Source organism: Stegodyphus dumicola, chromosome 10, assembly GCF_044657685.1.
Source record: "Stegodyphus dumicola isolate Sdum_Otavi_A_Nest chromosome 10, ASM4465768v1".
Classification (NCBI taxonomy): domain Eukaryota; kingdom Metazoa; phylum Arthropoda; class Arachnida; order Araneae; family Eresidae; genus Stegodyphus; species Stegodyphus dumicola.
Window position 1 is genome coordinate 183968401 of NC_140777.1, and position 576716 is coordinate 184545116.

Genomic DNA, 576716 nt, shown 5'->3' on the forward strand with positions numbered 1-576716 from the left:
CAGGAGAAACTAGTCGATTTTTCCGTGACGTCAGAAATACTAAACGGGTAGGTCAAAGAAAGTCTTGAACGTTACTAAGACTCCCGTTGTAATTTCAATACTTAACATAATTTTTTTAAAGAAAAATAACAAGGCTTACAAATAATAGTTTCAAATTTAATAAACACCAGGTACATGAAAATGTGTACAAATTCTGGCAACGATCCGCATGATCGTTCTTCAATTAACGCCTATCATAACAATCCTTTAGTCAAGTACAGTCGGCTTTCTCGTTTCTGTTCTTTTTGTTATATTCCAAGTTCCATTGCGACAAACTGTGGTATTTTTGCCTTTAATTTCAAAATCTGGGTTTGTGGAATTTATCAACAATGGATGAAACTGTAAAATTCCCGCAGGAATGTAGAATTGTTTTTTCTCAAAATTTCTGAAAGGAACGTATGGTAGACAGCAAGTACAGCTTGAACGATGTTAAGTTTTTGCTTTTCTCAGACTTTTTTTAAGCGAAAACAGATCCCTGTGTACTCCAGAAGAATAGAGCAAAAGCACATTACAGAAAAATCTGGAGAAGAATGTAAATGTTTTATTTCTTTAATATATCACGTAATTCTTATTTAATAGTTAAATTTTTTAAAACTGCTTATTTCTGTTGATTTTTCGTATATTGATAATATTTGCCGAATAATTATGGATACTTTTGAAATTTTTTTGAAAAAAAGTTGTGAAAACAAATAACTTGAACCCGATGAATAACTTTTACCTTTTCATGCGTAAAATTGCGTTCATGCGTTTTTAAATTGCTTAAGTCTGTTGGCTTTTCGTATATTGATAATGTTTTGCTGACTTACAATAATTATCGATACTTCGGGTTTGAAAAAAAAAAGTCTAAAAAATGAGTAACCTGAACCCGATGAATACCTTTTACCTTTTCACGCGTAAAAAATCGCCAGAGAGGGAGAAGGTGGTTGCGTTAGTACGCAAGTGCTTTTTAAATTTGTATTAAATTGCTGAAATATGTCTGCTTTTAATATGTTGATAATGTCTGTTGACTGACGATGAATATCCATGGTTTGCGAATCATTTTTAAAAATATTCGAAGATTCGCCGACTTGCGCCTAATACGAAACTTTTACATTTCCGTCAGGAAAAAAATCGCCAAGGTACTCAGCAAACATTTTTTGCTATTTTTTCATAGATAATTCTGCGTTCTGTTACAATTATTTTCTCAGCATATGAGTAACAATATTTAACTTGACTTAGTAGATTCATGTTACTTGCTTCGGTTTTAAAATTTTAATTTAAGGAAGTCTTTATATTTAAAATATCATATTCATGTCATTTCATTCTATAATCATTAAATTAAGGAATTTTATATGAAATATTTTATTATATATTACATACAGAAAATGCATGATTTAATCAATTTTTGTTAAATAATGAGAGAAATACACTTTTAAAAATCCAATAAACAATCTGATTACACATCAGATGTCATATTTACAAGTTTCTATCTAATTGTATCAAATGAAGTACATGAATAAAATATATGTGAAAGAGATGTAAAAAAAAAGCTATGATATTAGAAGTATATTTTCTATGATGTTAGAACTTAAAGTAAGCATTAATATGAAACATATTTAAATAAACGAAGTGTTATTTTTCACTTCTGTGTAACTTGAATCTCGTCCATTCCTTTTGTTGTCCCTACGACTCTTTGAGCCTCAAATCGTACATAAATATTTAGAGAACGTAAATGAACAACTGAACGAAATTGTCGACTGAATCTCAGTTCGTGTTTTCTTCGCAGCGATAGATCGGTTCTTGAATTATATGGGCATAAGGTTAGTCCAATAGTTAGTAAAGAAGAAAGATTTGACGTAAATTTCGCAGGTAATTTGTAAGGGTTTGCCGTCGTTAATGAGAAGAAAACTATCACTACATAAGCAAACCCTTTTTAAAATTTAAGAAAGAACGAATTCTCAGAACGAAATAACGAAGGGGAAAATTATGTGTGTAGTTTTAAAATTTTCAGAGCTTGGCACGTAAAGCTGGGTGGGGGGGGAGAATACTGAAGAAATTTAACCCATTAATTGCCAAATATTTTTCTCTAACTTTACTTTTATCTTTGGATGTCTAGACTGACAAAGAGACTCGGAATTGGATATAAGTGGAATATAAATAAAATCTGCCGTGAGCCTCAAATGCGGAAGGATATTCAAGTAGCCCTCACCGGATGACAATAAATAGTTACCAAATATCTTCTCAAATCGTTAGAGAACACAGGAGTTGGAAATGATATACACTGCGCAGAAAAAAAAAAAAAAAAAAAAATAATAATTAAAAAATTTTAAAAAGAGCGGGACAGTTTTGTATCTCCCGTTCTATTGAGCCGATTGACGAAATTCAAATTGTGTTTTTCATGTCTTGAAAGCGCGACTTAGGATATATATTAGATTTATATGCAGCACTGTTCTAGAATAGGTATTTTGACACAAAATCGAACTTTTTCTGAAACGACATACCATTTTTTTTTTACATATTTCGATTCTACGACTCAAATTAGGACTAAATATTAAATTTGTAAAGTTTGGTGCGAAATTTGCGGAGAAATTCAAAAATTTATCTTGGCGCATTTTTTTTCAGTTTGAGCCAAGAATTATTCCCTTAATGAACTTCTTAATTTATAGCAACCTATTTCCCATTTCTTATTTTCCTTGTCCATGAGCGGAAAGAAAGGTCATCGTTCATACTTTCAAATAATTTTAGAAAAGTTCGTTAACCACATTTTCGTTATTATCGCTTATAATAAATACGCCAAATTTCAAAACGTGCCAAAATGTAAATTCACGTATATCTTATCTTAGGAAATTTTGAATAAAAAACCCTAATTTTTTTTGCAGGAATGCTTAGAAATACATCTACTTTAAGATGATGGTAAAACTTTTATAAATTATAATTCCAAATTTTTTTCGTTAAATTATTTAAAAATACAAATTTAAAAAATAAATCATAAAAATGTGCGAATTTTATTTGAAATGAACCTAAATTTCGAAATGCGAAAGGAAAAATCAAATAAGTTTAATAATAAAAGAGAGATTAATAAATGTATACCAAATTGAATTAACATGGAGGAGCTAAAATTGTGAGAACTAATTTTTTAAAAACTACTCGTGCGATTTTTACAAAATTTGGCACTTTGGCATAATTGAAGTCGTAGAATTGAAATATGGAAAAACATAGCATGTGATTTCAGAAAAAGTCCGATTTCGTGTCTCAATACCTATATTAGAGCAATGCGATATACAAATCTAATATACATCCTAAGTCGCGCTTTCGAGGCATGAAAAATGCAAGTTGGATTTGGTCAATCGGCCCAGAAGAACGGGAGATACAGAATTGTCCTTTTTTTTTCTTTTTTTGCGCAGTGTACATAATAATATGACAAACCGCGTTTTGAAAATGTTGAAATCTTGAAACTCACAAAGATTTTACTACTTCTCACAAATAATAGTCTTCAGCGCACTCATTTTACAACTACTACTCAACAACTCATGTAAAAGCTTGAGAATGGTTTAAACAACAATGTAAAAAATTAACCACTGTTGCCAACTTAATTAAAGTTACCAAATTTATTTCCGCTACCGAGACAGATCACCAAATGGGCATCATGGCATGTTAATAGGTTGGTGATAAATTTTAACAAAGAGTATTTAAAAGAGTATTCCCTTTTCTGAAATGATACTTTGAGAATCTTGTAGGAAACGAACCTTCTTTGGAAGCTAGAATAAAACAATCATATTCAAGAACATTTAGTGGATCAAAAACTTATTCTAGGCTGGCGTATTATGTTTACGCTGTTATCCAAAAGTTTCTTTTGGACAGTATCCTTTTATTTTATTTATCTGTATGGCAACATCTATTATATTATTTCCTAAGAAATAATCTGTGGCAATGATATTGGCTTTTCGCCAGAACAGATCTCTAAACCATCGAGTGACGTTTCTGTTGATCAAGTCGGCGAATATTCGAAGACCGGTGAATGGGTGGCGAGGAATTGTTCTGGCGTTTGGCGTCAGTTCTGCCATGGAGGCCCAGAGACCTTCAGGTCTCGGTTTCTTGTATGTTTCTTCAAAATATCGCTTCAGGTCTTGTGGGTGTTGTTTATTGCCCCAAGCTCTCGGAATGGCTGGCCAAAAGCTGTTGGGATAGCGACGATCTCTGAATTCGCTGTCATAGCTTACCAGAACTCTTTTGTTTTCCTTCCACAATTGCCTGAAATCGAAAATGATTTTATTTAGTTTTTATAAATGTCTATAAAAGTCTTTCAGATTTTATATTACGTCCAAAAGGCGTTTTTTTAAAGTTTTCTGTGTTACCTTTAAGTATCATGTTCTTCGCACTTAAAACACATAAAATTCAATTCAACAGCAATATCACAAAATATTTAAAAACAGTATGTCTTTAGAATTTCCGGTAAGCAGTCTCGCGCACTGGAGATAAAAATGTTTCAGTATAGTGTTGCCACTGCTCGCTTTGAAATCGTTTAGTTTGTTAATCGAAATTTTTTAAAGTTTTACAAAAATTAAAATCTATAAAGAAGAAAGTCTGCGTATTTGTTCGCTAATACCTCATTCAGTTCGCTAATAACTGCTACAGCTTAAGAGATATTAATTAAAAACTTGGAGAAACAACAATTTTTCGCCCTCATTTTTCCGAGTGGCAACAGTCTTGCACGCTGGATATAAAAATCTGTTTTATTTCGAGAAGCGTTGCCATTGCTTGCTTTCAAATTGTAGAGTTTGTTAATAAAATTTCCTAAATTTTACAATGATATAAAAACAGCATTACCAAACATTAAATACATTATTCCCGATTTCTAAAACTTGTGGGAAGCCATTTCTACTGTTTCCATCTTTACGTTTTTAATCAGCCAAGATATTCATTAAAAACTCTGAAAACACTCATTTTCCTGAGTGGCAGCAGTCTCCCGCGTTTGTTTGTGTGTTTGATTGTTTGTTCGCGTTATTGTTTTCGATCAATTATGATAAATGTTTTGCCACATTCATTCGATTGAAATTGAATATAGGTGAAATATTAGATGGAACTTGAGCTTTTACAACCATTTGATTAGAAAGACGAAAATCATTCAAAACTGCGTGCCATTGTGGCTGATATAATGAGAGAAAATTAGTTTATTCTTGTACCGAAATTTTTTATGTGGGTTCCATATCGCCTCAGAGGGAAAAATGTATGATTAAGAATCGTATTTTTTGCATCGTTATTAGAGAAGGTTCATAGCGGTATCGTTCTCTCTGCTATTAGATTCATTACTCTCAATCTAACTAAACTGGCATTGGATACTTCCGCTAATAGATAATGAAACAAAATCTAAATTCAAATTTCGGGCTACCAAGTACCCATGTTCGATTGGAGGACGAGTTATTCAAAATTGGATGGGTGTAGGTACCTTTTTTTCTTCACAATGCGAGAAATATTCATGCAAATTCTTCATTATGTAGTTTCTTTAAATATAACTCATGGCGATAATATTCGGTGGCAACAGTTTGAAAGGTGAATCAACTCAAAATGGCGATTTGAAATTAATGGACTTTTGGGCTAAAAATGTACATCTTTAAGTAAGGTATGCTTTCGAAAGTGATTACAAACTCCGTCGAATTTCAGAAACACTCATAAAAATAGAAATTTAAAGCAATAACCAAATTTTAGTACAAAATATTAGTTGTGATTAAAATTAAAATTAACAAATTTACATTGCGGTAATTAATAAATTATGGAAACTTGAACTGAGAAAGTATACAATTTAAAAAACATAAATAGAACTATATTTACATATTTATGAATGTATAAAAAAGTAAATAAGTATTTATAAAATTTATAAAATACATTAGTATTTAAACCCATGGTTCTTTTTACAGTCCTAAACTAGTACTTAAATCTCTCCCCGAACTTTAAGAGTAAATATTACTTATTTTATCATTTTGAGCCTCAGTAATATTTTAAAACTGAAAAATTGGAGAAAATAGTGAAATGAAAAACTTTTGAACAAAAATTGTGTTTTATTTTTATGTTTTAAAAATTTGAATGAAAGATTCGGCTTAAATCCGAAATAATATGGTAATGTTGTACAATTCCACGGTACCCTAACTATATTCTCATAGAACCGTAAAAATGTCACGTTTCGTCGTAACTTTTGAAATACTAAGAAATAAAGGTCAAATAAGAATTTTTTTTTAGTCCTCCTCAGGGCAATAGGAGCTATTAATTTCGTTTTGGCACTTTGTGTTGATTCACTATAAATACCTGTTCACTTTTCAGATTGTTGCCACCGAATATTATCACCCTGTATTATATTTAAAGAAATTAAATAAGGAAGAATCTGCATAAATGTTTCTCGAATTGTGATAAAACAACAGTACTTAGAGCCATCCAATTTTAAATAACATAATCCTCCTGCGAATATGGGCGTCTGGAAGCCCATATTTAGAATCTGGAATTTTTTTTATTATCTACTTCATATTTTGTTCTTCATTTTTGTATCATATTTTCATTTGTCATTAACAAACTCAACGATTTCGAAGCGAGCAATTGCAGCACTGTACGAAAATTTTATAATACTCTAACTTCTGGTGAAGCATCACTAGGTAGATTGCTGTTGGTGCTGTGTTGCTGAAAATATCGCTGAATAGGATAAAACTTTCAGAAGCTACACCGTTAAAATTTCCCGCGTTTTCTTAGTTCACAAAATGCTAACCCAAGAAAACTACGGAAACACATTATTAGCAATATCCATACTTTCACGTGTGTAACTCACCTGAATGTCATACTATGATAAGATGGTGTACTAGGAATAAGGTAAGCTCCTAAGGTACGAACTATGATGTCCATCAGCCCATAATGAATAGATTCTTGGCTGAAACCGATGGGAAATTTGTGGAAATCGAGTATCACAACTTCTTTAGTAGCGTTTATGAATTGGAGCACCTGAAAATGCAGAAAATAAAGTGTTAATCTGATAAAAAAAATTATTTAAATAAGAAGAGCATAGAAATGGTAAATTTATAGTACTTGCAACCTACAGTACAGCTCCAATTATCCGAAATCCGAACCGCTTTCAGGATTTCAGAACGTTTTAGAATCAGCTGAAGAAGAAGCTGATGAAGAAGAGGAGAAAAAGGAAAAAGAAGCTCAAGGAAAGGGAAGAGACAGGACAAGATGAGGATGACGTGACACTGGAGGAATTAAAGAAACATTCTTTTGAAAATTCCTGGATGTTCAGAAGTTAGTGCTGAGGATACAGGAGAATGGTGTATGATTCATCAGATCCTGAGTTTCAAATTCTAAATGATGAAGAATTTATTGAAAGCGTGAGAGAAGAAAGTGTCGAGGAAGAAGACTATCTTAATGTCGAAGCTGAAGCACACAGGGAACCATCAGTTAGTGAAGCATTTGCCGGCCTTGAAAATGCGCTGAAGTGGTTGGAACGTCAGCCCGAGTGTGACCACATCCAAATTCTCATTGCCAAGCGGATGCGCGACTTGGCTGCCCAAAAACGGATGAAGACAGTCAGACAGATTACTTTGATCGAGAGGTTGAGCAAGCAATGACTTTCGGCACTTGTACGTACTGTACAGTACGCTATACAAGATGTACGTAAAAGCGTTGCCTTTTCGTTTTAATTAATTAAAACCACTTTTTCTTTAAAAATAGGTTTTCTCTGATTTTCAACATACAGTATATAGTAATTAATTAAAGTGTACGTAGATCCTTTCTTCGGAAAAAATCCAATTATCCGAATGGGGTCCGGTCGCAATGATTCAGATAACTGGAGTTCTACTGTATTTTATTTTCACATTTATCCCGAAATTTCCTAATTTTATAACAGTCCTTGAAATTTGTTCTGAAGTAGAATAGTTCTTGAAATTTGTTAGCATGAAGATATCCTTACCGAAATTATCGTACTAGGAGTTTAAACTCTAAAATGACAGGAAATATTTTCATAGTCTCGAAACACTGTTTTGATTTGGTTTACTTTTCATTTATCGCTGTTCAGGTCATATGTAAACTTTAAGTTTTCCGCCGGAAATCAAAGACCAGTACCAATACTGTAGACATTCCCACCATCGGCAGAACGGTAAAAGCCGCTGAATACTAGTACTTCGGTCCGGATTCATGTCCCGGCGAACGGGCTGGTTGCGTAGGCATTTTCGATGTTTTCTCTATGTGTAACGTGGATACGAGCTAGTTTGCCGTAGAAAAGTCTCTACGGGACATCCCTCGCTATCCGTGTAGTGCCTAAGGGTGGAACACGTTGTAGAGACATTACGATATTTTGGAAGCTGAAGACGTTAAAAATAAACAATGCTCTTGCTGGGACTCGAACCACGAACCTCTTGAATACGCGTCATACGGGCTGACCACTACACCATGAAGACATGCTAAGAAGGCCGGAGAAATACCTTATATTCTCCCCCTTTAAAAGGTGACTGGGGTAGGGCACCCATTCACCAAATCCTGGCGATAGAGAATCATCATTCAGCACCTTTTTTAAATCGGGGGCCACTGTAGAGATATTAGGTTATTTTGGAATCAGAAGACGTGAAAAATGAGCAAGGCTCTCGCCGGGACTCTCGAATGAACCTCTCGAATACGCGTCGAGCATGCTGACCACTTCACCACGAAGGCACGCTAAGAATATGGGAGAAATACCATATAACGTAATAAGTAAAAAAATACTCTAGACATTCTAAAAAAAGTAAGATAATATTCTTTCACATTGAATCTCTCTGTTATTAATCAACAAATTAAACTACTTAAAAGCAATACACGCAGATTTTAAGAATATTATTTGTTTACCTTTTAGTAGGGTTTATTTAAATAAAAATGCATTTAATTCATGATATATCAAATTCGAAACATTAAATATATTTAATGAACTACATTGCATATTTTTTTCTCTTTTTTATGTATACAAAACATATACAATTTTCCCATATTAGTCTGCTTGTATATTCATCTGATATCCTATAAAATGTTTCGCCATTGCACCTGGGCCATGTCTATCGATAATCTGTACTCAGAAACCATGTTAAACTTTAAAAAGAGCCTTTTGGGCTATTGCCAAAACCTGAAACCTCTCAGATTTTTTATTTTTAAGGTTTTTTTTTTTCTTCTTTTTTTGTTCATGTTGTGGAGACATTAGGTTATTTGAAAGCAGGAGACGTAAAAAATGAGCAATGCCCTCGCCGGAACTCGAACTACGAACTACGAAACAACCTAACCTTCTGCAAGTAGTAAACAAAACTTTTAAACATAAACAAAATATTTAAAAATTAAATTAAAAAAAAACTTCTGGTTACACTAAATTCACACTCATTAAAATCTCCGAGATAAAGCTCTCTGTTTGCCACAAGAAAATACACAGCCGAAGATACAGCCGGAAACCACAACCAAATCGAAATCGCGCCAAATAAAAACTCTCGCCAAGTTTCGCGCTCAGCCCGCTTATGGAAAATTAACCGAACAGGTCTGTAAGAAGATTGAATGTTGAGAGCTTTCATGAGTATTTAACATATTATCACGTTGATAATAAAACTGTCGCCAAACAAAGCGATTTAGACATGCCGGACCCATGTTGATCTTTCCCGAGCCTCCACAGCCACTAGGTATACCCCCATGGCCAAGACTGCCTATATACAGATCCTAGCCAATTGCTTCACAGAGGTACTCTACATCGACCCCCCCCAGGGGGCGGAGGCACATTATGTAAAGGAAGTCTTTAGTAAACTTATTTGGGTAAATTATAAAATGACCTTGTATTATTTTAGCAATATTTTTGTAACATTTTGAAATACACGCATAGAAAAAAATGGCTTGTTGCTTATTTTAGGATTCTAATCATTTGATGATTTCGTTTACTTAATCTTGATTAGTAAATGATTTATGCACGAAGAATAAATTTCATGTTTCTTACCTCATGAAGGACGGATTTCACCGAATGCTCTGTCCTCAAGAAATTGTGATTGATGTAATACTTCTCCTCGCTGTGGGTGTAATAACCAATTCTCAAATCAAAATATCTGAGTCCGTATATCAGTTGACTAAATATGGATTCATCCTGAGTGTATTTGTATCTTTGGATGGCTTGCGTCGCTTTATGAAAGTAGAAACTGCCTGAATCGTGACTGCCAGGAATCATGGCTTCTGCCAGCGTCAGTTTGGATAAATATCTGGAATGCTTTTCCATCCAGAAAGGACGAATTCGAAGACAAGATGAAGAAAGAATTTTTCCTGGAACGAAGATCAGTAGAATGAACACATGCATTGTGAGTTTTAACTAGCATTTATTTTCTTCACGATTTTTGTCAGTTATAAAGCAGATTTTCAGCCACACGGATTGTTTTGAATGCAGAGGGCAGATTAATAGTTTTGATCAGGAAGAGATGGAAGTGTTCGAATTACATCCCCTGTCAGAAACGTTCCAGGACTTTTTTTATTTCTGAGTTTGCGGTATTAAAAAGGAGCAAATGTTGTTTTTATATTACCTGGTATGTATTCTTACTTGACGTGACCTTGGCCATGTTTCCATGCAAACTTACAAGGTGGTAGGGCTATGCTTAGCATCACACAGTTATTATTAAAAATCTGATGTGTACACCACATGATTTCCTTGTACGGAATATTAAATTATACACATTTTTTCTTGCATTTCATTTAAACTTATTGGATTGAATTAAATCAACTTCGTCGACCACAATAGACAATATGCACTCTTTAAAATTTACTATATTTGTTTGCCTTACCGACACTCTGGCCCTAGATTCACTTAACAGCATTGCATTTCATTCATTTTTTAACTCAGGACGAACAAAATTTATACCATCTTAAGAATTACCTAATTGTTGCCACATGTTCTATTTAAATACTAATAATAAATCTAAAACGATGTATAAAAGAAATTAACCAAACAACAACAACAACAACAACAACAACAAAAAAAAAAAAAAAAAAGAAAGACAGAAAGAAAGAAAAAAAGAAAGAAGGAAAGAAACAATTATTCACAAACGATTTAGTATTTCTCATTCAATTAATTAAGTTTTCACTTCGCGACAAGGCAAAATACATAAAAACTCAAAATATCTGTATTGAAAATGATGAAGTGAATCATAACACTTATTTCCTCTAATAAATTCCAGAATGGATTAAGCATGATTTTATTCGCAATTAATTAAAGAAAGCATTATCTTTGTTACTTCGAAGCTTACTTTCTTTAGATTGGCAACAAATCTACTGTTCTGCTGTTTCAAATATAAACAAACATTTCCTCCTTATCGAAAATAATTAGGCTTAGCGGCAAAAATAATTAGTCCTTAAACAACTTTTAAATTGTTGATAATTCTAAACATATTGCATGCAGATTTACTAAAGGCATAAAAAACTTAACCGAAAGATAAGAACAACATAATTTAATCATTTTTAAAGAAAAAAATGCACAATTTACAAACATATAAGAATAAAGAAACAGAGATCACTGAGCCAAGTAACAGAGTGAATATATATATACATATTGTTATAGACTTTTGGTGTGGCCGATTGTAACCAAAATTCGAAGTGCACATCTACATGTTATAGCAGTCCTACACACATAATGTTAACGTTCTGAGGCTATTCGTTTTTTGAATTATGGGAGATACAGACGCCACGAAATATTCTCTTTAGAATTCATTTTAAATCAGTTTTATAATTTTGTCGGGGAAAAAAAGAGTCCTTTATTCTTGCCTTACTTGCAGATGTCACACAAAAAAATCGTTAACTTGCATTCGATAGCGATCAAAATGGATATTTTCGTTGAAATATGTTGCCTGAAACTTTTCGCGATTACAATACTTCTTTTTTACTTCGTACAAGGAAGTAAAAAACAATTAACATTCATTCTTACATACTATCTAAATTTCTTTTCGTTATGCATTTTGGACTTAATATAATTTAATTTGATGACCAAAAACTTACCGTTTTTGTTACTGTAAGCAGCCCAGTATCCTAAGCAGTGTTCTTGACGTAAGCAACTCATGTTAAAAAAGATAACTGGAAGTTCTACGTGAGTTTTAAAATAGCCATCAGGATGACTAGAAGGATTAATGGATATGATGGGCTCTATTAATGGATTTAATTCGGGATCCTCTGTGTAAACACCAACACTGTCACCTGGAGATGGCTGGCCTCCAACCCAGTTCACTTCGAGTTGCCTCTTAACAATCCCATCCTGCGTGGTCGAAACCGTAACTGAAGAAATCGTGATGAAAACTTGGATTCTTTTAGCTGCACTTCTGAGCATGTAGCATTCTATGGAAAACAGGGATGGTTAAATATAAACGTAGAATTGAAATAAGTAAATTAATCTAATTAAAAATTTTAGCTTTTTCTCACAGTTGAAAGGAAAAAATAAAACAGGAGGAAGTATTTTTTTTTTTTTTTTTTTTTTTTTTTTTTTTAAAGATTAAGTTCAATAAATGCTTCCTAACTTTCGTCAGATTCTGACTCAAGTTGAAAGCTTCTAAGACATAGACATGATGAAACATTTAATGTAATGTCAAATATTCCATAATTTGTAAATATTTGTTGGTTTTCTCTGGCGTGTTTTTGACTGCCATCGTCTCCGGCTTTCATCCTGATATTTTATCAGTACGTTATAAGGTATTTCTCCCGCCTTCCTAGCGTGCCTTCGTGGTGTGGTGGTCTGCACGCTGGGCCTGTATTCCAGAGCTCCGCGGTTCGATTCCCGGTGAAGGCATTCCCGGTGCATATTTTTCATCTTTCCTTCTTCCAAAAAATCCTAATGTCTCTACAGTGGCGCCCGAACTAAAATGGTAGTGGATGAGGATTCTCCCCACCCAGGATTAGGCGATTGGGTTCCTTAAAAACCACAGTCGCCCTTTAAAAGCGGGAGTATATTAGGTATTTCTCCCGCCTTCCTAGCGTGCCTTCGTGGTGTGGTGGTCTGTACACTGGGCTGGTATTCCAGAAGTCCGTGGTTCAATACCCGGCAAAGGCGTTGCTAGTTTTTCATCTTGCCTGCTTCCGAAAAATCCTAATGTTTCCAGAACGTGTTCGCAGTCAAGACGGAGGAGCTCTTTTATTTGGCAGCTAACGGCGTTGCCTGATGTTGTACCTAGGTACTGCCTCGCCTAAATATCTTATGGTATTAAATTTTCGGAATGTTAAAATGTTCTGCGTTTCCTACGACATCCACTGTAAAACAGAACACATAGGAATTGCTTGAATTCACTTTCAATGACACTAAAAGAATGATTATTTGCTTGTTTTACGTATCGGTTGATCTCTACAACTATATGTAATATCATGTCTTCAGCCATCGTGTGAAAATGTTCATGTGGAGTTTTTCCTGACACCACATTTTGAATATTTTGATGCTCTTGGAAAGGATCATAGCTGGGCCAAAGCATAAGTTGGGGTTCACATTTTTTTTCCACTTAGGGTCTTTTATATCAAAATTACGTTCTGCATAGTTTTTTGATGAAACTGCTATAGTTCCTGAGATATCTTCTATTCCAGATTCGCTACGAGTTACTGATATGATACAGTTTGTGACAGAATCATCTATTTTTCATCCCTAACTAAATCAGGTACAGAGGGGCAATAAGTATTTCAAGCTCCCCAATTTTTTCATCATCGAGAGAATTCATATATTCAAGAGCCTCTAGACCTATTAGAAATTTTCTTTCCATTTTAAAAATATTGATTTACTTTAGAAAAACATACTGGGGACTATTTCTCGCAAAAGAACAAGCCTTATACCTATGCAGTTCCATAGAAATATTTCACCTGACATTGTAGAGACATTAGCTATTTTGAAACAGGAAGAAGTGAAAAATGAGCAACGGCTTCACCGGGAATCGAACCACGGACCTCTGGAATACGCACCCAGCGTGCTGACCACCACACCACGAAGGCACACTAAGAAGGCGAGAGAAATACCTTATATAATCCCCCGTTTAAAAGGCAACTGGGGTTTTTAGGGGACGCAGTCACCAAATCCTGAGTGTGGACAGTCATCTTCCACCACCCTTTTAGTTCGAGCGCCAGTGTAGGGACATTAGGTATTATGAAACAGGAAGAAGTAAAAAATGAGCAACGCCTTCGCCGGAATTGAACCACGGACCTCTGGAATACGCGCCCAGCGTGCAGACCACCACACGACGAAGGAACGCTAAGCAGGCGGGAGAACTACCTTATAACCTCACAGTTTTGAATGCCCACAGGGGCACCATTAAGGTCTAAGATCAAAAAGAAATTTTCCATGCTAATTTCTAGTGAGAATGTTTATCTATTTTATACAAAAGTAACACCTACTACTACCATTTCCAGAGAACTATTACATAGATGAACCTTCCTTTACTGAGAAAACCCTGTTTAGGAGGTTTTGTGACATTTTACACTTGTAATTTAATACAAAAGATACCCAAAGAAAATTCTGGAATAATCTATTATCGAATCGTTTCATATGTCTCTCTAATGTGATTGTATGATTAGCTATTGTTCCAAATTGGTTTGAAGGAATGTGATTCATGAATTGTAGTGACGAGTGAAAAAAAGTTGAGGATCAGACCATTGTCTGGTTTACGGTGTAAAGATTATCTTAATATATCTAATAGTTAAATTTTGAGTTAAAAGTTACTGTCCTATCTTTTCTGAATTTCAAGCACACAACTTCCGGCCAGAACGTACTTTTAGAATCGCGTTGGAATGAAAATGATGAGAAGTATTTAACTATGAAGTTCTACTGGCTTCGTTAGAGAGAACCAGTGATTCTGACTAGTGCGCGGCCACCTTTTTAGGCTATTCTCTTGTAAGCTATTATTACGCTCGGATGTACTTTAGGGGCTCTTGATAGCTTCGCCGTTATTTAGCGTTAAGGGGCCAACTCTGTTAGAATCTTGATAGCTTCGGCTATATCTTTTTAACTAAGATTAGTTTAGTGCTTAGTTTTCTGAGTTCAAGCCAGAATGGAGGCTTCATTGTAAAACACCAAAAAAGGAGTTCTGTAAAATTAATTTCAAATAATAAGGAGGGGTGCAGGTGCAGCCATAGTGACGTCAGTACGCGTGGATAGACGCATCCGCCGACAAGCTGTGGCGGTCCCGCAAGTCACTTGTACCGCGATTCTGCAGCATGTGCAAGATACCCTGGATGTTCCCGTGTCGACCAGAACCATTTCCCGTCAATTGGTTGAACGTGGCCTGCACTCACGGCGTCCGTTAAGAAGACTGCCATTGACCCCACAGCACAGACGCCAGCGTTTAGAATGGTGCCGGACTGGAGCGATGTGGATGACAGAATGGCGAAACGTCGTGTTATCAGATGAGTCACGCTTCTGTTTATCCAGTGACAGTCGCCGCATACGTGTGTGGCGTCGTCGTGGAGACAGATCCGGCAGTAACTGTGGAACGCCCCACCGCGCGACAACGTGGCATAATGGTTTGGGGCACTATTGCATACGATTCCAGGTCACCTCTAGTTCGTATTCAGGGCACTATGACGTGGTTGAAAGGGAATGGACAGCCATCCCTCAGGACACCATCCGCACTCTTATTGACTCTATGACTAGACGTGTTTCTTCGTGCAATCGCTGTCCGCGGTGGTCCTACATCCTACTGAGCCGCATATATAAGTGCAATTGTAAGGTTTATATTTAAAAGGTAATTTGTCAAATACGAGTAGCCGCACAAATTGTTACTACTATTAACCAAATTTTGCATATGTATGTTATTGTAATAGACCTACTGTTTGGCGGATAACCAGGTATCTTTAAAGTCATAATTCTATAATCTTATTGTGATCAACTATGTAATTGTATGTTAACCTATGTAAAGATTCTGCCTTTGTTTGGCACTGTACTTTTTATTCCTGGAAACAAATTAACACTGGACCCGGCATTTTGGCTTAGAGTATTCCTCGGGAGCACTTTGGTCGGCTGGACTGCTACCCGGATGAATAGGGTGCTGGGTCTGGGCGTCTGGTGCGAGTCTCACTTGTGGCCTTATTCTGGCCTTGCTCTGGATATTGGAGGACGTGGCTCTAAACCAATTAACCATAACGGTAAAGGGATGGTGCCCACGTCCCCCGTTCCTAATCCTAATCCTAATCCTACTGAGCCGACGCTGTTCTCGCTCTGTATTCTGACTATCATTTTGAAATAAAGATCACTTATTGCTGCTTGCTGTCTCTGTCGTTTTTCGAAATTTCATCACTTTCTGACCACTCCTTCTTGGTGTTGCTCTCTCAATGTCGAACAGTGTATATACTTTCTTAATCTGAATTATACTCAATACATTTTTTTCAGTAGGAAGTTAACATTGTGGACATTTTATTTGGTTAAAATTTAACGGATTTTACCGTAAGCGCAATGTATTGATAGTGTAATCACCGCTTTTAACAATGCTTTATTGTAAATAGATTACTTTTTTACTTACCAAATTTGTTGAATTTGCTGAAGTGCAGAGATGTGGAAGAACCAATCATCAAGAGCAAGATAATAAGACTTAAACAAATCTTTAGCATCTCGAAATGTGTAGTTGATTACGTGTTGTTTTAAGTACCTAAAAAATATTAAAAACATTAATTTCCGTTTTCCCCCCTTTTTTGTATATTGACGTTTATTTCTTTCTTTCTTAAAAACACAATCATGTGAGATTACGTAACATGACGACAGGAAGTATCACTTTTATTATTTTCTTGAACCAAGTAAAGGAAGTATGGTAATCACTAAAAATTCCCGGTATCACATTTCAAAGAAAGCATCCATTTTGACCGCCATTGAATGCAATTTAACGATGTTTTCACTTGACATCTGTACGTAAGGACAGAATAAAGGACTCTTTTTCAACAAATTTCATTATAAAACTGATTTAAAATGGATTCAAAAGAGATTTTCTCGTAGCGTCTGTACGTACGTATGTATCTCGCATACTTCAAAAACGTATATAGGACTGCTATAACATGTAGCTGTGCACGTCCATTTTCAGTTGCAATGAGCCGCACCAAAAGTATATAACTATGTACATCCACTCTGTTCCTCAGTTCAATGAGCTCAGTTACTTTATTCTTATATATTTGTAAGTTGTGCATTGTTTGCTTAAAAATGATTAAATTATGTTGTTCTTATCTTCTGGTTAAGGTTTCTATGCCTTTTGTTAATATGCATGCAATATTTGTAGAATTATCAACAATTTAAAAGTTGTTCAAGTGCGGCTACGCCTAATTTTTTTTACCATAGCAGCCATATTTGTTTACATTTGAAGCTTAGCAGAATAGTGAATTAAGTCTTTCTGCATGTTCATTATCTTTTGGCCGAGTAGAACCAAAAGGAAACTTTTGGCTTTGTGTTGCCTTTTTACTGCCTTTTTACCTGCTGGCTGAATGTCTTGTTTTTGCGTAGAAACTGCAATTTTAATTGTGAAAATTGTTTTTTTAATTGTTTTAACTGTTTTTTGTAATGTTTTTCTATAACTTTCAATTTTTAATGAAAAGGTTTTGAGTTTTTATACATTTTTGGCCTTGCCTGGAAGTGAGAACTGAATTAATTGAATGAGAAATGCATCTGTAATGAAATTCGACGGAGTAGGTTTAAATGAAATGCAGGAGAAATGCCTGTAATTTAATATTCCGCACATGGAGTTCATGTGATGTGCACATGAGATTTTTTCCTTTGTCATGTATTTAAGTTTGTTATTTTGTTTCGTAAAAATGCAGTCGTATGAGCTTACGTAACGTGACAAATGGAAGTATCGTTTCTACATTTCATTGTATGGAAGATCTCCTTTTTAGATTTATTTAGTTATTTATTGTTGCCTGCTGATATTTTCGTATCAGTTATTAGCTGAGAGCTGTTTATTTGTTTAACGATATAAATATTATCTTCCACAACATTTTATCTCGGGACCCACTCATTAATCATATCATTATCACATTCATTAGATTTGTTAAAGCGAGTAATGTGAAATTGTGAACTTTCAACTATTACCGTGTCTCCCGATTGCTCGTCGCACGTGCTTCCAATCACACCACGAAGGCCCACCAGCAGCCGAGCAGTAAAGTCGCTGATCACTCGTAGTTCGGTCCGAGGTTCGAATCCCGCTAATTGCCGGTTGCATGAGAGTTTTCGCGGTTTTCCCCATGTGTAACGTGTATAACGCATTGCGTTTTGTTCCGCATGTTAGACGTAATGTGCCTAGGTGCGTTTATGTTAAACATAGTGCGTTTTGATTCTCCCGTGCTCTCATGTATTTTTCGTTTTATTATATAAGTAGTTTTATGCGTTTAATCTAATGTGTGTGCTTATATATGTTTTATGCTGTTTAATGTATGTTTTATGCTGTTTAATGTGTGCTTATATATGTCGTATTGTGTGTACTTTGTATAGTGTACTGTTATGTTTTGTATATTTTGTGTTGAACTGTGTTTACTCTATGTATATTTATTTGTCATGTTTTTCAAATGTTTGTGCTTAAACTGCATGTATGTCTTACCATTAAGATGCCAAATCGTATGTCTACCAAATATCCATTGTACACTTAAGACGCCCCTGTTTGGCCACGTGAACAAACTCATATTAATAAACTCCAGGGCCTCTTGCGGCTCCCGGGAGTTGTTGCCTCTAGGTAGGGGAGGGAGTGGGACACATGCCTGTTTACCTCTGTTAAACATCAGGCGTCCCCGTCCTCCGTCACCTGTCACCTGTATGCGAGCCAGTTTCCCTTAAAAAGTGTCCCTCAAAGGCATCCCTCCTCTTAAGCAGATAGCCCTCGAGGCTTTACCATAATCACATAAAACCAAAAACCAAACCAATCACACCACGAAGGTACGCGGTAAAGGCAGAGAAAGTATCTTACGCACTTATCTGGCACTAACATCACTATTAAATCCATGAATTTTATTGTGATGAGGAACGCAGGATTGTGCCTGTGGTTGGTATTGGCTTTAGGAATCTTGTGGATGACAGTACAACGTTTCTCAATCCCATTCCAGTTTTGAAGGAAAATCCCCGGAAAGGACAAGTTCAAGAACCCTGTTTCTCAACCGCCAAATTACTCGCGAAGACTTTCGCTAGCTGTGCATTTTAAATGCTACCCTGCCCTCAAAGACATTATACATTTACAAGGATCCAAGCTTTCTCCGGACTTGGAGATCATGTCCAACGATGAGGCACCAGCAACGCTAACTACCATACCGATCACGGCGGCTTACCAGAGTTTACTATGGATATAACATTCCAAGATATTCTCATGAGGACGAATGTCGTGAAAACTGCTGATAGTTGAGAGTACCTGTGATTTACCATAAGATTAGATGATCCTCATCCGTTCCTAGGCCATTAGCTTTCCGCGTACATTCCTAAGATTGCCGCCCCAAATTAAAAAAAAAAAAAAAAAAAAAAAAAAAAAAATGCTCATTGATAAATAAAATGTTTATTTCATACTCAACTAAGTGCTTACAAGCAATTTAAAATATTTAGCCGTGGTATCGCTTCTGTTGCAATTTTCTGCGAGCATTTTCACTGAGAAATATTTCTGTAACACTGTTTCAGTAGACCTGTAAGAACAAATAAGTATGGCTTTTGCATTTTTCAACGGTGGTGTCTTACCCTAATTATAGCTTGTCCAAAAGATAAATTAAATTCTCAAATAAATGTTAATGATTTCAAGTATTTTATATGCGCAGCATATCTAAACGAGAAAATACCGGAAAGAGAACTATTAGGCGTTCTGGAATTTATTGCGGCGTTCTTTATAAGGCATTTCTCCCGCCTTTTTGGAGTGCCTTCGTAATGTAGTAGTCAGCACGCTCGGTGCGTATTCGAGCAATCCGAGGTTCGAGTCCCGGCGAGGGCATAGCACATTTTCGATGTCTCCTGCTTCGAAACAACCTAATGACTCTACAGTGGCACCGCCCAAACTAGAAGGTGGTGGATGATCATTCTCTACAACCAGGATTTGGCGATTGGGGCTCCTAATCTCCAGTCGCCCTTTAAAAAGGGGAGTATATAAGGTATTTCTCCGCCTTCTTAGCATGCCTTCGTGGTGTAGTGGTCAGTACGCTCGGCGCGTATTCGAGAGGTCCGAGTTTCGAGTCCAGGCGAGGGCACTGCTCATTTTCCATGTCTCCTACTTCGAAATAACCTAATGTTTCTACAAAGTACTTACATATGACAAAATGATGTATGACATGTACCTACAATGAATTTAAAATATTTAGGCGTGGTATGGCGAGAGTCCGGCTGCTCCTGATTTTGTCCGCTCGCGTATTTTTACTCGTTGCACCCCCGTTTAGAGCGGCCCTGCTTCTGTTGCAATTTTCTGCCAGCATAAGGTATTTTCACGATGAAATGTTTCTTTAAACATTGATGTTTCAGTAGACCTGTAAGAACAAATAAATGGGACTTTACTTTTGCATTTTTGACGGGTAGTGTGTTACCCTAGTTATCACTTGTCCGGAAAGTAAATTAGATGAGTAAATTGTGAAATAGACGTAAATGATTTGAAGTATTTTATATGCGTAAGAAATTTAAATGTGAGAAGACTGGAAAGGAAACTGTTAGGCGTTCTCGAATTTGTTGCAGCGTTCATTATAATGTATTTCTTCCGCCTTCTTAGCATGCCTTCGTGGTGTAGTGGTCAGCAGACTCGGCGCGTATTCGAGAGGTTCGCGGTTCGAGTCCCGGCGAGGGCATTGCTTTTTTTTTTCATGTGTCCCTGCTTCGAAATAACCTAAAGGTTCTATATACTCATTCTTCGCATTTCCTGGATCGACTCTGCAGTGCCGGCCGATTTATAGTGTAGTGGACAATAATACGTCACTACCAGGATTTGGCGACTGGAAGTTGTCGCCAAGTCCATAGTCGCTTTTTAAATTGCGAGAAATGTAAGGTAATTTCTCTCTGTTTGCAGCGTGCCTTCGTGATGTAATTGGAAGCACATCTGGCCTGCAGATGAGAGATCCGAATTTCGAATCCTGGCAAAGGCATGGCATATTTTTGTTCTTCGACAAACGTTATGACTCTATACTTCATGAAATATATATTAGAGAAATATAATTTCTTTTAGTGGAAATAAATTGGCTAAGTTATGTTTGGAAGCAGGCAAAATAAAAAATTAGCAGCGCCTTTGCCGGGAATCGAACCGCGGACCTCTCAATTATTCGCCTAGCTTGCAGACCACCCCACCACGAAGGCTCGCTAAGAAGGCGGGAGAAATATGAGATAAAGTGAGTTGAAAAATTTAGATGGGAGCTTCTGTAAATCGGGTTTCACAAATATTGTTTAATATTAAATAGTGTTTATTATTGCATATGTTTAACATTCTAAATTTCGTACGAAAATGTTATATGTGTTTTTTTGTTTATATACAAACACAAACAAATATTTATGTACAATTTACATGTACAAATGATAAATATGGTCACATTAAACGATCTCTTATATTAATTTATATTGAAAGTGTTTGCTACAAATATTTTACATATACTCACTAATGGTAAAAAATATATTAGTTTTATTCATTTTCCTTCTACTGATTAAGCAATAGAAAAGAATTCCTGAGGTATTTCTGAGTACTTGGCTTAAATTGTTATAAAAATGAGGATTTTGCTGAGGAAATAATAAAGGAATTTGCTTGAGTCTTATTGACAAGTGATATGAAAGTTTTATAAAGTCAGTCGTGAAAGGTCAACAGTTTCAACTTTCTAAACTAATTTTTATAGAAGTTTTCAGGTTCTGAGAACACAAAAAGTTTTTAAAGTAATGCCATTTCTGGTTATCGTTAATGATATATCCCAATTAGAATTGCAGTCTCTAAAATTTAAAAACTATTGCAGAGTCATTAGGTTATTTTGCAGCAGAAAACACGAAAAATGAGCAATGCCCTCGTCGAGACTCGAACCCTGGACCTCTCGAATATGTGCCGAGTGTGCTAAGCTTTACACCACGAAGGCATGCAGAAAGGAAGGAGAAAATACCTTATATTAATATGGTGTGATCTGTTATGACCATAAGACCAACTTGTGCCGTTAGGTTGGTCGGACTGAGCCTATTTCTGGTATCTTATGCGCACGATTATCCATATCTATCATAATGTCTGAGGAAAATCAATGGCTAACGAATATCAGATGATGAAATCGCATCATTTTGAATAGATTCATTCTTTTAGAAGTATGGGTTTGGCAACAATTTTTCATCGTATTTCTTATGTCACTGTTTTTAAGAGATTGGCATATTTCATTGTCATTTTTTTATATATATAATACTCTGCAGAGTAATATTCAGTGCAGTTTTTAAATTTAATGTTTGGTGTTCCCTTCAGGCATTTTTCCGGTACATTTCAAAGCCAGACGAAGGCTGGCCGCATAGAGTCTAATATAAGCATAAAGAAACTAACTCTGTCTAAGAATCATTTATCCCATAAAAACATAATAATATTAATATTTACAAAAATTATTGAAATAGACCTAGAGAGTGTAAATTTACCCTTCATTTAATATGAAATATAGATAAGTTCTTCACAGATATATTGTATATACTTTTAATTTCTATGCTTTTAATCTTCATTTATTCTATATTGCTTCGACAATATTATTTTTGATAAGGCAATTTATATGACTTATACATGGAAGTAAAGAGGAAAACCTAGATGTCCTCAGGAACACTAATAAGACGAAGATTTAAAATCAAAAAAAAGTCTCCCTTTGAATTATTTAGTCGGTTCAGAAAGCTGAATTTTACAAATATCATTGACTTCGGAATTCAGTTAAAATTAAGAATTTAATTAATTTTTGGTTTTTCTCTTCCACAATTACTTACTTAGAGTGAAAATATGAATATTTTGAAAATGAGAAACTTGAGAAAAAGCTTTCATGCAATAATTTTGCACGTCCTATTTGGAAAGTATCTACCTCATACACGTTCTAATCGAATTCATTTTTATCGCTCATTATCGTTATCTGGAATGTCGTTAATTAATTCCAATTAAATTATTTTTTATTTCTATGATCTCCAAATCCAGAAATTTAAAAGAAATTAATTTTAAATCCTAAAAATGAACATTTCAGGTATACAGTAACAAATGATTCGTTAATATTACCTGAAAGATTTTTTCAAAAAACCAATTCTGCTCATATAATAAGTAAAATGAAACTGAAATTAATTATTCTAAATGAAACATTTATGTAATGGAACTTAATTGGGTACACTCGCAGAAAAGTGTATATAATATTCACTTAAAGTAATTTTTGTACTTTTAAAATTAATACTAATCCATCTTTTTTTAACACAAAGCGGCAATTTGCACAGAAAAGCTATTAATTTTGTTTTGGCACTTTGCTTCGTTTCACTATAAATAAATGTCGACTCACTTTTCGAATTGTTGCCACCAAATATTAGAGCACTACATTATATTTAAAAAAATTAAATAATGAAGAATCTGCATGCTTGTATGTATATTCCTGGCATTCTGAAAAACGACGGAACCTAGAAACATCAAGTTCTGAATAACGTCTTCCTCCATTCGAATATGGGCATCAGGAAGCCTAGATTTGGAATTTGTTTTATTACCTATTTCATGTTTTGCAAAACTTTACCGAATTTTTGGTTAACAAACTCGATGATTTCGAAGCGAGCAATGGCAGCACTATACGGGATAAGGAATTATCTCTAGTGTGCAAGACATTGTATTGGAAATTCTAAAGATATGCTCTTTTAAAATTATTTTGCGATATTGCTGTTGAATTGAATTTTATAATTTATAATTGCGAAAAACATGATATTTAATAAGCAAGGGTAACACACGAAACGTTAAAAACGCCCCTTTAAGCCTGATATAAAATCTGAAAGCTCTCAGCAGATTTTCTTGTTAATGATTACGTGTAATAAAGTAGCGCAGCAAAATTAAATCTAAAACAGTGTAAGAACACATTAAAATACATCAAAAAATGGAGTACTCGGTAATTAATTATGATATTCTGAACTGATTGATAGGTTAACTCTGAAAGATCACGTGAAATCTATTTGACCATGAAACGTGCCTAGAAGTCTTCGAGAAAACCTGTTTAAACATATATTGTGCAGTAAAATAACAGCCAACACTTTCTGTCATCCCAAACAGGCACAGTATTGCCAGTATTTTAGCATTACGGCATTGTAAACCTATAAACTGTGCGCTAAGAAATGCGATAATTTGTTTAAAAGAACATGAAAAAAAATCTGTTCTGTACACCACATTACTTCCTTGTACGGAATATCAAATTAGACGCACTTTTCCCTGACTTTCATTTAAACTTATTTCCTCGAATTTCATTACAGATATATTTCTCATTCAATTAATTCAGTTCTCACTTCGCGACAGGGAAAAATGTATAAAAACTCAAAATATCTATATTAAAAATTGAAAGATGTAGAAAAACGTAAAACACCAAACACAGTTAAAACAATTAAAATTACAATTTATACGCCAAAACAAGAAATTGGGCCAGCGCGCAAGAAGGCAGACTTTTTGGTGCACAAAACCGAAAGTTTATTTTTGGTCTCACTCCGCAAAAAGATACCGAAGGTGTATAAACTCACTTAATTTGTTGTGGACGCTATGCTGAGTTAATGTAAGGAATAATTTGATAACTTATATGATAATTCCAGAATGGATTAAGCATTATTTAATTCGCAATAATAAAAGAAGATGTTACTTTGTTGTTGCGAAACTTAATTTCTCTAGATTGGCAACAAATCCACTATTCTGCTAAGTTTAAAATGTAAACAAATATTACCGCTATCGTAAAAATAATTAGGCTTAGCCGCACTTAAAGAACTTTTAAATTGTTGATAATTCTACAACTGTAACATGCAAGTTAACTAAAGAGATAAAAACCTGAACCGGAAGATAAGAACAGCATAATTCATTTTTAAAAAGCAGAAAATGCACAATTTACCAACATACAAGAATAAGGAAACTGAGCTCAGCATAATATATATATACATATATACGTAGATATATTAAAGAAAGGAGAACAAACTAAAAAATACCTTTGTGGTCAAGAACGTTTGCGTATTGAGCTGCAAAATTTAGAAAACAAGTTAAAAGAATATTCTTAGTGCTTTCGCTAAAAAGTAGTTTAGATACTGTGGTTCCGGTGAAAAAATTTATCATAAGTAAAATAAAGTGCAATGAAAAGTGTAAACATTAAATAAACAATATTATCACTAGAATATTTAGAAATAAAATTCAAATCTAATTGTATGTAATATGTTGATCAAGGTAAGGTAAACTTAAAATAATATAATAAAAGTGTGAAATAAGACTTAAGCAAAAATACAAAAACAAAAAAGCGGTACATGGTAGATTAACCCAATTCGAATCTCATTACCGACTCTTCAGGGAACATTTTATAACGATTTTCGAATCCAGCTAATTCCATATTGCGTTTCGTCGAAACAGACAATTTAAACTGTACACGAAACTCTTTTTGAATATTAACTGAAAAAAACTTAGTCAAAAACTTTAGTCTCAATTCTATACGTAGATATATATTTATACATATATTTATATATATTATGTATATATTTACATATATATATATACACATATATATTTAATATACATATATTTATGTATACATATATTATATATACATATATTTATATAGTTTTGGTACTGTCAATTGCCCATCTACATGTTATAGCAGTCCTATATATAAAATTTCAACTTTCTGAGGCTACTCGTTTTGGAGCTATCCGAGATATATACATACATACATACTTCCGTATATACGTACAGACGCTAAGAAAGAATCTCTTCTGAATCCATTTTAAATCGGTTTTATAATTCGTTTGGGGGAAAAGAGTCCTTTATTCTGTCCTTACGTACAAATGTCACGCAAAAACATTGTTAAATTGCATTCGATAGCGGTCAAAGTGGATGTTTTCGTTGATATATGATACCCGAAATTCTTCCTTTTTTCTTCGTACAAGGAAGTAATTATTGACAGGTATTTTTATTTTTCGTCCAAACTCATCATACTTTCAATTCTATGTGCAAATCTCAAATGAACAAAGCAAACACACATAACGTAAATACTTCAAAAATTAAAGCACATAAATTGCAAAACATAAGAGCATTCGTTTAAACTGTCAATGCTTAGAATTAGTTACTTTCTCATTTTACACAAAAACCCCAAAAAAGGATAGTTTTATTTAGAAGGCATGTTGAGAAAACTTATATCCCCAAGTCTGCCGTAGAACTTAAATAAACATAATGAAAGAAATCTGCGATTTTTTAAACATTCTGGATGTAATAATATTATACTAAAATAAAAAAGCAAAAACTTAAATAAAAAAAGGAATAAAAAGTAAAAGAACCTTTACAAATAATGTCAGGCCTGGCGAATTTTTTGGTTGTCAGACTCGAAACAGAAAGATTTCATACGGCAGTCTTCTCAGACGATAACCGCATTAGTTGATCGTAGCTAACATAAGTAGGGATGCAGTTCTATTTATACCCTTACTTCTTATATTATTATCATTGTAGGTGTTATCTTATCTGCATAAAGGGAAATCGTTTTTCCTAAAGAGCTTTCAAGCTAAAAGTTTCTTTTCTTTTCGGCCAACTAAAACGTTTCCTTAAAGTTTAATGTCTTTTGCAGCAGGAGAAAATAGAGAATAATAAATCCACTATTTTTATAATAATAAAAATAATTCTATTATTTTCTTACAGTTTGAGGAAGGGTCTTCAGATTTTACGAAATGACAAAGGGAACGCATTTTTAAATATTCTATCGTATTGGTCTTCAAATAAAGACTACATCTTTCCGTACTTCTTGTGAAACCAATACTTGTCTCATTCGAACAGTTTAACATTTCAGAAATATGTATGCCGCTCAACCGGTATAGAGGTTAGCGTCGCTGACTGCCGTGGCAAAAGGCCCGGGTTCGAATCCCGTAGAAGGCATGGATGTTTGTAAATGTATAGTGTCGGTGCGGCATGGCGGAACTCTAAATATGCCACGAGCCGAAAGTCCTCTCGTATGTTTGGTGGAAGTCGAGAGGATTGGAAGATCCTCGGACCCGTCAAACCCGGCGTACTCTGGAGCGGAACTGAGTTAAATCGCACTATCACCTAAATGGTGCTCAAGGCTGTTGCCAAAGGCAGGCGTAATCTCGCGCCCCTTGCCACGAGGAATTTTGTAGGCTTGGGCTGAGAACGTCAGATAAGTTGGCATAAGCAGCAACAATAAAAACAGGTTATTCCAACAGGTTATAAAGACTTAGCTAAAGCATTTGGAAACATGTAGGTAAAAAAACCCCGCAGCGGTCGAGTGGTAAATACGCTGAACGCTGGTACTTCGCTCCGATGTTCCAATCCCACGAGAGGGCTAGCCGAATGGGCAGTTTTGTGGTTTTGCCCACGTGTAGCGTATATAGGAGCCAGTTTTCATTAGAAAGTCCTCCCCGAAGGCCTTCCTTTCCTTAGGCAGATAGCCTTCCGAGTGCTTTGTCATAATCTTCTAAACAAAAACCATATAGGGGTCTAAATTTCACGGCAGGAGGCAGTTTGGTAATCGGCAAAATGTTTTCGTTCGCTAATGTCAGTAGTTATTAAATATCATGTTCTACGTACTCAAACCATAAAATTCAGTTCAACAGCAATATCGCAAAATAATTCAAAAAGCATATCTTTATAATTTCCGATGCACGGTCACGAGCGCTGGAAATAATTTTTTTTTTTTTTTTTCCCGTACAGTGTTGCCATGGCTGGCTTTGAAATCGTTCAGTTTTTTAATCAAAAATTCATTGAAGTGTTAGAAAATATGAAATCGATAATATAACAAATTTCAGATTCAAATTAGGGCTTCACATACCCATAACCTACGGAAGATTACATTATTCAAAATTGGATGGCTCTAGGTACCGTTGTTTTATCACAGTGCGAGAAACATACATAAATTTATGCGGATGGTTTATTATTTAATTTCTTTAAATATAATACAGGGCTCTAATATTAGACGGCAACAATTTGAAAAGTGAAAGAACTCTTGTATTGAATCACACAAAATGCCAAAACGAAATTAATATCCCTTCACGGCAAATTGCCCCTTTGGACTAAAAAGAAAAACGTGTGATGATAAGCAAAAATCTTTAATTTAGACAGGGGGTGCTGCAAGTCAAAGAGGTAGATCACCCCAGATGAAATAAAAAGCCTGTCACGTTGATTTAAATACCGTGCTAACTAAATATCTGTCACTCTAAGATATTGAAATTGTTTTAAATAGTATTCCTCCAAACGCTTTACCGGACACGAGCGCAAATTAGCTTTTTGGCAGAAAAAAGTTTTAGAGAGAATTTTAAGAATAATAGATTATTTCATGTAGCGAGATTTAATGCGATACCAGAACAGGAAAAATATTGTGCATACGTGTGGAGAACGTCTCAAAATATTGTGAATACGTGTGGAAATTTGGAAGTTAGAAATGAACACCAGAAACTGGTTTTATTGTGCTGAAAACACTTACGTACATACGTAACATTAGAGTTAGATTGTAGAGACATTAGGTTATTTCGAGGCAGGAGAAATGGAAAATGAACAGTACCTTCGCCAGGACTCGAACCACGGACCTCTCGAATACGCGCCGAGCGTGCTGACCACTACACCATGAAAGCATGCTAAGAAGGCGGGAGAAATACCTTATATACTCCCCCCTTTTAAAGGGCGACTGGGGATTAGGGGACCCATTCGCTAACTCCTGGTGGTGGAGAATCATCATCCACCACCATTTTTAGTTCAGGCGTCACTGTAGATTCATTAGGTTATTTCGAAGCAGAAGACGTGAAAAATGAGCTATGCCATTACCGAGACTCGAACCTTGAGCCTCTGGAATACGCACCGAATTGTGCTAGAGGAATATCGATACTTTGCGAATCTTTCTTTAAAATGTCACGAAAATCGGCAGCTTGTGTCCGGTAAATAACTTTCTCCTTTCCCTGGGTAGAAAATCGCAAAATTGTGCTATTATGGTTGTGTTAATGCGTAAGTACCAAACTGATTCCCCATTTTTTGAAATTGTTGTGCTGTTTCTCCATAGATACTTTGTATCCTGTTACGGACTTTATATATCTTCTCGAAATTTTTAAAAGATAAGCTTAACACAAGAACCTTTAACTGATTAAGCTTATCTTATAACATTTACGTTTCTTGTTTTCGTTTTAGAATTTTAATTTAAAGTAATACACTTACTTTAAATTAAAATTTTATATTACATTTGAAATTTTGATTACGTTTTGATTACTTTAATGTATCATACTCATGTGAATTCATTCTATAACCATTCAACTACGGAATCTTACATAAAATGTTTTATTACATATTTGGTACAGATGGTAAATAATCTTTTGTTAATAATGAAAGAAAAATTTGTAATATTATTTATCAGTTTAATTTAAAAACCTTATGAACAAGAATACACCTAAATTACACATCATATATCATATTTTCAAGTTCCTATCTTAAATGTATCAAATGGAATTCACGAATAAAACTTACCTGAAAGATATATATGTACATAAATTTAAACATCTAAACTTAAAGGTAAATTAAGTCAAAGCAAGGCAATTTCTCAACAATATTAATAATTGCATCCTTGTATAGGAGGTTTAACACAATATCTAAACAATTCAAAATTTAAAAAAAAAAGGATCATAATAGTACAAACTCCGAAAATGAAAATGCAAAAAGGAAAGGATATACACGATAATAAAAATTAATCTCTTCTTACTGAAACTGCAATTCAGAATTCATCAGGGGAAATGAATTAAAGCTTCATAAAAGTTGATTAATATGTTTCGAATACATGTTTCGTTCTTCTGTTTCATTTGAGATCAAAAGCCAGAAAAAAGAAACAAATTTCATTACATTAAAATTCATATAAAACCGGAATGGGTGAATCTCAAAGATACCAAGATTTTCCCTACACACCTTCGAAACACTTGGAAAAAAGAATAAAGCATAACATTTTTTCAAATTGACTATACAAAAATAAAAACAAAAAAAAAATGCTTTAGATTATGTAAAATGACCATTTTAAAAAGATCAAATTGGTCTAAAATCATTATATGCATATATCATTATATCCGAAATTCGAAATCAAATATAAATATAAAGCGCAATTCAAATATTCTTTAAACCAAATAGTCATTTAAACAATATATATATATAAAATTATTCCATCGTACAATATATATGTAAAACATTCCATTCTTTCTAAAAGTGTAATACGAAATATGTTTAAATAAAGGAAGAATTATTTTCCAATTCCAATGTTACATGAGCAAAACCTTTAATAGAGTGGAATAAATACCATATACCCCCCCCCTTTCTTTTACTAATTTTATCGTCTGGGAAAATCGAGAGGGGGCAATTATACGAGTAATTTAATTTCTGAAGGGCGCGGTTACAGTGAGAACATAACAAATGATAAGTAGTTATGGGTTAACTACAGGTAAATATCACAATATTATTTCTTTAAAAAATAACTGCTATTCAGTAAGAATACAAAGAGATAGTAACATTACAATATCTAATAAGATATATTCATTTCTACATCCCTCTAACTCAAGTCTTATTATTGCCTCTGCTACTCAGTAGGCCTCAAATCATCCAGAAGTAATCAGGAGACTTGAACGGGCATTTGACTCAGCAAAATCGTATGCTAAATCTCAGTTCGTGTTTGCTTCGCTGAGATGGGTCGCTGCTCCATTAGGCTGGCATAACATTCAACAGTTATAAAAGAAAGGTGCGAGTGAACGTCGAAAATAATTTACCGGGGTTTGTCTATATTAAAAAGGCGAAAACAGTCACTAGGTAAGACAAACCCATTTTAAAATTTAAAGAAGCTTGCTGTCTGAAAGCACTGAGGAGGGGGGAAATGACGCGTATAATATTTTTTAATTTTCAAAAGCTCTAGCTAAAATGCTAGGAGAAAAAAGCTGATGTGTACACCACATGACTTCCTTGCACAGAATGTTAAATTATACGCATTTTTCCTGCATTTAATTTAAACCTAGCCCCTCAAATTTCATTAGAGATGCATTTCTCATTCAATTAATTCAGTTCTCACTTCGAGGCAAGGCAAAAATACATAAAAACTCAAACCTTTTCATTCAAAATTTAAAGATATAGAACAACATTGCAAAAAACAGTTAAAACACTTAAAAAACAATTTTTACAATTAAAATTACAATTTCTACGCAAAAACAAAACATTCAGCCAGCAGGTGAAAAGGCAGCACAAAGCTAAAGCTTTTGGTTCCACTCGGCCAAAGGACAATGAATGTGCAGAAGGACTTAATTAACTATTCTACTAAGTTCCAAATGTACACAAATATGGCTGCTATGATAAAACAAATTAGGCTTAACCGCACTTAAACAACAATTAAATTGTTGGTAATTCTACAAATATTGCATGAAAATTAACTAAAGGCATAAAAACCTTAACCGGAAGATAGGAACAATATAATTAAATCATTTTTAAAGCAAAAAATGCCCAATTTACCAACATATAAGAATAAAAGAAATGAGCTCATTCAGTCGAGTAACAGAGTAGGTGTATATATATATATATTTATATACTTTTGGTGCTGCCGATTGCAACCAAAAAGGAGGTGTACAACTACATGTTATGCCGAATTTGAACGATTTGAGGCTACTCGTTTTTGAATTATGCAAGATACATACGTACGTACAGACGCCACGAAAAAATCTCTTCTGAATCCATTTTAAATCAGTTTTATAATTCGTTTTGTGAAAAAGAGTCCTTTATTCTGTCCTTACTTCCAGATGTCACGCAAAAAACATCGTTCAATTGCATTCAAAAGCGGTAAAAATAGATATTTTCGTTGGAATATGGTATCCCGAATTTTGTTGGATTACAGTACTCACTTTATTTCGCACAAAGAAGCAAAAAACCGGAGAAAATAGATATCACGCCTGATGATAGATGTTAATAAATGAGTAAAAATTCCGTTTTCTGAACTGATAGTTTGAGAATCTTGTGGAAAATGGACCTTCTTTGAAAGAGAGAACAAAGCAATGATGTTCTGAAGCATTTAAAGGATAAAAAATGTGTTCTATTTTGGCGTTTTTCATTTAGGATCTTATCCAAGAATCTGTTTTCGACAAGATCCTTTTATTTTATTTGTCTGTATGGCAACATCTATTATATTATTTCCTAAGAAGTAATCTGTGGCAATGATATTGGCTTTTTCCCAGTACAGATCTCTAAACCAGCGAGTAACATTTCTGTTGATCATGTCAGCGAACTTTCGCAAACCCATGAACGGAAAGAAAATAATTGTGTCCAGGCGTGGAGTCAGTTCTGCCATAGAGGCCCAAAGACCTTCAGGTCTCGGTTTCTTGTATAGCTCATCAAAGTATCGCTTCAGGTCTTGTGGATGCTGTTTATTGCCCCAAGCTCTCGGAATGGCTGGCCAAAAGTTGTTGGGATACCGACGATTTCTTAATTGGCTGTCATAGCTTGCCAGAACTCTTTTGTTTTCCTTCCACAATTTCCTGAAATTGAAAATTATTTTGTTTGATTATCAGAAATGTCTGTAAAAGTATTTTATTATCTATGTTTCAAGTAATTAAGTTTTTGCATTAAGTCAAGATTACTAAGTTTGTAAGGATCTTAAGTTTTACTAACGTTTATTTTATTTTAAATCTTTACTATCACTTCTTATTTTCTACTTCCGGCCAGAATTATAAGCGTGAAGGAGTTTATGCAAAGTTGTCTGGCGAACGCCAAGTATTTAAGTGTGGCCTTTTTGCCAAGCAGAAGAGAGGAAGCCGTGAGTTCGAAGCAGGCCGCTTACCTTAGAAGTTACGCAGTTGCTACTTTGCCTTCCAGGCCAGAGGTTTTAATCCTCTTGATAAATTAAACGTATTGTAGTGTTCACAGTCTCTGTGCTACATACGCTTTCTGTTATTATAAGGCCAATCTTATTCTAAAGTTAAATTAGAGTTTAGTTTTATTTTGATATCTTTTAAGTTAGACCCCGAGTGGAGGGTCATTGTATTCCGAAGTACGGAAGTCATTGTATATAAAGAAAAAAATAAAGGGTTTTGTATACCCTTCGTCTGTATCCTGTCTACTTACTACAATTAGTGAACATAGCTTTAGTAAGCTCTCTGTTCTAGTCAGGTCATTGTATGTTTCCGAAGAAGGTTAGAAGAAACATCGAACCTGATAGTGGCGCCCGACAAAGAATAACCATGGCCGAGTTTCAAGAAGAACCTGTGCTGCCTGCAGAAACAGCTCAGAATCCAGAAATGCCAGCTGCCGCCCTGGAAGGATTTGGGTATATTGTCCAGACCATGCGCGCTTCGATGAAACCAGAAGCAACGTTTAATGGAAACTCACAGGTAACCAGTTTTTTGGAAAAATTGGATGACCACTTCATGCTCTACCCCGTGCACGAGTTTCAAAAAGTTACCTTAGCTACCAGCGCTTTGAGGGGCCAAGCGCTTAACTGGTTCAAATGTATCGGCAGAAGTCTCTTGGGTCAAGCAGGAAGTCCCACCTATACCTACGAAAATTTCAAGACTGCCCTACTAAAAGCCTTCCCTGTTGTAAGGGATCGTGCGAAATTAGAAACAGAACTTTTCAGTATATATCAACAAAGAATGGAAAACATGTCGAGTTTTATTTTAAGAAAAATTCACGTTTTCAAGCTCTTGTATGGAAACCGTCCGGATCCTGAAATAATTCAAGTGATTTTGCCGAGGTTACTACCCCAAGTGCAAGACTTTATTGAATTGAGAAATCCGACTACACTGGAAAAATTATTTGAGCTAGCAATCCAGTTTGAAAGTAGAAGAACGGCGGACGTCGAAAGAAGACGCCAATATCAACAGCGAAACCAATTTGGTACGCCAAGACTACAGCAAACTCAAGCACATGGCTACGGAGAAAAAGCGAATCAGTGGGCAAGGAAACCCGAGCATTCAAAAACAGCCGGCGAACGTCGACAGTTCAATAGCAACCCAGGAAAAAAGTCTCAAGGCCAGTGGAGAAAGAAGGAAAGCACCGAAAGGAAAAATAATTTAAACTAAAACGGATTTCTGCTGACGAGAGGGTGCGGAAATCCGAAGGCCACGAAAACCCCTCTTCCTACAAGTTAAATACAGTAATGGTGAAAAATTTAACTCTTCCGAAGATTGAAGTCTTGGTAAATAATATCCCGGCCACCGCACTCCTGGATACCGGCGCGCAGTGTTCCTGTGTGGCAGAAGTCTTTTTTAGAAAGTATTTTCGCAAATACCGCATATATAATGCGGATAATACAACAGTATTAGCGGCGCAAGGAGAACAATGTAAGTGCGTAGGTAAAGTACCTTTGTACATCCGTATCAAGGACGAACAAGTAAAGGTGATGTTTTTTATAGTAAAGAATTTGCAAGCACACTTAATACTAGGAATAGACTTTCTTTCAGACGCACAAGCTACACTGGATTTTAATGAAGCGTCTCTTAAGCTGACGATGAAACCAGTGCGTGTAGAAAAGGTTGAACCGCCAAGGTTAAATCTCGACCACCTGCCTAATGACGAGCAAGATAGAATCCGACAAGTGGTAAGTGAATTTGCTTCCTTATTTAGTGATATTCCAGGATTTACCCAGGTTACTAACCATAGTATTGACACCGGAGATGCATTGCCGGTTCGTCAAAAACCATACCGGTATGATAAGAATAAGGAAAAAATTATAGAATGGCATATTACCGATATGCTACGTAAAAAGATCGTAACGCCTATCTCAAGTAGTTATGCTAGTCCGGTGGTTTTATGTAAGAAAAATAATGATTATCCTTTGGAGCATCCAAAAAGGTGGAGATTCGCTATTGATTACCGTAAATTAAATTCCATAACGAAATATCCGGTATATCCGTTACCGATTATAGAAGAAATTTTAAGGAACATAAAATCAACCAAATTTATGACAACTTTAGACTTAACGAATGGTTATTTTCAAATAGGGATCAGGCCTGAGGACGTGCCTAAGACTGCTTTTATAACCAAGTCTGGCACTTATGCATTTTTGCGAATGCCGTTTGGCCTTTCAGGCGCCCCAGCAACATTTCAGCGATGCATGGACATTGTGTTAAGACCTGTTCTCGGAAAGTCCACATTTATCTATTTAGACGATATCATTATTACTAGTGATAATCTAGACCAACATGTATAGGATTTAAGACAGGTGTTTTCTTTATTAAATGAGGCCGGTCTAAAAGTTAATGTCGAAAAATGCAAATTTGCAGCCCCTGAATTAAAATATTTAGGTTACAAAATATCGCAAAAAGGGATCGAGACAGATGAATCAAAAATAATCGCTGTACAAAAGTATCCGACTCCAAACACGGCAAAGAAGCTCTCTTCTTTTCTAGGACTTTGTTCATATTATAGGTCCTTTATAAAAGATTTTGCGGCTATCGCTGAGCCATTGTTAAAATTAAAAAGGAAAAAGGCAAGATTCTCGTGGACGGCCGAAGCCAATAGTGCTTTCGAAAAATTAAAACAAGCATTAACGCAAGCCCCTGTGTTGAAATTTCCTGAAAAGGATGAAAATTTAGAAATTTCAGCGGATGCTTCGGATTATGCGGTAGGAGCGGTACTTTCGCAAAATCAGCAGCCAGTGGCATTTTTTAGCCGAACTTTAAATCAAACACAAAGAAACTATTCCGCGACCGAGAGAGAGGCACTTGCAGTTCTGTTAGCAGTGCAAAAGTTCCGAGTCTATTTTGGAAAGGCGCCGATAACAGTATATTCTGATCATGCGGCGGTAACTAGATTGTACTCTGGAAAAAATTTATCCCCAAGGTTAATAAGATGGGCACTCAAGCTGCAAGAATATAATCTGGTAATCAAGCATACCCCCGGAAAGGAAAATATCGTAGCAGATGCCCTGTCACGAATTAAATTAGACGAACAGGGTAATACCGTAAAAGTTGCAATGCTGACAGCGTGTACAATAAATTCCCGAGAAACTGTAATAACCGAACTGGGTAAGGATCCTGAGTTTGGAAGTATTTATGAGTATTTGAAGGATCCTGAAAATTTTAGCCACCAAGATATTGTGGCGATAAGAAATAGGGCGGCCCATTACGAACTAATAGATGGTCTATTATTTTATACAAAAACTACGAATTCCAACAACGAATTTCGACCTGTTATCCCAGCTAGTCTTAGATTAAATATCCTGCAAGAGCTCGATGACAGCCCTTTAGCTTCTCATGCTGGTATTCGAAAAACTACTCAACGCGTACGCGAGGCAGTCTACTTTCCTGAACTGCAAAAGTTAACAAGGGCGTATGTCCAGTCCTGCCCAACATGTCAAGCCGTTAATTATATTAATTTTCGCCCGGCCGGGTTTCTAAATAGTATTAAATCCGAATTTCCAAATGAAATAATCGGTATCGATTTATTGGGCCCTTTCCCAAAAAGTCAGTTAAACAAAAGTCGCTATCTCCTTGTTATAGTTGATCATTTTAGTAAATGGACCGAAATTGTTCCCTTAAAACGAGCCTCCGCGAAATTAGTTACCGATTCTATTTTAAATAAATATATTTTAAAATACGGGGCGCCCCTAAAAGTTATATCGGATAATGGTCCTCAATTTGTAAGTAATATATTTGAAGACATGTGCCAAAAACTGGGCATACGTCATTTAAAAATGGTCCCGTATCGGCCGCAATCAAATATAGCGGAACGGGTCAACAGAAATATAGTGAAAATTATCCGTAGTTATGTTAAAAATTTTCATAAAAGCTGGGATAACTATGTCAATGAATTTGCTTTCGCCCTTAGGACCGCAAAACATGATACAACGGGCAAAACTCCTGCTGAGTTATTTCTAGGCAGAAAGGTTATAACACCGTTAAATAAACTATTTTATGTGCAACAAAGAGCCCCAGAATTTAAAATGGGTGATATAGAAAAACTAATAAAAGAAGCAAAAAAGAATACGGAAGTAGCACAAAGAAAACAAAAATTGTATTATGACTTGAAACGACGGGGAGTAACTTATAAAGTAGGGGATGAAGTACTAAAAATTAAGCATTCACTTTCTTCAGCACCAGAAGATAAAACTGCCAAATTTTTTCCACGCTTTGAAGGACCATATGTTATAGAAAAAATAACTCACGCTGTTGTAGTGTTAAAGGCAAGAAATGGTGAAACCTGTTCCGCAAACATTGACCAGATAAAACCATTCTATGACCGTAATAAAATGCAAATCTTTTCAGATCTTTTGCAGGATCCGGTACGGCAGACACCGCAGGTACAAGTTCCAGAGGTGGGAAAACGACAAGTACAAGGGCAAGCCAATGAGAGACAGAAGCAAGTGAAAAGAAAATTGCCCCGCGGAAAAATTGAAGGTACAAAGAAAAAGAAGCCGTTCCACCGTCCAAAAAACAGAGTTCACGAACACCCCCAGAATGAAGAAGGGAGAAGGACGACGTATGTGGAAAAGACCGGGAGAAAGGACGGCAACTATAACCCGGCTGTGAAACGGAAGATTGACTCATCCGACAGAACTCTCCGCAGCAAAAGTCGCCGAACTGCGGAAGGGCCATCAGCGGCGGAGGAAAAAGTACAAGAAAAATTTGAACGGCCAACAACGAGGTCCAAGCAGGATCACGACAGAAGTTTCCCGGTTCCACCAAGACCAGCTGCCTTCAAACGGCCAAGACCACAAGCAGAGGACAGAAGGAAGATGTTCAAGGGTGGCCGTAGTGGTGAAAAACGGAAGCTTCCAGAGGAAAGCACTGAAGGGCGAGCCCGTACAAGAAGGAGGATCAACCAAGCTACGGTCTGCAGCACCTTTAAAGACTGGGCCCAGAAAAGGATGTCTGAATATTACAAAGATAAGTAAAATTTTATGTTACTTTACAAACTTAAGTTAATCTTTCATTCTTACTGCAAGTGGCAGATTTCAAGAAGTTTTACCTCATGCGAGGTCTACCTTTATCGCCAAAAGGGCGAGAAATGAGTTGTGACCGATTTTCTTATTATGTTTTTCAATTACTCGCGCGTAAAACTAAAGTTGATGTATAATAGCGTTGTATAAAGACTTAAATATTGTAAAAAGTTATTGTATAAATTTTATTTAAAACATTCTAACAAGAAAGAAGTTTTAGTCTGAAAGACTTTTTGAAATGTAGTATTATTTCAATGTAGAAAGAATTGGCACTTGCTTTGAAAAGAATAGAAGTTAACAATGTACTACTAATGTATGTTTTCAAATGTGTAAAATTAACGGCATCTTGATATGTTCTTGTATACATGTGAACTGTTATTTTGAATGTTTAGAAATAACGTGATATGGTAAAAGTGAAAGTAATGTTAAAAAATTTGTTATTCGTGTGACTGTAAAGATTAAATCATGGTGAATATGTGTTAAAGGTTGAATGATGTAGTTAGGCTCTCTGACGCTACGCTTTAGAGTTAGCCACTTTCAGAATAGTACCTCAGGGTCTAGAGTTGAAATTAGGGTGTGTTAAGAGGTCTCGTATGTTGAATTTTAACACATTAGTGTTTTGATTGTAGGAGGAAGTGTTGAACACATAGACAGAAACACATTCGTGTTTGGTGTTTTTACAACACATGTCAGAGAGCACGGGGAGAGATAATTAAAATAGTCATGAATGAAATAAGAATGTTAAGAAAAGTATATTCTATATGTTATTTGCAATGTCATTCTGTAACATTTCATTAAACTAGTTTTCCTTCCAGATCTCTGGAAGGAACCAGAATTGAATAAAGCTCCTGTTTTGATGCAGTACAGATGAAAAAGAAAAAAGATTGTTGTATATTCCGGGAGCTGCTATTGTAACAAATTTCTTTCTTTTAAAATTTTCTAGTTTCTAGCTAAGTTATGATTGTAAAAGTTTGGCCTCGCGTTAGTTTCTAGAGCTAAAAGTTTTCAACAAGGTCGTTTTAGACCTCAGTTTCAAACTAATTAACTCTGGCGGGAAGTATGTAAGGATCTTAAGTTTTACTAACGTTTATTTTATTTTAAATCTTTACTATCACTTCTTATTTTCTACTTCCGGCCAGAATTATAAGCGTGAAGGAGTTTATGCAAAGTTGTCTGGCGAACGCCAAGTATTTAAGTGTGGCCTTTTTGCCAAGCAGAAGAGAGGAAGCCGTGAGTTCGAAGCAGGCCGCTTACCTTAGAAGTTACGCAGTTGCTACTTTGCCTTCCAGGCCAGAGGTTTTAATCCTCTTGATAAATTAAACGTATTGTAGTGTTCACAGTCTCTGTGCTACATACGCTTTCTGTTATTATAAGGCCAATCTTATTCTAAAGTTAAATTAGAGTTTAGTTTTATTTTGATATCTTTTAAGTTAGACCCCGAGTGGAGGGTCATTGTATTCCGAAGTACGGAAGTCATTGTATATAAAGAAAAAAATAAAGGGTTTTGTATACCCTTCGTCTGTATCCTGTATACTTACTACAATTAGTGAACATAGCTTTAGTAAGCTCTCTGTTCTAGTCAGGTCATTGTATGTTTCCGAAGAAGGTTAGAAGAAACATCGAACCTGATAAGTTGTCTAAAAATGCGCAGCCTTAAACAAAGTTATGTTTCCAACATTGATTGTAAATTCAATTGAAAATAAACTCTCAAGAAAGTAAAAATTTAAAACAATAACCAAACTTTACTGGTAATAATTAGCTGTGATTAAAATTAAAAAATACAAATTTACATTGCAGTGATCCCTACTTATCAGAGTGCCTCCATAATAAAGTTGCCACCACTTCTAGTCTTAGAAGTGGCCAAGCCGAAGTCGGCTGAAGGCCAGTCATTGGGAGAAAAACGTTGCAGTGATTAATAAATTATAGAAACTGTAAGGTATTTCTCCAACTTTCCTAGTGTCCTTCGTGGTGTAGTGGTTCTGCACGCTGGGTCGGTATGTCAGATGTCCGTGGTTCGATTCCCGGTGAAGGCGGTTGCATATTTTTCATCTTTTCTGCTTCCAATTAACCTAATGTCTCTACAAAACTTAAAATAATAACTTACAGTAACAAACTAACAGTTGTTTCAAACTCAGACCCCCATTCTGAACGCCTCGATTCTGCCTTCGCCCTACACTGGTACACCGGAAGAATGAAAGAGGTTTAATAAAATAAGAGATATCAATGAACATATATCAAATTCAATTAACATTGAGGAGCTAAAATTTTGAAAGCTAATTTTTTAAAAACGTCTCGTGCGATTTTTACAAAACTTGGCATTTAGAATTAGAGTCGTAGAAACGAAATATAGAAACAAATTAGCATGCCATGTCATAAAATGTTCAATTTTGGTCAAAATACCTATATTAGAGCAATGCTATATATAAATATAATACATATATTAAATCGCGCTTTCAAGACATAAAAACGCAACTTGAATTTCTTCAATCTGCCCAGTAGAATGGGAGATATAGAACTGTGCTTTTTTTTTTTTAATGCAAGGAGGCAATTTGCCCTGAAAGACAATTAATTCGTTTTGGTATTTTACGTTGAAAACTATAAAAGGCGAATCACTTTTCAAATTGTTGCCATCCAATATTATCGCCCTGTGTTATATTTAAAGAAATTAAATATGGAAGAATCTGCATGAATGTATGGATGTTTCTCGCCTTGTGATGAAACGACCGTACCAAATTCGAATAGCGTAATCTTCCATAGAACATATGGCCATGTATAAGCCCTATTTTCAATTTGAAATTTTTTTTATCGATTTCATACTTTATAAAACTTTACCGAATTTTTGATTAACAAACTCAAGGATTGCAAAGCGAACCATGGCAATGTTGTACAGAAAAAACATTTTTATCTCCAGCGCGTGGGATTCTGTATCGAAAATTCTAAAGATACGCTCATTTTAAAATTAATTTGCGATATTGCTGTTGAACTGAATTTTATAGTTTGAATGGGTAGAAATTGATTTTTAATAAGTAAAGGTAACACACAAAACTTAAAAAAACGCCCCTTGGGACTTAATTTAAAATCTCAAACCTTTCAGATTTTTTACCGATTATTATCGTTCTTTGATAATGTAATACTTCTTTGGCGATATGAAGCAACTCCAATGATGGAACACAGCAATAACTTTTTTTTAACACTAAAAAAAAATGGCGACATACAAACAAGAAGAGAAAACATATTCTATCATTTAAAAATAAATTACATTCTTCGTGCGAGAATCGCACGTGGCACTCGAGTCTGGTTTCAAATATTGCCATTCACAAATAACTTAATGTTCATCTATTTAAATTATTTAATCTACAAGATTTTAATATTATTTAAAGCTGTTACAACCTCTCCCCCAACGGAGAGACTTTTGCCGAAGGGAAAAGTTCTGTAAAATTCGAAATTTTATAAACACGGCTTGCTCGATTGCGTAAAGAGAAAAGGTTACTTCTCTCATAAGTTTCCAAATTTCAGGCCAAAATTTTTAAGTTTTAAACAAATATTTTTATACCACATTTAAGTAGAAAAAGATGCAAAATGATCAAATTAGTCTTCCTTTTTTCCTTGACGGCGCCTAGATTTTTTCCATGGTGGACCAGTTCCTCGGCTATAATTCACAGCAAAGCATTTCCTCAGTTCATCTCTGCCTTTTGGATAATATTCATTTGTCATTTGCTTTCGACAATTGTTTTCTTCGTCTATTAGTAGCGGCTTTGATATTAAATCAAAAGCCGAAAGATGATGATAACGCTGCATTGCAAAATGATTCCCAATATTAATTTCTTTATCGTTTTCCAGTTTTTCGTGAACATCTTCCACGTTTAATTCCGGTGATTTTACTTCTTCAAAGACATCTCTGGATGCTTTATTTTCTTCCTTCATCGGTTCCAAGATCTTCTCTTCAGCTATTTTTCTTTTCCTTTGAGATCTAGTAGAGACGGCATTAACCTGATAAGGATGACTATCAGGTTCCTTTCTTTGTTTATTCAACAGTGCAAAAGTTCGATTGCCTAATAAATACCTTCCTTTGTCGAGTTCATTTCTAATAATGGCAGCCTTAGTTATTACTCGCCCAAGATCGCAATTTAGTTCGATCTCAGCCAATGGTAAACAGGTTGGATTCAAGTCTAATGGCTGTTGCACCCACACATTTTCACCTGTCAGCATTTCCGGCGTGATGTATTTGCGACAAACTATATCAATACTAGCACCTGAATCCCTTAATATAGGAATTTTATGACCATTTACGTAACCCATACTAGTATAAGGTAATAGAAATTTATCCTCTGGTTTTGCACTAATTCTGTTAAGATTAGCAGGAGATTCAGTACTATTCTTAAGTTTTGGACATTGGGGCCTTAAATGTTGATAGGACCCACACTGATAGCATTGTGGCGTCTTTCGTTTTTCATATTTATCATCTGCACGTGGACTTCTAGGTCTATGAAACAAGCTTTGCGTATTAAATCCTGAGGACATTTTGTTTTCAGTTTTATTTTTATTATCTGAACTCAATTTACCTTGAGTTAGTGCATTGTATCTTTCTTTCTGCCTATCCACTACAGGCTTTTTTTTAAAGTTTCCGCAAACGTTTTCATAGGCATCAAGTTTTTCAGCTAATTTTTTAGATGAAATCATCTCTACCCACTCATCAAGAAAATGATCTCGAATTTCAGGAGGAACTCGACGCTTAAGTTGGTCAATCACCATCAAATCTAGCAACTGATCAAAAGTCTTAACTCCTAGACCAGTCACCCATTCTTTGTAATAATTTTCTATTTCATAATTGAAATCCACCCATGTGGATTCGGTACTCTTTTGATGTTTCATAAATTTCTGCCTAGACTTTTCCGGGCTTAGTTTAAACCGTCTTAATAATAAATTCTTCACGTGTTCATAGTCTTTAGCTTTATCGGAGGGTTCTCTAGCTATTAACTGGGTTACTTCGTAAGGAAGTAGTCCTAGTAAATGAGATACAAATTCTTCTTTATCAATTTTAGCCCATTCTGCTTGCCTTTCAAACAATAGCAAATATAGACTGATATCTCCTTTCTTGTCATCGAATTTCTGCATAAGGTGACGCAGCTCCGTTTTCGGCCGGATCTGTCCGGTATTTTGAGACTTTGTCTCTGCTTCAAGTCTTAATCTCTCTAATTCATACTGTTCTTTCCTTCTCCGCTCTTCCGCTTCTTCCTGTCTCCTACGTTCTTCTCTTTCCCTTTCCTCCCTCTCTTTCCGTTCTTCTCTTTCCCTTTCCTCCCTCTCTTTCCGTTCTTCTCTTTCCTCCCTCTCTTTCCGTTCTTCCCGTTCCTCCATCACTTTCCGTTCTTCTATTATTGTGCTAAGACTCCTTTGACGAATACTTCATCATAATCTCTACTTTCAACAATTTTCTGTTTTAAATCGACTATTTTCAAATCTGCAGTCACATGAACTCCCAGTTCAGCCGCAAGATTTTGCAAATCATCCTTACGAGCTCTTCCTAAGTAAGACATTGTTTCTATGTTTAAAATCAACGAACACTGTTTTCTTTATATTTCCTCAAAATAGCTCAATTCAATTACTTTAATTAATTAATGCAGTCAGGAATCACGAAATTAAATGCACTTTGTTAAGTACGTATACCTCAAAAATGAAATATTTAAATTATGAAGTTCATTCTCTCTACCACATTAATTGTGATTAAAATAAGAATAATAACATAGAGCAATATATATATCTACCGTCTCCACAACTAAAATGAATATTAAATATAATATCAAATACGGTAATAAAATAAGACAATTTAATATTAACAGGAAATAATAATCTGGTATCGCTAATATTGCGTTCAGTGAAGAACTAATAAAGCAATTCTATATAAACATTAAGTAATAATCTGGTATCACTAATATTATGTTCAGTGATGAACTAATAAAATAAAAATACGCACGATTATTCGATCTCGGTCAGTGCCTCCAAAATAATTAAGACTGTAATACTTCTTTGGCGATATGAAGCAACTCCAATGATGGAACACAGCAATAACTTTTTTTTAACACTAAAAAAAATGGCGACATACAAACAAGAAGAAAAAACATATTCTATCATTTAAAAATAAATTACATTCTTCGTGCGAGAATCGCACGTGGCACTCGAGTCTGGTTTCAAATATTGCCATTCACAAATAACTTAATGTTCATCTATTTAAATTATTTAATCTACAAGATTTTAATATTATTTAAAGCTGTTACATTGACCTCTATAACTTAAGTTCCTCGTGACTTATAATATTTACTCTTTCGTCACGTGCAAAGTTTTGTTTTCGTTTTCAGTAATGATTTAATTTACATAAATTTGCTTATTCGCCAGATTAAACTGATTGAAAAAAAGGTAAATTTGCGAGATGTAAATTCTTCTGTTATTTATAATATGGTTTACACATGTCTCTTCTATTTTTTAAAATTTAATTATTCCGATTTCCATTTAAAATGTTCGCAAAATTACTCCCAAAGGGCCAACTTCTAAATTTTACATTGAAGTGTTTCTCTACGATTTGATACTTATAAATATTTTGCTGTTATCTATTTATTGTGTTGCAGAGTTAAATATATTTTATAAGATTTCAAAAGAGCTTAATCTATAGAAATACACATGCATAAAAAGAAGTATATTAAAAACATTTACACACACAATATGAAAGAAATTACTGTTTCAACAACTGAAAAATTTGCTGAACCATGCTGTGAGGGCTTCTGTCAAGATATGACAAAAACACGCGAGGTTAACGAGTTTACAAAATAAAATGATTGAGTGGTGGCTATAGCAGAAGCGTTTCGATAAGTAACATAAAAAGGAACGACCCGTCGTGATAACTGAATAACTTGATTACGCAGCGAGCAGTGGCAACGCTGTATAAGGTATTTTTCCCACCTTCCTAGCATGCCTTCGTGGTGTGGTCGTCTGTACACTGGGCGCGTATTCCAGAGGTCCGTGGTTCGATTCCCGGCGAAGACGTTGCTCATTTTTCAATCTCTCATGCTTCCAAAAATCCTAATGTCTCTACAGTGGCGCCCGAACTAAAGGGGTGGTGAATGATGGTTCTCCACCCCCCCCCCAGGAAAAAAAATATTTTTATCTCCAGCATGCGAGGCTCTGTATCGAAAATTCTAAAGATAGGCTCATTTTAAAATTATTTAGCGATATTGCCGTTGAACTGAATTTTATGCTTTGAGTACGTAAAACATAATATTTATTTAATAAATAAAGGTAACACGCAAAAAATGCACCTTTGGGCACGTTAAAAAATGCACCTTTGGGCGTAATTTAAAATCTGAAACCTTTCATTTTCTTTCCGCAGTGTACATTTACATATCGGCAGTCTTTCCTTTAGAGACTGAGCTTATTGTGTTAGGAACACTTTTTGTTTCAGTAAGAAGATACTAAAAACATATTTTACCATTCTAAATAATATTTTCATTTTTTCTCAAGTAACTTAATGAATTATTACTATCGGGTAAAGGTATGGGCAGCGAAATTCGGTTGACACCTATAATCTTTTTAGAATTTTATATTACTCTATCTTCATTCGAAGAATCGCCAAACAGATCGCTATTGGTGCTGTGTTGAGCTTCTAACCCACCTTTACAATTTCCAGCGTTTTCTTAAATCACAAATCATATACAGATGAAAACTATTGAAAAGCACGCTTAGTAAAAATCATCCGTATTTTCCCTTGTATAACTCACCTGAAAGTCATATTATGATAGGGTGGTGTACAAGGAATGAGGTAAGATCCTAAGGTACGAACTATCATGTCCATCAGCCCATAATGAATGGAATCTCGTGTGAACCCGCTGGGAAAGTTGTGAAAGTCCAATATCACAATCTCTTTAGTCGCGCTTATGAATTGAAGAACCTGAAAAGGCAAAAATAAAGCATAAAAGTGTCAAAGTCTACTCAGATATGCAGAATATAAAGATGGTTACTTTATTCTACGCTCATCTTATTTGGTTCGCACATTTATCCAGAAATTTTCGAATGCCCTTGAAAGAGTCCTTGAAATTTCTTGAGATAAGAAACAATCGTTATCAAACTCATTTATTAGTCATAATGAATTTGTTATCGAAATTATAGCTAGTTTAAGCCTTTAATAGCAAGATAGCATTTTTTAACAATTTGTAGAGACGTTAGGATAATTCGGAAGCTCGAGAGATGAAAAATAAGCAATGCCTTCGCCGGAATCGAACCGCGGACCTCTGGAATACGCCCCCAGCATGCAGACCACTACACCACGAAGGCACGCTAAGAAGGCGGGAGAAATACCTTTTAAATTAGCGTTTACATTGAACAGTATATTATTTATTTCAAGAAGCCTTATCCTCATTTCAGTTGCAGTTGAAAAGATGTTAAACATCGCACAATTTTTAGACTATTGTCAACATTGTTACGAAACGCTCAGCTGCGGTGAGATTGCTTCCTTACAAAGCAGGCTTAGGGTTTCCAGAAATAGGCAAGGAAAGGTAGGGTTGCCATATTTGGCACGAAATCGCTCACTTGGCGACGTCTGGCGACATGTCATTGACGGATGGAGAACATTTTGGAACGAATTCGGTAAAAAAAAAAGTATATTTACGGGTACCTCTTGGAGAAAATTTGCGATTTTTGGCGGTAAATGGATATCGAGTTTGTGCAATTCTTTGACTTTGTGTAGCATTTATTTTGGCTTTGTGTAGCAGCGCGCCAAAAATTGCCGCTACACAAAGACAAAATCACAGAATTGCACCAATTAGGCATTGTGCACTCCGTTGATTTTATCCATGTACACGTCGACCTATTTTTCACTTAAAAAAACATCAGAGAATTACACAAACTTAACATTGCGCACGCCTTTGACTTTGTCCATGAACACATTGATATATTTTCACTTAAAAAGGTCAAAGGAGCACTCAGTTCTGGGTAAAAGTACATTTACGGAACATTCAACTACTCAAGTTACCATAAATGAAACAACAACATGGCGATAAATGAAACAGCAACTTCGGGATAATACAAGGGGTCCCCTTCAGTCTACTCTAACCACGAATTCTTACCGATTTGGCCCAGAATGTTCTCGAAGGTAGGCTAAAAGCTATATAAACCCTGTTTGTACGCGGAGTAGTAGTCTAGTGAGTGTAACGAGAGTGCGCATCATTGAATCTATCGAGTGCGTCGTGAGTTTTATCTTGATTGCGTTGAGCTCCAAGAACGGCTGAACTGAGTCGGGAGCTGTACTCTAGTGCTTTGCAGTGAAGCTGTCTTCACCATTATAGCCTGAAGGCTGCGTTGCTGATTGTTTCAACGTGCTTGTCGTAGTTTTTTTACGACTGTAAACGTGCTTTTTGGAGGTCTCCTGAGTAATACTGGCTAATAAATTGTGTTTTCATCCTTCATCAAGTGTTGCCATCAATCATTCTAAATCCACGAACACATAGAAACGCAACAGTATTACTAAAAGAGTTCTCTAAAGAGGCAGAAAACAATTTTTCTCCGTGACTTCTCACAAACGCGTTTTTACAAGAATACAGTTTTAGTGATATCAGTCACCGGTTCTCACACCTACAAATAATGTACTCTAAAAATATTTAAAGGTTCATTTTCAAGTAAATATCTCACATGATTTGGAAACAAACATTAAGCTGCATAGGAAAAAGTCATAGCATCTATTCTTAAAACATGAAAAACAAAAGCATGTATTAAATGGAGATATTTTAGAGCAAAATTATGGAATTAAAATCACTTTTCAATGTCTACCGTCAGTCAGTGTTCAAGATTTTGGGGATAAGTTTAGTAAACAGCCGCAAATAAAAGTTACTCGCCCTGATGATTAGTCTAAAAGCTATTTCTCCCGCCTTCTTAGCGTGCCTTCGTGGTGTAATGGCATGCATGCTCGGCGCGTATTCCAGAGATCTGTGGTTCGATTCCCAACAAAGATATTGCTCATTTTTCATCTTGCCCGCTTCCAATTTGTAGTTCACCCCATGCGATGTAATTAAGCGTCTGTCTGGAAATTTTTTACTTAAAGTTATACAGAAATTCAAATAACACATTAAAGCCTTGTGAATATTTTACGACATTAAGTATGCGATAGTAAGAGACCATGTAAGAATTTAACTTCTTATTTCCGACATACCGCTGCCCAGCTGTTAAAATTATTTTCATGAAATTCAATTTTATTTTCAGAAACTATAACTAACTCAATAACTTTGATAGATATTTAGACAAATATGACCCTCTTCCATTTTTCCAAGCTCACCTTGTAAAGGAAGGAAACCTATTCGGGTAATTTAAAAAATTAGTCATTCAAAATTTTGAAATCAGTGCTTTTTTAAATAGCATTGCTAAATCCTAACATGCAAGAAAGTGGACCAATTGAATAATTTGCGATTTAATCATTTGAAAACAATATATATATTAATTAAAAAAATTAGCCTTGTAAAATTTTGAGATCAGTATTTTTTAAATAACATTGTTAAATCCTATCATAGAAGAAAGTTGGCCAGTTGTATAATTTGGCATTTAATCATTTGAAAACAAAATATATATAAATTAAAAAATTATCCATGTAAAATTTTGAGATCAGTATTTTTTTAAAATAACATTAATAAATCCTAACATAGAAGAAAGTTGGCCAATCGAATAATTTAGGATTTAATCATTTGAAAGAAAAATATATACATGAATTAAAAAATTAGCTTTGTAAAATTTTGAGATCAGTATTTTTTTAAAAAATAGCATTGATAAATGCTAACATAGAGGAAAGTTGGGCAACCGAATAATTAGGGATTTAATCATTTGAAAACAATATATATATATATACATATATATATAAAACAATGTATATTTTTAGTTTGAGTTTTTTCAAAAACATTTTTAAGCTTTTTTATGATACTTGATTTTTTTCTCTGCAGCTTTTGTTTTGAGATTTTCAGGGTATTTGTTTAGGGTATTTTTAATAAAATACTTCGTTAGTTCACATCAGCTTTCTAAATGAAACTTCGTTTATTCTCGGCAGCTTTTTGTTTTGAATACTTATACTGTGTTATATATTTTTAAACAAAATTTTCGTTAGTTCTCGGCAGCTTTTTATGGGTATTTTTGAAAGCTTTTTAATTAAAGCTACTTTAGTTCTCAGCAGCTTTTTATTATGAGTACTTTTTTGTGTAATTTTGGGCAATTATTTTGATTCGGTAAAAAACCTAGTTTAATACGCTTTCGAGCGCCCTTATTTTGGGCTTTAAATACTGATCCATTAAAAATTTTTCATTTTGAAAAATGTTTTTTGTATTATTCAGGGTTATACCTCGATGTATATGATTGCAATTAGCTCGTTTGGCCTTTTTAGGTTAAGTATTTTGGTTTTTCAGGTTTTTGCCATAAAACATTCTTCATATTTTTAATTTGTGTTTCTACTTTTGTATATTAATTTTGTAGTCCTGGGGTTGCGAATACATGTAGGGAAAAGGTCTGAACATTTGAGAAGCACTGAAAAATTGTTTTAAAGTGAAGCTGTGATCCGAATATTGCGGTTTTGGGTTTCCAATGATACAGAGAAACGAAACATATATTAGGAACTCATTTATTTAATCAACTTGGTTTAAGACTCAACACTTTTCCCTTGACAAACTCTGTTTGAAGGGTTAAACTGAGGAGATTAATACATAGTTTTTGTCTATTGTTCTATTTTGCATTATTTTCAGTTTTGTGTACGTATTTGAAATTTCTTTTAATTTTACATGTACTCCTTTTCAGTTACGAATTTCGTTGAGAAAGAATCGGTTAGGGCCTACATAGGGTAGAAAGTATTATCTATCAATTAAAGTTCCGAATTTTCCTTTTCATTTTATTATATACTAGCGAAAGTACCCGATGATAATTAAGTTAGATTGAGGGTTATGTATCTACCAATAGAGAGAACGACACCGCTTTAATCCTTCTCTAATAACGATGTCAAAAATACGATTCATAGTCATACATTTTTCATTCTGATCCGACATGGAACTCACATAAAAAAAATTTCGATAGAAAAATAAGCTAATTCTTTCTCATTATATCGGCGACAATGGCACACAATTTTTAATGATTTTCGTGTTTCTAATCGAAAAAGCTATATTCAATTTTAGTCGATTAAATATGGCAAAAAGTGATCATAATTGATCAGAAATCAATAACGCGAACAAAGTAAAAACACACCAGCAGACATTCTTTTTTATATGTATAGATATTGTAAAACTTACAAATGTTTGATTAACAAACACTACGATTTGAAAGCGAGCAGTCGCAAAGCTTTTGGAAATAAAGCATTTTTATCTTCAACACGCGACACTGCTGCCACTCGGAAAAATGAGGGCGAAAATGAGCGCTTTCAGAGTTTTTAATTAATATCTCGGCTGATTAAAGTCGTACGAAGATGACAATCGTCGAAATGACTTCCCACGAATTTTCGAAACCAGGAATAATGTATTTCATGATTAGCAATGTTATTTTAATTTCGTTGTAAAACTTAGTAATTTTTTATTAACAAACTCTAGAATTTGGAAGCAAGCAGTGGCAACACTTCTCGAAGTAAAGCAGATTTTTATCTCCAGCATGCGAGATTGTTGCCACTCGGAAAAATGACGGCGAAAATGAGCATTTCCAGAGTTTTGAATTAATATCCCTAATTTTTATCTACTTTTTTTTGGAAACAAATGGACGTCGTCCTTTCCCAGGACCCAGAAAAGAATGGTAGAAAGTTTGGTGACAATAACTATAGTATTTACTGAGTTAATCGCGAACAAACATACAGACATTCTTCTTTATATAAAGATGACAATCTAATAAATAAATAATATAAATATGGATAATTATGTAAATATATATAAATAATATATATAATATAATAATATAAATATATATAGATAGCACTCCGTTGAATGAGTCTTACCTCATCAAGGATAGATTTCACCGAATGCTTCGTCATCAGGATGCCGTGATTAATGTAATACTCCTCTCTATGAGAGCTATATCCAATTCTCAAATCAAAATACCTGAGTCCGTATATCAGTTGATTAAAAATGGATTCATCCTGAGTATATTCGTATAATTCTTTAGGCGTTATCAGCTTATGAAAGTAGAAACTGCCAGAATCGTGACTGCCTGGAATCATGGCTTCTGCCAACGTCAGTTCGGATAAATATCTGGAATGCTTTTCCATCCAGAAAGGACGAATTCGAAGACAAGAAGAAGAGAGTATTTTGCCTGGAACGAAGATCAGCAGAATTAACACATGCACAGTCAGTTAGCTCTTTATTTTCTTCAGCATTTTGTCAATTACTAGCGGAAGTAAAAGACGCCAATTAAGTTAGATTGAAAGTAATGCATCTAACAACAGAATGAACGATACTGCTTTGTAATCCTTCTCTAATAACGATGAAAAAATTACGATTCATAGTAAGACATTTCTCAGTGTGATGCAATATAAAACTCACATACAAAATGTCCATAAAAAATAAACTAATTCTCTTTTATTATCAGGAACAATGGTACGCAGTTTTCAATGATTTTGGTCTTTCTAATCAAACGGTCATAAAAGCTCAAATTTCATCCAATATTTCCTCTACATTCAATTTTATTCGTATCAAAAGTTTATCATAATTGATCAGAAATCAATAACGGGAACAAACACACAAACAGGCATTCTTCTTTATATACGTCCCTTTAAAAACCTCCCTTTTGGATGAGTCTATGTATTTTGGCAGACTGCCAACCAGGGTTGCGTTTGAGAAAGTCTAATAACAATAATGATTATTATTATTTGTAAAATAATATTAATAATTTGTTATTATTTTACAAATGAAGTGCAGTAACCTCACAGCATAAAAATTTGATTTGTCCAAATTTGAATTTGTATTTACTGTTGATATCCCCGAACTTATATTTTTACGACTTATTGTTGTCTTATTTTTGTATTAATTCTTTCCTGTAACTTCTACTGCTTTCGTCAGCCTGACCAGATTATAAATTAAATTTGATTTAAATAGCGACTGAATGTATAATTTAGAGAAAGAGCTGTATAGAGAAATCTGTTTTTCTCGTAAAACGCTCACCTATTGTCCAGAATGTTTTCGATGAGTATTTTCCGACAAATAAAGATCGTTAACATTAGTCTTGGAGAATACAAATAACTTGGCGCTGGGTTGTGTAGTTTTCAAATCTATTTATGTTGCATCTTGTAAGATATATTTTTGATTTAATAACCGTTATTTTAATTTCAATGCCCTATCCTATCAATCCTTCTTTCCACTTACAACTCCCGACCAGAGCGGGTTTTTTAGAATCGCGTTGAATGCGAATGAGTTAGAAGTCGTATTTAAAGGGTCATACCTCCCTTAAGGGGGCTCATACACCTTAAACCCCTTAACACCCTTCGAATATGTGACTGTTGCAAGAATTGGGATATTTTATTTATTTTAAAATCAATTACTTCTAACTTTTTACAGCTGACTACATAATATAGCTGCTTTGGAAACTAGTAACCAGAAAGTTTGTGTTGCCACAAATATTTTTGTAATTTAATCCGCTTTGTGACAAAATATTTCGTCACGTTTCCACCTTGCGCGCACGATATTTTAAAAATGGTAAATGGTACATACTTGAAATTGAATGGAATTCTTTATACGAGCCCTATTCTTTAACTGAGCCAAAAATCTGATGAATGGTTTAATACTAAAAAATTTTATGGACGGAAACATTACACGTTTTCTTAATAAAATACATTTTATAAACTCGACTCCAAATAAAATAAAAATTTGACATGAAATTCTTAGAATTTTTTGTTCACAGTAATTTCCAAATGTTATAAAAGCTATATATTAAATATGGAATTAAATTATGCAACAGGATGTTTTAAACTGTGCGCACAAAGTGGAAACATGACGAAAATTTTGTCAAAAAGCGGATTAAATTATCAAAATATTTGTGGCAACACAAACTTTCTGATCACTATTTCAGAAAGCAGCTATATTATGTAGTCAGTTGTAAAAAGTTGGAAGTAATTGCTTTTAAAATAAAAAAAGGCTAAAACGTCGAGGCTAAAACCCCTTAAAAGGCTAAAACGTCGAGTAAATTGGACTATTTCAAACTACTGTATCTCATAATATATAAACAAGAAACAAATAAATTTTTTACAGAAGACACTTAAAATACTACTCTATCTGAAAATGTGACTAAGTTTATAAAATACAAAAAAAAAATTATTTAATAATGCTGAAAACTATACGGCACTTTATGTAATTTGAAAATGTAATATGAGCTTGCGCGCAAGATTACTCTTAAATTATATGCTTTTTCAAAATATTTTCACCTGTAATATATTTATTATAGTCTTATTATAATTTTGAACCTTTAAAATTTTAAATATATGTAATAATAAAATTCCATAGTCAAGAATACACTTAAAATTCTATATGTTCTTTTACATTACTTGGATATTTCAAATTTTTAATACTTTCAATATTTTGATTATTTGAGGTAACTTTACCCTTTTTAATTTCATTTCAATTTCAAGAAAATTGATTTTATCTTTGGCAAAGACACATTTACTCTGGTTCAATTTAATACCTTCTTGAATAAATATTTCAAATAATTCACTCAAATACTTTAGATGTTTTTTGCAAGAAGAGTAAACAATTATGTCATCAAAATAACTACAAGCAAATAGTATTTTATTTTTAGTGAGGATGCGTTTAATAACTCTGTTAAAGATAGCCGGTGCATTTTTGAAGCCAAAAGGGAGTCTTAGCCATTCATACAGTCCAAAATTTGTAATAAAAGCCAATTTTTCGGTGGCATCAGGATGAATAGGAATGTGCCAAAACCCTGAATTAATTAAATTGTTAAATAAATATAAGAATGTGTTTTCCAAAAATAAATATGATGTAGGTAAAATTAACATTGAACCACAACGAATTAACTTGACTTCTGATTTGACTGTCACTTTAAGACCTTAACTTCCCCTAAGGAAGAAGAAGAAATTAGACGACAAATTGATCAATTATTAAAAAATGGAATTATTAAAGAACGTAGTAGTCCTTATGCATCCCCAGTAACTTTAGTATTAAAACGCGATGAGGGAAAAAAAAAAAAAAAAAAAAAAAAAAAACCAGAATGTGTATTGATTATCGTAAGTTGAATGTTTTAGCAAAGACTGAGGCTCATCCCCTGCCCCGGATAGACTTTTTATTAGACAAATTAAGTAATGCAAATGTTTTTTCTACAATAGATCTAAGATAAGGGTTTTGGCACATTCCTATTCACCCTGCTTCCACCGAAAAATTGGCTTTTATTACAAATTTTGGACTGTATGAATGGCTAAGACTCACTTTTGGCTTCAAAAATGCACCGGCTATCTTTAACAGAGTTATTAAACGCATCCTCACTAAAAATAAAATACAATTTGCTTGTAGTTATTTTGATGACATAATTGTTTGCTCTTCTTCCAAAGAACAACATCTAAAGAATTTGAGTGAATTATTTGAAATATTTATTCAAGAAGGTATTAAATTGAACCAGAGTAAATGTGTCTTTGCCAAAGATAAAATCAATTTTCTAGGTTATGAAATTAGAAAGGGTAAAGTTACCCCAAATAACCAAAATATTGAAAGTATTAAAAATTTGAAATATCCAAGTAATGTAAAAGAACATATAGAATATTAAGTGTATTCTTGACTATGGAATTTTATTATTACATAATAATTACATTATTATCATAAAATTTGAGAATACAGAATTTTTATTTATGTCTATTATTCTATGAAGTGTTGGTAATACTCTGAAGAGTTTTTGGTTTTAAAAAAAATATTTTGACTATTGTAAAAATATTTTGTGAAAAGAACAGATAGAATTTTAAGTGTATTCTTGACTATGGAATTTTATTATTACATATATATAAATTTTATATTTTTTAAAAACAGTGGTTTTATGTTACTGAAAAATAGCATACTTTTTATTACTTTGAAAACCCAGAAAAATAACAAAATATAAATGGAAATTTCAAATTTTAGGTTCAGGTTGTAGCAAATTACATATTGTATCTGTGATACAACTTTCATTAGAATATATTGAATATTTCAATTGTTATGATGCGCGCAATAATGAAAAATCATGTTTTGAGAAAAATGACTTTGAAGTTTTTTCACCACATATTACCTAATAACCATTATTATTGCACCTTAATTTTATATAAAATGAAAAACTTATCACCTGATATTGTTTTCTTTACTTATTTTGTTTTTGATAGAAATTTCAACTGTTTACACAACATTCACGCTAACACAATTCATGTCGTGATGTGAAATTACACCGAATAGCAAAAATGCACAAAATATATCAATACAGATTTATCATATAATAATTATACACACACTATTAGCATTAAAATGCTCCTGAAAAGTATGTTACTCCTTCAGCTTGATGAGTCTTTTTAATTTCATGCAGTTTTGCATGAAGCTTGGGGCGACGAGCATCAATCGTACGAGCTATTACTCGTTTCGTCGAAGAAGTTACACTTTTATAGTCACTCCTGAATTGTGCAGTAATGCAATTAATTCCAGGGTATATATTCAGGTATCTCAGAGTAGACAATCTACCCTTTCTACCATCATTAAAAAGAGTAACTGCTTCATGAACTGCTTTTCTGAGATCATTCTGCCACTACGAGATGTCTTTGGACATATTTGCCAAATCAAGGAGTTCAGTGATTCATTTGGATTTTGAGTATGAGCTTTTAGGACCTTTTAGGAGGTCTGGATGCGACAATGAGTTGAAAACTGGTTTGATCACATCCATGACTGCCAGTGAGTGGTAAGGTTTCTTTATGGCGAAAATCATTCACAATCCCTTTCGCCGAAGCAATTTGGTACTTGTACCATGAGGACTCACCAGTTGGACAAAAATTATGTAATGGGTCACTGTCTGTAGATCGAGTATGAAAATACAAAGCCCAGATAGCATTTCGCATATCTTTCAGTGAACCTGCATGTTGGCGAATTGCATTTCCATAATACAATGACAGTCGACTGATTGCACTATCTGTAAGTCGACCTTTTCCAGATAGACTTTTGCTATCTGAAAACTTTCGTCCCTTATAATCAGCTTTCAGTTTACGTAAGCCAGTGCCCATCCTCTTCTGGATGTTCCCTACGCACTCTAGTTTTGACACAGTCACACCTTCATATGGTTTGCTTTCTGTTATGGTAAGAAATGTTTTTGAATCACCATCACCAATATAATTGATGTATCTCACACCCCTTGCACTTTGAGACCTCTGAAAAATTTTAACCATTCCGTCAGCTTCCATTTTGGCAGATGAACCGAAATTATTTCTCCTGCAAGTGCGAGAATGGGTTTTCTGCCACTCATCAAAGGCTTCACCAGATCGAGGACCCTTCCACAATTCGCATCCTTTACATGGGCTACGGATAAAACCTCTACGTCGATAACTTTTCCACTCTCAGCACCAATAACCGTACATACACCAATCTGAGATGTATGGCCTCTTGTTTTCCAGGTGCCATCACCACTTACACTTATGTCTGTAGAATTACTCAGTGATACTTCTTCTTCTGCTGCAGTTTTCATGCTTTCAATTGCAGTCATTTTTGTTGCATTATTGATTAAGTTACAGATTCTGTCATAAGTTTTTTGCATCACAGGAGGATCTAAATCCATTATTCCACAAAATGTTTTCAATAGTTTGTAAGGATCTTAAGTTTTACTAACGTTTATTTTATTTTAAATCTTTACTATCACTTCTTATTTTCTACTTCCGGCCAGAATTATAAGCGTGAAGGATTTTATGCAAAGTTTGTCTGGCGAACGCCAAGTATTTAAGTGTGGCCTTTTTGCCAAGCGAGAGAGAGGAAGCAGTAAGTCAACGCAGGCCGCTTACCTTAGAAGTTACGCACTTGCTGTTCGCCTTCCAGGCCAGAGGTTTTAATCCTCTTGATAAAATAAACGTATTGTAGTGTTGTTCACTGTCTCTGTGCTACATACGCTTCCTGTTATTATAAGGCCAATCTTCCACGTGTATTATTCTAAAGTTAAATTAGAGTTTAGTTTTACTTTTATACTTTTTTTACGTTAGACCCCGAGTGGTGGGTCAGTGTATTCCGAAGTACGGAAGTTATTGTATATAGAGAAAAATAAAGGGTTTTGTATACCCTTCGCCTGTATCCTGTCTACTTACCACAATTCGTGAACATAGCTTTAGTAAGCTCTCTGTTCCGAGTCAGGTCCTTGTATGTTCCCGAAGAAGGTTAGAAGGAACATTGAACCTGATAAGTTCAAGACCTTGACCAATACAACACATTGCATAAATAATACGACAATTAATTTCTGCAATGTTCCTTTTCTCCCCAACAAGTTTAGTGTTGCTTGTCATCACAACATTTTTGCATCCTTGACATGTCAAGATCATTCTGGAACATAGACCTGCAGATCTTTTCGCAGTAAATTTCCATTTACCATGGCATACCTTACATACAGTGTTTTCTTCCAAAAAAGAACACAGAATATTTTTATCGACAATCATGTTGCCATCAAATCGATTGCTTTCACTTGAAAAATCAATGTCTGCTACATTTAACTTTTTACAAGAAGCACTTGTATTTAGTTCATCTAAATTTCCAGGGAAACTATGTGCAGCTGTAGTTTCACAAATAACAGTTTGGTTTGGGGAAGAAATAGAAAATCCATTATTTATTTCATTTGAAACTGTCGATTTACCAGTTCTGATGAACTGGTTTCCATGAAATCGGCGCTTTTTTGAACGCTTTCCAGAAGCACGTTTATAAGCATTATCGGTCATTTTACGGAGCAGTGCACAGTAAGATAATAAAATGCTTTAAAAACTTACAATTATATTTAAATTCACCCACAAACTGTTCTAAAATCACAACTGAATGATCAAAAGTGACGGAAATAACAAGTGGAGTGATATGAATAACTACTAAAATATAATGAAATGAAATGAAAAAAGAGCAATAAAAATAAAACGCAAGAACGGTTAAGAATGTAAACAAACTACCGAAGAGTTGAGGAATAACATTGCTACTCCATAAATAGATCATTAAAAAATAAATCATTAGGCTTGCCACATAACACTTGGAATAGAAACCGCTGACGCTCTTCGCTTGGACCTTTAAACCTTGTTTACATTAATTCAGCTGATACATTTTCCTTCATAACTCATGAAATTGTACGAATTTTTGCTTGGGTTTTTTTTAAACTGAGCAGAAAGAATTAAGCTATAACATATATCTTTTTAAAAAATCAAAAATTTTGATGGTTTAAGGGAAGTATGACCCCTTAAGGAAGGTTCTACTTACTTCGATAAAGAGTGCTAGGAATCCTCAAGTCACATACGTTTTCGCTACGCGGGAGTGGACGTCGAAAGGGACATTTCTCAGAACGCGCACATTTTCGCGAAACCTACGTAGCTGGGTTACCATTTTTACTTACTAAACAAACTTGAACGTCAAACGGTAATCAATTATCACTCACGTGATCTTTCGGAAGCAGGACTTTCGTCTGATTTGTTGATCTCTACCCAGGACAAAGTTGCAGACGAAACATTTTCGGCGAAGTTTCAAAATATCCCGCGTAGCTGAGACATCGCTTCCGTAGCTTGGTGGGACTTCGCTTCCAGCGGAGCTGTTTTTTCTAGGAATCTTCCAGTTTAAACCAGTGCTACCAGAATCTCGTTTCTCAGAAAAGTCCTGTCAAGCAGGGACCGTCACTGGATGGAATAACTTCTTCAGTGCCGCGTGTTTGCTTTTGAACTAAGCCCCTCTTAAAGCTGTTACGCTCGGCCGTATATTACCTACCTATTAATACTCGCTGGCTAGTTTAATTTAAGGACCAACTACGTTAGATAATTGTGCTTCGCTTCGGCTAAATCTTGTTTAGTTAATTAAAGTTTAATTTCTTATTCCTCATTCGGAGTTAAAGTCCGAGTAGAGGCGGTCAGCCTTCGTCTAGAGTTTAAATGTACCGGGAAGATGCCTGAAGGAAACATCAAAAATTAAATTCAAAAACTGCACAAAAAAAAGAAAATCTGAAAGGTTTCAGATTTTAAATTCCGTTCAAAGGGGCTTTTTTTTAACATTATGTGTGTTACCTATATTTATTAAATACCACGTTTTTCGCACTTAAACCATAAAATTCAGTTCAACAGCAATGTTGCAAAATAATTTTAAAATGAGCCTATCTTTAGAATTTCGGATACACAGTCTCGTTCGCTGGAGATAATTTTTTTTTTTTTTTTTTTTCTGTACAACGTTGCCATGGCTCGCTTTGAAATCGTTGACTTTGTTAATCAAACATTCGTTAAAGTTTTACAAAATATGAAATCGATCATAAAACAAATTCCAAATTTAAAATTTGGGCTTCCACATGCCCATATTCGCAGTACATCATTCAAAATTTGATGGTTCTAGGTACCGTTGTTTTATCAGAATGCGAGAAAAATGTATACTTTTATGCAGATTCTTCATTATTTAATTTCTTCAAATATAATGCAGGATTCTAACATTCTGTGGCAACAGTGTGAAAAGTGATACAGCCTTTTAAAGATTTCAACGCAAAATGCCGAAACGAAAACAATAGTCCCTAGGGACAAAGCCCCTTTGGATTCAAAAAGACAAATTTCAATAAAAATGTATTACATATAAAAAAATTACAATGAAATAAGCAATATCCTTTAATTAATCATCCTAATAAACAAATTATTCAACTTTCCGTTGCCTTCTCTCGACAAACGTCCAGTCTCCAAAAAAACATTGAATTTAAAAACTGCACAGAATCGTTGCCCTAATTTCTCCGAGTGGCAACAGGGCTGATATCAGCAACAATGGCAATTTTCGAATTTTTAAAAAATAATTGCTTCGAGGTGCACTGGCTCTTGTCTAGATGCACCTGTGTACCAAATTTCGTAGCCCTGAGTCTATTAGTACCTTACGCGCAGCACGAACGAAAGACACACATACACACACACAGACAGATTCTTCCTTTTATTATATGTAGATATAAATTATATTCCTAGGACTTACATTTTGTTTAATTACACCTACGAGTAGAAGCGTTTGATAACTTAACCTCTTAGAATTATTTCTTAGAATCTTAAAATTTATCTTTGTCTTAAAATTCTATACTTCATATTAATTTGCAAACAGTTTAGTCGATCGTAGCACGGGAAAGCTCAACAAGGATTAAGAAATATTGATTAAGGAACGTTTAGGATCAGGCTTAGATCTTATCAAAATTAGAATCTTAGAATTTATGTTTGCTTCTTAGAATTCTATACTTCATATTAATTTGCAAACAGATTAGTTGATCTTAGCACAGGAAAGCTGAACAAGGATTAAGAAATATTGATTACAGCATTGATTTAGGAACGTTTAGGATCAACCTTAGATATTATCAAAATTTAAGTTCATCATGTGTATTTTATTTAATATTCCAAAACTTACCGTTTTTGTTACTGTAAACAGCCCAGTATCCTAAGCATGGTTCTTGATGTAAGGCACTCATGTTGAAAAAGATGACTGGCAATTCTATATCAAGAGTTTTAAAATACCCATCAGGAAAATCCAGAGGATTAATGGATAGAATGGGTTCGAACCAAAGGATCCTGCCTGTAGACACCAACAGCTCAGGATCTTCCCTGTAGATACTGACACTGTCACCTGGAGATGAATGACCTCCAACCCAGTTGACTTCTAACGGCCGCTTAACAATTCCCTCTGGCGTAGTGGAGACCGTTAATGAAGACAGGGTGAAGAAAACTTGGACTCTTTTTGCTGCACCTTTGAGTATATCGCATTCTGTAGAAAATAAGCATAGTTGTAACACTTTCCTCGAGGGAAAAAAAAAAAAAAAAAAATCATTTATCAAATTTGTAGTTTGGAATCTTACAAATTTTAGTAGAATTATAATTATTTTTTTTTTATTTCTCAGTGAAATACAACGCGAGACAAATTTTAAGAGAAAGCTATGCCAGAAAAGTAAGAATACAGGGAACGTGCACATTAACATTGAGAAAAGGATATCTCGGTTATTTATATTGAAATTGAATAAATGTAATTGACCACTATGTTAGCTGTAATCTTAATTCCCTCCTCTGATTACTTTCCAGTAACTGGGAGATGCAGAAAGTACTAGAAATATCTCGCGACCGGTTGACAACTATAAAAGGCCGGAGACACAGCGCCTGAGTTCAGTTACTTAGTTACTGTTGTTGCGAGTTGTTTAGTTTCGCGTGAGCTGAGATATCAGAGTTAGCTTTCTCTTTCAAATGAGCTTTGCATTGCGTTGTGTTTAACGTTTTTAGTAGTTTTTGAAATCTAACTGCTGAGTACACTGCGTGATAGTGTGAGCCTTCATTCTGTGGAAATTTTCAGACTTCTGAAATATTTCTTTTGATAAAAGCAAACTTTTATTGACCTATTATCGGACTTGTGACCTATTATCGGACTTGTGCATTCAGTCCATTACGAACCCGTACTCACGCAGCAATATTTAAAAAACTCATTTTTATAAAAACACACAAACTGCATAAGTGGCTCAGTCAGCTCTTTTTATTCGTATAAAGTTTTCTTTTAACTTCCCTGCGCCATAACAGTATTTGTGATGAGAACTTTCTAACTCTCTCTTTTTTCTTGTTCTTGCTTTTTGTTTAAGGCTTATTGTTTCTTGAGTATTTTTAATTATTAGTTCTAGTTGTCCGAGTGGTAAAGCCGCTGAACACTGCTAGTTCCCACCAGGGTTTCATTCCAGGCGAACGGGGGGCCTTCATAGGTGTTTTCGTGATCTTCCCCATGTATAACGTGTATACGAGCCAGTTCTCTTAAAAGGTCCTGTATTTTTCCCGCCTTCTTAGCCTGCCTTCGTGGTGCAAAGGTCAGCACGTTCGGCGCGTATTCGAGAGGTCCGTGGTTCGAGTCCCGGCGAGGGCATTGCTCATTATTCTTCAAAAAATACCTAATCTCTCTACAGTGGAGTCCGAACTAAAAAGGTGGTGGATGGTGATTCTCTACCACCAGGATTTGACGATTGGGTCCCCTAGTCCCCAGTCGCCCTTTAAAAGGTGGAACATATAAGGTATTGCTCCCACCTTCTTAGCATGACTTCGTGGTCAGCACGCTCGGCGTGTATTCGAAAGGTTCGTGGTTCGCGTCCCGACTAAGGCATTGCTCATATCTTCAATTATCCCAGCATCAAAAATACCTAATGTCTGTACAACTTAATGAAATATATTCCAACATTTCGTACACGAAAATATCCATTTTGACTGCTATCGAATGCAATTTAACGATGTTTTTGCGTGACATCTGTACGTAAGGACAGAATAAAAGACTCTTTTCATCCAAAAAAATTATAAAACTGCTTTAAAATGAATTCTGAAAAGAATTTTTTGGGGTGTCTGTACGAACGTATGTACGTACGTAAGTATCTCGCATAACTCAAAAACGAGTAGCCTCAGAACGTTGAAATTTTGTATATAGGACTGCTATAACATGTAGATGTGCACCTCGTATTTTGGTTGCCCTCGGCCGCACCAAATGCATATAAATATATTTATATATATATCCACTCTGTTATCCGGCTCAGTGATCTCAGTTTCTTTACTCTTATATGTTTGTAAATTGTGCATTTTTTACTTTAAAAGTGATTGTCTTACGTTGTTCTTATCTGCTGGTTAAGGTTTTTAGTTGTCTTTAGTAGATTTGCATGCAGTATTTGTAGAATTATCAACAATTTAAAAGTTGTTTAAGTGCGGCTAAGCCTTAAGTTTTAAATAACATCGCAGACATATTTGTTTACATTTGGAACAGCAGAATAGTAGATTTGTTGCCAATTTACCGAGACTAAGCTTCGCAACAACAAAGATAACGCCTTCATTTATTATTGCGAATTAAATCACGCTTAATCCTTTCTGGAATTTTTTCATGGAAATAAGTGTTTAAGAATTAATTTATCATTTTTAATATAGATATTTCGAGTTTTTATGTATTTTTGCCTTGTTGCGAAGTGAGAGCTGAATTAATTGAATGAGAAATAATGAATCGTCTGTGAAAAACTGTTTCTTTTTTGTTTTGTTTGCCTAATTTCTCTTTTGGTCTACCAGCGGCCGAGCTGTAACGTCGCTGAACACTAGTAGTTCGGTCCGAGGTTCGAAGCCCGTGAACGGGCTGGCTGCATGGGTGTTTTCGTGGTTTTCCCCATGTGTAACGTGTATACGAGCCAGTATTCCTTAGAAAGTCCTCCACGAAGGCATCCCTCCCCTTAGGCAGATAGCCCTAGTGAGCTTTGCCATAATTAAATACACCACACCACCACCTAATTTCTTTTATACGTCGTTCTTGATTTATTATAGTATATGAATAGAACATGTGGCAACGATTCGATAATTCTTCAAATGATATTAATTTTCTGCATTCTGAGTTATAATATGAACGAAATATAACGCTGTTAAGTGAACCTAGCGCCAGAGTGTCGCTATAGGAAACAAATAGAGTGAATTTTAAAGAGTGCATTTATTCTATTGTGGTTTATGCGCTGTCAATGAAGTAGATTTAATTCAATCCAATAAGTTTAAATGAAATGCTAGAAAGAAATGCGTATAATTTAATATTCCGTACAAGGAAGTCATGTGGTGTATACATCAGATTTTTTACTTACCAGATTTATTGAATTTGCTGAAGTGCAGCGATGTGGAAGAACCGATCATCAGAAACACGGCAATGAGATAGATAGAGTTCTTTGGCATCTTATCGATGGACTCACCAAGTATTCTTTGTAATAACTAAAAAACATTAAAAACAATAAACTTCCGTATCTTTTATTTCTGTATCATATATTTATGTTTACTTTATATTAAAGACGTAATAAATTGAGATAACCTTTCTTGATAAATGGAGTTATCATTTTTATCATCTTTATTTAATTATTTGTTGTTGTCTGCTGATATTTTCTGATCAATATTGGCTGAGAACTGTTTGTTTGGTTAATATTTTGCCAGTATCTTTAATTTGCTTGTTTAGTGTTTAACGATAGAAATTTTTACTTCCTTGCATGAAGTAAAAAAGGAAGTATTGTAATCGGGAAAAATTTCGGGTATCATATTTCAACGAAAATATCCATTTTGACCGCTATCGAATGCAATTGAACAACGTTTTTGCTTGACATCTCTACGTAAGGACAGAATAAAGGACTCTTTTTTCCTAAAACAATTATAAAACTGATTTAAAATGAATTTTAAAGATAACGTTTCGTGGAGTCTGTGCGTACGTGCATACGTACAACATATGTATGTATGTATCTCGTATAATTAAAAAACGAGTAGCCTCAGAACGTTGAAATTTTGTATGTAGGACTGCTATAACATGTAGATGTGTGAAAAGAAATTTCTATGTTATTTTTTTGGCTGTATGCTAATCTCCTTATTATATATTAGTTTTAAATTTTTACCTTGAAATCTTGGCTAAAATCAAACGGCGAGCCCTAGGTGTGCCTAGACGGGGCTCACCGATCATCTAGGACAACTGATAGTCTGTATTCTTTGTTTCTCCGCATCTCATCGGTCAGTTCGTTTCAGCACTCTTTTCGAAGGCTCTTTACAAGGCTCGTTTCAGCACTCTTTTCGAAGCTCAGCTCTATTCAAGTGTGCCACTTTGGCACACCCACAGAATTAAAACGATAAGTGCTATCTTCACAAAATTTTACTTGTGTACTCCTCTAGGTCTAATTAGACTGCCTACTTTTTTTTTTTTTTTTTTTTTTTTTTTTTTTTTTTTTTTTATCAAAACTCCGACTTTAAAAGGTAGCGTGCCGGAAAGGGTTAACCCTTCTTGAGTTTTACGTTTCTGTTTCTGGACTTAAACGATTATTCGTTTAGTAGTTCACTATGTTACTCTACACTTAATTAATATATAAAAGAGGTGAATACTACATCTTACTTATCTTAATCTTTTTGAAATTAAGACCAATTAATTTTACAAATGATTTTTACATTCACTTATGAGTTATACTGCAGTTAGAATATTACATATTTATGGAGTTTCTATTCCATCATTACTTGATTTGAACTAAAATATGAGTATTTTGAACGACAACGCCTTCATGCAATATTTTTGAACACTCTAATTTGAAAATATCTAACTCATATGCATTCTAATTATCAAGTTCATTTTTACCGCTCGTTCATATATCTATTATGTGGGATTACACTGATTATTTTCAGTTCAATTATTTCTTATTTCTGTAATTTTCACAGCTAGATGTTTAAGAGAAATCAGAAACGCCTTAAAAATATTCGTGCGTTATCATTTGAAACAAACCAGTTATTTGTAATTTCAGCGTTTTACTATACCTGCTCCTTTCACTTTCCTCACCGCAATGCAAATCAGTAAGACAGTATTTGGATTGTAAGATAAAGGGTGTTTCGGCCTCTCGCTGGCACGTTACGTTAGTTCCTACAAGTTCTGATCACTTTTCAATTATTCGGCTTTTTGTTATCGCTGCCGATATTTGATTTTCATACGCTGGTCAGAAGTTCTGAACCAGCTTAGATTTAAAATTAATTCTGTAGTCCCTGACTACTATTTTACGCTTTAAACTGGAATTTGCCTGTAAATTTAGTTGCATCACTACGAGCTTTTATTTAGGTTAATTGTTTTGAGATTTTATACAACTCATAAATTTTAAATTTTCCTTGAGTAAAAATTATTTTTTTTTTAAACTTTCCAGCAAACATCGCCAAATCATTTGATGAAAATATATATTACAGAATTTTACTCGATTTTGTAAAAATTAAATAGTCCAAAACCGTGACAGAAAGTAACTACAAATCAAAATATAAATGCACAGGAATCCGTGCGTTTATATTCTGATTTTTGTTTAGGTAAAAAGTTTATTTTAAATCTTGCCAAGTCTGTGCGTTACTTTCTGTCACAGTTTTGGACCATTTAATTTTTACAAAATGGAATAAAATTCTATAATATACATTTGCAACAAATGATTCGTTAACTTTTACTGGAAAGTTTCACAAAAAATCATTTTTACTCAAGTAAAATTTGAAACTTATGAGTTATTGTTTAAATCTGAAAACAAATAACCTAAATTTAAAAAAATTCTAAAACTGCTCGCAGCATTTGGGTACACTTCAAATAAACGAACAACATAAAAAAATTCACATGCAATAATTTTTACATTCTTGAACATTAATAAAAATTAGTATTTTATCTAAACAACCAGCGCAAGTACCCGATGCCAGTTAAGTTAGATTGAGAGTAATGCATCTAACAACAGAAAGAACGATAATGCTGTAATTCTTCTGTAATAACAATGCAAAAATACGATTCATAGCCATACATTTTTCAGTCTGATGCGATATGAAACTCACATAAAAAATTTCCATAGAAAAATAAGCTAATTTTCTCTCATTATAGCAGCAACAATACCACGCATTTTTGAATGATTTTCGTCTTTTAAATCAAATGATCGTAAAAGCTCAAGTTCCATCCAATATTTCACCTATATTCAATTTTAGTCGATTAGATGTGTGAATAAAAATTTATCATAGTTGATCATAAATCAATAACGCAAACAAACACACACACAAAGAAACATTCTTTTTTATATGTACAGATTTTGTAAAAGTTTCAAATTTTTGATTAACAAATTCTACGATTTGAAGGCGAGCAATAGCAGCACTTTTCGAAATGCAGCTTTTTTTATTTCCAATGAGCGACAATGTTGCCACTCGGAAAAATATTGCGAAAATTAGCGTTTTCACTTTTTAATTATTATTTCGGCTGATTAAAGTTGTACGAAGATGGGACTAGTCGAAATGTCTTCCCACGAATTTTTTGAATCGGAAATAATACATTTAATGTTTAGCAATGAAACTTTTATTTCACAGTAAAACTTAGAAATGTTTTATTAACAAACTCTAGCATTTGAAAGCTAGCAGTGGCAACAACTTTCGAAATAAAGCAGACTTTCATCTCCAGCGTGCGATACTGTTGCCCCTCAAAAATATGAGGGCGAAAATTAGCTTTTTTCCGAGTTTTTAATTAATATCTCTGATTTTAGCTACTTGTTTGTAGAAAAAAGAGAGCTTCGACCTTTTCCAGGACCTAGAAAAGAACTATAGAAAGTTTGGTGACGATTACTATAGTGACTGAGTTATTAGCGAACAAACAAACTCACAGACTTTCTTCTTTATATATATAGATTACGTGTAATAGAACATAGAATAAAAAATAGAATTAAAATTAAATACAAAATAGTTTAGAAACAAATTAACATGCTTCTAAAAATAAAGTATTAGGTTGATACAATAGGGAGATTTGGTTGATAGCGTAGTTTTGGCAGGTCGTGTGAAGTCTGCTTGGCCATTAAACGTGCCTAAAATTCTTCTTCTTAAAAAAAAAAAAAAAAAAAAAAAAAACTGTTTCATATATCCGTTGTACCAAAACAAAAGTACAGCCAACTCTTTCTCCCATCGGATCTAGGAAGACAGTTTTACCGGTGTTCAGGAATTTTTAATATTGGGTCATTGGGAAGTCTGAAATCTTTGCATTTATAAATGTGATAAATTCTTTCAGAAGAATGTAAAAAATGCTCCACCGGTTAGCTTAGTTTTTGTGCTAAGTTATCCTACCTTCATTTCGATGTATTATCATATCATACCTTCAATTCGATGTATAAATCTTAAATAAAACAAATCTGCATAATGTTAAACAATTTAAAAAACTAAAAAACTTAAAAAACTGCATAACTTAAAAAATTAAATAACATAAATAGCAGAACATAAGAGCCTTCAATAAAACAACAATGCTTAGAATTATTACTCTTCCAACACAGATATTTCACATAGAATTTTTTTTTCACATAGAACAATTTCACATAGAATATCTATTGCAAAAGATATGAAAAGCTGTCGTAGGATATAAATAGGTATAAAAAAAATCTATGATTTTTAACCAATCTGGATGTAATAGTATTACAATAATCAGAGCAAAACTTTAAATGAAAAACATAATAAAAGTGAAAGAACCTTAATGTCAGAAAAGGAGATTTCTTTGGTTATGGAACTTGAAACAGAAGGATGTCATCTGGCAATCTTTTCAGACGATAGCCGAATTAGTTGATTATAACTAATCCAAGTAGGGATGAAATTCTTTTATATCCTAGTTTCTCGTGCTCATTCGAACGATGTTATCTTTCCTAGTTGTTATCTTATCTACATAATAAGAAATCTTTCTCTTTTAAGAGATTTCGCGCTAAAATTTCCTTTTCTTTTCCGCCAAATGAAATGTTTCCTTAAAATTTAATATTTTTTGCAGCAAGCAAAAATTAGATGCTGTTATTTTTTGCAGTGTGAATGCTAATGTAGTAGTTTTTAAGAAACTATAAAGAGATCAAATTTCAAAATATTTTAGCGTTCTTTTCTTCATGTGAAACCAATACTTGCCTTACTCGAGTAATTGAAAATTTTAGAAATATGTTAAGACAATTTACCTCATAATTCTTAATTATAATATAACTAAAAAATTATATAGTTAGTCTTGACTCAAATATGGCATTTTAATGATTTGTTAATCCAGAAGGACTATTAATTTCGTTTTGGCATTTTGCGCTGAAAACTTTAAATGTCCCTTTCACTTTTCAAATTGTTGCCAACAAATATTATTGCTCTGTGTTAAATTTAAATAAATTAAATAACGCAGAATCCACATAAATGCATCTAGGTTTCTCGCAATGACATAAGCAACGGTAGCTAGAGCGATCGAATTTTGAATAACGTAAGTCTCCACCCGAATATGGGTATATGGAAGCCCGAATTTGGAATTTGTTTTATTGTCTAGATATTTTGTTAAGCATTTAGAGTTTTTGATTAAGAAGCCGAACTATTTCAAAGCGAGTCATTGCAATAGTAAATATACATGTACACTGAGCAGGAACAAAAAAAAGGGGGGGGAATCTGAAAGGTTTCAGATTTTATATTATGTCCAAAGGGGCGTTTTTTTAACATTTTGTTGTTACCTTTATTTATTAAATATCACGTTTTTCGCCCTTAACCATAAAATTAAGTTCAACAGCAATATCGCAAAATAGTTTTAAATTGAGCCTATCTTTAGAATTTCCGATACAGAGTCTCGCGCGCTGGAGATTAAAAATGTTTTTTCTGTACAACGTTGCCATGGCTCGCTTTGAAATCCTCGAGTTTGTTAATCAAAAATTCGTTAAAGTTTTACAAAACAGGAAATCGATTATAAAACAAATTCCAAATTGAATAAAAATCTTTAATTTTTTGTAGATATGCTTTGAAATACAACTACTTTAAGATGATGGCAAAAATTTTATGGGCTACAATTCAAAAAATTTAGAATTAAATATTATTTAATAAAAATGAGCTAGTTTCATTTGGAATGAACCTAAATTTTAAAAGAAGGAATCAAGTAAGTTTAATAAGAAAAGAGATATTATTTGCCATGCCGCACCGACACCATACATTTACAAACATCCGTACCTTCTCCGGGATTCGAACACGGGGCCTTTGACACGACATTCAGCGACACTAAGCACTACACCGGTTAAGAGGCTAGGGTTCGTTTGAAGTTCGGTCTTGAGTTCTCGTCGCACTAGATCTTTTAACCACTTCCTCGCTTTACCGAGAAATGCTTTTGTTCATGCTATTCGGGCAGAAAATTTATAAATTCTCGTGAAATATTTCTAATAGTGGCTGCATTCTTATATTTGTTTTGGCCTTTTAAAATGAATCTGGCTTTTCTGTTTTTAGGATTATAAATGATGTTTGTAAAGATACATTTTACTTGGCATTCGGTGAATCTCCTCGGATGCTTTGTATGCGGTTTATTTTCCAGCAAATTCGTTTTACAGTATTTCAAAAATTAAACCGAATAACAGGTTTGATTTAAATTTAGTTCATATATTTTCTTCGTAGGTATCTCACGATTACAATGAAAAATTATACAATAGTGTAACTGAAAAATTATAAGAAAGTTCTTTGATACACGTTAATAATCTAATAAGCTATCTTTTTCATGTTTAAAATCTTTTGTCCCCTTTATTTTATAAGAAAGGTTTGCTAGAATTGGCTCTTTATAGCATTTGAATTTTAAGTTACCATTTTGAAATTCATAGCCCACAAGGGCTATGATTTTCAAAAGGGCATTTTACGTCGATTCACTTTTCCATCGGTTACCGCCAAATATTATCGCCAAGTAATATATTTAAAGAAACTAATTAATGAAGAATCTACTTAAATGTATGTATTTTTCCCGCATTGTGATAAAACAATGGTACACAGAGCCATCCAATTTTGAGTAACGTAGTCCTCCACCCGAATATGGGCATCCTGAAGCACGAATTTGGAATTTGACTTATTATCTATTTCAAATTTTGTAAAACCTTATCGAATTTTTTTATTAACAAACTTAACGATTTCAAAGCGAGCAATGGCAACACTTTACGGAAAAAGAATATTTTTATCTCCAGCACGCGAGACTGTGTATCGGAAATTCTAAACATAGGCTCAATTTAAGTTATTTTGCGATATTGCTGTGGAACTGCATTTTATGGTTTAAGTGCGAAGAACGTGATATTTAATAAATAAAGGTAACACAAAAAACGGTGAAAAAAAAACAAACAAACAAACAAAAAAAAAAAAAAAAAAAAAACGCGCTTTTGGACGGAATATAAAATCTGAAAGCTTTCAGATTTTTTTTTACTTAATTTCGTATTAAAATATCTAATTAATTCATTAGTATTCTTTAATATTATTCCTTCTAATAGATTTAACATAGTATTTATCACAGAAAGCAATGCAAAGTATTTAGTTTTGGAATAATAATGAATTTTTATCACTAAATGTTTGCTCCACTACTTTTTGAGTCACTTCAGTTATTTATCCTGTAAGATAAAGCTCCAGTAACATGCGGTAATGTTAAGTCCTGCGACGTCTGAAGTCCAATATCCGCAGCACCACAAACAAACAAATCAAAACACGTGCTTATTGTGGAAGTCCATTCACGTGCGATATACGCCAACCAACTGCGGCATTCTTTCCTATAATATGGATAAAGCTGATAATCGATATCAAATCAGATCGTTCTTTCTACGATTAAGGGAGATTAGAAGTTAATGATTATTGTTAATTTGGTTACTTAACGTAATGTCCGTTTAATTTTCCGGGTTCCTGGCATATGTTTTTAAATATTTGTGGCATAAAGTTTTAGTGTTTCTTGTTGACGTAACAACTGTTTGGACCAAAAAAAAGTTTTTTTTTTTTTTTGTTCGGTAAACGTGTAGAGACGTTAGGACTTTTTGGAAGCATGAGTGATGAAAAATTTGCGACGCCTTCGCCGGGAATCGAACCGCGGACCTCTGGAATAAGCGCCCAGCGTGCAAACCACTACACCACGAAGGCGGCAGAAATACCTTATAAACGTTCGAAGTTATTTGCTGATATTGTAATTTTAACCTCTCCGAAAAATTTGTTTTTAACACGACATTTTGAAATGCGGCTTCAATCCCTTACCTGTTCTTCTTGATTCGACTAGCCAGTTTCTTTTTCATGAATACAGTGGAGAGTTCTTAGATTATTTTGGAAGGGGGTCATAAAAAATCAGCCGTGATTCGAACCATGGACTTCTCGAATACGCACCGAGTGTGCTAACCGTTACACCACGAAGGCATGCAGAAAGGAGGGAGATAATACCTTATATACTCCTTCAGGTATTTCGGGTCTTCTTCCTCTCATTTTTAACCTTATATACTCCGTGGATTTGGGAACCCAGTCGTCAAATCCTGGTTGTGAAGAATTATCATCCACCACCTTTCAGTTCGGTCGGCATTGTGGAGTCATTAGGCTATTTTGGAACCGGCAGTCGGGAAACATGAGCATTGCCCTAGCCCGTACTTGAATCCTGAGACCTTTCGAATACGCACCGTGTGTGCTAACCGTTACACCAGTAAGACATGCAGAAAGTCTGCAGCGGCAGCGCCAAACAGGCGATACGGACTTAAAAACTGTACAGAAAAGCGCCAATTGGCGAAACAGTAAACCCGTTTGGCAAACCTACAGGCTGCCGGAGAGAGAAGATTTTTCCCCGACAGTCAAGCGGAACTACTTCAACAAATGTGTGCGTCTCTGCTTCGCCGAAATATGTGATCTTGTGTACTCGCAGCTGTACTGTGCTCTGAATTTCTTAAGCCGTTATAATGTACCCGGCAACTGTTACTTTTCCTTATTAAATTTGATTATTAATTGTAACATGTCTATCTTAACTAAGATTTCGGCTTTCCTAGTTAATGTTAGGGATATTTTCGTATGCACGTGTTACTCACACGTACATCATTGGTGACCCTGTCCCTCGCTCCTTCTGTTTCGATCCCTAATGACTATCTGTCTCAATCTTTGTTTAAACTATATGCCTTATTTTGATGCCAATGCTCTTCCTTATGACTGATAAAGGCTCAACCCTATTTATTTCCTCCTCATTTTATCGTACGGATTACACGTGGTTTATCACACTTAAGGAGGATTTACAGGTATGTGGTTAAATTTTTTTAATTATCTGTGATTGGTCTTAATTATGTTTTTGTGATATGTTTTGCTCTAAAATTATAGTTTTAATTTAATTATTGATTGTTTAAAATTGATCTTTGGGTAATATTCGTGCTCACACTTTTATTGAGATATTGAATGTCTTCATTATTTTATTCTAAATTGATACTGTTTTGATAAGGTATAGTGCAAAACATTAAGTTTACGATTTACGATATATTTATAATTGGCAACCATGCCAGGATCGGAAGGCCAAACCAACGAGGAATCGAATATGGCGGTTCAGGAGCCACAAATCTCACACATGGCAGTTAAAATTCCCCCTTTATGGAAAAAAAATGTTAAACTTTGGTTTATTCAAGTTGAAAGTAACTTTGCTTTAGCGAAGATTAGTAGCGATAGTACAAAATACAACCACGTGGTTTCTTCGATAGACCCTGAAACTCTTTCCGCAGTATCAGATATTTTATTTAATCCCCCAGCGACGGCTAAATATGATGCCCTTAAAGCTAGGTTAATAGTAGAATTCTCAGATTCGGAAAGCGAGCAAATACGCAGACTTATTTCTGAATTGCATTTAGGGGGCGACAAACCATCTCACTTATTGAGAAAAATGAGAGAATTAGGTGGAAACTGTATAACTGACGAATTTTTAAAATCATTATGGCTGCAAAGGTTACCTTCCGAGGTGCATGCCATTTTATCAATAAGTTCGGAATCCTTAGACAATTTAGCAAAAATGGCTGATAAGATAGCTGAAGTGCGCACGCCAACGAACAACAGCGTGTTCACGGTCCAGGCAGCTTCGGCGAGTTCCCCCAGAAACCCTAACGATTCTGGTGCCCCCCTCGAGGAGCTTAAGGCCTTAAGGAGTGAAATCTCTGCCCTAAGTAAACAAGTCGAGCGACTCTCCCGCGGAAAAACGAGGAATAATTTCCCCCGGGATCAACATAACAAAGCACGTAGTTTATCGCGTGGGCATTCCCGAGAGCGTGTGAACAATTATTGTTATTTTCATTCGCGATTCGGTAATAATGCACGAAAATGTCGAGCACCTTGTTCCTTTTCTCAGAACACTACGGCCCAGGAAAACTAGCAGTAGCGGCTGTCGATCGAAATTCATCGGCAGTCGCGCATTCATGTCGTTTACATGTTTACGATAACAGACTAAATTTAAACTTTTTGATTGATTCGGGCTCGGATGTTTCATGTGTGACACCGACTTCTAAGTTTAAGAAAATGCATCCTGATTCGCTTCAATTATTTGCCGCGAATAATTCCAGAATTTCTACGTATGGAACAAAATTGTTAACTGTGAATTTAGGACTTAGACGAAACTTTTCTTGGAAGTTTTTAATCGCCGATGTACCAGTGCCTATAATAGGAGCCGACTTTTTAAGGCATTTTGATCTTTTAATCGATTTAAAACGAGGTAGGCTTATCGATAATACTACGAAATTAACTCGTATTGGTTCTCTTTCCGATTCTAAAAATTATTTTTCGGTAAAGTTAATATCTGGTGATTCACCATATCACAGAATCTTGAAAGACTTTCCGGAAGTACTGAAGTTAAAATCCGATTCGGGTAAAGTAAAGCATAGTACGGTTCATTACATCGAAACAAACGGTCCTCCTGTGCACAGTAAACCGCGTAGGTTAAGCCCTAAGTTATACGAAGCAGTAAAAAAAGAATTTCAATTTATGATAAATCAAGGTATTTGTAGACCATCAAAATCAGCATGGTCATCACCTCTTCATGTAGTTTCTAAAAGTTCGGGCGACATACGGCCAGTAGGAGACTACCGAAAACTAAACGCGTGCACCGAACCCGACAGATACCCTATCCCGCATTTACAAGACTTTAATAATACGCTTAGCGGAAAGACAATTTTTTCAAAAATTGATATCGTTCGGGCATATCATCATATACCAGTCCATCCAGATCATATACCGAAAACTGCAGTTTGCACCCCATTTGGTCTTTTCGAATTTCCGTTTTTAAATTTCGGACTGTGCGGAGCAGCTCAAACCTTTCAAAGGTTTATGAACGAAATTCTTGGAGATCTAAAATTCGCCTACGTCTACTTAGATGATATTTTGATATTTAGTGATACGGAAGATGAGCATAAATCTCACCTACGTACTGTTTTTGAAAGATTAACTTCATATGGATTGACAATTAACGCTTCGAAATGTGTTTTCGGCGTTCCGGAAATATCTTTTTTAGGCCATATAATCAATAAAGATGGTACCAAGCCTCTGACGAACAAAGTGGAACCGATACTTAACTACCCGCTTCCTAAAACGGTAAAAGATTTGCAGAGATTTTTAGGATTTTTAAATTTTTACCGTCGATTTTTACCCAACGTAGCCCAGAATCAAATACATTTAACTTCGTATTTAAAAGGGGCTAAGAAAAATGATAAGACAATCCTGACTTTGTCTGAGGAAGCGCGGAGTGAATTTCAAAAGTGCAAACAGCTAATCGCTAATGCTGTTCTTTTGGCACACCCGAAGAAAGATGCCCAGTTGGTTTTACAGGTTGATGCGTCAGACTTCGCGATCGGTGGAACGCTATCACAAATAGTTGATAGAAATTTACAGCCTCTCGCATTTTTCTCACGAAAGCTTTCGCAGGCGGAAAGGAACTATAGTGCGTATGATCGAGAGCTATTGGCAGCTTATGCTGCTATTAGGCATTTTAAGCATATGTTGGAAGCACGAAACTTTTCTTTAATCACCGATCACAAACCGCTCACGTATGCATTCCGACAGCGTTTGGATAAGTGTTCACCTCGTCAGGCTAGGCAGTTAGACTTTATCTCACAATTCACCACTGAAATTCGCCATATAAAAGGTTCGGAGAATATCGCTGCCGACGTACTTTCGCGTATAGAAGCAATAAGCATGCCTAACCCTATCGACTATGAGGAAATCGCTAAAATGCAAGAAATCGACCCAGAATTACAAACATTGCTTAAAGAGTCAAAAGTTCTACATCTCAAAAAAGTTACCTTACCGAATTGTAGCGATGTGTCAACAAGTAACGCCCGTCCTTACATTCCTCCGGCATTCCGTGAGAAAGTTTTTGCCACCTTGCACAATTTGTCTCACCCCGGCATTCGCGCATCAACAAAGTTAGTATGTTCACGGTTTGTTTGGTCTTCCATCCGCAAAGATTGCGCGAAATGGGCACGGCAGTGCATTCCGTGCCAGAAAGCAAAAGTAAGCAGGCATACTAGAACCCCGTTAATGAAGTTTCCAGACCAATCACAGAGGTTTGATCACGTCCACCTTGACCTTGTTGGTCCCCTACCTCCTTCTCAAAATAATTATTACTGTCTAACTGTGATAGATAGATTTACTAGATGGCCCGAAGCAGTACCCTTACCAGGCATAACAGCACGCACAGTAGCACAGGCTTTCTATGACCACTGGATTACTCGATTTGGTTGTCCGACTGTTATTACTACCGACCAAGGGCGACAGTTTGAAAACGGCTTATTTCGAGCCCTTTCCCAATTATTGGGAATCAAGAGGATCAGGACGTCTCCTTACCACCCACAGGCGAATGGACTGATCGAGGAATTCCACCGTCCTTTGAAAGCTGCCTTAAAAACGCACGATACCAGTGACTGGGTTGCTGCCCTTCCAACGCTGCTGATGGGTTTCCGCGCCGCTCTCAAAGAGGACATAGGAGCAACCACTTCTGAACTGGTGTATGGAAAGACTATCCGTCTCCCAGGAGAATTTTTCAATCCGACACCTCCGGATGCGTCCCCCAAACAGTTTGTGGAGGATTTAAAATCTCACTTTGCCAGTGTCCGCCCGACCACGACTTCTAGCCACGGCCAGCGAACATGTTTCATTCATCCACGCCTTCACAAGTCCACATATGTGTTTGTTCGACACGACGGAGTTAGAAAACCACTTCAAACTCCTTATGATGGACCATTTAAGGTGCTAGAAAGACGAGATAAAACGTTTGATCTCGAAATAAAAGGGACTAAGCAAACGATCTCCATAGACAGACTGAAACCCGCTTTTGTAACCATGGACTCTTCTCAAGTTGCTTCCAAGAGTGTGAAAAAAACTTCGGACAATTGTATCACCCGTTCTGGACGATTAATCCGACCCCCGCATCGGTATGTCACATTTCGTTGACACTGCGGAGGGAGTATGCAGCGGCAGCGCCAAACAGGCGATACGGACTTAAAAACTGTACAGAAAAGCGCCAATTGGCGAAACAGTAAACCCGTTTGGCAAACCTACAGGCTGACGGAGAGAGAAGATTTTTCCCCGACAGTCAAGCGGAACTACTTCAACAAATGTGTGCGTCTCTGCTTCGCCGAAATATGTGATCTTGTGTACTCGCAGCTGTACTGTGCTCTGAATTTCTTAAGCCGTTATAATGTACCCGGCAACTGTTACTTTTCCTTATTAAATTTGATTATTAATTGTAACATGTCTATCTTAACTAAGATTTCGGCTTTCCTAGTTAATGTTAGGGATATTTTCGTATGCACGTGTTACTCACACGTACATCAAGTCCAAATTCCACTTATGCCGAGATTATCAAGCATTCTGCTTGATGTGTTCCGGCTGTCATCAGATGTTTGCTCTGTGAGCGCTGAAGAGAAAATGAGTTCGAAGTGGGAGTCCAGAAGGGCAGGAGCTAATGGCGGAGGGGCGTGACCAGTTGTCACATGGGCTGCAAGCTGACTTATCATTGGTTGCGAGTTTTCTAAGGAATACCCCACTAAAATGGCATTATTTTTCTCACATCATCTTTTTTCTCTCACATTTGTTTTGGAGTATCTTCACTCATAGAGTGAGGTCCTGATTTTTGCTCTCTCTGCTTGATTCTCTTGTAAGTATGATTTTTCATATGCGACAAAACAGATAGCCAGCAGAATGTCGATCGATAACAAAGGCAAATGCCTTAATAAGCCGAAGCCTTCTTCTGACTTAGACAATGATGTACAGCAAATTGTTCAGCACATTCAGGAACTAAAAGATGCCATTGAAAAAGTGCAACAGCTTCCGATTACACAAGAAAGCGTTCAACTTCGACGATCTATGCAAGCTGAATTAAAAACTCAGGAAAAGAAACTTTACTCTTTCATTCCTAAAAGAGATGTCGATAAAATTATCGCACAGTTCCCGCCTTCTGCTAGCAATAGCACACATGATTGGTCAACCGTAAAGCCGGCTAAAAGATCGCGTCGCGATAGCGTTTAAAAAATAAGAATACCGTAAACAGACCAATTTATCATGAGCATGGAATTGCACTTACAAATAGTGAAAAATGTAACACGCTTGCTGAACATTTTGAAAAGCAGTTTACCCAGAACACCTCGCCATCTAATCAGGATTTTTCAACTTTAGTAAACTCCACTGTTTCTGACTGGATTGATAATTATGATACGCAGAGTCATCTTGAGCTCACTTCGCCCCAAGAAATACTTAGCATCATCAAAAAACTCAGGAACAGGAAGGCCCCGGGGCAGGACAATGTAAATAATGTGGCGCTTAAATGGCTGCCTATTAATATGGTCAACCGGCTCACAGGCATTCTAAACGCTTGTCTATATAACAGTTATTTTCCACAAATTTGGAAATCCGCAAAGATGATCGTGCTCTCTAAACCGGGAAAAAATCTTACGAATACGGAAGGGTACAGGCCCATTAGCCTGTTACCCAGTATGGGTAAAATACTTGAGCGAATTGTCCTTAGCCGTATTCAGCCTCACATGGATAAACTACCTCTCGAACAATTTTGTTTTAGAAAGGCACTTTCCACGACTAAACAGTTGGTACGACTCAACGAATTCATTGGCAGTGCTCTGCACAACAAGAGATATGTTGCCTTACTCATGCTAGACGTGGCGAAGGCGTTCGACCGCGTCTGGCATGAGGGGCTTATTTACAAGTTAATCAGCTTAAAGTTCAGTGATGAGCTGATTAAAATTATTTATTCTTTTCTGACCAACAGGACTTTCCACATTCAAATTGGAGAAAGTAAGTCAATTACGAAACAGGTGAAGGCCGGGGTCCCACAGGGATCTATTTTAGGGCTCGTACTCTATCTATTTTACGTAGCAGACTTACCTGCTGAACACGTTGATCAAAACTTCTTCATGGGGTGCTACGCAGATGACACAGCTTTCGCTGTCAAGTCTGGGTCACCGAATTTTGCCGTGAAGAAACTGCAGAGATTTATGCCCAAGCTGGAACAATGGTGCGCCAGATGGAAAATAGCAATCAATGCAGACAAGTCCAAACTACTGATCTTTAAGAAAAACAAAATGAATCATCCCTTGACAACACAGCTGATGCTCTTTGACACTGTTGTCAAAAGCGCTACCTACCTCGGACTAAAATATTGTTCAAACTTCCTCTGGAAAGAACATATTAACTGTATTAGAGGCAAAAGTATTGGAGTCATACGAAGTCTCACGCCGCTTCTGTCTGCGACTTCCAGATTAGATTTAAAGAGGAAAAGACATATATATAATTCTATCATACGACCTATTTTTGCATATGCCTCTCCCGCCCGGGCAACTGTTCAGAAGGAGGAGATAAACAAGTTACAAATCATACAAAATAAAGTATTAAGGATGATCGCAAATGCGCACTATTATGCGTCAAATCAAACTCTTCATAGGGACCTAAAAATGGGGACCGTTGAAATGTATTTACATAATGCCAACGTTAAATTCTTTGAAAAAGCGCATGAATGCAATCATATGGAGGATCTTAACGTTCTGAATTATATTGTTCTTGAGGAAGATATATTGTTGAGACCATTAGCGACCCACCTCGCCCGGGACTTAAATTTCCCGACGTAAACTATCATGAATAGCTTAAATTGATCTTGTATATAGTGTATATAATGTATTTATTCTTATTCGGTTATGTATTAAGTTGTATGCTGTATGATTTAAATTGTATCACTTTTTTATGTTTTGTAATATTTGTGTATTAGTGCTTAATTATATTTATTGTATTATATATTATTTCAGATGTCATATTGAAATTGTCAGATGTTGTCTGTGTCCTCTTACGGCTTCCGCTTTGCGAACTTCTTGATGCGCGCGCCACTTAAAGGCCTTGCGACGCATGGTCGCCCCCTGTAACCACCTTTGACCTCTTTTAATTGTCAAGAAATTTCAACGTCATGCGCCCTTCGGGCTTATTATCAAGAGCCGGACAAGTTGCGTAGCCGCGCGACATTTCGGCAATAGCCGCACAGACTAGACTAGACTAGCGGATCGTTCTACAGTTCACAAACTATCAGCACATCCTCTCGCTTCGATTCACTTAATAACGAAGAAATGCTAGATACCAATAATGATGATATTGATATGACTCCACAAATTGAAAAGCCAAAAAAACCTACCAGACCATACCCAAAAGATACTAAAATACCACCGATAGTAATTACAGATATTAAAAACAATAACTGGCCTGAAATACGAAGACATATTAAGGAAAATTTAAAAATTTCTAAGCTCGAAACCAAAATTGAAGGAGATAATATCAGAGTGCAATTTTTTAACGAAGACGACTTCCGCACGGTTCAAGATTACCTAGAAAAAGCTCCTATCCCTTCCACACATTCCTTCTCACTAAAGAAAAGAATCTAAAAACTGTCATTAAAGGTTTAACTGCACAAACCCCAATAGAAGAAATAAAAGAAGAGCTTAAATTACACGGAATCACTGTTTTAAAACTTCACCAACTTCAAAGAATGCGAGATGGAATTCCCACAATGCTCCCGATTTTCTACGTTGAAACCCCAAGAACGCCGCAAGAGAAAGAAATTTTTAATATATCGCACATTAGTGACATGAGAGTAAGAATTGTTAGTTACAACACAAGACCCGGCGCAGTACAATGTTATCGTTGTCAACGATATGGTCACACGCAGAGAGCATGTCACAATCAGCCGCGATACGTAAGATGTTTAGATAATCATCAATCGTTTCAATGCCCTATTAAAGAAAAGAAAGAAATTCCAGCAAGATGCGTGCTTTGTGGTGGTTTTCACGCCGCTACAAGAGTTGATTGCCCTGAACACCCAAGCAAAAAATATCGACAAAAACAGAAAATTCCGCAAAAAGAAGATTTCCCAAATTTCAATTTAAAGAAGATACCAGTAAAACAACCTACGCAAATGTTACAGCGAATAAAGAAAATGAGAACGGAAAAAACCAAAATTTCAGATGTTAAAAACCTTGATGAATTTAAATCCTTAATCTTCAAACTAAAAAATCTTTATCATAAATTTACTAAAGTCACCAACGAAAATGAGAAACTTGATTTTGCTCTGCAGGCACTCGAACTGTTTGTTTAAGATCTATTTAGTGCTAAACTGTTCAGATGAAGACGCAGCCGAGCGGTATCTACGTTGGAGCTTTTTACTCCATGAGATTGCAGGTTCGGTCCCAACCGAACAGTTAAATTCCAAATGGGACTTGTAAAATATTTTTTCTACTTCTTTTTTGCTCTAGAATTTTCTACTTCTTGTACTTTATTTTTTATATGTAACAGTTTATTTTTATGTGATTTAAAAATTTTTACAAAAATTTTCTGAAATTTTGAACATGTGAATGAAGAATATTACAGTATTTTTGCCAAAGATTATTGCCAAAAAAGCTTTTATTAAAGCTCATGATTTCACCCATGATGTAATCGAAGTGATATATATTAGTAAAAGTCTAACGACTGGTACTACTTATACGTACGAAGATCCAAGATCCAAGGAAAATGGCAATTAAATACAATACAAAACATGTATGAAAGTAGAAATAGTAAAAATAATTACATAAATCAGTCTTTTAAATTATTTACATATGTATATTAGTCCAAGTCCGTCAGGAGATAAACACGAGGTGTGGGAAGATGAGCCCGTAGGTCACATCGGTGGTCACCCATCCAAGTTGAGGCTCAGACGCTTGCTGCTTGAGTTAGGTGTCACTGAAAGTAGATACTATCGTGACATTATTTAATAGACACTAATTAAGTGGGAAAGTCTTGATTTTTCCTTAATCAGGTAAGCAACATAAGGCCTGAGAAATTTATCTTCAGCAACATGCAGAAAGGAGGGAGAAAATACCTTATATACTCCCCCTTTTAAAGGGCTACTGGGGTTCACGGGACCCAATCGCCAAATCCTGGTGGTGAAGAATCAGCATCGAACCAACTTTTAATTCCGGCGTCACTGTAGAGTCATTTAAAACTTTTTCAATGTCAGGAATCTGAAGAAACGTGAAATGTTCGATCACGTTCGAATCCTCGCCGAGACTCGAACGTGGACCTCTGGAATACGCACCGAGTGTGTTAACCGTTACACCACAAAATCATGCAGAAAGGAGGTAAAAAATATAGTATACGAAAACCAAAAATCTTAACTAAATCTTTTGCGAAGAAAACCTAAAGTTCATTCTTAGGAAAATGGCATTTTAAAAAATGATTTGATTATATGCAGCAGTATCTTGAAACTTTTAATACTTAACCTTCATGAGCGGAAACGCATGAGATTTTGCTTTTTAATACTCAAGTTACTTTTGTTAAGAATAAAAAGTGGATACAAATTTTAAAAGGAGATAGAGCGGTGGAAGTTGAATAACGTATAAAACTCCTCACTTTATTCTGTTAAATCAAGTGTCGATGAACTTAGTGAATTGCTAAGCGAATAATTACTTAAGTCCAAGAACAGAAAACGTAAAACTTAAGAAGAGTTAATTACCCTTTATTCGCTGCAAAATATGATTAACAGTAGGCCCCTTTTTAGGGCGTACAGCAAAGCCTCTACTTAAGCTTTAACTCAAAATGTAAGAAATAAGAACTAACTAATGACTAACTAAAGAGATTCAGCGGAAACTAACACAGTTCTAAATTAGTTAGCCCGTAATATTAAATTAGCCAGTGAACTATCATAAAGCACGTAATACGGCCGAGCGTAATAACAGCTTAAAGAGACGTAGTCCAAAGGCTAACGCACGCTATTCTGGAATCCTCACTCTCTCTGTTGCAGTCAGTTGAACGTGACTTAAATACTATTTCTTCCTCATTTGCATTTAACGCGATTCTAAAAACTCATTATGGTAGGGATAAGTTGAAACTAGGTAAGATGGGAAAGATGCATTAAATTAAAATAACTGTTATAAAATTAAAATATACCTTACAAACGCAAGTAAATTGCAAAACTTTCCTTTTGAAATTTAGGTATAATTAAATGAAAAATATTACCCAAAAAGCATTATAATAAGAATTCAATAAAATAATCGACTCGAACAAATTTGTTTGGTAGAAGTTACTACTTACAATTTTTAGGTTATTTTTGTATAAAAATACCAAACTCTCCAGCACGGTTACAGTGTTCAAAACTGCAGTCGGAAGGGGAAAAGTATTATTAACCCAAAGGGCGTTAACCCAGAAAGGCTACTAATTTCGTTTTGGCATTTTCGTTGGTTCATTATACATGTCGTTTCACTTTTCAAATTGTTGCCACTAAATATTATCGCCCTGAGTTATATTTAAAGAAATTAAATAATGGAGAATCTGCATGAATATATATATGTTTCTCGCATTGGGATAATACTACGGTACCTAGAGCCCTCCAATTTTGATTGATGTTCGTCTCCACCCGAATATGGGCATCTGGATGCCCAAATTTGGAATTTGTTTTATTATCTATTTCATATTTTGCAAAGCATTTATGAGTTTTTGATTCAGAAACTCGATGTTTTCAGAGTGAGCAATGGCAACACTGTACGGAAGGAAAATATATATATATATATATATATATTTATCTTCAGCGCCCTTAGACTGTGTATCGAAAATTCTAAAGATAGGCTCATTTTAAAATTGTTTTGGGATATTGCTGTTGAATTGAATTTTATGGTTTAAATGCGAAGAACATGATGCTTAATAGGCCCACCAGCGGTCGAGCGGTAAAATCGTGAACACTGGTAGTTCGCTCCGAGGTTCGAATCCCGCGAATGGGCTGGCTGCATGGGCGTTTTCGTGGTTTTCCCCTTGTGTAACGTGTATACGAGCCAGTTTCCCTTAGAAAGCCCTCCACGAAGGCATCCCTCCTCTTAGGCAGATATCCCTCGAGGCTTTCCCATAATCACACGCACACCGACATGATGTTTAATAAATAAAGGTAGCACATAAAACGTTAAAAAAAACGCCCCTTTGCGTGTAATGTTAAAGTATGAGAGCTTTCAAATTTTATTTATTTACTCTAGAATTGAAATTAACCAAACTGACTAGAAACACAGCTATTTCAAATATTTTATAAATTCCGAATAACTCCTCCCCCCGTCTTGCAAATGTACTGCCAATGAGAGAATATTTCATCATATTTTATTACTACACATAATATAAAATGGAGGGAAATAATATTAATTGAAGAGAAGATACTACTTCCACTGAAGAGAGGAATAATACTTTATCCTCAATCTCACACACACGCACATAGTTATACTGACCGACACGCACACAAGCAGGGAAGGGGAGGGAGATAAAAAGGAAAATGCGACGTGCCGTCGAAAGGTGGCTAGGTATTATCAAGACAAAAACTCAGTGCGTGGAAAAGGAACTGTCTTGTTGTAAGGTTGTCACTGCTTTTGTCTAAGATGAACATTGAGGAATCTAGTGAACTATGTAGCGACGTATCGCTGAGTTCAAGCAACTGAAGATGTAGACTAGAAGATGTACAGTGGTTAAAATACCCTTTTATTCACTCACATAAGAATAATAGGCGGCCAACTTCCCGGGCTTCCAGAAAGCCTCTACTCGGGCTTTAACTCAAAGTAAGAAATAAGAATTTAAGCTACATATACGAGGTCCATATATCAGTCAATTATAACATATATCAGTTATATAAACTATATATATCAGTAAATTATACATATAATCATATAAACTACATATATCAGTTAATGATAACTATGATTTTGTTAACGATGCTAAACAAAATAATCTAGCGTAGTTGGCTCTTAATTTAAACTAGCCGGTAAAAAACTGCCTTCTTGCTCGCTGGCCGAATTGCTTGTTTTTGCGCAGAAACTAATTTTATATCTTATCTATGTGTATTTTTGTGTATATGGTACTTACGTCTTAGTGTCAGTCTATATTAATGAAGAGTATATTAGTGTGTCGCATTTATGCGTATTGGTGTATTGTGTCTATCTTTTAGTGTATAGTATATTAGTGAATTATTGTATAGCATACTGGTGTATAGTATTGTTACGAAATGTACAGGCGCGGTAAGATGGCTTCCCCGCAAAGCAGGTTTAGGGTTGCCATAAAATGGTACGGGAAGGCAGGGTTGCCATATTTGGCGATAAATCGCCCGTTTGACGACATTTGGCTACAAAATTGGCGGTGTACCATGGACGGATGGAGAACCTTCTGGAACGCATTCTTACCGGTTTAAACCAAAATGTTCTCGAACACAAGCCGAAAGTTATATAAACCCTGCTGGTCCGCAGTCAGGGAGAGTGCCTTGTCGAGAGGGCGAGTGAGAGTGTGCCTCGTCGAGTGCGAGATAGTTAGTCTCGAAACTGGTCTTAGACTGTGCATCGTCGAGAGAGCGTGTTGAGCTCCGGGAACGACTGAACCGAAAAATCGGGAGCCGTGCTCTGTGTGTCGTCGAGTGCATCGCGAGTTGTAGCGTTGAGAGTCTCGAGAGTATACGTGGAGTTCCGAGAACAACCAAGCAGAGTCGGGAGCTGTACTCGAGTGCTTTGCAGTGAAGCTGTCACCACCGTGATAGCCTGATAACCTGAAGGCTGTGTCGCTGATCGTGTCAGCGTGTTTATAGTAGTTCATCGACGACTTAGTGTAAGTGTCTATACAAATATCAATGTATCGTCTCCATGTGTATGTTATTATAAAATAATAGAATAATTTTATTAATGTGTTTTTATGTGCATATCGTACCCACCTATTAGTGTCAACTTATATTAGTCTTTGATATATTAGTGTGTTGCATTTTGTAGTATACTGTAGTATTAGTGTGTCGCATTTTGTAGTATATTGTAGTATTAACGAGTCGCATTTTGTAGTATTAGTGTGTCGCATGGTTTAGTATTAGTGTGTCGCATTTTGTAGTATATTGTAGTATTAGTGTGTCGCATTTTGTAGTATACTGTAGTATTAGTGTGTCGCATTTTGTAGCATTAGTGTGTCTCGCAGTTTGTAGTATTAGTGCGTCTCGCATTTTGTAGTATTAGTGTGTCGCATTCTATAGTATACTGTGGTATTAGTGTGTCGCATTTTCCAGTATATTGTAGTATTAGTGTGTCGCATTTTGTAGTATATTTTAGTATTAGTATGTCGCATTTTGTAGCATTAGTGTGTCTCGCGTTTTGTAGTATTAGTGCGTCTCGCATTTTGCAGTATTAGTGTGTCGCGTTTTGTAGTATTAGTGTGTCGCGCTTTATAGTATACTGTGGTATTAGTGTGTAGCATTTTGTAGTATATTGTAGTATTAGTGTGTCGCATTTTGTAGTATATTGTAGTATTAGTGTGCCGCATTTTGTAGCATTAGTGTGTTTCGCATTTTGTAGTATTAGTGCGTCTCGCATTTTGTAGTATTAGTGTGTCGAATTTTATAGTATACTGTGGTATTAGTGTGTCGCATTTTGTAGTATATTGTAGTATTAGTGTGTCGAATTTTATAGTATATGTGGTATTAGTGTGTCGCATTTTGTAGTATATTGTAGTATTAGTGTGTCGCATTTTATAGTATATTGTAGTATTAGTGTGTCGCATTTTGTAGTATATTGTAGTATTGGTGTGCCGCATTTTGTAGTATACTGTAGTATTAGTGTGTCGCCTTTTGAAGTATTAGAGAGTCGCATTTTGTAGTATTAGTGTGTCGCATTTTGTTGCATACCGTAATATTAGTGTGTCGCATTTTGTATTATATTGTAGTATTAGTGTGTCGCATTATAGATAGTTGCAGGGTCTGGACAGCACTCGAGTAAACCGTGCGGGTGTCCGGCCCTGCTGTCACCTGCAAAAATTCTTTTATTTTTAATTGTTTTAACAGTATTTGGTGTTTTATATTTTCTGTATTTTTTAATATTTGATAAAAATATTTTGAAGTTTTATGTATACTTGCCTTGCCGCGAAGTGAGAACTGAATCAACTGAATGAGAACTATATCTCTAGGCGTGGCAATGACTGCGACAGGAAGAAATAAAATAAATATAAACAGCTAGTTATGTAATGTTTGTGTAAGTGAACTGACAGTTTTTAAAAGTCTCTTTCTTGCTTTTTATTGCAGTCTTAAATTAGCGAACTTTGAAAAATGGAACGAAAGTTTTGGTAGTATAGTAGTGTTACCTTCATATGCATTGTTAGAGAAACGAAAGGTATTTGGGAAAGCCATTCGTAATATCAAAGAGGGTTGGCATGAAGAGAAAGCCTTTTACACTGACTACCAATAAGTATTTGGACACCTATGCAAATGACGATATCTGCGGTCCTAAGGTACATCACGGACTCCGCCGGTATATATCGTGTAGGAAACAGCATCGGCTTTAGTCGCATGCAAGGTGCCTCGCAGTTCGGAGCTCTCTGATTTCGAGAAAGGTATAATTATCGGGTATCACAAATGTGGCCTATCCTTAAGGGACATATCTAGCGATCTGAATTACCCAAAATCGACAGTGGCCTATGTGATTAAGAAGTGGAAGGTGAGCGGTCATTGTCGGAATGTGCCCCGAGTCGGCAGACCAACGAAACTGGGAGATAGAGACCGACGAGTGCTGTCCAGAGAAATTCGGAAAAACCGCACCCAACCGATGGCCCTCTTCCGCGAGGAGTTTCAACAGGCATCCGAGAGTATTTTTTCAATGAATACCATCCTTAAGGAAGCACATCTGCTTGGTTTTCATGTTCGTGCTGCTGCCCATAAACCTTTGATCACAAAGTCCAACCGCGCTGCTCGGTTAATGTGGTGCAAAGCACATCGAAATTGGACCGTAGATCAGTGGAAACGGTTTCTTTGCAGTGACGAATCAAGGTTCACCCTTTACCGTTCGGATGGCAGGGTCTGGGTCTGGGTCTGGCGTCTACCTGGAGAACGTCTCCTGCCAGAATGCATTGTGCCAACAGTCAAGTTCGGCGGATGTGGAATTACGGTCTGGGGCTGTTTCTCATGGTATGGGCTGGGACCCTTGGTCCCCATTCATGGTAAGCTCAACTCCGATGCCTACTGCACTATTTTGGATGACAATGTGCTTCCTACGTTGTGGCAGTTTTACGGATTGGACCCCTGTTACTTTCAGGACGACAATGCCAGTTGTCATGTTTCGACGTTAGCCAAGGCTTGGTATGGTGCCAATGGAGTTCATCGAATGGACTGGCCTGCTCAGAGTCTAGACCTGAACCCTATCGAGAACCTCTGGGACGAGTTGCATCGCCGAATTCAGGGGTGCACTACCCGTGCAAATTCGGTGAAGGAACTTCTATGTCTTCTCCAAGCTGAGTGGAAGAAAATACCACTAGCTGTCATACAAAGACTTGTGGAAAGTATGCCCTGAAGGGTCCACGCTGTAATTACCTCTAGTGGAGGCTCTACCAACTATTGATTTTGAATAAAGTTTTTCTCTTCTATCACAGGTGTCCAAATACTTATTGGTAGTCAGTGTAGAACGCTGATCTGAGCACTGCGATTTAAAAAAGTGCTATGGTTACACAGTGTGCAAACTGAAATCCAGGATTCATCTGGCAATGACGGAGGGTAAAATTTGTGCTTAAGAGCGTTCCTATTTACAAGTGTTTTACGTAAAACGATGACTTCAAACTCAGCTGGCTGAATGCACAATCTCAAAACAGCTGATGAGACAGAATTTTGTTTTAACAAAATGAAAAATTTTATTAACAAAATTTAAAAAAATCTGAAAGCTTTCAGATTTTACATTGCTCACAAAGAGGCGTTTTTTAACGCTTTGCGTGTTACCTTTATTAAACATCACGTTCTTCGCACTTAAACCATAAAATGCAATTCAACGGCAATATCGCGAAATAATTTTAAAAACGAGCAGATCTTTAGAATTTTTTATACAGAGTCTCGCGCGCTAGAGATAATTTTTTTCTCCGAACAGTATTGCCATTGCTTGCTTTGAAATCATTGAGTTTGCCAATCAAAATTTCGTTAAAGTGTTACAAAATATGAAATCGATAATAAAAACAATTCCAAATTAAGGCTTCCAGATGCCCATATTCGGTGTTATTTCGTTATTCAAGCGATAATATTGGGTGGACACAATTTGAAAAGTGAAACGAACATTTAAAGTTTTTGACGCAAAATTCCGAAATGAAATAAGTAACCCTCATGGGCTAACAATTATCATACATAAGCAATAATAATAATAGCACAAAGAAAACCTCACAATTTATATATTCTCTTTCTCTGCACCTGTAAGACATTTTTGTTGGTTACACTTCGTAATTCAAATACAATGATTCAAATACAAGGATTTAGTTTTTAGAATGATGTTTCTTTCAAATAATTCTAACATGTTTAATTTATTATTACATAAATTACTTTAAATTAAACTAAAAATAAACAAATTAGGAAAACATTCTAAGTTTTCAGTGAAAATTTAGCAAGTAGGAACCTAATCGCTCTCTATTATTCAATAAATTTCCTCTTGTTTGATTTAAAATTCATTAAATAATCTACAAATATTTGTATGTTGTTGTTCAGAGGCCAATATTTAGAGTAAAGAAGCCATCGCAGGACAACACACTTTATTTACACGAATAAGGAATAAAGAGATCACACAGAAAATCATATTGACTCTCACATAGCATACATCACCATCTCTGTACGCTCGAATGACGGATGTGTCGGGAGAAGAGACAGTTGCGCCATCATAATTAATACGCATGCGAATAAGAAAAAAACGTTCGCTCGCCTCTACCCAACATATGTAAATAGATGTAAACTTCTTCATTGCTTATTACAGCTTTACATTTCATGGCGTTTCTAATTTGATCAAATTTGCAGCCTTGCAGAGATAGAAATAATCTTCATCAAGAATTGTAGATACTCATTGGTCAGTCTGGTTCTTTTCTTATAAATTTTCTGCTGTGCAAGAAAACCTGTTCACATATAAATGTACTCACTCCCAAGCAAAACTGTTATTTTTAATACAAAGATGTAACTGAGCCTATTTTCTGGCAAGTAAGAATAAAGGTGCAAACGTACGTATGTACGTACAAAAGAAAGCACGCATAAAAGTAAGTAAAAGGATGCTCAGTAGAGTGACCGACCAGGGGTGCTGAATGTAGAAATGCGCTGTAAGAATAATCAAAATAATTTGAAAATACCGAAAAACATCTTCTGCGAAACTTTCTGTTTAGATTTCGCTACTTTTGATTCTTAAGGAAAAGATCTATTAATTTTAAGCTAAATATCTATTAATAATGTTGCGTTCTACGGGTTCGTGGATTTGGAGCGATTAATGACAACACTTGATGAAGATAGAAAACACAATTTATTAGCCGATATTTCTCAAGAGAGCTTCAAAAACAAGTTTACAGTCGTCGAAAAACTAGGACAAACACATTGAAACAATTAGCAAAGCAGCCTTCAGGCTATTAGGCTATAACGGTGAAGACAGCTTCACTGCAAAGCACTACAGTACACCTCCCGACTTGGTTCGGTCGTTCTCGAAATTCAACGTACTTTCGAGCTTCTCCACTCTACAACTCGCGATGCACTCGGCAATAGACTTGATAGCCTCAACGATGCACAATCTCGATGCACCAACTTGCGATACACTCGACGATGCACTGACGAGACACGCAATTCACTGACGATATTCTCTACCACTTTGATACTTTGATGGTACTCTGGCATGCAGCGGGATGTGCACCACTCTAGCTCTTTCCAGATTCCTGAATGAGTCTTCTTAGGGTCCTGAAGTATGTAAAAGTCCACAAATGAAGCTTCTCCAGTTGATATAGCCTTGTAAAAGAAAAAGAGAAGTGAAGCCCTGAGCGACGGGGATCAGCAAGCCATGTCTGGGGAAGCCGCAGAAGGACAGGGAAGTGGGGAAAGCTGACCGGAATACAAAGAAGTTTGTAGAATCCGAAACTACTACTTCGTGTACAGGCAGGTTTATATAGCTTTTGGCCTGCCTTCGAGAACGTTCTGGGCCAAACCAATAAGAATTTGTTCCAGAATGTTCTCGATCCGTCTATTGCATATCGCTAAATGGGCGATTCCGCGCCAAATATGGCAACCCCGCCTTCCCTTGCCATTTCCTAGTAACTTTAAATCCGGTTTGGGGAGAAGCTATCTTTCCGCAGCTGGGCTTTTCGTAATAACAATAATGATCTATTAATTATCAGCATTGTAGAATTCATTGTAGATCGATTAAATTTACTAAAGCAGACGATATTTATCTGCTAAGATAGAGATATTCCACTGCCGACGAACTTTTTAAGAAAAACCAGCTGGTATTTAATTTACATATGGAGAAAAGTCATAAAAATTACATGCAGCTAGCCAATTCTTTAGATGAAAATAGAAGCCAACAGAATTGCTACTCCTCTTGTGGCTTCGGCAGCTGGTTTTCTTTTGATTTTGAAACTAGAAATATAATGACTAATGTCTCTTCTGAAGGAGATCAAATTTCTTTTTTTTTTTTTTTTTTTCTTTTTTTTTTTTTTTTCTTTTTTTCTCTTACATGTAAAATTTGGCTAAATACTCAATTTTCTCGTTTATAAGTAACAGATGTATTCTCAATAGTTTCTGATATGAGCCTGATTCCTGATAGCTCGACTTTAGGCACAAACCCAGGCGAACGAATGGGCTGGCTGCATCGTAGGATTCTGTGGTTTTCCTCGTGTGTAATACGAATAAGAGCTTTTTTCCTTGGAAAGTTCTACACGAAGGCTTCTCTCTCCTTAGGGAGCTAGTTCTCTTGTGTTTTGCTATATATATAAATAACCCTAAGCGTCCTACTGCGACACCTATCATAATAAATCAAGGTGGATGATTTTAAACAACCTTTTACCTTCGTAGATTATATACGCGCAACATCCCATTGTAACAATCTTATTTTTGTGCAAAGTTGTTTATTCCTGTTCTTTTCTCCTTTAAAAATGTTTCATCATTTCTGTTTCTATAATAAAAATGCCTCATGGTTTCATTTCATTTACATTAGCACGATGAAAAAGATATTATTTACGATATTACTTCTCTATCTGACCAGCCTTCATTATTTATAGATTTCTGCTTCCTCTATTGGCAGTAGGAATTTGTGTATTTACATTACAACTTTGCAAACGAACTGCCGCGCCTTCTGAGTGTAGGGTTTCGTTCTAACTATATAATGTTATTAATTTTATCTTTTTAATCTATTTGTTTTGTGTCTGCATGTTTACGTTCCATTAAAAAAAATGAAGAATCTTCATTTGTTGCTAGAGATCTTTGCGTGCCTTATTATTGTCCATAAATGTAAGTAAATATATTAGTTATATTTTTTTTAACTGTGTTGGAATGGCCTTTAAGAGCACACGCCTTAAGCTGTAGAAAGCGTCCTTTTTGTTTATGCCTCATTTCCGAATAAGTTCAGCTGTCTATATATATATGCATGTAAAGATATATATCATTTTCTTTAACTGCTGTACGTTTTCTTTTCCAAAATCGTATTTACAAGCTGTATTGAATTGTAAACATTCCTTAGCTTTGTTTAGTTTCGAATCGAAGTATACAATATAAATATATAGTTTGAACTTATATATTTGTTTTTGAAGTTTAATATTATATATGTTCGTTTTTTGGTCTAGATCAGTGGTTCTCAACCTTTTGACTAACCCGTACTATCTAAACAAAAATTTGAAAAACTTTTGTACCACCATTTCACACTCAAAAATAGTTATAATAGTTTTATTTGAAATGCCTTTAATTAATTTTTTTTTTTTTTTTGGTTCAGCCAAAAGTTAATGTGTTATTTTTTAAATCTTCAGTAAGAGTTCAATCACAGAAATTTATATCAATAGTTCTTTTTCTTCAGGAGATTTTTGAATTTAGTAATTAAAAATACCTTGCGTACTACCTATTTTTCTCTTGCGTACCACTGGTTGAGAATCCTTGATCTAAATAATTTCAGGATTGTTAATCTTTGCTTTGTAATATTCTAGTATATAATCCTGTAACTTAAATTGAAATAAACATTTGTGTTTAGCGAGTTTTTTTTTTTTTTTTTTTTTTTTTTACACCAAGTGCATTTATGTTTTCATCAGTTCATAAATAATGTAATCATATGATTTTATTTCATACATCTTCCCAAAACCAGCTGGTAATGATGCATAGGTAATAATAATAAGGCAAAATTTTGTCATAATATGAAGTGATGTTTACCAAAAACTAAATGGAGTCATAGCATTTAATTCTTTTAAATCGGATACTACTCTCTAATTTAATTGTTTGAAATATATTAAAATAGAATAAAAACTATGTTTAAAAAATTTGCTACATTGTATTAGTCATAAAAATGTTTGTTAGAGGTATAGAATCATCAGGTTATTTTGAGAAGGGGGAGACATAAAAAATGGCCCTCGCTGGGGCTGGAACATGGACATCTCGAATATGCGCAGAGTTAATTTTCAATTTGGCCTACATTGTAAGTCAAAAATGTCCAAATAAGTTAGAAATATTTATGTAATGATGTTCATCTTACATTGCTAATGTAAAGCATGTGTCACTTTAGAAACATAAATCTTTGTATTTTCTCAAGCATTTTACTAATCATGAATTTTTCATGCAAAGCAAAGGTATTTTATAACTTTTAGATTTGTATTTTAGCATTCCAATTAAGTAATTTTAAATTCTGCTCAATCTCGGTTGAAAGAACAAATTTATTTAGCAAATTTGTAAAAATAATAATTAAAACAATATGGTATCTTGCTTTAAGAAAATGAGGATTATTGGGTTAATCTTCGGATTATGGTAACTTGGCGATTTTTTGGCGAAAATTTGGCGACCAACCCTGCTACAGCAACCTGCTAGTTTTTTTTTAGACACCATTTTGTTTTCACGAAGTAAAGGCATGTTTTTTTTACTCAACATTTTTTTCCAACAATCTGCTAGCCGAATTACGCTTATGCTATAACTTTTGTGGAACAAAAGTGCTTAATCATGAGGAAGATTAGGTGCGAAATTGGGAGAAAGTGCAGAATCGCCCACTGTTTGCCGCGTTTTTAAGAATTGCATGTACACGGTATCATCCATGTACACGTCGACCTATTTTCACTTAAAAAAACATCCTAGAATTGCACAAAAATGGCATTGTGCACACTCTTGACTTTATCCATGTACACTGCTAAAGTCCTAGCTAGTAGCCTTTATCACCTAACCAAAATGTCGCCAAACTACTTGTTACCACATTTCAAAGATTAGCCGATTATTGTTTCCAATAATGCCTAAGTGTTGGGAACGAATAAAGCAAGTCAACATATTACTTGTAAGATGCAATCTTTAATTTTATTGTCATCGATGGAGAATGAGAAAATGTTTGGGTAAAATCCTAGTAATACGGTGCAGCCTTGGCGCGACTTTGAAAATTATCGCCAACACCAAAAATGATCTAAAGAACATCTATATATATATACTATACACACATAGATATGTATATACACACATAGTATATATACTATATACATAGTATATATATATATATGTATATATACTATATACATATATATATATATATGTATATATACTATATACATAGTATATACTATGTATATAGTATATACTATGTTTAACTGTATATTTTCTTTGAATGACCCGTTAACTACTCATCGTATATGTCCCATTTTTACTGCTCATCATAAAGTCGCCAAAAGTAGCTAAATCCTGTGTGCACCGGCTACTAGGATTAAACCAATGTTTTTCTAATAAAATCAAATGAACAAAATAAAACATTAAAATATATCCAGAGTTATTTTTAGTATATTAGATTCAGTTCATTAAGAACTAGAATGTCTGTGCTTTTTTTAATCAGATGACTGAAATACCAATTAGAATAATTTAAATCTGTTTAAGAAACATTATTTATCATAGAATGTTAGGTTATTTAATTACGGAAAAGCCTCGAGGGCTATCTGCCTAAGGGGAGGGATGTCTTCTTGGAGGACTTTCTAAGGGAAACTGGCTCGTATACACATCACACATGGACAAAAACCATGAAAACACCCATGCAGCCAGCCCGCTCGTGGCATTCGAACCCCGGACCGAACTACCAGTGTTCAGCGACTTTACCGCTCGGCCACTGGTGGGTTCATTTATCATAGAATTTTTGCATTTATAGTAATATATATACATATATATATCATTTGTTATTAGCTAGCAAAAAGGAGAAATTTACAAAATCTTTACAAGAATGCAGATACAGATTTTCTTCACTCAAATACAAATTTTTGTTGTGCCTTTTAGTGGTTAACTGATTTGTGAAAATGCTTTATCAGCAAGCAGTAAAATAAAGAAGCAAATAAAAATTTTATGTAGAAAATTCATTGTTTATATAGATTCTGTTAATAAGTTTCTTATTCATCATTTTCTTCAAAATCAGTATCAGGATTGATTCTTCTAAACATTCTATATCTGCATCTTAATTAATACCAGAGTCACATTTAGCCTAATTCTGCTGATCTTATCTTCATTATCACACGCATATCATCTTGTGAGATTTCGGGAACGGTGATGAGGCAATTTTTTTTAAATGACTATAGCATTCTGGAAGATGTTGAATGTTCATTTTCCTAGTTTCCATACTTTTGTTTTGTTTCTGTTTTCGAAAGTTGTCGGTCAGTAATTTGGTTCTGTTTCCTTTTTTGAAGATATCAGTAAATAGGTTTGTTGGTACTTTTCCATTTTGCCAGTGCAAATCTCGCCACGCAGACTTTGTTGGTGACAGCATACAGTATACACATAAAAAATGTTAACAAATGTTAGTTTTAAGAATTTTTTATTTTGAAGGCATAATCATGTTTAAAATTTTGTAAAAAGCCAATAAATAAAGACTATAAATTTGCAAAAGGACATTAATTTAAGAAATTACTATGCTTTCATGGTTCAACATCCTGATTCGCCGGTTCGTATCACGTGACCCCAAGTAAACTTTTCTCACGTAAACTACGCTACAAAAATCTAATTCTCTCAGTAATTATCCACATTAATTTCAAGTTAAGTCTTATGGAATTTTAAATGCAAGAATTATTTCAATTTGTACAAATAGCTTATTCAATTATGCAAAACCGCAGTGCTTTACTTTGCTAGTGCATTCTCATTAGATTTGATGAATTTAATCCTTGATTTTGCCTTTTCTATATTTTTGCCTACAAGTGAGTGGTGTGATTGCATCCTAATTAATTAATACGAATGGTCTTAGGGTATAAAATTTAACTAGTAAAAATTCTATGTAATTGTGTGCCATTGAAAGAAACAATCAATCTAATGAGAAATGGCTGCGACTTGTTTTGAAAATGAAGGGTAAAAAGTTACCAGCAAAGATATTCCGTTTGGCATCAGTTGTACCATTATTGGTGATTTTATCGTATGCGCTGGCAGAAAGTACCAGTTTATTCATTAAATTTTAGAAAATTGTTTCAGTTATTTATGTTTAAAGGGGTGACAATCAAATTGCTATGAACTCATGCTACAATTCAAGATAATTTCATCATTTTTATGTGAAGCAAAAGTGCCTAAAAGTCAATTAAATGTGATAATGTAATGGACTCTTGAAGAAGAACTCTCATCCATAGATGACCATCTTTACTCATTATCTAATCAGGTCATTAATTTATCATGTAGGCTTGCTTAGATTATGCAACATTTTTCTTGAAATGATTTATTACATTTCTATACTATTTATACCAGTTCCTTCGTTTCTTGTCTGGGCTGATAATGTTTAATATAACAGTGTTAAAATTTTGGCGGTACTATTCCGTTTTGAGGACCGTAAAAAATTTGCAGTAAAAATGTATGCACAAAAGCACCAAATCTAGCAACCCATTGAACAGCATGCCAAGTCTAGCGTACGCGCTGATTTCAAATTGCATAAGTCTAGATAGTTCTATATTTCTTAAGATGCCACTGAAATATTACTTTAATTTTTAAATCTTTTTTTGATATCCTATGGTTTTGGGAATTGCCCATGATGAAAAGTCTGCAAAAGAATGTTTTCAAAGAAAAGGCATCATTCATTATAGAAAATTATGTTTGAACGACCAACGAGGTAAAATTATGCTTTAGTGATAACTCGGGATCGAAATAGCGATGCAGGAATCCATTCAGTTATGTTTGGCTCTTTTTATATAAATTTTAATAATGATCTGAAATAGTTATTTACTCTTATGCTTCCGTTCAGTTATGTTTAGCCTTTTGTATATAAATTATAATAATAAAAAAGTATTATATGAAATTAACCTTTCATCTAAATTAAAACAATAAAATCTTAGATAGTTATTTACTACTATACTTCCTTTCTTGCATTAAGGTTGCTGCAATTATTTTTGGCAGCACTGGCATCAATCAATTTTTCCGGATTATAGATCATCAGTTTAAATCTCGTAAGATGGCATGCAGAAATTCTAAAATTAAAAATATGAAACCTTAATTTATGAAATAAAGAACAATTATAATCTAAAGGGTATCAAAATTTACAAAAAAAAAAAAAAGCTTAATATTTATTTGTTTACTTTATTAAACATTTCTTTCAATGTAAGTTGTTTTAAGTTGCTTCATTTTATGTGATAATACTCTCTCTTTAATTCTATAAACAGACACAATTTCTTGTTCAGTTACAAAGTTCCGCTGTTCAAGTCCCATTAATTTTTGTGCCGAGAATACCGACTAACTCGTCAATCGAAATTTTTTCGTTTTCATTAACCTCTCTGTCACATTCTTCATGTCTTTATCCATTTTTTGCAGCAATTCCACTTTTTGTTTGAGGGACATCGAAACATACTTTCGTTTTGTACGATCCTTTGGGAGCTCCAGAATCGGAAATTCTATTTGACATAATTGAAAGTTCAAGTTTACTTTTATAAAATTGATCTTACAGTCTGCAAAAAATAATAAGCCGGATCCAATTCGAAGATTAAGGAACAACGCAATCATCAACATTAACTAAAATAGATAATTAGATAATTTTAGATTTTACCGTCCGTTATACATTAAACGTGCACGCGAAAACGTATTCTGCGCTTGGGCACACGCATATGCGCAGTGGTAAAAGGTCTTACGCGCACGTGTAATTGCCTATGCTCATGTGTAGACGCGGCGCATGCGCAGAAAGTTTTTAGCTTTGAGGTCCGGATTATGGGTGTCCGAATTAACGACTTTTGACTGTAGTACCATTTTGGCAAATGGTGTTAATTTTTTATTTTCCTTTGATTTTGAAGGTGACATTTAAATATATGTATATTTGTTGATTAAATTTACTTACCTGGTGCAAGTTGGACTTTTTGGCAACTTTTTATAGATCACCAAATATGGGTATTGAAATTAAGTGAACAGGCATTATCAATATATCAAACACAACACATTTAAGCATCTTAATTCGTGAGCTTGCATGCTGGGTCCAGTGGACTTGCACGATTGAAGAAAGCTTTCTGAAAACACCCCACATTCCTATTTTGTATAGTCTCCTCCAAGGTCATCTTCTTTGTGTTTCCAAAGTTTTTCTCCGAATATTTGATTTGAAGTTTTGTTTTGATTGGATCAGGCCTGTCGGACCTATCACGCCTGTTCACATTGTTGTTATGTAGTTGATTTGTGCCACTACAGAAAACTGAAACCATGTCGCATAATTTATATTACAAGGAAGAAATGTTACATTTACAAAAATTATTATAAGATGTATCAACTGGTGAAGAATCCATTGAAGAAAGTGCAGATAAAAGTGATGAATTTTTTAGCTCTCATGATACTGATTCAGAAACTAAAATGGATTTTGAAAATGAGAATGACATTAATTACTTTACTGGGGGGGGGAGAAACAGTGGTCAAAAGAAAAGCCTAAAGCTGAAGTTAGAACCAGGGCTGTGGAGTCGGAGTCGTTCAGATTTTTGGGTAAAAGGAGTCGAAGCTGGAGTCGCTAAAAGCAGGTCGACTCCAACTCCAGTTTTTGTTGAATAGTTTGAATTTGAAATGAAATTTAAATTGAAAAAAAATTAATAACAAGCTGAGTTATTATTTTTATTTATGAACTGTATACATTAATAAATAGTTATTTTTTTATTTTATTGACCTATTAATAAATAAATATAAGGTAGGAGGAGGGATGTGATATTTTCCATCCTCCTCCCTTATATTTATTAGTAATTAAACTGATTCATTTAGTTACTTCATTTAGTGACAAATCTCACTGGCAACAGCAGCAAGAACTCCCAAAATTGATGCCATTCTTAAGAAGTGAGCAGGAAAAGGAGTTATCTATCACGCAACTTGATAAGGAAAGTACATATTTGATGATAAAGAGTTTTTAGAATTAAGAACTATTTTAGAAGATGTAGATAACCCTAATGTTTCACTAATAGAAAGACTGTGGAATGATCTTGCAGAATTGGAAACTCTTCTTTCTACACCGTATGTAGGCACAAAAAAGCTGCAATCTGAAGAATTGACCAGAGGACCGAATGCAAGAAGACTTTCTGAAATGGAGGTTTTATTGCAAAAGGAATCATTTCTTCAATAAAGAAAAGAGAAACTAGTTTGCTAGACAGTGAGATCTTTCTGGGTTCAATATATGTAGATCTGAAACACCGAATTTTCTTGGATGACAAACAAATTAAAAAGACAAAGAAAGTCATCTATGAACTTTCATTAAGAATGAAATTATTCTCAGAATAATTGGAGAATTTGAATCGGGACAGTCAAACTTCAGGCATTGCAATTGAGTCTCTATCATCCTTTTTTAGTGATGAATTAGATTTTAAGAAATATTTTTGGATAATCTTGAAAAGGCTAAGGCAAACCGAATGAAAATAAAGAACCAAGAGCCTTTAGATATAAAAAGGAAAAACTACGAACAAGATCTGTAGGCAACAGGTGGAACTGACTTAGAAATTTCCCAAAAAACTATATCCTACAAATGCTTTCAGGGATTAGATTCCTAATAAACCTGTGAAATAATGGGATAAAAGTGTTTGTGTTAGTTGATACAAAAATTTGAGGGATTAGATTCCTAATAAACCTGCGAAATAATGGGATAAAAGTGTTTGTGTTAGTTGATACAAAAACGTTTTGTACGTCCTGAAAAGTTAAAAGAAGTAGTCCTAACAGTAACAACTCTTCCTATCGTACTCAAGTTAGTGCGGAAAGTTCTCAGCTTTGAAGTTTATCAAATCGGATCTATGGGTGTCCAACAAGGATCTTGCTGAAGCTATATTGTTTCTTAGAAATAACTAATGCCAGTTTTTCCATTTCGTAATAAATGCTAATTAATATAAATAATTTACTATGCCATAATTTTTTTTTCTGTCGCATCTAGTACTTCTTTTATATTAAAAAAATAAGCTGTATATGTTTACACATATATATATATGAGAGAGTCAGAGTCTTTAAAATTCCAGTCGGAATCAGAGTTGGAGTCGGTCATTTTCCCTGCTGACTCCATAGCCCTGGTTAGAACCCCTGCTCATAACATTACTAAAGTGCCTGGAAACATTGGTAAGGCATAGTATGTGCAGACTCCAAATGAATAACGGGAACTTTTACTAAGTGAACAAATGTTGCTGAATGTCGTCAGTAATACAAATATTTATATTGCATCTATTTCTGGCAACATTCAAAGGGAGAGAGGTGCTCGTCACACAACTCCCAGTTTTATAAGTTCCAGTTTTATAAGTCTTATATATATTTTTTTTTTTTTTTTGTTCATAAGTCATCTCATGTAAATGGGCAGGATCTGTAGGCAACAGGTGGAACTGACTTAGAAATTTCCCAAAAAACTATATCCTACAAATGCTTTCAGGGATTAGATTCCTAATAAACCTGTGAAATAATGGGATAAAAGTGTTTGTGTTAGTTGATACAAAAATTTCAAGGATTAGATTCCTAATAAACCTGCGAAATAATGGGATAAAAGTGTTTGTGTTAGTTTATACAAAAATGTTTTGTACGTCGAATTCAGAAATCTATCCAGGTTCTGCAACCACAAGATCTGAATTGTGTGAAAAACTCTCCCGATGAAATAGTAAAAAGACTGTGCCCAAAACTCTATGGATCGAGTCAACATATCACTATAGATAACTGGTACACAAGTTACAATTTTGCAAGAGAACTACTAAAAAAAAAAAAAAGCTAACTATCCTCAGAACAGTTCTAAAGAACAGAAGGGAATTTTCAACGGAGTTTGTTTTCGGTAAAAATCAAGAAGTCAGTTTCCAAAAAGATACAACTTTGGTTTCTTATATTCCTAAAAAAAAAAAAAAAATAAGTGTGTCAATTTGTTATCAACAATGTATCATGACAATGCAGTCGGTGGTGAAACAGGCGAATGTAAGAAGACTGAAATTCTAACATTTTATAACCTTACAAAAGGGTCTGTAGACGTAGTTGATGAAATCTCAGCTTCGTATTCTACATCCAGAATATCTAAAAGGTGGCCTATAGCATTGTTTTTTTCTCTTTTAAACACTGCTGCAAGGACACTCATTTTGTCATCCAAAAGTCATATAAAAGTCGGTGTTTATATTTCAAAATCTTACACTGAGCGTGATCGAGGATCGAACAAAATTTCTTGCTTCAGTACCATCTCTTCCAAAAGAACTTTGAGCAAAACTATATGCCTATTCCAGAAATAGTGATGATGGACAACCGCCACAATAAAAAGAAAAAAATTGGAAACAAAAAAAAAAAAAAAAAAAGATGCAGCATTTGTCCAAATGAAAAGGACAAAAAAACCAAAATAGGCTGCCCAAAATGTGAAAAATATTTGTGTCTGGAACACATGACAACACTTTGTTCAGCAAGCTGCTAACAACATTTGTTTCATTTTTTCTCCCTGTCTATGATAATAATAAAGAAAATAAAGACTCAGTATTGATTAAAGGTATGCTGTTTTTTTTTTTTTTTTTTTTTTTTTTTTCTGTGTTAATGTAATACATTTTTCTATTCCTTTTAAAAATTAATTAAAAAAAATTAGGGAAATAAAAATTTAAATTTTAACTTTTATAATTTGCATACTCTCTAAGTTGATCATAAAATTGTGGCATAAGTGTAACTATTTTACCTGAAAAGTAATAGATTTTTTTCTTCAAAAAATACGAGCCAGGTCTTTTGGACCTAGGGCACACGCTCTTGTAACTCAAAAGAGTGTGCACTTTCGCTGGTTAAAATACAAATTTTAATTAAATAGGGATTGTATAATATGATCCTTGATCTGCAGCATACAGGATAAAGGAATGCTATCGAAATTGTAACTCTCTGATTCTGAAGATTTCTGCCATGCGTCAGCTGACGAAAACAGCAAAATTCACGATAAGATTAAATATAAGATACAGTGGGCGAAAATGTATTGACAATTGCCTATAATTAATCGATCTAGTTAACAAAGAAAATGCTTCACAATTTTAGCTGGGCATAATGAACAATAGGAGGCAATAAAGACACAAATCTAATGAAATTTTCGTTTTAATATGCCTTTTACACAAAATATACAACAAAAGCGTAAATTTGCATGTCAAAAAAAGTATTGGCAAGATCATACAGCAAAATGTAGGAACAAAATTAATACTTTGTATTCATACCTTTTTTATTTATAACAGCTTGTAATTTATTTCACATAGAGAAAACCAAAGCCTTGGTTGTATTATTGAGAATTTTGTGTCATTAATGCAGGAGTATATGCTTAAGTTCATCTTTACATGAAGTTTATAGAACACAAAACAGAAAATATTGAATGCTGTCCACTCATAATGTTATTTTCCATCGATCCTGTCTCATTAAACATTTTTACAACATTTCTAATAGTAAATCAACTCATGCCCAGTTCTATTCCTATAGCATGATAAGTTAAACCCTCATTTCTGAGCTGAATAATCGTGTTTTTAACATTAACATCCAACTCCTTTAACTTCAAAGCCCTTTTATCACAGTATTAGCAAAATAAAGTTTCGAAGTAGCACTGCAGACTTTATAATAACAGGGTTTCTTATCAGTCTAAACATGTGAACTCAACAAAATTTGCATAGTAGTTAGAACTTTGCCAATACGTTTTTGACATGCAAATTTACGTTTTTGTTGAATATTTTGTGTAAAAGTTATGTTAAAATGAAAGTTTCATTAGATTTGTGTGTTTATTAACTCTTGTGTTTGTTATGTCCTGCTAAAATTGTCAAGCATTTTCTTTGCTAGCTATAATGATCAATTATAGGCATTTGCCAATACCTTTTTTATCCACTGTATTTCATCACCAAATAGTGGCAGAAGATTGTTGACATGTATTGGCTAATATCTAAGTATGTTATTTTATTTATTTATTTATTTATTTATTTTTGTCAAAAATGCAATTATGTGAGATAAAGGATAATGTATTTTGCTCTTGTGTTTTGTTCTTACAGTTCCTATAAAGTATCATTTAATGATTATATTTATTGTGTATTATTTTAACATATTTTATCTTTCTTTAAAATTTTCTGATGTATTATCAACAAAAATATTATTTCTGATTTTATCTTTATTTTAGCATCAGCAATATACTGCTATCAGTGTAATTCTAATGAAGAGACGTATTGTGCCGAAGTGTTTAATCGAGACCGACTGGCTCTGGAGCCAAATTTGTGTGATGGAATTCATGAAGCAAAATATTGCATTAAAGCAACTGGAATGTATGAAGGTATATGAAGAAATTAAATTTTAGTTCAATGCATTTACATGAAATAATTGTAAGTTGGGAAGTATGCTTTATGATTCAAGATGACTGTTCATTTAGCGGGACAGCAATCATTGTGATACATATATGTTGGCACAAAATGTAGATTGAAAAGGTAATGGCAATACTAATGACACACCAAGCCTCATCATTGTTTGAAATTACATTTGCATGCAAACGCCTGAGAGAAAGATATAGAATAGAGATTCATGCAAGAAATAATTCCATTAAATTAATTTTGGATTAAAAGACTTTTTGGTAGAAATATATTTACGAGTGCCCCTTATCGAAAATTGGCGATTTTTGGCAGTACATGGACACCGAGTTTGTGCAATTCTTTGACTTGTTATTTTGGCTTTGTGTAGCAGCGATTTTTGCCACAAAAAATCGCAGCTACACAAAGCCAAAATAACAAGTCAAAGAATAGCAGACTCTGTACCCATGTACACATCGACCTATTTTCACTTAAAAAAAGTCAGAGAATTGCACAATATTTTCATTGCACACTCCCTTGACTTTGTAAATGCACACATCAATCTATTTTCACTTAAAAAGTCAATGTAGCACCCAGTTCTACACCAGAGCCAAACAAAAAATGTATAATCTCAATAAACTGCATTTTAAATCAAACAATGAACTAACATAAAAAAAGGAAATTCATTTTGTACCATCTTAAGCACTACACAAAGGAAATACTCACCTACCTTATTTAGAAATTTCCATGTGTTCAGTCCATGGCACACAAAATTCCTTAACAGCATGCAGAAACTTTCCTCAAAGCATGTTCCCTTTCTAATGGAACACTTTATATAATATGGTAAGCATTTGAACCTTTCTGACCAACTGATTCCGACTGAAACAGAAAACTCATCTGAATGATCTTTACGTCAACCATACGCATTTCCTTCATACAAACAGGTCACTTATAATTCCGTTGAATTACATCCTACAAAGTTCAATTTCTTCTGTCCTCAACCACTTAAAAAAATAAATAAATAAATAATAATAAAAAAAAAAAAAACTTCCACTCTCTTAGACCAGGGATGATTCTATACCACCAAACACCTGCTTTACCACCAGCAGCCATTTTACTACGCACAAGTACACAATACACAACGTACTTCCTAACTGACATCCAACAAAAGTCAAACTCACCACAGTCACGCAAACAATCACGCCATAATAGGATTTCCATAACATTCAACTACTCGGGTTGGGCACCTTTAAATATATCTTAACCGACTTCTTTTTCTTGGGAGAATCATTAATTGTACAACCATTTTTAGTGCTGTGATAACAATAAAATTTAACTTCTTTTTATAGCTATTTGAACAAAATTTTTGGTAGTTATGTATTCACACAACCACAGTGGCACAATTTGGAGATTTTTTACAAATGGAAAAGAATGATAGCATAAATCATCATTCAGTTAAGTTGCAAAAATTTACTTATTATATATGTAAGTGTTACTGATTGCATACATATGTATTTTATATTCTAATTAGACATTTATCCCAAATAGGAATAAGTAAACTTTTTATCGTTCTGATAGAAATTTGGTGGCAAACTCTTTAGCAACAGATTCGAAACAGCTCCTCCCTTTAGAGATACTGCGGAAGAATGCTGTATTTCTGCAGATATTTTTCTGCAGTTTCATCCATTGCTAACAAATTTCATATGCCTATATTTTAAAATTGTGTTTAAACAAAAAATATCACGAATTGTTTATAAAAAACGTGAAAAGAAACTATTCCAAACCCAAAGCCCAGGATAGCTATATATTTATCTCCTGTAATTTATCCCAACTTGTAAAATCTATTGCAGTTAAAAATAAAAAATAAAAATAAAAAACTGAATAGATGAAAACGTAATTGCACAAGGGATTTTATAAATATAGTTATCACCAGGACGTAAGCCAAACCAAACTTATGAAAAGGAAATGTGTCAGAGCAAAAAAGTGCCAAGTAGTATGGTTGTGAAGAGAACCAAATTTCAATAACCAAATACAAAATTCTGATTAACTTGAGGATTTTGATACAGTTTGATTATAATATGGATAATTAAACATTGGAACACTAATTTATGTGCAGTTATATATGTTTTAGTGCAAAAATGAAATTATAATACCAAATATGAAGTATACTAAAAACATATGAGGTATTGCAATATAATATAACTATATACACATTTCACACAGAAATATTCACATTACATCACATACTGCAAAATGAAATAAATATATGATTATAATCCTTGGAAATGGAGAAGAATAACAGATAATAGAAACCTCAATAAACAGATTTAACAAGTGAAAGACAAAATGTATAGACTACCACTTAGACCAGGAATGGGCAAACTACGGCCCGCCAGAAGGTTCTATCCGGCCCGCAGATCCAAGGCAAATTAAAAGAAATATATATATGTGTATCCGCCTCCTTTTTTACTTTGTTTAAATATTATTTTTCATCCCTTTTTTCAAAGGACTGATGTTCTTTTTACTTTCTCTATTTTTGTTCTACAAAACATAAATCAACGGAAATAGCAAGCACAGAGAGCTTTCAGTTAGTAAAGTATTAAAAGCGGAACTTCTCTGTCAGTTACAGCTGTAAATTGATGCCAACAAACGTTATCTCTTTCTCGGGGAGCAGATATATAGATATATAGGGATCTAATATTGGCGAATTGGATCTCACATGTGGCAGACTGTGCATTTAAAGCTTCAGGCAGCGGCTTTTTCTTATGGTGTGAGGTTGATTTAGTGCTTTTAATGATGAATGGACCTGGAAATATTTTTTTATAGTTATAAAAGATAAACTGGTGTGCCTCATCTACAATGAAGCTGTAGCAGTCTTCAAAGAATATAACATTTTCCGTCATTTCATATCTAATCATAAAAATTCCAATTACGAAGCAATGTCCGAATATGAAAGAAAACAAAATGCAGAAAGTCTTTGTAAAAAATTATCAGGGCGACAAATTTTTTCTAGAAGTTAAACAGTATCCAAGAAGCAGCTACATGTCTGAATATGAAAGAAAACAAAATGCAGAAAGTGTTTGTAAAAAATCTGATGTGTACACCACATGACTTCCTTGTACAGAATATTAAATTATAGGCATTTTTTCTTGCATTTCATTTAAACTTATTAAATTGAATTAAACCTACTTCGCTGACAGCGCATAAACCACAATAGAATAAATGCATTCTTTAAAATTCACTTTGTTTACCATAGGCTAGGTTTACTTAACAGTATTATATTTCGTTCATATTATAACTCAGAATGCACAAAATTTATATCATTTAAAGAATTATCTAATCATTGCCACATGTTCTATTCAAATACTATAGTAAAACTAGAACTATGTATAAAGGAAATTAAGAAAACAAAACAAAAATGAAACAGTTTTTCACAGACTATTGAGTATTTCTCATTCAATTAATTCAGATTTCACTTCGCGACAAGGCAAAAATATATAAAAACTCAAAATATCTGTATTAAAAATTACAAAGTAAATCTTAAATGCTTATTTTCTTGAAAAAATTCCAGAAAGGATTAAGCATGATTTAAATAATAAATGAAGGCGTTATCTTTGTTGTTGCGAAGCTAAGTTTCTCTAGATTGGCAACAAATCCGCTATGCTGCTGTTTCAAATGTAAACAAGAGCAATGGCCGCCATCAAAAACATTATTAGGCTTAGCGGCACTTAAACAATTTTAAAATTGTTGATAATTCTAAAAATATTGCATACAGATTTACTAAAGGCATAAAAACCTTAACTGGAAGATAAGAACAACATAATTCAATAATTTTTAAAGCAAAAAATGTACAATTTACAAACATATAAGAGTAAAGAAACTAAGATCACTGAGCCGGGTAACAGAGTGGATAGATATATATAAATATATTTATTTACGTTTGGTTGTGCCGATTGCAATCAAAACACGAGGTGCACATCTACATGTTATAGCAGTCCTATATACAAAATTTCAACATTCTGAGGCTACTCGTTTTTGAGTTATGTGAGATGCGTATGTACATACGTTCGTACAGATGCCACGAAAAATTCTCTTCAGAATTCATTTTAAAGCAGTTTTATAATTTTTTTGGGGGAAAAAAGTGTTTTATTCTGTCCTTACATACAGATATCACGGAAATACATCGTTAAATTGCATTTGAAAGAGGTCAAAATGGGATATTTTGGTTGAAATATGCTGCCTGAAACTTTTCGCGATTACAATACTTCCTTTTTACTTCGTACAAGGAAGTAAAAATTATCAGGGCGACAAATTTTTTTCAAGAAGTTAAACAGTATCCAAGAAGCAGCTACATATGCAAGTTACATTGCAGCATAACAATATTGCTAAAAATAATAAAGCTCTCAGTGATTTAGAGTTCATTAAACAATGCATGTTAAAAGTTTGTGATGTTTTATGTCCATACAAGAAAAATAATTTTGAGACTGTAAACTTATCTCAAAAAACGGTGGCTTCTAGAATCGAAGACATTGATAAAAATTTCACATCACAATTAGAGTCAAAGATTGGTCAATTTAAATTTTGCTCCATAGCTATGGATGAAAGCAGTGATATAAATGATACTGCTCAATTAGTATTATTTATAAGAGGTGTTGATGAGAACTTTGAAATTAGGGAGGAACTACCACGCATGTGTTCTTTAAAGAGAACGTATTGAGACAAATTTCTAATTATTAGAAAACATGCTTAAGGAGAAGGAAATTGATATAAATTAGCCAAAATATCTGGGCAGGCCTTCAAATTAAAAAGACGCATAATTATTTTGTTGAGTTTGTGTAATTATCCTAATATTGTTTAAAATCAATGTCATAAATTGCATGTATTTTAAACTGTGAAATTTTATGAGATTGTGATATTAATAGGATTTTTTTAACAAATATTATTAAAACTTTAATTTAATTTAATAGTGGTCATGTAAATCCATAATGACTAAGGTTATTTAAGACCTAATTTAAGTATAACTAAATGCATTCCCTTAAAAATTCTCTCTCTATATTGCTTTTCGTTAACACGCTGAGCCCGGCGTTGGTCCCTGGGGCTCGGCACTGGAATTTTCATTTGTCTGGCATCGGTCCGCAGGACGACAGTATTAAAGTTAAAAAATAAGTATAGTCTCAATGAAATGTGATCAAATGTAGTTTTAATGAAATTTATTGAAACATTCTAAACAAAAATACGGCTTAGCTTGACACATATTACAATACAAAACAACTATTTTGATAACATTTTTGGCTATCTTGCATCCAAATAGTTTTGAATTGTCATCATAACATTTAAAACAATACTTTCAGACTTTTTGTGCATCTCCTTCCTTTTTGTATAATTTATGAATAATTTAAGTCGTCAATATTGCACTGCTTGATCGCTTGCTGCCGGCTGAATGGAAAGGACAGCAAATTTGGCGCCAGACTCAACGTGTTAACCTTTTCCGTGGTCACAAGGTAAAACACAAAAATATAAAAATTCATATAAAACTTATTCTTTGCATCTAGTGAGACTTAATGCAAAACAACTTATCACCGCTAATGCTTTAGTGGCTTAACCTTAAAGTATATTAACTGAGTTACAACTCCTGGAACTCTACACGATGCTACGACATTAACAGCATCAGACAGAGGTCAGCTAACTTTCAAAACTTGCTTAACTGTGCCTACATCAGGCCTTTCAGGTTTGTTCTGATCAGCAGGTTTTTCTATAGGCAAGCAGGAGCGATGACAACAGCCAGTCTTTTGTTATGAATCATGCTGATTATGATTTTAATGCTCATTTTAACCTATGCTGCTTCACATAAAATCTACTTGTTATTTACTAAACCTCTAGACTGAGCAAGTATGTGACAAAATGAGACATTAAAAAAATAAGCTAACTGTTAGTAAAACGTAACTAAAACGTAACTAAAAATAACTTATGTTCTCACTTATGTTCTTTCAAATATGTCCAGTTATCATAAGTGTAAAATATTTAATGCTACTTGATAAATTTCATAAAATTAATTTTATTCTCAAACTTATTCATAATTATGTTAATTAAGTTATGTTTAATAATAATGCATCCTACTCACATTCAGGCATAGATATAATATTTTTAATTAAATTTACTCAGTATCCATTTGCTCATAGGTCCTTAATTTTTTTCATTACTGGTCCTTAAAAGTCCTTAATTTCCGTGTGCAGAAATGTGTACGAACCCTGTATATGGCAGTTTTCGTATCCTCCCCATATGTAGAATAAATATGAAACCAGTTTTCTATAAAAAGTTCTTCGCAAAGAAATCTTGCTGTTTAGGCAGATAGTCCTATGATTTTCCGTAATCAAAATACTTTAAAACTAGGAGTACAGCATTGTTAATATGTACTCTGTGTATTTCTGCTCCATTGTCATTCTCAGCAGAATTGCAATTTTTATTGCTCTTTGGATCTATCCTGCAAATGTTTTTTTGTCACCCCAAACCTGAAAGTTTCGTTCCTGTTTTCTACATTTAATTATACCAAAACATCATCCTTCTGTCCTTTGAAACACCTCTACAAATTCATTATAAGTTAATACTGAATTCATTTGCAATATGCATAAATCATGTTTTTTATCATGTTTAATGCCCAACAGAAATTCTGTTAAATGACTCGTTACTGATAATAGAGGCCAAAAAAAAAATGAACCACTGATAAGGGAACTCATGAATTTTACTTATTTTTGTTAATATAGTTTTCTAAATAGTTCTATATTTTCCGAATATTTTTCTAAACCAATTGCCAACTTGGTTAATAGACATCTCAAAAGTAAACCTTCTCTCCTTTTATACTGGCTTTCTGAAAACCATATTTTCTGAAAGCTTTTGTCACAAGTAGAAAAACTGAAATCTTAGGGGGCAGAGGGACAAGTGTTTAGGAGCTATAGGGCCCACAAAGTATCAGAAAAGTGTTGGAAACATGACACCAAAAGTCGCTAAAATGCTCGTTTCATGTGTTTATATGAACTAATAATACAGTAAGAAGGTGTGGATCTCAATATAAAGGAAGAAACAACTCGTTGAAGAGAAACATTATACGTTGGGATGTTTAAAAAGTGGTTGTTGACTTCAAACAGAATCTAATACAGGAAACCAAGGAGTGCTGAATCGATACAGTGAAAAGGACTACAGAGCCAGAAAACTATTGTGATGCCAAATGTGCTCCTGTGTCTTGATAATGATTGTGTCTGTTAAGTAACGAGAAAAGATTTATAGTGTCTGAAAAATGAACATCCAGAGGCTGGATCTTTCCCATACATCCTTCAGGTACCAGCTCTTTTTGTAGGATTTTACCATCAAGTACTTCAGAAGCTTTCAGAAAATACATGGGTTTCCGGAAAAGCGGTATCAAAGGAGATAAGGTTTACTTGTCAGTTAGAGGTTCTATTGTATTATATGTAGTCTGTGAGAGGTAGTAAATATGTACTGCAATAAATGGCTTTTTATTCCTTACTCTTAAATGTTATTACATTTGTTCCAGGCACTATTGGTACTCGTCGATTTTGTTCTTCGAGGCATCACGGCAATTATTGTGAATATGTGAGACGTCCTGGTGATGAACGAGAATATAGATCATGTGTTTACACTTGTTACAGTGATGGTTGTAATGGTGGAACTATTGTTTCAAAATCGGTAGTATTGATTTTCATATCTTGCTTCATGTCATTTATTTTGTATCTTTTAAAATAATCCATGGACTTTGTTATTACCATGTACAGTTTGACTATACAGTCGATGAATTTTGTACATCATTTAAACATGAACTGATTTTAATCAAATTCAGAATGATATATTTATGCATTGATACATCACCTCTAGTTGTTATGACTGGTATATTTTAAATGAAATGTTTTTGACGAATAATTATGACTCTCCATGACAGTATATTTTGCACAGAGGCATTATTATTAATGTTTTCTAAAGCATTCATAATTTTTTATGTTAATTGGTTTTAACTCATTTTTCAGTGCTCTAGAAGAGTGATTATTTTAGATATATAGAAAGTTTTAGTAAACTTTTATGAAATATTGTCATAATTGTAAAGTTAATGTGCAGTTGAATTATGTAATCTTTTAAAAGCATTTTTAATTTCATTTAAATTTTGGAAACATGATGAATTGTGTTTTGAAACAAAATTTATTTCTAATGCTAAATTTATTTCTATAATATTTCTATAATTACATGTATGCATAGCTAGTTGTAATCTGTCTAAAAATTACAAATTTTATTTAATAATCGTGTATTCCATGCAAAAAATGGAAACAATTAAAATGTATTAATTTAAAAGTCAAACAGCAGAAATCAACATTATATTTGTAAATTTTCACAGGTTTGTTTGACTTCTAAATTTATACTTGTTTGGTGTGTTATTTTATTTGAATTACCTGAAGTAAAATGTATTTTATTTGTAGTTGTTCTTTAACTTCTTATTTTAAAATCAGATTCTTAAATACCTAACATATAAACATAGATATTTGATTATATATTTTTAAAAGTCGGAATATTTTAATCTGTTGTACATTATTAAGAAAGTGTTGATAATTTTGATGTTAGAAACATCTATAATCTTTTCACTTTTTATGTTGTATTGCAATACATAATGCTACTACAGCATTAACCGTTTAGATCTTGTTTAATATCAGTTATAGTGTAGGCTTTGAAATTAAATTAAATTCATTTTTTACCTGATGTGGATTATTTATGAATCTCCTTTCCCCAATTTTTGAAACGGTGCTTGAAAAACTTAAAACTTCTTGAAATAAATTCAATATGTTTAAAAGCAGTTGATTGCTTTGTTAATGCTTGGATTAAAATTTGAAAACTAATGCTTAATCATGTCTGCTTAACCCTTGGAGTGAAATGAGTTTTCAGATCTGTTGATGAAGAGTTGTATTTAAACAGCATTTATTAGGTAGATTTGTATGATTACTTGTTTTCCTTTTAGATTTCGTAATCTTCCGTACAGTCAAATGATACACTTTCATTACTGTGGTATATCATCTTCCACAAATATTCACCGAGCATTAGCAATGAGTTAACTCATTCTTTGTACAAGGTTTTTTAATTTAATTTTTTTTTCTTTTTTTTTTCTTTTTTTTTTTTAAATTTTAGTGCAGCATGTCTAGCAACTTATTTATCAACTTTTTGATGTATTACCGCTCCATACTATTTTGTTATCACAAAATTTTTGAAGAGTTGGACAAAGGTGCACCATTGCCGTGATGAATGTGTTTGTGTTAAGGTCATTAAACAGTACAGTACAAAGTCTGAGATCCAGAACCATAAGAATTTAGCAAATCTGGATTCCAAAAATTTCTGGGCTTTACCAATTTAAATTAGTGTAAGACTGCATTTAATTTACCGATTTAAATTTAGTGCAAGATTACAAATAGAAATTATGAAAATAATAAAAATTTGAAAGGTTGTTTGAAATAATGATTAATTTTTTGTCTTAAGGGAATAAATTTTACAAAAAACAAAACAAAGAAAAAGCTTTGTGTTAATATTTATTTTGTTTCATTAAGGATTTTTTTTAACATAAGCAGTTTAAATAAATTCTTTTTATGTGTTAACACTTTCTCTTTAATTTTATGGAGAGACATAATTTCTTGATGCTGAGGGTGATGGTTCGGTGAAAACCATCAAAACTAGTCCTGTGAAAATTTGTAAATAGCAAATATAATTGCAAATATAATGCTGATTTTTGTTGTTTGACTAAATTAATACTTAATTTCTTGTTGAGCCACAAAGTTTAATTCTTTGCCATGTAGATAATTCAAGAGTAATTCACTCTTTTCTGTCAGAACTGCTTGGCACCTTTTTTTTTAATGGTATTTCCTCGGCACTAGGTGTCACTAGCATGGTTTCACTTCTTTTTTGAAGCAACCATGATTTTCATTATTCTTTTTTTAAAAATTAAAATGGATTTTTGTAATTTGACATTTGCGGAGAGATAAACAAGTGGTTATTCTATTTGAGAAAGAGTTATGCTGCACAAAGAATACTGTTTGAATAACAACCGCATGAAATAAAAATGTGACTGGAACTCGGAATGGCTATATTTTCTGCCGATAATCGTTTGGCCCATTGGCAGGTGTATAGTTTTTGAGCAATGAGTAAAATTGTGATGTTAACTTTTACTAAAGTACTGGTAAGATAACAGCAATAATAATATACTGAGCAAAATAATAAGCTACATAGAATCAAATAGTTAAAAAAAGTGCAGAGGTTAATTAAGATTGAATTCTTTTTCCCTTCTCTGTCCTGCCAACAAATGAAAGAGTGTATGCATATCATACCAGCCCAGATAAACATCATTCTTTGGATTTCTGTTACTCTGTTATAGGACTAATAAGAATTCTGAACAGAAATGCTGAAAATGCTGAACCCTTTCTAGACATGTGGGAAAGCAACTTTGAGTACTGTTGTGGATAAAGATACTTTTTGGCAAAAAAAATATCTCACATAACTGTGACAAAAATGGACTTGCATTTGAGTGTCATATTCTCCATTCCTACAATGTGGGAGGAAAAAAAACTCCTGAAAAAAACAGGTTTTATGGGGGATCTTAATAATCATTTATGTTAATGGATGTTCAAATTCTGGACTTTGTACTCTAGAAGGAAAAAAAAAAAAAAAAAAAAAAAAAAAAAAAAAAAAAATTTAAATGGCTAGTTAATATATACAAAGTGGCAAAAAAGTTTCATGACTGAATAAACTGGTTTTTATATCAGCCTCACCAACTTAATGGCAATACAGGGACTGGCAAAAGCGCCAGTCAAAGCCACACGAAGATGGTCATACTCTCTTTTGTTGAGCCCAGAGTCCCATATCCCCGGAGACATCAACAAATTTAACTAGGCCTCCCTCTTATGACCCACCGTCAAACTGACCAGCCAAGACCACCGTCCCAGTGGACACAGACAGCAATGAAATGTGTTTTGAGAACTTGGAGCGAGACTGGCTGTTGGCTACCTACCAGCTCTATGCGGGCTGCCCCTCCTTTCAGGCTTTACACAGAATACCGAGGACAGCGGAGACTGGATGTTCAGTGGCCCAGGCATTATTGATTGGCTACTGATACCCTAGTTCAAGTCCTTTAATTGCTGTGCCGAGAATACCGACTAATTTGTCAATCGAAATTTTTTTGTTTTCACTAACCTCTCTGTCACTTTCTTCATGCCTTTATCCATTTTTTTGCAGCAATTCCACTTTTTGTGTGATGGGCATCGAAGCATGCTTTCGCTTTCTAGATCCTTTGGCAGCTCCAGAATCGGAAACTTGACATAATCGAAAGTTCAAGCTTACTTTTTATAAAATTGCTCTAACAGTCTGTAAAAAATAAGCCGGATCCAATTAGAAGATTAAGGAACAGCGCAATCTGCAACATTAACTGAAATAGATAGTTAGATCATTTTAGCCTAGCTTATACCATCCATTATACATTAAACGCGCATGCGTAAACACATATGTGCATGCGTAAATGTGTTATGCGCATGGGTAAATGCTATGCATGCGCAGAAAGTTTGTAGCTTTGAGGTCCAGATTATAGATCATTCCAGATTATGGACGTCTGAATTAAAGACTTTGTACCTTATTTGTGTTTTGCAGTTATTTATGCATAGTTGTGTTTAATTAATAGATAATCATATGTTGACATATAGCAGCACATTATATATCTCTGCAATATGTTGATAACGAATTTATTTAAACATGAGTGATAATATATGTATTGTTTTTAGTGTTATGTTCTATGTAATTTTTTTAAACTTTACAGTGTTATTATAATTAATAGATGTTTCCAACTCTATATGTTAAATGTTTTGGGAGTATAGTAATCATTTGTTTATAAATATTTTCCCCAAAAAAAGCATTTTCTGAGATATTTATTTACTTTTAACTCCTTTTATATTTTTAATCAAGTTCTTGAAACATTTTTGCAGAAGATCTGAAAATTCTTTGTGATATTTACAATGTGATGTTACAACTTGTATTTATTAAATATCATATTCTGTCCAAGCATGTTCCACATCTCAACTAAAACTGCAATAAGGTGTAAAAGCATTTCAAAACACCTGTAAGGCCCAAAGCACTTAATTTATTTAGAAAATTTAATTACTAATGAAAGCTTAAATCTTATAGTCATTTATTGCATTTTTGTTTGAGGCAGATGTGTAATAGAATAATAGATTCATATTCCATTGAATCCTGTTGTTATTAATAAAAGCTCAAATATTACAGCTTACTTTAGACCAAATTTCAGCATATTATGTTTATATTCTTAATTTGTGGGAGGAAAATTTAACTAATTTAATATTGCCAATTTCTTTTTCCCATTTCTTTTTTATTTATGAATCTCATGTTCTTTTCAAGTACGAGTCTCTTTTCAATTATTTTCAAGTATATTTTGAAAGATTATTGGTAATTAAATTTATTCATTTAAAAAAAATTAATTTATACTGAATCAGACAGCTTTTTTTTTTTTTTTTATCATGCAAATAAAAGTGTAGGAATCTAACAATATTTATGTTGCTGAATTCAGATATGCAATCAAAATTCTCTTGTTATGCAAAGATTTTTTATGCATGTTTAAAAAGTTTATTTTATTTGTAAAAGCGTACTTTAAATATATATGTGCATTAGAGAAACAAATTATTTGAAAGCTGGAGTACACATCTGTCTTCAGTACTTGACCTTAAGTACTTGTACTCTCATTCTTCATGTATAAATTTCATGTTAAACATTTACATTCCATTTACATCATATGTATATCCAGTATGTCATATCTGGCATTTAAATTCCGTCCATATTAAAAAGGAGCAAGTTTTATGAGAGGAAATTAGCATAGATATTATTTTTATATAACTCTTTTTAATGAAAGGTGATGAAATATATGAAAGTGTTTGTAGCAAGACAAGAATTTCTCAGACTCTTATTTTTTCTACTGAACTATGTGATCGTTTTATGTTATTAAAGCAGCTATGTTTTTTAAACAAGCTTTAATACTTGAAATATAGTTTAAACATTGATTTTTAGTGCACATGAATTCCTGGTCCATACTTTTATAAAGTTGTTTTAATAACAGAAATGAATATTTAATTTTTGAAATAATAAGTTTGGAGTGAAATTGTGAATATACTAATGCATATGTATGCAATAAGTTTAGAACTGTAGCAAAATTCATTCAAGAAACATTTATAATTTTCATTAAAAATCTAGACAGTATTTATGGTTAAATAAGTATAATTAAAAAACATCTTTCTATTTATTCTTATTTTTACTATATGCTTTAGCATATTTGCAAGTGCTGGTGCAATTATACAGATTTTAAATATTGCAAGCAAAATATTACTATTAACTGCAAATCATAGTATGGATTCCATGATGATATTCCAGTGATTATGAAATATTTTTTAATTGATTGAAATATTGTAGCCTCAAAAAAAATTTTGACTTATCCCGTTATTACAGGAACAACTTATAATTCTACGATGTAGGGAGAAAATTTAATTTTAGTTATTTAATTAATATATTATTTTTATAATTGCAGAGGATCACTTTTGACAGTCGGTAATCAAATTTTAATTTGTGATATTTATGGTGATGTTTAGATTAATATGCAGCACTGTTTTTCCATGCATTTAAAGAATATTCATTTTCAAAATAAAAATGTTTTCATTGCTCTTTATCTCACACTTTCTATACTGTTGTTGTTTTTTTATGGCGTGGTTGCATATTTTCTTAGTGATGTAGTAGTTACCAATTTCTTTTGGTTTCATTTAAAGAATATTCATTTTCAAAATAAAAATGTTTTCATTGCTCTTTTCTCACACTTTCTATACTGTTGTTGTTTTTGTATGGTGTACTTTTATGTATGGTGTATGGTGTGGTTGCATATTTTCTTATGTCATTGATGTAGTAGTTACCAATTTCTTTTGGGGTTTTGATAAAAATATTCTTTGGTATAAAAAAAAATTAATTGCACAATTTAGTTTAATTTTCATCTTTTATGTTTTGGTGTAATATGTTTTCCTGTTTTATAGATTTTTCCTTATTTTTGCATAACCTCAATGTAAAACAATAAATGTTTTATGACAGTTTCATATGATGCTGATTTTTTTATGTAAATTCTCTTAGTTAAAAGTATTTCTACCAACACATTTTAATTATGTGCAAAATTAAATAAAGTTTTAACCACCACTTTTACAAACTTTAAAAGATTTTTTTGTGTGTGTCTGCGTACAATTTAAATATATATTTTTTAAGTGTAAACTCTTTTCACCCTTGTCATTTTTAACATATACTACATAATATATAAAAATTGTAATTGTATTTTGGTGTGAATATATGCAAAGAAATAAGTATACACTTCTGCATTTCTTGTATTAAAATTATTTACATCTGAATAAAAGAGACTACACTTGCTGTCTTTTAAAATCAGTTGAATATTTTATGTGGAATTGCAAAAATGAATCTTATTGATTATTAAAAGTGCTTTAGTTCTCTCAGATTCTAATTTTTGCGGACCTGAGTGAGTTGTGTTAAAAAGATTTAATAATAGTATTCCATAATATTAATTTCAGCATTATAGATAGCTATACCTAATAGCTGTTTCATCTATAACATTGAAAAGTACTATTTTTGTAGAAAATTTTGTCAGTCTTTGTTGTATTTAATGTATTTTAAGTATCCACATTTAAAAACAAAGCCTTTAGCTTAAAACAAAACAAAGCCTTTAGCTTGAGAGTTTCAAATATGGTACAAGCTTAAATATTAAAATTATTCAAAGAAAGAATTGGTGCTTAAAAAAACTGCTAAAGGCTTTGTTTTCTTAAATAATGATTGCATATTAGTGATTGTAATGACCAATTGATAGCACTTCAGATTAATCTGCAACGACTTGAGCTGAAAGTCATTTATATTATTTTTGTTTATATTATGTTTAGTTGTTCATATTCATTGGGAATAAGGTGCTAAGAACATTCGCACATTCTTGATAAAACCAATTTTCCAGTCTATAGCACTTTAATCCATTCCTCTCTTGAGCTAAGAAAAATGTTAGAACCAAAGGAAGACTTTCTTAATCTGCTCTTTAAAATCGAAAATTTATTTCTGGATTTTTGGAACCTTTTGAAGTACATTGAGGCACATAACAATTAGTATTATCTTTTGTGTTATATGCCATTTCCAATAAAATTCACTTATATGCTATGCAAAAACTAGTTGTAAGCATTTACATCAACAGTTTGCAGATCATTTTCAGCAACAGTAAGCCAACTGCGCTGCTCATCTTGGTATTGTAGACTTTGTTACATGAAGGTGAGTTTGTTACAATTATGAATAGTAAAATCCTTACCTTTACCAAAATTTTAAGTTCCAAGTGAAAAGAAATAAAGAATGTAAGCAAACTAACAATATTTTAACATTAAATAAATATAAACAATTAAGGACTATATTTCATGACTCTTATTGGCAGTTATCAATGAGGCTATCTCTAGAAAAATTGTAATTTATTAAGAATTTCATACTTAATTATTGCTAATACATACTTACAGTAATATAATCATATCGGTATCAGCAATCCAACAAAGGGATCTTTTAGCTAAATTTCCTTAGATTTGCATCCACTTGCGAAGACATGTTTTCCATTTTATTTCCATATAAAAAAATTCTTAATGCAAGCTTACAGTGCATATAATCTAGAAACCTGAAACTAAACATTGGCATTAGCAATATTCCTGACTGTTCGACGATTCTGTTCTTGGTTTCTTCATGTGACTTTTCTAATGATGTTTGTAATGGATTATTGGAAGCACTTCCGCAGAGAACCCGGTAAATGTAAACATCGCCAACTTTGGCGATAATAGTTCAAACCTGGTAACCCATCGGATATATCCTATTCCCTTGTTCAAAGTATGCAACCACTCCTTTTGCGTTTATTTTGTTGAATTATCACTGTCTTTGTTCGCATTTGCAGATTTATATTATTCTTCTCTTATTTATTATTATTTTTTCTGAATTTTTTAACAACGAATAAATAGAAATATTTTCGTAGATAGATGCCGGTTCTCGGTTCGGGATAAAAGGAGGGGTGAATGCTAATTTGTAACACGGCTGTTCACGTTGTGTTCTTAATTATGAACAGCTCTAAGAACCATGAGGTTTCCAACGTCTAAAGTAATTTGTTATCGTAGACCGCAAAAATGTGCATTTTAAATAATTAAGTAATGCTTTTATTTTTATTATTGGTTATTGTCATCTAAAATTCTGAGAATAAATAAATTTTTATGGCATAAAATTTAAACAAGATAATATATTGTTAATGTTTTTCTAACAATAACCTTTCAGAGGATGGCAGGTGTGACATAAATAGATGATTAAATTGAAATAAGAAAATATTATTGATTATCTAGGATGACAGAATAGTTTGATGCATCACCATGGTCATCAAAATTAGCAAACCACTGCTGGAGTAAGGAATATATTGTTTTCTGTGTTAAGTGGAATTTAAGACAAATTTTTTTTCGTTTAACCGGTTAATTTCAGTATATTATTACTAATTTATATTTTTAAATGAATTTTTATTTCCGTTATAAATACTCTTATGCTTAATATATTCTTTTCTGTGCTAACTTGAATTTAATACAATTTTCGTATATCACGTTTAACCGGTTAGTTTTACATCTACATGCTTATTATCTGTGAATTTTTACTACAATATGCTTAATATATTGTTTTATCTGCTAACTTGAATTTACATGCACTAAAAATCACAATTACGGCTCGGATTATCGTCGATGAACCGCGAGCTTGGCGAGTAAAAATGCAACGGCGCCAACGGGTTCTTTCCCGAAGCGCCAACGGGTTCTCTGCGGATGAAAACCCGGATTATTTGACATCATACTTGAGCAATATTTGCTATGAATCAATCTCAACAGAGAGATTAGTATATCATTCCTATCATAGATGGCAGCACCTGTCAAGAGAGCATTAAAGTAACGCATTGTTTTTAACCTACTCACAGTATTATAGCTAGAGGAGGTGGACCACCCTGGGCAGCATTTTTCATGTGAATCATAATATAGGGATTAGTCATATGGATCTTTGGAAAAGAAACACTAATTGAGATTTATTGGATTAAAAGTTTAGTTATCTGTGCAATTGGTGGGATGTCGTTGGGAAGGACTGAAATTCTCCTTGAAAGGCTTAAAAATGGAAACCGGCTCAATATTGGCAATTGGAGCTGGCTCAACTGAAAGTGAAATTTCTGATGCAGTTAATGCTGTTACCTGTAGACAAAGATTAGTTTTTCCCAAACAGAACAAATTTTTATAGCTGAGCATTACTTTTCAATGCATTCTTGTTGTTGAAGCCTTTAAATGGACCCTCCCAGATATTCGTTAACCTAACAAGACATTGATTTTCCACTTGGAATTTGCTTTCCAGAACGTTCACCATAAAAAATGAAGTGGCTGCCCATTTCTTCTAAGTCGGGATGAAGTCAGCAATAAAATATTGGAATCTCCAACAAAGAATATAAGGAAAATGACATCATATTCACAGAAGTTTGTTCTGCTTGAAGAAAAGCTCATCTCCATCTTGCACAAAACAGATGCTTTTGAAAGCTAACAGATAAATTGCAACTGAAATTTCAAATGATACCTTTACATATGCAGAATATCTGTAAAGGTGCCATTCATTGAAGCAATTTTCCATTACTATCCATTTCGTACTTTCCCCAGTTTTTGAAAGTTTGATGTGCACATCTTTTGGATCACCTGATACATATATATGTGTGTGTATACAATGTAGGATTTACGCAGCTAACACAATGTTATTATATTATGTAGCTAACACATTAGATATTGTGAAGCAAGAGAGATGAAAAATGAGCTACACATTCGCTAGGAATCGAACCACGAACTTCCAGAATATACGTCCAGTGTGCTGATTTCTACACTATGAAGGCGGGAGAAATATCTTATAACAAGATATAGCTTAGGGCCCCTCCCCAAAAAATTTTAATGTAGTATAAATATAGTACTAAAATATAGTGTAACAGACTTTCTAAGGACCTCATATCTTAAATATTTTAGGGCCTTATCAAGTCTAAACTCTATCATTGTCAAAATTAAAAATCAGTGAACAAAACTGAAGCTACATCAATGTTAGGTAAATTTCATGGTGTAAATGAAAAGCAAATTATGATTTCTTTATAATTTTACTCATAAAAGGAGATTTACTTTATGCTATTGTAGGTAACAATGACAGTTAAATTCATGTTATTATAGGTAACAATGACAGTTAAATTCATACTAATTCAGAAGTCAAACAACAAAAATCAGCGTTATATTTACAAAATTTTCACAGGACTAATTTCGATGGTTTTACCGAACCACCATCCTCAGCTGCAAAACTGCAAATGAACAAGATAGGAAATAATGATTAGATAAGATAAGAAAGCCTGGACAAGAATAAGCAAGTAGCGCCATCTGTTGGTGAAACCAGAACTAAAACATAATTTCTTTAAAGGCCGAAGGCAAATTTGGATTGGAATTAGGATCGTTAACTAGAACAGAAAGATTTTTATGAATGTGAAATGCCTCTAGAAAATCCAGTTCTCCAATGGAAGATGTTTTTTGAATAATTTTGGCAGCAGAAAAATTGAAAGTGTGATTTTCGGACCAACAACGTTGGGCAACAGAAGACTTCTGTGTTTTCTTTTTTCTAACATATGCCTCATGTTCCTTGACGCGAAATTTTAAGGCTCTCTTAGTTGATAAAATTGATCCCCAATTTTATTCAAATCAAATCTAATCAAAAACCTTCGAGTCGCGTTTCAAGAATTCTGTTAAATTGCAAGCTTGCCTTACTTCGGTCCATCATAAGGGAAAAACATCAACAATTGTTCAAAATGGAATGTGAACTCTATAAGCTTCATCTGGAACTCGCTAAATCATATCCAAAATTCACTGCCCTTGAACAAAAGTCTTGGTCTAGAACGGAGAATGCAGTTAACCGTCATAAAAACACCCTTGCAGTTAAATTCGAAAACTTCTTTTACAATCTTCCAGTTCAAGTAGTTCAAAAAATCTTCCCATTGTAAACATCAAGCCAATAGTTAATATTTCTAATGTTAGTCTTTCAGAAGAACAAGAGAGAATTCTAAAATATAACTTTAACTTCTCACAAACCTGTAAACCCTCGATTCCATACATTTTGGCTTCTACCGAAAAAGCTTTCAAGTTCAGTAAGTTTCAGATTCACAGAAAGAAATGATTAGGCATCTTATCGCTCATAATGTGAAATTAAATAATAAAACTTTGAAACCAAATCTAACTGCGAGAGAAAGATCTACATTGCGTGAAATTAATTCTAACCCGGATATTATCATTTCAAAGGCTGACAAGAACACTTACATCGATGGTGTCACTAAACTCTTAAACGAAGGACCATATAATCCGATCCCTGAAGATCCTTCACCTTCGGATTTGTCAAGAATAAAAACTGCGATCAAATCTTCGCAAATCATTTCAGGCAACTTAAAACATTCACTTATCCCATCTGTTGCGAATTGTGCCAGATTATATGCTCTTCCCAAAATTCATTAAAGTGGTATTCCTTTCCGCCCTATTGTATCAAATTTAGGTACTGCCTCATATCCATTAGCTAAATATTTAGTTTCTAGATTTTCAAATCTATTAGACAATAACATTTACACCATAAAAAATTCAATAGAGTTTGTAAAAAAAGTTAAAAACATTTCTCCTAGTAATTTACTCATGGTTTCTTTTGATGTAAAGTCATTATTCACCAATGTCCCTGTGGAGGGTGCATTAAGATGTCTAGAAACCAGACTTCGCGAATTTCATTTCTCTTGCATCGAAATTGATGAGCTAATTTCTTTCACTCAACTCTGTTTGAAACAAACACATTTTGTTTTCCAAAATAAATATTACAAGCAAACTGAGGGATTAGCCATGGGAAGCCCCCTCAGTCCCATCCTGGCTGATATCTACATGCATTATTATGAATCAAAATTGTTTGAAACTTTAAACTTCCCGGCATGGTTCCGCTACGTAGACGATACTTTTACTCTGTTTGAAGGTAATAAAGATGATTTAAATAAAGTTCTTTCAACAATGAATTCTATTGATCCTGTTTTCAGTTCACTTTTGAACTTGAGACTTGCAATTCTCTTCCGTTTCTCGACATTCTGGTCACACGTAACACATCCAACTTCAGTACTACGGTTTACCGTAAACCTTCATCGGCTTGCCTTCCACCACACTTTAAATCATGTCATCCGACTAAACAAAAGTTAGCTTCATTTTATTTCTATGTTTTCCGTGCTCTTCAAGTTTGCTCCTCCAAACTAGCCCTTGATGAAGAACTAATGTATTTAAAAGCAATAGCTATTGACAGGGTCTTTCCACCCAACATTATTAATCAAGCAGTTAAAAAATTCTCATCTCAACACACTAAAAGGCACACTCTTGTTTTAGGAGATTATAAAAATTCTGTTGTCATTCCCTTCTTTCCATCAATTAGCTATAAAGTTGCACATATTTTGCAGAAATTTTTTCGGGTTTTTTATTCTCCCATCAATAAAATTCCGAGTTCCATACTCAAGGACACCATTCCGGATATGAATTCCTGGGGTATTTATAGGATTCCTTGCTAGTGTGGTTTAATTTACATTGGCCAAACTAAGAGAGCCTTAAAATTTCGCGTCAAGGAAAATGAGGCATATGTTAGAAAAAAGAAAACACAGAAGTCTTCTGTTGCTCAACATTGTTGGTCCGAAAACCACACTTTCAATTTTTCTGCTGCCAAAATTATTCAAAAAACATCTTCCATTGGAGAACTGGATTTTCTAGAGGCATTTCACATTCATAAAAATCTTTCTGTTCTAGTTAACGATCCTAATTCCAATCCAAATCTGCCTTCAGCCATTAAAGAAATTATGTTTTAGTTCTGGTTTCACCAACATATGGCGCCACTTGCTTATTCTTGTCCAGGCTTTCTTATCTTATCTAATAATTATTTCCTATCTTGTTCATTTGTGGTTTTGCAGCTGAGGATGTTGGTTCGGTAAAACCATCGAAACTAGTTCTGTGAAAATTTTGTAAATATAACGCTGATTTTTGTTGTTTGACTTCTGAATTAGTATTTATTCAGCGTGTTATTGTGTCTTGGTTAAATTCATGTTATTTTAAGTAACAGTGACAATTAAAATATAAAGCTTTATTTAATTAATAACTTAAGCTAATTATTTTTGTAATAGTCAAGTTTACCAGTGGCTGAGCAGTAAAATCCCTGAACTGTGGTAGTTTAACTGAAGTTTGAATCCTGGTGATTTGTTCCATTCAGCAGATGGCCCTTGTGTTCCGTATTTAATTAAAACCAAACCTGTAATATATGAGGTATTAAAGAAACTTTTGAATTTTTTAATTTGATTAGCGGAACCCTTAGAGAAGTAGCATGATTCCACGGTACACAATTTGAAGATACACTGATTTAAAGCCCTTTTATTCTGCATACGTTAATGTTAGTGAAAAATGCAGCAACATGAAGAAATTGTCGCAAATGAATGGAATTTATTCGACATGTTACCAATAGTGGTACAAATAAGCGATGATATTTAAAAAAAAAAAAAGAAGAAGAAGAACATCCTCCCCATATGTGGTCACTTGTTTCCTGTTTCTATTCCTCCATAGTTTTGTTTTTTCTCCATTCCTTCACAGAAACAACGAAACCGACAATGGGAAATTTTTATGTTACAGTGCACTGAACGAGAAATAGCTTTTGGCCATCATTCCTGTATTAACCTTCGTTTTTCATTTTCCATCCCGTCGCATAAATGTAAAGAACGGTCAGTTTAGGACACTTGATGCTTTGTTCGTTATTCCAAAACAATTGCGTGATTCGCATTAGCCATTTTATATGTATACATGTAGAACCTATAAATATATGTATATATGTAAAGAGAGAGAGATGTGAATATGTGTATACAGAGAGATAGATGGACAGTATTATACAGTTATATTATCAAATTTTTTTTTTTTCTCTTTTTTTTTTTTTTTTTTTCTTCTATTTAGCTTGTCGACTATACTATGTTGGCTATATCAACTGTTGTTTTAACTAAATCTTAGGAAAAAAATAAATCAAAACTCAGAGTACCCAAAGCCCTAGTTTAGGATGGTGGGTCTTTTTTGATTAAAACATGCATATAAAAGGGAAAACAGGCTGGGTTTTCAATGTAACAACTGCAATGGAAATATTTTCATAAGTACAAACAATAATGTTGTTGACCAGAAAAGTAATTTGTTGAAAGGATGAAAAAAAATTGAAGTAGAGAAATATGAACAATTGTTTTAGATGTCAGGAACAGTTAACTGACGTTCAATGTACATGTAAAATGAAAATTGTGGAAACGTGTAAAAAATTAAAAGTTTCCACTAAAATAACACAAAATAATACTATAACTAAAATGTGTAATATTGTTTTCATATGTAGTCATGTCTAGTGATTGCAGTGCCTCACTAAAAATACTTACTGGTATTCTGTATTTTTCAAACATTGTACCAGAATACCGGCATTAGGAATTTTTCAAAAAAGGTACTAACCAAAAGATCTTACAAATGTTTTTTTGCTAAATTTATTAGTTTTATACAAAAAATGCATAATCTGTAAAAGAAAAATTATTTACAAATTTATACATAAATAAAGGGACAAATATTATTAATAAGAGCAGTAAAATAATTTATAGCATAAGAAACAAAAAATATAATATGAAAAAGTAAACCATTCCAACATCATAATACAATAAAGGAAAAATATATATGGTATTATTATTAAGAAGAGTAAATGTCACATAAAAATCTTGTTGTGTAGTCTGTTATATAATATCTAATTATGTATTTATTGGAGGAGTTAAAGCAACAAGAAGCAGCGTAATATTCATAAATTTGCAGTACTAATTTTGAAGGTTTAAATATAAAGCCTTTTCTTCTGCTACAGAAGTGCAAATCAATAATCGCAAAAAAAAAAACCTAGTAGAAATAGCTAATAGGGGAGAAACAACTAATTTATTAAATGCATATTTTCGAAATGTGATCGTAAAATACATGATGCATCTGTTGAACAGTCATTAATCCCAGAGTATGTTTAGGAACAAATTACCTGCAGTTGAAAAAATTCTTTTTACACCCACGCTGGTTATTGTTAATAATGAGTGCCATACTCCCTCTAAATATTTGCCTCGAAGTCTTTCATCTTCTTACAACTCGGTCTCTTGTCTTGATGGTTTTGGATGAATATAATTTTTGTAAATAGTATTATTATTTATAAATAGTAAAACCAAGCTGAAATATTATGGGCAGATTTTTTATGTTCCTTGTAGTCATTATAATTCATTCTGGTTAAATAAAACTCAAAATATGATGTTACATATATAAATATTGTAAAGAATAAAGTATGCATATTTTTGAAAAAAGAACTCGTCAATTAAAAAAAATATCTGAATATTTAAACATTTAAAACACTACACAGTATTTCACTATGATCGTCCTTAAACTAAGCATTTCTGACTAAAGGGCTCCTGGGCACTGCCCTGTCCTTAGTGAATGCAGCAGTCACTTTTTGAATGGTAGTGTAGCATTATTCAGGAGTAACGAATCATGATGTGGCAATAGCTATGAGATCCGTGCGAGGTGCTGGCAAAGAAGTTGATGTCTGGGCATTCCAGTGAAAGCTGGCTGGGGGAGTCTTAAGTCACTGCATATGAGGTTATGTTTCATACATGCTTCATACTTTACATTACGTAGACAGAGCAGAGATACAGACGGAAGTGAGACAGCAAGTGATGTTGGTGTTGCCACAAACAGGAAACAATATGTATTCAAATAATAATAGATGCCTATCCAATTAAATAAATCCTTTAATAATAATAAATATTATGTATGGCTAACACCAAAAATATCAGTGTTTTACTTTAGCAAATGCCAGTTTCATGAAATTGCACAATAGCATGAAACTACCTGCTTATTTTGCTTGAGGGGGCTCATACACCTTAAAACCCTTATGATCTTTTTGAATATGTGACTGTCGAAAGAATTGAGATATTTTATTTATTTCAAAAGCAATTACTTCCAACTTTTTACAGCCGGCTACATAATATAGCTGCTTTGGGAACTAGTAACCAGAAAGTTAATGTTGCCACAAATATTTTTGTAATTTAATCCGCTTTGTGACAAAATATTTCGTCACGTTTCCACCTTGCGCGCACGATATTTTAAAAATGGTAAATGGTACATACTTGAAATTGAATGGAATTCTTTATACGAGCCCTATTCTTTAACTGAGCCAAAAATCTGATGAATGGTTTAATACTAAAAAATTTTATGGACGGAAACATTACACGTTTTCTTAATAAAATACATTTTATAAACTCGACTCCAAATAAAATAAAAATTTAACATGAAATTCTTAGAATTTTTTTTTCACAGTAGTTTCCAAGTGTTTAAAAAGCTACATATTAAATATGGAATTAAATTATGCAACAGAATGTTTTAAACTGTGCTCGCAAGGTCGAAACATTTGGTCACAAAGCGGATTAAATCATAAAATATTTGTGGCAACACAAACTTTCTTATTAGTATTTCAGAAAGCAGCTATATTATGTAGTCAGCAGTAAAAAGTTGGAAGTAATTGCTTTTAAAATAAATAAGTTATAGAGATTCTTGCAACTGTCACATATTCGAAGATCTTATGGGTTTTAAGGTAAAGCTTATGGGTAATAGCTTACTGATACGCATATGTAATCCAGACCATCTGTGAAATCATGTCTGCAGACCATAATCCAAGAGTTTGTAAATCAAATTTTGCCATTAAATTGGATAAGACGTGGATATAACATGTTAATGCAGTAGCCACGTCACTTTTTGGAATGCACTAACAAGAAATTCTTATTAAGAGTTATGGGGTAAAAGGAGTCGGAGCTGGAGTAGCTAAAAACAGGTAGACACTGACTCCAGTTTTTATTGGACAGTTTGAATTTGAAATGAATTGAAAAAAAATTAATGACAAGCTGAGTTATTATTTTTGTTTGCGAACTGTATACATTAATAAATAGTTATTTTCTATTTTATTGACATATTAATAAATAAATATAAGGATGGATGTGATATTTACCATTAGCAATTAAACTGATTCATTTAGTTACAAATCTTACTGGTAAATTTAGGTAAGCAGTAATAGCAGCAAGAACTCCTAAAATTAATGCCATTCTTAGGAAGCGAGCAGGAAAAGGAGCAATTATTGATCAACGCGATAAGGAATTACATATTTGATGATAAAGAGTTTTTGGAATTAAGAACTTTTTTAGAAGAAGTAGATAATCTTAATGTTTCACTAACAGAAAGACTGTGGAATGATCTTGCAGAATTGGAAACTCTTCTTTCTACGCCGTATATAACCACAAAAAAGTTGCAATCTGAAGAATTGACAGGAGGCGAGAATGGAAGAATGAGATGTTTGTTCTTTCTGAAATGGAGGGTTTATTGCAGAAGGAATCATTTCTTCAATAAAGAAAAGAGAAACTAGTTTGCTAGACAATGAGATCTTGCTGGGTTCAATATATGTAGATCCGAAACACCGTATTTTCTTGGATGACGACCAAATTAAAAAGGCAAGGAAAGTCATCTATGAAATTAAGAATGAAATTATTCTCAGAACAATTGGAGAATTCGAATCGAGACAGTCAAACTGCAGGCATTGCAATTGAGTCTCTATCATTCTTTTTTAGTGATGAATTAGATTTTAAGAAATATTTTTGGATAATATTGAAATGGCTAACGCAAAGCGAATGAAAATAAAGAACCAAGAGCCTTTAGATATAAAAATGAAAAAATACAAACAAGATTTCTACACGGCCTTTGAAGAAAGAGAGATATATGATTGCGCTTGCAAGGCACCTCTTTTAGAACGTATAAAAGTCTATCTTGAAATGTTAAAAGAAGTAGCCCTAACAGTAACAGCTCTTCCAATCCTAGTCAAGTTAGTGCGGAAAGTTCTCAGCTCTGAAGTTTATCAAATCGGATCTGTGCATCTGTGGGCCTCCAACAAAGAAGATCATGTCGAAGCTATACTGTTTCTTAGAAATAACTAATGCCAGTTTTTCCATTTCATAATAAATGCTAATTAATATAAATAATTTGCTATGCCATAATTTTTTTTCCTTTCTGTAGCATCTATTACTTCTTTTATATTAAAAAATAAGCTGTAACCCACGCATATATGTTTACATATATCGGTCATTTTCTCTACCGACTCCACAGCCCTGGCTATCACACTTACTTCATGATCTTGGGTCATAAACCTTTCAGTTGTTCTTTTTGTAAGTGATCTAAAATTTTTCATCTTCATCTGTATAACTCCCTTTGAAAAACTAATAGGATTTCACTTTGAAACGTAAAATAGTGTATGAAATTACATATATTTGGAAAACTAAGCCATTGTATTAAATGCATATTAATAACCTTTTATGCAAAAGACGTTTTGCAAATGATACATATTTTTCTATAATGTTAAAGAATTTGCTATAAAAGAGAATTAGTTTCACATTAGCTTTTTTTTCTATTCATAAAATGTGATATTATTTTGTAAATAATTATCAGTAAGTTTTACTGTATTAAATTTGTACTGAAATTTTTGTACAACGATGATGTGTTTAAAAATACAGAATAAAAAAGGCAATGGTTTCAAAAATGTACATGTGAAGCATGGAAATGAAGAAAGAAAATGATTCAACTTTTAACGTTTTTATTCGGATTTTTTTTACGAAATTACAAGAAACAAAAAAGAAATAAATTAAGAATCCCAAATGATTCAGACTTATTGCGAATCCTTTGGGAGCCGGAAACAGTTATTCGTGGTCCAAAGTAAGACAGGTTGACATTTTTGTGGAACAGAAAACGGAATCTGTTCAATGACGACCATTTTCTCTGGTTCCCAAAACATAACCATGTCTTTCCGGTCAAATTTCTGAAACAGAAAATTTTAATTCTTAGAATATTAAAACAAAATATTTTTATGTGCAAAACATACCACTTTTATAAATAATATGCAGTTGATATACAATATATTTTCTTATACTTTCATTGTAAAGTCACCTGGCTAGAATCATTAATTTGTAATAACGTGCATTAATGCTGCTAGCCGTCAGGTGGCGCTTTCAACATTTTTATCCGAATATGTTTCGATTTTTTAATTCAAAGGGGCAGTTTGCCCAGAAGGGCTATTAATTTCGTTTTGCCATTTTGCGTTGGTTAACTATAAACGACGTTTAACTTTTCAAATTGATGCCACCAAATATTAGAGCCCTGCGTTATATTTAACGAAATTAAATAATGAAGAATCTACATGAATGTATAGTACGTGTTTCTCGCACTGTAAAAAAACAACGCTACCCAGAAACATCAGATTCTGAATAACATAGTCTTTCACTCGAATATGGACATCATCTGGAAGCCCAAATTTGAAATTTATTATCTATTTCATAGTTTGTGAAACTTTAACGATTTTTTGATTAACAAACTCGACTATTTCAAAGCAAGCAACGGCAACACTACAAGGAAAAAAAAAACATTATTATCTCCAGCGCAGGAGTGTATCGGAAATTCTAATGGTATGCTCTTTTAAATATTTTGTGATATTGCAGTTGAATTGAAATTTGTTGCTTTTAAAACTTGAGATAAATAATGTAATACATATAGCAGCTCCCAGAAGTGTTCGTGCACTTTCAGAATTTGTAGAAAAAAGGATGTAGCCCTGAATTGAATTCGAATATAAAGCCCAGTATTTTTTCGTATCTTCTCCATAGGATTTTGAATAAAACCAAACTTTTTCTTTAATACTGACTTACTTTCGTTTTCTAAAATTGCAAATGTGAGGAGGCATAGATAAAACACGCTACAAAGTGATCATACGCCGAAGCATTTTCGTAAAATTTCCTAAATAAAATTGTCGTCTGCCACTTGTTTTTATTTTTGCATTTTGGTGACGGTTAAAAAATCGTTTGGCGTTATTCTTTGCTTGCTTACTTCGTTATATTTATTTTAATATTTAAAAATGGCTCATACTCGTAAGGAAACAACAAATAGCATTCGAAAATTGATCATTTTTCATTATAAGTGTGGAAATCGATCCGTAATATCTCTGAATTAGAAAATCTATCCCTTTCTACGATACAATATATGATAAAACGCTTTAAAGAAGAAAATCGTATCGAAATAAAATTAAGAAGAGGTCGTCCGGCGAAGTTAACTCAATGTGATCAGAGATTTGTATTTAGGAAATCTGTGAAAATTTCACGTGAACTAGTGAACACTATGCTCCAGAAAGCTGTCGTAAATGCTATAGGATACCCTACAAAATACTAACTAAGAGAAATATTACAATATTTACTAATACAGGCAGATTTCTTTAAAGTATACAAAGACGTTTTGTGAGGTAACTTTTTTCTTACTTTTTGATTATTGATTTTCGAAAAGAAAGTTTTACTATGTTCATAGGTACTCTTCTGTTATCGGGACCGACTTAAAAAATGTATGTATGGTATGTGTTTATGCATGCTTGAATGTATGTGCGTGTACACTCATATATGCACATAGATACGTGCCTACATACATACATGCGTTCCGAATACGGTCCAAACAACAGAAGAGTAGCAATATTTAATGCAATGTGCTAAGAGAAATTTATAGATATTATTAAAAAATTCTCGTTCTCTTAATATTAATTTTTATTAATAAAAAAGCAATATTTCACTGAAACTGTGTAAGTGTACGAACACTTTGGAAGCCACTGTGCAGTCTTTATAAATGGATTATAATATAAGCTTCTACTTAGACCTGTATATTTTTACTGAATAGTTCCCTAAATTTAAGTTTTACCGAATAGTTTCAATTAAAAAAATTTTTGCTGTATTGTAATTTCCATTTGAAGTATGTACTCAGATTAAATATTTCTTTAGCTTGCTAGTGATTTAAACAGGAAGCTTAAAACTTAGGATTAAACTGGGAAACGAATATAATAATTTTTGACATACATAAAGGGACATTTCGCACCGTATTAAGATGTCATTTCCAAAATATTTCGGTAGAAATATGTTCGAAACCTAGTCTTCTTGAATTAGGTATTTCTGAATTTATGCATAATTGTGGTTAATAAAGTACTAAAAGACATACAACAGCATTTATCTACTGAAGAGAAAAGGCGGCTATGTGATATAAATCAGGTCCTATTTCTATTGCACACTACGCAAAAATAAAAGGGGGGCAGTTCTATATCTCTCGTTCTACAGGGCCGATTGTCGAAATTCAAATTGCATTTTCCATGTCTCGAAAGCGCCACTCAGAATATATATTAGATTTATGTATAGATTTGTTGTAAAATAAGTATTTTGACACAAAATCGGACTTTTTCTGAAATGGCATACCATTTTTTTCCATATTTTGATTCTACGACTCAAATTATGCCTAGATTTTAAATTTTGTAATTTTGGTGTGAAATTTAAAAATTTATCTTGGCGCATTTTTTTTCAGTTTTCGCCAAGAATAATTCACTTGGCGAACTTCTTAATATATAGCTAGCTATTTTCTTTTCCTTTTGTTCATTGTCCACGAGCGGTAATAAAGTATTCGTTCATACTTTCTTCGGAGTTTGTTCAGAGAGTGTTTTTGATAGCCAGCGCACCTTTCAGTACTATCTCGATGTTACGCTAGTAAACCTCTTAGCCTGTGCCATGTCTTATCACGCCTGTGCGAGAGTTCATTGTAAGACAGTGATGGCAAACCTGTGGCACGCGTGCCACAGTCGGCATGCAGAGCATGATCAGCCGTCACGCGACTAAAATATTACTTCCTCAAATCACAATAAAATGATACTGTGTAATTTAAATAAGTGTTTTAGTCTGTTCTTGAACGTTTCACTTACTTACTTAATCGCATAATGCCACTGACGTAGAATCTAAGCCTAGATATAAGATTTTCATATATCAGTATAGAAATGATATACGTATTTATTGACCCAATTTATGACGTTTCAACTGTTTGGGCCAATCTCATTACATGGCAAAAGAATACGCCAAAGTTGAAGCAGCTAATGTTTGCTAAACGAATTTAGATTTATTGCAGACTGCTGGTGAGTTTTAATACTTTCATTGTTAAATAGATTCCAGTTATCAGATCCAAGCATTTTGAGGCCCATTATGAATAATTCTAATTTAATATCTTAAACGGAATGGCACGCGGCGCCAAAACGTTTCGCCACCACTGTTGTAGAATCTAATTTAGTTTATGGGGAATAACAGAGACAAATCTTACAAGGTAGTTAGAACGTTTTCTTCAAGGCTATATAATTTGCCTCTTTAAACTGTTCTTAAGTGATAATTTATGTGTAATTTATTAATTACCCTTTTTAGTATTTGCTGTAGACAACTGGAGCAGCGTGTCCGTAAGCAGCTGGTGCAGCTTGGGTGTAGACAACGGGGGCAGCAGCGTGACTGTAGACAGCGGGTGCTACATGGACCATCTGGGCATGTCCGCTACCGTATTTTCCGTAAGCTGAGGCATCGTGAGCTCGAACTCCATAAGCTTGAGCACCATACTTGTCGTGAGCACCATATCTGTCATGTCCAGCACTGGCGTGTGCTCCAAGATTGTGGTATGCTTTCTTGTCGTGAACTCCATAGCTTCCCTGGTTTGCGCCATAGTCGGAAACAATTCCATGGTGTCCGGCCTTCTTGTCGTAAGCATAAGCTTTTTCGTAACCAGCTCCCTGTAAAAGAATTTGAAATTTTTATGCAAACTGAACTTGTTTTCATCATGTTCGGAAAACTTTTATGAAAGAAGCACAAATATAGTGTTTTTCATGTCAGTTTGAGAGTAAATTTTGTTAATCCAAAGGGGCTTTGTTCTCGAGGGACTATTGTTTTCGTTTTGCGATTTTGCGTCGAATCACTTTGAATGTCCGTTTCACTTTGCAGTCTGTGTCCACCCAATATTATCGCCCTGTATTATATTGGAAGAAATTAAATAAAAGAATCTGCATAAATGTATCTATGTTTCTTGCATGGTGATAAAACAAAGGTACCTAGAGCTACTCAATTTTGAATGACGTTATCCTAAAAACTTTCACGAATTTTTGAGTAACAAACTCCAGGATTTCAAAGCGAGCGTTAGCAACGTTGTACAGAAAAAAACATTTGTATCTCCAGTGCTTGAAGCTGTGTATCGCAAATTCTAAAGATAGGCTCAATTAAAAATTATTTTGCAATATTGCTCTTGAAATGAATTTTATGGTTTAACTCTTTGAAGGGCGGTGGTTACCTACAATAACCACCTTTTCTACTGAACGTCTTACTCACTCGTATGAGTGGTTTTCAAGAACCATTTCTGAAGTTCTCTTGTAGCTCACTAGATGGCAATCAAGAAACATAAGCCATTAGTTGATGCAGCAATTCGTCTTCAAGAAAATAAGCATCAGGCATCGAAGACAACATCACGACGATGTACACGTTACAGCACTAATAAAAAGATTGTAAGAACAGTGTGGGAATGCAGCACATGCAGAGTTTCACTCTGCTTTGTAGGGATGTGTTCTGTGGGCAGTGGTCACTGACACGAAATACCAGAATGGTTCATTTTTTTCACGCGTCTTGGACAAAATATGTCTAATTGTTACAAATAATTTCATCGTAACACCTGATATAGTAAATGAAACAAGAGTTTTGCTGAAAACATTAATTGTCTTTTCCTGCCTCTCAAAGTGTTAAGTGATATTTAATAAATAAAAGTAACACACAACAACACAAAAAAGAAAACGCCCCTTTGGACATAATTTAAAATTTGAAATCTTTCAGATATTATTTTATTTTATTTTTTTTTAAGTTTTAATTTTAGTGTACTTGTTGTACTTGTTTTACGCCTACTAAGGTAAAAAATTGTAAGCTTCACACTAACAGTAATCATAAAATTTTAATTTCATGCTTTCAATTAAATATTTATTTAGTCGTCTCTTTGTAATCTCACTGAAGGTCGAAAAATGGCTTTTTTAGAGTCACAAACGGTCACTTAATAGAGTGAAAAGGTTCTTAGTAAAGTACTTTCCAAGCAGCATGATTGGGCAATCATTCCTTTAATGCTCAACTGAAATCAAATCTGCTACAAATCGCGGCAAACGAGAGTTTTTTTAAATGCCGCAATATGCATCTATTTTTGATAGAAAACCTAAACGTTGATATCTCATCGGTTGTGAGCAAAATTTAAATGCGAGATAATCTGCCTGAAATCACATTTTCATCGATATTGATAAACTTTATAATTCTGAACAATCAAAAAATATTATTTAAATTATGTGTACTATTAGTCGTTGAAGAATTTAAATTATCAGTTCCTTTTTGTAATTCTTTCGGCAAATTTATGCATGGATCACTGCATCGATTTAAATCTTTTATTCGGTTGCATATTTTGTATTGGGCCAGTTCAAAAAATTATGCAAATAAATTTCAAATGTTTCTACAACAACAGTTTCATATCTCCCGTTCAACTGTGCCATTTTTTCTTTGCGCAGTGTACCGTCCTCATAACAAAATCTGAGATACAAAGTGTTGCAGATAAAGCAATTTGCTTACCTTGTCTTGGGCGTATGCTCCTACATTACGGTATTTTCCATATTGGGCAGCTTGGGCACCATAAGCATCATGAGCTCCATATCCTCCGATATTGTGGTGTGCTTGAGCAGCGTAAGCCTTGTCTCCATAACGTCCGTGATCTCCATAGTGAGACTGTCCATGAGCTCCATATCCGGCACTGTGTTGTCCATGGGCACCGTAAGCATGACCAGCAGAAGATGCAGCGTAGGCTGGGGCGCTATGGTAGACGGCGGCCACTGGGTAGGATTCAGCTGTTTCGAGTTCCTCGGCCAATGCCACAGCAAAGAGAACGACGGCGACGATCAACTGAAATGTTTAAGTTTTTTTATATGTGGAATTCACTTCAGCTTATTTTGCATGCCAGTTGATGATGCTTTTTAAAGGGCATTGATTAGAAACAGAACATAAAGAGCTTAAGAAAGATTGTAAGGTTTGTAGAGACATAAGGTTATTTCGAAGCAGGAGAGATGAAAAATGAGCAACGCCTTATCCGGGACTCGAACCACGTACCTCTCGAATACGCGTCGAGCGTGCTGATCTTTGCACCACAAAGGCGCATAAGGTGTAGTGCAGAATCCACTTATTTGGCGCGTTATGTTTGGCGCTTTTTACAAGCGTAAGAAGAATTGGATTTTTGTCAATTTTTTTTTGACTTTTTAAGTGAAAATACATCGATGTGTACGTGGGCATAATTAAGGGAGTGCGCAGTGCCGAATTTGTGCAATTCTCTGATTTTTTTTTTAAGTGAAAATAGGTCGATGCATGGATATAGAGTTTGTGCAATTCTTAAAAAAGCTCCAAGCAGTGGGTGATTCTGCACTTTCCCCGGCGGGAGAAAGGCCTTATAGGTTTATGCTAAGTTTATAACAATTAGTTTTAAGTTTATGCACCTTTCCCATCTCTCCTAGCTTCAGCTTACAATTCCTTACCAGAATGAGTTTTTAGAATCGCGTTTAATGCAAATGGGAAGGAGTAGTATTTAAGTCGAAGTTCCACCGACTTCCAGAGAAAGAATCAAGACTTTCTGAATAGCGCGCGCGTTTGCCTTTCGGTTACGTCTCTGTAATCTGTTACTACGCTCGGCCGTATTACGTACCCTTGGTGTTCGCTAACTAATTCGATATTTAGGGGCCAACTGGCTTAGATCTGTGTTAGCTTGGGCTAAATCTCTTTAGTTAGTCATCAGTTAGTTTTTATTTCTTACACTCTTGAGTTTAAGCCCAAGTGGAGGCATTTCTAAGTAAGTAAGGCCAACTGCAGAAGGCGATGGACGCCTTCGTGGATAATTTTATAAGGAAAATCGGTTCGTATCTACGTTATACGTGGAAAAAATCACGAAAACGGCTAAGGAACCTGGTCGTTCGGCTGGAATCGAACCCAGGTCGAATTACCGGTGTTTAGTTGATTTAACCGCTTAGCGGCTGGTGGGCAGCAAAGCAAATGGAAGTTGAAATTATGCAAAGCGAATTCAAGTTTCCTCTCTACACTGCTGAATATCTTTTCTGAAAAATATAAACTATCAACACGTTTAAACATCTTAATTAAGTCGAATAAAATGTAAGCAAAGAACATATTTTTACAATTTTGGAAAAAGCTTTATATATTATTTTTCTAGTATTAAATTTTCTGATTCAATTAATCATTCTAAAAATGATGAACTGAAATAATTTTTGCGTAGATTTTATTATAAGATTACTTTTTAGATTTTCTCCTCTAAAAAATGTTTGGGAAAAGTGTTCTACCAGAGCCATTTCAGTTAAGAAATATCAAAATGTAATGTTTTGGTTAAAATCTTTGTAATATTCAGTACGGATAGTACATACATTTAAGTCTCTGACAAGCTAAATTTTTATCAGGAAAAATACAAAACAAAAAAGTTTATTTTTGAAGTTCAAATGCAAAATATTAAGGTTTTATTACAACAGTAATAGAAATTAAGTTTCGAAATAAATATGTGATTTTACTCGGCATTTTGAAACGAAGCAACCACAGATCCTTTTAAAATTCTTAAAGTTAAGTTAAAATTGTTTTGAAGTAACTAAATAATCGTATAAGATATAGAATAGAAAGCTTTATATTAAAAAAGTTCTGAAACGAGTTCAGATGCTTTTCACTGGACTTGAAAACAATTTTAAAAATTTCACTCCTGCTGAGGGTATGGAGTATAAATCATGCTCAAAGCAAAGGTGCCGTTAAAAATTATTCTATTGCAAATAAATTTAACATTTGATTAAATTAAGAATATTAATTTTTATAAGCTTTACAATATTTTAGGTTTAAAAATATCATAAATGTATCATTGTGATTTTTTAAGAGAAAACAGAAGTTAAGTCAAAATTTCCTATTTCTTTGCTAAGATTATAAGTTCTAACATGATTCTACCACTGCATTAGTTTTAAAGCGAATTTTTAAGATATTTTAACCATTGTTTTATCGACTATGATTCCTAATTTGCTATGCTTTTTCGCTATTAATAAAATTTCTAAATTGTTTAAAATAATATTGTATTCATAAAAATAATGAACTCCTGAAAAGTTAAAATCCATATTTAAAGCAAAGTTGCGGTTAAAAATTATTCTATTGCAAATAAATTTAATATTTGATTAAATTAAGAAAATTAATTTTTATAAGCTTTACGATATTTTATGTTTAAAAATATTATAAATGTATCATTGTGATTTTTTAAGAGAAAATATTCACAAGAAATAAGTCTTTAAGAGAAAAAAATTAAGTCAAAATTTCCTATTTCTTTGCAAAGATTATAAGTTCTAACATGATTCTAACACTGCATTAGTTTAAAAGCGAATTTTTAAGTGGAGAAGGTATTCCAACCATTATTATATCGACTATGATTCCTATGCTTGTTCACTATTAATAAAATTTCTAAATTGTTTAAAAATAACATTGTATTCATAAAAAGAATCAACTCCGAAAAAGTTAAAAAACATATTTAAAGTACAGTTGCCGTTAAAAATTATTCTATTGCAAACAGATTTAATATTTGATTAAATTAAGAATATTAAATTTTATAAGCTTTTACGATATTTTATTTGTAAAAATATTTTAAATTTTATTATTTCATTGTGATTTTCTAAGAGAAAATAGTCTTTAAGAGAAAAAAGTTAAATCAAAATTATTTTTGACTCATAAAAATAGTCTCTTAAAGTAGAAAATACTCTAACAAAATAGTACAATAAAGTAGAAAATAGTCTCATTAAGTAGAAAATTGTCATGAAAAAATAGTTTCTACTTTTTTCTCTTAAAGTTAAGTTAAAATTTCCTATTTCTTTGCTAAGATTATAAGTTCTAACATGATTTTAACACTGCATTAGTTTTAAAGCGAATTTTTAAGTCGAGAAGATATTCCAGTCATTGTTTTATCGACTATGATGCCTAGAGCACTGGAAATCATTTAGGGTGAACAACTTACCACTTTCATCTTTGATGACTGGAGTTGCTTGGAGAAGGAATAGGTTCCAAGAGGCGAATGGTGCTTTCCTACTGAGGGTATGGAGTATTTATACTCGATATGAGGGCGGTTGAAATCGAAACAAAAGGGGGGAAGAATTACATTGAATAATGACAAAAATAACATGCACAAAAAAAGGAACTAAAAAAAAAAAGCCATGGAATAATTTTCGCAAACGGTTATTTGGGCGTTAACCGCCCTCTTAAACCAGTCAATCCAGGATAGGTAAAACAGCAGGCATATTCATGTTCTGATTTTGGGGATTGAGGGCACCACCTTTGATGCTTTTGACCGTGCTTCAACTTAACCACGAAGGCCCTGCCCTTCGTGTGCTTTTAGAATATAGAATGGGGGTATCGTCAGATGTTTCAAAATGTTCTTCCAGAAGGCAGTTTTCTTGAACGGTTCTTCTCTGGAAGGAAAAATTACGCAAATTATATTCTTGTTGAGTAGTGGTTGTAAGGTCATTTCTTTATCGTTCTCAGCCTTGGGCGACACGAATGAAAGTATTCCAAAGGGCATTTACATTAAATTCATTAATGAAGGGTCAGTCTATAGCAAGACCCTTGATATATGACATGTTTTGAAATCGATGGAGCAATCGAACGATGTGGGTGTACAAAATGTGGGGTCGTTTGATTGTGCGAGGACTAATATTAGCAATTTCCAGAAACATTTGTTTCAAATTCCAATTAAGATGAAGGGATTTTAATATATTCTGAAATTATATCGAAATTAATGTTACTGGAAATATAATTGGTTATAGCAGGGATGGGAAAACTTTATTGGTCGCATGCCAAAAATCGGAAAAAAAAAAAAAAAAAAAAAAAAAAAAAAAAAAAAATGGCGAGCCAAGATAAATTTTTCTAAAATTTTAAAACAATATACAAGTATTGCAATTTAAATATGTTAATGAGATGAATGAAATTGCGATTTCATTTTTAAAAGTTCCTTATTTTGAGGTTCGAAGTGAGATGTACTGATTCTAAGGAACGAGGCTAAATGCTCATCTGTCAGTCTGTTTCTGAAATACATCTTTCTAAGATTCATAATTGAAAATACTTGTTCACATATATAAGATGAAGCATACATAGCACTGATTTTCTGGGCGTGAGATATTAAATTTGGGAAAACTTACTTTCGATAATGATTTGTAAAACTTTAACTGTGGCATATTTAAAAACAACTGCTTGAGACGATGGTTAGATTGCAACTCAATTAATTCAAGCTGCAAATCTGATCTCACTGCTTCACAATTTACGTGTAAAGGTATGTTAAAATATCCACTTCTGTTTCAATGGCACTGAAATCTTGAAATTTTCGTTCGAACTCAAAATGTAATTTTTTTCAAGCCATCTTCATAATTCTTAAGCTTCTCTTCCTTTACTGAATGTATTGAATTTTACCTCGGCAAATGAGACAAGTCGTTCTTAGCTACCTGCCCAGCAAACAGATTAAAATTTCTTATAAAGTTTTAAGTTAAGATAATTAACCCTTTGTTGTCTTTCTTTTATCTAGTAGACAAAAGTTTAAATTTGTTTATTCTTCTGTAAACGCCTTAACAGATTCCATTCCTGTATTTATTCATTCTGTATTATTAGAACTTTCAACACTCGATCATAGATGGCTGCATAGCATCACTAAGTAAAGCATTGCTATTTGGAAAATGGCTGCTACTTCTGTTTCCAAGTTAGTACAATTTCTCATAGTAAATATTATATAATATTGCTTACATTTTCTTATACTGCTATTTTTTATTCATAATTAGTCATTTTAGACATTTTATTTTAAATGTCAGTTTGAGAAAATTGTGGAGTGTGTAGATAAAGATCTACCGAAAAGAGTGAATTGAAACCCAAATGGACTGCTTATCGAGCCAAAACAAGACTGGAAATGTTTATGTTTGGCAAGGAATTTCTAGAACATTTGACATTTGAATCCAATAGGTACAGGTTACAAAATCGTAACAAAACGAATGCAATCACAATCGACGAAATGAAGGTATTTTGGAAGATCTGTATGTACATGTCAGTTGTAGACAGTGAAGTCAGTTGTACGTGTCAGTACCATTTAGAAGATGGTAACGATCACTGCAAACAAGGCAAAAAATGACTTCAGATGCAATGACCGTAAATCATTGGGAAGAGATTTGTATGAATGCTGTCCACTAAAGTGAACAAACTGTAGCAGTTATTTATAACGAAAGTTGAATAAAATTAATTTTTTTTATTATTAAGGTTATTTTAAGTAGAAAAAACACAAACATTTTCGTTTAACTTCTCTAGATTATTTGTACGCAACAAAGGGTTAAATTAAGATTAAGTTTTTTCTAAGAGGTCTAAGCCACCTATATTGGATTCCCATATGTCTGCTCCCCGAGAAAGAGATAACGCTTGTTGGCACCAATCTACAGTTATAACTAACAAAGAACTTCCGCTTTTAACACTTTATCGATTGAAAGCTGTCTGTGCTTGCTATTTCCGTCAGTTTTTTGTTTTTTTGGGACAAAAATAGAGAAAGTAAAAAGATCATCAGTCCTTTGAAAAACAGGAATGAAAAAAATAATATTTAAACAAAGTAGAAAAGAAGATGAATATATAAATATATATTTTTTTTTAATTTACCTCCGACCAGCAAATTAAAATTCTATCCTCGGGCCGGATAGAACCTTCCGGTGGGCCGGAATTGACCCATTCCTGGGTTATACTATAGAAATCATCAAGTTTTATCGATGCAGGAACATGGAAATATGCAATATCCTAGCCGGGATTCGAACTTCCAGCCTCCCAAATACCCATCGATCGTGCGTGCGTCGAGTTACATTACGGGGAATGCGGAAGGGAGAGGGAAAATACCTTATAATATAAATACTATAAGCTAATTTAAATATATATTTGGAGTTTTTTTAGGATTTTATTATTTGTTTATTAATGTATTATCTCAATTGGAATTTTGAATGTTTGTTTAAAATTCGACTTAAGATACAGGGATTTTATTGTTGTCTAAAAACACACCAAAATGAACGCTTTCGGGAATTAACTGGTTATATGAATGCGATAATTTAAAGCAATTTTATTAAGCATTTGAGTTTTTAGCCCAAGCGGCTTTAGCACAGAAGGGCTGTTAATTTCGTTTTGGCATTTTGCATTAATTCGCAATAAATGTCGGTTCACTTTTCAAACTGTTGCCACCCAATATTGGAGCCCTGCATTATATTTAAAGAAATTAAATAATGAAGAATCTGCATAAATGTATATATGTTTCTCGCGCTGCGAAAGAACAGTGGTGCCTAGAGATAGTAAATTTTCAATAAGTTTTCCTCCACTAGAATAGGGGCATCTGGAAGCCCAAATTTGAAATTTCTTTTATTATCGATTTCATATTTTGTAAAACTTTAACGAAATTTTGATTAACAAACTCAACGATTTTAAAGCGAGCAATGGCAGCATTGCACGGAGGGGGGAAAAATTAATTCCAGCGCGTTGAGACTGTGTATCGGAAACTCTAAAGGTATGCTCATTGTAAAATTACTTTGCGATATTCCCGTTGAATTAAATTTTATGGTTTAAGTGTGAAGAACATGATATTTAATAATTAAAGGTAACACACAAAACTTAAAAAAAAAAAAAAAAAAAAAAAAAAAAAAAAAAAAAAAAAAAAAACCGCTCCCTTGGGTGTAATATAAAATCTGAAAGCTTTCAGATTTTTATTTTTATCTTCTTTTTTTGTTAGTTCAACGGGGCAATTTGACCAGAAGGTCTATGAACTTCATTTTGGCATTTTGCTTTGATTCACTACAAGCGTTGTTTCACTTTTCAAATTGTTGCCACCCAATATTATCGCTCTGTATTATATTTAAAGAAATTAAATAATAAAGAATCAGCACGAATGTATGTATGTTTCGCGCTTTGTGATAAAACAGCGGTACCTAGAGCCATCCAGTTTTGAATAGCGTAATCTTCCACCGAATATGGGTATCTGGAAGCCCAAATTTTGAATAACGTAATCCTCCTGCGAATATGAGCATCTGGAAGCCCAAATTTTAAATTTGTTTTATTATCGATTTAATATTTTGTAAAACTTTAACGAATTTTTGATTAATAAACTCAAGGATTTCAAAGCGAGCAATGTCAATGATTTATAGAAAAACACTTTTATCTCCAGCGCGCGAGACTGTGTCTCAAATTCTGAAGATAGGCTCATTTTAAAATTATTTTTCGATATTGCTCTTGAACTGAATTTTCTGGTTTAAGTGCGAAGAGCATGATATTTAATAAATAAAGGTTGAAATATTATAAAAAAATTAAGATGTTCAGAAATTTTAAAAAAACTCCCCTTTGGACGTAATTTAAAATCTGAACCTTTCAATTTTATTTCTTTTATATTTTCATTTTAATTTTTTATTATATTTGAATTTCTTATTTTATTTAAAAAATATTTAATTATCATTTTCATTTTTTGTTGCTGATGAAACTTAAATGTGTAAAAATAAAATTTGATAAAAATCTGAAAGCTTTTAAATTTTTCTTTTCTTTTTTTTATATTGAACTTAATATTTTATTTAAAAAATGCTTAATTATGATTCCCATTTTTTTTCTTGCTGATGAAGTGAGAAGGCAAAGGCGATGTTCAATACTTCAATAATATGAATTTAAATTCACTCGTTTTAGTAGGATGAATGTTAAGAAAAATTTTCCTTAACAAAAAGATATTTTGCATAGTATAGTTAGAATGGATTTGCCCTGTTAAACAATATCTTCTGTTGCTCTCAGAATGAGGTGCATTTTCATTTATCTAAACCATGCAGTGAATTTTATTGTTATTTATTTAATGTTTTTAATTCCCCCTTTTAAAGGGCGACTGGGGATTAGGGGACTCAATCGCCAAATCCTGGGTGTGGAGAATCATCATCCACCACCATTTTAGTTCGGGCGTCACTATAAGGACATTAGGTATTTTTTGAAAGCAGAAGAGATGAAAAATAAGCAACACCTTTGCTGGGTATAAACCGTGGACCTCTGGAATACGCGGCCAGGCAGGAGACCACGAAAGCACGCTAAGAAGGTGGGATAAATATCTTATATACTTCCCCTTTTAAATGGCGACTGGGGTTTTTAAGGGGCCCAGTCGCCAAATCCTGGGTATGGAGAATCATCATCCACCACCCTTTTAGTTTGGGCGCCACTGTAGAGGCATTAGGTTATTTGGAAGCATGAGCGACGCCCTCGCCGAGAATCGAACCACGCACCTCTGGAATACGCGCCCAGCGTGTAGACCACTACACCACGAAGGCAGGAGAAATACCTTATAAATTTACCTGCCTTGGTATCTTCTTTGAAAGCATTGTATTGGTGAAATAATTTTTTCCCTGACCTATATCAATTGGCAGATGAATCTGACTCTTTACATCGTCATACAAATTTAATGTACTATTATAACAGGAAACATTTTATTCCTCCTATTTCAAAATTTAGGAAAGTCATTCGTTATTAGCAAGAAGAAGCAGAAGATAAATAACCTTAAATTTCATTAAAAAATTTAATAATTAAAAATTTATCCCACGTACTCTTTTACTGCTTACTAAAATGCCTGAAGCATTTATTAGACATGTTATATCGTTTACCACTCAGAAACGTGTATATGTATTGTGATTTTCTTAACTATGTTGCGATCTGGGTAAAACTGTTGAATAGTAGTTTCTTTTGGGGAAGGAGTTAAGAGCTTGTAAGGTATTTTAGAGTCATTAGGTTAATTGGAAGCAGGAGATATGAAAAATGAGCATCGTCTTCGCCGGGGTCCTCTGGAATACGCGCCCAGCTTGTAGACCACTACACCACGTTGGCACAATAAGAAGGGAGAGAAATACCTTATATACTCCCTCTTTTAAAGGGGGACTGGTCTTTTTAGCGAACCCAATTGCCAAGTCCTGGGTGTGGAGAATCATCATCTAACACACTTTTAGTTCGGGCGCCACAGTAGAGTCATTAGGTTAATTGGAATACGCGCCCAGCGTGCAGACCACTACATCACGAAGGCACGATAAGAAGGCGGGAGAAGTACATTATAGTATATTTTAATTTTTAACAGTTATTTTAAGTTTACACCACTTTCCTATCCTTCCTAGCTTCAGCTTACAACTCCTTACGAGAATGAGTTTTTATAATCGCGTTAAATGCAAATGAGAAGGAGAATAGTATTTAAGTCAAGTTCCACTGACAGAGAGGGTTAGGATTCCTGAATAGCGCTCGTTTACCTCGCACTCGACAAACGTCCAGTATCCAAGAGAAACATTGAATTTAAAAACTGCACAGAATGATCGCCCCCATTTTCCCGAGCGGCAGCAGTGCTGATATTAGCAACAATGGCTGCATGCCATTGTTGCTAATGTAATGAGAGAGAATTATTGATTTGTTGCGATTTCATCAAAAAAACATAAAATTAAAAAAAAAAAAAAAATCTCAACCGAATTTTGAAACAAATCTTATTCGAATTTTGAAAAAAAAAATCGCTTTGAGGTGCACTGTCTCTTGTCTAGATGCACCTATGTGCCGAATTTCGTAGCCCTGGGTCTATTAGCTTACGCTAATACAAACTTACTTACAAACGAAAGGCAAACACACACACATACAAGCGGACTCTTCTTTTTATTATATGTAGACAGCGTATGAATTCCTTAAAGAAAGTCTTAGAAATAAAAGTGTAGAGACATCAAGTTATTTCGAAGCTGGAGAAGTGAAAAATGAGCATTGCCCTCGCCGGGACTCGAACCTCGGACATCTCGAATACGTGCCGAATGTGCTGGCCATTACACCACAAAGTATTGGTAAGATTAGATATATTAAAACTCAAAGTGTGCAAAAAATTCTGATTTATGACGGCGGGACATTTAGACTGAAATAGATCTTGTCCACAAAAGTAGATTTCGTATAAAATTTGATATATGAATATGCACCTCATCCTGGGCGCAACGAAAGATATTATTTAACAGCGCAAATTCATTCTAACTGTACTATGCAAAATATCTTATTAAAGCAATTTTTTTAACATTCATAATACTAAAACATGTGAATTTAAATTTAGATTGCTTTATATTGCTATGTGGATTTATATTGAACTCCGCCTTGTAGACATGTACTTCCATTTACAACAATGCTTTAAATAAAGCGAAGCCATGTTTTAGTACTTTTAAATTTAAAAAAAAAATTGTATACGAATGCATGAAAAATAAAATGCGAAATGTTTTCTGATTAAACTTGAAAGATCTTACATTTTGCCGAATAGCAGCACTCTGGCGCTGGGAATAAAACGTTTTATTACGAACAGGGTTGTCGCTGCTCAGTTTTAAATTACTGATTTTGTAATTCATCATATTTTAAAAATTCATCAAATTCATATACAATATTAGAAAATGCGAATGTGTGTGCCTTGGAAGGACATTCAATCAATGTTCACGTTTACAGAGTATTAAATATTGCCAGACTTTTTTTTTTTTTTTTTTTTTTACATTCACTGAGTACTAGTTACATGTGGAAGGTAAGTGAATGAAAGTATCCGAATGATTTACTCCGGATAGCTTCATCTGTAAAAAATATTACTGGAGTTGTAAAAATGTTCCAAATTTATCTCTTATTTTCATTTATTTATTTTTAGCCCAAAGGATGTTAGCCCAGAAGGGGTATTAATTTCGTTTTGGCATTTTGCGTTGATTCACTATAAACGGCGAATCATTTTTTAAATTCTTGCCACCCAATATTATCGCCCTGTATTATATTTAAAGAAGTTAAACAATGAAGAATTTGCATAAATGTATGCATATTTCTCGCATTGTGACAAAACAACAGTAACTAAAGCCATCCAATTTTGAATAACGTAATCCTCTACTGGAATATGGGCATCTGAAAACCCGAATTTGGAATTTGTTTTATTAACGATTTCATATTTTGTCAGACGTTAAAGAATTTTTTATTAACAAATTCAACGATTTCAAAGAGAGGAATGGCAACACTGTACGGGGAAAAAAAAAAAAAAATTATCTCCAGCGGGCGAAACTGTATTGGAAATCCTGAAGATAGCTCATTTTAAATTTATTTTGCGATATTGCTGTTGAATTGAAGGTGCGAAGAACATGATATTTAATAAGTAAAGGTAACACACAAAACGTTAAAAAACGTCGATTTGGGCGTAATGTAATATCTGGAAGCTTTGAGATTTTTTTAAATTTTTATTTATTTATTTATCTTTACTTTTATTTTTTCTCACGACAGTAAACAGTTGTTTATGAAAATCACAACTTCATGTTAAAATTATCCGAAAGTTTTTCTCACCTAGAAATTAACAAAGTAATTACCTTTAAACTTCGTCATTGCCAATGCACGATAAGAGAATAAGATTAATGTCTTGTCAAAGAAATATTATCATTAATTCGGTCAATTACTATAAAACTACGATCTTTATGTTGCATATGAATAAGCTCTTGCGATAGATTTCATTTCGAACAAATTGTTGTTAATTTTACGAAAGCAGCCGCGATCATTTCGAAAGCATTTTCTATTATTATTTTTTATTCCTAGTTCTAATCCCTTTCGAAGAACAAGTCTTCCTTCAATTGAGATATGAGAATCAGCTGTTATGATATACTCATTTAAATATGCCTCTGGCTAGTATTTCCCCTTTCTCTTTCTTTGGAATGTCCGTGACCTCGCTCTTCTAAATGGGTCAGGTAAGATTACAGGCTTGATTCATTTGTGATTTTGATGGAGCTATGCAAAGGCCAAGTGAATTAATCTAATAGAACAGGTGCAGAAAAACAAAAGGTTACACTATGGGCGGTGATTTCTGACAGAGTCTGAGAGAGGAAAACCCTCCTTCAATTAGACAGGTATGTTCTGTCAGGCGTCATTTGCATTTCAATAATACAGTCGAACCTCGCTATAGCGAAGCCGGCTTATAACGATCCCCCCGATATAACGAGCGAACTTTGTAGTCCAGTTTAGTTTCCTATAGGCAATATTATTTTTCATAGCTCTGACGAACTTCCAAATGTATAAAAGTTGGATATAAAGAACCTTGTAAATATTTCGAACAAAAAATTTTATAACACCCCCCCCCCCCCCAGATTTAGCGAATGAACTATGTGGCTGTTTCCAATTTCCTATAGACTTTAGTTACTTTATAAGGTATTTCTGCCAACTTCTTACCATGCCTTTGTGGTGTAGTGGTCAGTACACTCGGCGCGTATCGACAGGTCCGTGGTTCGAATAACGGGAATTAGGCCTGTTTCCGCGATTCATCTTTCCGCGTTTTTCAAAATCCTTTCTGTTCCCGCGAAATCGGAGGGTAAAGTCCCCCTCCCACAGCTCCTCAGACGTCTCGATGAGTCATTAAAAAGAGCTGGGCAGTTTCTTCGTTAGATTGAAGGCGTGTCTTTAGTCTCTTATTTTCGTATTCTATGTATGTAAATCAATATGAATATTTTAGACATTATTAAAACTAAAAAGGAGGAAAAAAAAAAAAAAAAAACCTTTAGCCCTTGATAAAGGTAATCAGTATAGAATTCGGAATAAGAATAAGGAAAATTTAGTTTATTGCATTTGCATACATGAAAGAATTAAAACCTGTGTAAGGATTATGTTAATTTTATTAGCAGTTAAAGTTTGAGTTAAAGTTCCTTTCTTATCAATTCTTAACTTGAACTTACCACTTTCGGCCAGAACGTAGTTTTAGAATCACGTCTGAATACATAATGAGGAAGACTTTATTTAACCTCGAACTTCTTCGGTCTTAGTGAGAGAGATACCAGGTATTCTGTCTGCACGCGTCCGCCTTTTTAGGCTACTCTCTCTAAAGCTATTATCACGCTCGGCCGTACTTTAGGCCCTTGATAGCTTCGCAGTCTATTAACGTTAAGGGGCCAACTCTGTTAGAATTTTGATAGCTTCGGCTATACCTCTTTAGTTTAGATTAGTTTAGGTTAATTGTTAGTACCTTAAGTTCAAGCCGAAGTGTCGGCTTTATTGTACACTCCAAGACGGAGTTTTGTTGAACTTTAGTTGGAATAATAAAGGGGCGAGTTTACCCTTCTATCTCGTTTCCTATCACACGAACTCAAGCGATTATTCGCTTATCAGTTCTTAAGATTCTTCACTTCCAACAGCAACTTAAAATTACAAAGTGAGGAACTCTACAGCTGCAAAGGCGCAATTACGAACAAAGAAGAAGTTGTTTTAGAAGAAAGAACGCCAATTTAGAGCTTCGTTTCAGAACGAATATTTCTTTTGAAAGATTTTATTATAACTTTCCTTTATGCAGAATTTTGGAGAAATTTTGTTTTTTACTTTAGAAAACGATCCTCTAGTTCATTGCCAAAATCATCGCAGAGTTTGAACATCTCTCTCTCTCTCTTCTTTTAAATGCAGTATTAGCTTCATTCATGCAAAGATCTGAGATCATAAATAGTTTTTGATTATTTCTTTTAAAAATTATTCTTTTTAATCTAAAAATTTTTTGCTTTCCTACATTTTGGGGGGAGGCCAAGATCCACTCGACCCCAAGGGGGTTAATGAAGACATGATTTCGCGGAAACAGGAAGACACCAAGTCCCGGCGAGGGCATTGCTCACTTTTCATCTCTCCTGCTTCGAAATAACCTGATGTCTCTACAGTGGCGCCCGAACTAAAAAAAGTGGTGGATGATGATTCTTCACCACCAGGATTTGGCAATTGAGTCCCCTAATCTCCAGTCGCCGTTTAAAAGGGGAGATTATATAAGACTACTTCTCCCACCTTCTTAACATGCCTTCGTGGTATAGTGGTCAGCACACTCGGCGCGTATCGACAGTCCATTGTTCGAGTCCCGGCGAAGGCGTTGATCATTTTTCATCTCTCCTGCTTCGAAATAACCTAACGTCACTACAGTGGCGCCCGAATTAAAAAAGATGGTGGACGGGGATTCTCCACCACCAGAATTTTGGCGTTTGGGTCCCCTAATCCCCAGACGCCTTTTAAAAGTGGTAGTATATAAGGTATTTTCTCCCCCCTTCCATCATGCCTTGGTGGTATAACGTTTAACGAACTCGACGCGTATTTCGAGAAGTCCAGGTTCGAGTCTCGGCAAGGGGATTGCTAATTTTTCACATCTCTGGCTACAAAATAACTTAATGTCTCTATAGTTTAAAAGAAAAACGTTCCGTCTTGATGTTCTGTCAAGGTCAGTTAAAATTGTGTAAGCAAATATGTTTTCTGAAGCTCATGCATTTACATAAGCTTTCGTCATGTTCTCTTATTTATAATTACTTAATGCAAAAAAGGATTGTAAAATATTCCGCAGATACGAAGAGACACATATATTTAAACCGATAAATTTTTAAACTGCTAAACGATATTATGTTATATTGTTAAAAGTAAAATAAAGTAACAATGAAAATCTCTTCCCTTCCACCCCCTCCCCCAAAAAATACCAACGAAAGTAAAATATAATGACGAATTAAAAATAAAATTTAACAGTAATCAAGCTGTGGGTAAAAAACTAGGTAAAAATTGTAAGGGGGAAACAACTTCTCTTTTTACATTGTTGAGAATGTTCTGTCTGAAATGTAAAGGTGAAACGCTCTACCGGAGGTATATAATAAATGGCCTTAGAAATATCGCTCATTACTTCCTTGTGCGAAGTAAAAAGGAAGTACTGTAATCTCGAAAACTTTCGAGTATCTTATTTCAAAGAAAAAATCCATTTTGTCCTGTTATCGAAAGTAATTTAACGATGTTTTTGCGGGACATCTGTACCTAAGGACAGAATAAGGACTCTTTTTTTTTTTTCCCCAAACGAATTATAAAACTGATTTAAAATGGATTCAGAAGAGGTTTTTTTCGTGGCGTTTGTACGTACGTAGGTATGTACGTATGATGTATGTATCTCGCATAACTCAAAAACGAGTAGCCTCAGAACGTTGAATTTTTGTATATAGGACTGCTATAATATGTAGATGTGCACTTCATTTTTTGGTTGCAATCGGCCGAACCAAAAGTATATAAATATATTTATATATGTATCCACTCTGTTAACCGGCTCAGTGATCTCAATTTCTTTACTCTTATATGTTTGTGCATTTTATGCTTTAAAAATGATTGAATTATGTTGTTCTTCTCTTCCGTTAAAGTTTTTATGTCTTTAGTTAACTTGCATGTTATAGTTTTAGACTTATCAACAGTTAAAAAGTTGTTTATTTGTTTCCATTCGAAACTTGGCAGAATAGTGGATTTGTTGCCATTCTAGAGAAACTAAGCTTCGCAACAACAAAGGAACGATTTCTTTAATTATTGTGAATTGAATTATCCTTAATCCATTCTGGAATTATCATTTAAGTTATTAAATTGTCCCATATATTGATATAGCACACCATCCACGACAAATTAAGTCAGTTTCTACGCCTTCAGTGTCTTTTTGCCGAGTGAGCTCGAAAATAAACTTTCAGTTTTGTGCACCGAAAAACCTGCCTTCTTGCCCGCTGGTTGAATGGCTTGTTTCTGCATAGAAACTCTAATTTAAATTAATTATTTTTTTTAAACTTTTTAATTGTATTTGGTGTTTTATGTTTTTTTTTTCTATTTTTCAAATTTTAATGAAGATATTTTGAGGTTTTATGTATTTTTGCCTTGCCGCGAAATCAGAACTGAATTAACTGAATGAGAAACATATCTCTAATGCAATTCGAGGAAATAAGTTTAAATGAAATACAGGAAAAACTGAGTAAAATTTAATATTCCGTACAAATAAGTCATGTGGTGTACACATCAGATTTTTTTAATGCAGATGTTGATAATATTGTTTAGATGTAAATTTGTAGTATATTGGTTTCATATTGCTGACAAGCAGCGAAATGGTATAGGTTGAAATATAATTTAAAGACCTTATATCATTTGAAGACAACCCTAAACTCTTTCTAAGGACAGATTTATTAAAACTTCTGCTCTTTTTAATGTGTTTTTCACCTGATGGAGAAATGCACTAGTTTCAAAGATAAATTAAAGAACTTTTAATACATTATTCCGATTCCAAAAATTCGTGGGAAGCCATTTCGACTGTTCCCATCTTCGTAAGATTTTAATCAGTCGAGATATTAATTAAAAACTAAAAACATTCATTTTCGCACTCATTTTTCCGAGTGGCAACAGTCTCGCGCTTTGGAGATAAAAATGCTTTATTTCGAAAAGAGTTGCCACTGCTCGGTTTCAAATCATTCAGTCTGTTAATCAAAAATCTGTAAGTTTTACGAAATCTCTATATATAAAGAAGTATGCCTGTTTGTGTGTTTGTTTGTTCGCGTTATTGATTTCTGATCAACTATGATCCACTTTTGGCCACATTCAATCGACTAAAATTGTATATAGATGAAATACTGGATGGAACTTGAGCTTTTACGACCGTTCCATTAGAAAGACTCAAATCGTTAAAAACTGCTTGTCTTTGTTGCGGATATAATGAGAGAGAATGTGTTGATTTTTGTATCGAAATTTTTTATATGGGTTCCATATCGCATCAAAGTGAAAAATGTATGATCATGAATCCTATTTTTTGCATTGATATTAGAGAAGGATTACAGCGGTAACATCGGGTACTTCCGCTAGTTAAATAATAACATGTAAATTTCTTTCTGCATAGAACTGTCACGAGTACAGACCTCCGAACACATTTAAATTTCCTATTTGTACAGTTTTATTGATTACTTATAGAATTTACGTTGCTTGTGTTTATGAATATTTTGCTAGGGAGTCGTGTTTCATTCAACATCTTTTTTAAGTGAATTTTCAACAATATGGTGTTACGATTCATGGAAAGAGGGTCAAGACGATCTGCTGGAACACACAGTGGAAATCACCCCCACCCGTGATAACTCGAACAATATTAGGGTCGCGTCCCACAGCTTTGGAGGTCCACAGAACAGTGAGTAGACAAAGACGTACGTAAAAATGATGGATTACGTTCACGTGATTACTTGTTATTCAGTTGAACATTTCGGTAATGCCAGAGTCGAAAACGCCATATGGGATGAATATTTTATCCCAGTTTTTTCCATTCTTTTTTAAAAGCTGACATAGTGATCACTAATCATTTCTCGTTTCGTTTCGTTCATTTTTCACTCTTGTTTGAAAATTATGTCTTTGGTAAGAAACTTCTTACTAATAGTGAGAGGAAAAAAAGAAGTAAAGAAAACAAGATATGTTTTCTTTCACCTGTCAAATTCATAACTGTGTTATATATATGATATCAAAAGGAAACTTTTAAAATAAATACTAGTAGGTATCATCTTGGGATATAATATTTATAAAGCTTTAGATTGAATGTATTGTTACGGATTTTGTATTTATTTAGCTTAGTAGAGTTATTTAAAATTGTTTTAAATCTCTCTGCAATGCAGCACGAGACTTATTTGAAGAGAAAGCTGCATGGGAAACGTTCAAACGCAAGAGCACGCGCATTAAATAAATAGATATCTCTTACTTGTACTCTTTTGCTATCTAGTAAAATCAAGAACATACCAGAATATTCTCGTGCACGATTGAAAAGCTTATAAAAGCGGGATCAAAACATCTCAATTCAGTTTGTTTAGAAAACTGTAGTTGTTTACTGTAGCGAATTCGCGGTGAAATCGGATAAGCTAGATAACTGCTGTGAGATTTTGGGATATTGTGCAAATATCTTTAAGGGAATTTGAGCATTTGGTTCTTATTTGTTGTGATAAGAATAAATTGCGTTCACTATTCATCGGACTTGCGCATTCAATTTATTACGAACTCGTACGCGCACAACAGTATGATTTCTCCATGTAATAACCACTTCACTTATGTTCAGTTTGATATTATTTGATATCCATCATTATTTTTAAAGATAGGGGAAGAAAACTTAAATTTTCTTGAATATGAATTCGAACTCAAAATGTTCTCGAATCCTCAAATGAGAGTAATAATAAGAAGGTGAAAAAAAAGTTTTATGTGGATACCACATGACTTTCTTGTACGGAAAATGATACGCATTTTTTGCTGCATGTCATTTAAACTTATTTTCTCGAATTTCATTACAGGTAGATTTCTCATTTAATTAATTCAGTTCTCACTTCGCGGCAAAGCAGAAATACATAAAACCTCAAAATATATCATTATTAAAAATTGAAAAAGATGAAACGCCAAATACTGTTAAAAGAATTTTGAAAAAAATTACAATTTAAACTAGAATTTTTATCCAAAAAGAAGCAATCTAGCGGGCAAGGAGGTAGATTTTTCGGTGCATAAAACTAAAAGTTTACTTTTTTCTCCCACTCGGCAAAAGGACACCGAAGGTGCAGAAACTGACTTAATTCACTATTCTGCTGGGTTTCAAATGTAAACAAATTAGGCTTAGTCCCACTTAAACAACTTTTAAATTGTTGATAATTTTACAACTGTTGCATGCGCATTAACTAAAAGCATAAAAACCTTAACTGGAAGAAAAGAACAACTTAATTCAATCATTTTTTAAAGCAAAAACAAATGAACAATTTACCAACATATGGAACGAAAAACTGAGCCCACCTATCCGAGTAAAAGAGTGGGTATATACATATACTTTTGGTGCGGCCGATTGCAACTAAAAAGGGAGATGTACAACTACATCTTATGCCCATAGTCCCAGTAGGATGACGTCATTCAAAATTCGATGGCTCTATGTACCGTTGTTTTATCACAATGCGAGAAACAGACATACATTTATGCAAATTTTTCATTATTTAATTTCTTCATATATGATGCAGGACTCTAACATTGGGTGGCAACAGTCTGAAAAGGGAAATGGACATTCAGAGTTATTCAACGCAAATCGCAAAACGAAAACAATAGTCCTTCAGGGATAAAGCCCCTTTGGACTAATAAATACCAACGCGTTATTATAAGATTTGAAAAGCGATTTTCACTTTTTCATATATGTGCTACAAAAGGCGATGCTTAAATAAATATGTAGAGTTTACTTTGTTTCCTGAATTATATTTATGTATGTAAACAAAGACTGTGGGGAACGACCGGCGCACCTTATGAACTCCACCCTCGATTATTCATGAGATCTTTCATATGCGGCTTATAATCCCCGGATATGGGGCTTGGTAAAAACAATCTATACAGGATATGGAAACATACTTTCTCTTTCTTTCTCAGAAAAATGACCGTTTTATCTTTAATAACGTACACGTGACTCTAACTATTTCATTTCTTCATTTCAAATGAAAATGATTGCATTCCTGAATTCGATTTGACGTGATAAGACTTGGTGTGGCCTTCTTTATGAAGCTTTCACCGTTTGACTTACATACAGATAATAAAATATTTTTTCATGGGTGATGTAGCTGTGCAGGTATAAAACGAAATTTATAACATCTTTAATCCTTTGCTATTAATTAGAATTTATGCTGATTTCGAAACGTAGATTCAGATTTAGAAGGGAAATTTAGATACTAGTTTCAAAGGACAGGGAATTTAAAATTATAAAGTTTATACACCTCGACGACTACTAATTTAGATTTTAACGCGGTACTCTAAAATAATCTGTAATATGGCAAGACAGAGTGGGAAGTTTAATATTAAATATAAGGCAGAAATTAAGGTAAATGAAAGAACAGTTTGAAGTATCAATAGGTACGCTGTTATTTGGTGAATAATTTGAAATCATAAAAAAGTAAAATTACGCAAAAATACAATTAAAATTTGGTTTAAAAAATATCACTTCATTTGCCCATTTTTGTCGTATAATATGAGACAGAATAGAGGAAACTTAATTTTTAAATATTGTGCCGAAAATATTCCACAATATCAAAGTAAAAGTTTAACATATTAGGATTTCAAGTTTTTAAATGAATTTGGCAAACTGCTTTTTGTAATAACTATTAACTTACACTGCACAGTTCTACATTACCCGTTCTACCGGGCCCATTAACGAAATTCAAATTGCGTTTTTCCATGTCTCGAAAGCGCAACTTAGGATATATATTAGATTTATATATAGCATTGTCCTAGTGCAGGTATTTTTTGACACAAACTATCGGACTTTTTCTGAAATGACATACCAATGTTTTTTCCATATTTCAGTTCTACGATTCAAACTATACCTAAAAATTAAATTTTGCAATTTTTGGTGAGAAATTTATGGAGAATTTTAAAAATTTATCTTGGCGCATTTTTTTCACCTTGCACCAAGTATAATTTACTCGTCGAAATTTCTTAATTTATAGCAACCTATTTTCCTTTCCTTTTTTTTTTCATTGTACACGATCTAAAAAATATCCATCGTTCATACTTTCAAATAATTTTGACGAAGTGCGTAAAACACATTTGTCATTATTATCGCTTATAACAAATATGACAAATTTCAAAACGCGCGAGTATGTAAATTTACATATATCTTAGGAAATTTTGAATAAAAGTCTTTAGATTTGTGCAGGTATGCTTAAAAAGAAGTCTACTTTAAGATGATGGTAAAAATTTTATAAGTTATAATTCAAAATTGTTTTCGAAAAATTTATAAAAATTGTTTAAAAGTACAAATTTAAAAAATAAATCATAAAAAATGTACAAATTATATTCGTATTAAGCCTAAATTTCCAATTTTTGAAGAATTAATCAAGTAAATTTAATAAAAAAAGGGATATTAATAAATGTGTATCAAATTCAATTAACATGGAGGAGCTAAAATTTTGAGAGCTCATTTTTTTTCAAAAGTACTCCTGCGATTTTTACAAAACTGCCCAGTTTGGCATAATTTGAGTCGCAGAACCGAACTCGTCCGTTCCGACCTGTGTTCATGTTACTGGAGTAGATGGACGGGAATTATAGCTTGTCGTGCAATTACTTCCACTTTTTAGTGGAAAGTATCACAAATGCGTCTGATTTGCTTTGGCTGATTTTATCTGTGTGCTGGAACTCAGCAGGTAGTTAGTCTATCTTAAGATTTAATTACTGCTAGTTAAGCTGAAATAGAAAGTACTAAAAGGAAAGAAATGTACCAACTATTTTTCTTGCTTTTGTAAAAGTAAAAACCAGTGAGTTGGCACAAACAAAGCATTACAGGGAACTTTTGGAGCTTTAAAAGCCATAGCCTTCTGGGCTGGAACGATAACGAAGAATTGTCTCCTCCCCCCTACTAAATCGTAGAATTAAGCACATTTGTGGGTTTCCTGGGTAATTTAAGCGTTTATCGCATAATCCTTATTAATATTTCTCAAAGTGTACTGATGTCTCTTAAAGGACTCTCGGACAAATTTATACATAAAAATTTCTCCACTATTAAAAGTATTTCTCCCGCCTTCTTAGCATGCCTTCGTGGTGTAGTGGCCAGCACGCTCAATGCGAATTCGAGACGTCCGTGTTTCGAGACCCGGCGAGGGCATTGCTCATTTTTCATCTTTCCTGGTTCCAAATTACCTAACGTCACTGCAAATTTGGCATGAAAAATTAATTTCTTGAATTTAAGGAGTAATTTATGAGATAATCATACGCGCTCATACAGTAGTGGTGAATATCATCATCTTGCATCTGCAACCCATATTGAATATGAATGGCCCGTATGAATATGAAATGAATATTCATATGGTATAAATATGAGTATATTCATACCATATTTCATGCGGTATGAATACCATATAGTGAAATGTGTATATATGGTAAGAATATATTCGTACCATATATTGAAATATGGTGTGAAATGTGTCTATATTCATACCATATGATTGAAGTAAAATATACATATGGCCCATATGAGTATGGGCCTTTTTCAAAGCTTCCTTTTTGGCTGTTGCCGATCTTCCTCTGTGTTGTCCATTTCGGCTAAGGTTTTCTAGGTTCGGTTATTTAATTACGGCAAAGCCTCGAGGTCTTTCTGCCTAAGGGGAGGGATGCCTTCGTGGAGGACTTTCTAAGGGACACTGGCTCGTATACACGTTACACATGGGAAAAACCACGAAAACACCCATGCAGTCAGCTCGTTCGCGAAATTCGAACCTCGTACCGAACTACCAGTGTTCAACGACTTGACCGCGCGGCCGTTGGTTAAGATTTTCTAGCTTTGAGCTTTTAGGGCCTTAAAATCATCCTTAACATCCCCTTTTCATCCCAGTCTGGCCTATGCGTTCTGTTTCCTGTTTTTCTTGTGGTTAAAACTTCAGTGATTTCTGATTTTCCCGTGTCCACTCTCGTAACGCGCCGAGTTACCCATCAATGGCCGAGACTGCTAAAAACTGGCAGCTTCAATTAGGAATCGACCCCACTCGATTGAGCAGGAGCAAGGAAGATTTTTATGGCTTTAACCATGTGTAACGTGAGTATGAACCAATTTCTCTTAGAGACTTCTCCACGAATGCATCCATCTTCTTAGGCAGATAATTCTGATATGTTTTGCCATATTCTAATAAATCCAGCCCATTCATATTCAGATCTCTTTCTATTGAAGGCCCACCAGCGGCTGAGCTGTAAAATCCCTAAACGCTGGTAGTTCGGCCCGGAGTTCAAATCCCCGCGAGAGGGCTGTCTGCATGGATGTTTTCGTAGTTTTCCCCATGTGTAACGTGTATATAAGCCAGTTTCCCTTAGAAAGTCTTCCACGAAGGCATCCCTCTTTCTAGGCAGATAGCTTCGGGTGCTTTGCCGTAATTAAATAAATGAAACTCATTCTATTGATCGGCCCACCAGCCGCTAAGTTCGACCTGCTTTCATTCGATCCCAGGCGAACGCGCTGGCTGCATGGTTGGTTTTCGTGGATTTCCCCATGTGTAACGTGAATTTCCTTTAGAAAGTCCACGCATGAAGGTATCCCTCCTCTTAAGCAGATAGCTCTCGTCGCTTTGTGATATTCAAATAACCTAACCATTATGTTGATCTTGATATACTGCATAATACCATTGTTATCGATTCCTTCCAAATTCTGTTGAGGCCTTAAATTAAACTTTTTTTTTTTCAGGCTTCATATTTTGAATAACGTGGTCCTCCAACCGAAAATGGGCACTTGGAAGCCCGAATTTTGAATTTCGAATTTGCTTTATTACCTACTTCATATTTTGTAAAATTTTAACCAACTTTTGATTAACAAGCTCAGAGATTTCAAAGCGAGCAATGGCAACACTATACGGAAAAAAAAAAAAAAAAAAAAAGAGAGAGAGAGAGAGAGAGAGAGAAATGAAATCTCCAGTGCAGGAGATTGCGTACCAAAAATTCTAAAGATATGCTGTTTTTAAATTATTTTGCGGTATTGTTTGTTGTTGAATTGAATTTTATAGTTTAAATGTGAAAAAGATGATATTTAATAAATAAAGGTAACACAGAAAACGTTAAAAAACGTCCCTTTGGGTGTAATGTAAAATATGAAAACTTTCATATTAAATTTTTTTTTATTTAACCTGTCCTATTATTTATCCTTATTCAAAGTAATTGACTGAAATAGAAAGCATTTTATGTCTGAAGAAAAGATTTTGCGTCGATAAAAACGAAATATGTCATGAAATTGTAATCCATGTTATTGAGTTTTATTGCATTTATAAGGTATTTCTCCCGGCTTCTTGGCACGCTTTCGTGGTGTGGTGGTCTGCACGCTGGGCGCGTATTCCAGAGGTCCGCGGTTCGATTTCCGGCGAAGGCGTTGTTAATTTTTCATCTTGCCGGGTTCCAAAAGTAATACTAACGTCTCTACAGTGGCGCCCGAACTAAAAAAGGGTGTTGGATGATGATTCTCCTCACCCAGGATTTTTCGATTGGGTCCCCTAAAAACCCCAGTTGCCCTTTAAAAGGGGGAGTATGTAAGGTTTTTTTTCACGCTTTCTTGGCATGCCCTCGTGGTGTGGTGATCTGCATGCTGGGCGCGTATTCCAGAGGCCCGTGGCTCGATTCCCGGCGAAGGCGTTGCATATTTTTCTTCTTGCCTGCTTCCAAAAAATACCTAATGTCTCAACAAGTTTCATGTGGTAGTGTTTTTCTCCCGATTAATGTGGATTTTATAAGTAGTAATAATTAACACCTGAAGAGAAACAATAAATAAATAAATAAATAAATGAAAGTTTCAATGACAGTGAAATTTTCAGTGACTTGGAAGACTTTCAGTGACTTTCAATACTTGGAATTTTGATAGCTTCGGCTATATCTTTTTAGTTAAGCATTAGTTAAGTTTTACTTCTTAGTACTCTTGAGTTCAAGCCCAAGGGGAGGCTTTGCTGTACGTCCTAAAAAAGGGGCCATCTGTTTAATTCGTATTTTGAGAAATAAATGGTAATTAACTCTTCTTGATGTTTACGTCTCTGTTCCTGAGCTAAAGTGATTATTTGCTTACCAGTTTACAAGGTTTCTACACGCTTAGCTGATAGATAAAGTTTGGAACCCCACAAAGTTCATCGACGAATAACTTATATTTCAGAATAAAGCCTGATTAAGCAAACATGTATAGAGACTTCATAAACACCTTGTAATTCAAAGCTATACCGAAGTACAACTGTACATGCTAATAAAAATCATTTCCACGCCTTTTTCACTTCCTTGTGCGAAGTAAAAAGGAAGTATTGTAATCGCGAAAAGTTTCAGGCATCATATTTCAACGTAAATATCCATTTTCACCGCTATCGATAGCAATTTAACGATGTTTTTGCTTGACATCTTTCGTAAGGACAGAATAAAGGACTCTTTTCCCCCCAAAATCCCCTCGTATTTTGGTTGCAATCGGCGCACCAAAAGTATATAAATGTATGTATATATATATATCCACTCTGTTACTCCGCTCAGTGATCTTAATTTCTTTATTCTTACGTAATATCATTTTTATAAATTGTGCATTTTATGCTTTAAAAATGATTCATTTATGCTGTTCTTATCTTCCGGTTAAAGGTTTTATGCCTTTGGAAAATCTGTATGCAATATTTTTAGAATTATTCACAATTTAAAAGTTGTTTAAGTGCCGCTAAGCCTAATAATTTTTGCCATGTCGGCCATTGCTTGTTTACATTTGAAACAACAGAATAGTAGATTTGTTGCCAATCTAGAGAAAGTAAGCTTCGCAATAACAAAGATAACGCCTTCTTTTATTATTGCGAATTAAATCATGCTTAATCCATTCTGGAATTTATTCGAGGAAATTAGTGTTTAAGATTTACTTCATAATTTTCAATACAGGCATTTTCAGTTTTTATGTATTTTTGCCTTGTCGCGAAGTGAGAACTGAATTAATTGAATGAGAAATACTGAATCCTGTGTGAAAAACTGTTTCTTCTTCCCCCCCCTTTTTTTTGTTGTTCTTTGCTTATTTTCTTTTATACATCGTTTTAGATTTATTATAGTATTTGAATAGAACATGTGGAAACGATTATATAATTCTGAAGATGATATAAATTTTGTGCATTCTGAGTTAAAAAATGATTGAAATGTAGCGCTGTTAAGTGATCCTACGGCCAGAGTGTCTCTATGGTAGTGAATATAGCGAATATAGTGAATTTTAAAGAGTGCATTTATTCTATTCTGTTTTATGCGCTATCGACGAAGTAGATTTAATTCAATCCTATAAGTTTAAATGAAATGCAAGAAAAATATAAAAAATTATAAACGTATAAAAACAGGGTTTGTGTATTCCTTAAGAGTCCTTAAAAGTCCTTAAGTTTTTTGTAATCGATGTTTGGTCCTTTAAAGTCCTTAATTTCGGCCCAGAAGGTCTTTAATTTTAATGATCTGAATTTTCTGTCTTGTATTCACAACTGCTAATTTGAGTGCGAATTATCATTTGCGAGGAATATTTTTGGCGATTCACTGGCAAAGATGATTATCTTTTCAATGCGTTCATGGGTTATAATTTATTCCTATTTCTAGTATATAATTTGTTCCTATTTCTAGTATAGAGGGCCTGAAACATAAGCATTTCAAAATTATTTCAGTTTTTACTAATGAAGAGCTCTTAAACAACTTTTCGCTTTTGTGGATGTGATTTCTTTTATTAAACGGCTTGAAATTTGGTGACGTATCAAGATGTCGGCGATTTTAAGATCAATTTCTATAGATAAATTTTAATTCGGAGATCTGGGAATTTTTCGACTATTGCTTTTTAAACATTAGAACATTGATAAATTTAACTAAACTAGTGGTAAGATATTGAAATTATATTTAAGAAATAACATTAAAATAAAACATTTATATTTTTTGCTGTCATATTAAGAAGAGACATTATTTTCGGTTTTGCTGACTTATTGTACAGTATTTTGAATATGAAAAGTAAACAAGGTAATAAATGCTATAAAACACAGTTTACAAAACAATTCACAGCAAAAGCAAAATAGCTACGTAATTAATTAAAAATTTCTTCCTTTTAATTTTTTAATGATAAGAATTGTAATTGTCCCATGTAATTGCTTCAAAATATACAGAATTACCAGAATATGCATCAGCTTTCTCTATAAAATTAATTTCACACTTTATTCCACTGATTCTTTTTTTAAAAATATTTCTGGCTTTTTTTTCTATTACAGAATTGGTAGAGCTAATTTTTCTTTAGGATTTTAGACATTGCAACTTGGAAAGTTTAGAAGGATTTGAAGGCAATATTTACGGGCCCACAATTCTAGAAGGCTCCAGAAAAATGTGACAAAATGATAAAAAGCTTCATTGTATTAACACATAATGGATGTATTTTACAGAAATTTTATGATGAATTTCTTACATGGTGAAGAATTTTTGGAAGGACAGTGAAAATATAATGTTTGAATGTTTTGCTTCCGATGCTAGAAGTCTTTTTCTTAACATGTTTATCTTCTCTTTATTTTCTCATTTTTTCACTAGACACAAGCATAGAAAATATCAAAAATGTTCCTAATCTTTTCGCATGTAATTTATAAAAAAATAAAATAATTTATAAAAAAGAATCATACACACGATGAGTCATACACAAGGCTGGCACTGGGCATTTTCCCACCTGATGAAATCTCTGTGGATCCTAAATCCTGCAGCCTAGTGCCTTCTTAAATTATGCTGCCTAATGCTCTCCTAAATTCTGCTCCCAGTCCCTGTTCTAAATTCTGAAAGTTTGTCATTTCTAGATTTTTTTTGCTCAGTGTGTCACTAAAATCTAAAAAGTCTGCCTCATCGGCTCTGAAACCAACCCTTACCACATATCATTTCATATTTATTCTGAATGTTCATATTACTAAAGAAATAAAGTTAGCAGCTTTTTCTTTATATTCTAAATGCATTTGGGTTTTTAGAATAACAGAAATCTTTAATTCCGAAAATTCTAAAGGGAAGAGGAAACGTATTGAAAGAAACTGAATACATAAAGATGAAGGAAATTCTTCTTCAAAGATATGTACAGTTATTATTATGCAAATTAATCAGCTGTTTAGAATTTTAGCCTTTACTATAACTTTCCCTTTCCTTACCATAATGCAAATCAGATAGTTTTAAACTGAGATTTTTGGATTGTAAGACAGAATGTTTTTGCCCTCCATTTGGATGTTGCCTTAGTTCCTGCCAGCTCTGATAATTTGTAATTATTCATCTTTGCATTATCGTTGCTAATATTTGAATTTGTTACTACGATAAAATTAATGAGCCACCTTAGATTAAATTTAAATTGTGTAGTCTTTGACTACTAGTCTACATTCTTAGTTTGAATTTGACTGTTCCATTTTAATTGCATCACCACAAGCTGTAGTTTATTTTGTCAACATAAGAACGTGCCTGTATGTTCAGAGTTCTATTTAAATAAGAGGTTTATTTAAATCTTTATGTGACGCTGTAGTTACCTTCAGGCATAACGATAATTTGTTTCATGTCTATCAGAGGTTTTGGATTATTTAACTTTACCAGATCACGTAAAACCTCGTTAGGTACACCGTTGAGAGATGACATGTTAGGAGATAAAGCATGCAGAAACTAGTGGGAACATTGGTTTGTGTATTGAAACAGATTTCTAATTGTTAGAAAAAATGTTTAAAGAGAAGAAAATTAATATAAATTAACCAAAATGTCCGGGAACACTTCGAATTAAAAAGACGCATAAATATTTTGTTTTGTAACTTTTAATGTGCAATTATCCTAATATTGTTTAAGAATCAGTGTCATAATTACATGTATTTTAAACTGTGAAGGGTTATTAGATTGTGATTTTAATAGTGGTCATGTAAATCTATAACTACTAAGGATATTTAACTACCTAATTTAATTATTTATAACTAACTGCTCATCTTTTAAAGTTATCTCTGCGTATTGAAGCAAGTTATTGCTTTCCATTAATCATTACTATGGCCACAAGATACAGCACAAAAATGTAAAAACTATTGTAAGCTTATTCTTTGCATCTAGCGAGACTTAAAATAATACAAAACAACTTATCACCTCTGTATTAGTGGCTTATTGGAACCTTAAAATATATTAACCAGGTTACAAGCCCAGAAACTCTATATGTAGGTACAACACTAACTGCTTCAGACAGACGAAGCACAACTAACTTTCAAAACTTGCCAACCGTGCCTGCATCAGGCTTTTTGAATTTTTCTGATCAACAGGTCTCTCCCTCGGGAAGCAGCAGCACTAGCAACAGCTAATCTTCTGTTACGAATCATGCTGATTATGATTTTATTTCTCATTTTAACCTATGCTATTCGACATAAAATCTACCTGCTATTTACTAAACCTCTAGACTGAGTAAATACATAGCAAAATGAGACATAAAATAAAAGATCAACATAAAGCTGTTAATAAAATGTAAATAAAAGGTCCCTAATCTTCTTTCAAATATGTCCAACTATTATACGTGTGAAATATCCAATGCTACTTGATCAATTTTATAAAGTAGATTCTATTCTCAAATTTATTTTATAGTTATGTTTATTAAATTATGTTTACTAAGAATGCTTCCTATTTACGGATCTATTTTATTCTTAGAACGTTATTACAAAAGTGAAGTTCAGATATAAGCTGATTGAACTTAATTTATTTAGCTCGTATTTGCTGATAGGTCCTTAATTTTTTTCATTAAGTGTCCTTAAAATCCTTAATTTCCATGTGCAGAAATGCGTACAAACCCTGACAAAAAAGTATAAGAAATCTCCAAACGTATAAAAAAAATCATGTAAAAATACAGAAAATTGAGAAAATAAAACAACAGGTATTTTATATACGGCACATATATCTATTTGGATTTATGTGTGTTATATTTAACTTTTTAAAACCTCGGTATACTTTATAATACATAATCTACATGCATAGACGTTGTAATTTAAGTGAAACTTGAATGCAGATTAAAGACAGATTGCGTTTAGAAAAACTACTCACATCTCTACCAGAAAAATGCCTTAAAATTGTGACAAGAACAGTTTAAAGTTCTTTTTTCATTAAAACAATGCTTAGACCTCCTTTAAAATACCGCCAAATTTGGAGTTGCAGTCAGATTCTTTGGTTCAGTATAGACCCACGCAAACATTTTTTTTTTTTTTGTGTTGAAGAAAAGCAGCTTTGTGTTTTGAGATAATTACATAACATGACTGCAAATGAAAGAGATACCCGTTACATAATTTCAACTTATAGGAATGTTGTTTCTTCACGTTTCTGGCTACCCGGAAGTGAGTGTTACGTGAGTATATTCCTTATGTTTTGCTTCCATAAATCAAATAATAGATTCTTACTTCCTTCCCTTCTTGTCATTTGAGGGTAAAGCTGGGACACTATTCAGTATTGTTCATGTTAACCTTATACAGAGAGGATACAAATCATTTCTTTTCCTCATAATTTCTGGTGAATAATTAGTTTTTGTTTCATGGACTGATATTCCCCAAAGTTCTGACTCACAAGAAAATTAGCAAAATTTTCAAGAGGGAGGCGGATAAACTGGAACAGGATGTAATGGAAATGAGATAAGTCGGAAAGGATACGCATGCGAAGGCAAAAGTAAAAATAATCCATGTAAATTATACAAAATTACACTATACCCTGGTTATTTGGATTTTAAAGATGTTTAGAATTTAAAACGTGCTGGTAGTCAAATCCAGATCCACCTTACACTATCTAAAAAATTGGGTTTGTTTATTATGAAACGATCGCAAATAATCAGCTTTAATAATAATAAATCTGAAAGCTTTCAGATTTTAGATTACTCTGTAAAGGACAATTTTTTAACGTTTTGTGTGTTTATTTATTAAATATCATGTTCTTCGCACTTAAATCATTAAATTCAATTTGGCAATATCGCAAACTAATTTTAAACTCAGCGTAGCTTTAGAATGTCCAATACACAGTCTCGCGCGCTGGAGACTAAAATGTTTTTCTTTCCGTACAGTGTTGCCACTGCTCTCTTTGGAATAGTCGAGTTTCTTAATGAAAAATTTTTAAATACTTTACAAAATGTGAAACAGATAATAAAACAAATTCCAAATTTGGGCTTCCAGATGCCCATCTTCGCTGTAAGATTACTTCATTCAAAATTATATGGCTCTAGGTACCGTTCTTTTATCACAATGCTAGAAAAATATATAAATTTATGTAGATTCTTCATCATTTAATTTCTTCAAGTATAATACAGGGCGACAATAGTCGGTGGCAACAGTTTGAAAAGTGAAACGGACATTCAGAGTGATTCGATGCAAAATCGCAAAACGAAAACAAAGCCCCTTTGGACTGGAAAAGCTGTCCATGAAAAAGGAAGGCACGCAGGAAGGGGGAGAAAATATCTTATATGCCCCCTTTTAAAGCGCTACTGGAGTTTGTTAGGGGACCCAATAGCCAAATCTCGGATGTGGAGAATCGTCATCCACCACCCTTTTTAGGTCGGGCGCCTCTGTAGAGACATTAGCATTTTTTGGAATCATGAAACTTGAAAAATGAGCAACGCCCTTGCCGAGAATCGAACCACGGTCCTCTGGAATACGCACCCAGCGTGCAGACCACCACACCAAGAAGGCGGGAGAAATACCTTATAGACCTTTTGGAAATTAAGCCTGATTCAGTGAGCCTCATCATAGAATCTTGTTCCTGATTGGAACGCTATAGGCAAACAATGCTCTAAATTTTCGAGACTTAAGAGCAATTATATTAGAATAGCGAACATGCAACCACAATCAAAGATTTCATCAGCTTTCTGATCGAAGGATTAATGTATGTTTAGAGGTCAACATTGGTAGCACACGCAGGGCGTAACATCGGAGTATGATTTGCTCTTGTTCTGTAGATTATGAGAAATAAAAATTCATCGTTAAGTGACCCGAAATCTAATCATTTCAAGGTGATAATTTCCGAGAAATCATTGGGTGATGAATATTAACTTAAATGCATTGCCATTATTCCGTGCAAATACTTAATTAATACCTTTGGCAGTTATAGTTATGAACAACTTTCCTTCTTCGTTCTTGTCTTCTTCTCGATTAGCGAAAGGGAAACCAGTTGCGAAAGCTGACCTCGAATTTGAACTCGCAGGTCAGTCAAGGTTGCGTCGAGGAAATTAAATTTTTAAATTACCGACCCCGACAGGGCTGCACGGATTTTAAAAGATTAAAAAAAATTAAAAATTGAAACATAGCTTGCGGTTTTAACGTCCAAAAAAATAATTAAAAAGTTGTGCACCGCATTCTGTGTGGTAGGCGTGCCTAGTTTAAATACCTAGTTTAAATGCCTAGGCGTGCCTAGTTTAAATTGTAGTAGTTGAGGCAAAGGAGTGATCTTTATATCCATGTCAGCTTCTTATAATCAGAACCGTGTGAAATCTACTGGTTGGTAAAGGTTGGTTGAACTCTTGGATCAGTTGAACTTAACTGGTTGAACTCTTGCATTCTCAAAAGACAAATGGCTTAAGGTTTAGGTTTCACAAGTTTCTTTCTAGCCCATACCAAAAATTATTCTACAATTCTGTATACTTAAAAATACTGTTTGAAGAGGCACACGTAAAAAAAAAATTGTATTGCACAAATGGTGAAAAAAGTAGTTTATAATTATAAAGGGAGCCTTAAAAAATTTCATAAAATATAAAATATGTTACAAACGTTCAATATGTGAAACGTTGCTGATATGGGCACATATAATCAATGCGATAATCCGTTTCAACCCCAGTATATCACGAGAATTAGATCAGAGCCACAATATCGTGATACCATTCTGCTGATCCTGGAGATATACAGGAAGCAGAGGTACGAAGGCAATGATGAACCTCAACAGGAAAAAGTGACATGAAATTAATTCCGAAAAGTGACGTGGTTACTGCATTAACATGTTATATCCACATCTTATCCAATTTAATGGCAAAATTTGATTCACACTCTCTTGGATTATGGTTTTCATTCTTTCTTTATTTATTTTTGTTGTCAAATTTCTGCAGACATGATTTCACAGATGGTCTCTATACTTGTATCCGTATCAGTAAGCTATTCTATTCTATACTATGCTGTTCTATTTGAAAGATGTAACCATCACCATTTTCATTCACCTGTAGCTTTAGCTAGCTTAGCCCATTCTCAAAAAAGCCTCAGAGGAAAAATCGATTAACCATTAAGGGGACTCGTACACCTTAAAACCCATAAGATCTTCGAATATGTGATTGTTGCAAGAATTAGGATAATTTATATATTTTAAAAGCAATTACTTCCAACTTTTTACAAATGACTACATAATATAGCTGCTTTCTGAAATAGTCATCAGAAAGTTTGTGTTGCCACAAATATTTTTATAATTTAATCCGCTTTGAGACAAAATGTTTCGTCATGTTTCCACCTTGCGCGCACAGTTTAAAACATTCTGTCGCATAATTTAATTCCATATTTCATATGTAGCTTTTATTTTACATTTGCAAACTACTTACTATTTATTTTTTAACATTTGCAAACTACTGTGAACAAAAAATTCTAAGAATTTAATGTTAAATTTTTAGTTTATTTGGAGTCGAATTTATAAAATATATTTTATTAAAAAAATCTGTAATGTTTTCGTGCATAAAATTTTTTTATACTAAAATATTCATCAGATTTTGGGTTCAGTTAGAAAATAGTGCCCATATAAAGAATTTCATCCAATTTCAACTATGTACCATTTTTAAAATATCATGCGCACAAGGATGAAACATGACAAAAAATTTTGTCGCAAAGCTTCAGAGCTGAGAATAGACTTTCCACACTAGCTTGAAGAGTAGGAGGAAGAGCTATTAGTTCTTTTTCTTTATTTTCATTCGCTTTACCTTAGCCTTTTCAATATTATCCAAAAATATTTCTCAAAGTTTAATTCGTCACTGGAAGAGGATAATACAGACTCAATTCCATTGTCTGCAGTTTGACTGTCCTGATTCGAATTCTCCAATTATTCTGAGAAAAATTTCATTCTTAATGAAAGTTCATAGATGACTTTCTTTGCCTTTTTAATTTGTTCGTCATCCAAGAAAATTCGGTGTTTCGGATCTATATATATCGAACCCAGCGCGATCTTATTGTCTAGCAAACTAGTTTCTCTTTTCTTCATTGGAGAAATGATTCCTTCTGCAATAAACTCTCCATTTCAGAAAGGACAAATATCGCATTCTTCCAGTCTTGCCTCTTGTTAATTCTTCAGATTGTAGCTTTTTGGTGGCTATATACGGTATAGAAAGAAGAGTTTCCAATTGGGCAAGATCATTCTACAGTCTTTCTGTTAGTGAAACATTAGGGTTATCTGCATCTTCTAACATTCTCGTCTCCTGTTAATTCTTCAGACTGTAACCTTTTTTGTGGCTATATACGTGTTGAAAGAAGGATTTCCAGTTCTGCAGGGTCATTCCACAGTCTCTCTGTTAGGGAAGTATTAGAATACATCTTCTGAAAAAGTTCTTAATCCTAACAACCACTTTTTTTATATCATCAAATATATACTTCTCCATTGTGTTGCTCCTTTTCCTGCTCGCTTCCTAGCAGGAATCCATTTTGGGTGTTCTTGCTGCTTACCTTAATTCACCAATGAGATTAGTAAGTAAATGAATCAGTTTAATCAATAATGGCAAATATCACGTCCATTATCCTCCCTTATATTTATTTACTAATATGTCAATAAAAAGAAAATAACTATTTATTAATGTATATAGTTCATAAATAAAAATATTAAATCAGTGCGTCATTATTATTTTTTTTTTCAATTCACTTTATAATTTCATTTCAAATTCAAACTGTTCGACAAAATCTGGAGTCGGAGTGTTTTTTAGCGACCCCAATTCCGACTCCTTTTACCGAAAAATCTGTCCGACTCCGATTCTGACTGCATGATTCCGACCACAGCCCTCTTTCCTGTACAAACAGCAAGATTTTTAAAGCTGTTTCAAAGTATTAAATAATAATAATAATAATATTTACAATTTTATTTGTGAAAGAACTATAAACTGACACTGCTAAAAATGTTTTTTAGGTTTACTTTTACATAAACGAAAAGAAATTCACATCTTTTATTTTTTTTTTTTTTTCGTGCATCAAACGATAATAATATTACAGGCATTATTACTAGGAAAATTTATAAGTTAGCACAAAATTAAATGACTCGTGCTAATTACAAAATCAAAAGTAATAACACAAGCAATAATATGTAACAAATCCTTAAATTTGGCAACTCCATTTCTTAAATCTTTAAACTTATTTATTAAATTTTGCTAATATTTAAAGCAAAGCTGAAATGTTTTTCACTTTGTGTATTTCATTTCGCAAAATCGGAACAATAAGGCTACAAATGTGGTGCCCTCTATAGGCGAAAAAAACCTACTATTTACTCCTAAGGAAAGTTTTTCTGAAAAGCTTAGAGCGAAGCTTTTACGCAATTTTGCATGATTCAAAAGAATTTATTTATTGTACGAACCTATGACTTCATTGCATCATTATAAGATTTATTGTGTAACAGGCGGTATTAGCTGTTATTTATACTATTAGTTTTGATATCTTTGTATATCATTACAACTGCAAACAAACCGCCCATGTTTGAAAATTTACCCCCTCCCCCATCAAAAAAATCCGAAAGCTTTCAGATTTTACATTACACCCAAAGGGGCATTTTTATAACACTTTGTGTGTGAACTTTGTTTATTAAATATCCTGTTCTCCGTACTTAAATCATAAAATTCAGTTCAACAGCAATATCGCAAAATAATTTAAAATAAGCATATCTTTAGTATTTCCGATATACAGCCTCATCCGCTGAAGATAAAAATGTTTTTCTTTTCGTAAAATGTTGCCATTGCTCGGTTTGAAATCATTCAGTTTGTTAATCGAAAATTCGTTAACGTGTTACAAAATATGAAATCGATAATAAATCGAATTTCAAATTTGGACTTCCAGATTCCTATATTCGGTGGAAGATTACGTCATTTAAAACTGGATGGCTCTAGGTTTTATCGCAATGCGAGAAACATACATACATTTTTGCAGATTCTTCATTATTTAATTTCTTTAAATATAATACAGGGCTGTAGTATTTTCTGGTAACAATTTAAAAAGCGATTCGCCGTTTATAGTGAATCAGCGCAAAATGCCAAAACGAAATTAATAGTCCTTTTGGTCAAATTGCCCCTTTGGGGTAGGGAAAAAAAAAAAAAAAAAAAAAAACTCAGAACTTTCCGCGTATTTAGCGTGTAGAAAAGACATTTTCGGGTAAAAGCATTCCAAAAGGCCGGATAGACGGTTTTCGTGTGGTTTGCAATTGATCAGAGCGCACTCTTCCTAAAAGGTAGATAACCTAGTCAAAATATGTATCATGAGTTACTTAGTAGATCTTCGCAGCACTTTTTGTAGCTCACGTAAAAATATTTTCCTAATTTGTGAGTCACATGAGGAATAACGATGAGCAAATAAATTTCATTAAAAATTTAAAACTTTTTATTCAGAAATCTTTCTCTACGATTTTCATAGCTGACAGTAGATTACAATTATTAAATATGATAATAGCTATTACAATAGAATTTCAGCAGATGGATTAGAAAAAAGACTTTCTGTTCTCCATTTTATTTTAAAAATAATATATTAATTTAAAAATTAAATATTTGAAAAAAATCTAAAAGCTGTCAGATTTTACATTACTTCCAAAAAGACCTCTTTTTAACGTTTTGTGTGCCGCCTTTATTTATTAAATATCATGTTCTTCGCATTTAAACCATAAAATTCAATTCAATATCAATAACACAAAATAATTTTAAAATGAACATATCTTTAGAATTTCAGATATACAATATCGCCTGCTGGAGATAAAAGTCTTTTTTTTTTTTTTTTTTTTTCCCTTACAGTTTTGCCATTGCTCGCTTTGAAACCGTCGAGTTTCTTAAAAACTCATAAATGCTTTACAAAATATGAAATTGATCATAAAACAAATTCCAAATTCCAAATTTGGTCTTCTAGATGCCCATATTCGTTGGAAGGTTACGTCATTCAAAACTGAATGGCTCTAGGTACCGTTGTTTTATCACAGCGCGAGAAACATACATACATTTATGCAGATTCTTCATTATTTAATTTCTTTAAATGTAATACAGCATCATAATATTTGGTGGCAACAATTTGAAAAGTGAAACACTACAAACTGCCAAAACGAAATTAATAGCCTTTGTAGGCTAACAATTTCTCATAATCAAATCAAATTTTTGTGATTGGTTTTAGGAATACCAGCAGCAGACATAGTTAGTTATTTTGTAAAATAAGTCTAAGAAGAAAGACTTATATTTTAGACCAGTGGTCTCCAAATTTTTCAGCCCGCGGGCCATATAGTCTCTTTCACGAAGCTTCGAGGGCCAGCATCTAGTTAACTCATCATGCCGTGGCGATGCAGCTATGATGAACTACATACAAGTCTTTAAAAGATGCAGTGAGATTTTTGTGATTTTATCTATACCCTATGATATTACGAAGAGCTTTGTTTTTTAGACTTTCATGTAGTTTCATCTAACATAAATTTTTAAAGTTTGTTTTTACACATTTGCCAAAATATATTTTTTGTCCCAAAATATTAGAGATTTCTTCGGTTTAGTATGTATTTTACTTTTTAGTCGATTTATCAGTGCATTTTGTTTACATTTCGATCAGGTGCAGACTTTTGCTCATAAGTATTTTATATCTTGAGCAAGTTTTGGGTGAAAGAAAATCTCCAAAATTAAAATAAATTACAACATATATATAACCAAAATTAAGACTTAAATAAAATCACTACTGAAAATTTCAATGAACCAACTTAAAATACTACTATGAAAGTAGGAAAGAAAACACATTCTTGTAAAAAGTACAATAAGAATTTTTGACTTCCTTTTACGAGGTAAGGGAAGTATTGTTATGGCGAAATATTTCAGATATCATATTTCAACGAAAATATCCATTTTGACCGCTATCAAATCCATTTCAACGATCTTTTTGGCGTGACATCTGTACGTACGGACAGAATTGTAGATACATTAGGTTATTTTGAAGCAGGACATGTGAAAAATGAGCAACGCCCTCACCGGGAATCGAGCCACGGACCTCTCGAATAAGCGCCGAGCAGGCTGATCATTACACCACGAAGGCATGCTAAGAAGGCGGTAGAAATACCTTATATACTCCTTCTTTTAAAGGGCGACTGGGGATTAGGGGACCCAGTCGCCAAGTCCTGGTGGTGGACAATGATCATCCACTACCTTTTGTAGTTCGGAAGCCACTGTAGATTTATTCGGTAATTTTTTTATTTGGTATTTTTTTGGGAGCAGGAAAGATGAATAATGAGCAGCGCCCTCGCCGGGAATCGAACTACTCTCGAATATGCGCCGAGCGTGCTGACAATTACACCAGGAAGGCATGCTAAATCCAAAGAAGGCGGGAGGTCCTACACTAAGAAAGTGGGAGAAATACCTAATAGAATAAAGGAATCTTTTCCCGAAAATGGATTTAAAATGGATTCATGAGAGACTTCGTGTCGCCTGTACGTACGTATGCATGTATGTCGCATAATTCAAAAACGAGTAGCCTCAAAACGTTGAAATGTTGTATATGGGACTGCTATGACATGTAGTCGTGCTCCTCTGTATTGTTTGCATCAAAAGTCTATTTATATCTACTCACTCTGTTACACGACTCGGCGAACTCCGTTTTTTTATTCTTATATGCTTGTAAATTGTGCGATTTTTTCTTTCGAAGTGACTCTGTTATCTAGTTCTTATATTCCGGTTAAGGTTTTCATGACTTTAGTTAATCTGCATGCAATAATTTTAGAATTATCAATAATTTAAAAGTTGTTTAGTGCTTGTAAGCCTAACGAAGTCGCCATTTGTATACATTTTAAACTCTTTTTTTACTTGAAGAAGTTTTGAGTTATTATGTATTTTTGCGTCGTTGCGAAGTGAGAACTGAATTGATTGAATGAGAACTAGATCATTAATGAAATTCCAGGAAATAAGTTTAAATGAATTGCGCCAAAAAATGTGTATAATTTAAAGGATATATGAGGAAGTTATGTGTGTCCACATAAGATTTTTTATATGCAGTGCCACTGTATTTCACTGATTGTAAATTTAGAAAAGGTTGTAAAATGTTTGTGGTACGCGTTGTAAAGAACGTGTATGATAGGCAATGCATTTCTAAATTGGCTGTTACATAAAATGGTTAATGTGTATGCTATTTGTTACTTTAAGCTTTATAAAATTATTTTTAAGAAACGCCGGGCGGGCCAGATCATTAGTGCTCGCGGGCCATATTTGTCCCTTGGGCAGTAGTTTGGAGACATCTGTTTTAGACTAACCTTTTTATTCATTTTTTGAACGCTTTTTATTTCTATTAGTTTGCTTTTACATTGCTTTTTGTTTGTAATAGTAGTAATAATTTATATTCAACTACTTATTTCACAGAATTTTAAAACTCACCGATTTTATTTATTTATTTTTAAATAAAATTTTTTAATAGTAAGTACAACGAATTAGGCGTCCGATCGGGTAAACTTAATAAGTGAGAAAGAACTTCATTCCGGAGAAAAATTTACTCACCTAATTTAGCGTTTACTTCTGAGAAGTCTGATTTTTGAAATCCCGAAAATAATCACATTATAAGATGAGGTATCTTAATTATTAAATAGCATTTATCATCTCTTTAAAAAGATGAGTTATACTTAATTATTAAATAGCATTTATCATCTCTTTAAAAAGAATAACAAAATATCTTGCATATGAGCTGCTGAAATTGTTTTAATTGCTTAAGTAAATTTTCTGTGTCTTTATATACCTCTCAAAATACATTTATCATAACAAAAGTTTTATTTCAGTTGCTTAAAACTTTACCTGAAGTAGTAATGAAAATTCTCCTTAGAATAATCGTTGCACTTTTCTACGATAGGTGGCGGAAGCTCTCCGCAGAAACGGCTTACGGTGTGTTCAGAATATTCAACTAAACAAGCAAATGCTAAGGGAAAAATCCAAAAGCTTTCAGATTTTATATTACGAGCAAAGGAGCATTTTTTTTAACGTTTCGTGTGTTACCTTTATTGATTAAATATCATGTTCTTCGTACTTAAACCATAAAATTCAGTTCAAGACCGATATCGCCAAATAATTTTAAACTGACCATATCTTCAAAATTTCCGATACGCAGTCTCGCGCACTGGAGATATTTTTTTTTTTTTTTCCCCGTACAGTATTGCCGTTGCTCGCTTCTAACTCGTTGAGTTTCTTAATCAAAAACTCATAAACGCCTTACAAAATATGGCACAAATAATAAAACAAATTCCAAATTTGGGCTTCCAGATGCCCATATTCAGGTGGAGACGTATCTTATTCAAAATTGCATGGCTCTAGGTACCGTTGTTTTATCCCAACATTTAAGCAGATTCCTCATTATTTAATATCTTTAAATGTAACACACGGCTCTAATATTGGGTGGCAAGAATTTGAAAAAAATAACGGACATTTAAGTTTTCGATCCTAAATGCCAAAACGGTATTAATAGCCCTTCTGTGCTAACTCCCTTTGGGCATAAAATGTTATGTAAGGTGTTATTAAAGGTATTTATACTGATCCATAATACCATCTATAAGCTCTATATTTCCGACATCGGAAAATGTGCCATGGATCCCCATACCATAACTCCTCCTCCGCCATGTTTAACACTTAATTGAATGAGATTGAAAAAATAATTTTACTTCCGAAATTCCTCTTTGGGTTTTCTCTGCATCAACACTCGTCCATCTGAGCCGAAGATGTTAAATTTCCTTTCATTAGAAAAAAACACTTTTTCCCAGTAGTCGGGTGTCTTGTTTCATCGATTTTCCGAAAGTGAGTCGAAGTTTTCGATTATTTTTACTGACATAAAATTTTCTTCTTGTTACTCGTCCATAATATCCTGCAGATCACATTACTCTTCTTACAGTTTCTAGATTTACATATAATTCAAGAAGCCCCGCAACCAAATTTAGGAACACTCAGTCTTGGATTCTTTTTAATATTCCTTAGAACAGCGGTGTCCAACAATGTGCTCGCCGATCGTTTCCTGTGTGCTCGCCAGCCCGATTAGGTACTATGACCAAAAAATATTTTTAAAATAACCATTCATTTATATTTCTTAATTGTTAAAATATGGTTAGCATTTATAGTCATAAGAGATATCTTGCAAGACGTTATAAAATAATTGATTGCTGACTGATCAACTGTATAGCGAACATGAAATCTTATTGCTTCATTTCGATGTCAGATGGCTCAGCAGAGGAAAAGTACTTCAACGATTTGTAGAACTTCTTTCGCCAATAAAGCAGTTTTTGTAATTCGGAAACGAGAGTTACAAAAAATTAGACGATAATAATTGGTTATCCGATCTGTATTTTCTCATGGATATAACAGCTAAACTGAGCGAAGAACTCCAGGAAAAAGAATAAACCCTTTTTCAATTGACTTGGACTGTAACTGTTTTTCAGATAAAGTTAAATTTGTGGATAAATCAGATGAAAGAAAAACAGTTCACCCATTTTTCAGAATTTATCAAACCATATTAATAACCACAAGGCAAATGAAACAGAGAAATACTCGGTAAACATAAATGCACTGAAAAATAATTTTTAATTCCGCTTCTCTGATTTCCAATAAAGTTCGACCAATATTATTATTCATCTCAAAACCTTTTGCCGAAATTAATGTTTCAGATGTATCAAATAAGATTGGAAATATGTTTAACAAAAATGTTGATGTTTTGGAAATGTGCTCGCGACAGGCCAAAGGTTGGGCACCATTGCCTTAGAATAAAGCGTTTGATTCCATGAGATAGCTTATATGGTCCTCCAGATTTTTGTTTTGAATACGATTCTGCGTCTTATAACGCTTAAAAATATCAAAAAGTGTACAACCACTTAAATTGATTAAATAAGCAATTTTTCTAATAGGTTTCCCTTTCTTTTGATGCAAATCTATAAGTACTCTGAGAGTTTTCTAACCACGTTTCCTTTCGTGACCGAGCCATTGCAAGAAAACATTAAAATAACGGATATTTTCTAAAAAGAAAATTTGAATTATAAAAGCGAACTTTTTTTTTTTTTTTTGTTTTGTTTTTTCTTAACTTTTTTATTCAAGTTAATTTCATAAAATTTCATTTTATTTATTGCAGACGATTTTAATTAGAAGTTATTTAATGCCCGATTAATTTTGTGGTACACTGCCAAAAAAACGGGACAGTTCCTATATATTCCGTTCTACTGGGCCGATTGGCGAAATTCCAATTGCGTTTTTCGTGTCTCGAAAGCGCGACTTACGATATACAGTAAGACCCCGCTTAACGCTGTTTCGTTTAGCGCTGTTTCGGTTTAGCGCTCTTTTATTTCAACCCGGGGATTCCACGAAATTGCTCGCAGCATACGGGGATTCCCCGAAATATTATGCAGCGATAGGTTTCAAATACATATCCGAAAGAGTGTACTTGTATTTCTTGTTTGGTGCGGTATTGTACAGACATATTTTGAAGGGGTAAATGTGGAAGATGTCGAAGAAATAATTCAAGAAGCAGCGGCTAGTCTTTCTAATGATGAGCTCAATTAACTGAACAAGAAGAAAACAAAAATGTTGACAGCAGTGATTCAGAAGAAGAGCAAAAAGAACTTTCGATGGCGTTTGTAAAAAGGAGTTTGTCTACCATAACTGAAATAATGGATCCATTCATTGAAAATGATCCGAATTTTGACAGGAGCTCAAAAGTAAGGCGTGGTGTTAGAGATGCTCTATCCGTTTATGAAGAACTTTTAAGAGAACAACACAAAAGAAAAAGGCAAACAACATTAGATGCTTTTGTCACAAAAAGGCAAAACACTGAAAACGCTGAAGGCTAACTAAATATGACTGAGAATTTTATTTGTTTTTTTTAAGAATATTCGTTTTGTTATTTATATTTTGTTTTTATTTTTGCAAGAAATAATAATGTGGTATTAATTTGGGCTTTAAGAAATAAATGTTTGGTTTTATTTTTATTAAAAAAACATACTTTTTAAATTTAATACCTAACCAATTTCCTAGCCATCTTCCCCTAACCCCAATATTTACATGTAAAGATAGCCTCGTTTAGCGCTGTTTCGCATTACGCTCTACTTTGATGGAACGTATCCCCCGCGTTAAGCGGGGTCTTACTGTATATTAGATTTATATGTAGCATTGCTCTAACATTGAGACAAAATCGGACTTTTCCTGAAGTAACATACCAATTGTTTTTCCATATTTCGATGCTGCTACTCAAATGATGCCTAAGTATTAAATTTTGTAAAATTTGGTGCGAAATTTATGGAGAAATTCAAAAATTTATCTTGGCGAATTTTTTTTCAGTTTGCGCCAAGAATAATTCACTTGGCGAATTTCTTAATATATGGCAACCTATTTTCCTTTCCTTTCCTTTCCATTGTGCATGATTGTCCATTGGAAAAGGGTCACTTCGTTCCTACTTCCAAATAATTTTAACAAAGTGCCTAAACCACATTTAATGTTATTAACGCTTTTAATAAATATGGCCAAATTTCAAAACGCACAAATATGTAAACTCGTGTATATCTTAGGAAATTTTGAATAAAAAAGCTCTAATTTTTTGCAGGTATACCTTAGAAATATCAGGTATATCTTAGGAATACGCCTACTTTAAGATGATTGTAAAAATTTTATAGGTTATAATTTAAAACTTTTTTCCAAAAATTCAGAAAAAATATTTAAAAATACAAATTTTAAAAATAAATCATAAAAAAGTGGGGAATTTCATTTGGAATGAACCTTAATTTCGAATTGTGAAAGGAAGAATAAAAAAAGAGGGATTAATAAATATGTACCAAATTCAATTAACATGGAGGAGCAAAAATTTTGAGAGCTCCTTTTTTAAAATCTACTCGCGCGAATTTTACAAAACTGGCGTAACTTGAGTCGGTAGAATCGAGATATGTAAAAACATTGGTATGTTATTTCAGAAAAAGTCCGATTTTATGTCAAAATATCTATGTTAGAATAATGCTATACATAAATATAATGTACAGTGGTGGCCAAAATTGTGAACACTTTTGGAAATTTTTATGTTTTTGAACTTTGTATGCTTATAGAAACCGCTACGTTTCACAAAATGCAAACTTGTATATATCATTTTAAAGAGAATTTATTACTGAATTCAATAAAAAAATATTCAATTATTTGCAATACAAAAAAAAAGTTAAACGATAATAGTTATCGATATACATTACGTAGTGATGATTGCAGTGAGTTATAAGTACTTAGTAGGGTACCCTTTATTTTTGATTACAGCTTCACATCGACGTTTCATTGAGCTGACAAGAGTTTTTATTGAGGCAATTATAGCCTCAATTAGTTCCCTTTTATTTGATGGGCGCCTCATTCTGACAAGAGTTTTCAAGCGGTGCCACAAATTTTCGATAGGATTGAGGTCAGGACTGTTTCCTGGCCATGACAACAATTTAATGCTCTTTGTACAAAACCACTCTTTCGATATTTTGGCCGTGTAGCAAGGAGCAGAATCCTGCTGAAAAATAAACGAAGCATTGTTGGGAAAGAGATCTCTGATGGAAGGTAGAAGTTTTGGTTCTAGAATAGTGTCAATGTATTTTCTGGCAATCAGTGTCCCATCGATGACATGAAGGCGACCAATACCATCTGCTGACATGCATGAGCAAATCATAACACTAACTGGGTTTTTCACAGTTGCTTGAATGCAGTCAGGATGTAGCTCTTCTCCTATTCTACGTCTTACATATTTTCGCCATCACTACCGAATAACGATATCTTAGTTTCATCACTCCATATAACTTGTGACCACTGATCATCTGTCCAATTAATGTGTTCCTTTGCCCACTGTAGTCTTTTTTTTCGTTGCTGAAAATTAAGATAAGGCTTTTTTCGTGGAATTCTACCTCTCAGTCCAACATCTGTTAATCTTCTCCTGATTGTTCTTGAACTGACAGAAACACCAGCATCATTCACATCACTTCTGATAGCCGCTGATGACATTTTTCTATCTTGGAGACATAGTCTTTTTATTCTTCTGTCATCAATAGATGCGATTCACCTTTTTCGGCCTTTTCCTTCTTTCTTTTTTATTGAATTTGTCTCCTGATATCGTAAACAAAACTTTCGGACTCCAGATGTAGTCACTGAACCACCCACCTGTCTTGCAATGTCAGCATAGGAAAGACCACTTTCTCGTAACACAATAATATTACATCTTTTTCTAGGTGTCCAATCTAATCTTTTATTTGATGTCATTGCTTCTTGACTAAATATTAACAATTTTTACAAAAATTCCTACATTTAATTGCAGTGTATAAGAAACAGGTCATTCTTACTACAGAACAAAGCAAAATAATGAATTGTTTCAAGTGTAAACATGATGTCAGCTTCTACTGGCAGTTACTAACATTTGATTGGTTCTCAGAACAAGAACAATGATTGGCCAGGAAAGTTAGACATTACAAACCACTTCATAACTGTGTTTTTTATTTATATTAAAGTACATATAACTTTTTTTTGTATTGCAAATAATCGAATTTTGTGTTTTGTATTGAATTCAGTAATAAATTCTCTTTAAAATGATATATACAAGTTTGCATGTTGCGAAACGTAACATTTTCTATAAGCATACAAATTTCAAGAACATAAAAATTTCCAAAAGTGTCCGCAATTTTGGCCACCACTGTATATTCCAAGTCGCATTTTCGAGACATGAAAAATCGGAATTGTACAACGGGAGATATAGAACTGTCCCCCCCCTTTTTTTAGCTTTTTTAAATTTATTTAGTACAAAGAGAGAGAGGGAAAATATTATTTATTATTTTATTTCAAATCTTTTCTAATATTACGTAGAAAACTAAAAATATTGTTGTAACTTATCATTTTTGTGAGACAGTGTACTTGCAACAAATATATAATTGAAATGTCTTCACGAGTTGTATAAAATTGATTCAGAGGCCGCCAGTTTTAGACCAACTCCAATTCAGAGCTTCTTGAACAGATGCTATATTTTTGCTGTGTAATAACTTTTGATAACCAGTAAAATTCTCACCTATTGTTTACGTATCAGTTATTGTGATCTTTACATTCGTGTTAACAGTATTGCAATAAACAACAAAGAGAAAAAACGCAAATAAGTAAAGTATTTATAACTATTCAATTCAAAAATTAAAACCCTAACACTGAGTTTGAGTTTTATTTTTTCTAACACTCGTAAATTTATGCGATCAGACCTTTGTTCAAGAGCAGTGGTGGTAGTAGTACTTTGTAGTGATGGTACTAAAGGTTTTCAGTTTTTGTTTACATGGTACGCGTTAGTCAAAAGGTTGAGAACAGCAGCTGTTTTAGATGATATATGTTGTCGAATACGGAACACACTTAATTTCTTATGATTACAACTTTAAGGAAAGGCTAATTTTTTGCAGATTTAGAATAATGAGCAGAATGTATACTACAAGAAGGAAACTGTAGAATACGTGCTGATGCTACCATTATTGAAATACCACTGCTGCAAGTTAATAGAGGAGGATTGTTATGCGTTTGTGTCTTCAAAGCTTCAAAGCTTTTTTTTTTTTTTTTTTTTTTTTTTAAAGGTAAAGTCAGCTAAATATTTTATTTCTCTCTCTCTCTCTTTGTACTTCCTCATAGGAATTCCTCATTGTAATTACGAAAAATTCCGGGTATCATATTTCAACGGAAATATCCATTTTCACCGCTATCGAATGCCATTCAACGATGTTTTTACGTGAAATCTGTACGTAAGTGCACATTAAAGGACTCTTTTTTCCCAAACGGGAATTATGAAAACTATTTAAAATAGATTCAGAAGAAGTTTTGTTTCGTAGCGTCTGTATTTGGCATAGTTCAAAAACGAGTAGCTTTAGAACGTTGAAATGTTGTATATAGGACTGTTATAATAGAGTTGTGTACCTCCTATTTTAGTTGCAATCCGTCGCACCAAAAGTGTAAGAAAGGTAAAGAAAGAATATGTAAAAGATTAAACTACCAGCTTAAATTAATTTCCCTTCTCTATTCTAAAAATAGCAACATCTATTTGTACTGCGTCATTTCCAGAAAATTCTATGTCACACAACTCTTGCATAATTCTGGTGATGTAAATTGAGCTAAAACTCAAGCAGCCAATAATAATTTTACAGCAATATTAACTATCCGATCAAAATGCTTTGAGAACTACAACTAACTCAGTTTTGAATTAAGAAGTCTGAACTTAACGCGCTTGCTTTCCACGCTTTGGCCTAGCTTGACTGCTGTCTGTCTGCTGCTGCTTTCTTGCTATAAAGTTATAAAAAATGTAAGCCTTTTGGAACAGGCCCATTTAATGTGCCGACTTGTGTGTAGCCGCAACATGTTGCTGAACATAAAACTGAACATTTAATCTGCTTTCGCTTCCAATTTCCTAGTCATTATGGATCAACACTTCTACGCCATCAAAATTCCTACTCCTGAATATATTACATATATATAGATTATAATTATTATATTATAGACTATAGAGGAATTGCCTTGCTTTTATTATAATTTACTAATTAATTTAGATGCTTTAAGTTTGTATATATATATATATATCTGTTGTTTTAATTGTGAATTTTTGTGCTTTAAAAATGATTGAATTATGTTATTCTTACCCTCCTTTTAATGTTTTCATGCCGTTAGTTAATCCGCATGCAATAGTAGAATGTAAGTGCGGCTAAGGCAAATTTTGTTTGACCATAGCAGCCGTATTTGTTTACATTTGAAACTTAGCAGAATAGTGAATTAAGTCTTTCTGCACCTTCAGTGTCTTTTTGCCGAGTGGAACCACAAGGAAACTTGAATTCGGGGACCGAAAAGTCTGCCTTTTTGCCCGTTGTCGAATTGCTTGTTTTTACGTAGAAAATGTAATTTTAATCATAATAATTGTTTTTAATTGTTTTAACTGCATTTGATGTTTTATGCTTTTTTATACCTTTCAATTTTTAATGAAGATATTTTGAGTTTTTATGTATTTTTGCCTTGCCGCGAAGTGAAAACTGAATTCATTGAACGAGAAATATATCTCTAATGAAGTTCGAGGGAATAAATTTAAATGAAATGCAGGAAAAATTGCTTATAATTAAATATTCCGTACACGGAAGTCATGTGGTGTACACACCAGACTTTTTTTCTTTTGAAAAATCTTTTTTTGTAGCAGTGTAAAGCAATTGAAAATGCATTTAGTGTTGATATCATTTTTCCTATTTCAATCCATCTGCTTGATGTATAATTCAGGAATAAAAGAAAAGCTTTATAGAATTATAAGATTCTCATAGTAGAAATGTAAATGCTGATCTAATCGGAAGTGACTTCTACCATAGTATTGATATTCTTTATTACACATGACTTTTTTTCTCAAAATTATTAATGAAAACAAATGAGTTTTGTTGCTTCAGGAATACCAGATTTGCTTATTAGATCAAATTTTCATTGAAGGAATGTAAATCTTGGGGCAGAAATGTACACATGACTTTTTCTTAAAATTATTGATGAAAATGAATAATTTTTTGTTACTTTATAAATATCAGAAATGCATTCTAAACCAAATTCTCTTTTGCAAGAAGGAAAATGTTGTGACAGAAAATGTAAACAAGAATTTTTCTTAATTGATGAAAATGAATTATTGATGAAAACGAATAATTTTTGTTACTTCATGAATATCAGAAATGCTTTTTAGACCAAATTCTCATTGCAAGAAGGCAAATGTTGTGACCGAAAATCTACACATGACTTTTTCTTAAAATTGTCAAATGAAAATGAATAATTTTTGTTACTTCGTGAATACCAATGCTCATTGCAGGAATGCAAATGTTGTCACAGAAAATATTGTCAAAAGAAAAAAGCTGTCAAATTGATCTTTTTTAAATATTTATTAAAGGACAAACACAAATGCTTTCAATAAATAAATTTAACAACAGAAGGTTTCATCATTATCAACAACGACGAGGAAGTGTTCTGTGTGCGTCATCAAAGGGTCTATTCTAAGGTCACTTAATTCTGAAAAGAAAGAAAGGAAAATCGATTATATAAATTAATGACAATGAGAAAATTTAATTGTTTTCTAAACATATTCAGATTTAGATCTTTGAATAATAACAATTATGATAATATCCAATCACTTTGCAAAAATTCTTTTAAGTAGTACTTAATTTTGACATATTTGGACGAAAATTTCAAGGCAAGGGTGGTCTCCAGATTGGTAGATAGAGGGATCGCTCCAGACAATGGATTATTCATGAAAATGGAAATATTTTATTTAAATTAATATCTGCAGTTTTAATTATACGCATCATTAATGGAAAAGGGAAATCGTAATGGTAAAAGCCGCCCAACTGATATAGTGGTTAGCGTCGCTGACTGCTATGCCGAAGGGACCGGATTCAAATCCCGGAGAAGGCATGAATGTTTGTAAATGTATAGTGTCGGCGCGGCATGGCGGCATTCTAAATATGCGGCGAGCCGAAAAGTCCTCTCGTGTGGTTTGGTGGAAGGGGAGGGGACAGATTCTCGGACCCGTCCCCCTCGGGGTGCTCTCTATCAAAATTGGGGGCGGAACTGAGCTACCATTACCTGGAAGCGCTCAAGGCTGTTGCCAACGGTAGGCATAATCTAGCACTTCTTGCCACGAGGAATTTCGTGAGCTTGGTCTCACTACGTCAGACAAGTGAGCATCAAATAACAACAAAATTAATGGTTTGGTTTACTTAATTATGGCAAAGCACACTAGGGCTATCTGCCTAAGGGGAGGGATGCCTTCGTGGAGGACTTTCTAAGGGGAACTGACACGTTACACATGTGAAAAACCACGAAAACGCCCATACAGCCAGCCCGTTCGCGGTATTCGAACCTCGGACCGAACTACCAGTGTTCAGCGACGTTACCGCTCGGCCGCTGGTGAGCACAAAATTAATGGGAAGACCGTTTTAAATTCATCACCACTACGTGTAGTCGATTCGTTAATTATGAGAAAGTCTATTTGAGAAAGGCATTAAGGAATACCTTGGTGGTCAATAAAGAGAAACTGGCTCATATTCGCATTAAACATGAAGAAAATCATAGTAGAAAATGTAGTCCGTTGAGAAATAGCGGAGCGTCGCGACTTTTGATCGTCGGTTCCTGTGGGCCTCATCCTTACATTAAAATACATCTATTTGTAAAAATACCTTTGATGAGAAAATGCCCTTTTTAAACATTTGCCTGATTGTTGCTTTAAAATCAAGCGAATTACTTTCGATAGTATATTTTCTAAATAAGCTGCCTTATATTTAATTGCTTGTATTGCTTATCCATACAAAAAATCAGTAAAAGTATTAAAATTAACCAAAGTCAAATTTACAGAATATTTTTTATAATTCGGCAGATTTTTTTCAATTCTTTTTCATTATTATGACATTGAACTTAAGCACATCTTCAATACTTTTCTATATTAATTGGTTGCTTAAGTCTCTATGGTAGCCTTCTTCATTTTTTATTTTACTTGAAGGTTTTTATATTGATGTTACAAAAAAATTCTGTTCGGCTTGTAAGCCATCTTAAGCTAAATTTAATATCATTAACGTCATTCTCTATTCACATATCTAAATTATTTTATTATAAATATTCAAGGAAATTTTCAGAATGCTTAGATAAGAAATTTAATTGTTAAATATGTAAGGAAAGAGATGTGGTGGGAAAGAATCTTTAGTTATTATGATTTTACCATTTTTGGAGCCTGATTTCTTAGAAAACAAATATTTTTTTGCATTAATAGCTCAATCTTTGCATGGTGTTAATTTTGCTAGTTTCTTTGACATCACCTATCTAAATTATTTTATTAGAAATCATCAAACAGATTTTTTAAACTACTTAGCTAAGAAACTTAATCGTTAACTAATATGCAACAAAATAGATGTAGCCTTAAAAATTCTCTTTACATTTATGATTTTATCATTTTGCAGAAAAATAAATATTTTTTCGTCTTAATAGCTGAATATTCGCCTGGTGTGAATTTTGCTAGAAATTCACATGGTGAACAAAAAAAAAAAAAAAAAAAAAAAAAAAAAAAAAAAAAGTTTTGCATCGACTTTGCACGTTGAATGCGTACTTACTATTAATCTAATATCGGCTGTATCCATGATGGACGGGGGCGGCTTGGTAGACGGGGGCGGCATGGTGGACCTGGTAGACAGCTGGGGCATGGTGGACCATCTGGGCGTGTCCCTGTCCATAACGTCCGTAAGCAGAGTTAGCGTGGGCGTGGACTCCGTGAGCAGCACCTCCGTACTTGCTGTGAGCTCCATGACGGTCGTGTCCGGCACGAGCGTAGGCTCCTACATTGTGGTGTGCGTTCCTGTCGTGGACTCCGTAGTGTCCGGATTTAGCACCATGGTCGGCAAGGATGGCGTGGTGGCCGGCCTTCTTGTCGTAAGCGTATGCCTTTTCGTATCCGGCACCCTAAAGAGTAAAAAGAAATATTTAATTTGATTTCTGTCTAAATAATGCTTCTTCTTGCTCATTACAGTATGAAAATAATGACCCACATTGCACTAATATTTCTTTGTATTATAATGAAATTTTAAGAGACAGAATGTGAATTTAAAGTTTAAGTGTGGTGTGAATTTTTGTAAATCCCATATCAATTATAGTTAATAGATCTGTCTTAGAACAGCTTTTGAAAGCAGCAATAAACACCCGCTTTCGCTTCCGTTTTGTGAGAACAGCTGAATTTAAGAACTGCTCGTAATTAATTATATGTTACTAATGCACATATTCAATGGAAATTATGTGCTTTCAAAAGAGATTAGAGATTCAAAAAATAAATGAGTAAAATACTAAGATTAATTATCGGTGTGATTTTTGTAATATAGTATATTTTAAAACTTCATACTGTGGCTACACGTACTTGTTCATATAATGGTGATTCTTCCATTACAATTATTTTTTCATTATTGTGTTCGACTTGCTTTCATTCAACTAAAACGTTCTTCAATGTTAATTCAAATTACATATTTTCTGTCTAGCACACGAGAATTATTATTTGCATGAAAACTTCTCGTTTTATAGTTCAGAATATAAATTTGATGTGATTCTTAAACAGGCTAAGAGAAAATCTGATATTGTAAAGCACCAAAACATAAACAAAATAAAATATTAAAAAATATTAAAGACCCAAAATTTAATATTTGATATTAAGGAAAGTTCGTCTAAAATGACTGATTGACAAATGTCTGCACCCTATAGTAAATAGCTTATAATTAATCAATTAAGCAAATATTCAGTTTTAATTTTATTCAGGGCTTTTATAAGGAAATAAAATGTTTATTTATTTTGACGACATTTATAAAATCAATGTTAGAAAGGGTAATCGAAAAATTATTAAGCTTTCAGCAAAACAGTTAATTACTGTATCGATTCCTGATAAAATTTATATACATTTAAAAATCAGAATTAAAACCATATGCTCATTTTAAAATTATTTTTGGCTATTGCTATTGAACTGAATTTTATGATTTAAGTGCAAAGAACATGATATTTAATAAATAAAGGTAACAGACGAAACGTTAAAAAAAATTCCTTTGGATGTAATTTAAAATTCAAAACTTTTCAGATTATTATTATTATTCTTATTATTATTATTATTATTATTATTTTAAATTCGCCATTTATAAAATCAGTGTTAGAAAGTGTAATCGAAGAATTATTAAGCTTTCAACGAAACAGTTAATTACCGTATCGATTCCTGATAAAATTTATTAACCTTTTAAAAAGCAGAATAAAAAAAAAGAGTATTAATTTTCCTCCTGCATTTTATTTATTAATTTATTTTACAAGTTTTGTAATTTGCCTTTATTTGGCACCGCTCGTGTTGCCACAGAAAGAGAAGTAATCTAAACGGAATTTAAACTTTATAAATTACGCTCAAATTAAATAGATTATCAATTAAGGTAAATGGATTATCAATAACTCTTGTTTGGTTTTTTAAACGAAACATCTCAAAAACCCCGAAATATACTTTTAGTATTCTTGATTATCGTATATATGGCCACGAAACAATTTAATTTTTGTAGCGCTTTATATATACCAGAGTAAAATTTTTATTTAAGATCAAATCTTTTCAATAAGTGGTCAATGATCTTTCCTTCTAACGGGACTCGAATGCAACACTACTTGCCTGCTGAAGATTTTTTAATTTGATTTATCTGATTATGGCGAAGCGCTCGAGGGCTATCTGCCTAAGAGGAGGGATGCCTTCATGGAGGACTTTCTAAGGAAAACTGGCTCGTATGCACGTTACACATGAGGAAAAAGTATGGGAGTGTCCATGCAGCCAGCCCGTTGGTGGAATTCGAACCTCGGACCAAACTACCAATGTTCAGTGGCTTTACCGCTCAGCCGGGAGGTGGGACCACTTGCCGGCTGAAGCTAGCAGCGTATTTTTGATAAATTCTAGCTGAAAATTGTTAAAACTCGAGATATTTTAAAGTTTTATATTGTGCATGGCGGAATCATTTTTCCTGATGTATACAGAAATCACTGATAATAAGCTTACCTTGTCCTGAGCGTAGGCACCAACATTACGGTATTTGCCGTATTTGGAAGCATGGGCACCATAAGCATCATGAGCACCATATCCACCAACGTTGTGGTGTCCGTGGGCGGCATGAGCTCTGTCGGCATAACGTCCGTGGTCTCCATAGTGGGACTGTCCATGAGCACCATATCCGTGGCTTCGGGCACCGTGAGCTCCATAGGCGTGTCCTTGGGAAGAGGCGGCGAGGGAGGGTCCGTGGTGGTAGGAGGCAACTGGGTAAGATTCAGCTGCCATCATTTCTTCGGCCACGGCAACGGCCACCAACAAAGCAACAATAGCGAGCTAGGAAAGAAATATCGTTATTTAGATAAAACAGAAGTAGGCTTAAATGTCTTTAAATATCTGTCAGTAATTTAATATTGACAATCTGACGCAAAGAACCTTCGCTATTGAAAGGATTAAAGATAAAAACTGGAAAAGTAATGAGGGCAGTGATTTGCAAAATGTGCTTCGTTGTGCCAACAGGTACGGGTAGGAATGGAAAAGGAAAAGGAAGAAGAAAAAGAGCTACTGAAAATTTTGAAGATTTGGCATTAAAGCTTAGCATCAGATTTTGTCTTGCCAATCTGCAGTAACTCTAAAGTACAAGGTTCTGAATTGGATGCTGAACCCATGGCAGTGAAATTATGCACTGAAGATTTAAAATGTCGTTCTTTTCAGAGCTTTCTTCAAAGCTACTGAAGATTTGATATTAAAAACTTAGCATCTATCTTGCCAAACTGCAGCAGCTGTAGAGTACAAGGTTCTGAAATGGATGTTGAACCCATGGCATTGAAATTATGCACTAACGATTTAAAATGTCGTTCTTTTTCAGAGCTTTCTTCAACGCTACTGAAAATTTTATTTGAAAATTTGGTATTAAAGCTTAGCATCAGATTCATTCTCGCCAATCTGCAGTAGCTGTACAAGGTTCTGATCTAGATGCTGAAGCCATGGCATTGAAATTATGCACTCAAGATTTAAAATGGCGAAGATATGAGATTTCTTTTTATTGCGATCGTATGGAGATTTGAAACTTGCAAGAGCAGTTTGCATAATACTTTGATTAACAGTATGCAAACAAATTATTCTTTAGTAAAAAGAAATAATTATATGAACATATACAGTCTTTTTACATACTGATACTTGAGAACTTACGGGGATAGTTTCATGAAGAACTGTTTGTGTCTTTGGAGGATGCGCGCGCATTACGGGGAGAAAATTTTAACAAAACGAATATAAGTTACAGCTAAGATGTCAATAACAAATAAACAAAATAAATTAAATTAAATAAATAAAGCACAAAGTTGAAATTAAACAGCATTTACATTTTGTAGCTTTTAATGTTTTCATCAATAATTAGTAAATTTTATTTTGAAGAGAGAATGTCACGTTTTTTTTTTTTTCGAAATTTTTAAGAGTTAAATTTATTTAACTACACTTTTGTATTGTAACATTATTTATAAATTTTTAAATTTGCAGATGTTCAGTGTACAGAAGGAAATAATTATAGTTAAACAATTTTTTAAACAAAATATTTCACGATTTAAAAAAAAAAATAAAATGTTCACGATTTTTAAATAAAATATTCCCCCATCTAATATCCTTTTATGCAAATGTTCGATGCACAGAATAGCAAGAAGGAAATAATTATAATTAAATTACTTTTAAAAGAAAATATTTCAAATGCTTTCTCTATCTAATCTCTTCTTAGTTAAAAATACATTTTAAATAATTTAAGATTTCACTTTAATTAAGAAAGTTAAATTAATTAAGACTAATTAATATTTTCAGCTATACATTATAAGGATAATTATCATTCAAATAACTGTCTATTGCATTTAATATAATTTAAGCTTTATATGCTTAACGTTGATACCAGTTCTATCACGGCAAACTGAATTTGCGATTTTATTTACCTCTCCGAGCAACTGTAGAATCATTAGGTTATTTCGAAGAAGGAGAGATGAAAAATGAGCAACGCCTTCGCCGGGAATCGAACCATTGACCTCTGGTATACGCGCCCAGCGTGCAGACCACTACACCGCGAAGGCACGCTAAGCAGGCGGAAGAAATTCTAATAAATTCCTTCATGTGCCAGTTTTAAATTTGTGTAAAATATTGAAAATGCAAGCTTACGAATAATGAGAAATTTAAAGAACACTACTATGCTGTAGGTTTCTGAATGAGTATTAAAATATACTTCATAAATTATGAATAAGAAATAGAAAAAAAATGCTATTTGGTAAGTTTGGAAATATTAAATTTTAGAAATATATCACTGTAAAAAAGTTGGTATTAAGCCAATAAAGTTATTCCAGACATCATAGGCCAGCAGAGAATGTATGATTTCAGCGAACGATATCAGAAGTTTCTGAAGTGGAAATGGAACTACTTACCACCTTCATGGTTGTTGATTGATTTTTCCTTCTGCTGAGGATCGAATGCTGACTGCAGGACTGGTGGGCCTTTTTATATTCGATTTCCCTCTCCATTGACCCGACCGTGGTGCTCTCAAATTTGTATTTTGTTAGCCGAAAGGGTGGAACCAAAGGTGGAGTCAATTCTGTTCCCGATTCGATCTCGATCGGGGCCGAAGCCTGACCCTGATCTCGGACACAGTCTACGACCCTCAGGCAAGGCCCATAGATTTCACTTTCTATGGATTTCGATTTCACGATTTTTTTTTATGTCGTTCATTAAGTATGCACTCATTATTGACGGTTATCTTACCTGAGAAATAACGGATTACGACCTTCAATGGGAATTTTAACGTCTGAAAACTGACAAACGTCTCTATCCACATTGGTATAAACTAAAATCAATTAAGTAGCTAGCTAACTTATAGGTTTGTTTAAGCAGTTAGCTGCATAGACATGTTTAATTGCATATGTACATACAGAGTGTGCTCACACATTTTTGTAACGATTTTGCAAAGATTTATATATAAACAAACCTTAGATTTTTATTAGTCCAAAGGGGCAATTTGACCTGAAGAATTATTAATTTCGTTTTGGCATTTTGCGTCGAAGCGTTTAAAAGGCTGTATCACTTTTCAAATCGTTGCCACCCTATATTATCGCCCCGTCTTATATTTAAAGAAATTAAATAATGAAGAATGTGCATAAACGTATGTATGTTTCTCGCATTGCGATAAAACATCGGTACCTAAAGGCCATCAAAATTTGAATAACGTAATCTTCCATAGAATATGGGCATGTGGAAGGCCGAATTTTGAATTTGAAATTTGTTTTATTATCGATTTCATATTTTGTAACATTTCAACGAATTTTTGATTAAAAACCTAAACGATTTCAAAGCGAACCATGGCAACACTGTACGGAAAAAAAAAGAACATTTTTATCTCTAGCGCGCGAGACTGTATCGTAAATTCTAAAAATATGCTCATTTAAAAATTAATTTGCGATATTGCTGTAGAACTGAATTTTATAGTTTGAGTACGTAGAACATGATATTTAATAAATAAAGGTAACACTCAAAACGTTAAAAAAAAGCCTATCTTTGGACGTAATTTAAAATCTGAAACCTTTCAGATTTCTTTTCTTTTCTTTTTCTTTTTCTTTTCTTTTTTTTTTTTTTTTCTAGTACGCTGAATCTGATAGTCTTTTTGTTGAACTACCCTTTTCTTAAAACATCAAAGCTGATTTTATTCTACTCCTCCTACACAATCTTCCAGAGTCCATCCGATATTTTGGGATGCCGCTTATAAAGAGTTTGTTTTAAAAGTCCACATGCACAGTAATCCATAAGAGACACATCCGAGGACGAATGGGATGCATTTAGAGGGAACAGTTTCAATTCTGATTTCATTTCTTATTTTATCGAAAAATAGAGCAGAATTATATAGAGAAATATAAATTTTATCGAAATTTAGAGGTATGGCTCGGAGCCTTATCCGGATGGAACTTAACACAATGAAGATTGGTTTGGATAAAGAGATGGAATTTCTTCTTTGACAATCGATGTTAAAATATATTTCTGTTAGTAATTCAAATTACTTTTGACATTTTTTCTACTTTCCTTATTTTAAGTTTCCCGTTATAAGATAATCGAATAATAACCATAAAAACCTTTTGAAAAACCTTCATTGATTTCTGTGAACCAACATATTAACTCCTTTTTTTTCATCTCTTTTTCAGTGGTAGTAAATCGATCTTTTTCTATCGCAATCGGATAAGTATATTCAAGCCTCATCAGTCGTAATTATGTATTTCCATTTTTCATTTGCCAAATAATTTTCATACAACAATCTGCACATAGACTTAAGCCGAAAAATATGTTTCGGCGTTGGGCGATGAACATCATTTCTTTTTGTTTTGTTTTAAATAGCTTTAAATTAGATTTAATAATTTTATTCGCAGTTCCTACAGAGATATTTAAAATTTTTACAATAGCTCTTTGGGGGGCTTGATTTTCCTTTAAACCATGAGATGAGACTTTAGATTTAATAAGAGCCGTGCGTACCTTTGGTGCATATGGATGTTTTGCCTTTTCCCAGTCAGATGTAAACTTTGACGTTTTTTTCCTTTCATATTAATTATGCCACTTATTTTGAGTGTAGAACTATTAAAACCATGTTTTTCGCATCTTTTTTTTTAATAATTAAATAAGAGTTTTTCTGTTCGGACAGCGCAAAAATATAGCCTCCGATCCACTGTTTATTTTTCAGCGACATTTTAAAGAAAAGAATATTTTTAATGCTGCAGACGACAAATAAACCTTATTCCAATTGGATGCCAGTCACGTTTAGATCTTAAAATTAATATTTAAATTCACGGAGAAAATTAAGATCATTACAAAAATGTGTGAACACCTTCTGTAAGTGGAGTTTGACCTCTGTCAATCAAAAGTTTATTTAGAAAGATCTTTTGGAACGGTTGTCTTGAAAAACACAGAGTACTCAAAAATTCATTCGCTTCGTGTCGAAGATGGAATCTTTAGTTTAGCAAATCAATGCGCTAACTGTTGCACTGCAGATAAACGTCAAAGAAGCACCTTGCTAGTTTAGGTACAAAGACGCTTCTTCTTATCGAAAATCTGTTCATAACTTTCTTCAGAACTTTAAAATACAGTTATTGGCTAGAAACTTCTTCCATGAGCCTGTCCACTTATATATACATTCTACATAAGAGTCGTTATGAGCAAATTAAAAAGCCTATAACCTGCGCTAAAGTTGCAAAGTAATAAACCAATAATTTATAATTAGAAAACTTTTTACTGTAGAGACATTAGGTTATTTCGAAGCAGGTGACGTGAGAAATGAACAATGCCCTCGCCGGGACTCTAACCACGTACCTCTCGAATGCGCGCCGAGTGTATTGACCACTACACCACGAAGGCATGCTAAGAAGGCGGGAGAAATACCTTATACACTCCTCCCTTTTAAAGGGCGACTGGGCATTAGTGGACCTAATCGCCAAATCCTGGTAATGGAGAATTATCATCCGCCACTTTTTTTTTTTTTTTTTTTTTTTAAGTTTGGCGCCACTGTAGAGACATTAGGTATTTTTTGAAAGCAGGAGGGTTGAAAAATGAGCAATGCCCTCGCCAGTACTCGAACCTCGGGTCTCTCGAATACGCGCCAAGCGTGCTCACCATTACACCATGAAGCTGCTAAAAAGGCGGGAGAAAAACCTTATATTATATATTTATTACCTTCTATTATATTATATTATATATTATAACCTTATATTATATATGATTAGGACTTTTGGCAAAGCTATCAAGCATAAATTTGTTGTTGAGTACACCTAATTTTATTTATATGAATTTCGTGCTTAGAAATTCCTCTTCTTTTCGTCGAGTTAGTTGAGGTTAAGATTTTCGTGCGCATAAAAACGTTTTAGTGATTTAAAGTATTCTTAAGAGCTACTATATAACTTTGTCAATCGTTTCTACTGGATTATTCCCTTTGAGTTGTTCAATACATAGATATCAATCATACATAGATATAATAACTGGAATGTGTTCAAGACTGTAAATGAATTTTGTTGAATATTGAATATTAAGAACTAGCTTCAGGAATGTATGAATATAAGAAATTGCCAGCACTAAGTTCAAAATTTTGGTAATTGATAATTTAATTAACAAAATTTGAGTGTAAAATCCGAAGTGGATTGCCTGTTTTATTTTGGTTACGTATTTTTTCTTATATTTTATTGCAGTTATTGCATAGAGTCATCGAACAATGGGTACATCGAAATCACTGACATGCATTAAATCGGAGTAGGCATTTATGTTTTAGGGTTTTATTTTTGTTTCAGGGTAAAGTGCAGAATCGCCCACTTATTTGTTTGGCGCTTTTTACAAGAGTAAGAAGAATTGGATTTCGGTCAATTTTCTTTGACTTTGTAAGTGAAAATTGGTCGATGTGCACATGGATAAAATCAAGGGAGTGCGCAATACCATTTTTGTACAATTCTGCGATTTTTTTTTTTTTTTAAGTGATTATAGGTCGATGTGTACATGGATACCGAGTATGTGCAATTCTTAAAAACGTGCCAAACAGTGGGTGCTTTTGCACTTTCCCCATTTTATTCAAAACATAATATTGCTATAAATTTTATTTCAAAATCATATAAAAAGTGTGATGGTATCAAAAATAGTTTTTATTCTTTTAGTTCAAAGGGCGTTAGCCCAGAGGGGCTACTAATTTCGTTTTGGCATTTTGCGTTGAAAACTTGAAAATGTCTGCTTCACTTTTCAAATTGTTGCCACCAAATATTATCGCTCTGTGTTATATTTAAAGAAATTAAATAATGGATTATCAGCATAAATGTATGTACGTTTCTTGCATTGTGCTGAAATGACCGTACCTAGAGCCATCCAATTTTGAATAACGTACGTCTCCACCCGTATATGGGCATATGGAAGTCTGAATTTGGAATTTGTTATATTATTGACTTCATATTTCCTAACACTTTAACGAAATTCGATTATTTCAAAGCCAGCAATAGCAACACTGTACGGTAAAAAAATCTCCAGCGCGCGAGACTGTGTATTGGAAATTCTAAAGGTATGCTCACTTTAAAATTATTTAGAGATATTGCTGTTGAATTGAATTTTATGGCTTAAGTGCTAAGAACATGATATTAATTAAATAAAGGCAACACACGAAACGTTGAAAAAAGACCCTTTGGGCGTGAAGTAAAATCTGAAAGCTCTCAGTTTTTTTTTTAACTTCTTTTGTTTTTAAACACATGTTTCATTTTATTTACACTTAGCTCGAAGCATTAGAAACAATCTATAACTATTAAAATATGTGTGCATCCGTCTATCTGTTTTATTTTAAAATCATTCTTATTTGGGAAATCCTTTTTATTAATATACTGCATTTATTTAAAAAGAAGGAAAGAATATTTGAATCCAAACCTAGGCCCCGGTTAAAGTACGTGAGGGGGTGATAACCGCTTAAACTCATTATAATTATAAAACGAAACACTACAGACACTTAGGCCTTAGCTAGGACAGCGAAATAATGCGCCAAATATTCCTTTCGGCCAAACAGCGGCCGAGCGGTAAAAGCCGCTGAACACTGGTAGTTCGGTCCACGGTTAGAGTGCTGGTCTGCATGGCCGTTTTCGTGGTTTTCCGCATGTGTAACCTGAATATGATCCAGTTTCCCTTAAAAAGACGTCCGCGGAGCATTCCGCCTTTTCCGTGGAGTATCTAGGGGCGAAGCACGTAATAAGCTAAAAAAAAAAAAAAAAAAAGTTAAAAAAAAAAAAAGATTTATTCCTTTCGCCGATATTTTAAAACGCAGCGTATAATGAAACATTCAGTTACAGGATTTTAAAATGGAAAACAGCACATAATTAATACACACGCTGTTAAAATTAAAAATTTTAATGACTCAGCCTTTGAATCAAATAACACTTTTAAGTATTATTGAAGACGTAATTGACTTTTAATGGATGAAAAAAGGTAATTATTTCCCTTATCTGTGAAGATAAGTCATCTGAATATTGAAGCCTGTAAATTTAACTCTACACTTAATGAATGCCTTTTTTGTGTTTCCTCACTGACATACTTTCACGATTGCTGCGTTTTCCGTATTCAGCACGCCCTTGAGACTACTATAAACCTTGGCCTTTGTTTGAGGAAAACTTTTCCTTTCTTTAACAATGCTTAATAGCACGGAAACTACTTGCTAGTGAAAAGGAACGTAGCGGGAGGGAAAAGTAAGGAATTATCATTTTAATGATTCATTGCTGGTTGCAGAGATTATAAACCCTGGGGCTTTATAATATGCAATAGCTAGCAAACCAGGGTGTGGTTGGTGACTTAGATTTCTTTGTATACGCCGAATTCGCTTGGAATTAAGAGTGTTTCAGGTTCTATTTCGTTCAGCTAACATAGTGCTTTTTTAAATTTTTTATGCCACCAGATATCGGATGTGATTATGCTTTTTGACCTTTCGACGGGTCAAAGTAACCGGAGGTCAAGCCTGTAGCTGGCAATAAACGTGTAATCACCCGAAACTCTGGATTCGTGAACTGGTATTAGCATGTCACTGTCGGTCTTGTTTCTTGTGAAATACTGCTTGTGCAAGTTGGCTTGATTTTAAATTCTTAGTATTTTTAATTACATTAATAAGCTTGGGGCTAATATTTTTACATAGCATTTAAGAGGTCATTATAAGGCATTTTATTTGTATAAGTCTTTTTAATGTATTTAAAAATAGTTCATTAAGATATAGTTTGAATTATTAAACAAAATGTTTCTGGGAATTAGGTCAAGACCTGAATAATAAGCTTTATGAAAAGTAAATAATATCTTTTGGTTATACAATTTATTCAATGCACCCGCAATCAAAATATTAATTTTTTTCTCACTTTCAAATGCTTTTAAAGAGTAAATGAATACATGCTATTATCCACAGAAAAATAAGTACTTCGACGAAGAACAAAAAAGAAAAAAAGTCTGAACGAACCTCAGATTTTAACGATTGCCCAAAAGAGGTCTTTAATACGACTTAAAATACCGTTTTAATGTTTGATAGAGCTTTTTAATGTTTTATAATTATTATTATTTACGTGTTCCGTGTAGAATAGAAGGGATGGATGCTTTCGTGGAGTACTTTCTAAGGAAAACTGGCCCGTGTTAACACGTTATACATGGGAACGCTCATGCAACGAGCCAGTTTGTGGGATTCGAACCTCGGACCGAACTACCAGGGAAAAGGGCCCACCAATGGCCGAGGTCCCTGGACACCGAACTACCAGTGTCCAGGGACCTCGGCCATTGGTGGGCCCTTTTTTTTAATGTTTGACTAGCTTTTTAATGTTTAAGTTCTACAAATAACAAAAGAAACTGTCTGTCTGTGTGTGCGTCTTTCGTTCGTGCTGCGCGTAAGCTAATAGACCCAGGGCTACGAAATTTGGTGCATAGGTGCATCTAGACAAGAGCCAATTCGAATCAGATTTTTTTTAATTTTGTATTTTTGGATGAAATCGCATCATTTTTAATATTTTTATTCTTTAGAAATGTTGTTTTGGCAACAGTTTTTCATTCAATGCTTTATATACTGGACTGCTGGCTGTTCAAAATATGATATAAAATATTATGAATTATACTTTTCTTTTCAGAAATGTTTGTTTTACTTTCATGTAATTTATTGCTTATTTAAAATTTTTTAAGATATTGAAACGTTTTGCTTGTTTTTTAGGAAACAAAGTTTTTAGCGTCCCTTATACCATTTTAATTCTCAAGATTTTGCAACGGGAAGTTGGTTAATTTATTTATTAGGATAATTAATGTTTGTATTAAGGGATACCGCTTGTTTCATTGTAATGTTTAAGAAAGCGTTAGATTTTTGACCGAGTTATTAAAGTATGTTAAGAAAAAAGAATTACATTTTCTCCGAATTAATTTTCTTTCGCGCATCCGATGTATTGCTATCACATTGAAAATAATCGACAACGAAGTTTGATTGCCATTTAAATTTAAAGGAAAAAGTGTGATAATGTGCAAACAGACAGCAGAGAATAGCAAAACCTTTCCCACTAACCATCTCTCTATCTTCAATCGCTTGAGCGAAGGAAACAAAACGCCCCTGGCGATCTTTCTTTTACAGTTTGGAGAACATTTTTAGCCCAAAGATCGTTAGCCAAGAAGGGCTATTAATTTCGTTTCGCCATTTTGCGTTAATTCACTATAAACGGCGAATCACTTTTTATATTGTCGCCACCCAATATGTTAGGTTTAGCCCCGGGGTTAGGTTTAAAGAAATTTTTCTCGCAATGTAATAAAACAGCGATACCTACAGCCGTCCAATTTTGAATACCATAATCTTCCACCGAATATGGACATCTGAAAGCCCGATTTTAGAATTTATTTTATTATGTATTTTGTATTTTGTAATCTGTCAAACATTAAACAATTTTTGATTAACAAACTCAACGATTTCGAAGCGAGCGAAAGCAACACTGCACGAAAAAAAGAAATTAGCTCCAGCGCGCGAGACTGTGTATCGGAAATTCTAAAGATATGCTCTTTTAAATATTTTGCGATATTGCTATTGGATTGAATTTTATGTGAAAAACATGATATTTAGTAAATAAAGGTAACACACAAAACATTTAAAAAACGCCCCTTTGGGCGTAATATAAAATCTGAAAGCTTTCAGATTTTTTAAAATATTTTTCTCCTTTTAGTCCAAAGGGGCAATTTGCCCAGAAGGACTATTAATTTCGTTTTGGCATTTTGTGTCGGTTCACTTTTCAAATTGTTGCCACCCAGTATTAGAGCTCTGTATTATATTTAAAGAAATTAAATAATGAAAAATCTGCATAAATATATGCATGTTTCTCACATTGTCATAAAACAACGGTACCTAGAGCCATCCAGTTTTGAATAACGTACGTTTTCACCCGAACATAAGCATCTGGAAGCCCAAATTTGGAATTTGTTTTATTATCGATATCATATTTTATAAATCTTTAACGAATGTTTGATTAACTAACTCAACTATTTAAAAGTGAGCAATGTACAGAAAAAACATTTTTATCTCCAGCGCGCGATAGTGTGTAACGGAAATTCTAAAGATATTCTCTTTTAAACATTTTGCGATATTGCCGTTGAATTGAATTTGATGGTTTAATCGAGAAGAACATGATATTTAATAAATAAAGGTAACACAAGAAATGTTAAAAATACAGCCTTTGGGCGTAATGTTAAATCTGAAAGCTTTCAGATTTTTTTTTAAATATTTTTCTCTCTTTTCTTTCTTTCTTTACTTTTCTTTTTTAAAGAGCTAAAGCGCTTTTTATTCTAATGTAAGCTGGCTTTGAAGTGAAGCTAAAAAGCAATATCGCACAGCTATGGATCCTTTCAGTCCATAAAAGGAGAAAGTTCCAGGAAATTATGATTCTCTAAAAGATTTTTCGATACGAAAGCAGCTCCCGTGATATAACTGGAGGCTTGATAAAATTCGAACAATGCAGACAATCCTTCTACTGCAACTATGCTACCATCTCAGGAAGACATAAGGATTAAGTTTCTGATATTGATGGATTAGATAGTGTTGGATTTGATTACATGCAGAGACATTTCGTGAAGTACTTTTAATGAAAATTGCTTCGTATTCGCATTACATAAGGGAAAAACCACGAAAATTATCTATGCATTCAGCCCGTTCGTTTGGGTTCAAATCTGGATTGAACTACTAATATTCAGCTGTCTTCATCAGTGTAGCAAAGACAACGAGTGAAATCATCTCTTGAAGATGAATTAGGAGTACTATTATTAACTAAGGATTTATTAACGAAGTCTGATTTAATCGTTTAGAAAATTACACACCAACCTAAAGGTTCAGCAATTTTAACAGTGCTTAAACGACATGACGACTTTTCTAGAAAAGTGTAAATGTTACGGTGAAACACCGAAATCTGGAGAATGTCGACTTTCACCGGTGAATGTCAACATTCACATAGTCGCTTGGTGTATGTCCGAAATATTTTTCAAATACTCTTATTTCTGACTTATACCGGCAAATGTCGACATTCACCGTGTACTAATGGAGAATTTTAAACATATAAGAATATTATATTTTTTTCTCCGTAATTATCGCGAAAAAACGCATTTGAGACTTAAAATAACTTAAAAGAACTTAAGAATATAAGAACTTAAAACACACAGTACATTCAAAATGAGAAAGGAGAATAATAGAAGTTAAAAACTTATTAAAGTATGTTATTAATATCTTATTTATTGCAACAACTTAAACTATTACGACACTTTGAATTGCACAAGAGGCCCTTGCTTTTACAACTGCATTTATTTGTGGAATACTTTCTTTTGCAATGACGGCGTGTACATACACTCCTCTCTTTTCGACCTACACCAGAGCATATCTGTGATTGTCGACATACTCCGGTAAGGAGACAAGAATGTAATGCAATATTCGATCTTTCACCGACGTATTTGGTGAATGTTGACATTCTTCGGTGAAAGTCGACATTCTCCAATATCGGTCTTTCACGGTGACATAAACACTTTTCATTTTCTGGAAAGCCTCAAAAAGCATTCAAATGCTACCAGATGGAGCATGAATGCGTTGATTTTTGTGTTACGTAACTTTTAAGCAGTCGTTTCGTCTCCTTGCATGCTGTCGAGAGTGCTACATTATCGAGTACTAATAGTTCGACTCTTCTTCAAATCCCATGCCCACCAGCGGTCGAGCGGTAAAGTCGCTGAATACTGCTAGTTCAGTCCGAGGTTCGAATCCCGTGAACGGGCTGGTGCATGGAAGTTTTCGTGTTTTTCTCCCTGTACAATGCGTATATGAGCTGGTTTCCTTTACATAGTCCTTCAAGAAGACATCCCTCCCCTTAGGTAAACATCCCTCGAGGTGTTGCCGTAATCTAATAACCAAACTTTATTCAAATTCCAGTAAATGCATTGAAGTTTTCGTGGTTTTCCTTTTGTGTAACAGGACTACGAGATAGTTTTCCTTTAAGAAACGTCCTCCAGAAAGGTATCTTTTCTTAAGCAGATAGCCTTGCATGCTATCTCATAATTTAAAGAGTCCAATACTCTTTATCAGAAGGCCAGGATATTAATGTATGATCCCCACATTTAAGTTCTCAGTTAAGCTTTATGCGGTTTCCTTGACTATTGCTGCCGTATTCAAAATATTGACCAACAACATGGTTTTCTCAATGATCACGTTCAAAACAATTGATGGCGATATAGATACTCGGAGCCCTTTTCAGAATACGCTGTTTAAATGTCTTTTGTTCTTAAATATGTTGTTTTAAATCACTTTTTGCCTCGCCCTCTTGTTAATATCCATATAAATATATAAAGAAGAATGTCTGCTTCTTTGTTTGTTCGCTATTAACTCAGTCACTACTATAGCTATCGTCACTAAACTTTCTACCATTCTTTTTGGGGTCTTGGAAAAGGTGGGGGGTCCACTTCCCCCCCAAAAATAGCTAAAATCGGACATATTAATTAAAAATTCTGGAAAAACTAATTTTCGCCTACATTTTTCTCAGTGGCAACAATCTCGCAAGCTAGAGATAAAAATCTGCTTTATTTCGAGAAATGTTGCCATTGCTCACTTTCAAATCGTAGTATCTGTTATTAAAAAAATTTCCAACTTTTACGATGAAATAAAAATAGCATTGCCAAACATTAAATGCATTATTCCCGATTCCAAAATTTCGTGGGAAGCCATTTCGACTGTTCCCATCTTCGTACGACCTTAATCAGCCGATATATTAATTAAAAACTGAAAACACTAATTTTCGCACTCATTTCTCTGAGTGGCAACAGTTTCCCGCATTGGAGATAAAAATGCTTTATATTGAAAAGTGTTGATACTGCTCGCTTTCAAATCGTAGTCTGTTAATAAAAATTTGTAAGTTTTATTATTATTATATATATATATATATATATAAAGAAGAATGTGTGTTTGTTTGCGTTATTGATTTCTGATCAATTATGATCAATATTTTGAGACAACTAATCGACTAAACTTTAATATAGGTGAAATATTGGATGGAACATGAGTTTTACGACCATTTGATTAGAAAGAAAAAAATCATTCAAAACTGTGTGCCATTGTTGCTGATATAATCAGAGAAAAGTAGTTTATTTTTCTATGGAAATTTTTTATGTGGTTTTTCCATATTGCATCAGAGTGAAAAATGTCTGAGCATGAATCGTATTTTTTGCATTGTTATTCGAGAAGGATTACAGCGGTCTCGTTCTCTCTGTTGTTAGATTATTCTCAATTTAACTTAACTGGCATCGGGTACTTCCGCTAGTATATAATAAATGTGAAACAGTATAAAATGAAAGTAAATGAAGAATCCGTATACCCTTAAAAATAATTTACATAAATACAAATTTATTTCCTCGTATAAGAAAATTGCACATTTTACAGCATTATACTTTATTTGTTCTTTCATCCACCATGGTGTAGCTGCCGTCGACGATTTGTTATAAGCGCCCAAGATCGGTTCACAGTGCTCCCATCTGCTGTTGTGCGCTTTTGAACCTGTCTAAAGAAATAACATGATAAGAAAGAGTTTTCTTTTCACATTTTTTAGAAACCACAAAACATGCAAGTTTGTGTTTTGATCTTGTGCACTCTTTATGATGCTTAAATTTTAATATTTGCTTTAACTTTCTTATATATTTTTAGCTGCAAAATCTTTAACAGAAAGGTACAATGACAAATCATTAGTCCAAAGAGGCAATTTGCCCTGAAGGACCATTAATTTCGTTTTGGCATTTTGCGTAGAATAAGACGCTGTATCACTTTTCAGATCGTTGCCACCATATATTACCGCCCTGTCTTATATTTAAAAAAATTAAATAATGAGAAATCTGCATAAATGTATGTATGTTTCTCCCATTGTGATAAAACAACGGTACCTAGAGCCATCCAATTTGAATAACGTAATCTTCCATAGCATGTGAAAGCCCTAACTTGAATTTGAAATTTATTTTAGTACCGATTTCATATTTTGTAACACTTAAACGAATTTTTGATTAAAAAGCTTAACGATTTCAAAGCGAGCCATGGCAACACTGTACGGAAAAATAATAATAATAATAAAAAAACATTTTTATCTCCAGCGAAGGAGACTGTGTATCGGAAATTCTAAAGATACGCTTAAATGCAAGGAACATGATATTTAATAAATAAAGGTAACACACAAAATGTTAAAAAAAGTCCATTTGGAAGTAATTTAAATCTGAAACCTTTTAGGTTTTTAGAGTCCTGTTGTTGATTAATTCTCTTTTCATACATTGTTCATTTTGTTTATGCAGATGCTAAGCAAAACGGATTCGACCGTGCTGGTCAATACTTTGAAAAATTATGTTTGCAAATATTTTGATATATGCTACGTATTTTGATTTAAAATAGTAAGGCTATTTCTTGTTTGTTCTTAAGCAATTTTGATTTCTATTTCTTTAGTCTAATATACGTACGCAATATTACAATTACTGTGTATATATCGGATTATTCTGAATTGTTCTTACAAATTAAAAGGGGTTATAGTACCCATCCAGACGAGCAAAAATTACCATAGAATATAGGACTGCATTCCACTCTGAGAGGCAGAAAAGCGGAATATTAGAATTCCAACCTGAACTTACAATAGTGTTTGGAAAGCGAATGAACGAGACAAAAAAGTTGCACAATTTATTGTGAAAAATTCCCAGAAAGTGCTCAAAATGCAGACAACTCGCTCTTCCATTTCTGGCTTTCGTACATTTCGCGAACGTCATGCTTTGCATTTTGAGATGGCAAAAGAACTGGTTTCTGGCATTCTTCGATCAACATTGGAAAAGGTTGGATGACTTGGAATCCCGACGAGTGGAAACCACTGTTCGTACAATCTTTCGTGCTCTGCGTTCATTCCCTTTTTTTCGCCGTATGTGAGGTGAATATCTGCCAAATCCTCGTACGTGTATTCAGCCATAGCATTCACGAAAAGTTTCGGAAGATGCTACTAAGGTAATACTTGAAACGATGATGATGTGTCGTTTTCAAGGACACCTTTTGCTCTGATTGGCTTTCTCCAGTACCAATTAAGAGCAAAATGCTTCTTCTTCACACTGGAAACTTACATACAGTTAATTCTTGATAATCTTTAGGAGATATTCTCCTTGGTCGTCCTCGATGAGTTTCTACTTTCCTCATTTCTGCCTCTCAAAGTGGAATGCGGCCCTATGTCCTATGGTAATCATTGCTCGTCTGGATGGGTACTATCTCCCCTCTTAATTTGTAAAAATAATTTAGAATCACCCTGTATATTACTGTGTATAGGTAATATAATGATTAGGGTCTAATTCATCCATGATAATAAATTAGAATGGAGGGTTTCGTTGTTATATTTTAAACGCATGTAATGTTTTATGGCAAATATGTTTAACAATGAGCTTATTTTAATTATATGAAAAGAAAATATCCAACACTATTACTAGTTTTTAATAATACTGTACGTATTTGAAATACTTACTATAAGTCAGCATCTTCCTCTTTGGTGCCCCTTTCTAGTAGTGGTATCCGTAACCAGGTCCTTTAAAGTAGACTTTAGAATACCCATGAGATGATCCGTATTTTGTTGCGTATCCTCCAGCACCAAGACCACTACCGTAGCCAAGTCCATGGACTGATGGATATCCTCCATGTGCAAGCCCTGCACCATATCCGCCTCCAAGTCCATATCCAGCGACGTGGCCACCACCAAGTCCATGACCTGCAGCGTAACCCCCTCCGAGCCCATGTCCAACTCCATAAGCTCCACCAAGGCCTCCGATTCCGTGACCAACTGTATTGTAGCCACTGCTTCCGTGGCCACTATTCCCATATCCAGATTTGGCATAGCCGTGAGATCCGTAGCCATGTCCTCCAAGTTTACTGTGAGCGCCGTAATTGCTGTGGCCACTGGCACCATGGGCACCACTGTCGTGATAGGACTTCACTCCATGATCGCTATAAGAAGCATGCTTGGAGCCATGATCAGCTATGATGTCATGATGACCTCTGACCTAAACGTGAAATAAAACGTTAAGATAAAATATAAATAATGCATCTTTCAAATGAAATTTAAATATAGTCTTTCTTTTAGCCCAAAGAGACAATTTGCACAGAAGGGCTATTAACACGTTTAGGCCAGCGCCGTCAGTGAACTTTCCATGTGGCCAGCGTTGATTCATGGGAACCGTCAGTAAACTTTCCGTCTTGCCGGCGTCGGTCCGTGGGGACAGGCAATGGAATTTTCGTTTGGCTGGCGTCGGTCCGCGGGGCCGACAGTGTTAGAGTTAAAAAATATATATAGTCTCAATGAAATGTGATCAAATGTAGTTTTAATGAAATTTATTGAAACATTCTAAACAAAGATATGGCTTAGATTTACACATATTAAAATACGAACAATATTTTGGTAACATTTTGTTATGAATTTGAATTAAGCCGATTTTATTACCAAGATAACCGGCTGAACGGAAAGAACAGCAAATTCGGCGCCGCTTTCAGCGTGTTAATTTTGTCTTGGCATTTTGCGTTGATTCATGATTTAAGAGCTGTTTCCCTTTCCAAATTGTTGCCACCGAGCATTATCGCCCTGTATTATATTTAAAGAAATTAAGTAATTGAGAATCAGCATGAATGCATGTATGTTTCTCGCATTGTAATAAAACGACGGTACCTAGAGGCATCCAATTTTGAATAACGTAATCCTCCTGCAAATATGGGCATCTGAAATCCCAAATTTGAAATTGGAATTTGTTTTATAATCGATTTCATATTTTGTAAAATTTTAACGAATTTTTAATAAACAAACTTTCAAAGCGAACAATGGCAACGTTGAACAGAAAAAAACATTTTTATCTCCAGTGCACGAGACTGTGTATCGGAAATTCTAAATGTAGGTTTATATTTAAAATTATTTTATCCAATAACCCGAATCAATTGGGACTCGACCTCCATTCGGATAACCCGATTTTTTTCCGAAGAAAGGGTCTACGTACACTTTAATTAATTACTGTTTGTTGAAAATTTGAGAAAAAAACCTATTTATAAAGAAAAATAGGATTTTAATTAAAATGAAAAGACAAAACTTTAACGTACAAGTTATATAGCGTACTGTACAGTACTTAAAGTACTAAACGTCACTGCTTGCTGAACATCTCGGTCAAAGTAATCTGTTTGACGGACACCGTGCCTGCACTTAAAATTTCTTAGCCAGCCGTTACTTGCTTTAAAGGATGACCAGCCAAGCTTCTGAGCTAATACCTTAGCTTTTTCACAAAGAATCGGACCCGAAGTTGGGTTTCCCGTAGAAAACAAACCGTTATTGCTGCAAATAACACTTGAAAAGGACATCATCTAAATTTTTTTTTTGTTGCTGCCTTCATTGATTTTTTTGAAGAAATACCATGTTCGTTTTCAAGCAGTGACAGGAAGTTTAAAAGTGTAGGTTTGCTCCTTTTTTATCATTGATTGTCCAACACTATGTTTCTATCTTAATTTTTTTCTTAAATTCTGAAAGCGATTCCGATAATCAGAGATTCGGATATTCAGAGTTCGGATAATTGGAGTTGTAGTGTATTAAATATTCTTGAGAATAATTATTTTATAAAATGCTACTGCATAATTCAAGATTAAATTTGAATAAGTGATATACTACTGCATACTTGATAAATATTTAAAAATACTCAAAAAATGCTTTCACTTAAAAATCATTTTAAGAGTTTAGATTAACAAAATATTATTTTAACAATATAGTATGATAAAGAGAAAATAAGTGTTTGATTTGACTAGACAACTCATATTGCCAAATTTACAGCAAAAAGCAATGTAAATTAATTTTATTAAAATAGTTTAACTTTAAGAAATAACAACAAGTCGCATGGAGCCAAATTAAGTGAATAAGGAGTATGCCCAAACACAGTAATGGTTTTTCTGGTCCGAAACTGCTTGACAGATAGGGCCGTGTGAGCGGGTGTATCGTCTTGGTGCAACAGCCATCCATAAGTCCACAACTGTGGCCTTTTTTTCCCTAATTTTTTCACCAAGTCTTCTTAGTACTTCAATGAAGTAGTGGTGATTAACAGTCTGACCACTGGGAACCCATTCAATCAACACAATTTCATTAATATCGAAGAAGACCGTTAACATTGCCATGAAGTTTGATTTTGACATGCGTGATTTATCTCTTTCCCTTCAAAACCGCTTATGCCATTCAAACACACGAGACAAAGTTTCATCTCCATAAGCCTCAGTTAATATTTGAAATGTTTCCGTGGCTGATTTCTTAAGTTTCACAACAAACTTGATGTTGATTCGCTGTTCTATTTTTACATTACATCAGGGGTTCTCAACCTTTTGACTAACGCGTACCATCTAAACAAAAATTGAAAACCTTTTGTACCACTACTATAAAGTACTATTATCACCACCACCACTACTCTTGTACAAAGCTCAGATCGCATAAATTTACGAGTGTTAGAGAAAAAACTCAATCAGGATGTTGGGCTTTTAAATTTTGAATTTTATCGTTAAAAATACTTTGCTTCTTTGCGTACCACCGGTTGAAAACCCCTGCATTAGACATTTTTTTTCCAGTAGAATGCAGTTGCACATGTTCACTTAATAAGGCAGTACTCCCAACTGGTGTGAACGGTTAAGTCCAAACTGGCCGCATGGATAAAGGAGATGCGTTGGATAACGTCACCAAAACAGTTGTTGCCAACTCCACTCTTTTTTCAAGCTACATAGTCTCTTATTTTTGTATCACACCTCGTATACATCTGAAATTTTCCCATCGGCTTAAATGGATTTGTATGCGAAATCTTTGGCCTAATATTCGCACAGAACGGAAACAAAATACAAGCAACAGCATGTACTTAAGTTATTAAATTAAACAATAAACTCAAAATCTTTATGGAGAACGAAAACCGTAATGGAAGTCACAAGAAAGAAATTAAATCTCATACTTTAAGGGATGTTATCTTGTAAACACATACAGAGCTACATAAAAAATTATCTTTATTATTTAAGAAAGTCCATAAATTAGAACGGTGTTTCAAGGGCGGTTGTCTTTACCTTCAATAAAACACGAAGGTGAAAGTAAATATGGCTTCAAATTAAGCATATTATTTTGCTATAAATCTGATGAAAAATCCCTTTTCGTCAGTTTCTACAACCCATAACAAAGTTAAAGTGACGCCATACATGGTAATACTTACTTTGTCATAATAGTAAGATTTCTCATATCCATCTCCTTTGTCGTGGCTGTAAACTCCAACATCCCTGTATTTACCATAATCTGCGCCATGGGCTCCTACTGCAGAGTGAGCTCCATGAGAGCCAATAGCATGGCTACCGTGAGCGCCATAGCCTGAATCTCCATGATGACCGTGACTGCTCAGCAAGCTGTTGCCATGAGAGCCGTAACCAGAGAGATGGTGACCATGAGACCCATAGCCATGTGCAGATGAAGCACCCAAATGTCCGTAGGTAGGATAGGCAAGACTTGCGTGTGCTACTGCAGCTGAGAGTAGTAAAGTTGCCAGAACAAGCTATAAAAGAAATTGGGAAAAAAATCATATAGAGCATCAATCATAGCACTCAGATATAGTAAGTGCACTACCCCCCAAAAAGGGACAGTTCTATATCTCCCGTTCTACTGGCAATCGGCAAAAGTTAAATAGCGTTTTTCATGTCTCGAAAGCGCGACTTAGGATATATATTAGATTTATATATAGCATTGCTCTAATATAGGTATTTTGACACAAAATCAGACTTTTTCTGAAATGGCAAGCCAAGTTTTTTTCCATATTTCGATGCTACGACTCAAATTATGCCAAAATATTAAATTCTGTAAAATTTGGTGTGAAATTTACGTAGAAATTCAAAAATGTAACTTGGCGCATTTGTTTTCAGTTTGCGTCAAGAATAGTTCTTTCGACGAACTTCTTAATATATGGCAACCTATTTTTCTTTCCCTTTTTCATTGTGCACGAGTGCCCACCAGCGGCCGAGCGGTAAAATCTCTGAACACTGGTAGTTCGGTCTGAGGTTTGAAGCCCGCGAACACGCTGTCTGCATGGGTGCTTTCGTGGTTTTCCCTATGTGTAACGTATATACGAGCCAGTTTCCCTTAGAAAGTCCTCCACGAAGGCATCCCTCCCCTTAGGCAGATAGCCCTAGTGAGCTTTGCCGTAATTAAACACACCACCTTTGTGCGCGAGAGAAAAAAAAAGTCACTTAATTCCTCGTTTCAAATAATTTTAACAAAGTGCCTAAACCATATTGGATGTTATTATCGCTTTCAAAAAATATGTCAAATCTCAAAACGCGCCAGTATATTAATTAACGTATATCTTCGGAAATTTTGAATAAAAAAATTCTAATTTTTTGCAGGTATGCTTAGAAATAAATCTCCTTTAAGAGGATGGTAAAAATTTCATAGTTTATGATTCAAAATATATTTCGAAAAATTAATAAACATTTTTTAAAAATTCAAATTTAAAAAATAAATCGTAAAAAATGGGCGAATTTTATTTGGAATGAACCTAAATTTCGAAATGTGAAAGGAAGAATGAAATAAATTTAATAAGAAAAGAGAGATTAATAAACCAGATTCAATTAGCATTGAGGAGCTAAATTTTGAGAGCTAATTTTTTTTAAAAACTACTCGGGCGAGTTTTACAAAACTTGGCAGTTTGGCCTCATTTGAGTCGTAGAATTGAAACTGGGGAAAAAACATTAGCATGTCATTTCAGAAAAAGTCCGATTTTTGGATCAAAATACCTGTATTAGAGCAATGCTATATATAAATCTAATGCATATTTTAAGTCGCGCTTTGGAGACATGGAAAACGCAAGTTGAATTTCGTCAATCAGCCCAGTACAAGGGGAGATATAAAAACTGTCTCTTTTTTTTCTACGCAGTGTATATTACATAATCAATTACAATGTATTTTTTATGGATTGCTTCTAAAAAGTAAGCTTATGTATCAGAATCAAAACGTTTCCGCATTCTTTGAAGTTGATTGGAAATAAAGGCTTCTTTTCAGTCGTAAAAAAGGGCTAAGATTTCGAACTCTGTTATTATATCAAAGATGTATAGAAGAATTTCGAAATTTTATAACACAAAGTAACACATTTTATCCGATACCAGAGATATGTAGCAAATAATCATTAAAACTGCGTTATAATTACGCTTAATACTACTATTGGGTTAGTTCTGGCGTTAATTTATTTAAGTGAAAATTTTGTGTGAAACATAGAACGTTTTGGCAACGCATTTTATGTTATTTGATAGAGAATTATGTACTCTGCAAAATAGTGTATTCAACTTTTTTATACTGATACACCTTTTGTTCTTTTCTTGTCATTAAAATGAAGTGTCAAGGCGACAAACAAACAGAACTTTCGACTGCGTTTATTCGAGGTGCCCAAAGCATTAGAAACTGTTCGAGAGATTTGTGAAGTGTATAATGAAGAAGCCATGCCTCTTAGAACGGCTAACGTTAGCTTACGCTATTAAAAGACTGATTTTTACCATCCAGAGCGTTGGGAAGAATCTGTAAAGACCAACGGAGAATACATTCTTCATTGATTTATTGTTCATTTGTTGTTTATTTTAATGGAAATCTAAAAATAGCCAGAACTTATGGGCCAAACTAATAAAAACTAAAAAAGTCCATCTATAGTCTTAGAAGCAAAGAGATATTAGAATAAGTAGCTTTTATTGTCATTTGAAAATGTTGTACTCTAAGTACTCTAATGATTTAATGAGATAGCAAATGATGGTAGTTAGACATCAGAGTAATAACAGCTTACTGCTTAAGATACACTATAATGCATATTTTGAACAGATTTATATTTTATCTACATATATCTATATATATCAGATTTATACTCTATCTATCTATCTATATATATATTTTAAGCTAGATATAGCTAGCTATATCTAGCTTAAAACAGTAAAATGTTAATAAATAATAAAAGCTGATGTGTACACCACATGACTTCCTTGTACGGAATAATAACTTATACGCATTTTTTCTTACATTTCATTTAAACTTATTTTTAAACTAACTAAATTTTACTCTAGCTTCGCGGCAATGCAAAAATACATAAAAACTCAAAATACCTTCATTAAAAACTGGAATACACATAAAAACATAAAATACCAGGTACAGTTAAAACAATTAAAAAAATTAATTTTACCAGGAAAATTACAGTTTCTACGCAAGCAATTCGGCCAGAGGGTAAAAAGGCAGACTTTTTGGTGCACAGAATTGCAAGTTTGCTTTTAATCTCACTCGGCAAAAAGACAGTGAAGGTGCAGAAAGATTTTACTTACTCTTCGGCCGAGTATCAAATGTAAATAAATATGGCTGCTACAGTAAAATCATTAGGCTTAGCCGCATTTAAACAACTTTTAAATTGTTGATAATTCTTCAACTCTTTCATGCAGGTTAACTAAAGGCATAAAAATCGTAACCGTAAGATATAAACAACATAACTCAATCATTTTGAAAGCAAAAAATGCGCAATTTACCAACATATAAGAATAAAAAAACTGAGCTCTCGGAGCCGACTAACAGAGGTGTATATATGTATATATATATATATATACTTTTGGTCCTGCCGATTGCAACCAAAACAGGAGGTACACAACTACATCTTGTAGGAGTTCTATATAGAAAATGTCAATGGTCTGACGCCAGTCTACTCGTTTTTGAGTTATGCGAGGTACATATGTACGTACAGACGCCACGAAAAAATCTCTTCTGAATCCATTTCAAATCAGTTTTATAATGTGTTAGGCGAAAAAGAGTCCGAACGTACAGATGTCGTGGAAAAAATCGTTAAATTGCATTTGACAGAGATCAAAATGGAAATTTTCGATGAAATATGATACCCGGAATTTTTCGTGATTGCAATACTTTCATTACTAGGTGCAAAGAAGTAATATAATTCTTGCCGTGAAATAACTTTAATTTATCTAACTTAATAAACATTATGAATTAAACTGTTTTCAGCATATATAATACTCTTTTGTTACTCTTCATTTATTTATTAGTAAATATAAGTCACTGATATTCTTTTTTTAAAACATATAAAGGATTTGGAATATGAACAGCAGAGTTATACTCGGTCAGCCATAAGTTAGATACGAAAAATTATCACAACATGCAATAAAAGATATGCCGCAAACATTTTGCCAATAAAAGTGAAACATTTAGTAAATGTGCAAAAAATTCCTCCTATTTATCTATCAGACAAGAATAATTATTATTGTAATACTCCAATGTACTACTGCAATAGAATCCAATCGATTTGAATAAATCCTTTTGTTTTCTATTGCACAAAGGAACTGGAAATTAAATAATCATATTACTCAAAAACAGCCGAAAAGTTTTCATAGAATTATACGTAATACATTCATATTTTGATAAGAGATTTACTCATATGATAAAAGCGGATATACACTCCATAGTGAAATCTCCATATAATATTTATCGATTTAAAAGCAAACCTATCGTACACATTTCTGATAGAACAGTAATTAAGACCAATCTGGTCAAATCTTGCTTTGTCTTCAAGGAAGACAATGAATTGGGCTTCCAACAGTACCGATAACATCCATCTTCATAAGGATGCAGCTTTTGTGCCGAAAAACTTCCGGAATCTTCTATTTAACATCCTTTCACCTTTAACTATGAACGTCTTCAGCTATCAGATTGACAACCCAGAAATTAGGTGATGCAACAAATTGTGTTTTAAAACTGAGCTATTGTTTATCTCTCTCTCTCTTTGCAAATCAAGACCTTAATCTAAGTAATGATGAATTCCTTTCCCACCAATCATTCTCAGAGAGAAAAAATCTTGAAGTATTACCTATAGTTTACTAATGTTAACTGAAGAAACTTATTGCATGTAGAATAATACTAAAAATCACAAGACAAAAATATCCAGTAATAATCCAGAAAGTGACGTTTTGCGAAAGCAGAGAGGCTGTTGTTTAACCCATTCCGGTACGCTACCTCTTAAAGTCGGGGTTTTGATTAAAAAATAAAGAAGATAGGCAGTCTAATTAGACCCAGAGGAGTATACAAGTAAAATTTTGTGAAGAAAGCACTTATCGTTTTAATTCTGTGGGTGTGCCCAAAGTGGGCACACTGATTGAATAGAGCTTCGAAAAGAGTGCTGAAACGAGCATTGTTGTCAATGAACTGACCGATGAGATGCGTAGAAACAAAGAATACAGATTCTCAGTTGTCCTAGATGATCCGTGAGCCCGCTATGGGCACATTTAGGATTCGCCGTTTGATTTTAGGCAAGATTTCAAGGTAAAAATATAAAACTAATATAGAATAGGGAGATTAGCATACAGCGAAAAAATAACATAGAAATTTCTTTTAAAACAATTCCTTTTATACCCTAAAAAAATCTGGAAGATTTCTTTGAAAAATGAGGATCTTAAAAAAGTAAACATGGCTAAAATATATGGACTCGTTTGTGTTGAGCTGCCATCTACTACAACTAAAGAAGGTTCCCAGTAACCTACAAATCCTTTTTCATTCAATTTTTCTGTGCGTACAGAAGGAAATTTTTAGGTGTGTCCACACCGGACACACTGTGCCGCAAAGGGTTAATTGCACATAACAGTGACAAGTCAAATGTTAGTTTGAATTGTTTGTTTTAAATCTAAAATTCATTGAATCGGTAACTGATGTTATTAACAAAAATATTCCTGAAACTAATAAAAGCGAAATTTATGAGCGCTAACGCAATTTTTTGTATTACTCGTTAATTGAGCGTGATAGGATTTTACATAGCATGGTATTTCTTAAAAACTCGCCAATTATATTGACGGAACAAGTAAACTTGAATATCGAACAGCAACTGTCGCGTATTTGTCATTGCCTTAAAGGTGTTATGAAACTGAATTTCTTTAGAGAACATTAAAAGCACAAAACTTATTCCCTGATATTTTATATTATTTCTGGTCATAGTATATTACTAGCCGCTACGAGGCCAGCCTTCGTCTGGCTTTTAAATGTACCATAAAAATGCCTAAAGGAAACACCAAACATTAAATTTAAAAACTGTACAGAATTTGACCCTGCAGAACAACTTTATCAAATAAATAAAAACGGAAATTTCAATAAAAGTGTATTATATGTAGAAAACATTACAGTGAAATAAGAAGTATCCCTTAATACAATTATTAATTATCCTAATAAATAAATTAACAAACTTCCTGTTGCAAAAGCTCAATTCAAATGGTATAAAAAAGGTTAAGAACTTTGTTTCCTAAAAAAATCGTCCAAAACTTTTTATATAACTAAAACTATATGTAATTAAAACATAATATAAAATAATTTCAATGAAACAAGCAATAAATCTCATATTTTCAAGAGAAAACCGTCAGCAGTCCAGTATCCAAAGCAATGAATGAAAAACCGTTGCCAAACCACATTTCTAAAAGGATGAAACTGTGATCGGAAAGCAATAACCCATCGAAATTGTGCTGTGGCTGACATAATTCAAAACATACAAACATCTTTGTCATTAGCTAATAAAGAAAGAGAGGTGGAAAAATGGAAATTATTTTCTGTTGTGACTCGCGAGACGCATGCACGTCAGAATAAGAAGATTGTGATGAGCGTGTTGCGTGTATAATTAATAATATTTTAAACAGTTAGCAGTCCAGTATACAAAGCACTGAAGGACAAACTGTTGCCTAAACCACATTTCTAAAAGAATGAAACTATTCAAACTGATGCGATTTCATTGAAAAGATAAAATTTAAGAAAATCTAATTCGAGTTCTGAAAAAAATCGCTTCAAGGTGCAATGGCTGTTGTCTAGATGCACTTATATACTAAATTTCGTAGCCTTGTGTCTATTAGAATGCGCGCAGCACGAACGAAAGAAGCACACACAGAGACAGACTCTTTCTTTTATTATATGTAGAGCTAAGCAACAGCACTGGAACAGACTGCAAAGATCTTTTAAAGCCAACAGAAAATTGTAAGAAAGGTAAACTTCCGTAGAAAAACTGTTCTTTAAGTTATCGTTTGTTTCAAAAACTTATAGAGATATTAGGTTATTTCGAAGCAGGAGATGTGGAAAATGAGCAGCGCCTTCGCAGAAGATCGAACCACGGACCTTTGGAATACTCGCTCAGCGTGCTGATTACTACACTACGAAGGCATGCTAAGAAGGCGGAAGAAATACCTTATATACTCCCTTCTTTCAAAGAGCGACTGGGGTTTTTAGGGGACCCAATCGCCAAATCCCGGGTGTGGAGAATCGTCATACACCCTTTTAGTTCGGGCGCCACTGTAGAGTCTAATAGGATAATTCCTGTGTGAGAACTGTAATAGTAGTAACTTCACAGAAGAAGGGTTAAAAGTACCCTTGATCAATTCTTTAAAATTTACAACTCGACGCTAACAAACTACGCACTACGCATCTGCTGGGGCGGTAGCTAAAATCAAAAAGAATTAACTAAAGATTTAAGATATGTACAAGTCGTCGAACTAAACTACCAGGGCTCGGAATAATTCCTGTGTATTAAACCCCGTCGAAAACTAGTGGCAGCTGCTAAAGGCAGTTAAGCCACGCGAAGTAGCGATAACTATGTGAGCAGACGCTTAAGCAGCGGAGATGACGGCAAATAGCCTAACTCTCTCTTTCCTACTGAAACTTGGTTTTTAAAACTCTTTCTTCAACGTAGAATTGGCATTCCTTCACGAGCGCTACCAAATTTAAATATTCTGGCACTTACAATTAAGGGAATGAAGGCTTATAGGAAAGGATAACAAATTAAATAAAATTGGTTATTTAAAATAAGTATAAATCCCTACAGACTCTTTGTCTGTTTTGTGACTTACGCTATACTGACTGTAACCCTAGGTGGACGTCATCTTTTGCGCAGTAATTTCACGACGTCCGCTATAACTCCAGCGTTAGGTTTTCGGAGCCTGATGGCTGTCCATGCGATAAAAATTACAGATAGGGCGCGTAAAAACCAAAAGATAGTATCCATCAAATGAAGTCGAGAAACTGGCACTGAAGCGTAACTTTTTATTACGGACCCAAACGAAATTCGAAATGGTTACCGTATCCTTCTGTGGATGCAGAAATAGAAATTGATTTCAGTAGAATCCGACTTACCACGTTCATGTTGAACAGAGATGTATTTGAGCGACTTAAGTCCAAAGGAAGTCTGGAGATCAATGTAGTTCTCGGGACAAATGCTCGGTCTTTTATAGTTATGTAACCTCTCCGGAGCCCCACTTCAACAAAGAATGGACTTGTGGACAAGAACCAAAACAAATCAAAAAGAATAAAAGAAATACCTGTGTTTAACAATGGTGTGGCGTGGCCAAACGCGATATGGTGAAAGTGAATACCAGGGTTTTACAAATTGTCTTTCCATCTGATCTGTGTGCAAAGGAGGTCAGCATCCGGGGAGATACTGGCCCATTATGTTCCGCTGTTAGATTTACGGGTCTGCTAATACGGAGCATACAATGGAAAAATGGACTCTTAAGATTAGGATGAAAGGGTCAAGGAGGAAAAAATGTAACTCTTTGCAAAAGCTCTTTTTCTTTTTTTATTCGAAGGGACTTTTTACAAATTGTTTTGGGTGAAAAGCTCCTCAGCATTGGATTCGGAAGACTGGCCTATCGAAACAGCGTGGGAAGTAAAATAGATTGAACATCGATTACGTTTCTTTACACTGCTATCAGCTTCGCAATCTCCACAAAGTTCTTTTTATTTGCTCGATCGTAAATTTTGTAAATTTAAACAACACTTTGCATGATTGTTAACCTGCGTATTAGTGACAGCAAATGCGATTTAATTGTTTTCATTATTCGTTTTTTTTACATTGCTGTCCATTTCGTATGAGTATTTTAAACTGAGAAATTATCGTTCTTGTCAAAAGTTGACAGCTGTTTTATTTACATGCAAAATTGACCTCTTAAGTAAAGACTTCTGAAAGTTAATAATATTTTGGCCACAACGACCTTGATCCAAAAATTGAGACAAACATTATTTTTTGTTATATATATATATATATATATATATATATTTAGTTTTCGTTTCGAAACTTTATCATGATTGAAGAAATTGGATTTACAAAATGTGTTTAAAAAAGCATTAAGTGATTGAACGTAATTATATTTGCAAACGGCATTTTAAACTATTCCGACACATGTTTTCATCAAGTTGTATGCAGATACTATTGATTGCATGTTAAATCAATTATAATTGATTTAACATAATAATAATAATTTATAGTCTTTGAGTATTCTATAAAGAACCCATTAAATTCTGGTTTTAGAGCTATAATTGACATAAAGATTAAAAAAATATATTCTCAACTAAACTTTTATTTCAAATAGCAAATGCAAATTGTAATAACAAAAAGTATTTACTAAAATGAATTAATGAGCAACCTTTAAAAATCTTAAACAGTTGTCTTTAATTTTATAATGCCTTTAATCTATATCTTGCAAAAAGTCTGTGGGTTTGTTCGCTAATAACTTAATTACTACTATAGTTATCAAACTTTCTACAATTCTTTTCTGTGTCCCGGAAAAGATCGACGTCTACACCCCCCCCAAAAAAAATCTCTAAAATCATAGATATTAATTAAAAAGACTTAAAATGCTAAACTTCACCCTCATTTTTCCGAGTGGCAACAATGCTGATAGCAGCAGTGATATATAAGCAACAATGGCTGCGTGGTATTGTTGCTGATAATTAGTATTTTTCTAGCGAAATTTTTATGCGCCTTCCATATTGGTCAAAATAATTCATTTTGCTAAGATAATGATGTATTCGTTTTCATTTTTGCTGACCCAAATGGCAATTCCATGTGTCATATGGATATATATACCACGTGATTCTATGAGTACGTTGTCAGTTGTGATTCATTTTTTGAATATTACTTTGTTTCTTTGGAATTTCTGATGCATTACAATGGCGCATCCTATTCTTTACGACGTGTAATATGCTATTATATGAATTTTCAAATAATGTCATTAGTAAAATAATACATTACTCTTAATCTATCTTAACTGGCAGCGGATACTTCCGCTAGTATCGCTATGAAACTGAATTTAACTCTGAAATCTAACACAAAATATATTGGATTGGATTACTTGATCATTAAAGAACACAGAGTCCTGTCCAAGTGGAGAGTTGGCTTGATAGAGACAATTCTCAAGGAAAACGTACTCACGTATTAAGGCCTCCAAATGCTGACTGCGTCGGCATTAATAGCATAATTTTAATAGTTTCGGTACTTGTGTACGTTGCTAATTACAGTGAATGTTGGCAGCGTTCTACTGGTCATTTCCACTCGACCACTGGAGAAGAAGGCGAAGAAACATAATAATACTAGATTTTTAAAAAGTAACAGGATAGTTACAGAATGACTTAAAACAATACTTTGTTTTATGTTACTAGTTTTGTTTGCAGTACAACACATATCCGAATTAATTATCCGTGCTCACTTAAAAATTCCGTAAATTTGTTGTTCTCTATCCTCTACACCAGCGTTTGTCAACGTTTGTCAACTACGGCGTACCATCTAAACAAAAACTGAAACACTTTAGTAACACCACTACATTTTACAATGATTATTTTCCAATTTCTCAAATATAAAAAATAGTATATTTTGCTATTTGCACAACCTGTTGGCTATTTGTAAAAAGTAAATATTGGATTAAAATAGGTCATCATTTTAATTATCAAAATTTAAGTTACAATACTTTAAATCTAAAATTTAGTGTAAAATTTGGGCCTGTTTAAAGATAGATCAGTTTCTTTATGTCTGGTATTTCACTTAGTTTTAACCCTAAATTAGGATCCACTTTTAATTTTGTTTTGTATTTATTTTTCAAATACATCATGGAAGAAAACCCTTGTTCACACAAATAGATTTTTCAGAAAGGCAATAAAAATTTAAAACTTTTATTTGAAATGCTTTTCTTAATTTTTTTTTTTTTTTTTTTTTTTGTTCAGCCGAAAGTTAACAAGTCTGCTGTTTTTGAAATTTTCAGTTAGATTTCGATGATAGGAAATTTCTATCAATTTTCTTTTAATTCACGAGATTTTTGAATTTAATAGTTAAAAATACTTCATTTCTTTGCGTACCACCGGTTGAGAATCGCTAGGGCTGCAGAGAGGCATTTCGGGCCACCTCCAATGGAGAAAATGATAAGAACTTGGCGGAATCAGGAAGAGAATTTAAAGAAAAGCGACTCACAGTAATCTATGACTCACATAAACTACTAAGGGGAGCTGCATAATGGGCTGAACTTGAGGCAGAGCTGAATACTTGAATTTTAGATCACAGAAAAGGTGACTTTCAGTCTCTGCAAAATTGACAAACCAATGAGTTTAAATTAAAAGCAAAGAAAAAAAAAATGCTTGTAATTTAATATTCCGTAGAAGAAGTCATGTGATTTCACAAATCAAAGTAATTTACATACTACACCTCCTGCATCTAAAACTAAAACTCTGCCATCGTAACTAGCAAAGAAGGGCTTTACGTGCGTGTTTTGTTTGATACAAAGGTGCTATCCTTAAATCTAACTTTTCACACTTGGCTGCGCTGACGATTGCACTTTCACTCCAATCCACAAACAATACGCTTCCGTTACGAAGAAGAGTTCACATCAGATAAGGAGCCAGAAATCTTTAAATTGCTGAGCCATCAAATCAAGAAACTTATACGAGAATTCGAACGGATCGTATGACCCCATAGAAAGCGAAACACTAGAAGGAATCTGTTGTCTTTCCGTGACAGCATCAAAAGCTCTCATCCGCAATGTTTGTGACATTTGTTATCGTCAAAAGAATCAAAATTTCCCAACGAATATCAATTATTTCTTTCGAAAGTATATTCTATGCAATAGTATCATAACTGAGAACTTTAATCTGAACCGTCCATCTAATTATGCAAATATATTTACGAATGTAACAGAAATATGTCACAATGCAAATATTATCGTGAATCGCCTGAAGAATTCGAAATACTCATACATCATTAATATAAGTAAAAATAAACCATATTTTTGTAACAGTTAGCACACTCGGCGCGTATTCGAGAGGTCCAGGTTCGACTCCCGGCGAGGGCTAATATAGTCAGGGAATACTCATACATCATTAATATAAATAAAAATTTTAAAAAAAAATCTGAAATCTTTCAGATTTTAAATTACAAAAGGGCGATTTTTAACGTTTTGTGTGTTACCTTTATTTACTAAATATTAAGTTCTTTGCACTTAAACCATAAAATTCAGTTCAGTAGCAATGTCGCAAAATAATTTTAAAATAAGCATATCTTTAGAATTTCCGATACACAGTTCCGCGCGCTGGAGATAAAAAAGTTTTTTTCTCTCCCCCCCCCGTAGAGAGTTGCCATTGCTCGCTTTTAAATCGTTGAATTTGTTACTCAAAAATTCATTAAAGTTTTACAAAATATGAAATCGATCAATGTTATGATCGATTTCATGTTGTTTTATCACAGTGTGAGGAAATATACATATATTTATGCAGATTTTTCATTACTTAATTTTTTCAAATATAATGCAGGACTCTAACATTGGGTTGCAACAGTTTGAAAAGTGATTCGCCATTATAGTGATTCAACGCTAAATTGCAAAAGGAAAACAATAGTCCTTCAGAAACAAAGCCCCTTTGAGGGAAAAAAAAAAAAAAAAAAAAAAAAAAAAAAAAACGAAAGGTTTCAGATTTTAAATTACGTTCAAAGGGACTTTTTTTTAACGTTTTGTGTTGTTACCTTTATTTATTAAATATCACGTTCTTCGCACTTTAAAATTCAGTTCAACGGCAATATCGCAAAATAATTTTTAAATGAGGATATTTTTAGAATTTCAAATACACAGTCCCGCGCGCTCGAGATAAAAATTTTTTTCAGTTCAATATTGCTATGGCTCGCTTTGAAATCGGTCAATTTATTAATCAAAAATCTTTAAAGTTTTACAAAATATAAAATCGATAATAAAACAAATTTAAAATTCGAATTAGGGCTTCCACATGCCCATATTCTACGGAAGATTACATTATACAAGTTTCGATGACTCTAGGTACCCTTGTTTAATTACAATTCGAGAAACGAACATACATTTATTCAGATTCTTCATGATTTAATTCTTTAAATACTGAACAGTGTGATAATATTTGTTGGTAACAATTTGAAAAGTGAAACAATGATTAAAGTGAATCAACGCAAAATGCCGAAAAGAAATTAATAGTCCTTCTGGGCAAATTGCTTCGTTGGACTAATAACATATTTTTGTAATGAATATACACTCGGCGAGTATTCGAGAGGTCCAGGTTCGAGTCCCGGCTAGGACTAATTCAACTTATGTTGTTAGCATTTCTAATATGGAAATGACCTAGGAACTCTTTGGATGAATTTTCACATAGTAGCAAAACATTTATGTGCGAAAATGAGAAAAATCCAAATAATGCAGATTCATTAGTTTTTTTTTTTTTTTTTTTTTTTCAAGCAGGAAACATGAAAAATGAGCAATGCCCTTGCCGGGGCTCGAACCTGGACCTCTCGGGCCGCGTGTGCTAACCGTTACACCACGAAGGCGTACAAAAAGGAGGGAGAAAATCCCTTCTAAAGGGTGACTGTGGATTAGTTGACCCAGTCGCCAAATGATGGTGGTGAAGAATCATCATCTACTACCTTTTATTTCGGGCGCCACTGTTGAGTTTTAAGACATTAGATTTTTTTGAAGCAGGAGACATGAAAAAACCCGGACGAGCAATGCTCTCTCCGGGACTCGAATCACGGAACTGTGGAATACGTGCAGAGTGTGCTGACCACTACACTACGAAGGCATGCTAAGAATGCGGGAGAAATGCCCGCATTCTTTGCATGCCTTTTTCGATGTCTGGAAAAGGAAGAAATCCGCAATTCCTTCGTCGGGACTCGAACCTGTACCTCTCGAATATGCGTCAAGTATGCTAACCTTTACACCACGACGGAATGCAGAAAGACATGAAGAATGCAGAATGTGACGAGACATAAGTGATATCTAATTAACTCTATTGACAAAAACGAGGAGATGAGAAAAGAAAGCAAAATGTAATTAAATTTTTCTTTCGAGTAAAAATTTTGGGGCTGCGATAGGCGAGTTAGTAAACTTGCTAAACAGTGTTAGTTCGTCTAGATTTAGATCCCTAAGAAGGGCGGCCCAGTAAGTCGCTCAACACTTAATAGTTCCGTCCAAGGTTTAAATCCCGTGAATGGGCTGGCTACATGTGCATTTTCGTGGTTTTCCGCATGTGTAACGTATATACGAGCCTTTAAAAAGTCGCCCACCAGCGGTCGAGCGGTAAAGCCGCTGAACACTGGTAGTTCGGTCCGAGGTTCGATGCCCGCGAACACGCTGGCTGCATGGGTATTTTCTTGGTTTTCCTCAAGTGTAACGTGTATACGAGCCAGTTTCCCTTAGAAAGTCCTTCACGAAGCCATCCCTGCCCTTAGGCATATAGCCATAGTATGCTTTGTCATAATTAAATACACCGCACCATCACCTGTAAAAAGTCCTCCTTGAAGGCAGATAGCCTTCGAAGTTCTACCATAATCACATACACACACACTAAGAAGGGAGCTTTTATGCTTTTCTCCTCTATAACACGAATACGACACAATAACCCATAGAAAATTCTTCCACTAAAATATCCCATTTCAATTAAGCAGTCCTCGTGTTATTAGATAAAGAATGACAATGATTGAGATTTCTAATAAAATACTACGGCATGATCTTAAATTAACTTGCATTTGTAACGTTGTAAGGATTTTATATTTTATTTTAAAACTTTGCTATCCTAGGGCTCATTCTGGCCTCGAGGAGAATTGTTTATGCAAATGAGGATGCAAACTGTATAAGTATTTAACATATGGCTTTTAACCAAAAAGAGAGAGAGAGAGACTTCTCGCTGCCTTACCACGCGCGTGCTTTTCAGTCAGTTCATGTCTGCGTTTAAGGACAGAACTTAGTTCTCGCTGATATTTGAAGACGTATAGTAGTTTTTTTGCATGCCGCTGACTACATACATAGTGTTAAAAGGCCAATCTTCGCGTTACTGCTCTCCGTAAACCACCTTAGTTCTTATTAAGTTAGTTTATTTCATATTTTTTACATTTTAGACCGTAATTGCTGGTCTTTGTATCTCGAAGTGCGGGAACGGCTGTACGAGAAATAAAAGGTAAATTTAACCCTTCTTATCTTTGTTGTATCTTCTACGACGTGTATACGATCCTGTTTCCCTTAGAATGTCCTTCATGAAGGCATCCTTCTCCTCAGCTAGATAGCTGTCGAGGCATTACCGTAATCACAGAAACCGAAACAAACCAACCTTAAAATAACTTATTTATTATTAAAGCATCAAACCACTAAGAGGGGCTTTAACTCTGTCATAGCTGTTTTCCGATTATCTGTACTGTTTAAATTTTGATCGTACGTGTTTCGGAGCATATTTTGTTCTCAAAACCTAAGTTTACGATCATATGCGTTTACAGTAATCGCCATCATTTCATTTCACTACATTTTACGAAAATGCTCAATTACGAATGTGTGCTAAAAGGATTAATGATGCTTATTCATCAAAGCCAAGATGTGGTCAATTTTTAACCATCTGAATAAGATATGACCACATGAATAAGAGATTTTGCTTATCTTGTAACGCTGCATTTATCTGTATATTTTGTGTACGTATTTCATGTATGTTGAGATAAACTAGTTAAAACTCATAATATGTGAAACGTTCTGTAATACTGTATACTGTAAATCCCATAAAAATATACTTTTAAGTTTTATTTCTTTTCTCGAAATGACTAAAGATTTTAGAAATATTTTGTTTACCACAGGCCATGTTTTTAAAGGTGACGTATCTTCAGATTCAGAGAAAATAAGAAATCAATGCATTTAATCGTAAAGGCATTTTTAAAGACTGTGGTCAAATTCACTGAGAAATATACAAAAATAACGCATTTTTCAAACGTTTTGGAGAATTTCAATGTTTAGCTTAACCAAAACTCCGTAAAAATCTTTTTTCACCATCGGAGATAATTATGTATATATTCTAAATAAAAGTAAAATTAAAAAGCCTACGACTTGCGCTAAAGCTGCAAAGTAATAAACCAATAATTCATAATAATTTATAATAAGAAAACGTTCTTTCATTCGTGCTTTTAAGTTGAATTCCTTTTCCTTGGAGGTGGTATATGGAAAGTTTTCCTATTATAAATTAATATATATATAGTGGTGGCCAAAATTGTGGACACTTTTGGAAATTTTTATTTTTTGAACTTTGTATGCTTATAGAAAATGTTACGTTTCGCAAAATGGAAACTTGTATATATCATTTTAAAGAGAATTTATTACTGAATTCGATACAAAACACAAAATTCAATTATTTGCAATACAATAAAAGTTATATGTACTTTAATATAAATAAAAAACACAGTTATAAAGTGGTTTGTAATGTCTAGCTTTCCTGGCCAATCACTGTTCTTGTTCTGAGAACCAATCAAATGTTAGTAACTGCCAGTAGAAGCTGACATCATGTTTACACTTGAAACAATCCATTATTTTGCTTTGTTCTGTAGAAGGAGGACCTGTTTCTTATAAACTGCAATTACAAGAAGGAATTTTTGTAAAAATGTTTAATATTTAGTCAAGAAGCAATGACATCAAATACAAGAGTACATTGGACACCTAGAAAGAGATGTAATATTATTGTGTTACGAGAAAGTGGTCTTTCCTATGCTGAAATTGCAAGACAGGTGGGTGGTTCAGTGACTATATCAGGAGTCCGAAAGTTTTGTTTGCGATATCAGGAGACAAATTCAATAAAAAAACAAAGAAGGAAAAGGCCGAAAAAGGTGCACCACATCTATTGATGACAGAAGAATAAAAAGACTATGTCTCCAAGATAGAAAAATGTCATCAGCGGCCATCAGAAGTGATCTGAATGATGCTGGTGCTTCTGTCAGTTCAAGAACAATCAGGAGAAGATTGACAGATGTTGGACTGAGAGGTAGAATTCCACGAAAAAAGCCTTATCTTAATTTTCAGCAACGGAAAAAAAAAAAAAAAAAGACTACAGTGGGCAAAGGAACACATTAATTGGACAGATGATCAGTGGTCACAAGTTATATGGAGTGATGAAACTAAGATATCGTTATTCGGTAGTGATGGCGAAAATATGTAAGACGTAGAATAGGAGAAGAGCTACATCCTGACTGCATTCAAACAAATGTGAAGAACCCAGTTAGTGTTATGATTTGGTCATGCATGTCAACAGATGGTATTGGTCGCCTTCATGTCATCGATGGGACACTGAATGCCAGAAAATACATTGACACTATTCTAGAACCAAAACTTCTACCTTCCATCAAAGATCTCTTTCCCAACAATGCTTCGTTTATTTTTCAGCAGGATTCTGCTCCTTCCCACACGGCCAAAATATCGAAAGAGTGGTTTCGTACAAAGAGCCTTAAATTGTTGTCATGGCCAGGAAACAGTCCTGACCTCAACCCTATCGAAAATTTGTGGCACCGTTTGAAAACTCTTTTCCGAATGAGGCGCCCATCAAACAAAAGGGAACTAATTGAGGCTATAATTGTTTCCTGGCATCATTTAATAACAAAAGAAGAGCTTAAAACTCTTGTCAGCTCAATGAAACGCCGATGTGAAGCTGTAATAAAAAATAAAGGGTACCCTACTAAGTACTGATAACTCACTGCAATCATCACTATGTAATGTATATCGATAACTATTATCGTTTACCTTTTTTGTATTGCAAATAATTGAATTTTGTGTTTTGTATTGAATTCAGTAATAAATTCGCTTTAAAATGATATATACAAGTTTGCATTTTGTGAAACGTAACGTTTTCTATAAGCATACAAAGTTCAAAAACATAAAAATTTCCAAAAGTGTCCACAATTTTGGCCACCACTGTATATATATATATAATTATAATGTATAATATATATGTATATATATATGTGTGTGTGAGATTTTAAATCCATAGCTTAATATTTTTCCTCGCGCGCTTAGCTGATGTAAGATGATGTAGATGCTGTATTAATAGATGTATGATGTTATAGATGTCGTGGTAATAGATATACGATGTTATAGATGTTGTATTAATAGATGAATTATATTATAGATGTTGTATTAATAGATGAATTATATTATAGATGTATTAATGTTTTATTAAATGTGTTTTGTTTGAATATGGATTGTGATTTCTAAATTAAAGAACCCACATATATATGGATGTAATGTTTTAATTGCAGGGACAGTTCCTTTCTTTTTTTTTTTAATTGCGTTTTTCTTCTTTGTATGAAGTAAAAGAAGTATCGTAATCACGAAAAATTCCGGGTACCCTCTATTTCAGCGGAAATATCCATTTTGACCGCTATCGAATGCATTTTGTGTTTTTGCGTGACATTTTTGCAATGATGTTTTGGCCTGACATCTGTACGTAAGAACTTAATAATAAAGGACTTCCCCCCTGACGAATTAAACAACTGTTTTAAAATGGATTATTTCATGGCGACGTAGTAGGTACTGTACGTATGTAGGTATGTATCTCGCGCAACTCAATACCGAGTAGCCTGAGAACGTTGAGATTTTGTATATAGGACTGCATGTAGTTGTGCATCTGCCTTTTTGGTTGTAATCAGCCTTTAATTAATCTGCATGCAATATTTGTTGAATTATCAACAATTTAAAAGTTGTTTAAAGGCGGCTAAGCCTATTTTTTCACCATAGCAGCAATAATTTACATTTGAAACTTAGCAATATAGTGAATTAATGCTTTCTGCATGTTCAGTGTCTTTTTGCCGAGTGGGACCAAAAGGAAACTTAGTTTTGTGCACCGAAACGTCTGCCTTCTTGTCCGTTGGCCGAATTGCTTGTTTTTGCATAGAAGTTGTAATTTTAATTATAAATTTGATTTTTGTTTATTTTAACTGTATTTAGTGTTTTATGTTTTTCTATATCCTTCAATTTTTAATGAAGCTCTTTTGAACTTTTATGTATCTAATTCATGTCATTTGCTTTGTTTAACAACTGAATCTAACTTCAGTACCTTCTACTCTTGCAAATAAATTGTACTTCAACTGCGATCCCCAGAGCGGAAGGGCACTCAAACAAAGAGTGATCAACGAGATTTAAAAATAAACAAATAATAAAAAACGGATTATTCGTGTCTCAATTTGTTTGTGCCGTCGCTGGGTGTGGTGATGAGGAGAAATGAAACATTTAAGTTTCAGGGGGGTTACGAGTCGCACTAATGGACCCAAATAACACTAAACAACACGAAGACGTCATTATAACGTGTGTTACAAAATTCATTCCTCACACTACAGGAATGTTCATTGTTTCAACTGAACGTACCAATTGAAAGAAGGGTGTGGAGAGTAGCACATAAAATGTTTTAAAATACATTACCGTTACAAAAACAATTTAGGTTGAAATTTACACGGTCTTTATGGTTAATGCGAATGGCACATAGATCATTATAATACAATAATACCACCACAGGGGGCAAATAGATAATAATTTCTAGACAGTTAATGCCTCTGACACCGCAGTCAGTACAAGGATGTTTCAACGAAAAGCAGACAACTTATGATTGCAGAAACTTCCCCCCAGAGCTTTTAGTATGAAAAAAAGTAATGTCGAAAGTATTTGAAAACATTGCCTGTGCTATGCAATTACCTTCCTTGTGAACTTTTAATTGGGCTACATGTTGGAATGCACAGAAATGCAAAACACAGTTCACTAGATCATTTCATAGATAATTTCATAGATCATTTTTCTTCTCCGTACATCCCCATTTTCTTCCCCGCACAGAAGCAGAAGAAAAAAATTATTAAACCTGATCAATTAGTAGTTTGTAAATTTTAAGGTAAAATTTTGATAAAATTTCTTGATCATTTTTTTCATTTTTGGTATATGATTTTAAGACTATGTAGAGTCATTAGGTTATTTTGATACGGGAGACTTAAAAATTTTTGCAATGCTTTTTGTCGGGACTCTAATCACAGACCTCAGAATACGTGCTGAGTGGGCTGTCCACTGCATCACGAAAGCATGCTAAGAAAGCGGGAGAAATACTTGATATACTCCCCCTTTTAAAGGGCGACTGGGGATTAGGAAGCCCAGTCGCTAAATCCTGGTGATGGAGAATCATCATCCATCACCTTTTTTGGTTCGGGCGCAACTGTAGAGTCATTAGGTTATTTTGAAACGGGAGACGTTAAAAATGTGCAAAGACCTCTCCGGTACTCGAACCACGGACCTCCCGAATACGCGCCGAGTGTGCTGATCATTACACCACGAAGGCATGCTAAGAAAGGCGAGAGAAATACCTTATAACCGTACCTCCCTTAAATTGATGAATATTGCCATTTTCGAGCTACTTGACGAATTGAAATGTTTGCTTTTTCGAAGTACTTCTTGTTTAGCTACCTACATAATTTGTTTAATTATATTCCGGACCCCTTTTTCAAAATTTCAGATGATATGATATCAGCATGTTCATAAATTCTATAAATCATTATTTTTGATATTTAAAATTATTGGCTCATACGTTATGCGTGTAGTTGTCTTTTTACTTGTTGCTATCATGGGCGCCTTTTAACAATAATAATTTATAAAATATAAATAATAAAACTGAAAATCTCATCTATAATAATAAACTAACGAGCCCGTATGTGCGTTTTTCGTTTTGTTGCAACATAGCGCAGCGATAAAAAATTCAGATCTACGAATTTCGTCATCTAGAATCCCTAGGTAAGGTTAGTGTACACCTTGCGTGCGCACACACACACACAAAAAGGGGGAGAGACAGTTCTATATCTCTCGTTCCACTTGAACGGTTGTCGAAATTTAACTTGCGTTTTCCAAATCTGGAGAGCGCGACTTAGGTTATGTATTAGATATATATAGACCAAATTGCTCTAACATAGGTATTTTGACACAAAATCGGACTTTTCTGAAATAAGATAACTATTTTCCATATTTCGAATCTACGATTCAACTTATGCCATTGTGCAAAGTTTTCTAAAAATTGTAAGAGTAGTTTTTAAAAAATTAGCTCTCAGAATTTTAGCTCCTGCGTGTTAATTTAACTTGGTATATATTTATTAATCTCTCTTTTTTCTATTAAACTTATTTGATTCTCCTTTCGCAATTCGAAATTTAGGTTCTTTTCAAATACAATTAGCCTATTTTTCATGATTTATTTAAAATTTTTTATAAATTTTTCGAAGAAACTTTTGAATTAGAACCTACCATTTTAAAGTAGATGTATTTCTAAGCATATCTGAAAAAAAAAAAAAAAAAAAAAAAAAAAAAAAATTTCCGAAGATATACGTGAATTTACATTTGGCGCGTTTTGAAATTAGGCATATTTGTTATAAGCGGCTATAATGCCAATTGTGGTTTACGCACTCGATTAAAATATTTGAAAGAATGAACGATGCACCTTTTAATTGCTCTCTCGCACAATGAAAGGAAAAGGAAAATCGGTTACCATAAATTGAAAATTTTGTTAATTCTTGGCGCAAGCTGAAATAAAGTGAGCCAAGATAAATGTTTAAATTTCTCGGTAAAATTTCTCACCAAATTCTACAAAATTTAATATTTAGGCATAATTTGAATCGTCGTAGAATCGAAATATGGAAAAAAAACTGGTATGCTATTTAAAAGAGTTTGATTGTGTGTCAAAATACTCAAGTTAGAACAATTGCTATGTGTAAATCTAATATATATCCTAAGTTACGCTCTCCAGACATGGAAAACGCAAGTTAAGTTTCGACAATCGGTCCAGTAGAATGGGAGGTATAGAACTGTTCCATTTTTTTGTGCAAAGTGAACAAGATGAAACGAACTATTTTTTTTTTCGTTCAAGTTCTCTTAAAACTTCTTTTATTTAATGTTGTAAGGAATTTTGTGAATGTTTCGCCCATATTACTGCTCAGCAATAGAAATAACCATCGTGGAATGTTAGTCTTCTAGAACTTCTATATACGAAATCTGACTGGCTTAGAAAGTATAGACTGATAGAACAGATTCAACTGATTGACCAAATATCTGTGATGGCTTGGCGGCGCACTTCCGTATTTACCAACCTGTTTTGAAAAGTATAGCACGCTTAAAAATTATTGATAATTTGTTATTCATTATAACCAGAGTGTATTTAATTACTTAGCTACTGACAGGGGCTTTTCACTGAAAATTATTAATCAAGCAGTTAAAAAATTCTCGCACGCTAAGAATTCTGCTGTCATTCTTTTTTGTTCTTCAGTTAGCTGTAAAAATGCACGTATTTTGCAGAAATTCAACCTTCCCGTCGTTTATTCTCCTATCAATAAAATTTCGAGTTCTGTACTCAGGGAACCCCTTTCGGATATGAATTCAAGGGGTATTTACAGGATTCCTTGTTAGTGTGGTTTAAATTATATTTGTCAAATTAAGAGAGCCTTAAAATTTCGCGTTAAGGAGTATGAGAAATATGTTAGAAAGAAAGCAACACTAAAGTCCACTGTTGGTCAGCATTGTTGGTCCGAAAATCACATTTTAAATTTTTCTGCAGCCAAAATTATTCAAAAAACATTTTCCATTGCTGAATTAGATTTCCTAGAGGCGTTTCACATTCGAAAAAATATTTCTCTTCTAGTTAACGATTTCAATTCCAATCTATCTTTGCCTTCGGCCTTTAAGTAAATTATGTTTTAGTTCTTTCATCGAGAGATGGCACCAGCAACTTAACTCCTGTCCAGCCATTCTTATCATATGTAATCACTACATCTTATCTCGTTCATTTGCGGTTTAGCATCTGAGGATGGTGATTCGGTAAAACCATCGAAATCGCGTGAAAATTTACGAATATAACGCTGATTTTTGTTGTTTGACTTCTAAATTAATCAAAGTTTATTTGCTTAAAAATATAATGTTATCTGCTTATTTCAATATTATGTAGAAGTATATGTAGAATCGGTACTTACTGCCTAGGAATATGATGTTTGTAAACTTACTTCTTAGGTGGCTGTCTAGGGGTTAATAAACTAGTCCGATTTATGTAAAACTTGAATATTTAATGAAACATGAATAGTTGCTACAAACTACAAAGTAATTACATACGTAGAAGGAAATAGGTGAGATTATTTACAAATGAAGAGAAGGATTCGTCTTTTATATTCAAACATCTTTCAGTCGCGTCATCGTCTTAATGGCGGAATCGTCTGACTTCTATCATCGGAAAAGTAAAAGATTTATTCTCACAGCTTGTCGCGTCATCCGATTATAATGAACGATACCATCCCACATATATATAATGAATAATACGAAATAAATTTAATTCTTGTATAAAATCTACTGTTCTTACTTGCCCACAAAATCAAATATGCTTCAAGCGCAAATACATTTTCAAATAAATGTGTACCCAAAGGGTTAATTGTGAACCGTACATCCACGATTGCCTTACATCAAATTTTGGAGTTCTTTCTTTAGCGAAATTTAGCGTAGTTCAAGCTCGAAATCCGTTCGTCCAGGAAGCAGTGATTTGCGTTAGGAGGAAAAGATTTCTGGACCACAACGTTCATCATCCGTGATTCAAGTGCAGCTCTTCACACACTACTTCTTCGCATCTGCTCTCACGTAGTGCCTGCCTTTATAAGGTATTTCTTTCGCCTTCTTAGCATGCTTTCGTGGAGTAGTGGTCAGCACACTTGGCGCGTATTCGAAAGGACCGTAGTTCGAGTTTCGGCGAGGGCATTGCTTATTTTTCATGTCTCCTGGTTTTGAAACCAGGAGACATGCAAAATAACCTAAAATAACCTAATGTCTGTACAGTGGCGGCCGAACCTAAAAAGGTGTTGGATGATGATTCTCCGCCACCAAGATTTGGCGATTGGGTCCCCTAATCCCCAATCGACCTTTAAAAGAGGGAGTACATGATGTATTCCTCCCATCTTCTTAGCATGCTTTCGTGGTGTAGTGGTCAGTACACTGGGCGCGTATTCGAGAGGTCCGTGTTCCCGCGATGGCATTGCTCATTTTTCATCTCTTTCAGCATTAGAATCCAATTAGCATTTTCAGTTACATTAAAACCTATAGATCTGTAATTAAAATTTTTGTAGTGGATGTTTCAAGAAGAGAAGTAAAGAGAAACTTTCCAAGAATTAGAATCTTATAGTGTTTTCGAGAATTCAAAATTATATTATACAGGAATATCGAAATATGTCTTAAAATATGTAGAAAACATATTGTTACGAATTTTGTATTTAGATAGCTAATGTTAGTAGAATTTTAATTTAAACTGTTTTATTTCTCCGTGCAATGCAGCACGAGGCGAGTTTTAAGAGAAAGCTTTGCCAGAAAAGTAGAAATACAGGGCACGTGAATTTAACATTGAATAAATGGATATCTCGGTAATTCGTACTGAAATTGAATGTTAGCTGCAACTGTAATTCCATCCTCTTGTTGCTTTTCAGAAATCTCGAGAAGCAGAAAATGTAAAAACTATCTCGCGCGGGTGCTTGAAAACTATTTAAAGCCGCAAAAAGACATCTCAGTTCAGCAGTTATTTAGATAATTTCTCTTGTTATCGTTGCGAGTTCAGCATAAGATCGGATTAGCTTTCTCTTTGCATAACGTTCTATTTTAACGTTTTTAGTAGTTTGAAATATAACTACTTATTATATTACGGCATAATGTGAACACGTGTATGAATATCTCTGAGGAAATTTCCAGCGTCCTTTTATATTTATTTTGATAAGAAAAAATTTTAACCCTTTTATCGGACTTGTGCTTTCAACGTATTACGAACTCGTCCACAAGCAAACAATATGTAGAAAGACTACAATTTGTAACGGAATGTGTACTTAAAATTTTTACTTTAAGAATACTTCTAGAGTTTTATTTAATTTATAAAACCTCTACTCACATATGGAAAGCGGTTAAGATTCGGTCTGTGTTGTTGACAGTTAGAAAGATTTGTATTTCTTAAATCAATTTTGATAACTTTGTTTATAATTTTTTAGGAATTATTTCCATTATTTGCAGAACTTAAACTTCAATTAAATTTTTCTACGATTTAAGACAATTTCAGTTTATTTAAATGGGAAATGCGCATATATTTTAATAAGGGTGTAGAGATACTAGGATTTTGTGGGAGCAAGCAAGACGAAAAACTAGCAATCGCATTCGCCGGGAATCGAACCACGGACCTCTGAAATACCAGCTCAGCCTGCAGACCACTACACCACGAAAGCACGCTAAGAAGGTGGGAGAAATACCTTATATACTCCGCCTTTTAAAGGGCGACTGGGGTTTTTGGGGACCCAATCGCCAAATCCTGAGTGCGGAGAACCATCATTCAACACCTTTTTTGTTCGGGCGCCACTGTAGAGACATTAGGATTTTGTGCAAGCAGGCACGATGAGAAATTAGCAGTCGTCTTCGCCGGGAATCGAACCACGGACCTTTGAAATACCGGCCCAGTGTGCAGACCACTACACCACGAAAACACACTAAGAAGGTGGGACAAATAACTTATAAGAGTATCATTAAATTTTGAAATTTTAGTTAAACGTATCTTCATTTCATCTTTTTTTTATGCATTTAAGAACATACTTTGTTTTCTAATAATTAGTCCAAAGGGGCTTTGTTTCTGAGGGTTTTCGTTTTGAGATTTTGCGTCGAATCATTCTGAATGTTGGTTTCACTCTTCAAACTCTTGACACCAAATATCCTCGCCCTGTGTTATATTTGAAATTAAATAATGAAGAATCTGCGTTAGTGTATGTATGTTTCTCTGTGATAAAACAACGTTACCTACAGCTATCCAATTTTGAATGACGTAATCCTCCTGCTAATAGGAGCATCTGGAAGCCCAAATTTGAAATTTGCAATTTCTTTTATGATCGATTTCATACTTTGTAACAATTTAACGAATTTTCGATTAACACACTCAAGAATTTCAAAGCGAGCCATGGCAACGTTGTACAGAAAAAAACCTTTTTATCTCCAGCGTGGCGAGACTGTGTATCGAAAATTCTAAATCTAGGCTCAATTTAAAGTTATTTAGCGATATTGCTGTTGAACTGAATTTTATGGTTTAAGTGCGAAGAACATGATATTTAATAAATAAAGTTAACATACAAAATGTTAAAAAAACGCCCCTTTGGACGTAATTTAAATTCTGAAGCCGTTTTCGTTTTTGCTAGTTTTTATAAGTAATTTTAGTGTCTTACTCACTGTCAATGTAATGCTTTGTACAGGAAAAATATTTTTTTTCGTCGCTCCAGAAAATTTATTTCACTCTCAGTTCTTATGTATTATACTCCAGCAAAGTATCTGGTAACGCTTTCACCTGCAAAACTGTGGATAAAGTAATACGCCAAACTTGATGAAATACGGAACTTTTTACCTTGGCCGTTATATGGCAATTATTTAAGTGACCGTTTGACCTAATCCGCTTCCTTTCATGATAATGCGCCTTTCCCTATCTAAAAACCCGACACATGATACAGGCGTAGTTCTATGTCCTTAAGACTTACCCAATTACAGAAGGAATTTTCAAAACCGACGCTCGTCGCGTCCAATTACCTGACGTTTAATTAGCTGTGATAGATGCGCTGCATTTTAAACGCTGTTATTAAAGATTTTTTACAACACTTTACTCTAGAGTGTAAGTGAGGAAAAATTTAGGAATTATAATAAATCATTTAGCTTATTTAGAGATGTCAAGATTGCATGAAATACTAATATCGAGCTGATTTACACCGTAACTGTTTAGACAAAATATGACGACATTTATTCCGCGGAAAATAATTTATTAAATTGAAACTAATTTAAGTGCCAATTACGAATAATTAATACAGATATGTATGCCATATATTCCATACGTCGTCTTTGTTAAAAATTATTTTGATGGATTCCTTATGGAAAGGAAATGCGTTTGAAAGCAAAATGTGCATTGAAAATGCTTTGTGTATATTTTCAAGGAAAGAATAGCGTTAATTTCCCGCATCACGTATTTCATACAGAATTGAGGAAATTTCTATTATTCTCAACTAATTAAAAAAATGAAAGTTTTAAGATTTTATATTACGTCCGCAGAGGCGTTTTTTAAAGGTTTTTGTGTTACCTTTATCTATTAAATATCATGTTCTTCGCTGTCAATAATTCAATTCAACGGCACTATCGCAAAATAATTTTAAAATGAGCCTATTTTTAGAATTTCCGATACAGTCTCCCGCGCTGGCGTTAAAAATATCTTTTTTTCCCCACGTACATTGTTGCCATACTTGCTTTGAAATCGTTGAGTGTCTTAATCAAAAATTCTTTAAAGTGTTACAAAATACGAAATCGATAATAACACAAATTCCAAATCTTAGGCTTCCAGATGTCCATATTCGGAGGAGGATTATGTTATTCAAAATTGGATGGCTCTAGGTGCCGTTGTTTTACCACAATTTTGGAAACATATATGCATTTATGAATATTCTTCATTATTTAATTTCTTTAAATATAACACAGTGCGGTAATATTTGGTGGCAAGAGTTTGAAAAGTGATACGGACATTTACAGTGAATCGGCGCAAGATGTCAAAACGAAATTCTGGGCTAACGCTCTTTTGGGCTTAGGTAGCTTTTTGAAATTATTTTTTGTCAAAATTTCTATTACATTTTCATTTCAATCTCTTTTATTCCATTTTGTATTAGCAGTGATAAAATTTTTTGTTTTATCGCAAAAATTTAGATTTCCGTTTCTAACAGATTCTTCATACTCATAAAACGTTTTGTACTACGTTTCAATTATTCAGCTTTGCCGAATTTCTCTCTCAAGCATTAACAAACTGATGTTACGAAAGCACATCTCATCCATTTAAATATCGACTCGTTTGAAATAATAAGAACCAAACAGTTTTGAAAGGCTTTAAATAAGAATAAATTTAATTTTTTTAAAATCCTGTGTGTTTCGAAGTAATTTTTGAAATCCCTAAGCAAAACGTAAGTAAGGAATTCAGAAATCTCTGCAAAATGAAAAATAATGCTAAAGTGCAAAGCCATGTTAAAGTTATTTTATATTTCTTCAAATAGCCATTTAAAAGTACCCCAGGTCTTGAATTTTCTAGAACATAAAATATTCTTGTACGAATGTTCTTAAATGCATTTTAAATTAGAAATAAGCTACTTCCACTTCCGTATTAGAGGAAAATACAGTCTAGTTGGTCTTCAGTCCAATGGTCTATACTGCTAGCCATTAAAAATGCAACACCGTGAAAGAAAGCAAATACAAAAAAAAGATATTTATTGTACGTAAACAGTATGGTAGGAGGACAAAACAATTAAATTTGTAAGCATTTTGAAGGTTTACAGGGGTGCGAAATTATTAGAAACAGCTGCCACCTCTGGCAGCTAAAACGGCCCTTACCTCTTAGCGGGCAACTCATTCCCTGCTGCTTCAAGCGTATGCCACACTTCATCAACTGCATTAGCTGGAGAGGGTTGGCGGGCCAGTCTCTCAGCAACCCGTGAGCAGATGTTTTCAATGGGTTATAGTATCAGGTTCAATGTTCCGCCTAACTTTCTTTGGGAACATGCAAGGACCTGACTCGGAACAGGGAGCTTACTAAAGCTATGTTCAATAACTGTGGGAAGTAGACAAGATACACAAGAAGGGTATACAAAACCCTTTATTTTTCACTCTTTACAATAATTTCCGTACTTCGGAATGCAGAGACCAACTACTTGTGGTCTGAACGTAAGAATATAAAAATATAACTAAACTCTAACTTAAATTTGGAATAATAAACGTGGAAGATTGGCCTTATATTAACAGGAAGCCGTATGTAGTACAGAGAACTGTTAACACTACAATACGTTTAAAATTATCAAGAGGATTAAACCTCTGGCCAGGAAGGCAACCAGCAACCGAGTAAAACTTCTAAGGCAAGCTGCCTGCTTCGACTAACTCCTTCCTCTCTCTCGCTTGGCAAAAAGCCGCAACTCAAGTACTTGGCGTTCGCCAGACAAATTTTGCATAAATAAGTTAACGCTTTTAATTCTGGCCGGAAGTAGAAAATAAGAAGTGATAGTAAAGATTTAAAATAAAATAAACGTTAGTAAAACTTAAGATCCTTACAATAGATCTGGAGACCGTGCTAGACCAGCAATCTAGCCTATGTATCTAGGACTCAGCCCGTACCTTATTTTAATATAAATAAATTCCAAGGCAGCATTTTGGTCTTGCGGACTGCTCTTGGTATGCTTTTAGGTGCTTGATTTGGACGTACGGCACGAGGAGCACGTGGAATCCTTCCATATATAATCCAGGAGTGGTCTAGATAATGGTGGACGTGGTGCTGTGCTAATTAACACTATGGTAGAAGGACAGGGCCCACGTTCCACGTCCCTTGTGTATTGAGGAAGGTCAGAACATGACGTGCGCATATGGAATTGCATTGTCTTATTCGAAGATGGGGTTTCGCAGGCCTCGAAGATACGGCACAAGCACAGGATGTATGCAAATCCTGCACACGGTGTGCATCAAGCACGGGTGCATCAAGCACAGGATGTATGCCAGAAATGAACCCACCTGCTTTCAAATTACCGTGGAGATCTTGGTGCTAGAGATGTGCTAAACCATTATACCAGGTATAGGGCCCCTTGGCCGATATCGGATGCAAGCAGGCGACGTGCTGTTTCTTCGGAGTCTCTAGAGACTTATACAACCACTAGAATACTGCATGAAGAACCGGAACTCGTCTGAAAAGACAATGTTGTGCTACTCCTGTATTCAACTTTGGTTTTGTATCGCACCAGAGTCTCCGTCTATCTCTATGCTGCATTGCCAAGGGAAGCCGAAGTAATGGTCATCGCGTTGATATTCCACGCTGCTGCAAACGTCGGCGCACCGTACGAGCGGATGCTAGGCATGTTGCAAAAATGCCCATTTCCTGACTAATGGTCCGCGATGTGATCGTACGGTTTTGTACAGCTGACATCACAACATGTCTGTTCTCTCGGGCGTTAGACATAGGAGGGCGTTGAGATCCTGCATGCCGTTCAATAGGAGCATCAGCAGGCCATCGATTCCATATTCGCATGACAGTGGTTGGATGTCGACCAGTGCGACGGGTGAAATCACCGAACGATAATCCACACTCTCGATAAGCAACGAATCGCATTCTGACACTTGCTGGTAAGCATTTCCTCTTATTATTCGGGACATAGCACGATGTTCTGAGCAAACTTCGACCTTATAAAGCGCTTTCCGAATGAGAAATCCACTAGACACCTTTTCTTTTATGCAATGCTTCAGATGTTGGTTCTCCCTCCTGCGTCGTCTAAATGGGCTGAAATACTAATGATTTACATATCCCAACCTCTTCTTCCTTTCATGTGATTTTGACGTTCGTTAGGTCCTTCCTTCCTGGTGTTACAGTTTTAATGGCCAGCAGTGTGATTAATTGCATTTTGGTCTACCTTCTCTTCTTCATCCGCAGTTCAAAAATGGCTCTGATTATATTATACAGAATTTTGTATCCTATAATACAATGCACTCATATCTATTGAAACGTTTATGCTAAATCACCCCGAATTCCGTGAAGAACTCGCAGGTACATCGTCTGGCATACTACCAATCTTTTAACTGGCTTACTGTAGAATTTGTGTGGCTCTTATCACTAAGCATCGTTTTTAACCTAAATAACGAGGCTTAACAAAGCGTACTACCATAATACGTACAGAAAGCCTCTAAATATCGATAGATATAGTAGGGTTGCAGTAGCCTTCATCTCTTTCTAATTATTCGTCATTTTTTAAGCATCCGACGTTCAGTATTCATGGAATGATGATCAACGTATTTAAGGTATGCCAGGAGTAGTTTATCCAGATTGAGGTTCATATCTGCCGTTGCGTTGAATCCACAACTGAGACGTCTATCGAAATCGTCGAATATCATTCAAAAACGCTTCTTAATTACGAGAAGGCAAGAATTAAAGAAGATATCTATGATAAGTAAAAAAAAAAAAAAAAAAAAAAAAACTGAAAGTTTTCATAGTTTACACTACCTCCAAGGAAGGAATTTTTTTAATGTATTGTGTGTTACATTTATTTATTAAATATCATGTTCTTCGCAATTATACGATACAAGTCAGTTCAACAGCAATATCGCAAAATAATTTTAAAATGAGCCTATCTTTAGAATTTCCGATACACAGTCTCTCGCGCTGGAATTAAAAATGTGTTTTTTTAACCGTACAGTGTTGCCATTACCACAATGGGAGGAACAAACAAACATATACAATTATGCAGATTCTTAATTATTTAATTTCTTTAAATATAACACATTGCGATAATACTTGGTGGTAACAGTTTGAAAAGTGATACGGACATTTGCAGTGAATCAACGCAAAATGTCGCTTTGAAATCGTTGAATTTCTGAATGAAAAATTCGTTAAAGTGTTCAAAATATGAAATCGATAATAAAATAAATTCAAAATCTGGGTTTCCAGGTGCCCATATACGGAGGAGGATTACTTTATTCAAAGTTGGATGGCTAGGCACCGTTGCTTTATCAAAGTGCGAGAAAGAAACATACAATAATGGCTAATAATAAGTATCACGAGTAATCTTTTTAAATTTGTTTAACGTTCTGTTGCTTAATTTAATTTCTTAATTCTATTAGCTCACACTCTCCCTACATCTCGTTCAAACTTTCAATCGTTAACGAAATACTTCTTATTCATCCACTCAAGTTCAAATACATTTTTTAAATTTGTAGTGGATGACACTTGATGTTAATACAGTTTTTATCTCATACTGAAAATTTTTTAAATTTTTAATTTAAAAAAAAATTGTATTTTTAGATTTCTTTTTTGTATTTTAAAATTTTTTCTTTGTTGACCTAAGTAGGAAGTTACTTTTTTTTTACATTACTTGTTAATCTTCAGTATCAAAATCTTGGCTGATGCACCTTCGTATCAAAATATGCCCCACTCAGTTTGACTGAAATAAACAGCTTTCTCTGTTGCTTACAAGCGTTTACTGATAACACAAAGAGAAGAGATTTGTATATTATCTAATTTACAGAGGCAAACAGAACATTGGTATCTTCGAGCATTTTAAACAGATTCTCGTCTCTGAAGAATACTGAATCGTTACGTTTTCTATGCATTAAAACATAAAAAAAGACTCTTATTTCGTATCATTTGTTTGTTAGTTGTCTTTTTCATCGTTTCACAACTTATTCATTGGATAAAAATGAAATATTATGTATGTTTGTCAAATATTTTTGTTTAAACTTTTAGTGTTTGCCGCATCAGAATAACAGCTTGAGTCAATATCAGTGAATCTGAATCGTTATGTCTATCATTCGAAAGGGTATCCGTAACTATAAATAGTGCGCAGCCGATTGCCGGCTTTGTTTTCTCGAAACTTACTAGCAACCTTGCCACTTTGAGCGACAGCGCGTATATCCATTCCAGCCAGGCCCAACAGCGGCCGAGCGGTAAAGACGCTGAACACTGGTAGTTCGGTCTGAGGTTCGAATCCCGCGAACGGGCTGGCTGCATGGGCGTTTTCGTGGTTTTCCCCATGTGTAACGTGTATACGAGCCAGTTTCCCTTAGAAAGTCCTCCACGAAAGGCATCCCTCCCTTTAGGCAGATAGCCCTCGTGTGCTTTGCCATAATTAAATACACCAACATCATTCCAGCCAGTGTGTTTAAGCTAATTTTGGGATGTCTCAGAATCAAAGTTTAAATAAAACTATTTGAAATGTAGCTTCACTCCAGTGATTGAATAACAATCATGTCAGGAATAGCTACAAAATTAAATATTAGTGTTCACGTGAGTAATTGCGACCCTATGAAAATACGATTGTTTTGGTTTTTGTTTACTGATGGCTGAATCAGCAATCCGCTCGCACCCGAATATTTAAAATAACTAATATATGATTTATCGTTTGGAATGTATATTTAATACTTGTCGCGTGTGGCAACAAAATGAGTAGTGAATATGAGGCATATGAAGAACCCATGGAAATGCATGAAGCCATGTTTGTCATTCGTTCCTTTCAATTTTAGTAAAGAACTGTTCGACGTTTTCAAAGTTGACTGCCAATTACAAAACGCCAGTATTGCAGAAAAGAAAAGGAATATTTATGTTAAAATTTTAATAGTAACTGTTATTTTAAAATGGAAACGAAACAGACTAAAGGCAGGAAAATAAAAAAAAAATATTAGTACACTTTTTATTTAGTTCGTTCTTGTGATAACCAGTGTAGAATGGCTCGATATGTTGTAGTAAATTTCGCATAATTAGAACTAGTGTAATTGTATAAAAGTGAAGTATATAGTCCATTTTCTCTTGTGTTTATTTTTGTGTACCAGCCGCATGAAACTGTGTTAAGGAAATATCAATTAGTTTTTAGCAAAAATAAATATTTAAAAATGAGTAAAAAATTGCTGCTGCGCAAGGAGGAAACTATTATTCAATTCTGGAAAAATGTATTATTAGACTCTCCGTTTAAGCGAAGATATGCCTTTGTGAGTATACATTTAAATGTGGCAAAGAACACGAGGAGTGCGTTTCTGAAGGAACGGTAATTTGCGGAAGAACGTTTTAAGCGAAACTGGTTAATTTTTCCTTTATATCTATGGAATTTATGAAAACAGCCATCGTGACTCAAACCCTCAGCAAACTTATAGACTCAGTCACTAGAGGCGAGGCCACTGCCCAGACGGGCCATGCTCTTTCTAATGGTTGGCTAGTTTATGTGATAACAGCAAAGTCTCGAGGGCTATCTGCCAAAATGGATGCTTTCGTGGAGGGCTTTCTAAGGGAAACTGGCTAGAATATACGTTACACATAGGGAAAACTACGAAAACGCACATGCAGCCAGCCTGTTCTCGGGATTCGAACCTCGGACAGAACTACCAGTGTTCAGCGACTTTTCCACTGGTGGGCCACAGTTTCTAATGGAAACTAGCTCGTATTTGAAAGACATGTGAAGAAACGCATGAAGCGATGTTTTCTATTCATTCTTTTGGGTTTTAAAGAACTGTTCGACATTTTGAAAGTTGATTGTCAGTTACAAAACGCAATTATTACATGAAAGAAAAGGAATATTTATATTAAATTATAACTGTTATTTTGAAATTCAAAAGTAACAGGCTAAAGGCAGAAAAATAAATTATAATAATAAAAGTGTAGTAATAAAAATATTAGTATACTTTTTTTTCAGTTGAAAATAAGTGGTAGGGGAAAAACTTTCTTTTTTTACAAATATCATTTAACTAACTGAAAGCTAATATGCACCTCTGATGTTTGAAATTTACAATCAAAAATTTTAAATGATTTTAGGTGACACCAGAGATATTTGTTTGTAAATGCCCATGCTATTAGAAATTAATTAAAAAAATAATTCACTTAGTTTGGTTACATTTTCTTCGTTACGAATATTAAACCAGTTAATTTAGCAACTATTATATGTTACTTGGAAATCGATCAGCTGGAAGGACTGCTACTTATGCTACAACAAATGGGTATTAAATGGTAACATATCGTATGGCTCTAATTTCATTAGAGATAAAATTCTCATTCAATTAATTCAATTCTCACTTCGCGGCAAGACAAAACTGCATAGAAACTCAAAATATCTTCATTAAAAATGGAAAGATATAGAAAAACATAAAACACCAAATGCAGTTAAATTAGTTAAAATTACAGTTTCAACGGAAAAACAAGCAATTTGGTCAGCAGGCTGGAAGACAGATATTTTGATGCATTGAACTAAATTTTCCTTTTGGTTCCATTCGGCAAAAAGACACTGAGCGCCAGTAATTCAGAAAAGAACATTGTGCAGAAAAGAACAAAGTGCAGAAAGACACAATTCACTGTTCTGCTAAGTTTCAAATATAAATAAACATGGCTGCCCATAGTCAAGTTGTTTTTCCCGCCTTTTCTACACGTACAGTTATAGAATGTTCTGGAGATATTTAAAGCGAACTGGATTGACTGACGAGGCTGACGTCATTTTTTGGAAGCTCCGCCTGTCCAGAGGCTATAAAAGGACTCGCAAAGTAATATCGGGGTCTTTTCTTTAATGTAACGATGCAGTAAACTTCATACAAAAGTTATTAGTAATTCTTTTTTATTTACTCCGGAAATATGTTTTTTGTAACTGCTATTTCTCCTGACCAATAATAAATGGATCCTGTTTTTTAAACTTATCGTCTGATAATTTAAGCTACGACACTTCATCTATATTTCTTCACCAATTCTATTTATTCCGGACAAACGCTGGTACATCACACACACACACACACACACACACACATATATATATATATATGTAGAATTTGACTTGATTCACAGCATGAGATCACGAAGTAATATTTAAATGGTTTATTTAATAGAAAGAAATAAAAGTAAATAAAAAAAGTATATAAAGATGAAGTTAACGGTATGCAGGATTAACATAATGATGCACCAACAGTCCTTTTATAAACTCTTGAAGACGTGTGAGCCGTCTGCTCACGTCTGCCCTCCACTCTCGACCAGGTCTCAGCGCTGTCTGGGATCATTCTTACTGCGCTGGGTGATGCAGTACTGATGACGTCATAACGGGCAATTCTCATTCAGCATTGGACGGTATGATTTCCCACAGCTTCGGCCAGCCTGAAGAGGCATCGTCCTCGATGTCTGTTGAATAGACATCACCATCATGTACCTGCAAAGATAATAAAAAAAAGAAAAAAAGAGAGTATCAGGTCCTTAGGTTTTGAGCTGATACAAGCATTAAATCAATTTGACCATGGCTTCATATGGTCAGCCGCAGTAGATGTCAAATTTGGTCCTTCATGGCATCCTACTTTCTCGACTTCATATCATATCTATCATTTAATCGAACAGCTATGATTTTATACGGTCCATGAAACTTAGGTCGTAGTTTCAAACCAGTCCCATATTGAGTTCTCTGAATGGCTACCAAGTCGCCAATCTTGTATAGTTTCGGTTTCTTACGTTTCTTGTTGAATTGTTTTCGATTCTCTTCTTGTATCTTCAAAATGTTGTTTTTCGCATCTTCTCTCATTTCATCACGTTCTTGCATCAATTGTTTTAGATATTCTTCATTCAATATCTCACTAATTCTCAAATCTTCTTTATTCTTCATTTTCGTGCCTATGAGAAGCTCAAACGGTGAATATTTCGTACTTCTCGTAGTTGTACTGTTGATTATTCTCTGAACATCTGAAACATATTTAAACCATTTCGTTGAATCTTCATGTGATAATTTTGACAAAACAGGAATCAAAATTCTATGAATTCGCTCAATTTGTCCGTTACCTCTTGGAATACCGGTAGTAATTTTGACATGTTCTATTCCTTCTTCAGTACAATAAGCTGAAAATTCTTTCGATGTAAAGGCACTACCTCGATCTGAAATGATTCTGGCTGGATTTCCAAATACAGTCTGTTGTTGCTTCAATTTTGAAATAACTTCTTGTGTAGTTGGTGATTTCACTGGATAGAACCAAGTAAATTTCGTAAAAGCATCGACAACAGTTAGAATGTGTTGGTATCTCTTGTTCGTCGATGGAAGAGGTCCAATAAAGTCGATATGATACGTACTCAAAGGAACGTTTTCTTTTGGTACAGGATGAAGAAATCCTTCTGCTTTTCCTTGCTTCTTGTTGTACAGTATACATTCTATACAGTTAGCAATTACTTTTTCAACTTTGCATTTCAGTCTGGGAATATAGAATTCTTGCTCTACAGCATTCACAGTTTTATCTACAGCAAAGTGACCTTTTTTATGTACCTTCTGTATGATTTCATTCTGTAAGGATTCTGGCACTACTAGAAGATCTTTACCATTTTCAAATTTGTACAAAATATCATTTCTCACGAAGAATCCATTTTCTTCTCCCTTCTCAACTAAATTCTTGATTAATTTCACATGTTCATCTTCATTCTGTTGTTGTACTAACCGAATCTTCTCAGTTACATCGGATGTGTATGATGTTAAAATTAAAGCATTTCTACTTAAAGCATCAGCATGTTTCATTTGGCTTCCTGAACGATGTACAATTTCGTAATCGAATTCTTCAATAAACATTGCCCATCTCGCAATTTTAGGAGTTAAATCTTTCTTATCTAAAGTTTTCTGAAAAGCACTACAATCAGTTACAATTTTGAATTTAGTCCCTAACAAATAGTTTCGAAATTTCTTCAGAGCTTCTATTACTGCAAGGTCTTCTAATTCGTAACTACAGAGTTTCTCTTGCTGCGGTGAAGTCTTCTTACTCATATACTGGATTGGGTGATAATTACCATCATCAGACAATTGGAGTAATACCGCACCAAAGCCTTGACTACTAGCATCAGTATGAAGTTCTAATGGATATCCTTGCCTAAATATGTGTAGAACAGGTGCCTGAGAGAGAATTTCTTTTAATCTGCAAAAAGCTTCCTGTTGTTCGGAATCGAACTTAAAACCAATACCTTTTCTAAGTAAGTCACTAAGAGGTTTAGCTATTTTAGCATACTGAGGAATGAATTTACGAAAATATCCCGTTAGTCCTAAAAAGCTTTGTAGTTGTTTACAGTTACGCGGTTGTGGAAAGTTTCGAACAGCAACAGTTTTGGAAGGCGATGGTTGAATAGTTCCGTTTCCGAATAGTTAGTTTGAAATTTATTTGTAATCCATACTCCGAAGCAGTTTTGAGTACTCTTTCTAATTTGTCTAAACATTCAGCTTCATCATTAGCCGGTATGACTATATCATCCATATAAATAATTAGTACACCTTCATTTAGCAAGTCACGAAATACTGAATAAATGTACCTTTGAAAAACATTTGGACTAATACATAAACCAAAAGGAGCTTTAAGAAATTCGTAAATACCATTATGTGTTACAAATGCGGTATATTTGGTGCAATTTTCGTCTATGTCTACATGGAAAAAGCCATTTCTCAAATCTAGTGTCGTGAAGACTTTTGACTGTTCTAAGCGATCAAGTACTTCCGGAATTAAAGGCAGTGGAAATTTGTCTTTAATAATCTTCTTATTCAATTTCCTATAATCTATACATAAACGTTTCGAATTATTACGCTTGTTACAAAAAACAATAGGCGCCGAATAATTAGAATTGCTAGGCTTTATTATGCCCTCTTTCAACCATTCCTTAATTTGATCGTCAACAAATTTTTGTTCCGCAAAAGACATGTATCTTCTATTTTGACAGACAGGAATATCATCGCATAAATTTATTTGCATCTTGAAGTCAGATTGTCCATTTTTCCGTGGTTGGTACGAATTAATTAAATTACACAGTCTTTCTTTATGTTCTGCATTCGAAATATGCGATAAATCAATCTCGTTGACAGAAATAGCATTCACCAGATGTGAAAGGTAATTAAACGTCGAGCTACTTCCGCTTTCGGGACTTTTGTTTACATTAACAGAGACGCCAGACGATCGCGAAGGATCATAAACATTCTTCAATGAGACAGCAATATTCAAATTTCCCATAACGCAACGAACGTTAGAATTTCGATATGACTCAGCAGTTATCAAGTTTACATTACTTTTATTCCGATGAGAAATTATTTGAAGGCCATTCTCGGTAAAAGAGAAGTTAAACTGATTCAATACATCTAAACCTAATACAATTTGATTACATAATGACTTAACAACATAAATTTTCGTACGCAGTGAAAAACTATCAATTGAAATATCAGAAATAAAAAAGCCGATAGGGTACGTTTGTTTTGATTCAATTCCGTTTAATGTGATATCACTACAATTTAAATTAGGAGAACCAATCTGCTTGTATAACTCTACGCTGCATATCGTTACATCTGAACCAGTGTCAACTAAACTATCAACTAAATGATTATTTATCTCTACAGTCTTCATAATTCTATCCTTGTCACAAATTCGTTGTAATAAAGCTGCTGTGTCTCGGGGGTCTGCTCTGGACAGTTCGTTGAATAATGCCCGAACTTCTTACATTTTATACATTTTACACCCTTCGATTTGTTTACACAATGCTTAGAATAATGCCCAAATTCCTGGCAATTAAAACATTTGACCTTATTAACGTTAGATTGATTTCGGTTTGATGACGAAAGCTTACTTCTATCTTTAACTTGAGTGTCTACTTTCGGTTTCGGATTTTTAAACTTATCATTGTCCGATCTCATCTTATCATAAATTTTAAGCCTTTGTTTAAATTCAGATATTGTTCCGCAACCATATAGTATAGTTTTCCTAACCACAGAATCAGGAATACCATCAATAACATATTTAATTAATGAAGCATCTTCAATGTTACCTCGCGAACACATTTCTTTCATTTTCAAAAAATACTCATCTAAGGATTCATTAGGCATTAATTTACGTTTACATAACATTTCATGCAACTCAGCAGAATTAAAAGCTTTACCATATTCAGATTTCAAAAGCTTTTTTAACTTACACCAGTCATTAACTTTAGGTTCACTCTGAATAAATAGTTTCGCTTTACCTTTTAATGATCTTTTAGCAAAAACTAATTTATGCAAATCACTTAATTTCAAAGAATTTATAACATCTTCAAATTCATCAATCCATTTATCAACATTTTCATATGAATTACCAGAAAAAGGATTAACAATACTTTCAATATCAGAAAAACTAAGATGAGGTTTAAAATGATCTTGAATTGGAAGCTGCATACTGTTATTTACTTGAGATTCGTTAAAACCAGGATTGTCTCTTTGATTATCATCAAGCATTACTTCAGAAAATTTATTAATAGTTTCATCTTCAATATCACTATTTTCTTCATGCAAAATATTTTCAAATAATACAGATAAATCACATAGGTAAGAGAGAATTCGGGTTACGACTTCCGTTTTTAAACCTTCTGAATTTATGCACAGTACATTGCAAACTTTAATTAACTCATTCAAAGTAAAACTATTCTGCACTGCATCTATTTTCTTATTAAATTCTTCAGAATCTGGTTTAAATATAAAGCCAGAAAATTCACGTAATCTTTTCCGGTTATTTCGATCTCCATCAGTATTAAAAATAAGCTTATGCAAACTTTTGATTTCAGAACTTTTACTGTTCTTTAAAGCTGCTTCCAATTCTGGAATTTCTACTAACTTTATATTGGAAAGAAAGTTTTGTACTCACCCGACAGATGATCGTCGTCAATTGGGTAATCCACACTTTATACGAGTAATCCAATAAATCGAATAACTTGTGACAACAGTTCACTCAGTTCACAGTTCAAAGCACAGTTCTACTACTCGCACATTTTGGAATTCGAGGCCGCACGATTGGTCGCCATATTTTTTTGTAGAATTTGACTTGATTCACAGCATGAGATCACGAAGTAATATTTAAATGGTTTATTTAATAGAAAGAAATAAAAGTAAATAAAAAAAGTATATAAAGATGAAGTTAACGGTATGCAGGATTAACATAATGATGCACCAACAGTCCTTTTATAAACTCTTGAAGACGTGTGAGCCGTCTGCTCACGTCTGCCCTCCACTCTCGACCAGGTCTCAGCGCTGTCTGGGATGATTCTTACTGCGCTGGGTGATGCTGTACTGATGACGTCATAACGGGCAATTCTCATTCAGCATTGGACGGTATGATTTCCCACATATATATATATATATATACTTTTGGTGCGGCCAATTGCAACCAAAAAGGGAGGTGTACAACTACATATTATATCAGTTTTATTTACAAAATTTAAATGTACGTTGAGGATACTCGTCTTTGAGTTGTGCGCGATACGTACGTACGTACATACAGACGCTGCGAAAAATCTCTTCTAAATCCATTTTAAATCAGTTTTATAATTCGTTTTGGGAAAAAGAGTCCTTTATTCTGTCCTTATGTAGAGATACCACGCAAAAACGTCGTTAAATTGCATTGGATAGTGGTCAAAGAGGATATTTTCGTTGAAATATGGCACCCAGAACTTTTCGTGTGTACGATATTTCCTTTACTTCGTACAAGGAAGTAAAAAGCTGTTTTATTTCAAATGGTAAGAAAATAATATACGATTTTAGGCTTTGAAAAGGTTCAATTCAGGTAAAATATTTACTAACTTTTTTAAACCTGTATGTAAAAGAACAAAATTCAAAAACATGTAATATTGTTTCATCTTACGGCCGGAATTTTTGCATTAAATGCTACAGATTTAGTGATTATTTGATTTAATGCTAGTTGCATTAAATCTGTTTCAATGCATTCTTGAATGTTATCAAAGATGCAAAAATCGCATTTCATTCTCATATTGATTTATTTTAATATTATTCCTGCGCAACCAAATGCTTAAGTAACTGTTATGATTTCGTTATAGCGGAATTTAACCTGTGTGATATACACATACTCTCATTCATTATCTCTATTGTTTAGACCAAAAACAAAAGGTTATGTTTGCGGTCCACACAAATGCATGTAAGCAATGCCCATTTAAAAATCTCACAATCGGTGTTGCTTACTGTATTTCTGATGTCTCATTAGTATTGTCAGTGAGTAGAGCCCTTTTTTTATATGCATCGGTAAGCGATCCATTATCATATTGTGTAATGCATTCGTGGTTCTAAGCATGTCACTCAAATGAAAGTGGGTGAATAGTATTATTGTTATAGTACGTATGACATATCTCTTCATCAAGAGTAGTCCTTACACCTTTACCAAAGAACCTCTTCGGATAATGAGATGGAAATGATTCTTGAATGTAATTGTTAAGCAAAAATCACAATTATGTGGATGTAATTTATCCGGTAAAAACAATTATTTATGTCTACAAATAAATTGCTACTTACTATTTACTAAGGATACAGGCGATCATAGGTGAGAACAAACAGCATTTCGTTTCCTAAATTTTAAAGCCACTGCCCTCCAAAAGTTAATAAACAACATGTTTTTGTGTCTGATTTGAAAATGAAGCAACACAGAAACATGAAATTTACAGGACATGTTCACTAAACAGTTCTTTAATGAATGCGACATAGAATTTTTCTAAAGCTCAACAAAAAAAAATTACGCTATTGGCACAGAAATCCAGTCTTAGAGAAAGAGTATATATCAAATTTTTTCGGTAAAATGGGGTGAAAAAATTTAAAAAAAGGGTTCTAATAAAGGAATGTGTCTTCCCCTAGCTGCAATACATCGGCAACAGCGACTTGCCGTCAGTTATGTCGGTCAGTAAAATGGGAAGCAACGATTAGACACTTCAGATCTTTGTTCATAAAAGTAATCCTTGTTCAAGCTCATTTAAAGACTTTGGAGGAGGACTTCTAAGGTAGTCCCAAAGATGCTCTATCGGATTCAGATCTGGGAATTGAGCTGGAGACTTTATCCGTTCCATACAGTGACCTTCAAGATATTCTTTAGCAACCCGAGCTGGGTGCATCGCGCATTGTCGTCCATCAGAAGAAATCCAGGAGCAATAGCAGCAGCATATGGTCGGACATATTGATCAAGGATCTCGTCCCGATATCTCACACTGGTCAAAGTTCATCCACGGAACACATGCAGGTCAGTGTGACCACCGAGAGAGATTCCAGCCCAAACCATTATTCCCCCACCTCTGTAACTATCTTTCCACAATATGGGATCGGTTGTATCTGGTGCGTTGTTCCGTCCAGATCAGCTGAAGATCCGAATCACTCTGCAATGTGAACCTGGACTCGTCTGTGAAGAGAACAGATGACCATTGTTGACTGGTCCAGGAGACGTGTTCTTTTGCCCAACATAAACATATACCTCTGTGTCCTCAGGTCAAGGGAAACAAACAACTGGCCGTTTTGCATACAGATCTGTATTGTGCAGACGTCTGCGCATTGTAATAGCTGAGAATCTTGTTCCTGTTTCCACTAAATGATCTACCATGAGCTGAGGCACAGTAATGTTACTCCTTCTTCGGGCCGAAACAGCTAAATAGCGGTCTCCCGCAGGTGTTGTAAATCTAGGTCTGCCTGGAACATGTCTTTTAGACACACACATTCCTTGGAATCAAACTGATTCCATAGTCGGTGGACCACACTATGAGAGACATTGAAACGTCTAGCAGCATCTGTTTGTTAACATACTCATTTCCGTGCATCCGATCGCCTGCAACCTTAACTAATTGGGCAAACGTCTTCTCCTGGACATTGATAGACTCTCCTGGATATTGTCCATGAAACTGTATTAACAACTAAAGATCATCACTCTTGAACAAAAATTACAATTTTTGCATTTTTCTTGAACTACTATGTGAGTATTCATTTCTATCATATAAAAGCGGTAGCTATTGTTATTGAACAAATTTTCTTTAACTTACTGTCATGCATATAAACTGTGAATTTAAGCGTTACTGATAATCAATCCAGCGAATCAAGAACACTTCTGAAGTTGATGATGAGTTTTCAAAATTTGTCTGATTTTATATCCTGGAGCAGAGGTTCTCAACTGGTGGTACGCAAAGAAGCAAAGTATTTTAACTATTAAATTTAACAATTAAAACTCCAACATCTTGACTGAGTTTTTTCTCTAACACTCGTAAAGTTATGCGATCTAGGCTTTGTACAAGAGTGGTGGTGGTAGTAGTACCTTGTAGTGGTGGTACTGAAAGGTTTTCAATTTTTGTTTAGATGGTACGCGTTTGTCAAAAGGTTGAGAACCGCTGTCCTGGAGGTTAAGATAGCTAAGAAAAGGGCTACATCCATCACAATATTCTTCCTGTGCTTGTAACTTTAATAATTTATATGCTAATGTTCCTGAACGAGAACATTTCAAAGGAGATACTTTTTTCATTTAACCAGTTATTTTATGTTAAGAATCTTCACTGTCACTTCCAATTTCCCGCCAGAATGTACCAGGCTAAAGAGGGCCACATTGCTAGGTGTGGTTGTTACTTATGCTCACTTGTCTGACAATAACATCAGCCTAAGCCCACGGAATTCCTCGTGGCAAGGAGCACAAGATACGCCGTTCGTTGGCAACACCCTTAAGCTCCTTACAGGTGATAGTACGATTTAGCTCAGTTCAGGCCCCCAGTTTTTATGGAAAGCAGCTCGGAAGCGGACGAGTCCGAGGGTCTGCCAAAGCTCTTCTCCCACCACCAAACTACACGAGAGGACTTTCGGCTCACCGCACATTTAGAATGCCGCCATACCGCTACAACACTGTACGTTTACAAACATCCATGCCCTTTTTGGGATTCGAATCTGGGCTCTTTGGCACGGCAGTCAGTGAGGCTAACCACTCTACTGGTTGGGCGGCTTGCTAGGTGGGCTATTCTAAGATAGGAGTTCCTGTTTTCGGCCATGTCTTATAACTGCCTATAATATTTCGCACTGGAAAAGCTCCAGGAGTCAGTTTCGCGTTTAAATTACCCTGAGTAGCCTTTGGCTGTTAGCTCTTTAGAATTAGATTTGCACTGAATTCCTATTTTGAGTTCTCGCCATAAGTGCTGACTGAATATAAGCACCAGGTGAACCTTCTGTTCATCTTAGTTTTAAAATAAACGGTCTTTAACACCCTTTTCAAGTCTCTGTAATGCATGATGAAGACATAGCGATAAGACGCAGGTTACATTCAGTGAAAGGCTCATTCCTTACAATTTAAAGGCTTACCAGCGGCCTAGAGGTTCAGTCGCTGAACATTAGTTCAGTCCGAAACTCGAATCCAGCGAACGGTCTGGCTGCGTGGGCTTTTCTCCATGTATAACATGCATACGAGCCAGTGTCTCTTAGAAAGTCCTCCACGAAAGCACCCCTCCCTATAAGCAGATAGCCCTCGATGCTTTGCCCTAATTACAGCCACATCACCTTATAATTGAAGGTACTTGTTTTTAATGTTTCAAGTAACAGCTCGTTTATTTCGATCTCTCGCTTGAGATTATTTAGAAGAAATTGTTCGTAAAATAATTTCTTTCAACAAAAATTAAGATGGTACCGAAAGACCTTTTTTCCGGATACCTTATAAATGTCTCGTTGTAAAAATCTCAAAACATTTCAAATGGAATTTTGGAAACAAAACAAAATTCTCGTGACTTACGTCTGTGTTAGATACCAGATTTACTAACGTATAGTATTAATAAATTCATTATTGAAAGAACTTGTATTTTGGATAGTTACAAATGGAACAACACCACGAATTTTACATCATTCTTATAATAATCATATTATCTGTTATATATCCTGATATATATATATATATGTGATGTATCAGCTTTAGTCGTAGCTTAAATAATCAGACGATAAGTTTAAAAAACAGGATCCATTTATTATTATTCAGGAGAAATAGCAGTTACAAAATTCATATATCCGGAGTAAATAAAAAGGATTACTAATAACTTTCTGTATGAAGTTTTATCGTGACATTTAAGAAAAACCCCGATATTCTTTTGCGAGTCTTTTTATAGCCTCTGGAAAGGCGGAGCTTCCAAGAAATGACGTCAGCCTCGTCAGCCAATCCAATTCGCTTTAAATATCTCGAGAACACTCTATAACTGTAAGTGCAGAAAAGGCGGGAAAAATAACTTGACTACGGGGCTGTCGATTTAATTCCACGTACTTTCAATAAGAGAACGTCGCCATTAAAAATGAAAAGAACATACAGTTAGAATTTTAAGTGCATTCTTGACTATGGAATTTTATTATTACATATATATAAAGTACGTGTGTTTATCCTCTAATTACTCAGTCACTACTATAGCTATCGTCACCAAACTTTCTAAAATTCTTTTCTTAGTCCTGGAAAAGGGCAACGTTCACTTTTTTCAAAAATAATAAAAAAAAAAAAAAAAAAAAAAACTGAAATAAGTAAGAGATATTACTTAATAATTATAATTTTCGCCCTCCTTTTTCCGAGTGGCAACAGTCTCGCAGGCTGGAGAAGAAAATCTGGTTTGCTTCGAAAGTTTTTGCCACAGCTCGCTTTCAAATCCTAGAGTTTGTTAATAGAAAAATTCCAAGGTTTACATTGAAATAAAAGTACCATTGCGAAACATTAAATGCATTATTTCCGATTCCAAAAGTTCGGGGCAAGCCATTTTGACTAGCCTCATCTTCGCACGACTTTAATCAGCCCAAAATATTAATTAAAAACTCGGAAAGCGATAATTTTCGCTCTCATTTTTCCGAGTGGCGACAGACTCGCGCGTTGAAGATAAAAATGCATTATTTCGAAACGTGTTGCTACTGCTGGCTTTCAAATCGTAGAGTTTGTTAATAAAAATATGTAAATTCAAAAAATATCTATACATACAAAGAAGAATGTTGGAGTTATTGATTTCTGATCAATTATGATCAATATTTTGCCACAATTAATTGACTAAAACTGAATATAGGTGAAATATTGGATGAAACGTGAGATTTTACGACCATTTGATTAGAAAGACGAAAATCGTTCAAAACTGTGTGCCATTGTTGCTGATACAATGAGAGATAATTAGTTTATTTACATATCGAAATTTTTTTATGGCGTCCATATCGCATCAGAGTGAAAAATGTCTGACTCTGAATCGTATTTTTTGCATCTTTATTATAGAAGGATTACAGCGGTATCGTTCTCTCTGTTGTTAGATGCATTGCTCTCAATCTAACTTAACGGGCATCGGGTACTTCCGCTAATATGCTAATAAAACAAATCCTGCAAACCCAAACTATTCTGAAATCCAATCCGAACGGTAGAAATTGTGAAAAATTGAGGTAATGGAAATTGATAGCGAATTTCGCAATAAAGTGCCTTGCAGGGGTATCTTGCATTTCCTTCTTTAATCACTTGTTGTCAGGATGAAATACTGAACAGGAAAACATCTGATCTCTGTTTTTGCAAGAAAATATGGAGGGGAAAATTATGAAACTGATATAACAGAAGCTTTTATTATGCCTCCTTATTAGAGTGCTGTCTTTTCTTTAGTTTCGTAATAAAATTACATGCGTCAAATTCATTGTTAATTGTGAATATATCTTCAGATTGTGCTTATGAAATGCAAAAACAAGAAATGTATTGCAAAATGTGTTTTAGTCTGGGGGCAGCAGACACGGAAACAGCGAATGGGTTTAACAATTTAACCAGAGTTGAACATCATTTAAATTCGGAGGTAAACTGACTTGAAAACTTGAGAAACACACAATGATGTCTCGAAAGCGCGACTTAAGATATGTATTAGATTTATATATAGCATTGTTCTAACATAGCTATTTTGAGAAAAAATCGAACTTTCTCTGAAATAACATATCAGTTTGTTTTCAAATTTCGTTCATAAGACTAGACTTATGCGAAACTACTAAGTTTTGTAAAAGTCGCACAAGTACTTTTTTAAAAATTAGCTCTCAAATTTTAGCTCCTCGATGTTAATTTCATTTGATATATATTTATTAATACATCTTTTTTTTATTAAACTTACTTGCGTCTTTCTTCCATAATTCAAAATTTAGGCTTAGTCCAAATATAATTCGCGCATTTCTTATGATTTATTTTTAAAATTTGCATTTTTAAATATTTTTGGTAAATTGTTCGAAAACCTTTTTGTATTATAAACCTATAAAATTTTGTCCGTCATCTTAAAATAGATCTGTTTCTAGGCACACCTGTTAAAAATTAGAGTTTTTTTTATTCGCAATGTTAAGGGAGCGTACTACGGTACCGAAGAACCCGGGTTCGAATCCCGGAGAAGACATGGATGTTTGTAAATATATAGTGTCGGTACGGCATGGCGGCACTCTAATTATGAGGTGAGCCGAAAGTCCTCTTGTGTGGATTGGTGGAAAAGGATAGGAGTGGGAGACCCCCGGATAACCCAGAGGTGCTCTTCCTCAAAATCGGGGGTGGAAAATTAGAAGTCCAACCTCTCTTCGGAGCAGGCTGTAGCATTGTTCCATATACTAGGGACTAGACAACAACAACAGCAAACCCTCAATTACGAACTTTTTCAATTATAATAATCATTATAATAGGTTGAAGTAGAATGGACACAAGTAATCTCAGTGTAGTCAGTGTACACTAACTATTTAGGACGCAAAACACGACGGGGTTGCACAAAGACCTGCTGAGTTCCTTTAAAATTATTCTGCAGTTGATGCTTCTTGAATTTACAAAAATTAAGAGCAGTTGGTGTTTTTAGCACTTATAAAGACTTAAAGCAGTTAGTGTCTTGCGCACAAGAGTTTAGAATAATTGGTGCTTTTCTAACTTACAACAGCTAATGCCGTGTCTTAATCTCTGATAATGCATGAGTAATTTGAATGAAATACTTGTCAGAAAACTATTTTTACATAATATCCATTATTTACTAGTTCGTTTGTGCAAGCATTGCTTATTCAAATTGGTAGCCCAGAGGGCTATTAATTTCGTTTTGGCATTTTGTGGCGTTTCATTATAAACGAAATTTCACTTTTGAAATTGTTGCAACCAAATATTATCGCCCTATATTTGATCCTACAGGCTTTGGTCAGCTTTGATCCAATTAAGATAATAAAAAGCTAATTAGAGTTCAAAATTATGCCATTTGAGACTTTGAAACTATACACATCAATTATCCAGTTATTACCAGTCAGGACTGGTTGCATATATAGGGTGTACCGTAAATGTTGCGACAAACTTCTAGGCGAGGTAGGGCATATCATTAGAATTAAGAATTGCATAGGCACCCATGCCTAGAAACGTCACTGTACGCCGCCAGGGTTGCTCTACAGGAGCGTGCTAATGGAAAGTGAGGATTGCCTCATTCGAGCGGTAGCCACCATACTAAGAGCATGGAGCGATATACGAATGGAGAGCTTGCAGACATGTACTTAGTGTATGGAATAGCTGAAGGTAATGGACGAGCCGCTGCATGCATTTATCGAGAACGCTTCTCCGACAGACCATAACCACACCATAGTTTGTTTGCATGTCTGCATCATAATTTGTGCGACTACAGGTCATTAAAGAAGTGGACTTATTTTGGACTGGATGTTCGTATCCATTTGAACAGCTCATTCCCGCATCGAAGGATTGGACGTGGTGTACCAGTGTACCAGTACCCACGCTCACCGGATTTATCGAGTCTTGATTTTGTGAGAAGCCATCAAAAGTAACATGCATTACGATCCAGTTGTTGTGTCTGAAATGGATCTCGTGGCAAGACTCGCCTGCGCAGCTGTTACAATTAAGGAAACTCCAGGTGTGTTTGAACATGTTCGGCAATCAATAGTCCGTCGGTGTCAGGCATGTTTGGGGTCTGATGGTGCAAGCTTCGAGCATGTAACATTTAAGCTGTCAAAACACCATTTGTATTCATGTCCAATAAATGTTTCAAATTAATCACTCTCTTGTTTCCTTTCATATCTTCTACCTCTGATACCACTTACCCCTAACATTTCCGGGTATAGGTGTAAGGTATTTCTCCCGCCTTCTTGGCATACTTTCGTAGTATGGTGGTCTGCACGCAGGGCGCGTATTTCAGAGGTCCACAGATCGATTCCCAGCGAAGGCGTTGCATATTTTTCATCTTGCCTGCTCCAAAAAATACCTAATGTTTTTATGCAATTCTTAATCCCTATGATGTGCCCTACCTCCTCTAGAAGTTTGTCGCAACATTTACGGTACACTCAGTATACACGGACGGATCCCGCCTTTTATAAGATGGAATTGCGTGAACTGGTGTCTTCTCTGACTCGTTTGCGGTCTATTCGTCCTTGGTTCTTTTACCACATCATTTGAGGTACAGGGTGTTTCTAAATGACTACCGGGGTTTTAACGTTTTGTAGTATTTTTTACATAAAACTTAAAATCATAATCAATACATGAAATGAAAAAGCAACTCAAACAGTTCTGTTGGTTGGTACAATAGTACCGAAAATGGCAAATAGTAGCAAAAATTACGACTAGTGAACAGAAAGCGTTTTGTGTTTTGCAGTTTGCAGAGACCAATTTTGTAGTTACCGTGCAACGTGCGTTTCGGATCAAGTTCCGATCTGATCTTTCAAGTGATAATAACATCCGTAGATGGTATCATCAGCTTGAAAATACCGGTTGCCTTTGCAAAGGGAAGAGAGTACTGAGCGAGTAAGAGATTGATGTGATTTCTACCTGTGAGGATTCATAGAGGATCGTGTTTATGTGCCTCCATTACCAGCTTATAAGGTATTTCTCCTGCCTTCTTAGCATGCCTTCGTAGTGTGGTGGTCAGCACACTGGGCGCGTATTCCAGAGGTCCGTGGCTCGATTCCCGACAGTGCGTTGCTTTTTCATATCTCCTGCTTCGAAAATACCTAACGTCTCTACAACGGCGCCCGAAATAAAAGACGGTGGATGATGATTCTTCACCACCAGGATTTGGCCACTATGTATCCTAATCGCCAGTCACCCTTTGAAAGAGGGAGTAGGTAATGTACTTTCTTCCTCCTTTCTGCATGCCTTCGGGTTGTAACGGTAGTACACTCGGCGCGTATTCGAGAGGTCCAGATTCAAGTCTCGGCGAAAGCATTGCAGATTTTTCCTGCTTCAAAATAATCTGCTGTCTGTACACAGTGCGAATAATAGAAGAACGCACGAATGATGACTTTCGATACAGCTGAGCAGATCAAATTAAGAAAAAGTAAGTCCTGGAGGGAATCTCTTTTAAACTCTTTTAAACTGCTGCTGCAGCTTTTCTATTAGAAATGGGGCATGATTGCCTTGCAGGAAATTTTTTTAGTTTTAACATCTTTTCGTCTCGTAACTGTGTAGTATGGGGCAGACTCATTTCAAAGAATGCCTTGACGTGACTGGACATTTATATGATAGATGCTGGCAGGCAGAGAGAGACTTCAAGATCTCCAGTCTGTTTGAAGTGTGTTGTCTTTTGACATGCTATAATTTTGCATTTTGATATTTTTCATAGTGTTTTTTTCTTCTCTTTATGCATTTGTGTTGTATGCGCTTTCTACATACTAGTGAACGAATGCATGTTAAAGTGCTACTGCTAAAAATAAAATTAAAAAGAAAATCATATAGAAATCTGAAAGTTTTTGGATTTTAAATTACGTCCAAACAGGCGTTTTTTTTTTTTTCATTTTGTGTTCACCTTTGTTTATTAAATATCATGTTCTTCGCACTTAAACCATAAAATTCAGTTCAACAACAATATCGCTGAATAATTTTAAAATGAACCTATCATTAGGATTTCCGATACAAAGTCTCGCGCGCTGGAGATAGAAATGGTTTTTCTGTACAACTTTGCATTCGCTCGATATGAAACCCTTGATTTTGTTGATCAAAATTTCATTGAAATTTTATAAAATATGAAATCGATAATAAAACAAATTTAAAATTGAAATTAGGGATTCCACATGCCCGTATTCTATGGAAGATTACATTATTCAAATTTGGATGGCTCTAGGTACCGTTGTTTTATCACAATGCAAGAAACATATATCCGTTCATGCAGATATTTCATAGCGATTCTACCGTTCGGCCGCTGGTGGCCTCTTCTCAAGGGGGACAAATTTGAAAATAAATAGTGCCATGTCCTCTTTATTTTATTTATTAGCTCAGAAAGGCTATTAGTCTCAAAATGAAATTTTGCGTCGAATCACTAAAAATGAGTCCTTAACTTTTCATTCGAGTCTTTTGCCAAAAATTCGTAACTGAGGGTATCTATCTTTGACAAGTACAAATAAACGTTCATTGAACTGGTATCTTCAGATGTTTGTACAAGATTCATATCACAGTATAAGCCAACTAACTTCGTTTTTTAGACATGCACGTTCGTTTTTGATAAAATTAATGTAAAGTTGGGCTCCGAATTATTTAAAATCATAAACATTTTCTTAAAATCCTTATCACAATAATGCTAATTAATTTACGCAAAATGCATTAGAAGGTCGCATGTGGCCCACAGTCAATCGGTTTGAGATTACTGTATTATGGTATTTTTGATCAAACTAAAAGCTATAAGTACTGTTTTTTAAAATAATAAAAGAAGTCCTTGTAGGCGAGTGTGTATACCTTTATATTTAATTTCCTTTATTATTTTTCTTTCTGTAGCAGAAATGATTGTAGCTCGAAAGACAATGCCGAAACAAAGTGATACAAACAGATTTATCAAATGATGAGAGAAAACATATTTTTGCATTATTGCGATTCTTATCTCGATAACTAGCAATTATTTATCCAATTCTCAATGTCAGGGGGTTTGCGAAATTTCTCTTTCTCGATTTCATTAACAGGGGTACGCACACTTCGCAAAAGAGCTCTAGAGCTCTTTATGGAATAGAGGTATGTGAGAGTATGTAGGTAAAACTTATTTGTCGTATATCAACCACCCCATTCGAATAATGGCAGGTCATTGTGTCGACCTGGAAATGTCTTTCATCGACGCGACTCCTGCGGAAACGGGTCTCGAGTTTCAGTCGATTTACATCGTATCTCATTTATAACTTTTTTAATGTTTCCCTTTCTGTACGACCTTGGAGGTAAACAAACCACCATTCACTGAGCAATATTTTGCAACTAATTGTCTTATCCGGTTAGAGTAACAATGCAGGCGTTATTTCGCATGTGCTATAATTAAGATATCCATATATGTATAAAAAAGAACGTCTGTTTGGGTGTTTGTTCGCGATTAACTCAGTCACTGTAGCTATCGTCACCAAACCTTTTATCATTCTTTTCTGAGTCCTGGAAACGGTGGACTTCCACTTTGTTCCCGTAAAAAAAGTAGCTATAATCAGAGATATTAATTAAAAAACTCAGAAAACGCTCAATTTCAACCTCATTTTTCCGAGTGCCAACAGATACGTACGCTGGAGATAAAAATCTGCTTTATTTCGAGAAGTGTTGCCACTGTTCGCTTTCAGATCGTAGAGTTTGTTAATAGAAAATTTGAAATTTTTATAAAATCTATATACATAAAAAAGAATGTGTGTTTGTTTTGTTTGTTCGTTTTATTGATTTCTGGTCAATTATGATCCATTGTTTGCCACACTGAATCGACTAAAACTGAATATAGGTGAAATATGTGCTTGAACATCTATGACTATTTGATTAGAAAATGAAAATGATTAAAAACTGCGTGTAATCGTTGCTGATATAATGAGAGAGAATTCGTTTAATTTTCTATCGAAATTTTGTATGTGGGCTCGATATCGCATCCGACTGAAAAATGTATGACTATGAATCGTATTTTTTTGCATCGTTATTGGAAAAGGATTACAGCGGTATTGTTCTCTCTGTTGTTAGATACATTATACTCAATCTTAACTGGCAACGGGTATTTTCGTAAAATAGAGTAAAAAGCCTTAAAATGAAGTTGAATATTTAAGTAATTTAGAACTCAAATCTAATCTGGAAAGCACTAGAAAGCTCGAACAACCGATTATCATCTGTGTCCGATGCACTTCTTTGATAGAATTAAGCGTTGTTTAGGAATAGGGTGATCCAAATTTGAATAATGAGATGTTATCTCAATGAAGAGCGACCTCATTTATTAGCTGTTCGTGTACACTGGTCTCATGTGGTCCCCGAAGCATTCTTATGAGGCAAGTGAAAACAATTCAATACGATGCTGTAAAGCTTTCGAGATTTGAGGTTTCTTCAAGACCGAGTTTATATTATTTTAATTTTCATTAAAAACGAACCCTTAATACAACAAATTTTTAATATTATGGCATTTCTTCCCCTTTAACACCAGAATATCTTGGATAAAAGCACGTCTTAAGACTATCAAGAAATGAAGGTGCGGACAAAGCAGCAAAATCGGCAATGACTTGTCATGAAGCAAAACTTTTAGATCTGTCTTGGGAAAAATTTCAATCTTCTGATTTTTCTATGTATCGGAATTTACCCAGTATATGTTGCCTGGAAGACGAATTAATTTTTTAAATGGAGACAAGGCCTGTTCCTCAATAACCACTTCAATTGGTTTATTATCGGTAAACAATAATATAGCCTGGATTCGAGTCGCTTTTACTGAACGAGTAATCAGTCTCAAGATTTGATTTCAAGCAGCTTCCCAGTTACTCAACTTGTTAGTAGGCTGCTCCAAATACTGACAGTCTTTCCTCCAGTTTTACTTACAACACTACAATTGTATTTGGCACTGCTATAAAAGTTGTAGAGACGTTAGATTAATTGAAAAAGACGGAGAGATGTAAAATGAGCAATCGCATTCGCCGGGAATCGAACCACGGACCTCTGGAATACTGGCGCAGCGTGCAGAACCAATACACCACGAAGGCACACTAGGAAGGCAGGAGTAATACCTTGCAAAGTAGATATTCCCTAACAGTATCAATATTTTAATCAATCAAATTCGCATGCTTTTCTATTAGGTTTGGGTATACGTTTTACTTGGGATCCTCTGTATAAGGCAGTTGCAATGCCAGTCAGAAGAAATTCGTGGAAATCAGAAGGAAATCGTGGAAATTCTAGTGATACTTCGTTTCCGACGTCGTGAACGTGCCAGCAAAAAGGAAGGTAGTACCAGGTAATGCATCAGTCACTTAATTCACAACAGCATCACAGGCACAGGTAAAAGTGTTGGGGGCATCAGTAGCTTTATTAAAGATCGAACTGGTATAGCTCCCAATCACTAACAGACTATAAGAAGAAGAATAAAGTTGATGATAGTTCTTTAGAAGTTTATTATTAAGAGAGGAGGACTAAAAAGCTGCAAGGTTTATGTTTAATTTTCTAACAGTCATTTTTTAGTTAAAAGTTAATTTCCTATCTTCCTGAATTTCAGATTACAACTTCCAGCCAGAACGTATTTGATTGCAAAGGAGGAGAAGTATTTAACTGTGAAGTTCTACTGACTTCGTGAGAGAGCCAGAGATTCTGACTAGCACGCGTTCGCCTTTTTAGGCTAATCTCTCCCTCTCTCTTAAGCTGTTATTATGCTCGGCCGTACTTTAGGCCCTTGGTAGCTCGCCGTTAGTTAGCGTTAAGGGGTAACGCTGTTAGAATCTTGATAACTTCGGCTATATCTTTTTAGTTAGATTAGTTAAGTTTAATTTTTTAGTTTCCTGAGTTCAAGCCCGAGTGGAGGCTTTATTGTAACTCCAAGAAGGAGTATTCTGTGAACTCTATTTGGGATAATAAAGGGTACTTAACCCTTCTCACGTTTTGTTCTCTGTCTCACGAACTCAAGCGACTATTCGCTTATCAGTTCTTAAGGTTCCTCATTTTAACTGTAACTTAAAGGTACACAGGTTGGAATCTTACAAGGGGAGAAAGGTTATTACAAGGAAACCATAAGAAGGGTTACTGTGTAATGGGTGAATCAACCATTAGCCCACCGGATGAAACCAGATCTCGAACACTTTGGGAAAGGAGGGAAATCTAATAAAACAAGTTTTACATTAAGCTAACATAGAATAGATCATATGAGAGATTTAGAATAATACTTTATGTAAAAAAAAACAGAAAATAAAGTATAGAATAATATATGAAGTATAGAATAATACATAATGTATCATGTAATAAAATTTTGAATTTTCCAAATTTGGAATAAAATGCTGAATCATAGAGTATATCACATATCTGGGTGGGAAGAACTTTCTTTTAAAATTACTAAAATGTTCTTGTTTTCTGACAAAAGGGAAATCTTGTTAACAGCACATTAGCAAAGACAAGTTTCTGCTGTGATAATTTGACATGCAGTTACTGCCTGAAATCAAATGAAGTAAACTCTTTCTTGGTTTAGCATTACTAAGTGAAAAAGTTTAAGTAGTATTACCTAAAGTGAAACCAGCGTTTTTGTTTCTTATATTTCAAAGAATGCCCTGTTTTGCTTCACGTGTTAAATTTAAAACAAAATTTTTATTGGTAAAGGTTGAAGAGAATTTATCGTATGCCTTCTTCAAACACAAATTTCTAATGTGTTTTTTAAAATAAAAAAAAGCAAAACCTAAGTTAATGAAATGCTAGTCAGCTTATGGTCCTTAACCAAGTCCCTAATCTGTGGAATTAATATTTTTGATTAATTAGTGTCGTAATGTAATTTATATGCCAAAATGTATTACAAATATTTTTTTTTTATTTCTCCAGAAACATTAGAACCTTCAGTACATAGGGCGTTAGTCCAGAAGAGCTATTAATGTCGTTTTGGCTTTTTGCGTCGATTCACCTTCTGCGTTGATTCACATTTTAAACTGTTGCCACCAACTATTACAGCCCTGCATTATATTTAAAGAAATTAAATAATGAATAATGTGCATAAATCTATGTATGTCTCTCGCATTGTGATAAACCAATGGTACCTAGAGCCATCCAATTTTGCATCACGTAATCCTCCACCGAATATGGACATCTGAAAGTCCTAATTTGAAATTTCGAATTTGTTTTGTTATCTATTTCATACTTTGTCAGACATTAAAGAATTTTTGATTAAGAAACTAAAGAATTTCAAAGCGAGCAAGGGCAGCACTGTATGAAAAAAAAATGTTATCTCCGGCGCGCGAGACTGTGTATCGGAAATTCTAAAGATATGCTCATTTTAAAATTATTTTGCGATATTGCTGAATTGAATCGAATTGAATTGAATGGTTTAAGTGCAAAGAACATGGTATGTAGTAAATAAAGGTAACACATACTTTCAGATGGCATCATTTTGTCTTGGGCATAATGACATTTAGGCGAGATTCTTACGGTTTTATTTTCATTGAATGACGCGCATGAGTGACACGGAAGCGTGAAAATTATTGTTTTGTTTTCTTTGAAACGAAAAGGTTTAGCTGCAACGTTCTGCAGATAGCTTCCTGTTTCATGGAATAATAAAATTATAAAACCTTTCAAAGTTGCTGTTAATATCAGAAAATCTTAAGCGCTTAGATTGTATTGTAGAGTCATTAGGTTGATTGGAAGCAGAAAAGGTGAAAAATATGCAACCGCCCTCGCCGGAAATCGAACCACGGACCTCTGGAATACAGGCCCAGCGTGCGACCGTTACACCACGAAGGCACGCTAGGGAAGTGGGAGAAATACGTTATAGTATAAATAGCCGAGTTCGTGAATTTAGTACAAAAACCACAACATGACGATCTCGACCCAACTCTAAAGGCAGTGTGTGATGGTAAGTATATTATTGTAATTTTTTGCATTCTGTTTGTTTCACATAGCAAAACGTATTTCCTTTGCAAATATTATGTTATTTCCATGTCATTGTAATATTCTGATGCCTTATGAAGGAAAAATTTGCATTCAGTACTGTTGCTAAATTTAATACACGTGTATACGAAAAGAAACTTCCTTCCCTGACCAACAGTATTTTTATGCAAAAGTGCAAAAGATGTTACACATTAAAAAATTAATAATATTCATAACGTAATAATATTAAATTTAAAATACATATCTCTGTTTCTCTGTTCTAAATGTATATTAGTCAAACTTCAAAAATAAATTTTACTTTTTCAAACTGGTTATAAATATTGTGTTAGCTCCCAGCATCGTTTTTGTTATTTTTAAAAACTGACTTGCCTCATGCTTTCGCACATTGCATCAGCAGAGAGAATGGATATATAATGAACATGAAATAATGAATTAATAATCACAATACCTTTAATATTAATGGCTCTAAATTAAGAACACACGTATTAAAAATTCCTGTACACATTACGAAGTTAGCCCAAGAAGAAACTTTCGCACACAATTTAATCTTTCAAACACAATGCCTCGTTTTTCCTTGCAAAAAGGCCGTCCACTTCTAATCTTATTTTTCGTCGATCCTGTCTCTTAGAACTTTTTTACAACACTTCTAATGGTTAATAAACTTAAGTTCAGTGGTAATCCTATAGCACGATAAGTTAAACCCTCATTTCTGACCTGAATAATCATGTTTTTAACATTACGTCCATTTCCTTCGACTTCGAAAGCAATTTATCACAGATTTAGCAAAATAACGTTTTAGAAGAGCACTGCGGACTTTATGCTAACAGGGTTTCTTATAAGTCTAAACAGGTGACCTCAACATAACAAACTTTGCATAGCAGTTAGAACTTTGCCAATACTTTTTTGACATGCAAATTTATGTTTTTGTTGTATATTTTGTGTAAACGGCTTGCTAAAACGAAAGTTTCATTAGATTTATGTGTTTGTTACCTCCTGTGTTGGTTATGTTCAGCTAAAATTATCAAGCACTTACTTTGTTAGGAAATATGATCAATTATAGGGAACAGCCAATACTTTTTTTATCCACTGTATTTTGTATCCCTGTACTATTTGAATCAATTCGGCATACTTAACTCCTATCATAGTAATTCAGCAGTAGCTGTAAATAGTACAAAAATGTTTCTTCGAAGATTCACTATACTCCGACTTCTAACGGAAGATATTGAATTTAGTTTGTAAATTAAAATGAATTCTAGCTTTGTTTTACATTTGCTTACTTTTCTTTCAAGTGTATTAAGAAAACGGGCAACTCATAAACCCAACATCTGAGAATTAACATGGTTAAAAGTTTATTGGAACTGTGAAATTTGCAAAGTGTTGCGTACAAAGTTAACTAGATATGTACAAGAATGAAGAAAAGAATGCATAGTGAACACACAATGAGAAAATACTAAGTGTTTACACTGACACCAGCTTTGATGTACAAATTATAATAAAGGTTTAGAGCACAGTTTCTTAAACTGTGGGTCGCGACGCCAGTAGGGTTCGAAGCACCTGCAGTAGGCGGTTGCCAAAAATTTTTAGCAATATTGATATTTATTTAACTTATTCTAATAATTTTACAATTACCAAAATTTAATTTTTAAGTAGGAATGAAAATTACGCAATTCATTTTTATTTGTATTTCTTCCCATTCTGGGGTAGAGTTACCATCCAAATAATTCGCATACACATATATTCAAATTTTAATGACGCTAAAAATGCGTGCATCCATATATTTATCTTATAGAAAATACAAAATCAGAAATGAATCTTCCATTCCAAAACATAATTCCAGCATTATATACACTGCTGGCCACCCAAATTGCAACACCAAGAAAGTCAAGAGGTATCACAACAAAATTTATTTAGTATATACAATGTTGACCAAGTATCAAATGACCAAGTATCAAATGATTTAGAGACTTCTGTGAAATGTGGTTCCTTCCAGAATCAGTAGTCAGAGTAGCCGACATTGTTGGAGATCACCGCTGCCACACGCCTCGGCATTGATTTAAAGAGACTTTGGATGTGTTCTTTGGGTACAGCAGACCAAGCAGCTTCCACTGGTGACGGAGGACGGGGACGCCTGGCGTTTAACAGAGGTAAACAGGCATATGTCCCACGTCCTTCCCTATCCAGACGCAACAACTCCCTGGGGCTCCATAAGGGCGCACTGGGAATTTATTGATACTTCACAAAAGGTGTATATGGCCGTACAGGGGCTATTTCTTTTCAGAGTGACATTGGTTTACATGTTGGTTGGTTTACATTAGTTACATTGTTGATATGACATAAACATAAAACTTACATGATATATGATATTTGACACATAACATTACCCTAAACTTGAGATAAGACTTGCTGCTTTACATAATACATAAATTACTACTTACTCATAAATTACTGCCTACTGATAACATATAAATTCTGCTTATTCGTAAAGCATACACATAAGTTACTGCTTGCACCTAAATTACTGCTTACACAAGAATTACTGCTTGCACATGAAATACTGATTACACATTAATATGATGCTCAGTTACATATACATGCAACATTACCCATTAATTTGATACATACAAGTAATTACACATAATTATGATACAAATACTGCTTACACATTAATATGATACACAACTGCATAATACATTGTACATATGGCAACATTCAGATCGCAGTTCACTCATATTGGGTTATTCAGCGTGGAGTATGAAACAAAATGCTGTTTCAGTTAAAGAATGTACTACATAGTTGCACTATACCGTTGCGTTACGCACATATACTGTTGCACTATACATAATTGCTGCTTTACACATAAGTTACTGCCTGCTGATGACGCATAAATTACTACTTACATAAGTTACTGCTTGCACTTAAAATTCTGGTTACACATTAATATGATACATTATTATATATAGTATTGTACATATGGCAACATTCGGATCACAGTATACACATATTTGGTTATATACGTACATTAAAATGTCGCTTACAATGTATTAACTACCGTTAATACAATCAATTTTGGAATTGTAATAGCAATGAAAATGTTTTAAAAGATATACACTGCTGGCCACCCAAATTGCAACACCAAGAAAGACAAGATATATCACAACAAAATTTATTTAGTAGATAATGTGTTGACTAAGTATCAAATGATTAAATTTATAGACTTCGGTGAAGTGTGGTTCCTTTCAGAATCAGGAGCCAGATTAGCCGCCATTGTTGGAGATCACCGCTACCGCACGCCTCGGCATTGATTCAAAGAGACTTTGGACGTGTTCTTGGGGTACAGCAGACCAATCAGCTTCCACACTTTGCAAAAGTGTATTTGGTGTGGCAGCTTGGGATATAATCTGGGTCAATCGTTAAGCAACTATGGACCACATGTTTTCCATCGGCGAAAGATCCGGAGAGCGAGCCGGCCAGGGAAGCAAATCAATCTGGCGATTGACGAAGAACCCTTGGACAATGCGTGCCACGTGCGGTCGCGCATTATCCTGTTGAAATATGGCTGTGGGCAAGCGCTGAAGGTAAGGAAGAACAACTGGCTCCAACACCTCGGAGATGTAGCGCTTGCCGTTTAAAGTACCGGCAATGCGTATTAGAGGAGTGCGAGAGTGATATCCAATACCACTCCATACCATAATACCCGGTGCAGGACCAGTGTGGCGGTGCATAACGCAGCTGTTCAGCATCCTCTCTCCACGGTGTCTCCGGACTCGAATCCGACCATCGTGGTGTGGCAGACAAAAGCGTGACTCGTCAGTAAAGACAATTCCATTCCATTCTACCGTCCACATCCTTCTTTCATCGCACCATTGGCTGCGGAGACGTCTGTGGTTCTGCGTCAAGGGTAGACAAGGCAATGGACGTCTTGCGCACAGACCACTCTCCTGTAAACGGCGTCGAATGGTACGCGCAGACACTGGAAGATGCGTTACAGACTGAATGTGCTGTGCTATTTTTCGTGATGTGACTCAGCGATCCGTCACTGCCATGCGCACAATGTTCCTGTCATCACGTGAAGTGGTGCACTGAGGTGGATGCGATCGAACACATCGGTCCGTCGTACCCTCCTGCATCCAAAGGTTACATATCAGCCTTACAGTTGTTTGGTTTTGCCCAACACGACTACGGATTTCCCTGAAAGATAAACCACACTCTCGGTAGGCCGCTATCTTTCCTCTGTCGAACTGGGATTCTTGATCAAACGATGATCGCTGTTTACTACGAGGCATAATTGATAATTTTTTTTTTTTTTGAAAACCACTAAAAAACACAGTTGCCTAACTTGAAATCGTCGAAAACTCCCAAGTCTTAAATAGCGCTTTAAAGTGGCGCCACGGGCGCGCGTGATGTGCGTCTTTGCTGAAAATCTAATCATTTGCATATCTCACCTCCGCTAATGCAATGTTGTAAATTTCGTGCTATTTGCATGTTTCCTTCAGGGTGTTGCATTTATGGTGGCCAGCAGTGTACATATAGAAAGCAAATTTTGTAAAGTACGCAAAATTCGAATAGCTTGTTTAAAAGTTATTTATTTTCCTACAATACGTAGATATATGCAGCTAGGCCTCCGACTAATTTATTGCATTAAAAAAAAAAAAACCTGAAAGCATTCAGATTTTATATTACGCCCAAAGGGCCATTTTTTAAACATTTTGTGTGTAACCTTTATTGATTGAATATCATGTTCTTCGCACTTAAACCATAAAACTCAATTCAACAGCAATATCGCAAATATTTAAAAGAGCATATCTCTAGAATTTCCGATACACAGTCTCGCGAGCTGGAGATAAAAATGTTTTTTTTTTTTTCGTACAGTGTTGCCATTGCCCGCTTTGAAATCGTTGAGTTTGTGAAAACATTAAGTATTTTGGAAGCTGAAAATGCGAAAAATGAGCAATACAGTAGCCGGGACTCGAACCACGTATCTCTCGATTACGCGTCGAGCGTGCTGATCACTACACTACGAAGGCATGCTAAGAAGGCGGGAGAACTACCTTATATACTCGCCTTTTAAAAGACGACAGGGGATTAGGGGTTCCCATTCGCCAAATCCAGGTGGTGACGAATCATCTTTCACCACCTTTCAGTTCGGGTGCCACTGTAGAGACATTAGTTTATTTTCGAAGCAGGAGAGATGAAAAATGGGCAATGCCTTCGCCGGGACTCGAACTACGGACCTCTTGAATTCGCATCGAGCATGCTCACGACTACACTACGAAGACAGGAGAAATGCCTTATAAGTTTCTAAATAAATAAACTCATAAATGCTTTACAAAATATGAAATAGATAATAAAAAATTCCAAATTTGGGCTTCCATGTGGCCATATTCGAATGGAGACGTACGTTATTCAAAACTTAATGGCTCTACGTATCGTTGTTTTATCACAGTGCGAGAAACATACATACATTTATGCAGATTCTTCATTATTTAATTTGTTTAAATATAATACAGGGCTGTAATATTTGGTGGCAACAGTTTGAAACGTGAACCGACATTTATAGTGAACCGACACAAAGTGCCAAAACGAAATTAATAGCCCGTCTGGGCAGATTACCCCTTTGGGCTTATAATAATTGTGAATTTATTATAAAACATAATTTTAGTGTATTTAAAGTAACACTATTATTAATGTGTATATAACCCGCTGTTCTGTCTTCGCTACGTTACTCACTCTTTCCGACCCAAAACGTTTCTGATTTTCTTCATGTCCTTATTATTCCGTCATTTTCACCCGGAGGCTAATCATGGGTGGACACAACAGCTGCTTTGAATAACGAGGCACGATTCTTGTCATGTTATCAAAAACTTGTTTAACCGTAGTTTTCCCATTTCGAAATTGGATTTTTAATTTTTTTTCTTTAAATCACAAACTGTGTGTTCATTATTCGAAACTGCAAAATCATTTTCCCACTAATGAACATAGCGTACCTTTAGTCAGATTTATGAAAGGTATTACAGGAATTGTTGAATTTTTAGTAGATCAAAATTTACCCAAATTCTTAAGCTAAATGCTTTCAACAGTGTTTTCTAAATTTCATAAAGTATGGAAAAGTAAGACATAAATATGTAACCGAACAACTTAATTCTTTAAATGATGTATTGCCAACACAAAATACAGGGCAAATACTGAAGTAGTAGAGACATTAGGTATTTTGGAAGCAAGAAAGAAGAAAAATGAGCAACACCTTCGCAGGGAATCGAACCACGGCCTATGGAATACGCGCCCATAGCGTGGAGACCATCACACCACGAAGGCATAAATATGTAATATAGGCCAAGAAGGCAGGAGAAATACATTATATACTACCCGTTTTTTTGCGACTGGGGTTTTTAAGGGACCCAATCGCCAAACACTTGGTGAGGAGAATCGTCATCGACCACCCTTTTAGTCCGGGCGCCACTGTAGAGACATTAGGTATTTTCTTTTTTTGCAAACAAGAAAGATTGCAAAATGTGCAACGCCTTCGCCGGGAATCGAGCCACGGTCCTCTGGAATACGCTCCCAGCATGGAGACCACCACACCACGAAGGCATGCCAAGAAGGCGAAAGATATACCTTATATACTCTCCCTTTTAAATGGCGACTGGGGTTTTTAGGTGACCGAATCGCCAAATCCTGGGTGAGGAGAATCATTATCCACCACCCTGTTAGTTCGGGAGCCATTGTAATGACGTTAGGTTTTTTTTTTGGGGGGGGGGAAGCAAGAGCGATTGAAAAAGGACCAATCCCTTCGCCGAGAATCGAACGAAGGATCTCTGGAATACGCCGCCAGCGTGCAGACCACTACACTACGAAGGCATGCCTAGAAGGCGGGAGAAATACCTCATATAGTGTCTCTAAATTATAGTTACGATTTTTATATGTTATGAAAAATGGATCACGAAATGTAAGAAATTCCATCTTATAAAGCTCTTCAATAGAAAAGCTTCATAAGATGCATACTATGCATTCACCCATATCAATTTTAGGTACTTTTTTTTAGTCCAAAGGGGCAATTTGCCCAGAAGGACTATTAATTTCTTTTTGGCATTTTGCGTTGATTAACTGTAGCTGTAGTGTCACTTTACAAATTGTTGCCACCAAATATTATCGACCTGTTTTATATTTAAAGTAATTAAATAATGAAGAATCTGCATAAATGTGTGTATATTTCTCGAATTGTGATAAAACAACGGTACCTAGAGCCATCCAATTTTGAATATTAAATGTTTTCACCTGAATATGTCCATCTGGAAGCCCAAATTTGAAATTTGTTTTCTTTGGATATTTCATATTTTGTAAAACTTTAACGAATTTTTGATTAACGAATTTTTGATTTTGAATTTTTGATTTTAATTGATCATGGATTTCAAAGCGAGCCATGGCAACATTGTGCAGAAAAAAACATTGTTATCTTCAGCGCGCGAGTCTGTGTATCGGAAATTCTAAAGATACGCTGATTTTAAAATTATTTTTTGATATTGCTGTTGAACTGAATTTTATGGTTTAAATGCGAAGAACATGATATTTAATAAATAAAGGTAAGACACAAAATGTTAAAAAAATGCCCCTTAATCTAAAATCTGAAACCTTTCAGACTATTTTTTTATTTTTTCAATTTTTATTTTTCATCGTAGCACTTGAACATATAATTTATTGACTAGAGCGTGACAAGTACACTCAACACAAACACTTACCCAGTGTGCACCATGAGGAAGTCCACTACATTACACCCCAGATAATTTATAATCAGTGTGTTTAAAGTTCTTATTGAATCCCAGTTCCTGTAATTCTTACTTTTAGAGAAATCATAATTCCAGAAAGTTTTCTCTAAAGTTGCTAACACGCACTCGACCACTTTGTTATTATTTTCTGTGAACCCTCTCTAAGACATCTTATCAGGACTACTATTCGTCTAATTGCTTTGGCAAACATGTGGGTGTCCTGATGTAGAAGAGTGAGTTTACTTTAAGCTATGTTCGTTGAAATTGTAGAAGATACGACACAGATGGGAGGGGTCTAATTACACTTTATTCTTCATAGTTTACAGCTGCTCCCGCACTTCGAGATACAAAGAGCAGTACTTGTGTTCTGAACGTAAAAAAATAAGAACGATCACTAACTTAACTAAATTAAGTAAGAACTACAAAGATTATTAACGCGAAGATTCGCCTCTTAATCTTTACTTATGTAGGACGAAGAATGCGGGAAAACTACAATACGTCTTCATTTATCAAGAGGATTGAATTTCTGGCCTTAAAAGCTGACAGCAAGACTGAAACGCGCGCTTGAAGTAAGGTGGCGAGAAGTTAGCTAAAAGCCACAACTTATATACTTAACAGTTTGCAAGCTCAATTTGCATACTAAAACTAACCGCGTTTTTTCTTGCCGGAAGTAGAAAATAAGAGGGAACAGTAAAGTTTAAAATTAAAATAAACGTTAGTAAAACTTAAAATCCTTATAACCTATTCACAATTTAAATAAATTTTAGTCTTCATTAGAGACAGCCGCATTAGTGAGATGATGCTTATTTATGTTTTCAGAAATACAAGTTATTTTCAGAATGATCGTGCCAGAAAAATGTTTTTCTTGAGATTTCATCGTGTAATTTTATCCCTTCGATAAGTCTCCGGCAGTTGTAAATTTGGAAAAATTATGCTCCGTTTACAGCTTTCCGTTCTCGTTGCTCTTTTCTCCGGTTTTTGACGAAGTCAAACAAGGACCAAAAAACCTTTGACTCTAACAAATAAACCTTCTCTCCTTTGCTACTGGTTTTCCGGAATCCTATATAATTTCTGAAAGCTTATGTCACAAGTAGAACTATTGAAAAGTCTTAGGGGTAGACAGAGGTCAGAGGGACAAGCGTTTAGGAGCTATAGGACCCACAAAGTATCATTAAAATGTGTATAGATGGACGTATTCCCGTAATGACGTCTCTAATTCTTGCATGTTCATGCATTGTCTGCTTTCAAAGTACCTGATGGTAAAGTCCTACAAAAAGAACTGTTACCTGAAGGTTGTACGGGAAAGCTCCAGCCTCTGAATATTTTTTTTCAGACACTACAAATCTTTTGTTCTTTACATAATGGACATAATCATTATGGAGACACAGGAGTACATTTGGCATCGCGATAGTTTTCTGGCCCTGCAATCATTTTCACTATATCAGTTCAGCGCTTCTTGCTTCAAGAACTTAATTAATTATACGTTTTATAAGGGCAGACATGAGAACGACGAACCTGGAATGTGGATTGCGCCAATGGATTACTGCTTGGCTTCATTGACAAATAATGAGTGTACAAAGTGTGAGGCTATCGCTTTTGTAAAATGTGCCCATTGTGAACTGTCTGTCTGTCCGTTTCACTGTTTATTTGATGAATTGAGCATTGATTGTCTCTTGTAATATATTTTGTTTGAAGTCAACAGCAAGTCACGTTTTCAACATCCCAAAGTACATTGTTTCTTTTCAACGAGTTGTTTCTTACTTTATTTTGAGATCTTCACCTTTATACCATATAAATAGTAAATGTTCATATAAATAAGTGAAACGAGCATTTTAGCGACTTTTGGTGTCATGTTTTCAGCACTTTACTGATAATTTGTGGGTCCTTAGCTTCTAAATGCTTGATCCTCTGCCCCTAAGATTTCACAGTCTTTCTACTTGTGACATAAGCTTTCAGAAAATATACGGGTTTCCGGAAAACCGGTATCAAAGGAAGAAGGTTTACTTGTAAGAAAGTCGAGTACAAGGAGAGGATTGGAGTAAATATCCTTCGTAGAGAGGCTCAAACAGCTTAATATGTACTCGGCAGACGCCTGATGTTCTCGACACTAGTTGGCAAAGATTTTCATGCTGTGCTTGAAAGAGAGGCTCATAATATGACGTGAAGCAATACGTGAGGGCGCAGTTCGGGAGCAATTGTCACACTCAAGGATTAGAGTCTAACCCAGCCTTGCTGCTTAGGTACCAGAGATGGGTGGGAGGCACCAACCTCCTCCTCCTTATGACAGTTTTTCATATACATTTATCAACATCATAATAAAAATGAACGCAGGTGAGAATTTGCAAAATGTTGCGTACAAAGTAAACAAGATATGTACAAGAATGTAGAAAAGAATACATAGTGCGAAACACCCATGAGAAAATACGAAGTGTTTAAATTGACACCAACTTTGATGTACAAATCACAATAAAATTGCCTTTATTATGATTTGTTATATTTGATTATGATTTGATGATATTTATTAAGTTTGATGATATGCCTTTATTATGATAGCTCTGAAATTTCGAATTTCCTTGTGAATAAGCAGTATTTTCATTAATTTAGAAGTCAAACAAGAAATATCAGCGTAATATTTGCAAATTTTCACAGGACTAGCTTCGGCGGTTTTACCGAACCATCATCCTCAGCTGCCAAAGTGTAAATGAAGGAGATAAGAAATGAATCAGCGTAATATTTGCAAATTTTAACAGGACTAGTTTCGACGGTTTTACCGAACCATCATCCTCAGCTGCCAAAGTGTAAATGAACGAGATAAGAAATAGTGAAAGGTAGGATAAGAATGGCTTGACAGGAGTTAAGTTACTGGCGCCATCTATTGATGAAATAAGAAAATAAAAACATAATTTCTATAAAGGATGAAGTCTTTATAGAAATGAACAGATGATAAATGTTAGATATTTATAGAGATGCACAGATGATAAATCTTTCTGTTCTTGTTAAGGATACTAATTCCAATCCATCTTTTACCTTCAGCCTTTAAGGAAACTATACTTGTTTTCGTGTTTTACCAATAGATGGCGCCAGTAGCTTAACTCCTCTCCAGCCATTCTTATCTTATCAAGTTTCATTGTTTTAAATAGGAACTATTAGTGTTATATTGATGATACTATATTGATGATAAAAATTTAATATTTTAAAAATTGAACTGACTGTCTGTCCGTCTTACTGTATATTTGATGAATTGAGCGTGGATTATCTCTTGTAATAGATTTTGTTTGAAGTTTTCTCTTTAACAAATCAATAGAAAAATAATTTGTCTTCCACTTCATGTTAAGTCCGTTACATTGAGATTATTTTACCCCCAATTAGTTTGTAAATCTGCTAAAGGGGGTCAGTACATATTCAAAGTAGTCAAACTTAGCTTGACTAGTTTAGCTATGCCACAGAATGACTCGACATGAAGTGGAAGACAAATTGTTTTTATTGATTTGCGAAATTTTATTAAAAAAATTATAATTGATTTTTTTTTTTTTTTTTTATATATTTTAAGTTGTAGAAATATATTTATAGTCATTTTATGCAATGCATTGCTCAAATTAAACTTTAAATATTGAATTTTATTTCTTCTTCTGAGACAGCAAATGTAAGCGAAATTTGAAAATGGGCCACAACCATTTAGTCTAAAACATGCTAGAAAATAGTGTTAACGTGATTGTTGAAAACTATTTATGAGAGCATGAAGAAATATTTTAGGAGAAAGTACGTCTCATTCTTATTGAAATAAATATGTACGTTAAAGAATGAGCGTCTCGTACTTTAAGTTGTTAAAGAGATTTGTTTTAAAATTTTTATATTCTTTAAAAATTAGGCTTCGTATTTTGAGTATAATGCTTTATAGGTTTTGATCTATATGAAAAAAACTTAGTTTATTTAGGGTAATTTCTGTAATACAGTTCATATTTATAATTTCTTTAAATTGGCGTAAGCTATGATTTATAGTTAATATTTGATTATTTATATTTTTCAGATATTCAGCAAAATATCCCGAACAGCTCTCCAAACGTAAATTAAAATCTTTAGAAATAAATAACATACGTGTTAATAAAAACAAAAGAATGTGATTTTTAAAAGCTGTCACTGATATGTTGATTCTAATGTGATTTATAAAGATTAAAGTAACAGCAAATGCAGCTAAGTAAGTTTTCCACTAGGACTAAATTAAGAAAAAGTACACTTCTTAAATAGGAAAACTCTTTAAGCGGATATTTTTTTCGGCATGGTGGCCCTCTAAATATGCGGCGAGCCGAAAGTCCTGTCGTGTGGTTTGGTGGAAGGGAAGAGGGGTGGGAGGCCTTCGGATCCGTCCCCCTCGGGGTGCTGACCATCCAAACTGGGGAGCGGAAATGAGCCAAATCGCACTTTCACCTGCAATGTGCTCAAGGCTGTTGCCAATGACAGGCGTAATCCTTGCCACCAGGAATTTCTTGGGCTTGATCTGATGTTACTGTTAGACAAGTGAGCATAAGTAACAACAACAGTTTTCAGTGCTAAACTTAAACTATGCCTGTATCGCTAATTGCACTCGCTGCCTTTCACACTTAAACTGCTTGGAGCTGTGAAAGAGACAATTATAAAATATCATATATTGTACCTAGTTCAAGATAAATGTTTTATTTAGTTTAACTTACAGTTAGAAGACATTAAATATACTTCCCACTTAAAAAGGTGCAGTGTCATCTGTCCTTAAAATCGGCCAGCACAAAGGCAGCAAACGTGACGCAAGAAACTTGCGCGTAAGACCAATTTTTCTATTTTTTTGCCTATAGCTAAAAAGTACTGAATCTTTCTAGAAACGCGATTGTTGATTCTAAAATTTTATCATCTGAACACGGAAAATTCCACAAATGTTTCGCGCAGCTTTAGTTAAAAATGCTTGAATATGTAAAGCTAACAAACAATCTGCCAGCTCTTAATGAAATAGTTATAATAAAATCCAGTTCATTCTAAAAATTGACCCACCGGTGGGTCATACTTCTCTGTTCCGTGGGTGCTTGATGGTTCCGCGGGCCGGCATGCCTCACCGATGGATCCTGCTTGTATATAAAAAAATACGCAGTACAAAATTTTATTTTAATTATTCAACAGTATACATGAACATTTCAAAATTATAATCAAACATCCAATACAAAACAAATAACTTAAAACGTAACTTATAAATTAAATATAATTAAATCTAATTATTAATTTTTTCTATGCAATTTTTTAAAGCAGGCTAAACAAAGTGGAGGCTTGCCATTGCAATTATCGCAATGTGTTGTTACTTTCTTTGTTCTATTCGTGGCGTAGTGAGTACCTTGTAGGCTTGCTAAGCGTTTATAGCATTCTTTCCATCGCTTTCTCGTGGACCATTCGTACGAATTTAAAAAAAAATGTTTTTTACTTTTTGTTATTATTATTCCACTAGGGGGATTTGCAAAACGGACGGACCATGAAACGGACTGCTAATTCAAGCTTCGCCGCACGAAAAGAACAACGAATATCCGGGCTGCATATAAGCATTCTGTACCGCATCACGCGCATGGGGAAAAACTCATACTTGTGATTGGACATACTTTCCGATGACATCATTTTCTCTTGGCGTAATGACGTTTAGGCGGGATTCATACGGTTTTGTTTTCGTTGAATGACACGCACGAGTTAAACGGAAGTACGGAAATTATCGTTTATTTTCATTGAAACGAAAAAAATGTAACAACAGCGTTCTGCAGATGGCTTCCTGTTTCGTGAAATAATAAAATTAAAATATCCTTCAAAGACGCTGTTAATATCAGAAGCAATCTTAAACGTTTAGATTATATAAATAGCTGATAGCTGAGTTCATGAATTTAATGCAAAGCGCGAAGATCTCGGTCCAACTATAAAGGTATTGCGTGCCAGTAAGTATATTGTCATTATTGCAATTTTGTTGCATCATGTTCTTTTCACATTGGAGAAAATATTTCCTCTGCAAATGTTACATTATTTCCATGTTAACGTCCATGTCATTTCTAAAATTCTGTTGCCTTAGATGAAAGAACAAAGCGCATTCAGTATTGTCGCTGAATTTGATGTACATGTATAAGAAAAAAAACTTCCTTATCTGATAAATACTAATTTTATGCAAAGGTACAGAAGATGTTACATATTAAAAAATGGGCAATATTCAGAAAGTAATGATTTAAGTTTTGAATACGTATATATATTTCTCTGTTCTAAATCTATATTAGTCTAACTTCAAAAATAAAATTTATTTTTTCAGACTGATTATAAATATTGGGAATTCACAGTGTACTATGTTATCTCCCAACGTCGTTTTTGCTACTTCCGAAAACTGACTTGAATCATGTTTTCGGAGATTGCAACTGCAGAAAATGATATATAATGAACATGAAGTAATGCTAACAACACCTTTAATATGAAGCGTTTTAAATTAAGAATACATCTGTTAAAAATCTGTGTACTTAATACACATCTACCAAGTTAACAGGAAAAGAAATAACACTTTTCCTTTCGAGGAAAAAAAATTACTAAATTTTTTATGTTAAATTCGCCACAATAAGGTGTTGTAAGAAGTGTAATCTCACAGCAACAAAAATACAATGCACGTAATAATCTTTTTGGTATTGCTATCAAAATATAAACAAACGTATGGAAGTATACCCTCGAGTCCAAGCAAAGTCAAGGTATTCCTAAGCGTAGAGAAAATGATGTCCTCGGGAACCATATCCAATCACGATGAGAGATTTTTCCCTATGTGCGTGACGCGGTACAGAATGCTTATATGCCACCGGGTATAATACACGGTGACTAGTTCTCTCTACGTGCTCCGCCATTCTAGGTGCCGGCACTACATGGCCATTGCGCCCTCAGAACAACTCCAAGGGTCCAAACCCCTTCCCAGCACCTCGGAGACACTGGCACTAATCGCCATGCGGGCGACACTGGTCGTCCGATTTGCTACCTGCCAGTCGCTCGGGTTGCCCGTCGCAGTGGAACATTACCCAGCGATCCCGAGGGCGCTACCCCCTGGCTACTAGAGCCACACCGCTGTAGGACTCGCCAGACCACCGGGCCGGTCAATAAATGACCTTACGGGGACCTCCAGAACCACTAGGTTCATCAAATTTTATATCCCCGCGTTCGAAACTGTCTAGATACAGATCCTTGTCAGTAGCTTCGCAGAGTTCTCTACGTCGACCCCGAGGGGATATACAGGATGAATCTAAATTGCTTCTACAGAATAACAGAAGTCATAGTGCGCATCCAGATGAGCAATAATTACCATGTTTCGCATTCCACTCTGAAAGGCAGAATACCCAGCACAATGGATCGGACGTGCCGGTCCTCCTCGCTCACCGGACATCAACCCACTGGATATTTTCTTTTTGGGGCACATAAAATCTTTAGCTCACGAGACTCCTGTTGACTCATCTGAAGGTGTTGTAGCCAGAATCGTTATTTCCACAGAGAAAATCAACGCAACACCAGGAATCTTTGAGAGAGTGCGCCAGTCATTCATTCGCCGGTGTGGAACTGTGCAACAAGTGGCCGCCACTTTGAACACTTACTGTGAGTTTTTGTGCATTTCTTGGAATCGCTCATTCGCTTTTATGAGTTCATGTTGAAATTCTAATTTTACTCTTTTCTGCCTCTCAGAGTGGAGTATTAAGATATGTTCCATGGTAACCATTGCTCGTCTGGATGCTTACTATCATTTCACTTATTCTTAATTTAGACTCACTCGTGGACTCAATTTAGACTCACTCGTGGAAAACAATTTAGACTCACTCACCTATAAATTCGACGCGTTTAGCACCCCTAGCGTTGTTTCAGTTAAACGAAAATGTGTTACTGAATAATTGTTCCTGTACAAAAAATTATGTTTCAACCATCAAACCAGTTGTGATATTCGCGTTCTGTCGTCATCTAAGCAAGTCTTATCGGACCATGATTAAGAGTGAATTGGCTTCATCTTTATCTTCGCAAAAACTGCAACATCACTCAAAACCGGTGCGATGTAGGTAACCTCAACGGAACAGTATCCTCGAATTCACAAGTAAATGAGTGAAATATATTTTCCAATATGCGTTAATTTCAGGGCATTATCGAAACTGTTTCGAAAGGAAAAAAACATTAGTAGATCGCAGAGGAAGCGAGAGTTTTCGTGCGCAATTTGCTATCGAGGAATGAGTGAGTGATTCAAAAGAAAACTGGATCAAAGTCGATGAGCGAAAATTATGCCCTGTCTGCAAAAAGCGAAGTGATAAAAAAATTAAGCGATGCTATGGGCTTCTCTTTACTAGTTCAAAAATCATCAGTTGATTGATTTCAGTGTGTTACGCCCGAAAACAAATAAATAAATTTTTTAAAAAAAGTTTTCAAATTTTATATTACGCCCAAAGGCGTATTATATAACGTTTTGTGTGTTACCTTTATTTATTAAATATCATGTTCTTCGCACTTAAACCAAAAAGTTCAATTCGACAGCAGTGTTACAAAATAATTTTATAAAGTAGCATGCCTTTAGAATTTCTGATGCACAGTCTCGTGTGCTGGAGATAATTTTTTTTCCTTCTTATAGTGTTGCCATTGCTAGCCTTGAAATTGTTGAGTTCCTTAATCAAAACGTCATAAATGCTTTACGAAATATGACATAGAGAATAAAACAAATTATAAATTCCAAATTTGGGTTTCCATTTGGGCTACGTACATTATTCAAAATTGGATATCTCTAGGTACCGTTGTTTTATCACAGTGCGAGAAACATACATATATTTTTTCATATTCTTCATTATTTAATTTCTTTAAATATATTACAGGGTTCTAATATTGGGTGGCAACAATTTAAAAAGTCATTCGCTGTTTATAGTGGATCAACGCAAAAAGCCAAAACGAATTAATAGCCCTTCTGGACAAATTACCCCTTTGGTCTAAAAATTGCATATTTACAATTACTGAACTATTTAACTTATTTTACTAAACTATTTAAAAGCAGTACATGCAGTTCTTGAGAATATTATTTTGTACTTTTTACTCGATTGATATTTAAAAAAATGCATTTAATTCATAGTTTATCTAATTAAAAATTTTAGAATTGTTTTATAACAATGTTGCGTTAGGACATATCTCTTTTGTAGGTGTACGTAAGTAGCGTAGGAAAAAAAGACTCATACCCCATATTTTTTAGATATCTTTGAAATCAGTGTCTTTTTACCGAGTGGGACCAAAAGGAAACTCTTAGTTTCGTGCATCGAAAAATCAGCCTTGCTTGCTGGCCGAATTCCTTCTTTTTGCGTAGAAACTCTACTTTTAATTGTAAAAATTATTTTTTAATTGTTTTAACTAACTATATTTGGTGTTTTATGCTTTTCCGTACGTTTTAATTTTTAATGAAGATATTTTGAGTTTTTGTGTATTTTTTCTTGCCGGGAAGTGAGAACTGAATTAATTGAACTGCATGTCTAATGAAATTCGAGGAAATAAATTTAAATGAAATGCGGGAAAAATGTGTATAATTTTAATATTCCGTACAAGAAAGTCGTATGGTGCAGGCATTAGATTTTTTCATTTAGACATTAATGAAGACATGAATTAAAGTGATGCAGAATGATAGCTTTGTTTAAAAATAATGTATACGGTTTAAAAAATTCCTATCATTTTACACGTTCAGAGAAGTTAAATCTGTAAAAATCATTTACACTAGTTTTAAATCTGTATTTAATTTCCTCTCGAAAGCTTATCCCTTTTATGGAATGGGTATTTTAGGGTCCTTATTTCTCAGAAACATGCCTTCACTTACATTTGCTCAAGAAGAGAAATCTCGAAGGGTCACATTCAACGGTAGCAATTTATTTACAGCAGATGAGCACCAATCCTAGCATTTTACAACTGTATTGAATATGCAATCGAAATTCCCTTGCGAAGCAAAACTTTGTAAGATTCGTATTGTCCCTTTCTGTGTATCATAAAACCGTTAGCGCGACTTTCGAAAATATTGAGTTGCTTGATATGTAAACGAAGGGCGTCGCCGTCGTTTGGGCGTCACAAATTGTTGACCCGTTATTGCGGTCGACCCCTTTTCTAGGAATGATCTGAAAAAGTGACAAATATGGGCTCGTGGCTTTCGTTTTTTAGTTCTATTTAATTGAATAATAAACAGTACAAATAAAATGACTGACTACAACATTTTCAAAAGTAGCAAGATGTTTTGACAGTCAATCTACTTCTTTATTAAAAAAAAAAATTCTTATTAAGATATTAAAACTGCTGACTAAAAATCACAGACTTGCATTAAACTACTCGGTTTCATTTGTAAATGACGTTTCCTCGAAATGATAATAGAAAATGTTTTATTTAATTCAGTTTGAAGGTTCTCCACCAAACCACGTTGCTTATAAATGTTCAGAAAACTGAGAAAAGGTTGAATATAATACTCCATATGTACACTGGGGAAAAAAAAAAAAAAAAAAAAAAAAAAAAAAAAAAAAAAAAACCTATATTTCCCGTTCTAGTGGATCGATTGACGAAATTCAACTTGCGCTTTTCATGTCCCGAAAGCGCGACTTAAGATATGTATTACACTTATACATAGTATTGTTTTAATATAGGTATTTTGACACAAAATCGAATTTTTTCTGAAATGGCATGCCAATAGTTTTCCATATTTGGATCAAATTATGCTTAAGTATTAAATTTTGTACAATTTGGTGCGAAATTTACGGAGAAATTCAAAATTTTATTCTTGACGCATTATTTTAAGTTTGCGCCAAGAATAATTAATTCACTTGGCGAACTTCTTAATTTACGGCAACCTATTTTCCTTTTCCTTTTTGCATTGTGAATGAAAGGAAAAAAAGCTACAATCGTTCCTACTTTCAAATAACTTTAACAAAGGGCGTAAGACACATTTGATGTTATTATCGCTTTCAACAAACATGCCAAATTTTAAAACGCGCAGATATATAAATTCGCGTATATCTTGGAAAATTTTAAAAAAACTACTCTAATTTTTTGTAGGTATGCTTGGAAATACATCTACGCCAAGATGATGTTGAAAAATTTATGAAAAAGATTTAAAAATACACATTTTAAAAATAAATCATATAAAATGTGCATATTATATTTGGATTAAGCCTTAATATCGAATTCTGGAAAAACGAATCAAATACGTTTAACAAAAAAAGATATATTGATAAATATATATCAAATTCAATTAACATTGAGGTGTTACAATTTTGAGAACTAATCTTTTGAAAACGACTGCGATTTTTACAAAACTGGGCAGTTTAGCATAATTTTAGTCGTAAAATCTAAATATAAAAAAAAAACACTGGCATTTCATTTCAGAAAAAGTCCGATTTTTGTGTCAAACAATGCTATATATAAGTCTAACACATATCCTAAGTCTCGCTTTTGGGACATGAAAAACGCAAGGTGAATTTCTTCAATCGGCCCACTAGAACGGGAGATACAGAACTGTCCTTTTTTGTATGCAGTGTATATTAATATTTAATTTTAATTGTGAATAGTGTTCTGTAACATGTCTGATTTCTTTAAACTACTTGATGTGAAAAAAAGGAATTAAAAATTATATTTTTACTTCGCGTTCACTTTATGACGAAAAAGACTGTATATTCATGAATATGAAATACTCGGAACCGCAGCGAAAGTATATTCCCAATAAGCTCGCAAATCAGAACTTGAAAGAATTGTGCAAAATATTGTTCTCTCGTAACAATCGTATTTTCTGTCCGAATATTTGAAAATAAAATGCAAAACACAAAATATTGGCAGTATTTCAAACTTAAATGCAATTTACACGAATGAATAAGTAATGACTCTGTGAATATAGATATCTATGAATGCATCGCCAAATATGGAGACTTAAAATATCTTTCGTAAAATATATAAATAATTCAGCTCGTGTCGTACTTAATGGATGAATGGCACAAATAAGTGTCAGGATGATGTTGAATCATCCATCAGCCTTTCTTTGTGATGGGTAAAGAATGTATTAGCAATCAAGTTTAGATGCATTTATGATTAATATTTGTAAAGAAGGTAAATATTCGAATTTTCCTCCTACTTTTGTGAATGTAATTAAAAAATAATGATAAATTTAAAACAGCCCTTTTTAAAGCATCCGAATAACACCGAAGCAATTAATAAAAAAAGAAAAAAAAAAAAAAAAAAAAACAGAAAGGAAATATTGTGAAAGCAACTTATGGCTCGCTTTTCTTGACCCTGAAAAACCATAAATATCTTATTAAACTTATCAAACTTGACATGTTAAGGCCAAGCGTCATGGGTGATTATTGTATTAATATTCCCCCATACAGAAAAGAATCTGTTCTTGGAAAAAGTAGAAAAGATAAATAAATAAAAAAATTACTTACGTGAGAACATCACGTGTTTTCAAAACTTCCTCGTGATTTTCCTAAAGCTGCTGATATGACTTCCTTGTTGTTTTACCTTTTCGACAACGATAATGAAGAAACAATCAAGTTTCTTACCTAGGATCTAAGCGGTATCTCCCCCCCCCCCAATTCTAGTTTCCATTATTGCGAAATTCATTTATTTTTCGAAAAAACACGCCAATGAAAAATGGAAACTTTTGAAACGCATATACAAGGCGTGTTCACGCATTTTTGTAGCAATTTTGATTTTCTCCATGAGTTTAAATATTACTCTTAAAATACAAAATGTACTGGCAACATATTGGAATAAGGTTTAGGTATTGTCTGCAGCATTTAAAATGTTCGTTTGTTAGAAATGTCGCTGGAAAATAAACAATGGCTCGAAGGCTGTATTTTTCGCTGTATACTCTTATTCAATAATTAAAAAATGACGTGAAAAGAACGATTTTAATTAATATGAAAGGAAAATAAAAACATCAAATTTACATCTGACTGAAAAAAGAAAAAAAAAATGCATTCCCAACAAAGGTACGTACGACTCTTGGTAAATCTCAAGTCGCATCTCATTTTTTAAAAGAAACTTCAACCCCCCAAAGAGCTATTGAAAAATCTTTAAATATCTCTGTAGGAACTGTAAACAGAATTATAAAATCTGATTTAAAGCTAAAAAAAAAAAAAAAAAAAAAATCTGAAATGTTTCAGATTTTAAATTACGTCCAAAGGGGCGTTTTTTAACATTTTGTGTGTTACCTTTCTTTATTAAATATCATGTTCCTCGCACTTAAACCATAAGATCCAGTGCAACAGCAATATCGCAAAATACTCGTAGTTTTAAAACGAGCATATCTTTAGAATTTCCGATACAGAGACTCACGCGCTGGAGATAAAAATGTTTTTTCTGCACAACGTTGCCATTGCTCGCTTTGAAATCCTTGAGTTTGTTAATCAAAAATTCGTCAAAGTTTTAAAAAATAGGAAATCGATCATAAAACAAATTTCAAATTTCAAATTTGGTCTTCCACATGCTCATATTCGTTGGAGGATTACGTTATTCAAAATTCGATGACTCTATGTACCGTTATTTTATGACAATGTGAGAAATATACATACATTTACGCAGATTTTCATTATTTAATTTCTTCAAATATAATGCAGGACTCTAACATTTTATGGCAACAGTTTGAAAAGTGAACCGACATTTATCCGTCCGACGCAAAATGCCAAAACGAAAGCAATAGTCCTTCGAAACTCAAGTCCCTTTGGACTAATAAAAACAAAAAATGTTCGTCGCCCAACGCCGAAGTATGTTTTTCGGCGTAAGACTATGTGCAGATTGGTGTATGAAAATTATTTGGCAGGTGAAAAATGGAAATAAGTAGTTGCAACTGAAGGGGCTTGGACATAGCTACCCCATTGCAATAGAAAAAGATAGATTTACTACGGAAAGAGAGGAGAAAAAGGCTTAATGTGTTGGTTCAGAGAAAACGAGGAAAATTTTCCTAAAGATCTTATGGTTATTACTGGATTCTCTTATAACGGAAAACTTATTAAAGTAGAAAAAACTGTCAAAATTAATTCGGATTGCTATCAGAAATATGTTTTAATACCCAGTTTTAAAAACGAAATTCCATCTATTTATCCAAATATTATTTACTATGTTGCGTTCTATTCGGATAAGGCTCCGAGCCATATCTCTAAATCTACTTAGAGATTAAAAGAGCTATTAGAGGAAATATATTAAAAATTAAAATTCTAAGGTTTTCTTATACATAAATCTTTGCAAAATCGTTACAAAAATGTGCGAACACCCTCTGTATTCCACCAGCAGAGTTAACTACATTAAGCCAACAATTTTATCAGGGAAAGGACAGCCAAACTCTGCTGGTTGATAGCACAGTAAATGTGAAAATTTCTCAACCTCGGATTTGCAATATAACAATTTTGCGAAAAACCGCGAGGCCTAATTACTTCCTTATACGAATTAAAGGATGTATTATAGGCAAGAGAAATTCCAAGTATCGTATTTCAACGAAAATATATATTTTGATCGATATCGAATGCAATTCAACGATAATTTTGCGTGACATCTGTAAGTAAGGGTAGAATAAAGAACTCTTTCCACAAACGAATTATAAAACAGATTTAAAATGGATTAAGAAGAGGTATTTTTCGTGGCGTCTGGCATAACTCAAAAGCCAGTAGCCTCAACGTTGAAATTTTGTATGTAGAACTGTTATTACATGTAGTTGTGCCCCTCTCTTCTCGGTTGCAATCCACAGCACCAAAAGTATATAAATATATCTATTTATCTATATACCAACTCTGTTACTATGCTCATCGAGCTCATTTTTTTTTATTCTTATGTTTATAAATTGCACATTTTTTGGTTTTTTGCTTTAAAATGATTGAATTATATTGTTCTTACCTCCTGGTAAAGCTTTTTATGGCTTTAATTAATTGGCATGCAATAGTTGTAAAATTATCAACAATTTAAAAGTTGTTTGAATGCGGCTAAGCTTAATTTTTTAATTCAGCAGCGATCATTTGTTTACATTTGAAACTTAGCAGAATACTGAATTAAGTCTTTCTGCACCTTCATCTTTTTGCCGAGTGAGACCAAAAGGAAACTTTGTTTTGTTGTGCACCGAAATATTTACATTCTTGCCCGTTGGCCGAATGGCTTGTTTTTGTGTAGGAGATCTAATTTGGATTGTAAAAATTGTTTTAACTGTATTCGGTGTTTTGTGTTTTTCTATATCTTCCAATTTTTAATGAAGATATTTTGAGGTTTTATGTGTTTTTGCCTTATCGTTAAGTAAGAACTGAATTAATCGAATGAGAAATATATCTGTAATGAAATTCGAGGAAATAAGTTTAACTGAAAGGCGGGGAAAAATGCGTCTAATAATTAAATATTCTGTACAAGGAAGTCATGTGGTGTACACATCAGATTTTTTTATAGTAACAGTTTTGAAAATGATCCCCTGGTTGAGAATATACATTAATATTTCGGTCACGGGATTGTTGATCAAAAATGAAGCAATAACACGAGTAAGTATATATATGGAAGTAAGCTAAGAATTTAGTTAGGACGGAATTCAGTAATTTAAACTTTGCCTAATCTATGAAACTTGTACTTTGACACAGTGTTCCTTCTGCTTTTTTAGCAAATGCGAGCACCTTTTTTCTCTCACATTGTACAGGGTGTCCCACTCGAAAAAGGCCCTGCAAAAGTGTGATATAAATTCGATACCAAGAAGAAATGAAGTCACACTTTTACATGACATACCTTTATACACTGCTGGCCATTAACATTGCAACACCATGAAGGAAAGCAAATACAAAAAAGATTTATTGTACGTAAATAATATGGCATGAAGATAAAATGATTGAATTTGTAAGCATTTTGGAGGTTTACAGGGGTGCGAAATTAGTAGAAACAGCTGCCAAGCTTGGCATCTAAAACGGCCCTTGCCTGGTTAAACATGGATTCGAACTGGGCTTTGATGACAGAACCGGGCAACTGATTCCATGCTATGCGACAGACTATGCCACATTTTATCAGCCGTATTAGCTGGAGAAGGGTTGCGAACCAGTCTCTCAGCAGTCCATGACCTGATGTTTTCAATGGGTGACAGATCTGGAGACCGTGCAGGCTAGGACAGTAGTCTAATACCCTATGTATCGAGGAAGGTCAGAACACTAAGTGCAACACATGATCTTGCATTATCTTGTGGGAAGATTACATTCGGCAGATCTCGAAGATAGGGCACAACCACCGGACGTAAGATGTCAGAAATGTACCAATCTGCGTTCAAATTACCTTCGATCCGAACTAGAGATGCGTTTGTCGTGCACCCAATGGCTGCCCAAACCATTATACCACGTGTAGGGCCCCTATGCCGATATCGAATGCGAGAAGGCGACATGCGGTCTCCTCGGAACCTCCAGACACATATACGGCCATCAGAACACTAACCAAAGAACCGGGACTCGTCTGAAAAGATGATGTTGTGCCATTCCTGTATCCAGCTTTGTCGTTCAACGCAGCAGTGTCGCCGTCTCTCTCTATGGTGAATTGCCAAGGGAAGCCGAAGTAATGGTCGTGTTTCTGATAGTCCACGCGGCTGCAAACTTCGACGCATCGTACGAGCAGATACTAAGCGTACTGCAAACATGCCCATTTCCTGACTAATGGTGAGTGATGTGTTTGTACGGTTTTGCAGGGCTGACCTCAAAATATGTCTGTCCTGTCGGGCGTTAGGCATAGGAGGGCGCTGTGATCCTGAATGCCATTAAATATGAAATCACGGAACGATAATCCACACTTTGCATAGACAACGATCCTGCCTCTGTCGCATTCCGATACTTGCTGGTAAGCATTTATTCTTATCATTTGAGACATTTGCTTATATTGTGAGGAAACTACGACCTTATAAAGCGCTTTCCGAATGATAAAAAATCACTACACAACTTCTTTTTTATACCATGCTTTCAAATGTCGTTTCTCCCTCTTGCTTCGTCTTTAAATGGGCTGAAATACTAGTCCATTCGGGCATACCAACCTCTTCTTCCTTTTATGTAATTTTGACGTTCGTCAGCCCATTCCTTCCTGGTGCTGCAATTTTAATGGCCAGCAGTGCATTTTAGAATGAAAGTGCATCACGAAGAGGTGCTACAAGTGATGTCGCTTCACCTGTATACCAAGTTCAACACAGCACTGCATGTTCGCGTGTGTTTCTGCCAGAGTGTTGAGCGTCATTGCTTGGGTTTCACGGCGGCAGATGTTCTGACGTAACTCATCGATGGTGTGTGGTTTGTCGCTTGTACACATTATCTTTAAGGAGTCAAGTCTGGAAAAATGATTCCACCGTAGTCATACTCGTTATAGACGTGTGGCATGTTGCCCCTAAATCTTAGCTACAGCTAGCCCTGAAGTTGTCCCTAATTCTGTACCTAAAGCTTGCTGGTACCAGCGAAGTGTCAGCTCCTCATCATCCTACTGGTTCCGCATTCACGAAACACGAGATAAAATGTCACACGATAAAATTTATTAAACTTTTCAATAGATAACTGAAGGCTATACATAAATTTTGTCCGTTTCACTTTTCAAACTGTTGCCACCCAATGTTAGTCCTGCATTATATTTGAAGAAATTAAAGAATGACAAATATGCATCAATGTAATGTATATTTCTCGCATTATGATAAAACAACGGTACCTAGAGCCATCGAATTTTGAATGACGTCATCCTACTGCGAATATGGGTATGTGGAAGGCCAGATTTTAAATTTGGGATTTATTTTATGATCAATTTTATATTTTGTAAAGCTTTAACGCCGTTTTGATTAAGAAACTGAAGGATTTCAAAGCGAGCCAGGGCAACGTTGTACAGAAAAAAACATTTTTATCTCCAGCGCTCGAGTCTCTGTATCGGAAATTCTAAAGATAGGCTCATTTTAAAACTATTTTGCGATACTGCTGTTGAACTGAATTTTATGGTTTAAGTGCGAAGAACGTGATATTTAATAAATAAATGTAGCACACAAAATGTTAAAAAAAAGCCCATCTGGACGTAATTTTAAATAATTTTTACCTCCATTTTACTTCCATTAGGCAATAAATAAATAAATAAATAAAAATTATACAAAAAGCAAATTGTCATCGCGGATTGAAAACAAATTAAGTAATAGTATATCAAAGGATGTATTGGCTAGAGAAGCATACCAAAATATAAGTCTTCAAGTATATAATTTTTCACTAAAATCGCATCTTCTAATGTGTATTTAATAATCTCAGAAAATTACAGCAGCGAAAACGTAAACAATTTTAACAGCGAAATTTTTTTAATATTTCTATTGATATATTGAAACATAATCATTGTAAAATGTAGTGGTGGTACTAGAGTGTTACAGTTTTTGTTTACATGGTATCTGTTAGTCAAAAGTTTGAGAACAGCTGCTGTAGAATTTTAGAGGATTTGAGATAAAATAGATTTCATAGATTCTTTTTATGAAGAAAGGGAGATTGGTATTTTGAGTGAGGCTGGTATTTGGGGAAAATTGCTCACTGATAACTTAAGTTAGATTCAGGTCTGACAGAACTAAACTTGATTGGGCGGTAATTGGAAAACAGAATTTAAGTGCAAGGGTTAACAGTTTTACTACTTTGTCCATTCATGTCAGAAATATTACTTTCAGCGGCTCTATAGGAACTTGAAGGAATTTTTTTAGGAATAGCTGATTCGTCCCAAACTGTTAAGGAGAAAGTTAATTTATCTGATTTTAAAGGAAAAATTAAAACTCTTCCTGGCGGGAGATATGAACTGAAATTGCCGTGGAAATGCGATTCTACGCATTTATCTGATAATTAAGAATTAACCTAGAAGTGACATGAAAAAGTGATTAATAAGTTAAGTAAACTTTTAAATGACTATCAGAAAGTATTTTAAAAATGGGAAAAAATGAGTATCCTTGAACGCGTACCGGAAATTGAATTACGAATGTCGCTATTTGCCTATAGGCCAGCAATTAAATTAGATAATAAAACGTTGAAAAATTCACCTGGTTTTTGACGCTTTCAGAAAGGGGAACCTTCTTTAAACGATTGTTTATTTAAAGGTATTAATCTAGCAGAAATGATACCCAATATTCTTGATCGTTTTAGAATGTATCCAATTGCTTAGGTGTCGGCTTTGAAAACGCTTTTTTGATGTTATCTGTCACGCCAAAGGAGAGAGATTTTCTTAGATTTTTCTTCCCATGTAATGAAGAACAAGAAGTTTAGAGAGGCCCACCAGCGGCCGAGCGGTAAAGTCCTCTGAACACTGGTAGTTCGGTAGGAGATTCGGATCCAGTGAACGGACTGGCTGCATGGACGTTTCCGTGGTTTTCCCGTCTGTAACGTGTATACGAGCCAGTTTCCTTTAGAAAGTCCTCGACGAAGGCATCCCTTTCCTTAGGCAGATAGCCCTAGTGTGCTTGGCCGTAATTAAATAAACCAAACCAAGAAATTTACGGACATTGTACAGTTGGGTACTTACGGAAAATACCGTCAACCACAAAAGACGGCGCCAAACCAAAAAAATCCATTTACTAAATACGAGATAAAACGTTCTATTCTTATTTTTCTTTGAAATTTATTATACTATGATTTATTTCTATTTAATTTTTTGTTAAGGAGATATACTGTAAAAGCAATTACTTTCCCTAGTTTTTAATTTTAGTGAGGAAAAATAAGTCTCGAGAAATACTTTTTTTTTGCCTCAAATAATAATAAAAAAGGAGTCTTTAATCAAGAATAACAACTAACACATGTAATCAAGCTTACACCAAACCCAGCGTGTTTGAAGAAGACCTTTGCATTTTTGGCGAAAAAGTTTAGTTAAAGTTAGTTTGGCGTCTTTTCTTTAATAGGCAAAAATGGTCTACCGGATTTTCCGTAAGTACAGTACCTACAGTTGTATTTGGAATTGGTTATAGCCCTTATTTGTTGAATGCATCAATAAAACATCTTTCAGAGAACTGTCCTCCACAGTACGATGAAACTGTTCAAAAAGTGTATTCTGTGCAGACAGTTCTGTATTTGGTGTTTTTAATACTAACTAGCAAGTTCACGTTACAGAACAGCCGAAATCCATCTTATCTAGAGGCTGTTTTGATTTGCGTGGTTTCGAAAGCAATGTTGCTTATGAAAACGTTGATAAGCCTTCTGGAGAAACCTCCGTATTAAAGATAATCTGGGACTTAAACAATGACACTTTAAGATGTTGTACTAATTTAGACCCACTGGCACATGAAATAAAAGTTACCAAGAGATTAATTTTGTCAATCCTACAAAAGATTTTTGATCCTCATGGCATGTATCTCCAACAACATTGCTTCTGAAGCTACTGTTACAAGATTTGTGAAAGTGAAATTTAACTAAAGATTGCGAATTACCACTAGATATTGTGAATAAATTCTCTGTGTGGTACAAAGCTATACATGAACTGAAAAATGTAACATTTCCTCGTTGTATGGCAATTAACGAGATTTGTGAAAGCCAATCTACTGTTACAAGAATTGGGGAAGTCTGTACTTACGTATTAACGCCACCGCAGGTGCAGATTTGGTGGTTTTTAAGTGCCGCCAATCTACACTTAAAATTTTTGCGACAAATCATAAATGAAAACACTTTATTTAAAATCAAAGTAATCAATATCGGATTCCGGTGTAAAATGGGCCGATATAGAGTTTAACATAGCTTCAAAACAGTCTCTATTTTCTTTGACCTGATGCTGTCGCCATATGAACTCTGCTAACTAAGATTCTAAATGATGTCTCGCTGTCCCCCTATGTCTCTTGTTCCTCCGTTTAGCATTGCCCCACATTTTATCAACTGTTTTTGTATGAATTTCTGTATCAGGAACAATAAAATTGTATTTATGATTAACTTTAGCAGGTAGGAATCCTTCTTTTTCTATTCTATTTGTTTGGAAAACTGTCAACTTTCCAACTGTCAGAATACATTGTGCTACCATATGCAATGTTTTCAAGGATTTCATTAAGGGTAGAGCCAGTTCTATTAGGAACGGTGACAACAAACGAATCTTTTGTCTCTTTACATATACCGCCAAACACCCACTATTCGGGTAATAATCGACCTCAGTGATTTTTACGCTTAATAAACAAACTTTCATCAATTACCACAATGCAATCTGGTCCACACACCTTCTTGTTTGGTTTATTCTCCATATCCAAGACATATAATTCACGCATGTGATTGTTCCAATCTATAACAGTTTTATTCGATAAATCAAGTTGCTTTTCACAAAATTTAATCGACGTCAACTCCTTGCACCAGCAGTATATGAATCTCGAAGCTGAACAAAATGGAATTCTGCTTCCTTCAAACCAGTTGTCTTTTCTAAGTCCCACTTGCTGATCACACTGTCTTAAATTACATTTCCAAAACGCACGTTTACCAAAATAAAGTTTCATATCATGACAATTGGTACATTTTCGTTTTTTTTTTTTTTTTTTTTTTGGTAAAATATTTTGCTTCTGAAAAAATAAAATTGCATCTTCTTCTCTGTTTGGCAAATCCCAAAGACGCATGTTCGTAGCACTAAAAATGGCGTCAAAAATCAGCAATTAACAAGGCAAAAAAGAATTCAAAAGATAACTGTGTGCGAACAACAGGACTGCTCTTTATTGGCGCATCAGCGCAACGTCTGCTGCGGTGGCGTTAATACGTAAGTACCTGGAAGCCAAAATTAACTGAAGTTTGCGAATTACCACTAGATACTTTTTTTCCTATATTGGCAGATTGTGAACAGTTACAGTGTAACCCAGTCCATTAATCTATACAAGGCCAGATGTGGTGGTCTCTTTATTATGGAGGCACCTATTAGGTGGGCCACCTTCGCCTCCTATGAAGAGACGGACAGTTACAACCATGCCTTCTCTGGGATTCGAACCTAATCACTTCGGTATCGCAGTCAGGCTTCTCTAATCACTATACCGTCTGGGTAGCTTACCACGAGGTACTGTGAATAAATTCTCTGTGTGGTACAAAGATATACATGAACTAAAAAATGTAACTTTGCCTCGTTATATGGCAATTAATTCATTTTCTGAATTGCATTTTTTGTTGGTGCTAGCAAAGGAGCGTATGCGCGTGCGTTTTTGTTCAATCAATACTTAATTCCAACATGAAGGTAGTTCTTGTTAGAGCAAAGTCTAGAGTAGCTCCTCCCAAACCCCTAAGTATGCCCCGGCTTGTTGATGGCTTGTATATAGCCGTCAGGCTTGTAAATTCTAGTAAAGCGCTTGGTCTATCAAATCTTAAAATAACATTTTGGTCTGATTCTGTTGGAGCCATTTGATGGATAAAAGAACTGGGAAACTGATTAGTTTTCGTGATAAACCGAGTTAAAGTGAATTCGCCATTTGACAAACTGAGTTAAAGAAATCCGTCAGTTGACAAACGCTCAGGCATGGAAACATATTCCGGGAAGTATGACTATTGCTGAGTTACTGTCACGTGGCTGGTCTGCTCGAGGAATGATTGCTTCCAAGTGGTAGAAGGGGTCGTCGTGGCTGAAGGGAAATACTGAATGTTGGACGGTTGGCGAAATTGGTAGTCAACCTAAAGACTTACACATAGAAAGGAAAAAGATTAAAAGGATGACTATTGATTAAAGGTAAAGATAATATCTTAAAAATAAGAACCAAAATAAGTCATTGAGATGATGAAGAATCCTTCTTGTTTTAAATATTGTTACCAAACCAATGTGAATTTACTAAGTTATCAATCACATTTATACATCTGAAAAACTGTCATGTTGTAATTCAAATAATACGAAGCTTATTACGAGAAGGGCCCACCAGCGGCTGAGCGGTAAAATCGCTGAACACTGATAGTTCGGTCCGAGGTTCGAATCCCTCGAACGGTCTGGCCGCATGGGTGTTTCCGTGGTTTTCCCCATGTGTAACGTGTATACGAGCCAGTTTCCTTAGAATGTCCTCCACGAAGGCATCCCTCGAGATAGCTAGCCCTCGAGGCTTTGCTGTAATTAAATAACCTAACCTAACTTAACCTTATTACAAGAAAGATATTGGATAAATGAAGCTAGGAAAACAATTAGGAATTTTTTATATAACTGCATGACATGTAAACGTGTTAAAGTTAAATCCATGCTCAACCGAACCTACATTTTTGTCACCAAACCGAATTTATAGATGGGTAACTTTTGAAGTTGATTTGGCTGGCCATTTTGTTTTTGAAAATCGGGGAAAAGGTGTGGATGTTTACTAGTGCGGTGTTTCGAATCCTTACATAAACAACTGGTAAATGCATTATTTTCAGATGCTTTTTTGTCGGCGTTTAGGAGGTTTACTACAGGGCGAGGAAGGCCAAGTACACTTTATTGTGATGACAGAACCAGTTTCCGAGGAACATTTAATGATCTTTCCAAATTAGATTGGGACACGATCTCTAGACAGAGCTTCATACACAAAATAATTTGGGAATTTATACCACCCACCGCAGCCTGGTGGGAAAGGTTGATTCGCATTGTAAAAGAATTGTTAAAAAATACTTTAAGTAAATCTGTTATTGAGTTAGGGCCCACCAGCGGCCGAGCGGTAAAGTCGCTGAACACTGATAGTTCTGTCGTTCGAATCTCGCGAACGGGCTGGCTGCATGGGCGTTTCTGTGGTTTTTCCCCCATGTGCAACGTGTATACGAGCCAGTTTCCCTTAGAAAGTCCTCCACGAAGGCATCCCTCCTCTTAGGCAGATAGCCCTAGTGTGCTTTGCCATAATTAAATAAACCAAACCAAATTATTGAGTTAGGAAGAATTGAACACCGTGATCTGTGAATCGATTATTAATAGTAGGCCATTAGCATATGTATCGGAAGATCCACAATAATTGATTCCTCTTAAACTCTGAGTTTCTTATCGAAAATCATTGTTCCAGTGTTAGGGATACTTATGAATTAGATTCCCAGAAATAGAATAAGAAATTAGGATACCGAAGAACACTTTTTTAGCGATTTAAGAAAGCGGTTTAGAGAAGAATAGGTAGGTGAGCTTATTCAAAAATACCATCAAAAACCGTCTAGTGAACCAAAAATTAGTGAAATAGTTTTGATTGGTGATGATAATAAAAAGCCTTTATTTTGGCCTATAGCAAAGATTATTAAACTGATTCCTGGTTGAGATGGCCCACCAACGGCCGAGCGGTAAAGTTGCTGAACACTGGTACTTCCGTCCGAGGTTCAAATCCCACGAACGGACTGGCTGCATAGCCGTTTTCATGGTTTTCCCCATGTGCAGAGGGTATATGAGCCAGTTTCCCATAGAAAGCACTCCACGGAGGCATCCCTCTCGTTAGGCAGGTAGCCCCATTGAAGCTTTGCTGTAATCACATACAAAAAGTTAGTCGAGATGTGAAAGTCCGAACCGTTATTTCGAGTTAAATTAATAGCTCAGAAGGACTATTAATTTCGTTTTGGCATTTTGCGTTGTTTCATTTTTCAAATTGTTGCCATCAAATGTTAGAGTCCTGTGTTATATTTAAAGAAATTAAATAATGAGGAATCCTAAATGTATATATTAATGCCTAAATGTATATATATTTCTGGCATTATGATAAAAGAACGCTACCTAGAGCCATTCAATTTTGAATGACGTAATTCTACTGCAAATATGGGCATGTGGAAGCCCCAATTTGGAATTTGTTTTATTATCTATTTCATATTTTGCAAAATTTTAACGCATTTTCGATTAACAAACTCAAGAATTTCAAAGCGAGCCATAGCAACGTTATACAGAAAAGACATTTTTATCTCCAGCGGGCGAGACTGCGTATGGGACATTCTAAAGATGCGCTGAATTTAAAATTATTTTGCGATATTGCTTTGAACTGAATTTTATGGTTTAAGTGCGAAGAACATATTTAATAAATAAAGGTAACACATAAAATGTTATAAAAGGCCCCTTTGGACGTAATTTAAAACCTTTCAGGTTTTTTTGATACTATGTTGAAGATTTAACTTTACAAAATATAATTAGAAAACTATCTCCCACATATGCAGAAAAACACAAACTTACAGCATGGTTTTCCCCATGTGTAACGTGTATACGAGCCAGTTTCCCTTAGAAAGTCCTCCATGAAGGCATCCCTCCTCTTAGGCAGATAGCCCTAGTGTGCTTTGCCATAATTAAATACACACATACACACACAAACTTACAGCATATGCAGACATAATTTGAATTTTTTTTAATATATTTTTCCCTATTTCATTGTAAAGTATTACTTCTGTGTCAACTTCCTGAACACGCACTAATTCTTAAATATTACAGTTTGTTACAATATTACAGTTGTTTACAGAATTGCAACTTTAAAAGGGGGAAATATAAGTGAATTCAGTGAAATGATTATCATAAACAATATGCCCATATCAATTAATATTGAAAGAAAGCAAAGCACGTCTAGAAAGCAAAGCACGTGATTATAAAAAATATTTTCCTGTTGCGATGCGAGTAGTATCCTAAGTGATATAAATATTCCTTTAAAAGAATTATTGTCGTAAATCGTGTGTATAACCATTCTTATTAATTGGGTTGTTCCTTTTATTTGCGCTCATAAGACACTGTATTTGGTCTTGGAACTAACCCAAGCTTGCATCAGAATTTCGTTTCTCAAAGAAAATGCTACATCGGATTCTTTTTATTTAGAGAAAACCCGGAAGTATTTTGAGTAACAAATTGCAGCTGCAAGGGATATCCCCAAATTAAATTAATTACAAATTATTAAATTACATTAAAGGTTCTGTTCCAGAAGAATGAAATACTCCCAAAGCAAACCTTACTGTTTCAATGTCACCTTATTCCCTAATTAATTCAATATTATTATGTAAAAAACGAATAAGCATACGTTTACATACTTGCCGTTACCTTACAGCTAATGCGCTTCAACAATGAATAACCTATATTTGCGCAAATACATGTTAATAAGAGTTGTTTGTCTCCTTTTGAAGTTAAAATTGTAGCAAACTTGTTAAGATAAAAAAAATTAATAGCTAAATTGTTTTATCGATTTCAGATGTTTTATTTTTAACCCAAAGGGCGTTAGCCTGGAAGGGCTATTTATTTCGTTTTGGCATTTTGCGTTGAAGACTTTAAGTATCCGTTTCACATTTCAAATTGTTGCCACCAAATGTTACCGCCCTGTGTTTAAAAAAATTAAATAATGAAGAATTGGCATAAATGTATGTATTGTTTCTCGCATTGTGATAAAACAACACTACTTAGAGGCCCTCCAATTTTGAATAATGTTATCTTCCACCGAAATATGGACATTTGGAATTTGTTTTATTACCTATTTCATATTTTGTAACACTTCGACGAATGTTTGATTAATAAACTCGACGATTTCAAAGCAATCAATGGCCACACCGTACGAAAAAAAAAAACATTTTTCTCTCTAGCCAGTGAGACTGTGTCGGAAATTCCAAAGATATGGCCATTTTAAAATTATATTGAAATATTGCTGTTGAAGTGAATTTTATGGTTTAAGTACGAAGAACATGAAATTTAACAAACAAAGGTTACAGAGAACACTTTAAAAAACGCCTGTCTGGGCGTAATGTAAAATCTGAAAGCTACCTAATTTTGTTTTCTCTAAAATGTTAATGAATTTTTAATATTTCTTTTTAAATTCTTTGTTTCTTTCTTTGCTTATTCTGTCTCTTCAATTCCAAATTACAGCAAAATGTGACATCTTCCAGATGATTAGCATGATTCAATGTTTAATTCATTAAATAATGCACAGAAATAGAATTGCAGCGCCGTTGCTGTCATTATACGGTCTGTGACCGTGAGAAATTAGACGAGTCACCTTCGCAATGTTTGTTATGAAGTTCCTGTTCAATAGAATGACTACTCCATAATTCTAACGGTAGCAATTACTTTTTTTACCGCTACCTGAAGACAAATTCCATGAGATTTCAAATTCAAAATTTTGTTCTATAAACTGAGCACAATTCTAATTTAACTGTATGAAAATACATGAAAACCTACCGCTTAAAATATTTAAACGTTTCTCACACTGACGTTTAAATAGTTTACTTCGGAAACATGTAAATCTACTTCCGTGTCTCTTCTTCTACTTCTGAAGATGATCGTTTTTGTTTGCATTGGTTATGAATTATACTCTTCACGAAGGAGTGATTTAAATATTTTATAGCTACTTTTGTGACAGCCGATTTTTATATGGTTTAAAAAAAATGGTCTTTCATGCTCGCTACTCGTACCTGCGAAGTAATCTGAGATAAACTCAAGCCAGAGATCTAGAGATCTAGAATCACAAGAGATGTTACAACACAACTCTGCTTAACTTCCCGCAAATTCATGCATTATTTCTCTTTGATCGGCAAACCACTACGAATAACTAAGACCCAAACGGTGAAAGCGGTTGGACGACTCCTTAAATATTGGCTCATACTCTGACTAATTCTGAGTCCAAAAATGAGCCAACAACGATCAAAGCTATATGTATAGCAACTTTGTCAGATCTTGAAGCAGCTTTGGCAACAACGTCGACATCCTCCCCATCAAGAAGAACTTCTACATCTACGTCGAATCGATTCGAAGAATTTAACCCTTTGGCCTATAACCACGAGTCTGACTCGTGGTAAAGAATTTGTGCAATAAACAAAAGCCCCGGGTCTGACTCGTTGTAAAGAACATGTTTCATAAGCCACGATTCTGATTCGTGGTGAGGAATTTGTGCATAAAATGCCGCGTATTATTATTAGAATAAGCGATTGGAGTTATTCTGCATCGAATATTTTTCCTTTGATTGTAACGTCAGTATTTTTTTTTTTTTTTCATTTCTTTCTGACGAAACTGGATGATCTTTTACTTTAGTTCTCCGTAAAGCTTCGTTACGTTCACACGTTTCACATATAATTTCGTATAAAAAATTAAAAAAACTCTTATACCCATCATGCCAAACTCTTATACCGACCATGCCAATAATGAGAGTGCTGACAGTCTGGCCAAGGAGGCATGTATTTCAACTAATTCACCCATTGTGGAAATTTCTGGTTCTATACAAATTGCCATTATGAGTATGAAGAAATATTATATAAATGTATGGAAAGATGAGTGGAAAAGTTCAACAAGGAAAAATAATTTGTTGCATAATATTGAAATTTCAGATAAAGTTTTAATCTATGATGACATTAATATGAATCAGATTCTCACCGGACATGGTAGGTTTCCTCATTATTTAAAGAGATTTCATGTACAAGATAATGATCTATGTTTAAATTGTAATGTTTTGGGTGATGCCAAACACTTCGTGGTGGACTGCCAATTGACTGATTTTATTAGACGTAGTTTTAGTGATATACATTTTGATTTATTGAATTTTGATTTTAAACATTTGAAATTATATGCAAGAGAATTGATGGCCTTTATTAATGGCAACAGACATGCGTTTGGGGTTTTTAACTAAGTTCGTTTTATTTTGAATGTGTTTATTTTAGGATGTCTTTTTCGTCGTGTTTGTGATATGTGTGACTGTATGTCATATTTTCGTCGTGTGTTTTATGTGTGTTTTCCTTCCTTATTTTATATTATCATTTTTATTAACACAGTTTTCTTGATTTAGTTATTTTTGGTTTTCTTCTTTCCTGTTGTGTCGTTAATCTAGCCATTTAAAAAAAATAAAATTATATAGTTGTACGGCAACCTTGCTGGATGTATAATTATTATTTTCTTTAGTTGATTATACTAACATTTTTAGTTATTCGGAATACCGGGCTTGGTTTCTTGGAACTTTGAATTTTAAGTTAAATGTTAAAGTTGCTTCGTGTATAATATCTTGGATTAGTTGTTATTTTTTATTAATCTGGCGTTTGCTAATATTAATAAACGGCTGGGATCACGTAGTGTGGAGACGGCGCTAAACCAATTAACCAAATGGTAAAGGCGTGGTGCCCGTCTTCCCCGTTCCTAAATCCTAATCTGGCGTTTTAACTTTTGTTGGGTAAGTCTCCGGGTCGCTGGCTGCCTTCGCTTGTGGTGTGAATGCGACGCCCCTTTTTGGACCATAAGATCACTTTGTGATCAGGCGGGTGGCGGCGTTCTAGTAATCCTACCGATCATGCCAAACTCTTATACCCATCATGTAATTATTTTGTCAACTGATCAATTGATTATGATTATACCCTAGACGTTTTAAAATTACTATTTGTACCTAAACTTTGTTTATTATTTCACAATTCCTTTCCTTACACTGAAATATACATGTCATGAAGAGTATACATTTTGCGCCAGTTCGGGTACACGGCTGAACAGTTGAATGGCACGGCGCGCGACCAACTTTTTGTTTACTATAGCTCACGCAATTGGCAGATATCGTGTATCCAGGGGGTTAATTCTATTACTCTATCCGGAGAAAAAATAGGTTACATAGGACTGTGGTCGACAAACTCATTAGTCAACAGAGAAAATTATCAACAGTTCAACGATTGAAATCTCTTTTGAGAGCCACATTAACTAATAACTTTTTAAACTATATAGGTAGGTATATTGTAATTCACTTCATTAAGGTTCTCTTACGCTGGTTTTTCCTAAAAAAGCCCTCAATCTGATGGACGTACGTTTGCTGAGTTCGACCTTTTTCCAATTCTTTCCCTGATGAAATGTCAGAAGCTTTGGGATGCGCAGTTAACCAATAAATTACGAAATATAAAACCTAAAATAGAACACTGAAAATGTGCCCTAAACCGAAAGAAGTAGGTCCTTCTGACCCGACTAAGAATCGGTCACACAAGGCTAACAAATAGAAGGGCGAAACTGAACCAATATATACTGAATGCAGTGCTATTGTAACCATTAAACACATTTTAATTGATTCTGCAAATTTTAATCTCTTTCGAAATTTTTATTTTTGTCAGATTTCAATAAAAGATTTAGTTTGTGAAGAACCACACTCTAACATTAACTTTTTAAAAGCTACAAAGTTTAACCACGTTATTTGAATGTCCTGAATCCAATTTGAGTTTCGTTTGATTTTATTGCAGGTTTTATTATACACTTTGATATTTTGTACCTGTATGTAATGTTATTTTAAATTTCCTTTTGTGAGTATGCACTGAATGGCGCATGTGTTCTTGTCTTTATTTTTAAGTTTTGTAAATATGAGTTTTGTGTCAAAAAAAAAAAAAAATCAAAGTCTCCCTTCGACACTTGTCTTGTATACTCGTTTCGTATATCTTCTTTCGTTCATTTATATCCAGACCATCTTAACATACCTTTCTCAATTCTCATGGCTACATCTTTTTTCACTCCACACTTCCTAAAATTAAATTAATACTTCAATTCTAAAATTATCTGGGTTTTTACTGTGTAGACATTTCCAATTTGTGCCTAAATTCAATTGCTAGGAAATGTTTTGTTTCAGACACTCGAAAAAACTTCAAATTTGAAAGGTCTAGACACTAAAAGTCGTGATATTTTGAAACTAAATTTCATTTTTACATTATCTGGATTCATTCAAGTTAAAACTGCTATTGAATGTTATATTAATTCAAAGTATTTCATGAGTTAAAATTTGCCATATAACAATTACTACTACAGCACAATTTGATATATAATCAGCATAATCAAAAACGCCGAAATCGATACAGAATAAATTGCTTAGAAATAATACTGGCAGCTATGTTTTCAGTTGTTTTCGTACTTGTATAAAGTTTGACGGCCTTTGTGTTTGTATATACAAGTTTTTGTTGCTTTTATGTGCGCGCGCCCGCATGTGCTACTTTATGGATGCATAGTGGCACCTAGACAAGAGCCGGTGCACCTCGAAGAGAATTTTTCAAAATTCGAATATTTTTTTTAAATTTTATCTTTTTTGATGAAATCGCATCATTTTGAATAGTTTCATTCTTTTAGAAATGTAGTTTTCGCAACAGTTTTTCATTCATTGCCTTGTAATACTGGACAGCTGGCTGTTGAATATATGAAATGAAATATTTATTGCTTATTTCACTGTTTTAAAGATACTGAAAAGTTTAGCATGATTTTTTTTTGCAACGGGAAGTTGGTTAATTTATTTATTAGTATAATTAATACTTATATTAAGACATATTGATTATTTTATTGTAATTTTCTAATATGTGATACATTCTGACTGAGTTTTTTTGGTACGCATTTTAAATCTAATGTTTGGTTTTTCATTTAGGCACTTTTACGGCACATTGTAAAAGCCAGACGAAGGCTGGCCGTGTAACGGTTAGTTTAGAATAAGAAAAAGTGAGTTTTTCTGTTGTATGATAAGAATTATGTTCTTTTCGAACTTTTTACAGAGAATACTACTCATTTAAAATAAGAAAAAGTGAGTTTCTCTGTTGTATGATAAGAATTATGTTCTTTTCGAACTTTTTACAGGGAATACTACTCATTTAGAATAAGAGAAAGTGAGTTTCTCTGTTGTATGTTAAGAATTATGTTCTTTTCGAACTTTTTGCAGGGAACACTACTCATTTAGAATTAAAAAAAGTGAGTTTCTCTGTTGTATGATAAGAATTATGTTCTTTGCGAACGTTTTGCAGGAAATACGACTTATTTTAGAAGAATAAACAACCCAAAAAGTAAGGAATGCATTTCAAAACTATTATTTATCTATAAATGAGCTGATATTTATATTTTGTTACCTTCTTTATTCCCCATACAATCCAAGAAAAATATTACAGATTAGATAATTCTGCCCTGTCCTCTTGAGCATCTATAAATTGGAGATGGATATGTTTTAAATTCGGCATTCTACAGAATGGCTAGGCATTGTTCGGAATGTTCACTGTCCATATGTTGACAACTGTAGACCGCAGAGCGTACAATTTAAAGACCGTTGTTGAATCTGACGATATATAAATAAAAAAAGTGTTATTAAATGGAAAAAAGTAAGTTCCACAGCAATAATATTGAAAAGTTCTAAAAAGAACAGACTTAACCTGTAATGATATAAATGAACTTGAAACAACTAAAGAAATTGGTATTTAATCTTCGGCTGGTATTGCACAAATCACGAGGCTGTATTTTATCCAACAACTTATTTTTTTTACACCTCAAATCGGATGTTCTTTCTCCACTACGTTTATTTCATGCCCTTTCAATGTAGAACTTTTAACATTTTACTTGCTGGCCCACTAACGGCCAAGCGGTAAACTCGTAGAACACTGGTAGTTCGGTCTGAAGTTTTAATCCTTTGCGGCACAGTTTGTCCGGTCTGGACACACCTAAAAATTTCCTTCTGTACGCACAGAAAAATTGAATGAAAAAAGATTTATAAGTTACTATAGGTTACTCTGAACCTTCTTTATTTATAGTAGATGGCAGCTCAACACAAACCAGTCCATATATTTTATCCATGTTTAGTTTTTTAAGACTCTTATTTTTCAAAGAAACCTTCCAGATTTTTTTAGGGTATAAAAGGAATTGTTTGAAAAGAAATTCCTATGTTATTTTTTTGGATGTATGCTAATCACCTTATTCTATATTAGTTTTAAATTTTTACCTTGAAATCTTGCCTAAAATCAAACGGTAAACCCTAGGTGTGCCCAGACGGGGCTCACCGATAATCTAGGACAACTGAGAGTCTGCATTCTTTGTTTCTCCGCATCTCGTCAGTCGGTTCATTGACAACAATGCCCGTTTCAGCACTCTTTTCGAAGCTCTATTCAATCAGTGTGCCACTTTGGGCACACCCGCAGAATTAAAACGATAAATGCTATCTTCACAAAATTTTACTTGTGTACTCCTCTAAGTCTAATTAGACTGCCTACCTTTTTTGTTATCAAAACTGCGACTTTAGAAGGTAGCGTACCGGAAAGGGTTAATCGAACGGGCTTTTTCTTGGTTTTTTCCATGTGTAACGTGTATACGAGCTAGTTTTCCTTATCAAGTTCTCTACGAAGGCGTCCCTCCCCTTAGGCAGATAGCCTTCGAGACTTTGCCGTAATCAAATAAACCAAACCGTTTTACTTGCTAGAAAATATTTATTGGAAACTTGGTGCGCAAAAAAACTTAATGGAAAAATATGCGTATTGACTTCTTGAATAATTCATTTCGTTTTAAAATTAGTACAGAAATCTCCGTGGCCTTAACAAACGCATTACTTCGTAGATTTAAAAAAAAATCTGATTTACAAATTTAGATTCTAGTTTAAAAAGGCCAAAAGATTTTGAAACTAAATAACTGCAGGTATAATATTTTAAGAATAAATCTGATGAAATTAAAGATACAGACGTTACAATCATATTACTATTATTATTATCTTTATAAGGGCGCAAGCCAGCCGTACGATCAAAAAATGGGACTGGCCAGAAAAAACAAATTCCAAAATTTGAGTCTCAGTGCCGAATTCCAATTCTATCTTTGTTCGTATTAGTTATAACTTTCATTATTGTCTATAATGCCTAAAACTAATCGGCAATGTATGAAACGATTCATATTTCACACATTTCCTAGGCATTCTGTAGAATGTCAAATGACAAACCGGCAAAGTAGGAAACACATTTTCGGTTCGTTTCGAAGAACCAAACTACTTACCAGAAGTTAATAAATGATGTAAAAGGACAAATAAACTACTAATTGCAAAATGACTACTGGAATTGTGTTACCGTAGCTTGCAAATAAAAACATTAACTATTAAGAATAGGTATATATAAGAATATTACCAACCAATCATAAAAGAACACTACCAACCAATCATGAAAGAACACTACCTACCAATCATAAAACACTATCTATCATGAACACTACCTACCTATCTACCTACTAAGGAAGAATTACGGGACTATTGACTGCTGAATCGCTAAGATGTGATGTTTGTGGGAAACAAAATTACATTCATATATCCTATTAAAGAAACCGACAATACTGTACAATATTACGTCACGGACGCTGAGTTATTTCCCGTACTTCACGAAAACTCATTTGAGTACTGGACACGGACGACGTGTCAATGTTGAAAGAACATTCAACCAAATGCAAAAACGTTACTGACATTGAACTGTACCACCACCTTTGTAAGCCCTGCCAGAAAAAAACAAAAATGTGTTAAAAAGGGGATTGCTGTGAAACTTATGATTGTTTCTCTTACGCGTTTAAAGTGAAGTCTTGTGTGTCACATGCCCTTATGTATTTCCGTATCTGAGACTCCACAAGTAACAGTGGCTAGCTATTTGTCAAATTTTATTTGTGCTGTCATATGTAGATTTCAATAATCCTTTTAGTTAATTTTTAGGAAGTTTAGACTTAAATGAGAACAAGTAATATAAAAAAATTGGTCAATTTCTACTGACCTATGTAGCAATAAAGAAAAAAAATTATTTTAGTTACTTTTTATTAACAATATTAACATTTTTTCGTTTCTAATTTATGAAGCTGGTGGTGGTCTATAATTTATCATTCTATTCATATCTTGTAATGCTTCATTATTGCAAGGAACCTTTCCAGTGAGTTTCGAGAAGTCCAGTTCCTCAACTAATATTCCATCTTATGATTTCACACGACTCGAAACAACCTATGCTTGACCTGCTACGAAGAATGTTCGTACTGCACAACCTACAGTGGTATTTACGTATATATATTACTCGTATTTATTCTAATAAGCAAGGGGCATTTTAAAGTGTTATATTTTAAACATATAACATTATCACGTTAACATAGAAATATGGGAAGAATTTTCGATCCATAATGAGACACTGCATCCACTTCGTCCAACTCTATAAAACTATAATTCTTTAATTCCATGCACTTCAAAAATCTTTAGAACTCTTAGTTGTCTGCCACTTATTTTTGTTAAATATTACATTCCCATTAATCACAGTCATGTGCTATTATTTATACGTTGTTATAAAATAAATTTTTACAGCACGTGAGAATTCTTAATAAACGGTGCGCGTGATTTTAAAATCTTATAAAAGGAGGAAAACATCTCAGTTTGTAGTAGTTGCTTAGTTTGTTGTTGTTTAGAAAACTGCTCTTGTTGATTGTAGCGAATTCGCGGATTAGCGTTCTTTAGCTGTTTTGAATTACGTTCTATTGGACATTTGAGCAGTTAAAAGATAACTACTGTGAGATACTGTAATACTGCATGATAATTTGAGAAAATTGAAGCATTTTTGTTGTGATAATAATAAATTTTTGTTCATTTTTCATCGGACTTGTGCATTCATTTCATAACGAACCCGTACGCACGCAACAATATATTTAAAATAAAAACAGCATAGCTTTAGTTCGGATAAACGGGAATCCATAAGTAGGAATTGACTTGAATATGTGAAAAAAACTGTATTAACATCCAGTGTCATCCACTACAAATTAAAAAAAATGTATTTGAACTTGAGTGGATGAATAAAATGTATTTTATTAACGATTGAAAATTTGAATGAGGTATAGGGAGAGTGTGAGCTAATAGTAGGAATTTAAAAAATAATATTAAGCAACAGATCGTTAAACAAATAGCTCAATAGTTTTAACCGAAAAGCAAAAGGTGCGAATGATCAATAAAGAGATGTAAATAAAGAGACGCACACACATGAATCCTTTTGATTTTTCATCTTGCAATTCATCTTTGAGATACATATCAATGATATTAAAAATACCGAAGAGTATCAATATGACGATAACGGATAACACAAACATCTCTGACACAATGACCCTAAGCACACACTAAACCTATACTAGTGAAAGGTACTGGAAGTATAGTTAATAATAATAATATACTTAAAATAAATAAATTAAATTGTTCGTGGCGCTTTCGAAAAGCGTGGAAATCGAGATCGCTTAATAGAAGGGAAGGCCCATGTCTTTGAATAGGTCGGGGAATCCGCTGCTGCCACCGTAGCTGGGACCGGAACCCATGGAACCCATGAGTTTCTTCATAGCGGCTTCGGCTTCAGCTCCATGCATTTGTCGGTTGCTGACAACGTGGGTCTCGGTCACGTGGGTTGTGCCTCTGCTGTGGGGATCCCGGATGGTGTATTTCATTTCCCGTCCATGGGTCTGGGATTTGCTTTCGGCGTGTTGCTGGAAGGAAGAATGTTGTTGTGGGTAGTTGCTGCTGGTGCTGTGAGCTGGTTGTTGTTGGGCTTGGTATCCACTGCGTTTCAGACTGCCATAGTGGGATGGACCTGAAGATAAAATTAAAATGCTAATTAATAATCTTCTACTGACAAGACAACCTTCTCTTCTTTGATTACGGTTTTCCAGAAACCCATATATTTTCTGAAAGCTTATATCACAAGTAAAAATACTGTGACGTCTTAGGGGCAGAGGGACAATCGTTTAGGAGCTATGAAACCAACAAAGTATCATTGGAGTGTGTATAGATGGACATATTTCTGTAATGGCGTCTTTATTTCTTGTATGCTCATGCATTTTCTGCTTCCGAAGTACCTGATGGCAAAGTCCTACAAAAAGAACTGGTACCTGAAGGATTAACGGGAAAGATCCAGCCTCTAGATATTTCATTTTTTCAGACGCTACAGATCTTTTATTCGTTACATAACGGGCACAATCATTATCGAGACGCAGAAGTACATTTGGCATCGCGATAATTTTATGAACCTGCAGTCCATTTCGCTATATCAATTCACCACTCCTCGTTTTAAGAACTTGATTAAGTATGCTTTTTATAAGGGGACACTTATACGACGAAGCTGGAATGTGGATTGCGCCAATGGATTACTGCTTCGATTTATTGATAAATAATGAGTGTGCAAAGTGCGAGGCTATCACTTTTGTAAATTGTGACCACTGCGAACTGTCTTTCTGCTGCGTCCCGTCGTCTGTTCTGGGGCGTTCATGTAGTACCCAGCCGTCCCCATACGATCTTGGGGTGCTTTAGATAAAGGGGGACACGGTGCTATACCAATTAACCGCCATGTTAGAGGGGTGGTGCTCGCTAACCGTCACTAAACTAAACCGTCTTTCTGCCTGTCTCACTGTTTATTTGATGAATTACACATTGATTGTATCTTGTAATAGATTTTGTTTGAAGTCAACAACAAGTCGCATTTTCAACAAGCCAACGTATAATGTTTCTTCCTTTATATTGAGATCCTTACCTTCTTCCCATATTATTAGTTCATATAACACGTGAAACGAGCATTTTAGCGACTTTTAGTGTCATGTTTCCATTACTTTTCTGATACTTTGTTGGCCTTATAGCTCCTAAACGCTTGTCCATCTGCCCTTAAGATTTCACAGTTTTTCTACTTGTGACCATAAGCTTTTAGAAAATATATGGTTTTCCGGGAAACTAGATCAAAAGAGAGAAGGTTTACTTGTGATGTCAGCCCAAAATAAGCTATTTCCTTACAACTTGTAAAGTGCTAAACTTAAATGGGAACTGCTTTTCCTCGCACCTAATAACTGACGCTAAATGGTTACGTATTGCTTTTGTTACTTTGGCGAGTTATTACTTTGGCTACATTTTAACTATTAATACGCAAGATAACACTCAAAGTAAAAAACTAACGCTAACAAGTTGAGCTCAGAAAAGCGCAACTTGTGGGTAACACAACTAAAAATAGGAATATGTGAACAATATAGCTTTGGTTAGAGTAGATTGAAGGGTGCCCCTTGAATTATTGCGAAGTTGTGTTTTCATTTATCGCCAAGATGTTTCATTAATGGTAAGCTGAGTAGTTGAATGTTATGGAAACACTGTTATGACGTAATCGGTTGCATGATTGCGGTAAATTATGAATTACGGGAAAAGATTTGTAAGGGCGCTTGTGTTGTGTATTGGTTAGGAAGTGCATTGTTTACTTTGTGGTAAGATTAATTTGAAGTTTATGTACGATTTGGAACGAAAGGGGAAAAGAGCGTTAATTGAGTGGCGTGTAAATGAAGGTTTACTTAGAAGCCATTATAAGTGTCCTGTTTGTAAGAAACAAATTGCGCATGGTCGAACGTCGGAGGTTACCGGCACTGAGGGTATTTTTAACTCTTATTTTTGTGAATTTATGTAGCCTCGTCGGTATGCAGATTCTAGTTCAGATAATTTTAGGAACATCTTGGATGCTGTTAAGGAATTTTGTTTGACTGAAGAAAGGGAAATTTATAATAAGGTAAGTGGATATTTCCTTTGTGTAGTGCTAAGATGAATCTCCTTTTTTATGTTATTTGATTGCTTGATTTAAAATGTAGTTTATTCAGATTATACATTTTTTGTTGGCTGCTCCTTTGAATTTTTGAAATATAGAAATAGTGAATATAGATCGATCTGTACATGGACAAAATCAATGAAGTGCGCAATACCAAATTTTTGCAATTCTCTGATGTTTTTCTAAGTGAAAATAGGTCTATGTGTACATGGATACCGAAATTGTGCAATTCTTTGACTTGTTATTTTGTAATTAAGACACAATAACACGCCGAATAAATACTGATTCAGAAGTCAAACAACAAAAATTTTTGTTGTTTGACTTCTGAATCAGTTGTTATTTTGTCTTTGTAGTAGCTAATTTGGGGGCAAAAATCGCCACTACGCAAAGACAAAATAACAACTCAAAGAATTGCACAAACTCTGCATCCATGCACCGCCAAAAATTTCCAATTTTCGCCAAGGGGCACCCGTAAATATATTTTTACCATAGCATTTTACTAAAAGACAACAGATACAGGTAGAAGCTAGGTCAGCTTCTACTTGTACCTGTTACAGATCTGGTACTGCATTGCTTCCTGATACTACAGGTAATTGAGGTATTGCTGAGCCTAGCTAACTGCTAAGCTTTCCACTCTAATTCTGAGATAGAACAAGTGCATGTCCAGTACTATTCTTTTTAGATTCGAATTGATTTATGTAGCAACGCTTAAGTTCCACCGCAAGTTGTCTGTGTTATTGTAAAGCAAGAAGTACGCGTCTTTCTGATCGTAACTGAAAATAATAAAGGGATATTTTCACCCTTCTTTTGTGCTGGGATTATTTCACGCCTCTGTGAGAAGCCACCAGGTTCATTAGTAGGAACCAGTTTAGTTTATGTGGCCAAAGAGAGTTAGATCCTGTATGTTTAAACCGCTATTCACGTTAAGAAACTAAAATACTTTAATACTTTTATAACTGTTATCAGGCAACTCGGTAAAAACCTAAAAATTACTTTTCATCATCAAAATGAAAATGCTAACTTTAAACGTGACGTCAAGTGAAAAACGCGAAGAAAAGTGCAGGTTTTGATAAATTCATAAATAGCATTACGAATATAAGATTATTTCTGTCACCATTTATGAAACCAAATGCTAATCTAGAAAGTATTATACGCTTCCATAAAATCCGTGTGACGAAAAGATAAAATTAAAAATTTACGTTCAACAACAGTATTAAAACAGTTAAACTAAACTCAGTGGCACAACAGTCCTAGTGGGCCTGCAGTGCTCAGAAATCTGCTTTCTTGAGCGTGCCCCGGGGTACGTGAGCATATGCACTGAACAGGTGATCAGCTTGTCGCAGGACCCCCAGTGTTTAGTCCCCCAAGCGAACTTGGTACTCATTTTATCAACCCACTCAAGGAAGGAAAAGCTGAGTCGACCTTGCGTGGGGATTGAACCCCAGACCTGTGGTGCTGCTGCGCAACGCGCTGGCCACTGCGCCACCGGGCTTTGATGAAAACAGTTAGGTCGTATAAAAGTTTTGTCTCTGAAAAATCCCATATGTAAAGATAATTAAACAGTTATCAATCTATGAAGCACAGGGAATTGCAGGTTGAGGAGTTTTCAATATCTATTGAAATTCAAGCGTTTGCAGTAATTACTTTTATTTTTATAGATGGATTATCACTTTACGAGCATTGTAAAAAATATGACTTTTCCAGAGAAGAAAAGGCAGTATATTTGTCTATAACTGAATGTTTTATCCACCAACCATGGCAAAGAAACTGGTTTCTCTTAATTTCGTTTCAACCATACTTGGCCAAGAAACCGTTGAAATACACAGGATGCATTTTAGACCATAACTATTACAATTTTAAAGTTTATTTCTTTGCAGAGACTGCTAGCGCAAATTATATGCAAACTGGGGTTTGATGCTATCATGTCTTATGTTTGCGATTATGGGGAACTATGGATTTTATCGGATAGCCACAATGCACTACAACGTCTTAGTCAAACAATGAAATCAGCGTACCTATTCTGCTCAAACTAAGGAAGATCTTTCAGACCCAAGACGTCCACCTCCAGTGGAACCCACCACATGCTAACATTGGTGGTAATAAGACCGCTGATAGACTGGCCAAAGAGTGTAGTGAGAATGAAGCGGTCACTGGCTCTTCGGTCACTTATCAAGAACTATACTCAAATGAAAGATCTAAACTCTGTTTGTTAAAGATTTATCCTAAGTTTATAGCAGTTATTTTTAAGTTTGTTACACTTTCCTATCTCTCCTAATTTCAGCTTACAATTCCTTACCAGAATGTGGTATTAAAGTAGAAGTTCCACTGACTTCGATGGACAGAATTCAATTTTCTGAATAGCGCGCGTTTGCCTTTTTGACCACGTCTCTCAAAGCTGTTAATACTCTCGGCCGTATAACGTGCTTTGATAGCTTCGCTAGATAATTCGATATTTAGGGGCAAACTAGTTTAGAAATTGTGTTAACTTCGGCTAAATCTCTATAGTCAGTCATTAGTTAAGTTCTTATTTCTTACAATTGTTTTTAAGCCTGAGTGGATGTTTTATTGTACGTCCTGAGAAAGACGCCATCTGTGATTCTGTATTTTGAGCAATTTAATATTACGGGCCAACTAGTTAGAAACTGTCTTAGCTTCGGCTGAATCTCTTTAGTTAGTCATTAGTTAAGTTCTTATTTCTTATATTTTTTTAGTTTAACCCCAAGTGGTGGATTTGTTGTTCGCAAAGAAAGAAGAGTACAAATTTTGTTGAGAAAGGGACAGTCTGTACAAATTTAGTTTCAGAAATAAAGAGAAATTAACCCTTCTTGAGTTTTACGTTTCTGTTTCTGGACATAAGCTATTATTTTCTTAGTAGTTTATAGGTTCCTCTACACTTAGTTAATAGATAAAAAGGGGGATCCTTATAACGGGATCACGTTCTGAGCTGCAATCGGACTTCCTAAGGGAGATTTAACAACCGATCCGCTTATTATTATAGTTTTTTTTTTTTTTTTTTTGGTGGTCAACAACCTTCTGAAGCTGATCTGATATATGTGAGATCTTTCGAGAATAAGCAACAACAACAAAAATATGCAAACTGAATTTTTTCATTATCGCAGTTTTCATTATCGCAGTATGAAAGTATTAAGATATAAATACATAAACGCGGTGCTAAAAGTAAAATTTCTGATTATCTAATCATAATTCAGGAACAAAAAAAATAATAGCACAGATTATTAAATAGAATTTGGGAAGAATTAAAGCTATTTTAGAGGCCAGAAATACAACTTTTACAACACAGCAGCTAGGCAAGACTTCTTGACGACCAGAATACTGAGGGTCAGGATAGAAAGGCAAAAATGTACGATTAAGATGAAAAAAAAAATGTCCAAAATCTATTATTTAATAACCAAGTTTCCTGTAACACAACTTAACCCTTACCCCACACTGGTAACCTGAAAGTGAAAACTGTTGCAAGAAATGAAGCAGCTAAGTAATTTTATGCTAATTTTAAAACAGAATTTCCAAAACTGTAGCACATTCGTTTTTCTAGAAAACATTTGGGATAGAACTGCGAAAGCTTATTACAAGCATTTTATAAAACTTGGTACAGTACAACTCCAATTATCCGAACTCCGACTATCCGAATCGCTTTCAGAATTTTTCAGATTCAACTGAAGAAGAGAAGGAAAAGGAGAAAAAGGGAAAAGAAGCTCAGGGAAAGGGAAGAGACAGAAGAAGATGAGGATGAGGTTGTCATTTGAGGAACTAAAGGAACATTCTCTTCAAAATTCCTGGATGCTTAGAAGTTAGTGCTAAGGATACTGCCGAATGGATGGTGTGTGATTCGTCAGTTCCTGAGTTTCATATTCTAAATGATGACAAACTTATTGAAAGAGCGAGAGAAAAAAATGTCGAAGAAGAAGGTGATCTTAATGTCGAAGTTGAAGCAGACACAGGAGCATCAGCTAGTGAAACGTTTGCCGGCCTTGAAACTGCGCTGAAGTGGATGGAGCGTCAGCCCGAGTGTGACACCATGCAATTTCTCATTGTCAAGCGGATGCGCGACTTGGGTGCCCGAAAACGGATGAAGAAGGTCAAATACCTTACTTTGACCGAGATGTTCAGCAAGCAATGACTTTCGGCACTTGTAAGTACTGGGTAGTACGTTATGTAACATGTACGTAAAGGTGTTGCCTTTTCATTTTAATTAATTAAAATCTTTTTCTTTAAAAATAGTTTTCCTCCTATTTTCAACAGACAGTAGCTACAGTAATTAAAGTGTACGTAGATCCTTTCTTTGGGAAAAAAAAATTCAATAATCCGAATTTTTGATTATCCGAATGGGATCCGGTCCCAACCGAATCGGATAACTGCAGTTCTACTGTCAGTTGTAATACAAGGTTTTTATCTCATGTAACTAACAGAGAGAATTACTGCAAACAAATAAAATGGGGTAAATCATGTCAAATTGTCAATAAAATATCTAACACGAACTTAAAAAAATTCTAACAGTTCGATGCGAGTACGTACATAAAATTTAGAACACACACAAACTTTTGAACTCCTCTACTAAGTTAAAACGCTTATTACTGGCTATGATGAATCGCTAATTTAAGTAGTACACTTTATGTTGAACTATCAATAAGATATCTAAAGAATATCAAAATTGAGGCATCAAAAAGCATGAATGATTTTTTTTTCCCTCTACCATGAAATCCGCTCACTGAAATTTCCAATATAGGACAACCAAGCTTCGTTAGGATAATTTAATGTTTTAACCACGTTAACTACTTATTCTAAGAATAATCTCAGTTTATGTATATTTGGATGTATATTTTATTTTTGTTAATTATTTGTGTTGCATTTAAAAGCTAATTCTTTTACTACACTCCGATAATTTTATTTTTATGACTTTATGGAAATATAGGGAAAATGTAACTGAAAGTTATTTTTATTAAGTAAATAAATAACGAGATTTTAAAACTGAAGCCCACCAGCGGCAGAGCGATAAAGTCCCTGAACATTGGTAGTTCGGTCCGAGGTTCGAATCCCACAAACGGGTTGGCTGCATGGGCATTTTCGTGGTTTTCCCCATGTGTAATGTGTTAATACGAGCCAGTGTTTCTTAGAAATTCTTACACGAAGGCATCCCTCCCTTCCGTGTAACGCCTTAGAGCGGAACATGTAAATAATAATAATAAAGTTTAAAATCTCAAAAGTCATTTAATTACTGTGTACAACAATTTTTTTACTTACTTTTATACGTTAAATTTCAAAAAACGAATAAACATGACTTAAAATAGTAGTCGAATGCATCAGAAAGCTTTGATATATTGAAATAGCTTCAAATATTGGGGAATCAGATAAAGTATTAAAAACATTACAATCAATCCCGTAAAAGTTACTAAATTCAGGAAATTGAAACGAACACATGAATGACAGTTTTAAAGATTGTCTTTTGTATCTTTTTATGTTGTTGTTACTTATGCACACTTGTATGACGTAGGCAGCCCAAGCCCATGACATTCCTCGTGGCAAGGAGTGCTAGATTACGCCTTTCGTTGGCAACAGCCTTGAGCACCTAACAGGTGACAGTGCGATTTGGCTCAGTTCCGCCCTCAGTTTTGATAGAGAGCACCCCGGGGGGGATGGGTCCGTGAGTCTCTTGCCCCTCTTCCCTTCCTCCAAACCACACGAGAGGACGTTCGTCTCGCCGCATATTTAGAGTCCCGCCATGCCGCACTGACACTACACGTTTAAAACATCCGTGCCTCCTGCGGGATTCGAGCCCGGGCCCTTCGGCACCCAGTCAGCGACGCTAACCACTATACCGGTTGGGCGGTATCTTTACATTAATTGATGATTGAAGCAAAATAATAATAAAAAAGTATCGAATAAAAGATTATTGCAAAAGTATTAAAAAAGTTTTATTATTTAAAGATAAAGCTTCCTATTATTTATGATTGCAGCAAAATAAGATAAAAAATTGGATAAAACGTTTATTGCAGGAGTATTAAAAATTTTTATTATTTCATGGTAAATCTTTCCTGTTGTATGTTGTAAATTTCTTCACGTTAATATCTTAAACCAGAAATAATATTGCAAGAAACATAAGAAGCAAAATAATTTTAAAATAAACAGGTTCTAGATAAAAATGATTACTATTATGTGAAATACATTTGAAATAACGTACGAAAATTAAAAAAAAGAAAAAAAAAAATGCTTCGTAAATAAGTTCTATTGAAATGCAGAAGAAATATTGTTTTCTAAAGAGCAGTTTTAAGATAACTTTTATAAACACATTTATAACCAAGAGTGCTATTTTCATACACTTTTAACCCTTTGCGGCACAGTGTGTCCGGTCTGGACACACCTAAAAATTCCTTCTGTACTCACAGAAAAATTGAATGAAAAGGATTTATAGGTTACTATAGGTTACTCTGAAACTTCTTTATTTTTAGTAGATGGTAGCTCAACCAGTCTATATATTTTAGCCATGTTTAGTCTTTTTTTAAGCCCCCTTTTTTTCAAAGAAATATTCCAGATTTTTTTAGGGTATAAAAGAAATTGTTTGAAAAAGAAATTTCTATATTATGTTTTTGGCTGTATGCTAATCTCCTTATTCTATGTTAGTTTTAAATTTTTACTTTGAAATCTTGTTTAAACTCAAACGGCTAACCCTAGGTGTGCCCAGGCCGGGCTCACCGATCATGTAGGACAACTGAGAGTCTGTATTCTTTGTTTCTCCGCATCTCATCGGTCAGTTCTTTGACAATAATGCTCGTTTCAACGGTCTCTTCGAAGCTCTATTCAATCAGTGTGCCCACAGAATTAAAACGATAAGTGCTGTCTTCACAAAATTTTACTTTTTACTCTAGGCCTAATTAGACTGCCAACCTTTTTTTTTTTTTTAATCAAAACTCTGACTTTAAAAGGTACATTGCCGGAAAGGGTTAAAGGAAAAGTTTATTGCGAATATTAATTATTGATCTCTTATCACGATTCCAGATGCCATTTAACAAATTTAAGATTAAGATCCCGATGGGACAAATTGTAACGTTTTATTGCGTACTAAGTAAGTTGAAAATGGCATTAAATTTAATGCTGTTAGGTAAACAAAAGTACACTACGGGGAAAAAAAGGGGGACAGTTCTTTATCTGCCGCTTTACTGACCCGACAAATTCTACTTGCGTTTTTCATGTCTCGAAAGCGCGAGTTAGGGTATGTATTAGATTTATATATAGCATTATTCTAATATAAGTATTTTGACACAAAATCGGACATTTTCTGAAATGACATGCCATTTTTTTTTTTTTTCAATATTTCGATTCTACGCCTCAAATTATGCCCAACTACCAAGTTTTGTAAAACCTGAGCGAGTAGTTTTGTAAAAATTAGCTCTCTAAATTTTAGCTCCTCATTGTTAATTGAATTTGATATATATTTATTAATATCTACTTTTTATTAAATTTAGTTGAGTCCTTTTTCCAGAATTCGAAATTTAGGCTTAAGCCAAATAATAATTCACCCATTTTTTATTATTCGTTTTAAAATTTTGTATTTTAAATATTTTTATAAATTTTTTGACAAAATTTTTGTTCTATATAACCTATAAAAATTTTAACACCATCTTAAAGTAGATGTATATCTAAGCGTACTTGCAAAAAATTAGATTTAAAAAAATCTAATAAATAATAAATTTGAATAAAAATTCAAAATTTCCTAAAATATTCATGAATTTACATTTTAGCGCGTTTTGAAATTTTGCGTATTTAATATAAGCGATAATAACGAAGGTTTACGCACTTTGTTAAAATGATTTGAAAGAATGAACGATGGACCTTTTTTCCTCTGGTGCATCAATCAAAAAAAAAAAAAAAAAAAAAAAAAAAAGAGAAAGTAAATATGTTATTATAAATTAAGAACACCGTCAAGTGCATTAATTAGTCTTGGCGCAAACTGGAAAAAATATGCCAAGATAAATTTTTAAATTTGTCACCAAAAATTACGAAATTTAATATATAGGCATAATTTGAATCGTAGAATCGAAATATGGAAAATAATTCATACGTTATTTCAGAAAAGGTGCGACTTTGTGCCAGAATACCTACGTTAGAATAATGTTATATATAAATTTAATATCCTAAGCCGAGCTTTCGAGATATGAAAAACGCTATTTGAATTTCGTCAATCCGCCCAGTAGAATGGGAGATGCAGAACTGTTCTCTCACCCCCCCTTTTTTTTTTTTTTTTTTATTATTATTATCCGCAATGTACATTAACAGATTTAGCACCGAAACTATACACGCAGTCAAAAGGATTACTAAAAATTTTGACAAAAGTAAAAGTGAGTGATAATTTTTGTTGCGTGTTTAAACATTTCGCCGAAAAATTTCCCCGTTTCATAACCTTAAAATTTATTACACGATATCACACATATCTTCTGGTAACTTCATTATTGTGAATGTATTCATTAGAAATTTCATCAGTTTTGGTATACTAGTTAAATATTTTAATCCAGCATTCTCTTTTTAACATCTCAACTGTTGATTAACTGTAGAATAGTACTTATATACATTCTATCGGTGTTTTATACTGTAGAGACATTAGTTTATTTCGAAGCAAGAGATGTGAAAATTGAGGTATGCGCTCTCGGGTATCGAACCACGGACCTCTCGAATACGCGCCGAGCGTGCTGACCACTACACCACGAAGGCGCGATAAGTACGTTAAATACTCCCCCCTGCCAAATCCTGGTTTTGGAGAATCATCATCCGCCGCCTTCTTTAGTGACATTAGGTTATTTCGAAGCAGGAGAATGAAATGAACATGAAAAATTAGCAATGTCTTGTGGTGCTCGAAAGACGGACCTTTCCAATACGTCTTAAAATACACCACGAAGGTGTGCTAAAGGCGGGAGAAATACCTTATAATACTTTCCATTCTTATAAAAGTTAATAAAATGTTTTCAATGAAATTTTTGTTTAAGAAGTGTCTTAGTTTTAAAATTCTTTCATACCGTTTCATTTACAGTTAAGAAGTGCTCTAGTGTCGTCCAGACGGTGGGAGCCTAACTACGATACCGAAGGGTTCCTTACCCGGTTCGAAACCCGGGTAAGGCATGGATGTTTGTAAAAATGTATAGCGTCAGTATGGCATGACGGTACTCTAAGTATGTCTGGATATATATAAAAAGTATCTGGAAATAATACTCTTAGTTATAAATGTGTTTAAAAGTTATCTTAAAACTGCTCTTTTAGTAAACAATTTTTCTGCGTTTCACACCTTATTTACGAAGCATTTTTTTTTTTTTTTTTTTTTTTTTTTTTTTTTTTTTGTATGCTAATTCAAATGTTTTCATAGAATAGAAATCATTTTTATCTAGGACCTATTTCTTTTAAAATTACTTTCCTTACTTTGTTTCTTGCAGTATTATTTCTTGTCCAAGATATTAACTTGGAGAAATTTATAAGATACAGTAAGAAAGCTTTACCATGAAATAATAAAAATTTTTGAATACTACTGCAATAAATTTTTATTCAATGCTTTTTTCCTTATATTGCTGCAATCATAATTAGTAGGAAGCTTTAAATAATAAAGCTTTTCTAATACATTTGCAATAATCTTTTTATTCAATATATTTTTATTATTATTTTGCTGCAATCATAAATTAATAAACAGGTGCCGCCCAACTGGTATAGTGGTTAGCATCGCTGACTGCCGTGTCGAAGAGCCCGGGCTCGAATCCCGAAGAAGGCATGGATGTTTGTAAATGTATAGTGTCGGTGCGGCATGGCGGCACTCTAAATATGCGGCAAGCCAAAAGTCCTCTCGTGTGGATCGGTGGATGAGAAGAGGGGGTGGGAGCCCCCAGATATCCCCCCCCCGAGGTGCTCTTCCTCAAAATTGGGGCCGGAAAATAAAAGTCCAACCTCTTTTTGGAGTAGGCTTTGGCAACCATTGTTTCATGTAATATGCACAACAACAACAACATGTGAAAATAACAATTGCTTGTCTCTTCCCCCAAAAATGATTTTGATTCAAACAATTGTATTCAAATCATTAACATACATACATACATACACACTCACACACACACATATATATATATATTGATTTAATGAACTGAAATTCGTTGAAATCGAAATTAATTTCTTAATACTTGTGCAATAGCTGGAAAGTAAGATAATAATAATTTATTTACTAAAGTAAGATTGACTATATTATCGCCTAATATAAATTTAGTAGAATGTATCTAAATGAAGTAATCAGAAGTATGAAATTTAATCCTGAAAATAATATTTTTAAAGGAACTTGAATTTAAACCATGAAAGATGTAAATACAAAAAGTAATTAACCAAGTAATTATCGTCATTGATTGGAAACTGATTGACCTTTCAAGGAGAACAAACCACCCCCGTTCAATTACAATAATTAATAAATACGAAGGTGTTTCGTCTTTTACTCAAGAATGAGGATGCCAAACTGCCAACTTTAGTTAAGGCCAAAGTTGTAGTCGAGCTTTAATTAAATTAGTGAGGCTAAAGAGATGAATTAAGATGAAGTAGTTCTGTTAAGTTCTTTATAGAAATCTGGAGATATTATAGCCAAATTAAGTAGAGCAAAGAATTCATTTTGAATGTAACATTTCCGTGAAGTTAAATATAGCCAATTTTTTTAGAAATCTCGAGTTAATATAGCCAAATTAAATAGTAAAAATATTTTACTATATACTTGACGGGTGTTGTGGAACCCAAAAATCTAAAAAAAAAAAAAAAAAAAAAAAAAAAAAAAAAAAAAGATGATTTCGGATTTTTGCATTTTCAAATTCTCTACACTTTTATCTTTCTAAAAATACCATTCTTTAATCTGTATGAAAATTAGAACTGTAAAAGTCATTGAATGCTTTGATGCATGAGGATTTTTACATAAAAAGGCGTTTTTCTCCAAACGTGATTTATCTGTTCTCGATGTACCTTTTCTCAGGAACTACTGCTTACAGGTATCTAAAATTTTTATGGCTTATTAGGTTTCCTAATATTTATTAAAATGAGTTTTTGTGATAAACTAAGAAAAAAAAAAGTTTTTTTTTTAAATTTTTTTCTGTGAGAAAAGTGCTAAATTTTACTATGCCTAGCAAAATATTCTGTAAATTACTCTAAAATTCAAAATGTTTCAAAAGCTCATTTCAGTATAAGCAGAAATGTATAGTGTAATTAAGGTATACTTTAATTACACAAAAAATTTCAAGCTTCAATCTACAGCAGATTTTGAGAAAAGGTACATCGAAAATGGCCAATTTAACATTGTCGATATAGAAGTTTCTGATACCCCTTGAATAAAGTGTATGTATTGTTATTTAGTTGTGAATTTTATGATTATTTGCATTCAAACTTAAGTTTAAATCCATTACCATGTGCTGGTGCTCCGTAACTAGATCCGGAAGATGCGCCGTAACCAGCACCACCTGCTGCTCCGTAACCGGCGTTAGCTGGAGCGCCGTAGTGTTGTGCAGGAGCGGAGTAGTGACTAGGAGCTGCAGGAGCAGATCCGTATTGCCTTCCACCACCGTAGGAGCTGGGGGCTCCGTACCCGCGAGACCTCTGACCGTATGCTGCAGGTCCCCTCGAAGAGTGTCCGCCAGCTGAGTATCCGTTTCCGCCCCTGTGACCTAGGGCGTTTCCCGAATGGGGTGCACCGTAACGACTGTCACCGACGAGGGCGGAGAATCCCAACGTCGTAACGCTGACGAGCACGGTAAGGATTAACAGCTGTTGAGAAAAGAAAAATACAGTCAGTACCAGCGAAAAACGTTTTGCTTTTCAAAATTGAAATACGATATATAACACTCTACTAACTGACTGGAAAGGGGGGATGTTTTCATTTTTTGTCTCGGTTGATAAAAAATGCTACTAAACTTGTATAAACCACATTTCATTCGTTTAATCCGACCTGACCACTTTTCGTTCTTTCTTTCGTTACCGATATGTGCTCTCATTAGTCAGTTGATTTAGATTTAAAAGTTTCATTTTCTGACAGCTTCGTTGGAGGAAAAAAAAATAAATAAATAAAGCTGCTCGTGCCCTTTTAATTATTCGGAGCACGGAATAATGCCATTCTCGTGATAAGTATCAAAAATGAAACTGGTGTGTCATCTGAGAAGCGATTTCAGGATAGAGAGATCAATGAATCTGAGGAAATTTCTTTGCAATAATCTGGATCAAAATTTGCTCAGCACATTTTCTCACAAGTTATAAAATTTGTTAAAGATGTTTCATTTATAAAGGATTTTTAATTCATTAAAATCTAGCGGAAGTACCCGATGCCAGTTAAGTTAGATTGAGATTAATGCGTCTAACAACAGACAGAACGAAACCGCTGTAATCCTTCTCTAATAAGGATGCAAGAAATACGATTCATAGTCATACATTTTTCAGTCTCATGCGGTATGAAACCCACATAAAAAATTTCGATAGAAAAATAAACTAATTCTCTGTCTTTATATCAACAACAATGGCATGCAGTTTTTAATGATTTTCGTCTTTCTAATCAAATGGTCATAAAATATTAGGTTCCGTCCAATATTTCACCTATATTCAATTTTAATCCAATAAATGTGGCAAAAAATTCATCATAATTGATCGGAAATCAATAACGCGAACAAACGCACAGACATCTTCTTATATATAAAGATTATGTAAAAAATTACAAATTTTTTATTAACAAACTTTACAATTTGAAAGCAACACGTTTCGAAATAAAGCATTTTTAGCTCCAACGCGCCATTCGGAGAAATGAGTGAAAAAATTAGTGTTTTCGTAGTTTTTAATTAATATCTTGGCTAATTAAAATCGTGCGAAGATGGGAATAATCGAAATGGCTTTCCGCGAAGTTTTGGAAAATCGGGAATAGTATATTTAATGTTTGGCAATGCTATTTTTGTTTCCTCTTAAAACTTCGAAATTTTTTAATAACAAACTCTAGGATTTGAAAGCCAAAGTGGCAACACTTCTCGAAGTAAAGCAGATTTTTATCTCCAGCCTGCAAGACTGTTGTCAGTCGGAAAAATGAGGGTGAAAATGAGGGTTTTCAGCGTTTTTAATTAATATGCCTGATTTTAGCTATGCTTTTTCTTTTTTTTTGGGGGGGGGAGAGTGAACGTCGACTTTTTCCAGGACTCAGAAAAGAGTTGTAGTGAGTTTAGTGACCATAGCTATAGTAGTGACTTAGTTAATCGCGAACAAACACACAAACAGACATTCTTTCTTTATATAAATATATAGATATATTTACGGATTTCCCCTCGGAACGAAGATTAGTGTGATCAGTTTTAAAGTACAAAAATTGTCTGCGATTTTAGTGCCATTCTACTCTCGTTTACTCCTACATCCTATATAATAATAATACCAACAATGAAACCTCAAGTTCAACAACAAAATAAGTAAAAGCTCAACATGCTAAACTTAAAAAGAATTCTACTTTAAAAAATACACTATGTATTAATTTTTAAGGTCGTTACCAAGCCCAATAATATAATCAAAATATTATTTTTCAAATGCATAGTCTTCACCAATCGTAATGATCCTGGAAAAAAATTTCTGAAGTGAATTAATCTAAGCTGGACATTATATCCGAAGAAAGATCCAAAAGTCTATAAACATTTAACAAACTTCTAGTCGGTGTTATAGTCTACAACGCATGATAATTCAATTAAGAAAGAAATTCTTATAAACGTGAAGATTGATTAAATTTGAGTAATGGATTAATATGGGTTATCGTGATTTTTTAACAAGTATATTTACCAGATGTGACCAATGGAGCGTTATTCCACGTTACGTCGCTTGAAAATTACGTCTTACACTGAACTTTCAGGAGAAATCGAGTGATATGCTATGCTCTTACGTTTAGCATATATGATTAGTTAGATTGAACCTATGTGGTTTTGTTAACAGAACTGTCGGTTAACAATGAAAATGAAATGCAAATGAAAGAAATGGTATTTGGCGGCATGCATCAAATATTCCTAATGAAATGCTGTTTCTGCTCTAGAAACATTTTAGTTCATTTCCGTACATAATTAATCGGCAATGATGTTTGCCGAGTTTAGAATTTTATAAATATAATTTTATGGACAACGCGCTATATGGAGGGGAGGACAAATTGTAAATAAAATATCTGATGGTCAAATTTCTTTAAAAAAAAAAAACTTTTATAAAATTTCTGCCCAATTTCGTTAATAAATATCGCAAACCCTCTGAAGTACTTTTTTTTTCCCTAAATGTATACAGATTTCTGTGTCATGCTATAGACGCACATAGAAAATCTGGGCGTATATGTGCATATAAAAAGAATCTAGAATAGGTTTTTTTCCCCTCTTGATTTTTGTGGATGGGGGGAAAGAGAAAGGAATAAAAGTATTCAGCGAATTTTCTGAAAATAGTACTTAAAATGCACAAAATAAATTTTTTAAAAAAATCCGAAAGCTTTCAGATTTTACGTTACGCCCAAAGGGGCCTTTTTTTTAACGTTTTAGGTGTTGCCTTTAGTTATTACATATCATGTTCTTCGCACTTAAACCATAAAATTCAATTCAACAGCAATATCACAAATTAATTTTAAAAACAGTCTATCTTTAGAATTTCCTATACACAGTGTCGCGCGCTGGAGATAAAAAGGGTTTTCTTTTTCGCACAGAGTTGTCATTGCTCGCTTTGAAATCGTTGAGTTTCTTAATCAAAAATTCGTTAAAGTGTTACAAAATATGAAATCGATAACAAAATAAATTCCAAATTCGGACTTCCAGATGCCCATGTTCGGGTTGAGCATTACATTATTCAAACGTTGATGGCTTTAAGTACAGTTGGTCTTTCACAGTGCGAGAAACATACATAAATTTATGCAGATTCTTATTGTTTAATTTCTTTAAATATAACAAAGGGCGATAAAATTTGGTGGCAACAATTTGAAAAGTGATACAGCCTTTTAAAATTTCCAACGCAAAACGCCAAAACGGAATTAATAGTCCTGCTGGGCTAACAAAGTAATCTGTTGTTTTGATTTTTTAATAATTCATTATTTTTATTCATTTATTTTAGTGAAATGTTTCAGTCAAAGTCGCAAGATGTTTCAGCTATTGAATAACAGTGAGTTATTTGCAGCAGATTCATACAACTAGCACAAAAGCTTTCCAACTCTTTTCTGCGCCATGTACCTCTTTCACTGTTGCTAGGCAGTCATTCCCCTCCCCCTCCTTTTCCAAACTGGAAAAATATACATACATTCAAATTTAGATTATTTTTTCATGCATTTTATAAATTAAACAAGAAAGATATAGAAAAGATTGATGTTTACCAAAGCTTGAATAAAAGTAGTTTTTATAGTCATAAACTAAAAATCTAATAGCAAATAAGGGCTCGTCTCATTCTTTCCCCTGAAACTGTGAAATTTTCCCTTAGGGATAATTCTTCTCTTTTCGAGAACCCTTGAACTGACATTTAAGAACTAACATCACTCGAACTTTGCAGTTTTAAAACAATAATGTTCAATAAAGTAAGAAGAAAAGAATCATTTTAGGGGAAATTTGGAAGAAAATTATTTCTTGTTTCAGTGGTACGCAATTATGTACTATGTACTACTTCACACTATGTAATTACGGGAATTTCTTTAAAATTTGAATCGTGCTGTAAAATAAATGGGTAAAAGTTGCAGACTTATTTATTAAAGCGTTTCGCTTTAAAATATTTTTAAGTATTTCGCATAGGATCCAAGTTCAGAGGGGGTGTTTAGGTTACTTTCTTAAAAATAAAATTTTAAAAAAATTCTGTGAATTTTACTCAACCATTACCCTTTTTAAGTCCAAAGGGGAAATTTGCTCAGAAGGGCTAGTAATTTCGTTTTGGTAATTTGCGTTGATTCACTGTAAACGGGCGCCCACCAGCGGCCGAGCGGTAAAGTCGCTGAACACTGGTAGTTCGGTCCGAGGTTCGAATCCCGCGAACCGGCTGGCTGCATGGGTGTTTTCGTGGTTTTCCCCATGTGTAACGTGTATACGAGCCAGTTTCCCTTAGAAAGTCCTCCACGAAGGCATCCCTCCTCTTAGGCAGATAGCCCTCGTGTGCTTTGCCGTAATTAAATACACCAACACCGTAGACGGCGAATCACTTTTTAAATTGTTGCCACCCAATATTAGAGACCTCTATTATATTTAAAGAAATTAAATAATGAAGAATCTTCATAAATGTATGTATGTTTCTCGCACTGTGATAAAACAATGGCACCTAGAGTTGTCGAATTTTGAATAACGTACGTCTCCACCTAAATATAGGCATCTGGAAGCCCAAATTTGGAATTATCTATTTCATATTTTGTTAAGCATTGAGTTTTTGGTTAAGAAACGCAACAGTTTCAAAGCGGATAATGGGAACACTGTACGAAAAAATAAACATTTTTACCTCCAGCGCTCGAGACTGTGTATGGTAAATTCGAAAGATATTGCTGTTGAACCGAATTTTATGGTTTAAGTGGGAAGAACGTTATATTTAATAAATAAATGTAACACACAAAACGTTAAAAAATTGGCCCCTATCTGAAAGCTTTCAGTGTATTCTGATGATTCTACATCTGAAAACTTCAGTGTATTTTATAAAAACTATACGTATTTCCTAAGGTAACAGATATTATTACTTTTTTTAAAAAAAAAAAATTGAGATAGCATTTTACTGCTTCGTTGAAAAGAATTGCAATATTAGTTTTTCAGTTAAGCTAGGTCAAAAAATTTAGATTATGTGTTTTTCGAATCTAGAAGCATTTTGCATCTAGTGATTAAGTTTTACATTTCTTTTTACTAGTATCAAAATTAAAGTAAACAATGCTTGAAATGGGGAAGACATTTTATTTAAAAATATATTCAGATCTTAGATTTCCGTTAGTAATTAAAAGGAACTAAGACTTTTTTTTATGAACTCTTTGATTTAGACTTTCGAGAAAGGAGTGACCCTTGACACTCTATAAAAGTTTCTGATTTTTTAAATGCTGATAATTAATTTCGTATTCCCCGATAAACATAAAATTGAGCAACTAATACCTGCATATACATTATAAATATCGTCATTTAATTAAAATTGAAAAAATTACAAGAAACATCCAAGCATATAAAAACTAGTCTCCACATTTTGACAAGTTGAAGTAAAATCATAGCACTCCTTCAGTATTCGATGCATTCGAGTCTTTTCATAGAAACAATTTCGATAAACATTTAAGCTTATATTTCACTTGAATAACATCTAGCTAGAAAATATTTCTTCAGTTTTTAAATAAATACTTCTTTTTAAATTTTATACACTATTTTAATATTTAATAATTAAATATTTTCAACTTTTTCTTTTTCCTTAAATTTTCTTTTATTTTATAAAAAGTATATGTATTTCCTAAGGTAATGGGTATTTAATTATCATTATAAATTTAATAATGCATTGAAAGATGTCGATTTTCAAATTAATAACCTATAGTATGTGTTTATACAATATTCAGGAAGAGTTAACAAAAAATGGTTAGTATAAACTGCTTGCTCCAAAAGTACAATACTTTTATGTTCATATTATTAATAAAAATACTCGAATATCTAAAAATACCTTCAACATAATTTTACAACTTTTTATTTAATAATTACTTAATTAAATTAATTAAACAATTAAAAAAATAAAAATTAAGATTAAAAGTATAATTGTTACTACTGTTAGGAAAAATGATATACAGGAAAAAATTAATAATTGAACAATTTTAAATAATAAATTTTTCCTAACAGTAAATAATAAATTTACTTAAATAAATGTTCCCTAACAGTAGAATAAATTTTACAGAATGTTTTTAAAATTTATACTGTTACACAGTTTCCTAACAGTATAAACTTTTAACTGTTAGGATAAAATTAAACTCCTACGTTAGGAAAAATTTAGTCTCCTAACAGAAAATAAATTTTTCCTAACAGTAGTAACAAATATTTTTTAATCTTAATTTTTATTTATTCAATAATTATTAAATTAGTGTATCAGAAAGCTTAACAGAAAATTAATTTTTGTTAACAGTAGTAACAAATACTTTTTAATCTTAATTTTTATTTATTCAATAATTATTAAATATTAAATTATGGTACAATATTAAGAAATTTCCGAATATTTCAAAATAAAATTTTATTATATAAAGATAATTACTCAGTATATTGATTTGAAATGATCGTTGAAAATGAATCGAATGAAAATGATCGTTGAAATGATTGATTTGAAATGATTATTTTAAAAGTCGTTTTAAATTTTGTCATCGTTTACTTTTGGCATAAATTTCATCTTAATCGAAATTAAAAATTTAGACAATTAGTTTATGGCTATACTAATAAAAGACGAGATAATTATTAAAATAAAAGTGAATATGCTATTATTAGAAAAATGATCTATTAATGGCACATTTACAGTCCAATGTAAGATATGAAAAATGAATATTTAGAGGACTTGTTAAATGACAAATTGACAAGTAGTTTGCAAAGAGCATTGGTGAAATGTCTTAACATTTGAATACTGAGACAAAACTTACTTGCTTCATGTCGTTGTCGATAGATAGTAACTCTCGGATATATCTGAAGAAAATTTTGATCACGGTTAGCCAGATATAGGGAATTAGAATACGACCTCCCAAACAGTGCCGCCCTCTATAGATATATGTCTAATCACGCAAAGAAAACACTTTTTTTTTTTTTTTTTTTTTTAAGATTGCACGTGAAAAGGATTTGACCCGGTTGGCGTCATCGCTGCCGGTTTGGCGTTGGCCCCGACCTTTCCCTTCCCCCGCCCATACTCGCTGCAATTAGAAATAGGTGATGGGGTTACCATTTAGTTGCAACAACTCTTGGCAAGGATTCGTCTACTTGGCGCGTATGGTAGAGCTGTTACGGATAATAATTGGTTGATATCGCGAAGGGCAATTAAAATGAGCGGGAGGGTTATGGGCTTTAAATGCAGCGATATGTGCCAAGGTGGTGGATTTCCTTTTTTTTTTTTTTTTTCTTTTGTACAGGTGTTCCAGATCAAATGTTCAAGGATCGCGGGGTCAGTCATTTCCGAGGTTTATCAGGGTCATCGTTTTGAAGGGGATTTTGAAAGCCCGCCTACGATCTCCGAGAAGCATCTGTCCAGTAAGATGAAGAATCTTAACTGTAGAAACAATCGGTATTGTCATTAATTCAGTCAGTATCAAATATCCCTTTCGGTTTTATTTCAACAATGAAATCCATTCAAACCCAAGACCGTACTTTTATCCAGACTCTAAGTTGTGTTGTTTACTCTCACCAGATTGTTTTCGAAACTTCAGACTATAAAATACGTAGTTTCGGGGATCATTTAAATATTTATTTTTAATTTAATTTTCCAAAATTTACTTTTTCTCATCGCATTACAACTTGATCTCAAATCGAACTTTTCTTTCGTTGAATGCAACATACTGAGTACTAAACGTCCAAAGGGGTGGCTTTTTTAACATTTTGTGTGTTACCTTTATTTATTAAATATCATGTTCTTCGCACTTAAACCATAAAATTCAGTTCAGCAGCAATGTCGCAAAATAATTTTAAATTGAGCCAATCTTTAGAATTTCTGATACAGTCTCACGCGCTGGAGATAAATGTTTTTTCTGTACAACGTTGTCACGGCTCGCTTTGAAATCCTTGAGTTTCTTAATAAAGAATTTGGTTAAGTTTTACAAAATATTAAACCAATAATGAAACAAACTTTAAATTTCAAATGCCCATATTTCGGTGCAAATGTACCTCATGTAAAATAGGATGGCTCTACTTTCATTCTAAATAATATATTCCTTATATTTAATCAGGATCTGCCCATCTAAGATACACGTCTGCACACCCAAACACTGATTTATTTACTTCTGCAGGTTTTTTTTAGTTTTCACGAACATAGCCGACTTCAGGGTCTCGTTATCCAATACATCATAAATGACTAAAAGAGGAACTAGAGTTTTGAAAAAAAAGGTTGATATCGTCATCTTCATGTAACTGTAGAATGAATCTTTATGACCTGTTGCTAATGTGTTGCGGCTCATTTGTGCCATATTTCACTTCATAAAAAATAACTGTATTACCGTCATGCTAATTGAGTCAGTGGACATTTCTTATCCTGTACTAAGTATGACATTTATTGAAAATTAGGAAGTTTATGAATTAAGGGTCTCTATTTGGACAAGCTTCGAAATGCTATAAAACCATCATAATCACCGATAACAGCTAGCTTCAGTTTTCAACACTTTAGTTACGTTTGACAATTTATAAACGACAAGTGGCGATAAAATTTAGTACGCAAGTCCTTAGCTATGTCTTCAATTTTATTACTACTCCCTGGCTGTTAGGCTTGTTTCATTTTAACATGCAAGAACATAAATTATTTGCACGTAAAGCGTTACAGATTACCAGAGGGGCTTAAGATTATGAGGAATTTTCTTCCTCTTTCCAGCATGCCTTCGTGGTGTAACTGTTACCACACTCGGCGCGTATTCGAGAGTTCCAGGTTCGAGTCCCGGCGAGGGCGTTGCAGATTTCTTCAGATTCCTGGCATCGAACAAATTCTAAATGACTCTACAATGGCGCCCGAACTAAAAGGAGGTGGATGATGATTCCTCACCACCAGAATTTGGCGACTGTGTCCCCGTAAGCGTTATGGCAAACTGCACATTCAGTTGATCAATGTTAAATGAATTTCCCAGAAGAAAATTGGGCGCAATTACTACATCACGGTACAATTTTAAAAGAAGTAAATAGGGTGTGTGCTTGATATTCTGTTATCTGGCCATAAACAGTTAGAGATTTTGAAACTTATTATGTTGTAAGTTGCTCCATTACTTAGAGTGTAAATATCGATTGTAAATTACGCAAATTTTCATTTAAGAATGATTACAAAACAGGGAACATTACAAGATATATTAGCTGAATCTTTATTGATTATAGATTTATACTTTTGAGGAATAAAAGATAGATATATAAGATATTTACTTTTGAGGAATAAAAGCAATTGCGTATTTACCGTACGGTCCATTCGTATATAACAAATTAAAGAATAAATACAGTTTAAATTACTGAATTAAAGTCAAGGAAATTATAAATAACTGATATTAAACATAACGTTTATGAACAAAATGAAATGAAACAGAAGCAAATGCATTAAGCACAAACAAATTTCGGTAGTATTGCAATTGTAAACAGTCGATAAGGCCTACATCACGCGCAGACTTGTGTAGGGTTGCTTATGCCCCCCCCCCAACAGTCGCCAGTATTTCCTCCCACGCCAACGGTAAACCAATGAGCATGCGCAGGATGGGAATTTCGTTAACGTTGATGAACTCAATGTGCGGTTTGCCATTACGCGTCCCGTAAACCCCAGTCGCCCTTTAAAAGGGGGAGTGTATAAGGTATTTTCTCCTTCCCTTCTGTATGCCTTCGTGGTGCAACGGTTAGCACACTCGGCGCGTATTCGAGAGGTCCAGGGTTCGAGTCCCGGCGAGGGCATTGCTCATTTTTCACGTGCTTTAAAATAACCTAATGACTCTACAAGGTAATAAATAGATTCATATAGGTTAGACATTCATAGACATGGTTTATACATGTCTAACAAATACATGTCATTGATTTTCATGAGAAACGTGCTATTAAATTATGAAACAATGCCTTCGTGTATGTAACACAAAGTACTTGTTTTAGAACGACCTCTCTTTCTTTTTTGTAATTTTTCGAGCTTTCTACTTGCAAAGTATCACGATATGCGATATACAGACGCAAAAATTTGTGAGCAATTTTTATCTTTAGTTTCTCAACTTATGCATAGCTCTAATATATTTGGGTATTCTGCATTTTTAACAGGATATTGGTGTAAAAGGTATCCAATACAAATATCAACATGCAGATCTTGTAAGCTAGATATTTTTTTTTAACTCATTAATAGATATTCACTGGCATGTGCTGGAAGTTGGCGTTAGTTCAGTGAGCAATCAATATAATGCCAGTTTAGACCAATCATTTCAGAAAAATATGGACCATTATGCTACATAAAAGCGTTTTTAAGGAATTTTATTTTAAAGAAAAAGCATTTCTAATTATGTTCTTCGGAAGTACTTTCTGTTGTTGAGCGGACTGAATTGCTTAATTTAGGCAAAGATAGGCTCTGTATCTGCTTAAGCACCAAGGCAAATTTGACCGAAAGCTCCAGAGGATGGATTAAGGGGATACTTGTATGCTTCTTGCTCTACCAACAGTCTCTCAAAATTAATTTTGCCTAGAGAGGTTTTAAGGACCCCATGGCCTCTGAGTTACAGTACATATTAAGTTACACTACATACTTCAGTTACATTACAGTCACATACATGCATGCTTTACGAAGGATCCAAACCGGATCCCAAAATTTGGAAAACTGGCTACGGTAGCCATTACATAACCCGAGGTGTTGGCACTTCAGACATTCAGATTTCAGAATACAGTTAGTGTCGAAAACGGCTATAAAGAAAAACCATAAAATAAATTAATAAACACACACTAGATGGCGTTTTCACTAGATGGCGCGCGATGAAATGACTTTATTTTATTTATTTATTTATTTATTTTTTGTTTTTTGTTATTAACTTTTGGCAACACGAATAGACAGTTTTCTTAACAGAAGAGATGTTAGATGTGGGCTGTATTTTCGATTCAGAGTTTCTGTATATATTAACGTTGAATTATTATGAAATTAAAAGGTTTTTTTTCTTTTTGAGATGTAGACTTCTTGAACAGATTTCCGAAATTATGTAAGGTCAAGCACAACCGGGTGCGAAATTTTAGAAGGAAGAAAGGTAAATGCAGCCTTTTCCTTAATTTTAGAGCTTAGAATTCAGAAAACTTAGAATTTATCGTTTAGAAAGTTTTTTAAAAGTTAGAGTTACTTTTAATGCTACTATTTCTGTTCCTTATTTTATCATTATTATCATGTCAAATATTTAAAACTAAAGGAATATTTATTACGACAACATTGTTGCGTGCGTACGGGTTCGTAATAGATCAAATGCACAAGTCCGTTAGAAAGTTAATAAAAATTTATTCTTATCCCAAAGAAATATAACAGAACCCTGAATTTTTCCTCGAGTATATTCGTACAATATCACGCAATATAATCAGGAGCTACATTTTCAACTACTATAAAACGTTAAGTGGAACACAATCCAAAGCGCAGAGAAAGCTAATCCGACTAATCTAAACAATAACAGCAGCAGCTAATTAAACAACTGCAGTAACTAAGCAACTGAGCTGAGATGTTTCTCTCCGGCTTTTTAAAGCTTTCAGCAGGTCAAGAGAGAGTTCTAGTAATTTTGTAGAGATATTTGGTATTATTTTGAAGCAGGCAGACATGAAAAATGAGCAACGCCTTCGCCGGGAATAGAACCACGGACCGCTGGAATTCGTGCCCACCGTGCAGACCACCACAGCACGAAGGCATACCAAGAAGGCGGGAGAAATACCTTATAATTTCTTTGCTTCTCGAAATTTCTGGAAACCAACAAGGGAATGGAATTACGGTTACAGCTAACACGGTAGTCTATTTAATTTCAATACAAATAAAGGAGATATCCATTAATTCAATATTAAATACTCTTATAGTTTACTTTTTCGGCAAAGCTTTCTCTTACATATCGTCTAGTGCTGCACTGAACGGGGGAATAAAACAGTTTTAATTATAATTCTACTAACATTAGCTATCTAAATGCAAAAGTCGCAACAATATATTAATAGCGCTTGAAGTAACATAGAAACAAATATTCTCTTTTCAGATGGATTTTAACAGTAAAAACGTAGTGGCGATTAAAGAGAAATATTAAGACTCCAGGTGATATTAAGGCTTCAGTCCTCCAATCTCTTTTCACGGGCGTGATATGAAATGATTTTTAATTTTGCATTAATAAACAATCTGTTGAAGACATTTCCCACAAGAAATTTCGTTCATTATAATTCAGAATATATAAATAAATTAGCCATTTTATCAGCTCATCGCTTATTGACAAACGTGCATGTTATTTCAAACATAAGACGGATAAACACCTCTGTTGATATTATCCATTGTTTATCATAAACGAAAACACCGAAATTGAAAATTTGCATATTTTTAATTTTTAGAGAATGTTTCTCAATGAAAACCGATGACATTATGCTATTGATAACAATGTTCAGTTTAGATGAATAGGTATATTTTATACGTTAAATATATCTTTATTAGCCCAAAGGTGATTTGTTGCCCAGAAGGGCTATTAATTTCGTTTTGGTCTTTTTCATTGATTCACTATAAACAGCAAATCACTTTTCAAATTGTTGTCACCGAATATTAGAGCCCTGTGTTATATTTAAAGAAATTAAATAATGAAGAATCTGCATAAATGTAGGTATGTTTCTCACGTTGTTATTAAAACAACGGTACCTAGAGCCATCTAATTTGGAATAACGTAATCTTTCACCGAATATGGGCATCTAGTAGCCCTAATTTGGAATTTGTTTTATTATAGATTTCATGTTTTGTAAAACTTTAGCGAATTTTTGGTTTAAAAACTCAACGATTTTCAAAGCGAGCCATGGCAACGTTGTATAGAAAAAGAAACATTTTTTATCTCCAGCGCGCGAGCGCGAGACTGTGTATCGGAAATAATAAAGATATGCTCATTTTAAAATTATTTTGCGATATTGCTCTTGAATCGAATTTTACGGTTTAAGTGCGAAGAACGTGATATTTAATAAAAAAAAGTAACACACAAAATGTTAAAAAAAACTGCCGCCCCTTTGGACGTAATTTAAAATCTGAATCCTTTCAGATTTTCTTTTATTTATTTATTTATTTATGTTTTTATTGCAACATATAATTGCCTTAATTTTATTGACGTTTGTTTATGAAAGGGTGGCAGATTTATTAAAATTTATTAATTATTATCTGTAGCATACATATTTGGAATTATATTCGATAAAAAGTTTGTTGAACTCTAAGGGGAGAACACATTATTTCGCTTTCGTGGTTTAAAAATCGACGCGCAATCTTTAACCTAATTTTTATACAGTTTAAGTACTTTTTACAAATCACTTTCAGTCAACAATTATAACAAATTAAAATAACATCACTATCACTGTAATATATTACTAATCCTGCTCATGCATTCGATTTTAAGCGTCGCTAGCAAATATAATTCCAGTAATATCATTCCTACAAATTTTTTCCCCTTTTTAGGCAAGATTTTCTGAAACAGATGAAAGTAATAAATAATTTCAACAAATGTATGGAATACCTGAAGAACAAACACTACGATATCAAATGTAACTTAACGGCGAAGACATTTCTTTGTTTCGAAAATTATGATGCTTCATGTGAATCGCTGCCAACTTTTATTGCAAGTAACAACTCAAAATTCTCGTGACTAGCATGTCCTTTGTGTTAAGGTAATAAAATGAACTTATTTATTTAACTTGTTCGTTCCGAATGGAAAACAGAACAACATGTACGGATTTACAAGTGGATTTCGATGTTCTTCATACGTTTGAGAAAACAAGTTTGAAGCCTTTGTAGTGTGCAATGACCTTTTTTACCCTGACCATCACAACAAAGGATGTTTCGCGATTTTGACCCTGAAAGATTAAAAAAGCGACATTTTAAGGAAGTTTTTTTGAAATGATAGAAGGTTTTTGCCATTTCGGCTTATGTTTTGGCGTGTATTTAGTCTTATAAGTCTTTATACTTGAAACTGTCCTTCAAAACAGTTTCAAGTAAACAAAATGAAATCTTTATTACCACGAAATAGCTTTAAATGAACAAAAACGCTAAGATGTTGACAGAAAATATGCTACAATCCTCATTTTTCGAAGTAAAATGAAGTTTAACGGGTAAAACTTTTATTTGAATTCATTGGTTTGGTTTATTTAATTATGGCAAAGCACACTAGGGCTATCTGCCTAAAGGGAGGGATGCCTTCGTGGAGGACTTTCTAAGGGAAACTGCCTCGTATACACGTTGCACATGGGGAAAACCACGAAAACGCCCATGCAGCCAGTCCGTTCGCGGGATTCGAACCTCGGACCGAACTACCAGTGTTCAGCGACTTTACCGCTCGGCCGCTGGTGGGCCTTTATTTGAATTCAAGCCATATAAATGAAACCTTATAAATTGGTAATAACCAAAAAAATATTTAAAGTTAACGCTATTATTTCTACATCCGCTATATCTTACCGCTATTGTCGTTTTAAAATTACTGAATCAGTTTTCTATGAGCAAGATTCCAAATAATAATAATAATAACTTTTATTTAATTTTTTTCCCCTATCTACTTGTATATTTTAACTTTTTTGGCCCAGAATATTTTGCTTAACTTTCGCATGCATTCTAATGCAATGCCATTATTGAAGTTATTCTGCGACAAATAACATACACAAATTATGCTTTGCTATATTAGACTGACATTCCGAAGACATGCGTATTTCAACAGTTATTAGTTACGCGGCGAATGCCTGCACGGCCAAAGGTATTGCGAACTTCCCCATATCTTGGCAAAAAGTTACTTTTCGCCATTTCGCTTTTACGCAAGAGTTATAATAATACCTGTTTTTGCTTACAGATTGAATTCCGAAGAGGATTTTCGCTGTTACGAAAAAATGGCCAAAAGCAAAAATAGCGTCCAGAATTTGTTTTACGTAACAAATGCAGAGACAGTTTAATTCGGAAAGATCGTTTAGTTTTGGAATTTGTTTTAGGCGCTTACTAAAAAAAAACTGCGTGTTTAAACAATTAAGCACGTAAGCTGCTAAGCACAGTTACAACACATGACACACACGATCTTCGACATTGAGACACATAAACACAGATATTAAATATACAATGGCATGACGGATCTTATCAGCCGTAAGATGTTTAATATACATGATATTCTTCCTTTTTCTTTTTTAGGCTTCTGAACCCCATACCCCTACGAAACAGCTTGAAGAATCCTTGCCACCTTCTAGCACAGTGTTTCCCAAGCTATCTTAACCTCGTAACCCACATGCATAGAGTTAAGATTCATCGCGATATACATAAAAGTATTGATAACAATTACATATCCTTATCTTTATAAGTAATTGTGTAATTACAAGTAAATATGTATAATTATACCATGAGCAAAAAAATATTTCGGAACTTAGCACCCACCCAAAAGTGTCATCTGATTCCTCGGTACGTCACGGTCCACAATTTGAGAACTGCTCATCAAGTGCATTCAATGCCTTGTCAGGCCTGTTAGTCGAGTTTACATTGTAAATATAGTGTATTTTGTTTTACATAATTTGTATTGTACATATATATATGTGTGAATAAATGTATTACATAATTTGTACTGTAATTAATTATAAAATTATTAGCCCAAAGGAGCGTTAGCCCAGAAGGGCTATTGATTTCGTTTTGGCACTTTGTGTCGGTTCACTATAAATGTGGGTTCACTTTTCAAACTGTTGCCACCCAATATTATCGTCCTGTAGTATATTTGAAGAAATTAAATAATGATATTTATGTTTCTCGCATTGTGATAAAACGATGGTAACTAGAGCCATCCAATTTTGAATAACGTACGTTTCCACCCGAATATAGGCATCTGGAAGCTCAAATTTCGAATTTGTTTTATTATCTATTTCATATTTTGTAAAACTTTAACGAATGTTTAATTAAAAAAGTCAAAGATTTCAAAACCAGCAGTAGCAACACTGGGGGGGGGCAGGGAATAAAAAAAATAAAAATAAAAAAAGTTAATAAATAAAATAAATGAATAAATAAATAAAATAAAAAAGAAAGAAAGAAAGAAAACCTTATTTATCTCCGTGCGAGACTGTGTATCGGAAATTCTGAAGATATGCTCATTTTAAAATTATTCTGCGATATTGCTGTCGAACTCAATTTTATGGTTAGAAAAACGCCCTTTTGGGCGTAATGTAAAATCTGAAAGCTTTCAGATTTTTTTTCTTTTTATTTACTTTTTTTTTAAACCTTTTGCAGCAACTTTTATTTTATAAGTTATATCATTTGGTACACAATTTAACAGCTAGCTTACTAGTCTGTGGCAACATCCAAAATAATGTTGTATCCTTATTATTAGCAGTTATTAATTGGATAAGAGAAACAGGAAAGATTAAAAGTACAACTTTAAATAATTAAAAGCAGATAAAGAAAGCTATTGCATTGTCTCACAAGGTTCATACAACAATTACATTTATTTTCAAATTACATAATTAAAACTTCTGAAAACGAGAATGGAAAATTCCGTGCTTCCTAATTAGTAATTCCTCTGTCCGAATTCAGCAACTAGTCGCAAGGATCGCCGAAAAAGCAACTAACTACTGCTATTTATCTGTTCCGATATCATTTCGATTTATCTCGGCGTCGAGAACTAAGAAGATACGTGTTTTGATATGAAAACACAAGAAATGGAAGAATTTATTGATTAACATTGATTTTACATTATTTCTTATAACTTCTGCTAAGAAATTGTTACAGCATCTCGCCACTATCATACTTCGAATCAAAATGCGAAACCTAATTAAACATCGATGTATTTGATTCGATTTATCAATAATAAAAGATTTTTTAAGTCTGAATTTTATTGAAAGAAGAAATGCTGGAATGACATTCATCGATAGAAGAAATGAAAGGACAATTACTTAATTTTTTACTCATTGATGGCAGAATTCCCAGAAACTGTTTTTTATTTTCGAAAAGATTTTTCCACTTGCGTTTTAAAAGTACTTCGTGTTTAGTTTCCCATAAAAAAATGTACACTGCGCAGAAAAAAGGGGGCAGTTCTATATCTCCCTTTCTCCAGGGCCGATTGACGAAATTCAACTTGCGTTTTTCATGTCTGGAAAGCGCGACTTATTATATATGCATATATATTACATTTATATATAGCATTATTCTAACATAGGTGTTTTGACAAAAAATCGGACTTTTTCTGAAGTGATATACCAATTTTTTCCATATTTCATTTCTACGACTCAAATTGTTCCAAGTTTCGTGAAAATCCCGTGGGTTGTTTTTAAAAGATTCCTCTCAAAATTTTAGCTCCTGTATGAATTTGGTATATTTATTAATATCTTTTTTTTTATTAAACTCATTTGATACTTGCTTTCACATTTCGAAATTTATGTTCATTCCGAATAAAATTCGTCCATTTTTTTATCGATTTATTTTTAATTTTTACTTTTTAATATTTTTTATAAATAATTCGGAAACGTTTTTTTTATTGTAACCGATAATATTTAACATGACCTTAATCTAGATGTGTTTCTAGGCACAACTGCAAAAAATTAGAGTTTTTATTCAAAAGTTTTCAAGATGTACGTGAATTTATATATTGGCGCGTTTAGAAATTTGACGTATTTATTAAAAGCGATAATAACAAAAATGTGGTTTACGAAGTTTGTTAAATTTATTTGAAAGAATGAACGATGGAACTTTTCCCACTCGTGCATCAGCGAAAGAAAAGGAAAGTAAGGAGGTTGCTATAAATTACGAATTTCGCCAAATTATTTCTTGGCGCAAACTGAAAAAAAAAAAAAAAAAAAAAAACCGCCAATATAAATTTTTGAATTTCTTCGTACATTTCGCACCACATTTTATCAAATATAATACTTAGTCATAATTTGAGTCGTAGAATCGAAATATGGAAAAAAATTGATATGTTATTTCGGAAAAAAGTCCGATTTTTGTGTCAAAATACCTATGTTCGAACAATGCTATATATAAATCTAATAAATATCCTAAGTCGCTCTTTCGAGACATGAAAACGCAAGTTGAATGTCGTCAATCGGCTCAGTAGAACGGGAAATATAAAAGATATATAACTGCCCACCGCCCTCCCCCCTTTTTCGGCGTAGTTTTCCTATGCTTTTGCATGTATGTGCAGGTTCTGCCAAAATTTCAGCTTCATTCAAGTTTCATTTGTCTGCTTACATATAAATTGAAAAATGTTATTGCCTTCGTATTTATATTATTGCAGAGTTAAAGGGTCTTCTACTGTTGGAGAACACCCACTTTATCCAGAGAATGTCTAGTTAAAAGATATAATGGTCGTAGTTTAAATCTTATCGATGTAAAAATATAACCGCTGTGGGTGTGACGACAAAGTCTAAACGCGAAACGTTAACAAAATCATTAAAAATTTTCATTCTGAGATACGACGATTTTATCATAGAAATATGCTCTAACAATGATTTAGTAATTTTATTGCTAGTTTTTACTATTTAAACTAGGTAGTGGAAAGAATAGCGAATGAAAGATTTTATTTCAGAACTAATGCATTATAACAAGTTTCTTTCTTTTTTTTTTTAAACGAAGGTTCGTGTGAAAGCTGTCTAGTAAAGTTTTCCACCTACTCCTAATCATGTTGAAAGAGAATGTGGCATATTTGCATATTCTGATGACATCAATAAGATGTGAGAGCGAAATTTAAATGCTTTATCAGACCAGGAAGTCGTAACTCAACACGTATTTATTTACAGGAAATCCCGCATAGCTATTGTACTCAAATGAGTACCACATTCCGTCAAGAAAATGAGATAACAATTTTATATCAGAACATAAAGCTATTATATAATATTCAATGGAAACAGTCTCATATCTTTAATCACATACAAAAATCTGTGAGTAGTTATGAAACAAATTTGAACTATTATTCACGTCCCCATGAAAGGTTTTTTGTGCCGAACTGGACAATTCTCATCGCAGAAAGACATTATGCATATCATGATGGATTTATTTTCGAATTCTATAAAATTTATTTTTATGATAAAGAAAAACGATATCTTATACGTTTACATAAGTCAGCGAATTTTATTTACATTTGTACATTACGAATTACGAATGTAATCTTATTTTCCGTGGAGGTCCCAAGAGACGTTGAATTGTACATTTAAGTATAAAGAAAGAAAGAAAAATTTGAAAGATTTCAGATTTTATTACGTCCTAAGGCGTTTTTTAACGTTTTGGTGTTGCGTTTATTTCATGTTCCACTCTTATTATTTATTATTTGATTCTAATTCAGAAGTCAAACAAACAAAAATCAGCGTTATTTTTTCAAAATTTTCAGTTTTTTGTTTGACTTCTGAATTAGTATTTATTCGGCGTGTTATTGTGTCTTTATTATTTGACTTTTATATCAATCTTATACCCATCAATTTCTGCCACAAAGCCATTCGTCGTATAACTCATATATATATTTCTCATTTCTTTCTGAGGTTACGGCCTCAGATTTTTTTTTTTTTTTTCATCGTCTCTCCCGCTCTCGAGCGACCTCTTAAGTGGTGCGCTTCTCGAAATTCAATTCAACAGCATTATCACAAAATATTTAAAAGAGGCTTAGAATTTCCGATACACAGTCTCGCGCACTAGAGATAAAAGTGTTCCCCCCCTCCTCCGTACAATATTGTAATTGCTCGCTTTGAAATCGTTGAGTTTCTCAATCAAAAATTCTTTAATGTTTTACAAAATAGATAATAAAACAAATTACAAATTTGGGCTTCCAAATGTCCCTATTCGAATGGTGGACTAAGTTATTCAAAATTGGATGTCTCTAGTAGTGTTTCTTCACAGTGCGAGAAACATACATGCATTTATGCATATTATTCATTATTTAATTTCTTTAAATATAATGCAAAGCTCTAATATTGGGTGGCAACAATTCGAAAAGTGAAACGTCACAAAAGGCCAAAACGAAATTGATAAATAGCCCTTCTGGACTTGTGCATTCAATCTATTACGAAACCGTTCGCACGCAGCAATATTTTAATACCTCTCGTCCGCATTCATCAAAATGAAAATACTTATTTACTTTCATAATATAGTTTTAGAGCATTTAAATAATTCTATTTTTTTATTTCATGGTGAAATACTTGTCACTTTACAGAGTCATTCTGTTATATCGATGCAAGTCCATAAAAAATATATAGTGCTTTGGCGGGATTAGAGCAACTGACCTTCTGATTGCTAGATGGACGTTCTATCCTTTTACACCACGGATGCACGCGGTAAGGAGGGGGAAAATACCTTATATACTCTCCTTTTACAGGACGCTTGGGAAGGAAGTGACCCAGTCGCGAAACCCTAGTGGCAACAAATTATCGTTTATTATCTTTTAATTCGGGTCCCACTCTTAGAGTTATTAACGTTTTTCATGCAGGCGTACATTCATACAGATATATTTTTACATGCGACGTGAAATGTCTTCAGTGCCCTCACCGGCATTCGAATTCTGGACTTTCCGATTACGCGTCGCATTGTCAAGTTAAATCGCACTGTCACCTGAATGGTGCTGTTGCCAACGGCAGTCAGGGGCCTTCTTTGCAGAGAGGAATTTCGTCGATTGGGCTGACTACGTCAGACAAGTGAGCAACAACAGTATTAAAAGTGTTTTTTCAGTGTTGTAGTTTCTGTGGAAAAAGATAAAACAATAAAAATTGCTACTTGAATTTAAACTGCATAGAATCGCGCTCTCGACATTTTTAACTTTATATACAAGACTGCCACAAAGTCAGTTCCCGTTGTTTTATATCTTCCTTTGAATAGCGCGTATTATTAAACATTTTCGCATTTTAAAAATACTGATGTGTACACCAAATGACTTCCTTGTACGGAATATTAAGCTATACGCATTTTTCTCTCCATTTTGTTTAAGCTTATTTCCTCGAATTTCTTCAGAAATAGATTTCTCATTCAATTAATTCTGTTGTCATTTCGTGACAAGGCAGAAACACACGAAACCTCAAAATATCTTTATTAAAATTTGAAAAAAAAAATATAGAAAAATACAAAACATAAATTCAGTTAAAACAAATCCACTATTCTGCTAAGTGTCAGATGTCAACAAATATTGGCTGCTATGGTAAAAAATTAAACAACATTTTAATTGTTGATAATTCTAAAACTATTGCGTGGAAGTTAATTAAAGGCATAGAATCCTTAACTGGAAGATAAGAACAACATAATTCAATCCTTTTCAAAGCAAAAAATGCACAATTTACGAACATATAAGAATTAAAAGAAAAAAAAAAAAAAAAAAACTGAACTCAACGAGCCGAGTAACAGAGTGGGTGTAATGAACCAAGTACAGAGTGAGGTATTTATATACTTTGGTGCTGCCGATTAACACCAAAAAGGGAGGTGCACATTTACATGTTACAGCAGACGTTTATACAAAAGTTCAACGTTCTGAGGCTTCTCGTTTTTGAGGTATGCGAGATACATACATACGTATACACGTACGTACGTACAGACGCCACGAAAAATATCTCTTCTGAATTCCTTTTAAATCAGTTTTATAATTTTGTGCGGTAAAAGTCTTTTATTCTGTCCGGACGTACAGATGTCACGCAAAAACATCGTTAAATGGCATTCGATAGCAGTCGAAATCGATATTTTCGTTGAAATATAGCACCCGGAAGTTTTCGTGATTACAATACTTCCTTTACTTCGTAGAAGGAAGTAAAGAATGTCTTTGTCTAAGAAAAAGCAAGTGCATGTTTATAAATTTTTAATCAAAACCAGAAGCTATTTACTGATTTGAATATTTTAACTATTTATTTTTATTATTGCGGTCTAGCAAGAAACTCGTAAAAACGTTCAATAGTTCATAACATACTTCCTGCATTAAATTCAGAACGAAAGAATGATGGGCATAGTAACAGTAAAATTAAATCAATAATTATATCATATTCCATTGCTGAAATAGAATAATAGTGTAATTAGAAATGGAACCAAGAAGGGATTCGAAGGGGCCCCAATTACTTTCGAACCGGTTACCATGACTTTTGGTAACCGACTCGACATCCAACGGAAGCTGCGATTTAGGAACAAAAGTATGCTCCAAGAAGCAAAAAACGAACGAAGTGAACGATTGGGACGTTATACGATACGAAAATCTCAGAAACACATTTATCCTCTTCTGGTTCTAGAGTACTTTTTCAGGTTCAGCGAGGGTTCGTCGTCTATCTTGGCTTTCGAAATCGCAGGAAGAAGGCGTCGACGTTTCGAACAGACCTTTCTCGAAACGAGTCGAGACATTATTAAAGTGTCTGGCAGAGAAAGTTCTTCGTGGGTCTCGACCCACTTTCACGGGCCGAAAGGGCAGGGTCACTCTGACACACCCGTCTCTGCCATGGACGACATATTCTTGTAATCAAGTTCTGGGCATGGCGAGTCCGTTTATATAATCTTCTGTATATGGAATGGGTTGTGCTAATTGGCATTTTCTGATGATTATAACACGGTAATTCGAGTGGTACCGCAAGAAAGGGAAAGGGAAATGCATTTAACCTATTGATCTTTCCTTTTTATATGCCGGAGGTGAACATTTCTATTAAGATGGTGAAACATTTCTATTAAATTTCTTTTATCACATTATAAGTTATTTCTCCCGCCTTCTTAGCATGTCTTCGTCGTGTAGTGGTCAGCACGCTGAGCGCGTATTACAGAGATCCATGGTTCGATTCCCGGCGAGGGCATTGCTCATTTTTCATCACTCCTGCTTCCAAAATACCTAATGTGTCTACAGTGGCGCCCGAACTAAAAGGGTGGTGGATGATGATTCTCCACACCCACGATTGAGCGATTTTGTCCCCTAAAACCCCAATCGCCCTTTAACACGTTGACTGCCGCGCGCATTTGAAGTGGTTTGCCCAGACGCCAACTTGAAATTTTTATTATGCAATGTATATTATGTTGAAATATTATCTACAGAAGATAATGTGAGTTATATAATCGTGCTTAATGCATTTTTTGTGGTGGAGGTTACCGGTGACCCCCAAGGTGCTGTAGACCATTATTGCGATTCATAAGTTGAATGTTTACGATTTATTATTCTTCAAACCATTATAGTAACAATGGTACTGTTTAAAAATTTATCAGTATCGATATTTACTCTAATTATGTATTTTACTATTGGTCGCGTCGCCGGTCAACGGTGGCACCCACGGTGCTGTAGCCAAGTCGAGTGCCGGTCACCGGTGACCCCCACGCCAGTCGATGTGTCAAAATGAGGAGTGTATAAGGTATTTCTCCCGCCCTTTTAGCATGCCTTCCTAGTGTAGTCAGCACGCTAGGCGCGTATTCTAAGAGGTCCATGTTTCGGTTCCCGGCAAAGGCGTCGCTCATTTTTTTCTTCTCCAGCATCGAAATAACCTAATGTCTCTACAATATGACTGGTATATAAATGTTAAGGTTAGTTCAAAATAGACCTCGAAACATTAATGAATGTCAAGCTATTAATGAAAAAATCCTTGAAATCATACGGATTCCCTCCATTCTTTTAACTTCTAATGACTTGAAATTTCTGGGCTTTCTCGCCCCATCAGAGGCCAAACACTTACGACCGTTTAATACTGGGAGTTCGATCGAGGTTCAATATAGTTAAGCCTACATTGTTGTTTTTGTAGATTTTAATGTCTGTAATATGAATATGTGCCTGTTTCCTTTAGAAAGTTCTTCACGGATACATCCTTTGCCTTAATCAGAGAGCCCTAGTATGCTTTGCCATTTTCAAGCAACGTATCCTAACCCTGAGTTTTTTCATCAATGCGGAGATTGAAACATAAATATAGTATTTGCTTTTGAAAGAATATACCATTAGCTTTCAAAGGCAGATTCCTTCCAAACTGGGCAGCTGACTAACATATAAATTAATTTGTTTTAAGTCCAAAGGGACAATTTGGACCAAAGGGCAAGTTTTTATCGCAGAACTTCAATTAATATATTCGATGTCATTTCTCTCCCCGAAGCAGCTGATGTCAAATGAAATTCCTGGTGACAGACAGCTGAATTCAAGACTCTTTTTTTACCTTTGTAAAGTCGACATTATCACCGTTTAGGAAAACTGCATTTTTTTGCTGCTTGAAGTGATTTAGTGATGCCACGTTCATGTATTATATAAGACGCAATTATTAGTCCAAAGGAGCAATTTGCCCTAAAGGAATATTAATTTCGTTTTGGCATTTTGCGTTGAAAACTATAAGCAACGAATCACTTTTCAAATTGTTGGGCCACCCAATATTATAGCCCTGTATCATATTTAAAGAAATTAAATAATGAAGAATCTGCATGAACGTATGTATGTTTCTCGCATTGTGATAAAACAAATAAAACAACGGTACCTAGAGCCACGTAATTTTGAATAACATAAGCCTCCTGCCAATAGGCGCATGTGGAAGCCCAAATTTCAAATTTGGAATTTGTTTTATAATCGATTTCATATTTTGTAAAACTTTAAACGAATTTTCGATTAACAAACTCAAGGATTTCAAAGCGAGCAATGGCGTACAGGGAAAAAAAAAATTATTATCTCCAGCGCGCGAGTCTCTCTATCGGAAATTCGAAAGATATGCTCCATTTTAAAACTATTTTGCGATATTGTTGTTGAACTGAATTTTTTGCTTTAAGTGCGAAGAACGTGATATTTAATAAATAAATATAACACACAAAATGTTAAAAAAAAAAGACCCTTTGGACGTAATTTAAAATCTGAAATCTTTCAGATTTTTTTTATTTACTTATTTTTTAAAACATTTTTTATCATGACTCCTGTAACAATTTTAAGCTAAGCAGTTATTGAAACTGTGTAGCTTACAATTAACATCTGGCAGTTTAGAATTAGTTGTGTAGAGATTAAAAATAAGTACTCAATTGGCAAAGTCAAATAATACGAAAATACACTGCTGGCCGTCAAAATTGCAACACCAGGAAGGCGCATTTAGACGACGCAGGAGGGTAACGCTCTTAATCGATTAATTATTTAACAGTGGCATCGATTAAGAGTGACGTGATTAATTATTTGTTTGTATATACTCTATATGTACGTATATTTCCTAACATAAATACATAATCTTACTTTAAATTAGGGCAACAGTGAAACATTCGTATTCGTTTGTATGATTCATTTCAATCAGAAGTGGGTCTTTTAATTAGAAAACTCCTTACATTTTTTTTCTAACTTTATATATTTCGCGTGAACAAGAGAATACTTCTCTAATTTGCTTTGCAACTTAAATTAGAGGATTTCGGATGTGGTAAACTTAAATTAGGATTTTTTAATTTTAATTGTCAACCATCGTAAAAGAGAAGTCTTCATATGTTGAGGACTACCTGCATATGAATTATTTATATTTTCTGTCCTTTGTAAACTTTTTTAAAAAGAAGACTAAAATTGTCTTTTGACGATTTCCGATTTCTAACAGTTTCTAACACCAGTTCTTAACTTAATCGGGCAAGCTGAAGATTTCTTAAGAAATCTCTCTTTGGGTCCAAGTAAGTGAAACTAAATTACACATTCGCTGCAATAAAGCTATTTGCTTCCATGTTTCTTGAATTAATTTAAGCTTTTTCATTGCCCTGCGTTGGCAACACACTTTGGATTTGTCGTCGATAAAATTCGATCGCTAAGAATGTAGTAAAACTATAACTGTTCTAATATTTATTTTATAACTTAACTCTGTTATTTGATTACTACCAGATGTTTACGTATGGACGCTTTATGTTTACATTTGTACGTGTTTATAATTTGGTTTGTGTAAACTGAGAGTAGTTTAATTTATTAAAGTTATTTCAAAGCGAAACTACTCCGATTTCGGCCCCATTTGAATGTAGCTACACTGAGAAAAAAAATTCTATACCTCCTGTTCTACAGGGCCGATTGACGCAATTCAAATTGTATTTTCCATATCTCGAAAGCGCGACTTAGGATATATATTAAATTTATATATAGCTTTATTCTGACAGAAAATCGGAGTTTTTCTGAAATAATATACCAGTCGTTTTTCATGTTTCACTTCTACGACTCAAATTAGCCTAGATATTAAATTTTGTTGGTGAGAAACTTATGAAGAAATTTAAAAATTTATCTTGGAGAATTTTTTTCAGTTGCGCCAAAAATAATTCACTCGCTGAGCTTCTTAATTTATAGCAAACTTTTCCTTTTATTTTCATTGTAGACGAGCGGAAAAATTCATCGTTCATATCTTCAAATAATTTTAACCAAGTGCTTAAACCACGTTTGGCGTTATTATCTCTTATAACAAATATGTCAAATTTGAAAGCGCGCCGACATGCAATTTCACGTATATCCTAGGAAATTTTCAATAAAAAAAAACTCTCTAATTTTTTGCATTATGCTTAGAAATAGATCTAATTTAAGATGATGGTAAACATTTTATAGGTTATAATTCAAAATTTGTTTTGAAAAATTTATAAAAATTATTTAAAAATACAAATTTTTAAGATAAATGATAAAAAAGGGGCGAATTTTATTTGGAATGAACCTAAATTTCAAATTCTGGAAGAAGGAATCAAGTGATATTAATAAATATATATTAAATTCAATTAACACTGAGAAGCTAAAATTTTGAAAGCTAATTTTCTAAACCTACTCGTGCGGGTTTTTTTTTTTTTTTTTTTTTTTTTTTTTTTTTATAAAACTTGGCAGTCTGGCATAGTTAGAAATGAAAATATGTAAATAGAATGGAAATATGGAAAAAAAATTGGCATGTCCTTTCAGAAAGTCCGATCAAAATACCTACATTAGAACAAAGCTATATATAAATCTTTATCCTAAGTCGCGCTTTCAAGACATGAAAAATGCAAGTTGATTTTCTTCAATCGGCCCAGTAGAACGGGAGATATAGAACTGTCTCATTTTTAGTCTAAAGGGCTTTGTCCTTGAGGGACTATTGTTTTCGTTTTGCGATTTTGCGTTGAATCACTCTGAATGTCGTTTCACTTTTCAAACTGTTGCAACCCAATATTATCGCCCTGTATTATATTTGAAAAAAATTAAATAATTAAGAATCTGCATGAATGTATGTATGTTTCTCGCATTGTGATAAAACAACGGTACCTACAGCCATCCAATTTTGAATGACGTAATCCTACTGCGAATATGGGCATCTGAAAGCCCAAATTTGGAATGGTTTTTATCGATTTTATATTTTGTAAAATTTTAACGAATTTTTTATTAACAAACTCGACGATTTCAAAGCGAGCCATAGCAACGTAGTACAGAAAAAAAAAAAAAAATTATCTCTGTCACTTGAGACAGTGTATCGGAGATTCTAAAGATATGCTCATTTTAAGATTATATTCGATATTGGTGTTGAACTGAATTTTATGGTTTTAGTGCGAATAACGTGATATTTAATAAATAAAGCATTCAGTGTAAAAAAAAAAGGTACAATTTTCAGCCTGTGCTACTAAAAACACAAATCGAACTGATTAATAAAAATGTATTCACATCTCCAGATCTAAAAGATTCATTCACTTAATGACAGTCCTTAACCTGGTTTCTTGTTACCTTTCACGAAAGGCCCTGACGGTTAGAAGGTCACGATCCCATCCAAATTCAAGGGAAATTTCCTCGCCATTAAGGATTTACGGTAGAAAGCTTATTTATTTTCACAATGACTGGCGGTGGAGAGTTCATTCTATTACGAACTCTCTCTGTCAATAGAAGGTTAAAACTCTCACTAATTTGGAGGGGACCCCGCCTAGTTCACAGGTTGTGGTGAAATACTTGCAAAACAGCCTTCCTCGAAATTCGACAAGTGTCAATCGATTATTCTTTTTGCATGATTTTAGTAATAAACAATTAGGTATTCTAAGCGAAATGTTAATTAATGAGGTTATCGGCAACCGTGCCCTTGACGACAAATTAAATTTCGAAAGTCTTGACAGGTACTGCAACCTGAAGTTCAGGTGTTAAATTTTGAATGTCTTACTTCGGAGAAATAGATTTGGTGATATGCGGAGACGGGACAGTTAATTCGTTTTGACATGCAAAATGCTTTGCTGGGAATTTTTCCGTCACCATGTAGAGACGTTAGGTATTTTTGAAGCAGGAGTCATGAAAAATGAGCAACGCCTTCGCCGGGACTCGAATCACGGATCTCTCGAATACGCGTCGAGCATGCTGACCACTACACCACGAAGGCAGGTTAAGAAGACGGGAGAAATACCTTATATATTTCCCCTTTTTAAAGGGCGACTGGGGATTAGGGGACCCATTCGCCAAATTCTGGGAGTGGAGAATCATCATCCCCTACCCTTTTAGTTCGGGCGCCACTGTAGAGATATTAGGAATTTTTGGGAACACTACGAAGATAGTTAATAAATAAAGGTAACACACGAAACGTTAAAAAAAGTCCTTTTGGGAGTAATATAAAATCTGAAAGCCTTTCAGATTTTCTTTATTTTATCTTTTATTATCTTCATTTTTTTTCAGCATAATATCTAGTAACTGCAGTAAACTAAATTATTTTGAATCTTAAACCTGAAGTGAATCTCTAAGTTTTTGTCCTTAAAACAATTGTAATATTTCTTGTTATTTCATTTAGAGAGTATTTTAGTTAACAAGTGCTTTTCTCTCGGTAATAATGAATAGTCGACAATTTCGATAAAACATGGACAAGAAAACATAATACGTGTTATGTCTTACGACAAATCATCTTAGTGAAATACAAGCTGTTTCCATGTTAATTACATGTGAAAAATCTATTAAATCGTACATGGCAGCCATAAGATTGGGTCTCTTCTAGAAGAAGCTTTTTCTAGAACAATGAGAGAAACTGAAAAAAAAAAAAAAAAAAAAAAAAAAAAAAAAAAAATTGCTGGGAACATTGTCGCATTCGAAGTGCTTCTAAAATGAATTAGAGAAGATTAGGTTTTTTTTAATATGGCAAAGCACGTGAGAGTCATCTACCTAGGGAAAGGAATATGTTCATGGAGAACTTCCTAAGAGAAACTGGTTCGTGTTTACGCTATACACGGGAAAAACCATGAAATCTAACCATTCAACATGGCTGTTTATCTGGGATCAAACCCAGGTCGAATTCCCAACGGTTCTAACTGCTCGACCGCTGGTGATAAAGAGGATTTATACCACTAATAAACGTATTTGAATTAAATGAGTTATTATTTCTCCAATAAAATGTACAGTAATTAAATAACTTTTTCTAAAAAAAAATCTAGTGAGGAGTTTAGTAGAAGGCTTATTCATCTACAATACGTTACACTGTGTTCACAATACTTTACACTGGCATACTCTACATATATTTTCTAAAAATAATTAGCCTAAAGCGCGTTAGCCCAGAAGGACTATTAATTTCGTTTTGGCATTTTATGGCGTTCCACTATAAAAGGCGTTTTAGTTTTTAAATTGTTGCCAACAAATACTCTCGCCCTGTATTATTATTTAAAGAAATTAAATAATGAAGGATCTGCATCAATGTACGTATCTTTCTCGCATTGTGACAAAGCAGCATCCACTTTTGAATGACTTATTCCTCCATCCGAATATGGGGACCTGGAAGCGTCAGTTTAGAATTCTTTTTACTATCTATTTCATACTTAGCATACTTATAAGCATTGATGAATTTTTGATTAAGAAAGTCAACGATTTCAAAGCGAGCAATGGCAACACTACATGGAAAATTTAAAAAAAAAAAAAATTATCTCCAACAAACGAGACTGTATATCGGAAATTTTAAAGATATGCTCTTTTAAAATTATTTTGTGATATTGCTGTTGAATTGAATTTTATGGTTTAAGTGCAAAGAACATATTTGGTAGCACGCAAAAAGTTAAAAAACGCCCTTTTAGGCGTAATATAAAATCTGAAAGATTTCAGAAAATAAATCTGAAAGATTTCAGATTTTTAAAAAATTTTCAATATTTTATTTAGTTGTTTCCTGCTCTCTCTAAATAAATATATTCATTTTCTATTTTGACGTTAGGAACTAAATTTAGTTTCAGAGCTCAATTCAAATTCACACACGCTAAAACAGATCTCGCAGCAAGCACAAAAACGTATAGAACATACTAGCACATATTATGAAAACGTTATTGTAGGCTGCAGGCATATAAATGAAGGTACATATAACGAAAATATTTAAGTGAATTAATAATATATATATTAAATAAAAATATTATAATTTTTTTTTTCTTAATGAGTGAAAAAATCAGTTTCTTTTTAGTGGTTTTCTATGGAGCGGAAAGAACTTGCTAAACATGCTGAAAATGCACCATTGTACAATTTCTCTTTACCCTTACTAGCTATTTGCAATAATAAAAGTTTTTACGGTAAGAAGGATTGTGTCATTCCTGGTATTTCATATGAACTTTGTAATACTGAAGTTGAGATTTAAGCTCAGGAGAATTAGGACAAATAACCTTCTCTTTTGAACTTATCAATTCATCAGCAAAATTTCAAAATAGATTATTTATTGCATGTGACAGAAAAAAAAAATCTGTTGTATTAGACAGTTTTTATGATTATGTACATTCTGTTTTATAATTTAACTTTTCGTTTTTATTTCAAATTGGTTTAATGGCTGTGACTTACCTCTCGACCGTTTAAGCGGAAGAGAGGTCAATTGTAATTTATTTGAGTATTTAAAGGAGACTGGCTTTTATTATCTAATATAATCTGTTTTGTAGACTGTGTATTTTATTTTAATGTGTGCTTTTTACCTTGTTTTTATATGACTTCATCTTCTGGATTTAGTAAGCAATTTAAAAGTATCATTCATTCATGGTTTCATCTACCACATGTTTGGCGCATTATAATAATTTTTGGTTTTGCGCCAATAATCTTACTCTCACTCACTCACTATTTCAAATTTGTTTTCTATTATTTCTTAATAATTTTGCTTATTGATTCGATTACAGCAAAGCACTCGAGGACTACATATCTGCCTAAGAGTACGGATACCTTCGTGAAGGGCTTTCTAAGGGGAACTGGTTCGTATGCGCATTACAGATGGGAAAGACACGAAAATGCCCTTGCAGCCCACCTCTTCGCGTGGAATCGAGCCCACGTCAAACTACGTCAAAGCCACGTGATGCCGCAGGTGGGTATTTATTGCGGTTTATTGATAAGGCGAAGCTACTTTTACCTCTTAGGAAAATATCTGTGCCCTCTTAACTATTAGAAAGAAACTTAACGATGATTCGAAAATTTACGTACGTAGTATCGCTAAGAATAAAAGCTCTACTTCGTGCTCTTTTGCATTTCTACATTTGGAACATTACGTGATAGGACTTCAGGGGGTTGGGACTGTACTAATGCGAAAGAGAGGGAAAAAAAAAAAAGCTTTGATACCTAAGATTCCAAAAACGTAATGCAAGATACCTAATGTACATGCTGTCTTGACCTTCCTCGATACAGAGGGTGTTCAACTATTGCCCTAGCCAACATGTTGTCAAGATCTCTCACCCACTGAGAAAATCTGGTCATGAGCTGCCGGCACACTAACACGCCACCAGTCTTCAGCCACAACGTTTAATGAAATCTGGATAATTATTTGGGTATGGACTTCAGTGTCAGGACTGAAGTTGTAAAAAATAGCTGTTTCCAATCTCTGTTAACCCTGCCTCATCCAAAGAAACAGAGTTAATGAGCATTAACAAAGAAGGGAAAAGAAATAAAATCCTCGTAGCAGAATCTGGAACAGCTTGTAGAGTTTATAACTTTACATTATGTTAATCTATCCAGTTACTGTGATTTAGATATTTACTATCACTTCTCCCTTCAGTTAATGTATTAGAATGTAAATTAGTTCGAGAGTATATAATGTGAGATTTTCGGTTTGAAAGACAGAACGTGTTTCTTTCTCTCGATTCCACGTTGTTAGGTTTAGGAAGTTCAGATAAGATTGCATTCTTTGGCGTTGCTGACATTTAAATTGTTATGCCGAGGAGAAATTTGAACCAAATTCGCGTTAAATCCTTTGTATAGCCTTGGCTACTGGGAAAATAGATTCCACCGCGTTCGTATTCTCTACAGATGCGTGGCATGTTGCCCAATCTTGCTGGTTAGCCAAGTGTCAGTTCCTCATCATCCTACTGGTTCATAAATTCATGAAAAAGTGCCCGGTACACTTCACAGGTGACAACAACGTAAAACAATTGGCCCAGTGATGCACTGCTTTGGTAATGCACAAAAAACACCCATCTTCTGTGAATGAAAGGATTTCTCGACGGCTGCGTGCTAGTTGTCGCTACTTCATAAACGAGTTGTGTTTCGATAGTTCACGCATATTGACAAGTGGAGCCACGGATTCATCCCTCTACCACGTATAATCTGGAAGCAACATAAACGAAAAAAACGCAACACCGTGTTGAACTGTGTATACAGATGGGAAGAAGTCACTTCCAGCACCTCTTCTGATATGTTTTCACTTCTCAAACGTAAAGGCATGTTGTGTAAAAATGTGGTCCCTTCCGGCATGCTACCTTTTAAATTCGGAGTCTAATTAGGCCTAGAGGAGTTCACAAGTAAAATTTTGTGAAGATAGCACTTATCATTTTAATTCTGTGGCACACTGATTGAATAGAGCTTTGAATTGAGTGCTGAGTTGTCAATGAACTGACCGATGAGATGCGGAGAAACAAAGAATGCAGACTCTGAGTTGTCCTAGATGATCGGTCAGCCTGGTCTGGGCACACTTAATGTTCGCCGTTTGAGTTTAGGCAAGATTTTAAGGTAAAAATTTAAAACTAATATAGAATAAGGAGATTAGCATACTGCCAAAAAATAACATAGAAATTTCTTTTAAAACAATTCCTTTTATACCCCCCCCAAAAAAAAAAATCTGGACGATTTCTTTGAAAAATGAGGATTTTAATAAACTAAACATGGCTAAAATATATGGACTGGTTTGCGTTGAGCTGCCATCTACTATAAATAAAGAAGGTTCAGAGTAACTTATAGTAACCTATATATATGTTGTATAACTTATAGTATAGGCACAGTGTGTCCAGACCGGACACACTGTGCCACAAATGATTAAGAGCAGCAGGCAAAGCTGTTTGGTAGCGGGTTTTAAGAACATGCATAAGGAACGGCGGATAAAGCTATTTGGTTGCAAATCCTAAAAATTCAACGAGTTGATAAGTTTAGGTTCAATGTCCCTTGCCTCACCCTCCTATTATAATTAGAACGCATTTTCATTTTGTGTATATATAATTCATATTTGGTAATAAAAAGAAATAAATGGCACGCAAAACAAGATAGGCACTGCACGAGCAAAGTCCGAATTGTATCATCTTTCTTTCAACTCATTAAATTTTAAAGTTCAATCCCGTCGCATTCTGTTTCATCTTTTCTGCGAATACGAGAAATTGGGAACAGTTTATCGTTTCTGAGAATAACATTTTAATTTTATAAACACGGAATCGATTAATCGTGCTAAGTGGCACTTAGCACTGACCTGTTTAGAAAAGAAAAATCTTTGGTCGTTATCTGTTTTGAAAAAAGACAAAACAATTTAGTCATTTAAAACTAGTAAGGATAACATGACGCATATTATTAAATTCCTACTATTAGCTCACACTTTCACTATATCTTCTTCGAATTTTCAATCCTTAGTAAAATACTTTTTATTCATCTACTTAAAGTTCAAATACATTTTTTAAATTTCTAGTGGATGACACTTGATGTTAATACAGCTTTTAACATATTAGAGTTTTTTGTACTTATTATATTTTTCTGTATTTTAAAATTTTTTCTTTGTTGACCTAAGTAGGAATTGATTTAAAAATTTTGTATTTAATTAATTACTAATTAATTTTTAATCGTTAATAAAATACTTTTTATTCATCCACGCAAGTTCAAATGCATTTTTTAAACCTGTAGTGAATGACACTGGATGTTAATACAATGTTTTTTACGTATTAAATTTTTTTTTAACTTTTAAAATTTTAATTTAAAATTTTTTAATTATTTTTTATTTTTTAAACTTTTCTTTGTTGACCTAAGTAAGAACTGACTTTGAAAATTTGTGTTTGTATTACTTGTTACCGTAAAAACTGAAACGGATGAATTGTATATCTTCAACCTTATTGCAGATATTGTTTAGCAAATGATGAATTTACTAAAGTATTATAATGATGTGTGAACTGCCCAAAATGATCACCGTTCAGGGACTGATTATAAAACTAATGAATAAAATTCAGCATACTTAAAAGCTATTCAGCAAACTAATATTGCTTCAAGCTATTATTTCAGTTGCAAATATTAGGTGTTTTATTATTATTTTTTTCTTATTTTCTCACTTGTATGCATGCCAGCCCACCAGCAGCCGAGCGATAAAGTTTCTGAACACTGGTAGTTCGGTTCGAGGTTCGAATCCCATGAACGGGCTGGCTGCATGAGCGTTTTCGTAGTTTTCTTCATGTGTAACATGTATACGAACCAGTTTCTTTTAGAAAGTCCTCCCTGAAGGTATCCCTCCCCTTAGTTAGATAGCCTTCGAGGCTTTGCTATAATCATATAAAACGAAATAAAACCAAAGCCATACACAGGTGAAGCAACCCAATCTGAGAATTACAACTGGAAAATCTATAGCTCCATATGACAATAATAATCCAAACATTCAGTTTGTTCGAAATACCAAATAAGAGTCTTATGTTTCGAGACTATGTAACTTTGCGCCAGTGAATTTGTACATTAATTTACCTACAGTATTATACTTTCTATTATATTTTATTCAATTTTATATATTTATTGTGTTCAATATTTTATTTTATTCAATTAATGGAATTTGAAGTGTACACTATGGAGAAAAACAAAAGAAGGAAAGAAAATAATTGTATGAACAAAATTCTTTAAACATTCCTGTAATGTTTCGTCAATACGTTTATTTTAGAGCCGGAAATATGAAAAGTCAGCAAGCTGCCATTCAAATGGATCCTTCAAATGAACCTGGAAGTGAAAACAGTAATCTTCTACTTCCAGGATTCATTTAAAATGACACAGTTTGGCATGATTTATTAGAAGCAAGTGCTATTGTTAGAATAGAAAAAGGAAATAACCAAATTAAAAAGGCTATTTCAAATTAAACCTTGCTATTTATCTTCAAGTTTTACCAATTGTATATATATATATATCTATAACATAAAACATGCGACATAAAGACATATATATATATATATATATATATATGTCTCTCTCTCTCTGTTAGCATAAATTTAGTATTTTTGCATAATGAAACTCAAAAGCATAGAAAGGGAAAGTGCGCAAAGCTATTTGTACCGTATCTATTTGTACCTGGGTCAGAGGTTTAATTCAGTTAGTGCTTTCTCTTTCAGGTACTGTGTCAAAGTATGTTCCTGTTTCTTTTTTTGTTGCTAAAATAGGTAAACCTGATGATAATTCGAACTGATGATGATTCTATGTAAGTTATTTTTTCAATACTTCCAATTTTTAATTTCTGTGAAGATTGTTTTAATTGGTGTTCTACTCAAGTTAAGCAGGATTCTCATACTTGTGAAAAATATCGTAGCTATTTTTATTTATGTTCTTTGATTAAAACTGCGTTAAATAGAGGAAACGTACTTAATACGCTTTACATGCTAATGTACAAGAAAACATACTCTCTCTCTCTCTCTCTATATATATATATCGAGAAAGACAGAGAATCTCCAAAGTTCATATATACAGAATATCAGAAGATATATACAGACGATCAGAAGATATAGATATGTACTATGCATATATGTCGCGATTTAGTTGCAGATAACGTGATGTTAGAAGCAAGCTTGAAATTTGCACATTTTCTATCCTCAGCTTTGACACATTCTACACGTCTTTTTTAAAGCTTCCTTCCATGTAGTTAAGTAGTACATAGCCAAAAATAAGTTCTCTCTTTACGGTGACATCACTTTAGCAGGTTGTTTTTTACATGAAAGTGAAGATTTCAGACTATTGATTTCCCTAGTTACCCCTGCTTTCGCAGTTCCTAGATGATCTGGAAAAAACCTGCTTCTTTCACAACACTTTAATAATAGTTTCGAGACGTAACCCAGTGTTATCATTGGATTGTTTTAGCCCCTCTTCTGTTAATTTGCATAATAAAAATACTACAAAAATGCATAGGCTGTATATTTCAGAAAATTGATTCTTGTACAAAAGGTTTAGTTTTATCTTGCACAAAAGGTTTAGTTTTATCTTGTACAAAACGTTTAGTTTTATCTTGCACAAAAGGTTTAGTAGTACAAAGGCATACGGGAGAAAAACAACTAAAATCCCAGTCTTCCAACTTATTTTAATAGTTATTGAACTTGGAATCAAGTACCACAGTTTCTGATGATTATTTAGAAAATTTCACTAATTTATAACACAGATATGTTTATTTTAGATATAAATGAATTCGCTTTGAACAATTTATATTTATTCCACGTAATAAACGTTCATTAGGTGAGTGCAATGTTCAAGGCCCATCTCTGCTTTTCGTCGTAACTGACACAATGAAATTCTTTTGCCAATATTATTAGCTCAGAAGGACTATTAATTTCGTTTTGTCATTTTGCGTCGATTCACTTACAAAACTGTTGCCACCTAATATTACAGCCCATATATATTTAAAGAAATTAAATAATGAAGAGTCTGCATAAATGTGTGTACGTTTCTAGCATTGTGATAAAAGGACGCTACCTAGAGCCATCCAATTTCGAATGACATAATCCTCTAGCGAATATGGGCATCTCGAATCCCTAATTTGGAATTTGTTTTATTATCTGTTTCATATTTTGTCAGACATTAAAGAATTTTTGATTAAGAAACTCGACAATCTCAAAGGGAGAATGGCAACATTATGCGGAAAAACAAAACATTTTTATCTCCAGCGTGGGAGATTGTGTATTGGAAATTCTAAAGATCGGCTCATTTAAAAATTATTTTGCGATATTGCCGTTGAACTGAATTTTATGGTTTAAGTGCGAAGAATTTATTTAATAAATAAAGGTAACACACAAAACGGTAAAACACGCCCCTTTGGGCGTAATGTAATGTAAAATCTGAAAAAGCTTTCAGATTTTTTGTATATTTATCTAAAAGTGAATTTATGAAGATAAACTCGCTGCACAGAAGTTAATTTGCTAGAAAATGTAAGAATCCACATGTGCACTTCAATAATTTATGAACCGCAAAATTTTAAATGGTAGGAGCAAAATTTAAATGCGTACTTATTAACACTTTAAAGTATTTACAAATGGATAAAGATTTAATAAGAATGAAAAATTTCAGAAAGCACTTGCAAGGTCTGATAAGTTCTAAAAAACTGCATGGAAAATTTAACCGATTAAAAAGTAGCATATTTTTAATAAATAACGTTTTAATATCCAACTATTTGTTCGTTCTAAGAACTCATGTCTCGCTGTATGAACCCATGCATTGTAGCCCAGGTAATCATTCAAGTATTAAACAATTCTTCGTCAAGTACTCTCCTGTGTAACAAGAAATATTAAAAAAAAATTAATTCCTACTTAGGTCAACAAAGTAAGATTTTATTTTCGTTACTTTTTATTAAAACTATCAACATTTTTACCTTTCTAATTTATGAAGCCGATGGTGGTCTATAACTTCTCATATTCATCTTTTGTAATGCTTTACTATTGCAAGGAACTTTTCCAGTGAGTCTCGAGCAGTCCACTTCTTCTAATCCTTTAGTTCAGTCTAATCGTCGCTTGCGTTATGTTGTAGTTTCTTTTCGCGTTTTTCATTTGTTGAGCGCCCACCAGCGGCCGAGCGGTAAAGTCGCTGAACACTGGTAGTTCGGTCCGAGGTTCGAATCCCGCGAACGGGCTGGCTGCATGGGCGTTTTCGTGGTTTTCCCCATGTGTAACGTGTATACGAGCCAGTTTCCCTTAGAAAGTCCTCCAGGAAGGCATCCCTCCTCTTAGGCAGATAGCCCTCGTGTGCTTTGCCATAATTAAATACACACACATTTGTTGAGCAAGGGACATTTTAAAGGGTTATATATTAAACACATATTATTATCACGTTAACATAGAATTGTGGGGAGAATTTTCGCTACATAATGGGACATGACATCCGCTTCACCCAACTCTATAAAATTACAATTCCTTAATTCCATAAACTTTGAAAATCTTTAGAACTCTGTCTTACTGTCGCCAGTTATTTTTGTTGAATAATACAATCCCATTGATCACAGTCGTGTACTATTATTAAGTTGTTATAAAATTGATTTTTACGGCACGTGAGAATTCCTAATAAACGGTCATTATTTGCAAGTTTTATAATAAATTTAAAATAAAAACAGCGTATCTTTAGTTCCGATAAACAGGTACCAATAAGTAGGAATGGATTTTAATATGTGAAAAAACTGTATAAACATCCAGTGTTATCCACTCCAAGTTTAAAAATATGTATCTGAACATGAGTGGATGAATAAAAATATTTTTATTAGTAATTGAAAAATTGAATAAGTACGAGCTAATACTAGGAATTTAATTATAAAAAAGTAAATTTCAATGAACTAATTTATTAAGTCATCCGTAATTCTGAACTGTACACAAGGTTCCTGCTCAGGGCCGGATTGAGATTTGATAAAGCCATAAGCTATTTAAGATTATGGAGTCTTTTATATGTCCAGATATTACTATATGTCAGTGCCAAATATGATTTTCGGATACCTAGAGGGCCCCAAGAAACCCCAAGCTAAAGCTTACGTAGATTATACGTAAATCCTGTATTGTCCCTGCGTCAGATAAAGAATTACGTAACCTACCAGCAGTACGGCTTTGATTAGTGAATCTTATTGATGTAAAGTATTTATATGCGATATTTCGTACTGCTATTCCGTACTACTGGTTGGAGTAATGCATTTTCTATATTCATGCGGTAGAGACATTAGGGGTTTTTAAAAGCAGGAAAGATGAAAAATGGGCAACGCCTTCGCCGGAACTCGAAGCACGGGATTCTCAAATACGCGCCGAGCTTCCTGACTACACTACGAAGGCATGTTAAGTAGGCGGGAAAAATACCTTATATACTCCCCCTTTTAAAGGGCGACTGGGACTCCAGGGGACCCAGTTGCTAAATCCTAGTGGTGAAGAATCCTCATTCACCACCTTTTAGTTCGGGCGACCTTGTAGAGACATTAGGATTTTTCGGAAGTAGGAGACTTGAAAAATGAGCAATGCCCTCGTCTGGAATCGAAACGCGGACCTCTCGAATACTCGCCGAGCGTGTAGACCACTACACTAGGAAGGCATGCTAAGAAGGCGAAAGAAATACCTTATAATGCAGTTACACGAATGACAACAGAATTACACTAGAACAGAATTATTATCTGAAATAGCTGTTTTTAATATATGAAATAGCTGTTTTTAATATATAATTTTCAATATATGATTACACAGGAACAGTTAAAAGAACTAATACCGTTCCGAATAGTAAATACATTCCACGGGTAATGAGATACGGCTTCTTAGAATAACAATCGTATTCATACTTCTTAACTAATAACATTTTAGAGCAGCATTTCTCAGTCTTTTGACTAACGTGTACCCTCTAGACAAAAATTGAAAAACTTTAATACCACCACCACATTTTATGGTTATTTTTTAATTTATGAATATAAATATATATATATATATATATATATTGACATTTGCACAACGTATTGGCTATTTGTATTAAATATTTACACATAAAAAAATAGATTAAAAATTGGTTACCATTTTTATTATCAAAATTTAAGTTACGATACTTTAATTCTAAAATTGACTGCGGAGTTTGAGCCTGTTTGAGAGAGATCAATTTCTTTACGTCTGGTCTTATTTCACTTAGTTTTAACCGCAAATTAGGATCCGCTTTTAATTTTGTTCTGTATTTCTGTCTCAAATAAAACGTGGAAGAAAATCCTTGTTCACTCAAATACGTTCTGCAAAAAGGCAATAAAAATTTAATTGCCTTTTTCCAAAAGTGTGTTATTTTTAATTTCAAGTGTTACCGAAGTGTGTTATTTGTTCTTGTTAATAAACAAGTCTGCTATTTTTAAAATTTTCATTTCGAGTTCGATCACAGGAAATTTCGAAGAATTTTTCTTTTTCTTCACGAGATTTTTGAATTTAATAGTTAAAAATACTTTGTTTCTTTGTGTACCACCTACTTTTGGTTTGCGTACCACTGGTCGAGAATAGCTGTTTTAGAGGTTTAAAATACATTTTGTATAAAAGTTGGCAAGTTGAGTTGTATATGACATTGATAACATGAGTTGTATAAATGATAAATATTTTGAAATATACTTTTTACTTTTGTAGGACTGCAATATTCTTTTTCCAACTATGATGTTAAAAATAAGAATTTATTCTATACAGGTGCAACTTTGTAATTGAAGTCTCGAGAATATTTATAACAGCTGAAAATTTTATACAGGAAAAAAAAAAAAAAAAAAAAAATTATGATACGTAATCATTCAATTTAAGGAGAATTTTAATTGCATAATTTTCTACTAATTTCCTAATATCTGAATATTTATTTCCGACATTAGGCAACAAACTGGCAAGAGTTTGCTTTTAATCCAAACAACTTTCATTTCTGAAATAATTTATGGAAAGTTTCAGTTTTTAGAAAAACTTCATCTTTATATGTCATGTATGTTTGTTTAATGCCATGACAGAACATTATTGAATGACATTTATGAAAGGTTTTACTTTCATTTATAAAATAACTGGCATAAAAATGGTTTAACTAAAAAGCAAACATTGAAAATAAAATACCGACATGAATTAGTAGGTTTTTTTTAGTCTACACGTTTTTCGAAGTAGTCACTTCTCTTTTTTTTTTTTTTTTTTTAATATAAAACATAATTTGATACAAGTGTATTCTAGATAATTACAGAGAAATCTGCTTAGTAAACTAGTAGAAACTGAACGACAGAGAAGAATTTTTAGTGTAGCATATTATTGCTAGAAGAATCTTACCTGTTGCCAAGAAAATGTGCTGAACTCTTGCGTCTCGAACGTTTTGCTGTTAAGTGTGAGAAATTAAACTGAACATTTTCCTTCTGTGTATAACTACGCAGTTTTTCCTTGTCAGAAAGTCATGTCCAGTTTTTCCTCGATTGCCTCAAAGCGCCCAGAGCGTTAAGCGTGTCTTCCTTTTTGTTAGTTGATGAGCTTGTCGAGTTTAGTTTTTTTTCTTTTGTTCTATCTCTACAATTAAAGCTGGAGGCGAAAACCTTCCAGCTAAAGTTGCCACTTGGCGCCATCTATCGGTAGCAATAAGAAGTGAAATAATGTTTCAAAATTTCTCTCTTTGCTTCTTCAAACATAATTAGTGGTTTTATTAATATTTTCATGTGTAGGAAAATATGAGTTATAAATCTAGCATTTATTGCTACTGCAATATTTTGAAAGGTTTTCAGAATTGTTTAAACTTTAAAATGATCAGTTTTTATGTATTTTGTATGTGTTACCAAGAAACCTCTCTTTTTCTTTTCGGTAATTTTTTAGTTTTTATTTTTATAGAGATTAAATTTTTCATTTTTTTAAAATTTTACATTAATTATTTTGAGCACACATTTAACTTTAACTTTACTATAATACGTTAATATCTAACATCTTTATTTGAAAACTAGGAATTATTGGTGAATAGACACATGAAATTCAAGACACTAGGCCAGAGATTCTCAACCTTTTTTTACTAACGCAAACCATCTAAACAAAAACTGAAAAACTTTAGTACCACCACTGCATTTTACAATGGTTAATTTTCAGTTTCTCAATAAGGAATTAAAAAAAAAATACCTATATTTTGCCATTTGCACAACCTATTGTCTATATTAAATGTGGGCACATAAAAATAATAAATTAAAAATTGGTTATTTTAATTATCAAAATTCAAGCTATAATATTTTAATTCAAAATTTACTGTTATGGCTGGGTTGTTTTAAGAGAGATCAATTTCTTTGTCTGGTTTTATTTCATTTAACTTCAACCGTAAATTAGCAACCAGTTCTAATTTTGTTTTGTATTTCTTTTTCAAATAAAACGCGGAAGAAAGTATTTGTTCACACAAATATGTTGTGCAAAAAGAAATTAAAATTTAACAGCTTTATTTGAAAAACGCCTTTAAATTCTTTATTTCAGGCAAAAGTTAACAAGTGTGCTATTTTTGAAATCTTCAGTTAAAGTTCGATCACAGGAAATTTCTATCAATTTTTCTTCACTAGATTTTTGAAATACTTTGTTTCTTTGCTTACCACCAGTGGCACGCGTACCCCCGATTCATAATCGCTGCTCTAGACCTTCGTTTCGCAGACCTCATGTGATCCTCAAAGGCTAACAATGTATACCTCTAGATTTACAAAACAGATAAAAAGTAAAGTTCAAGTTCACCCTACAACTGAAAAATCATAGTTTGGAAATGACGCCTGACAACTACCTAACACTTTTTCCCCGAAGAGACAAATATTTTATGAAATTTACGGGTACCCTAATGTTAGTACTGGTACTCTAGTGTTAACAACAAAAATGATTTTAAAGCGCTGTAATTGTAGAGCTTCTCGTCATCGTTTCTTTGCACATCTTTTCTCACCGCTGGGCATTTTGTCAACAAAAGCCATATATCTGTGTCAGAAAGGTGTTTTCACGCTGTCCTAGATTACGGCGACTGGTATTTAGAGGTGCACAGGTACTGTTGTTGGAGACCTCAAAGATCCTCTTATATAATCATTGTTAGCATTGTTATTCTGAATATTTATGTTGATTAGACTGCATCTGTAATTTATTGCGTTACTATGCATTGTTATTTATTATGTTAATGTAATTACGCTTCTCTCTCTTTGCCGTAAAATACAAGCTTGAAAATGTAACACCAAGAAGGAGCGGATGAAACTCGGCCAACAGAGCGAGTCGGCAATGAACAATAAGTGATCTTTATTTAGAAATGATTTACATAATACAGAGCGAGAACAGCTTTGGCTCAGTAGGTTGCTTGGTTGAAATGAAAGGGTCACATTAATGATTCCTGTAAGTAAAATAGGTATCGTCCCTTTGCACTTCTGTTTAGAGTTACCTCCCCACTAGGCCGAGCGTCCTTTATTGAAATTTGGTAATATACATAAAGTGTGCACAAGAAGTATAAATAATTTAGATATATGTACATAATAGTATAAATTTAGACTGAATGGACATCGCCTTTGTATGTTATACTGATTTCAAATTTTAATAAGTACCTAAATAAGTTCATTAGTATAAATTCATTATTCTAGTTCATAGTACAAAGTTCTAGTTCACATGTTTTAGTTCATAGGTTCAGGTTTATAAGTTCGTAAGTTGTCAGGGTAAATATTGCGCATAGTTCTAGCTCATTCTGACTTAAAATATTTAATATTTTTTAGTTTGTAGGTTCAGGTTTATAAGTTGTCAGGGTAAGTATTGCGCATAGTTCTAGATCATTTTGACTTCATATGTTTTAGTTTATAGGTTCAGGTTTAGAAGTTCAGAAGTTGTGAGTGTAAGCACTGCTTTTGCCATTCGAAGATTTATCGAAATTGAACACAGAACGGGAACTCTGTGAGACAGTCAGATTATGGACTGTCTCATCTTTTCGAATAACAATAGCAGAATTATCAGCATTTAATATTGCTATATTATGTTCATTTTGTAATGAAACTACGTTCAGTAGATATTCTGTTGTTATCTGGAGTCTTACCGGATGTTAGTCAAGATAAGGGTTTCTTAAACGTTTTTTAGTCACGACCCGTTTTTATCACAGATTTTTGCGCAACTCCCAGGGCCCCATAATATTTACAAAAAATTTATGGGACCCTATAAGTATTGCGCAAATTCCACACACGAGTGAGTGAAACTCAATATTTTCACTTGTACTGTAATACACTATTGCAGGTTTAGGTCATTCACTTTAATTTCTAATTTTAAGACGTACAACAACGTTAAAATATTAAATAAGCTACAGACGAAATGACGTGCAAAGCAAGGAAAATGAATGTTTAAATTATAAAAGGAATGCGTGGAAACGTTTTCATTTTATTTACGTCCTTGTACGAAGTAAAGAGGAAGTATTGTAATCTATTCAGTTTCAGGCAGCATATTCAACGAAAATATCCATTTTGACCGCTATCGAATGCAATTTAACGATGTTTTTGCGTGATATCTGAAAGTAAGGACAGAATAAAAGACACGTTTCCTCAAAAAAATTATTAAAAAAATTATAAAACTGCTTTAAAATAAATTCTGAAGAGAATTGTTCGTGGCGTCTGTACGAACGTATGTACGTACGTGCGTACGTACGTATCTCGCATAACTTAAAAACGAGTAGCCTCAGAACGTTGAAATTTTGTATATAGGACTGCTGTAACATGTAGATGTGCACCTCGTATTTTGGTTGCAATCGGCCGCACCAAACGTATATAAATATATTTATATATATATATAAACTCTGTTACCCGGCTCAGTGATCTCAGTTTCTTTTCTCTTATTTGTTTGTAAATTGTACATTTTTTGCATTAAAAATGATTGAATTATGTTGTTTCTATCTTCCGGTTAAGGTTTTTATGCCTTTAGTAAATCTGTATGCAATATGTTTAGAATTATCAACAATTTTAAAGGTATTTAGGTGCTGCTAAGCCCTTTTTTTTTTCGGCCATAGATTGTTTACATTTGAAACAGCATACTAGTGGATTTGTTGCCAATCTAGAGAAACTTAGCTTTGCAACAACATAGGTAACGCCTTCGTATATTACTGCCGATTAAATCATGCTTAATCCTTTCTGGAATGTTTTCGAGGAAATAAGTGTTTAAGATTTACTTCGTAATTTTTAATATAGATATTTTGAGTTTTTATGTATTTTTGCCTTCTCGCGAAATGAGAACTGAATTAATTGAATGAGAAATACTCAATCGTCTGTGAAAAAGTGTTACTTTTTGTTTTGGTTGCTTAATTTCTTTTATACATCATTCTAGCTTTATTATAGTATTTGAATAGAACATGTGGCGACGTTTAGATAATTCTATTCTTTAAATGATATAAATTTTGTGCATTGTGAGTTATAATATGAACGAAATATAATACTATTAAGTGAATCTAGCGCCAGAGTGTCGCTATGGTGAATAAATACTAGAGTGAATTTTAAAGAATGCATTTATTCTATTGTGGTTTATGCGCTGTCCGCGAAGTAGATTTAATTTAGTCCAATAAGTTTAAATGAAATGCAAGAAAAAATGCGTATAATTTAATATTCCGTACAAGGAAGTCATGTGGTGTACACATCAGTTTTTTTTTTTTTTTTTTTTTTTTTTTTTTTTTTTTTGTGCGTTTGGTTTGTTTGTTTGTCTGTATTGTCTTACCTTTATCTATTTTTAGATAAATTGTGTGAAAATATTTGGTAATTGTAAAATTATAATAAGTTAAAGAAATATAAAAACTGCTAAAATTTTGGCGACCCGCATGGGTGTCTAACCCACAGTTTAAATAAATCTGGTCTAGATGAAGGCCTAGGAATGAACTTATTTAACATTTTCTGATCAGAAGCATTTGTGTCTCCCTGAGACTTTTCTGGAATAATAAGAAATGGCGAAGGTATGGCTTCAGTGTTTTACTTATTTGTTGCTGATTTTTCACGTACTGCACTGAATGCCGTCTGCTTTATTATATGTAGCATCCAAATATTTTGTTTCTTCAGGTAATGAAATGACAGTCAATATTGCTACTTGGAGGTGCTGTCTGCTTCAAAACCAGTTTTATTAAATTCAGTATTGCATTTTACATTCGAAGAATTATTCAAACTGATTGCAGAGCTAGTACAAATTTCATTCTAGTGCAATTCAAATGTACTAGCAATGCCACCTAGAAGCATCAGAAAGCTGGAGAACAACAGTAGGCAATTTTAAGTACAGAAATTACGTATTTTTCTGCTGTTCCTAAGCGAGGGAAGCTTCCATATGCTTCAAAACACACTAACCAACAGGAATGTTTGCCTCAACCTTTTCATATCAGCAAAAGAGAGAACAGAAACATTGTTCACATGGATGAATTGCTTAGCAACATGAAAAATGCTGGTGCAGGAAGTAGCTTTACAGCAGAACAACCTGTGTCAGCATGTACCATTTGAATACCTACTATGCAAGTACTATGTTTTTGTCTGCAGAGGAAGGAAATCTATACAAGGTTCCACTGCTGAAATTACCATTGAAGACAGCTTTATGTGGCTCGAATGGAGCTTTAAACATCGTACATGGACTCGTCTCGTATCGAGTCTAAAACCAGATCAACTTCGTTTCGTTTTTAGAATGGAAGATAGCCCCTTCAAGATGTGGCTACAGGTGGTGAAACAAAGGTAGAAGTCCACAAGAGCGATGTAGGGTCTATATGGTGGGTGTGGCAAAAGATCCCATTCGAGTCCGTACACATGGAACATTACCTTTTTGCGCCGGAACTCACTTCGACATTTTTCCTCGACAGAAGCGGCAACACGGACTAGCACCTTACCTTGAGGGTTTTACCTTTTTCCAAATATCCTTGTGGACAATACCACGGAAATCCCACCAGATTAAAACACCTGAACTTTTTGTTAGTCAAATTGCACTTTGCGACACTACCGACTGGCCCACCAGGCGCAGACCAACCCCCTTTTCGGCCTGTGTTGTTGAAGTAAATCCAATTTCCACCACAAATGACGATCCGGTCAAGAATTTTGCGCTTGCTTTGATATTCGAGCAGATTAGTGCAAGCCCGAACACGGCTGTCCTTATCTGCTTAAGTCAGCTCATGCGGTACAGAACGATTGAACTTCTACGTCAAGTTTATGCCAAGTTATTACGCAGGCGGGCCTCATCAACATCAGTGTGCCGGCCAAAGCGCTCTGCTTCTTGAATGTCATAGTCCTTGTTTTCGGACTTTCGGTGCCAAACCTCCGCAGTGTCATTTGACACAACATTAGTACCTAAAGGTGTATGGATGATTTGGTGACATTCTGTAGCTGACATTTTGCAACAGAACTGGAAGTAAATGATGGTTCTAGTCTGGTAGTGTGATAGTTCCATTTCAGACACCTTGTACTTAATGGTAACGATTTTTGTTACAAATTTCACAACACACCATTCTAAAACAAGTCTCTTTCTTTCAAATGCCAAAATTTGTTTGACAAAATATGATTAAACACGGCAATGCGAACTGTTAGCGCAGACGATATTTGCGGTGGCGGGAAACTTTCGTAATAAACATGAATCCCCTTCAGAAAATTTAAGAAAATTATTTATATTAAAATTGTGTAAAAGCATGCTTGCTGTATATCGCTCACGGCAACCATGCACAAGATTAATAATCCTGTTATCACTGAAATCTAATAATAAAAACCTCTGCTGGAACTCAATTTATCTTTCCAAAATTTTACCTTAAGGTAGTGCCTACATACGAAACACTTTTCTTGAAATACATGAAAGTTGAATGAAACACACGTTTTTGAGTAAGATGCGATATAAAACTATGAATTTAAATGGGATTTTACAGAAATTTTCATTAATTTTTAAAATATAGGTAATATTTTAGTGAACATTTTAGTGAAAATTTTCATTTACGCCACATCTCCTAAAATGGATTTCAATGAATTATATCTCAGTAATTTTTACGCAGTATATAAATAGCATACTTACCTGTGTTCTGTAGAAAAGTATTTGCAGTGCTTATAATATTTATTAAAATATTCCAAACTTGGTACAAAAGCTAAAATTAAAGCAAAAATAAATCCTCTTTTCTTTAAAAAACAAAAACAAAAACAAAAACTCTCAGTAAAATCAATAAATAAAGGCAGAGAGATTAGGTTTTGCTATAGAACATAGCTAAAAATGAATAAAACATTTTGACAAAATATCATTTCAATATTATGAATACATTTTGAGAGATGAAAGTAACCGAAAACAAAATTAACGAAAAACCGTTTCTCAGAAAATGCATTTAAAGATTTTACACTGCTGGACATTAAAATTGCAGCGTCAGGAAGGAATGATCTGACTAAAGTCAAAATCACATGAAAGGAAGAAGTTGTTTGGGATATGTAAATGATTAATATTTCAACGCATTTAGACGACGCAGGAGAGAGAAACAGCATCTGAAGCGCTGCATAAAAGGATCGTTGCCTATTGAGAGTATAGATCATCATCTCATCTTTTTTTTTTTTTTATCGCTCGTCGCACTGCTCAACATCCAGCCACTGTCATTCGAATATGGTAAAGTCGCTGAACACTGGTAGTTCGGTCCGAGGTTTGAATCCCGTGAACGGGCTGGCTGCATGGGCGTTTTCGTGGTTTTCCCCATGTGTAACGTGTATACGAGCCAGCTTCCCTTAGAAGGTCCTCCACGAAGGCATCCCTACCTTTAGGCAGATAGCCTGTGTATAATCACATACACATACACACCCTTGAGAATGCAGCATAGAGAGGGATGGCCTTTCTGGTGCCCCCAGCGACAAAGCTGGATACAGGAGTTGCACAAGGTCATCTTTTCAGACGAGCCCCGGTTCTGCCTGCAGTATTCTAATGGCCGTGTACGTGTCTGGAGGCTCCGAGGAGACTGCACTTCGCCTGCTTGCATTCGTTATAGGCATAGGAGCCTGTACTTGGTGTGATGGCTTGGGCAACCATTGGGTACATGACACTCACATCTCTAGTTCGGAGCGATCGTAATTTGAACGCAGAGCGGTACATCCTATCTTCCAGTCCTGCCAAACGCCACCTTCCAACAAGATAACGCAAGACTACATGTTGCACGTCGTATTCTCACCTTCCTCGATACACAGGACAGGAGGCACAACCCCATCGCCATTGACAAAAATGGTATAGTCCCCATGCACAACCTCTCTATCGTACTGCCCCTTCCACAGGGGACCTGAGCGCCCTTTTCGGGCATTTATTGAAGAGAATTAAACAATTACATGATATGCATCATTAGGTTGGTACACAGTTATTTTACACATAGGATATAGTACTAATATTCTGGTACAGATAATGCACAATGCATTAAGTTATATTATTCATTACAGTGCTTCAACACATAGGACAAAGCACTAACATACTTCGTACAATGAAGTAGAAATAACATACACTAATTATAAAATCAGATTCTGCTTAAGGAATTCATTGTAATTTTCCAATTGAACACAAAATTATGCATAATTTTAATTTCCGTTTAATTTTAATGACACTATTTGCAGTTTCCATACGGGCATCTTATTTAATTTAAAACAGTAAGTAGTGCTTTAGAAGAGTTTATCGTCTTAAAACATGATAATTCAAAATGCGTGTAATATAGCTGTCTGTTATGACGTCTGCTGAGTCGCCATTCATGGGAGTTTCTTCCAAGAAGTTAGAAAAAGATCTAACATACTGCTCTAGTTTGAGGAAACTTTCCATAAAGAAATTTACACAGTAATCAAATTAATATATTAATTACCTGCACAAATGAAAACGCAAAAGTATGAAGTCTTTGCTCCAGTCTGTCCAGAATGTGAAATAAAACACCAAAAACTTAATTATTATTTTTATTATAATTTGTGCTATTTCTGTAGCACATAAAATATAACTGACACCTTGCACATTCAACATCTAACACATTTTATTCAATTATGAATATACAGGAACACAGTTGTAAAAAGATTGGCTTTATCCTTCGTTGAAAACTTAACTATAGCTGGAGAACGAAGGCCACAGACGTTTTATTCCTAAACGAGGAAGCTGGAAAAAAGCTGAGAGTGTAACATTGCAATACGATTCTCAGTCACTATCATCAGTATGAAACTATATTAGACATGTTACCAATATTTATCAAGAGTTTAAATAACTTAAAACTTTTGCCATTTTTATGAGTTTATGCTAAAAGAATTAAATGGATTTACCACTCTCTCGATATTCCATTATTTCAGAAGTTAGTATATTTTGTTACTGATGAACAGTGAAAAGAAATTGTCTTGAGCTACGCAGGGAAAGAAAAGAATAACGAAGAAATATTAAATTTCTGAAAATCTCTCTTAAATAGTCAAGTTTTCATTCAGCAGTTCCTCTTTAATGCGTCCAATTGCTTGATTAGTGAGGCCGGTATCCAAAGTAAGGCTCTTTCCTGCCTTCGTACTCAAAAGGTTTATCGTCTTTGGGTGGGCACAGATGCTCGGGCAGTTTGCAATGATCCCTGCCCAACGCTCTGATGTAACCGTAACCTTTCTCAAACACTTTACCAGGTTCTTTGCTACCGTAAGTGATACCATGACCGTACGTAAGATATCGCCATGGCCCTTTACCATATTTGTCTGTAGGATCTTGAATAACACGTTTTTCATACATGGTAAAATATTGGGGCAGTTTAGGATCATAGGGTTGTGCTGGAGAATGTGGCTGCTGAGGCTGAATAACCTGAGTATGTTTGGGCTCTTCAACTGGAATATATTTAGGCTTATCAGGATGCACGTATTGTCTCTCTATAGGTTGCACATACTTTGGTTCTGCAGTCTGAATAGACTGTAACTCTTGAGGTCCTTGATGTGCAGCTACAGGAGCCCTTTGATAATGAGAAATCTCAGATGGTTCATACTCATGTTGACCTTGATTATGATACAGAGTTGCTTGTGGCTGCTCTATTTGGATGTAAACGTCCTTTGGTGGTTGGCTGTAAGAAATCCGCTGATGATCAGCATGAGGCACTTGCGGTTTTTGAATGGATGTTATTTGTTGAGGCGGCTGATTATAAAGTGGTTGATTGGGCTGAGGATAAGGTGAACCAGGGGCTGGTTTTGAATCAACTTGGTAATGCGTAGGCTCAGTGTTTTTGTACTGAGGTTCTATAGACTGGTACTGTGGTTCATATGGTTTAGTATATACATCGTAAAGCTTGTATCCTCTTGGCTCAGGATGAGGATGGTATTCTCGATTTTCTGAATTTTCAACTTCTTGAGAGAGATAACGGGGTTCATACTTAGGTTCGGCGAGAGAAATGGACACAACAGAAGTCACGACTACCTGCAAAATAAGAGACATTTGCAATGTATAAAATATTATTAATCTGTTTCAATTGTACGAATTAAATACATATAATTGGAATAAAAATATTACTTCTAATTTATGTGTATTTATGCAATTTTATTGGTTCAGTAAATTTTTAAATCATATTTCATGACTACGAGGTGCGACACACACACACACAAAAGAGACTAAGTGTGTGGCTTGGAAACAGAGTGGAGTTGACAACAACTGTTTGGGTGACGTCATGCCACACACCTTCTCTATTCATGCGGCTAGTTTCGACTTAACCGACCATGCCAGTGGGAAACTGCGTCATTGAGTGAACACATGCAATTGCATTCTCCGGAAAAAAATGTCTAATGTAAAAACGGAACAGCGAATCAACATCAAGTTTCTTGTGAAACTTAAGAAATCAGCCACGGAGGAAACATTTCAAATATTAACCGACGCTAATGGAGATGAGTTGTATCATGCACGTGTGTTTGAATGGCATAAGAGGTTTTCAGGGGGAAGGGACAGAGTGTAAGATGATGAACGTGTTGGGCGCCCATTAAATGGGATCCCAGTGGACAGATTGTTTATCAACACTACTACATTGAAGTACTAAAAAGACTTCGTGAAAAAAATAGGAAAAAAAAAGGGCCACAGTTGTGGACTGATGGATGGCTGTAGCACCAGGAAAATGCACCCGCTCACACGGCCCTACCTGTCAAGCAGCTTCTGACCAGCAAAATCATTAATGTGATGGGGCATCCTTATTCACCTGATTTGGCTCCATGCGACGTTTTTATTTCCTAAAGTTAAATCTTACTTAAAGGGAACCCATTTTACCTCAGCTGAAGAGGTTCAGGCAAAAATGGAGAATCTCGTGAAGGGCTACGGAGAAATGATTCTGTAGGTGCAATGATTTATTGGATCAGTCCTTTTTGTGTGTCTCACACCTTGAATATGTGTATAAAGAGGCTGTTCGCACATTTTTTTAACGATTTTGGTAAGCGGTAATTAATAAAAGATCGTTTGCTGCAAAGAAGTAATTGCAATTGTACTATGTTTTTAAAAGTCAAAATTATCGTCTGTGGCTTGAAAGTTTTTATTCAAAATGGCGAATTCATTTTATTCAAAATGGCGAATTCAACAAAACAGTGGTTCGAAGGCTACATGTACGATCTTTCCGAAGAGAAATATGCATACTCCGTTATCCAAAAACGATGTGAGAGTCATAGTTTTGTGATATCTAAAGCATCGATAGGTAATATCGTCAACAAGAAAGGAAAAAAAAACGTCAAATTGGAGCCTCAAGTGGGACAAAAATTTCAAACAAGTATCCAAGGAAAAAATGGACATCTTCGACTATTGCAAAGGTACGTTGTTTAATATTAAAAAAAAAAAAACCCTAGTCAAAGGACAGTTGCAAAATCATTAAAATGCTCTGTGTCCACTGTAAACAAAATGATAAACGTTAAAAATTTAAAACTTATGAAAGTGGAAAAACGCAATGTGCATCGTCTTCTTCCAAAGCATATCGCTCAACGCAGGACACGCTCCAGAATTCTATATGAGAAACACTTATCCAAAGAAAAATAAGAAAAATGGAAAACAATTGTCACAATAGATGAAGCATGGGTGTATTTAACTTATTGTAACAATAAAGAGCCATTTATTATCATAAAAGGGGAGAAAAAATTTAAGTACATGGTTCAAAGAATCGAAAGAAAGTTTTTCTAAGGGTATCATGATTGTTGCTGGTTTTTCTCATAATGGCAAGTGAAAAATAAAGAGAGTGCAAAAAATGTCAAGATTAACTCCAAATACTATCAGGAACATATTTTATCGCCCATTTTTCTGAATGAAATACCATCGCTTTACCCACAGTGCCATCCATCTGTGAGACTCCATCAGGACAAAGCTAGCAGTCACACATCAAAATGCACTGTAAATTTCCTAAAAGAAATGGAACAAAAAACTGGTATCAAAGCCTACCCTTCACTGATATCCCTACTAAATCTCCCGATCTGTCACCTATGGATTTTTGTGCTTTCGGACTTTTAAAAACTGCATTATCCAAACGTTGTCCCAAACCCCTAACAGGACTCTGCAAAGCCGTTCGAGAGGAATGGGATAGAATACCTCTTCTGCCACTTCAAAAGGCATTATTATCCTGGAAATTGCGGTGTCGAAAGATAGTTCAGAATAAGGGATGTCAAACAGAACATTTAAAACACATGAAGTTCATGTAATTTAGTTTTGTGAATACAATATACATCGTCTAAAAAATGTGTGAACAGCCTCTTTCAAAACTACTAATAGACGGAAAGCTACTACAATATGACTAAAGATTGCTGTCTTTTTAATATTTTCCAAGTGCTAGTTACTGTAGATTGCTACTGTGGATTAAGTGGATATCATTTTCTTTAAAGACATCAAATTCAGCTATCAAACTTAATAAAATGATAATGCTGCAGATGTATTTCTCCATGTCGAAGAGAATACCGGAATGGCTATATGGGTAATCATAGATGAGATAAAACTAAGTTCGTCAATGGCACCAGAACTTCAGCATCCATTGTGAAATTATTAACCAACAAACGAATCAATCACAATAATTATAAATTTACGGATTTCCATCCGAAACACCCAGAGTAAGAAATTCGTATCCTACCACTACTAAAGTGCATAGCGAGATAGTGAATAAGTTCTTACAGCGCACAAAATTGTGATTCAAATGCATCAACATTTTGTTCTACAGAAAGTGAAAGCTTTTAAGTTGTACTTTTCGAATTTTGAAAATTTGTAAAGGTCTTAAATTCTCTTTCTGATAAATTATTTTGGAATTCTAAATGTTCGAAATGTTTGGAATTTTAAATGCTCTAAATGTTTGGAATTTTAAGATTTTAAGACTGGAAAATTCTCACTCAGGATAAATATTAGTATGTTTCTGAAATTATTAACCAAAACATTAATCATTCAGAACAATTATTAACTGAATAAATGTGATAATTTACTGAAACTTCTGAAAGCCTGTAACACATAAGCTAGCTTCGAATATCTAAAACTGACTTATTAATCAATACGAGATTCTTTATTAGCAAAATATTAAAAATCCCATTTTGGAAATGAATTCGCGAAAATTCAATTTTCTAAATGTAGTTAGTAACTTATTTCATATATGAAGAGGTACATTTGACTAAATTATCTTAAATAATTTTGTAAGTGGAAATTTCTTTAAACTAGAAAAAGAAGCTATTATGTTAAATTATACAGCTATAGAAAATCTAATGAATTCACGTACGAATTAAAAAATTTCATTTTTTCCTTATCCGTACACAAAATGACTGTATTGTCTTTTTTCTAGTATTCCTTCAGTATTAAGAATTGCACTGCGTAAACTTACCACGAAAATTTAAACTGAAGCCTTCAAATGGTATTTTTAATGTATATTCTTCCATAAAGCAAATGCTTATTAAGAGATAATAAGGCTTTTCTTCCATTTAAATAGTACAAATGTATATAAACTAAACTAGAATTCTATAGCTAGCTACAGCCAAACAGATTTGAAAAAGCATGTATTTTACATAATGACCTCTTTTAATAATAAAATGTATGCTTGAAAACGGCAAAAAAGTAAGGAAAATCTGCAAAATTCTCGATTTTTTATTTAAAAAATGAAATTTATCGCAGATATGAAAACTAAGAAATTCTTTACAGATAACCACGTTTGGTCCCACTTTGTTAAATGCATTCCTCTCAAACTGACCATAAAAATTTTAATAAGATTTCCATTAACTATACTCTCTTTAATACTCATCTATAATCTTTAATCTTGAATCTCCAAATTAAACAAAATTTTCTAAATTTCGTTAATGCTTTAATTCCTTTTTCATTTTTGCAAGCCTTTTTAGACCAAAGGGGCAATTTATTCAGAAGGATTATTAATTTCGTTTAGGCAGTTTGCGTTGATTCACTAAGCGGCGAATCACTCTTTAAATTCTTGCCACCCAATATTAGAGCCCTGCATTATATTTAAAGAAATTAAATAACGAAGAATCTGCATAAATGTATGTATGTTTCTCGCATTGTGATGAAACAACGGTACCTAGAGCCATCCAGTTCTGAATAACGTACGTCTCCACCCGAATATGAGCATCTCGAAGCCCAAATTTGGAACTTCTTTTATTATCTATTTCATATTTTGTAAAGCATTTGAGTTTTTGATTAAGAAACTCAACGAACTGTACCCCCCCCCAAAAAAAAAGCATTTTTATCTCCAGCGCGCGAGGCGGAAATTCTAAAGATATGATCATTTTAAAATTATTTTGCGATATTGCTGTTGAACTGAATTTTATGGTTTAAGTGCGAAAAACACGATATTTAATCAATAAAGGTAACACGGAAAACGTTAAAAAAGCGCCCTTGAGCGCGTAATTTAAAATCTGAAATCTTTCAGATTTTCTTTTCTTGCAAATTATATTCATTTAAGTATCTTTGTTATTGAGAGATGGCATTGTGATTGTTAATTCCTTGTTTTATACACGAAAAATTGAACAGAATATTTTTCTGCCTTGATCTATCAGTCTCAAAAAATTTCACAGTCTTTCTAAAACTAATACCACACCAATAAAAACTTTAGTTTTACAATTCTACTTGATTCTCTCTATCAAATTTGTTTGGGCTTCCTTTTACAGATTTGTTTCTTTTTTGCAAATCATTTTATATTGTGCTCAATTTATAAATTTTCCAAAACAATGTTTTTTTTAATAGTCGCAGTGTTTGGCAAGCTTTAGCATCTTATAAAAGTTTAATGCGTAATACTAAAGATATTAAAAATGTGTTTGTGTCGATGTTGGAAAAGACTGATGTAAAAATGTTCGAGCATTCTGGCAAAGATGGTAACAAAATCACAGACTCGTTTGCGAAATCTGAAATTCTTTCGAACGATCTCCCTTTTTTATAGAGAATTATGAGAAATTTTATTAACATAGAATTTAAAGATAGTTGGCATGAAGAATGGGATCACATAGATACATGAAGAAGAGTAACTATGTTTATACAAGCTTCGAAATGTCGTCTGTAATCAGATTATTGTATGGCTCAGGTTGTAATAGGACAGAGGGGTTTTCCAAATATGTCCATCACTTCTTTACAGCGAATGTGTGAAGTAAATGTGCAACATTAAATGAAAGGCAGCTAATAATATATTTCGAAATAAGAAAATAATTCTTCAACGGGGTGTCATCTAATTGTAATATATTATTACCTAGGACATCAAAATCTATGTGTGTGCAAAGATTAACAGAGCTGATTATTAAAGCAGATGTAGCTATTACATACATGTAATGTTGAAGAGTAATAACTACTAAACTTGTTTTGACATACAAAGAGTATTGATTATAGTGTAGTGTTATGCATGGTGTGGTTTGGTTTATTGAGATTACGGCAAAGCACACTACGGCGGCTGCAGAAGCATTAGGTTATTTCGAAGCAGAAGACATGGAAAATGAGCAATGCTCTCGCCGGGACTCGAACCTCGGACCTCTCGTATACGCGCCGAGTGTGCAGGCCATTACACCACGAAGGCATGCTAAGAAGGCGGGAGAAATACCTTATATACTTCCCCTTTTAAAGGGCGACTGGTGATTAGGGGATCCATTCGCCAAATCCTGGTGCTGGAGAATCATCATCTACCACCTTTTTTAGTTCAGGCGCCACTATAGAGACATTAGGTTATTTCTAAGCAGGAGACATGAAAAATGAGCAATGCCCTCGCCGGGACTTGAAATCCGGACCTCTCGAATACGCGCCGAGCGTGCTGGTCACTACATTACGAAGGCATGCTAAAAAGGTGGGAGAAATACCTTTTACGGCTGTCTTCCTAAAGTGAGGGATGCCTTCATGGAGGGCGTTCTAAGGGAAATTGGATTGTTTATACGTTACACATGGACAAAACCACGAAAACTCCCAAGTCAGCCCGTTCGTGGGATTCGAACCTTGGAGCGAACTACCAGTGTTCAATGCCTTTACAGCTCGGCCGCTGGTGGGCTATGTATGGTGTAAATTGTTACTTAATCGTAATTTTATGACTACACATTTTACTCTATTTTTGATTGTTAATGCTATGCAATTTTATGATAGTAAGTATGAATATAAATATTGTTATATTTTATGTTGCTCGAGCCAGATTTTTCTTTTTAAAATGATGCTAATGATTTCCTTTTTCCGAACAAAACTTTAGTCTTACTTAATAAACTTTCTTTTCGTAAGACAAGAAAATTAATTGAGTAAGACGCAATTTAACTCCTGGTATGTTAGATTTTAGTGATACAGACTTTAATTTCTTTTTTAACGAATAGATTTTAACTACCTGAAAATATTAAACAAACTGATAAGAATACTTCATCTTTAAACTTTTGCACAGTGAATTAACTTTGTGCAAACTAAGAAAATGTTCCGGTAAATTTATGTTAACTTGAAACATATTTATATAAAGCGTTAACAGAGGTAACATGTTTCTGCGACAATCTAAAAAATTATCAAGCTCATTCAATGAGGAAATAAAAATAATTAAAACAGAACACTAAGTAGCTTTTGGAGAAACATTCGCAATGTACTTTCATGATGATTTTCAAAAGAATTCAATAACAATCATTATTAAAGAAACAGGCTAATCATTTAAACCGTAAATATGCAGACGCCTAAAGCGATTCTTTAAAACCATCATCTGCTACGATATCATCACATTTTCTTCACAGATCATGATTATTATTGTTTGTATAGTCGAAACTGAAAATCTGCTTCATTATGTTTTCTTATCTCGTCGTGACCCTTTCAGAACCTGACACACATAGTTGTCGCCCTGTTATAAGTTCTGTTTCCCCCCCCTTTTTTTTAACTTAATACATCACAGCAATAAACCAACTGAACGAATCTCTAAAAATGAAGCAAAGGGAATTTTTATTTATAAAATTCAGAATTTACAGTAATCAAAGTAATGGCATCGTTAAAAATTATACGTTATGACATAATAAATTAATTAATTGCATTACATCTTATTAAAATACACCCTGTTAAAGGGCTGTTACTTTTCCATTCTGAGAAACGTTTTGAATTTAAAAGTCTATAAATTCAAGAACACCTTTTTCTTATATACTATAAGAAACGAAATTTAACTTAAAAAAATCTGATGTATATATCACATGACTTCCTTGCACGGAATATTAAATTATACGCATTTTTTCCTGCATTTCATTTAACTTATTGAATTGAATAAAATCTACTTTATTAATAGCGCATAAACCACAATACAATAAATGCACTTTGTAAAATTCATTATACTTATTTACCATAGCGACACTCTGGCGCTAGAATCAATTAATAGCGTTACATCTCATTCATTTTATAACTTAGAATGAACAAAAATTATATCATCTGAAGAATTTTCTAATCATTGTCACATGTTCTATTCAAATACTAAAATAAATGTAAAACGATGTACAAAACAAATTAGACAAATAAAAAGGAAACAGTTGTTTTTGCGAAGCCTGGTTTCTTTAGAATGGCAATAAATCCACTAGTCTGCTAAGTTTCAAATGCAAACAAATATGGCTGCTACGGTTAAAAAAAAAAAAAAAAAAGAGAAAAGAAAAATTAGGCTCAACCGCACTCCGAACTTTTAAATCAGAACTCAGACTAGTGGAACTATTAAATTGTTGATAATTCTACAACTACTGCATGCGGATTAACTAAAGCATGAAAATATTATCTGAAAGATAAGAATAACATAATTCAATAATTTTTAAAGCAAAAAATGCACAGTTTACCTACATATAAGACTAAAAGAAACTGTGCTGACCAAGTCGAATAGCAGAGTGGGTACAGATAAATAGATATATTTATATACTTTTGGTGCAGCCGATTTTACCCCAAAACTACATGTGATATCATAATATATACGAAATATATACGATAATATATACGAAATTTCAACGTTCTGAAGCTACTCATTTTAGAGTTATGCGGATACATACGTACAGACGCCACGAAAAAAATCTCTTGTGAATCCATTTTAAATCAGTTTATTAATTCGTTTTCGGGGGAAAAAAAAGAGTCCTTTACTCTGTCCTTATGTACAGATGTCACGCAAAAATGTCGTTAAATTGCGTACGATAGTGGTCAAAATGGATATTTTCGTTGAAATATGATAACCGGAATTCTTCGTGATTACAATATTTCCTTTATTTCGTAAAAAAGGCCCTTCGAATAATTTTTTTTTTCATTTCAAACATCTTGCCTTCCAACAAAAACTGTTTACAGGCAAAATTTGATCTCCTAAATATTATTCGTTTTAAGTAGATAAGATTTATTGAGAGTTGATCTTTTGTACTTGTTTTCAGTGTACAAATTGTTCCATTTCTGTTCACTTTGTTCGTAAAAGCCATAAAAAATGCGAAGTATTTACTGTTCCATTTGAAGCAAAACTGATCTCTAGCTTCGTCTATATTATGTATCTATACAAACGGCAAACTGAATAACTTTCATATGCTAAAAACGAATAACTTTTAGGTGGCTGGAATCTGTTTGCAAACACCTTTCTTTGAAATTAAGGTATTTAAAATAATAAAATGAGCTCGAAGGTTTTTCACTCTTATTTCTCTTACTGTAGCACAGCGTGATTGGTATAAAATCGTTGAATTCGGGGGGGGGGGTATTTGAAGGATTTCAAATTTTAATTACGACCAAAGAGGTGTTTTTTTTTTTCTTACGTTTTGTGTGCTACCTTTATTTATTTAATATCACAGTCTTCGCGCTTAAACCACGAAATTAAATTCAACAGCAATATCACAAAATAATTTAAATGAGCATATCTTTAGAATTTCAAATACACAGTCTAGCATTAGAGATACTTTTTTTTCTCGTAGAGTGTTGTCATTGATCGCTTTGAAATCATTTAGTTTGTTAATCAAAAACTCGTTAAAGTTTTATAAAATGTGAAACAGCCTGCCGAAAAAAGATATAACACGATTGCAAACGATTATTTTCAAAAATTTCAAAAGTAAATCGACGCAAAATGCCAAAACAAAATTAATATCCCTTTCCGGGGAAATTGCCAATTTTGGCTAATTATAAATTCAAACTGTTGTAAACTTTGATTTTAAAACGATGCAATAAATGACGGATCACCGTACATGTAGTTTATTTTTCCATTACCGTTATTAAAAAATATTGATAACAATTTAGTAAAAAGTGTGTGTGTGTGTGTGTGATTTTGGCAAAGCATCGAGGGCTATCTGCCTAAGAGGAGGGATGCCTTCTTGGAGGACTTTCTAAGGGAAACTGGCTCGTATATACGTTACACATGGGGAAAACCACGAAAACGCCCATGCAGCCAGCCCTTTCGCGGGATTCGAACCTCGGACCGAACTACCAGTGTTCAGCGATTTTACCGCTCGGCCGCTGGTGGGCCAATTTATTAAAAAGAAAAACTTAATTTTAAGTAGAATGTAAAGTCAAGAAAATAATTCATTTTTAGACGGCAAGAATGTACCTCAAAGCTGCCATTTGAAGAGATTTACCAAGAGAACAAATACACAAATGAAATCAATTTTTGCAATAAAATAAGCATATACAGTTGCTACGTTAATTGTCAGGCTTTTCGCGGTTGCTCTCCTTTCGAATGCTACGATTTTGCTAATTATATTTCAGAAATATACACCGATATTATAGGTCGGTAACAGTATGGGTAAACATTTTAGAACCGCAATTAAAATCCAAACCTTTTCATTGAGAAAATTGTTCGCTATACAATGCTTGGCACAGTAACCCAATTAAGGTTTGTTAACAAAGTTTAGAAATGGTCAACTACAGTCAAGCTCCATTTATAAGAAAACAAAAATGAAAATCAATAAATCCATGAATCATCGAGGGAAAAATGCTTAAAAGCGATTAAAAATTTATTAATAATGGGCAGTGAAGCTGATATTGGACATTTTCAGATAAATAAATAAATAAAGCAACTATTTAAAGGATTAAAAAAGAGCGACTTAACCTTCGTATGACTACAAAGTGTATTTTTATCTTTGATCTCTTCTGTGGAGCATAAAAAAATATCATTCGGAATTGGGTTCCGAAACTTTCCCCCAGGGTGGAAAACTTTCATCCTAAACATGCTAATCTTTCTTTAGTATTTGTTTTACACATTTCTTAGAAATATTAATCCACAGGAATATCTAAGCTAGGGTTACATATGCTAGTTTTTTTTATATGCACTCATTTCTTGACCGAATTAAGATGTTCAGATTAGTAACAAATATGTACATTGAAAGATTACAAGCGACTAAGTACATGTAAAAATCAGACTTTTGTTCGTGAATAGTTTTGGCGCCTTCCATATTTTCTGATAAAAATGTCGTGTTTCTCGGGGGTTTCTCGGTAAACTCGGGGGCTCAAAAACGGGGACGGTGCTGCTAGGTTACTGCAGTGTAACTGCAAATCTATTGGTGACGTAGTTTCGTTGACGCACCGTAACGGTCTTCAGATTTTGTTCTCAAGTTAATCAAAGTTGAATTTTTGGCTTGGTATTAAAATGCTTAATGATTTAATCATCTTGGAAGAATAATTTTTCATTATTTTACTTTTAAAATATATCTGAATTCGCAGAATTACATAAAAAGAAAAACGAGAGATTGAATGCTCCATAAGTACCAAATTTAGAATTCTGCTTAATATCTGAAGCGATTTCTAAAAGCAGGAACTTAAAGAAGACTTGTATTAAAGTCAAATTCCACAAACTCGACAACAACAAATCGAAATCGCAGCCGTATATTTGTGTACTTAAAAGAAAACACTTAAAATAGGAAAGTTTAAATAAGTATTAAAGTCAAACTTGACAATATTCTATGTCCTTGCAAATAGAAATCGCAGCTGATAAAGATAAAAATCTTGCATATAAGGTTCGGTGTAACATTAATCAATTTTCTGCGGTTGATTCTTGTCACTTTTTTCAACATAAAAGAACTTTTCCAGGCTCTCTAAAAAAATTCAACTTTCTTTCAGAGACTTTTCTTTCATGTTGAGTTAGTTCTGTGGTCTTTGGAGCGGAAAGCAACAGGTTTTCATTTTCTGTTTTGAGTATAGAAATTACAATAGCATTTCTGTGAAAAAAAAAAAAAAAAAAAAAAAAAAAAAAAGGGGTTCAAATTTCCGTCATACTTCAAATATGGATTAACAATGTACTGATTAGAGTAAACTGTTGCTAAATAACTGTTTACCTTTAAATCCATGTTTGGATTATGTCAGAACTAATTTACACCGACTTACACTTTTCATCAAGGATTTCAGCGCATCCTTTTTGAGGATACATCTTTTTACGACCAATATCGCGTTTTACCGTGGCTAGAAGACTGCACGGTGGTGGTCTGTTTGCACGACGGCCTGTACGGTGTGTACCTATAACGCCTGCCCATCGGAGAAGGCGTTCTCTGGGGTGCCGGGAACACCGGAATTGGAGAGGCAATGAATGGGGACGAGTACTCTTTACAGATGAGAGCAGATTCAGTCTGAGTAGCGATTCTCATCGCATACTCATCTGGAGAGAGCGGGGAAGCCGCAATCATCCTTCGAACATCATTGAAAGGGACAGGTATGGAGGTGGCGGTGTTCTCGTTTGGAGAGGCATCATGCTTGGTAGTCGTACAGACCTTCACATCTTCGACGCAGGTTCAGTCAACGGGACCCGTTATTGTAGCGAGATTCTTCTTCCATATGTGCGTCTTTTTAGAGGCGCTATGTTACCGCAGTTCCTTTTCATGGACGACAATGCACCATGTTATCGCACAATAGCTGCCGAACAGCTCTTAGACAGTGAGGATATTGAACGTATGGATTGGTCGGCACGATCTCCGGATCTCAATCCCATCGAGCATGTATGGGATTTTCTAGGCCGACGCTTAGCAGCTCATACCTTACAACTAGTAACGATTCCGGAGCTTCGATTGGCGCTGCAAAACGAATGGGCAGCAATGCCTCAACAACTCATTGACACCCTCATTGTCAGCACGGGCAGACGCTGTGAAACCTGCCTAGTAGTCAGGGGAGATCATATCCCCTATTAAAGACCGGATGTTTCTTGCTGGACACCCATCACAGGGATGTTTCCGCCTTCAGTCGCATTGCGCGCCATGCTACTTTTTCAATAAAGCTTCTTTTTATCCCTCTGATTTCTCTTTTAGTAAGTGTTGCTTACATTACTCATGTCCTTACGTATTGGGGATTTTACGGTATTTAATGTGTTGATTTGGAAAGCTTTTGTACAAAGTTATATTGAAAAAACCGTCTTGTCCTTAATTTTTGCACACCAGTGTAGATTTAATTCAATCCAATAAGTTTAAACGAAATGCAATAAAAAATGCGTATAATTTAATATTCCGTACAAGGAAGTCATGTAGTGTATACATCAGATTTTTTTTATGTTAAATTCACCACACAACAGTGCTGTAAGACGTGTAATCTCATAGCAACAAAAATCATTTCGGTACTGCTATCAAAACGTAAACAAACGATATGGAGATGTATCATCGAGTCCAAGCAAAGTCAAGGCGCTCCTAATTGTTGGTGTATTGAGAATACGGCAAAGCACACTAGGGCTATCTGCCTAAGGGGAGGGATGCCTTTCGTGGAGGACTTTCTAAGGGAAACTGACTCGTATACACGTTACACATGGGGAAAACCACGAAAACGCCCATGCAGCCAGCCCGTTCGCGGGATTCGAACCTCGGACCGAACTACCAGTATTCAGCGATTTTACCGCTCGGCCGCTGGTGGGCGCTCGTAATTGTAGAAGAAATGATGTCATCGGAAGCCCAATCCAATCACGAGGAGGGATTTTCCCCATGTGCGTGGCGCGATAATGCTTATATGCTTTCCGAGCAGTATACATAATGTATTTCTGAACTACCTTCAAAAACTTAAAATAGATACTGAATAAGAAAATGACAAATTTGGCAGATATAAACAGCAATATTTAGAAACAAATTTTGTTGTTTTCAAATATTGTTATATGTTAATGTTTTGAACTTAAACACGAGTGTAAAATATATTAAAACTTTAATTAACGTCAATAATATTCATAAAACCTTACAGACAAATAACTTTAAACTACACTAATTGTCATGTTCCGCATCTTCTTTTACGTTTTCAATTAAGTTTGATCTGTTATAATTAAAGTTAAATGAAACTGCATAAAGTATTTCGGTGGTGTGGTGTGGTGTATTTAATTACGGCAAAGCACACTAGGGCTATCTGCCAAAGGGGAGGGATGCCTTTCGTGGAGGACTTTCTAAGGGAAACTGGCTCGTATACACGTTACACATGGGGAAAACCACAAAAACACCCATGCAGCCAGCCCGTTCGCAGGATTCGAACCTCGGACCGAACTACCAGTGTTCAGCGACTTTACCGCTCGGCCGCTGGTGGGCCTTAAAGTATTTCGGAGCGATCTTCAAAAACTTAAAATAGACACTAGATTATAAAAAGCAAATTTAGCAATTATAAATCTAAAAACTTAATTCAGGTCAATAATAATCATAAAAATTCAAAAAAATTACAAATGCAGATGCTTCAAATTGGGAAATGTGTCACGTATCAATATGTCTTCTTTGTTTCCATGTACAATTAAATTCGATAAATTGAACATTAAAGTTAAATGAAGCCGAAGCTTAAAATAGACAATAAATGAACAAATGCGTTAAATATACGTAAAAAAGTGTATATTTGAAAGTAAAATCAAATCATGTAAAAGCTGAAAACAAATTTAATTAATATCAATATTAAATTATATCAATATAAAGCGAGAAAAATAAGAAAAAAAAATCTGATAGGATTCAGATTTTAAATGGTCGCTGAAAAGGGGATGTTTTAAAGTTTAACATAGTTTTCGGTGCAGATTAAGAACAGAGATGGTCCAGGAAGTACTGCGAAATATTTTATAGCATGCTAAATGAATATACATTTAGTATGAAATAGGAACGTTATATATCTTTCTCATATTGAAAAGTGAAAAATATATAGCATATTTCTTTTGAAATATTTAATGTTCTTAATTATACATATCTCGAATTAAATGCATTTTAATGTAAGTGCGTGAGATTAAAAACTAAAAAAAAAAAAAAAAAATATTCTTAAGAACTGCGTCTATCGTTTTTAAATAGCTTGGTTTATTTATCGATTACCGAAAGATTCCATTTGAAAAAGAAATAACTTACATTTTGCGGAATGGCAACACGCTCGAATGAAAACTAAATTAGCTCAAAATCGTATTTCGAGATTAACTCCAGTAGGTTCAGACTATAAAAAATCAAAAACGTTTAATAAACACACGAATCAAACTATATATGTTTCACACTTCACTTCTTGTTCCTTCATTTAAATTTAAACTCGATGTATTACTTGAAAATGTTTGAGAAGAACTGTAGTGTTTCAAAAGTCATTACGGTAAAATAAAGTTTAAACGTTAGCATCTAAAAATTCAAAAATTAATAATAATTAAAGAAAATCTGAAAAGTTCGAGATTTTAAATTTCGTCGGAAGGGCTTTTTTTAACATTATTTGTGCTACCTTTATTTATTAAATATCGTGTTCTTAGTACTTAAACTATAAAATTCAGTTCGAAAGCAATATCGCAAAATAATTTTAAATTTAACCCATCTTTAGAATTTTCAATGCACAGTCTCACGCGCTGAAGGTAAAAATGTTATTTTCTGTACAACGTTGCCATGGATCACTTTGAAATACTTAAGTTTGTTAATAAAAAATTCGTTGAAGTTTTTCAATATAAAATCGATAATAAAACAAATTCTAAATTTCACGCCAAATACCAAAGCAAAATTAATAGCCCTTCTGGGCTAATTATTTTTAGAAAATATATGTATTGTATGCCACATGTGTTTCCGTAAGTTTTTAAGTATCTTTCTTCAGGACAGCAAAACACGTTTTAAGTATCTACAATAAGAAGTAATTTATTGCACTCATTTACAACATTATTTAACTTCCGCAGTATAATCATGGGTCATCTGGTTATTGGAATTTTTTAGATTCTTCTCTTTAGAAGTAAAAGCAATTATATCCACATAAAAGGCAATGAAAAGGGCACTCAAGTGATTGTTCACTTAAGTGGTGCATTGAATAAAAAAAAAAATCTTTAAATATGAGAACACTTACCCATATCCCGAGTATTATCTTCATTTTTCTCAGGTTCTCTCGTCCGGTCTGATCGAATGGCTACGAGTGATTTTTCAAAACGGACCAGCCCTAAAAAGCTGACCGCGAAACGTGCGCTTACAAATGGTTCTGCTCTCCTATAAATTGGGGTTGCCGCCATTAGAACAATCATAGTCTTGAAGTGTGTCGCCAATTTTCTTCGCCGCAGTTTCTGCGTTTTGGCAGCGTTCGTTTAATCAGCTTTTAATTGGGGAAGAGTTTGTAGTACGTGCAATAGGTAACAGCTTAAGGTGATAATTTCCGGAAGGCTGAGTTCGGTGAAACACGAAGGATTATTTTTTTAAATACTTTTTATTCATCCACTCAACTTCAAATATGTTTTTTTAAATTTGCAGTTGATGTTAATACAGTTTCTTCACATATTACAAATTTTTAATTAAAAAAATCTTTTTTGCATTTTTAAAATTGTTCTTTGTTGACCTAAGTAGCAAATTACTTAATTTTTTTAAAAAATTTATTTAATTAATTAAATTTCAATCGTTAATAAAATACTTTTTATTCATCCATTCAAGTTCCAATACATTTTTTTAAAGTTGTAGTGGATGACACTTGATGTTAATGCAGTTTTTTCACATATTAAACTCTTTTTTGTATTTTAAAATTTTCTTTGTTGACCTAAGTAGGAATTTACTTTAATTTTTTTTAACTAATTAAGTAATTTTCAATCGTTAATAAAATACTTTTTATTCGTCCACTCAAGTTAAAGTAAATTTTTTTTAACTTCTAGTGGATGGCACTTGATGTTAATACAATTTTTTCACATATTAAAAATTTTAAAATTTTTTAATTTAATAAAAAAAATTTGTATTTTAAAATTTTTCTTTTTTGACCTAAGTAAGAATTGACTTTAAAATCAAATTTTTATATTACTTGTTTACTATTCAATACAAAAGTCTCGTGAAGAGAAAGAACAATCGATAGAAATTTCCGATGATCGAATTCTAACTGAAGATTTCAAAATTAACACCATTATTAACTTTTAGCTGAACGAAAAAAATAGTAAAGGCATTTCAAATAAAGCTAGTAAATTTTTATTCACAATTTGCACAACCTACTTGTGCGAACAAGGATATTCTTCCATGTTATATTTGAAAAATAAATAAAGAATAAAATTAAAAGTGGATCCTAATTTACGGTTAAAACTGAGTGAAATAAAGCCAAACATAAACAAATTCATCTCACTTAAAACACGCCCAGATTTCGCACAAAATTTTAGAATTAAAATATTAAAATAACTTAAATTTTGATAATTAAAATACTAATCCATTTTTAATTTAATATTTTTTATGTGTGCATGTTTAATACAAATAGCCAATACGCTGTGCAAATAGCAAAATATTTTTTTTAATATTCCTATTCAGAAATTGAAAACTATTCATTGTAGAATGTAGTGGTAAGTTTTAAGTTTTTGTTTAGGTTGTACGCGCTAGTCAAAAGGTTGAGAACCGCTGACGTAAACCATTTAATAAGATATACTACAAGTATTTTTTATTTGACAATATTATTTGAATAATTATAACACAAATATTTTATACAACGTGAAATTTTTCATAAAGAAGGAATCTATTCCTTGCAGGTGTGAAATTTTGAACGATGTGGGAAAACAAATTCAACTCTTATCACTCACATCATATGGAAACAAATTCTAAATATTTTTTTTCATATTTCATTGAAGCATTGATCTATAAAATTTGACGCAGTGGCATTTCTTAAATAATAATAAACTAATCTTTCATAAAATAATTTTTCTGATTGTATTTTTCAACATTTTACCTTACGACGTCCTCCCACCAAAGGTCCGGGGGGGTTGAGAGTGCTGATAATTGATAATTCGAGTACGAGCCGGTGTCCAGTTATGAATTCCTCTAATGCATCTCTTCCCGAAAATGTTTATAACGAATTGAATATGGGATTTAAGATAGCATTCAATGCAATTTATGCATTGAATGCACAAGTCGATAAAAAGTTAACAAAATGCATTCTTATCCCAAGAAGTAAAAAAAAAAATTGCTTTCAGCTTCACTTAATGCGTTACGCTCTATAATACACCACTTAATTTCAGAATAAGTTTTCAAATGATGGTGCATTATAAAATGAACCTCGAATACATCAGAGGCAGCTCCGAAATCAAATATATTCCACTAAGCCATAATCAAACGGTATGTTGGATAAAATTCCCTTTAATTTGCTTCGAATGAATGGACAAGTATGATATAAAATGGGGTCTAAAATATTCGAACCTTACTAGAAATAATATACCGAAGTTTATCCTTTGCTAAACTATGTAACTAGTGCCCGGTAATCAGAATAAAAGATCGCAAATATTCTTACGAAATTATTATCATTAACGTTGTTCGAACAGTTGGTTCCACGCCATTTCTTTGAACCGTGGAAAATGGTAATATATTTTTCGTATGTATAATTCACGAAGAAAAAGAAACGTCTCTTTTGAATTTTTGATATGGATTTCTTTACGTATCTCTGCATCTCTTCATTTCAACTGAACCAAGCGGAAAATCCTTTCATTCATATTATGCTTTAACGGATTTTTGTAGTATTCTGTTAAAATGCATTCTGCATTAGAAAAACCTAAAAGCCTGTTTCGTAACCTAGCAGCATCTTCGTTTAGCAAATCGAAACTTATGAAATTAATTTTTCGTTGCATTCCACAGAGTTCATTTTAATCCTCCGAGTTTGCTTTTCTATTAAGAAATATGACTCATTTAATTCGCAGTTTAGTTACTTAGTTACCGAAACCATCACTAATCCAAACAACAGGAAAATTCAGTCCAGGTCATTATTGCAAGTGAAAATTTTTAGCCCTAAGGGCGTTAGCCCCAATGGGCTATTAATCTCGTTTTGGCATTTTGCGTTAAAAACTTTAAAAGTCGGTGGTTCCCTTTTCAAATTGTTGCCACACAATATTACAGCCCTGTATTAAATTTAAAGAAATTAAATAATGAAGAATCTGCATAAATGTACATATTTTTCTCGCATTGTGATAAAACAAAAGTACCTAGAATCATCCAATTTTGAATACCGTACGTTTCCACCCGAATATGAGCATCTGGAAGCCCAAATTTGGATTTTCTTTTATTATTTATTTCGTATTTTGTAAAACTTTTAACGAATTTTTGATTAACAAACTAAACGATTTCAAAACGAGCAATGGCAACACTGTACAAAAAAAAAAAAAAAAAAAAAAAAAAAAAAAACATTTTTATTTCGAGCGCGAGAGACTGTATCGGAAATTCTAAAGATATGCCCTTTTCAAATAATTTTGTGATATTGCTCAACTGATTTTAAGGTTTAAGTGCGAAAAACATATTTAATAAATAAAGGTAACACAAAAATACGTTAAAAAAAAAACCCCTTTGGATGTAATATAAAATCTGTTTTTTTTTTTTTTTTTTTTTTTTTTTTTTTTTGTTACTCATGTTATTTAATTTTTAAATCCAAGCAAAATTTTAATGCCAGGTTTTTCTGGCTTGCATGTCATACTGCAGTATATTCCGACTTTAGTAAGTTTGAATTTTTACGAATATCCTTTCAAAATTCATATCATTGAAATCGGATTTTCAATTACGATTCATGTTAAATTTAAACCAAAAAGCTAAGATACCTGAAGCTTTTTAAATTTTACTTCCCCTATTTTTTTTTATAATAAGTTTCGGAAAAAAATTCATATGCCTCTTTGTGGCCCAAGGATACAATTAAAAACTTAAGTATAATTTTTATTTTTGAATAAAGACATATAAGTTGCCTTTTTGAATACCATATCGGAAATATCACACGTCTGGCTTTGTACACGCAGACAAAAATTTTACCTAATTGCTTAATAATTGAATTATTTATCCCATTCTATCTGATCTTCATCGAAAAGCATGCATTAAGACACAAATTATGCTTTCTACTTTTAAAGAAAGTTAATTAAGTCAGCACGCACGCAACTCAACTCCTGTGAATGAGAACTTATTTTAAATATCTTTCGGTGCAAGTTATATACTTACTTTGATACATGCGTGACTGTTTTTGACGACTATTCTTTCTCTTTCTAGGAAGTGCTGATAGAGTAAGTAGGTGACATCAGATTTATTTTTCAAAATTTTTCGATTGAATTTTTCAATATCTGACCCCATTTCTTCTATGAAAGCGGTTTTATAAAGTGTAATTAAATAGGAAGCTATAATTTATTACGATGCGTAAGAGATACAGAATAAGCTGTACAGTTTACATTTTAAGAATAGTTATTCTGAACTGATTTTCCAAGCACAAAAATAAGGTTAAATATATATATTTTTAGCCCAGAAGCGCTATTAATTTCGTTTTGGCATGTTGCGTTGGCAACTTTAAATGACGGTTCACTTTCCAAATTGTTGCTACCCAATATTATCACCCTTTTTTTTTTTTTTTTTTTTTTTTTTTTTGTGTGTGTTTGTGTGTTAGAACGCCCCAACCCGCCTGATCACAAAGTGATTTTGTGGTCCAAAAAGGGGCGTCCAATTTACACCACAAGCGAAGGCAGCCAGCGACCCGGAGAATCCCCCAATAAAAGTTAAAACGCCAGATTAATGAAAAAAGAACAACTAATCCAAGATATTATACACGAAGCAACTTTAGCATTTAACTTAAAATTCAAAGCTCCAAGAAACCAAGCCCGGTATTCCGAGTAACTAAAAATGTTAGTATAATCAACCAAAGAAAATAACAATTATACATCCAGCAAGGTTGCCACACAACTATATAATTCTATTTTTTTTAAATGGCTAGATTAACGACACAACAGGAAAGAAGAAAACCAAAAATAACTAAATCAAGAAAACTGTGTTAGTAAAAATGATAACATAAAATAAGGAAGGAAAACACACATAAACCACAACGAAAATATGACATACAGTCACACATATCCTTAAAACACGACGAAAAAGACATCCTAAAATAAGCACATTGAAAATAAAACGAACTTAGTTAAAAACCCCAATCGCATGTCTATTGCCATTAATAAAGGCCATCAATTCTCTTGCATATAATTTCAAATGTTTAAAATCAAAATTCAATAAATCAAAATGTATATCACTAAAACTTCGTCTAATAAAATCAGTTAATTGGCAATCCACCACGAAGTGTTTGGCATCACCCAAAACATTACAATTTGGACACAGATCATTATCTTGTACATGAAATCTCTTTAAATAATGAGGAAACCTACCATGTCCGGTGATAATCTGATTCATATCAATGTCATCATAGATTAAAACTTTATCTGTAATTTCAGTATTAATCAACTAATTATTTTTCCTTGTTGAACTTTTCCATACATCTTTCCATATATTTATATAATATTTCTTCATACTCACAATGGCAGTTTGTCTAGAACAGGAAATTTCCACAATGAGTACTTTAGTTGAAATACATGCCTCCTTGGCCAGAGTGCCTCCTTGGCCCATTCATTACCAAAAAACTCCACATGGGCTTTAATCCAATGAAAAGAAATCGTAGAACTGATAGATTGCAACATCCATAATAATACAGTTAACATTATCGCAAGAGAGCGACTGGAGCAAAGAAAGACAATCAGTATACAAATTTATCATCCGTGTTACATTTAAGGAGATTAAATAATGAAGAATCTGCAGGAATGTATGTATGTTTCTCGCAATGTGATAAAACAACGGTACCTAGAGGCATCCAGTTTTGAATAACGTAATCCTCCACCGAATACAGGCATCTGGAATATGGACGTCCGAATTTGGAATTAGTTTTCTTATCTATTTCATATTTTGCAACACTTTAACGAATTTTTGATTAACAAACTCAGCGATTTCGAAGCGGGAAATGGCAACACTGCACGGAGAAAAAAGAACATATTTATCTCCAGCGCGCGAGATTGTGTAACGGAAATTCTAAAGGCACGCTCATTTTAAAATGATTTTCCGATATTGCCGTTGAACTGAATTTTATGGTTTAAGTACGAAGAACATGATATTTAATAAATAAATATAACTCAAAAAGCGTTTAAAAAAGCCCCTTTGGACGTTATGTAAAATCTGAAAGCTTTCAGATTTTTTTATCGAACGGCGGGTACTTGCCTCCTTTTAGCATTGGCACTCCTAAGGCCAGAAGCGGTGGCTATTTTATTGTGGAGGCACCTAATAGGCGACCACCGTGATCTCCTATGAGGGGACAGACAATTTACCTCCATGCTTTTTCTGGGATTGGAACCCTGGCCCTTCGGTATTGCAGTCAGCTCCCCTAACCACTACGAGGTGTAACACGCACAAAAAAAAAAAAAAAAAAAGAGACTAAGTGTGTAGCTTGAAGAAGGAGTGGGGTTGGCAACAACTGTTCGGTAACGTCATCCCACACACCTCCTCTACCCATGCAGCCAGTTTGGACTAAACCGATCACACGAGTTGGGAATACTGCGTCATTGAGTGAACACGTGCAATTGGATTCTGCCGGAAAAAAATCGTCTAATGTAAAAGGCCGAACAGCGAATCAACACCAAGTTTCTGGTGAATCTTAAGAAATCAGACACGGAGGAAGCATCTCAAATGTTAACCGAGGCTTATGGAGATGAAACTTTGTCTCGTGCACTTGTGTTTGAATGGCATAAGTGGTTTTTCAAGGGGGAAGGGACAAAGCACGCATGTCAGAATCAAAATTCAGGGCAGCGTTAATTGTCTTCTTCCACATTAATAGAATTGCAATGATTGAGTGGACAGTTAATCAACACAACTACACTGAAGTACTAAAAAGACTTCGTGAAATAAAATTAAGGAAAAAAGACCGCAGTCGTGGAGCGATGGATGGCTGTTGCACCAGGACAATGCACCCTCTCACACGGGTCTTATGTTTCTGATCAGCAAAAACATTACTGTAATTAGGTATCCTCCTTATTCACCTGATTTGGCTGCATGCGACCTTTTTTTTATTTCCGTAAATCTTGCTTAAAAGGAAGCCATTTCACCTCAGCTTAAGAGGTTCAGACAAAAACGGAGAATCACCTTAAGGGTCTTCCGAAAAGCTCTTTCCAGAACTGTAACCAGCAATGGCAGCACCGAATGCAGAAGTGTGTGAATGCTGAAAGGATTTACTTTGAAGGTGATAATGTCACGGAGAACTGTTTATGTAAGTACAATGGACCAGCATTGGACCAGTCTTTTTTTTTTTTTTTTTTTTTTGTGTGTGTGTGTGTGTCACACTTTGTATACCGTATGGGCGGCGATTTTAGAATAGTACGAGCCGCGAGGAAAAGAAAAGACTATTTTCATACTTAAGGTATGTAAGCAGGTATTTGAAAACATGTATCATGTATTGGAAAAGAGATTAATAAATAACATCTTGCCTTACATTATAGTTTAAAAAATCCGATGACGACACCACGTGACTTCCTTGTACGGAATATTAAATTAAGCTTTACATGTGATTAATTACATGTGAGGTTTTACAACTTTTTAAAAAGAAATATCAGCAACAAAACACAGAAAAGGAATGTGAAATAAGCACTGTTATATTTTCTGCTTCACAGCGTTTTCAAAAGTAAAACAAACATTCCAGAGTATGCTTCAGTAAACTTGTTATTCAATGTCACAAGCACTAATCCTTAGTGCGAGTCGCTATATTAACATTCAACTTCCATCTTAACTGACGGCGATATTTGCGCCAAATATGGCAACCCTGCAAATTAAAATCGCGTTGACTGACATGCGGACCTACTTTCTAATGCGCGGGTTCCTTAACTAGAGTAAGTGAGAGGTGTGTGCCAGACAAAATAAAGAGAAAAATAAATTCGATCAGTAGGTTCGTTTTTTTCAATAAACAAAGATTCGTTTGGGCCGTTTCTTGTTTTATTTGTTTACAAACTCCCTTGTCTTATTGAAATGAGTTGCGAGTATAACAAAATGGAGGTGAAACTTCGAAGAGATAAGATTTGATTGTACCTTTCAGAACTGAGAGAGAAGGATACTTTTTGCGCAAATAACACAACAACATTAAAAAAAAAATCTTTAAAGGTTTCTATCATTAATTCTTTGTTTTGTAATAATTCGTGGAAAAATTTCCTCATTCACTTCCGGAATGCGTTTCCTCACCTATGAACTAAAGCAATAAGTTCGTTCGAAATAATAATTAAATAAAATTCTCGATTAAAACTTAAACAAAAGCATCTAGTTATGTATATTCTATATATATATATATATAAAGAAGAATGTCTATTTTACAGCCGCGCAAATAGACATTCTATTTGCTGTTTCTTTGCGATTAACTCAGTCACTACTATAATTATCGTCACCAAACTTTCTACAGTTATTTTTCAGGTCCTGAGAAAGGTCGACGTCCACTTGTTTTCCCAAAACTGAAATAAAAAAAATTAAAATCAGAGATATTAATTAAAAACTCTAAAAACGCTTATTTTCAACCTCATTTTTTCGAGTGGCGACAGTCTCGCAAGCTACAGATAAAAATCTGCTTTACTTTGAGCAGCGTTGCCACTGCTCATTTTCAAATCGTAGAGTTAGTTAATAAAAAATTTATAAGTTTTGTAATGAAATAAAAATAGCGTTTCCAAACATTAAATATATTATTCCCGACTCCAAAAAGTCGTGGAAAGTTATTTTCTCTGTTACCATCTTCTTACGACTTTAATCAGCTGAGATATTAATTAAAAAACTCTGAAAATACTCATTTTCGCACTCATTTTTCAGATTGGCAACAGTCTCGAGCATTGGAGATAAAAGTACTTTATTTCGCAAAGTGTTGCCACTTCTCGCTTTCAAATCGTACTGTTAACCAAAAATTTGTGCGTTTTACAAAATCTATATAGCTTCTATAATAAAAGAAAGAGTCTCTCTGTGTGTGTGTGTGTGTCTTTCGTTCGCGCTGCGCGTAAGTTAGTAGACCCACGGCTACGAAGTTCGATACATAGGTGCACCTACACAAGAGCCAGTGCACCTCGAAGCGATTTTTTCCAAATTCGAATTCGAATTTTTTTTTTTTTATTTTATGTTTTGTGACGAAATCGCGTCATTTTGAGACATAATGAGCTATAGGAAAGCGAGATTTTACTCTACACACTCCATTTTCACATCGTCATAAAACATAGGCATTTAGCTATTTTACGAACATAACATAAATTTCGTGTTTCAATAAATCCATTAAATACGAATTTATTTAACAAAGGGAGCTTAACACCTTTTCAACGGGATTTTTTCTAAAAAAGTTTATTTTTAAAAATGTACAGTTTATTTTTCTTTCATTTTTGGACACGTTTCATCCTTGCGACTGCTTTTACAAAAAGAATTTTGGAAAAATGATAATATTTTGTATTTAAAAAAAAATTAAATGAAGCTTCCGAGTACAATTCTCACATCTTTAAAAATGTGATTTTGGCAACAATTTTCCTTTCTTATTGCTGTTGATAGATTTTTGATGAAATCGCATCATTTTGAATAGTTTCATTCTTTTAGAAATATGGGTTTGGCAACAATTTTTCGTCGTATTGCTTATGTCATTGTTTTTAAAAGATTGGCATATTTCATTGGCATTTTTATATATATAATACATTTTTATTGATTTTTACTTCCTAGTACGAAGTAAAAAAGAAGTATTGTAATCGCGAAAAGTTTCAGGCAGCATATTTCAACGAAAATATCCATTTTGACCGCTTTCGAATGCAATTTAACGATGTTTTTGCGTGATATCTGTACGTAAGGACAGAATAAAAGACTCTTTTCCTCCAAAAAAATTATAAAACTGCTTTAAAATGAATTCTGAAGAGAATTTTTCATGGTGTCTGTACGAACGTATGTACGTCTCTCGCATAACTCAAAAACGAGTAGCCTCAGAACGTTGAAATTTTGTATATAGGGCTACTATAATATACCGATGTGCACCTAGTATTTTGGTTGCAATCGGCCACGCCAAACGTATATAAATATATTTATATATATATATATCCACTCTGTTACCCGGCTCAGTAATCTCAGTTTCTTTACTCTTATATGTTTGTAAATTGTACATTTTTTGCTTTAATTGTTGAATTATGTTGTTTTTGTCTTCCGGTTAAGGTTTTTATGCCTTTAGCAAATCTGTATGCAATATTTTTAGAATTATCAACAATTTTAAAGTTGTTTAAGTGCCACTAAGCCTAATAATTATTTTGATGGCGGCCATTGCTTGTTTACATTTGAAACAGCAGAGTAGTGGATTTGTTGCCAATTTAGAGAAACGCAGCTTCGCAACAACAAAGATAACGCCTTCATTTATTATTGCGAAATAAATCATTCTTAATCCTTTCTGGAATTTTTTCAAGGAAATAAGCGTTTAAGATTTACTTTATTTTTAATAATTTAATGTTTAATAATAAGTAATTTTTAATACAGATATTTTGAGTTTTTATGTATTTTTGCCTTGTCGCGAAGTGAGAACTGAATTAATTGAATGAGAAATACTCAATCGTCTGTGAAAAACTGTTTCTGTTTTGTTTTGTTTGCTTAATTTCTTTTATACATCGTTCTAGCTTTATTATAGTATTTGAATAGAACATGTAGCAACGATTAGATAATTCTTTAAATAATATAAATTTTGTGCATTCTGAGTTATAATATGAACGAAATATAATACTGTTAAGTGAACCTAGCGCCAGAGTGTCGCTATGTTAAACAAAGAGTGAATTTTAAGAAATGCATTTATTCTATTGTGGTTTATGCGCTGTCGGCGAAGTAGATTTAATTAAATCCAATAAGTTTAAATGAAATGCAAGAAAAAAATGCGTATAGTTTAATATTCCGTACAAGGAAGTCATGTGGTGTACACATCAGATTTTTTTGATAAAAATCAAAAAAGTAAAGTAAGTAAAATGCAGAGTAAAATTCTGCGAGGAATTTTTTGTTTTTTGAGTTTCTTTCATGTTATGTTTTGCTTATTTCACTGTTTGTAAGATATTGAAAAGTTTTGCATAATTTGTTTTTTCTTCAACGGAAAGTTGGTTAATTTTTTATTAGGATAATTAATATTTGTATCAAGGGATATAACTTATTTCATTGTGTTCAGAGAAAGAATTATTCAAACTATCGAGTAAGAAACTGTTTAAAAAATTTTAATTTTATTTTAGAATTTTTATATAATTTTTATGATGTTATGGTGGTGGTTAAGAAGCGGAATATAAATTATGCTTTAACAAATGTTTAATACACATCTCATGCAATTAGTTTGCTCAAAATTCAAGATGATATGTTTTTCTGGAGATACTTCAAATACAAAATATCTTCATTAAAAATTGAATAAACACCATATACGATTAAAACAAATAAGAAAAACAATTTTCACAATTATAACTTTTTACGCAAAAGCGAGGAACTCGGCCAGCAAGCAAAAAGGCAGATTTTTTGGCATACAAAACTGAAAGTTTACTGTTGGTCCCACTCGGCAAAAAGGCACTGAAGGTGCACAAACTGACTTAATTCACTATTCTGCTGAGTTTCAAATGTAAACAAATACGGCTGCTATGGTAAAACAAAATTATGCTTAGCCGCACTTAAACAACTTCTAAATTGTTGATAATTCTACAACTATTGCATGTAGATTAACTAAAGGCATAAAAACCATAACCGGAAGATACGAACAACATAATTCGGTCATTTTAAAGCAAAAATAGACAATTTACCAGTACATATATATATACTTATAAATACATAAAGAAACTAATAAGAGGCAGAAATTAAAAGAAAACTTTTTAAACCCGTCCTGCAGGATTGAAGTAAAATAAAGCATCTAAAGTTAAAAGTAAATTGGAGTCAAAACAAAGATATTCCTCAACAATATTATTTATTGCATCTTTGTAAAGGGGTTAAACATAAAATCAAAACATTTCAAAATAAAAAATGATCAAAGCAGTACAAACTCGAAAACTAAATTTATTAACTTTTATATATTTTCCCTTTTTGCATTTTTAATTTTCGAGTTTGCACTACCATGATCAATTTTATTTTGAAATGTTCTGATTTTATACTTAGTTCCTTTACAAAGATGAAATTATTAATATTGTTGAGGAATCCCCCTTGCTTTCACTCCAATTTACTTTTAACTTTAAATGCTTTAAGTTTATGTATCTTTGGTGCGGCCGATTGCAACCAAAAAAGGGAGGTGCCCAACCACATATTATAGCCGTCCATGCACAAAATTTCAACATTCCGAGGCTACATGTTTTTGGAGTTACGCGAGATACATACATACGTACGTACAGATGTCACGCAAAAAATTTCTCCTGAATCCATTTTAAATCCTTTTTTCAACCCGTTTGAGAAAAAAATCATTTATTCTGTCCTTACGAAAAACACCCTTAAACTGCATGCGATAGCGGTCAAAAATATGACACCCGAAAATTTTTGGTGATTACAATACTTCCTTTACTTCATATAAGGAAATAGAAACGGTCTTTCCTGTTCAGCAGGTTGTCTAAGGAAAAACCAAGCGATTTCAAATGACTGAAACCACGTGTTTGGAGACAAACAAACTAAATATCAAGCCAAATTGTATAAGAGTCGTTAGAATTTTAAAAATAACAGAACGTCGGAAGAAATACACTGTAAATTTGGGTTGAGTCCGGCTAAAAATCAAAATTCTTTCACTTCAATCGGAAGAACGATCAAGCGATTAACTATTAATCGCTTGATCGTTAAACTATTAATCACTCAGACTAACGTTACTGAGTGATTAATAGTTTAATGACCATCCCTTATTTTGCAGTTTACTTACTCCTCATACCGATTACATCAAAAATCTTTCCTTGATATGCAAATTAATTTTAAAAATTAATAATTTCTGACAGAATGAGGAAATATTCCATTTCGTTTAAAATGGTGGTAATTTAAAAGCATCTTTATGATATTAAGAGGTAAGGAATTTAAAATGCCAATGGCTGTACATAAACGCTAGCAGAAATCAAACCGTCTTTGACACACATTCGACAGCAGACGATTTGAGTTTGTTTCCCGCGCATAAGTTGGATTTACGGCATGAATTATCCATATTCGGCGATAAATGCCGGTTTGTAAATTCTCCCATGATTTATAACTAACGTCGTATGTAATATCGGACATTTTGAAAATGAGACTCAGAAAGATCGAATTTAGAGACATTATCACCAAACATTATCGCCCTGTATTATATTTAAAGAAATTAAGTAATGAAGAATCTACATAAATGTATGGATGATTCTCGCATTGTTATAAAACAACGGTACCTAGAACCATCCAATTTTGAATAACGTAATCCTCCTGCGAATATGGTTATCTGGAACCCAAATTTAAAATTTGGAATTTGTTTTATGATCGATTTCGTATTTTGTAAAACTTTAACGAATTTTTGATTAACAAACTGAACGATTTCAAAGCGAGCCATAGCAACGTTCTACCGAAAAATAAAAGCTTTCTATCTCCAGCACGTGAGACTGTGTATCGGAAATTCTAAATAAATGCTCATTTCAAAATTATTTTGCAATATTGCTGTTGAACTGAATTTTAAGCGCCAAGAACATGATATTTAATAAATAATGGTAACACACAAAATGTTAAAAAAACGCCCCTTTGGACGTAATTTAAAATCTGAAACGTTTCAGAATTTTTTCATTCTTATTATTTATTTATTTTTTACCAAACAAGGTTATTTTTAATTAAGTCCGGCTTGTCTTTATATTAAAAAAACATACTATAGAAAGAAATTAATATTCTTTAAAATGGAAGCTGCCTTAATACATGTGTGTGCTGCTTTAGATCTGAAATCAAACGGCCGCACAAATTATATCCTCAGTCAGTATGCTGTTAGAGGATTTTAGCAAAAATATTTTTCCTGTACTCTCTCGGATATTATGAAATCGTTGATCAGATGCAAATATAGTGTCGCGTAATGTTAACAATGCAGTTTCTGACGCAGCTTTTATTTTACAGGCTACTTTTCATTCTCATAACATACAGAGATCTTGTAGAGGCATTGCGATTTTTTGAAAAGATGAAATATGACCAACGCCTTCGCCGGGACTTGAACCACGGGCCTCTCGAATACGCGCCGAGCATAATGACCACTACACTACGAAGGCATGCTAAGAAGGAGGGAGAAATACCTTATACACTCAACCTTATTTAAAGGGCGACTGGAGATTAGGGAACCCAATCGCCAAATCATGGTGCTGGTGAATCATTAGCCATCACCTTTGTCAGTTCGGGAGCCATTGTAGATATATTAGAATTTTTGATGCTGAGACGTAAAAAATGAGCAATGTCTTTGCCGGGACTCTTTTGAATCATAATTTGTACGTTGTAGAATCATCATTTATCACCCTTTTTAGTTCAGGCACCACCGTAGTAACATTGAGGTATTTTTTTGAAAGCAGGAAAGATGAAAAACGAGCAATGCCCTCGCGGGACTCGAACCACGGACCTCTCGAATTCGCGTCGAGTGTGATAACCACCACACCATGAAGGAATGCTAAGAAAGTTCGAGAAATACCTTATAATATTAATGGACCGAAAAATTGACATCGATTTTCCAGATCTGGAATTCTTCTTCAAGCTAATTTTCTTTGAAAATGAACTTTACCGTTACTTTGGCATCTCTAAGTGAAGCAATGTTATTAGACATTACGAGATTATAATCGTCTTTTCGAGTTTATCATACTATAATTATTAATATATAACACTATGGCAGGTGTGATATGAATTTTAAGTATATATTCTATTCGCCACTATGGGCTCCTTATCGACAACTTAAAAAGGTCATTTCTTATTATCACTTAAAATGCTATTAAAACGATAGTATGAGCGTTTTGTAAAATGCTCTGATATGTAAAATACACTCTTTTGCAAAAAACATCGAAGCAGCATGAATGAAGTGGTTGATGAAATAGAATATGTGTATAACTCATACACAGATATTAAAATGATTATAAAATCAAGGTCATAGTACCTGTTCATAGCACCTAATCACCCACTGAGTGTTCAAATTAGTAGTTGGTCGAACAGCCCCTGGCGGCAGTGTATGCTGGAATTCGTCGAGGCAAGGAGTGGTAGAGGTTCCTAATGTCATCCTGCGACACATTCTGCCAGGCATTCATCAGTTGTCGCTCGAGATCTGCGATATTTTGTGGTGCCCCAATCTGGCGGCTTACCATATCCCAGATATGCTCGATTGGGGAAAGGTCTGATTACCTTGCTGTCCAAGGAAGAGTATCAATCGCACGGAGACAGTCCAGAGATAAGCGAGCGGTATGTGACCTGGCATTATCTTGTTGGAAAATGGCCCAAGGACGAAGTACCATGAAGGGTAATGCAACCGGCCGAAGGATGGTATCAGCATATCGTTGAGCTGTTAAAGATGTACTGAGGATGACTAAAGAAGATCTGCTGTTATAAGAAATAGAGCCCCACACCATCACACCAGAGGTTATGTCTGTATGCCTTTGTAAAGAAAAGGCTGATTGGGACCGCTGGCCCCGTCCTCTCCATACACGAACACGGTGGTCATCTACTTCAAGAGTGAAGTGCGATTCATCGCTGAACACTATGCGATGCCAGTCTGATGGCAGCCATGATGATCGACTGCGACACCACTCCAAACGACTCCGCCGATGTTGTGGGGTCGAAGGCAAACGTCATAAAGGCCTTTGTGAGCGTAACCCCGCCTCAGACAAGCGCAATGAGATGGTTGACGGTACCACGGGAGGTATAGACGTGGCTGTAGTGCGTTAAATAGTCGACAATGACACGGTTGGGGCGGTTCGGGCCTGGCGAACAATCATCCTATCTTGCCTCGCGTTTGTGCTCCTTGACCTTCCAGAGCCTTCATTTCGTCGGCAATTTCCTTGTAGCAACCACTGCTGCCAACGTCTTTGCACAGCAGTGTCTGCACTCTGCAGGTGGCGGCCTATTGCTCGGTATGACCACCCAGCTTCTCGCACCTACAATGAGACCACGTTCGAAGTCGTTTAGTTGTCTGTGAGGTCTTCGATATCGTCGTAATCGCATCTTTGGTTGCTTCTTTACGGAATTACAATGGCAGCAACAAAAAAAGATAAGTTTTCCGCCTCTGTTACTGGTTTTATACTTTGCGAAATGCGCGCTATGATCGCAATTCCCGTTTATTTGCCTTGAAACTTTGATCATTTGTCTATTCGATCAAGATGCTTTTGCATACCAAATTTCGTCACTATGGCAGAAGTCCTTCTTCGTGCTTCTATGTTTTTGCAAAAGAGTGTATTTTGTGGGCATATCAATATCATGATTGCAAACAAAAATGTTAAAAGTTTCTTCCTCTTTTTGTCTTTTGTCTTTCTTAGTTATAATTAAAATATTTTACTTAATTTCATTTTAGTTCTCATCTAACATGTTTTTGCTTTGGTTGACTGATACCGAGTTATTAGGAATTTTATTTTAATCGTTATCTTAATTTGAAAGTATAATACAGCAGTCTGACCACCAATGGAATTTAAATTTTCATTGCAGTTAGTCAAAACTTTCCTTTTCAAATACAGATATAAAATTCTGTATAAATAAACTGTGTTTTGTATTACTGAATTACAACAAATTAAAAATAAAGTAGTTATTAGTCTTTTTAAAACTTACATGAGGTATGTATTTTATCCTATTGTATACTTTTCATAGTCATTTGAAAATTATAAGGTGTGAAATGAAGTGAATGAAATTTTTTTGTAACCGGTTTGGCAGATATTTAAACCGATAGAAATAGTTATAATTTATTTCCAAAGTACAAAGAAAAGAAGAAAAAATATATACATTTAAATCGTGTAAATGAGTTCTTCGAATCGCTTAATACTTAACAATGAATACACTCTCTAAGAGAATACCCCCCTCCACCTTCATTCGATTCTGGTCTTCTGCTGTGCTTTAAAGAATTGATATTCGGAACTGATAAATATTATACGTTTGGAAAGTCTTAAATATGCATGAAGATCTTATTGCAGGCATTTGGAATAAACAAACATGCAAATGATCAAAGTTTCAAGGCAAATATTTATACGTTTGGAAATTCTTAAACTGCATGTCATCTCTTTAGGATTGTCTCAGCCTCAAAGAAGAAAAAGAAAAAAAAAAAATTATTTTTCTTCAAATTTGTTTTAAAACTGTGATGAAACTGATTTTTTACTAACTTAAATTCTGAGAAATTGTTGGGAGGGAATGAACACCATTACATTTGCTAAACGATAGACTGGAATTTTGAATTTTTAGTGCTGCCATCTAGTAAAAAGGTAAAGAACTATCAATGAGAACAATTTATAATGTATCCAACAGATGGCGACACTAACATAAATTTTTTGAAGTGATCAAATGAAGGAAATCAGAAACACGAATGAGATAAAATAACTCCACAACAAATTCTAAACAAAATAGCTTTGAAAGCATTTTTTTCTGTTTGAAATATCGTCTGTTTCAGACATGAAAATGCTGATCTAAGAGTGCATTAACGTAACATTTACGAACACAGTAGCTGACTAATAAATTCATATACGTAATTATACTCAAGTCATTCTTTCAATTTAAATTCTGTGATTTTTTACATGTCTATATGCGATGTTTTACGATTTTTATTTTGCGATTTTTTCCGTGTAAGCAAATTTTAGATACAGTTTCTCAGGGATAAAAAGTTTGATGATTTCACTCAAAAGGTTTCAATCTATGAATTACGATACAAAACTAATATTAGAATGGATCTTCTCGCTCTAAGTTAAAACGTAGAAAAAGAGATTTAAGTAAAATAATAATAATAAAAAAAAAAAATCTGAAATGTTTCAGATTTTAAATTACGTCCAAAGGGGCGTTTTTTGACATTTTGTGTGTTACCTTTCTTTATTAAATATCATGTTCCTCGCACTTAAACCATAAGATTCAGTGCAACAGCAATATCGCAAAATAGTTTTAAAACGAGCATATCTTTAGAATTTCCGATACAGAGACTCACGCGCTGGAGATAAAAATGTTTTTTCTGCACAACGTTGCCATTGCTCGCTTTGAAATCCTTGAGTTTGTTAATCAAAAATTGGTCAAAGTTTTAAAAAATAGGAAATCGATCATAAAACAAATTTCAAATTTCAAATTTGGTCTTCCACATGCTCATATTCGTTGGAGGATTACGTTATTCAAAATTCGATGACTCTATGTACCGTTGTTTTATCACAATACGAGAAATATACATACATTTATGCAGATTTTTCATTATTTAATTTCTTCAAATATAATGCAAGACTCTAACATTTTGTGGCAACAGTTTGAAAAGTGAACCGACATTTATGAGTCCGACGCAAAATGCCAAAACGAAACTAATAGTCCTTCGGGATTCAAATCCCTTTGGACTAAAAAAGAATTCTTAGAAGAAGGTAAAGCTTAATATTTAATCTAAATGGCGTTAGACCAGAAGGGATAATAATTCCGTTTTGGCATTTTGCTTTGGTTCACTATAAATGTCAGCTCACTTTTCAAAGTGTTGCCACCAAATATTATCGTCCTGTGTTATATTTAAATAAATTAAATAATGGAGAATCTGCATAAATGTATGTATGTTTCTCGCATTGTGATAAAACGATGGTACCTACGGCCCATCCAATCTCTGAATAATATGAGTCTCCACCCGAATATGGCATCAGGAAGCCCTAATTAGGAATTTGATGTTTTATTATCGATTACATATCTCGTAACACTTTAATGACTAATAATTAATAAAGAGGGCAATGAGAACACTGTATGGGGGGGGGAATTATCACCAGCGCCCCGAGACTGTTATCGGAAATTTTATAGATAGGCTCATTTTAAAATTATTTTGCGATATTGCTGTTGAACTGAATTTTATGGTTTAAGTGCGAAGAACATGATATTTAATAAATAAAGGTAACTCACAAACCTTAAAAAAAGTCCCTTTGGGCGTAATATAAAATCTGAAAATGTTCAGATTATTTTAATAGTCATTTTATTTTTAAACATTAGTCTTAAAACTTTAGATTACAATATATCGCTACGAAGATAAAAATAGAATTAAAAATTTAAAAACATAAACAGTACTAAAACATTTTAAATATAACTGTGATACAAAAATAGATGTCTGTATTTGTAAAATGTGGCATCAAAAATATATTCCATTACAATAAAGCTGCAAATGTTTATGATTTTATAAACTTTTATCAATTAGTTCTTTAAAAATTAAATGTATTTTGATTTATTTCAGTTTGTTACATTACTAAAAAGTAAAGATTTAAATTACTAAGAAATGCAATTATTGCTTTTAAATAATTGCATTTTAATTACCAAACGTAGATTGCTTAAGATTGAAAAGTAAGTTAAAGAACTTATGTTTTGTTTAACAGCAGTACTGTAAGAACAGGCCTTTCTCAAGAAGACACGAAAAAGAAATTAATGGCATTTTATTTTGCACGCTAGCAAATTATTCCAATATGAATGTATGACAAATATTGTTTCTAGATCCTTTTTTCCTTCACCCGTTTTTCGAAGTGCGACCATGTCTATATATTTTATTTTCCAAGCTATGATTTTTTACTTGTTAACTAAAGTAAAACGCATCTTTATAAGTGGAAAATGATGAAAAAATTTTAGTTCAGATTACCCGTAAAATCCGAGTTTCGAGCAAGGTCTAATATAGAAGCTCTGCATATTTTTATAGCTCATTAACATATTTAAAACATATCTCCCTTTGAACCTATTTGAAATTTCCTTTCGTATTGTATAGTTGAAAAGAAGTTTCATATTATATAGTTAAAAAGAAGAAAATTAAGATGGCTGCATACAGTGGGAAAAAAATGACTATTGAAAAGATATACATCTCAAATAAATTATAAAAATGAAGCAAAATCCTGTGTTAGGTACAGATTTTTAGCATAGAAATTCTATAGATTTCGAGGGCGAACAAAGTCCATCTTCATCAGGAGCAAAGAAATATGAAACTGAAAAACGACTCCCTCTGGACTTCCTTAGGATATAAATATGTTCGGTCTGTTTATAAGGTATTTCTCCCGCCTTCCTGGCATACCTTCGTGGTGTGGTGGTCTGCACACTGTGCGCGTATTCCAGAGGTCCGCGGTTCGATTCCCGGCGAAGGCGTTGCTAATTTTTCCCCTCCCCTTGTTTTCCCAAAAAATCCTAATATCTCTACAGTGGCGCCCGAACTAAAATTGTGTTAGATGATGATTCTCCGCACCCAGGATTTGGCAATTGGGGCCCCTACCAGTCGACCTTTAAAAGGGAGAGTATGTAAGGCATTTCTCCCGTCTTCCTGGCACGCCTTCGTGGTGTACTGGTCTGGATGCTGGGCGGGTATTCCAGTTGTCCGAGGTTCAATTCCCGGCGAAGGCGTTGCTCATTTTTCATCTCGCCTGCTTCTCAAAAAAATCCTAATGTCTCTAAGACTTAAACTGATGTTCAATGGGAAACAAAATCCATTCTGTACTAAAAGTATTCCTTAAAAGTAAATAAATGCCACCCACCCCCCGCAAAAATATTTGAAGACTTTTCAAAAATTTTAAAATTGTTAACAGCCTGTAGGTTTAATAAAAGTAAAACAATAATCATATTTTACATTGGCAGACTGAAATTATTTCCTTCGTGCCATATAAGTTTTGAAAAGTTTTTCGAAGTAAAATTTTGAAATTTAATTCATGCGATATTTCTTATCGAATGTTTAAACAAAATGATGAGCCATTTCCATTTTTTTAAATAAATCTGACTACCATATGGAGAAATGACTGCATAAGGTTATTTCTCCCACCTTCGTGGTGTGATGGTCTGCAAGCTGGGCGCGTATTCCAGAGGTGCGCGGTTCAATTCCAGGCGAAGGCGTTGCTAATTTTTCATCTTGCCTTTTTCCAAAAGCACCTAATGTCTCTACAACTGACATATCGAAAAAAAATGTTACAGGAAATAATTCAACCCCTTAATGATCATGATTCTGCATTTCTCTTTAAAATTCGTGATTACAGATTTGCACTTCCAATGCTGAAAGCAAAATACATGATGATTTATGCTTTACGAAACAGCCACGAGAAAAACGATAAATCAATCCAAACGTAAAGTTGTTAAAACGAAACACTCTTTAGAAAACAAAATTACCTCTTTCTACGTGATTAAGTATTCAAAAGAGGAAAAAAAAAATAAAATGTACGCACGCAGTTCTTACAACATAAAGCTGTTACCTTCGTCGCGATGCGTAATCATAATAACCATCATAAAACAAAGCAGAATGTTAAATACCTTTCTTATTACCTCCCAACGACATTAACCCTCGAGAAAACAAAACAAAAGGATGAAATGACGATTTGTTGGCCTTTTCTTACAGGGATCGCGAGGGGTGCAAGCTCCCACACAATGCTCTGAGAATGTTTTTTTTTTTTTTTTCCTTCTAAATCTTCGAAAAGGTTTTGCAATCTGAATACTCCATATGCAGCTTCTTCCTTCCATTGTTCATTGTTGCGTAATAGGATGTTTCGCGGCCTTTTGTTTCGCAAAAATACGTTCATGCCAATCGGAAAACGGGCGAAAACCTGAAAACTGGTGGCTAAATAGTAGTTGCTGCCGAAAGCTTTCTATTTTGAAGTTTGACAAAGCCATTTTCAGCGTGAAACTGTTAAATGAATTGCAGCATTTCAGTGCAGCTTACTAATAGTTCTGACGTGGTTCAATTTCTGTTGATCTTTTTACTTTAATCAATTTATAAGGTTGTAAGATTCTAACCTTTGAGTTACAACTAAAAATGAGGAACCCTACGAATTGGTAAGCAAATAATCGCTTAGTTTAGTGAACATAGAGCAAAACTCAAGAAGCGTTAAATACCCTTTATTATTCAAAATTAATTTAACAGACGACTCCATCTTGGAGTTTACAACAAAGCCTCCGCTTGGGCTTGAACTCAGGAATACTAAGAAGTAAAAGTTAACTAAAGGGTTATCAGCAACCCCTATTCCGACAATGTTAAACTGGCCCTTTTCGATGTACCTTTTCTCAAAATCTGCTGTAGATACACGCTTGAAATGTTTTGTGTAATTAAAGTATACCCATCTGATTATACTGAAATAAGCTTTTGAAACATTTTGAATTTTAGAGTAATTTACAGAATATTTTGCTAGGCATAGTAAAATTTAGCACTTTTCTCACACAAAAATTAAAAAAAAAATTTTTTCTTAGTTTATCATAAAAAGCTCATTTCCGTAAATATTAGGAAACCTAATAAATAAGCCATAAAACTTTTAGATACCTGTGAGCAGTAGTTCGTGAGAAAAGGTACATCGAGTATAAAAAAATCACGTTTGGAGAAAAACCCGTATTTGTGTAAAATTCCTCATTGATCAAAGCATTCCATAACAAATTAAAACTATATTTTTTACAGTTCTAATTTCCATAGAGATTAAAAATAGTATTTTTAGAAAGATAAAAGTGTAGAGAATTTGAATCCGAAATCACAATTTGTTGAAGATTTTTGGGTTCCAATACCTTTTCACTAAACCGATATACCCGAAGCTATCAAGATTCTAACAGAGTTGGCCCCTTAACGCTAAGTAAACGGCTAAGCCAGGGTTTTTTAAACTGTGGGTTGCGGGACCTGCAGCAGGGGGTCGCCAAAATTTTAGCAGTTTTTTTATTGCTTTAATTTATTATAATATTTTTACACAATGTATTTGAAAATAGAATAAGATAAGACAATATAGACCCCCCCAAAAAAAGTTTCGACGCATTCTTTTTATAATATATGAATTTTATAATATTCTTTTTATAATATGTTCATTTTCCTTGCTTTGCACGTGACGCTTTCATTTCGTCTGTTACTTATTTAAAATTTTCTCATTGTTCTACGTTTTAAAATTAGAAATTAAAGTTAATGACCTAAAGCTGCAATAGTATATTACAATGCAAGTGAAAAAATTGACAGTTTCACTCACGCGTGTGTCGGATTTGCGCAATACTTATGGGGTTCCACAAAATTTTTGTAAATATTATGGGGTCCTGGGGGTCGCGAAGAAATCTCAGTGATAAAAAGGAGTCGCGACTGAAAAACGCTTAAGAAACCTTGGGCTAAACTATGAAGGGCCTAAAGTGCAGCTGGGCCTAATGACGGCTTAAGAGAGAGTAGCCTAAAAGGGGAACGCGCACTGCTCAGAACCTCTGGCTCTCTAACGAAGTCGGTAGAAATTCAACTTTAAATACTCTTCTTTCTTCATTTGCATTTAACCTCGCTTCTAAAAACACTTTCTGGACGGAAGTTGTAAGCTGAAATTAAGAAGCGTAGGAAAGTATCTTAAACTAAACATTAACTGTTCAAAACTTACGATAAACCTTACTAGGTATTTCTCCCGCCTTCTTAGCGTGCCTTCGTGGTGTAGTGGGCTGCATGCTGGGCGCGTATTCCAGAGGTCCGTAGTTCGATTACCGGCGAAGGCGTTGCTCATTTTTCATCTATCCTGCTTCCAATTAATGTCTCCACAAATTTAACTAAATCTGGTTGCAAAAAATATTCGAATTTAAAACAAGTACTTAATCCTTTCAGTTCCAATGGGTTATATAAGTCCGAGTAGATGTTTAAAGAAGCCTATAGGGAATTACATGCATCAATTTACGACGTAGTTGATGTCCATTGGTAGTAGGCATCATTTCTAACATCCCCACATCAAAATTGTCGCGAGCATCTTCTTATAGAGGCTTAATGACTCACTCAATTTCTGTTAATGTCATTTTGTCAATGTCATTTTTATCATTTGTGATAATTACCAACAGTACAATAAAAAAAATCAAGTCAATTGAAACAATCAATTACATTGGAACTGAAAGCGTTAAAAAGTTAAACTATTTCTACTATTCATCGCGTCATTTAATTGTAGCAGTTTGGATGCGATTATTTACGTTCGTCTACCTGCCATATTTCAAAAGTTTCAATAGAAATTCCCTTCGGTGAAATTAAAATAAGAAACATAAATTAATGGTTATTGCCTTCCGTGGTGCTATCGAATACAGTTAATTTTTCTAAAGAAACAACACAAGTTTAATTATAAAAAATAAGAAACCACATCAGAGTTTTCACAAACAAAAAAAATTGAGAATTTTACCAGAATATTTGTATATATAATAAAAAAATCTTCAGTAGTGTCATCTGTGACTGATGTTTAAAACTTATTTTACTTACTAATAAAACTTAATCAAAAAATTAAAAAAGGATTTCATAAAATAAGCTTTAATTTAAAACTAATTATTTATTAACGAACTAAAAGGGAAAAAATAATTTATCATATAGGTTAATTTTAAACAAGCGATTAAGTAAGGTTCTTTAAAAAATTCAGTATCTGTAGTTCATTTGAATTCCGTCTTTTTATCTTTTCTTTGAAATCTAGAAAACCACAAGAGCAGGCTTCGAGGACTACGGATCCGGAAACTCTGTCCATTCACATTCAAATAGCTAATTTCCAATTAACTAAATAGCTGAAAATTAACATTTTGAATTTGCTGTTGTATTTTACATAGCATACTTTCAGCTTTACAAGAATTTATAAAGCAATATCCACCAGAGGTGAGCATTTAAATGTCCGAAAGCAACTGAAACTTTGTTAGAAACTAATTTAAAGATGAAATTTTAAAATTTTATTTCCATTAAGATTTCGCTAAATGATTATAATATCAATTTAGAAAGTCACATAGGAAAATATTGAGGAATTCGAAAGCTATAGATTTCGAATAAAGTCGCGGAAACACTGCTAGCCAATAAAATAGCAACACCATGAAGGAAAGCAAATACAAGAAAGATATCTGCTGCACTTAAACAGTATGGCATGAAGACAAAACGATTAAATTTGTAAGAATTTTGCAGGTTTACAGGGGTGCGAAATTAGTAGAAACAGCTGCCACGGCTGGCAGATAAAACTGCCCTTAACCCATAAGGCACGGGCTTGGAATAATGGGCAACTCACCATTCCATGCTGCTTCCAGTCTATGCCACACTTCATCAACCGTATTAGATGGAAACGGGTGGAGGGACAGTCCCTGGAATCCATAACCGGATGTTTTCAGTGGGTGACAGATCTAGACACCGTTTAGGCCAGGGCAGCAATCGAATACCCTGTGTATCGAAGAAGGTCAGAACGCGACGTGCAACAGGTAGTCTTGCATTATCTTATTGGAAGATAGCGTTTGGCAGGCCTGAAAGATAGGACACAAACACTGGGCGTAAGATGTCAGAAATGTACCCATCTGCGTTCAAATTACTGTCGATCCGAAGCAGAGACGTACGCGCGTAACCAAATGGCTGCCCAAACAATCACATCAGGTCCAGGGACCCTACGCCGATATCGAATGCAAGCAGGCGATGTACGCCGAAGTAATAGTCACCGTGCTGATAGTCCACACTGCTGTAAACATCGAATGCACCGTACGAGTGGATACTGAGCTCGCATCAAACATGCCGATTTCCGGATCAATGGACCGTGATGTGTTTGTATGGTTTTGCAGGGCTAAGCTCACAATATGTCTGTCCTCTGTGGCGTCAATCATGGGAGGGGGTTGAGATCCTGCATGCCGTTCAGTATGACCCTCAGCAATTCATTGATTCCATATTCGCATGACAGCGGTTGGATGTCGATCAGTGCAATTGGCCATACTACGGAACGATAATCTACACTTTCGACAGGCAATGATCCTGTCTCTATCGAATTCAAACACTTGCCGGTCAACATTTCCTCTTCTTATTCGAGGCATAACACGAAATTCTGAGCAAACTTCAACCTTACAAAGCACTTTCCGAATGAGAAATCCTTAGACTTAGACTCTATATTAAACCGATCTATTGCGAAAAGCTACGTTGCCGGAACGTGAACTCAAGCCCTAGGGCACATGACATACAGAATTCTGGACGTGTAGACCATCTCTGAAAAGAAAACGGAGTAAAGGAAAAGGAGAGAAGTACCAAAAAAGAAACAAGTAGAAGAATCTGTCGAATTTCCAAAAGTGACGAGAGAGAAGAGTTTTCCATAAGAATCCTGGTTCAATGGCAATAAAAAGAGAAATACAATATACAACTCTGGCGTCAATAACTAATCTCTAATGCAACAATTCTACAACAATCAGTACTACGAAAAATACAATATTACAATACAACAATACAACAGCAATGTGGACTACACATTTACAACACAACAATGCAACATTTCTACGTACAATACAACACAACTTCAGTTACTACAACTTCCAAAGAACTAATTCCAAACAACTTAGGAACAACTTAAGTAATAATCAGCAGGAATGGAAGTGTAGACCGTTACCAATTGAGGAGCTAAGTGATGAAGTTGTCGTCTCCACCCATGAAACTATGAGCTGCTAGTGGCCGGATGCTTCGATCTTCAAAGAAAACTTCATAATTAAATACTTTAGAATAGTTTACGAAGTCGAAATTGAATGAGAAATCCGCTACACAACTTTTCTTTTATGCAGTGCTTCAGATGTTGTTTCTCCTCCTTCCTGCGTCGTCTACGTGCGCTGAAATACTAACCATCTTCATATCCCAACAATTCTTCGTTTCACGCGATTCTGACATTCAATCAGATCATTCCTTCCTGGTGTTGCAATTTTAATGGTCATCAGCGTACATCTATCAGTTGCAAAATTACTATAGTTCTGCAATTCGCAGCGAATGCCGATGATTTGCAAAATGTGCGGAATGCAAGATTTGCAGGAATACTTCCTCGCTGTTTAAATGCAAAGCAGTCGATATATGGTTAGTTTCTTGTCAGTCCTAACAGCTCTAAACAAGTTACAATGATTGCAACAAAATTCGGGAATACGTCCAAAGGAGGCCAAAAGCATGATGATCGTAATAAATTTGTGTTCTCAGAACTTGTTTCAAATCAAAATCACGAATTTCATACATAGAACGCAAGAAAGAGCCACAGACGTTTCTATGCTCAATTCGAAAGATTCAACACTAAATTTATGGGCACGGAGGCTATCATACTATTCAAAAGAGATTTAAAATGGTTCGTATTCATTGAAAATAATTTTAAGAGTTCTAATACTGACTTAGCGAATACTGACATTCTTCGCTGTATGAGAAAAATATTGCCAGCGAGAAAAAGTAGATTGGTTAAGAAAGGAAACGCGACTAAATTTGATCATGAGAAGTTTATAAATCAGAAATGTCGGCGGGAATATTAGAACATTTTTAAATATAAATACAATAATCTGAACTTAAACTCTTTTTTCTCAAAACTGATTTTTGTGCATAATTTTCTCGTTTCGGAGATGACACCTCGAAACATTCGTTTCCAGTTTTTATGCAACTCTTTTATCTTTTTTTATGCGTCGACTAAAAAACAGAATTCTGTGGTTCCTTTTCTAATAATGACATCGTTTTGTAGCATGGAAAATATGCTTAAACATTTCGTATATATAGGTGATCAAGTATATTAGAGATAGTTCAAAATTTATATTTTACGTTTCAATACAGTTTATTAGAACCGAAGTTTAAAAAAAAGAGGTTTAAATGTTAGACTTTAAAATTCCAAACTCGTAATTTCACAGGTAAATCTTTGATCCATTTTCCTGAAATTTGATATTTTTTTATATTTATTTAGTTATTAATTCCTTTAGATCTCCCACCCTAAATTCCAATTCCGATTACATTCATCATTCGCGTGCTTTTATATGTTTGTTTCAAAGAACTGAAATTTTCCCAAGATATGTTAGATATTTTCCAGTACAAATAGACGTTTATAGGGAAAACACCCCAATTACTTGCTTTTACATTACGAGAGAGCCGAGAGAACAAGAATGCGGAAATCAAACGTCTCTTTGGAAAAAAAATACGAAGCGGTATTCACAGAAGCATCTCGCATTCGCAACAAAGAAACTCAGCTCTACATGCGGTGTGGCATATTTTTATTATTTGCATCATTATTTTAATCTGGAATTCATGATCGGAAATCGAGCTTCGTACAATACTTTATTGTAAGCATTGATTCGTCTTACGCTGACGCCTGATTCGAATACAGAACAATGGAATTTTTTTCTTCTCGTCCAGTATAGATGAAAAACATTCAGGTTAATCCTTGCGAATTTTTAGTTGTTGTTGATAAATTTTCAGAAATGTTGTTGGTGTAAGCAAATATTTAAACATTCTGGATTCGACATCATGATACGACCATTCCTGGGTGATTATTTAAACCTCATTAATACTGATAATTTTACATTACGCCCAAATAGGTTTTTTAACTTTTTGTGTGTTACCTTTATTTATTAAATATCGTGTTCTTCGCCCTTAAACCATAAAATGTAATTGAATAGCAATATCGCGAAATATTTAAAAGAGCATATCTTTAGAGTTTCGGATACACAGTCTCGAGCGCTGGAGATAAAGTGGTTTTTTTTTTTTTATTTTATTTTATTTTATTTTATTTATTTATTTATTTATTTATTTTTTTGTCGTACAGCGTTGGCATTGCTCGCTTCGAAATCGTGGAGTTTGTTAATTAAAAGTGTTACAAAATATGAAATAGATAATAAAACAAATTCCAAATTCGGGCTTCCAGATGCCCATATTCGGTAGAGGATTACGTGATTCAAAATTGGATGGCTCTAGGTAACGTTGTTTTATCACAATGCGAGAAACATACATACATTTATGCAGATTCTTCATTATTTAATTTTTTTTTGCTGTAACACAGGGCGATCCTATTCGGTGGCAACAGTTTGAAAAGTGAAACGGACATCTAATGTTTTCGGCGCAAAATGCCCTTTTGGGCTAATAAATCTGTCATCATTCACGTAATGTTTAAAGGTTAGGGGATTTTTTTCAAATACTGATTTGATGTATAGTGTATTCCAAAACATACAGCTTCTAAAAAAATTTGTCCAAATGTCATAAATAGGTTAGATCCTTGGGGATGGGGGAACACTAAATTTCATTATTTTTCCATGCCCAGAATTCGTGTTAGTAAAAAAACGCATTACGTCATAAGTAATTGAAAACAAAAAGTTTGAGTGTAAAGATGGTACTTAACGAGCCTTTTTACAAATAGTAAAATCACAAATTAGTTAGGTAAATACCGAACATACTAACGAACGGTGTTCCACCCAAAAAGGAAACCGAAACAAGCGACCTAAATTTATTGCCAAAGGTCTTGAATTGAAGTCGATAATTAATACCCAAAATTATTATAAATTAATACCTTGATATTTTGGAAAATGTTGCCAGTTCATATTTCGACACGACTTGCTTTTAATCAAAGTAACAAATGTTTTACTAACTGAAAAATGTTTTCTGGGTCAACCTATAAGATATTTCTCCCACCTCCTTAGAATGCCTTCGTGGTGTAGTGGTCAGCACACTCGACGCGTATTCGAAAAGTCCGTGGTTCGAGTCCTGACGAGGACATTACTCATTTCTTCAACTTCCTAATATCGAAAAATACCTTATGTCTTTAAAATAACGCCCGTACTAAAAGGGTGGTGGATGATGATTCTTCACCACCAGTATTTGGCGACTGCGTTCCCTAATCCCTAATCCGCTCTTTAAAAGGGGGAGTATATAAGATATTTTCTCTCGTCTTCTTTCCATGCCTTCGGGTTGTAATCGCCAGCACACTCCACGCATATTCGAGAGGTCCGTAGTTCGAATCCTGGCGAGGGCATTGCTCATTTTTCATATCTCCTGTTTTCAAAAAATTCTTAATGTCTCTACAAACAAAAATGTGTGTTTAGTATCAATGTTGATATATGAACTCGTGATAATATTTTGTTTTGTTTTCTTTACGCCCGGCTGCACAACTGCCTGTTGGTATTTAAGCATTAGGTTAATAACAGATATTTCTTGGAGTTAAATCTTAACAGATGACTTTAGCTTTAAGACGGACAAGATGCTCTTCAACAAATGGCCTATCATTGACACTTCATTCGTTACGTTATGTTTAGTCTACTGTTATACACGAGTTAACTGACAGTTGCTATTTCTGCTTCTCTGGATACTCCTGCTACTTTAGTTTAACTCTTTGAAGGACGGTGGTTACCTACAGTAACCACCTTTTCTATTGAACGTCTTACTCACTCTTGTGAGTGGTTTTCAAAACTGATCGTTTTTAAAGTTCCTTTGTAGCTCGCTAGATGGCAATTAAGATACATAAGCCAGTAGTTGATGCAGCAATTCGTCTTCAGGAAAATAAGCATCAGCCGTCGAAGACAACATCACGACGATGCAGCGCCGAGAAAAAGCCTGTAAGAACAGCGTGGGAATGCAGCCCATGCAAAGTTGCCCTCTGCTTGAAACAGAAAAACTGTTTCTATGAGTACCACAGAGACTGATTTGTAGAGATGTGTTCTGTGGGCGGTGGTCACTGACACTAATTACCAGAAGGGGTCATTTTTTTCACGCGTCTGGAACAAAACATATGTAATTGTCGTAAATAATTTCATTGCAACACCTGATATAGGAAATAAACAAGAATTTTGCTGAAAAATGTAATTGTCTTTTCCTGCCCCTCAAAGCGTCAATACGGAGATTTAAAATTTGCTAATTCATGGGCAGCAAAAAAATGGTAAACCTCTCCGATTTTTTTACATGTTCCATGCGGTTTGAATAGCTGACTAAATATCAATACATAAAAGATACAATACAAATAAATAATACATTCAATACATAAAAATATAGTCTTCGTAGCCCTCAAGAAAACGTTAACGCTTTCTGTCAAATACGAATTATTATATTCCTCGTTTGATTATTTTTAATTCGATTATCTTCAATCTCGTTCGACTGATATATGGAATCTAGAAGTTTTTAGACCCTAACCTTGTACTACGTCCCGCTTTGAGAGCAATATAAGAGGCAAATAAAATCTGACGAAGATTTCATTACAAAACACTCATACCTAGAAAGCATTCTTAAACACCCTATTGCATGCATGCACAAATTAGTGTTCGGTCCTTTCCAGCGGGGTCGCCCAAGGCACCGAATCACTGGGTTGATATGTTAACATGATAACCTAATCCTGAAGAATAGATGGAGTGTTTTTTTCACGTTCTCTAAATTTTGCGAACTAACCGCGGTTACGTCGTTCTGGAGCCCTTAATATGGTATTGTGTCTTAATTTAAATTCGTCACGTCCTTGCGAGGGATCCGGATAACGATCGCTTGTACTCGGGATGGGATTTACAACACGAAACAGATTTTTGTCAGTTAGATAATCGATGAAGCATCGTGCCGATTCGATAAGCAAAACGATGTACAGTCGATACAATAGCGTTATTCGCTTTGTAAAGATCGTGAACAATAGAAGACTGTCTAGTTTCAAGCTTAGAATCTGAACTCATTTGGAAAATGTATCGACGAAAAGTGTCATCAGCAAGGGCAAATAATCGTATGCTCGGTGATAAAGTTTTCGTGCGTTGGTGAGGAGCATAAAGAAAGTGAGAAAACTCTTAGAACAGCGATTCTCAACCGGTGGTACGCAGTAGAAAAATAGGTGATACATAAAAAAACGGTGACCGGAAAAATGCCCACAGGAAAAAGGCCCACAGGAAAATTGCTCACAGAATAATGCTCACAGAAAAAAAGCCTACACAGAAATATGCTCACAAAGAAAAAAGCCCACAGGAAAATTGCTCACAGAATAATGCTCACAGGAAAAAAGCCTACACAGAAATATGCTCACAAAGAAAAAAGCCCACAGGGAAAAATGCTCACATAAAAATAAGCCCATTGATAAATAAAATGCGTAGAAATATCCTTAGATTAATCAATCAATAATTAATCGATTTGAACATCGTACACCTACTTTAATTGTTCAAACAAAAATTCAATGTTTAATTTTTACAAATAGTTTTGAATTAAAATGCATAAATACGAGGGTGTCGGGGGACAATTACTCGAGTAATTTATCAATTTTACTGCAGAAATTGTTCTTCACTGAAAATTGAATTAGCGAAAATGCTTAATCGGAATGAGTTCTTTGGTGCTCTGCATTGGTTCTTGATCCCTCACGGAAATATTTGGCCTAACTTCAATTGCCGGTTTGGCATCACCTTATTACTCGAGTAAAGGACGAAACACCTTCGTATTTATTTCTTAATTATTGTTCATTGAACGGGAGTTGGTTTGTTCCCCTTGAAAACTCAACTAATATCCGATCAATGGCAATGATTACTTGCTTTTGATTTATTTCTTTTTACGCTTGAAATTTTGTTATTCATGATTTAATTCAAGTCCCCGTTAAACATTTTTAACAATTTACATTAAAGTTACTTTAAAACAATTTTAGGAATTGAACTTACTAACTATGGATTCACTCTTTTAAGATAATTCGACTAAAATTACTCTTAGGAGATCATATAATCAATATTTCTTTAGTGAATAAATTTTTACTGTATATATGTATATATATATATATATGTAATATTTTGTCATTCGGGCACATGCGTGACGGAGCTTGGCATCAGAGCCCAGGCGTTGTTTGGCTAAGTGGAATACAGCAGAATGATGACGCAGAAGGATTTTGCTTTTAATTGCACATCTTTATTCAATTCCAATGGCAGATAATTTTTATTTTTAGATGAAATTCTCCTAATTACATATCAAATAGTGTTTCAAACTAAATACGATGAAATCTAGGCTTTTGACGTCATAACTATTCTAAAAAAGGGGTGAAAGATGAGAAGCGCAGCAGCAATCTTAACAGCAGAGGAAGAGAGGAGCGTTTTCCACGCGGAATAAATCCTACCGGCTAATTAACCGGGCCAGGGTGCGTAGGCATTTACTTGAAAAGGCCTCCGTTCCTTGCATAAGGTAACTGACCTTTGAGAACTGCACGAATACATTCTACAATTAAAAAAAGTATAATAATATAAAATGAACATGAAGAGTGTAAAAGGAACAACTGTACAGAGGTAATTACAGGCCTCTGTTTCGAAATCCAGTAGTCCCTCAACATACTCTATACTTAACATATAAACCCATAAATTTTAACATGCATTTACCATAATTTCATGTTACTTATCTGTACTAATTTCGCTTATTTTTTTACATCTACTTCATTTTTAGAATAATTATAAAATTCGTACTTAAAGTTTCAACAAAATTTCAAAAATATAAAAATTTATCTTAAAAAATTGATATTTATAAATTATATTTTATAGGATCAAAGTTTTATGATTTATGTTTTTTTTTCTTTATCGCCGTTGCAGTCACATTTATTATTTTATTTATATTTAGTTACATTTATCACATACATCATTACTTAGCAGAATAGTGAATTAAGTCAGTTTCTGCACTTTCGGTGTCTTTTTGCCAAGTGGGACCAAAAGTAAACGTTTAGTTTTGTGGACCTCAAAATCTGCCTTCTTCCCTATTGGCCGAATTACTTGTTTTTGAGTACAAACTCTAATTGTAATTTTTTTTAAAAAATTGTTGTAACTCTATTTTGTATTTTATAATTTTCTATATTTTTGAATTTTTAATAAAGATATTTTGAGGTTTTATGTATTTTTGCCTTGCCGCGAAGTGAGAACAGAATTAAATGAATGAGAAATATATCTCTAATGAAATTCGAGGAAATGCGTTTAAATAAAACACAGGAAAAATTGCGTGTAATTTAATATTCCTTACAAGGAAGTGATGTGGTGTACAGATCAGATTTTTTAATATTAATTCTCGTAGTTTCTCTGTAAAATATATATCGTTAGAAGCGTAATATTAATCGTAACGTCTTTTTTTTTTAACGGTGTACTCTATAGCTCCACATTTTTCTCCGACAAGACTGCCTTATTTTAATCATACAGCCAAGCTGTCCATTAACACACTTTTGAACAAAGCCTTTCTAAAATCCCTTAAAACAAAACCCACAAACGAAAGCATTCGCCCTAACTTAACAACATTCGCTTTTTTAAAGGCGCAAATTGAATGGAGAAATACGAACAATATACAATCCTTTAAAAATGGGTGTTTCGTTTAAATATTAGGATTTCGAATAAATGGCTGTGTAACTGCAGCAGATCTTTTGTTCGCAAAATTGCGTTTTTTCTGCCTCAATAATCATTTTGAGCAGAAACCAGTTTAAATCTTTTGTATGAATTAATAGCAATAACAGCAATAAAAGTAGAAATATCGTAAAACACATCGCAGCGCGTGTTTTAACGGGGATAAAAAAAACTAAGCTAACTGATTTTCGAAGAAGGCACATTTTGGGATACAATGAGTCAGATAGAAATTTAGAACGAGATATTAAAGAGAATAATCGGCGTGTCTCTGAGCGAGAAAAGGGTCACATTTTCCCCTGAGATCTGTCACGTGTTAATTTAATTAAACAGAAGTTCTACTCTTTCCATTGCATCAGATAGAGGTGTTCTTCGTTATTGTTTAGGCTTAATGCCTGCAGTTTTACAGGCATTCTTTTCTTCGTTTCGTTTTTCAACATAACACGTTTAGGAATATTCGTTTTTTATAGCTACTTTTAAGGAGAAACCTGTGTGACATTACCATAACCATAGACTGCATGACAGTGCATAATAATATCTTTTAAGTATGTCGATATATTGACCTAGAATATAATAATGCCATAATGTTTTACCTAATCTTGTAGAGACATTAGGTATTTTTTTGGAAGCAGGCAAGATGAAAATAGAGTAACCGCCTTCGCCGGGAATCGAACCACGAACCTCTGGAATACTGGCCCAGCATGCAGACCACTACATCACGAAGCCACGCTAGGAAGGCGGGAGAAATACCTTGTACAACTTAAGTATTATTCTTTCAAAATTGTTTTCAAACCCTTAACAAAATACTAGGCTCGTTTCAGGTAATACGTTCGGCACCGAAGTTGACAAATCCTTCAAAAAACACTCCGAAAACTTTGATTTTACAGAGGCGTTTTTTTAACGTTTTGTGTATTACCTTTCTTTAATATATATTATGTTTTTCGCACTTAAACCATAAAATTCAATTCAACGGCAATATCGCAAAATAATTTTAAAAGGAGCCTATCTTTAGAATATCTGATACCTAGTCTCGCGCGCTGAACATAAAAGTGTTTCACCCCCCTAAAGTGTTGTAATTATTCGCTTTGCAATCGTTTAATTTGTTAATAAAAAATTCGTTGAAATATTACAAAACATGAAATAAATAATAAAACAAATTCCAAATTTGCGCTTCCCGATGCCCATATTTGGGGTGGAAATGTACTTTATTCAAAATTAGATGACTCTAGGTAGCGTTGTTTTATCACAAGGTGAGAAACGTATGTACATTTATGCAGATTCTTCATTATTCAATTTCTTCAAATATAATACAGGGCTCTAATATTGGATGGCAGCAATTTGAATAGCGAACCGATATTTATAGTGATTCAACGCAAGATGCCAAAACGAAATTAATAGCCCTTCATTTCAACATCGTCCTTTGGACTAAAAAGAAACCCCTGAGCCTATTTTTAGAATTTCCGGTACACAGTCTCGCGCGCTGGAGATAATGTTTTTCTCTGCTCGCTTTGAAATCCATTGCAAATTGTTGCCATTGCTGGCTTTGAAATCCTTGAGTTTGTTAATCAAAAATTCGTTAAAGTGTTACAAAATATGAAATCGATAATAAAACAAATTCCAAATTTCAAATTGGGACTTTCAGATGCCCATATTCGCAGTAGGATTACGTCATTCAAAATTGGATGGCTTTAGGTACCGTTGTTTTATCACAATTCGAGAAACATACATACATTTATGCAGATTCTTCATTATTTAATTTCTTTAAATATAACACAGTGCGATAATGTTTCGTAGCAACAATTTGAAAAGCGAAACAACCCTTGTAATGAATAAACGCAAAATGCCAAAACGAAACTAATAGCCTTTCTGGGCAAATTGCTTCTTTTTTACTAAAAATTGAAATATGCAAATAAGTAACTAATAAACTGAGTGTTACTTCATTATGTAAAACAAAAATTTCTTTCCGAGCCGCTGGAATTCAGACAACTGAATTTTTATCGAATAAGAAATTTGTTTCCCATTCGGTACTCTAACTTAAAATTTTTGTGCCTAATACCTTAAATAGAGAGAAGATATTATAATCCACGAATATCACGAATCTTCAAAAGGGTTTAAAATTCAAAAACTCAAATTTTTTCGTTCTGAATATTTTAAATTCTGGTTTAAAAAATCCTTACACATTTTAATTTAAAATTTCGGAAATCTTACCTTTATCGCGTGAGTAGCGTCCAGTAAAATTACCGGGACTCATGGTGTACGTCGATTACCAACACCTCTATATTGTCATTATATTTTTAAGTTTCCGGTATCAATTTGGCGTCACATACTTAATCCACGATCTAGCCACGATTGAAAAAGTCTTCCTTCCTCGGCATTTGCTTCCGTAAAAGGACCTGAAAATTTGTAAAGAAGAACAATGAATTTTTATTCAATTTTTACTTCCTTGTACGAAGTAAAAAGGAAATATTGTAATCACAAAAAATTTAGGGTATCGTATTTCAACGAAGATACTCGATGCCATTTAATGATGTTTTTGCGTGACATCTGTACGTAAGAACAGACTAAAGGATTCTTTTCCCCCGAACGAATTATAAAACCGATTCAAAATGGATTCAAAAGAGATTTTTTCGTGGTGTCTGTGCGTACATATGTATGTATGTATGCTTCTCGCCATAACTCAAAAACGAGTAGCCTCAGAACTTTGAAATTTCGTATGTAGGACTGCTATAACATGTAGATGTACACCTTCCTTTTTGGTTGCAATGGCCGCACCAAACTTATATATAATGTAAGGTATTTTGGAATTTTTATCAAAATAACAGATGATCTTTTTAGTAAAACATAATTTTTATTTTTAGTTTACGGAGATAGATAATTTGGATACAATCTTTTAGTTACAAATTTTTCATATATCTACTAGCTGGTAAAACTTCAGAATGAATCAATTTTTAAAACAATTCCTGACGTTGCTGAGCGACAGTTACATGATACCTTGCCACTCCAGTAAATAAATATAACTAATAAAATATAACTATTTGTTAAATAATAAAATATTACAATATACTCACTCTGTTACTCGGCTCGGTAAGCTCAGTTTTTATTCTTATATGTTGGTTAATTGTGCATTTTTTGCTTTAAAAATGATTGAATTATGTTGTTCTTATCTTCCAGTAAGGTTTTTTATGCCTTTAGTAAATCTGCATGCAATATTTGTAAAATTATCAAGAATTTAAAAGTTGTTTAAGTGCGGCTAAGCCTAACTTTTTTTACTACAGCAGTCGTATTTTTTTACATATGAAACTTATCAGAATTGTAAATCAAGTTTTTCTGCACTTTGAGTTTCTTTTTGCCGAGTGGGAGCGAAACGAAACTTTGTTTTGTGCACCTAAAAAAGTGCCTTCTAGTCCGCTGGCCGAATAGCTTGCTTTTGCGTAGAAACTGTAATTTTAATCGTAAAAATTGTTTTTTTTTTTTTTTTTTTTTTTTTTTTTTTTTTTTTTTTTTTTTTTAAGTTATTTTGACTGTATTTCGAGTTTTATGTTTTTCTACGTCTTTCAGTTTTGAATGAAGATATTTAGATTGAAGATTTTATGCATTTTTGTGAAGTGAGAACTGAATTAATTGAATGAGATATCTATCTCGTATGAAATTCGAGGAAATAAGTTTAAATGAAATGCAGGAAAAAATGCGTATAATTTAATATTCCGTGCAAAAAAGTCACGTGGTGTACACACCAGGGTTTTTTTTTTTTATTCTGAAATTAAATAAGTTGGAAATAAAGAAATATAAAACTATCTTTCGATGGCCGTCTGGACTGACGCACGTGACTAAACCAATCATCTCAGTGCATTAACAGTAGATTCGAAATGCTGCTAATGCTAGTCGCTTCTTGGGGGCGAAACGGCTTAGCTGCATAAGCGTTTTCGCGGCTTTTCAAAGATGCCCACTTTAGTGGCTAACGCAAGAAGGCTAAGGACGTTTATTACAGTATATACTCGCGTATTTTACGCATAATTTTCCTTTTAGCATTTTAGCCCAAGTTTTGAGTATTCACATAACTTTCAAAGGCATTCAAAGCGGTTAAAGTTGCTGTCTAAAATAAGTACAATAATACAATATTTCCTTACAAATATACAATAATACAATTAATATAATAATATAATTATATATTATATAATTATAATTATATATTATATACAATAATATAATTTAAAATACAATATTTCCTTTTTACTTCGTACAAAGAAGTAAAAATTGAATAAAAATTCATTGTTCTTCTTTACAAATTTTCAGGTCCTTTTACACACACAAAAATAAATAAAAAGTGTATAATGATTTTAATAAGTACAGCTAGGGTAATTTCATAAAAATGTTCAATATTTCTACTTACACATCTCATGATTTCAGTACATGTTTATTTAAATCAGTCACGTTAAAAAGTAGAATTCGTATTCTTAAGTATTGCATTTATTGATTTTAAATCACTTAGTTTATTACTCAGTTACCTTCCAGGTAAAATTTGAAAGTATCTTTCATGTATGGTTACACGCTTGCCAGTAGAAAAAGCCAGAAACAGAAGTCGCAGCTACAGACTGAAACCTAAATATTTTACATTTTTTTTTTTTTTTGAATGGCAACAGACTCGCACGCCTTCAGATAAAAATGTTTTATTTCGAACTCTTTCAAATCCTCGAGTTTCTTAATCAAAAATTCATTAAAGTTTTTAGAATATGATATAAATTTGAAATTCGGGTTTTCACAAGCAAAATTTTTTTGCAGTCTTTCTCAGTTCATCTTATCAATATTCAATTTTCTTACTACAGTAGCTTACAGAAGTATTTTTTGCATTTTTATGTATGAACTTAATATTTTAAATATCACTTTCTTCGCACTTGCGCCGCATAAAATTCAACGTAACAGCAAAATCACAAAATATATAAACGCAGCCTATCTTTAGAATTTTCGATCGACAGTCTCGCGCGTTGTTGCAGATAAAACTATTTCATTCCGTACGGTGTTAACACTGCTCGCTTTGAAATCGTCGAGTTTGTTAATCACGTCGAGTTACGTTAAAGTTTACAAAATATGAAACAGATAATAAAACAAATTCCAAATTGCAAATTTGGGCTTCCAGATACCCATATTCGGGTAAAGGACTACGTTATTCAAAATTGGATGGCTCTAGGTATCATCGTTTTTTCACAATGCAGATTCTTCATTATTTAATTTCTTTAAAAATAATACCGCGTGTTTATATTTGCTTGCAACAATTTGAAAAGTGATATGTCGTTTACACCGAACAGACGCAAAATCCTATTTCCAGACAGATAGCCGCCCTTTAAAAAAAAAAAAAAAAAAAAAAAAAAAAGAGACAGAAGTGTAAATCTATGGCGATGATTTATTCTGTTGGCTATCGTCATAATTTTATAGAAACCACTATTATCCACATTGTATTAACTAAACACATCTTGATATTTTTCTGGCATTACTCCTTGTACGACTGTAATTTCAGCTTCCAGTTATAGACGTTTAAAGTAAAAGCTCTCGTGTATAAAATGACATTTGTCAATTCCGTAATTAGCCACAATTTGAAACCAAAACCATTTTCTCTTTATTGAGGTTTCTTCCAATTAAAGTTTTAATTCAAAGGAGCAACCATTTCCGGCGCTTATCGCACGTGCTCCACCTGCAATAAAGTGTTTCCGGTGCAAAGGCAAATGCCAAATTGCTCTAATTGCGAAAAGAATATCTAAAGCCTATTGCGAAAGGCATTCTCGCATTCTTCCGTCAACACACAGCAAGCGCAAATGGCGAAAGATACTTATTTTAATTGTTCCGATTTCCTTTCATTTCATTAGGTGAGGAATAAGTCACAGCAGTCACGCGAGCGGTTAGTCAAGAAAGTCTCGAACAATAGCATCGTCCTAGATGAGACAAGCTTCAACACATGAAGGTGCGCGACCTCTCAGATTAGCCCGAAGCATCTGTGACAACCGAGATTAGAAGAAGCTGGGCGACCTCGCCTTTAAACGCACTCAACCGTGACCGCAAACGGTACTGTTAGATCCTTTTAATTTCACTTCTGAGCAGAAATATTACTATAATTTTGTTACAAGAATGCAGATGGAGTCTCGTTTCATATTCACTCAGTTAGTTTTCGCTACTGAAAACTAGTCGCTTTTCCAGACTGAAAACGAATCGTTTTTCCTTTACCGAAAACTATTCGTTTTTTCTTTACTGCATAAGGTATTTCTCCTACTTTCCTACCGTGGTGTAGTGGTTTGCACGCTGGGCGCGTATTCCAGAGGTCCGTGGTTCGATTCCCGGCGAAGGCGTTTGCTCATTTTCATCTTGCTTGCTTCCAAAAAAAGATCATAATGTCTCTACAGTGGCGTCCGAACTAAAAGGCTGTTGGATGAGGTTTCTCCACACTCAGGATTTGGCGATTCGGTCCTCTAAAAACCCCAGTCGCCCTTTAAAAAGGGGAATATATAAGGTATTTCTCCCACTTTCCTACCGTGCCTTCGTGGTGTAGTGGTTCTGCACACTAAGCTGGTCCATGGTTCGTTTCCCGGCGAAAGCGGTTGCCAATTTTTCATCTCTCCGGCTTCCCCCCCCCCTAAAAAAATCCTAATGTCTCTACAAATACAAACTAATCGTTTTTTCTGTACTGAAAACTATTCGTTTTTCCAGGCGCTGTTGTTGTTGTTACTTATGCTCATTTGTCTGACAGTAACCACAGCCCAAACCCACGAAATTCCTCGTGGCAAGGAGCGCAAGATACGCCTGCCGTTGCCAACAACCTTGATCACCATACAGGTGAGAGTGCGATTCTGCTCAGTTGCGTGCTCCCCAGTTTTAATGCAGAGTACCCCTGGGGACGGAGGACGGGGACGCCTGGTGTTTAACAGAGGTAAACAAGCATGTGTTCCACGATCTCCTCTAACTACAGCAAAAGCTTCGTGGAGCCTTACGAGGCTGTACCAGGAGACTATTGAGGTTTTCAAAGGGAAGTACATGGCTTCACAACGGCATTAGTAGGATTGTATTACAGATTGAAGAGGCAGGCTGCGGTGTGACAGATGGTAAGTAGTTAGAGTAAAAATACAATAAGACATACACATATAAATACACATAAACAAATAATACACAAAGTACATAAACAGAAAACACATAAAACAGGTACATGCCCATAATCACTTAAAGTACAAAAAGACAACTGGAATACATGAAGTCACATGGAGGCTGGAGCGCAAAGTTAGTGTGGGGCACTGCTCATATTATACTATAAGGCATTTCTCCCGCCTTATTCTCATGCCTTCGTGGTATGGTGGTCTGCACGCTGGGCGCGTATTCCGTAAGTCCGTGGTTCGATTCCCGGGGAAGAGTTGCATATTTTACATCTTTCCTGCTTCCAAAAAATCCTAATGTCTCTACAGTGGCGCCCGAACTATGATGGATGATGACTCTCCACACCCAGGATTTGGCGACTGGGTCCCCTAAAAACCCCAGTCGCCCTTTAAAAGGGGAGCATATAAAGTATTTCTCCCGCCTTCTTCGCATGCCTTAGTGGTGTGGTGGTCTAAACGCTGGGCGCGTATTCCAGAGGTCCGTGGTTCGATTCCGGGCGAAGGCGTTGCATATTTTTCATCTTTATGGCCTCGAAATAACCTAATGTCTCAACAATGTATGCAGATGAGTGCAATTAAATTGCGCAAGACCTTCATTATTGTAGCGTCAGAAGCTGATATAGGACTTACTAAAAAAACTACTAAAATAGCACTAGGATGCTGTAGCACTAATTATGGGGGCCAGTGCCCCAGCAATTAGTGCACCGTGATTCACACAAACGTTCACTAACACTGCACTAGAATATGCTTGTTCACATGCTGTTGAAGGCATTGCACACATATCGTTAAGGAGGCTTTACACATCTCACCAAGGAGAGGTTATGGACTTGCGAATCATTAGTATTGCACACTTTGAATTGGTGGGCATGGGAGCTTAAACACACAAAGTTGTTGTGATGAGCAGGTATTGTAAAATCCATTGCTTAACATCAGGACATCAGTTAGAGCTATCATCAGTACACCAGAGCGTGGACGCCGAACTCTGCTGACCGCGTCATTTTAGCACGAGTACACCCAGGCGGGGGGGGACGGGAGATAGTTTTTCCCACCCCTCTTCCCTTCCACCAAACCACACGAGAGGCCTTTCGGTTCGCCGCATGTTAAGAGTGCCGCCATACCGCACAGACACTATACATTTACAAACATCCATGTCTTCTCCGCGATTCAAACCCGGGCCTTTCGGTACGGCAGTCCGAGACGCTAACCACTATACCGCTTGGGCGGCTTTTTAAGGCGATGAATATTTTTTATGGCTTGTTTTTCTGGAAAATAAGCAAATTGTTTTGAATAATTCGAGGATTTATTTTCAGGTCTGGAAGTGCTATTAATCTCGATCCTTCCTTTCATGTCCGTATCACTTTTCAAATAAACGCATGTTGCCACCAAATATTATGCATGATGCCCTAAGCGCGTACTTATTTTGCTTACTATCCATCCAACGCTGAACATATCTGATGCAATATTTACCTGCAAAATGCTTTAAACAAAGACAGCAAAACGCAGAAAAGGATCCTTCAAAACTATCATCAACAAAATCCACACATGAATATTTCAAATCCAGAAAGAAACAAATAAAAGAAAATTTTAAAGGTTTCAAAGTTTACGTCCAAAGGGGCGTTTTTTAACGTTTTGTGTGTTATCTTTATTCATTAAATATTATGTTCTACGTACTCAAAATATAAAATTCATTTCAACAGCAATATCGCAAAATAATTTTAAAATGAGCATATCTTTAGAATTTACGATACACAGTCTCGCTCGCTGGAGATAAACATTTTCTTTTTCGTACAGTGTTGCTATGGCTCGCTTTGAAATCGTTTAGTTTTTTAATCAAAAATTCGTTGAAATCTTAGAAAAAATTTAAATTATGGCTTCCACATGCCCATATTCTATGGAACATTACGTTATTCAAAATTTCACGGCTCTAGGTACTGTTGTTTTATCATAATGCGAGAAACATACATACATCTATGCAGATTCTTCATTATTTAATTTCTTTGAATATAAAACAGGGCCATAATATATGGTGGAAACGATTTAAAAAAGGGATGCAGCTTTTTAAAGTTTTTAACATAAAATGCCAAAACGAAACTACTAGTCCTTCAAGGAAAATTACCCCTTTGGACTAAAAATTTAAAACATAGTTACAAATAGTACCATTTGTGGAAATGTATAGTTTTTGAGTAGTGCCATATGCGATAATATACACCTAACACTTAGTACACAGAAACAATAGCTGCTCATTAATAGTAAACAGTTGGTGTCCCTTATATCTGCGGTATTTATAGCTAAATTTATAAATTATACAAGTTGTATCAGTGCATCTTTGAGAAAGTTTCAGGAGAGCTAGAGTACACCTAGAAGATGGGAAATCACATAGGAATATACGGTCGGAAACGCTTTTCTGGCGCGGTAATGACGACACAAAGTGCAAAAAAGAAAGGACACAAGCAGTGACACTATAAGGTATTTCTCCCGCCTTTCTCTTAGCGTGCCTTCGTGGGGTAATGGTCTGCAAACTCGGCGGGTGTTCGAGAGGTTCGGAGTGCGATTCCCGGCGAAGGCATTGCTCATTTTTAAACTCTCCTATTACCAAATAACCTAATGTCTCTACAGTGGTGCCTGAACTAACAAAGAGGGTGGATAATGATTCTCCATCACCAGGATTTAGCGATTAGGTCCCCTAATCCCCAGTCGCCCTTGAAAAGAGGCAGTATATATGGGATTTCTCCAGCCTTCTTAGCGTACCTTCGTGGTGAAGTGGTCAGCACGCTCGGCGCGTATTCGAGAAGTCCGTGGTTCGATTCCCGTCGAGGGCATTGCTCATTTTTCAAGCCTTCCAAATAACCTAATGTCTAATACAAAACATATTTCATTATGTTTAGTACAGCAGAAAACTGAAAATAAAAACAAAATCAAACAACGATCGTCATTAGAGAAGGGGTTCGAAATTAATGCCCTGGACTCTCACTTCTCTGGCGCATGGAAGATGTATGACGCATGGTTTCTGCATCACGGTCCCGGCCGTCATTTCGAATTCGTCATTTGGTGACGATCGCTGTCTCTTTATGTTGTTTCTTCTTTGTTTTTGTGGTATTCCGAATAATAAATAGTCGAGTGCATCGCGAAGCGTGGAGAGTCTCGAGAAAACGTGGAGTTCCGAGAACGACCCAGCAGAGTCGGGAGCTGTACTCTGGTGCTTTGCAGGAAGCTGTCTCCACCACTATTGCCTGACAGTGTGAAGGCTGTGGCGCTGAACGTTTCAGCGTGTTTATAACAGTTCGACTACTGTAAAAGTGATTTTGGAGCTGTCCTGATTAATATTGGCTAAATAAAGTGTGTTTCGATACTTCATCAAGTGTCGTCGTTATTCACTCCGAATCTACCAACCCCGTACGAACGTGAAGGAAGAAAATAACGTAACAACTGGTGTCAGAAAAGCAAAAAACGCAACATTATTATTCCCTGATACATAACATAACATTCTCAATCCTCCTTCAGAAACATATTATTCCCTAATATTCTTGTTTTGCGCAAGTTTTTATAATAGTTTGTAACCTAGTGATTATTAAAGTAAAATATGGTTCGTGATGCATTTCACATCTTCCCACGCCCTGTTTAAAAAAATCTTTCCGTTAGTAAAAATAGGATGATTATGCTAAGAGATTTTTCACCTAAATTGAGAGCACGTACGTAACGCACAACGCCTCTCATTTCGTTGAAACGAATTCTCATATTGTGCAATCCTGATAACCATTCCAGGAAGTTAGTAATGAAGTAATTGGTGTTGCCAACGACAGGTAACCGATCAAACAAAGACATACTTTGTTTACTGGGGGGAGCGCTGGGATCCAAGAAAGAGCCTTGACTTCCTTTCGTGCAACTTCATGGTCGTAGAGCCTCAAAAAAATATGGACCATACTTTTTTCAGATTATTCTTTTGTGAAGCGTTGCGTCAAACTTCATTTGGGTCCCGTTATGAATCATTCGTTGTTTCGGATTCGTTGTAATCAGTACTTCTCGAGCAAATTACGGAACAAGGAGTTGGGTGTGACATATCCTAATAAAAAGAAAATGCACGTAGATTGCACGTTGCAGCCGTTTTTTTTCCCAGAATTTTAAGGGGGAGGAAATTAATCTGGGTTAAAGAATTCGCCTAAAAAATTCATTTTAGGCTGTATTATTTTACTTGAAGGTCGACTGAACCATGCATTTTTTTAAGAACGCAAAGTAGAAATGGATTTTTGTATATCGCATATCGTGCCGACAGTAATTGTAAATATTGTTGCGTACGTACGGGTTCGTTATGAAATGAATGCACAAGTCCGATGAAAAAGGAACAAAATTTATTATTATCACAACAAAAATGCTTAAATTTTCTCATATATTCTTTCAATATTAGAATATCTCACAGTAGTTATCTTTTAACTACTCAAACGTTCAAGAGAACTTAATTCAAAACAGCTAAAGAAGCTAATCCGCGAATTCGCTACAGTCAACAAGAGCAGTTTTCTAAACAAACTCTTAAAAAACAACAACAAGCTAACTAAAATCACCGAACTGAGAGGTTTTCTCCTATTTATAAGATTTTAAATCGCGCGCGAGAATTTTCTGGATCTTTCTCGAAATCAAAAAGAGATATTTATATATTAAATGTTAAAAATGTTAAATGCACGCGCTCTTGTATTTTTAATCTTCCGGCTCAGCTTTCTTTTAATATTCGTCACGCGTTGCACTGCACGGGAATAAAACAATTTTATTTATAATTCAACTAACATTAGCTATTTAAATGCCAAATCCGTAACAATATGTAATTTTTAGCGCAAAGGGGAATTTGCCCAGAAAGGCTATTAATTTCGTTTTGGCATTTTTCATTGATTCACTATAAATTTAGGTTCACTTTTCAAACTGTTGCCACCAAATATTAACAAAATAGCTGCATTATATTTAAAGAAATTAAATAAGGAAAAATCTGCATGCATGTATGTATGTTTCTCGCATTGTGAAAAAACTACGGTAGTTTTTTCACAATCTCTGGAGACACCCAATTTTGAATAACGTAGCCATCCATTCGGATACGGTCACTTGGGAAGCCCGAATTTGGAATTTTTTTATTATCCATTTCATTATTTATCAAACATTAAAGAATTTTTAATTAACGACCTCAACGATTTCAAAGAGAGCAATGGCAACACTGTACGAAAAAAAAAAAAAACCTTTTATCTCCAGCGCGCAAGACTGTGTATCGGAAATCCTAAAGATATGCTCATGTCGAAATTATTTTGATATGTTGCTGTTGAATGGAATTTTATGGTTTAAGTGCGAAGAACACGTTATTTAATAAATAAAGGTAACACACGAAACGTCAAATAAACGTCTCTTTGGGTATAATGTAAATAAAATCTGAAAGCTTTCAGAATTTATTTATTTTTTAATGCATTTTAACAATAAATTTTGCAGGCTTATTGATAATACTCATTTTAAAGCCAAATCCTGATTTTCAACCATTTACAGCAATTTAATTCATGAAAATAAACAAATTTTGTATTGAAAGACAGTTGTCACGTTGAACGTCTACCTAATTATTACCTTTCTTTTGATGTAATTTAGTAAACTAAGAATGGCAACAGTTGAGTTTTTTTATATTTATGTTTTGAGCTTGTTCCTTTTTGTTCAAAAAATGAGAAAAATGGCTTTGAGTTACTTTTCATGTGTATCTGAGAATGAATGAGTATTATCTTACACCATTTGAATGTTGTTTCGCGAGTTTTAACTAAGATAAATTTGCTAAAGTTGTGTCACGTATTAGATTTTAAAAATAAAATTGTAAAAATAAACTTCGTTGTCACAAGTTTCATTGTATAATTGATTACGCTTATTTCTATCATTATTCTTCTGGATATCGATCGCAAAACGGAATAACAGTGCGATTTCATATGCAACGCAAAAAAAAAAAAAAAAAAAAAAAAAAAAAGTTTCAGATTTTAAATTACGTCCAAAGGGCTTTTTTTTATCGTTTTGTGTGTTACCTTAATTAAATATCATGTTCTTTGCACTTAAACGATTAATTTCAGTTCAGTAGCTATGTCGCAAAATAATTTTAAAATGAGCCTATCTTTAGAATTTCCGATACACAGTTCCGCGCGCTGGAGATAAAAAGTTTTTTTTTTTCCCCCCGTAGATAATTGCCATTGTTCGCTTTGAAATCGATGAGTTTGTTGATAAAAATTCGAAGTTTTACAAAATATGAAATCGATCATAAAACAAATTACAAATTTTAAATTTGGGCTTCCACATGCCCATATTCGCCATAGGATTACGTCATTAAAGATTCGATGGCTGTATATACCGTTGTTTTATCAGAATGCGAGAAATTACATATATTTATGCAGATTTTTCGTTATTTAATTTCTTCAAATATAATGCAGGACTCTAACATTGGGTGGCAACGGTTTGAAAAATGAAACGGACATTTATAGTGAATCAAAACAAAATCGAAAACGAAAACAATAAGCCTTCAGGAACAAAGCCCCTTGGGACTAAAAAAAAGTAAATAAATTGGTCATTTCTATATCTCCAGTTATAGTGGACCGATTGACAAAATTCAGATTGCGTTTTTCATGTCTCGAAAGTGCAACTTGGGATATGTATTACATTTATATATAGCGTTGTTCTACTAACATTAATTACTAGTTATTTTGACACAAAATCGGACGTTTTCTGAAATGACATGCAATTTTTTCCCATATTTCGATTCTACTACTCAAATTATTCCTAGATATTAAATTTTGTAAAATACGGTGCGAAATCTAAGCAGAAATTTAAAAATTTATCTTGGCGTACTCTTCAGTTTGCGCCAAGAGTAATTTGTTGGCAAATTTTTAATTTATAGCAACCTATCTTCCTTTCCCCTTTTTTTTTTCATTGTGCACAAGCGGAAAAAATGACATCGTTCATACTTTAAAATAGTTTTAACAAAAATTAAAATAAAATTAATTTAAAATAATTTCCACATTTGGTGGTGTTATCGCTTATAACATATATGCCAAATTTCAAAACCCACAAATATGTATATTCATGTATATGTTAGGAAATTTTGAACAAAAACTTTTTGAATTTGAATAAAAAAATAACTTTTGCAGGTGTGCCTAGGAATGCATTTAATTTAACTGGCATTTACTTCAATGCATGATTTTTTATATTTTTACCGAAATTTTTTTTTCATTCGGCCATGGCTTAAATTATTTCATTATGGCTTAAATAAACATGGAAAAATATTAAAAAAATTATTTAACATTGTTTATTGGTTATTTTTTGAAATTTTAGGTTTGATGCATATATGCATCGTCATGCCTTTAGCACTAAAATGCAACCACATGAAAAAATAATTTATAATTGTATAAATAACAAATACTGGCATAAAATACTCAATTAGTTATTGTTTTCAGAAGATAATAACATTAATCAAAATTGTATTGAAACTTAATTCTAATTAATCATGTTCAGACTTTATAAAAATTTAAATGAAAATGACATATCAAATATTATCTGCGTGCACATTTATTGTGCAATTTATGTTGTATGGGAAATTTTGAAACAATTTCTATCCTTATTTAGACATGATGCTACAGCGCATTTTTCACATCCAATAAATGTTTGCAATTTTCAATTTGGCCTTTTACAATGAGTGCGATTTTTGTTCCATATGGGAACATGTTGAATTTTATTTTATCGGACGCCAGTTGAAAGAATGTTTGATGCACGGCCTCTCTGTCTTTTCACATTGTAATTATTTTGTTTGGGTGAAAGTTCAGTTCTAAGCGTCGGTCTTCCACGCTTAGGAACTAAACTTTCACCCATTTCGGAACCAAACCAACCCGGAAGGCGGCCAGGTTTAGCAAATCCTTGGGGTTGGCTTCATTCTGTAGAGACACTTTTATGTACAGCAGCCACGCATTTATAACCGCAAGGTCTAAGAAGTGGTATATCATATAACACTTTTTTGTTATTTTGTATCTTCCTATGTGGCTATCCAGCAAATCTACGCCCCCCATTTGTTTGTTGTATCGTTTTACAACATTTGAACGGTCCACAGGAACTCTTTTTTTTCTTCCTATCGAAGCTAGATATCTGTTCAATGGGGTATTTCCCAGCAAACGTAGACAACAGGAGCACATTATCTACTTTTCACATTAAATCACATATTTCAGTTCCACCACAACCTGCAACGTATTCAACGTTGAGGGGACTCAACTCTTTCTTCAGCTGCTCATCTGTAGGGAGCTTGCAACCTGGAAATATGTTCCTAAGCACTGTTCCCAAACAAAGAATGCGCTCATCAGCTACATAATTCATTATGTCAACTAATTTATAAAAGTTATGGAAATACAATTTGAAATTTTGATTTTGAGGAATATCTATAGAAATTCTAATCACAATACTTCCACTGGCGTCCAGTTCTGTCTCATTTGCTAAGCAGTTGTGAGGTAGATTTTCTTGGCCTAATTATACATCAAACTTGTGAGCAAATCCATCAAGCAAACACAAAAGATGTTTGAAAAAATTACTCACTACATGAACATACATAAAAAAGATCAAATGAATTTTCAATACAAACAATATACAGAGTACATAATTAGAGACATAAATATAATTTTATGACTCTAAATAACAACAATGCATGCAAATATCGAGTGAGTATTGTTGATATAAAAATAAGCATGAATTAAAAGGTATTATGAAGTCTTATAATTACAATTCCACTCTAAATTTTAACCTGATTCATACAGTGATGTGCAAAAATTAAGGACGAAGTCGAAAAATTAGCATATCAGCTGAACGAAGCGGCAGAGCGGACAGAAAGACCAATCAGGAGATTAAGTAAGGTGATGTACGGTAGCACATGCGCAGATATGCAGGTAGACGTAATGGGGGAGTGTCTGAGTAGTATAAAGCATGTTGTCGGTGTAAGATCAGTATTTCTGGCAAAGAGATTGCACGCCGTATAGCAGTTAAAATCCCACCGATTTGCTGCCTCAGCGAGAAATGGCGAATAATGAATCTGTTAGACGACATCTGGATGCTTTTACTCGAGGTCGAATCATTGGGAGTTGGAGGAAGGTCGCAGTGTGACAAGTGTGGCTGCAGAGTTCGGAATTGCTCACAGCATCGTTTCACGACTTTGGAGACAATTTCAAACTACAGGAACAGCTATCCGGGGGTTTAGTAGTGGTCGTCCACGACGAACCACACCTGCAGATGACCGGTATATAGCCTTACAGACCAGAAGAAACAGGCGGCAGACAGCGGGAGAAATCGCTAGACACGCGACACAGGCGACTGGACGACCGATATCGCCTTTTACCGTGGCCAGAAGACTGCACGGTGGTGGTCTGTTTGCACGACGCCCTGTACGGTGTGTACATCTAACGCCTGCCCATCGGAGAAGACGTTCTCTGTGGTGCCGGGAACACCGGAATTGGAGAGACAATGAATGGGGACGAGTACTCTTTACAGATGAGAGCAGATTCAGTCTGAGTAGCGATTCTCAACGCATACTCATCTGGAGAGAGCGGGGAAGCCGCAATCATCCCTCGAACATCATTGAAAGGGACAGGTATGGAGGTGGCGGTGTTCTCGTTTGGGGAGGCATCATGCTTGGTAGTCGTACAGACCTTCACATCGTCGACGCAGGTTCAGTCAACGGGACCCGTTATTGTAACGAGATTCTTTTTCCATATGTGCGTCTTTTTAGAGGCGCTATGGGTCCGCAGTTCCTTTTCATGGACGACAATGCACCATGTCATCGCACAGTAGCTGCCGAACAGCTCTTAGAGAGTGAGGATATTGAACGTATGGATTGGCCGGCACGATCTCCGGATCTCAATCCCATCGAGCATGTATGGGATTTTCTAGGCAGACGCTTGGCAGCTCGTACCTTACCACCAGTAACGATTCCGGAGCTTCGATTGGCGCTGCAAGACGAATGGGCAGCAATGCCTCAACAACTCATTGACACCGTCATTCTGAGCACGGACAGACGCTGTGAAACCTGCCTAGCAGTCAGGGGAGATCATATCCCCTATTAAAGACCGGATGTTTCTTGCTGGACACCCATCACAGAGATGTTTCGGCCTTCAGTCTCGCATTGCGCTCCATGCTACTTTTTCAATAAAGCTTCTTTTTATCCCTCTGATTTCTCTTTTAGTAAGTGTTGCTTACACTACTCATGTCCTTACGCATTGGGGATCTTACGGTATTAAATGTGTTGATTTGGAAAGCTTTTGTAGAAAGTTACATTAAAAAAACCGTCTCGTCCTTAATTTTTTCACACTAGTGTATATGCATCAAACTGCACTCTAGAGCGAAACATAATCATAAATGCATAGTGATCCATATATGAATCAAACAGAAATATTTAAATATTTCATTTTAAAGCAATTCAGTGGTTAAATCTTAACACAGAAATGAGAAGTGCATACCTTCAGCTATTAAGAATAAAATTTTTAAGCCTCTAATATCGAATTTATGAATAAGACAAAGCTAGCTTGACCACCAAAAAAACAAAAATGAATTCCGTCTTCTTGGCTCTAATGAAATACAGAGTACAGTTATATTTTGCTACCTAATCGGGAAAAGAATAGCTAAACATTGATATAGATATATTAAGATAAAAATCAGCACAGTAAACCGTTTGCTTTGTAATTCTTTTTAATGCTGAATTGAAAGGTTAAAATGATGTTAAAAATTTTATAGGTTATAATACAAAAAAAAAAAAAATTCGAAAAATTTATAAAATTATTTAGAAATAGAAATTTAAAAAAATAAATCATAAGAAATGTGCGAATTATATTTGGATTAAGCCTAAATTTCGAATTCTGGAATAAAGAATCAAGTAAATTTAATAAAAAAGATATTGTTACGAATTTGGTATTTAAAAAGCTAATGTTAGTTCAATTATAAATTAAATGGTTTTATTTCTCGCGCTGTGCAGCGCGTGACGAATATTAAAAGAAAGCTAAGCCGGAAAAATTAAAAATACAAGAGCGCGTGCGTTAAATAAATAAATTATTATTTGATTTCGAGAAAGTACTGGAAAATTCTAGCGCGTGATTTTAAAATCTTATAAAAGGAGGAAAACATCTCAGTTTGTAGTAGTTGCTTAGTTTGTTGTTGTTTAGAAAACTACTGTTGTTGATTGTAGCGAATTCGCGGATTAGCGTTCTTTAGCTGTTTTGAATTACGTTCTATTGTACATTTGAGTAGCTAAAAGATAACTACTGTGAGATATTGTAATACTGCATGATAATTTGAGAAAATTTAAGCATTTTTGTTGTAATAATAATAAATTTTTGTTCATTTTTCATCGGACTTGTGCATTCATTTCATAACGAACCCGTACGCACGCAACAATTTTTGGTGTCAGAAGTGGGATTTGAATGCCAATAACAAGAGCGATGGAAGAACAATTCAGGCAAATGATGACTGCATTTGCTGCTTTCCAAGAAAAGATGGAAGGGGCCGTCAAATCCGTTAAGGAAGAAATGAAATTGGGCCAGGAATCCGTTAAGGACGAAATGAAAGCCGTTCAAGCTGGTCAAGAAAAGATTGAAGCATGTCAAGAAGAAATGAAAAGAGAAATTACCTGCATAATAGAAAATAAATTTGAAGCTATGGAAGGCAGAATTGACACAGTTGAAAATAAAGTTGGACAAATTGAAGAAAAAGTTTCTTTCGTAAAAGATCAAATTGAAGAAAGAGTTTCTTCGGTGAAAGAAGAAATAGAAAAAAAAGTTTCTTCTGTAAAAGAACATATAGAAGGGAGAGTTTCGGCTGTGGAGGAACGAATTGAAGGAAGAGTTTGTGCCGTCCAACACCAAGTCGAACAACAAATTGATGAGAGAGTTTCTGCAGTTGCCAAAGAAATGGAAACGTTAAAGAAATTCGTAGCGACGGCAGGGAGCAAGAATGATGATTTTAAATTCTTACCGATGCCTGCTCGTCCATTTCTGAAGCTATCCACATATGATGGGAAGACATCCTGGCAAGTATACAAGACCCAGTTTTCTATCGTTGCGGATGCGAATGGATGGGATTCCCAAGCTAAGGCCTGTCATCTCGCCGCTTCTTTAAGAGCCGACGCAGCGGATATCCTTCAGACTCTTCCCGAAAACAAAAGGTTAGATTTCGAAGCTCTGTCCGGCGCTTTGGAGCTGCGCTTTGGCGAGAAATGTTTAAAAGACTACAGCAGGCTTCAATTAAAATCCCGTCAACAGAAGCCCACTGAATCACTTCAGGAGCTCGCCACGGATGTTGAAAGGCTGTCACATCACGCCTTTTCGGAGTGCCCGACAGAAACAAGGGAAATCCTGTCCTTGCAATACTTTATCGACGGCATCCGGGATACTGAAATACAAAAAGCTCTACGAATGGCAGATGTAAAGGATGTAAAAAGCGCTCTGTTGTACGCCGTGAAATTGGAGGCAGCCCAGCAAGCAACTCTTAGAGATCGCTACCCAGTCAGAGCTGTGCGAGTCCACGACCCAGGGGACCAATTGCTGGCTCGTTTAGATGATTTATCCAGACAAGTCGATGCTTTGATACGGAGTAGCAGTGAGAACAAAGTGGCTGTAAGATGTTGGAGATGTGGTTCTGAAGGTCACCTACGACGGCATTGCAGAACACCCCAGGGCACGGATAATAAAACGGATGAGTTGACAAGACCAGTGAATGCTTTAAGACGGAATAGTGGTGAAATAAAACCGACCCTAAAGTGCTGGAATTGCGGTGTTGAAGGCCACCTACGAAGGAACTGCAGAACTCCCCAGAGCACGGAAAATAAAGCATACGATTTAAAAAGACAATTAAATGCCACGGGAAGGAAAAGGACTGACAAGAAACCAAAGTGCTGGAACTGTGGAGCTGAAGGCCACGTACGAAAGAATTGCAGAACACCCCAGGGTACGAAAATTGAGACAATTTCTGAGAAACGACGCAGGAAACAAATTAATGACCATATCAAGGAACGGAGGTTGCCAGATAATGAGAAACCCTGTTTTAAAGCGCTTAAGATCTCTATAGTGAGTGGCAACAATAACGGACTGTCCATCAATGGGAATATCGATGGAATTCCTTGCAATATGATCATTGACACAGGAGCTAATGTTACCATCATTAGGAAAGATTTAGCTGAACAGTTTAAAGATAAACTTATTTGGACGCCATCCTATGTTACCCTTCAGACTGCGTCTGGTGATAAGATCGACATAGCTGGGAAGTTAAACCTGAAAATCACGTTTGGAAGTGCCGCCTACCATCACACGGCATATGTGGCGGATATTACAGATCCATGCATACTCGGATTGGACTTTTTAAGGAAATACAATTTTTCCTTAGATTTCAAAAACAATAAGCTGCTTTCAGCATCTGATGGCATGACTATCCATCCTCAAAAGGGATCCTCGCCTGGAAATGTCGACGCCTTGTCCGAAAGATCGAGCTCGGGAAGCTGCCGAAATCATATCAGGGTCGAAAAGAAACGCAAGACTATCAGCTATTCTCCATCTCAGAAGTTCTTCGGTCAAGACCTTCGTCTGCCTTGTGACCGCCTGTTTAGTCTCCCTACGGATGCGCCTTCATCGCCTGAGGAACACATCCAAGATGCCCAGGCCCGGTTTGAGGGGATGCACCGTTCTGCACGAAAGCGAGTCAACTTGGCGACGGAGAAAACGAAGACCAGATGCGACACAAGAGCTACTAGACATAGATCCAACAAAGGAGACAAGGTGTGGTTGTGGAACCCGATTCAACGAAAAGGACTGTCACCTAAATTACAGTCACCTTCGGATGGTCCATATACAGTGCTGAACACGAATGACGTCGTGGTTTGGAGTCTTCGAACTCTTACGACAGGTTAGCTCATTACTATGGCCATAGTACATAATGTAAATAATTGTAAATAGTATCAGACCATGGTCCTTTTTGTTTTTAAATGTGTATTTGATTTGATTTGTATTTAGTATTTGATTTCTATTTAGTATTTGATAGCATTTGATTTGTTTAAGTTAGTTATTGCATTTATTGTTCATGTTGTTTGATATTGTGATGTAATGTTTATGCCTCAGTTGCATTTATGCCACAGTTGTAAGTTTAGCTTCCTGTCCAGGGATTGTACTGCCCGGGACGTGCAGTCCTTGGGAAGGGGGCAGTGTTACGAATTTGGTATTTAAAAAGCTAATGTTAGTTCAATTATAAATTAAATGGTTTTATTTCTCGTGCAGTGCAGCGCGTGACGAATATTAAAAGAAAGCTAAGCCGGAAAAATTAAAAATACAAGAGCGCGTGCGTTAAATAAATAAATTATTATTTGATTTCGAGAAAGTACTGGAAAATTCTAGCGCGTGATTTTAAAATCTTATAAAAGGAGGAAAACATCTCAGTTTGTAGTAGTTGCTTAGTTTGTTGTTGTTTAGAAAACTACTGTTGTTGATTGTTGTAGCGAATTCGCGGATTAGCGTTCTTTAGCTGTTTTGAATTACGTTCTATTGTACATTTGAGTAGTTAAAAGATAACTACTGTGAGATATTGTAATACTGCATGATAATTTGAGAAAATTTAAGCATTTTTGTTGTAATAATAATAAATTTTTGTTCATTTTTCATCGGACTTGTGCATTCATTTCATAACGAACCCGTACGCACGCAACAATTTTTGGTGTCAGAAGTGGGATTTGAATGCCAATAACAAGAGCGATGGAAGAACAATTCAGGCAAATGATGACTGCATTTGCTGCTTTCCAAGAAAAGATGGAAGGGGCCGTCAAATCCGTTAAGGAAGAAATGAAATTGGGCCAGGAATCCGTTAAGGACGAAATGAAAGCCGTTCAAGCTGGTCAAGAAAAGATTGAAGCATGTCAAGAAGAAATGAAAAGAGAAATTACCTGCATAATAGAAAATAAATTTGAAGCTATGGAAGGCAGAATTGACACAGTTGAAAATAAAGTTGGACAAATTGAAGAAAAAGTTTCTTTCGTAAAAGATCAAATTGAAGAAAGAGTTTCTTCGGTGAAAGAAGAAATAGAAAAAAAAGTTTCTTCTGTAAAAGAACATATAGAAGGGAGAGTTTCGGCTGTGGAGGAACGAATTGAAGGAAGAGTTTGTGCCGTCCAACACCAAGTCGAACAACAAATTGATGAGAGAGTTTCTGCAGTTGCCAAAGAAATGGAAACGTTAAAGAAATTCGTAGCGACGGCAGAGAGCAAGAATGATGATTTTAAATTCTTACCGATGCCTGCTCGTCCATTTCTGAAGCTATCCACATATGATGGGAAGACATCCTGGCAAGTGTACAAGACCGAGTTTTCTATCGTTGCGGATGCGAATGGATGGGATTCCCAAGCTAAGGCCTGTCATCTCGCCGCTTCTTTAAGAGCCGACGCAGCGGATATCCTTCAGACTCTTCCCGAAAACAAAAGGTTAGATTTCGAAGCTCTGTCCGGCGCTTTGGAGCTGCGCTTTGGCGAGAAATGTTTAAAAGACTACAGCAGGCTTCAATTAAAATCCCGTCAACAGAAGCCCACTGAATCACTTCAGGAGCTCGCCACGGATGTTGAAAGGCTGTCACATCACGCCTTTTCGGAGTGCCCGACAGAAACAAGGGAAATCCTGTCCTTGCAATACTTTATCGACGGCATCCGGGATACTGAAATACAAAAAGCTCTACGAATGGCAGATGTAAAGGATGTAAAAAGCGCTCTGTTGTACGCCGTGAAATTGGAGGCAGCCCAGCAAGCAACTCTTAGAGATCGCTACCCAGTCAGAGCTGTGCGAGTCCACGACCCAGGGGACCAATTGCTGGCTCGTTTAGATGATTTATCCAGACAAGTCGATGCTTTGATACGGAGTAGCAGTGAGAACAAAGTGGCTGTAAGATGTTGGAGATGTGGTTCTGAAGGTCACCTACGACGGCATTGCAGAACACCCCAGGGCACGGATAATAAAACGGATGAGTTGACAAGACCAGTGAATGCTTTAAGACGGAATAGTGGTGAAATAAAACCGACCCTAAAGTGCTGGAATTGCGGTGTTGAAGGCCACCTACGAAGGAACTGCAGAACTCCCCAGAGCACGGAAAATAAAGCATACGATTTAAAAAGACAATTAAATGCCACGGGAAGGAAAAGGACTGACAAGAAACCAAAGTGCTGGAACTGTGGAGCTGAAGGCCACGTACGAAAGAATTGCAGAACACCCCAGGGTACGAAAATTGAGACAATTTCTGAGCAACGACGCAGGAAACAAATTAATGACCATATCAAGGAACGGAGGTTGCCAGATAATGAGAAACCCTGTTTTAAAGCGCTTAAGATCTCTATAGTGAGTGGCAACAATAACGGACTGTCCATCAATGGGAATATCGATGGAATTCCTTGCAATATGATCATTGACACAGGAGCTAATGTTACCATCATTAGGAAAGATTTAGCTGAACAGTTTAAAGATAAACTTATTTGGACGCCATCCTATGTTACCCTTCAGACTGCGTCTGGTGATAAGATCGACATAGCTGGGAAGTTAAACCTGAAAATCACGTTTGGGAGTGCCGCCTACCATCACACGACATATGTGGCGGATATTACAGATCCATGCATACTCGGATTGGACTTTTTAAGGAAATACAATTTTTCCTTAGATTTCAAAAACAATAAGCTGCTTTCAGCATCTGATGGCATGACTATCCATCCTCAAAAGGGATCCTCGCCTGGAAATGTCGACGCCTTGTCCGAAAGATCGAGCTCGGGAAGCTGCCGAAATCATATCAGGGTCGAAAAGAAACGCAAGACTATCAGCTATTCTCCATCTCAGAAGTTCTTCGGTCAAGACCTTCGTCTGCCTTGTGACCGCCTGTTTAGTCTCCCTACGGATGCGCCTTCATCGCCTGAGGAACACATCCAAGATGCCCAGGCCCGGTTTGAGGGGATGCACCATTCTGCACGAAAGCGAGTCAACTTGGCGACGGAGAAAACGAAGACCAGATGCGACACAAGAGCTACTAGACATAGATCCAACAAAGGAGACAAGGTGTGGTTGTGGAACCCGATTCAACGAAAAGGACTGTCACCTAAATTACAGTCACCTTCGGATGGTCCATATACAGTGCTGAACACGAATGACGTCGTGGTTTGGAGTCTTCGAACTCTTACGACAGGTTAGCTCATTACTATGGCCATAGTACATAATGTAAATAATTGTAAATAGTATCAGACCATGGTCCTTTTTGTTTTTAAATGTGTATTTGATTTGATTTGTATTTAGTATTTGATTTGTATTTAGTATTTGATAGCATTTGATTTGTTTAAGTTAGTTATTGCATTTATTGTTCATGTTGTTTGATATTGTGATGTAATGTTTATGCCTCAGTTGCATTTATGCCACAGTTGTAAGTTTAGCTTCCTGTCCAGGGATTGTACTGCCCGGGACGTGCAGTCCTTGGGAAGGGGGCAGTGTTACGAATTTGGTATTTAAAAAGCTAATGTTAGTTCAATTATAAATTAAATGGTTTTATTTCTCGCGCAGTGCAGCGCGTGACGAATATTAAAAGAAAGCTAAGCCGGAAAAATTAAAAATACAAGAGCGCGTGCGTTAAATAAATAAATTATTATTTGATTTCGAGAAAGTACTGGAAAATTCTAGCGCGTGATTTTAAAATCTTATAAAAGGAGGAAAACATCTCAGTTTGTAGTAGTTGCTTAGTTTGTTGTTGTTTAGAAAACTACTGTTGTTGATTGTTGTAGCGAATTCGCGGATTAGCGTTCTTTAGCTGTTTTGAATTACGTTCTATTGTACATTTGAGTAGTTAAAAGATAACTACTGTGAGATATTGTAATACTGCATGATAATTTGAGAAAATTTAAGCATTTTTGTTGTAATAATAATAAATTTTTGTTCATTTTTCATCGGACTTGTGCATTCATTTCATAACGAACCCGTACGCACGCAACAATATATTAATAAATGTATAAATTCAATTAATGTTCAACAGCTAAAATTTTAAGAGCCAATTTTTTAAAAAATACTCATGAGATTTTTACGAAATTCGGCACAATTCGAGTCGTAGAGTCAAAATATGGAAAAACATTGGAGTTTCAGAAAATGTCAAAATACCTATATTAGAACAGTGGTACATATAAATCTAATATATATCTGACTCAAATTATGCCAGACTGCCAAGTTTTGTATAAATCGCACGAGCAGGTTTTAAAAAACTTAGCTTTCAAAATTTTAGCTCCAATATGTTAATTGAATTTGATATATATTTATTAATATCTCTTTTTTTTATTAAAATTACTTGATTTCGTCTTCCAAAATTTGAAATTTAGGTTCATTCCAAATAAAATTCGCTCATTTGTTATGATTTATTCTAACAATTTTCATTTTTAAATAATTTTTATAAATTTTTGCAAAAAAATTTTTGAATTATAACCTATAAAATTTTTACCCTCATTTTGAAGTAGATGTATTTCTAATCGTATCTGCTAAAAACTAGAGTCTTTTTATTCAAAATTTACTGAGATATAAGTGAATTTATATTTTGGCGCGTTTTGAAATTTGGTGTATAATAACGAAAATGTTATTTGAAATTACTTTTTATTATAAAAATTATTTGAAAGAATGAAGGATGGCCCATTTTCCACCTGTGCATGCATGAAAAAAGGAAAGTAAGTAGGTTACTATAAACTAAAAATTTCACGAAGTCGCCGAAACTGAAACGCGTACGCCAAGATAAATTTGTGAATTTATCTGCAAATTTCGCAACAAATTTTACAAAATTTAATGTTAATGCAGAAATGTAGAAAATGTAGAATTGTACGAAAATGTAGATTACGCACTTTTTTAAAACTATTTGAAAGTATGAAGAATGACTTTTCTTCCGCTCGTGGACAATGAAGAAAATGGAGAGGAAAATAGGTTGTTATCAATTAAGAAGTTCGCCAAGGGAATTATTCATGGCGCAAACTGAAAAAAAAAATTCGCCAACATAAATTTTAATAATTTTCCAAACATTTCTCACCAAAAATTACAAAATTTAATATCTAGGCATCATTTGAGTCGTAGAATCGAAATATGGAAACGAATTGGCATGTCATTTCAGAAAAAGTCCGCTTTTGTGTCAAAATACCTCTATTAGAACAATGCTATATATAAATCTAATACACATCCTACGTCGCGCTTTCAAGACATAAAAAACGCAATTTGAATTTCGTCAATGGGAGCAGCAAAACGGAAAATGTAGAACTGTTCCTTTTTTTTTTTTTTCGCAACGTGATCACGTCTGAAGCTAACAAAGCGATTTTGTGACAGTAAGAGTACAAATTATTTACTAGCTATGGATTTAGAGGTGATTACGTGTTAGGCAAGTAAATACCCACTTATTTATATGCATAACATCCGGGGAAAAGTGCATAAAAAAAATTCATTGCTCTGTTGACCATTCCCGCTCACGAACGTGCGTTTCATTCTGAAAGCTTTATGTTTGCTTAACGCTAATAATCATTCAAAACCGCACATTAGCTCACTAAGCCACTTGATTGTATTTGTTGTCGAAAAGTATGTTAATGGCATCGGTAACACAATGCAAAGCTTCGGTGATTCCAATTACACGAGGATTAGATGTTAACGCTCCTTCCTGACCGTAGGTGCTGACTTAGTAAAATAATTGTCCAGTAAAATCAATGAATGGCTTTGCGACTGTAAATGGGACAACGTTTGGTGAAAGGGTGTCATTAAGTCATCATCAGCTAGCGCCATTAAATAAATTTTAATCGTCCGCAAGGTATCTTTCAAAACATATCACCACAGAAAGTTAATCTTTTTAGCACACTTTTTTAAAACGATATTGCCACCAAATATTACCGAGATGTGTTATTTTTAGAGAAATAATATAGAGGATATGAAAAAACGTATGGTATAACTTGAAATGTATGAAAAAAATCTGATGTGTACACCACATGACTTCTATGTACTAAGACTTCCGATTGCAACCAAAATAGGAGGGGCACATCTACATGTTATAACAGTCCTATATACAAAATTTCATCGTTCTGAGGCTACTCGTTTTTGAGTTATGCGAGATACATGCATACATACATACGTACGTACAGACGTCACGAAAAAATCTGTTCTGAATCCATTTTAAATTAGTTTTACAATTCGTTTGGGGAAAACGAGTCCTTTATTCTGTCCTTAAGTACAGATATCGCGCAAAAACATCGTCAAATTCCATTCGATAGCGGTCGAAATCGATATTTTCGTTGAAATATAAAACCTGGAATTTTTTGCGTTTACAATACTTCCTTTATTTTGTACAAGGTAAAAAGGAACAAATTTCGCAACAAATTTTACAAAATTTAATGTTAATGCAGAAATGTAGAAAATGTAGAATTGTACGAAAATGTAGATTACGCACTTTTTTAAAACTATTTGAAAGTATGAAGAATGACTTTTCTTCCGCTCGTGGACAATGAAGAAAATGGAGAGGAAAATAGGTTGTTATCAATTAAGAAGTTCGCCAAGGGAATTATTCATGGCGCAAACTGAAAAAAAAATTCGCCAAGATAAATTTTAATAATTTTCCAAACATTTCTCACCAAAAATTCTTGTTGATTCCCATTTCGCTTTTGATTTTTGGATATGTTGAGAATTCGCGAGATGTATGTAGTTACAAATCTACTTCATCATTTACTTCCAAAACGTATATACCAAACTATTAAAAACATTTTTAGGGGGCTTAAATTTATAAGGCTTATTTTAATTTTATAACAGTTATTTTAATTTCGATACGCTTTCCTATGGATTCTTGCTTCCTCTTTGAACTCCCTACCAGAATAAGTTTTTAGAATCGCGTTGAATGAATGCAAATGAGTTAGAAATAGTATTTAAGGAATGTTCAACTTACTTCGTGAAGGAGAGCCAGGAATCCTGAGTGGCGCGCGTTTGCCTTTGGGCTGTCTCTCTTGAAGCTGTTACGCTCGGCCGTATATTACGTGCTTTTGATATTCGCCAGATAGTTTAAATTAAGGGCCAAATACGTTTCATAATTGTGTTAACTTCGGCTACGTCTCAGGTCAGGTCAGGTCTTAGCATTAGGCTACAAGTGTCGTACTACCAAATGCACATGACTTGTTCTTATTTGAATAATCCAATTAAGGCTTTAGTAATGTGGGAATTTAAATCTTGAAAAGATGTATGTTATTAATAATTCGAGTCTTGAGTTGCAGTTAATTCAGTTAATGTTGTTACTGGAGGCAGAGGAACTGAAACACGTGATGTCTTACCGTGATGTTAATTGGTTAGAGCGAGAAAAGCTTATATTAACATATTTTGCAATATTTTAAATTAAATAAAAGGCTATATATATATATCTAAAGCATAGAATTGCTTACTAACATTCTCAGTGAACGTAGAAAATTTTCATAATGATGACGCTGATATATTATAAATAAGAAAAAATAAAAAAAAACTTGAGTATATAGGTGTGTCGCTGAACGACCAATACGATTGCAGTAAAATGATGTAAATTCTTGGTTAAATAAGGCATATACTTCAGTAACAAGTTCAAAGTTCATAGGATTTGAAGTATATCCTGATATTGATTAAATACAGAATAAAAAACGATAAATGAGATGAATATATACAGATGTCACCATCGAACATTGTGATGAGTTGTCCTTATTATGATGATTGTTCAATGATACAGTCATAGTTGCCTATATTTTGAATAAGATTTGAGGGATGGTTTTGAATTTTGCTGTAGAATTTGTAAACTGTTTTTAGAATTTCTTCGTCGATAGTATTGATTTTTATGTCTCTGTGCCAGACTTCGTTTCTAACAAACCAAGGGGCACCCAGCATGGTTCTGATAATTTTATTTTGTATGGTTTGCAATGGTTTTCTATTTGTACGGGCAGCTGCTGCCCAAACAGGCGAACCATAAAGCATAACCGGCCTTATTGGTTGTAGATATATTATTCTTTTGGTATTAATGCTAAGTTTAGAATGGCTATTGATAGTTGAGTAAACACTCATGAATGCTTGCATGGTTTTGGTTTTAGTAGCTAGGAGATGATCTTTAAAATTTAGTTTGTAGTCAAGGTGAATTCCAAGATATTTTACAGTGTTGTCTTTATTAACAAGTTGATTATTGATATACAGTTGATCACAGACCGGTCTTCTTGTGGTGCGTCTGAATATAATATTATTGGTTTTCTGAGGATTGATTTTGATTTTCCATTTTTGGAGCCAGTCTTGGATGTTATCAACAGCATTTTGGAGCTTGTGCTGAGCATGTGCAGGATTGATTGAAATTGAAAAAATTGCTGTATCATCAGCATATTGGGCTAGATCGGTGCCTGGGTAGTTGGGGAAATAATTCATGTAAATTATATATAAATACGGGGCCAAATTTCCTACTTGAGGGACGCCAGCATTAATTTTTCGTTTGGTGGAGTAGTCATTATTAATTCTCACTTGAAAGTATCTGTTTTGAAGATAGCTGTATATGATGTTAATTAAGGCTGCAGGAAAATTGTAGGTTATAAGTTTAAAAATGAGGTTAGTTCTAATTTAGTTCTTATCTCTTATTTTTAGTTCAGGCCCGAGTGGAGGCTTTGTTGTAAGCCCGAAAAAGGGGCAAACTGTTCATCTCATTTTGATTGAAATAAAAGGTAGTTAACCCTTCTTGAGCCTACGTCTTAGTTGTTTTATAAGGTATTTCTCCCATCTTTTTGGCGTGCCTTCGTGGTGTGGTGGTCTGCACACTGGACCGGTATCCGAGAGTTCCGTGATTCGATTCCCGGCGATTGCTCATTTATATCTTACCTGCTTCCACACACACACACACACAAAAAAAAAAAAAAAAAAAAAAAAAGTTCTAATGTCTCTACAGTGGCTCCCGAACTAAAAGGATGCTGGGTGACGATTTTCCTTGCCCAGGATTTGGCGATTGGGTCCCCTAAAATTCCCAGTCACCCTTTAAAATGGGTAGTATATAAGGTATTTCTCCCACCTTTTTGGCGTGCCTTCGTGGTGTGATAGTCTGCACGCTGGGCTGGTATTCCAGAGGTCCGTGGTTCGATTCCCGGCGAAAGCATTTGCTCATTTTTTATCTTTTTATCTTACCTGATTCCACAAAATACCTAATATTTCTACGGTTTGAACTCAGCGATAAGTTGCTAACAATTTCACTAGGTCCTCAGCGTTCATTTTAGTACAAGAGAGTGAGAAACACTGCAAGTTTTGACAAAGGAATTTATGATGAGTACGAGAGAAGCATGTCAATAATTTCCAACATCCAGACGTTTTCCGGTTTGGAAATTTTAGAGAGGATAGCCTAACCTTCGATCATTATAGCTTTTCGGCAAGAAAATGATGCCCAGAATCCATTGCCCATATTAAACTGACACTGCTGAACATTATTTACAGTTGCATAGCATTAATGACAGAGATATGGAATTCTGCGTGGCAATCTTTGATACCCATATTAAAATAATTTCCCCATCAATTGTGAAATTAAGCGTACAGGTATTGCGAACATTTAGATGAGACTGTATATCATGAAGCCCAAATCAAAAAACCAATTCTTTACCTCTCCATTATCTCAGTATCTCATGCCAATTTGAAATTTAAAAGGAAACAAAACTTCTAGAGATAGGATTGTAGAACTATCCTATCTCTTACTAGGATTGTAGAACTTGCGATGTAAAAAATGAGCAACGCCCTCCCCGGGACTCGAACCACGGACCTCTTGAATTCGCGTTGAGTAAGCTTCCATTCACACCACGAAGTCGTGCTAAGAAGGCAGGAAAAATACCTTAGATACACCCTCTTTTAAAAGACGACTGGGTTTTTAGGGAACACACAACTCGAGTCTTTTCCAAAGGTAAAATATGAGAAAACTTAAACAAACCCATGCCAGATTACCTCTAAATATACGGGATATTTCTATAGAAGAAATATTGTTACGTGCGTACGGGTTCGTTGCAGATTGAATGCACAAGCCCGACAAAAGGGTTAATAAAACTTATTCTTATCAAAAGAAATATAACAGAACTCTGGAATTTTCTTCAGAGATAATCATACAAGTATTCACAATATTACGCAGTAATAATCAGTAGTTATACTTTAAACTACTAAAAACGTTAAATAGTACGCAAAGCACAGCACAGAGAAAGCTAATTCTATCAACAATAACAACAACAGCTAAATAAACAACTGAGCTGAGATGTTCCCTCTCCGGATTTTTAAACCTTTCAATCGCTTGCGAGAGAGTTCTAGTAATTTCTTTGCTTCTCGAGATTTCTGGAAAACAACAAGAGGACGGAATTACGGTTCCAGCTAACATAGTAGTCAATTACATTTATTCAATTTCAATACAAATAAAGAGATATCCATTTATTCAATGTTAAATGCACATGCTCTTATATTTTTACTTTTTAAATTCCTAATATTAACTCACACTCCCCCTATATTTTGTTCAAATTTTCAGTCGTTAATAAATTCATCCACTCAAGTTCAAATACATTTTCTAAACTTGTAGTGGATGACACTTGTTAAATTCCTACTATTAACTCATACTCTTCCTATATCACGTTCAAATTTTCCATCGTGGTTGTATTTTCTTCATTTGAAAACATCATGTACACACACGGCTTTTTATTTACTATTACACATGCGACCAGTGCCGGATCGAATAGGTGCGGGGCCCGATTGAACTTTTTTTTTTGCGGGGCCCACTCTATATATTAAATATTTAAATAAAATTCAATATGTATATTGAAGTTTACCTGTCTGATGATCCATGACAATATATCAAATGTCATGGATCATCAGACAGGTAAACTTCTACATAAAAATAAAAAATAAAAATGTTCAAAATAGGAAAAACATTTATTGAATATAAATTGAGTATAAAACTACAAATGCAAGAAACAATTGACATTTGATACTAGCTATACATCCACCACTGGCTGATACGGTTGCGCAACTAGTTGCGCGTGCATATACCGGCATAGTAGTTTACGTACGTAAAGTAGTTCACGTACGTAGTGCAAAATCTCTCTAATATAGGACTATTCCGATTGTAAAGTATATATTATATAATAATAAACACATTAATAAATCTCACCCAGCAATGCGAACTTAAAATAAATATATTTTTAATTATTTGAATAATTCGTAATTTATCCATTATCATCAAAAGCAATTTGCTTTAAACTTCGATTTTTTTTTTTTTTTTTTTTTTTGTTAATTTTGATGGGAACGCGGGGCCCTTTTAAATGCAGGGCCCGATTGGGCCCAATCGCTCCAATCGCCCTTTATCCGGCCCTGCATACGACATACATTCGTTATGACTACACATACGACTGTTCATTAAAAAGAAAGAAAAATTTCCATTATTATTACACAGTATAACCTGCAAAGAAAATTAACATATTCTCCATCCATGCGGAAATAAAAATTCTTCCTTAGTTTGAAAATGAATATGTATGGCACCCAGGAAAGGACACTTTCTTTTTTCTAAAGCCCATTGCATCACAAAAGAGAAATTGACAGCTTAAAATTAACAGAGAGCATTTCCTGATTTAAAAAAAAAAAAAAAAAAAACTTGAAAGACTATGAGAAGAATATTCTTATCATGAATTCTGCATTAATTCGATCAGGAACAACTGAATCACTGATACCGAATTAAAGATCAGATTTGAATAGAGATTCACTTTTATGCGCAACTTACCGTCATTGTCAGATATAGATCGTAATCGCAGATCTACTTCAAAAGCTGATGATACTAAAATAAATAGGAAACATTCTTGTCACGTTGAGTGAATTAAAATATTCCACTATAGACATACACCTTTATACTTATAAAAGTAACTATTTGCAATATAAAGACTAGGAAATATTTCTTTGTTAAAGGTAAGATGTGAAATATGACACTAGACACTAACTGAGAAAGATGCTAACTTTGATAAATCATGTTCATTACAGTTGAGAGAACAGTATAAGACACAGAAGTTTATAATAAAGTAAATAAATTTGATATCATAGTCCCACCAAATTTTAAGATAAATCATGTTAATTAAAGTTGAGAGAACAAACACTACAAGACCGAGAAGTGTATAATAACGTAAATAAATCTGATATCATAGTCCCACCAAGTTCTGATGTTGATTAAAGTTGAGACTTGTTGATTGAAGTTCATTAAAGTTCTGATGTTGATTGAAGTTCATTAAAGTTCTGATGTTGATTAAAGTTGATGTTAATATTTTTTGTATTGTAGTCCCACCAAATTCCGAGATAAGTCATGTTGATTACAGTTGAGAGAACAGTATAAGATAGAGAACTGTACAATAATGTAAATATTTATGATATTATTGTCCCACCAAATTTTGAGGTAAATCACATTGATACAGTTGAGAGAACAGTACAAGATACAGGTGTTGGTGTATTTAATTATGGCAAAGCACACGAGGGCTATCTGCCTAAAGGGAGGGATGCCTTTCGTGGAGGACTTTCTAAGGGAAACTGGCTCGTATACACGTTACACATGGGGAAAACCACGAAAACGCCCATGCAGCCAGCCCGTTCGCGGGATTCGAACCTCAGACCGAACTACCAGCGTTCAGCGTCTTTACCGCTCGGCCGCTGGTGGGCTGTACAAGATACAGAAGTGTATAATAATGTAAATATTTTTGATATTATAGACCCATACAATTCTGAGATAAATCATGTTCACTACAGTCGAAGGATCACTACAAGATAGAGAACTGCATAATGTAAATATTTTTAATATTATAGTCCCACCCAATTTTGAGATAAATCACATTGATACAGTTGAGAGAACAGTACATGATACAGAAGTGTATAATAAAGTTAATATTTTTGATATTACAGTCCTTCAAATTTTGAGATAAATCATGTTCATTACAGTTGAGAGAACAGTACAAAATACAGAAGTGTATAATAATGTATATTTTTTACATTAAAGTTCCACCAAATTCTGAGATAAATCATGTTCATTAGAGTTGATGGAAAACTACAAGATAGAAAAGTGTATAATAATGTAAATATTTTTGATATTACTATAGTCCCACTAAATTTTGATATAAATCATGTTCATTACATTTGAAAAAACACTAGAAGATAGAGAAGTGTATAATAATGTCAGTACTTTTGATATTCTAGTCCTACCAAATTTTGAGATAACTGAATTCTAGGTTTTAATTATCAACAATGAAAAGAGTTGACTATTCTTAAATTTAACTGAAATATGAGTTATGTTAACGGAAGCAATATTGCTCAAGTCGATCTGTTTCCAGGTTCTTCTCTTGATTAAATTAGAAATTTGCATTCTGTTCATTTACATACTTTGGTACTACATTAGTTGCCTCTAGTTGTTTAGGAGCAATCCTCTCTAAGCAGATTTCTAGCCTTCTGCATTAGCATTCTGCATTAGCTAGCCTGAAATATTCGGAGCAGTCTTCCTTGATTATCGATGAAAATATAGCCCACAAAAAACATCACGGAAGACAACCGCAAATAGAAAACTCCACCGGAGAAGCAACATAAGAATAACAACAAGATAGAGAACTGTACAATAATGTAAATATTTATAGTATTATTGTCCCACCAAATTTTGAGATAAATCACATTGGTATAGTTGAGAGAACAGTACAAGATACAGATAATGTAAATATTTTTGATATTATAGTCCCATAAAATTCTGAGATAAATCATGTTCACTACAGTCGAAGGATCACTACAAGATAGAGAAATGCATAATGTAAATATTTTTAATATTATAGTCCCACCAAATTTTGAGATAAATCATATTGATACAGTTGAGAGAACAGTACAAGATACAGAAGTGTATAATAATGGAAATATTTTTGATATTACAAAAAGGTTTAAAAATCGCAATTTTAATGTACCACGGTAGAAAATGAAATTGCCGACAAAACATCGTCGTAAGTAGTAAAACATTTACAAATCGTTTTAGAAAGAGTTCTCAAATTTTAAAATTTTGGAATGCGTGTTCGCCGTTGCAACATGCATTAATTAAATAATAACTCTTACAAGCCTACTGTGTGAATTAAAATACCTCTTCACAGCTATAGATAGTTGTAATTTCTACTGATTTTTTAATACTTGTTTTATTCTTGATTTTACAATAAAAAAATTCAGTTAATTTATGAGGCATTTTCTCCCTCTTTTTTGCATGCCTTCTTGGTGTAATGGTAGCACACTCGGCGCGTATTCGAGAGGTCCAGGATCGAGTACCGGTGAGAGCATTGCACATTTTTCATGTTTAAAAGAAAACTAATTAATCTAGTGACGCCCGAACTAAAAAATGGTGGATGATGATTCTTCACCACCAAGGATTTGGCGATTGGGTCTCCTAAACCGTGGTCGCCCTTTAAAAAAGAGAGTATTTCTGCCGCCCTCTTAGCATGCCTTCGTGGTGTAATGGCCAGCACACTCGGTGTCTGTTTTGCCTTTTTATTTATTTTTTTTTTTATTTTATGTATTGTTTTACTTTCTAGTATTTTACTTCTTATTACTTTTAGTATTTGTAACCACCTACCCATAACTCTGTAAATATGTAACTGAAATTGTTCTTCACACCCGCAATGCACCCTTCTTCCATCATGCACTATCGTCTTCGTCCAGCATTTGTTTGCACTGCCCCCAGCAGTCGTCTTGAGCACAATATGTATTTATAAGTGTGTTTTTTTTGTTCAAGTTATTTCCGTCAGCGGGGCTACCTGGCCGATATGCTAACTACCCAGTGGACCGGCTGCCTCGCTCTCGGTGGAAAGAAAGAAAGCACACTCGGTGTGTATTCGAGAGGTGGTCCGAGGTTCGAGTCCCTATTCGGGCGCCACTTTATAATCATTAGGTTATTTCGAAGGAGAAGACATGAAAAATGTGCAATGTCCTTGCCGGGACTCTAACCTCGGATCTCTCGAATACGCACCGAGTGTGCTTGCCATTACACCACGAAGGCATGCTAAGAAGGAGAGAGAAATACCTTATAGTCAAATGCTCACATTTTGCAGTATGATTAACATTTTAGTAAAAGTTTTATGACAAGCACCGACAACACGTAAACCTCACATACTTCATAAAGTTAGAATTTATTATCAACATTTTGGCAACTTAATTTATTCCGCTTTCCCGAGTAGATTCTTTAGGAAGTGATAAGATGAAATTTCGGACAAACACGAATTCAGGAGAAAAATAATTTTGTGATAGTTGGTTTACTGCTATTATAAGTCTCCATTGGCAAAACACAAGAGGACTTCATTCATAATAATGTCTTTCTTGGAAACACGTGTCTTAAACACGACTTCCTAGTTGTTTTAGTTATGCATATGTAAATAAAAAAAATTAAAAAAATAATAAAATTAAAATTTTAAAGATTTCAAATTTTAAATTACGTCCAAAGACGCATTTTTTAACATTTTGTCTGTTATCTTTATTTATTAAATATCACGTTCTTCGCACTGGACCCATAAAATTCAGTTCAAGAGCAATATCGCAAAATAGTTTTAAAATGAGCCTATCTCTAGAATTTCCAATACACAGTCTCACGCGCTGGAGATAAAAATGTTTTTCTGCCCAACGTTGCCATGGCTCGCTTTGAAATCCTTGAGTTTGTTAATCAGAAATTCGTTAAAATTTTACAAAACAGGAAATCGATCATAAAAGAAATTTCAAATTTGGGCTTCCAGATGCCCATATTCGTGCGGAAACGTACGTTATTCAAAACTGGATGGCTCTATGTGCCGTTGTTTTATCACAATGAGAGAAAGATACATACATTGAGGCAGATTTTTCCTTATTTAATTTCTTCAAATATAATGCAGGACTCTAACATTGGATCTCAACAGTTTCAAAAGTGAAACGGACATTTATAGTGAACCAACGCAAAATCGCAAAACGAAAACAATAGGCCTTCAGGGACAAAGCCCCTTTGGACTAAAAAGTAAAACTGAGTTTCATTTCGAATGGTAATTTCGAGTATATTCTTTCTTAAAGAAGCTTTACTTTACATCTTCTTTTATCAGATTCAAATTATTCAACTTCTGACAACTCTTTCTGAGCTTCAAATCTAGGTTTCAGATAAACGATGCTTGTTTTACGAAATGATGACGATTTACTTCATATTCTGTTTTTAAAGTTTATGAAAGTTAAGTTGAAATGTGATTAACGTAAAGCGCATTACGGTTTAAAAGAAGTACATGTTAGGAAGCATTAAACTAAATACCATTTTCTAACAAGCTTCATATTGTTTTTGTGACTGATCTCACTTTTCTATCCTCATCAGAACAAGCCCACGAAATTCATCTTGGCGAGGAGTGCTAGATTACGTCTGTCGTTGCCAAGACCCCCTCCAGCACCGTATGACCCGTGACAGCATGATTTTGCCCAGCTCCACTCCAATTTTGAGGGACAGCACCCGAAGAGTTGAGTCCAAGAAACCTCCCACCCTCTTCTTCTACTTCAAACCACGCGAGAGGACTTCCGGCTCGCCATAAATTTAGAGTTCCAACATGCCGCAAAAGAACACTACATTTACAAACATCCATACTGCCCAACCGGTATAGTGGTTTACGTCGCTGGCTGCTATGCCGAAGAGCCCGTGTTCGAATCCCGGAGAAGGCGTGAATGTTTGTAAATGTATAGCGCCCGTTTGTAAATGTATAGCCCTCTCATGTGGTTTTGAGGAAGGGAAGAAGGGTGGGGGACCCTCGGGGGTACTCTTAATCAAAACTGGGGCGGAATTGAGCTGTCATCAGTAAGGTGCTCCAGGCTCTTGCCAAAGACAGCATGGAGGTAGGAAGTCCTTTCTTACCTCCATGAAAGGACAGGCCATGACAGGCGTATCTTGCGCTCCTCGCCACCAAGGAGTGAATCCCTTTGTGGGCTTTGGTTGATGTTACTGTCAGACAAATGAGTATAAGTAACAACAACACGAACCTCCATGAACCTTTCTTACCTCCATGAAAGGACAGGCCATGACAGGCGTATCTTGCGCTCCTCGCCACCAAGGAGTGAATCCCTTTGTGGGCTTTGGTTGATGTTACTGTCAGACAAATGAGTATAAGTAACAACAACACGAACCTCCATGAACCTTTCTTACCTCCATGAAAGGACAGGCCATGACAGGCGTATCTTGCGCTCCTCGCCACCAAGGAGTGAATACCTTTGTGGGCTTTGGTTGATGTTACTGTCAGACAAATGAGTATAAGTAACAACAACACGAACCTCCATGAACCTTTCTTACCTCCATGAAAGGACAGGCCATGACAGGCGTATCTTGCGCTCCTCGCCACCAAGGAGTGAATCCCTTTGTGGGCTTTGGTTGATGTTACTGTCAGACAAATGAGTATAAGTAACAACAACACGAACCTCCAGGAACCTTTCTTACCTCCATGAAAGGACAGGCCATGACAGGCGTATCTTGCGCTCCTCGCCACCAAGGAGTGAATCCCTTTGTGGGCTTTGGTTGATGTTACTGTCAGACAAAAGAGTATAAGTAACAACAACACGAACCTCCAGGAACCTTTCTTACCTCCATGAAAGGACAGGCCATGACAGGCGTATCTTGCGCTCCTCGCCACCAAGGAGTGAATCCCTTTGTGGGCTTTGGTTGATGTTACTGTCAGACAAATGAGTATAAGTAACAACAACACGAACCTCCATGAACCTTTCTTACCTCCATGAAAGGACAGGCCATGACAGGCGTATCTTGCGCTCCTCGCCACCAAGGAGTGAATCCCTTTGTGGGCTTTGGTTGATGTTACTGTCAGACAAATGAGTATAACTAACAACAACACGAACCTCCATGAACCTTTCTTACCTCCATGAAAGGACAGGCCATGACAGGCGTATCTTGCGCTCCTCGCCACCAAGGATTGAATCCCTTTGTAGCCTTTGGTTGATGTTACTGTCAGACAAATGAGTATAAATAACAACAACACGAACACCCATGCCTTCTCTTGGATTCGAGCCGGGCCCTTCGGTACGGTAGTCCGAGTCGCTAATCATTATGCCTTTTGGGCGGCAGCGAGCTCCAAGGTTAGGTAGCTAGTATCTTTCCTACTTTCGTAACTTTTTACACCATGATTTCTCCAAAATTGCTTAAATCTCCGACTGTTTTTCCTGTGGAAGGTATGTAAATAATCTTACGAATACGAGGGGAATCCCTAGTTATTCTCAGCCCAAATTAAAATCTTTTCAGTGAAGGAAAAAACCAGCATATCTACTTTCCTACACATAGGAATTAGTCAATAATTTATTTCTATTATCAGAATGAAGCCTCATTTAATGCCTACCTTAACTGGTTGTCTTTGTTCTGAACATTTTGCTGTTATACTTATTTATCAAATAAAAAAAAAGTGGCATGTGATACCCTAATTCAAATTATCAATCAATGAATTAAATCAATCAATGAATGAATGATTCAATCAATAATTCTAATCAATGAATTATTTCAAACTTTTGAATTTAACATTAGGATATTTCCTTTGCAATTACATTTGGAGCAAAAATACGCATTTTATTCTTCCAGATAGAAGATGGATATTTTTTACAATCATCCATTAAGCTTCGCACATTTTGCTGTTGAGTAACGGCAACATTTTGTTTTTAACATTCTATCTTAGAAAAATCTGTAGCTTGGCCTTTTCAGTTGTCAAGTCCTTTACGCTACTTTACCAGAGCTTTTATCATCTAAGCATCTTGTCATTCATGTGTTGCCAGCCCAGAAGTATAAAATCTTGCATTTATCATCTCCGTGGACACATACTGCTAGGTTCCGAGTATTTTGCCACTAGAAGATACTCAAAGCACTTATCTTTTCGAATATTACTGAACTAAGTAAGCAACGTTCATAACTCTCTAAAGTTACTAACTTTATACTGTTTTGAAATGAAAACTCTAAAGCCGTTAGAAACTTCATAAAACTGATATTATTATAAACTTCTGAATCCATTAATGTAACTGATAAAAAGTACTCCAAATGATATAGATTACGCATCTCGTTACATATCTTGACAACGAAATTTTAACTATTTTTCATTACATAAAGCATAATTAATATAAATCTCCAGCGCGCGGGACTCTGTATCGGGAACACTAAAGATAGACTCATTTTAAAACTATTTTGCGATATTGCTCTTGAACTGAATTTTATGGTTTTAAGTGCGAAGAACGTGATATTTAATAAATAAACGTAATACACAAAATGTTAAAAAAACGCCCTTTTGGACGTAATTTAAAATCTGAAACATTAAAAATTCCCTCCCCCCCGTACAGTGTTGCCATTGCTCGCTTTGAAATCGTTTACTTCTTTAATCAAAAATTCGTTGAAGCGTTACAAAAACTGAAATCGGTAATAAAACAAATTTCAAATTCAAATTAGGGCTTCCATATGCCCAGATTCTATGGAACATTACGTTATTCAAATTTTCACGGCTCTAGGTACTGTTGTTTTATCGCAATACGAGAAACATACATACATTTATGCAGATTCTTCATTATTTAATTTCTTTAAATATAAGCCAGAGCGATAATATAGGGTGGCAACGATTTGAAAAGTGATACAGCCTTTTAAAGTTTTCGACGCAAAATGCCAAAACGAAATGAATAGTCCTTCAGGGCAGATTGTCCCTTTGGACTAATAATGTATTATAAAAAGCTGCCAAATGCACTTTAAATTATTTGATGCAAATCAGACTCATTCTGAGCGCTTATAATTATAGATTTTTGGAAAAATAAAAGTCTGCTGCTACAGTTATGAAACGCACAGCACAACGCGTCATTTCATTTCTTGGTAAATCACGAAAGTGAAAACATAATGGGAGGGGTCATAAAACAGATAATGAAAAAAACAAACAAACATAGGCTCCATTGCTATTCAAACCAAGTCATCAACATCAGCGAAAAAAAAAAAAGAACTATCCCATTATTCCATAAGCTTGTTCGGCTTTTCTTATCATAGATATTCTTTCTTGAGCAAGCAAAGTGAAAGAAAAAGAATCTGCAAGACTATGGCAAGCAGGTCAAAGCCGCTTCGACACGCCACCTGACGAAAAGGAAAGTAAGCTTGTCGATACAAAAGGGGGGAGGAGTAAAAAAAAAGTTTTAGAACAATAACAATAAAAGAAATGATAGATTCAACGTTAGATAATGATTTGTCCAATCTGCGGCCTACTTGGTCGATGCGAGGTCACTACAACTTTCTCGCCGGAAGTGGGGGCAGGAATTCTTTACGTCCTCTCGGGGGGAGGGCTCAGGCTAGGAAGGGCTCGCTAGACATCAGAGAGAGGTGGGAGAGGGGAAAGGCAAAGGAAATAATCTCATAGTTTTAGGAGTGAGTATATAAACGTTCATCGTCAGCAAGCACCATATTTGATTCGGAAGACCATCAAGCCATCAACATGAGGACCGAGGTAAGATCTTGTGATTATGATTTTAGGATTTCAGAAGGATATACTCAAGGATATACGTGAATCCATAGAAAATTTTTTGCAGTCGTGGAGGATGTGGTGTGAACATTCCATCATATAAGAGAAATATCCGGGAAGCAATAATCACAAACTGACGAGAAATTTATATTTCTTATACTGTAATTATTTACTTCTAGTGTAATTGAATACTTTAATTTCAGTTCCTTTTCATATTAATTATAGAAAAATATTTATTATATTCCATATGAGAGAAAAACGATAATTGTTTTTCCGACAGAAATTATTTTCTTTTTAATATTTTCCATTCTATTTTTCTTGTAAACTTTTATTTTTCATTATTTTTATTATTATCTTTCTAATTTTTTATTCTTTTATCTTTTAATTTTAATTTTTACTTTTCTCTTTAATCTTTCTTTTTATTTATTTTCTTTTTTTCCCCCTCGGTATAACTATACATTGCATAACTTTGCAGAAATTTAGAATTCACATCAAAGAGAATTTTTTTAAGTATTTTAAATGTATAAACATATTTAGGAAATTAATTATCTAGAGAACTACATATCTATTACATATCTACAAATTTATCTAGAATTACATATCTAGAGAATTTAAATGTATAAATATATCCAGAGAAGAAATCAAATCGAATTGTAAAAATAAAATACTATTTCTTTAAAATTTAAAAAAAAAAAAAAAAAAAAAAAAAAAAAAAAACAGTTAAAACGTTTTTTGAAGTCAACTAGTACTCGAATGCGAAGGATATTATTAGAATTTTTTACGAAAAGTTACATTAATGACGAGTGAGATTTCACACACAAAAAGTGATGACTCATTTGGAAATGGGATGAAAAATTTCTAATTGCGTCAAATAATTTTTCGTCGACTAGAAAACGTATTAAGATATTATTAGGATAGTTTGGTCTAATAAATATCAAAATCCACTAACAAATTAAACGGCTGAATTTTGATTTTAGGCTTCTAAAATTCGTTACAAATGTAGTACTGTTCGAAGCAGTGCGATATTATATATGCCATAATAATGACTATTACAAAATTCAATAGCTAAAACTTACATTAGAAATATTTCTACGCACAGTTTCAAACACATAAAAACGAAATATTAGTGAAACTACTACGTTTGTTTTCTACGGGAACGAAACATTCTACCTCACTACGAAAAACTTTCTACGTCAAGTTTTCTGTGGGATAGGTAATAATAAATGCTGATAGCTTAACTAACTTCGTCACTTAACACGCTGTTGTAAATTTACTATTAAGAATCACAATAAATGAATATGATTTAGAAATAAGAACTCTAAGACGTTAATTAACTGACTAGTTCTTCGATATCTTTAGCAGTCTTCTACTTTCTTTTAAATTCTACCTGTCAGGATATTTTATAAAATTTACAAATATTATGCTATATCTATATACTAATATATGAAACGCACGTTATATATCTTGTTTCCTATTTTATGGAGTTCAAATTTCAATTTGCTCATTTTCAAACGATCAGTATGTTTCTTTCTCATGTTAAAGAAATATTTTTTCAACAAATTACAATTCTATTTTAGCTGTTAACTGCATCTTGTTTTTTGCTTCGTTACATTTTATTTATTAAAAATCATAAAAGCGATTTTAGCGCACTAATATCTTTTTTTTTTTTTTTTTTTTTTTTTTTTTTTTTTTTTTTAGGCTTAGATTGTGCGTATCTGTTTCGCATTTTTAGTTGTAATTTAAAATATTTTCAAATTCGAAGTTCTGCGCCGAAGTTGTTTTAGTACTGTGTTCCTTACTTTCGGGATCTTTATAAATGAAAGTACGCATCTATCTAGTATGAAAACAAAGGAATTTAACGTTATGACCATCTTTTACGAAAACTATGTATAAATACACTATACATAGTAAAAACGAGATTACTATGTATAACATATAAATACGTTATACATAGTAATACGTTATACATAGTATAATACGTTATACATATACGTAAATATTTTAAATTTCGCTTATTTTTCGGTAAAGTTAGCTGTGTGTTAAATATTTGTAAACATTATGTTTGGTTAATTTGCATAATAAGAAAAGTGTTTGTTTTTCTTAGGTACTTGCTTTAGCTATCATCCTCTTCACAGCTGTCCTAGCAGAAGACAAATCTGAGGATTTAGCAGCTGCAGAAAGTGTTCCTTATCCCCACCATTACTATCCGGCTCCTGTCCATGCAGCCGGACACAGTAGTCACGGTTATGGATCTGAAGGACAGCTTTCCAAAGGTCACCAGTCCCACGGAAGTGAACACTATGCCGACCATGGAGAAGATGGCAAAAGTGCATACGGAAAACATGGATCTCATTTACTCGCTTCCTATGGAGATCATGGTGCGCATGGATCTCACGGAGGCCACCACGACCACTATGGTAAGCAAAATTTTTCAAATTTATACATATAAAGAAGAAAGTATGTGTGTTTGACCTCTAATAACTCAGCCACTACCATAGCATCCTTTTCGGCCTCATTTTTTCCAGTGGCAACAGTCTCGCAAGCTCGAGATGAAAATCTGTTTTATTTCGAAAGTTGTTGCCCACTGCTCGCTTTCAAATCCTATAGTTTGTTAATAAATATTTCTAATTTTTACTATGAAAATAAAATAGCATATGCCAAATCTCAAATGCTTTATTCCCGATTCCAAAAATTCGTGGGAAGCCATTTGGACTGTTTCCATCTTCGTACGACTTTAATCAGCCGAGATATTAATTAGAAACTCTGAAAGCGCTCATTTTTGCACTCATTTTTGCGAGTTGAACAGTCTCGCGCGTTGGAGATAAAAATGCTTTATTTCGAAACTAACTGTACTGCTCGCTTTCAAATCGTAGAGTTTTTTAATCCAAAATGCGCAAGTTTTACAAAATCTATGCATATAAAGAAGAACGTCTGTGTGTTTGTTTGTTGCGATATAGATTTCTGATCAATTTTGATCCATTTTTTGCCACATTTAATAGACTCAAATTGAATATAGGTGAAATATTGGATGGAACTTAAGCTTTTAGGATCATTTGATTAAAAAGACGAAACTGATTCAAAATTGCATGTCATTCTTGATGATATAATGAAGAATCAGTTTATTTTTCTATGAAAATTCTTTGTGTGGGTTTCATATCGCATCAGAGTGAAAACTGTCTGACTGTGAATCGTATTTTTTGCATCGTTATTAGAGAAGGATTACAGCGGTCTCGTTCTCTCTGTTTGTTAGATCCATTACTCTCAATCTAACTTAATCCCATGAGGTACTTCCGCTAGTTATTAAATAAATTCTATGTTTATTGCTTTTATGTTTTCACATAACAAAATGCTTCTTCTCTAATATCTACATAATTATTTTTTAAATCATCTAATCTCAAAACTATTTTGACAAACTCCTGCAAATTTATTTTTAAAACAATTTATATAGTTTAAGGTTTTAAACATTGTACCATATGCAGATTAAAAAACTGATTAAAAAAATTCGGATCAGCGGGTATTTTCAGTGCGAAGTAGGCATTATTTTTCAGTTATATTGATATTACGAACTATTCGAACTTTAGGAAACATTTATATAGTAATTACCGATAGATAGAAAATTTAAGAAAATGCATATTTTCCCTCTATTTTTTTAATCCATTAAAATATTACTTATCCTTTAATGAACTGAATACAGACATAAGGTAAAGAAAATTCTAGTATACATATATAATAATGTCTGCCGATAAAGAAAACGTTAAATATTTTTAAAAAAATCTGAAAGCTTTCAGATTTTACATTAAATCCAAGGAACTTTTTTTTAAAGTTTTGCGTAACCTTTATTTATTAAATATCATGTTCTTCGCACTTAAATCATCGTGAAAAACTCTAGATGAAATTATAGCAATCGATAATTCCCCAACTCTACGCAGATAGTCGCACACGCTCCTATTTCAGTCATGCATTCTTATCCTTTTATCGAATTATATAATTCTAATATTCATGACATAAATATAAGAAAGAAATTTAAAAAAAAGAAAAATCTGAAAAGTTTCAGATTTTAAATTAAGTCCATAGGGGCGCTTTTTTTAACTTTTTTTTTAAACCGTTATTTATCAAATATCATGTTTTTCGCACTTAGATCATAAAATTCATTTCAAGAGCAATATCGCAAAATAATAATTATAAATTGAGCGTATCTTTAGAATTTCCGATACGCAGTCTCGCGCGCTGGAGAATGGCTCGCTTTGAAATTAATTTACCAGCTCTGGAGGTTCCACATACATAGCTGTAAATCCAAGGTTGCAACCCTATAAGTTTTATAATCAAAAATTGGTTAAAGTTTTACAAAATATGAAACTGATAATAAAACAAATTCCAAATTTCAATTTCGGTCTTCCAGATGCCTATATTCGCAGAAGGATTATGTTATTTAAAATTGGAAGGCTCTAAGTACCATTGTTTTATCACAATCCGAGAAACATGCATATATTCATGCAGATTCTTCATTATTTAATTTCCTTAAATATAATACAGGGCGATAATATTGGGTGGCAACAACTTGAAAAGTGAACTGACATTTATAGGGATCCGACGCAAAATGCCAAAACGAATATAATAGCCCTTCTGGGCTAACGCCCTTTGGGCTAATAAACAATCTATCATTTGAAAATAAATTTCTATAAAATATACACATTTCTCGCTTTAGGAAAACACGGTGCTTTCGTGAAGAACAGCGGAAGTGGTTATGAGAAGTCCTATTCTTATGACAAGCAAGTGCACTTGCATGACATCGACGCTCACAAGTCTGGTCACCACGACAGCCACTCCGATCATGCACATCACGGTTACAAGGTAAGTTGTACCTCTGTTTTATGTCTGATAAAATAAATGTTGAGTTCGAAGATGAAATCAGTTTTACAATTTTAATTCTTACTTAAATCCAAAATCAGTTGTTGCATAAAACTATCGAAATTAGGTAACAAAATTCCCTAAAAGAATAAAGTCTTGTTAAAAATCATCAAAGCAACTTTTATAATTTTCAACAGTAATTTTATCGTAATTATTATTATTATCAACATTATTTTAATTATTTGATAGGAAGAGTTTTACATGCCTTCAATAAACATTTTTCTTGGTTCCTGGCAAAAAATTAAGGTTATAAGGTATTTCTCCCTCCTTCTTGGAATGTCTTCGTGGTGTGGTGGTCTGCACGCTGGGTGCGTATTCCAGAGGTCCGCGGTTCAATTCCCGGTGAAGGCGTTCCTCATTTTTCATCTTTCCTACTTTACAAAAAATAACCTAATGATTCTACAAGGTTATGACAAATTATAGGATGATTTGGAAGGTGTCAAACTTACAAATCTAGGTATAAACCTTGTAGACCTAGTAATGAATCGGGTTCTAATGCCGGTTCTTCAATGTGAAAAAGCGTTGCTCTTGCCAGGTTAGAAGATTCATCATTAACCACTATAAAGTCTTCCAAAACTTCAAAAATGTTATCGATTTCCTACACCGTCAAGAACTGGACCTGTGTCATCCATATCACACAACCCAAAATATTTCTCCAATTTCAGAAAATGCAGCAATAAGAATATCCAGTCTCCACCCTCATAATATGCAGGAGTGCCTTTAACACACTTAATATCTCCATTTATTGAGACAAACCTGACCTTTTCTCATACGTACTCAAAATACGTACGAACTATGAACTACTTCATACTGTGCAATGTGTGACAGATACACCAGTACTACGCACTCAACACTATGTACCATGGAATCAATTCATAAGCTGTGTCCTGCAATATGGACTGCTCTATGAATGAACTTGTAAACTGCAAACTGTGTAACAAAAAACCAAACAAACAACGAACCGCGTACCATAATCATTCCTTCCACCAATAAAGGTCCAAAGCGAAACACAAATGAAAAAATATATAATTATATCTGTAAATAACTTATTGTATTTATCCATTGTATTTATTGTATTTATGCATGCAACTGCAAAGTACCCCTGTAAAGTATAGCTTATGTCATATTGTCTGTAATGCAAATTATGCACTATTAATATGTAACTATTATGAATGCTGCAGCGTTAGCGTGCCCCATGAAAATGTTCTTCCATAGATGGTTAGTTCAGTGGGGCGATATCAATTTTGCCCATGGAGATGTTTTGACCTGTACTTCTTTCTGTCTGTCTGTCTGCCAGTTTTCTCTTGCCAAATCCTAGTGGTGAAGCATCACCATTTCACCATTACCCTCTTTTTAGTTCGGGCGCCACTGTAGCCGTCGCCGGGAATCGAACTTGAACCTCTCAAATGCGCGCAAGTAAATATTTCTTTTAAGATTTAAGGACAGAGCATACTTAGTTAACTGGGGTAGATTAAATAAAACTTTTGATTTTAAAAACATCCACAAACCTGGCAAAAGCAACACTTTTCACATTGAAAAACTCGATTCTTTACTAAGTCTGCAAGGCCTATACCTAAATTTCTAAGTTTGAAACTTCCCAAATCATCCTATAATTTGTCATAACCTTAATTTTAAGCCAGGAACAAACGGAGATATCCATTGGAGGCTTCTAAAGTCTTCTTTTCTTTGATTTTTGGAAAGAATTCAGTGCTTTGGATCCCAGACTGTCTTATTTGTGCTCTGGGGACATATATCAACAGCATTTGTGATATTTAATTTAAGTAAATATGAATAATATATATAAAAAATTTAAATAATTTTAAAAAAATGTTTTTTTAAAAATATTAAATTGAAAAAGGAAAATCGGCACAGAAAAATTGCTTTACAAACAATCGCGAATAGTAAAGGATATGCATAAAATTATGATAAACTATTCAAACCTTTTTTTAATATTACTTAAAAATTACGAATTTGTAAATTGAAATTTTTTTAGACTTCAAATTGTAATTCTTTTATTTTATTGGGCTTCTTAATTTAACTTTGAAATATAAGAATTTTAATAGGAGTCTTCCCTTTTAATTATGTCTAATTAAATCATCATTGCAGCCATGGTACAGGGTTCTTAATAGTCCTTCCTTGCATTCATTTATATATATATATATATATATATAGGGAGAGAGAGAGATATTGATATCTCTATACATAATTTTAATTTAAATTAGCTTAATACGAATAGAGAATATTTGTTAAATTCAAATTTCAATTTTATATAGATATATCTATGTGCAACGTGATTCAGAAATATCTGCCATAAATGTAAAAGAGGTAAAATTGTAAAGAGGGGGGGGGCTAAAGGAACATATTTACAGATTTTGTAATGGATTATGTGCGCGGAAAAAGTGCTTTGAGGTTGTGCAGGGCACTGTTGGATAATTAACAAAAGCATTCTGCTGGCGCAAATCGTCATTTTCCGTGTGGATTTCGAGAAATATACATTGCTAGACGAGCACGAAAGTCTCTACATGCGTTTTATCTGTGGAAATGCTCAAAGGATGTGCTCGGGCATCGTCCAACATATCTCCTTTGAACTAAGTTTCAAAATACATCTCTTGAAATCTATAACATTCTTTTTTCATGAAAAAGAAGAAATATGTCTCCTAATTTCAAAGAAAAATATTGTTACGTGCGTACGGGTTCGTTAGGAATTGAATGCGCAAGTCCGATGAAAAATGAATAAGATTTATTATTATCCCAAATAAATAAAACAAATGCTTAAATTTCCTCACATATTTGTACAATAGTGTAATATCTTACCGTAGTTCTCTTTTAACTACTCAAACGTTCAACAGAACTTAATTCAAAACAGCTGTAGAAAGCTAATCCGCGAATTCGCTACAATCAACAAGAGCAATTTTCTAAACAAACTCTTAAGACAACAACTAACTAACCGAATTGAGAGGTTTTCCTCCTTTTTATAAGCTTTTTAAATGGCGCGCGAGATTGTTCTAACAATTTCTCGAAATCAAAAAGAGATATTTATTTATTAAATGTTAAATGCGCGTGCTCTTGTATTTTTAATTTTCCAGCTTAGCTTTGTTTTAATATTCTTCACACGCTGCACTGCACGGGGAATAAAACAATTTTATTTATAATTCTACTAACATTAACTATTTAATTACCAAATACGTAACGATATTCTGCTCGACAGAAGTTAATTATATAGATCGTTCGTCTTCTTTGAAAAATGATCGATATTATTCATAATTTTGCCCCAAATTACAATCGAAATCAATCATGAATATTATTTCCTTTTATTCTAAAGCGGTAAGAATATTCTTTTTAACCTTAGAAGCTTTTTTCCCGGAAGTCAGCAACCCCATTTGTATGCTATTATTCTCTGCTTGCACGAGGAACATCCTTCTAAATTTGAAACAGCTTTTCAATGAAAGGACACAGTTTAACGAGTAAAACACAGAAGTGTTCTGTCATCAATCTTTTCGTATTTTGACAAAGATTAATCAATCCATTTATAAAATATTACCCTAAGCTAACTCTCAGAATACACAGAAAAATATATTCTTAAGTCACTAAACCAGCTGCTTAAATACTTACTGTTATTCGCGATTTATCCCACATACAGAACTTAATTTAAAATTCAGGAACAGAAAAACAATTTTTAACCCCCACCCTAATGCAGCGAAAACGAAAAGAGGTAACTGATGGTTTAATTGGGTATGTTCTGTGCAGAGTAAGGTTGTATCAGAAACACATAGTGAATAAAACTTACAAGGAAGGAAATTAGGAATGCACTTCCTACCAATTTCAGCTGGTATTGCGATGGAAATACTGCTCATTTGAAGGCGTGTTTTTAAGGAATAAACTCTGTTAATTTTCAGATAAGAGCCGAGGGAATTTGTCTTCTAGGTAGGGAGACGAGGAGGAGACGATTTTCTGTTTTGACAGCTGGTGAAAGAACAAGTAGCATTAATGCAGGCAAAATAGCATTAATGCTTTTAATGCTGGTTTTAACATTGACGCAGGCAGAATAAACTAAACAAACGGTGTAATTTCTTGGGATATTCTTTAAACACTTGTAGTTATAAACAACGATATTTTTCTGTTGGATCTGAAATATGAGCTATTTCATGAAAGCAGAGGTCTTGGTACAAATATGTTGTGTCAGAAAATTAGAATTATCTCACTGAAATGTGTCCAGCGTCCAAAATTTTACATTTATAAAACTACTAAACGAAAAGGATTCAAATTTAAAAACAAAAATTTTGACTTCAATTTTATTCAATCAAGATATTTAGTTATTAAACAAAAAAAAAAAAAAAAAAAAAAAAAAGCTTAGCTACTTTCTTTACCTATTTTCGTTTAATTTGAATGCATCAATTTAGAAATACAAACGTAAATCCATATCCTCTTCATTTTATTAGTCCAATGGAAACTTTGTCCCTGAGGAACTATTGTTTTCGCTTTGCTATTTTCCGTCGAATCACTCTGAATGTCCATTTCACTTTACAAACTGTTGGCGCCCAATATTTTTGCCCTGCATTATATTTGAAGAAATTAAATAATGAAGAATCTACATAAACGTATGTTTATTTATCGCATTGTGATAAAATAACGGTACCGAAAGCTATCCAATTTTGAATGACGTTATCCTGCTGCGAATAATGGACATCTAGAAGTTTGGAATTTGTTTTGCTGTCGATTTCATATTTTGTAAAACTTTAAGAAAATTTTTATTAACAAACTGAAGGATTTCAAAGTGAGCCATGGCAACGTTGTACAGAAAATTATTTTTATTTCCAGCTCGCGAGACTGTGTATCGGAAATACTAAAGATAGGCCTATCTTTAGAATTAATATTTATTTATTAATGAATTATTTTGCGATATTGCTGCTGTTTCATATTTAAAATTATTTTGCGATATTGCTGTTGAACTGAATTTTATGGTTTAAGTGCAAAGAACATAATATTTAAAAAAAATCTTAAAGGTTTCAGATTTAAATTACGGCCAAAAGGGGCTTTTTTTTTTTTTTTTTTTTTTTTTTTTTTTTTTTTTTACATTTTGTCTGTTACCTTTATTTATTATATATCACGTTCTTCGCACTTAAACCATAAAATTCAGTTCATCAGCAATATCGCAAAATTCTTTTAAATTGAACCTTTCTTTAGAATTTCCTATATGCAGTCTCACTCGCTGGAGATAAAAATGCTTTTTCTGTATGAAATCCTTCAGTTTTTTAATGAAAAATTTGTTAAAGTTTTACAAAATATGAAGTCGATCATAAAACAAATTCCAATTTTCAAATTTGGACTTCCACATGCCCATATTCGTAGGAGGATAACGTCATTGAAAATTCGAAGGCTCTAGGTACCGTTGTTTTGTCACAATGCGAGAAATACTCGTATATATATATATTTATGCAGATTTTTCATTATTTAATATCTTCAAATATAATGCAGGACTCTAACATTGAGTGGCAACAGTTTGAAAAGTGAACCGACATTTATAGTGAACCAACGCAAAATTGCAAAACGAAAACAATAGTCTTTCAGGGACAAAGTCCCTTTGGACTAATGAATAAAGACAACAAACAAAATGTTAAGCCTTTGTTGCATATAAATAATATGGAGAAGTTAAACGAAAATGTTTGTGTTTTTCCCACTTAAAATAGCCTTAGTAATAATAAAAAAAATCAATTTTATTCTAATTACCTTTTAAATAATTGCTGCAGTTTGTCCACTACAGTGGACAGCATGCATATACGTACATGTATAAACATATCTTTTGATTATTTTTTAAGCATCTTGATGGTGAAAACGATAAAAACAATCAGATTTTCCATCAATACACAAATACACTTTACATTTAATGCATGAATATGTTCATTGTGTGATTTCTTCTCAACAATTTTTTGCAAACTCACATTTAAAATAATATGTCTAAAATTACTAATCGTATAAGATAGTATAAGATGAATGAATAAAAAATGACAAATGATAAAAAATGACAGTATAAGAAATTGTAGGTCATATTATGCCATGTTTACTATGAGAAATCGTACTAACCTGGAAACAGAAGTAGCAGCCATTTCCCCAAATAGCAATACTTTTTCCAGTGATGCTGTGCTGCCTTGTATGATTGATAATTGAAAGTTCTAATGATATACAATGAATAAACACAGGAACGGAATCTGTTAAGGCATTTACAGAAGAGTAAAAAAATTTTAACTTTTGTCCACTAGAATGGACATTATGCAACAAAGGGTTAAACAAAATGCTCCTTTGGACGTAATTTAAATTCTGAAAGATTTCAGATTTTAGCATTTGTTTTTATTTTATTGATTGATTATTAATAAATCCATATCCCCTTAATTTTATTCTTAAAGAATGCTGGCCACCATGACGAACAAGGCCACAAGCTTTATGGAGCTCACAACAAGCACGGAGGACACGAGTACGGTCATGGTGCACACGAAAAGTCTGGCTACGCACACCACGGCTACGGCAAACAAGACCACGGAAAGCTCGGCTACGCTTCAAGCTACGGAGGTGGACACTACGCTGCACCTATTGCTCCTGGCTATGCCCACAAGGCCGTCGTAGCTCCACTGCCAGTATATGCACACAAGCCTGTTGTAGCTCCACTATCAGCATACGAACACAAGCCTGTTCTAGCTCCCTTACCGGCATATGAACATAAGCCCGTCGTTGCTCCATTGCCAGTATATTCACACAAACCTGTTGTGCCAGTATATCAACCCAAAGTTGCCATTCCGATCTATGAAGAGAAACCATTAGCGCCTGGATATTACTCATACCACCATTGATTCTGGTAAGTTCTCGTAAAATGTAATTTATAAATATTTTTCAAAATACAAATTTTAAAAATAAATCATAAAAAATGGGTGAATTTTATTTGAAAGGAGCCTAAATTTTGAATTCTGGAAGAAGGAAATAATAAAGTTTCATAAAAAGAATTTATATTAATAAATATACACCAAATTAAATTAACATGAAGGAGCTAAAATTTTGAGAGTTAATTTTTTAAAAACTACACTTTAAAAACCACTATTTTTGCAAAACTCGGCAGTTCGGTATCATTTGAGTAGTAGAATCGAAATATGATAAAAAAGTGGGTATGTTATTTCAGAAAATGTCCGATTTTTTATCAAAATATTTATGTTAGAATAATGGCATATATTAATCGAATATATATCCTAAATCGCGCTTTCGAGAAATGGAAAAGCAAGTAAAATTTCGACAATCGGTCAAGTAGAACGGGAGATATAGAACTGTCCCTCCCCCCCTTTTTTTTTTGCAAGGTGTACCATATCGATTCAAATTTAAGGTGGCTTTTTTCTCCTTTGGGAAACCCTATTAAAACTGTACTTGACATTTTATATCTAGTAAAAGAACTAATTTTAAATTAACTAAAACTAATTTTAATTAACTACAACAACTAATTGACATTTTATATCTAGTAAAACAACTAATTTTAAATTAACTAAAACTAATTTCAATTAACTAAAACTAATTTCAATTAACTAAAACAACTAATTGACATTTTATATATAGTAAAACAAGATTAAAATTTTAGAATCGTCTCCTACTTGAACCTTCTTGTATTTCGTCCAGTGTGGTAAATAAAATGTTAATGAAGCCAAACGTAAAACTACAAACTACTCTAATTTCATAGATTGCGCGTGCCTATAAGTTTTTCATAATGTAACTGAAATAATAATTTTAACACAGGAATGTTTTCTTTTTATCTGTTGAGCATTTTACGTTTAAAAATTAAATACCACTGCAGCAAAACATTTGCATTAATGCTTTCTTTATATCGGATATAACATAATTTCATGCAACGATACGGGTCTAATTATACATGACTCTATAATTATCTCTTATTATATACCTCTAATTATACACGAATTTATCTCAACAAACTGTCAATACATGATATATTATCTCAGTAATTCTACTGTTTTTTTGTTACGTAAGCAAAAAAAATCACTCCATTATTTCAGATGTTGAAACGCTATTGATATAATTTGAAGCTAATATTTTAACAATTTAAAACTGCATTCTGATAATTAAGTTAGTAATCAGAGTCAAACATATATCTGCTTTCAAATCCTAAAGCGACTTTCTTCACGCTCCAGTTATTTTAAAGGTTAAGTGAGGAAATAATCTTAGGTGCTCTTCATATTTTTGTGTTGAACAGATAACAATTCTTTTAAACAGATTTAATTACGAAATTATCCATAAAAAGAAAGCAATTTTCAATAGCATTTGATGCCAGAATAACACTTAATGCTTGAACTAGTGTTAATATATTTAAATAAGATAGGAAATATATGTCGTAGGTTGTTTTCTTCAGTGCTAAATTACTTTCATTTGTAATACATTTAAGAAAATTATTTATTATATCCAAGAGATTTTTTTTTTCTTATTAACTTCTCACCGCTCACCAAAATATTTTATTAAGTGCAATCAAGCGTCAATTTTGTAAATTGTAAATATGTTGCTTAAAGGTTTTGTCCTCAACCTTGAGCAACACACATAAGCATGTCTACAATAGCTTTCGTCAAAGCTCTTACTGCACAAGATTTCTTCCCACCCGAAAAAAAATTCTGAAAGGTTTCAGATTTTAAATTGCGTCCAAAGGGGCGTTTTTTAACGTTTTGTGTGTTACCTTTTAATAAATATCATATTCTTCGTACGCAAACCATAAAATTCATTTCGCAAAATAATTTTAAAATGGGCATATCTTTAGAATTTCGATACACAGTCACGCGGGCTGGAGATAATTTTTTTTCCGTACAGTGTTGCCATTGCTCGCTTTGAAATTGTTTAATTTTTATTCAAAATTAGATAAAAGTTTTAAAAAATATGAAATAGGTAATAAAACAAATTCCAAATTCGAGCTTCCAGATGGCCATATTCGGGTGGAAACGCATGTTATTCAAAATTGGATGGTTCTAGGTACCGTCGTTTTATCACAATGCGAGAAATATACATACATTTATGCAGATTCTTCATTATTTAATTCCTTTAACTACAATACAGAGCGATAATATTGGGTGGTAACAATTTGAAAAGTAAATCAACGCAAAATGCGAAAATGAAATTAATGGTTATTTTTGGCCAATTGCCCCTGTGAACTCAGAATTATGTTGATCATCTTTAAACGCATGTAGCCTTCTAAAAATCAGTATAATGCTGAATTTTACCCGATTTTAAAGGTGAGTGATAATTTGCAAAGGTGATGCAAAGGTTTAAGATGATGATAAGATGTTTACACACCGGAATTAGTATGATTTTTGGAATACGCACCTTTTATAGTATTTTAAGTTATTGGAATGTACTTCGTAATCGTTTTTATTTTGGGCAACCTTTTTCTTCGATTTCTTTAACTTCTGCACGAAAAGCCACAAACCAAACACAAATGTCGAGGCAATTTCCGGATATGAACCTTGTCAATATCTCGGTAGTTTATTTCAATTCATTGTTTTCTCCCATTCTTCTAACATCCGAATGAATGGACAATAACAAGGATACAACGTTTTGAAATCGATGATGCTTCTAAATATTATTTTACTTATTTTCGTCTTATATATGAGGAAGTTTTGTATTGATTTTTAATATACAAAACATACTTGCAGTTGACTTTTACGATAACTACATGCACACTGATTTATGTTTTAATCTCTATATAATAATTATTTATGTATCTTTGACAGAGAAATTAAAATAGTTTAATAAACTTATGAGTTATTTAAAATAGTTTTAACGGCTATATTTATAGTAACTGAAATAAGACTGTAACAACTGATATGTATACCGTCATTAATAGTAATGTTTTAGCAGCAGTATAGCAATAATTCATCAAGTCCAAGGTTTAAGTTTATTTAATGTTACCATAGCAGATATACAAATTTTCAACTTATCATAAACCGGTATATGGTAAATCGAACATAAACATATTATAGGGTAATCAGCATCATAGAATCCTTTTCATTATGAAATTACGGTTTAATAAAAAAAATAAGTATAAAATAATAAACATTAAGAAAACGATCTTAAAAAAATCTGAAAGCTTTCAGATTTTATATTACGCCCATAGGAGCGTTTGTTTACCATTTTATGTGTTACCTTTATTTATTAAATATCGTTTTATTCGCATTTAAACCATAAAATTCAATTCAATAGCAATATCAAAAAATATTTAAAAGTATATATCTTTACAATTTCGGATACAGAGTCTCGCGCGCTGCATATTAAAAAAAATTTTTTTCGTACAGTGTTTCTACTGCTGACTTTGAAATCAACGAGTTTCTTAATCAAAAGCTCAATAAATGCTTCATAAAATAGGAAAAAAGATAATAAAACAAATTCCAAATTTGGGTTTCCAGATGCCCATATTCGAATGGAGGACTCCGTTATTCAAATGTGGATGGCTGTAGCTACCGTCGGTTTATCACAATGCGAAAAACATACATACATTTATGCAGATTCTTCATTATTTAATTTTCTTTTAATATAACACAGGGCTCTAACATTTCACAGTTTGTAAAGTGAAATGGCCATTTAAAGTTTTCAACGGAAAATGCCCAAACGAAATCAATATCCTTTTCTGGGCAAATTGCCTATTTGGGCTAAAAAGATGGCGATGACATACCGAAAGCTTAAAAAACGTATTATTTTGTTTTAACAACTGCTGGAAATTCAAGCTATGCTTACTTTTCAACGTTTTTACAATATCTAGTTTACGTATAATACCTACTATTTAGAGGGAAATGTTAACAAATCGGATTTATCTACATTTGATTAATGGATTTAAATTTATATCTAAATGTTTCAGCATAAGTTACATTTTATTATAATGCAAACACATAAAATCTAAAATGTATCGGTGCAAAACTCAGTATCATTCTCACTTTTCTCCCTAATTTATTTATTATACGATAATTTCATAAGAAATAATTATTGCATGCTGATTTTACCATTATATGATATTGTTTAAAACAAAAATGGCCAATCTCTGATATTTACCAAGTGCAAATTAAAATAAATTCAGTCTGATTAATATTTTGTTTTCCATATACCTTCTTCATATATTGCATTCTCTATAAATATATTATACATTTTGATTTGAAATACTTCATTTCAGATAGTTCAAAAAATATTAACCCAGAATCAACGGCATTTTCAGCATTTGATAAATGAAAGTTTGAAATTATTTTATGTATAGATTACGAACTCACATTCTAAGCAAGACAAATCATGCTACCAACTTAAATGCTTATAATACTCATACGCGTAGTGAGAGTCCTCCACAGAAATTGCAAATATTTTTAAATGTAGTTTGTGACAAAAAACTATATTTTAAAACTTCGACTCAACTAGGGAATGTGATTACAGCTCATTTATTAATCCCCAAAGGGCGCAATTCACCCATAAGGACTATTAATTTCGTTTTGGCATTTTCCGTTGGTTCACTATCAATGTCGGTTCACTTTTCAAATTGTTGCCACTGAATATTAGAGCCCTGCATTATATTTAAAGAAATTAAATAATGAAGAACCTTCATAAATGTATGCATGTTTCTCGCATTGGGATAAAACGACGGTACCTAGAGTCCTCAAATTTTGAATAACGTACCTTTGCATCCGAATATGGGCCAAACTCAATGATTTCAAAGTGAGCAATGGCAACACTGTACAGGTGAAAGAAAAAAACATTTTTATCTCCAGCGCGTGAGACTGTATATCGGAAATTCTAAAGATAGGCTCCTTTTAAAATTATTTTGCTATATCGCTGTTGAACTGAATTTTGTGGTTTATGTGCGAAGAACATGATATTTAGTCAAGAAAGGTAACACACAAAACGTTAAAAAAAATGTGAATTGGCTTTGGGGTAATGTAAAATCTGAAAGCTTTCAGATTTTTTATATTTTTTCTCTTATGAATTTATACTTTCGGTAGATAATTTTTTTATTTTATTAATATTTACGATGTTTCGATAAAGCATTAGTAATCGATCAAGCGCAGTGAAAAACCACACAATAATCAAACGTTCACAGAACATGAAAAATTATAATATTGTTGCGTGCGTACGGGTTCGTAATAGATCGAATGCACGAGTCCGATAAAAAGGTTAATAAAATTTATTCTTATCAAAAGAAATATAACAAATTGCTTAAATTTTCGTCAGAGATATTCATACAAGTGTTCAAAGTATAACGCAATATAATCAGTAGCTACACTTTTAAATACAAAAAAAAAAAAAAAAGTTAAAACACAGCACAGTTCAAAGATAAAGCTAATTCGGATTCGCAGTTCGCACGGAACTAAACAAACCGCATTAACAGTTGTAAAGACATTAGGTTATTTTTAAAGCAGGAGTGATGAAAAACGAGCAACACCCTCACCGGGAATCGAACCACGGACCTCTGGAATACTCGTCCAGGGTACTGACCACTACACTACCAAGGCCTGCTAAGAAGGAGGGAGAAATACCTTATACAGTAACTAAGCAATTAAAGTAAGATGTCTCTCTGCGGCTTTTTAATGCTGTCAACTGGTCGCGAGAGAGTTCTAGTAATTTCTTTGCTTCTCGAGATTTCTAGAAACCAACAAGAGGATGGAATTACGGTTACTGCTAACACAATAGTCAATTACATTTATTGTTTCAATACAAATAAAAGAAGTATACATTTATCCAGTGTTAAATGCACGTGCTATTGTATTTTTACTTTTTCCGAGTAGCTTTGTCTTAAAAAAAAAGTCTCGTGCTGCATTGCACGGAGAAATAAAACAATTTTAATTATAATTCTACTAAAACTATCTAACTGAATACAAAATTCATAACAATATATTCTTGCTATTCTGACAATTTCAAGAATCATTTTTCTCATAGTATTTAACAAGGATGATCTACTCTGCGGACTGAAAATACCTCCTTGGTCTCCTGACAACAACGTGCAAAGAAGAACGTGTATCAGCTGCCAGCTGTTCTCAGAAAGGGGTACGTACGAGCAGCCAACAGCAAGTTGTTGACAAGAGGCCTTCCGTTGCCATTAAGAAGCGGTGTGTAAATTGTACAACATGTGTGTTGCGAACAAATAAAGTACTTAAGTTTTTTAAAATGTGTTTTTATTTAGAAACAATTTCAATAATCTGTCAAATATGAATCTTCTAGAATGCAAAATTATAAAGTCAGTGGCATAAAAATGTCTTTGTGTGTATAAGGTAACTCACTGTGTTGCTGTTCCACGAAGACTTTGCAGAATTCGAATGTCCATCTTCTCAGTAAAACGTCATTACAAAAAAAGGTTGTGAAGGGTCATTGCTTATCCGTTCCTTTTGCTTATTACGCTGCATTAATTTCAAAAATACGTTTAATGCTTTGGCAGCCTTACACGGAGTAAATCTGCTGTTGGTGGTGGTGCTTATTGCTGACTTGTCTGGCATAGTCAGCTCAAGCCCACGAAGTTCCTCGTGGCAATGAGCGCAAGATTGCGCCTGTCGTTGGCAACAGCCCTGAGCACCTTACAGGTCACAGTGCCATTTGGCTCAGATCCGCCCCCAATTCTGATGGGAAGCACCCCCGGGAAGGACGGGTCAGAGGGTCTCCCACCCTTCTTCCCTTCCACCAAACCACACCAGAAGACTTTCCGTCTCGCTGCATATTTAGAGTACCGCCTTGCCGCACAGACACTATACATTTACAAACGTCCATGCCTTCTTCGGGATTTTAACGCGGGCCCTTCGGTATGTAGTCAGCGACGGTAACCACTATACCGGTTGGGCGGTAAAATAAATGTAGTGAAACTTTATTTTCTCGTTACGTATTACAGCTTTTGACACTAGCGGAGATTTTCACAACTGGATCTTGTGCTTCTTTAATCTATCTATCAAATTCATCTTGTAAAAAATATAGCTATTCTCTAGCTATATTATAAGCTTATAAGCTCATAAGGTATATAGCTTTATAAGCTACACAAGCTATAGCTTAGGGCCCTCACTTTCTTGCCCCTCCCTCCAAAAAAAATTAAAACATTGCATATAGTATTAAAAAAAAAAAGAAAATCTGAAAGGTTTCAGATTTTAAATTACTTCCAAAGGGGCGTTTTTTTAACGTTTTGTCTGTTACCTTTACTTATAAAATATCATATTCTTCACACTCAAACCATAAAATTCAATTCAAGAAAAATATCGCAAAATAATTTTAAAATGAGCCTATCTTTAAAATTTCCGATACCCAGTCTCGCGCGCTGGAGATAAAAATTTCTGTACAACGTTGCCATGGCTCGCTTTGAAATCCTTGAGTTTGTTAATCAAAAATTCGTTGAAGTTCTACAAAATATGAAATCGATCATAAAACAAATTCCAAATTTCGGCTTCCAGATGCCCATATTCGCAATAGAATTACGTCATTCAAAACTGGATGGCTCTAGGTACCGTCGTTTTGTCACAGTGCGAGAAACATACCTAATACAATGATGCAGATTCTTCATTATTTAATTTCTTCAAATATAATACAGGGCGATAATATTGGGTGGCAACAGTTTGAAAAGTGAAACGGACATTCAGAGTGATTCGATGCAAAACGAAAACAGTAGTCCCTCAGGGACAAAGCCCCTTTGGAATAAATATAGTATAAAAGATTTATAAAGGGCTCCATATCTCAAATAGCTTAGGGCCTTATTAAGTCTAAATCTGGCTCTAATCACGTCATAACAGGCGGTACAGCAACCCAGTGGATGGTAAGAGTTTTATATCTCTGGTTAAATATAAAGAGATTTCCACGATTTCTGCAAAGTTGAGTAAAATTTACGCATGCTGAATTTTGCCTGGCTCGTGTCTAGCAAATCTACATATTTAGGTCTAGAAATCTACATAATCATCTTTCCCTTTGGCCAATGAAACATTCATTCTAAAAACCCTTTTAAATTTAATTTTGTTCTATAGATTTAATAATTCATCACATGCTGTTGATGATGATATGAATTGTGTTATGAATTTCAGAATAAATGATAATCCTAATCTTTTAACTTTTAATATTCAGAGCAAAAATGTATTTTCAATAAAAATATCGGTGAATCTTTACATTATCGCAACTTGGCGATTTTTTGGCGAAACTTTGGCGACCAAACAGCAACCTGCCAGTTTTTTTTTTTTTTTTTTTGGACGCCATTTTGTTTTAAGGAAGTAAAGGCATTTTTTTTTTTTTTTTAACTCAACAATTTTTCCAACAATATGCCAGCCGAATTACGCTTATACTAGAACTTTTATGGAACAAAAGTGCTTAATCATGCCGAAGATTAGGTTCGAAATTGGAAGAAAGTGTAGAATCGTCCACTGCTTGCCGCGTTTTTAAGAATTGCATATACGCAGTATCCATGTACACGTCAACCTATTTTCACTTAAAAAAAGATATCCCAGAATTGTGTAAAAATGGCATTGCGCACACTCTTGACTTTATTCGTGTACACATCGACCTATTTTCACTTAAAATGTCAAAGAAAATTGACAAAAGTCCAATTCTTCTTACTCTTGTAAAAAGCGCCAAACAAATAAGTGGGCGATTCTGCACTTTAGCAGCGAAATTGTTTCTAAGTGCTTATTAGCTAAAATCCCCATTGGAATTTTCCGGAGAATGTCACATGACATGTCTCATGATCTCTCATTTCTCTGAGACAAAATACACTGTGATTCGAACTGTGTACTTCTCAGATTATTGCTAAAGTCCTAGCTAGTAACCTTTATCGCCTTACCAAAATGTCGCCAAACTACCAGTTACCATATTCTAAAGATTAGCCAACATATCAATTCTTGCATATGGGAATTCTCAAGCCAATCCCTCGGGAATATAACGATCTCGATTTCAAAGTCTTAATCATCTTCAACTCTTTCGCAAAATATCCGTTCAGAAGTTCTGGAGAATGATAAATATGCTTTTAACTTTAAGACTTGATTTTGAATTTTGCTGAAAGTGCATCCAAGTGTAAAAATATCCACCAGAAATAAATGGAGTAAGAACTTTGAGTATAGCAGTTACAAGTTGGATTTTATTTTTTATGTGAAAAATTTTGAAATTTCAAAATAAGTAAATCTATATAAAAAAATTCTCAAAACTTTCAGAGTTTACATTACGCATAGCGTTTCTCTAACACTTTGTATGTTACCTTTATTTATTAAATATAATATTCTTTGCACTTAAACCGCAAAATTCAATTCAACAGCATGTAGATTTCCTCACTTTGTAAATGCTAAGTTATTGTTGAATGTGAATAATCTTAAGAACTAGTAAGCGAATAATCGCTTGAGCTCATGCAACAAGAAACAACAAGATGGAAGGGTAAATAACCCTTTATAATTCAGATAAGATTTAACAGAACTCCGTCTTGGAGTGTACAATAAAACCCGACACTTGGGCTTGAACTTAAGAGGCTAAGAAGTAAACTAAAACTAATTTAAACTAAAGAGATATAGCCGAAGCTATCCGGATTCTAACCGAGTTGGCCCTTTAACGCTAATTGACTGCGAAGTTATCAAGGGCCTGAGTATGGCCGAGCGTAATAACAGCTTTGAGAAAGAGTAGCCCAAAAGGCGGACTCACGCTAATCAGAAACTCTGATTCTGTCCAACTCAGCAAGTAGAACGTCGTGGTTAAATACCGCTCTTCCTCATTATGCATTCAGACGTGATTCTAAAACTACGTCCTGGCCGGAAGTAGTAAATTAAAGTTAAGAATTTGACAAGAGAGAAATTTAACTCAAAATTTAACCTGTTAATAAAATTAACATAATCCTTACAAGACGTATCGCGAAATAATTTTAAAATGAGCAAAGCTTTAGAATTTCCGATAGACAATCTCGCGCGCTGGAGATAAAAATAGATAATATTTTTTTTTCCGTACGCTGTTGCCATGGCTCGGTTTGAAATCGTTGAGGATGTAAGGTTAATCTAAGTTTTTAACAATTTTCTTTAGTTACAGCTACTTTCCTGTTCCTTCTAATTTGAGCTTACAAATTTCAAGCCAGAGGGTGTTTTTAGAATAGAGTTTAATGTAAATGAAAGAAGCGCAGTATTTAAGTCGAAGTTATAATCCTTATTTTGAGTAATAAAAGGTTGTAGAGACATTTGGTTAATTGGAAAAGCCGGAGTGATGAAAAATTAGCAACCGCCTTCGGGAATCGAACTACAGACTTCTGGAATACCGGCCCAGCGTGCAGAACCACTACACCACGAAGGCACACTACGAAAGTGGGAGAAATACCTTATAAGGTAATTAACCATTGAGTTTATGTTTCTGTTTTCTGACCTAAAGCCGATTATTCGCTTACCAGTTCTCGAGGTTCCACACGCATAGCTCTAAATCCAAGGTTGAAAGCCTATAAGTGTTAATCAAAAATTCGTTAAAGTGTTACAAAACAAGAAATCGATAATAAAGCGAATTTCAAAATTCAAATTTGTGCTTCTAGATGATCACATTCGATAGAAAATTACGTTATTTAAAATTCGATAGCCCTAGGTACCGTTGTTTTATCCCACTGCAAAAAACACACATACATTTATGGAGATTCTTCATTATTTAATTTCTTTAAATATCACACAGGGCATTAATATTGGATGGCAGCAATGCGAAAAGTGATTCAGCCTTTTAAAGTTTCAACGCGAAATGCCAAAACGAAATTAATAGTCTTTCAGGGCAAATTGCCCCTTTGGACTACTAACATTGCCCCTTTGGACTAATAACATAATAAAAAGCACGTTCAAAACAAAGTTGAGGGAAATATGAGGGAATATTCATGTCTCACAAAGATTAAAATGCGATGGAATGGAGCAATGGTATTAAAATTCAATTCATGAAGCTATTTCTCAAAATCTAGTGAACAAGTGGGTCAGGGATGATACGAGGAACAATGCGTTCTTGATTACGAAAGAAATGTCATCCATTATTCTGAGACTCGGTAAGTTCTGTTTAAGTTTGATTCCAACAGTAGATTCAGTACTGCCTACCATTGGGAGAATCGTTAATTCACGTAAAGTGAAAAATCTTTTACCTCTCGTTTAATAACTAAACTGATGAGGTAAATTTATTTTAATAGAGTATTTATTATTTAGTTAAGGGGACATGTGACATATTGACGGGGGAAATGCAACCATTTCGGGACAAAAGTTATTATGTTATAACTTTTCTCAAAATAAACGTGTCCTCTAAATTCCTCTTTTTTATTTAAATTATACAGCTTGTAGATCACATAAAATGCAAATTTAAAGCTTAATGTTTTTAAAAATCAGTTGTTTAATTTCTCTTACATTTAACGAACCTTTTGTGACAGCGTGCTAGTTTAGTATACCTTTCTTAACCTCTACGTCGTCCGTAACATGTGTAGCGTGTTCAAGTGAAACTTCTGCAGGGCGGCCGTAACGCGATTCAAGCATTCTTCAACATTTTAAAACGCTTTCTAAATGTTTACGTGTTTTGAGTTTTGTTTGTTCTAATACCTCCTAGAGGGCAGTACTCATCAGACATTCTATTTCTAACTGAATCCCCCCCCGGGTTTTATGAATATTCGCGCCATTTTACATGAGATACAAGACGGTGAGAGATCTTCGACGTTTACTCAGCTGAAAAAGAGAAAATATGAGGTTGTGAATTGGAAAGACAAGAAGGATATACGTTTCATGAGTATAGTCCATAATAACTGATTATGGATTGATGATGATTGATGTTGAAAGACGGAAAAGAACTGTAAAATAACCAATAATTGTAATTACAACAGCAAAATGGGAGGAGTGGATCGCCTGGATCAGATGTTATCAAATTAATCCTGCTGTTAGAAATATGCAGAGATATTATTACTTTTCCATTATGCTTTATTTTCTTATAATTTACTTAATACTCATATACATTCATCCACTACGAAAGTTATGTATGGAAAGTTATGTATGCACAGAGAAAACAACATTACACGCTGCGAAAAACAAAGGGCCCCGCTGGGGAGGACAGGAGAAGACGGCGAAAGGGTTACAAAATACTGCATCAAACTCCTTCAATTGTTGTATGACGGTTATATCATTTAAGAACAATAAGTAGTATTTTAAATTTTACTTAAAAAGAAAAATATTAAAAATAAATTAGTAAAATGTTTTGAAAATCAGAGAAAAAATGGTATTAAATTTTTATTATATCCAAAACTAATGACCATAAATTTTATATCCTGCGCAGTTTCGAAAAAATAGTTAAGATAAACAACTGCGGAAAATTTAAACCTTCAAGGCTAAATAATAGTTTTCATAAAAAAGGCACCGGGGAAAAAAAAAAAAAAAAAAAAAAATGTTTTTGAGAAAAACTGAAAAAAAACATTTAAACACTAACAATTTGTAAAAAAATCATTTAAATATTTTCCTGCGCCATAATCATCTCTTGAACTGGCATTTCTGTATCTAGTTGTTTTGGTTTTATTAACTTATGTTTTTTCTGGCTATTTTAGGAAGCTTTTGGTAAGCGAGATGGGTCTCACGAATTCTTTGGCAATCTGTTTTCGCAAAAACTTTACCGTATAAAATCCTGGTTGCATTCCTAATAATTCCATTATTTATTGCGGCATCATTAAAACATATTACCGCATCTAATAAATATAATTTTAATGTGATGATACTCACAATAACAGTTTTTGTTATGCGTCTCCAGATGCAATTATTAAAACTTTCATTCGGGTTTTGAGGTGTTGTTGTTCACTTGTCTGACGTATACTGTCTGGCGTATAGCAGCGCAAGGAGCACCTGTCTTTGGCAGCAGCTCCTTACAGGTAACAGTGTGATTTAGCTCAGTTCCGCCCCCAATTTTGATGGAGAGCACCCCAGGGGGGCCGGGTCCGAAGGTCTCCCACCCTTCTTTCCCTACCAGCCACCTCTCGAGAGGACTTTCGGATCGCCGCAAATTTCGAGTGCTTCAATGCCGCACGGACACTATATATTTACAAACATCCATGCCTTCTCCGGGATTCGAATCCGGGCCCTTCGGCACAGCATACCACCTGCTTATTTAGAGTAAATATTAGGTGTCCCCCTCACTTCTACATAACATAACATAACATAACCAGTATACCGGTTGGGCGGCGGGTTTTGATTTCCTCCATAAATGCAATTTAACAGTAGTTTTTTTGTCAGAGAGACTTCTAAACACCCAGCTAATAAAACAGGCTCTAACAAAGAATGTTTATGAACATGCTTTTTACCAGCTGATATGTCTTTATTGTTGCCACACAAGACATCTGTCCCTTCTTAGGTGGTGGGCTTGCTAGTGCTTGTGTACATTTTTAATGGATTGGATTATTCAATTATGGCAAAGCACACGAGAGCTATCCGCCTAAAGGGAGGGATGCCTTCGTGGAGAACTTTCTAAGGGCAACTGGCTCGTATACACGTTACACATGGGGAAAACCACGAAAACGCCCATGCAGCTACCCCGTCCGCGGGATTCGAATATCGGACCGAACTACCAGTGTTCAGCGTCTTTACCGCTCGGCCGCTGGTGGGCTTACATTTTTAATGAAAGATTTGGTCTTAAATTTTGAAACCTGGATAAATTATATATTTTTGGAATCATCTCAGGCTACTTCATTTTTTAGCCCAAAATTGAAAATTTGAAAATTTTTGTCATAAATTCGAAACAACATTAATAAACATAAATTCGAGAGAGTGGTCATGTGCTTTGTCACAGCAGCAGCAAAGTGATGTTTGTTAATTAGCAGGGAAGATCCTAAATTCGTGTCTTGATGGAAGCAAGCATTTGTATCAGATTCTAAATAAACTATAACGCTTTAAACCGAAATAGCAAAAATGTTTGTCTCGAGACGCTCTATTATTTAAAAAAAAATTCTGTTTCTAGCCCAATTAGAACAGGAGATGCATAGGGGTGTCTGAACCCCTTCAAAAGTCACTAATTTCCAACGGTTTTTCCGATTCCAGTCGAAGAATCCCGAAATTCTTCTGACACGAAAAGCTCTCCAAAATGCTGTAAATGGATTTTGAAAAAGATTTTAATTTTCCTGAATCATTTGTTTCTTAAAAATATATTTTATCATTTAAAATAAGAATAAACTATTTGTAAAAAAGAAAATGCATAAATAAACACAAAAGAAAACCTGAAAGGTTTCAGATTATAAATTACGTCCAAAGGGGCGTTTTTATAACATTTTGCGTGTTACCTTTATTTATTAAATATCATGTTCTTCGCACTTAAACCATAAATTTCCGTTCAACAGCAATGTCGCAAAATACTTTTAAATTGAGCCTACCTTTAGAATTTCCTATACACAGTCACCTTAAATAAAAAAATGATTTTTCTGTACACCGTTGCCATCGCTCGCTTTGAAATCGTCGAGTTAGTTAATCAAAAATTCGTTAAATTTTACAAAATATGAAATCGAAAATAAAACAAGTTTCAAATTCCGAATTAGGCCTTCCAGATGCCCATATTCGCACGAGGATTGCGTTATTCAAACATGGGATGGCTCTAGATACCGTTGTTTTATCACAATGCGAGAAACATACGTATATTTATGCAGATTCTTCATTATTAAATTCTTTAAATATAATACAGGGTAATAATATTCGGTGGTAACAATTTGAAAAGTGGTACAAGGTTCCTCAGGGTCAAAGCTCCTTTGGACTAATAATTTCTAAAAATAATCTTTTGCCACAGGCGTTTTTTAGGCTAATTGCCATTTTTGGTATTATCCCATTTGTTGGAACAAATTATTCACGAAAAATGCGTTCTCGTCGAAAACAAAATCTAAATTATCTATAGTAAAGATTTTTCAAAATTTTGCTTCAACTAGGTAATGAATTTGCTCAAGCAAATGAAACATAAATCTAGATAATGTTTAAATATTCTTTTGAAATTTATACAAAAATATAAGAGTAGATACTGCGGCCATTACAGAAAAATAGCGTATACCTCGGAATAAAAATAAATTCTTATTTAAAGAAACTAAGTTTCATTGATAATACAAGGTATTTCTCCAGCCTTCTTAACATGCCTTCGTAGTATAGTGGTTAGCACGCTCGACGCGTATTCGAGAGGTCTGTGTTTCGAGTCCCGGCGAGGGCATTGCTCATTTTTCATCTCTCCTGCTTCAAAAATACCAAATGTCTCGACAGTGGCGCCCGAACTTAAAGGTTTACAATGTATACAATACTACAATATACTCTCTACAATATATCATAAATAATTAATGTTTAAAAAGAATTTAAATAATTGCTTCTAATTTCAACATATAATTACACTTTTAAAAGATAGAACAAAAGTCACAGCAAAATAAATCTAGATCAAATTTTTCTGAAGTGTTTGCAACCCATATTCTCTCGCGAGAGCTACAAGGAAAATTAATCATAAAATTAAAACGTTGGGAAATCCTTTTACACAATGTTAAAAGAGCCTGATATTCTCAATATAGTGTTAAAGATCTGAAGTATATTTCAGTAGAATAAACGATACTCCGACCATTTTTCTCCATGGTGATTCTTACACGACAGTTGAAGAATATTTTAAGTTCTAATTTACCACGTGATCGAGTAGCCATGGGAACAATAAGTACAACATATTACTTTCCGAATCTGAAACACGTTTTTAGATTTCACATCTTTCTATGATGTATACACGAAGAGATATCTTATTTTACGTAATGAAGATTTGGATTATGTAATAAAGATGGCAGACTGTTAATCTAGGATTTTATATTATTTTATGGGTAATTCTTATTATGAATGTAAGTTTTTTTATGAATTATTTCTTTTATCTTTATTAGTAACTATTACAAGCCAGCTGGTATTTAGCGGTAATTATCAACAACAAATTAATAAATAGTATTTAGTTTTTTTCTACTGAAAAATATTGTAAGGTATATCCTAAGTTTAAAACAGTTATTAGTACAAAGGAGCAATGTGCCCTGAAGAACTATTATTTTCGTTGTGGCATTTTGCGTTGGTTCACTATAAATGTCCGATTGACTTTTCAAGCTGTTGCCACCAAATATGACCACCCTCTATTACATTTACAGAAATTAATCAATGAAGAATCTGCATCAATGTATTTACGTTTCTCGCATTGTGATATAACAACGGTACCTAGAGCCATTCAGTTTTAAATAACGTACGTTTACACCCGAATGTGGGCATCTGAAAGCCCAAATTTGGAATTCGGAACTTGTTTTATTATTCATCTCATAAATGGTAAAACTTTTAACGATTTTTGATTAACAAACTCAACGATTTCAAAGCGAACCATGGCAAAACTCTATGGTGAAAAAAAAATTATTTCCAGGGCGCGGAGCTGTGTGTCGGACATTCTAAAGATACTCTCATTTAAAAATTATTTTGCGACATTGCTGTTGAACTGAATTACCTTTGAATGCTGATTTAATTTGGGTAAACCAAACCATTTAATGCTTTGGATTAAGCTTCTTGAAAATGCAGGAGTAAATTGTAACTAGTAATTTTCATGCTAATTACAATATGGATGAATCCTCTTTCTTCCACTATTGAACTACCTTCGAATTACCTTCGATTTTGAACGAAATGGCCCTAAATCTTAATCCTGTTAATGAAGAACTGACTTGTATGCATACATAGTTGGGCTTGTATGCATACATAGTACATTTATATAAAAAAATCTGAAAGGTTTCGGATTTTGAATCCAACAGGGCGTTTTTTAATATTTTAGTGTGTTACCTTCATTTATTAAATATCATGTTCTTCGCCCTTAAACCATAAAACTCAGTTCAAGAGCAATATCACAAAATAATTTAAAATTCAGCATATCCTTTAGAATTTCCGATACACAGTCTCGCGCGATGGAGATCAAAATAATTTTTCTGTACAACGTTGCCATTACTCGCTTTGAAATCCTTGAGTCTGCTAATCAAAAATTTTTTTAAGTTTTCTGAAATACGAAATCAATAATAAAACAAATTGAAAATTTCAAATTTGGGTTACCAGATCTCATATGCGCAGTAGGATTACGTCATTCAAAATTGGATGACTATAGGTACTGTTGTTTTATCACAATTTGAGACACATACGTACATTTATGCAGATTCTTCATTATTTAATTTCTTTAAATATAATACAGGACCATAATATTGGGTGGCAACAATTTGAAAAGTTGCAGAGACATCAGGTATTTTTTGGAAGCAGGAAAAAGGGAAAATGAACGGTCGCCTTCGCCAGAATTCGAACCACGGATCTCTGAAATAGCGACCCAGCGTGCAAAAACCACTACACCACGAAGGCACGCTAGAAAGGCGGGAAAAATACCTTATAAAGTGATACAGACTTTTAAAGTTTTCAATGCAAAATGCAAAAACGAAAACAATAGTCCCTCAGGGACAAATCTCCTTTGGACTAAAAAAGAGATACTTGCAGTTTCATTAGTATTTATTTATTACATTTTATAGAAAAGAAGATCACCAATAAGTTTTCCTGCGTAAATTTTTTTTTTCTGTTTTTGCTCATTTACTTCAACAAAAAATAATGATGATACCTAATCATTTTTTTAAGGTTCGTCGTCTGCAAAGAATATCTTAATTCGTTAACCCGGTGCATTTAACTGAATGGAGGAGTCAATCCGGGTACTTTTAAGAGGAACGTCAAAGCTTCCTGACACTTCAATAGGGAAAGAGGTAACAATTGAAGGTAAATTCTTTTGAAATAATTCTTACCTTCCTGGTTTATGATTCAAGGAAATTTCTCAATGATTCTTCACATCCTTGCTCATTGTCAAGACGCATGCTGTAATTAAATAGTTCCACATTATTGACTACTCTTTCAGAGAGAAACAATGATTATTCAAATATTGGATTTGTAACCCTATCACATGATATTTACTTTATAAAAATACCTATCCATGATGAAAACTACTTTTCGAAATCAGTGAAATAATACTAATTATTGCCATTCGAAAAAGCGCAAAGTATTAATTTTTTTTCAAAATAAATCTAATTTTCATTGAATAATAAGCCTAGAACGATAAACACAACTCTATCTTAAATTAGCCGCTACGCGACCAGTCTTCGTCTGCTTTTAAATGCACCAGAAAAATGCCTAAAGGGAGCACCAAACATTAAATTTAAGAACTGCACAGAATTTACTCTGCAGAACAACTTTATCAAAAAAAATTTAATAAAATGTATCACATACTAAAAAAATTACAATGAAATAAGCAATATCCCTTAATACAAATATTAATTACCCTAATAAATAAATTAACGAACTTCCCGTTGCAAAATCTTAAGAATTCAAATGGTACGAAAGAAGTTAAGGACTTTTGTTTCCTAAAAAAAATCATGTAAAACTTTTTATATAATTAAAATTGTATATAATGAAAACATGATATAAAAAAATTACATTGAAATAAGCAATAAATCTTATATTTGCAAGAGAAAACAGTCAACAGTCCAGTATCCAAAGCAATGAATGAAAAACTGTTACCAAAACCCCATTTCTAAAAGAATGAAATTATCATCAGAAAGCAATAACCGATCAAAATTGTGCTTTCTGGATGGCATAATTCAAAATATACAAACCTCTTTGCCATTAGCTCATAAAGAGAGAAAGGGGAAAAATAAAGGAAGTTCTTTTCTGTTGTGCCTCGCGAGACACATGCGCGTCAAAATAAGAAGATTGCGTGTTGCGTGTATAATTAGCAATATTTTATCTCATATTTTCAACAGTCAGCAGTCCAGTATACAAAGCATTCAATGAAAAACTGTTACCAAAACCACATTTCTAAAAGAATGAAACTATTCAAAATGATGCGACTTCATCAAAAAAGATAAAATAAAAAACAATCTGATTCGAATTTCGAAACATCGCTTCGAGGTGCACTGTTTCTTGTTTAGATGCACGTATGTACAAAATTTCGTGGTCCTGGGTATATTAGCTTACGCTTAATTACTAATTTAGTTCTTTAAATTAAATATATATTTTTTCATATTAATTATTTTAATATTTAATTTATTTTTAAGATGCATGTACGGATATTTATACAATGTACACCAATACTTATGTAATGCAATGTACGTTGTACTTATGCAATATTAAACGTACGGATACTTATACAATGTACTTTTATGTAATGAACGGATATCTATTTTTAATTATTATTCTCATCAATATAAATCTTTTAAATTTTTATTCGCTTACAGATGCCGTATGGCATTCGTAACCTTTTCAAGTATATTTTGTCATAACTGAAATAAAAATTCTACCGAACACTTGATGGAATAAATTTGTCAAATTTGTTCGAATAATCGAATAAATTCGATTTTTAATTTTAGATTAATTTTCTATTTTTTCATAACTGAAATAAATATTCTACCGAACACTTGATCGAATAAATTTGTCAAATTATTATTGAGACTAATTTTATATTTTTTTCATAACTAAAATAAACCTTCTACCAAACCAATCAAAATTATACACATTGGGAAAAATAAATAAAACGTATTTCAAATTTGTATTTAAGGAATGGAAGCCTTAAATGAAGTGAATAAAATATTCACGCAGGTTTCCTCTTCTTATCTATTCCGGTAAGTTCCGATTAAATACGGGTGTGTCCTTGTTCTATTTTCGAAATCTTTGAACCTTTAAAAGCTCATTATCAATCTAAATGGAATTTGAATTGGAAAACTACAAGGACTGGCAGCGATAGCGTGGCCGAGCGGTCTAAGGCGCCAGTCTCTTCGGAGGCGTGGGTTCGAATCCCACCGCTGCCAGATACAAATTTTTAATGCAGCAGTGCAGCTTTTGTTTATATCCACAGAGATTTTCGATAGAGCAATTTAATATAGGTAATAGCAATTTGTGGCATTTCCGCACAAAACACATCTCGGTTATTTTTCGATAACTTGCAACAGCGATTATCAGTTTGTTTTATAAAATTCTAAGCTGCTAGATTACAAAAATATGTTGATGTTAAGTGTGAAGAATGATTATACGAATGATAGAGTGATTACAAAATTCATTTATTATGTTAGTGTGAAGAATGATTATAATATTATGACCTTAAAGTATATTTAAAATGTCAACTCATCTCCAAAAATCAGTTTCTTTATAACTGACTGGTATAAACATCAAAATTTGCATATTTCTTTCAATGCCCTTAATACGTTACTATTCGCTACTTTATGTTCCAAATATCGAAATTTTTATTATAATTAAAAATGCATATTTTATCAACCCCATTATAAACCATCTTGAACGCAAAACGGCAAATAATAATGTAACGCGCACTTTTAAAAGTTTTTAACATGTTGAGCCCGGCGCGGTCCCTGGGAGCGGCAGTGAACTTTCCGTTTGGCCGGCACTGGAATTTTCGTTTGGCTGGATATAGTCCCAATGAAATGTGATCAAATTTAGTTTTAATGAAATGTATAGAAACATTCTAAACAAAAATACGGCTTAGCTCGCTGCCGGCTGAACAGAAAGGACAGCAAATTCGGCGCCGCGCTCACCGTGTTAAGGGAGAGCCATAAAAGTAGCTCTTTTTATTTTCATACTAGCAGCCACGCGGCCAGCCTTCGTCTGGCTTTTAAATATACCAGAAAAATGCCTGAAGAGAACACCAAACGTTAGTTTTAAAAACTGCGCAGAATTTCACTCTGCAGAAAAACTTCATTAAAAAACCCCCCACAAATTTAAAAAAAAAAAAAAAAATTATTACACATGACAAAATTACAATTAATTAAGCAATATCCCTTAATAGAAATATTAATTATCCTAATAAATAAATTAACCAACTTCCCGTTGCCTTCTCTCGACAAACGTCCAGTATCCAAGAAAAACATTCAATTTAAAAACTGCACAGAATGATCGCCCTCATTTTTCCGAGTGGCAACAGTGCTGATTTTCAGCAGTCGGCAGTCCAGTATACAATTGAATGAAAAACAGGCGCTAAAACCACATTTCTAAAAGAATGAAACTATTCAAAATGATGCGATTTCATCAAAAGAGTTAAAAGGAAAAAAAAAATTTAAATGTTTCGAATTTTGAAAACTCGCTTCGAGGTGCACTGGCTCTTGTCTAGATGCAGCTATGCACCAAATTTCGTAGCCCTGGGTCTATTAGCTTATGCGCAGCACTACACAGACTCTTTTATTATATGTAGAGATAATTGAAAAATGACCAGGTTGGGTTTATATGTCTTAACTGAAAATATGAAATTACCTTGAACTCCTGTAATAGTTCAAATAAATAAATATATAGACAGACAGAAAGATGTACAGGCGCACTAAAACATCGCCATGGACAAAAACTGGTATCGCCTCACTGCACGAACCATCTATGGAAGTTCACCTTCGCGGAGCACGCTAACGCCATGCTCGGGCATTTGTTTACATGGCAGTTACGTATTAATATTGCATAATTTGCATTACAGACAATATTGAGGTAAGGTATACTTTACACGGGTACTTTGCATTTGCATGGATAAATACATATTGTATTTATTATATTCTGTATGTTATTTACAGATGTAATATACATATTTCTTTTGTGTTTCGGTTTGGAGCTTTATTGGTGGGGGGGGGAGTGATTATGGTACGTGGTTCGTTGTTTGTTTGGTTTTTGTTACACGGTTCGCAGTTTATAAGTTCATTCATAGTGCAGTCCATATTGCAGGACACAGCTTATGAATTGATTCCATGGTGCATAGTGTTGAGTGCGTAGTACTGATGTATTTGTCATACATTGCACAGTATGAAGTAGTTCGTAGTTTGAGTAGGTATGAGAAAAGTCACGGTTGTTTCAATAAACGGAGATATTTGAGTGTGTTTTCTAAAGGCACTCCTGCATAGTATGATGGTTAAGAGCGGATATTCTTATTGTCGCATTTTCTGAACTTGGAGAAAGACAGATATGCTATTAAGTCAACTTTTCCATCATTTGTAACCATATGTTTGAGGGAAATTTTATATAGAAACATTTGCCAATATGGCGGAGTTTCTATGCCACGTGCGGTCAAGGTGACGCCAGTCAAGTGCCACATCATCATTACAGCTTATTAAGAATTTAAAAATAGGATAATCCAAACCCTTTATGTATTCCGTCGGAGGAGGTCCTGTTAGGAAAGGTCCTCTTATTGATTAAAGGTTGTTAAATGTTCTTTTCTTCCCGAAATCCGAAGTTCATTCTCAGGTCCTAACTTCCGCAGGTCTCATTCGTAGCCAAAAAAAGGCTTACTGGAGTGATTACAGTATTTTCTCTCAGAATGATAATTACACTCATGTCCATAAATTAAGGATAATTCAGAATGACATGGAAATCGAACTCTAAACTAAAACTTTCACCTGTAGAATTATCGCCCACATCTTCAAGAATAATATGCAAATTACAGGAAGCCAATCAGATGGCGCCTATAGTACGTCACAATGACGAGAGTGTGAGAGAAGTGTATTGAAGGAATGGTAGCAAAGAAGTAAAATTGTTCGAAAGCGTTCTGTAAGCCGCTCATTGTTACAACTGAATAGTTATGCCGCAGGGAACGTATGTGGATAATATTTTACGTGGTAGAATTATCGGCCGACTGGAATGTGGGCGTACACAGATGGTAGTATCCGAGGAAGTTGGAATAGCTCAAAGTGTCATCTCTAGGCTTTGGAACGATTCCAAAATGATGGAAATGTCAGTAGATGTTACCGTATAGGTCCTTCCCCCCCCCCAAGTTACAACGCCGAATTACGACCGGTATTTGCCAGTAACTGTCAAAAACTGTAGACGGAGCACAGCATCATACGTCAGCTATGCTTAGCCACGGATACTAGTATTTTATTTAACCGGTCCTATGATCCAATGACGACGTATCACACGGTGCCTGTAACCCTTTAGGGCCTCCGTATTAGGCAGGAAGTGGCATAAAGGCAAGAAAGAGCAGTGCGAATTGCAGCCCTTCAAGCACCTCCTACATGTATACCGGAACTTCGGAGAGCATTTCTTTCCTGAGTGGGGTTATCTTCCTCGAGATCAGCTCGATAACTGGATACGTAGCATGCCTGGGCGTTCTACGGACTGTATTACATCTTCTGGAAGACAAGCAATGTATTAACTATCGTGCCATCCTTGTAATATTAAGTTTTTGTAAGAGAGGTTTCTTAATAATTGCTGGCCCCACCAGCGGCCGAGCGGTAACGTCGCTGAATACTGGTAGTTCGGTCCGTGGTTCGAATCCCGCGAACGGACTGGGTGTTTTCGTGCTTTTCCCCACGTGTAACGTGTATACGAGCCGGTTTCCCTTAAAGAGTCCTCCACGAAGGCATCCCTCCCTTAAGGCAGATAGCCAGAATAGGCTCAATTTAAAACTATTTTCCGATATGCAGTCTCACCCGCTGGAGATAAAGATACTTTTTCTGTAAAACGTTGCCATGGCTCGCTTTGAAATCCTTCAGTTTGTTAATAAAAAATTCGTTAAAGTTTTACAAAATATGAAATCGATCATAAAACAAATTCAAATTTTTAAATTAAGGCTTCCACATGCCCATATTCGTAGGAGAATAACGTCATTCAAAATTCGATGGCTCTAGGTACCGTTGTTTTGTCACAATGCGAGAAATATATATATATTTATGCAGATATGTCATTATTTAGTATCTTCAAATATAATGCAGGTTTCTAACATTTGCTGGCAACAGTTTGAAAAGTACAACGGACATTTATAGTGAATCAATGCAAAATCGCGAAACGGAAACAATAGTCCTTCAGGGACAAAGCCCCTTTGGACTAATAATTCAATAAACTTTGATTTAATTTTTTGGAATCTTTAACAGTAGGGTAGAAACTTATTCACACACTTCAATTACCTTTTAACAACAAATATTACATAACCAAATCTTAAGCGAAAACTAGCTCCATTGCGTAAAAATACATGAAGCTAATTATTAATAATGAACGAAAGAAAGTGGCTTTGAGTTAAGATGAACGAAAACATCTTAATATGCAGAGAAAATTGCATGTATCGAAAATCAGTATTATTAGACTGATCTATCAGATATAATCTAACCCTATAATAATCATCATTTATAATTTTTTAGATGCTGAAAAAGTCTGGAAAACTGTAGAAGTTTTCATTCATGAAAATATTTGCAAGAACAAGGTAAATAAAATTACTTTTTTATTTTTTATTAACTTCATAATGGAAAAAGTATAAATAAATATATTTTATTCTTTCAGTTTTATTTTTGTAAACATAAAACGTATTTTTATATTGTATTTTATTTCAAAAATATTTTTATAATTCTTTTCTAAATAACCAGGCTTGAACAGATACACTGCGAAAAATAGAAAAAGGAGAGTTCTATATCTTCCGTTCTACGCGGCCGATTAACGAAATTCGAATTGCGTTTTTCATGTCTCAAAAGAGCGACTTAGGTTATATATTAAATTTACATATAGCGTTATTCTAATTTACATATAGCGTTATTAAATTTACATATAGCGTTATTCTAATATAGATATTCTGACACAAAATCAGACTTTTTCTGAAATGATATGCCAATTTGTTTCCACATTTCGATTCTACTTCTCAAATTATGCTTAATATTAAATTTTGTAAAATTTGGTGCGAAATTTACGGAGAAACTCAAAAATTTACCTTGGTGCACTTTTTTCAGTCTGCGCCACTTGGTGAAATTTTTAATTTATAGTAATCTATTTCTTTTTTTTTTTTTTTTTTCTTTTTCTTTTTTTTTTTTTTTCAATGACGCACGAGCGGGAAAAAGGTCCTTCGTTCATTCTTTCAAATAATTTTTAAGAAATAATTCAAATAATTTTAAGTGCGTAAAGCCACATTTTCGTTATTATCGCTTATAATAAATACGCCAAATTTCAAAACGCGCCAAAATATAAATTCACGTATATCTTGGGAAATTTTGAATAAAAAACTAATTTTTTGCAGGATCTGCTTTAAGACGATGGTAAAAATGTTATACATTGGAATTCAAAATTGTTTTCGACAAATTTATGAAAATTATTTTAAAATACAATTTTAAAAAAGAAACCATAAAAATGGGCCAGATTTATTTAGAATGAACCTAAATTTCAAGTTCTGGAAGAAGGAATCAAGTAAGTTTAATAAAAAAGAGATATTAATAAATATGTATCAAATTCAATTAACATTGAGAAGCTAAAATTTTGAGAGCTAAGTTTTTAATAACTGCTCGTGCGATTTTTACAAAACTTGGCAATTTGGCATTATATGAGTCGTAATGACAAGATACCTATATTAGAACAATGCTATACATAAATAAAATACATATCCTAATTCGTGCGTTCGGAACATGAAAAATTCATGAACATGAAATTTCGTCAATCGCCCCAGTAGAACTGGAAATATAGAACTGTAACCCCCTCCTTTTTTTTGTTTGTTTGCATAGTCTACATGTTAAGTAAATTTTTTCTTGTGAATCTTTTAATGAGTGCTATCAGATCGTTCGACTTTAGTGAAACAAGTGTCAAAAATGATTGTTTTTAATTTTTAGAGCAAATGCTGGTCTGTATCATCTTTTACATAAAAGCCATTTGAGAAGCCGCAAAACATAGTTAATTGTACTGTAGTTTCATAAGGAGCATTATTTTGTGTTAAAGAGAAAAAATATTGTTTAAGTTTTTCAACTTGACTTTTATGAAATCATAAAAGTTATTGTTGTGGAATATGTTGTGGATAGAAAAACATATCCACAACATATTCCACAACAGCACGCTATCAACACCTTTCCTAACGGAAAGAGGCTAGGGTCTAATTTCTAAACTTTGAAGTATCGGAACCTTATGGAAGACTGTCAGAAAAGAAGATCAAAAATAAATAAACAAAATGACTAGTAAAATAATTAACCAATTAAAAAATTATTAAAATTAAATATGTAATATAGAATGATTAAACAATATTAAAATTTAATAAAATGTAAAGAGATGAATAAGAATATTGTTGCGTTTTTCTTTCTTCTGACGCCAGTTGTTACGTTATTTTCTTCCTTCACGTTCGTACGGGGCTCATGAGGATTTGGAGTGAATAATGACGACACTACTTGATGAAGTATCGAAACACACTTTATTAGCCAGTATTGTCAGGACAGCTCCAAAACACGTTTTACAGTCGTCTATAAACTACTATAAAAACGCTGATACGATCAGCGATAGAGCTTTCATGTTATCAGGCTATCACGGTGGAGACAGCTCCACTGCAAAGCACCATAGTACAGCTCCAGACTCTGCTCGGTCGTTCTCGGAACTCCACGTACCCTCGAGACTCTGCAAGCTACAACTCGCGATACACTCGACGACAAACAGAGCATGGCTTCCGACTCTTCGTTCAGTCGTTCCCGGAGCCCAACACGCTCTCTCGATGATGCACTAACGGCGATACACTAAGAGACTCCTTCGATGAACTCGACGACCCACTAGGCACTCGCTGCCCGGCTGTCAACTCGATCGACTCCTCAGAGATTAACTCGCTAGACGAGACACCAACTCGATACTGACTATCTCGCACTCTAGACGAGACACTCTTACTCGCCCTCTCAACGAGGCACACTCTGAGACACAAACTGACTGGGGACCAGCAGGGTTTATATAGCTTTCGGCTTGTGTTCGAGAACATTCTGGGCTAAACCGGTAAGAATTCATTTCAGAAGGTTCTCCATCCGTCCATGGCATATCGCCAATTTTGTCGCCAAATGTGGCAACCCTGCCTTCCCTTGCGATTTTATGGCAACCCTAAAACTACTTTGCGGGGAAGCCATCTTACCGCGCCGGTACATTTCGAAACAATATAATAAGTTAATAAATAAGTGGTAAACAATTAAATATTAAAATAAAGTACTGGACCTTTACTTATTTAGGTTTCGGTCGAAATTACAATTTCACACAAAAAAATAAGAAATAGCTTAACTGGTCTGCGGTTTAATTTAAGCTTTGAATATAATGCATTACTTCAAGGGATGATAGAAACAGAGACCATTCTTTATCTAGCACACCAATGGTAAACGTTAAAATGATTAAGCTTCACTAATTAAACTAGAGAGAATGTTAAAAACAGTAAGAGAACAAGGAGAAAATTTTCATGGATGACCGGTAGGTATGAAAACAAAAGTTCACCGAATCCGAGAGTTAGCGAGAAAAAAGTAACACGTGACAATTTTCAACTCCCGTGTTTGGTTATTACCCGTTGTTCCAAAAAGTTATGAATGTGCTCTTTTCCGCGGGATTACGCTAAGGTTGGAACGAAAAATTTACCCGCTGTCAAAAATTCATTGTACTTTTTGGAGAAGAAGCCTTTTACAATTGGATAGGGGCTTTTTTTTGCTTTAAAGTCCCGACCTCCATCCAAGGGTTTGTTTCCCAAGGAACGAAAAGCAAGCATTTCAGAAGTTAGAATCGATTTTTATTATAGTTTTACTTTTAAAATACTGAAATTGTAGTTCAGTTACATTAAAGAAGTTCTGGAGCCTTATTATTTAGAGCTCCGGTGCACTCCAGCTAGAACTACGATTTATCCCAAAAATTAAGAAGTGCAATTTAAGCTCTGAAAGTGGCTAATATTTACTTTAGGTTATACTTATCGAGTTTTACACTAAAATAATAAAAACTTAATAAGTTACATAAATGAAGTAATAATCAATAGAAATAGAATATATAATGATAGACGAATCGATTTTGAAACCAAAGTGATTTAGCTTAAAAGGGATATACTTTTTATAAAATTGTTGAATTTCTATTCAAGCGATCTTGGGTGAATGATTCACCCAAGATCGCTTGAATAGAAATTAAGAGTCAATACTTAAACATTTATCGTGTTTCGAGCACTAATTTTAATACTTCTGTTTCATTCTTTTCATGCAGAGTGTTGTAATCCGCCAAATCGGAACCTTTTGTGTCAAAGAGACGAAAATTCCGCTCGCACATAATCCATTAAGATATCTCTTCAAGAGAACACCAATGTTCTACGCTGCCTCACAAATGTGCTTATATTTCAGAATAAAGCCTTCTAGAGCAGAAGGTATGTAACATTACTTAGATTTACTGACATATATAAATAAATACGTCGTATCCTTAAAAGTTCTAAAGCAACTTTCATGTTATCGACAGCTGATGTAAGTAGATCTATATGTTATTAATTACAAAAGGTTTTAAACGAGACATATTCATGATTTATCCTTTTCTAAAAGAAATCAATTTTTAAAAATTTGAGCAATATAAAAATTTACGCCTTTGTTCAGCCGCTACAGTAATATTTAAACACATTCTAAAAAATAAAATACAAAGCGTTTGATTCTCTAATAACAAATACTGATCGAGATGTTTACTTTGGAAGCTCAAGACTTACGGCTTTGAGTAGTCGGTAAAAACAAAAATAATATTAAATAAAAAATGAAAAACAATCTGATAGCTTTCAAACTTTAAATTACGCCTAAACAGGCTTTCTTTAACATTTTGCGTGTTACCTTTATTTATTAAATATCATATTCTTTGCACTTATAGCATAAAATTCAATTCGACAGCAATACCGCAAAATAATTTTTAAATGAGCATACCTTAAGAATCTCCGATACTTAAGAGTCTCGCTCGCTGGAGATAAAAATGTTTTTCTTCTTTTATGTACAGAGTTGTCATTCCTCGCTTTGAAATCGCTGAGTTTGTTAATCAGACATTCTTTAATGTCTGAGAAAATATGAAATTGATAATAAAACAAATTCTAAATTAGGGCTTCCAGATGCCCATAATTGGTGGAGGATTACATTATTCAAAATTGGATGGCTCTAGGTACTGTCGTTTTTTCACTATGCTAGAAACATACATTTATGCAGATACTTCATTACTTAGTTTCTTTAAATACAAGGCTGTAATATTTGGTGGCAACAGTTTAAAAGTGAATCAACGCAAAATGCCAAAATGAAATTAATAGCCCTTTTGGGTTAAAAAAAAAAGGACAACTATGGGGAATTTTTTTCCCTTTCGTTTAAAGTCATTCAATGTGCAAGTGTAAAACCATATTTAACATTATTATATATGTTATATTTATTATGCCGAGGGCATTTTCAACTGAGTAATTTATAAATTTTCCAATGCAAACTCGGGTATTTACGAACTACTCGTGTGAAGATCAGTAACATCCACATGAGCACTTCATAAATACTAGAATTAGGACAACTTGATGGTAACAAAACCGAATTCTAATTTTTCCATCATGAAAATATATAAAGCAAACAACGATTTAAAAATAAATATATAATTTAACAATTTTAATAATTTAAAAAAATCTCCTTTTATTTACAGGCTCAAACTTTCTAACGGGGATTACAATTTTTCTAGCAAAAATACTGAAAATTCTGTATTAAAAAACATTATTAATCGCACGAAATCTGAGGGATATTCAAATTTTTTAATAAAAGTCTTAAAAATGAAGCATTAAAAGTGTCCGTAAAAATATTAAAAACATGTAAACACACATATTTTTTTTTTTGGGGGGGGGGGTACTTTTCCGTTTCGCCGGCGCAAATCTCTCCAAGCAGACTTTGTTGACGACAACATACAGTATACACATAAAATATGTTAACAAATGTTAGTTCTAAGAATTTTTTATTTTGAAGGCATAAACATTTTAATATGGTTTATAATTTGTAATAATAAAGACAATAAATTTGTAAAAAGACAATTTAAGAATTTACTATGCTATCATGGTTCAACATCCTGATTCGCCGGTTCGTATCACGTGACAACAAGTGATCTCATTTCACGTAAACTACGCTACAAAAATATAATTCTCTCAGTAATTATCTACATTAATTTGAAGTTAAATCTTAATTTTGAATACAAGTTTAAATGCAAGAATTATTTCAATTCCTACAAATAGCTTACTGAGAAATTATGCAAAACCGTAGTGCTTTACTTCGCTAGTGCATTCTCATTAGAATGGATGAATTTAACCCTTAACTTTGCCTTTTCTATATTTTCGCCTTCGGGTGAGCGGTGTGATTGCATCCTAATTGACTTAGTTACCGCAAATAGTCTTAGGGCATAAAATTTAATTATCTTTGTAAATATTCTATGTAGTTGTATGCCAGTATTGAAAGAAACAATCAATCTGGTAAGAAATAGCTGCGACTTGTTTCGAAAATGAGGTGTAAAAGGTTACCAGCGAAGATATTCCGTTTGGCCTCAGTTGTACCATTACTGGCGACTTTATCGTTTGCGCCGGCAAGACGGAAAAGTACTTTTTTTTTTTTTTTTTTTTTTGTGTGTGTGTGTGTGTGTCGACTTTCTCTGTTTCAAAGAACACAATGATAAAAACTCAAATTACATTCTGATCAAGACAAATTTTATATTAAAAAAATTAATATCCAAACAAAGAAAGTTATAAAAATTTGACTTTTTAATAAAGAAAATGACAAGTACAACTAGCATATTAAAAAAGTGAGGATTGAATTAGGACAAATAGGGAAAAAAAAATTATCTCCAGTGCGCGAAACTGTATCGGAGATTTTAAAAATATGCTATTTTAAAATTATTTTGTGGAATATACATATCTATTGTTACAGATTTTATATTTAATTTGCTAAATTTTAGTAGAATTGTAATAAAAATTGTTTCATTTTCTCTTGCAATGCTTCCGCGACGAGTTTTAAGAGAAAGCTACGCTGAAAAAGTAAAAACAGGAGTACGCGCGTTTTAATACAGGGGGAGTTTTATACTCGTTTAAATTTAAATTTGTTTAAATTTAAAATATATATATAAGAAGTTTGACTTCCGTACAAAAATTGACTGCCATATTTAATTTCAAATTTGCACTGGCCTTAAAGAATCTGTTAATTAAGTTAGAACAATTCGACAAAATAAGTTTGCAGCAAAATATGTGTGTAATTTAATAGGCCGTACACTGGAGTCATGTGGATTCCACATCAGATTTTTTTTTAATTTCAAAAGGGTAAAAGAAAAAATATTTGCTCGATTTAAAACATTTTTACATTGGGCTACATGTAAGACCAACAGTTGCAAAATAAAGCTCGTGCAAGGATTTTATGGACAGGCGTATGGTATGTATAGACATATTTTCACTCTGTACCACTGTCTTCCTAACATGAATTCATACCAACAAGCTAGTTTAAATTATGCTTATTTCTAACTGAAATTCTTAAGAAATACATAACTCAATTTTAAAAACTGATACTTTCAAAATAATTCATTTAGAAGAAGAATCATTGAGAATGGTTAATGTAAAATAAACATTTAAATCTTAGGCGTAAATTAGAAATTTAACCTTTTATGTGAACAAGGATTATTAACAGTAACAAAATTAAGTTTTTTTTACAATCGAAATAAGATTTTTTAAGTATTTATTCTTTTACATTCGGAATAAGGATCGATTTTTAAGTGTTAAATAGTACAATTTTTAAAATTATTAATTTTTTTAATTAAAAAATTGTTAGTTAATTGTTTGTAGGAAAATATCAAAAATTGTGTAAATAAAAGTAAAGACTTCCCTCGCTTTTTAGATCTTCATAACGATCATTCCGCTTCCTAACGATAGATGGCGCTTTTCATTCTTTTCACATTGTAATGTAATTACACATATTTCAAGGGAAAAAGAAAAAAGAAAGGAAAGATAAGATAAATGAAGGAAAAAGAAGAAGGAAAAGGAAACTAAATATTGCATTAATAGCGACAAACTATCTTGCAATCAAAAAAATTTTAATAAAAATAGATTTTTAAACAGTTTTCTTAAAAAAATCATTTTTAGTTGAATAAATTGCCTTACTTCTTTAAGCAGTAATTTTAACGTCGCACGATCTTTCCTGATTGTTTTCACGAATTTCAGAGATTCTTCTAATGGATTCTTTCAGAGATCTTGCAAAAGAAATGGATATTAAATTTTTCTGTGATGTTGAATAAATCCATAATTTTCAGATATTTTCGAATTATTTTTTAACTTTTATCAAAATTTATGCATTTTTTCCATATTTATATATACTTTTATGCTATTAGAATTTTTGCGAAATATATACTGCACGCAAATTCTATTCAAAAATTCGAACAAAAATTTTGAATCTTCGCTTTTGTCTAGATTTTCTTTTCTCTGAAGTACTACTATTCTATAGAATGAGTGTCCTAAAAAAATAGATTTAAAAAAAAAAAAAAAAAAAAAAAAAAAAAAAAGGTTTTTCTTAGTCCAAGGGTCGTTAGCCCAGAAGCTCTATTAATTTCGTTTTGGCATATTGCGGCAATTCACTATACATAGCGAATCACTTTTCAAATTGTTGTCACCCAATATTATCGCCTGTGTCCTATTTAAAGGAATTAAATAATGAAGAATTTGCATAAATGTATGTATGTTTCTCGCATTGCAATAAAATGACAATACCTAGAGCCATCCAATTTTGAATAACGTAATGCTCCACAGAATATGAGCATATGGAAGCTCTAATTTGGAATTTGTTTTATTATCGATTTCATATTTTGTAACACTTTAACGAATTTTTGATCAACAAACTCAACGATTTCAGAGCGAACATGTACGGGGGAGGGAGGAGGAAAAAAAAAACATTTTTATCTTCAGCTCGCGAGATTGTAACAGAAATTCTAAAGATATCACCTTTTAAATATTTTACGATATTGCTATTGGATTGAATTTTATGGTTTAAGTGCGAAGAACATGATGTTTAATAAATAAAGGTAACAACCAAAAATTAAAAAAAGACCTCTTGGGCGTAATATAAAATCAGCTTTCAGAATTAACTCCGTTCTTGCGCAGTCGTAAGTAAATAAAGTTTATCAACATGATAAAAGTTTTAATTGTTTAGAGAATATAATAATTAAACTAAATTCTACACCTTTCGTCAAAACATTCTACCACTCTTCCTGTGTATGCTCTCAAAAACAAATAAATTTTAGCATCAAGATGAATTCTTTATAAAAAGAAAATCTGCAAGCCTTTACATACAATGCTGTACAGAGTTCAGAGAATAAATTTCCAAGAAACATTTATGTTATAGGGAATGTATGGGCACGTTGAAGCACAAACACAAGAAATAAAACATGAAAGAAAAGATACACACTCTCTTCACCTTACTAATTAGTTAGGTTCCGAACGACCGTTCGTAACATGAATTTGTTCATAAAATGTTAGTAAGCTCGATACTTGTGAGATAAGCGCTATAAATACTGCCAATAAAAAATTAAAAATATCGGGGAGAAATCAATAAAAAAAAATTTAATTTTATATACAGTACATTATAAATAAATAAAAAATCCGACAGCTTTCAGATTTTATATTACGCCCAAAGGATTTTCTTAACATTTTGTGTGTTACGCTTATTTATTAAATATGTTCTTCGCACTTAAAACCATAAAATTCAAACAAACAGCAATATCACAAAATATTTAAAAAAGAGCATGTCTTTAGAATTTCAGATACACAGTCTCGTATCTAGAGATATAAATGTTTAGATCTAGAGATATAAAGTCAGTGAGAGACGATTCTTGCGTTAAGTTTCCGTTTCCCTAAATCTTCGTGTAAAATCTTATGACACACGTCACGATTCAAATTCAGTTACGGTATATATTCAGTTACCGATATCATACGACGTCTTCTTGCAATAACCTAAAGTTCAATTACTATAAGTTGCATGGGATTACAATCAATATAAACAATAGCAATTTATAATACATTTAACAACAATAATGGTATTAGGTTAGCATTATTAAATCTGTAATGGTGTTGTGTTTATAATAAGGATGTTATAAACGTAACATATATAATACACTCTTTCGCAAAAAAAAAAAAAAAAAAAAAAAAAAAAAAAAAAATCGAAGCACCAAGAAGGACTTTTGCGATCGTGACGAAATTTGGTATGCAAAAACATCTTGATCGAACATGAAAATGATTAAAGTTTCAAAGCAAATGAACAGGAATTGCCATCATAGCGCGCATTTCTAGTTCTCAATTCGCAAAGTATAAAACCAGTAACAGAGGCGGAAAATTTATCTTTTTTTGTTGCTGCCATTGTAATTCCGTAGAGAAACAACTAAAGATGCCATTACGACGATATCAAAGACCTTACGGACAACTAAACGACTTCGAACGTGATTTCATTGTAGCTTCGAGAAGCTGAGTGGTCATACCGAGCAATAGACCGCCACCTGCAGCGTCCGGACACTGCTGTGCAAAGAGGTTGGCAGCAATGGTTGCTACAAGGAAGTTGCCGACGAAATGAAGGCTCTGGAATGCCAAGGAGCACAAACGCGAGGCAAGATAGGATGATTGTTCGCCAGGCCCGAATCGTCTCAATGGTATCATTGTCGACTATTCAACGCACTACAGCCACGTCTATACCTCCCGTGGTACCGTCCACCATCTCACGGCACTTGTCTGAGGCGGGGTTACGCTCACAGAGGCCTTTAAGACGTTTGCTTTTTGACCCCACAACATCGGCGGAGTCGTCTGTAGTGGTGTCGCAGTCGATCATCATGGCTGGCTGCCATCAGACTGGCATCGTATAGTGTTCAGGGATAAATCCCGCTTCAGTCTTGAAGCAGATGACAGTGTTCGTGTCTGGAGAGGACGGGACCAAAGGTCTCTACCAGCCTTTGTTTTAAAAACGCATACAGCCATAACCGTTGGTGTGATGGTGTGGGGCGCTATTTCTTATGACAGCAGGTCATCTTTAGCCATCCTCCGTACATCTTTAACAGCTTAACGATATGCTGATACCATCCTGAGGTCGATTGCATTACCCTTCATCGCACTTCGTACTGGGGCAATTTTTCAACAAGATAATGCCAGGCCACATACCGCTCGCTTATCCTTGGACTGTCTCCGTGTGGTTGATACTCTTCCTTGGCGAGCAAGGTCACCAGACCTTTCCCTAAATCGAGCATATCTGGGACATGGTAAGCCGCCACATTCGGGCACCACGAAATATCGCAGATCTGGAGCGGCAACGGATGAATGCCTGGCAGAATGTGTCGCAGGATGACATTAGGAACTTCTACCACTCCTTGCCTCGATGAATTCCAGCATGCATTGCCGCCAGGGGCGGTTCGACCAACTACTAATTTGAACACTCAATGGGTGATTGTGAGCCGTGAACAGGTAACATGACCTAGATTTTTTTAATCATTTTATTGCCTGTGTATGAGCTATACTCATATTCAATTTCATCAAAAACAACCACTTCCTTCATGGTGCTTCGATTTTTTGGAAAAGAGTGTAAAATGGCATTATGTTTATATCACTGTTATTTTATTGGAAAATAAATCAGCTCTTTCAAGGGATATTTTTCTTGCAGATATTCCTCCAATCACCTTTCTCAATCCTTCGACTATCGCACAGCGTTGCCACATCTCCAGACACAAAGTAAATGAATTAATCAAGGAAATCATTGTCTATATCTATAGGTGTCTTGCAGCAAATTCCGAAGCGAAATTGCCTATACATGGTATAGGAACTGTGATTTTCAGAAGTGATGCAGTTAAAGTATCTTTCGAAAAAAGTTTTCTTACGGAAATTCAAGGAAATGATTTGACTGAAATACATGAGCCATGTTTGTAGTGAAACCAGCTTATGATATTTATATTATTTGAAACTAATATCTAAATTTCATGTTTATTTTAATTTATTATGCACAACTTTCTTTGTAATTCATAGTATTACTTTTCCATGAATACTGTATCAAACAAGTTGATATTTTACTCTGAATTCCTTTTATTTTTTTCCAATGGCGGACACTTGCCTATGTCGACATCGGCCACTTCCAACGCCAGATGTGGTGGTCTCTTTATTATGGAGGCATCCAACAGGTGGGCCACCTTTGGCTTCTATGAAGGGACAGACAATTACAACCATGCCTCCTCCGGGATTCGAACCCGGGCCCTTCGGTATCGCAGTCAGGCTTCCCTAACCACGATACCGCCTGCGCGGCACTCTGCATTCCTTATGCAAATCCTCCCACTTATGCAAATTTTCCCACTGAAATAGTACTTGATGTTGAACAGCAGAACAATAATATAGTAGCAAAAATTTTGGTGTTAAGGTGAACGAAATACACAGCGACAAATGAGAAGTGAATACCTACAAAACGAAAATTTGTAAAGCACAATTAAAAAAACATTTGATGTGTACACCACATGACTTCCTTTCCGTATAATTTAACACATGAAATCACGTGACTGGAATATTAAATTATGCGCATTTTTCCTTGCATTTCACTTAAGGATTGAATTAAATCTACCTCGTCGATAGCGCATAAACCATAATAGAATAAATGCACTCTTTCAAATTCACTATATTTGTTTACCATAGTGACACTCTGGCGCTAGATTCACTTAACAGTATTATTTTTCGTTCAACTCAGAATGCACAAAATTTATATCGTTTAAAGAATTATCTGATCGTTGCCACATTATCTATTCAAATACTATATTAAAGCTAGAACGATGTATAACAGAAATTAAGCAAACAAAACAAAAAAGCAACAGTTTTTCACAGACGATTGAGTATTTCTCATTCAATTAATTCAGTTCTGACTTCGCGACAAGGCAAAATTACATAAAACTCTAAATATATGTATTAAAAATTACGTAAGTAAATCTTAAATACTTATTTCCTCAAAAAAAATTCCAGAAAGGATTAAGCATGATTTAATTTGCAATAATAAATGAAGGCGTTATCTTTGTTGTTGCGAATCTAAGTTTCTCTAGATTGGCAACAAATCCAATATTACGCTGTTTCAAATGTAAACAAACAATAGCAGCCATCAAAAAATTATTAGGCTTAGCGGCACATAAACAACTTTAAAATTGTTAATAATTCTAAAAATATTGCATACAGATTTACTAAAGGCATAAAATCCTTAACAGGAAGATTAGAACAACATGATTCAATCATTTTTAAAGCAAAACAAATATGCAATTTAGAAACATATAAGAATAAAGAAACTGAGATCACTGAGCCGAGTAACAGAGAGGATATATATATATATATTTATATACCTTTGGTGCGGCCGATTACAACCAAAATACGAGGTACACAACATCTACATGTTATAGGAGTCCCATATACAAAATTTCAACGTTCTGAGGCTACTCGTTTTTGAGTTATGCGAGATACATACGTACGTACTCACAGACGCCACGAAAAATTCTCTTCAGAATTCATTTTAAATCAGTTTTACAATTTTTGGGGGAGAAAAGAGTCCTTTATTTTCTGTCCTTACGTATGGATGTCACGAAAAAGCATCTTTAAATTGCATTCGATAGCGGTCAAAATGGATATTTTCGTTGAAATTATGAAGCCTGAAATTTTTCGCGATTACAATACTTCCTTTTTACTTCGTACAAGGAAGTAAAAACAATTCATAACAAAGTTGTCAACAATTCATAACAATGTCAAGACATGTTGCAGGGTTTCCTTTAGTTGAAATAACGAATTATTCAGATTGTGTAATCTTTCCTGAACTCCTCAACTTCTCCTCACATTTCCTCGCCAGGATGCTAATTAAGTTAAATGAAGTGATTATTTAAACGGGTGAATCTTGGAGTTTATTCGGAACGGGGTTTCGCTAGCCAGAGCAAGTTTCGTTTCTGATCTCGCTGATACGCCTTTTGGCCATTTGAATAAAACGCTCTTAAGTTCTACCACAAGTTTTCGGTGTTATTGTAAAGCAAGAAGTACGTGCCTTTCTGTTCATGTTTGAGAATGATAAAGGGTTATTTTCACCCTTCTTCTGTGCTGGTAATTATTTCACGCCTGTGCGAGAAGTCTCCAGGTTCATTAGTAGTATCTAGATAAGTTTATAAGGTATTTCTTTCGCCTTCTTGGCATCCCTTCGTGGTGTGGTGGTCTGCACGCTGGGCGCGTATTCCAAAGGTCCGCGGTTCGATTCCCAGCGAATGTGTTGCTAATTTTTCATCTTACCTGCTTCCAAAAATACATAATGTCTCTACAAGTTTCTGTGGCCAAAACGAGTTACATCCTATAATGTTGCAAAGAAAAATTTTGTTTGTTAACTTTTATTTACTCCGTTAATAGTAGTGTTAAAGTTTTACATTAAAATGCTATAAAATGCTACGAATATATCTATATTCTTGAAACCTTCCTCAGCTGTATAATACCAATAATGTACCATAAAAACAATTATCAATGTGTATTTTTCTTTGTATTATTAAATTAAATAAAGTCTAGGGGAAAGTGCAGAATCCCCCACTGCTTCGTGCGTTTCTAAAAATCGCAAAATTGAAAATAACAAGTCAAAGAATTGCACAAACACGGTATCCATGTACACATCGACCTATTTTCACTTAAAAAAATCACAAAACTGTACATGATAATTGATAAATAAAGGTAACACACAAAAAATCGCCTCTTTGGACGTAATTTTAAACCGGAAACCTTCCATATTTTATTTCACTTTTTTATTGCCTTTTTGTTCTTCATAAAGCATTTTTAAACCTTTTTTGCCTTAGGAGAGCACTGGCAGTGCCCATCAAATTTGATTACAGAAAATGGCGCAATTTGCGCCGAATTGTCCTTCGTAACCCTCGATCCGGACTGGAATTTCCATGTGAAAGCACATAAGGAATTCGCCAAATGATTTACTTTCACAGAAACTCATAACATCTGCTCCAATTCCATAAAGCATCATCAAATTTTATGACAGGCTAACATGACAGCCATCTTCTTTGTTATTCAACAAATTGAGGCAACTACCAGACTGCTATTTCGACAATGCAAGAGAAAGTGTAATCCGTCCGTACGCCGTTTTAAAAGCAGAGAAATTCTCATGCGAAACAACGCTTTCTGGTCACTTTCAGACACGCCCTGTGCTAAACTTCGTCAACAAATCAGCCTAAACAATCTACCACCAAACATACCTGACCTTAATCTGCGGCAGTGGTTTTTTGTAGAGACATTAAAAGACCGTTTAGCAAGCCAAAACATTTTGCTGAAAAAAGCTTTTAGAGGGTGAAGTGCTTTCACCTAGTATTACAATTATATTACTGTTCTTACGCCTTCTGCTCGGAGGTTAGTGTTGCATACGAATGGAGTTTTACCCGTGTATCATGTTTGGCTATTGTTAAACAGTTTCTCACCTTTATGTTTGTTGTTAATTTGTTATTAGTCCAGTTGGTCAAGGAAACATATTTGTTCTTAATGCATTTTGTGGGCTATTCAATGCTTTTGGGTCTTTGTTATTCGTGGAACACACACACACATATTCAGGCGAACATCGCTGTAACGAGACCAACTTATAACGACCTAACATTTTTATCTCGTCTAGTTCCATACACATTTAATGTTATTTTATGCTGTTATAGCAAACCCTCAAGAGTAAGAAAATCGCATATGACAAGCTGGATATCTTGGAATGTTCTTTTTTTATACTTTTCTGAATTTTCTGCTCGTTTTAATGAAAGAGTTATTAATCGTTGAAATCAGCCATGTTTACGATATTAGAATCGACATTCCGTCCGTACAGGCAAACACCTTTATAGTATTTTTTAGCTCAAACCACGTTAGCACAGAATGGTTATTAATTTCGTTTTGGCATTTTGCGTTGGTTCACTATAAATGTCGGTTCACTTTTCAAATTGTTGCCACCCAATATTATCGCCCTGTGTTATATTTAAAGAAATGAAATAATGAAAAATCTGAATGAATGTATGTATATTTTTCGCATTGTGATAAAATCACGACACCTAGAGCCATCCAGTTTTGAATAACGTAATCTTCCACCGAATATGGGCATTTGGAAGCCCTAATTTTGAGTTTTGAATTTGTTTTATAATCTATTTTATATTCGTCAGACATTAAAGAATTTTTGATTAACACACTCAACGATTTCACAGCGAGCCATGGCAACACTGTACAGAAGAAAAAAAGCATTTTTTCCTCGAACAACGTAAGACTGTCAATCGGAAATTCTGAAAATATGAGGTTTTTATATATTTTTAGCCCAAAGGGGCGTTATGCGTAAATACTCTCTAAATGTGTATGTGTGCGTAAAGGCCCCTTTGGGCGTAGTATAAAATATGAAAGCTTTCAGATTTTTATTTATTTAAAATTTATATTTATGAAGAGTATTGCGATTATTCCTACAACATCTGCTGAAGTTAATGCGGAGTTAGAGGAAATACAAAAAGCTGTATTTCGTAGTCGTTCCCAAATAATCTCCGTCAGAGATACAACAGTTATCCCCAGCGAATTTGCCGATTATTGTTCTAAACAGAATATTAGTCATCGTTTAATTACTACTGGCCAGCCGAGAGGTAACGGACAAGTCGAACGCATCAATTTCGCTCAGTGTTATTCTAAGGTATTTCTCCCGTCTTCTAGCATGCCTTCCTGGTGTAGTGGTCAGCACACTCGGTGCGTATTCGAGAGGTCGAGGTTCAAGGTCTTGGCGAGAGCATTGCTCATGTTTCATCTCTCCTGCTTCCAAATAACCTAATGACTTTACAATACAAGCTCACAAAGGAATTGCAGCAGACTATTAAATCAACATGTGAAGTATAAATACCACAGGCCTTGAATTGCTCTTTGGTACAAATCGAAGCTGAAATTCAAGCAAATTTTGAAACTGAAAGACATGGACTTAGAACGCATGCGGAGCAACAGATACTTAAAATTTATGAAAACAACAAAACGTTTAATTTAAGAGGAAGAGAGCCAAGATCATACAATGTCAAAGATTTAGTAGCTAAGCTAGAATTCAGATTTTATACTCAGACAAAAAGAATTCAGACAAAATATTTCACAAAAAAATTCTGCTTTCGCAGCGAGGGACACAGGCACCATTAAAGCATATTAGCTATAAAAAATCGCAGCAAACATAATAAAGAATTTCAGTTGTTGCATTATAAATTTAACGAAAACAGAACGCGGAAAAATATTTAAAGCCATCACAGTAGCTTCATTTGGGATCATTCAATCGATATTAAAAAAATGAAGAAAGAAAAAAAAATCTGAAAGTTTCAGACTTTAAATTACGTCCAAAGAGGCTTTTTTTTTAACACTTCGTGCGTTACCTTTATTTATTAAATATTCTTCACACTTAAACCATAAAGATCAGTTCAACAGCAATATCGCAAAATAGTTTTAAATTGAGCCTATCTTTAGAATTTCCGATACAAAACCTCACGCGCTGGAGATAAAAAAAAATGTTTTTTCTGTACAAAGTTCTCATCGCTCGCTTTGAAATCCTTGCATTTGTTAATCAAAATTCGTTAAAGTTTTACAAAATATGAAATCAATCATAAAACAAATTCCAACTTTGGGCTTCCACTTGCCCATATTCGCAGTAGAATCACGTCATTCAAAATTGGATGGCTCTATGTACCGTTATTTTATTACAATGCGAGAAATATACATACATTAATGCAGATTTTTCATTGTTTAATTAATTTCTTCAAATATAATGCAGGACTCTAACATTGGGTGGCAACAGTTTGAAAAGTGATACAGACTTTTTTTCAACGCAAAACGAAAACAATAGTCCTTCAGGAACGAAGCGCCTTTGGACAAAAAAAAATATTAAAAAGGTAAGGTTAAAGATAACACACAGAACGTTAAAAAAATCTGAAAGCTTTCAGATTTTATATTACGCCCATTGAGGCTCTTTTAGCGTTTTGAGTGGTACCTTTATTTATTAAACATCATGTTTTTTGCACCTAAACCATAAATTCAACAGAAATATTGCAAAATTATTTAAAATCAGCTTATCTTTAGAATTTCTGATACACAGTCTCGCGCTGGAGATAAAATGCTTTTTTTTACGTAGAGTCAACGATTTCAAACTGAGCTATTGCTCGCTTTGAAATCGTTGAGTTTGTTATTTAAAAACTCATAAATATTTACAAAATATGAAATAGATTGTAAAACTAATTCGAAATTTGGGCTTCCAGATGCTCCTATTCTCAGTAGGATTACGTCATTCAATTTGGGTAGCCCAAAGTTACAGTTGTTTTATCACAATGCGAGAAACCTACATACATTTATGCAGATTCTTCATTATTTATTTTCTTTAAATATAATACAATGAATAATATTTCGTGGCAACAATTTGAAAAGTGATATAAGGTAGTTCTCCCACTTTCCTCGCGTGCCTTCGTGGTGTAGTGGTTCTGCACGCTGGGCCGGTATTCGACAGGTCCGTGGTTCTATTCCCGGCGAAGGCGGTTGCATTATTTTTCATCTCGCCTGCTTCCAAAAATAACTAATGCCTCTACAGTGGCACCCGAACTAAAAGGGTGTTGGATGAGGATTCTCCACACTCAAGATTTGGCGATTGGGTCCCCTAAAAACCCCAGTCGTCCTTTAAAAAGGGGAGTATATAAGGTATTTCTCTTGCTTTCCTTGCGTGCGTTCGTGGTGTAGTGGTTCTGCACGCTGGGCCGTTATTCCAGAGGTCTATGTTCCGATTCCCTGCGAAGGCGGTTGCTAATGTTTCATCTCTCCGGCTTTTCCAATTAACCTAATGTCTCTACAGTGAAACGCCGCCACAAAATGCTCAAACGAAATTTATAGCTCTCTTGGGCTAACGACCTTCGGGCTAACAACAAACAAAAGTTAAAGTAACAACTTGTAAATAAAGTTTACAAACTGTCAACCGGAAATGATACTTTACTTAAAGCTCTTTTCTTTTTATATTTAAAACATGGAATCGACGGGATATAGTCCTAGTTATATAAGATTGTATCGCTTTCGCCCTTAGTTTCAGCTTAATGAAGTAGTTGAAAATATTTTAAAAGTTCCCTACTTTAATTTATATCTTTCTCATACAATTGAAAGTATTCACGTCATTTATATTTGCTGATATTTATTCCACAAAATTATCCGTTTATGAATTTCCAAATTTTAAACCCACAAAACATTTATCAGAACAGAATACAACACACTCACTTAATTGAAAAGTATATAAGAACAAAAACAACTAAAACGTTTTCTTGTATCTACTCCAGAAATCTTTCTCTGTGACTGATGATCTCACTTTGTGCTCTGAAAGAATACAGAAAGCTTCCCCCCCACACACACCTATTGGGCGGACTTTCGAACCCAAAGACCTTCGCGTTTTCTGCGTGACCCGCAATATCACGTTATGCTATTATTCACGCTAAATAACTCGATTTTGACTAAACAAAGCTTAAGTTACGCGCATCGTTTTGTGAAATCGCAGAAAGAGATTTATTGGGAGAAAATATTGTCAAAGTACTAGATAACGGACGAAAGAATGGAAGGAAAATTTTCAATGTCGTTAATGAACCAAAAATAAAATGTTGTCAGTTCCCGATTACCCAAAGCGACTTAACTGGGCTGTGGATTATCCTGGCCCTATTAAATGAAAAGTTAAGTTTTATTTATTACGGAATGATGCAAAAAATTATTATCATAAATCGTCGGCGTAAACCAAACCTTTCTACGGAAAATACAAAAGAGGAAAGAAAAGTGCTTATGTAACAAATAATAATAATGATGTTAAAGCCGTGATGTTACATCATTTTGAATTTTTTTCTGTTCACAGCAGTATGTAATTTTGTACGTGTTCGAAATACATAAACATTGTAAATTATACAAAATAAAATCTAATGTGTACTCCACATGACTTCTTTGCACCGAATAATAAATTATACGCATTTTTCCTGCATTTCATTTAAACGTATTTCCTCAAATTTCATTACAGATATATTTCTCATTCAATTAATTCACTTCGCCGCAAGGCAAAAATACATAAAAATTCAAATTATTTTCATTAAAAATTGAAAGATGTAGAAAAACATAGAACACCAGATACAGTTAAACAATTAAAAAAAACATTACAGTTTCTACCCCCTCCTCCCCCCAAAAAAAGCAATTCGAACAGCAGGCAACAAGGCAGTTTCTTCGGTGAAAAAAATTAAAAATTTCCTCTTGGTCCCAAGCGACATAAAGACACTGAAGGTGCAGAATGATCTAACTCACAATTCCGCTAAGTTTCAAATGTAAACAAATATGGCTGCAATGCTAGGTTCAGTCGCACTTAAACTACTTTTAAATGGTTCATAATTATAAAACTAATTCATGCAGATAAATGTAAGGCATAAAAACCTTAACCAGAAGAAAAGAACAACAATTTCATCACTCAATTTCAAATCAATCATTTCAATCATTCACTTATTTTTAAAGCAAAAAATTCACAATTTACCAACATATAATAATAAAAAATTGAGCTCAATAAGTCGAGTAGCAGAGTGGATATATATATTATTTTCGTTTGGTGTGGCCGATTTCAACCAAAAAAGGAAGCGCACAACTACATGTTATAACAGTTCTAAATGTACAAAATTTCAACGTTCTGAGGCTACTCGGTTTTGAGTTACGCGAGATACATACGTACGTATAGACGCCATGAAAACAAACTCTCTTCTGAATCCATTTTAAATCAGTTTTATAATTTGTTTGGGGAAAGAGTCTTTATTCTCTCCTTGCGTACAGATGCCACGCAAAAACATCGTTAAATTGCATTCGATAACTGTCAAAATGGATATTTTCATAGAAATAGGATGCCCGAAAATGTTCGCGGTTACAGTACTTCCTTTACTTCGTAGGAAGAAGTAAAAAAAAGTTGCATTCGAAGCCAAAACATCTACTTCTCATAGTTCTTTGGCTCAAATTAAATCAGATTTAAAAGAGCAATTTGGTAAACTTTCGTTTAAGTAGCGAATTGTATAAATATTCTCAATGTGACAAACTCAATTACAGTTGTTTAAGTAGACCAAACTGCAGTCAAATGCATCCATTCCGTCGCAGGTCCATCAACGTTCTCAGTTTCTACGCATGACTGAATTCGGCAGCCGCAAATTTCACGAAAATTAAATCCCGTCTTCGAGGATTTTACTTCCTGTGCACTTTGGCACTCATTCACTTCAGAAATAGAAAAGAGGAAATCAGAAATTACTTTCTTAAAGCTCAGAGAAGGAAAAAAAGCTGAATTTCCGTTGTTAGGAAACTTAACGGATAACCTTTGACCTCCTTTTGATTCCAATAGGTAAATAACAATTGTTTCGTCTCGTGTGCTTAAGAATGGAAAAGCGACAAACGAAAGCTTATAAAAGTTAATTGCCATGTTCTATTCTAAAATAAAGTAACGAGAAATGCTCTAGAAACAAGCTGCGTTGTGCTGCTTCCAGATTTTCCTCTTGCGAGGTTCTTCTTCAGAGCTGATCATAAACACAAACGGATTTATTTCTTTTGAAAGAACATGCTGTAGGGATTTATATTTATTTTAAATAACCAATTTTATTTCATTTGCTATCCCTTCCTATAAGCCTTCATTTCCCTGATTGTCAATGCCAGAATATTTAAATTTGGTAGCTCGCGCGATTGGGATCTATATTTCTATGTTATAAATTCTACCTTAAGATAAAAGGTTTAAATACGGACAAATAAACCTTCTCTGCTTCGTTACCGGTTTTTCAGAAACCCGTACATTTTCTGAAAGCTTCTATCACAAGAAGAAAAACTGTGAAAGCTTAGGGTCAGAGGGACAAGCGTTTAGAAGATAAAGAACCCACAAAGTAGCATTGAAATGTGTATAGATGGACCTATTTCCGTAATGGCATCTATATTTCTATGTTATAAATTATACCTTTAAGAGAAAAGGTTTAAATACGGACAAATAAACCTTCTCTGCTTTGTTACCGGTTTTTCAGAAACCCGTACATTTTCTGAAAGCTTCTATCACAAGAAGAAAAACTGTGAAAGCTTAGTGTCAGAGGGACAAGCGTTTAGAAGATAAAGAATACACAAAGTAGCATTGAAATGTGTATAGTTGGACCTATTTCCGTAATGGCATCTATATTTCTATGTTCATACATATTCTGTTTCCGAAATACCTGATGGTAAAGTCCTACAAGAAGAACTGGTACCCGAGGGATTTACGAGAAAGATCCAGCCTCTAGATATTCATTTTTTCAGATACTACAAATCTATTGTTCGTTAAATAACTGGCACAATCATAATCGAGACACAGAAGCACATTTGGCATCGCGATAGTTTTCTGGCCCTGCAATCATTTTCACTATATCAGTTCAGCGCTTCTCGTTTTAAGAACTTGATTAGAAATGCCTTTTATAAGGGCAGATACTTGGACGACGAATTCGGAATGTGGATTGCGCCAACGGATTACTGCTTCGATTCATTGCCCAATAATAAATGTGCAAAATGCGAGCCTATCGCTTTTCTAAAATGTGAACTACTGTCTTTCTGCCCGTCTCACTGTTTATTTGAAGAATTGCACATCGATTGTTTCTTGCAATAGATTTTATTTGAAGTCAACAACAAGTCACATTTCCAACGTCCGAAAGTATAATGTTTTCTTTCAACGAGTTGTTTCTTCCTTTGTATTGAGATCCCCACCTTCTTACTATAGTATTAGTTCATATAAACACGTGAAACGAGCGTTTCAGCGACTTTTGGTATCATGTTTCCAACACTTTTCTGATACTTTGTGGGCCCTATAGCTCCTAAACGTCTGGAGCAAAGGTACCCACTCAGTCTAAAACTTTCTCTTCTAGAACTGGCAAGTAAACCTTCTCTCCTTTGATACCTGTTTCCCGGAAAACCATATAATTTCTGAAATGTGTAATTTTTTTCCTTAAAATTAATAAAAAAAATATACTCTAAGGTCTTTTTTTGATTAATGAGCTATTTTTCAGTTTCTATTCTTCAACTTTTATCAGCTTTCATCGGAATGCAAATTAGTTTGGATAATAAATAGTTTTAAAATTTATCCGATTTAAAATTTTATTAATTATTATTAATAATAATGCGATTATATTATTTAATAAAGTTTATTGACGGTAAAAAAAATTTGTATTTTTTTTATTCCAAAAGCGGACAGTATTTTCCGGTAGACCGAATATTTGTATTTTAATGACACAATACATATGATTTTCAGTTAGCAGAATTTTCTGGTATCGTTAACTGTTATATTGTTACGGTTTTTGTATTGATTTAGCTATTTTTAAGTGTAATTAATAATTTTTTTTATATTACCATGGAATGCAGCACGAGATTTATTTGAAGAGAAAGCTACACCGGAAAAAATAAAAATACAGGAGCACACGCATTTAATAAATAGATTCGTAACTGTACGCTTTCCGGAAAAATCGAGAAAATACCAGAATATTCTCGTTTAGATTAAAAAAGCTTATAAAAGCTGGTGGGAAACATCTCAGTTCAGTAGTTGTGTTTACTCTAGAGAATTCGCGGTGAAATCGGATTAGCTTTCTCTGTTTTGAATTAATTTCTGTTGAACGTTTTAGTCGTTTGCAAGATAACTACTGTAAGATATTGCGATATTGTACGAATATCTCTAAGGAAATTTAAGAATTTTGTGTTTATTCTAGGGATAAGAATAAATTTTATTCACTTTTCACCGGAACTTGTGTATTCAATCCATTCGAAACTCGTATTCACGCTAATTATGCATTCAACTCACGAGTGAGCATCATTGTTCTCTAACAAGCACACAATCAGTAACTATTTATAACCCTTTTCAGTTTTAAGTCCTATAATCCTCCTTCTTTGCAATACAAAATTTTGTTTCATTGATGTTGCTTATAATCTTCATAGAAAAAGAACTGTTAAACGCAAGTTCAAGAACTTGATCCAAAAACACCTATTCTTCCAAGATACTTGGGTTAATACCTCTTCATCATTATATATTAAGTTTGAAGATTAAAGTATAATGTTGTCATTAAACAATCATAACAAATTCGATGCTGTTGTAATCTTAACTCATTTAACTAAACGCAACAAAACATGTGCGAGATAATAACAAGGCTTTCGACACAGATCGTTTTGCTGTCGCATTCTAATAGCTTCGAAGGCTAGGTTCAACAGAAAGGAAATGTAAATTTTGCAAATCGGTTTATAACCAGATTTGATGACTTCAATAAACTATTTGCACTTATTAATAATGCTACAAAATGTCCATCGCGGTAAGATAGCTTCCCCATAAGGCGGGTTTAGGGTTGCCAGAAAATGGCAAGAGAAGACAGGGTTGCCAGATTTGGCACAAAACCGCCGATTTGCCGATGGGCCATAGACGGATGGAGAACCTTCTGGAACGAATTCTTAAAGGTTTGTCCCAGAATGTTCTTGAACGCAAGCCAAAAGCTATATAAACCCTGCGGGAACGCGGAGTAGCAGTACATCATCGAGTGTATCGGTAAGATAGCTTCCTCGCAATTTTATAGAAATATATATATAAATAGATAAATTCATCGACATCCTGGAGTTTGAAAGATACAGAAAAACTGAGACACCAAACACATTTGAAACAGTTAAAAAAAGAACTTTTAGAATTAAAATTACATTTTCTACAAAAACAAGAAATTCGATGAGCGGGCTAGAAAGGCAGATCTTTCAGTGCACAAAACTGAAAGTTTACTTTTGGTCCCACTGGGCGAAAAGACACTGAATGCGTAGAAACTGACTTAATTCACTGTTCTGCTAAGTTTCAAATGTAAACAAAGATGGCTGATATGGTGAAAAAAATAACCCTTATCCGTACTTAACCAACTTTTAAATAGTTGATAATTTTACAACTATTGCATGCAGGTTTACTAAAGTTATAAAAACCTTACCGGAAGATATGAACAACATAATTCAATCATTGTTAAACCAAAAAATGCACAATTTGCCTATGTATAAGAATAAAAAACTGAGCTCAATACGCCGAGTAACAGAGTGGGTGTATATATTTTTGGTGCGGACGATCGCAACTAAAAAGGGAGATGCGCAACTACATGCTATAGCAGTCCTATATACAAAATTTAAATGTTCTGAGGCTAATTGTCTTTGAATTACGCGAGATACATACGCACTTACGTACGAATAGACGCCACGCAAAAAATCTCTTCTGAATCCATTTAAAGTATCAGTATCAGTAGCGGGCGCAGCCCGACTCGCCTAACCAAACAAGTTGGTCTTATGGTCATGACAGGCCAGGCCATTTCAACAGATGAAAAAATGAAACATAAAATATCTAAGTCTTTTAAGCCATTTAAGTCAGTTTTGTAATTCGTTTGGAGAAAAAGAGTCTTTTATTCTGTACTCTTTGAAATGGCACAGCACTCATTGAAAATTACACTACACGCGAAACATGTGCGAGATACTAACGACTCTAACTTTCAACACCGATTGTTCTTCGTCGCATCATGATAGGATTGATGGCTAGGTTCGACAGATAGGAACTGTGAATTTGCAAATCGTTTTAGAACAAATTTGATGACTTGAATAAACTATTTGCACTTATTAAGAACTAGCCGCTACCGGCCAGCCCTTGTCTGGCTTTTAAATGTACCGCAAAAATGCCTAAAAGGAACATTAAATTTAAAAACTGTACAGAATTTTAATCCGTAGAACAACTTTATCCCCCTCCAAAAAAAACGTTCAATAAAAATGTATTACACATAAAAAATTACAATAAAATAAGCAATATCCCTTAATACAAATATTCATTATCCTAATAAATAAATTAACCAACTTCTCTTTGCCTTCTCACGACAAACCTTCAGTATCCGAGAGAAACATTAAATTTAAAAACCACACAGAATAATCGCCCTCATTTTTCCGAGTGGCAACAGTCATATATCAACAACAATGGCTAATGAAAGAGAATTATCGATTTGATGCGATTTCATCGAAAAACATTATAAGGCATTTCTCCCGCTTTCATAGCATGCCTTCGTGGTGTGATGGTCTGCACGCTCGGCATGTATACGAGAGGTCCGTGGTTCGAGTCCCGACGAAGGCTTTGCTCATTCTTAATCTCTCCTGCTTCGAAATAACCTAATGTCTGTACAAAGTCACATTCGACAAATTAAACTACACTGCTGGCCACCCAAATTGCAACACCAAGAAAGACAAGATATATCACAGCAAAATTTATTTAGTAGATAACATGTTGACCAAGTATCAAATTATTAAATTTATAGACTTCTGTGATTCCTTCCTGAATCAGTAGCCAGAGTAGCCGCCATTGTTGGAGATCACCGCTACCGCACGCCTCGGCATTGATTCAAAGAGACTTTGGATGTGTTCTTGGGGTACAACAGACCAAGCAGCTTTCGCACGTTGCCAAAGTTGTTCTGATGTGGCAGCTTGGGATGTAATCTGGGTCAATCGTTCAGCAACCATGGACCTCATGTTTTCTATTGGCGAAAGACCCGGAGAGCGAGCCGGCCAGGGAAGCAATTCGATCTGGCGATTGACGAAGAACCCTTGGACAATGAGTGCCACGTGTGGTCGCGCATTATCCTGTTGAAATATGGCTGTGGGCAAGCCCTGAAGGTAAAGAAGAACAACTGGTTCCAACACCTCTCAGATGCAGCGCTGGCTGTTTAAAGTACCGGCAATGGGTACTAAAGGAGTGCGAGAGTGATATCCAATACCACTCTATACCATAATACCCAGTGCAGGACCAGTGTGGCGGTGCATAAAGCAGCTGTTCAGCATCCTCTCTCCACGGTGTCTCCAGACTCGAATCCGACCATCGTGGTGTTGCAGATAGAAGCGTGACTCGTCAGTGAACACAATTTCATTCCATTCTACCGTCCACATTCTTGTTTCATCGCACCATTGGCGGCGGAAACGTCTGTGGTTCTGCGTCAAGGGTAGAAAAAGCAATGGACGTCTTGCGGACAGACCACTCTGCTATAAACGGCGTCGAATGGTACGCGCAGACACTGGATGATGCGTTACAGACTGAATGTGCTGTGGTATGGTTCGTGATGTGACTGTGCGGATCGTCACTGCCATGCTCACAATGTTCCTGTCATCACGTTAAGTGGTGCACTGAGGTGGAAGCGATCGAACACGTCGGTCCGTCGTACTCTCCTGCATCCAACGGTCACATATCCGCATTACAGTTGTTTGGTTTCATCCAATACGACTAACGATTTCCTTGAAAGATAATCCACACTCTCGGTAGGTTACTATCCTTCCTCTGTCGAACTCGGATACTTGATGAAACGACGATCGCTGTTTACTACGAGGCATAATTGATAGTTTTTTTTTTTTTTCTTTCTTTCTTTCTTTTTTTTTTTTTTTTTTTGAAAAAAGCACAAGAAAAACACCATTGCCGAGCTTGAAATAGTCGAAAACTCCAAGCAGCCTTAAACAGCGCTTTGAAGTGGAGCCACAGGCGCGCGTTATGTGCGTCTGCGCTAAAATTCTAATCATTTGCATATCTCACCTCCGTTAATGCATGTTGTAAATGTCATGTTATTTGCATGCTTCCTTCAGGATGTTGCATTTACGGTGGCCAGCAGTGTAGTATACAGATTTATTCGGAAATATCGTTACACTTTTTTTCTGAGAAAGGGAAAATTAAAAACTCCGCTGAAGATAACGGTAAAGGTTAATAAAAACTGAAAGCTGATTGTCTTATAGGCACAGTAGATCAGATCGAAAGTTTGAAAAAGCCACATCTGGTAAAAATTAGTAGATGAAAGCCAACAGAATTGACAGTGCCTGAAGACTAAACCCCCGTAATAAATAGTAGATAAAGCCAACTGAACTTAGAAATTGCAAATAAGTAGAATATTTTTAAAAACCAGCGAAAAAATCCCACATAGGTCCCGTTCGCAAATCAATAAATTAAATCTGCATAACCAACAGATCAAATACGATCGAAACACGTTATAACAAACTTCAGAGAAACGGAAGATTGTTTCTTTATATCCGGTGGTTCGCTTCATCCGATTCGATAAGAAAAGTAGATACCCTGTAAGGAGCTCAAAACTGTTGCCAACGACAGGCGTAATCTTGCGCTCGTTGCCACGAGGAGTTTCGTGGTCTTGGGTTGACTACGTCAGACAAGCGAGCATAAGCAACAACAACAACATGTAGATTATCTAAGAAATATATAAAAAAAGCTATTTTATATTTGTAGGAAACGAAGCAAAACAAACACTAAATTTACTTTTAACCTTTGTAGGGTTCTTCACTCTTTTTGTCTAAAGTAAATGTCCAGGAACCTCGTGAACTGTTAAGCGACTTATAACCAAGTTCAAATAACTAAAGTCATAAATTCAAGAAGAGTTAACTACCCTTTATTTCGCTCGAAATGGGATGAACAATTGTCCCATTTCTCGGGGGTACAACAAAGCCTTTACTTAGGCTTAAACTCGGAATAAGAAACATGAACTAAAGTAGAACTAAGAGCCTTAGCCGAAGCTAAAGACAAGTAACTTACGTAGTTGGCCCTTAATTTGAACTAGCCGACGAATATCAAAAGGCATCTATTAAACTACCGAGCGTAACACCTTCAAGAGAGACTCAGCCCGAAAGAAAACACGCGCTACTCAGGATTCCCAGCTCTCTCTCACGAAGTAAGTTAATTCTTCCCTAAATACTTCTTCTAACTCATTTGCATTCAACGCGATTCTAAAAACTTACTCTGGTAGGGAGTTGTAAGTGGAAACAAAAATCGATAGGAAAGTACTCGTACATTGAAATTAATAACTGTTAAAAATTAAAATATACCTTACAACTTTTAGCTAAGATATGTATGGTCACAAAGAAAATAATCAATAGCTTTTATATAAAGAATATCTTATAACTTTCAAAAGACCTAAAGAAATTCCCATTTGGAGGAAAAGTCATAAATAGCAATTATACTCAAAAATAGTAATAATAAATATACTCAAAAATATACTCAAATTATATTCAATTATACTAAAAAAAATAATAATAAAGCTTTCAGATTTTACATTACGCCCAAAGAAGCGTTTTTTTAAAGTTTTGTGTGCTACCTTTATATATTAAATATCATGTTCTTCGCACTTAAACCATAAAATACAGTTGAACAAAATTATCGCATGAGCCTATCTTTAGAATTTCCGATACACAGTCTCGTGCCCTGGAGATATGTTTTTTCCCCGTTGCCGTTGCTCGCTTTGAAATCTTTGAGTTTGTTAACCAAAAATTCGTTAAGTGTTACAAAATATGAAATCGATCATGAAACAAATTTCAAATTTGGCCTCCCATCTGCCCATATTCGCAGTAGGATTACGTCATTCAAAATTCGATGGCTCTAGGTGCCGTTGTTTTATCACAATGCGAGAAATAGACATACATTTATGCAGATTTTTCATTCTTTAATTTCTGCAAATATAATGCAGGACTCTAACATCGGGTGGCAACAGTTTGAAAAGCGAAGCGGACATTTATATTGAACCAACGCAAAAGCCAATACGAAATTAATAGCCCTTCTGGGCTGACGCCCTTTGCGCTAAAAAAAAGTAACAATAAAAACTCTATTTTCTAAACGAAAAAGTAGCTGGACAACCCAACCCCAAACATATAGGATTCACTAATTCCTCTTTCCCTGAATAGCGAAAATAGACGACAAATGTTAGACGACATCTGGATGCTTTTACCCGAGGTCGAATCATTGGGTAGTTGGAGGAAGGCCGCAGTGTGACAAGTGTGGCTGCAGAGTTCGGAATTACTCACAGCATCGTTTCACGACTTTGGAGACAATTTCAAACTACAGGAACAGCTATCCGGGGGTTTAGTAGTGGTCGTCCATGAGGAACCACACCCGCAGATGACCGGTATATCGCCCTACAGGCCAGAAGAAACAGGCGGCAGACAGCGGGGGAAATCGCTAGACACACGACACAGGCGACTGGACGACCGATATCGCGTTTTACCGTGGCCAGAAGACTGCACGGTGGTGGTCTGTTTGCACGACGCCCTGTACGGTGTACCTCTAACGCCTGCCCATCGGAGAAGGCGTTCTCTGTGGTGCCGGGAACACCGGAATTGGACAGACAATGAATGGGGACGAGTACTCTTTACAGATGAGAGCAGATTCAGTCTGAGTAGCGATTCTCATCGCATACTCATCTGGAGAGAGCGGGGAAGCCGCAATCATCCCTCGAACATCATTGAAAGGGACAGGTATGGAGGTGGCGGTGTTCTCTCGTTTGGGGAGGCATCATGCTTGGTAGTCGTACAGACCTTCACATCTTCGACGCAGGTTCAGTCAACGGGACCCGTTATTGTAACGAGATTCTTCTTCAATATGTGCGTCTTTTTAGAGGCGCTATGGGTCCGCAGTTCCTTTTCATGGACGACAATGCACCATGTCATCGCACAGTAGACTTTTATAATTGCACAAGGTAAATTATCTTTATGTGACTGAAAAGACAATATGTTGCCAATTTTAGAAAACTATAAAGACATAAATAGTTTCAGTTGCAGTATTTGTAAATTACACAATCCTATTGAAGAATGATGAATACTACAGAACATTATGCTATGTTGATAATACCGTACTATACCAGAATATATTACAATACAATATATAAAATACAAAAGAATGGCCATTATCTATGTTTGCATGCTATACAATAGTAATTAAATATATAATTTGCACAAGATTATGATACTATCCTATACAATAAAATATACTATACAATACACAAAATTATACTATACATAAGATATACGAGTACTATACAAAAGATTATGATACTATACTATACAAGAATTCTAGGCTGTTAAATTGTGCGATACTTAATTACATGATACTAATACAATTTCTAAACAAAGAGTGCAGCACGATATGAAAATAGGTTTATATAATAATGCCATACCAAATCGTTACAGTACAGTGCAATGCGTTTATATAGTTGCACTAGGATAGTTATCTATATGTAAATAAGATACAATGATGTAACAAATCATCCGCCTATCGATCAAAACTAATGTATTCCTAAGACGCCTCTGTATGGCCATGTACAATTACGTAAAATTCTTCAATAAACTCCCAAGGTGGCCTCATGAGGCTCCTGGGAGTTGCTGCCACTAGATAGGGGAGGCGCGGGACATATGCCTGTTTACCTCTGTTAAACATCAGGCGTCCCCGTCCTCCGTCACCTGTCACCTGTCATTAAAATAAATTACATTCAAACAGAGAAGACAATAAATAGGTGCAATTGCAGTGTTTGTAAATTGCATGATCTTGTTAAGAGAAGATGAGTATTATATGATATTATGCTATGTGTACAATTCAGTATTATATCAGAATACATTACAATATTTTATATGATTTCCAATAAGAAAGATTACCGTCATACGGTAGAAATATAAGTAAATGCAATTGAAACATTTCTAAAGTACTAAACCCAATTGTTAAAATGATGCCGTACAAATTTTACAAAATATGTCATACATTATTTGCATACAATACAGAAAGATTTAATATATAAGATTTGCATGAGATTATAGTACCACATAATAGATCTAGGGTATTAGATTATACTATTCTGGACTAAATGATTTCAATACATTTTCAATACAGATAATATTATGCAGTATGGAAATAGATTTACATAAAAGTTCCATACAAAATCATTATAGTATGATGTTTTACTTTTATGTAATTGCACAAGGAAAGTTATGTTGATGTAATTGAAGATACAATATGTTGCCTATTAATGAATTAACAATCAATCAAGAAGGACATAAGTAGTTGCTATTGCAGTATTTCAAAATTACATAACACTATTAAAGAGTGATGAAAACTATAGACCATTACTCTATGTTAATAATACCGCACTATACCAGGATATATTACAATTTAATATATAAGAACACAGAATGATGCCATGCAGATTATATAATATATGCCATACAATGTTTGCATACAATATTTGCATACAATAGTAATAAAATATAACGTACACAAGATTATGATACTATACAATACACAAATTATACCATACGGAAGATTATGATACTATACAATACACAAATTATACTATACGGAAGATATACTATTACGATAATTCTAGGCTGTTAAATTGTACGGTACTTGCCTGAATGGTACTAATACAGTATTGATACTAAGAGTGTAGCACGATATGATACAAAAAGGACATACATAGATGCAATTGCAGTATTTCTAAGTTACATAACATTATTAAAGGATAATGAGTACTATAGGATATTATGCTATGGGTACAATTCTGTACTATGATAAAATAAGTAGATAAATATAGATACAAATGCATTATACAATGCACACCATTCAATTCTATGTATGCAATACAAAGAATATATACAATAAAAGACTTTTATAAGGTTATGTTACTATACAATAAGTTTGTGCTGTAAAATTATTCTATATCGAATCAATTGTTACAGATGTAATGACCATACATAAAATAGTAAACAGCATGAGTATGGGTTTTCAGTATATTATCATACATGATCATTATAGTACATTACAATACCCTTATACAATTGCACGAGAAAAATTATTTATATATTAAAGTAATTACGTATATCTAAAACATTATGGTAACTGTCATATTAACTTTCTATATTGCAACGAATAAATCGGAATGTCATTTTTCAATCAATATAGGCAAATAAATAAATAAATAAATAAATCTGAAATGTTTCAGATTTTAAATTACGTCCAAAGGGGCGTTTTTTAACATTTTGTGTGTTACCTTTCTTTATTAAATATCATGTTCCTCGCACTTAAGCTATAAGATCCAGTGCAACAGCAATATCGCAAAATAGTTTTAAAACGAGCATATCTTTAGAATTTCCGATACAGAGATTCACGCGCTGGAGATAAAAATGTTTTTTCTGCACAACGTTGCCATTGCTCGCTTTGAAATCCTTGAGTTTGTTAATCAAAAATTCGTCAAAGTTTTAAAAAATAGGAAATCGATCATAAAACAAATTTCAAATTTCAAATTTGGTCTTCCACATGCTCATATTCGTTGGAGGATTACGTTATTCAAAATTCGATGACTCTATGTACCGTTATTTTATGACAATGTGAGAAATATATATACATTTACGCAGATTTTCATTATTTAATTTCTTCAAATATAATGCAGGACTCTAACATTTTATGGCAACAGTTTGAAAAGTGAACCGACATTTATGAGTCCGACGCAAAATGCCAAAACGAAACTAATAGTCCTTCGGGATTCAAATCCCTTTGGACTAATAAATAAAATAAATACTAGAATAACGTAGTATTGCAAAACCTAATTATAGTAATTATGTATAACAATTATATAATATAGTGAATACTATAAATATCTTATAAGTCCTATAGAAACAATACATATACAAACTATAACGTAGAGAATAATAAATACATAATATGCCTTGCGGTAAATTGTACTATAGCAAGAATATATAAATATATAATAATGCAAATGCGATATAAAACTGTGGCACTGTACAATAGAACTGTGCCATTAAATTATACGAGACAATAATATAATATGCAGAGTGAAAATAATATAAAATTCCTTAATAATAGTTTTTGACATGGCTATGCCATAAACTATATATGTGCATACTATATATGTGCTATGTATAATGATAATTATTGGTACTTGTCACAAAATCTGAGTGCCAACAATTAACAGTACTTGTCACAAATCTAAGTTCAATCATATAATGTTACAGAGGTATGCAACACACTTACAGATAAGCCTAATAATGGCTTGAGAGTTCAACAGATGTGTCAAACAACTTGACAAAGATCTGTCCCATATGAGAATAAAAGGTCCATAATTTTAGTAAGCTTTTGAATTAGATATTTCTGTTGAACCATATATTTGCAGAAGGCCCTTATATTATTAGTAGGAATGGGGATGTGGAGACCTTGGGTAAGCTGACACTGAGTAACGTAATGTTCAGGAGTGCCCGAGTCTCCACAGACACATAAATCTGTTGGCATTGCGCCATGCCTGTAGAAACAAACAAGAAATGGCCCATGGCCAGAAATGTTCCGTACCAGTTGCGGTTTGATAATTTGTCGATTAGGATTAACATATGACAGATGGTAATGAGTGCGGCGTCCAGTGTCAGAAATATCCCATTTCATCTGCCATTGTGAAACTTTACTGAGGAATATAGATCTCATGAGATGCGATATGGGCCAGCGGACAGATATTGTTTCTGCAGTAGAAGAGGAGGCTGCTTCTTTGGCCATTTGATCTGCTAAATTGTTACCTTCATCATCTGCATGAACGTTTGTCCATACCAGAGAAATTTTTACATGTAAATTAGCACGTAATATTTGCTGTATGTTAGCTATAATTGGTGATGAGTGGCGAGAGTTTTTAACTGCATAAAGTGATGATAGACTATCTGTTATTACTGCTCCCTCTGTCTCAGTAGTTGATGTAATATATTGTAAGTCTTTTAAAATAGCGGTGGCCTCCGCCTGAAAAACACTGTTGTTGTTTTGCAGACGACCCAACCAGCCAGAGACCTGTTGAGTATGAGAGAGAACTACATAGGCACATCCTACTTAATTGTCAAATTTAGAACCATCAGTATATACACAAAGAGATGGAGGAGTTGGAATACATTCATCTTTGAGATATACTTTAACACCAGCTCCATGCAAGGCAGGATGCGTTTCCAAGTAATGGATAGCTGGTTCATAGTCAGCAGGAGAATAAACCTCATCGAATAAAGAGCAAGGTTGTTGAAGCTGCTTCACTCTTTGTATCAGGTTTGTAGGGGCCAGGTAATCAGACTGCGAAGGACAGGTTAGTCCATACGCCAAATATCAGCTGACACTCACCTAGACGCGGACACAGTACACCGGCTGTGGTGACGATGGTTGGAACAAGAAATGTGGCAATTTCGAGGGGTGCCGGTGCAGCCAGGGTGACAACAGCATTCGTGGATCAACGCATTCGCCGACAAGCGGTGGGGCACCTGCAAGCCACTTCTGCATCCATTCTTCAGCATGTTCAAGACACCTTGCATGTTCCCATATCGACCAGGACCATTTGCCGTCGATTGGTGGGTAGTGGCCAGCACTCGTGGCGTCCGTTAAGAAGACTGCCACTGACCCACACATCATAGACGTCAACGTCTGCAATGGTGCCGGGCTCGAGCGGCGTGAACGACGGAATAGCAGAGGGTAATGTTCTCAGATGAGTCATGCTTCTGTTTCTCCAATAATAGTGGATGCGTATGAGTGTGGCGTCGACATCCAATCCGGCAGCAACCGTGGAACGCCCGAACGCGCGAGAAGGCGACATCATGGTTTGGGGTGCAATTGCGTACGATTCCAGATTACCTCTGGTCCGCAGGTCTAACGATACGTGGATGGTGTTCTAAGGCCGGTGACACTCCCCTACCTTCATGGCCGGTGCTCAGTGCCCTTTATCAGCAGGATAACGCCCGACCACACAATGCTCGCATCAGCCAACGTGCTCTGCAAGGTGCGCAGATGCTTCTCTGGCCACCGTTCGTTCACCAATTTAACACATTTGGGGTGTGATTGGACGCCATTGGCAGATCCAGTCATTGCCATTGGCAGATCCTGGCATTGCCATTGGCAGATTCTGCTATTGCCGCTTTGAGAAGAACTGTGGCAAATGGTTGACGGGGACATGGAGAGCTATTTCCCAGGATAATCTGTAGTCTCACTCAGCATCACGTTTATTTTAATGCTACGAAACGTTTAATTTGAAATCAGAGATTTCTTCGATAATAAAGACGGATTATATGCAGAACACGATAACACAATTCTGTGAGTTGGTGCTCAGAGTTCCTTCAGGGTGTCCACCGCCTTGTGTCTTTCAGGGGCGATAAAATCGATGAACGCTAACAGTTGGCTTCAGTCCTTGCATGGTAGCAAACTTGCATTCGGACTGCATGGGAGATTACGTGTCATCCCTAGTGTATAACATGAACATCAGCCGGTTTCCGTTAAAATGCCTTCCAAAACAGCTTCTCTCTTTTTAAGCAAGTAGCTCTCGCGTGCTCTGTCGTAATTTAAATAATCGAATTCAACTCATTTTTTGAGGAGTCTCGAAGGCCCAATTTCTCCGCTTTATCTATAAACAGCAACAAAAGTTTTCGCAAAAAATGAAAAATCTGAAAGATTTCAAATTTTATTTTACGTTTTGTGTGTTACCTTTATTTATTTTCTTCGCACTTAAACCATAAAATTCAGTTCAACAGCGATATGGCAAATTAATTTTAAAATGAGCCTATCTTTAGAATATCCGATACAATCTCACGCGCTGGAGATAAACATGTTTTTTTTTTTTTTTTTTTTTTTGTACGGTGTTGCCAGTGCTTGCTTTGAAATGGTTCAGTTTATTAATCAAAAACTCATAAATGCTTTACAGAATATGAAATAACAACTCATAATAAAACAAACATTCCAAATGTGGGCTTCCAGATGCCCGTATTCGGGTGGAGACGTACGTTATTCAAAATTGGATGGCTCTAGGTACCATTGTTTTATCACCATGCGAGAAACATACATACATTTATGCAGTTTCTTTATTATTTAATTTCTTTAAATATAATACAGAGTTCTAATATTTGGTGGCAATAATTTAAAACGTAATTCGCAGCTTATAGTGAATCGACGCAAAATGCCAAAATGAAATTAATAATCATTCTGGGCTGTGATGAATAAAATATTTTTTGGGTTCTCTGAAGCCTAGATCCTAAACAACGCCTTAAGCGATAAACAGGTTGTCGCATGCTTCATATTTTCTCATGATTACAGTTTTTATCTTATTACAACTTTCTGCCTTTTGAATTCGCTAGCATGTGCTACACCTATTTCAGATTTGCGGTCGTGATTTTTTTTACGTTTCTTAATTATAAACGTTATTTCTCGCGTATTTAATATACGTTAAAAACAAATACTTTTTAAAAAATTAAAATTTTGCACAACAGACGTAGAATTTTTTATTTAAAAATATCCATTTGTTTTGGTATCCGGAAGCGAATTTATAAACCCTCCCTTCAGTTCCGACTCCAAAAGCGAAACAAGCAGGCATTAAAGTATAAAACAAAATATAAAATTATATGACAGAGAATCTCCCATAAAGATCGTGACTATCTCCATAAAAAAGCCTGGAGCAATATAGTTATTGAAGAGCCAACACCGTGAAAAAGAGTCAAAAATTGGATGGAGAAATGCATGTTGATTGGATTAGACGTAACCATTGTTCTCAAAACGTACCGGATTGCGCAATTCTTTAACACTTTCACCTACGAAAAAAAAAAGGGTGCATAAAAAATGAAAGAACCTGCTAAAGAATAACTGACAGAAAAGGAGGGTTTACTTTGATACATCTAATCTCCGCAATCTCTCAAAAACCCATTTTTGAGTTGAAATAGACATCGTGCGGGCATTATTTTTCCCCTTTAATGGCGTGGGATTGTTCACCATCAAAACGCATTCTATTATGATTATTATGTGCTCCACATTTCATTTTTTTCCCTTCTATCATACATGCTGTGAAAAATTTTCTTTGTTCTATTTCGATTTACGACGAAAGTTAGGGATGCAGTAATGTGATTTATTAAAGTGTGTTTCACTAAAAGGCATTCTTAAGAATATAGGGTGAGTCATAATGGTCATCGAGATTTTAGCTTGCCATTAAATAGTAATGGAGAAAGGTACATGCTAATGTTAAGTGTAAATAATTCATGGTAATGTAAAAGTTCAGAGTTTTTATAGACCTCTAAACCAGCGATTCTCAACCGGTGGTACGCAAAGAAACAAAGTATTTTTAACTATTAAGTTCAAAAATTAAATACCCTAAAATACTCTTTAAATGTTTTCTCTAACACTCGTAAATTTATGTCATCTAAGCTTCCTTCGAGGCCAACAGACTTCAACAAAATAATCGGTATTATTTTATTTATTAAATATTCTTTTAGCTATAGGCATAACAAAATGTGTCATAAATGATGTTTTTCAAAAAAAAAATAATGGAAATGGTCGAGTATTTAATAGGAAACAAAAATAAGTTCCTATAAGAAGATAACAGTACCCTTTAATGTTGATCGATTTATTAGCATTTCTACATTTTATGTCGCCAACATTTCCGGGCTCTTATCGCTCTACTTTCAATTATAATAATATTTTTACATCGATTTGCTGTTTCTTTTTTACAACGAGTATAAACTTTTCCTGAAATAAGCATAAGAACGTCAGGAACGTGCAAAAAGTATTATTTTTTATAAAATAAGAAATCTTATTTAATAACAATAAAAATAAAAAAAAATCTGAAATGTTTCAGATTTTAAATTACGTCCAAAGGGGCGTTTTTTAACATTTTGTGTGTTACCTTTCTTTATTAAATATCATGTTCCTCGCACTTAAACCATAAGATCCAGTGCAACAGCAATATCGCAAAATAGTTTTAAAACGAGCATATCTTTAGAATTTCCGATACAGAGACTCACGCGCTGGAGATAAAAATGTTTTTTCTGCACAACGTTGCCATTGCTCGCTTTGAAATCCTTGAGTTTGTTAATCAAAAAGTCGTCAAAGTTTTAAAAAATAGGAAATCGATCATAAAACAAATTTCAAATTTCAAATTTGGTCTTCCACATGCTCATATTCGTTGGAGGATTACGTTATTCAAAATTCGATGACTCTATGTACCGTTATTTTATGACAATGTGAGAAATATACATACATTTACGCAGATTTTCATTATTTAATTTCTTCAAATATAATGCAGGACTCTAACATTTTATGGCAACAGTTTGAAAAGTGAACCGACATTTATCCGTCCGACTCAAAATGCCAAAACGAAACTAATAGTCCTTCGGGACTCAAGTCCCTTTGGACTAATAATAATAATAATTATTATTATTATTCAATTTTATTAAAATTAATTTTTAATAAAAAATACGAAAACGTAAATCTTTGCGTCATTTAAAATATTTTCGTAATTAGAAGTAAATGTCTATGACCAAAGCTGCTAAAATAAAGGGTGAGTAAGCTAAGGACTTAAGTTCACGCTTTACTGCCATGAGCAAGCCAGAGCTTCTTAAATTTTTTTCACTCGCGACCCCTTTCTATCACAGATTTTTTTCGCAACCTCAGGACCCCTAATATTTACGAAAATTTTGTGGGAACCCGTAAGCGTTGCGCAAATCCTACACACGCGTGAGTGAAATCTTCAATTTTTCACTTGTTACAGTATACTATTTCAGTTTTTAGGTCATCAACTTTACTTTCTAATTTTAAGACAGAATGTGAAAATTTTAAATAAGTAGCAGAGGAAATGACAGCGTCACGTGCAAAACAAGTAAAATCAACGTTTGTATTATAAAAAGAATGAGTAGAAATCTTTTCGTTTTTTCTTTGTCTGTATTGTCTTATCTTTATCTATTTTCAGATACACTGTGTGAAAATATTTGGTAATTGTAAAATTATTATAATAAGAAATATCAAAACTCTTACAATTTTTGGCGACCCCCTGAGGCAGATTCCGTAGCCAATTATTTCTCACCTTTCACACGAAATGTTCGAAAAAAAATCACTTTTTATCTGTAATGTTAGAAAGAAAATATCTATAAGCACAGCAGTGAGTTACAAGGCATTGAAGGACGTAGACGTGCAAATGAAAGTAGGAAAACAATGCATAATAACAGAACTCGCAATGAGAGAGCTCTTACGACCTTTAGCAGTTGGAAGAAGGAAAACAAGGTCGACAAGAAGACCGTTGAAAAACAAAAAAATGGTGAAATGGTGAAAACCAACAGTAAATATAACCTCAAAATATTCTTACTCCTTCAGAACTTTGTTGCAAAAAATGAATACTACGTTTACGAAACGCAATCTGACATTGCAGTAAGCATAAATGCTTCCGAGTAAGAAACTGTTTTAAAATACTGGTAAGAACCTTAGTTTGTCTTTAGGCAAATAAAAGTATCATCATAATTTTTGGAACTCGTAATGTGCTGAACGTTCAGAAAGCCTTGTAAGTTAAATTATGTAAATTGTAATCTTTATTTATTCAGGGAAGTTAATATAAATTCCGCTCCCAGTATTGCATGAATTTACTGGTACATTAAAAGCGTACGTTAAAGGGTCTTAAAAGCCTAGAAGGGCTATTAATTTCAAAACGGCATTTTGCATCGATTCACTTTTCAAACTGTTGCCACCAAATATTACAGCCCTGCACTATATTTAAAGAAACAAAATAATGAAGAATCTGCATGAATGTTTCTCGCATTGTGAAGAAACAACGTTACTTAGAGCCATCCAATTTTGAATAACGTAGTCCTGAGACCGATCATGGGCACTTGGAAGCCCGAATTTTGAATTTCGAATCTGTTTCAAATACTGTAAAACATTAACGAATTCTTTATTAAGAAATTCAACGATTTCAAAACGAGCCATGGCAACACTAAGCCGGGCGAGACTGTGTGTCGGAAATTCTAAAGATAGGCTGTTTTCAAGATATTGCCGCTGAATTGAATTTTATGTGGTTTAAGTGCGAGAAACATGATATTTAATCAATAAAGGCGATGATATTTAATCAATCAATAATCATAAACTCACAAACGTTTAAAAACGCCCTCTTGGGTGTAATACAAAATCTGAAAGCTTTGGAGTTTTCTTTGATTTTTTAAATCATTTCGTATTATTAATTTGAAATACGGTTGCAGGAATTTCCGAGCAATAAAAAATTTAGAGAAATGCTAAAAATAACAAAAAAATTAGAAATATGGTTGTTTTGTGGCTAAATACTACACAGTTCAAATACCATTGCAATAGAGACAAAATGCTCAGCTAACCTAATTATAGATGAACAAACTTACAATAGGGCATAATATCCAGCAAGATTTAGAAAAGTATAATGGTGACCCCCTGATATATCCTCCAAAATCAGTTTACACGCGTCAGAGATTCGCCTTACTAACATAATTGAATTACAAAATAAAAATATATACATTCTTCTGCATTTTGTTTTCGTTATTGAACTTCTAGTGGTACCGAAATTTGAAAGAGTCAGGTCTCAAAACGTGCAATTCTCTTCGAAATCGGTTTAGATCCTAGATGAATTATTTTGCCATTATTTGGGTGCGGTTGCTAAGATTTGGGAGACCGATAAAAGTTGCTTGTACACATTTCTCCCTTCTGCTTAACCTTGAAAGGCCATTGTTTCTGCTTGCAGTTGCGCAATATTCACTTACAAATAATAATCAGGGACACTGTAATCATCCATTGAAGCAATGGGTTACATGGGACATGATAATCATCCATTGAAGCAATGGGTTACAAAATGTTCCTTTCTCAACGGAATAAAATTGTCACTGTAAACAGATCTTCCTTACGTAATAGAAATAATGGGCTCGACTAAAAGCATTTACAGTTATAATTTCTATAAAAATACAATTTATTTTTACAGCATACAATAATTATAAAATAGAAATGCTGTTTAAAAGTATGTCAAATCACTTAGAAAGTGTTGTTGCGTGCGTACGGGTTCGTAATAGACTGAATGCACAAATCTGATGGGAGTTAATAACATTTATTCTTATCACGAGAAGTAAAACAAAATGCTGAAATTTTTTCCTCGCAGATATTCGTACAATATCACAATGTAGGTATATTGGGTCGCATAAAAAGTCTCCGCGCCTTTTTGCTACATTTTTTAACAAAAATGTTCTTTATTGAAAATCAATTTTAGTCAAGTACATATTGACGATTATTATCTATAATCTTTTGCCATTTCTCGGGTAGCTTCATAATTCCATCGGTTTAGAACTTCTGTGGTTTACCGTCGAAAAACTTAGGCGAGTGATTTTCAGCGGCTCTTCGATCAGCCATTTTTTACCACAAGACAGTTTTGCAGAGACAGAAGAAAATGATATTCAGACGGTGCAAGTTTCGGGCTATATGGTGGATGCATCAAAACTTCCCAGCCAAGTTCCCTCAATTTATTCGCAGTCACTAAAGATGTGTGTGAACGCGCATTGTCATGATCGAACACCACTTCCTTTCTTTTGGTGAATTCTGGCCGCTCTTTATGTGTTGCTTCGTTTAAACGATCGAGTTGTGCACAGGGCCGAATGGATGGTTTCGCTGGGTTGTAATTTATGCGGCACCTAATCATTGAGCTTCTTTCTGTAATCTGCTCTTTTCAAAGGACTCCAAACTGTCATGTGGTTGATTTTTAGTGCCTATTCTATTTCCTGGCAGCTTACGTACCGGTCTTGCTCCACAAGTTGCAAAATTTCATCGACGTTTTCAGTGACTGGCCGACTGGAAAGAGGTGCATCATTGATATCGAAATTTTCGGAACGGAATCGAGCAAACCACTCCTGGGTGCTTCGTTCGCTCACAGCATTCTCACCATACACTTCGCTAAATTTTCGGCATGTCTTTGCAGTCTTTTTACCTTTTTTTTATAGTAAAAAAGCATCACAAAACGTATTTCTTCAGATATTTCACTCATTTTCAAATCAATACAACTTTCCACACAAGCAACGAATTAGAAATCTATTTTCACAAACAATGGAAGCTGAATGTCACCTTTTAAGAACATGTTTGTTTGAGACAATCGGCTGAGTGTTGCCGGATATAATAGGCATCAACACCATCTAGTGGGAAAAAAACGCGGAGACTTTTTAATACGACCCGATATTTTAAACTACTAAAACGTTAAATAGAACACAATTCAAAACGCAGAGGATGCTAATCGGATCTCAGAATTACAGCAACTAAGTAAACAACGACAACTTAGCAAATAACTGAACCGAGATGTTTTTCTCTGGCTTTTATATGCTTTTTAATCAGTCACGAGAAGCTTCTCATTTCTAAAGGTTTCCGTAAAGCAAAAGAGTAGAATTGCAGTTACAGCTAACATTACTTATTATTTCAATTTAAATATAAATTACGAAATATCTATTTATTAAATGAGCGTGCTCCTGCATTTTTACTTTTTCGGCGTAGCTTTCTCTGAAAACTCATCACGCGTTGCATTACACGGGGAAATAAAACAATTTTAGTTACAATTCTACCCAAAATAGCTAAACAGAAAATCCGTAACAATATTAAAAAAATTATCATTCAGTAGCAAGGAAAAAAAAGTACCTCTCTTTAAAATATTTAAAAGACGTTTAACATCCAAATTGCATAAGGGTTCCTTCCTTTTAAATATTATTAACTCAGAGTTGAGGAACCTAGTCAATTACTTTGCGAATAATCGCTTAAACAGAAACGTAACACTCAAGAGGGGTATTAATTTCTCTTTATTGCTCAAAATTAAGATTCAAAGATGGCCCCTTTTCTCAGGACGTACAACAAAGCCTTCACTTGGGCTTAAACTCAACAAGTAATATAAAGAAAATGTTTTTAAATTCCTACTTAGGTCAACAAACAAAAATTTTATTTCAGTTACTTTTTATTAAAATTAACAAACGCGACTTAAAATATATATTAGATTTATATACAGCATTATTCTAACATAGCTATTTTGACACAAAATCGGGCTTTTTCTGCAACAAAATATAATTTTTTTTATAGATTTCGATTCTATGACTCAAATTATGACTAGATATTAAATTCTGTAATTTTGGGTAAGACATTTATGCAGAAATTAAAAAAATTATCTTGGCGGGTTTTTTTTTTTTTTTTTTTTTTTTTCCGAACTACAGGCCTACCGACTGTTAACTGGAGAGAAGTTTTTCATTTACAACGCGAAGGCAGCCGGTAAGAAGGGAGAAAAACCCACTTAAAGGGCGTCTTCATCACCGCCCTTTAATCACTTCTTCATTTAGTCTTCCCCACTTAAAGGGCGACTGGGGTGGAAAGGACCTATAGTCAAATAAAGATGGTGACGATATATCGTCTGATGCCTTTTTAGTCCAAAAGGGCATTGTCCCTGTAGGACTACTGTTTTCGTTTTGCGATTTTGCGTTGAATCACTATAAATGTCCGTTTCACTTTTCAATTTGTTGCCACCAAATGTTAGAGTTATATTTGAAGAAATTAAATAATGAAAAATCTGCATAAATGTATGTATATTTCTCGCATAGTGATAAAACAACGGTACATAGACCCATCGAATTTTGAATGACGTAATCCTCCTACGAATATGGACATGTGGAAGACCAAATTTGAAATTTAGAATTTGTGAATTTGTTTTACTATAGGTTTCATATTTTGCAAAATTTTAACGAATTTTTGAGTAACAAGCTCAACGATTTAAAAGCGAGCAATGGTAACATTCTACGGGGGGGAAAAAACCTTTTTATCTCACACGGGCGCGGAACTGTGTATCGGAAATTCTAAAGATATGCTAAATTTAAAATTATTTTGCGGCATTGCTACTGAACAGAATTTTATGATTTAAGTGCAAAGAACATGATATTTAACAAATAAAGGTAACACGCAAAACGTTAAGAAAACGTCCCTTTGGACGTAATTTAAAATCCTTTCAGATTTTTAATTGTTTGTTTTGATATGTTGATAATGCTTTCCGTAAAATATCTATAATACGATGATCTACTCAATAGAAGCAAAAATGTAAACTATAATATAAATACTTTATAAGTAACTTTTACTTTGTTATTTATTTTTTCTTCAGTTTGTGCCAAGAATAATTCATTCGGCGAACTTATTAATTTATGACAATCTATATTACTTTCCCATTTTACTTCCTTGTACGAAGTCAAAAGGAAGTATTGTAATATCGAAAAGTTTCAGGCAACATATTTCAACGAAAATATCCATTTTGACCGCTATCGAATGCAATTTAACGATATTTTTGGCTGATATCTGTACGTAAGGACAGAATAAAATGCTCTTTTCCGCCAAAAAAATTATAAAACTGCGTTAAAATGAATTCTGAAGGTAATTTTTCGTGGCGTCTGTACGAACGTATGTACGTACGTATCTCGCATAACTCAAAAACGAGTAGCCTCAGAACGTTAAAATTTTGTATATATCACTGCTATAACATGTAGATGTGCACCTCTTATTTTGGTTGCAATCGGCCTCATCAAACGTATATAAATATATTTATATATATATATCCCCTCTGTTACCCGGCTTAGTGATCTCAGTGTCTTTACACTTATATGTTTGTAAATTGTACATTTTTTTGCTTTAAAAATGATTGAATTATGCTGTTCTTATCTTCCGGTTAAGGTTTTTATGCCTTTAGTAAATCTGTATGCAATATTTTTAGAATTATCTACAATTTTAAAGTTTTCTTAAGTGCCGCTAAGCCTAATATTTTTTATGGCGGCCATTGTTTGTTTACATTTGAAACAGCATAATAGTGGATTTGTTGCCAATCTAGAGAAACTTAGCTTTGCAACAACAAAGATAACGCCTTCATTTATTATTGCGAATTAAATTATGCTTAATCCCTTCCGGAATTTTTTCGAGGTAATAAGTGTTTAAGATTTACTTCGTAATTTCTAATACAGATATTTTGAGTATTTATGTATTTTTGCCTTGTCGCGAAGTGAGAACTGAATTATTTGAATGAGAAATACTGAATCGTCAGTGAAAAACTGTTTCTTTTTTGTTTTGTTTGCTTAATTTTTTTATACATCGTTCTAGCTTTATTAGAGTATTTGAATAGACCATGTGGCAACGATCAGATAATTCTTTAAATGATATAAATTTCGTGCATTCTGATTTATAATATGAACGAAATATAATACTGTTAAGTAAACCTAGCGCCAGAATGTCGCTATGGTAAACAAAGTGAATTTTAAAGAATGCATTTATTCTATTGTGGTTTATGCGCTGTGGGCGAAGTATATGTAATTCAATCCAATAAGTTTAAATGAAATGCAAGAAAAAATGCGTATAATTTAATATTCCGCACAAGGAAGTCATGTGATGTTCACATCAGATTTTTGTAATTGTACACGAGCGGATAAAAGGTCATCGTCATACTTTCAAATAATTTTATCAAATGCTCGTAAACCCTATTTGGGCGTTTTTATCACTTGTAACATATATGCCAAATTTCAAAACACGTCAATATATAAATTCAGGTATATTTTAGAAATTTTTGAATAAAAAACTCTAATTTTTTGCAGGTGTCCCTGGAAATACATCTACTTTAAGATGATATTACAAATTTTACAGGTTATTATACCAAACCTTTCGAAAAATTTATAAAAAAATATTTTTAAATACTAATTTTAAAAATAAATCATAAAAAATGTGCGAATTATGTTTGGATTAAGCACAAATTTCAAATTCTGGAAGAAGAAATCGAGTAAGTTTTGTAGTATCGAGTAGGCCCAACTTGTCAGACACGTAAGAAGGGTTTAAAGCCCTTTTTATTCAACTTTTAAAATAACAGCTGCGTCCACTTGACGCTCACAAAGTACGCCGACCCGGCGGTTTAACTGAAACAGAATGTAAAACTGAAAAATAATGACTAGATGAATAAATAACGAGATCACTATCCACGAGGCTCTGAGATCTTAAACTAACCTAACCGCGTTATACAATACCCCTGAGCTTCAGCGAGCTTACTAATTAATCAGTTGAAAGATTCAGCAAAAACTGCCGAGATAGGCACACAGGCCGAAACGCGCGGTTCTTAAATTTCTACCTAGCAAACTTCACGCTCGCGATTCAAGAAGCACACATACAATCTCGTTTTCCTTCTATTTAAACTCAACTTACTTCTGCTAAATTTGAATATACTGCGCGCTCTACTACAATTTACATACTCTAGCATTGGCAGTTCTAGGGGAAAGTAAAGGCTTGACAGGAAAGATAGCTTAAAATAAATGTTAGTTAAAATAAATATAAACCCTACACTTTAATAAAAAAAGATGTTAATAAATATATATCGAATTCAATTAACATGGAGGAGCTAATATTTTGAGAGCTAATTTCTGAAAAACTACTCGTGCGATTTTTACAAAACTTGGCAGTTTGGCATAATTTGAGTTGTCGAATGGAAATATGGAAAAAGCTTGGCGTGTCATTTCAGAAATGTTCGATTATGTATCAAAATACCTATATTAAAACAATGCTATATATAAATGTAATATATATCTCAAGTCGCGCTTTCGAGACATGAAAGAAAGGAAGTTGAATTTCGTCAATGGCCCAGTAGAACAGGAGATACAGAACTGTCCTTTGGGGAGGGGCAGTGTACATCATGATGACTCATATATTATTACATAACATCTGACAAATAAGACATTTAAATTTCGTTAGGCACTGAAAATTTTGGCAGGTAGCCATTTATGCATGAATGTCATTCATGGATATGTTGCATTATAATGACAAAAAAACATTTTTCGACAACGTTTTCAACAAAAACATTCATTCAGCTTTCGCGCTTTTTGCCATCATTAAGTAATACAGGATTTCTGAGACATTTAAAATCGGCAAGAAGTCTTTCCTAGAAACAAAAGCGATAACCACTTGAATATAAAAAAAATCTGTTGGAGCACTTAAAATTACTTATTTTTATTTCCCTGTGTAATGATTTGACGACCAGATGAACTCTTCAGAATGTAACAGAAATGATAAATATTTCCACTTTTTATTACACACTAGCAGAAATACCCGATGCCAGCTAACTTAAATTGAGAGTACGATTCATAACCATACACTTTTCAGTCTCATGCGATATGGGACCCACATAAAAAATTTCGACAGAAAAATAAACTAATTCTTCACTCTCATTATATCAGCAACTAAGGCACGCAGTTTTGAATGATTTTCGTCTTTTTAATCAAATGGTCGTAAAAGCTCAAGTGCCATCCAATATTTCACCTATATTCAATTTGAGTCGAATAAATGTGGCAAAAACTTCATCATAATTGATCAGAAATCAATAACGGGAACAAACACACAAACAGGCATTCTTCTTTATACATATATATAGATAGATTGTGTAAAACTTACAAATTTTTCATTAACAAACTGTACGATTTGAAATCGAGCAGTAGCAATACTTTTCGAAGTAAAGTTTTATCTCCAACGCGCGAAACTGTTGCCACTCGAAAAAATGAGTGTGAAAATGAGTGTCTTAAGAGGTTTTTAATTAATATCTCGGCTGATTAAAGACGTACGAAGATGAGAATAGTTGAAACGGCTTCCCACGAATTTTTGGATTCAGGAATAATGAATTTAATGTTTGGCGATGCTATTTTTACTTCATTGTGAAACTTAAAAATTTTTAATAACAAACTCTACGATTCGAAAACGAGCAGTGGCAACACTTCTCGAAATAAAGCATATTTTTATCTCCAGCGTGCGAGGCTGTTGCCAATCGGAGAAATGAGGGCGAAAATGAACGTTTTTCCAAGTTTTAATTAATATCTCTGATTTTAGCTATTTTTTGTTTTTAAAAAAAGTGGACGTGGACCTTTTCCAAGACCCAGGAAAGAATGGTAGAGGGTTTGGTGACGATAGCTATAGTAGTGACTGAGTTATTAGCGGAGAACCAAACACACAGACTTTCTTCTTTATATAAAGATTAAACGCAACCACTTATGATGACCATAAACATCAAAACTTACAAGCCGTCAAAAGTTTTCAAACTCTCGTGACTCTTTGATTTCTGGAGCACCGTTTCCGTCGCTCATTTGCGTTTCGATACTATCTTACTCGAAAATAAATGAATCATTTCCTGCATAAAGTCGTGCAAAGGAGACCTCGTCACATTTCTGAAAGTATCTGCTCCGCTTTTCCTTGTTTAACCACTCATTGTCTCGTTCTTCAAGCAAAGAGATATATTAGACATTGATAAACACCAACGCTTGTCGGAGGTAATTTGAAAAATTTCGGCCTGCTTATATAAATTACTGTATTGATCGAGAACACTTGGTTTCTCGGATAGGAAGTAACCTACAAATATTCGGGGAGGCCTTTTCGGTGCTCTTTTGTAACAAGTCCCTGGATTTTTATATTTATAACAGTAACAATTATTCTAGTAATTGCTATTATGACTTAACATTGGGCGAGGCTCGGTGACTTAAAGGTGATTTATGATGAAAAACTGTTATTAAATTTAATTTAAAATTTAATTTCTTAGCGCGATTCCCTTATGAATAAATATGCCGTAGTTGCAAAGCTATGTCAAAATTTTGACGCTTCAAGATTTTCGTCACGTGATGCAAAATATTTTTGTTCGTGAATGGATATAGAACGGTAATCGCACCTGCACTGTTTTTGCACAATGAACGTGTTTTTTTTATATTTTCGGGTTCATGCATTTAATGTGCACTTTTACTTCCTTGTACGAAGTAAAAAGGAAGTATTGTAATCGCGAAAAATTTCGAATATCATATTTCAACGAAAATATCCATTTTGACCGCTATCGAATGCAATTTAACGATGTTTTGGCGTGACATCTCTACGTAAAGACAGAATAAAGAACTCTATTTTTCCCCTAAAAAAATTATAAAACTGATAGAGAATGAATTCTGAAGAGATTTTTTTTTAACGACGTGCGTACATATTTCGCATAACTCAAAAACGAGTAGCCTCAGAACGTTGAAATTTGATACATAGAATTGCTATAACATCTAGATGTGCACCTCCCGTTTTGGTTTCAATCGGCCGCATCAAAAGTATGTAGATATATATCCACTCTGTTACTCGGCTCATTGAGCTCAGTTTCTGTATTCTTATATATTTGTAAATTGTGCATCTTTTGCTTCAAAAATGAGTGAATTATGTTGTCCTGAATAATGCCTTTAGTTAATCTTCATCGAATAATTGTAGAATTATCAGCAATTTAAAAGTTTTTTAAGCGCGGCTAAGCCTAATTTTTTATTACCATGGCAGCCATGTTTGTTTACATTTGAAAAATAGCAGACTAGTGGATTTGTTACCAATTTAGAGAAACTAAGCTTCAAAACAACAAAGTAACGTCTTCTTTTATTATTGCGAATTAAATTAAACTTTATTCTTTCTGGAATTATCATTTAAGTTAATAGTCTGTTTTTGTGTACAAACTCATTTTAATTTTAATTTTTTATCTTCATCTTTCAAATTTTAATGAAAATATTTTGAATTTTTATATATTTTTGCCTTGTCGCGAAGTGAGAACTGAATTAATTAGTAGCGCATGCGCATTAGGTAAGCGGCGCTGAATCTTCTACGAAAATCTTTTTTTTTTTTTATTTGTTTAATTTCTTTTATACATCGTTTTAGATTTATTGAAGTATTTGAATAGAACTTGTGGTAATTATTCAGAAGATATAATTTTTGTGTACGTTGAGTTATAAAATGAAGGAGATGTAATGCTGCTAAGTGAACCTAGCGTCGAACAGTCGCTATGTAAATAAATATTGTGAACTTTAAAGAGTGCATTTATTCTATTGTGGTTCATGCGCTATCGACGAAGTAGATTTAATGCAAAATTTGTGAACTTTTAATTCAATATGTTTATATGAAATGCAAGGAAAATTACTTCTAATTTAATATTCCGTACAAGGAAGTCATGTGGTGTATACATCAGACTTTTTTACACGGAGCAGTAGAAGAAACAAAACTGATCGTCGCCTAAAGAGATACGATCCCAGGTAAATGGTCTGGATGCATAGGCGTTTTCGTGGTTTTCTTCATGCGTAACGTGATTATTAGCCGATTTCCCTCAGAAAATCTGCCACGAAGGGATCCTTCATTACGCACTTTAACTGATTTGATAAGTTATTTCATGAAATAACTAGGTGTTCTCTGAAATAACACAATTATGTACTTCAATGGTAACATATATTTATAATCTAAATAATGCTGGCTTTCCTGATAACCTTTATATTGCCAGTAAGTAAGATATTTTTTTTATGAATAAATGTATATATGTATGATGGCCCATTTCACACTGAAATTAAAAATAAGTACTATAAAAATTTTTTTTTTAAAGTCAATGCCTACTTAGGCCAACAAAGAAAAATTTTATTTTAATTACTTTTCATTAACATTTTTGCGTTTCTAATTTATGAAGCTGATGGTGGTCTACAATTTCTTATTTATCCCATCTTTTGTGATGCTTCATTATTGAAAGGAACCTTTCCAGCCAGTTTCGAACAGTCCAGTTCTTCAATTAATATTTCATCTAATGATTTCACACGACTCGAGGCGACATATGCTTGACCTGCCAGGAAGAATTTTCTTCCTAGATCGTCCTAGGCATAATCGTGCTAGGCATTTTCGTCCTAGACATAATCTACAGTGCTATTTATTTATTTGAATAAGCAAGGGACATTTTAAAGGTCTATATTTTAAACATCTATTATTATCACGTTAACATAGAAATATGGGGAGAATTTTGGCTACATAATGGGACATTCCATCCGCTTCATCCAACTGTATAAAACTACCATTTTTTTAATTCCATACACTTCAAAAGTCTTTACAACTCTGTCTTACTGTTGCCTTTTATTTTTGTTAAATATTACAATCCCATTGATCACAGTCATGTACTCTTATTTATAAGTTGTTATAAAATTAATTTTTACAGCACGTGATAATTCCTAATAAACGGTCATTGTTTGTAAGTCTTATAGTTAATAAAAACAGCTTACCTGTAGTTCCGATAAACATAAATAAATAACTAGGAATTGACTTTAATACGTGAAAAAACTGTGTTAACGTCCAGTGTCATCCACTGCAAGTTAAAAAAATGTATTTGAACTTGAGTATTGGAATAAAAATATTTTATTAATGATTGAAAATTGGAACAAGATATAGGGAGAGTGTGAGATAATATCACCGATAATTTAATAAATAAATAATCGGTGATAAATGCAGTGGCTTTGTTCAATGATATTTTGGTGTGTGCCGTGAACACACATAGATATTTCTAAAAATGTGCACTAGCTATTAACTAAACGATATTATTTCAGAGTTTATAATGCAACATTTACTAAATAAATTAATACCACTGCCACATTTATTCTTGTTATATTTTAAACTAGCCGCTATGGGCCAGCCTTCGTCTGGCTTTGAAACGTCCCGGAAAACAAATGCCCTCTCAACAAACTCGACGAACGTCGTATCCAAGTACCTTTCGACAAACATCCAATATCTAAGAGAAACATTAAATTTAAAAGCTGCACAAAATTATCGCCCTCGTTTTTACGAGTGGCAACAACGCTGATATCTGCAACAATGCAACAGTAATATATCAGCAATTTCTGCAATGCAACAATCAGCAATTGGCTGCGATTTCATCAAAAACATAAAATGAAAAAAAAAAAAAAAACTCATTCGAATTTTGAAAAAATCGCTTCCTGTATGCCTCCTGTATCTTCTAGGTGCACTGTCCCCCTATGTACCAAATTTCGTAGCCCTGGGTCTATTAACTTACACACAGCAGGAACGAAAGACACACACACAAACATTTCCTTTTATTATATGCAGACATAACAGTATTGAATTGGGGATTATTCAAGTACTATTTCTCTTTCGTATCCAGTAATCCATGGTAAAGAGATTAGAGGCTACGGATTTTAGGGACGACTGGTTAAAACAATTATTTTAAACAGAATGGGATAGATAAATTTAAAGCAACCCTTACAACCTTTACATACCCTTACATACCTACCTTACATACCTAGTAAATATTTTAAAATTATCTTATTAGCCCACAAGTGGCAGAGCGGTAAAGGTCGCTGAACACTAGTAGTTAAGACCTGGATTTTATTCCTAGCTGCAAGGATGTTTTCGTGATTTTCCCCATGTGTAGCGTTTAGAAACGTAGCCAGTTTCCTCTAGAAAGTCCTCCACGAAAGCATCCCTTCCCTTAGGCAGATGGCCCTAACGTACTTTACCGCAGTCTCAATAAACCAAACGAAACTTGATATATCCTTATGAAGTAATTAGGGAATTAATTTTGTTCTGGTTTTAGAGACATTAGGATTTTTGATACTGAGAGACGTGAAAAAAATGAGCAGGAACTCGGACCTCTCAAATGCGTGTCGAATGTGCTCACCTCTACACCACGAGGGCATGCTAAGAAGGCGGGAGAAATACCTTATACTCCCCTTTTTAAAGGGCGACCGGAGATTAGGGGACACAATCGCCGAATCCTGGTGGTAGAGAATCTTCATCCCCCACCTTAATATTTCATTCTGGCGCCCCTGTAGAGACATTAGGTTATTTCGAAGCAGAAGGCATGAAAAATATGCAATGCCTTCGCTGGGACTCGAACCTCTCGAATACGCGCCGAGTGTACTGATCACTACACCACGAGGGCATGCTAAGAAGGCGAAAGGAATACCTTATATGGTAAGCGTTTGATTAAGTCATGTATACAAGATTTCATAAAATATATTTGTCCTCATGTTTACAAAAGTTAATTTATTTACTGAAGATTATTCAGAAAACTGTAGCAAGGACAGTTCAAAGATAGATAGTAAAAATTGTTTAGAGATGAATGATATCCTGAACAGTTCGACGGCTTACTGTTAGAATGTACAGAGAATTTTCTTTTTTCTTGCGACATTCCCTGGTGGTGTAAGCGGAAACAGGTGCAGCTAGCAATCGAAAGATACTGAGGTTGAATACCGATGAGATCACCGCCTGTGAATCCCTACTTCCCGTTTTAGAAACCTAATAGACTCTACAAGTGGCACCCGAACTAAAATATGGAAAACGATAATTCGTCACCATTTCGATTTGGTGACTGGACGCTCTGAATGGGAGAGAATGCAAGAGACTTCCCCTTTGTGGTGTAATAATAGATGTTTAATAGTAGTACTTACCTGAAACTGTAGAGATTGTAAAATATTTTCTCCTTCCTTATCGCGTGCTTTCGTGGTGCAGCTAAAAAAGCACATAAGACTAGCAATCGGAAGGTCCAAAGTTCGAGTCCTGGCTAGGGCAGTACATATCTTTTACATTTCATGTTCCAAAAAGATCTGTAGAGACATTAGGTTATTACGAAACAGAAGAGATGAAAACTGAGCAATGCCCTCACCGAGACTCGAACCACGGACCTCTCGAAACGAACCGAGTGTACTAGCCATTACACCACGAAGGCATGCTAAGAAGAGGCGAAGAAATACCTTAGATCCAATGATAGTAAAAGTAACGCCCGAGTAAAAAAAAAAAAAAAAAAAGTCTGAAATGTTTCAAAGATTTTAAATTAATAATAATAAAGGGGCGTTTTTTTAACATTTTGTGTGTTACCTTCATTTATTAAATATCATGTTCTTCGCACTTAAACCATAAAATTCTGCTCAAGGGCAATTATCGCAAAATAATTTTAAAACGAGCCTATCTTTAGAATTCCCGATGCACAGTCTCGCGCGCTGGAGATAAAAATGCTTTTTCTGTACAACGTCGTCATGATTCGCTTTGAAATCCTTGAGTATGTTAATCACAAATTCGTTAAAGTTTTACAAAGTATGAAATCGAGAATAAAACAAATTCCAAATTTCACAAGCCCATATTCGCAGGAGGATTACGTCATTCAAAATTGGATGGCTCTGGGTACCGTCGTTTTATCATAATGCGAGAAACAAAGATAGATTTATGCAGATTCTTCATTATTTAATTTCTTCAAATATAATACAGGGCAATAATATTGGTGGCAACAGTTTGAAAAGTGAAACGGACACTCAGAGTGATTCATCGCAAAACGAAAACTATAGTCCCTCAGAGACAAAGCACCTTTGGACTAAAAAGGCATCAGACGATAAATCGTCACCACCTTTATTTGACTATGGGTCCCTTCTACCCCCGTCGTCCTTTAAGTGGGAAAGAAGGGTTTTTCTCCGTTCTTTCCCGCTGCCTTCGAGTTGTAAATGAAAAACTTCTCTCTAGCTAACAGTCGGTAGGCCTGCAGGTCGAAACATTGCTCATTTTTCACGTTTCCTGCTTCAAAAATCCTAGTGACTCTTCTAATATATGTCGAAAATTTAAAAATTACATTCTACAAATGAAAATAAAAAATTTAAATTATATTAAACAGTTTTTTGCCAATTCGGAAGCGGACGTATTCACAACAAAAGGTACATTGGATTCGAAAATGGATAAGAAAAGTACACGAAATGCATTTCGTCTTTTACTTTCAGCGTTTTATGTACTTTCATCTTCTAAATAAGAGAAAATAAAAACAAAAAGCAGTAATTCAGAAAACTTCGTTTTGAAGTTTTGCAACATGGATATGAAATTTTGCAATCTAATCCTTAAACTTCGCTTAAAAAACACACTTCAGCCGCATTCCACTTAGCAATAACAATGTCAGACGGAAGGGGAAAAAAAAGTTTCCGTCTTATAAAAATCTTACTTAACACCTTTAGAACAATCACAATCGAAAGACCGGTAGAAAAACACCGCACTAACCAAGCCCTGAACCAATACGGTGATGAAGAAAAAAAAAAAATGAGGGTTCTGGCAACATAGATTAGTATATTATCTCGTTAGGCAAGGGATAGGCGACCGACAAAGGCCCGTTCCAAATACCCGCGAGACACGAAAACACACATAAGTTGACAATCCCGAATTGAGGTTGTTGAAAATGGGTATTGTGTATATATAAGCAATCGTCGAATGAGCACCCTAGTCGCTTGTTTACATTCGGTGGATTCCGGATAAAACACACACTTTTAATTCCTTATTAGGGATTGCTGTTCAATTACAATGAAATTGGTAAGTGCATTTTTGTTACCCAAATAATGATCTAAAAGTCCTAAAGTGAGATAACTATGAAAACGTTCTGATATTCCAATATTCATTTTTAACTGCTTAGAAATGATTTAAATATTATTTTATTGAATCACTTTTGATTTAATTTAGCTTGCTATTAAATTTTGTTACGTTTTTTGTTACGCAAATAATGATCACTTATAAAAGTCCTAAAGCTGATAGGCATGAAAAGGTTCTGATATTCCAATATTCATTTTTAACAGCTTAGAAATGATTTAAATATTATTTTATTGAATCATTTTTGATTTAATTTAGTTTGCTATTAAATTTTGTTACTTTTTTTTTTTGTTACCCAAATAATGATCACTTATAAAAGTCCTAAAGCTGATAGGCATGAAAAGGTTCTGATATTCCAATATTCATTTTTAACAGCTTAGAAATTATTTAAATATTACTTTATTGAATCATTTTTGATTTAATTTAGCTTGCTATTAAATTTCGTTAAAGATATAGAACAGTGCCTATATTACATTATATTATTTTGATCAAATGTATCATATATATATATGTAAGAACAAATAGTAAAGTTAAATTAAGTTTAGGCTCGCCAGCGGCCGAGCGGTAAAGACGCTGAACACTGGTAGTTCGGTCTGAGGTTCGAATCCCGCGAACGGGCTGGCTGCATGGGCGTTTTCGTGGTTTTCCCCATGTGTAACGTGTATGCGAGCCAGTTTCGCTTAGAAAGTCCTCCACGAAAGGCATCCCTCCATTTAGGCAGATAGCCCTCGTGTGCTTTGCCATAATTAAATACACCAACACCAACTAAATTAAGTTTAAACAATTCTATTGCGCCATTGCTGCAAGGAATGAAATTTGAATTTAACAAATTTTCTCATTCGTAAAAAGCTAAATTTTAAACTATGAAAATTTAATTTTATACAAATAAAAGATTGATTTTTGCAGCGAACTAATTTGTAATATTTCAATTCAGAGAGCATATGTAAATTAAGTGCAAGTATCTAAAACCATGAAAAAATATTTAATTATCCGAAAAATTAATCCTAAAAATTTAAAGAATGAGTGAATAATTGTTGAGTAGGCAGGTGACAGATCTTTTCAATGGGAAGTTGCCTTCAAACCTTAATTTTCAATTACTCAATTGGTGTTTCGTCATCCGTATAGGCATGGGTAAAGTATTATTCAAAAACCAAAACTAAAACCTAAATTTAGAACCAAAAGTAAAATTTAAATTTAGTGAATTGCTTGGTTTCTAAATTACTTTAGATTTAAACTCTTAATTAAATTAGCAATGTATTTTTAATTAATAATTTTGTTTTTTAGTCGCTTACTAAATTTTTCAAAATTCTTTAATAGTTAAAATTTCTTGTTTAAACAATTGACTAAATTTGGTTTTGGTTTTGTATAATACTTTACCGATACCTATACGGATGACGAAACACGAATTGAGTAATTGAAAATTAAGGTTTGGAGGCAACTTCCCCTTGAAAAGATGCGTCTCCTGCCTCCTCAACAATTATTCACTTTATGCAAATTAATTTAGTCTTAGAAATTCTTTAAATTTTTAGGAATAATTTTTTTCAACTAAAACTTTTTTCACGGTTTTAGATACTTGCACTTGATTAACACATGCTGTCTGAATTTAAATGATATTGCAAATTAGTTCGCAGCAATAATTAATCTTTTTATTTGTACAGAATTAAGTTTTCCTAATTTAAATTTAAATACTTTATACAAAATGAGAAAATTTAATTCCGAAAATTGTTTTTTAAAAAGGAACTTGAATGTAAATCATGAAAAAAAAACATTTTTAAGGGGACTTGAATTTAAATCACGAATAACAAAATTTCAAACTTTGAAAACGAAATTAAAAAATTAAAACTAAGTAATTATCGCTATTGATCGGAAATTAGTTGACTTTTCAAGGGAAACAAACCAACTCCCGTTCAATGAACAATAATAAATGCGAAGGTGTTTCGTCTTTTACTCAAGTAAGTATGATGATGCCAAACTGGCAAATTAAGTTATGCCAAAATTGTAGTTCCGTGAAGATATATATATATATATATATATATGTATAAGAGTTTCAACACAATATCCAAACATATTAAACTAAGAATTCATAGTAGCACATTTTATATTTTTATCATGTTGTATTTTTTTCCCTCTTGCATTCTCATTTTTATTTTTAGACTTTGTTCCACTATGAATTCTGATTTTAACTTTGATATGTATGGATATTGTGTTGAACCTCTTACACACAATTGCTATTATTGATACTGTTGAGGAATAACCTTGTTTTGACTCCAATTTACTTTTAGTTTTAGATTCTTCATGTCTTTATATATAAACATAAAGCATCTAAATTAATTAGTAAACTGGAATAAAAGCAAGGCAATTCCTTTATAATATAATAATTGCAATCGTGTATAAGAAGTTTAACACAATACCAAAGCTTATCCAATTAAAGAGAGAATTCATAGTAGAACGATCTCGAAAAATAAAAATGCGAAAGGGAAAATATACTGTGTGTGTGTGTGATTATGGCAAAGCCTCGGGGGCTATCTGCTTAAGAGGAGGGATGCCTTCGTGGAGGACTTTCTAAGGGAAACTGGCTCGTATACACGTTACACATGGGGAAAACCACGAAAACGCCCATGCAGCCAGCCCGTTCGCGGGATTCGAACCTCGGACCGAACTACCAGTGTTTAGCGACTTTACCGCACGGCCGCTGGTGGGCCGAAAGGAAAAATATACAAAACTATACAAAGAAAAATTAATCTCCTTTTATTGAAACTCTAATTTAAAACTCATCAGGAGAAAATGAATTAAAGTTTCATAAGAGTCGATTAATATGTTTCGTTGTCCTGGTCCAGTTGAGATCAAAAGCCGTAAAAATCTTTCATCATATTTTTATTAAATACTAAAATTCATATAAAACCGGAAACTCGAATCCCAAATGTACCAGAATTTTCCCTACACATTTTCTCTAATTTCCCTAATTTTTCGAAACACTTGGAAAGAAGAATAAAACAATACATAGTGCCAAAATGACAATAAAAAATTTTTTATTCTATTCTAATTTCCTATATTTCTATAAAAAATTTATCTATATTAAAGTTTTCATTCTAATTTTTTAAATCGAATTTTTAGTCTATTTATATATTTCTTTTTATACCATATATATATATATATATAAAGTTAACAAAGATACGTATCTGATAAATGTGATCCATAAACGATATAAGAATTACACAATTATAATTACCTGTACGAATATAAGTTACTCATGTCGTAAAATTCTGCTTATCTAATATTTTATTTCATAATTTGGTCATCGTGTGAATAACAAATATTTACTATAGTTCTGAATATGAGTCGACCTGAAACACTGTTGATATTTCTTTTCTCTTTTTTTTCAGTTGCCAACAAATTATTTGAATTTTTAATTCTTCCATTGCCTAGAAGTTACTATATAAAAAAATCTGAAATTTTTCAGATTTTATATTACGTCCAAAGGGGTGGCTTTTTTAACATTTTGTGTGTTATCTTCATTTATTAAATGTCACGTTCTTCGCAATTAAACCATAAAATTCAATTCAACAGCAATATGGCAAAATAATTCACAAACACCATATCTTTAGAATTTCCGACACACAGTCTCGCGAGCTGGAGATAAAAATGTTTTTTCTTTGATCTAGTGTTGCCATTACTCGCTTTGAAATTGTTGAGTTTCTTAACAAAAACTCATAAATGCTTTACAAAATACGAAATAGTTATTAAAGCAAATTCCAAATTCGGGATTCCAGACGACCATATTCGGGTGGAGACGTACATTGTTCAAAACTGGATGGGTCTAGGTACCGTTTCCTTTTAATAATTAATTATAAAATAATCTCAAAAACGAAAAGATAAAATTTTACGAAAGTCGAAAGCAAACACAAAAATCTCTTAATTTGTTTATTTACGTCATTCTTCGAAATACGATAATTAATTTAATGAGATACATTGCGCAAGAGAAGAAGAGGAAGAATGACTTTGCTTGTTTGCATTAGCTGTACATAAGTCACGTGATCTCTGAGGTCATCTGCATTGTTTGTTTACAAAAGGTATACATAAGTCACGTGATCTATGAGGTCAGCGGAATGTATCTCATTGTGAATCGAAATATTTTGAATTCTAAAGGACAACAATGCGTGCGAAAAATATACACATCCGTAAGAAAGAGACCGATACATCGTATGATAAATCGTAAAATAACTATTTGCCTACTCTTACAGTTCCTGCTCGTCTTTCTTGCCTCTTTGGTCTGCGTCTACTCACAACATGGGCTCGGTCATCACGGGCTCGGTCACCACTACGCAAACCATGGAGGTCACGAATACCTAGAATCTGGTCACGGAGCTCACGGACACGGTCATCATGCGGCTCTGGAAGAACATGGTGATCAAGGATACGCCAAACATGGGCATCATGATGAAGGCGCTCACAAAGCTTATGGATCCAAGCTTGCTCATCATGACGCACATCATAAACACCACGATAAGGGATATTACGAAAGAAATAAGGGATTTGGCTACGAAAAGGTAAGTCTAATGTTTAGGTAGCCGAGATCGAGAGACGACAAAAATATTTCTAATACATACGAGGGCTATCCAGTAAGTAGATTACATTTTGGAATAAAAAAATAAACAAAGTATAGGAAACAAATTTTATTATATACAGATGAAAGCCACACTCAAATACTACTTTTCTACATAGTCACCATACAAATTAAGGCATTTATCGTAGCGATGTACGAGCTTGGAAATTCCTTCGTCGAAAAATTCGGCCGCCTGCGCCTTCAACCACTTCGTTACCTCTTCTTGCCTTCCATCTTGCACAAAACTTGTGGTAACCAAGCTTTTCGCTGATGATTTCGTGCAACAAACTTCGCGAAATTTGTGGAAAACTCAAAGAAAGTTCCGTTATTGTGAAATTTCGATTTTCACGGACTTTAGCATCGACTTTTTCGAGAAGTTCGGCGGTCACTATGCTGGGTCTCCCACTTCGATCTTCGTCGTGAACATTGGTTCGGCCTATTTGAAATCTTATGACCCACTGACGCACTCCACCTTCAGTGATAATGTTGTCCCCATACACTTCACGAAGCTGCCGATAGATTTCTATCGGTTTACAGTTTTTTGCAGTCAGAAACCTTATTACTGAGCGCACCTCGCAGCTCGCGGGATTTTCAATTAACGCAGACATTTCAAACCGTCACAGTATCTGAACGGAGCACAGCACGAACCTCTCACTAGCACGGCTAGATGCAGACTGAGCTGCGCAACGCTCTGACCCCAAGATGGCCGCACTAGCCCCGCCCCTAGCGGACACAGACGGAAACGTAATCTACTTCCTGGATGGCCCTCGTATATGGTTTATGCTTACAAAGGAATGAGTTACTTCTTCTTTGAATTTATTCCTTATATGTAATTAAAAATGAACACTGCGAAAAAAGGGGGAACAGTTCTATATCTCCCGTTCTACTGGGCCGATTAACGAAATTCATATCGTGTTTTTCATGTCTCGAAAGCGCGACTTACGATATGTATTAGACTTATATATATCAGTATTCTAATATAGGTAATTTGACACAAAATAGAATTTTTCCTGAAATGGCAGGGCTATTTTTTTTCCATATTTCAATTATACGACTCAAAGTATACCAAACTGCCAAGTTTTGTAAAAGTCGCACGAGTAGGTTTTAGAAAATGAGCTCTCAAAATTTTAGCTTCTCCATGTTAATTGAATTTGGTATATATTTATTAATCTCTCTTTTCTTATTAAATTTATATGATTCTTCTTTTCACATTGCGAAATTTAGGTTCATTCTAAATAACATTCACCCATTTTTTATGACTTATTTTCAAAATTTATATTTTTAAATAATTTTTATGAAATTTTCGAAAAAGAAATTTGAATTATAATTTATAAAATATTTACCATCATCTTAAAGTAGATATATTTCTAAGCCTACCTGCAAAAAATTAGAGTTTTTTATTCAAAATTTCCGAAGACATATGTGAATTTATATACTGTCCCGTTTTGAAATATGGCATATTTGTTGAAAGCGATAGTAACATCAAATGTGGTTTAGGCACTTTGTTAAAATTATTTGAAAGTAGAAACGGTGCGACTTTTTTCCGCTCATGTGCAATGCAAAAGGGGAAAGGAATTAAAAAAGGTAAAGAAAAATTAAGAAGTTCGCCAAGTGAATTATTCTTGTCGCAAACTGAAAAAAAAAATGCGCTAAGATAAATTTTTGAGTTTACGTAAATTTTGCACCAAATTTTACAATCGTAGAATCGAAATGCGCAAAAATTGACATGTCATTTCAGAAAAAGTACGATTTTGTGTTAAAATACCTATATTAGAACAATGCTTTATATAAATCTAATAAATATCCTAAGTCGTGCTTTCGAGACATGAAAAGTGCAATTGAAATTTCGTCAATCGGCCCAGTAGGACGGGAGATATAAAACTCTCCCCCCTTTTCACCCCCGCAGTGTACATATTTACGATATACAATTACTTGTTATGAAGAAAACCTCCAAATTAAACGACAATGAATAAAAGATTCTTGAGGTTTTTTTTACGTCTTCAATGTATATGCATATTTAATGGCTGATATATTAATATACGTATGTCTACGTAACATTTTCCGCACAGTTAGTGGACTGGAGCTTGTCTCCTGTCCAGCCTTTCTTATCTTATCTAATCATTATATCTTATCTCGTTCATTTTCGCTTTTGCAGCTGAGGATGATGGTTCGGTAAAACCATCGAAACTAGTCCTGTGAAAATTTAAAAATATAACTCTGATTTTTGTTGTTTGACTTCTAAATTAATATTTGGAGACGTTATTCAAATTTATTCATTTGAATTCGAAAAATACATGGAAATTTTAACCGGCAACTTTACAAGATGGATATACTAACATCGTTAATACTTTCATTTTTTTGCGACTGCGATTTGTAACAAATCTTAAATATTCCTTAATTATTTTTTCCAGATAGAAATTCCTACATTTATTAAAATTATTAGTCTGCCCCCAAAGTCCTCACACTTGCCGCTTTTACCTCGAACTGATTATTAGCGAAAGCGGTTTTAGGTTGCATGTCGTTTATTTATTAACTTGTTTCCATCAGAAAAGAGTTTTCCCGTCTCCTATAGACCAAAAATAAATTTTTAGCCTTGCAAAATATTTTCACAAGCATGCTTTTATCTTCGTTTGTCATTCTATCATGCCTTGTCAACTGCCGCCATTGGTGTGATTTTGAATTAGTCTCTATTCCAATTGTTTATGCATATGTTTACACTAATGCATGATTTCACGATTTTTCAAATGTTACGTAATCTTTGAATATTTTGAAATTCCATTACAGTGAAAAATTGATATTATAATATAACTTATCTTGATTTTATGAAAAAGGGTTTAAAAATTCATTCTTAAAATGGTAATCTCAGTTTTGGTTCCTGTTATCGGTTTGAGAAATCCAATACCTTAACAGAATTACAGCAGTGGCGTTCAGACAAACTGCTCTTATTTTTTATTATAAAATTGTTTAATCTATGTCATCCTATAAAGAATTGGATTACCTTAGGTGTTTTATTTAAAAGGGGACTCATACATCTTAAAACCCTTAAGATCTCCGATGTGTCTGTTGCAAGAATTGGGATATTTTATTTATTTTAAAAGCAATGACTTCCAACCTTTTACAGCTGACTACATAATAATATAGCTGCTTTCTGAACTAGTAACCAGAAATTTTCGTTGCCACAATTATTTTTATAATTTTATTTGCTTTGTGATAAAAATTTTTTATATGTTCACTTCATGTTCCCACCTAGCACGCACAGTTTAAAACATTTTGTCGCATAATTTAATTCCATATTTAATATATAGCTTTCATAACATTTGAAAACTACTGTGAACCAAAAATCCTGAGAATTCCATGTTAAATTTTTATTTTATTTGGAGTTTATAATATTTTATTAAAAATGTGTAATGTTTTCGTGCATAAATTTTTTGTATATTAAAATATTCATCAGATTTTTGGTTCAGTTAGAAGATAGTGCCCATATAAAGAATTCTATTTAACTATGTATCATTAGCCATTTTTAAAATATCATGCGAGCAAGGCGGAAACATGACGTGAACGCATAAAAAATTTTGTCACAAAGCAGATTAAATTATAAAAATATTTGTGGCAACACAAACTTTCTGGTTACTAGTTCCCAAAGCAGCTATATTATGTAATGATCTGTAAAGCTTTGGAAGTAATTGCTTTTAAAATAATTAAAATAAAATATCCCACTTCTTACAACAGTCACATATTCGAAGATCTTAAGGGTTTTAAGGTGTAAGAGTCCCCTTTTAATCCGAAAAGCCGATCAAGTTAAAAAAAGTTACTCATTTTTTCGCATTAGATATTGTCACGTCAGTTCTGCTTCTAGGGGAAAAAGCATTGGTAATCTTAATAACTTATATTGCAAAATACTACGTTTTAAGTGACAGTTTATTCTTATCCATTATGTTTATAAGCCGTAATAAATCTAGAGATTCGATTTCCACTCGAAGAGTAACAATTTGTTGGTTACCATTGTCTTGCATTAATGGTCTGCATTTAGAAGACAAATGCATCCCATAATGCAAGAACAGTGAATGAATTCTCGAGGATTACAATGCGATTCGGATGTTTGCATAAATTATGATTAAAAAATATACTAGACCACATCTTTTTAATCTTCCCATGGTTAGAGTAGACTGAAGTGCACCCCTTGTATTATCGCGAAGTTGCTCTTCATTTATCGCTAAATTGTTGTTTCTTTTATCGCCAAGCTGTCGTTTCACTTACGGTAACCTGAGTAGTTGAATGGTCCGTAAATATACTTTTACCTAGAATTGGGTGCTCCTTTAACTTTTCAAGTGACCATATATCGATGTGTACATGGAGAAAGTCAAGGGAGTGCGCAATGTCTAGTTTGTGCGATTCTGTGATTTTGTTTTGAGTGAAAATATATGAATGCGTACACTGATTCCGAGTTTGCGCAATTCTTTGACTTGCTATTTTATCTTTGTGTTGCGACGATTTTTGGCACTAAAATTGCCGCTACACAAAGCAAAAATAACAAGTCAAAGAACTGCGCAAACTCGGTATCCATGTACCCCCAAAAATCGCCAATTTTCGCCAAGGGGTACGAGTAAATATGCTTATATCCTTCCCATCAACTACATGCAGGTTTCTGTTCAAATGATCTTTTAATTAACTGTCAAATTTTTAATCATTTCAGGCCTATGCTTACGACAAAATTAAAAGCCACCACGATAAAGGCTCCTCCAGTGCTTCTCATGGCTATCATCATGCACACCACGGCAACGAGGGCCATCACAAATTGATCGACGATCACGCTCACGGATATTCCAAATATGGCAAAAACAGCCACCATGGAGGTCACAGCTACGGCAAGCATGGAAATCTCTTGAGCAATCACGGAGCTTACCATCGTAGCTACGATACTAGGGGGCATCATGTACCGCTACCCATCGTGGCATCTCACAGCTATGAACATGCAGTGCCAATCATCCACAAGGGACCCATTTATGCAGGACATCATGGCTACATTCATTAAAACCGTAAGTTTCTGCTACGAATGTGTCCAGTATTCCAGACATGTTCGTAACCATTCTGGGAAATTCAGGCAGTTTTCAAAAAATGCAAAATACTATTTAACTTTCAGCACATATGAAAGGAATAAATCACTGTACATCGTAAAGAAGACATGAAATTCTCTTACGATTTTAAACAAGGCGCCCATTATTTGCAATCTGAGGAGCGTTGGTACGATTAACTATCAGCTTAATGGTAAAATTGTAAATGTCCATTGATTTAGAAGTGCATATTCAGAACCATAACAGGTTTGCACGGAAGAAAATAATAAATTCATTTTGGAACATTGTTTAGAAACTATATACATTTAACGTACATAAAAATTAATTTACTTTGTAACTAATTTAAAAAATTTGCTTGCACTAAAAGCACGCTCGGAGAGTCTTAAAAGTGAATTACCTAAATATATTGCAAAAGATGAGAAAATTTGTGACGTGTTTCACCTATTTTTTTTTAGGCTAAAAGTAGTGCGCACGGAAACTGAAAGCAAATGCTGAGTTGCTATCTTTTAGAACATACTTTCTGGAGACGGAAATACGAACCATAAGGATTCCGTGTTAAATATCGTGTGCATCGTCGCGTTAAATATCGTAAATTTCCGTGTTAAATATCGCACGACGTGAAACAAAACGTAGTTCTCCTCGATATTATTTAGCTGCCTGTCGCCACTGCTAATAAGTAGGGCGAACCAAAAGTCGCATATATCAAAATTTCAAAAATTATAGAAATTTAAAATGGGTATTAAAATTACGAATTGTTTCAATGAATTGCATCTCTATGACGTTACAAAGTATATATATGTCTCGAAATATTAGTTGCAGTTATAAGGTATTTCTCACCGCTTCTTGACATGCCTTCGTGGTGGGGTGGTCTGCACACTTGGCGCGTAGTCCATAGGTCTGTGGTTCGATTCCCGGCGAAGGAGTTGCTCATTTTTCAAAAATGTGCTGCTTCCAAAAAAAAAATACCTAATGCCTCTACATTTGGCGCCTGAACTAAAAGGATGGTGGATGATGATTCTGCACACCCAGGATTTGGTGATTGGATCCCCTGGTCCCCAATCGCCTTTTAAAAGAGGGAGCATGAGATATTTTCTCCCTCCTTTCTGCACACATTCGTGGCGTAACGGTTAACACCTTCGCCGCGCGTTCGAGAGGTCCAGGTTCGGGTCCCCGCGGCACTATTGCTCGTTTTCCATCTCTCCTGCTTCGAAAATAACCTACGAAATGACTCTACAGCGTGTGAATCCCATTTTACTTGAAACTTTCCACTTCTGGCTCTCTTTTATTATGCAAGAAAGCCAGTGAAGTTTTACAGATTGGCAGAATCTTTAAATGGAAGAAAAAGCATTGTTTTCCGAATCTCTGAAAATGGATATTTCATTTCTCTAAAATGAAAATGAATCTAGTGTGGAAATTTGCCCGTTTTTAAACGTTTAAAATATATATCTATATGTATATATATAAGCGAAACACTACCAACTCATCACAAGGTCTCCGAAACTATACACTCGATTGACTTGAAATTTTGCTAGTTACTCATTCCACGATGTAGACGCGCACTAAGAACGGATTTTACGTAAATACTGTGCAAAATGGATTTTTTTTATATAATAGAAGTTTCTCAAACATTTGGTTTTACAATCCAAGTTCAGAATTTACTTTTAGTGTTGCCAAAACTAGATACGAATGATGCCAATGAATGAATTTTCATTTAAAATTATTAAATGGGTCAATAACTTGCATCTATCCAATGAATAGAAACAACATTTAAATGATAAGGTTCATAATAACATTTATATTTAACTGTTTTCATAAGTTTCATGAAAATAAATGTTATTATTAAGAGAAATAAATTGTTGCGATGAAATATAAAAATGTTGCTGTTATTTATAAAAACTGCCGTACATAAAAAATCAAGGACAATAATTATAATTGATTAAAAAATTGAATGATTATAATTGATTAAAAAATTTTATAACAAACGTAATAACATTTATTTTCATGAAACTTATGATAACAGTTAAATATATATAAGCCTTAGTTTTATGTTGCCAATTTTTCGTGTTGTAGGCCTAGTGGGAATCCCGAAACGTTAAATAATGTGGACCCCTTCCAATACACAGTACCTCATGGGTGATGTGGAAATCTGTGTATTAGAAATTCACAGACTAGCACTATATTTCCGGATTTAAAAAAATGTACATTAATTATCAGATCGAAATTAGACTTTTCGTCCATATAAGAAGTCTACGTTCACATTCAAATAGATAGTGTGGCCAGCAAAGCGAGCAGGTATCAGCTACTATTTTAATATGAACGTTTAAAATATTTGTTTTAAACACCTCTCGCGATATGAATTTATACAGAACTCATCTTTAGTTTCAACTGGGAATGAAACTACTCGACAGAGGCATTTTCAAATTAACATTGTTCGTAGCGTAAGCTGCTATGCGTCTCTTGCATTTAAAACCTCACGCCACTTAAGCCTAAAATTTATTATTGTATTTACCTAAACCTTCATTGTTGTAATATCACAAAAGAAAGAGAAAAAACAACAATTCTCTCAATCTGATTTATAACTAGTTTCCTTGACCTTTATTCTGCAATGTCTTGGACATAAGTGGTACACGGACAAACGGATAAAGATCCCATGTTTGTGTTCACGGTTCCGCAGTTTTATATGCGTACAGCAGCAACATCCAAAAGAATGGTTTAATTTATATTTCGAGCACTCCCGTCTATTCAGAGCTCACTACATTCCTGTCTCGATACCAATGAGGTAAATGCAGATTCGTGTCAGAGGTTTTGTGTTTAATAGCCTTAACTAGCTCTTATTCAATACTAAACGGAAAAATAAAATAGATTCTTTTTAAATTGCAAGGAAATAAAAAAAAATATGAAAGAAGTTCGAGTTTAATACCAAAAAAAAAAAAATAAATAAATAAATAAATAAAGGTTTCAGATTTTAAATTACGTGCAAAGGGGCATTTTTTTTAACATTTTTTGCGTCGCATTTATTAATTAAATATCATGTTCTTCGCTCTTAAACCATAAAATTCAATTCAACAGCAATATAACAAAATAATTTTAAGTTGAGCGTATCTTTAGAACTTACGATACACAGTCTCGCGCGCTGGAGATAAAAATGTTTTATTTTTCGCTACAGTGTTGCCATGGCTCGCTTTAAAATCGTTGAGTTTGTTAATCAAAAATTCGTTAAAGTGTTACGAAAGCAACCATAGCAACCATATTTGTTTACATTTGAAAGTTAGCAGAATAGTGAATTAAGTCTTTCTGCACCTTCAGTGCCTTTTTGCCGAATGGGACCAAAAGCAAACTTAGTTTTGTGCACCGAAAAATCTGCTTTCTTGCCAGCTGGCCGAAGTGCTTGTTTTTGCATAGAAACTTTTTTTTTTAATTGTTTTAACTGTATTTGGTGTTTTATGTTTTTTTTATATCTTTCAATTTTTAATGAAAATATTTTGAGTTTTAATGTATTTTTTCCTTACCTCAAATTAAGAACTGAATTAATAGAATGAGAATTCTACCTCTATTGAAATTCGACGAAATAAGTTTAAATGAAATGCAGGAAAAATGCTTATAATTTGCAAGGATGTCATGCGGTGTACATATCAGCTTTTTCCCCTAAACCGTACTGTTAAGCTTTATACGAAATTCACAACATGTTTTCCTTGAGTACTTACTTACTACACTTTTGATTACAAGCACTTTACTATAGTCTCATTAACTACTTTAATCGTCTTTGCTATTACGAAGTAATTAGCATGGTAATTAGTATTAGTGATTAGTGGGGTATAGTAAAATTAGTATTCAATATATAATTGAAAACAGAAGTAAAATATCCACATTTATCAGGAAAATTATAGGTATGTTGAGCCTCCTATTACCGAGTCGAAATTTTTCAACAATCAATCGTTAGGAATAGTTATTTATTGCTAAATAATTTAAGATATTCTTTTTTAGATCTATTTATCATAGTTCAAAATATTTATTTGGATATTAAAATGCAAATACATTTTTAAATACTACATAAATAAAATTACATTTTTAAATACATTGTTCCTTTTTTCAGATACTACATTTGTTTCTTCATCATGACGGTTTCATTAGCATGCTACTCTGCCTTGAAAATGAGGTACAGAAAAGTGGACATCGATATTAAAAATTTCAGGAAAGGAAGACTTCAATTCAATTCTAATTTATTTGAAGAATTTTTTGAAGCTCCTGGCAAAAAATTTTTGATAACAAGCTTATAATTTTATAAAAGTTAAAAGTGTCATATTTTTAAAATCCTCATCAGTCTCACTTTGTATTTTACTTACGGGTTGTCTAGCCTAAAAATGGTGTATAGTATCGTATTTATTACCAATCTTTGGTTGGTTTTAGCTGGGTGTAAATTGCATACCTGTTGATGAGTTTGTTACTTTTGTAAAATAAAAAGTTGAAAGAATTGATTGAATTTTCCTGCGTTCAGATAAATACACTCAGTCAAATGTTTAAAATTCTACTCTTAAGAATTTTCTCACGATAAAATAAACACACATAGTAAATTCACATAGGATTCCATAAGGGACTAAATTTTCAGGAATAAATAATGACGTTCAAGAATAGAATAAAAAACAAGATTTAAAAAATCTGATATCCTTCAGATGTTACATTACGCCCAAAGGGGCATTTTATTAACGTTTTGTGAGTTAGCTTTATTTATTAAATATCATGTTCTTCACACTTAAACCATAAAATTCAGTTCTACAGCAATATGGCAAATTAATTTTTAAATGAGCATATTTTTAGAATTTTCGGGCACAGTCTCACGCGCTGGAGACAAAAATGTTTTTTTTTACCCGTACAGCTTTACAATTGCTCACTTTCAGATCCTTGAGTTTGTTAATCAAAATTCGTTAAAAGTTTACAAAATATAAAATTGATAATAATCAAACTCCAAACTAGGGCTTCCAGATGCCCATATTCGGGTGAAAACGTACGTTATTCAAAATTGGATAGCTCTAGGTACCATGGTCTTATCACAATGCGAAAAACTTACATAAATTTATGCCAATTCTTCATTATTCAATTTCTTTAAATAGAATGCAGAGCGATAATATTTGGTGGCAAAAATTTTAAAAGTGAACCCACATTTCAAATTTTCAACGCAAAATGCCAAAACGAAATTAATAGCCCTTCTGGGCTAACGCCTTTTGGGCTAATAATGAACGATATGATTTCCAAGAATAAATAATTTTCATAATAAAATATCCTAATAAACACCATTTTTAAACATTAAACCCCCAAAAAATTAAATACGAATACAAAATTTTCTTGCAAACAAGTAGATAAAAAAATAACTGCATCATAAATTTACGGATATTATTTATTAAACTTCTTCAATAAGGATTGTTTAGCCTAAGAAACAACTTTTGCGTACATTGTTGGCATTCCTCGTTTTGAAATCGTTGAGTTTTTTAATCTAAAATTCTTTAATGTCTGATAAAATATGAAATACATAATAAAACAGATTCCAAGATATCGTGTGCATCGTGGCTTCCAGATGTCCATATTCGGTGGAGGATTACGTTATTCAAAATGGCATGGGCTCTAGGTATCGTTGTTTTATCACAATGTGAGACACATACCTACATTTATGCAGATTCCTCATTATTAAATTTATTTAAATATAATGCAGTGCTATAGTATTTGGTGGCAACAGTTTGAAAAGTGAATCAATGCAGAAAGTGAATCGACGCAAAATGCCAAAACGAAATTAATAGCCCTTCTGGGCTAATAATGGAATTAAACAATGCAGCTTTTCTTGAATTACATTAAGCGTTAATACAAAAACGCATTCGTCATTTTTGACGTTCTAAAATTTAACTAACTTGTAAGGAGCCTAAGTTTTACTAACGTTTATTTTATTTTAAAACTGTACTATCACTTCTTATTTTCTACTTCCGGCCAGAATTAAACGCTTTAACTTATTTATGCAAATTGTCTTGCTAACGCCAAGTACTTAAGTTGTGGCTTTTTGCCAAGCAAGAGAGAGCAAGGAGTTATTGGAAGCAAGCCGCTTGCCACTGTAGTTTTACGAGTTTTCACTCTGTTGCTGGTTGCCTTCAAGGCCAGAGGTTTAGCCCTCTTGATAATTGCAGACGTATCGTAGTTTTAGCAGCTCGGCGTACTACATACGTACCTTTCTTTAAATAAAGGCCAATCTTAGTGCTAGGCACTTGTATACTAATTCAAAGTTAGTTTTAGTTAGTAGTTTTTATATTCTTACGTTCAGACCACAAGCGGTTGGTCTCTGTATTCCGAAGTTTCGGAAATTCCTGTAAAGTATAGAAAATAAAGGGTTTCGTATATCCTTCCTGCTTGTATTGTCTACTTCACACATTCTTGAACATAGCTTGAGTAAGCTCCCTGTTCCTATTCAGGACCAGTCATGTTTCCAAAGCAAATCAAAGAAACACTAGTCCTGATAAACTTCCAAAATCCTGATAAACAGGCAAATTTATAAAATGTAATAAATAACATTTCAATATAATACTAATTTTAGTATAAATTTGGCAGTTAATTTTTAAATATCAGACACCATCTTACTAAATATTTCTACATTCTTTAATAAATCACAAAAGAAAGGTTTCCTTTGTAATTAAATTGAGGAAAACAACAAAACTCATATTCGCAGATTCTCTTACAGAAGTACTTTAACAGAAGTTCGTTTGCGTTTCATGGAAACGATTTTCTATTTAAATTTTCTCGTTAGCATTTTAGGACAAAGCTTTGGTGTTTTCATAGCAGTCGTCTGCTTCTCTTTTGTTTCGACTGGTATGCAGAAGATTTATATTCGAAATAGCTCCTAAAACTGTCAGCTAGAATGTAACGTAAAAATTATTCCCATCAACAAATTGGAAAAGTCGTATAAAAATCGAGGTTATTGCATTTCAAAGAAAGATATTTTTAGACCAGAGAGGCTATTAATTTCGTTTTAGCGCTTTACATCGAAAACTTTAAATGCCCGTTTCACTTTTCAAATTGTTGCCACTAAATGTTATCCTCCTATATTAATATATCCTGTAATATATATTATCCTGTAAGTAAATTAAATAACGAAGAATCTGCATAAATGTATGTAAGTTACTCGAATAGTGATAAAATGACGCTACCTAGAGCCATCAAAGTTTGAATAACGCAATCCTCCACCGAATATCGGCAATTGAAAGACCTAATTTAGAATTTGTTTTATAATCGATTTCATATTTTGTAACACTTTAGCGAATTTTTGATTAACAAACTCAACGATTTCAAAAAGAGCAATGGCATCCAACTTTGAATTACGTACGTCTCCACCCGAATTTGGGTATCTGGAATTTGTCTTATTATCTGTTTCATATGTCGTAAAGCATTTATGAGTTTTTGATTAAGAAAAATGAACGATTTCAAAGCGAGCAATGGCAACACTGTGCGAAAAACAACTCTTTTTATCTCCAGCGTGCGAGACTGTGTAACCGAAATTCTAAACATATGCTCATTTTAAAATTATTTTGCGATTTTACTGTTGAACTGAAATTTATGGTTTAAGTGAGAAGAACATGACATTTAATAAATAAAGGTAACACACAAAACGTTAAAAAAAAAAAAACGCTTCCTTGGACGTAATATAAAATCTGAATTTTTTTTGACTTAATTTCGCGTTCTCTTGAAATTGCATGTTATGGTTTCTTCACCATAAAAATAAAAGTAAGTCATCGTATTCTCTTAATAATATCGCCATCTGAAATAGTAAACTCAGCTACATCACCAGTAAAATCCAAAACTTCTTTCTTTTAACAATTATTTTTGTAACGCTTGTAAGGATCTTAAGTTTTACTAACGTTTATTTTATTTTAAATCTTTACTATCACTTCTTATTTTCTACTTCCGGCCAGAATTATAAGCGTGAAGGAGTTTATGCAAAGTTGTCTGGCGAACGCCAAGTATTTAAGTGTGGCCTTTTTGCCAAGCAGAAGAGAGGAAGCCGTGAGTTCGAAGCAGGCCGCTTACCTTAGAAGTTACGCAGTTGCTACTTTGCCTTCCAGGCCAGAGGTTTTAATCCTCTTGATAAATTAAACGTATTGTAGTGTTCACAGTCTCTGTGCTACATACGCTTTCTGTTATTATAAGGCCAATCTTATTCTAAAGTTAAATTAGAGTTTAGTTTTATTTTGATATCTTTTAAGTTAGACCCCGAGTGGAGGGTCATTGTATTCCGAAGTACGGAAGTCATTGTATATAAAGAAAAAAATAAAGGGTTTTGTATACCCTTCGTCTGTATCCTGTCCACTTACTACAATTAGTGAACATAGCTTTAGTAAGCTCTCTGTTCTAGTCAGGTCATTGTATGTTTCCGAAGAAAGTTAGAAGAAACATTGAACCTGATAGTGGCGCCCGACGAAGAATAACCATGGCCGAGTTTCAAGAAGAACCTGTGCTGCCTGCAGAAACAGCTCAGAATCCAGAAATGCCAGCTGCCGCCCTGGAAGGATTTGGGTATATTGTCCAGACCATGCGCGCTTCGATGAAACCAGAAGCAACGTTTAATGGAAACTCACAGGTAACCAGTTTTTTGGAAAAATTGGATGACCACTTCATGCTCTACCCCGTGCACGAGTTTCAAAAAGTTACCTTAGCTACCAGCGCTTTGAGGGGCCAAGCGCTTAACTGGTTCAAATGTATCGGCAGAAGTCTCTTGGGTCAAGCAGGAAGTCCCACCTATACCTACGAAAATTTCAAGACTGCCCTACTAA

General features: G+C 34.2%; 10 protein-coding genes and 1 non-coding gene across 13 annotated transcripts; 3 read left to right on the forward strand and 8 right to left on the reverse strand.

The window, feature by feature from the left end:
- Positions 1-2061: 2061 nt before the first annotated feature.
- On the reverse strand, positions 2062-26546 carry LOC118195897 (PI-PLC X domain-containing protein 1-like). Of its 2 annotated transcripts, none has more exons than XM_035367235.2 (6): positions 26429-26546; positions 16506-16631; positions 12025-12357; positions 9989-10305; positions 6830-6999; positions 2062-4269 (listed from the first exon to the last, which is right to left on the reverse strand). In XM_035367235.2, the coding sequence occupies exons 2-6, from the start codon at positions 16591-16593 to the stop codon at positions 3855-3857; spliced, it is 1323 nt and encodes a 440-aa protein (XP_035223126.1). In that variant the 5' UTR covers positions 16594-16631; positions 26429-26546; the 3' UTR covers positions 2062-3854. The 2 variants fall into 2 exon arrangements, with proteins under 2 accessions (XP_035223126.1, XP_035223127.1); XM_035367236.2 differs by having other exon boundaries at positions 26435-26521.
- A 2910-nt stretch (positions 26547-29456) lies between these two features.
- Positions 29457-68318, reverse strand: LOC118195898 (PI-PLC X domain-containing protein 1-like). The gene is made up of 6 exons (XM_035367237.2): positions 68192-68318; positions 63811-63934; positions 60600-60953; positions 51017-51330; positions 45801-45970; positions 29457-32629 (listed from the first exon to the last, which is right to left on the reverse strand). The coding sequence occupies exons 2-6, from the start codon at positions 63896-63898 to the stop codon at positions 32215-32217; spliced, it is 1341 nt and encodes a 446-aa protein (XP_035223128.2). The 5' UTR covers positions 63899-63934; positions 68192-68318; the 3' UTR covers positions 29457-32214.
- Positions 68319-71514: 3196 nt separating this feature from the next.
- On the reverse strand, positions 71515-71587 carry TRNAK-CUU (transfer RNA lysine (anticodon CUU)). The gene has a single exon. It is a non-coding gene; the product is annotated as a tRNA-Lys (tRNA).
- A 20474-nt stretch (positions 71588-92061) lies between these two features.
- Positions 92062-484851, forward strand: LOC118203765 (uncharacterized). Its single transcript, XM_085825986.1, has 7 exons — positions 92062-92231; positions 103471-103620; positions 111177-111328; positions 468883-469195; positions 471484-471629; positions 478088-478533; positions 484623-484851. The coding sequence occupies exons 1-6, from the start codon at positions 92174-92176 to the stop codon at positions 478526-478528; spliced, it is 1260 nt and encodes a 419-aa protein (XP_085682112.1). The 5' UTR covers positions 92062-92173; the 3' UTR covers positions 478529-478533; positions 484623-484851.
- On the reverse strand, positions 130503-140001 carry LOC118200635 (uncharacterized). The gene is made up of 4 exons (XM_035372601.2): positions 139843-140001; positions 136392-136718; positions 134172-134536; positions 130503-130741 (listed from the first exon to the last, which is right to left on the reverse strand). The coding sequence occupies exons 1-3, from the start codon at positions 139849-139851 to the stop codon at positions 134177-134179; spliced, it is 696 nt and encodes a 231-aa protein (XP_035228492.1). The 5' UTR covers positions 139852-140001; the 3' UTR covers positions 130503-130741; positions 134172-134176.
- On the reverse strand, positions 185186-192433 carry LOC118200624 (uncharacterized). Its single transcript, XM_035372593.2, has 4 exons — positions 192283-192433; positions 189863-190186; positions 187422-187767; positions 185186-185331 (listed from the first exon to the last, which is right to left on the reverse strand). The coding sequence occupies exons 1-3, from the start codon at positions 192376-192378 to the stop codon at positions 187429-187431; spliced, it is 759 nt and encodes a 252-aa protein (XP_035228484.2). The 5' UTR covers positions 192379-192433; the 3' UTR covers positions 185186-185331; positions 187422-187428.
- On the reverse strand, positions 204241-218231 carry LOC118200643 (uncharacterized). Its single transcript, XM_035372609.2, has 4 exons — positions 218074-218231; positions 210119-210451; positions 206386-206917; positions 204241-204414 (listed from the first exon to the last, which is right to left on the reverse strand). Exons 1-3 carry the CDS (start codon positions 218080-218082, stop codon positions 206420-206422), a joined length of 840 nt encoding a protein of 279 aa, XP_035228500.1. The 5' UTR covers positions 218083-218231; the 3' UTR covers positions 204241-204414; positions 206386-206419.
- On the reverse strand, positions 310406-331875 carry LOC118200611 (uncharacterized). 2 transcript variants are annotated; one of them, XM_035372585.1, is made up of 3 exons: positions 331858-331875; positions 324393-324750; positions 310406-310995 (listed from the first exon to the last, which is right to left on the reverse strand). In XM_035372585.1, the coding sequence occupies exons 1-3, from the start codon at positions 331858-331860 to the stop codon at positions 310649-310651; spliced, it is 708 nt and encodes a 235-aa protein (XP_035228476.1). In that variant the 5' UTR covers positions 331861-331875; the 3' UTR covers positions 310406-310648. The 2 variants fall into 2 exon arrangements, with proteins under 2 accessions (XP_035228476.1, XP_035228469.1); XM_035372578.2 differs by lacking the exon at positions 331858-331875 and adding an exon at positions 331565-331717.
- LOC118200604 (uncharacterized) lies at positions 374371-391219 on the reverse strand. The gene is made up of 2 exons (XM_035372568.2): positions 391063-391219; positions 374371-375852 (listed from the first exon to the last, which is right to left on the reverse strand). Exons 1-2 carry the CDS (start codon positions 391084-391086, stop codon positions 374926-374928), a joined length of 951 nt encoding a protein of 316 aa, XP_035228459.1. The 5' UTR covers positions 391087-391219; the 3' UTR covers positions 374371-374925.
- An 11427-nt stretch (positions 484852-496278) lies between the features above and the next one.
- LOC118196780 (uncharacterized) lies at positions 496279-517353 on the forward strand. The gene is made up of 4 exons (XM_085826079.1): positions 496279-496414; positions 502804-502865; positions 506609-506765; positions 517226-517353. Exons 1-4 carry the CDS (start codon positions 496333-496335, stop codon positions 517351-517353), a joined length of 429 nt encoding a protein of 142 aa, XP_085682205.1. The 5' UTR covers positions 496279-496332.
- A 40674-nt stretch (positions 517354-558027) lies between these two features.
- On the forward strand, positions 558028-572386 carry LOC118196779 (uncharacterized). Its single transcript, XM_035368241.2, has 4 exons — positions 558028-558186; positions 562482-562787; positions 567537-567879; positions 572009-572386. The coding sequence occupies exons 1-3, from the start codon at positions 558178-558180 to the stop codon at positions 567873-567875; spliced, it is 654 nt and encodes a 217-aa protein (XP_035224132.2). The 5' UTR covers positions 558028-558177; the 3' UTR covers positions 567876-567879; positions 572009-572386.
- The last annotated feature ends 4330 nt before the right edge of the window (positions 572387-576716 follow it).

What these genes read in the sequence shown, in the direction of transcription:
- LOC118200635 (XM_035372601.2), bottom strand. An exon ending in GAGCATACGCCCAAGACAAG is followed by an intron (nt 134,537 to 136,391) that starts GTAAGCAAATTG and finishes ATTCTTTTACAG; the next exon opens with GGAGCTGGTTACGAAAAAGC.
- LOC118200643 (XM_035372609.2), bottom strand. An exon ending in AATCTTACTATTATGACAAA is followed by an intron (nt 206,918 to 210,118) that starts GTAAGTATTACC and finishes TTTCACGTTTAG; the next exon opens with GTCAGAGGTCATCATGACAT.
- LOC118196780 (XM_085826079.1), top strand. Translation starts at nt 496,333, where the DNA reads ATGGAGGAGTCAATCCGGGTACTTTTAAGAGGAACGTCAAAGCTTCCT. An exon ending in GAAAGAGGTAACAATTGAAG is followed by an intron (nt 496,415 to 502,803) that starts GTAAATTCTTTT and finishes ATAATTTTTTAG; the next exon opens with ATGCTGAAAAAGTCTGGAAA. An exon ending in AAAGCCTTCTAGAGCAGAAG is followed by an intron (nt 506,766 to 517,225) that starts GTATGTAACATT and finishes TTTTTGCCTTAG; the next exon opens with GAGAGCACTGGCAGTGCCCA.
- LOC118200624 (XM_035372593.2), bottom strand. Translation starts at nt 192,378, where the DNA reads ATGGAGAGGGAAATCGAATATAAAAAGGCCCACCAGTCCTGCAGTCAG. An exon ending in AATCAACAACCATGAAGGTG is followed by an intron (nt 190,187 to 192,282) that starts GTAAGTAGTTCC and finishes TTTCTTTCCTAG; the next exon opens with CTCGCTATTGTTGCTTTGTT. An exon ending in GTGCCTACGCTCAGGACAAG is followed by an intron (nt 187,768 to 189,862) that starts GTAAGCTTATTA and finishes TTTACTCTTTAG; the next exon opens with GGTGCCGGATACGAAAAGGC.
- LOC118200604 (XM_035372568.2), bottom strand. Translation starts at nt 391,086, where the DNA reads ATGAAGATAATACTCGGGATATGG. An exon ending in AGATAATACTCGGGATATGG is followed by an intron (nt 375,853 to 391,062) that starts GTAAGTGTTCTC and finishes CTTATTTTGCAG; the next exon opens with GTAGTCGTGACTTCTGTTGT.
- LOC118196779 (XM_035368241.2), top strand. An exon ending in AGGGATTTGGCTACGAAAAG is followed by an intron (nt 562,788 to 567,536) that starts GTAAGTCTAATG and finishes TAATCATTTCAG; the next exon opens with GCCTATGCTTACGACAAAAT.
- LOC118203765 (XM_085825986.1), top strand. Translation starts at nt 92,174, where the DNA reads ATGAAGAATCTTCATTTGTTGCTAGAGATCTTTGCGTGCCTTATTATT. An exon ending in AGGCCACCACGACCACTATG is followed by an intron (nt 469,196 to 471,483) that starts GTAAGCAAAATT and finishes TTCTCGCTTTAG; the next exon opens with GAAAACACGGTGCTTTCGTG. An exon ending in ATGCACATCACGGTTACAAG is followed by an intron (nt 471,630 to 478,087) that starts GTAAGTTGTACC and finishes TTATTCTTAAAG; the next exon opens with AATGCTGGCCACCATGACGA.
- LOC118195897 (XM_035367235.2), bottom strand. Translation starts at nt 16,593, where the DNA reads ATGCTAAAGATTTGTTTAAGTCTTATTATCTTGCTCTTGATGATTGGT. An exon ending in CAGCAAATTCAACAAATTTG is followed by an intron (nt 12,358 to 16,505) that starts GTAAGTAAAAAA and finishes TGTTTTCCATAG; the next exon opens with AATGCTACATGCTCAGAAGT. An exon ending in TGAAATCCGTCCTTCATGAG is followed by an intron (nt 7,000 to 9,988) that starts GTAAGAAACATG and finishes CTGCATTTTCAG; the next exon opens with GTGCTCCAATTCATAAACGC.
- LOC118195898 (XM_035367237.2), bottom strand. Translation starts at nt 63,898, where the DNA reads ATGCCAAAGAACTCTATCTATCTCATTGCCGTGTTTCTGATGATCGGT. An exon ending in CAGCAAATTCAATAAATCTG is followed by an intron (nt 60,954 to 63,810) that starts GTAAGTAAAAAA and finishes TATTTTCTACAG; the next exon opens with AATGCGATATACTCAAAGGT. An exon ending in TATCATAATATGACTTTCAG is followed by an intron (nt 32,630 to 45,800) that starts GTGAGTTATACA and finishes TTTCAATTTCAG; the next exon opens with GAAATTGTGGAAGGAAAACA.
- LOC118200611 (XM_035372578.2), bottom strand. An exon ending in TTACGGAGCACCAGCACATG is followed by an intron (nt 310,996 to 324,392) that starts GTAATGGATTTA and finishes TTTTATCTTCAG; the next exon opens with GTCCATCCCACTATGGCAGT.